This window comes from Pan troglodytes, chromosome 7 (genome assembly GCF_028858775.2).
Source record: "Pan troglodytes isolate AG18354 chromosome 7, NHGRI_mPanTro3-v2.0_pri, whole genome shotgun sequence".
NCBI lineage: Eukaryota > Metazoa > Chordata > Mammalia > Primates > Hominidae > Pan > Pan troglodytes.
The window spans coordinates 76,049,142-76,608,137 of record NC_072405.2 but is presented as its reverse complement, the minus strand read 5'-3'; the positions used below and the strand labels follow the sequence as shown (position 1 = coordinate 76,608,137).

The window sequence follows — 558,996 nt, the reverse complement described above, 5'->3', positions numbered from 1 at the left end:
TGGGAGAAAAGAAAATAGAGGGGAGACTAAGTAGGAAACTAGCTCAACCATTGAATGTATTCCATTTGCATGAACTTGGTGTGGTTAGAATCCATTATCATATGGGAGGTTAAGGCTGGAGAATCACTTGTGCCCGGGACATCAAGGCCACAGTGAGCTATGATCACACCACTGCACTCTAGCCTGGGTGACAGAGCAAGACCTTGTCTCCAAAGAGAAAATAATAATAATTTGTTATCATAAGGTTCAAAGAGTCAAAGCACAGGGCACAGTAAGCTTCCTTTGGTCAGGCCCAGAGAAGGGCTATTCCTACACTAAAAGCCTAAAAAATACAAAGCTGCCTTTTTGGAAAAAGAGAACTCCTTGGTCATATTTCAGATAGAGGTCATTTTAGCCTTTCTGCCATTTCACTAGATCAAATTTGATGCTAAACTTCAGTAGAAGATACAGCACAGAAAATAGAAGGTTGCTTTATTGCATGCCTGTCTTGTTAAATAGGGAACTCTAAGAGTCAGACTGCTCTTTATCGGTAAATTACACAGTAAAGCTCTTTATACAGTAAAATTGATTCTGTCATTTTGTTTACTATTCTGGCCTATAATAGACAACTCTAGATCATATATATATACACACACATATGTAAATTTATATTTTTCATACATATTTTATATGTGATATATGATATATGTTTATATATGTATGTATCATATATGTGTGTATATATAATTATATATATTATATACATATAATTATATAGAGAAGACTATCATAGACACATTGGAACTATATTAATACACATTTAAGGCTCTTGGACAATAAGTAATTCTAAAAATATTTATTAATTTATTTTACAGTTCATGCTTAATTCCCTGGTAACTTCCACTTAATTTTTTTGGTAATTTACTCATAACAAGCACAGGATGTTCTAGAACATGCAATTAATTCTACGATACCAGTATAACAAGTTTAGAATATGTATTGTTTAAAAGATGAAATGCAGTTTTCATAAACCATATTTTATTCTCCAATACAATGTTTTATGGCAAACTAAATCAATGTTTGGATAGTATTACTTTAGCATGAATCTATAGTTCTTAAAGATGCAATCATTTTCAGATCAGACTAGCTTTAGACCAAATCATCATCATAGCCATCATCTAACATGTAATGGATAATCACTTTCTCATTATGACAACTTAATCTACAATCATCCCAGTAAGATAAACAGCCAATTTTTGTCTGTGAGTTGTCTCCGAAGAATATCATCCTTGCAGTGTCCATCTGACTTCTAAGCCTTCCCTCCCCATCACTTCCTAAAAAAATGTGCAACTGCACATGCCTTCAAGCTATGCTACATTACTCTTCTTCCTGGAAAAATTTCTAAAGAGTTCTGCTCATTGCCTGTGGTAGGCAGAATAATGGCAGCCCAAAGATATTTGCATCTTCAGCCCCAGAACTATAAATGTCACTTTACATGGCAAAAGGCAATTACCTGCTGATATAACTAAGTTAGGGACCTTGAGAAGAAGAGATTTTTCTGAATCATGTGGGAGTTGGGGGTGGGCAGTATAAGCACATGAATCCTTAAAAGCAGAGAAGCTTTTCAGGTATGATTATAGAGGGAGATGTGACTGAAGGAATGGTCAGAGAGATGCAACATTGCTGACTTTGAAGATGGAGGAAGGGGCCACAAGCCAAGGATCATGGGTAGGCTCTAGAACCTGGAAAGGGTCCTCCAGAGCCCCCAGAAGGAACACAGCCCTGCTAACACTTTGATTTTAGTCCAGTAAGAACCTACAAGACAATGAGAAAAGTGTGTGTTGTTTTATACTATTGAGTTTGTTATAATTTGTTACTACAACAATACAAAACTAATACATTGTCCTAACTTCTTTACCTCCAAATCTTTTCTCAATCCCTATAATGTGGCTACTCTCCCACTGCTGCAATGACACTCATCTGATACAGATCACTAATGTCTTCATGTTTTTAATTCCAATGCATGCTTTTCATTTCTTGTCTTATTTGACCTTCCTGCAGCATTTGACAGTGTTGGTTCTCTCTCATCCTAGGAAAACTTTCTTCCTCTGCCTTCTAAGATGTCAATGTTCTCTCGTTCTTTGGATCCCTATACCCTTTCCTTGCGGAGTTCTCTTCCTGGACCCATCTCTAAATCTTTAAATTCTTAAATTGTTTTCTACAAGTTGATGTTCTTTGGAGCTTGGTCCTCAGCCTTCTTTTTCTTAGTCTCTCTGGGTCATTTATTCGTCATTTCCTATTCCTATTCCCAATTAGTCAAGGATTGCCCCATTGGGCATTAATTGACTCCTGTACTTCTTTGTTGCCCATGCATGAGTGCCAAGAGGCTTACACAGATAAGATTTGAGTCAGGAAGCAAGAAAGGTGAAACACTCTTTCCTTGTTGCTGTATGCAGTTGTGAAAGCACCTGTGGAACTGGTCTCATGGTCATCAGGAATAAGAAAAGAGGTCAAGAGAGTTTTTCCTGGAATACAAGAGGGTTCTGACCCTGCTCCAAATCCTTCAGAATACAGGCAAATGTCATGTATCACATGAGGACTCTCTGGCCTCATTCCATGCCACTTTCCACTTTGCAATGTGCACCCCTGCCACCGTAGAGTACTTTGACAATTCTTACAATGCCAAGCTCCATAGTGCAGTCTTTTTCTCTTAACAAAGCACTGAGTACACTTTATCATAATTGCAGATCAATTGACAAGATTCTCTACAGACAGACAACAGTGTCTTGAAGGAAAGGACCCAGAGCCTTCCCAGAACCTGGCATGCAATTGTAATTCAATAAACACTTGCTAACTGAATATATGAATGAATTGATGGAAGAATAGAACACAATAGAACTCTGTTGGCCTTCTAGAGCTTAATCACTCTATCTCTAAACAAGATAGGTCTGACTTGGTTTTTTGTTTCTCCTTTATCCATTCTTTAATAAGAGAAGCCAACATAAATATTTGTGTAGTTTCCTCAGAGAAAAATGTTCTCACAGTAAACAATCTTTGCTGTGGATTGTGAGCCTGTGTAGAGGAAAAGAGGAAACTACAAATATCACATTTATTTTATTATATTCTCAAGGAAGTATCACTCATCTTACCTGAAATGTGCTAATCACATAATCAAATCCATCTATCCTGCACCCAAACGAACCATAAAAAACAGAGTGAAAGGGCCAGGCGCGGGGCTCATGCCTGTAATCCCAGCACTTTGGGAGGCCGAGGCGGGCGGCTCACGAGGTCAGGAGATCGAGACCATCCTGGCTAACACGGTGAAACCCCATCTCTACCAAAAATACAAAAAATAGCCGGGCGGGTGGTGGGTGCCTGTAGTCCCAGCTACTCGGAGGCTGAGGCAGGAGAACGGCTTGAACTCGGGAGGCGGAGCTTGCAGTGAGCCGAGATCGCGCCACTGCACTCTAGCCTGGGTGACGGAGCAAGACTCCTCAAAAAAAAAAAAAAAAAAAAAAAAAAAACAGAGTGAAAGAAGTGTATGATAATAAGTTCAGGAGAGAAATCACGATTACCAAAGTACAAAAACAAGTTTACTGAAAACAGATATTTAATGTATTAGGCCTCTTTTAGTAATGGAGAAGAATCTCTCTCTTCTGGAATACTTCAAGAGTCATGTAAATATAAAATAGAACCATATAAAATAGCTTTCTTCTACCATTTTTAAAAAATAGACTTCATTTTTTGAACAGTTTTAGGTTTACAGAACAATGGAGTGGAAAATACAGAGGTTCCATATGGACCCTCATCCATCTCCCACTAGTTTCCCCTATTAATATATTGCATTAATGTGATAAATTTGTTACAGTTGATAAGCCAACATTTATATAGTATTATTAACTAAAGTCTGTAGTTTACGTTAGGACTCACTCTTTATGTTGTACATTCTATGGGTTTTGACAAATGTATAATGGCATGTTTCCACCATTATAGTATCTTACAGAATGGTTACACTGTCCTAAAAATCTCCTATGTTCCACCTATTCAATGTTACCTCCCCCACTCCAAGCCCCTGGCAACCACCGACCTTTTTATTGTCTCCTTAATCTTGTCCTTTTCAGAATGTCATGTAGTTGGAATCATACAGTATGCAGCCTTTTGTGAAAGATATAATGTATGTGTCTAGATTCTCCTTTTTTTGTATGGGGATATCTAGTTTTCTAGCGCCACTGGTTGAAAAAATTATCCTCTCTCTATTGAATTATCTTTGCTACTTTTCCCAAGATCTATTGACCATATTTGTATGTGTCAATTTCTGGCTGTCTATTATATTCCATTGATCTAATTTATTCTTTTGCCAGTACCACACTGTCTTGACTACTGTACATCTCTATAGAAAGCTTTCTAGTAAGTCTTAAGGCCAGGTAGTGTCAGTGCTCTGACTTTGCTTTTCTCCTTCAATATCGTGTTGGCTATAATAAGCCTTTTGCCTCTCCATATGAACTTTGGAATCAGTTTGCTGACATCCACAAAATAACTTGCTGGGATTCGGATTGGGATTGCATTGAATCTATAGATCAAATTGGGAGGAACTGACATCTTGACAATATTGAGTCTTCCTATGTATGTACATGGAATATCTCTCCATTTATTTAGATCTTTTTTCTTTCATCAAAGTTTTGTGTTTTTCCTCTTATATAACTTATACATATTTTCTTGGTTTTCTACCTAAAGTATTTTTTTCTTTCTTTTTTGGTGCTAGTGCAAACAGTCTCATGTTTTTAATTCTAAATTCCAATTGTTCATTGCTGATATGGAAGAAAGCAATTGATTTTCTTATATTAACTTTGTATCCCACAACCTTGCTGTAATTACTCATTAGTTCCAGGAGTCTTTTTTGTTAATTTAGGGGATTTTCTACATGGACCATCATGTCATTGGTAAACAAAGACAGTTTTATTTATGTCTTCTTTTCCAATCTTTTATTTTCATTTTATTTCTTTTCTTGTCTTATTTGGTTAGTTAGCACTTGCAGTATGATACTGAAAAGCAGTTGTGAAAGCTGACATTATTACCTTATTCCTGGTCTTAGTGAGAAAGCATCTAGTTTCTCACAATTAAGTATGATGTTAGCTGTAGGGTTTTTGCAAATGTTCCTTAGCAAGTTGAGGAAGGTTGTGTCCCCTTTTAGTTATAATTTTAATTCTGATATTGATAACCTTGTGCCAATGTATAATATACTTAAGCTACTATTTCTTGTTTTTGAAAATTTGGGCAATGTCTCTGGCCTGCACACCATACCCAATGAGACGATTAGCAATTCTGCCCGTCTCTCTGCCTCTCACCACCTTCTACTTCTACCTTCTGAGCTGTATCTTTAGTAGCAGGTTTGGTAATATTTAACTTGTAACCACATGTAAGTCACCCATATTTCTTTCTAAAAGCTTAAAATTAATAAACAGGGTATATATTATACAATTATTTTAATAATGCTAACTGCAGAAACAAATCATATAAGATTGCATCTCATTCTCTCTGTGACCAAAGTCATAACCTTCATGACACTCAAGGATCACTTCTAGGTTAAATGGTTTCTGTGTCATTACACACCATCATTGCTGAAAGGCATGCATGACATCTCTTAGTTTCCTTCATATTTGAACCATGACTTTGTTACACAGCCTGTTTGTTCATTTTCTGTTTTTGTTTTCTATTTTTGGTGGGGATCCTAAGTGGAAAGAAGAAATATATATTCTTTCTTGACATACTCATTAATATTATCTAGCTCCTTAGGCTAGATTTTGTTTTGGTTCTTCTGTTCTTCATTTTCCTCAGAGCCCTCTGATTCTATTCCCAGTCTGGAATGATTGTTTCAGAACCTGACAGATAACTGTCACCCGGGGATTGTTTTCCCAAGGCTTCTAGGTGAAATCTATTATTTTTTCCATCAGAAATCTTCTCTCTGAGGCCGGGCACGGTGGCTCATGCCTGTAATCCCAACACTTTGGGAGGCCAAGGTGGGAAGATCACCTGAGGTCAGGAGTTCGAGACCAGCCTGGCCAACATGGTGAAACCCCGTCTCTACTAAAAATACAAAAATTAGCCGGGCTTGGTGGTGAGCGCCTGTGAGCCCAGCTACTCAGGAGACTGAGGCAGGAGAATTGCTGGATCCCTGGGGGTGGAGGTTGCTGTGAGCCAAGATTGCACCACTGCACTCCAGCCTGGGTGACTCCTTCTCAAAAATACAAAAGAAAGAAAAGAAAAAAAGAGAAATCTCTCTGGATGTATTAATTTCCTGGGGCTGCTGTAACAAAATACCAATATCTTACAGTTCTGGAAGCTAGAGATTCAAGATCAAGCTGTCCACAGCATGGGGAAGAATTCATTCATGCCTCTTTCCTACTTTCTAATAGCCTCATACACTCCTTATCTCATAGACAGTGTTCTCCCCGGGTCTTCACATCATCTTTCCTCTATGCTGTCTGTCTGTGTGTTCAAATTTTCCCTTTTTATGAAGATACCATCATATTAAACTAGGGCTTACCCGAATGACCTCATTTTAACTTGATAACCCACAAAGACCTTATTTTCAAATAAGGTGACATGCACAGGCACTGGGGGTTAGGACTTCAACATCTTTTGGGAAGACAATTGACCAACATCACTTGATATGTGCATTCATTTTGTTGAGTTATATCTCAAGTAACTTCCTTAAAAAGGGTACAAGAGATATAAATTGTCTGAGCCCTGGTGTGTCCAAAATATAATCATTTTGCCATCATGCTTTGTTGATATTCTGTGTAAGAATGCTAGGTTCAGAATTATTGCCTGTTAGAATTTTGAATTTTGAATGCATTGCTCATTTTTCTACCATTCAGTGTTGGTGATGAGAGTTAATGCTAGCCTGACCTCTATCCTTTGTAGAGGATCTGTTTTATCTATCTGGAAGTGTTCAGGAGTCTTTTCTTTATCTTTCGTGCAAAAAAAAAAATTCAGGACTATGTTTACATGAGTGTTCTTTCAATTATTTAAATCTTTCAAACAGAAAAGTGATCTCTTTTGACCTTTGGGCAAATTTTTGTATTATTTCTTGAAAATTTCTTCCCTTCTGTTATTGTATGTCTAGTTCCCTGAATTCCTATTAGTTGAGTTGCACTTCCTAGAAATATTCTCTGCATCTCTTATCTAACTCAAGCGTTCAACCTTTTTATTTTGTTTTGTTGTTGTCTCTGTTTTCTCCAATCTCTTTTCTGTTTTTTCTCTATGTCTTGAGAGACTTACTTTATATTCAAACTCTTATTTGAAATTTTAATTTGGGATATGATTATATGTATAACAAATGTTCTAATTTGATCCCCAATTGTTTCTTTCTCACAGCACTGCTTTTGTACTTTGGAGACACTACCTTCTTAAATTTTTCTCCAAAATGTCTTTGTTTCTTCTAGAGACAGTTTTGTTTCTTAATCTTATCCTTTCTTTAATGGGTTGAAGGTCTTCAGACATCCATTCTATTTAAGAAAGAGGAATGGAATAATTTCTCTCTGTAGCAGAGATGTTTCCTCTATTGTTTTATGTGGGACTGTTTTCATGCTTAGTCTCTCTCATTGACAGGAAGGCTAAACGGGGACTTTATGTATGTGTCCAGGGCTTGTCTAGATGAAGTGAAGCCTTCAGGAGGAACAGGCAGCAAGCAGATCATTAGCTGTGGAAGTTCCAACTGCCAAAATGGGAGAACTTTACTCTGAGGTATGGCATGAAGTTCTAATGCTGCCTATGTAGATATTCACATTTCAGTAGAGGAGAAGCCTTAGGTATTTTTGGAGATTGATGCTTCGTTCCTATGCTAAAGATCAGAGAACACAGAGAAGAGAAGCAAAGAAATGGACATGTCAGGAAGAGAGCAGTAAGTTGCTCTGCAGATAAGTTTCTCAATTGATCCACCCACCAACACTCCCCGCTGCAGCCCCCTCCTGTCACTCTGTTGTATCACTTCCTTGCTCTCTTTTCTTTGTCAGAAAGGCTCCATTGTCTTTTTATCTTGCAGATATTTATAGACATTTCTTTGCTGCACAAGTTTCTCTTTCTTTCTCTTCATGGCAATGGGTTTTCTCCTTTTATCTATTGGTGGTGGAGGGATGGTTTGAAGAGATTAAGGAAAAACACATAACCTCAGCCAAGTATCTTGAACCATCCTTAACTAGAAATTTCAAATGTCATATAATACAGCTGCCAGTGAAACATATAAATACCAGGATTTATGATTGCCAGAAAACAGGACCAGTCGTTTCTTCATATCTTAATGACAGGTGCACGTACTCTTAAATGCAGGTACACGTGGAGAAACGTGATGGAACAGAACACCAGTTCTGAAGGGAAAGTAATGAAAACTGGAATACACTCTAGACCGGGGTATCCAATCTTTTGGCTTCCCTGGGCCACAATGGCAGAAGAATTGTCTTGGGCCACAAATAAAATAGACTAACACTAATAGCTAATGAACTAAAAAAAATCGCAAACAAATCTCGTAACATTTTAAGAAAGTTTATGAATTTGTGTTGGGTCACATTCAAAGCCATCCTGGGCTGCATGTGGCCCATGGCCATGGGTTTGGACAAGCTTGCTCTAGATGAAGGAATCTACGTGATAATTTTTAAAAGGTAATAGTGGATAATATGTTGTGCAATCTATGTTAATTTCACTGCAGAACTTACCTTGATCAAACATTGTAGATAGCAGGTAATGTCCAGTAATAAATTATGGCACCTTGTGTCCTCACCCCTTTGTAATTTGACAATCCTGCTGTTTCCATTAAGAGACAGGGTCTATTTTTCCATTCTCTTACATCTTAGCTGGCCTTGAGAATTGCCTTTACTAACAGAATATAATAGAAATGATGACATAAAAGTTCCAGAGATTAAACCTTAAAACAAGTTGTAACTTTCACTTTTCCTCTCTAGAAAACCTGAGACCACCATGCTATGCAAAAAGCCTAGTGAAGCCTACTAAAGGATAAGAAGCCACATAGAGGAAGACCAAGATACTCCAACCAGCAGTCACCATCAATTGCCAGACATGGGAATGAGGCCACTGGGACCCTCCAGTTCCAACTGAGCTGTCAGATGACTGCAACTACGTGAATGACCTCAGGCTAGACCAGAAGAACCACTCACATGGCTAACTCAAAAAACTGAGAGAAATAATAAATCATGGATGTTTTAAGACACTAAGTTTTGAGGACTTTGTTCTTGAGCAATGGTTTACTGAAACAACATCTAACAGAAGTTCTGAATTTTTATTTCTATTTAGACAATTTTAATGGTATGTGCTGATCCATTGAGCAATCACTGTGGCTAAATTCCATGCCCTTATTGGCAAAGGCCTGCATTTTTCTGTATCCTTGAACAAATTGTTGTAGCAAAAGATTGCCATGAGGGGCTTAGGTCAAATGGGGTCCAATTCCTAGAGCTGAAAGTGAATTTAATCCCACCCAAAATTAGGAGGGAGTGAAATGGATACTAGAGAGTTACAGGTCGGGGAGGGTAACAACTGACCATGGAAAAGTCCCTTTCCCTGAGCATTATTCATCCCCTGCTTCTACTGAGGCCAACACTGTCACCATGGAAGCAGCTTCTACCTTTGTCTCACCTGCCACCATGAGAATTCCCACCTCTGACTCTGCTATAGTTGTGGCCAATGTTTCAAGCTCCTTGCTGCCACATTACAAAGCTATTCCACATTTGAGTGACCATAACTTTTAACATGAGCTGCAGCTACTGCCAAAGTGCTGGACTGCTTTCAGTCTAAACTGAGCTGGGAACAGTGTGTCAAGAGGGTCTAACCAAAAAATAAATAAATAAATAAAGTTGGAAAGACAGAAGATATGACGCAGAAATAAGGGACAAAATGAGGAAGAGGAAGGAAGTACTCAATCCTAGCTTGGTTGCGAAGGTGGAGGTCTCATGAATGGTCTGGGAAAGGCTACATGTTCCTTCCATTAAAACCAACGGCAGTTTTGGAGGTGGCAAGAACAGCTTTGACTGCAAAATCAGCTATAAATAAGAGAAATGTTGATGCACAGGGGAAGACCCAGGGTTTTGGAAGTTTCCAACTTCCAAAGTTCCAGGACAACCACCACAGCTGCCACACAGAATAATGTGTGGGCTTGTGTTACAGGTCACACATCTGGGTCTCTAAAGAGTGTCTCTTTAGACATAAGGATGTCCTTATCCCCTGGCATTCATGCATACCTTGAGGGAGTGCAGAGAAGGATTGCTCATTTTAACAACTGCTAAGCCCTAAGAGACTCTGTATATTCCAGTTGCTTAGATTTGGCTGCAACAAAAGTACAGCACTGCTCTGTAACTGCAGTCCAGCTCAGGTTAACATGTGGACAGTGAGAAGAGTATCAGGGATGAGGGAAAGGGAGGGCATGCTCTCGGCAGGAAAATGGAAAAATATGCATATCATGGACGGGATTATCTCAGCGCTCACATCCTTTCCTCACACATTTCTATGTGTTCAAGCCATACAATACCAACTTAATGGATTCCACTTGATATTTCGCTTTTTAGGATATTGCATCTATATTCATAAGAGCAGTGGCTAACTAGTTCTCTGGGCTCCCTTTAACAAATTCTGCCTGTGAGGTTAAACTGAATTGTTAACATCAACAAAGAGATGTCTAGAAAAATCTGTGGTCTGGAACAGGTTAAATAACATTGAAATTACCTGTTTTGAAATGCTAGCTGGGAGTCAGTGATTAAGCCATCCCAACCACACAAAGTAGCCTGGCACCTTTAAATAGTAAAGATTTAACATAATTTACAACCCCTTTTGATATTTTCTCCTTTTTCCTGTAAAGATTTTGGTAACTATACTACAAGGCTACAGTAACCAAAACAGCATGGTACTGGTACCAAAACGGAGATATAGACCAATGGAACAGAACAGACCCCTCAGAAATAATGCCACATATCTACAACTATCTGATCTTTGACAAACCTGACAAAAACAAGAAATGGGGAAAGGATTCCCTATTTAATAAATGGTGCTGGGAAAACTGGCTAACCATATGTAGAAAGCTGAAACTGGATCCCTTCCTTACACCTTACACAAAAATTAATTCAAGATGGATTAAAGACTTAAATGTTAGACCTAAAATCATAAAAACCCTAGAAGAAAACCTAGGCAATACCATTCAGGACATAGGCATGGGCAAGGACTTCATGTCTAAAACACCAAAAGCAATGGCAACAAAAGCCAAAATTGACAAATGGGATCTAATTCAACTAAAGAGCTTCTGCACAGCAAAAGAAACTGCCATCAGAGTGAACAGACAACCTACAGAATGGGAAAAAATTTTGCAATCTACTCATCTTACAAAGGGCTAATATCCAGAATCTACAATGAACTCAAACAAATTTACAAGAAAAAAACAACCCCATCAAAAGTGGACGAAGGATATGAACAGACACTTCTCAAAAGAAGACATTTATGCAGCCAAAAGACACATGAAAAAATGCTCATCATCACTGGCCATCAGTGAAATGCAAATCAAAACCACAATGAGATACCATCTCACACCAGTTAGAATGGCGATCATTAAAAAATCAGGAAACAACAGGTGCTCATTCATCTTATTCATCTCTTTAATATTTATTTCTAATTTTAAAAATTATAATCAATAATATATACTTTAAAAAATATGTTAAGTATTTATTTGTGGGTGCCTCTATGATCACTTTTTATAAATGTGCATGATCACTTAGTGGGAAAATAGTATATTCTCAATTTTAAAAATGTAACATTATACATGAATAAAATTGAGGTTTTGTTGAATTGTGTAATTCCATCATATTCTTAATTAATTTTTATCTTCCAAATTTTTCCAGTTCTGAAAGAGCTATATTAAAATATTCACTATAATTTGTTATATTTTTACCATGATCTTGTTAAATTTATAATTCTTTGTATTTTATGTATTTAACTGCTACATTTTAGGTACGTGAAAGTTTACTGCTGTTTTATATTCTTCATAAATTATGTCCTTAATTATAACATTATAATTGTAATCCTATATTTTATAAGTATTTATGACATTTAATATTTTTCATTTTAAATTCTACCCATCTGATATCAGCATTATCACTCCCATGGTCTTTTATTTCTGTTTTTCTGATCTCTCTTTGCCCATCTGTTTATCTTCATTATTTTTTATTACTAGTTTTAAGAGTTCTTGAAATAAACAAGCTCTGGGTTTGCTATCTAATACAATCTAACAGAATCTGACTTTTAATAACAGAATTCAATCCTGTCATACACAGTATATCAAAGTAATCAAGTAGAATTTACTTTATGAATGGAAGCGTGGTTCAAAACCAAAATATTCCAATTAACATAACTCACTAGTTAACAAATTAAAGAAGAAAAACTTTTTGATTATTTCAATAGATCCTGAAATGGCACTTGACAAAATGTAGGAACGATTTATAATAAAAACTCTCAGAAGGCATTGAAAGAAGTGGCTTAAATATGATAAAGGATGTGGGCTCCAACCCACCCACAAATATTATTCCAAATGGTAAAACATTAAAGCCATTTTCATCAAGACAGGAACAAGAAATGAATGCTCTCTGTTATCATAATTAAGCAATATTGATTTAGCGGTTCTCGGGAATATATAATATTAAGATAAGGTAACTGCTGTGGTCTGTTTGTAGTCCCCCCAAATTCACATGTTGAAACCTAAGCCCCAAGGTCATGGTAATAAGGGTTGGGGCCTTTGGGAGGTGACTAGGTTGTGAGGGAGCTCATGAATGGGATTAGTGCCCTTATGAAAGAGGCATGAGGGAGCTTGTTTGCCTCCCAGCCCCACTCTGTGAGGACACAGGGAGAAGGCGCCATCTGTGAGGAACAGGACCTCACCAGACACCAGATCTGCTGGCACATTGATCTTGAAATTCCCAGCCTCCAGAACAGTGAGCAATAAATTTATGCTGTTTATAAATTACCCACTCTAAGGTATTTTGTCAATAGCAGCCCAAAGGGACTAAGACAGAAATAAAATATCAGTAGACATTAAGAAGGGATGAAGAGATTAAATTATCTTTCTGCTGATATGATTGTATGCTATAATAAGGAGATTACTTTTTAAAAGACAAATATGCAAAAATATAGCTTTATTGTATACTAGGAGTAAAGAGCAAGAAACAGAAATAGAAAATATACTTTATAATATGGTTAAAAATGCATAATATGCAAAATTTATTTCTAGCAAAATACTTATTTGAATATAATCATAAGTAGGCCAGAAGCGATGGCTCACACCTGTAATCCCAGCACTTTGGGAGGCCAAGGTTGGTGGATCACTTGAGGTTGGGAGTTCAAGACCAGCCTGGCCAACATGGTGAACCTCCGTCTCTACTAAAAATACAAAAATTAGCCAGGCGTGGTGGCACACACCTGCAATCCCAGGTACTTGTGAGGCTGAGGCAGGAGAATTGCTTGAACCCAGAAGGCAGAGTCCGCAGTGAGCCAAGATCATACCACTGCACTCCAGCCTGGGTGACAGAGCAAGACTCTGTCTCAAAAAGAAAAAAAAAAGAATATAATCATAAGCTATTATTAATGATCACATAACAAAATCTTAAAAGAGAGTCTTTATATCATAAAATACGTGATGGAAAGGGCAAAAGAGATTTGCCTTGCAAACACTACAACTTAATACAAAGCCACCCTAATCAAAAGAATATGACATTAGCAATAGGCAACCATATTAGAGTAATAGAATAAACAGCCAATAAAAATGTATATGTAGAAATTTAATACCTAGCAATTGCAGTATTCAAAGACAGTGCGGAAATGAGACTTCCACTTCAGGCTATGATGGAATAATATGGACTGGATTTAGTGTCTCATCTTAAACAACCAGATAAGCAGACCTGGTATATGAAATAACAGTTCTTAGACATGTGATTCCCATGAAGGGAGAAATAAACAATATGAGACCTATGAGTTGAGGAAGCTTGGCACTCAAGTGCAACAATTCAGAAAAACTTAGGTTTAGATGGCTCCTACCACCAAACCACACCTGTAATCCCAGCACTTTGGGAGGCCAAGGCAGGCGGGTCACCTGAGATCAGGAGTTCAAGACCAGCCTGACCAACACGGAGGAACCTTGTCTCTACTAAAAATACAAAATTAGCCAGGTGTGGTGGCGCATGGCTGTAATCCCAGCTACTCAGGAGGCTGAGGCAGGAGAATCGCTTGAACCCGGGAGGCGGAGGTTGCGGTGAGCCGAGATTGCGCCATTGTACTCCAGCCTAGGCAACAAGAGTGAAACTCTGTCTCAAAACAAACAAACAAAAACAGTCTGAGGGAGCTAAGCACAGAGTACTGTGAATACAGTACTGGTCATCTCACTCCGACTTGGAAGCAGTTAAAGAAAGCTTCATAGAAGACATTTCTAAAAGTGTCCTGGATCATAAGAAAGGTTTCAATAAGGAAGGAAAAGGAAATGAAAGGGAAGAATGGCCCACTCAGGAACAACATCATGAGAAAAGGCCTGCAGACAAGAAAGTGTGCTGTGTACTTAGACAAAAAGTAGTTTGCCATATGTGGAGAATGGGAGCTAGAGGGAAGGAAGATAAAGAGACTGAAGGTAAAGAGAGAAAGAAAAACTGATAGAAAAGGTTTCCTGAGAAGAAATGAGATATAGAATCCAAAACACAGAGGGAGGAATTAGTAGATGATGAACACCTTTTCTGTTGTACCAGAAGAAAACAGTAGGCACAAACGTGGTGCAGGTGAGTCTGGGCATGTTTGGGCAAAAGGGAGTTTCTTCTGATGCCTGCTCTATGAGGTAAAATGCGAATTCATCTGTTGGGTTGTAGCATCAGAGCTGACGAAGGAGAGAATTGAGGATCCAGACAAGACTAGAAATCATAGCTTCATGGAGGCGCCAGCCTGGCTTGTGTGTGATTTGCTCCAGCAATATTCCTGTGTTAGTCTGTTCTTGTATTGCTATAAAGAGATGCCTGAGACTGGGTAATTTATAGAGAAGAGAGGTTTAATTGGCTCATGGTTCTGCAGGCTATACAGGAAGCATGGTGCCGGCATCTGCTCGGCCTCTGATGACACCTCAGGAAGCTTACAATCATGGCAGAATATGAAGGGGGAGCAGGTGTCTCACACGGCAGAGCGAGAGCAAGTGAAAGAGGAGGAGTTGCTATACATTCTTAAACAATCAGATCCCACAAGAACTTACTATCATGAGGACAGCAGCAAGCCATGAGGGATCTGCTCCCAGAACCGAAACACCTCACACCATGCCCCACCTTCAACATCGGGGACCACATTTCAACATGAGATTTAGAGGGGACAACATCCAAACCATATTAACTCCTGATACTCAGAGCAAATGAACCACAGAAGTGACACCTGAACAGAGTAGAAACCCCGTTCCCCACATTTCCGAATGCCACTTTCCCCCTCTTCAAGTGTCAAGCAACATCCGTTGAGTTTCCAAGCGTTCTGAGTGCTGTAATAAAGGAGGCAGAGAGACAGGTCAGTAACTCCGAAGGTTTGTACATGAAAGAGAACCTCAGATTCATTTACTGCGGTAGGAAGTGCTAGCTCAGAATGCTTCACCTCTCCCACATTGCTTTAACTTGCCTAACCCTCCTTCATGGAGAGAGATGATTTAATCTGGTGGATTCATTTTGAAAGTCATGTTCATTTATTGCTATTGAATACATTACATAGTACCCTTCTCTCTTCTGTGTATTTTCAAACCAATTTTATACCTATTTTTATAGTTTTTAGAATGTTCCTAAGTGTTAAAGTTAATAATGTGTCTGTATTTTCCAGAACCAAACTCTCATAGTTTGACTCATTAAAAGATTTGTGTAACTTACTGTGCAGAATATTGAAGGCAAGGATTATGTTGACTTCACTAAAACTTGTATTCTACAGGAGCATAAGGCAGCCAGCAGGTTGTTAGGGAAACTCTGAAAGAGAGAAAGAACCTAAGCTGGATCTGGGCTTTTTCTAAGCATCTCACAGCATAAATGAAATAGACCAGCCGGGAGCGGTGGCTCACGCCTGTAATCCCAACACTTTGGGAGGCCGAGTCGGGGGGATTACGAGGTCAGGAGATTGAGACACCCTGGCTAACATGGAGAAACCCCATCTCTACTAAAAATACAAAAAATTAGCCAGGCTTGGTGGCGGGCGCCTGTAGTCCCAGCTACACTCAAGAGGCTGAGGCAGGAGAATGGCCTGAACCCGGGAGGCGGAGCTTGTAGTGAGCCGATATCGTGCCACTGCACTCCAGCCTGGGCGACAGAGTGAGACTCCGTCTCAAAAAAAAAAAAAAAAGAAAAGAAAAAGAAATAGACCATCCAGAAGGGTTAGACAGTATTTCACGTCTTCTTCACACTTCACTTTTACACTGAAAAAAGAGGCGGAGAGGGATTGAGAAAACTGAAATAATAGACAAGAAGAAAACTGGAAAGGAAGTCTCCTCTTATTTTCCTGACATAAATATTTTTGTTCACCATTTTGAACAACACTTTGGAGTCAAAATTGCAGCAGCTTCTCAATTGTCTAACTTATTTTAAATTTTCTAAGAAGAGAATCAGAAACTGTTCAGGCCAATGGATAAAAAGGTTATTTTTTTTTGTATGTGCTAAAATCAAAACTGATGAGACAAATATGGGGACAAGCAACAAGAATATGTGAAACCTGGATAGTTCTGAAAAATCTGGATGGTTTGCATTCCAAATCAGTTAGGAACTACTATCTGTCGAGAATCTGTGGACATTCTCTGGAATTTTTAAGAGTTCAACTTTTTTTAAGAGTGATCAGCAAATTTGAGAACTCTCATTAGACCTATCTTACAATTTTCCTAATTGAAAAGAATAATTTATTTTCACTTTTAACTAAAGAATGATTAAATTCCATGTCCAGAGTTGTTTTCCAAGTTAAAAAAGATCCTCAAGAGAAAGAAAATACCACATCATATTTGCATACTGAAGGATGAGACATGTAATCAGTTATTCGCAAGTCAATAATTTAAAAGTCACTGGGCTGGGAATGGTAGCTCACACCTGACCTGTAATCCCAGAACTTTGGGGGCTGAGGTGAGCAGATCCCTTGAGGCTAGAAGGTCAAGACCAGCCTGGGTAACATGGCAAAACCCTCTGCTACAAAAATTACAAAAATTAGCCAGGCATGGTGGTGCACACCTGTAGTCCCAGCTACTCGGGAGGCTGAGGCAGGAGGATCACCTAAGCTGGGGGTGTTCAAGGCTGCAGTGACCTGTAATCAGCCAGTGCTCTTCAGCCTGAGCACTGAGCAAGACCCTGTCTCCAAAAAAAAAAAAGTTACTCGTTAATAGTCACTATTGTTCCTTAAAAGATTATTATTCATAAACAATATTCTTTCAAGATAGTCTTTACAGGACAATACATGTTTATTCAAAGTTTAGAGTTAATACCTCTAGTGTTGTTAAAACAGTGCCTAGTTCATGTTTTAGCCCTATATAATGGTTGGCAAATAAAATAAAATAAATATTTCTTAATTTTATTATAGCTAAGTATCCTTTTGGCTTATTTCCATGTCTCCTCAACCACAGACTCTAAAGATTTTTTAAAATGCTGTTTTATTAAGTAAAATGTTCTTACTGTGCTTTAAAATCAAAATATACCTCAACTGTAGTCACAAAAAAGATGTTTATGTTGACTTAAATCCCTAATCTTTATGAATAGAGGAAAGCATTTTTCACTTTAAATTTCTTTTCTGTAATTCAAAAAGGAGAGAACCATTTTTAATATGACTGACATGGTCTTTGAAATTTTAGTTTAAGGCATTAGAGAATATATCTGAGAGCTTCTTTTAAGGAATCTTTAAGAAATACCTAATACTTAGTGCAAGCTTTCCTTTCTTGTAAAAAGTTTGGAGAAGCTATAGTCAGATTAGATGCCATGGAAAATTCATCCTTGATTTTGACCAGAAATTTCCAGTATACCAATTTTCACAAGGAATACTATTTTCATTAGACTCTAAGAAAAATTTGGGATGGATCAAGCGTGGGTGTTTCTAGTGTATGCTTGTTTGTTTTCAACCAAATATGAAGATGACTTATGAAGTTGCTTTAGGCATTTTTTCCTGGGCTTCTCACTAAAGCAGGGATGAAAGCGTATTTGGGAAGTCCAGATGATTCTTATTTCTCAAAAATTGAGTCGATGGGCACACAAGTCTCCTAGCCAAGAAAAAAAAAAAGTGTTCATGACACTAAAACTTGCCATTTTATTTCTATCTCTCACTCCCTTTCTGTATCATCCTTATCACAACCATAATCTCTATCATCCTGCAACTGCCCCAAACCCCTCATTCTTTGGTACATGCAGCTGACTTTTCCTCAGTTTTATGTAACGATTTACATAACATGCTGTATGATCACATTCTCAAGGCAGGTCCCCAAGTTTTCTCGTCCCATCTGATTCACCCTCTGTAGATTCTCCTTCACACAAATGTAAGGCCACCACTGTGGTCTTCTCGAGGGACCTAACCTGTCTTGCATCACCTGGTGTGGTCTTCCTTGCCACATGTCTTCCTTTGTGACAAAGAAAATATTAATGGTTACCATATGTTTCAGCTCCACACACATGTATAGAAAAGATCAAAGAAAATAGCAGTAGATCTTCCCTCAACTCAAAATGAAATGTATCAATGGCAATACTGACCCCACTAAAGACAAAAACTGGACAAAACAGGCAAGCGACAAACAAAATTTGCCACTCAAATCTTAAAAGACTCTGGGGCCAAAGATTTATTAATATACATACGTATGTAAGTAGTGTATTAATATACTTTCAAGTATAGTAGATATTTCATTCAGGCTAGGTTGATGATATCAACATATCTATTTGCAACTAATGTTTGTGTTTTAAGTAAAGGAACTGTATTTAATATATTTGTTTTACGTCATAAATGCAGTTAATTTAGAAGAGTCTTACTTCCTAATGAATGTCATTGTATTCGGTCTTCAATGGTCCTGGGTGGGTGGGTTGGGGGGGTGTGTGTGTGTATGTGTGTGTGTGTGTGGCCAGGCACAATGGTTCACGCCTGTAATCCCAGCACTTTGGGAGGCCAAGGCGGGTAGATCACAAGGTCAGGAGATAGAGACCATCCTGGCTAACATGGTGAAACCCCATCTCTTCTAAAAATACAAAAAATTAGCTGGGTGGCGTGGTGGTGGGTGCCTGTAGTTCCACCTACTTGGGAGGCTGAGGCAGAAGAATGTCGTGAACCCAGGAGGCGGAGCTTGCAGTGATCATATAGAACTTACCATATAGAACTTATCTATATGGTAAGTTCTATTATACACACACACACACACACACACACACACAACTTAGGAATGTAAGCCGAGACAAATAATCTTACCTTCTAATTGGAATAAATAATAAAACATTTATGGCATTTTTTTTACATAAACTTTGCACAGTGTCATTCTTCTGTCTTAAACAATGACAATCATTTCACCCCCTCGTGTGAGCTTTTGCATGACTAAATCTTCATTTTAAGATGAGCCCAGTTTATTCAAAGCTCAAGTGAATTGAATTATTTAGAAAAGTTGAACTTAGAAGTAAAGACTTCTTTCCTCCGGACTTGTGAATGTATACCCAGAATTAACATTAATGGGAATTCTCAGACTTTTCTTTGTTTTTTTTTTATTATACTTTAAGTTTTAGGGTACATGTGCACAAGGTGCAGGTTTGTTACATATGTATACATGTGCCATGTTGGTGTGCTGCACCCATTAACTCATCTTTTAACATTAGGTATTTCTCCTAATGCTATCCCTCCCTACTCCCCCCACCCCACAACAGGCCCCAGAGTGTGATGTTCCCCTTCCTGTGTCCATGTGTTCTAATTGTTCAATTCCCACCTATGAGTGAGAACATGCGGTGTTTGGTTTTTTGTCCTTGCGATAGTTTGCTGAGAATGATGGTTTCCAGCTTCATCCATGTCCCTACAAAGGACATGAACTCATCATTTGTTATGGCTGCATAGTATTCCATGGTGTATATGTGCCACATTTTCTTAATCCAGTTTATCATTGTTGGACATTTGGGTTGGTTCCAAGCCTTTGCTATTGTGAATAGTGCCACAGTAAACATACGTGTGCATATGTCTTTATAGCAGCATGATTTATAATCCTTTGGGTATATACCCAGTAATGGGATGGCTGGGTCAAATGGTATTTCTAGTTCTAGATCCCTGAAGAATCACCACACTGACTTCCACAATGGTTGAACTAGTTTACGGTCCCACCAACAGTGTAAAAGTGTTCCTATTTCTCCACATCCTCTCCAGCACCTGTTGTTTCCTGACTTTTTAATGATTGCCATTCTAACTGGTGTGAGATGGTATCTCATTGTGGTTTTGATTTGCATTTCTCTGATGGCCAGTGATGATGAGCATTTTTTCATGTGTCTTTTGGCTGCATAAATGTCTTCTTTTGAGAAGTGTCTGTTCATATCCTTTGCCCACTTGTTGATGGGGTTGTTTGTTTTTTCTTGTAAATTTGTTTGAGTTCACTGTAGATTCTGGATATTAGCCCTTTGTCAGATGAGTAGATTGCAAAAATTTTCTCCCATTCTCTAGGCTGCCTGTTCACTCTGATGGTAGTTTCTTTTGCTGTGCAGAAGCTCTTTAGTTGAATTAGATCCCATTTGTCAATTTTTGCTTTTGTTGCCATTGCTTTTGGTGTTTTAGACATAAAGTCCTTGCCCATGCCTATGTCCTGAATGGCATTGCCTAGGTTTTCTTCTAGGGTTTTTATGGTTTTAGGTCTAAATTTAAGTCTTTAATTCATCTTGAATTAATTTTTGTATAAGGTGTAAGGAAGGGATCCAGTTTCAGCTTTCTACATATGGTTAGCCAGTTTTCCCAGCACCATTTATTAAATAGGGAATCCTTTCCCCATTTCTTGTTTTCGTCAGGTTTGTCAAATATCAGATAGTTGTAGATATGAGGCATTATTTCCGAGGGCTCTGTTCTGTTCCATTGGTCAAGCGGAGAACAGCCCCCTGCAAAGATGGCAGGAGAATAAACTAAGAAAATCTCAGTCATAGCCACTTTATATTGTTTTCTCCAATCAAAGGCTAAAATTGCATTTCTAAAATGATGAGTGTTGGGAATAAAAACATTTACGTAGAATAGCTTAAAGCAAGTAGTCTAATTTGCAGAATGTAATAAATAGAACTAAGAATAAAATCATGTCTTTGTGGATACATGCACTATAAGGGAAATAAACACATTAAAATTAAAATATCATTTTATGGAAATGAGTTTTTCTAAACTGGTAAGTGTACTGTTCAAAGAAAAATGTTTCAAAGGCATACTTCCCTACGTGATTAAGATTCTTTCCAATTAAAAACCTCTGTCTTAAAATATTCTTCAAAGACATTGCTAGTCAGGAAATCCCCCTGGACTCCTTGGTGACACTTCTTATTTTTTTCAGTCATAGGAAATTACAATAACAAAATACAACAGAGCCCACACATGTGTTAGCCACTTTTGCCGTAGGTCCTCAATTGATGCAAGATGTGCCCATTGGAAAAAGGGGGAGGGCCAAAGGAATGCAACCTGCAGACTCAAGCACTAACTCCAGAGACAGAACGTTAAGTGGGAGCAAGAAAAGTGAAACAACTAATGTTTATTCATTTTAAAGTTTATCTGTATAAGTGAGTATGTTTGTGTTATGGGTGTATTTTGTCTGGGCACAAAGGTACTCAATAAATATTGGTTGAATGATCACTTTTTGTTTTACAAAACAAGGATCCCTCAAGAGACAGAATTGAAATAGTCACTTCTCAAAGAGTAGCTTTCCTATTAATGTAATCAGGATCAAAATAAAAGGCCTGTTTACTTAATTTTCTCAATATATGTGAAGATATAAATTAATGTATTGAGAGAAGCATAACACTTTCAATGATACCTTCATCATCAAACATTCCAAGTAGTACCAACAACTTCAAAGTATTAGATACATAATCTGTTCCAGACATTGTGGCAAGCACTGCATGGAATTCTAGCAGCAACCCCATGTATCACTCCATTTTACAGATTAAAAAATTAAAGTTGTACCCAAGTTCCCAGAGTGAATTGGTAGCAGAGATGGGTTTTATTCATGTGTGTCTGACCTGAGGGGATGTTTGTTCACCTACACAAAAAGTTTTTAGAGCAGTCCCCTGACCAGAGGCAATAGCATTATCTGGGAACTTGTGAGAAATGCAAATTCCTAGGCCCTGTCCCAGATCCACTAAACCAGAAATCTGAGGGTAGGGCCCAGCAATTGATTTCTTAACAAGATCTGTGGGTAATTTTAATGCCTGCTCAAATTTGAAAATAACTGCATATTCTATGCTACATCTAACATATACTATCATGTTATGATTGACTGAATATATACGAATGTATTAGGCATGACTCAAACTCTTTAGAAATTGCACAGCTTAGTCATGGTTTGCAAAACATTACAGATATCCTTATAAGTGGCAATACAATAATTTTAAGAGTACCAAATCTAGAACTGATTCCAATCATTTTTATTAGCATTTTAAAAAGTGAAGAGATTGACTCAATATATTAGTCAGAATTGAATTGGAATATCTGGGATCTTTCTCTTTTTTTCTTTCTTTCTTTTTTTTTTTTTTTTTTTTGAGATAGAGTCTCTCTCTGTCACCCAGGTTGGAGTGCAGTGGCACAATCTCAGCACAATGCAACCTCTGTCTTCTGGGTTCAAGCGGTTTTCATGCCTCAGCCTCCCAAGTAAGTTGGAATTACATGCATGCGCCACTGCGCCCAGCTAATTTTTTGTATTTTTAGTAGAGCTGGGGTTCCGCCATGTTGGTGAGGCTGGTCTCGAACTCCTGACCTCAGGTGATCTGCCCGCCTCGGTCTCCCAGTGCTGGGATTACAGGAGTAAGCCACCATGCCCAGCCCAGGATCTTTCTTTTTTAATGTATTATGAGATGAAAATGAAAGTTAAAAGATAATAAACATAATTCTGAAATTAAAATTTTTTGTTGACCACTGTTAATCATTTGAACTGTTGATTGACATATAGATATCAGCTTATGTATAGATGATTAAGTTTCCTTAGATTGATTGTAATCGGCCACAGTCATTACGTATAGTTAACCACTCTAAAATTTCTTAAACATATTTATCTATTTAATTTAAAATAAGCTATTTTTATATATGGTACAAAGAAATACCTATTTCTAGATTGGTAAAGAATAAACAGAAATGTATATTTACTACGAGAAAAATAAATGGTGCATTTTTAAGAAATCATGTCATCTAGGCCAATGCCAGCATTTTATAAATAAGAAACACTAGGTCCAATGAGATAACATGAACTTACTACAAATAGCCTAATTATTACCTTGTACATGATTGATACTTGTTACAGCTAGTTTCCAAGGGCACCATGCAACTAATTTCTTCTCTCCCTGAATGCACATGCCATTTCTCAAATGAAGAAGTGAGATGGATTTACTCTCCCTTTGTCTGAGGATGCCTTTATTGCTCCCGCACTTTTCAAGGATATTTCCACTAGATATAGAATTGCCCTCAAGCACATTAAAGATGCTATTCCACTGTTTTCTTTCTTGCATGGTTTTATCATTGTTTTATTATTTTATATAATAAAACTTTGTATAAGTTTTATTATTGTTACTTGGTAAATGAGTCTTCTCTGATTGCTCCCAACATTTTCTCTTTGTGATTTTCAGCAGTTTAAATATGATGGCCTTGGCTTATTTTTGTTTGTTTGTTTGAGAGGTTTATTTACAAAGTCATTCGTCATAGATTTCTCTGAGTCTCTTAGATCTATGGTTTGATATCTGTAATTTTGAAAGTATTCCAGACACGATTTCTTTAAATATTTCTTATGCCCCATTCTCTCTTCCTTCTTCTTTTGGGATTCCAAGCATGCATATGTTATACCATTTAATATTATTACATGGCTATAAGATGCTCTGTTTGGGTCTTCACTTTTCTTTCTCTTTATGTTCCAGTTTGAATAATTTCTACTGACCATCTTCAAGTTCACTTATTCTCTTCTGGGCTATGTAAAGTCTACTAAAACGTCCATCAAAGTCACTTTTCATCTCTTTGACTATTTTTTTGTTTTTTTTACTTCCAGAATTTCCATTTGATTCTTTCTTATAGTCTCTATCTCTCTGCTGAAATTGCATATCTGACTTGGTATGTTTCTGTTTCATTAGAGCCTTTAATAAATTAACTTGTAGTTATTCTAAATTCTCTCTCTGGTAGCTCCAATGTTTGTCTTATATCTGAGCCTGGTTGTGGGGACTGTTAACTTTTTTTCTTTTCAGACAGTTTTTTTCCTTGCCATTTTGCATACCCCATAAGTTTCTTGTTGAAATCTGTCATGTTGTATAAGATACCAGATACCAAAGTAAATAATTTTTGAAGTTTGCAGCTAAGCATGCCTTTCCTTCTGCTAGACTTTAAGAGTGGGAGTTTGTGTAATCTAGTCAGAAGCTGGGCTACATTTGAAGTTTATTATTGTTATGGTTACCCTCAGTGAAGCAGAGCTTCAAATACCTCTAGTGGTGTCTTCTGTTTATGGCATGGGTTAATTGGCCAGTGGGTTTTCTCAACACCTGCCCCCTACTTGGTCTTGAGTCTTCTCTTTGTACTGTTTTTTCACTGTGCATTGCACTGTTATTTCTACTCAACACTTGTTAGTGTGATGATCAGGGCGGGGGTGGGGGGTGGGGGGCAGGGGCGGGAGTTGTTACTTTCTGATGCAGTGATTAAGCCTCAGTCTTAGGCAGGTGGTGTGAACCTGGGTCTCAGAAGTATGCCCTTTGAAAGTATTCCTGCATCTTCTTCAGATGTAATGCTGGGCCTAGCACATATTCTTGCCCTTCTCCATTGGTATTTTTTTCTTGTTTCCCTCTCCAACTACAGTGAGTTTTCATGTTACAGTGAGTACCCCCATGTTACAATTTTTATCACCCTTTCCCTTATAGATTAAGGACTTTGTGCCATAAAGGATCTAGGGGAGATCTATCTGGGAAGAGCTGTGGCAGTAGTTGATGCTCCCTGCATCAGCAAGCACCTGAAGGAGATTTTTTCAGGATTCCGCCTAGTCTTCCCTATGAGCACCTGGTAGAAATCTTGGAGGGAAAGCCTGCAAGAGGATGCAATCCCTCCATGTCTGTAATCTCCAGGGGCTTCATACTTCCATTCTAGCTAATACTTGGCCTCTAGCAACTTATCAAAAGTGGCTAGCTGAATCTTCTTACCAGCTAATATGGTATTTAGTAGTGTGTGTCCCAGGTAAACAAATGCTCAAGTTTTAGTTCTCCCTGAAGGTACTCATCTCTCTCAAGATTTTAAGTAGTTGTTTTCCCAGTGACCTCAGATCTCTAAAGGGTCCACAAAAATGTCATTAGTTTGCAATTTGTCCTGCTTTTGTCTTATTATAAGAGTGGAAGTGATGTCTTATTAAGCTCTCTAACCTCTGAAAGAAAACACTCTTCTCCTTCCTTCAAAATCTTTTTTAAATGTTCTTATCCGTGATTGGCTGTGACCAATAGAATACAGTGGAAGTAATATCTTGAAGCTTTGAAACCAGACCTAAAAAAGAGTGGCAGCTTCCATTAACTGCCTCTCAAAGCCCTGAGCCACAATGTAAGAAATCTAGCCTGCCCAATGGAAAGAGAAGCCATATGTAGGAACCCTGTGGTGCCAAACATGTGAATGAAGAAGCCATCTTCAATAATTCAGTCCTACCTGCCAAGCGCCTATAACCTCATGGGTGACTCCAAGCAAGACTAGTAGAACAACTGTCCAGTGGAGCCCCAGCCAACCCACAGAATCCTGAAAAACAATAAGATTACAGTTGTTTTAAGCCACTAAGTTTTGGGGTGGCTTGTTATTCAGCAATAGATAGCTGAAGCAGTGCAGAGTAAATATTTATGGAATAAAGAAATGAAAATGTTAGACATATTACCACAATCATAATTCTCTAAATACCATAGCTTTCTCCAAACAGCTTCAGGCAGCCAAGCATGTTAGGCAAAGGGCTATTGAGAGAAAAAAATCAATACTGAGAGATCTTAAAAATGAATACCATGTGGTTACTTTCTTTTCCTCTAGATCTGAATGGAGATCAAGAATCATTTTAAAGGCTGGGCACGGTGGCTCGTGGCTATGATCGCAGCCCTTTGGGAGGCCAAGGTGGGTGGATCACCTGAGGTCAGGAGTTTGAGACCTACCTGGCTAACAAGGCAAAACCCTGTCTCTACTAAAAATACAAAAATTAGCCAGGTGTGGTGGCAGGCGCCTATAATCCCAGCTACTAGGGAGGCTAAGCAGAAGAATCACTTGAATCTGGGAGGCAGAGGTTGCAGTGAGCCGAGATCATGCCACTGCACTCCAGCCTGGGTGACAGACAGAGCGAGACTCTGTCTCAAAAAAAAAAAAAAAAAAAAACAACACTTTTTTTTTTTTTAATTTTTTGCAGTTGCAAGATTTAATAGAGTGAAAACAGAGCCCCCATACAAAGGGAGGGGACCCAAAGAGGGTAGCCGTTGCCGGCTCGAATGCCTGGGTTTATATCCTGATCATTGTCCCTCCCACTGTGCTCTCAGGCAATAGATGATTGGCTATTTCTTTACCTCCTGTTTTTGCCTAATTAGCATTTTAGCAAGCTCTCTTTACTACCTGGTTGGTCAGGTGTGAGCTAAGTTGCAAGCCCCGTGTTTAAAGGTGGATGCGGTCACCTTCCCAGCTAGGCTTAGGGATCCTTAGTCAGCCTAGGAAATCCAGCTAGTCCTGTCTCTCAGTCCCCCCTCTCAACAGGAAAACCCAAGTGCTGTTGGGGAGGTTGGCCGATGACCGCTGTAACTGCTTCCTGCTGATTTGGGGCATAGTAAGGGTTGCGCAGTTGAGATTTCCTCAGGAGGGGTGCCTTCAATGTCATTAACATTGGATCATGGACTAGCAGGCCGGTCCAGGGGTCCGCGGTAGATCTTAGTCATGGACTGCATCTGGGGTTCCATTTAAAGAACAATTTGTAGTTTTACAGCTTCGATTCTGGAAGAGACAAACTTAACAAGGAGATTAAAGATACAGGGATTGAAATGTATGGCCTATAGTGTAGGGGATTATTTCTTTGGCACACTTCACAGGCCCTGACTATCTGCTTGATAGTTTTGAAAAGGCCTGGTCCAGTAAATAATAATTTGGCCATCTGATGGGTGCTATCAATGCCTAAGTGAAAGGTTTGGTGAAGGGTTTTAAGTAATTTCTATTGGTTAGCTGCAGGCAAAAGTATTTTTCCTTCTGCTATGGCTAGCCATCCTGAGAGGAAGAAACTATGTCCTCGTGAGGTTCCGCATTCTATTTCTTCTGCTGCGTACTGGGGCTTGGTTTCCTGGAGGGGATTACCCCATATTAGGGGTCCTTCTATAAGCATTTCTAATGGAGGGTCCTGCCTTATGGCTCTTTTTGCTTCAATATCAGCTTGGCAGTTCCCTTCTATTTCCCTTTCCTTTCTGATGACCCTGGCAGTGTATGACTCTTTAGGTTTCTGTACCACCAATAATAATCTCCTAATGGCTTCCTGATGTTTGACAGGTGTTCCCTCAGAAGTTAGGAATTCCCTTTCTCTCCATATTGCTGCACGGGCATGGAGGACTATGTAAGCAAACTTAGAGTCTATATATATATATTTACCCTTTTTCCTTCTCCTAATTCTAGTGCCCGAGTGAGAGCTATTAGTTCTGCCAGCTGAGCGCTAGTTTCTGGAGTGAGGGGATTACTTTCAAGTATTCCATTGTCACTGACCACGCATAACCTGCTTTTCGAAGTCCTTTTTCTACAAAGGAACTTCCATCAGTACACAAGTTGAGGTCAGGATCAGTCAAGGGAACCTCTAGAACGTCCCCTCAAGTGGCGTAGGTTTGAGCAATTACTTGTTGACAGTTATGTTCTATCTTTTCTTCATTGTCTGAAAGAAATATGGCTGGGTTAAGAGTTGCACAAGTGCACAGTCGCAGCACTGGCCCTTCAAGGAATAGAGCCTGATATTTAAGTAAACGGTTGTCTGACAGCCACAAGTCTCCTTTAGCAGTGAGTATGCCGTTCACATCATGAGATTTCCACACAGTAAAATCTCTTAACGATGAGAGAATCTATGTGTTATCTTGACCAAAGCATACACTCAACAAAATGTTGTCACATTAAACTCAAAGTTAGTTTGCCTGGAACTGAGAAGCCATTCTATTTGACTAGAACAGGAAAAAACCAAAACTGTGTTACAATACAAGCTCTTTAAAAACCAATCTTTATAGATCATGATTAAAATAAGATCTAAATAAATCATAATCATACAAAGGAAATAACACCAACAGTATGTATAACATTCTAAAGATATTTCCACTTATTCCAATTGTAAATTACCCTATTTACTTAAAAAACAATTTGTTTAAAGTTTCAACCACTTTGAAGAGTGTCAAAAAAATAACTAAAAATGAAGACAACAGAGATAATTTTACCAACTCAGAAAACAAATGATGCCACACTACAATTAGTGGTGTTCTCTAACCATAGACTCTCTTAAAACTTAAAGTTTAACAAAGAAGGACTAATGAGATAAATGAGTCAAAGGCTGATCAGCACAAAGCATAAATAAATTCCAGGAATTTAGATAAATAGGACAAATTTACAATTGGGATAAATTCAGAAATCTCTCTGAAGTATTATATTAGTTCCCTTATCAAGATTCCTTTAAAACACTTCCTCTTACAAATCTTTTACTCCTGATAAGAAGAAAAATTATAATCATAATGCTATTAATTTTATAAGATGATATTCCTATCTGCCCCAGGCCTAGGTAGATAAAAGTCAATGAAGCATGCCTTCCAACAAGGACTGATTTCTAGGGCTACACATGAGGAACTACATGCATACTTTATGACACTTGGAATAAAAAAAAAATCGCTTTAAATTTAACTTTCTAAATTTAATCTTTGACTTTCCAGGATCCCCAGCTTAATTCAACCTGGCTATCTAGGGCAAGTATTGCAATTATCAGGATTGGCATGCAGCAATAGTGCTTTGCTTTAAGGAGATAAAAATACTGTAAAACATATGTCTCTGTTTGTACCACAGTTAAAACAATGGTCAAAGAAGTAACAACAAGTGAATAGAAGCGACTGTGAGAATTTGTGCTTGGAATTTCCCGTGGAAGTTGTAGATTTTTTTTTCCTTTTTCTCTTTTTTGATGGTAGTCAATGATTAAGACATTGTTTATGTACTATAATGCTTCCTGTACAGGTGTAGTTTGAAGTTTAGGGAGGAACTTGAAGAGAATACGAACCTACCATTTGTTTTATTGTTACAGATGTTGTAGTTAAAATTTTAAATTTTAAATTCTTTCTCAAAGAGAACAATGTAAGTGTAAATTGGATCATAGGACTCATTTTAGAGCTACAGGGGATTTTTAAAGAGGAGAAAAGATAACGTATTATTTATTAAAATTTTACTATTTGCCAGACACCGTATATGGTTTAGCTCTTTCAATTCCATTATTCTCAAAAATAATGTTGCTCCTGTTTAAAAATGCCAAGACTGAGACTCAGAAATAAGGAATTTATTTAAGTTCCTAAAACAAAATTGGTAGCCCAATTACAATAAGAAACTAATTGCTCTGAGGATGATGTTTTATTCCAGGACACACTGTGGCAGTTAGGTGGCTTACCTCATTCATTCATTCATTCATCAGATAACTATGGCATGCCCACTATATTGTAGGCACTTTGTAAAGCTTTGTGTAGGCAATAAAGAATGATCGAAATGTAGTCTTTTCCTCAGAGAGCTTATGCTCTAATTTCTGTTAGTTTGGCCCAATGAATTGTTTCTCCTTGATCAGACCGTCAACATTCATTCATTCATTCAATAAAAATGTATTGAGAACCTGATCTGAGCCAGGCCCTATTTTAAATACTTTATAAGTAGTAAATAAATTGAATTTTTAAAAAATTCCAAAACCTGCCCTCATGAACTTCACAAGAGGCAATTAACACGATAAATAAGTAAAAAATGTAGAATATTATTTCATAATAATTACTAAGGAGAAATAAATAAATGAGGGGAGGGGGAAGGCATGCGAGGGTTGCAGTAGCAAAAAGGGTAGCGGGAGTAGTCCACAATGAGGGGATGACAGTCTCATGAAGACCTTAAGAAAGTGAAGAAAGAAAGCATGAAGATATCTGGGCTAAGAAGAGCCTCGTAAGGAGATGTGGAGTGAGTGTTTGGGCCTAGAGGCAGGAGTTTGTGTGTGGGAAACAGTACAAGGAAGAGAAGGACAGCAGGAGATGAGGCCAGGGCAAAAAACAGGGCCTGTTGTGCAGGCCTCTGTGGATCAGACTGAGGGCTTAAGTAAGGTGGGGTGCCACTGGGAGGGTTTGAGAGGTAGGATGCATTACTTGGCATTTGTTTAACCATTGATTCAATAACATATACTCATCCTGCAGCCCAAACAAAAGGCAATCTATTCCTTTACACTTGAAACATAACAAACGTAGTATGATATAGATTTTTAAGAATGATTTAGATTTGACACAGATGGTGCTGCCTGAAGAAAAGATACATTAACTTCTCTTGAATAAAGTATTTCCTGTATTATGCTCAACCTGCCCATAGCAAGTTGGAGGCTCTAGGCCAAGGGCTACAACATCAAGTACCATTTTTAACAACTGCGTTAGCGGGTGTGCCTAGAGCTGTGGAACTAAGTGTTTTTCAAACTTTGTGAAAATGTATGCTGTCGTCTCTTCCGCCACTTGCCCCAGGCAACCTATTTTTAAAGAGTGAATCACTCAAAAAAAATAATAGCCACACACAGTAGACATTTCCCTACGGGCATAGGCCAGCCTGAAAATAGTTGATTTTCTTACCGAAGGACTCTTCACATCTCCCAAGAGCCTCACCACTGTGGTTACTGTGGAGGCTGCAGACCCCAGGTTTGGCTGGTGATAACAGCAGTTTAAGTGGCTTTCCTAAAGTTAGGCACTTAAGCATTGGCAGAGGTAGAACCATACCTAATTAATAACATCTATTGTGACCGCACATCTTCACCATATCAGGCACTTTGCCAGGAGCTCTGATATCCGGGGGCAGGAGAAGATGGATGTTCCAGCTCCAGAAGAGACCAAGAATTCATCTTTCCTCTGCCTTTTTATTCCATTTAGTGGATTGCAGGAGCCTTCCCACACTGGCGAGAGTGGATCATCTTTTCTCAGTCTACTGACTCAAATACCAATCTCTTTAGGAAACACCTCACAGACACACCCAGAAATAATGTCTCACCAGCTATGTGGGCATCCTCAGCCTATTCAATTGACATAGAAACTTCACCATTACTCCATCTCTGAAATAGAGTTTAAGAAGCTGTTTCATAAGATGGGACTCTGACTCAACTCATCCCTAAGCATTTGCCAAGTATAAACCTGGAAACTGTTATAGACCTTTCACGCTTCTCTGTTTACTCTTTTAGTTACCCATGGGTGGGCTATTTGGGATAGAATATTTTTGGTAGAAATCCTTCAATGATTTAAGGGAATTTCATAGATCTTGATTATCTGTCAAGATTTTTTTTCTGGAATAAATTATTTTACTTACATAAAAAGACTATAGGCTTGGCAATGGGAGAGCATGCTTTCAAAATCCAGATAAATACATAAGTTCAGTTTCCCAGGAAAAGTCCAAAAGACTTTGCATATTAACCATCAACATATATACATTAACTTGCATTAAGAAAAATACATAAAGGTTTCATTTAACAATACCCTAGTTGGAGACACCATCCTACCCACACCCTCATTGTCCTCCAGAGTATGCTAAGTAACCAGATGCTGGTATGCCATTTCAAATAATGCTTTGAAATAAAATCCCACATGCAGAAGACTGTGCTTTAGCAGTATTGAGAGAAAGGGAAGACATACCGAAGGAAAAAAAAAAAAAGACTTCTGCCCTTAAGGAATTTTTTTCAATCTTGAAATCAAACCAGACAAACATCATATGCATACATGAAATAATGTTGCTCATTCTAAATATCAATTAGAAGGTAATGAAAAGGAAATAGGTAACTTATTTATCCGATAAACATTTGACACTTAACTGACCTATTTTGCTCCAGGCATTTGCTCAGCTGAGATAAAAAGGGATTTTGTGAACTATATCTTACTGCCTGCACTTAAAGTACTTGTAGTCTTCAGCGAGGATGCAGAATGACAGAGAAATGTGCGGGCCTTTATGTGGCAAGGACTAGCATATAAAGGTAACACAGGGTTTGCATGGACACACAAAGAAGAACTGTTGGACCTAGTTTGGGGATTTAAAGAACACTCAAAGGAGGTTGTATCTCATACTGAAGGACAAGCAGGAGTTGGCCAGTGGTGACAATGTGGTGGGAAGGGTGAGAGCTATTCCAAAAGTGGGAAGAGAGAGCATGCATTAGAACTGCAAGTACTGAGATGACAGCAGTTGTTCTCAAGCTTGAGCCATACCAGAACCCCCCAAAGGGCATGTTAAAACACTGATTTTTGGGCTTTATCCCAGAGTTCCTGATTCAGGTCTAGGGTAAGCCCTAAGAAATCCACATTGCTAACAAGTTCCCAGGTGTCACTGACGCTGCTAGCCAGGGGACCCCACCCTGAAGTCTCTGGATTAGAACATGGTGTGTGAAGTGAGTCATGGTACAGGTTGTGTCTGGAGCCATAAAAATTGGGCTTCTGTCCTTTCCCAAAGGAGCTGCGGGCAAAGAGATGGAAAGTAGAGAATGATGGGTTGAAATTTGAGTTTTAAGAAGACCTTTCTGGATGATTGGAAGTAATGGAGAGGAGAATGGCAAGACTGAAGATTAATTTGGGCTTTTACAGTAATTCAGGAGGAAAATGCAGTCATCAGAGCAGGAAGACAGGGAATCTTCTGTTTGACATTTTCAGAGAAACTAGTCAGAGCAATATGTAAAGCTGAGTCCAGAGGGCCAGGGAGGGGACTCGAAATACACCACCAAATTATGGTTCCAAGAATAAAAAACCAGGGAGAGAAGCAAAGGGCAGATGGCACAAGTGATCCTGGAAACAACCTGAACAGCCATTTTTGTCTGCTTTATTTTGGCATCCTTAGTAGGGGCAGCCATGTTAAAAAAAAAAAAAAAAAAAAAGAGGATGAGGGAGCAAACGTTGGGGGGGAGTTTTTCCAGTATTTGGGCCCTTGGGAGTCTGACAGTTACGGGTTTATATACTAGGCTTCTTTGAGTTCCAAATAAACTATAAAACAATTCCAGATTAGTCAATGAAACTGAAATTAAGCAAAATGACAAACCGAGTAGACTCGTACTTTATTTTTTATCTCATCTCTATGGGGATACTGGTATGATCAAAACTACCATTTCCTAATTCTTTCATAGTAAAGTACAAGAAATATTTGTGTTACATCTAACTGTAGTTAGAGCATTTAGCCATAAATTGGGAGCAAAGTGAGATCTTAAACTAACAGGATATAGTGATTAAGAATGTCAAGGAACTGCTGCTCTCATTAATCATACTAAAATAATTTAAACCTCTAAAAATGAAACAATGGCCAAAGGTACTTTCCATTTAAAGAATTAGTATTAGCTAGAGGAAATATGTCTTGTTACTCTGTATTGATTTCCAAACAAGGACAATTACAAATTATACTAAAATAACCCCATGAGTCTACAACAGATGCAGGGAAACACACATACACACACACACACACACAAACATGGACACTTATATACACATTAAAGGAGTTTGTTGCAAATGTGTATTTTTTCTTATTGAAGGACAGATTAAGCATTCCACTAAAGAATTTACATTCTTAATACACTTTTTATCACTTACTCCCATATGTGCTCTAAGTAACTTGCACAAAGATAAAACCTGCAAATACTTGGAAGCTATAGAGGAATAGGCATTAAAAGCACATTTTTCAATCCACTTAATGCTTGAGACTGGAGATGTTTTGGGAGAGAGAGAAAAATACATCCATTTTCGAAAAGAAAAAAGCAGTTGGCAAATTGAGAGAAAAACAATGTGGAATTGTCATTAATGCTAATGAGAGCTGCCTTCTCATCAAGAGAAAAATACAAATTCCATCAGATGCTATGAGCTAAACTATCCAATCACCCTGATCATAGAAACAAACAGAACAATTTAAAAAGTCATCAAAAATGAAATAACAACATGCCTCAAATAACATAACAGAGGTGCCCAAAAATAGCAAATCTCCATTTTCCTTTTTCTCCCCTTTTCTGTTTGCTTGCTTTTCTCTTGGCCTGCAGTTGCAAACAAAGCCTGCTAAGTGCTAAGGAGGCTCTTTTTCCACCAGCAGCAAGCGTTTGCTGGTGTTGGGCCGCCTCCCGTCATTGCATTACCAGGCCCAGTCACTGATGCTTGCTCTAATCAGAGCTTTGTTCTCTCGCTGGGCTTCAGGACAATTCTACATCCAGTCTGTGAACAGCAACGAGCAATGTGGAAATTAGAACAAATTCTTCACCAGTTCACTTCCCCTGCAAGGGCTGGAACAGTGCCCAATTCAGAGAAACCTCTCACTCAGCTTGCAAAGACTCAGACTCAGTAGATTTGGGCTGGGTTTGGTGCAAAGAAAAATCAGTTCTTTGCAATAAATTCTTAGAATTATAGTGTTAAAAGATAAACTTAGGCACATTAAAATTTTAACAAATATATCTGAACATTCAGCTATTTGTGAATGGGCAGCCCCAGACCGGGAGTAGTTCCATAATCCAGGCATGTAGCAGAGGAAACTTTTATAAGGTGTTTGTGAAGCAAGAAAAGGAAAATGTAATTAACAGATTAAAGTGAAGAGATCCACTTAGAGATTAGTTTGGCATTTTTGGATTGGTTAAGTTCCATTTTACTGTTTACATTGAGTTGGGCTTTGGTTTGCTTACATGGGAACCCAAGATGCTAGAGCCATTTCAGCCTAGTGGCCTCTGAAATAATTTTAATGATAGATTTGGAAGCTACCTTAGAGATCTTCTGGCCCATATTACTAATTTGATATATTCCATGGCATTGTTAAATCATACCGTCTTGGGAGTTACCCCATGCCCATTTTCCCATGCCAATATGTAATCTCCACGAATCTTGTTCATATTCAGGTTGGCTCTAAGAAGTAAACTATGTCTGTGTCAATATCAGCTGTACTAAAACTAAAATTCACTGTATTCACTATATTCACAAGCTGACTACAATGTTTCATAGCACCCTGTACCACCATCACCTTCCAAGCCCAGAGGAAAATGTGTGCTTCAGTGGAAAGCTATGTACTGTGTAGACCTTTAGCACAGTCTTCGGGGTTATCTGCCTGATTCCATGGGGACTGTGTGGTCTTCATTACCTTTGAGCTATTTTTTTACAACTGTGAGTTGTAGAACAGTGATAGCAATGCAATAATTCTTGTCTATAGATATATAAATAAATTCAGTCCAGTGGAGGGAACTCCCTCCCCCACACCCCATTCTCAAAGGGCAGGGAAAAAAGAAGGGGAGGAAGGCTGGGTTGCATTCATTTGCACATTTACTCCAATATTTCTTATCTATAAATGGCTCTGCCTTTTGACATCTTTGGACCAGTTATAATGTCTATTCAGTCTTGCATTTGATTAATGAGATAAATAAAAATTTTTGATATGTTTATTTTATATTTGTGTAAGAATCATGCCTATACTTTAGAAAAATACATATTCTCTAACAACACTATGATTTTTAAGTAATTTCAGATCACAGTAATGGAAACTAATCAAATCCATTTTTCAACTCATTATTTTCTTTGTACTACAATAGTCTAGTTAAAAATAATAAACTAATTGGCCAAAAAGTGTTTAATTTCAGTTATGTTCTCATATTGTCTATGTGCTGAAAAAGTTTTTAAAGTGCTACCAAATAGGCTGATGAGAAACTAAACTCTGTGTGTGTGTGTGTGTGTGTGTGTGTGCGCGTGCGCGCGCGCGCGCATGTCTATTGGGATAAAAGGAAAAAATCCATTACACACTTGACATTAAAAACACTAACACAGGAGCAGAGTGTGTATTTGCCATATTGCAATGATCAAAATTCTGAAATACTCCATCTAAAGTATTAGAAAAGCTAAATTAGAAGACTGTATTCATCACGAGAGAGAGTATAAGACTCTGTTATCTTAAAAGAAGTTACTCCAATGCTATTAAAGATGATTTCCAACTTTATAAAGATTTAGCACTATAAATATATTTCAGCTTTCTTTCAATTTGTATAACAAATAGGTTTCATGTTTAATTACTTTGACTATCAGGAATAAAAAAGTAAAAAGAGTGTTAGGCTTCTGCCCCACTTAGTAATATTCTTAGATAAATTCATTCATTTGACAAACATGGGAAATTTATTATGTATAAGGCATCATGCTGAATATTATTAGAGTTGATCTAAGATTCATTTCTATCTGCGTAGCTTTAGCCCAGTTGATACCCTGCAGGGTACTGAGAGAGCCTGCTCCAACACTCAGCTGAGGTTGAAGAAGGCCCCCAGCAATTCTCATGCTCTATCTACCTCCTTATCCAAAATAGGGGTACATCTTGTCAAGTGGATGGTTACACCAAGGATAAAACTAGATAATATATATAAAAAGAGTTGCAAAATCCTGTCCACATTTTAATTATGATTATATATAATTAGAAATGCATCCATTTTAGAAACATATCAGTACCAAGAAGAAGCTTTTGAACCTGACCTGGAATTGAATTATTGTTGTTACTTTAATGGCTACCAGATATTTTCCACATATTATTCCATTTAATGATAATAGTAATCCTATGATAAAAGCATAACCAAAACAAATTTATGGGTGATAAAGTGAGAATCAGGAAAATTCAATCACCGCCCACTATTTATTATTGATTAGCGACAATGAAAAAGCAGCTGAATTAGTATTTGAATACGGGCTTGCCTAGTTTCAAAGCACATGCCTTTCTACTGTTCTACAATGTTGGTTTTTATACTGGGTGATTTTAAACTGGTTAACTGAAGAAGTCATTATTCCTCTAAGAAATCTTCTCCTATCTAGGATCAATTAAGTTGATTTCTTATGTATCCTAGTCAACTGGGACTTTCAGCCTGCTTGATTCAGCAGCAAACAGGACTCCTTCATAACCATAAACCAGGACTCCTTCACTCTGTGGACATTTCTCAACACTCAAACACACACAGGGATCTAAGAAATGTCATTCCTAGTTAGGTAAACGTTTCCTGAAGTAATAGAGTAGTCACGCTGTCTGAAGTTACCATCTGCTAGTCCATTCAACTACCAAGTATTAAATTGCACTAAAAGGTTTGGAGAATTTTCTAGAGTAAATATTTTAACTAGTTCTTCCAACAGAGAGCTAATCTTGAATAAATAATGCTTGGAAAGGTAAAATGGTTATCAAGTATCCTGGCAATAAAAATAAGTCATATTATCAAAAGACTAGAAATTTGTCCCCTCCTTATAAGGAAATAAGCAATGATCTGGTATAAGAAATAGCCTTTTGAAGCTAAAATAAGAACTTTATAAATAAACCAAAGATACTTCAAGTGCTAACACACTGAGTCCTGTGCAAGACTGAATTATGAATCTTTCAAAATCCCTCAAAGAGCTCATGGTCTGTTAAAGGAGCCCCCTTTTTGATTATTTGCCCATGTGAGAATGTAATGGCAAGACATTGGTCCCCTTCTGTGAATATTTCCCTGTAAAGAGGTTTCCCTGAAATAGGAGTCACCAAAACCTTCATTATATTCACTGGCATTTAAATTAATCTTTTGGGAAAAGGTGGTCAATAAAACCTCTGCAAATGTGAGTAAATGAGGGAGTGTGAAATAAGGACAGGAGAGGGGACCAAGCCAGGAGCAACTGCCACCTAGAGCTTCAGTTGAAATGCAGGAGAAACATTCAGAAAAGAAGGCTGGGAAGGAGTGCCCAGAGAAGTCAGTGTGAACCCAGAGGAGTGGCGGTATTGAAGCCACAGGAGTCAGGCTCTACAGAAGGAAAGGATGGCCTACTGTGAGCAACCAGGTGAAATGAAAGCCCAGGAGTGTGCATTTATTTCAGCGAAGGTCGCTGGTGATCTTAGAGCCATTTTGGAGGAATCATGGGAATGGAATACAGATTGTGGGTGTAGAGGAGGAAACAGGATGTGACAAAACAGAAGCAGGGAACATAGAGAATGTTTTGTTAAGTTTGGCTGTGAAAAGTCAGACAAACATGGAAAGGTTGCAGGAAGGGAGTGTGAAGCTGAGGTGTTTTGGTTCTTTTTTAATAGGGAAGATTAGAGCATATTTAAATGCTGATGGGATGGGTCAAAATTGAAAACATAAGAGAAGGAGGAAAGAATGCATAGAGTAAATTGTTTTAGAAGCTGAGAGAGGATGGCATCCCAACCACACATGGAGATGCCGGCCCTGATAAGAAAAGGAGCACGAGGACAGGAGAGGCTGCAGGCAGAGGCTGATGCGTCTGTTGCTGGTAGAGCGAAAGGAGCGAGTTTCTTCAGGTAGCTTCTGCTTTTTAATCAGGAAAGTGGAGAGTATATCTGTCAAGAATACAGGAGCTAGAAGAGAATTAATTGTTTATTTTATTTATTCTTTATCACTGACTATCCCGGCTATGTGCAGATTCCAACAATTAACTATGCTATTTAACAACATTTTGTGGTGATGCTTTAGTGGAATTTTTGTATTCTTTTCTCTCTCTCTCTCTCTCTTTTTTTTTTTTTTTTTTTTTTGCAAATGGATAAATCTTAAAATAGGGAGATTAGAAACTATGTTTGAAGTAGCTCATTCTGCCTTATGATTTACTAACAGAGTTTGACTTCCAAGTCAAAAATTCAGACAGGGATCTTCAAAATAAATGGTGGGTTAGTTTAGAAAAGAGAATGTCAGTTAGCATAGACATGGCCTGATAAGTGCAGTGAGAAGAATCAGATCATTAAAAGAACATTCCCTAACACAGAAGATATAGAAAAGTAAAATTATGCCTTCTGGTATTTTTTTTTAAATCAGCAAATGTCAACAGACATGAGTTCTATTACGGAGACCGATTTGATCAGAAGCAGAGGGAAGCAATGTTAACTGTGGAAAATCTTTGAACTAACACAGAGGAACCTTTTAAATTAATCTATGACAGTCAATAGAAAAAAAAAAAGTCCAGTAAAAAAAATGACAGTAAAGAATAAGAAGCAGGAAAAGGAAATGGCCCATCAGTTAAGTTATAATTTTGCTTCTCTGTTATGAGGGCTAGCTGCCAAGAGATGAAATTTCTAGCTATGAAGAAGAGAAACTATATAATAAACAGGTAGAGAACAAAACATATGTATGCAAACATATACAAATAATTATATATAGGAAAAGAAAAAATATAAAACTATATATAGTATGGAGTAGACAGAGGAACAAATCTAACACATATGTGTTATATAATACCAGGGTTTTTAAGTGATACTGAACATCATCACAAATAAGGAAACAATACACATTGTGTATAATAGAATCAGATTTTTCAAAAGCCTTATTTAGTAAGGAACTGGCTTCATTTTTCAAAACATGGGAAACTCACAAAAAAAAATACCATTCATTAGATGTAATTAATTTCACACAAAGTTTCCTGAAAGTAACTAAAGGAAAACCAAGCTGTGGCTTATACTGAACATACTTTAGGTTAAAATAATGAGAAAAAATAGCCACTAAAGAAAAAGAAAAGGCATACTCAAATATTTGTCGTGTTAGAGATGTGTTGCTAGAGGTATAATCTACACATCAGTTGTGTTCTCCTGCACTCTTGAAACCTCAGCAGGTCCAGACTTGAACTCTCAGTTTGCACAGTATGGAAATCCAAAGCCTTCTCATCCTTGAAGAACAACCTTCATGAGGTCCAATTTGTTTCTGAGTTTATACCTCTGGGCCTGATGTCTCTATTTAACATCGAGCTAATTAAGATGTAAAAATCACATCTGCCTTCAAGTCCACTTGCACACGTATTTGTGAGTGTGGTATACTCTGGCATTTGGTACTGGATGGGCAATCTCATTGTAGCAATGCAGACAGTTTCCACTGAGTGTTCAACAGCCCTCCTTGCAAACCTTTCAGCCACCCCGTATTTTCCACTGGCTGCTCTGCCTCCTGTCATGCAGCATGTCAGAATTTCCATTTTCTAACCCCTTCTCTCCTCTTTATCCTCTTGGCTTCCCACTCTACTCTACCTCTCCTTCTCAGAAACAAAAGAAATTCCTTTATAATTCTCATAGGGAGCAATTTGACCATTCTCTTTTGTGGTTTTGGCTTTGTCAAACACCACACCCCACAGGGTCCCACCTTCTACCTAGTGGCTAATCAAGACATTTCCTCAAACAAAAATAGTTTCCTCCCCAAAAGCCATTCTGGTGCCAATTGCCGAAAAAATACATTCATAACCTAAATTACACAAGTGCTTTAAAGAGTAGGTTTAGCACAAAAGAAAACAATATATTGATTGAAAAACCCATTTCATGTAATAGTAATGTACAATGTTACCTGCAATTATTGAGACTAAAATCTTTCTTAGAATAGGTAGTGCCTATAATAATTTTTCTGTTTTAGGAAATTCTCAGTGAGATTGGCAGTCATGTACAAGAAAGCTTTCAAAAAATTATATAAATGAAACTTGAGGGAAGACTGCATGTTGTGAGTGGGGCTAACTTCCATTGAGCATACACTTCCGTCAGCTAGGAGTCCTCCTCCATCGGCCTCAGTAGAGCTTCAGAAACAAACAACAACTTCCCCAACACCCATGGGCTAAGGCAGGACCATAGCAAATTGCCCACCTTCCTGTTGTGGTGAGTTCTTCATGCCTTTTAATCCTGTCTCAGATTTCCCAGCAGTCAAGGCACCTGACTCACTCCACATCCTGGCTTTGCTTGCTAGGTAATCAGGGCTTTCTCTTCTTCCCCTGGGAATTCTCGTCAGCTCTCCCCTGTAAGAGATGTGTTCTTCTCTAGATCCCAAGGCTTTCTAATGCTGTTTATAGTTTCCATGAATGCCATTCTGAGTCTAGCTTTTGTATATGACCTGATTTTTCTCTCTAGAATCATCTGGGATGATGGTGATGATGATGATGATGATGATTTTTTGGGGAGGTGGGGGGGACCTTATTTGCCTTTCTTTTCATTTGTCTGGCTGAACATCCAATGGGTAATTTTAATCTGCAAACTCATGTCTTTCAATTCTAGGAATTTTTAATTGTTATTTCCTTCATATAGTCTCTCTCTTTTCTTTCTGGGACTACTATTATTTAGAAAATGGATATCCTACCCTGATCTTCAAAAATTGTTTTACCTTTCTTCTCCTATTTTCTGTTTCTTTTCCTTCCATTTTCAGGATTTTCTTGACTTTACCTTCCAATGCTTCTATTGATACTTTTAGTTCCCCTCCAGTTTGACTCTCCAAGAACCCACTCTTGTGCTTTGATAATTCACTTTTTATCACATTCTATTCTTGTTTTGTGGATGTGATATCTCCTAACTCTTTGAGAATATTATTAAAAGATTTTTGGAGTTCTGATTTTGTATGAGTTATTTTAGTTGATTCTATCAATGACTTGAGTTTGAAGCCTTATTAATATCCACATTTTAGCAGATGGGGAAATGAGACATGAGGAGATTCAATAAATGCCCAGGATATTTGAGTCAATGTTCAACTCCAGGATGCCTGACCCTGAAATTACCTCATTGTAACTGTACTCTGCTGCCTAACAGTCCTCTCCAACTGCCTGGTTAACAGGCATCCAAAGTGTATCTACTAAAAGTTAACTTCTTCATGCCGCCCTCTCTAAATAACTCTCTACTGCTGTTCTCTACCTTGTAGTAGCGGCTCATGCTGAAATCCTAAGAGCCTTTTCTAATTTCTCCCTTCTTTGTCTTCATTTTCGCTGAATCCATCATACAAGTCCTACTGATTATATTCTTCAAAATGCCTCATATTGGCCCTCTCCTCTGTTTCCATAGTCATAACGCACATCCATCTACCCTGCTGCCATAGCCTTCTGACAAGTTTCTTCTCCTGCATTCTTAAATTTATTCTCTATACAACCTACAGAATTATCTTTACAACCCCAAATTAAATCACATTTCAGCTTTTCAGCGCCTTCCCAGTGCTTACAATAAAATCCCAAGCCATTACCATGACCTACAGCACTCTACACAGTCTGATTTCCACCTATATTAGAATCCTAACTGATGCAATTGTTCTTCCTTCTGGTTCACCATAGTGCAGTCACATAGCCCTTCCTCAAATAAGCTCACTCCTTTACATGCCTTCTTTCCCTTACCAGCTAATCTAAAGTTGCCCCCATTACTCACTCTGCCCCACTTCACTTTTCTAGTGTTTTATTAACACTAATTACAAATAGTAATTATCTCATTCATTTGCTTGATTACTTGACTGTCTTCCCCCACAAGAATGTAAGGACTATGAGGAAAGAGACTTTGTGTCACTCAGTCAATTCTAGAAATTGCGCCAGACTGTGTCTAGAAATATCCTAGAACATGACAAAACAAGACTTATTAGATTTTGTAGAAGTCCTCTTATCTAATATAAACTACACCAGTACATGCAGAACTAACAGATGTTTTATACAGACAGAAAAATATTTGTTATAAGCAATGTGCTTACATAATTGTGAAGGCTGAGATATCCCAAGATCTGCAGTTGGCAAGCTGCAGACCCAGGAGAACTGATGATGTAGTTCCAGTCCAAAAATCAGCAGAGCTCTATTGTTTCACCTAGAGTCCAAAGGCAGGAAAAGACCAATGTCCCAGCTCAAACAGTCAGGCAAGAGGAGTCTCTTCTTACTCACAGAAGAGTCAGCCTTTATGTTCTATTCAAGCCTTGAATAAGGCCACACACATTAGGGAAGGCAATTTACTCAGTTTGATTCAGATATTCATCTCATCTAAAAACACCCTCACCAAAACACCCAGAATAATGTTTGACCAAGTATCTGGGCACCCCAAAACTCAGTCAACTTGACACGTAAAATCAACCATCACAGTTGGTTAATCAAAAAATGTCCATCATATTAGACAATTGTGAAAGAGACACAGAGACCTTTAATGTTTTATTTTACTTCAAACATTTAAATGCATATTAATTTCCCAATCATTTATAGCAGGCCCAAAGCCTTTTCTTTGAGCATGAATCTAGTAATTGGGGTTCCAGATCATCTTGCCCACAAAACTATACTCATAATTCATCTTCGACATTTCCAGTGTCTGTTTCCTTACATGAAAAAAGAACTTAGAGACAATTATAATACAATCTAAGAGCACAAGTTGTTCTAGGGTTTTAAAGTTATTTTTTCCAATTTCTTAATAGTTATTTGATTTGATTTCATTTTTGAAATGCAATTTGCTTTCTAAAGTATTTAATTTGGTTTTCACAGTAACAGCATTTAAAAAAACTTGACATAGTATGTAGTCGTTAAATTATTATAAGGACAAGGTTTGGGGTCAAACATGACTGAGTCTAGGGAATCATACAACTCAGCTTGCGGGAGCACACTGCATGGGCAGAATAGGGAGTTAGTGTACAATGGTGAAGTTTCAGTTTTCCATGAGGAAAAACAGTTATGATTCACAGAGAGATGGGGTAGAGTCAATTAATCAGGACAGTCAGCTCAGTGGAGTCTGCTCAAAGAGCTGCTCCCAATAATAGCCAGGCTAAAAGGATGTTAAATATTAACATCTGTTTGCCTCAGATTTATTCAGGAGTCCCCAAAGGACACAGATTATCATGAAAACCAAAATAAACAAGAAGAGGAAGAGAAGCCACTTCCAGAATCTTCTAGAAGTTTTCTCTGTTCTATTTGGTTATATTTGCCACTTCCTATTTTCATGATTGCCTTCAAATATGTAATTTGAAAACTTTAACTCTTATTCTAGCCTCTCTGAGCTATACCCTTTGGCATCCCAAGAATAAACTCATATGCTATTTTATTAAAGTGTCCATGTTTATTCTAACAGTCTTTTTAAAAAAAAATTAAAATTATCCTTTAATCTATTAGATGATAAGATAATCTGTGCTGCACAGTGAAAATAATTTATAAATGATCCCTCTGGTTAATAACATCATGCCAAAGCAAGTCCCATTTTTCACTTTTCTGTAATGATAAAATGTAATTTAACAATTTCATGTAATGAGATGATACTATAAAGAAATGTTATTACTTTTGTTAATTACCTCCATGACGTATTTGTAAATGTAAGTGACAAAAGCTTGTAAAAATTAAACTTCAAGAGATGGAAAAACTGATTATTTAGTAAGTTTATTTCTGAATAGCTAAAACGATAATAATGTTCTACCATTATTATCTAACTCAAGCCATCAGGGACTGCACTAAACGCCCTAATGACCAAGCAGTAACATTTGTGCTGGGTAATTTGTCGCATTTTTCTTTGGAAGTTGTAGTCCGTTGGAGGCAAAATAATGTGCTGTCTATGAAAGGGCTCTAGGGCCAAATTACCTGGGTTCGAATTTCAACTCTGTTTCTTTATATTTCAATGTGTGGAAATTATTTATTTAAGTTCCATAAGTATGTCTTGTCAAATGCTGGATCCTTGAAAATATCACTAGAATAATTTATAAGGTAAATCTGAGTTTATTGTTTACCTCAGTAAGGCAGAATGCTACTTTGACAATGAATTAGTGGCATCTTGGAAAGGAGACAGGAAAGTTGTGATATTTATGAGGTTTTGGGGTTTAAGACAGGTCTTTCAGTGCAAGGGGTATATGCTTGATGGGAATTAAGTAAAAATCATGATAGAACGCTTTAGGATTGGTGGGTGCCACAAAATGAGGGCTTGGAGGTGAGGGTATGGAAGAGTCTTAGAGAGTGCAGCGTAGTTTGATCCTATTGTTGAAAAGTCAGCCAGGTGTGGTGGCTCATGCCTACAATCCCAGCACTTTGGGAGCTGATGTGGGACGATCACTTGAACCCAGGAGTTCAAGACCAGCCTGGGTAACATGGAGAGATCCAATCTCTACAAAAAATACAAAAATTAGCCAGACATAGTGGTGTGTCCCTGTAGTCCCAGCTACTGGGGGGGTTAAGGTGGGTGGATTGCCTGAGCTCAGGAGGTGGAGGCTGCAGTGAGCTGTGATTGAGCCACTGCATTCCAGCCTGGGTGACAGAGTGAAACCCTTTCTCAAAGAAGAAAAAAAAGAGAAAGTCAACCAGTCCTGTGTTTATTAAAAATGATTTTTTTTCAGATGTTCCTGAAAGGAACATTAATGTTATTTTTAGTTTTTATCTCCCTGGACAAATACTTCCTGGAATAGGAAAGTCATTGCAGTGAAGATAGTGGTGGAATACAATCACGACAATGTGGACAGTGAGCTCTGCTTGTTGGGGGAGAGGGAGGGGGAGATGATTTGATTCTCTGTTTCTCATTTGCAAATGGGAATCATACTAGTGCATTTATGGGTGATGGTACTAATGGAGAAATACTAGCAAACCTTCCAGAAGGAAAGTACATACAGTGGAAGGAGCAAGGGTTTGGAGTCAGTCAAATCTAAATGTAAATCAGAGCTACAACTCGGCCACAAAAAAGAATGAAATTGTGTCTTTTTCAGCAATATGGATAGAACTGGAGGTGATTATCCTAAGTGAAATGATAGACACAGAAAGTGAAATACTGCATGTTCTCACTTATAAGTGGTAACCAAATAATATGTGCATACGGACATAGAGAGTAGAATAATAGACACTGAAGACTCAGAAAGATGGGGTTGGGAAGTGGGTGAGATGAGAAATTCGTTTTGGGTCCAATGTACATTATTTAGATGATGGTTACACTGAAAGCCCAGAATTCACCATTATGCAATATATCCATGTAATAAAATTGCACTTGTACCCCCTTAAATCTATACAAATTAAAAATAAAAAAATAAATCTGAGCTACAATTTTTTAGTAAGTATGGTCCTGTTTTGTGACCTCTAGAATGATAGCTCTTTCACAGGGGTGTTGTGAAAATTAATAAAATAATGAATGAGAAAATAATCTATGGGAGATATGTGTTTCAGCAAGAAACCTACAGCTCATTCCAACGGGGGACTTGAAGAGGGTTTGATGAAGGGACTAATTGCATAGGTTAAGGAACCAACAGAGAGGATGCTGGGTCAAAGCAGGAAGACCTGTTACCATTCCTAGGCCAGAAGGAGCAAGGGAAGGAACTGTCCTGGAGCCTGGTAAGAGCTGTAACACTGGATGAGAAGCACACCTGACTAGCCGACAAGACCTGAGGCCGCAGGTAAAGGAATGTGCACACTGCCAAATCAGGAAGGGAGCAGCAGGAATAAATACCCTGGCCTCTTCCTCCTCCTGTTGTCCAATCGCCTGCATTGCATTTATCAAACCCAACTAAAAGCTGAGGGCAGATGAGCCTGGGTAACACACTCCTTCTGGATCAGCCTCCTGGGGCAGGCAGAATCACAAAGAATACATCAGGAGACACACACACTGAGAATGACCCCATCTTGTAAGTACTTTTAAAGTCTCAGTTCCCTACTGTGATTAACTCAAGAATGAGGATACAGTTGAAATAGAGTATGCCAGTCTAGTGCTAAGGACACCTCTATATATCTTTTTGGAGGTGGAGGGCAGGGGGCTTTTAAGCACTAACCATGTACAGTCTGTGGTGTAATAAGAGTGGCTAATGCAAGAATGTTTACTGACTGGGCTTGTTCACTCTAAAAGAGCACCAACATTATATCTGCTTCTTGGCATATTAGGATGTAAGAATATACAATGTTCATTAGGTTCAGAAACACAAAGTCCATTCATAATGTCCATTCAGTTCTAGAAACTCCCCTTAACAAAATATGCAGATGTTTCTTTTAACTTGGAACAAAAATGAATTGGTTGACTAGAAGGTAACTCACATTGTGGAATAAATTATATATTTATATATAATTTTATTAGCTATAATATATATTTTATTATATATAAATTATATATATTATATATAAATATATATATATATATAAAATGCAAGTAATCTATGAGTACTTCTATACATGGCAGTGATGTTAACCACCAATCTGCCATCACAGGGCAAGCTGAAAGGTTTAGCCAGAAGCAGAGTAGAGGGCCTTTCTGGAGCCTCTTCTTTATGTCTGGGTTCTGCGTTAGCCTCAATCTCACTTATTTTGAACCTTAACCTGGTCCCTATTGAGTGGCCATTTACTGATGCCAATGCTTATGATTGATTGCAGGCCCTTGTCAAAGACATGGAGTGGATAAGCCTTACTTCTCTTACCATCTAAACTTCTTTTGAATGTCCTAGAATGCTCACAAATGTCTTCCCCAAATGCTTGTTTTTGCTGGATAGCAAAATATTAGACTACTACTCACTCCCACCACCCTGACAGCTTTAAGCAGGAAGAGGAATATCTTCCAGAATGAATCCTATCTGATGGCCTTTCCCCTATTATTAAAATTCGCTTCCTTTTGTGGTTGGCTGTTTCTCATTGCAGACATATCCCACACTCTGGGATCAGAGCTTGACCTAACTCTCTGAACTGGGATGTTACTAATCAAATGCTCCCCTTGTATCAGCTATTCTTAACCTTGTGATTGTCTCACATAGAAAATGTTGAAGGGAGGATGTTCCCTATTAGGTAGATGATGGAAAGGGTTCCTTATGGATGATCGCCCCTTTTCAGAAACCAATCACATACTTTTAGGGCATTTTACATCCCAGTGCTTCTCAGTGATACCTTTCCCATTACTTTATCCTAAAAACTCATTTTTTAATTAAACAACTTTCGAAAAATGACAATGAGTACTTTCCAGGGGACCCCTTTAAAAAGACAATACCAATTTGGGTGTATAATTTCAGATATGCTTATTTTAAAAAATAAATCCTATTTCTTTAGAGTAAACCTGAGTTTCATATCCTGCACGCTCTTATGCACAAATCTTTTCATCTTCTCTAAAGGATTGCAAACTCCTTCAAGGCTGGGGCTATACCTCACTTATTCCTTTTATTCTACCAATATATTCCTTTCCTTAATAACTTTAATTCATTTGTGAAATGCTGCCGCCAAGTGAAGAGCCATTACATGGGAAAAAATTTCCGTTAAATTTAATGGGAAAAATTATGATGCTTGTCATCAGAGCCCAAGATATCCAGACAATTTTCTTTTTTTTTCTTTTATTATGATTATTATTATACTTTAAGTTTTAGGGTACATGTGCACAACGTGCAGGTTAGTTACATATGTATACATGTGCCATGTTGGTGTGCTGCACCCATTAACTCGTCATTTAACATTAGGTATATCTCCTAATGCTATCCCTCTCTCCTCCCCCAACCCCACAACAGGCCCCGGTGTGTGATGTTCCCCTCACTGTGTCCATGTGTTCTCATTGTTCAGTTCCCACCTATGAGTGAGAACATGCGGTGTTTGTTTTTTTGTCCTTGCAATAGTTTACTGAGAATGATGGTTTCCAGCTTCATCCATGTCCCTACAAAGGACAATGAACTCATCATTTTTTATGGCTGCATAGTATTCCACGCTGTATATGTGCCACATTTTCTTAATCCAGTCTATCATTGTTGGACATTTGGCTTGGTTCCAAGTCTTTGCTATTGTGAATAGCGCCGCAATAAACATACGTGTGCATGTGTCTTTACAGCAGCATGATTTATAATCCTTTGGGTATATACCCAGTAATGGGATGGCTGGGTCAAATGGTATTTCTAGTTCTAGATCCCTGAAGAATCACCACACTGACTTCCACAATGGTTGAACTAGTTTACGGTCCCACCAACAGTGTAAAAGTGTTCCTATTTCTCCACATCCTCTCCAGCATCTGTTGTTTCCTGACTTTTTAATGATCACCATTCCAACTGGTGTGAGATGGTATCTCATTGTGGTTTTGATTTGCATTTCTTTGATGGTCAGTGATGATGAGCATTTTTTCATGTGTTTTTTGGCTGCATAAATGTCTTCTTTTGAGAAATGTCTGTTCATATCCTTCGCCCACTTGTTGATGGGGTTGTTTGTTTTTTTCTTGTAAATGTGTTTGAGTTCATTGTAGATTCTGGATATTAGCCCTTTGTCAGATGAGTAGATTGCAAAAATTTTCTCCCATTCTGTAGGTTGCCTGTTCACTCTGATAGTGGTTTCTTTTGCTGTGCAGAAGCTCTTTAGTTGAATTAGATCCCATTTGTCAATTCTGGCTTTTGTTGCCATTGCTTTTGGTGTTTTAGACATGAAGTCCTTGCACATGCCTATGTCCTGAATGGTATTGCCTAGGTTTTCTTCTAGGGTTTTTATGGTTTTAGGTTTAACATTTAAGTCTTTAATCCATCTTGAATTAATTTTTATATAAGGTATAAGGAAGGGATCCACTTTCAGCTTTCTACATATGGCTAGCCAGTTTTCCCAGCACCATTTATTAAATAGGGAATCCTTTCCCCATTGCTTGTTTTTGTCAGGTTTGTCAAAGATCAGAGAGTTGTAGATATATGGCATTATTTCTGAGGGCTCTGTTCTGTTCCATTGATCTATATCTCTGTTTTGGTACCAGTACCATGCTGTTTTGTTACTGTAGCCTTGTAGCACAGTTTGAAGTCAGATAGAGTGATGCCTCCAGCATTGTTCTTTTGGTTTAGGATTGACTTGGCAATGCGGGCTCTTTTTTGGTTCCATATGAACTTTAAAGTAGTTTTTTCCAATTCTGTGAAGAAAGTCACTGGTAGCTTGATGGGGATGGCATTGAATCTATAAATTACCTTGGGCAGTATGGCCATTTTCACGATATTGATTCTTCCTACCCATGAGCATGGAATGTTCTTCCATTTGTTTGTATCCTCTTTTATTTCATTGAGCAGTGGTTTGTAGTTCTCCTTGAAGAGGTCCTTCACATCTCTCATAAGTTGGATTCCTAGGTATTTTATTCTCTTTGAAGCAATTGTGAATGGGAGTTCACTCATGATTTGGCTCTCTGTTTGTCTGTTGTTGATGTATAAGAATGCTCATGATTTTTGTACATTGATTTTGTATCCTGAGACTTGCTGAAGTTGCTTATCAGCTTAAGGAGATTTTGGGCTGAGACGATGGGGTTTTCTAGATATACAATCATGTCATCTGCAAACAGGGACAATTTGACTTCCTCTTGTCCTAATTGAATGCCCTTTATTTCCTTTTCCTGACTGATTGCCCTGGCCAGAACTTCCAACACTGTGTTGAATAGGAGTGGTGAGAGAGGGTATCCCTGTCTTGTGCCAGTTTTCAAAGGGAATGCTTCCAGTTTTTGTCCATTCAGTATGATATTGGCTGTGGGTTTGTCATAGATAGCTCTTGTTATTTTGAGATATGTCCCATCAATACCTAATTTATTGAGAGTTTTTAGCATGAAGCGTTGTTGAATTTTGTCAAAGGCCTTTTCTGCATCTATTGAGATAATCATGTGGTTTTTGTCTTTGGTTCTGTTTATATGCTGAAGTACATTTATTGATTTGCGTATATTGAACCAGCCTTGCATCCCAGGGATGAAGCCCACTTGATCATGGTGGATAAGCTTTTTGATGTGTTGCTGGATTTGGCTTGCCAGTATTTTACTGAGGATTTTTGCATCAATGTTCATCAAGGATGTTGGTCTAAAATTCTCTTTTTTTGTTGTGTCTCTGCCAGGCTTTGGTATCAGGATGATGATGGCCTCATAAAATGAGTTAGGGAGGATTCCCTCTCTTTCTATTGATTGGAATGTTTCAGAAGGAATGGTACCAGCTCCTCCTTGTACCTCTGGTAGAATTCGGCTGTGAATCCATCTGGTCCTGGACTTTTTTGGTTGGTAAGCTATTAATTATTGCCTCAATTTCAGATCCTGTTATTGGTCTATTCAGAGATTCAACTTCTTCCTGGTTTAGTCTTGGGAGGGTGTATGTGTCGAGAAATTTATCCATTTCTTCTAGATTTTCTAGCTTATTTGCGTAGAGGTGTTTATAGTATTCTCTGATGGTAGTTTGTATTTCTGTGGGATCGGTGGTGATATCCCCTTTGTAATTTTTTATTGTGTCTATTTGATTCTTCTCTCTTTTCTTCTTTATTAGTCTTGCTAGCAGTCTATCAATTTTGTTGATCTTTTCAAAAAACCATCTCCTGGATTCATTGATTTTTTGAAGGGTTTTTTGTGTCTCTATCTCCTTCAGTTCTGCTCTGATCTTAGTTATTTCTTGCCGTCTGCTAGCTTTTGAATGTGTTTACTCTTGCTTCTCTAGTTCTTTTAATTTTGATGTTAGGGTGTTAATTTTAGATCTTTCCTGCTTTCTCTTGCGGGCATTTAGTGCTATAAATTTCCCTCTACACACTGCTTTGAATGTGTCCCGGAGATTCTGGTGTGTTGTGTCTTAGTTCTTATTGGCTTCAAAGAACATCTTTATTTCTGCCTTCATTTTGTTATGTAACCAGTAGTCATTCAGGAGCAGGTTGTTCAGTTTCCATGTAGTTGAGCAGTTTTGAGTGAGTTTCTTAATCCTCAGTTCTAGTTTGATTGCACTGTGGTCTAAGAGACAGTTTCTTATAATTTCTGTTCTTTTACAATTGCTGAGGAGAGCTTTACTTCCAACTATGTGGTCAATTTTGGAATAGGTGCGGTGTGGTGCTGAAAAGAATGTATATTCTGTTGATTTGGGGTGGAGAGTTCTGTAGATGTCTATTAGGTCCGCCTGGTGCAGACCTGAGTTCAATTCCTGGATATCCTTGTTAACTTTCTGTCTTGTTGATCTGTCTCATGTTGACAGTGGGGTGTTAAAGTCTCCCATTATTATTGTGTGGGAGTCTAAGTCTCTTTGTAGGTCTCTAAGGACTTGCTTTATGAATCTGGGTGCTCCTGTATTGGGTGCATATATATTTAGGATAGTTAGTTCTTCTTGTTGAATTGATCCCTTTACCATTATGTAATGGCCTTCTTTGTCTCTTTTGATCTTTGTTGGTTTAAAGTCTGTTTTATCAGAGACTGGGATTGCAAACCCTGGCCGTTTTTGTTTTCCATTTGCTTGGCAGATCTTCCTCCATCCCTTTATTTTGAGCCTATGTGTGTCTCTGCACGTGAGATGGGTTTCCTGAATACAGCACACTGATGGGTCTTGACTCTTTATCCAATTTGTCAGTCTGTGCCTTTTAATTGGAGCATTTAGCCCATTTACATTTAAGGTTAGTATTGTTATGTGTGAATTTGATCCTGTCATATGATGTTAGCTGGTTATTTTCCCATTAGTTGATGCAGTTTCTTCCTAGCCTCGATGGTCTTTACAATTTGGTATGTTTTTTCAGTGGCTGGTACTGGTTGTTCCTTTCCATGTTTAGTGCTTCCTTCAGGAGCTCTTTTAGGGCAGGCCTGGTGGTGACAAAATCTCTCAGCATTTGCTTGTCTGTAAAGGATTTCATTTCTCCTTCACTTATGAAGCTTAGTTTGGCTGGATATGAAATTCTGGGTTGAAAATTCCTTTCTTTAAGAATGTTGAATATTGGCCCCCACTCTCTTCTGGCTTGCAGAGTTTCTGCTGAGAGATCAGCTGTTAGTCTGATGGGCTTCCCTTTGTGGGTAACCTGACCTTTCTCTCTGGCTGCCCTTAACATTTTTTCCTTCATTTCAACTTTGGTGAATCTGACAATTATGTGTCTTGGAGTTGCTCTTCTCGAGGAGTATCTTTATGGCGTTCTCTGTATTTCCGGAATTTGAATGTTGGCCTGCCTTGCTAGATTGGGGAAGTTCTCCTGGATAATATCCTGCAGAGTGTTTTCCAACTTCGTTCCATTCTCCCTGTCACTTTCAGGTATACCAGTCAGATGTAGATTTGCTCTTTTCACATAGTCCCATATTTCTTGGAGGCTTTGTTCCTTTCTTTTTATTCTTTTTTCTCTAAACTTCTCTTCACGCTTCATTTCATTCATTTCGTCTTCCATCGCTGATACCCTTTCTTCCAGTTGATCACTTCAGTTACTGAGGTTTGTCCATTCATCACATAGTTCTCATGCCATGGTTTTCAGCTCCATCAGGTCCTTTAAGGACTTCTCTGCATTGGTTATTCTAGTTATCCATTCATCTAATTTTTTTTCAATGTTTTTAACTTCTTTGCCATTGGTTCAAACTTCCTCCTTTAGCTCAGAGTAGTTTGATCTTCTGAAGCCTTCCTCTCTCAACTCATCAAAGTCATTCTCCGTCCAGCTTTGTTCCATTGCTGGTGAGGAGCTGCGTTCCTTTGGAGGAGGAGAGGTGCTCTGATTTTTAGAGATTCTGGTTTTTCTGCTCTGTTTTTTCCCCATCTTTGTGGTTTTATCTACCTTTGGTCTTTTATGATGGTGACGTACAGATGGGTTTTTGGTGTGGATGTCCTTTCTGTTTGTTAGTTTTCCTTCTAACAGTCAGGACCCTCAGCTGCAGGTCTGTTGGAGTTTACTGGAGGTCCATTTCAGGCCCTGTTTGCCTGGGTATCAGCAGCAGTGGCTGCAGAACAGCGGATATTGGTGAACCGCAAATGCTGCTTCCAGGTTGTTCCTCTGGAAGTTTTGTCTCAGAGGAGTACCCGGCCGTGTGAGGTGTCAGTCCACCCCTACTGGGGGGTGACTCCCAGTTAGGCTACTCGGGAGTCAGGAACCCACTTGAGGAAGCAGTCTGCCCATTCTCAGATCTCAAGCTGCATGCTGGGAGAACCACTACTCTCTTCAAAGCTGTCAGACAGGGACAGTTAAGTCTGCAGAGGTTATTGCTGTCTTTTGTTTGTCTGTGCCCTGCCGCCAGAGGTGGAGCCTACAGAGGCAGGCAGGCCTCCTTGAGCTGTGGTGGGCTCCACCCAGTTCGAGCTTCCCGGCCACTTTGTTTACCTACTCAAGCCTGAGAAATGGCGGGCACCCCTCCCCTAGCCTCACTGCCACCTTGCAGTTTGATCTCAGACTGCTGTGCTAGCAATGAGCGAGGCTCCGTGGGCGTAGGACCCTCCAAGCCATGTGCAGGATATAATCTCCTGGTGTGCCGTTTGTTAAGCCCGTTGGAAGAGCGCAGTATTAGGGTAGGAGTGACCCAGTTTTCCAGGTGCCGTCTGTCACCCCTTTCTTTGACTAGGAAAGGGAATTTCCTGACCCCTTGCACTTCCTGGGTGAGGTGATGCCTCGCCCTGCTTCAGCTCATGCATGGTGCGCTGCACCAACTGTCCTGCACCCACTGTCCAGCACTCCCCAGTGAGATGAACCTGGTACCTCAGTTGGAAATGCAGAAATCACCCATCTTCTGCATCGCTCATGCTGGGAGCTGTAGACTGGTGCTATTCCTATTCGGCCATCTTGGCTCCACCCCCTGCAGACAATTTTCTTAGAAAAATATATGAACTGGACAATAAAAACAAAGGCTTGCAATTAATAAATATTTTAAAGTAAATAAATACACATTGTATTTAAAATGTGGTGAAGGTTATTTGCTGATACGGTTTGGCTGTGTCCCCACCCAAATCTCATCTTGAATTGTAATAATCCCCACTTGTCAAGGGCGGAGCCAGGTGGAGATAATTGAATCATGGGGGCAATTTCCCTCATACTGTTCCTGTGGTAGTGAATAAGTCTCACAAGATCTGATGGTTTTGTAAATGGGGAGTTCCCCTGCCCAAGCTCTCTTCCCTGCCACCATGTAAGATGTGACTTTGCTCCTCCTTTGCCTTCTGCCATGCTTGTGAGGCCTCCCCAGCCATGTGGAACTGTGAGTCAATTAAACCTCTCTCCTTTATAAATTACCCAGTCTTGGGTCTGTCTTTATTAGCAGTGTGAAAATAGACTAGTACATTTGCCAAAGAAGATAAAAGACTTACAGTGGGTGGTAGGGTGGTGAAGGAGGGGTGTCAGAAAGATATTCTTTGGAGGATGTATTCTTACTTATGTATCATTCCCTTCACCAATTTTTCAGCATTTTCCAGGCTCATGGTTGCCTCGCATTCAAATCTACACTTACAATTAGTTACAGCAGAGAAACATATCTTTAGTGCAAACTAAAGTCTAACTAACCATGAGAATGCTTTAAAATACTTCAAAGTAGCCCACACAAACAACATGCTGTAGAAGCTGCCTTCCCATCCCGTTTGCTTCTCTCATGTACACAAAGGAAAACATTTTGGGTGCATCCATCATGGTGTGCAATGTAAATTTGTTCCATATGCTATTCACTGACTAAACTGTTGTTCTGAGTGAATTTTAAATGTGTCATTGCCTGAAATTATAATGTTGAAATACCACTTATAGCATATATATTCATTTTGCTTCAGGGTGAAAATCTCTTTATTCTGGAAAAAATAAAGTCATTGTCTGAAAAGTAGTATAACTTTTCAAGATACTTTTTGTTGAAAAGTCACTAAGCACTCATTAGGTAAAGTAAGTTGTAGCGTATTACAAGCCATGTACTCAAATCAATGAATGGATGAATCAAGAATAAAACACCATTCTTTTAGTTTTGTTTTTTTCTAAGACATCTTGTTATAGCATAAAACACTATTCTTCTAATAACCTTATTAGAAGATCATTTAAATCAATAGTTTAACTAGTCAGTTGCCTGTAATGAGGAAGTTGTTTTGGTTGCAACAGTCAAAATGTCTTCAAAATTTTTGACTTGCTATGTAGGCTATTTATCCCCATGTATTGAGGTGTTTTAGATTTCTTAGACTAGAGTGGAGACCTCACATTGGTTTTCAGCAATTTTGAAGCAGAAACTAGAGCAACATAACATGAATACCTGTAGATTTTGGAGGGTGAGGAGTGTCATTATCTTATGAAGAAGTCAGAGCAAAGAAACAGCCTTGAAGAGCAAAAGACCCTCATAACCCAGCACACCACCATGCTCTGGCCACTTGAGATCATGTGAGAAGGGCATCAGCGCCCACTGCCACCCATTCCATGTCAATCTTCAAGGAGCCCCTACTTTTTTGTACTCATTTGTCTTTCTTTACCTGTCCTTCTTTTATGCTCACCTGTTTTGCCGAACTCCTATTAATCCCAATGGAGAAGGCACCAGGTTCAAGAGACAGAAGAAGAGACTCAGAGCCAGCAAACAAAACGTGGGGTTTCACTGGGAACTTAAGTACAGAGGAGAGAGTCCAGTGGCAGTGAGCTGGACAAGATACCCTCATGCCCAGTGGTAGCAAGCTGGGCAGGAAAACCACACCTGTATACATGGCATTTTCACTTACCATCCTCCTCTGAATGACCTCCACCTGGCAACTTTCATTTGACCAAAAACACATTTGACCCGTCTGCTATACAGCCTGAGTTACATGGGACAAGCTGGGGGCTAAGATGCTCATCATAGACAAGAAACAAATCTCGAGGCTGGTCACTCCCAGATTCCCTAGCTCAGAACACACATTCAGGTGCATCTGCCATACAGCGTTATTCTCAGGGCATGCTTAAATTATTGCTATCAGGTGCGTGCGTTTACTCCATCACCCTAGCTGTTTTCCTCCTAACACTAATCAAAGTCACCTTCCTTTGTATATGCTCACCCAGTTTCTCACATCATCAGTACTTTATCCTACCTGGCAGGTCTCTCTTCCTTTCTTTCCTTCAGACCCTCGTCATGCCCCTTTCCAAGACCATGGGAGGAGGACAGGCCTGTGAGACTATCCAGCATTGTGATGTGCCTATATGTGTTTCTGTGCATACACTTTTATCTCTAATGTACCACTTTATATTTATGAGGCCTTTATGTGATCACTCAGACCTGAACTTACAATTTCTTTTTTCCAGCAAGAATGTTATTGCAAATGGCAAATAAGGATTTGTTAGCACCAAGAAGCACAGTCCCAGAGATTTTTGAATGTCTGATCAATTGCCATATAGGCTGAGAAAAACCTTAGCTATTGGCTATTTCTTACTACTTCTCCCACTTCCATTACCTTCCTTATCCTCCCCCAAGGTTATGATTACAAGACAAATTGAAACAAATCCAAGGATTTCAAATTTCCCTGAGGAAAGGTATTATAGATTTATGAAGTTTTAGTCCTAATCTGAATGGTCATCCAAACACAAAGTAGTTATTTGAAAGTAGTAGTAGATCCTGTCACCAATTTCATACAGAAAGAAAAGGAAGAAAAATTGATCTAAGATTTTTGCCTCCATGAGGGCTATTATATTTTATGAATATTGACTTGTTAACAAAGACAATAAGATTTAGAATCTAATAAAAGCATATATAAACATTTGTAAAGGGATTTAAAACTTTTCCTATAGAATAACTTACATGAAGTTAATAGAAACCTTCCATCATCCCAAGTACCCTCTGGTGTGCGTATCAACCAGATATGGTGTCCATATCAACAGGGCTCAAGTGAACCTTCTATGCCTATTTCAAAGAAGTCCCTTCTAAGAACAGAAACCTACTAAACAAAGAATAAAATACTTCTTTCCTCTCCTGGTTCTTATAAAGTGCTGATGTTTCCATTTTGCCTATTACGATCACTCTTACTAAGTGTAGTGGCTCATGCTTGTAATCCCAGTACTTTGGGAGGCCAATGTGGGCAGATCACTTGAGGTCAGGAGTTCAAGACCAGCCTAGGCAACATGGCAAAACCCCATCTCTACAAAAAATACAAAAATTTGTTGGGCATGGTGGTGCGTGCCTGTAGTCCTAGCTACTTCGGTGGCTGAGATGGGAGGATGGCTTGAGCCTGGGAGGCGGAGGTTGCAATAAGCTGAGATTGCACCACTGCACTCCAGCCTGGGTGACAGAATGAGACCCTGTCTCATTAAAAAAAAAAAAATCACTCTCAAATTATTTTTCTGGGAATAAATACTCATTTCTGCTAGGCTTAAACTAAAACTCAAACCCACTTTTCAAATCCTGCTAGTCTACTTGGTATAGGTGAATGAAGTCACCTATTTATCTAGTACTTACTGCCATTTTACCCATTTTCAAGTGTACAATTCAGTGGTGTTAATTACATCCATGATGTTGTGCAACCATCACCACTATCTACTGTATTTCCAAAACATTTTCTGTACTCCAAACAGAGATTCTGTAACCATTAAGTAATAACTCCCAATTTTTCACTCATACCAGCTCATGATAACTTCTAATGTACTTTCTGCCTCAAAGAACTTGCCTATTCTAGATATTTCATGTAAGTGGAACCATGCAATAGTTGTCCTTTTGTGTCTGCCTTATTTCACTTTGCATAATATTTTTAAGGTTCATTTGTGTTGTAGCATATATCAGAACTTCATTCCTTTTTATGGCTGAATAATATTCCATTTTACATATGTACAAAATTTGGTTTATTTATCTGCTTATAGTCATTTGGGTTGTTTCTCACCTCTTGACTATTGTGAATCATGTTGCAATAAACACTGGGCATATAAGTATCTGAGTTCTTGTCTTTAATTCTTTTGGGTACATACCTAGGAGTGAAATGTGTGGGTCTTAATGTCAATTCTATGTTTAGCTTTTTGAGAAATCATCAAACTCTTTTCCACAAAAGCTATGCCATTTTACATTCTCATTAGCAACATAGGGTTCAATTGTTTCACATGCTTGTCAACACTTATAATTTTCCATTTCTTTAAAGTTATAGCCATCCTAGTAGGTGTGAATTGGCATCTCATGGTGGTTTTGATTTTACGTTTTTCTAATAATTAGTGATGTTGAGGGTCTTTTTCTGTACTTATTGCCCATTTGTATATATTCTTTCAAGAAATACCTATTCAAGTCCTTTACCCATTTTTAATTGGGTTGTCGTACCATTGTTGAGTTTTGGGAGTTCTTTAAATATTCTAGATATTAAACCCTTATAAGATAAATAATTTGAAAACATTTTCTCCCGTTCTGTAGGTTATAGTTTCACTTTTTTGATAATGATTTTTGATGCACAAAAGTTTTTAATTTATCTATTTTTTGTTTTGTTGCTTATGCTGTTAATGTCAGATCTAAAAATCCATTGTCAAAATCTAAGGTCATGAAGATTTATTTATTCCTATGTTTTCTTCTAAGAGTTTCTGGTTTTAGCTGTTATATTTCCATTGTTGGTCCATTGTTTGTTAACTTCATGTAAGTTGATAATAATGAGTTATTATTTTTTAATAGACAGGGTTTCACTCTCATCCAGGCTGGAGTGCAGTGGCACAATCACAACTCACTGCAACCTCAAAGTGATCCTGCTGCCTCAGTGTTCTGAGTAGCTAGGACTACAGGCAAACAACACCATAGCTGACTAATTTTTAGAAGAAAAATTTTTTTAGAGATGGAGTCTTGCTATATTGTCCAGGCTGGTCTCAAACTCCAGGCCTCAAGTGATCCTTCCACCTCAGCTTGCCAAAGGGCTGAGATTATAGGAATGAGCCATCAGGCACATTCAGCCGTTTTGAGTTAATTTTTGTATATGTTATGAATTACCCATTTATATTTGAAGATCATGTCTTGATGTAGGTGGCATACTGATATGTGGAATATTGCAAGAATCCCCAAACACATACAAATTTATCTCCATTCAATGGAGTATCGATGTTTTCTCTGAATTGGAATAATAAAAAAGAAGTAGAGAACAAAATTAATATTTCATGTTTTAATGCAGAATACTAGATTCCTATGTAAAAGGAGAAAAAACATGGAAGTTTCAATCAGGTAAAATTTGTATTTCCTGTCATCTACAACACACTACTTCTCCATACTTCATAAAATGCTTCCAGCTGAATAAAGGAAGGGAATTAGAGAGGAGAGTTTAGATAAGACAGACTCTAGAGAAAAATCTATGCTTACCTCCCAGACGGATTCACAGCAAGAGGAATAGATAGAATCCCATATTTAGGGGATCTGAAAGCAGAGGGGCGACTGTTATGCTTTTTACCTGGCTACACATGGAGGCTGTAAACCTCACTGACCATTCTCTGCATCCTCATGATGAAAAATGCTGGTGGAGATGGGCCCATAAGGCACCATATATATAGGCATACAGGGACAAATGAGCCAGAGAGGAACCTCAGAAATATTTGCTGAGTGTTTTCACTCCCAGTGCTTGAGGAGCTGCCAAATTTCTCATATGAAACATTGTAAATTGCCCTAAGACTAGAGAGTTTCTGTTGCCATGACTTTAGAATTAAGGTCAAAACATAGTCAATTATATCTAGTACAATTATATATATCCAACAAAGAGGTAATATATTTTGCAGGAATAAAGAAGACACAGTGAGGCCTATGTTCAGCCTTGCCTCACCTTATGGCCAAAAGTTTCTCACCAAAATTCACCACTCTACCAGAATTTGGAGGGTTTGCCAATTTAAATAATTCTATAGAAACTAGCAACTAAATACAGTTGAATTTGTTTATAGGAAGTTGTATCAAGATGTTTTAAAAGAACACCAATATTTTATATGCTGCTTTTAGGAAGCTTTAAAATGATCATTTGAGACACTGTTGCATGCAGATAAATTCTCTAGTCTGCTTGTGTATCTCCAGTGCAATTTAAAACACAGATGCAGGCAAGAGAGAAGGGCTGGAGGCTAACAGAATTTGGCAGCAGCCGTAAGTCTTTCTTTTCCCGTAATAGCTTTGTAGATGTCAGCATGAAAGGACAAGACCTGGTCTCTGCTCTCACTTCAAAGGAGTCTAGGCATTAAATCTCCAACAGTCTCATGCCTTTAGCAGAAGGCTTGTGAAGACAGGGGCAACTGATGTGAATCCCAGGGGAGGAAAAGGTAATTTTCCAACACAGAAACACAAATCATCCCGATGGATCCTAGTAAGTTGAGTATGAGGGGAAAGATGCTAAGATAATGTAGAAAATGCTGCAACATATTGAGAAGGAGAATGGAATGTGGAGTTCAGTATTCCCTTTGGATGGAACTCAAGGGAAAACTCATAGGTGTTATCTGTTTCTGTGCTCAGAGCCTGCATTTATACTTCTAAATTCAAAGACTCAGTTGACTAATCTTAAATCATTACTGTTTGCCTTTTAAAAAAGTACTTGTACAGAAAATTACATAGTATTATAATATTTGTTGGCAGTCAAGAAAAGGCAAAAGAGCTAAAGCAATCACCACTGGTGGACTCTCACTTGAGCTTCCCTTTGAATAATCAGCAATGGAGAAAACAGTTGACATTCAGCTCAATGAACACACATTGAGTATGTAACATGATCTAGGCACTAATTGGTTTCTTTGAAAGGGAAGGGACCTACATATCCATAAAACACAGACCTTCCCCCAAGTGACAAATCAAGAAGTCTAGAAGCATCTTAGACTTATGTGTGCTTGCAAGGAAAGTTCCACAAGGCTGTTGGGGAGTCTTCGACCAAAGTCACCCATCAAAGGAGTCCCACATGTCCCAGGAATTTGGGATTTTTTTGTCATACTCATTCACTGATGGAGAGCAGCACATGGGAAGTGTGGCTGTGGTGCAAATGTGGTCATGGATTTCAGAGCCAGGTAGAAGATCTCTCGGTCAATTACGCTCCCTGCTCTGACAGGCAAGTTCCCATGATGGCCACACCAGTGAGTCAGCTCCCTGGAAATGTCAGTATAACACAGGTATGTTGTTGCATCATTTAGTATTGTAAATTTGTCTGTTTAAATAAGAAAATTAGTTCATATATTTACTCGATAGAGAAATGAGTGTTTTCGACCTCAAAAAGATAAAGTAATTTATTACTCAGAGAATCTTTGCACCTACTGGGCTCCTTTAACAGCCACTGGATGGTTTTTAGTTCAAAGAAAGTTGCCACTCCCTTCTCAGAAAATGGTAAAGGGGGAGAGAAAGATTTGCTGTTGTACTAATATAGAGAAGAAGCAGCTCTGTTCATTTCTTTTAATTTTCTCTGAAGTGAGCTTTTCTTCTTCATGGCAAATGATTGTTCTGCCTGAAGCTATTTGTCACTGGGATGGGAACAGAAGGGTGGAGTAACCATGTATGCAATATTCTTAGCATATCTTTATTAGAGTCTAATTCTTTACATCTGTCTCCTACAGAGAAACCTCTCCTTAAAATGGTAGCATCCACTTTATGAGTTAAGAAGAGTAAGAAGTGAGCAACACATGGCATTCTATTACGGCATTGCAAGTTGCGGCAATGATTTCTTTGTTGTGTTGATATCAAAATTTAACTCTATCATGGTATAAATTGATCTTGTCATTGTGACCCATGAACATTTACTGAATATTTATGATATGTTTACCAATGAGAATGCAAAGAGGTCTCAGACTCTTTATCTCAAGAGGCTTATCTATTTAGGGGGAAAATGCATGTATATTAAAGAATTCCAGATAGTATAGTCTACCAAGTCTAGATTTTATTTATTTCACTTATAAGCTATAGAATGAACCTGTAATGCTTTCCCAGAAGTGTAGCAGAAGATACAAGATCCTGGGTCAGAAATGAAGGATTTTGTGATTTACAGCACAGCAAGCAGCAGTGGAGTTTGGGGAACTCACTGCTTTTCCAACAAGCAGAAAGTCAGCCTGATCTTTGTTGAAGGCGGATACATTACCTCATCTTTCAGGTAACCAGCTGCATAAACAAGTGTGAGAAATGGCCTGAGTATCAGGGCCTTGCAGTCTCGGCTCACCCAGCAAGACATGTAGGAACTCAAGAAGCCCAAGGAAGGCTGCCTCCTCCAACACAGGCAGAAAGTCAAATGGTCAATACCAGTGACAGCACCACTGAAGTTTGGAAATCAGAAATAACAGGACATTCATGACATAGGGGAAATGGATGTTTTTTTCATGAATATAAACCAAAAATAAAATTCTAAGCCCCTCAACCATCTGAATGGACCCCTCCTTTTGGCCAGGGCACTCCAAAGTTAATCTGAAAAACTAATTCAAGCCATGATAGGAAGTAGGGGTCAGACACGCCTCATTAAACTCTCCTCCCTTTTGGAATTCAGGAAAAACTGGACTAGCAGTAACAACACAGACCTTAAGTCTGATAAACATTTACAATCTATTCTCTCTGAAGCCTACTACCTGGAGGCTTCATCTGCATAATAAAACCTTGATCTCCACAACCCCTTATCATAACTCAGACATTCCTTTCTATTGATAATAATTCCTTCAACCAATTACCAATCAGAAAATTTTAAAATCTATCCAGGACCTGGAACCCCCACCCCTACCTCCTCATGCTTTGAGTTGTCCTATCTTTCCAGGTCAAACCAATGTACATCTTACATGTATTGATTGATGACCTATGTCTCCCTAAAATGTATAAAAGCAAGCTGTACCCCTACCACCTTGGGCACATGTCATCAGGACCTCCTGAGGCTGTGTCACAGGTGCATCCTTAACCTTGGCAAAATAAACTTTCTAAATTGATTGAGTCCTGCCTCAGATACTTTTGGGTTCACATTACAAAAACGAAGAAAAGATTACTGCTTATAGTAAAATATTTATTATTAGCTTACCTCAACAGGCAGCAGTGGTTTGCTTATAAAAACAAAACACTGGGGTAGAAAGACAGGGAACAGGTCTTTGGGAGTTTTAATACTTATTAACAATGATGAGACTGGATGAACTGCATTGTGAAACATAATGTAAAACTATCATTCATTGTCAGTGATTTAAGGAAGGAATGTTAGATGCAGGAATCTGATTATAATCAAGTGAATTGAAATGTTATCTCCACCCAGAAATTTCTACGTGTTTTCTATTGAATGTCCCTCCTAGGCCACAATAGAAACAGTAGGAACAATGCCCAGCATTTTAAGCTTCAATTAGCTGCATAGTGGTTGATGGGAGTATGGGGATTTAAAATCCTTTATGCTTCCATTAGATAAAAATCTGTGACATGTAAGTCATGATTATTCATCAGCATGGGTCCAAGTCCTGCTCCACACCCTTGTCTGCTTGGCCCATTTTCCTCCATGAGCTCCAGAGCCACACAAGAGGTTGTAGCCAATAGTGACCTTTTGTACCAGAAGCTTCACTGATTCTAGCAGGAAACTGAGTTTCCTCCACTTGGTTCCAGAGGACACTGTACATGACCTTGAAGTATTTTGTGATCCTATTGTGTGGCCAACAGCAATGAAGCAGCAACATTTCCCAGAACAAAAGCAGATGACCTCAGGCAGACACAAGACTGACAGGCAGTTGCGAAGCAGGCCCGGGCTCCCTGCTTTAGAGAAGAGAAATTGAGCCATCATTACAGACACTGACTCTCTAAATTTATCAATTCCTGGAAAAAGAGCATTAAAAAGTAGAAGTTATTGGCTAGCCCCGAAGTATTATTTAACGTGGAAAAGTGGCCCAAGTAAAATATGTAAAAGTCAAGGTTTTTTTCAAAAGTAGTGTCGATCAACTTTCTTATTCATAGTTTACATACAGTGTCTTTGATTATGAAAAAGGCTCTGTGCGTGTGTGTATGTGTGTGTGTGTGTGTAATTCTAGAATCCATTTGTAACTTTTTAAATTAAAATCCCATTTTAGGAGGAGAAAAAATAAACTTTCATCTCCATATTAAAAAAAGAGCTTTGGGAGATCTCTGTTACTTAATTTGAGCAGTTTTTTTCCATTCTCTGAAATTGCCTCTTCCTTCCTCATATTTTCCCAAATTATCTCGGTTCCTAGTTTACAACCTGCCCTAGCTTACCTAAACACCTTCTTCTTCAGGGATTTTCAAGTTATCTAATGAGAAAATATTGTGACACCTCTCAGCCATATTTGTACTTTAAAAGAGAAATTTTGTTTTCAAAATACAAAGGGGTCTATTACTAACAGTAGATTTTTTAGGAATGAATGGATGGCATTTGCAGCAACCTGGATGAGATTGAAGAATATTATTCTAAGTTAAGTAACTCAAGAATGGAAAACCAAACATTGTATGTTCTCACTCATAAGTGGGAGCTAAGCTATGAGGATGCAAAGGCATAAGAATAATACAATGGACTTTGGGGACTCACGAGAAAAAGGTGGGAAGGGAGTGATGGATAAAAGATTACAATTTGGGTTCAATGTACACGCTCAGGTATTGGGTGCACCAAAATCTCACAAATCACCACTGAAGAACTTACTCATGGAACCAAACACCACCTTTTCCTCAATAACCTATGGAAATAAAAAATTTTAAATAAAATAAAATAAAAGCTGTCCTTCCCAGGTTAAAACACACACACACACACACACACACACACCAAAAAAACCCAAACAAACAAAAACCAGTGGATTTTTTTAAGGGCTATCTTTTGGGACAAGAAGAATCTTCTCCCATTTCTGGAGCTATAAAACATTTAACAAAATATCTAGTTTGCTTCTGTGTAAGTCTATCTCTGGTTCCCTTCACCAAACAGAGTATTTCTATGTCCAAACTCAGACTGTATCCTTGACTTTAGGCCTATTTGTGGACAATGCTAAATGCCCAGTGGGCAGTTTCCAGTCTCAGCAATAAACCAGATGTTTTGTCTGATAACAAACCAGAATTTATGTGAGAACACATAGATGTTTGATTGAATTTTTCATTTGTCATACAGATATTTGGCACTAAATACAAACAGTCTTTAGAAATCACAGAAGGAATTCATTCTCCAGGCATTTCATATAATCTGCCCTACAATGTCGCCTTTCTGTTCTAAAAGAGTTTCAATGTCCATTGAAAGTGGCAGTGGTATGGAGATCTGTCATAGTAGAGGCATTAGATATTTGGAAGGTTCCTTTGCTCTTTTGGAAAGTCAGCGCCAGTCAGGAGCTGGAGTTGCTCACTGTGCCACTCAGGATAGGCTAGGTTGGCAGTGGTCACCAAAAATGTCCCAAATCTTGGTGGCTGAAGCAGTAAGGGTTTATTCTTCACTTATGTTCATGTCTGATGTGGGTGTAGGGTAGTAGTAGCTAGGGTGGAGGGATGGAGGGTGAGTCTCTGCTCAGTAGTTACTCTGGGACCCAGACTGAAGAAGCTTTGCTCTCAGCATGAAGGGATTTCTGCATTTGCCCAGCAGGGGAAGAGCAGAGCTGGTGGGTGTCCTTCAGGCATTTGGTAAAACCTTGAGTTGCAAAGTTTTCTCACCAGAGCTAGTCACATGGACACATCTAACTTCAAGCAGTCAAGACATCACCGTCCCCCAGAGTGTGCCCCAGCAGGGGAACGGGGACCAAAAAGGAGTGCACAGCAGTAACGTCTATCACACACCCATGCATGTCTGAAGAGGAAAAAGTCACCAAAACAGAATTTCCTCAAAGCTAGGCTTCTTCTTAGGGCAAATCAAACATTCCTTGGTTTCCTCAGCCTAAATACAGGGTCAAAATTTATCAATATTTTATTATATGTAATTATCTATGTTTTTACTTTACATACATTTTATTATTACATTGATAGAATCACTGGAAGTATGCGGTTTTTTTGGAATTTTAAAGTTTATTATCTCCTTCCCTTTGGGAAAAGCAAATACTTAAAGTTAAGGTGTCCCAGAAACTTCTGCAAAACAGACATACAGATAAATAAGTAACATGTATAGTTGATATATAAACTCCATGAGAGAAGAAACAATATTTATTTTATTCACCTCACCCTGAGGCTTATAATGCCCACCCGTCAGAGGTCTGCACAATGCCGGTAACCTACATGCAATAAATATTTGTTATATATGAAACAATATATATTAAATCAAATAAAATGGAGATCTGTAATGAACAAGACAATGATTTAGCTCCCAGGACACTAGACAGAGGGTCTACCCAACACATCAACCTTATAATTTGAGGGGTGACAATTTCATGTCTTCCAAAACATTTCCCCACATATAACTAATGATAAAGTATTAATCTTTCACTAGACCTAAAATTTTCAACTGTTAGAATGATTCCCATGAATTTGATAACAAAGGTGGGGAAATCATCTGCATTCTATTTTGGCTTGAAATATTTATTAGTTTAAAAAATACCTAAAAAACACTGGCTGCATATGTGTTCTAACAGTAACAAATACTTCTGTGGTGCTGATTTTGTGCAATGCACTGTTCTGAATACTTCACCTACGTTAAATTCTTTGAGACATCAGAACTCTTTGAGGTAAGTACTATTATTATTATTTTCATTTTAAAGCTAAGGAAGCCGAGACAAGTGAATGCAATTAACTTGTCCAAGGTCACACAGCTAAGATGTGATGTGGTTATTCAGCTCTGATTAGAACCCAGACACTCCAACTTCAAACTAAACTGTTGCCCTTGATTCTGTGTGGTGGCAGTAAAGATGAAAAGGATCCTACCCTTATCTCTGGAATAAACTCACATTAGAGCCATGGTGTGCAGGAACAAAACAAAGCTCCCTGCTTTTGTCACTTTCATTAAGCATAGTGTTGGAAATTCTAGGGAGGGTAGTAAGCACTAGACTCTCCCCCACATTGATCCCACACTATTACCCATCTTGTCCCCTAAATTTTTCCCCAACCTGTCCTCCACATATGACTCACACATATGGTCCCCTACACTGTCTCCCACACTCTCCCCTACAATGTGACTCCACACTGTCCCCTATACTGTCACCTACATTGTGTAACCAATCTTCAGAACTCCTTTTATCTTGCCAGTCTGAAACTCTTTGTCTATTTGGTTCTTTTTATCCTTTCCATTTCTCTACTGACTTTGTTCATTTATTCTGAAGGCATTTTTCTTGACCCCCATGAACATATTTATAACAGCTGCTTTCAAAGCCTTGTCCGCTAATTACAACATCTTGGGACATTTTGAGATTAGTTTCTACTGCCTACTTACTGTCTTGTGTATGGATTACATTTTCCTGTAGCTTCACACATCTCCTGATTTTTTTTAAGTGTGTGCTAGACCCTATGAATGACAGCTACAGAGACTGGATTCTGTTGTATTTTTTTGAATAGGGTTGATCTTTTTCTAACAACGAATTAACTTGGCTGGACTCAAACCCCAATCTCTATCTTTCCTACGGTGAGCACAACTGAAATTTTCATTCGGTTCATTCAGAGTCCAATTATTGTTTTTACGCTTGGCCCCTGGGTTCTGCCCTGCATTTATGTAGCTCAAAGATTCACCAATCATTTGCAGGCAACTTAACATACGTATTTTGGGATTCACCCCTTTGTGGTTCCCTCCCCTCCAAAATATCTCCCCTAAACCCCCAGCATGACCCAAAAATCCTCTGACACAACAAGTAAGACTCTGGTTTTCTGCCTGCCTGGACCATATATAGATTGTGAAGTATTTTGAAGCAAAAATTCAAATTTGTAAATATTTTCTGTTATAATTCTCATCACTCAAGTTTAGACTCCTTCACAATTTTATGTTTTTTGGAGATCAAAAAGCAATTATATATTATATATATAAATTATATTTAACATATAATAACAGAATCATAATATATAATTATATATAACTATATATGTAATATATAATTATATAAAATTATATATGTAATATATAATTTCATATATATGTAAGATAGAATTTCATATATATAATATATACAGATACAGCTCTCTGCATAGATACATAGATATGACTATAGATACAGACATATTATTTGTCCACATTTTATCACCATTATCTGTAGGAGTGTTAGTTCATCAAGCTACGCCACCATTGTTGTGTCCAACAGGACACCAGAACCTGTTTCATCTGATTTCTGGATTTTACATAATTGGAATTATATAGTAAGTATACTTTTGCACCTGGCTTTATTTACACACTATGTTTGTGATAGTCATCAATGACACTAATGTAGATATTGTTTGATCATTTTAATTGCTGCACAGTATTCTATTACATAAACATACTACACCTTATTTATTCATTCTACTCTTGATAATCATCATTTGGATGTTTTAAATTAATAGGCTACTTTTAGAGCAGTTTTAGATGTATAGAAAAAATGAGTGGAAAGTACAAATGGTTCCCATATGCTTCTTCTCCTCATTCCTCCTATGGGTTCACTGTCATTAACATCTTGCAAAGTACGGTAGATTTGTTACAGCTCATTAACAAATGTCAATGCATTATTATTAACCAAAACCCATACTTTACATTAGAGTTCACTCCTTGCGTTGTACATTCTACGAACTTTGAAAAATGTGCAATGACGTGTATCCACCATTGCAGTATCATACAAAATAGTTCCACTGCCTTAAATGTCCTCTGTGCTCCACTATTCCTCTTTCTTTTCCCCCCTCTGAACTTCTGGCAACCACTGATATTTTTACCATCTCCATAGTTTTGTCTTTTACAAAATATCAAATAGTTAAAATTATATACTATGTAGCTTGTCCAGGTTTGGGTAAATACTGAGGAGTACAGCTGCTGGATCATAGGATGAGAATATAGTTGCTTTTGTAAGAAACTGCCAAACTGTCCTCCAAGTGGGTATACTATTTTTGTATTCCCATCAGCAATACATGAGAGTTCCTGTTGTTCCACATACTTGCCAACATTTAGTGTTGTCAGTGCTTTGGATTTTACCCATTTTTATAAGCATGTGGTGATATCTCATTGTTGTTTTAATTTGCAATTCCCTAGTGATATATGACCTTGAGCATTTTCATATATTAATTTGTCATCCACATGTCTTTGGTGAGGTATTAGTTCTGAACTTTTTTTCATTTTATAATTGGGGTTTCAACTTTCTTCTTCTTTTTTTTTTTTGGAGATGGAGTCTCACTCTACTACCCAGGCTGGAGTGTAGTGGCATGATCTCGGCTCACTGCAACCTCTGCCTCCCAGGTTCAAGCGATTCTCCTGCCTCAGCCTCCCAAGTAGCTGAGATTACAGGCATGTGCCACCACACCTGGCTAATTTTTTTATTTTTAGTAGAGACGGGGTTTCACCATGTTGACCAGGCTGGTCTCAAACTCCTGACTTCAGGTGATCTGCCCACCTCAGTCTCCCAAAGTGTTGGGATTACAGGTGTGAGGCACCGGCCCCTGCCCAATTTTCTTATTGTTTCATTTTAACAGTTCTTTGTACATTTTGGATCCTGGTCTGTCTTGTCAGTTTGGACTGCTATAATAAGCATACTACGTCAATAAGCATTTATTTCTAACAGTTCTGGATACTGGGAAGTCCAAGATCAAGGAGTCAGCAGAGCTAGTGCCTAGTGAGAGCCTGCTTCCTGGTTTGCAGTTAACTGTCTTCTTTTGGCAGATAGCAGAGAGAGAGAAAAAAATGCATACTCTTGTGTCTCTTCTTGTAATGGCACTAATCTCTATCCATGACGGCTCCATCCTCATGACCTAAGAACCCCCGCCAAAGGCTCCTCACCTCCTAAAACCATCACAGTGGGGTTCAGACTTCAACATACGAACTTTTGAAGGACACAAACATTCAGTCGATAACATTCCACCTCTAGCCCCCCAAAATTCATGACTTTCTCACTTTAAAAATATTCTTTTTTAAATACATTCTTTCCATCCCAACAACCCCAAAAGTCTTAATTCATTTCAACATCAACTCTAAATTGCAAAGTCGATTGTAAATATCATCTAAATCAGAGATTTGTGATACTCGAGCTACATTCATCCTGTTGCAAAATTCCTCTCCAGCTGTGGACCTGTGAAACCAACCATGTGCCTCCCAAATACAGTGATGAGACAGGCATAGAACAAACATTCCATTCTCATTCTCATTTCAAAAGGGAAAAATACAAAAGAAGGAAGTAGTGACAGGTCCCAAACAAATCCAAAACCTACCAAGGCAAATCCCATAAGATCTTAAAACTCAAGAACAATTCTCTTTGGCTCAATACTCTATCCTCCAAGCCTACTAGGACAATGATCCTGACCCCAAAGACCCACTGGGACCGCAGTCACACCCCATGGCTCTGTCAGGTGCCCTCATGACTCTCTTAGGTCGTGGTCCCACTCTTGGAAACCAAGGTGGATACAGCCTTTTTCCATAGATCCATGCATTCTGGACTTGTGGTGGGAGTGGCAGCCCTATTGACCCCTGAATCACCTTGGGGGTTCTTTTTTTAAAAAAAAACTATAGATTCAAGGAGTACATATGCAAGTTTGTTACATAGGTATATTGCAGAATGCTGGGATTTGGACTTCTAATGAACGCATTACCCAAATAGTGAAAATAATACCCAATAGGTAGTTTTTCAACACTTGCCATTCTCCCATCCTTCCCCCTTTTTGGAGGCTCCAGTGTCTATTATTTCTGTCTTTATTACCATATGTAATCATTGTTTAGCTCCCACTTATAAGTAAGAACATGCAGTATTTGATTTTCAGTTTCTGAGTCATTTCATTTAGAATAATGGCCTCCAGCTTCATTTGTGTTGCTGTGAATGATATTATCTCTTCCTTTCTTTATATAACTTTTTTCAACTTTTATTTTAGAATTTTATTACCTATGTAATAAACATAGGTATGTTGAGGTTTGGAGTATGAATGTATCCATCACCTATGTTGTGAGCATAGTACCTGATAGTTTCTTTCAACCTGTATCCTCCTCCGTCCTTCCTCCTTCTTGTATTACCCAGTGTCTGCTGTTCCTGTTTTTATGACCATGTATACCTAATGTTTAGCTGCCACTTATAAGTGAGAATATGCAGTGTTCGGTTTTCTGTTTCTGTGTTAGTTTGCTTAGCATAATGGCTTCCAGCTGCATTCATGTTGCTGCAAAGGACATGATTTCATACTTTTTTGTTGCTGCATAGTATTCCATGGTGTAATGAAAAGAAAATAAAGTCTCAGGACCCCAATTTACTATGCCTACAGAAAAAAATTAAGCTGAAAGCTGAATCATGCAAGAGACTGCCTTTCCTTTTGTTCCTAAGCAGATAATTGCAGATAAAAGGCCAGATGCATTTTATTAAAGGCCAGATACCTGCTTATACCTAGGCAGATACCTACAGGTAAAAGGCCAGATACAGATATGTTCACTTTACCTTATGTAAAGTGCCAATCTACTGAGCAGGAGATGAATACATAATTGACTACCCCCCCTACCTTCTTTTCTCTCACAACATGTGGATTCAGTAATGTGAATCTACCCTCCTCTTTCCCCTCTACCCTGATTTTCCCCTTGAAATACTAAAGCTCCCAAATCATCTTTGGAAAAAGGCATGGACCACAGACTGGTCTTTTGGTTTTGTGCTCCTTTTTTGGGAGGGTGGGGTATGTCCTTAACTTTGGATAATAAACCTCTAACTTGATCAAGACCTGTCTCAGATACTTTTTAGTTTACAGTGTATACGTAACTCATTTTCTTTATCCAGTCCACCATGGATGGGCACCTGGATTGATTCCATGACTTCGCTATTGTGAATAGTGCTGCAATAAACACATGAGTGCCAATGTCTTTTGATAAAATTATTTCTTTTCCTTTGGGTAGATACCCAGTAGTGGGATTGCTGGATTGAATGGCAGTTCTATTTTTAGTTCTTTGAAAAATCCCCTAACAGTTTTCCACAGTGGTTGAACTAATTTACATTCCCACCAACAGTGTATAAGTGTTCCTTTTTCTGTGCAGCCTTGCTACCATCTGCTGTTTTTGACTTTTTAATAAAAGCCATTCTGACTAGTGTGAGATGGTATCTCAACGTGGTTTTAATTTGCATTTCTCTGATGATTAGTGATTTTGAGCATTTTTTTAATATTTGTTGGCTGCTTGTATGTCTTGTTTTAATAAGTGTCTGTTCATGTCCTTTGCCCATTTTTTAATGGGGTTATTTGGTTTTATTTCCTGTTGATTTATTTAAGTTTCTTATAGATTCTGGGTATTAGTCGTTTGTCAGATGCATAGTTTGCATATATTCTCTCCTATTCTGTAGGATGTCTGTTTACCCTTCTTGGTTGTTCTTTTTGCTATGCAGAAACTCTTTAGTTTAATTAAGTCTCATTTGTCTATTTTTTGTTTTGTTACTATTGCTTTTGAGGTTTTAATCACAAATTTTTTATCTAGGCCAATGTCTGGAGATTTCTCCCAGGTTTTCTTCTAGGATTTTTATAATTTCTGGTCTTACAGTTAAGCCTTCAATCCATATTGAGTTAATTTTTTATATGGTGAAAGTAAGGGGTACAGTTTCATTCTTCTGTGTATAGCTAGCCAGTTTTCCCGGCACCATTCATTGAATATGGTGTCCTTTCCCCACTGTTTATTTCTTTTCATTTTGTTGAAGATCAGTTGGTTGTAGGGCTGTGGTTTTATTTCTGAGTTCTCTACTCTGTTCCATTGATCTATGTGTCTGTTTTTGTACCATGCTGTTTGGGTTACTATAGCCTTGAAGTGTAGTTTGAAGTTGGGTAATGTGATGCCTTTGGCTTCGTTTTTTGTGCTCAGGATTGCTCTGTCTGTTCTGACTCTTAGTTTGAAGTTGGGTAATGTGACACCTCTGGCTTTGTTCTTTGTGCTTAGGATTGCTCTGTCTGTTCTGGCTCTCTTTTTGTTCCATGTAAATTTTAGAATGGTTTTTCTAATTCTGTGGAAAATGATGTTGGTAATTTGATAGAATTTTCTTTGAAGTTGTAGATTGCTTTGGGAAGTATAGTCATTTTAATTATATTAATTCTTCCTATCCATGAGCATGGTATGTTTTTCCATTCATTTGTGTCGTCTACATCAATATTTTGTAGTTCTCCTTGTAGAGCTATTTCACCTTCTTAGTTAAATGTATTCCCAGGGTTTTTTGTTTGTGTGTGTGACAATTGTAAATGGGGTTGAGTTCTTGATTTCATTCTTAGCTTGAGGGTTGTTGGTATATAAAAATGCAACTGATTTTTGTGCATTAATTTTGAATCCTGAAACTTTACTCAAGTTGTCAGGGTTCTTCTTATCTGTCCTTTAAGGGTAGTTCACATTCACATCCTTCCTTCATTCCATCCCATTTTTCTCTTTCCTTTAGTCCCAGCTGACAGTCTTTGTGCTGGCATACTTCCATCTCTATTTCTGACTTCTGTTGAAATGGCTGCTTAAGTTCATGGATATGCTAATTGTATCAAATGACTGATCATCTTGGTGTTCCCTTCCAAACACACTTTCTTTTATTTTTTTATTTTTATTTTTTCGAGATGGAGTTTCACTCTTGTTGCCCAGGCTGGAGTGCAATGGCAAAATCTCAGCTCACTACAACCTCCACCTCCTGGGTTCAAGCAATTCTCTAGCCTCTGCCTCCTGAGTAGCTGGGATTACAGGCAACTTCCACCACACCCAGCTAATTTTTGTATTTTTAGTAGAGACAGGGTTTCACCATGTTGGCCAAGCTGGTCTTGAACTCCTGACTTCAGGTGATCTGCCTCCCTCGGCCTCCCAAAATGCTGGGAATACAGGCGTGAGCCACAGCACCTGGCCCCAAACACATTTTCTAATTTTTTTTTTTTTTTTCAATATGAACATGGTGAAAATGTGTAATTTTTAAGTTCTGCTTCCTTTGCTTTAGCAATTTTGTCTTCAATTCATTTGTCTTTTCTCACATTTTACTATAAGTAGTCAGGAGAAACCAAGCCACTCTTGCAACACCTTCTTATAAATCTCCTCAGCTAAATATATGATTTCATCACTAAAAAATTCTACTTTCCTCAAAACACTAGAACATGAAGACAATTTAACGAAGTGTTTGTCACTTTATAACAAGAGTCATCTTTTCTCCATTATCCAATAATATGTTCTTCATTGATTAATGAGTTCCATGTGAAACCTCATTAGAATCACCCTTAACATGCATATTTCTGCCAACATTCTGTACATGATTATTTATGTATTCTCTAAGTACCTATTTTCCCACCATTAAGTGTGATGTTAGCTGAAGACTTTTTGTAGATATTCTTTATTAAACTGAGGAAATTTTCCTTTTATTTCTAGTTTGATGAAAGCTTTTTTTAAATCATAAATCAGAGTTGGATTTCGTCAAATGCTTTTTTTGCATCTATTGATGTGATTGTGTGATTTTCTTCAGCCTGTTGATGTTATGGATTACATTAATTGATTTTTGAATAATGATCCAGCCTTGTAGGCCTGAGATAAATCCCAACTGGTCATAGGGTATAAGTCTTTTTATACATTGTTGGATTTACTTTACTGTAATAATATTTTGTTGAGGATTTTTGTATCTACGTTCATGAAAGGCATTGGTCTGTAATTTTTTATGGTATCATCTCTGCCTAATTTTGGTATTGGTGTAATGCTCCCCTCATTGAATGAGTTAGAAAGTGTTTACTCTTAGCTTTTGTTTTCTGGCAGAGATTGTTGAGAATTCAGATAATTTCTTCCTGAAATGTCTGGTAAAATTCACCAATGAACCCAAGTGGGGCTTGTGTTTTTTATTTGGGAAGGGTATTAATTTGATTTCTTTCATAGATACGGGTCTATTCAGGTTATCTATTTCTTCTTATGTGAGTTTTGGTAGGTTATGTTGTTCAAATAATTGATCGATTTCAGATAGGTATCAATTTTTTTATCCTTTTAACATCCATGGGATTAGCAGTAATAGTTTCTCTTTCATTTCTGACCTCGGTATTTGTGTCTTTTCTCTTTTTTTAATTATCCTGATTAGAAGTTTATCAATTTTATTAATATTTTCAAAGAGTCAACTTTTCTTTCCTTGATTTTTAATTTCCTATTTTCAATTTAAAGAGTATAATTGGATTGTTTGTAACTTAAAGGATAAATTCTTGAGGGGATAGATACCCCATTCTCCATGATGTGCTTATTTTACATCTCATGCCTGTATCAAAACATCTCATCTACCCCGTAAATACATACACCTACTATGTACCCACAATTTTTTAAATTTTAAAAATAAAAAATTAATATTGCCTTAGGTAATGTACCCTAAAGTGTAAAAAATTACCTTCTATCAACTTATTTATGGGTTGTTAACAGCCATACATTTTATATACAGATAACGTTCATCAGAGTATTGGATTTGGAAATTCAGATTAGGCCAAATAAAGAGATCAGGCTGTCTTGTAATGGAAACACAGCACTCTATTATGACAGAACTTTCCCACAACATAGAACGGGACCATTTTGGAAAGGTATGTTCTGACCTTGGAGTCTAGAGAGCAGCTCTAGAGACTTTCCCTCACTTTGGCTTCTTAGCTAGGGCTCTCTCTCTCTGCCTAAGGCCAAGAGTGGTGAATTTTACCATGGCTGCCCTTCACAGTAAAATTTGGCTGGTAAAGATTTATTAGGTCATGTCCTTGGAGGAGTAGTGGAGAAAAAAAAGAATTCTTTACCACAGAACTGAACTCATTTGCAATAAGTAAACTTCCCCATTATTGACAGGTTCACAGCAGACGGTTCTAGACCCTAAGACTACAATAGCAAAAGATACCAGGGCAATGATTCAGAAGTTGTTCTTACTACAAAAGGATTCCGTAATATTGTGAAAGCCAGCCAGGTGGAGTGGCTCACACCAGTGCTTTGGGAGGCTGAGGCAGGAGGATTGCTTGAGACCAGGTGTTTGAGATGAGCCTGGACAACATAGCAAGACCGCATCTCTAAAAAAAAAAAATTTTTTTTTAATTAGCCAGGCTTGGTGGTGCATGCCTATAGTCTTAGCTACCCAGGAGGCTGAGGCAGATGGATCACTTGAGCCCAGGAGATCAGGCAGCAATGAACTATGATCGGGTCACTGCACTCCAGCCTAGGTGACAAAGTGAGACCCTGTCTTTTAAAAGAAAAAGGTAGACTTAGTATATGCCATAGGTATGACTAAGAAATGGAGGCAGAGAATGCAAATTGTCATATGGGAACTCTTGGGAACAGAGCTCAGTTAAAACTTGGGTCTCCTGATTTCAAGCTGTTAATCTTTCTTGGCATGGTATTGCCAATGAAGAGGCTGATTCAAGGCCCCTGATTATTTTTGAAAAAGAGAGGGATGCTCCTTCCTTTATATCACCCATTTTTCCTGTCCAGCTTCATTCTGCAGCACTTTCACATCACCACATATACCTCTCCCCAACTGAACTACTTTTTTAGTTTGTCAAATAATCCATGCTTTATCTCACTGGAAACATCCCACATGTTACTTCAGCGTGACTTTCTTGCTCCTGACCTCTGTCCTTCACCACCACTCCCCACACACCAGAAGTACACACTTCAAATATATCATTCATGCTCCAAACTCATGGGGCAGCAGAACTGCTCTGCAAGACCACACTATTATTTCCTAAACAGTCCTCAAATAGCTGTGCCCACACTGGACTGGATGGCTGAGAGGGAGGGAGACTGAGCAGTTTCTGCTGTTATGGACTGAAAGTCTGTGTCTCCCCAAAATTCATACGTTGAAACCCCAACCCCCAGGGTTGATGTATTTAAAGATGGAGCTTCAAAGGGAGTAATTAAAGTTAAATGAGGTCATAAGGTTAGTGCTCAATCCCACAGGATTGGTATCTTTATTAGAAGAGATATCAGGGACCTCTTGCTTGCGCCCCATTCCCCCTCCCATTCACTGAGCAAAGGCCACATGAAGACATAGTGAGAAGGCAGACATCAGCTCACCAGGAACCTACTCTGCAGTACATTGATCTGGAACTTTCAGCCTCCAGAACTGTGAGAAATACATTTCTATTCTTTAAGCCACCCAGCCTCTGGTATTTTGTTATGGCAGCCCAAGGAGACTAATACACCTGCTAAAATTAAAATATTTTTCTCTTCCCAATTTATTCTCCCACAGTTTCCAGGGAAAGAGGAACTTATGAACGCTAACCTGTACTGGACTCTAGTATAAATGGGTATGTAATTTAACTGCAACAAAAACAAAAGCTAATCATTTAGTTATTTTAAGACCTATTAAGATCAGTATTTTCAGGTGACCCAAAAAGACTAGCATGAATTTTAAGAATTATTTTATTGCCTGAGAACATATTCCTTCTACTCACTGATCTCTGAAGAGGGTAAATTTCCCACTGGGGGGAAATTCAAAGCTCTAGCATCAGTTATGCATGTTGTACCCTGAAAACCCTAAGAGCCGCTCTTAACGTGATCTGCAATGTGACCTTCTCTGTGTGTTTCTTTTTTTCATTAACCAACTTCACTACATTGATTTCTTATTAGATAATAAAATAAATGTGAAATAATAACTATGGCACCATTAACACAGTGGCTATTAAATGAAAGACAGTCAATAGTTTCTTTTCCTTGTTTTGAACTCAACTGACTATTAAACAGGCACAGTTTGGGAGAGTTTGTTAATTGAGATTATCACTCCAACATGAGGAATCAGAGCTATGGAGCAGCTAATGCCACCTGCATTTTGCCTGAACTCATTCGCCATTATCATGATTATGTTTTTGTAAATCTATTTAGTACTTCATGTGTGTAATGTCCTTAATACCAGGTTTCACTACAACCGTGGTTAGCCACATTAATTAGCTGAATTCAGAGAAGAGCACTTGGAGTGAGTTGTTTGAGGTTTATATGTAAATTACTGCAAAGTGTCTGTAAGTAGGTTTCTAATTCCAAATGCTGCCTCTTGAAAAAAGTCCACAACACAACTATGTGATGCCCACATTCACTGCTCTGACCATTTAATAACATTTGCACGTGGAGACACCATTAATCATTACAGATCAAAGCACTGCTGCTATGAGGGCACAGGTGGGGTCTCCCATGTGGCCAATATGCTCAGTTACATGTTTCTAAAGGGAATGGAAGCTCTGGCAACAATGGCAGGGTAGGGAGAAAAAACAGGAGTCTGGCTGTTTCCTCAGCAGCCCAACACCCATCCAACCTCTAGCCCCTGGTGCCAGTCAGAGAGGGAGAAACCCAACCTGTCCTAGATAAGGACCTACAGCCATGTTGAGCCTTGGGAAAACCTGCCACTTGGGTGAGGCTTCATCTGGAGACCATTATCACAACTGCCGTGTGCAAGATGCTAACGATTTAAATCAGGTTGCAGGAAATGAAAAGTGGCTCTTTCAAAAAATTGGAGGAGGGAGGTGCACCAGCTTCAGAATATGTATGATCATTCTGTCAGGAATAAATAAAATGTCTTTTCAGTTACCGGCACAATAAGTTGGGCTTACTTTGGGACTAAGCCCTGAATCTAGTGAGCTACACATCAGAAGAAATGGGAGGCAGAGTAAGCTCTCCACTGAGAGTCACATGAAAATAATACTGTACTTGATAATCTCAGATCATTCCCCTTTGTTTGTTCATTTATGTTAAGATGAGTTAGGAGGTCGGAAATTATGTCAAAAAATATCAGTGTATAACTGGTCCTAATACATTGCCAAATAGCCTTTAAAAATCTTATCCTTGGCCAGGCGTGGTGGCTCACACCTGTAATCCCAGCACTTTGGGAGGCCGAGGCGGGTGGATCACGAGGTCAGGAGATCGAGACCATCCTGGCTAACATGGTGAAACCCCGTTTTTACTAAAAAATACAAAAAATTAGCTGGGCGTGGTGGCGGGCCCCGGTAGTCCCAGCTACTCGGGAGGCTGAGGCAGGAGAATGGCGTGAACCCAGGAGGCGGAGCCTGCAGTGAGCCGAGATCGCGCCACTGCACTCCAGCCTGGGCGACGGAGCGAGAGTCCTTCTAGAAAAAAAAAAAAAAAAAAAAAAAAAAAATCGTATCCTTATGAATACTCCTATTGGTATATGAGAAGTATTAAGAAGACACTTCTCTCATTTCCTCACTGACACTGGGTATTGTGAGTTTTAAAAAAATCTTTGCTAATTTCATGCTTAAACATGTATGCTTTTACGGTCATTTCTTTCTTTGTTGTGTTAAAACAGAAACGAAAGCATGTGAAAATGTTAAAGTTTATTAGAGCAAACAACAATTCATGAATCAGGCAACACATCACTGCAAGTGGTTCAGGGTTCCAATGAAAGGGTGGGGGCCGGGGAGGCTTTTTTGGGGTGAATGCAGAAGCAAGGTAAAGAAAATATTTGATTGATTGAAGAGGAGCAGTGGCCTTATTTAGTAAAGTCCCTAGTTAGGGGTTAGTCGGTAATTTCTGATTGGCCTAGAATATGACCATTTACTGAGTTGGGTTCAGTTTGCTTACATAGGAACCCGGGGTGCTGGAGGCCCCCTCAGCCTGATGGCATCCCAATTAATTTTTTTAAATATTAGTGATATTTAGAATCTTTAATAATAAAAGATTAATAAAATCTTTCATCTAATAAAAATATATTACACATTTGTACTTCTTTTTGTAAACTGCCTATTCTTGACATTTTACTACTAGGATGTTGCTTGCTTTCTTACTAACTTGTCCATCACATGTATTGCAAATATTGGTTGATTTGTCTTTTATCCTTGCTTACAGTGTTTAATAATTAAAGAAAAGTAACCATTTTAAAAATTGTATCGCAAAGCACAAATCATGGCACCTTTCTAAACAAGTGGACAATTTTTTCGTGGCTATCCTGAAAATGGACGCAAAATAGTTCTCCCTGATACTTACTTTTCAGGAAGCTCTTGCCTGAGTTGTAGCAGTGCTGCACCCTATAATAAGCTATAAGAGGAGCTCCTGCCCTTCAGCAACTGTGGTATCCTTTGTAGTCTTAAAGCTTGGAGCCTGGCACAGCCAAAACCAGCCCTGCACACAGTAGGCAGGCCAAGCAGTTGGAACTATTCTAGTCCCTGCCTGCAGCTGGATGGCAGAGAAGGTGCAGTACTCAGCAAACCCGCTAGGTGTACTTAGCATCAGGGAGCAAAAAATTAAAAACATACTACTCTGGAAATTTCCTTAGCTTTGATATTCAACCTGGAAACAGATTTGCTTCAAGTGCTCCGGCATCTAGCATAACAGCAATTTCTCTTCCGCTCGACTGAGGAAAGGAAAACATTTAAAAAGCATCCACCAGGCCTGCCATCTTACAAGGAGATGAGATATCCAAAAGGAACTGCTATGCTACATATCAACGGGGAAATCAGGCAACATTTCTTCCCCTCAGTTATTCCTAAAAAGAGTAGTGATCGGCAGGTAAGGGAAGAGAAAGGTGGAATAGAGTATATGCTAGTTAGTAAAGAGGAAAAAAATCCCAGAAGTAAAGTGTCAACCAATTTCAAAGCAGGCACAATGTATGCATTATCGCTGCTCTTTTCTGAATAATTTTACAGCCCTGTACAATAGGAGCTGCTGTCATTGCAGAAGGAGAGTCAGCTGTGGAAAGTCCTTGGTGCAGCCAGCTTCCTCCCAGCTCTTCCCTAAGGCCCAGCAGTAATTAACCCTTCTTCCACTGGGTCATTGTACTCTGCCTTCTCAGTTGACTGGCAGAAAACCCTGGTAAGATTCCAGGTGGTAGCTGCTTTCCATCCTAGATGTTCATATCTTAACAGGAACTCATTATGAATAGTCTCCAAGACTTAAAAGCATAAGTCTCTAAGTGTATAATTTGGGTATAAGGAAAGCAGTAACAGGTGTTTTCAGCATCTCTCAAATCATAATGTGAAAATAGCCTCATCTTCATAAGGCCAGCCCTTGGTATCTCTATCGTGCAAAGTAGGGTAAGTCCAAGATGACATGAAAGACAGTTTGTATGCAACACTATCTTCAGTCCAACTGCCTCACTTTAAATGACCCAGTGAGTCTTTGAAATAAGTATAGAACATAGAAAAAGAAAAAAATTATCAGACACAAAATTTTGCAGATCAGAGGAAAATCTTCTAGAATTTTCACATTTTATACGTCCTATTCTATTTATATGACTATATCATCAGCACTTCTATAATAAAGTTAATTTCCAGCTTGAAAACCTTCAGCTACTTATATAAACAAGCAAACTCTAGAAACAGAATTTGTTTTTAGCTGATAAAAGTAATAACACATCAGTGGCTTCCAAGGGAAAAGCTTTCAAACAAGCCATTTTGGATTGAGATTATAGAAGATGGTAGGTATCACTCTGAAATAGTAGAACTAATCCAGAACACTCCAGACTTTGATTAATAATATAGGAGTTTAATCAGATGCCCAGGAATCAAACTCCCATTATCGTCCTTGGAAGCATTTCTGAAACTTTCCCTTTAGATACAAAATGCCAGGCAAAAAATAAAAAATAAACAGCAGAGAAAGATTAATCCTGCTTGGGCAGACACTTAAAGCAAATTAGTGCCCATACCTCACATCTCTCAGAGCCGTACTATGAAGTTTTCACCAGAACCCTCCTTGTCCCACTCAACAGGAGCCTTCACCTTACTCCCCACCTCATTAAAACAAAAATGAAACAGCCCAAAGAGAGAGAAAGAATCAATGTGAAAACTTTAGTTCCTCATTTAAAGCACGTAAAGGATTTAACTGGAAATGCAAACAAATACGCTTACCTCCTGGCAAAAACACTACTCTTAACAGAACATGCTGTATGCTTTATAATCTCATCACCAGCAAGAACCACTGTTTAATGTGGTAGATAATCACTTTTCCTACACCTAGGTAAGCATTATTTGCTTTCTAAAATAGAAATTATATTCTCTACTTTTATATCCTATTTTTTAAATTATGTTATTGTAATTAACAATTCTTTGAAATAATTTTGATGGCTACAAAATATTAAATGAAAATTAATATGATTTATTTCACCATTTTCCTTTTGGATATTTTGGTTGTTCCCATGTAAGTTTACATTTCTACAATTATTTGATGAATGTTTGTTTACCTCACCAGGTTGCAAACCTTTGTGTGTGTGGTCACCATTATATTCTCATTCCATAGGAGTACCTGAAGTACAGTCGGTAGGCTATAGCATCAGCGTCTGTAGAACGGATGCATTCTTGGCTCAAATCAGCCTCATCCACAAAACATCTGTAACCTCAGCCGTACATAGTACTTTTTCTGTCTTCTAAAATTTCACTCTAATTCTTTTATTTACAACTCTTTTACTGGAAAAGAGGAAAAAAACTATTTATTGAGCACTCTTATGTGCCAGGCACTGTGCTAAACATATTCGAGAAGAAAGTCCACACCAAAAAAGTGTACTTCAACTTTAAAGGACATAAGAAATTTCATGCCATGAAATTTTCAATCAAGGAACCTTTCAGAACTCTTCAGCGACCTCACTAAGCAGTCTGACCCTGGAAAGAGCTTCAGATTCCCGTCCCCCCCAAAAATATCTCAGCCCCTATGTCTGGGGACTGTCTGAGAGGACAGAAGCCCCGAACATACTGCAGCTTGGAGGACCTGACATACAGGCTGATCCCGGCACAGGGAGGTGTGACCCAGCAGCTCAGGAGTGAGTGCTCTAAAGTGAGTTGTGAACAGCTCTGATTATCAAAGAGGGTGTCACCAGGACTTTGTGACATTATCTGCAAAGAGATGGGAAAAAATGTAAAGGAGAAAGTCTAAAGGATAAGCCATTGACTCATTCTGGAACTAATGAAGAAGGGAAAAGGAAGTAATATTGTAAGATGTTCCTGCCTTGTTAACCTACTGCACTTATTTTCCGAGATTCATATCTAAAATAAAGGCATAATTCCCCTAAACTCTCAAATTGCAAGCCAGAAATAAACGTGTAAATAATCATTCACGCAAGTAAACAGAAGTCTCTATTTTCTTCTCTTCTGAATGATACTTTAAAAACTAATGAATGTCTCAGAATGTTTTTCTACCTCCCATATGGGAGACACAAAAACTGCAATCCTTCAACCTTTAGAGTTAATAAAAAATAATGTAAGACATTTACCCTCGTTCACACCATAAATTTTGAATAGCTTTGTTTTTGGAGTATCATAACACACATGTTTAAGCAGCTGAGCAGGTGTTTAATTAATCTTTACTAATGACTCCGGGTAAATGCAACGTCACTTTCTAACGATAAGTGAACGTGTGTGAGGGATTTAGAGAGTGAGGGAGGAAAGCATGGTAGCTGAGGTTCCAACATCCAATCAGATTTGATTTTAGAGACAACATAGCCTTTCAAAAGTTAAGCAGTTTATGGGCTGGGCACGGTGGCTCACGCCTGCAATCCCAGCACTTTGGGAGGCCAAGGTGGGTGGATAAGTTCAGGACCACCCTGGCCAACATGGTGAAACCCCGTCTCTACTAAAAACAATAAAAAATCCAAAAATTAGCCAGGCGTGGTGGCATGCACCTGTAATCCCAGCTACTTGGGAGGCTGAGCCAGGAGAATCGCTTGAACCCAGGAGGCAGAGGTTGCAGTGAGCCGAGATCACGCTACTGCACTTCAGCCTGGGTGACAAGAACAAAACTCAGTCTCTAAAAAAAAAAAAAGCTAAGCAATTTATATGATATGTTACTATATGGATGAAAACATGATATAAGCTAAACAAGGCAGGTACATAGCCAAATGGAGGTGAAGCAGACACAACAAATCTTAGTACATTTCTCTGTCTATTCATTTCCCTATCTGAATACTCTCACCCCATCATCCCTGCTCTGGCCTAACCTCCTCTCCTACAAGGCACAGAGGCCATGGTCAATGCTGCTTGGAGAGAAAAATAAATATAAGAACTACTGTCTTCAACACATTCCACATGCCAACCCCCATCTCTCTTCTCGACAGCTTTTTTCCCTCTTCGTGCATCCGAGTACATCCTGGTAGATGTACCTTAAAGGTAACTTTTACAGACAATGCAAGAACACACTAAAACTGAATGCACTATCCTACATGATCTGTGAAGACTCTTCTACATATAGGATTTTAAATGTCTATGAGCATCATAAAAACTACAGATCAAATAGCTTTTAACACTTGGGAGATATAGACTGACATCAGGATAACAACTGGGGCAGTTGCCACTTTGTACAGTGACTCAAGGGCAGAGGCTGTATAAAATCAGGAGAAATCTATTACTTTCTTTCCTTTTGATGTCCATGAGTAAGTCAGTTCCTCCCTGAATGACCAGCACTGATAATCCTGGCATTTGTAATATAAATGAGAGACGACACTTACGTAGCTTTCACTTTAAAACTTTAGCTGCCTTCTTTTAACTCTAAAAGCCAAAATTCTTAGTAGGCACAATTCTCTCAAGTGTCAAGGGACCAAAATAGATCAAATTCTTTTCCAACCAACCTCTTCTATCTCAATCAAGAATTCCTGCTTTCTCCCAATCAATAGCCCAGCAATAAAAATAGCTGTTACCTTTAACATCCCTGTGAGTCATTGTACTGCCTTAAGAAGTTAAAAGAATACAAAGAAATCAGAGAAGAAAAGGGCACATGCTTTTTTAGCTACAGCATGAAGCTGATACTTTGGAGAGCTGGAGGGCTTACAATTCCCAGCACAGAACAGATGAACAGTGGCTTCAGTTAAAGGTTAACTAGAAAATTTCGTTCACTCTCCATTTTTGCATCTTCCCATCAACACATCTGCAACTGCCTCTTTCCAGCCTGCCTCTGGCTTGCGTTGATCTCTGGGAAGAATCAGCATATCTTCAGGGAGAGTTGGACCTATTAGACCAACCAGGTAGCAGCCATGCTACATAAGTGCTGACATGGCATTTCTGAGCACTAGTTTCTCAAGATACCCAAGTGAAAACCTGCTCAAACCTTCCAGAAAACTGTGGACTTCGTGCCTTCTTAAGATTAACAATGGACATATGTATTTTCTGTATTAATTTGACCTTGGGATCTATTTATCAAGCTGCACTAATTAATATCCCAAGCATCTTGAGTTCTACAGAGCATGTTCTGGCAAACATTGCTTTCTGCCTCTGTTGGCTGCCAACAGCCCAGAACATATTTCTTCTGCCCTACTTTCCAGATGAAAGGAATGCTGTTTTTGTCACATACACAGCTCTTTGTTAATTGCTGAAATGTACTCCTGAAATGTATATTCTACTGTCTTTCTCAGTGCCAGGTCTCTAAAGTTCTGCCTCACTCTTATCCTTTGTTGGCAAGCCAACTTCCACTCATCCATTAAGACCATTCAATCATCACTTTCTTTAGGAAGTCTCACCTTCTGTCTACTTTCCATCAACCTAACCTCCCTCCTCTCCAGGCTGGATTAAGTGCCCCTCCTATATACATATCACCACTATTCATCAAATTAAAGAAATACATCTTTGTCATTGGCTTGGTGCTAGGCACTTAAAGGTGCTCAAAAAATACTTGTGAATAAATCTCCAACTAGTATATTTGCTCCTTGAAGACAAGGATTATAGTTTACCCATCTTTCTGGCTCTAGCACCATGCAAGCAGATAGTGGCTGCCAATAAATATATTTGTTTGACAAACATTTATTATTCATATTATATACTCATACAGCTCCTAACATCTCAAGAGTCAAAATACTGACTATTTGAGTAAATTAGTTTGTTCATTAATAGAAAAGGATTGGAATAAGGAAAGGAAATCTTCCAGGTTAGTGGGTAGGGATGAACAAGAGACCCTCATTCTAAAGACATTGCTCTACATTTGCTATTTAGCTCTTAAGAATTTTTGACACGAGGTAGGAGAGGAGTGAGGAGGCCCCTTTGCTAGCCACCATCCTCTGGTTTGTATTTAAATTGGGCTCCTTCTAAAGCTGTAATACCAGAGGGGTCAAGGTGTGTGCCAAAGACCTGCAGACACCAAAGCCCAGGCTATATAGTATTAATATACAAGGTTCCATTCACCAGTAGCATTTTCAGCACTCTGGACAGCATCATTTTTCTTTCATGTTTTTGAGATAGAATTTGTACTTCAGAAGTATGACCTGATTATGCAGAGGAGGACTTAGGAGACAGCACACAAATTAATTCACAAGGACCAAGGAAAAGTGCTATACAAAGCAGTTGGTTGTGTCCTCTCTCTTATGACTTTGAATTATCCATTTAAGAGTCACAGTAAACCAACCTCAAAAGGATGCACAAACAAAAAAAACAAAACAAAACAAAAACAGGACTCTAGGGGCCCATAGACCTGAACCAAGGGAGGTCTGATAGCACTGAGGTTGAGAGCACAAGCTCACAACATAAGCTCTGCCATTCACCAGTTCAGTGATTTCCAACAAGCTCCTTAACCTCCCTCACTATTCATTTTCAAATCTGTTAAGTGGCTTTGTGTGGCTAAAAATAAGAAGAATGATATAGAAAGACTTTGGCCAGTAGTAGCTGCTAATGTTATTTATTGGTGTTAATGTCATTGTTATAAAACCAGCTGAAGGAATTGACAAGCTTATGTTCCCTATGACAAACATAAATAAGAGCCATTGAAATCAATAATTACCTCCCAGAATCCATCGTTAAAAACAACTCAGAAAATAAGATATTAAATACTTCCCCATTAAAATTTTTATTGTGTTTATTTCTATAGAACCACCTCCCTCCCCAGCAAACACAGAATAAAAGACAGAGAGGATCAGGGTATGGGAGAAATGCCTCAGGAAATAGTCTATTCTCTTTAAGTTTCACCCAGGCTGGAGTGGAGGGGTCAGCCTGCACCTTCTAGCAAGCCTCTCCTCTTGTCTCCCAGGTGGATCCTGGCACTCTTTTAAACTTAAACCCACAGTTATTTTGGACACAATGCTTTTGAATGCCATGGGGATGACAAATACTTTGAACCCGTGGAGGGAATGCCACAGCAGTTTGCACACTGTCATCCTCCACTCCCGGGATCCTCTTGGCCGGGCATGCCACGCGCACACAATTGATGGACTTCCCACACAGCTCTTTTCCACAGCGGTCTCCATCCAGCATTGGCCCTTCTAGACTTTGTGGAACAGTCTCAGAGACGAGATGCATTCCACTGACTTGTGTTAATGATCTGCACAGCCCCACTTTTGAAGTGCCAGGCCATCTTCACCTTGATAAAGATATTCTTGCTATCTTGAGGAGCTGGTCATGGCCAATATGGGTCTCCTCCTGAGCAGAGATGGCCAAGAGGCCCTGCAGCATGGTGAACTTACTGCTAACAATACTAACAACTAACAAAAGAAGAAAATGAAAACAAAGAACAAAGAAAAAAGTGAGAAAACAAAAGAAAAATGTGAAAAAGAAAAAATGAGAAAAAAAGAATAAAGAAAGAAAATGAGTAGGCGTTTGTATTCAATGACATGAACAGGGTGGTCTAATTTCAGGGAATGGTGCTAGTACTTCAGGGAGGGAACAGAGAAGCCTTTCAGTTATTCCTCCTCTAACACTCATTCTTTATGTAAATCCAAATTTCTGGCCTGTATCACTTTCCTCCCTCTCTGAAGAACTTTTTTTAACCTTTTTTATTTGTGAGACAGATTGATGGGTGACAAGTTTACCTAATATTTCTTTGTCTAGGAAAGTTTTTATATCTCCTTCATTTTGAAGCATAATTTTGCTGGACACAGAATTCTAGGTTGGTGGATTTTTTTTTTCTTGCTTGTCTGCATTGTTTCAGAAAAAAGTCTGATTTAATTCTTATATTTGTCCCTGTATAGGTGAAGTATTTTTCCTCCCTCTTGTTTCTTTCAAGATTTTCTCTTTTTCTTTGATTTTCTGTACTTCGACTATGACTAGGTGTAGAGGTTTTTAGTATTGCCCTGTTTAACGTTCTTTTGGATTCCTGGGCCTGTGATTTTGTGTCTGTCATTAATTCTAGAACATTGCCAGCCATTGTTACTTCAAATAATTCTTCTGTTTCTTTCTCTCTTCTGTTTTTAATATTGTCATTATGAATAAGTTACACCTTTTAAAATTGTCCCACATTTCCTGTATATTCTATTCTGTCTCTTTCATTCTTTTTTCTCTTTGCTTTTCAATTTGGGAAGTTCCTGTTGACATATCTTTGAGCTCACTAATTCTTTCCTCAGCCGTGTTTTGTCTACTCATGAACTCATTAAAGGCATTCTTCATTTCTGTTACACTGTTTCTGATTTCTATCATTTCCTTTTGGTGCTTTCTAAGAGTTTCCATCTCTCTGTTTACATTACTTATCTGCTTTTGCGTGTTGTGCACTTTTTCCTTTCAAGTCCTTAGTATATTAATCACAGCTATTTCAAATTCTTAGCATGATAAATCCAAAATTGCAGCTATGTCTGAGTCTGATTCTGATTTCTCTGTCTCGTCTAGCTGTGTTTTTGCCTTGGATATTTTTGTTGAAAACTGTCCATGACATACTGAAGTTTTGCGCTTCTTCGGCTAGGAGTTAAACTGTGTTGATTCTTTGTCATAGCCGTGGATGCTAAAGACCAACATTTTCTTTGGTGTCCTTATTTTTTCCTCCTCTGTTGTCTTTGGGTTCTTCCTTGAGACTTCTTAAATAAGGACTGAGGCTTGCAGTTCTTTTAGTTTAATCTGCTATTATACAGAAGCCCTATTGATGTGGTAGAAGAGTGTGAGGGGAGGGAAAGCATGTCGTCCTATGATTAGGTTTCAGTCTTTTATGGAGCCTGTGCCCCTGTGACCTGCACAAGTGCTTTACAATCATGCTCTACTCTTACAACAAGGCTTAGGTGAGACAGGAAGGCTAGAAGGGACTGGAGTTGGATGTTTTCTCTTCCTTTCTCTTTCTGTTAGGTTCTCGTAAAACCCAAGGTGGTTAGGCTCTGCTAAAGTAGTTTTCCTTGAGGGTACATTTTTATTAAATCCAACACTGGATGTATTTCAGAATGGTTACTTTTCTTTATTCCTTGCAGGAAGCAAGAGGGAGTTTTCCTTTGATCTTCACCCTGAGCATCTGATGGGACTCTTGGTGATAAAACTCATGAAAGTATGGGGTCCCCAAAGACTAGGCATACCCACCTCCCTGAATTTCCAACTCTCAAGCATGGGCACACTGAGATCTAGCAATTTATTGATTACAAGTTAAGCTTTTATACCCTAGTACCAGCTCCAGTAGTGGCTTTTGCTCCTGGGCTTGTATTCCCAGAAAACTATGATTCTCCGTACTCACCCATCTCTCTGATTTTGGGGGCAGTGGTTTGCCTTGTGACTTCAATTCTCTGACAGATCCAAGAAAAGATGTTGGCTTTCAGTTTGTTCATCATTTTTCTTGTTGTAAGGATGGGAATATTGATTTCCAAGCTGGAAACCAGAAGTCTCATATAGATTTCTTCAAGGTTTTTTTTCTATGAAAAATAACAATGCTTCACACATTCTTGTATGTCTTTTGCTGTACATATATATGCATTTCAGTTACACCAAGAGTTAAATATCTGGGTCCTAGCATATGCTAATTTTTAGATCTAATGTACAACACCAAGCACAATACAATCCCTTCTACAGCAAATGACAGGTCTCATTGCTCTGCACCTTCACCAACACTTGGTTTGTCAGACTTTTAAGTTTTAGCTATTCTGTTCCATGTATGGTGGTATCTCATTGTGATTTTAATTTGCACCGGCATGATTATTAATGAAGTTGAAAACCATTTGGAGATCTTCTTTTGTAAATTACCTGTTCAGGTCTTCTCCTATTTTCTGTAGATATCTTTTTCTTATTGATTTATAGAAGTTCTTTACATATTCTGAATGTGAGCCCTTTATTTTTATAACCAAATTATATATTTTTATGCCCAAAATTGCAAGAAGAAAAGTCAGAGAAGGGGACATGTAAATTTCTTGATGTATCCACATCAAGAGCCATAGATTCACCAGAAACCTATAAGCTTCCATTCACCTAGTTGACGTGAAATAACTACTGGAAAAGGGCTTTAAGTTGCTCATTGGTTTATTTTACGTATCAGTACACTGTAGAATCAGTTATCAGACTTTGATGATAATTGACATTATTATTTTTAAATATAAGGACAGATTGCCACAATGAGAGTAAATATGCCTTTAGAAAATCTATTTCAGTCTTACAAATTAATAGTATGACAAATGTTTTCATTTCATTTCATAATAAATCTGTGATCCTGAGGCTGAATTCAATAACCAAAGCATGCCTGAAGTTGCTCAGACACTTCACTATACCTGTTTTAACAGTGCGATAAATCTAATATAGCTGACTCCATCTTGCTTCTAACCTTACAAGCTGTCTTTTCTCATTCCTGCACATAGGCCAAGGGAGGAATTCAGTTTACAGTTTAACTTTAAAGCAAGGATGAAAATAATTGCTTCCCAAAACTAACCCCCAGGAGAAAAGGAAGTATGCACACAAATAACTATGCTGTCTTAAAGATTTATAGGAACAAAGTGGATCTGACAAACAGTTAACCATAAACAAAGTTCTGCAACCTCCTCAGATCCTTGCTGATGCCCAGATGGGTGTGGTCACCAGTCACCTATGGACCTTAACCCCTCTCTGTTTTTCCTTCCCCTAACTTAAAAGGAGCCTAAAAATCTATCCACTTAAGATGGTTCTTTAGGACATCAGTTTGCCATCTTCTTGGTTTGCTGGCTCCCTGAAATAAAGATGCCCTCCTTTCCTTAACACCTTATCTGTCGACTTATGAGAGCCCTCATGCAGTGAGCAATACGAGCTTTGGACTCAACAACACTGTGAGTCAATCAATGTCTAAGGTTGAACTATCCATCAGACAATGGAACATAAGGGTGGCTTCTAGGTGAATCTGACTGTTGGTTCATTTTCCAGGAGAAAAGAAGGTCAGAAGTGGCTTCCTCCTGGTGAAACTGCCCAATATCACAGGGCACCCACATTCACTGTTGGAGATTATAATACCATCTAAATTGGGAACAGTTAGGGTGTGTGTGTGTGTGTTGACTAATTCTGTGGAAAAAATGGTTGTGGGGCCAAGGACGGGGGGATAATTTGGTTAAGGCAGCAGAATATAAACATTTTGTCAGAATACAGAAGCAGAGTTGGATGATAGCTCAAAGGATATTCCATCTCCCATTGTATTTATTAACTAATTTATTTTAATATATTTTATTATTTTTTAAAATTTTTGTGGGTACATAGTAGGTTTACATATTTATGGGGTACATGAGATGTTTTGATACAGACATGCAATGTGAAATAAGCACATCATGTGGAATGGGGCACCCATTCCCTGAAACATGTGTACTTTGAGTTATAAACAACCCAATTACGTTGTTTATTTAACAATATACAATTAAGTTATTATTGACTATTGTCACCCTATTGTGCTATCAAATAGTAGGTCTTATTCATTCTTTCTGTTCTTTTGGTATCCATTAACCATCCTTACCTCCCCCTGAACCCTCCACTACCCTTCCCAGCCTCTGGTAACCATCCTTCTACTGCATCTCCCATTTTAAATAAGGTGATATTACATGAATAGAAACTATTCAGGTGGGAGCCGAGGTTTGACTTTTGGGCGTAGTATCCTTTTGGTTTCAAGATTAACATGGTCTTTATCTGTTGTCCCTGATGCTCACTTGATGCCCTGGGTAATGGAGTCTCCCCACAGGAATCTAAGCCATCACCAGTTTTAAGGGATGAGCAGTAGATGTGGAGTGATATTTGCCATGCTTTCCAGAGATCTCCTGCTGAGGCTCCACTGCTTGAAGCACACCCTCCCTGGTGCCAAGTAACAACAGGATGGAGTATCCATTCACGGGCCTGTATTTTGGGTGTTTTAATAGGTTACAAAAAAACTGTTTTGTGAGCAGAAATGAATCCGCTGCAAGAAAAACTAGTCAAAGCCGGAAGAAGGGCAGGTCCTTTCATGCTAACCTGGGGCTGAATAATTGGGAAGGATGCAGGCTGAGGCAATAATGAGTCTTTTGTGATGGAAACTGGTAACTACTCAGGACTACAGGGCCTGAGGCTTCATCATACACCATGGGGTTTATGAAAGCTTGAAATCAACCTAATAATCAAGATGTGGACTGCTAGTTATTTGCTGGTTTTTAAAATCTTTTTAGTCTGGGGAAATGACAGTGTGGGGAGGAGGAAAAGGAAGAAATCCCAAAGGGCAATAAGGCCATTAATTATTAAAAAAACATCCTTATGGCATTATTCTGACTCACAGCTTGCATGAAGTTGGAGTTAAATTGCCTTTTTGTTTGTTTGTTTGACACAGGGTCTCACTCTATCACCCAGGCTGGAGTGCAGGGGCACAGTCACAGCTCACTGAAGCCTTGACCTCCTGAGCTCAAGCGATGCTCCTACCTCAGCCTCCTGAGTAGCTGGGACTACAGGCATACAGCACCACACGCGACTATTTTATTTTTTGTTTTTTATTTTTTTGTAGAGATGGAATCTCACTATGTTGCCTAGGCTGTTCTCAAACTCCTGGCCTCAACTGATTCCCCTACCTTGACCTCCTCAAACACTGGGATTACAGGAATGAGCCACCACATCCAACCAAATTGCCATTTGTAATGTTCAAATTACTTATTTGGTTGCAAAAAGTATTTCATTTATACTTCATTTAGAAAACTTTGAGGCAGGATTCTAGGACTTAGTTTTAACCCCTGAGTCTACCCCTTGCCCTACTCTTCATCATCCTAAAAACATGGGAAACCCAAGACAATAGAGTACATACTATTTATGTGCCGTGAAAGCAGAGACTACATCTCCCTTGTTCATTGCTATATTTCCAGGGCTTAGTGCAGTGTCTTGCACATAGTTGGTTCTTGATAAATATCAATTGAATAAATTTCTATTTTCCATATTCCCTTATGTCAAACTTCTAAAACAAAGTAATACTAATAGCTTCTAAGTAACTGTAGATTCTGGTAAGCTTCATGTCAGTTTCTCTTGCAATGTTACATATTTGTTTATAAAACAGCAACTCATCTGTTTAGATTAAGGAAAACAAATGAAAATTATCTGCTGTGGGCCTACTTATTCATGTTCCAACGATATCAGACATCCTTATTTTTTAATCATAAATAATTCGGGTAAAAGACACAAGGGCAGTATAGTCAGAGGCATTTGAACCAGAGCGATTCTATCTTGAATAGGGGGCTAAAATAAGTCTGAGACCTGTTGGGTCACATTCCCAGGAGGTTAGACGTTTTTAGTTACAGGATGAGACGGGAGGTTGGCAGGACTGGTATCACAAGCTACAGGTCATAAAGACCCTGCTGATATAACAGGATGCAGTAAAGAAGCTAGCCAAAACCCACCAAAACCAAGATGGCCACAAAAGTGACATCTGATCATCTTCACTGCTCATTATATGTTAATTATAATGCATTAGCATGCTAAAAGACACTCCCACCAGCACCATGACAGCTTATAAATACCATAGTAACATGGGGAAGTTACCCTATATGGTCTAAAAAGGAGAGGAACCCTCAGTTCCTGAGTAGAAATGAGTGTACTCAGTCCAGCAGCCCATGCTGCTACTCTGCCTATGGAGTAGTAATTCCTTTGTTTCTTTACTTTCTTTATAAACTTGCTTTCACTTTTAGATTCACCCCGAATTCTTTCTTGCATAAGATCTAAGAACCCTCTCTTGGGTCTGGATGTATTTGTTAATGCAGCCTTTAAAGATTTAACCAAAACATTTGTAGTGGGTCAAAAGGAACAAACCAGAGACCAGGTTTCTCAATATTGGGGTGATGATGTGCTTCAGAGACCTAGATCAGAGTGGGCTTTAAAAGGAAAACTCCTTGGAATGGTCCACCTAACTTTTCAGACTTCACTTTCTGCTTCTTGAATCAGGGAGGAGTGCCCAGTGGTGTGACTTGAGTGCATTCCACCCACACAGGCCTTCTAAGAAGGTGGACCATGTCTTCTCACCATCCTGGCCCAAGGAGCAGGTGCTTGCTTCAAGAACAGCTAATTTGTAAGGGGGTCACCATCTTAGCAGGTGGACTAGTGTCAGATCTCTGCCTGGCAGGAAGGAGATTAACTGGAAACTTCAGAGCCTATCTTTGTAAAGGTTTGAAATCAAGACCTAGAGAGACCATCAGCAGTTGCTGGTCTGGGCAGAGAATAAGCAGGCAGACAGAGTAATGGCAGAAGTAATGAGTCAAGACAAGCCATGAACAAGCTGAGGCTGGAGTAACCCATTTTCCATAACAGCAGCCTCAGTTCCAGAAGTAGTCAATGTCTACCCATAAGGAGACAGCTAGGAGTTGTTCAATCACAGAGCTGCTGTCAGAATGCTGGACCCAGGGCTGTCCTTGAATGACCTTCTTTTAAGGCCCTAGAAGGCCTGATAAGGGGTATTCCTGTTCTTTTCCCCTCCTATCTCTTTAGTTAACCTCGAAGAGCCTAATTAACACTTGTATAAGTTGGGATCTCCTCTGGCTTTAATATTCTAGAATTACACTGAGTACAGTAAAAACTCATTAATTCAGATGGCACAGTATGAATTCCTAATTAGTCTATTTGGACCAAGCTGAAGTTTATTTTTTGCTCAGAAAAATTTTATTTAGTTCAAACTACCAAGAAAAAGGGGTAGAGAAGTTGTTTAGAATGATTAATTTAGTATGTTAGTTTAAAATTATTTTATGTTTTTATTAAAAATGTATGACCCAAGGAACTTCAATTGGGTAGAACAAATAAATATTCTTAACCTTCATGCTTTGTTTCAAATATTTACTGAACCTCTCTGTGGGCCAGACATTGTGCTAAGTTACCAGAACATAGAAATATAGAATCAGTTATATATGGCATGCTACTGTATGTTAATTTTAAAAATAAAGTAAAAGGGCGATAGAAGAAATATCTTGGAATGTTGGTATTTGCCACCCAACAAATTGTGTATGTGTGTGTAATGGGCTTTGTCCTCAAGCAGCTTAGAGACTAGTGGGAATGCAGAAAAATCAATACATTAGTGTGATAAATGCTGAAATAGGGGTACATGCATGGTGTGTTAACAAGCATAGATGATGACTATCTCAGTCACCCTCATGGTGGGGGCACAGAGAAATTGCCTGGGGATGACTGGGGCTGAGACTTGAAGGATGAAGAGGAGAAAGCATCTCAGGAAAAGCATTTTCAGGCAACTACAAATAGGTCCTTGGAGCTAAAACCTGTACTTCAGGAAACACAGTCAATTCTCATTATTCATGGTAGTTACGTCTTATAAACTTGCCCTGAGCACTAGGTTATGAAATACTGAACTATTGCTCCTAGAGGCAATGCAGCATTAGATTCCTACAAGCCTCTGGTTACATCTTCATTAATTGAAATGCCATGTGTGTTTTATAGGCTACTTTGCCAGAGTCCTTGAAAAAAAGCCAGTCTCATCAATGTTGCAAACCTGTTCCACATAACACTTAGTAGTATTTTTTAAAGTCTTCTGCAGCCTTCTGATTACTTTGGCCACACTTATCTCTGATGTTTATAACATGGAAATGGTATTCTATTTAACACAGTGCTGGAAGTCCTAGCCAGAGCAACTAAGCAAGAAAAAGAAATAAAAGGATCCAAATTGGAAAGGAAGAAGTAAAATTATGTGTGCCCAGATAACATGACCTTATATATGCATAGAAAATGCTAAAGGTCTCACAAAAAACTATTAGAAATAAAAAACAAATTCAGCCATGTTACAAGTTGCAAAATTAACATGAAAACATTATTTGCATTTTTATATACTAACAACGAATAATCCAAAAAGGAAATTAAGAAATAATTCTACTTAAAATAGCATCATAAAAATAAAATACTTAGGAATAAAGTTAATTAAGGAGGTAAAAGACTTCTACATTGAAAACTACAAAATGTTGTTGGAAAAAAATAGAGAGGACATAATTCCTAATTTCAAAACGTATTACAAATCTACAGTAATCAAAATAGTGTCATACTGGCATAAAGATAGACATATAGACCAATGGAATAGAATAGAGAACCTGGAAATAAGCCTCACATATATGGTCAAATGATTTTTGACAGGGGAGCCAAGACTATTCAATGCAAAAACATTCTGCAACATGGATGACCCTTAAAGACATTATGCTCATTAAGCCAGTCACAAAATGACAAATATTGTATGTTTCTACTTATAGGGGGTACCTAGAATAGCCAAATTCGTAGAGATGGAAAGTGGAATAGTGGTTACCAGGGGCTAGGGGGAAAGGGGATGGTTATTGCTTAATGAGTACAACATTTCAGTTTTGGATGATGAAAAAGCACTGGAGATGGGTGGATAGTGGTGATGGTTACACAATATGAATGTACTTACTTCCACTGAACCTCTTAAAAGTGGTTAAAATGGTAAATGTTATGTTACACATATTTTGCCATAATAAACAAACAAATAAAAGACAATTGTCCATGTACATGATAGCAGCTCTCAAAGAATATTATTAATCAGAATTTATGTGTACACGGGTCCTTTCTTTAATACCGTGTGTGATGGTTAGTTCTAGGTGTCAATTTGGCTGCATACCTAAGTAGCTGGTAAAGCATTATTTCTTTGTGTATCTGTGACAGTGTTTCCAGAGGAGATGGTTAGTTCTAGGTGTCAACTCGGCTAGATATCTAAATAGCTGGTAAAGCATTATTTACTTGTGTATCTGTGAGAGTGTTTGCGGAGAAGATTGGCATGTGAATTGGTGGACTGAGTGGGGATGATCCTTCCTTAATGTGGGCGGGCATCATCTAATCAGCTGTGAGCCTGGATAAAACAAAAAGGTGGATGAAGGATGCGTTTTAGCTCTCTCTCTCCTGAAACTGGATGCCCTTCTTTTCCTAGCCTTGGACACCAGAACTCTAGGTTCTTGGGCATCTGGACAACGGACGCTCGCCAGCAGTCTCCTGAGCTGTCTGGCCTTCAGTCTCAAACTGAAAGTTACATCATTGGCTTCTCTGGTTCTGAGGCCTTGGAACTTGGACTGAGCAATACTGAGGGCTTTCCTGGTTTTCCAACTTGCAGGAAGACTATCATGGGACTTCTCAGCCTCCATAATCATGTGAGCCAATTCCCCTAATGAGTCTCCTCTCATCTATCTATATCTATGTATATCTGTCTGTCTATCCATCTATCTATCTGTCTATCTATCTATCTATCTATCTATCTATCTATCTATCTATCTATCTATCCTATTGGTCTGCCTCTCTGGAGAACCCTTACTAATACACCACGTAATGCTTTTTGCTGCAGGAAAAAAGTCATGAAATCCAAAGTTATATTTCATTTATGTATTTATTGATTTATTTATCTTAGAATGAAGCAAACCTTTTCTTTTACACACTTTGACAAATAACTTTTCATTAAACAATCTTTCCAGTGGAGAATAGAGAACATGAAATTTAGCCTCCAGACATCAGCAGTGGCTCTGCTCAGGGCCTAGGATCCCCCTTACCCAAGCAGTGAGGTGGAAGGGTGTACTTCCCTTCCTTTATTAGCTTATCCCACAACTTCTTGATGGCTCTCACAAGTCCCATTGTTTTCTGCTGAAGCATGCACTCTATGAAATCATCAGATTCTGTCTTGCACTCTTTCTCTTCCCAGATACTACCTATTCCATGTTCACATTCTATCAATTTTTTGCCCAAAAACGTGGCACTGAGCAGGAATCTTGCAGGGTTTTGGATTTTCACCCATGGATCTATGTTAAGGCCTGGCCTTTTTTGCACATCAAAGAAAGGGATGGTGTTCCACCGCAGTGCCCTTAATTCTTCTCTGGTTGCCACTTCAGGATGACTCCAAAGTTACATTTTAGAATCTTCTGTTTCTTTGTTTTAAAAAAATGAGTATTTTATACTTTAGTTTTTTTCCCCAGAAATTCCAAACTTTTAACATAGTAAACCTTTATACAATATAAAATTCCCATAAAAATAGATTTTAAAAACTAAAATATATAGTATGTATATAAATATATTTAAAAGGTAAATATTTATCTCCCTTCCCATCATCGAACTCTTTATCTACCCTATTTGCAGATGTCTAAACAGTCTTCACATTCATTGGAAAAGTAAAAATCAATACCAATATTTTTCCTCCTGCTGGATCCAGAATTGAAATTCATTTTCTTTTTTCTGTAATATGATAGAAAGCTCTCACTAGCACACAAAGCTACAATGGAAGTTCACTGAAATGATAATCCCCTCTTAAGACATCAGAATAAGAAACCAACTCAAAATCAAAATATCCTGTTGTGCCAAACCCATACTATACCTAGAGGGATGTTCAAAAGCTTAGATGATTTTATATAGTCTTATTTTTATGTTCTTTGGTTATTGCTATTTTTGCCCTCTGAGAGATATTTTTCTCTACTCCCACACAGTTCAATTTTCAGTGACATTTCTAATCAAACCAAACTCAAGACAGGAAAGCTTATATTAAAGTGTTCATTCTTGGGACTTCCCACTGCAAACCAAAATGGAAAACTAAATAAATAACAGAAAGTTAGTTCTAACTCATGCAAGCCAACTGGGCTTTAAAACATTTGGATTTCCTTGAATATTTGCACTGAGCATGAGTTAGATACTGAAATAATTAATTAGAAGGAAAGGGCAACAATACAGAGTTAACCATTTCTACTTTATATAGAAAAATACAAGTCAGAGGAGCTGCCACACAACTTTCTTAATATCTTAACAGCATAATAATAGATGCAATCATCTCTGTAAACTGTCATCCTTAGGTAACCCAAATAAGTTATTTCCCAGAATTTTTTTTTCTTCAGTTCTTTCTGGAGCTCATCAAATGTGCAAAAAAAATTAAGAGTGCACATCATAGGCTGGGTGCAGTGGCTCACGTCTATAATCCCACCACTTTGGGAAGCCAAGATGGGTGGACTGCTTGAGGCCAGGAGATCAAGACCAGCCTTGCCAACATGGCGAAATCCCGTCTGTACTAAAAATACAAAAATTAGCCAGGCACAGTGGTGCACACCTGTAATCCCAGCTACTCAGGAGTTTGAGGCATGAGGACTGTTTGAACCTGGTAGGCTGACTTTGCAGTAAGCCAAGATCATGCCACTGCACCCAGCCTGGGAGACAGAGCAAGACTTTGTCAAAAAAAAAAAAAAAAAAAGCATACATCAAAATGATTACTCATTTAAGACAATTTAAGAAAAAAGTATAGGTTTTTCTTCATACTGTACAAGATTAATTTATCATAAGTGAAAGAGTTAAAGCCAAAATGAAATTATAGGGCTGGGCGTGGTGGCTCACCCCTGTAATCTCAGCACTTTGGGAGGCCGAGGCAGGCAGATCACGAGGTCAGGAGATCGAGACCATCCTGGCTAACACGGATGGTTTCTTTTAGTAGAAACCCCGTCTCTTCTAAAAATACAAAAAATTAGCCAGGCGTGATGGCGGGCACCTGTAGTCCCAGCTACTTGGGAGGCTGAAGCAGGAGAATGGTGTGAACCCAGGAGGCGGAGCTTGCAGTGAGCCGAGATAGCGCCACTGCACTCCAGCCTGGGTGACAGAGCAAGACTCCATCTCAAAAAAAAAAAAAAAAAAAATGAAATTATAAAGGCACTATAGGACAACAAATACTCATGCATTGAGAAATGACTAAGTATTGAAAGCAGAAATTAAAAAGAGCCACAACAACAACAAAATCATAGATTTTTCCTAGGAAGCACTAAAGTTGAAAAAAATAAATAACAACAAAAAATATAAACAGTGACCTTTGTGGGGTAAGCCCAGAAGAGCAAAAGGGTGCTAAGAATGTGGCTTGTAACCAAAATTTCTAGAGTCAGTTCCTGCAGTACTCACATTAAAATGTTTTAAATGCTGTTCCTCAGAAATTTTACCTTCTGCTCAGAAAAACATTCATTTAAGAAAAATTTATTACATGCTGATTATGTGCCAGACACCTGTGATAGACACAGAGCTGGATTGCCAAGATGCCCCTGCAGGAGAGGACTTGTTGCCTCCAGCTGTCAGCCCCTGCAGGGGTGGCCTCAGCTGTAGAGCCACCCTGCCCAGGTCAGGCATCCTCAATGTCTGATGTAGGTGGGTGGGAAAGTTCTGATCACTCATGCAGGATGATGCTGCCGTGTTATTTTATGTCAAGAGCTAAGGCACTGGGGCCAGCACTGCAGCTCCACTCCTGACTTGGCTTGATCTTGCTTCTGCCTCTTCCCTTCCACTGGTGTTGAACCAAAGGGCGTGATCTGCTGAGCAACCCACACAGAAACTCCCTCCAGCATCTGCTCCCTGACAACCCTGTTAGCAATAGTTCCATTCTAGATGTTGGGGATGCGATAGTGAACAAGACAAAGACCTTTGTTCTTAAGCACTTACACCTGGTGTAGAGGAAACATAAAATAAAAAAGTAAACAAATGAACAAGAAAAATGAACAGAATCATTGCAGAGAGTAATTGTGTAGAGAAGAAAATAAAACAGCATAATTTGAGAGAGTAACTGGTGTTGTATGGGGACTATTTATTTTTTATTGAGAGGCCAGATAAGGAAGTAACATTTGAACAGAAAGCTGATGGGAAAGAAAGAGTCAGCCAGGAAGAGATACAGTTGCAAATGTTAGAGGAAGTTGTAAGGACAAAGACACTGCCATCTAAAAAACTAAAAATGTAAAGCAATTGGGAGAAAATGTCAAAGAATGTCTGCATGACCTTGATATTGGAAAGGATCTTTTTAAACAAGTAATAAAAATTTTAAACCACACACAAAATATAAACTGCATTAAATTTTAAAACATCTTGTGAACCCCGAATATCTGAGACAGGTCTCAGTTAATTTAGAAAGTTTATTCTGCCAAGGTTGAGGACACGCACCCTTCACACACCCTTCAGGAGGTCCTGATGACATGTGCCCAAGGTGGTCAGAGCACAATTTGGTTTTATACATTTTAAGGAGACATGAGACATCAATCAATATATGTAATATGTACATTGGTTCCTGGAAAGGCAGGACAACTCAAGCAGGGAGAGGGCTTCCAGGTGACAGGTAAGTGAGAGACAAACAGTTGCATCTTCTGAGTTTTTGATTAGCATTTCCAAAAAAGGAAATCAGATACTCAGCTCAGTGAGCAAAGGGATGACTTTGAGTAGAATGGGCGGCAGGTTTGCCCTAAGCAGTTCCCAGCTTGACTTTTCTCTTTAGCTTAGTGATTTTGGGGCCCCTAGATTTTCCTTTCACATTTCCCCCCTTTTCTTCTTAAAAATTTTTTTGGAGAAAGCATTTTAGAAGAAAATGAGTCTCTGGTCTCAGGTTTCATCTGATCCCTTATGGCTAAGATGATTTATTCCTAGATGGTCAGGTCCTGAGTTACTAGGAAAGCTAATTTTTAGCAAGTTGAGAAGTCTTGTGTCCTATGAAGAGAAAACAGGGGAAGAAAGGGAGAAAAACAACAACAAACAAAAGAATAATCCTGGAAAATCAATATAGGCCACATTACTCTGAAAGCCATACAACAGTAGGCAGGTTCGAAAGTGGCTCATGTATGTAAATAGGTTGCTGTCATTTTCTTCTGAAGTTTAAGTTGTCTAGATTCAGTTTGCAGGGGAAAAAAGGAAAAGGAACAAGAAAAAAAAGTGAAAACACTATTTTGACGACCTGTAGCCAAGAAAAATTAGAATTCAGTGCAAACCATAGAAAATAATAAAAACTGAAAAACATTAGGCAAAACTAGAATCTAACAATAGGTGTACTGTAGGTTTTGAAACATAACTCCAGTTTCCCATTTTTACTAATGACACATCATGATAGACTAATTTGCTTTATTATACTTGGCCAGATTATTTGTATAAAGTGCAGCAAGAATAATTATTTTTCACATAGGCTTTATAAATTGGCATTGTTGGAACTTTGTTCCATAGAAGGAAGCTCAGATAAGACTCCTTTTTAAAGCCAAGCCCAGCCATGGATTTGTTACCATCAAATACCAAGGAGTTTGGTGAATTCTTCTCCTCAAGATTACTTGGGGTTCCTGCGCCTGTCAGGAAGTGATATTCTTTGCTTATTACAGGTCAGGAACCCTGTACAGAGACTGTGTAGACAAGGTATAAGGCCAGTTTTCCTACAGAGGCTTTTATTGGCTCTGTAAGTCAGGTTTGATTCCTTAAAGGAAAGCACACTATTCCAGTCAAAGCCTTGGTAAAATAACAAGTTTCTCCAACTGTGTCTTGTTACAAATGAAAACAGATTCTTATTGCACTTATGCAAATAACTATATTGCCATAAATTAACAATATTCACAAATAATTTCCAAATTCTGGAGAAATCAGGTAGAGAGAAACAAATATGCTCCAAATTTTGTTCACAGGAGCATACTTAATTGTTAAAAAGCTGTCAATAGCTCAAAAGAAAAGTTTCCTTGACTCTGAAAAACAAAACAAAGGATCAGCAACATTTTAAGCAAAAAGTCAAAGAGATCACTTCAGTCTTCTATTAGTTCAGTCCATGCAGCTAATTCCTGTTCTCATATTCATGAACATTTCAGCTCTCCATGAATCCTGAAACTTTTTTCCTCTATTCTGACATCACAATCTCCAAAGTTATCAGAAACCTGCATTCAAGAGCACCTGTTAGGGTTTTATAGCCGTATAGAAGATCATCTTCTAAAGAGGACCAAAACAAGACAACAATTTTCTGTGGATGACAAAAAGTTTTAGGGCAGCCATAGTCAAAGACACAATTGACAAGGAAATTTGTTACTTCTGTGGCACACAATAATTTAACACAACAATTATAATTATTACTGATAATGTACACTAAGTCATATCAGAATTATAGTTTACCATAATTTTAGAAAACATACCAAATAACATGTGTATCTAAATACAGCCCAAAGAAAACCAAACACCATTTCATGTTTGACAGTGATTCCTGTATAACTTTTATACCAAATAAGACAAATATGTCATCTTTGGACTGTAGGGAACCTGTTAATAATATCTGAAAGGATTAATTAGGTCAGGAAAAGACATAATTTATAACTTGATTTTGGAACATTTGTCAAATATCAAAGGTTTATAATACTTGATATCACAAAATAGGATCACCAGTCATGGTAAAATAAGCCATTCGCTTAACCAAATTGATAACTCAAGGATTTCAAAAAAAGATGAAAACCCTCATTCTTTGAGCAGACAGACTTAATTTTCCAAACAATAAGCCCTAATAAAAACAGTATAAAGCCAATTAAATTTTTTTCCAGAATTGCATAAACAATTTATAAAATTTTAATCTTGATCATAAGATATAACTTTCATAACCTTTATTAAGGAGTCAGTAAATGCTTCGAGACACCTTGTTAATCTAACACAGGGGCCCATACGCTTGTCTTGCATCAGTATGCCTTTGACATGAATGGTTAATTTATAAAGAAACTGAACTTATTTTATCTTTAAAAATCTGCCCTTACAATCTCACATGCACGATAGTCCCTAGGCCTGAGGAGTTGAATAGCTTTAATTTCTGGCCCTGTGTCTCAGGAATGCAGTTTATTTTGATTGGCATCTTCTACCAGGCCTGAAGATGAGGCTTTAATTACCGTCAGTGTTTAAGATGTAGCAGGACTTTGTGTCCTTTTTAGATATAGGAGTCAAAGCCCTGTAACTCAATGTCACAAGGACTTTACAGGAAGATACATGGATGTAAAAACCTTAGTTTAAAAAAAAATTTGTTTTTGTTGTTGTAGTTGTTTTGTGTTTTTTTGAGATGGAGCTTCACTCTTTCTGTCCAGGCTGGAGTGCAATGGTGGGATCTTGGCTCATTGCAACCTCCGCCTCCCGGGTTCAAGTGATTCTCCTACCTCAGCCTCCCAAGTAGCTGGGATTACAGACAAAATAAAATCTCTTTTAATCTCTGTTTTTTCTAAGCAATCCAAGCTTAATAACAATGGCATAGGAATTATTTTTGATAAAATGTAAAACCTTTTAGGCCAGTTACCAAAACGCAAAAGAAAAGACCTTCTGCAGTGCACAGATTATGTCAGAAGAAAATATTTCCTTTAGACCTTTAAGAAAACATTGTTAGCATCAGGCCACAACAAACAGAACCTGAGAAAAAAAAACTTACATGAGCTGAAAATTAGTTGAAGGTGAGCATTACTATTGCATGCCTTTTAAAAGGGAAGAGAAAATCGATGCCTCTAATCCCAACACTTTGGGAGACTGAGGAAGGTAGACTGCTCGAGCTCAGGAGTTCAAGATCAGCCTGGGCAACATGGCGAAACCCCGTCTCTATCAAAAGAGAAAAGTCAGGCAAGGCAGCGTGTGCCTGTATTCCCAGCTACTTGGGAGGCTGAGGCAGGAGGATCACTTAAGCCCAGGTGGTCAAGGCTGCAGTGAGTCATGATTGCGCCACTACACTCCAGCCTGAGTGACAGAGAGAGAGAGACCCTCTCTAAAAATAAATCAATAAATAAATAAACTCCCTGAAATAACTCTTTATTTACAAAGTTCTGCATGATATCATTTCAAAAGAATAAATATACCACTAGGAGAATATTAAGATATATTTTGACAATATTATAAGAATTTTGAGTATAAAAATTATATTTTATTTTTTAATGTTATTCATTTAAATGTTAACCTGTTTCTTCTCTGTTTGAATAGCATTAAAAATAAAATTTACCTTCTACATTCTCTGCTGACCAGATCTTTTAGAGCCATTTTTTCACCTCCTCCATTCAAACATGATTCAATCCATTTCTTGAAATTGAAAATGGCTTCCAAATACCACTATCATTTTCCTAGTCTAATTTTCATAGGCACTTCACAGAATGCTAATGAAGTCCCACTTACAATTTTTGTATTTATGTCATTCATTAATGGAGCCATACAATTTATATTTGACCAAGTATCTGACAGACATGAAGAGATGATTTCTTTAATATATTATACCACAAATGTTTTTGTGAATTTTACTTTTTCATAATGATGGAAAGTTATTTCTGTGACATTCTGAAGTTTGGTAAGTCATATTTGAAAATAAGTAAATGAATTATCTATGTGATGGGTGGGGGTGTTTTAATGACCAAGTTTTATACCCACTGCTAAATCCTAACTGAATACAGTACACATTATCATGTTGGGTTGTCTAACATCAACTCCTCTATTCTTCTGGTGAAGCAGAGTTGATGAGTCTGTCAAGACAAGATACTTTGCCCTTCTCAGCCTGTTATATTCTAAATATTTGTGTCCCTGCCCCAAAATTTATATGTTGAAACTTAATCACCAATGTGATAGTATTAAGAGGTGGGGGGCCTTTAGAAGCTGATCAAGTCATGAGGGTACAGGCCTCATATATAGAATTAGCGACTTCATAAAAGAGCTGTGCCCCTCCTGCCATGCAGGAGTGCAGTAAGAGGCACCATGTATGAAGCAGAGAGCACCCCTCACCAGACACTAAATGTGCTGGTGCCTTGATCTTGGACTTCCCAGCCTCTAGAACTGTGAGCAAGAAGTTTCTATTATTTATGAACCACCCAGTCTAAGGTATTTTGTTATAGCCACAGGAACAGACTAAGACACTGGCCAAGGCTTTTTATTTCCTAGGACTTCACATTTTTAGTAGAGAGACAAAAGGATTTGAAAAACTGTGGAGCTGACTTACTGAAATAATAGATGAGTCGCTGCTACTGGATACCCAGAGCATCCCTGCTTCCTGCCCTTTCCGGCCTGGCTCTTCAGCAAAGCTTTTGTTTAGTAAGTCATGCCAGATCCTTCCAAAGGTTAACTTTTCTTTATCAAAGTCAGTTTTTCCTGCTTTCCACCAAGAGCCCTAACTGGCACATAGGTTTCAACATGAGTGAGCTATCTAGGGTTACAGAAAATGTCACCACTCCCTAAATAGCTACATAGTCTCTGACGCTGGGGATGGTGTTTCTCATTCATGTATACTTAGTGCCTGAAACAAACTCCTGGAACATCTATAACTTATTTTTTCCAGATTTCCATGCCAACCTTCTGGCTTCTCTCAATTAAATGTGATACCTATCTCCCACCTGCACCCTACCTTCATGCTTCAACTTCCCTGAATTCAGCAATTTTTAAACTGAGAAGTTTAAGAACCCAGACTGTTTCTCAGCAAATATTTGTTAATCAAAATTATTCTGTGGGGGCCATATTAAACTTATGGCCTTGTATTAATAAAATATGTACCAACTAATTGAAAGAAAGTTGTCCCAGAAGAAAAACATGTGTCAAAGTTCTCTTCACCTAGGATGGAAATCTATATAGAATGATAAATATTGACCTAGACAAAGAAAATTTAGTCTTTCTTAAATCTAAGTTAGCTTAAAATAAAGTAAGAGGATTATTCTAAACTCATCCTGGGTATTGTCCGCTACCAAAACAGCTTGAACAAGATTTAGGAATAAATTGTTTCTTTAAGAGAATAAATTATTTACCTGCAAACTAAAAGTAAATATTCAGATGCAACATAAAGAAAAAAACAAAATTTCTCAACACCCAAAATAAGGAAAATAATTCATCAGTACCATCCTGGAGAACTGAAAACAATTTTGCAACATTTATTGGGGGGTGGGGATGGGATTTTTTTTGTGGCCATTATATTCATCATAGAAAAAAATGAAAAATATAGTAAAATACTAAGGACATAATCATCCATGATTTGTAAATGGTTAAGACTCTCTTTCTACTGTAGGCAGCCGTAAAACCCAATTCAAATTGCTTTAGCATAAAGGGAATCTCTTGGCTCCTAAAACTGAAAAGAGCAGGGTTTGAACTAATTTCAGGTGCCACTTGATCTGAGGTCAAATGGTGTCACCAGCTCCAGATTTCTATCTTGCCTCCTCTGACTCTGCTGTCCATGAGGCTCGTTCCATTCCCAGTCAGACTGTCTCTTCAGGGTGGCTGGGCTCAGGACACATTAAGCCAAAATATGGCACATTGGCATTTGAGAAAACAGCAGAAGCAGAAAGGTTTCTCTCATCTTCCCCTTGTTCTTCTCCTGTGAAGCAGATCATAAGACCCCCATTCTAGGGGTGCCCTCCCTATACCTGGAGGAAAGACACATCCTCATCTCTGAAGACACAGGGACACAGAGAAGAATCTGAGTAAGCAGGCCTTGCTAAGTCCCCTCAGTTTATTACCATTAGATCACATTTCCTTGGTCCACTCATACTTCACCACTGTGCACCTCTTCATTCAACCTAAGCATAAAAATACACAGGTTTTCCTAACTCTTTGAGTCTTAATTTCTAAAGGCTCTCAAAAAGCTTTTATTAAATAAATTTCTATGCTTTTCTCTTGTTAATCTTTTTTATAGGTGCCTCATCCATGAACCTAGTAATGGGTGAGGAAAGACATCTTTTCTCCCCGACAGAGACTGCAGTGTGACTGTACTGCAAAAATGCCAGTACTGCCTTACCTCCAGCTCCACATCCCATGGGAAAGGCTCTGCAGCCTTGATGGCTGAAACCAAAGCTTTGGCAATGAGATGTGTTGGTTCAGGGCCTGGCCCTGAGTCCTCCCCTAGCTCAGTGTGCCAACAGACTGGGGGAACCAGGGGTGGAACCCACCTCCCAGACCACAAGGGCTACAAGTAGTGGAGACCTTGATACCATTAGTGAGACTGGGGGCTAAAGCCTGAAGGAGAAAGAATGGGGATGGGAGCCAAACCACAAATGTCTGCTACCATACCACCATCACTGGAGGATAACAACCATTGACATGTTGTTATATGTATGTGTGTAAGAAATTAGAGCAGTTATGTGCCCACCAAAAATGTACAACTATGGCATATCAATTTAAGAATGTTAGAAAGAAATTAGAGCATTTAAAAATGGATGTATAGTCTTCTCCTTTTACTTTATAATGTACAAAAGGCATCATTATGTGAGAAGAAAGTACCTTTAATTTGACAATTAGCACATAGTCCAAATATCGTAGATTCAGTAGAGCTAAGTTAAAATTTAAAACCAAGGTCAGGAACATGTGAAAGACTTAGGAAAAAAAAAAGTTGAAAAAAGAATTCAAGTTCATGAATTTTGCATCTGAGAGTCAGAGCTACTAATCTATCAAATACTTTGTTTATAGCATCGGAGCAAACTGTTCACGAGTAATTTTAACAAGTTTTTCTTAATTCATTCAAGGGGTAAGTATAATGAAAACTAAAGTAGGGTTACAGACAGGCCAGAATCGAATGACAGAATAAGCATGATGAGTTATCTGTATTCATTTTACATGACTGATACATTGAAAATTTTCCTCAGTCAAAAACAACTTCCATATGATATCATACTGGTCAGGGATGGTAGCAACTGATACTAAGTATTGCAGGAAAAGAGTTGGTTAGAAAAGTCAGTTTCACATTAAAATGGCAATGTAGCAAACATACATGCATCTGGTTAAGATTTATTAAGAATAAAACATCTAGCAGAAGAGGAAGTTTCCACCAATGCTATTAACCATGCATATTTGATTTCATCTTCAATGCCACGACTGTCACACTGCATTTATTACTTAGACGATCTCATTACTTTTCCTACACTTCCTTCCTTTAATTGAATTTTGTGATCTTATAACCCATGACATGTAGCACTCACACCATACTACAGTGATATGTGCTAGATATATACGTATGTCAAAGTTCTGTGATCAAAGAACAACAAGATCTGTCATCCTCCAGATACTGCAGTCAGGGTCAGTTCTCAACTATTTCTCCTTGGGAACAGGGGTATGTTTACTATTGCTATTACTAAATATTTATGTGACAAATGAGATGCTCAAAAGTCTCCAAACAACTTTTATGTGTCATCTTCTCAAAGGCTTGCCTTGATGGAATGACATTCCTACGCACATTTTGCAAAAGGACAGCTAAGTCAACATCAATGGGCACATCAAAACCAGAAGGCAGCCATGACTTCAGGACAAGGATCATAATTCCTCCCAAGAAATAGAAAACCATTGTGGACTTTGAGCAGGAGAGGGAGTTCTTAGCAGAAAAGATGTTTGTTTTTGTTTCTGTTTTCTTTTAGAGAGATAACTTTGACAGAGTATCATAGGCGAATAGGTGTGTGAAGAGAGTGGAAAAAACAAGGCAGACAAAACAGTTGGAGTGAACTGCAATAGATCAGGCTTGAGGGGACAAGGGCCAGATAAAGGATTTAGCATTTGCAAGTGCAGATGTAAAGCAAAATGGTGAAGAGATACATGGTCTGGAAGCACCAATGTAGACAAAGGTTTGAGCCTCTTCTTCCTACCAAGTGAATCAGGGCAAGAGTCACAACTGAGTGGCACAAAGCAATGGCATCACCATGGGGAAGCCTGGATTCAGGTATGGGGATGGGGAATGAGGTCGAGAGCTTGAACACCTTCTTCCAATAGATTGGACAGAACAGAAAAGTCAAGGTCTGGAGCTAGAAATACCTACTTGGTGGCCAGAGCCACTTTCCAAAATGGTAATAAGTTTATTTAGGTAGATGGATTCCAGACAAGGTAATGACAATCAACAGATGGAAAGCTAGGCCAGGAGTTGACATCAGGCTGGCCTAAAGAAGTAAAAGAATATTATCAAAATTAGACGACCCAAAGGGTGAATGTGAGCCAACAATCTGTAGAGATCCAGGCAACAGACAACATTATGCACATCTGACGTTTCCCTTTCCAAGGAGTGAGAATTGACAAGGATGAGGCGTGACCTGTTCCAGGGGACCAGCACATTAGACAGGTATTTGATGCAGGGGCTCCAGCAAGAGGAATGGGTCACGAGGCTGCTGGAATGAGAGGACAAACAGAGAGCTGGGTGTTAACCCCCAACTGTGAAAATTGAGACACAAAGTCAGAGTGAGGTTGACGTAGAGCAGAAGCACTTGAATATTGAAGACTAAGGACAAAATTGGCCACAGGCTCCAGAGCCGGTGGTCTCTTCCATGGAGAGAGAAAGGAGTACAAAGCTAAAGAGACACGAGGGTGTTTTTTGAAGTATTTGAAAGAGTAGTTAAGATAAAGGATAGTTTGTTCGAGACAGATTGGGGCTCCTAGGCACACTGAAAAGAATCAGATGTGACAACTGTCTAGAGAGTAATTTGTGAAGAAAATATCATTTTCCCAATGGATACCTAAAAAGAAACTTCTCTTTTTCCCTTGGTCTATAACGCAGCAAGCAAAAATAAGACAGGAAGGAAGGAAGGGAAGGAGGAAGGAAGGCAAAAGGGGAGGAAGGGAGGAGAGGAGGAAGGGAGGAAGGAAGGAATGGAGTTAGGGAGGAAAGAAGGGAGGGAAGGAAAAAAAGAGAAGAGAGGGGAGGAGAGGGGAGGAGGGGAGAAGAGAGAAAAAAGGAGGGGAGGGGAGGGGAGGAAAGGGATTCTCCAAGTAAGAGGCTCGAGAAACTTCATCCTTGACATTATTATGTTATTACAATTATTGGTAGTAATATATGGTGTCATTGGTATCATATTATTTCTCCTTATCACCAGGATTGCCCAGTTTTTTAATTGTACAATTGTTGTCATGTATAATTAGTTGTCTTCTTGAAGACACTCATTAAAACTTTCCATTTTAATTTGGACCAGTGATTTCCAGGCTTGCTGCACAGTAGCTGTCATCCTAGGTTTCTTTTTGTTGTACTTCTGGGTTACGTCCAGTAACTCAGATCCCTTCTCTTTTTTTATACATACATTTTTCATTTTTCTGGTAAATATCTTCTGGCACTTTTCTAAGAGTACGTGTGTCAGCACTAAATTCTGAATTATTACAAATGCAAAACTGTTTCATTTTGCCCTCACCTTTGGTGATTTGGTTAGAAACAAAAGTATTAAAATAATTTCCTCTTGGCATTTGCATGGCACTACTACATGTTTTTAGTGTCACTGGTTCTTTCCAGCAGGTCTCACTTTGAAGATATCACTCCATTTTCTATAGAATCTAGTGGTAATGATGACAAGTTTGATGCTGATATGATTCTTAGTCCTTTATAAATCACCCGCCTTTTGCTCCAAAACCTTTCATATGTTCATTTTACGTTTCATGTGCTGGAATTTCACAAGGGTGGAGTTGAACGTGGTGCTTTCAAAATAATAATAATTACTTATATTATTCATTCTTCTTGATGTTCAATGGGTCCTTTCCACCTGCATGTGGGTCTTCATCTCTGGGAATGCATGCTTTTTTTTTTTTTTTTGAGACAGAGTTTCACTCTGTCACCCAGCCTGGAGTGCAGTGGTGCGATCTCGGCTCACTGCAAGCTCTGTCTCCCGAGTTCACGCCATTCTCCTGCCTCAGCCTCCCAAGTAGCTGGGACTACAGGCGCCCACCACCACGCCTGGCTAATTTTTTGTATTTTTAGTAGAGACGGTGTTTCACCATGTTAGCCAGGATGGTCTCGATCTCCTGACCTCATGATCTGCCCGCCTTGGTCTCCCAAAGTGCTGGGATTACAGGCATGAGCCACTGCGCCCGGCTGAATGCATGCTTCTATAATTCCTTTGACTATTCTCTTCTTTTTCTGGAACTAATTAAATGGATTATTTAGACTCAACCTCTTTCTCATCTTTTCTCTTTCATTTTCTATCGCTTGGCCATCTAGACTTTTTCTGATGGTTCTTTCTGGTAATTTGCGTCTTTCTTATCTTTCTTTTAAGAAATAATTTCAAACTTAACTGAAAAGTTTGTGAGAACAGTATAAAAAACACCTGCATATCCTTTACCCAGCTTCACCAATTGTTAACATTTTGTCCCATTTGCTTTATCATTTGCATGTCTGGGCACATGGTCTCTGTGTGCAGGTATACATGTATGTATAAGTCAAGGAGAAAAGCCTGGGATACGGATCCTTCCCTGACAGCCCTCCAAAGGAACCAAGCTTGCCCACACTTTGATCTTGGACTTCCTGCCTCCAGAACTGTGAGACAGTACATTTCTGTTGTTTACGTCACCCAGTTTGTGGTACTTTGTTACAGCAGCCCCAGCAAACTGACATAGCACTCAGTGCTCATTTGCCTTTCAATGGTAGTTACTTTTAATCAAAAGTAATCAAAAGTGGAGACATATGGGTACTTCACTGTATAATCACTGTTTCTCTCTGGCAACTAATAAGCCACATGTGGGGAGATAAATTTAACATCACATAAGCATCCTGTTCTTTGTTACAGCTGCATAGTACTCCATTGTGCTTATTCAAACAATCTCCTACATTTAGAACGCAAGGAATTCTCAATATTTACTGGAATTTTTTTGGTTATCCACTCACATGCAATTTGACAACCATAATATTCTCTGTCACCTTGAAACGCTGAAAGTATGAGTCTTGTGTGATTTTATTTACTTTCATTGTTGATTTTATGTCATCTAGGAAAGGTATGGGAAAATTCAAAATCGGGTGGGCACATTTAACCTCTAGATTGCTAGTTGCGTTTTAAATTTCAAATTTTATTTTTTAAATTCTTTTTTATAGCAACCTATTCTTATTTTATGGATCAATATCTCTCCAAGTCTCTCCGAAGATATTACTAACATATATGTTTTAATTTCCCTTCTGATTCTTTAATTAATCCTGTTTTCTCCAGGGTCAATTACCTTTTCCTTTTGTACCTGTTTTGCCCTTGAAAAAGGAGGGTTGTTGATTGTCCATTCCCGTTCATGGATAAAGGACTGAGTTGCTGATAAGGGTATATGGCATGGATGTCCTATGAATACATAGAATCTCAATTCCCTGCTAAGTCCCTCATCTGAATGGAAAGGCTGGCTGTAGTTTCTGTGTACATGGTGCCACCCATCAACCGGCAAGGCCTGCTTTAGGGTACACAATGGGTACCCCAACTCCTATCCCTACCAACTCTAACAAAGAGAGTTTTCTTTAGCGGGGTGCCATACCCACACTCTGAACCCTAGGATTCCTCATGTATATTAGCTGATCTATTTTAGAGGCCATTGCTCCAGTTTTATCCTAGAAATAATCACCATAATTCATTGAGGAGATGATGGTGAGGGGTGGGAGTGAGAGCCCAAGCTCAAAACCAGTCTAGAAACACTTTCTAGATAACTCCTGAGTTAATCGCCTACCAATTCTTATTCTCTATTGTCACCACTCTTAGTCTGTAGTCTTCCTATGATCATGTCGCCAGCTTCTGCTTCCACTGTAGACACTTTGATGATGATTCTTTTGGAATTTGGCTCCTGCTTTAATTTATCTTTCAGTATTGTCCATTTGGTTTTCCATCTTCAGGAAACTGGTTGCAATCTCTGATCTCCACTGTTCTCTCCTCTCATCTCAGGGGTATCATGAATTAATTCTGCTTTAAATTTCCTTATAATCATTTCAATGGAATATGTGAAGGGAGGAGAGGTCAGTGTGGATATTCAATTAGACAAGCTTGGTTAATGCTCTTATTAGAGCATGGACAGCACCATGAACTCCACATACATGGTATAGGGTGAGACTGAACTGCTTATGGCAAGGGTTAAAAAGCATGAAGGTTTGCACCCTGGGTAGGAACTGTGGTCATTTGCCCTAGTCAGTCCAGAGGGTGCCAGTGAAATGTTTTGCATTCCAGCAAATTTACCCTATGCATATTACAACCATTCAAAACCACCATCCTAGAACAATAAAGGCTTAATATAATGATAGATCCATAAGTAGATAAAAGGAAATCAATCTGCTAATCTTCTCATTTTCTGATCCTTTGGCAGACAGAGAACATCTGAAAATCTGCTTATCTCACTACACTAATAATATCCATCCTCCATCCTTGACCATTTCAGATACAGTCACCTGGACTGACTCAGCCTCAGGATTTACATACCAGGAAACACTACGCTGCCTCTCCTATTTCTATACTACTTCTGCACATTTATTTTATAACCGTAGCAATAATAGTCCACTTTTAACATCTTTATTAGGTGAAAGAGAAGGCTATTTCTCAAAGATCATTCATGGTAATGGCATTCTACTTTTTGAAGTAAACTTTAAGGATTTCACCTGAAATCACTTCCACTTTTCTGCACTAGCTGTGAAAACAGAAAGATCCTAGAAGATGAATGCTATTTTTCTTAACACACCCAGAAAGGGAAGGAATTTTAACATTTGATAATGACCAACATTCATTTCATCACTGAACTGTCTTGCATTCATTCTACAAAAAGAACTGGAGAGACTGATCCCTCCTCCTCAGGTGCTCCTGTGGGACTTTTGACTCTCCCTGTTGCATTGTGCCTATTATAGTGATTGATCACTAATATTGTTCATTCTCTAGTTCACATTTTCATTTTTATATCCCTATATGAAGTCTCTAACTATTCAGTTCTTTATTTTCTCCTTTCTTCCTGAAGCTGGCCTTCTCTTGTTTTATAGATTTCTCATTAATGATCACACGTAAAAAGTTTGCTGCAGGGTATCTAAGCTCAGATTAAGGATGATTTTCTTTCTCTCGAATCTGGTTCACATTCTCCTTAGTTGATGTCTTCTTTTTGATCGGCAATGTTTCATGTATTAACTGGGATTCACATTCACAGAGAAAAGACTTCTCACTGTCATCATCATGCTTTCAAAAATATGCGAAAGGAAGGAAATCAAGCATGGGTTTCTAATGCCATCTAAAATTCTGTCTGATTTGTCAGCTCTCTTGTCTTGCAGACCTGTTCACCTGTCAGAGAGCATACTTTAAAGGTAAGTTTTCAAAAAGGCTTAAAGAACAGATTTAGAGATAAAGTTGATGGGAGCTTACCAAACTCCAGCAAAGACTTTGATATAAATAGAGTTTTCAAAATAATAATAAAGATTATTTAGAATTTCAACAGCAAAGTCTTATCACCATATCCCTACAAATAAAATCAAAGATTAAAAAAGTAGTAGCTCATGACGATGAAGACTTTAAGAAGATTACTTTATTGAGTCTAGAGCCACCCACTCATTCTATTTGTACTCAATTTTATACTAGAGTGGTTAAGAATGTGGGTTTTATATTCAGAGAAACTTGATTTCAAATATACCTCTAACACATTAATTATATGATTTGTAGTATGTTAATATTTCTGAGCTTCATTTTTCTAAGATATAAAAGGGGATGATAATAATAATATCTACTTCATGGAGTGGATACAATGATTGAATTAGATAACTATGCAAAGTGCTTGGCAGAGAGTCTGACCTATAGGAAATAGAGAAAAATATTAGCAGATGCAAAGAAATACTATTTGAATAATATTTCTATCATGTTACAAAATATAACTTGGAAATTGCTACCCTTATTTATTTGCTATTGCAACATCTTTATTTTATGAATGGAATGTATACCCTCCCCTAATGTAACTTTTTTTTTTTTTTTTTTTGAGACAGAGTCTCGCTCTGTCGCCCAGGCTGGCGTGCAGTGGCGCGATCTCGGCTCACTGCAAGCTCTGCCTCCCAGGTTCACGCCATTCTCCTGCCCCCGCCTCCCGAGCAGCTGGGACTACAGACACCTGCCACCACGCCCAGCTAAATTTTCGTATTTTTAGTAGAGACGGGGTTTCACTGTGTTAGCCAGGATGCTCTCGATCTCCTGCCCTCGTGGTCCGCCTGCCTCGGCCTCCCAAAGTGCTGGGATTACAGGCGTGAGCCACTGCGCCCGGCCCCCTAATGTAACTTCTCAAAATTATATATATATGTATATATACATATATGTGTATATATACATACATACACACACACACACACACACACACACACACAGACACACACACACACCCTTTTGAAAGACTGACTATGCCTGTGAGAAAGTGTTGGGGGAAAACCCAGAGAAGAGGAGCAAAGCGGAAGCATGTGAGGAGGGGAGCAAGTGAACCCTAAATCTGCGGGATGCTCTGGCATCACCCCCACCTTGAAGCCTGGAGTGTCAGTGCACAGGGAGTCCAGGGACAAAGCCTTGGGCCTTTGTAGAGAAGGGAGCTGGATCAAAGTTCATCCCACTTAATGTCAGGATCTTGGAGAAACATTCTCTCAGAAACAGGGCAAACTAGGAAAATAATAACCTTTCCACAAAAGCAGTTGGCAAGAAAGTTTTCTGTCTTGGCCTTGCTTCGAGGTAGAGGTTAAAAGAAAAATCTTTCCTGAGTGTTCTTGATTACCAGCCAGATCTCCTGTGGGTGTAGAACCTGATTTACAGTATTTTCATGGCACTAAAAACTACAAACCAAAAATTATAGCTTAAAGTGTTTGCAAGTCTATAATGCCCCCAGGTACTGGTAGGAGTAAAAATAAACACTCCCTGACCGTTCCTACATGTTCGTGCCCAGATTTAAAGAATTCTCAGAAACATTTCCAACAAATATAAGTTCACAATAAAAATAATAATAAAATACACAAGAAAATAAATCGCTAGAAGTGAGGGACAGAAAAAACAACCAGGAACAGAATCAGACACTCAGAAATATAAGACACTATAATTTCCAGGTGCAGAATATAAAACACAAAATAATTATGATATATATCATATATATCTATAAAACAGGAACAAGACATTATAAAAAATGAACTGGCAGAATTTTTTAAAGAACCAAAGAGTTGTTTTAGAAATAAATAACATAATAATTTAAATTTTAGAACGATTTGGAGCAGTTAAACAGCATACCTACAATAAGAATGAGTACATTTGAAGATGTTGGACAAAACTACACAGAATGCAGAAAACACAGAGAGTAAAGAAATGGAAAATATTAAAGGTATTAGGTTGGTGCAAAAGTAATTGCGGTTTTGGCTATTACTTTTAATGGCCAAAATTGCAATTACTTTTGTTTTTTGTTTTTGAGACGGAGTCTCGCTGTCACCCAGGCTGGAGTGCAGTGGCATGATCTCGGCTCACTGCAAGCTCCACCTCCTGGGTTCACGCCATTCTCCTGCCTCAGCCTCCCAAGTAGCTGGGACTACAGGTGCCCACCACCATGCATGGCTAATTTTTTTGTATTTTTAGTAGAGACGGAGTTTCACCGTGTTCGCCAGGATGGTCTTGATCTCCTGACCTCAAGACCGCAATTACTTTTGCACAAACCTGATAGGTTCCTAGGAATTGGAAACCTAGCAAGCAGATATAATATTTATATCATTTGCACTACTCTTCCCGTTGCCTTCCAACCCTGATACATAAGCAACTTCTTGCTGGTGCTCAGTGCTGCATTGCCATCCTCCCTACAGCTTAGCATTACCATCACTTCTGTAACCAATTCCCTATATTAAATTTCTTCTACTAAAAGATTAAAAGTGATTTATTTTTTCCTTGTTGGACTCAGAATGATAAAAATGATTAAAATGGCATTTTAATTTTAATTTTCAATTTTTAACTTTCTATATTAAGTATGCCTATTATAGAAGTTTAAGAGCAAGTGGAAGGAAGGAAATAGCTCCCAATCAATTGAAAAACGGGCAGGCAATAAAGGGAAAAAAGAAACAGAAATACCAAAATAAAACAAAAATCACAAAATAAAATGGTAGAGATAAATACATATATATTAGTATTTTCAATAAATTGAAGTAGGTTAATGGAAATAGTTGAAATCTTCAGTTAAATGGCACAAATGTTCATAAGGGGGGTCAGAATTCAGCTACATGCAAAGAGGAAGAGATACATAAGTTACCTCAAAAAGGGTTTAAAAAATAAAAAGATGGAAGTAACTATAAAAGTCAAATGCCAGCCAAAACAAAATTTGGGTATACCAAACTAACATCATACAAAATAGAAATTAAGGCAAAAAATGCTTTTACTCTTTATGATAAAAGTCTCAGCTCACTGGAAGGATGAAACAATTCTAAATTTATTTATTTGCACTTAGTAGCACAACCTCAAAACTATAAGCAGAAAATGACAGGAGAAACAGGCAAATTCACCATCACAGAAGGAAACGTATTGACAAATCTTTCCTAATGGATAGAACCAGATTTTTCAAAGGTAAAAATCACCATTGAACATCATGATTAACAAGCATAACCCAATAGATGTACACAGAACTTTAATCCAATAATTGTAGAATATTCTTTTCTTTGAAATATACATCGAACATTCCCAAAACTCCTACTAATAGAGAACTCCTTCTTGAGTTGTTATGGCGCCGCAGAAACACAGCTCTGGCCAGGATTCTATGGTTTCTATCAGCTTGCCTAGCTACTCTTGTACTCTGCAGACTGAAATGGCAGTGCCACCCTGGAGCAGTCTAACTCACTGAGCATTTTTCAAACTGTTATTCATATCTAATTTCCCTGGGTCCCTGGTGTTCTCACAGGTGCCAAACAAAGCCTGCATCTGCCCCTGCATCCTCAAAGCTCCACTTCAGAAAAGACTAAAATTGCCCATTGTAAGAGATACCCAGGTGTCCTGGCCAGTGATCTTCCCTTAATCACGGCAGACATTTCTAGAACATGTCTACTTGTCCTTAAAATCACTTAAATTCCCTACCTTAAATGGTCAGTGGGAAAATAAGTTAAAGTCTGGTTTTCTGGTTAGTAATTTACTTTTCATACCATCTCTAAAAATGTTTGTAAGCAGCAAATGAGGTTTTCTTTTTAAAAATTTAAATACATAAAGGCATGCAGCCCATTTAAAATTGTTTTAAAGACTACAAAAATGTCCATATAGTACCTGATGTTACAGGACATAAAAAGCCCTCCCAGGGATACTATGCTCTGCTTGTGTGAATGAGGTTTTCATGGTCAAGGAAGTGATAAAGCCAAGAGCTTATTATAAAATCACAGGCAGTGTTGAACTTCACCTGATCCCTCTCTTTATGGAAAATAATTGAGACAGTTGAGAAACCCTCCACCCTTTGTGATCCTTTTATGTTATTAGAAACAGTAAAATGACTAAGCAGCTAATCAGCCAACTCCAAAGAGCCACCATGTCCTCATATATTTCCAGATTAGACTTAACCTCCACTCCACTCTTCCTCAATGATTCCATTTCGTAAAACCCCAAGTTTTCTTTCTCTTCTTTGAGACAGTCATCATTAATAAATGTTTTCCCTGTTGCAATAGCCTGAATAAAATCATTCTTTAAATTGTCTAGTGCATTTTGTCTTTCACGGTTTGGTGCCATGACTGAGATAGGGCTGGTCCTTACCTTCAGATCTCTGTCTGCTCCTACCAAGAAATAAGGTTTTTCAGAGCCCTGTGTGCTCTGTTCCTGAGTGGTGATCCAGGGACCCCAAAGTGAGTTAAGCTCTTGGTCCTGTCTTCTGGACTCTTGTCCATCTGTAGCATTACAATAATTCAATTTAACTCCTCTTGAGTATTCATTTTAAATCTGGTGCCAGCTTCTTTTGGTTTCATCGTTGTGATCATTTGGTGATTTCTATAAATGTATTAATCATTTATAGGGATCCTGTTTCTCTTGGTTGAAAGGCAACAGGGAATCTGGTATGTTAACTTTTTCTGTTTATCTTTTTGTCTGTTAGAGCTCAAATTAATTAAGAATTTGTACCCAGTGGGAAAAAACAGCTCAACAGATATGGACAAGTAAGATGTGTACTTTTGTGTTTATACTTGACAGATGGCTAAAATTTTAAAAATAAAGCTATAAACTTTCTATTTGTGTCTGTCTGCATGTTTATATGTCTGTCATTCAGTAAAGCTGTTGCATCTCATCATACAAGTATGTAATATTTTCTTCCTCTGATGGTAATAAATTAGATTATAAAATCTCTTAAAAGAGCCCTATTCTAATTGACTTAAAGATTAAAAAAAACACTTATTAATGGGACATTCCTAGAATTACCATAAATTAAGAAAATTCACCCTCAAATATTTTCAATATAAATAAAAAAGAACCGGGTATGGTGGCACCCATCTGAAATTCCAGCTACTCAGGAGGCTGAGATGGGGGATTGCTTGAGCCCAGGAGTTCAAGACCAGCCTGGGCAACAGAGTGAGACACCATCTCTCTATAAAAAATAAAAGAAGTATCTTATAAAAATGAACTCAGAAATTTTTTAAGAATTCAAGTTCATATAATTTACATAAATCTTTGGCAAACAAGACTACCTTAATTGTTTTGATTTAATTAAAAACAGGTATATATTATCCAATAGGCCAGGTTGAAGGATAATATACATGTAGACCTTTGTCTACTTAGGTATGTTTTTCCTAAACATACAGTTTACTGATTGAATAATGTAGCATTATTTCTACTGAATGTTTAGGATTAAAAAATGTAAACAGAATCACTGTTTTGACAGATTGTATTTCAACAGTGTTGTGGACACACTGCAAAGAGAGAACGGACACCCACCCAAAATGTGGTTCAGATTGCAGACTGATGATGTCACACGAACACCAAGAAGATATCAGAAGTTTTATTACTCATATAAGGAGGCTTTCTGGAGACACAAAGAGGGAAGCCCTTCCAAATAGGCCTAAACTGACTTGGCAGAAGGCAAGGAAAGGAGACTGGTTTGAGGTTTTGATGGTGGTTAGGGGGTGGGCATGGAGCGATGTTTCCCACCTGCAAGCAGGGGCTTGCTGGGCTTGAACTTCCCATCAGCACCAAGGAAGGAAGAACACAAGCTTTCTCTTCAGTTTGCTCACATGTGGGACAGAAAAAGAGGGAGAGGTGAGGCTTGAAAGCTGTCAGCTGGCCAGGTGCAGTGGCTCATCCGTGTAATCCCAGCAGCACTTTGGGCAGCCAAGGTGGGTGGATCACTTGAGGTCAGGAGTCCAAGACCAGCCTGGCCAACATGGTGAAATGCCATCTCTACTACAAATTCAAAAATTAGCCGGTTGTGGTGGTGGGTGCCTATAATCCCAGCTACTCAGGAGACTGAGGCAGGAGAATTGCTTGAACCCAGGAGGCAGAGGTTACAGTGAGCCGAGGTCATGCCACTGCACTCCAGCCTGGGGGCAGAAAAAAAAAAAAAAGAAAAGAAAAGCTGTCAGCAGTCAAATAGTAATGTAGGCAGTCTCCTTATTACAAATAGCACTTATATTTTGTAGTATGTCAACTTGAAGATGATTTCCAAGATGTTTAGGTAACTAAATTTTGCACTGATACTACATTGAGTTAATCAATATTCACTGGATGCGTAGGTCATTTTTAAGTAAGAAAAAATGCTGAAATGTTAGTTATCAAGCACAGTTTAAATTTGTGTATTTTTGTCTCTTATTTTTGCGATACATAAAGGGTATGTATTTGGATCTGTTAAAGAGAAGGTTCATTTTTGCTACTTTGAGAAGTTGTAATGTAAGAGATGTATTTGTGTTAAGGAAATGAGCGTAGTTCTGTCCTCAAGTAATGTTGCGGGAAGTCAGGGACCCCGAACAGAGGGACCAGCTGAAGCCATGGCAGAAGAACATAAATTGTGAAGATTTCATGGACATTTATTAGTTCCCCAAATTAATACTTTTATAATTTCTTATGCCTGTCTTTACTGCAATCTCTGAACATAAACTGTGAAGATTTCATGGACATTTATCACTTCCCCAATCAATACTCTTGTAGCAGGACGAGCTGCAGACAAAACCTCTCAGACCCCGAGTTGTAGAAGGAAGGGCTTTATTCAGCTGGGAGCATCGGCAAGCTACTGCCTTAAAATCCGAGCTCCCGACTACACAATTTCTGTCCCTTTTAAGGGCTCACAACACTAAAGATTTCACATGAAAGGGTTGTGATTGATTGAGCAAGCAAGGGGTACGTGACAGGGGCTGCATGCACCGGTGGTCAGAGAGAAACAGAACACGGCAGGGAGTTTCACAATGCTCTTCTATACAATGTCTGGAATCTATGAATAACATCGGTTTCTAAGTCATGAGTTGATTTTTAACTACTATGTTTAGGCCAGGCAGGCCCAGGTCCGGTTTTGGGCCTGGCACCGGGCTGCCTGTCTTTGATTTCACTTCCTTGTTGTTTCTTCTTAAAACAGGTACTGAGTATAAAACAATATGAGAGGGTCTCTCTCTCCCCTCACTCTTGTGATTTCCTATGCCTGTCCTTACCTTAATCTCTTAATCCCGTCATCTTCGTAAGCTGAGGATGTATGTCGCCTCAGGACCCCGTGATGATTGCGTTAACTGCACAAATTGTTTGTAGAGCATGTGTGTTTGAACAATATCAAATCTGGGCACCTTAAGGACAGGATAACAGCGATTTTCAGGGAACAAGGGAGATAACCTTAAAGTCTGGCTGCCTGTGGGCTGGGCAGGACAGAACCATACTTCTCTTATTATGGAAAATGGGTAAGAGAAATATCACTGAATTCTTTCCCCAGTAAGGAATATTAATAATTAACAGCCCTAGGAAAAGAATGCATTCCAACGGTGGGGCCTCTAAAATGGCTGCCCTGGGATTGTCTGCCTTTATGCAGATGTAGATAGGGATGAAACACACCCTAGTCTCCTGCAGCGCCCCGAAGCTTGCTAGGATTAGGAAATTCCAGCCTGGCGAATTCTAGTCAGACCAGTTCTCTGCTCTTGAACCCTGACAATGCGTGCACATGGAAGTTCATTAGTGATTCTAGTTTCACCCTGACCTTCTGCCTTGTGATCTTTTGTTGCCCATGAAGCATGTGATCTCTGTGACCCACACCTTATTCATGCACTCCCTCCCCTTTGAAAATTGCTAATAAAAACTTGCTGGTTTTATGGCTCAGGGGGCATCATGGAACCTGCTGACATGTGATGTCTCTCCTGGACACCCAGCTTTAAAATTTCTCTCTTTTGTACTCTTTCCCTTTATTTCTCAGACCAGCCGACACTTAGGGAAAATAGAAAAGAACCCACAAAGAATTATCGGGAATGGGCTCCCCCGATAAAGTAAAATGACTGGTTGTTCCAGAATGAGGGGGACAAAATGTAGGGTAAAACCTGAGTGAATATAAAAAGTTGTGAAAGATTTGTGGGAAGGGATTTTTTTTTTTTTGTCATGATTAAAGCTGACTGAAGTTTGATGGGTTCATTAGTTTCCAATTGCTCCTGAAGCAAATTACCAAAAATTTAGTAGCTGAAAATAACCCAAATTTACTATCTTATGATTCTGGAGGTCACAAGTCCAAAGTGAACCTCACTGGGCTAAAATCAAGGTATCATCAGTCTGCATTCCTGGAGGCTTTAGAAGAGAATTCATTTCCTAACGTTTTCACGATTGCAGAGATTGCCTGAATTTCTTGGTTTATGGACTCCTTCCATCTTCAAAGCCAGCAATGATCAGTCAAGTCTTTCTCATATTGCATCACTCTGACACTGATTCTTCTGTTCCCCCCACCCCAACCTTCCACATTTAGATGACCATTGTGATTACACTGGGGCCACTAAATAATACAGGACGATTTTGTTACTTTAAGATCAGGTGGTTGACAACCTTAATTCCATGAGCAATCTTAATTCTTCCATGCTGTGTAACATAACATGTTTATAGGTTCCAGGGATTAAAATACGGATGTCATCGGGGGTAGGGGGAGGGGCATCACCCTGCCTATCACAATAAATTTACTTATAAGGTTTTCTCAAGGATATTTTAAATCAAATATTATACTGGTACAAAAATAGAATTTGGTCTTGTCTCTGTAAAAATGGCAAAATTTTCTTGGCTTATTGGCCCACTCTAGGAAGAGGGGATAAAAGGTATTCTTATTGTCTATGTAGTCAGCCTAAATAACTGCCCAGATCCCTGTTGGGACTCAATTGCCTGGCAGCTGGCCATTTTCCCCAGAATCTGAAGAAGACCCACCAGCTGAAGCCTGAAGACTTGATATAAACCTCAAAGGAGTTACTACTGCAGCTGACCATGCATGGGCTGGATTTCTCCCTGGACACCAAGGGAGAGTCTGTATGAGCCACTAAAGTGTGGTAAAGTACTTGGGTGATGCACCTGCTTCCAAGAGAGACACCATGACCACAAACAACATCACCAAGAGCACTGACCTCCTACTCCAGAGCTTCAAGAAACTCCAGGAGCAGTCCTGCATACCCAAAAGATTTTCCTCCAACAATTTTTTGGAATCTACTGGCTTAGTTACTCTCAGAGTTTAACTCCTGGCTCTTTATTTTAATCAACTTTTGCATTAATATTTTTCTTTCTCACTTCAAGCATCTCTGTTTAAAGATGCCTGATCTCTAGCACTCTGAAGACTGACTGCACCACTGCCAAACAGAGTTCATCCGATTTTACAGAAACGACACCGATAAGAGTCCTCAAGAGACTATTTCCTAGATCTTGCTTTGTCCCAGTCAGGAGGTTTGTGATTGCTACTGAGTTGTTGAGGGAGGAATGACATTCATTGTTTTGAACAAAAGTGGGCACTGACAGTGTTTAACTTTATGTGAACCCTGTACTTCTGGAAAGTAGCAACAGGTTCGAGAAATTCTTCCGCCCTTTTGTGACTTTTTTATGTTCTAAGAAATGGCCAGCTAATAGCAGAGGACCACCCTGTGTTTGCAGGGTTAGAGATAGGACCTACTTCCTCCTTTCCTCAATGACTCCCTTGTTTTATAAAATTCAAAGTTCTTTCTCTCTTCTGTGAGGTGTTCATTACTGAACATTCTCCCTGGTGCAGTAGCCTGAATAAAGCATTTCCTTAATTGTCTAGTACATTTTGTCTTTCAGAAAAACAAAGTCATCCTTAAATTATTTGTTTTCTCAACTAACATTTGCTTCACTTGAAACCACTGCTCCTCAAGAGCTTGGTTAGTATTCTGGAGCATGAGGTCTGGAGTGAGTCTCAAACTCTGGCTCTACTCTTCATACTGTGTAACCATGGGCAAGAGACATGACCTTTTTGTCTTAATCCACTCACCTATAAATGGGAATGATGGTGGTGGTGGTGGTGGTGGTGGTGGTGGAGACTACAACACAGGGTTGTTATGTAGTTCATAACAAGTGCCCCATTGTTATTATTTGAAAAACACCTTAGGCTCATCAAGTCCTGATATTCTGAAGAGAGTTTATTTCTTATTCCATATCTCTAAACTGAAATTTCACACTCACTTTTTAACCCCAGAGCTTGCACAATGCATACATCATTGACCAATAATAAATATTGAACAAATTAATGGATAAATGCATGAATAGATGGATGGATGGATGGATGGATGGATGGATGGATGGATGGATAGATGAAGGAAGAAACTTTGAGGGAGGAGGCAACCATTATCATAAGAAAAAAAAGATTGTTTTTAATCAAAGGTAGAATTTCTTTCCATAGTTAAATAAACAAGTTGAGTTCCAAGTTGTATCTCACAGATCTTCATTAATAGTCAGACATCAAATCAAATACATTTTATTAGGTACGTGTGATAGGGCTACACCGGCAGCTGATGTGATCCAGAACATTGCATTCAATGCTCTGCGGTTAAGGAATGTGAGGCCATGTGATCTAACTTCAATTAATGACAGCTATCTCTGGAAACTTCGTTTCTTTCCTTAGGGAAATAGAGTATAAATTAAAGTCTAGCCAGACTGAAATGCATCACTGTTCAACCAAGTGCAGAAACTTGAATTCACACTTTTTGATTTGTCAGTAAGACAGAAACACTTTCAACATATAATCAGCTCCATCGTGCCTCACAGCAAATGGAAACACGTAGACTTATCCAGACACTAAATGTGGGAAGTCTTTTTAAACTTTAAAACAGACAGTAGAACTGTATGTCACTTTTAAAAATTAAGCTGTCATGTGATATTCAGCTTATGTTCTGAAACAAATCAATATTTCAGGCAACCAGCCATAATTCTTACGATATACTGCCCTCCAGTGGACTCCTGTCAGACATAACCTCTGAAAATTATTTTAAATAACCTTTACCTAAGCTATCTTTTAGGTGTGATATTTAATCTTTGACGTAAACTTTAAAAATCCTCTTGCAAATACTAAACAATAATCTTCAAACCTTTTCTTCGAGAACAGTTTTGCATTTAAATGACCGGATGTTGAGTGGAATAATAGACATTGGAGACTCCAAAAAGTGGGAGGGAGGTGAGAGATGAAAAATTGCCTACTGGGTGCAATGTTCACTATTCAGGTGATGGGTGCACTAAAAGCCCAGACTTCACCACGATGCAACATATGCATGTAAGAAGTCAGCACTTGTACCCTCTAAATCTATCAAAATAAAAAATAAAATAAAATAAATTCCCTCATGTCAAGGTAAAGTACCTTGTTAATTTCCCCCAGAGCTTGACTCCCTCACTAGCTTGCCATAGTGTGTTTCTGTTTGTTTGCTTGCTTGCTTGTTTTTGCACCCGTCTCATTAGTGGATCCAGAGCCTACTACTATTTTTTTTTTTTTTTTAGACGTGGTCTCACTCTGTCACCCAGGCTATAGTGCAGTGGCAGTCTCTGCTCACTGCAACCTCTGCCTCCCAGGTTCAAGCGATCCCACCTCAGCCCCCCAAGTAGCTGGGATTACAGGTGCATGCCACCATACCTGCCAAAATTTTTTTTTTTTTTTTTGAGATGGAGTCTTGCTGCATCCCCCAGGCTACAGTACAGTGAGGAGATCTCGGCTCACTGCAACCTCCACCTCCTGGGTTCAAGCAATTCTCTTGCCTCAGCCTCCCCAGTAGCTGGGATTACAGGCAGCGTGCCACCATGCCTGGCTAATTTTTGTATTTTTGGTAGAGATGAGGTTTCGCCATGTCGCCCAGGCTGGTCTCAAACTCCTGACCTCAAGTGATCTTCCCACCTTGGCTGCCCAAAGGGCTAGGATTACAGGCCTGAGCCACTGCACCCAGCCTGGAGCTTACTACTACTTCTAAGTAAATTCACTGTGTAAGAGAGAAATAATTTTGTACCTCTACTGCCTTTCTTATTAGAGGAAGCTCAAATAGCTTCTTTAAGTGCTGCCTTGACACTCCTAGGTAAGCAAACAACAACTATTTCTTCTCATTTGATAAATGACAATCACAGATCAATGGTAAAGTTTAGAGCAAAACTTAGATGTTCCTATTTCTGGTAAGCCGTGGATGTGTAAGTTTCTGTGAACAGCAAGATGACGTCTGACACACCATGATTCTGACCTGCTCTACTCAGAATTTGGTTTGTTGAATTTTTTCCTGTCTTTTGTTGTCTACCTGGTTTCTTAACACTTACATTTTAGTATTTGAACACCACAACATTTTCTGTTGTTTTAAAGTAATACCTCTTGGCTGAACACAGTGGCTCACCTCTGGTAATCCCATCAGTTTGGGAGGCCGACGTGAAAGGATCACTTGACTCCAGGAGTTCTAGACCAGCCTGGGCAACACAGCAAAACTCCATCTCTACAAAAAATACAAAAATTAGCCAAGCATAGTGGCACATGACTGTAGTTCCAGCTACTTGGGAGGCTGAGGTGGTAGGACCACCTGAGCCCAGGAGACTGAGGCTGTGGTGAACTGTGATCGTGCCACTGCACTCCAGCGTGGGTGACAGAGTGAGACCTTGTCTCAAAAAAAATAAAGTAAAATAGTACCTCAGTCTAGGGCTGGTCCTCCCCAAATATCTTTTCCATTTTTCTCTGATGGACATTGTACAAAAAACATTACATAAGGAATTGGAAATTTAGTGCATGTGATTTTTTTCAGGGCAAGTATTTATGATAAATACTAACCAAACAACAGAACTCTTCTAGGTAACTAATTAGGTAAAAAAAAAAAAAATGACCAGAAAGACGTTTCCGGAAGAAAGTTTTTTTTTTTTTTCCTTTAAAATAAGCATGACTGAAGTTAAGTTCAATTTAGACCTCTTAAATGTACACATAAAGTATTAAATCATTCAGTGGAAACTAGCCTTTTCCCAGGTAGTAGAAGACATTTTTAGAAGTGGGATTTTAAAATATTGTCCTAGCAGTAATTCAGCATCAGATTATTAGAAAATGAAAATGTGCTAACTGGCTAATGAAATTTTGAAGTCCTATAGTACTTCGAGTCACACTGTTTATTTTGAATGCACTTCTAAAATATTCCCTCCACGCTCGCAAAAATGAACATGGGGAATTGTTCATATTTGTTCCTTCACACTCACAAAAATGAACATGGGAAATTATCTGTTTAATTTATAATAAAATTATAATTATAAAAATACACAATTTTATTATAATATATAATTTTACATAATTGAAATTATAAAATTTCAATTACATTTTAAATATATCACAACCAAACTTTTAGATAAATCTCCTTTACAGACTGCTTTAACAAAAAAGACTAAGTTAATCAAGAGGAGCTCTAGAAAGTGATGAATTAAATTTGACTTTAGTGTAATTTTTATGTATTCAACATGTTTTCACTTATTCATTCTCTTGCTCTAAAAATATTCCTTGAGCATACCAGAAAGTATATAATATGTGATGAATTCAGACATGAACATAATAAGGTCCTGCTAAGCGGGAGTCCCACATTTAGTGGGAAAGTCAGATGAGTATATAGATCATTACAGTGTAGGTAAGTGTTGCAGGAAAGGCACACAGAGGTCACTGTGAGAACATAGAAGGAGCATGTAACTGAAAGTGGGGAAGCTTCAGAGAAGCAGCATTACTTGTGTCTTAACAGATGAATGAAAAACATTCCATTGTGTATATAGTCCACATTTTCTTTATCCATTCATGTGTTGTTGGACACTTTTGAATGTTCTCAACACAAATAATAAACGTATGAGGCGGTGGGTAAGCTAACTACCCTGAATTGATCATTATACAGCATAGACTACATCGAGACATCACATCGTACCCCATAAATATGTACAATTATAATGTGTCAATTAAAATTTTTTTAATTTTTAAAGATGGAGAAAAAAAGATAAGTGAGTCTGCTGTGTACACAAGCTACAATGAGGCTTTCTCAAATGCAGGTGCAACCAGGCACTAAAAAGTCTGGCTTGTGAGGAAAACTGCAAATTCTTTCATTTGGCCTGAGCCTGGGTAGCCTATAGAGGGAGGGGGAGCTTCCAGGGTGGGCAGGGGCCAGACGTGAAGGGTCTTAGGTGTTTTCACAGCCACTTTGGAAAGCAATAGAAACAGTTGAAGAATCTTAAGCAGGATAATGGCATGGTCAGATTTAAATTTTAGAAAGCATACCCTGATAGTAATGTGGAAAAAAAAAAAAAACCTGCCAGGGACATTTATTTCATTACTGGCAAAGAAGCCAGTTAAGAGGCTATTGGGAATAATCCAAGTAAGAGATGATGAGAAATGCAAGGTCAAGAAGACAATATATCCAGTGAAATGTCTTCAGATACATACATTAAATCCCTTTCCACATATATAAATTCTCTAAAGTGTTTGTATGAATCACATCAAATTGTTTTGCAGATGAACAATTTTGCAAAAGTGAATTTCTAATCCGAAATACAACCACACATCATTAATAGAAGCAGTTGCTACTTGTATTTGCTTAATTTTTCTTTCACTTTAGAGTATCATCCTGCATACCTATTTGTTTCTGCTCATGTCTCTAACTCTTCCAATCTATTATACAATCAAATCTGAATTTTGCCTTCTCAAGTATATCCCATCCCCTCCCAGGTTATTTTAGAAACTTAAAAGCATTATTCATGGGCCAAAGGAAATCTCTAGAACAAAAATTAGTGAGAGAAAGAGTTGATAGAAAAAGTGACAAGTGACAATGATAGACACTTAGGATAATACGCTGGTACTTCCACAATGACTGAAGATATTCTAGAATACAATGCACTAGTTCTATATTAGACGGAGCTACTCAGAAAATCATTTATTAAAAACACCCCAATCTTGGGCCAAAAATAAAGTGAAAATGAGCACAATTTCAACGCTTAGATGAAGTTGTATTGAAAAAGAAAAGCTGAGCTCTTTGTGATCTCCACCACAGTTGAACTCCATTTTAGTGGGGGTAAAACTAAACAAGAGTGCTCAATTTATAGGAAAAAAGAGGCTATGCCTGGTTATGTTATCATGACCTAGGTGCACTGAGGGCCTGTTTTACAGACTGGATAAGGAAGGCTCTCCATCCAGACACCCCTGGATGCAGAGTGCTGCTCAGCCACTTTATGGCTTTGGGAACTTGGACACTACATAGCTTATCTAGGCTAAATTTCTTCATCTGTAGCAGAGTTTCTCAACCTCGGCACTGTTGACATTTTGGGCTGGATAATTCTTATTATGGAGCATAATCTGGAACATAATCCCAGGTGAAGTCTATGCAGGAGATTCTCAGCATATTTCCTCTAGCATGACATAAAGCTCCTGCCTGCATTCAGCCTCACCTCCACGGGGTGACTGCTACACACACAGTTCCATGAAAACAAGCCAAATTTTGCAGGTAGACACCCTGCATCCAGACTACATGTGTGCAATAAAGAACAATATTTCCCAAAAAAGTAAAGTCTGCAAGAATGGCAGTCTGGCCAAAACAAAAGGAATTCATATTACAAAGAGAACTTCTAGGTTTTTACTCTAAAACATCGGCATTCAAGCCACTTTACAATTTTCCCTAAGAAGAGTAGGGTGGATTATTTATATTTGTGTAACCAAAGAGTCTATTTATTTTTGTCCACACAAAAAAGCACAGTCCAAATTCAAGTTTTTCTCTTTTACTAGACAGAAACTGCTTGTCAGCAGGTTTGAAATCAGAGTTTGCCAGAGCTTCTAGTCATCAACTTTTCTCTGTGTTCATTTGATTCATTGGTTGATTTTTAGGAACTGATTTCTCATCCGGGCATCTGGCTACAAATGTGAATTTTATCTTTTTTGGTTTATTTATAAATTATGTATTCACTTATTCACTTATTTATTTTAATTAACAAAAATTGTGTCTATTTATCATGTACAATATGATGTTTTAAAATACGTATACACTATGGTGAAGCTAAATCAAGCTAATTAACACATGCATTACTTCACACACTTATTTTTTGTGGTGAAAGCACAAAGTCTATTCACTTAGCAATTTTCAAGAATGCAATCCGTTAACCACAGTCACTATATTGTACAACAGAACTCTGGAACTTATTCCTCCCTAATTGCAATTTTGTGTTCTTTGTCCAATATCTCCCCAATCCCCACCCCGCTCCACTCCCTGCACCAGCTCCTGGTAATCACCACTCTACTCTCTACTTCTGAGTTCAACATTTTTAGATTTCACATATAAGTAAGATCATGCAGTATTTGTCTTTCTGTGACTGGCTTGTTTTACTTAACATAATCCTCTATGTTCATCCATGTTATCGCAAATGACAGTATTCCCTTCTTTATTAAGGCTGAATAGTACTCCATTGTGTATACATACCACATTTTCTTTATCCATTCATCCCTTGATGGATACTTAGATTGACTTTATATCTTAACTATCGTGATTAATGCTGCAGTGAACAGGGGAATGCAGATGTATCTTTGACATACTGATTTCATTTCCTTTGGATACATACCTACTAGCGGGATTGCTGGATCATAAGATGGTTCTATTTTTAATTTTCTGAGGAGCCCCTCTACTCCTTTCCATAATGGCTGTACTAATTTACATTCCCACCAAAATGTGCCAGTCTTCCCTTTTCTCCACATCTTTGTCAACACTTGTTAGGTTTCATCTTTTTGACAGTAGCCATCTAGCAGGTGTGAGGTGATATCTTGTTTTAATTTACATTTCCCTGATGATTAGTGATATTTAGCTTTTTTATATATACCTGTTGGCCATGTTTACTTCTGTTGAGATGTGTCTATTCAGGTCCTTTACCCATTTTTAATCAAGTTATTTGTTATCTCACTATTATTTGTATTCCTTATGTATTTTGAATATTAACACCTTGCCCGACATATGGTTTGCAAATATTTTCTCCCATTTCTTATAGTTTCCTCTACTGTGCAGAGCTTTTCATTTGACGTAATCACATTTGTCTTTTTTTTTTTTTTTTTTTTTTTTTTTTTTTTTTTTGGCTTTTGTTGCCTATGCTTTTGAGGTCACATACAAAAAAATCATTGCCCAGACCAATGTAATGGATTTTTCTTTCTATGTTTTCTTCTGGTAGTTTTATAGTTTCAGCTCTTACATTTAAGTCTTTTATTCACTTTGAATTGACTTTTGTGTATCTTGAGAGACAGGGGATCTAATTTCATTCTTCTGCATGTTGATATCCAGCTTTCCCAACACCATTTATTAAAGAAAATGTCTTTCTCCATTATGTGTTCTTGGCACTTCTGTTAAAAATCAATTGACCGTAAGTTTGTGAATTCATTTCAGGGTTCTCTATTCTATTCTATTGGTCTTTGTGTCTGTTTTTATGCCAGTACCATGTTATTTTGATTACCATAATTTTGTAGTATACTGTGAAGTCAGGTAATATGATGCCTCCAGCTTAGTTCTTTTTGCACAAGATTGTTTTGGCTATTTGGGGTCTTTTGTGATTTCATATAAATTTTAGGATAGTTTTTTTCTATTTCTATGAAAAAAATGTCATTGGAATTTTGATAGGGATTGAATCTGTAGGTCACTTTGGGTAGCATGGACATTTTAATAATATTACTTCTTGCAATCCATAATTATGGGATTTCTTACCATTTATTTGTGTTCTTTAGTTTCTTTCATCCATGTTTTATAATTTTCAGTGTACAGGTCTTTCACTTTCAGAGGGAAACTTATTCCTAAGTATCTTATTTTTTTGTAGCTGTTGTAAATGGGATTGTTTTCTTGATTTCCTTCTTGGATAGAAACACTATGGGGTTTTCTATGTTTTTTTAAACAACAAAATGTCTAGTTGTTTAATAAAATGTTTTTAGAAACTTAACAATATAATTTTCAAAACCAAAGAATAAAAATATTAAATATATCACTTTATGGCACAGGACAACATAAATTTATTTCTGCAACACAGCAGGCAGACTTTTGTGCTAGAAACAGAGTGGAGAAAAATCTAAATTAAAGCAAAAAGTCAGGAAATGGGTGTTCATAAATTTCTGGTTAACTCAGGCTCACGGTTTATTGTAAGAAACAAGGGCCTTTGAACATCAGATTTTGTTTATAAAAATAAAAACTTCCTCAAATATCAGATATTTTCACCTTAGCAAATATTTTTTCCTTTGATAATTCATAATCCTGCTGTTCATTTGTCACATTTATGAATATCTGGTATGTTTATTTTATATCCTGCAAATTTACTAAATTTGTTTATTAGTTTTAACAGTTTTTTGGTGGATGTTTTAGGGGTTTCCCTATATAAGATTATGTCATCTGCAAATAAGGACAATTTAACTTCTTTGTTTTCCATTTGGATGCTTTTTATTTCTTCCTCTTGCCTAATTGCTCTCTATATGACTTCCAGTACTGTGTTGAATTAAAGTGGCAAGTGTGGGCATCCTTGTGTGTTCATTTTTAAATGTGAACTACTAATTTTAGCTTCTTTTTCAGTGTTGCAAGTTACAAAGCCAACTTTGATGGCCAATTGAATGTAAGAAAGCTTCAAGCTCCACTGTTAGGTGATTTTTCCCTTACAGCTACATTTTTCCAACTTTTGCACAATTTGAAAATGTCTTGAGCTTTTCTTTTCTTTTTTTTTCCAAGATGTGTTCTCACTAGGCTGTAGTACAGTGGTGCAATCACAGCTCACTGCAGCCTTGACCTCTCAATCTCAAGCAATCTTCCCACTTCAGCCTCCCAAGCAGCTGGGACTACAGGCATGTGTCACCACACCCAGCTAATTTTATTGTGTTGTTTTTAGAGAAGAGTTTCACCATATTGCCTAGGCTGGTCTTGAATTCCTGGAGTCAAGCAATCCACCCACCTTGGCCTCTCAAAGTGTTAGGATTATAGGCATGAGCCATGGCGCCTGGCTGAGCTTTTCTTTTACTAACACGTCTTCTCTATCACCACCTTCCCTGGGAGAAAAGTTGAACTGCTGGAGCCACAAGATAACAAGACATATCTATATATAATTTTTTATCAAGAAAATATTTTATGATTTTTAGTACTTAGCAACACTCTCAATTTCCAGTGTAAATTAGTTTAACCATTGGGAAAGACAGTGTGGTGATTCCTCAAAGACCTAAAGACAGAAATACCATTCAATTCAGCAATCTCATTACCTGCTGTATACCCAAAGGAATAGCTCTTTCTGTCATAAAAATACATGTGTGCATATGTTCATTGCAGCACTATTCACAATAGCAAAGACATGGGATCAACCTAAATGCCCATCAATTATAGAGTGGATACAGAAAATATGACACATATATACCATGGAATACTATGCAGCCACAAAAAAGAATGAATCATGTCCTTTGCAGGAACATGGATGAAGCTAGAGGCCATTTTCCTTAGCAAACTTAGCAAATGCAGGAACAGAAAACCAAATACCACGTGTTCTCACTTATAACTGGAAGCTAAATGATGAGAACACATAGACTACAGGGGAACAACACACATGGGGGCCTATCAGATGGTGAAAAGTGGGAAGAGGGAGAGGATCAGGAGAAATAATGGCTACTAAGCTTAAAAGCTGGGTGACAAAATAATCTGTACAACAAACCCGCATGACACAAGTTTGCCTATATAACAAACCTGCTCGTGTACCCTGAACTTAAAATAAAAGTTAAGTTAAAAGATAAATAAAATGCATTTTTAAATAAAATACATAAAATTTAAAGAAAAAAATAAAAATGACTTGTATGGTCAAAGATGCAGCTGAGGGATTCCAAAATTCCCCAAAAATGTTATCTGCTGTCAACTCTCAGTTTGTCAGATATCGCTTCAAGTGTTGGAACAAAAGAAGTCAGCCCAAGCCCACTTTAAAAAAGCTAAGCCACGTGGGAAGGAGGGAAGGTATTTAAACATCTCCTTTTGTGACATGCACCATTTCTCTAGGCAGAGCGACCTCAAACAGTTCCAATGTGGTGTAATCAATTATGTAAATAAAAATTCTCAGAGAAGTATGGCTATTCTTCTATCTGTACTCATCAAGAATAACAGTATTAATAATTATAACTCAAAGCCCACTCCAAACTTCACAAAACATTCTAATAATCTCAGTAATTTTAATAGTCTCAAGGCCAAGTAACCCTTGCCTCCTTCCTTATTCTCATAACCATGTGCTGATTTTGCCAAAAATGGAAATGCTTCTTTTCCAACGAATCTAGCCAATGCCCACCTTTGTGTATGAGGAATCAGCTGCCAACATGGTAGGAATTTATGGGTACAAAGAAAAGTATCCTCTTCCAAATCTTTCTGGTACCCCCGTCCCAGGAATTTAGGTTCTATTTCTTTGGCATAAGGGGTTTCTTCATAAACAAAGTGATAATAATAATAGGTACTCACTCTCTGCCAACAAGACAGAGTTGAGATGCATTCAAAGGAGCAGAAACTTAATGGTGCTGGCCACTGGCAAGAGAAGGAAGAATAAAACCTAAAAAGAATGTGGACAAATGTTAAAGAACAGCTTGCTCACTACACAATTTTTCCAAGGGCCAACTCATTTCAAACCCTATAATTTACCTCTTCTTACCTATTAAAGTGAACATTATGAGATTTTAAAAGGTCTTCTTGGATAAGTAAACAGGCCACTCACCATATTAACCATGTTCTACCCATCAGGTAAATTGCTAACTCTGCAATTCATTGCTTGTAAAGAATAATTAGAAAAATGTTATAGCCGCCAGCAACATTAAGGGCTCGAATGTTCTGCAAAAGTAAACATGCCACTTGAAATGCCATGGAGCTTGGATTGTGTGCGATACCCTGATAAGGTTTCTAAATGTCATATTTATTACTGTTTTTCTACAAGGCAATATAGGAACAAAAATCCTTTTATAAATACAAAGGTACTTTCTCTAGGGATTTGGTTCAGGATCTATTTCACATCGAAGCTTGATTCAGAGACAGATATTACTTCCTAAAATTTTCAAGTAACACGATCCCCAAATATTTTACTTTTCAATCAAAATCCAAAATAATATTGTGTGTAGGAGATAATAGACCCTAAGCCAATAAGATGGAGGATGTCAGTAGTAATGCGTATCAGCATTGTTCATTGACCAAGTGCTTTGTCATCGTATCTGTGGCAGAGACTTTAGTTATTTCTAATATTCATGATATCCTTCTTATATAGTATTAACAAAATAATAAGTATTTTTAACAGAGGCCATAACTGCCCAGCAGAAGGTTATGTTTTTAAGACTGCACTTGCAACAAAAGTATGGGAAACTGGCTAACTTCTAGACATGGGAGCATGAATGGAAATGAGGTGTACAATTCTAGGTCTGGTCCTTAAAGGAAAAGCCACACCACTCACTTCCTCTCATCCAGTTCCCACTGACTTGGATTTGGAAACACTCATCGTAGGTCCCATGTGGAAGCTGAATGTTTAAAACTGTCATGCAATAAGATAGGAGCCTGGACTCTGAGGAAGGTACACCCACCATACCAAGCCTGAACTTCTCATTAGGACTTCTGCATTACAAAGAAATCAACTTTAATCTTGCTTAAGTGGCAATTATTTTGGATCTGCCATTAGCATCAACCCAAATCTCTCAATCCATCTTCACAGCAATCCTAAAAGGAAAATGCTATTTTCCGTCTTACAAATCAGGAAAAATTTTAAAGCCTATTCTCCTGCCAGAACCATTAGCTGACAACCCTAAGTTGAAAACTCAAAACCAACTTTCCGCTATACCATTGAAACCCTTACCAGGCTGAGACAGTGTAACTCTAGGCCTAGGTTTTTATGACCTGGGAACATCTGTGTTTCTCTCATTTCAGCCTCAATTTTGTTACCTGTAAAGTCTTGTGCCACTCTAGGAATTTAAAGTAAGATAGGATTAATACAGAAATTTTATCATTCTTACATATTATCATTCTTACAAAAGTCTGAAAGCTCTGAAATTGCTGCCACTGGATTTTGGATTTTAAGGCCACATCACCTTAGATGTCGTCAGGAAATCCCTGCTTCTACTGTGAACCCCGCCACCACCAAAACTTCACATCCATGGAGAGGATTTGAAGCCAGCGTCCACCTAGAACTGCAGCCACAAAAGAAGCTGGGATGTGTCACTTTTACTCTTCCAACTCCTTCATACATGGGGAGATATACAGGGAAATGAGGATGAATGCACAGAGAGGATTGGAAAAGACAATCTCTAAGAATCCTGGCCCCACTTCTTACTTGCTGTGTGTCCTTGAGTAAGTAACTTAACCTATCTGTGCCTCAATTTCCTCATCTAAAAATAAGGATAGTGGTGGTGTGCTCCTATAGTCCCAGCTTCTTGGGAGGCTGAGGTGGGAAGATCGCTTGAGCCTGGGAGGTCAAGACTGCAGTGAGCTGTGATCGCGCCACTGCACTCCAGCCTGGGTGACAGAGTGAGAACTTGTCTCAAAAATAAATAAATAAGGATAATAATAGTACCTACTGCACAGGGTTGTGGTGAAGATTAAAGGAGCATGAAAATATGTGAAGTGTTTAGACAGTGACTGGCACATAGTATTACAAGTGTTATCTATTCTAATTATTATCATTAACATTATTAAGCCTCTTCTAATTCCAAAATTCTCTTTGTTTTCTAGTGAGTCCAAAGGGTGAAGTACATAGGCAATGCACTTCAAACAACTTGAGCTAAAAGAATAAATGGCTAGTGCCACATTTACCTTCAACTGAAGAAATTGTAAGAACAATCACCCGGCATCTCCTGGGGTGTCATCTGCATGGGGAATTCTTGACTGTTGCAGAAAGTCTGTGACTTATCTCTCTTTATTTATTACCTTCTCGATGCTGAGATTTCTAAGATCCTCTCAGATAAAATTCACTCTCATTTTTCTGGTTATTTTTTAAATAAAATTGTGGCAGAGACTGATAATTTTCAAGCACTAGATATTCTCTCTCTCTTTCTCCTGGTGATAAATTCCCCTGGTATTGTGGCTGGATACATGGTTGTTTAGAATAAACACTGCATTTCAGCCTCCCCTGCAGCTAAGTGAACGTGGGACTAAGTTTTGGCCAGTGGGGCTGAAGAAAAGTGAAATGTCATTTTGTCCTTCAACAAAAGGTTGTATCTTTTCCTTCCCTTTCTCTGTTGACATACTGCAGCCCACTAATACTGTCTTACAAGGGACAAATGGTAAATATTCAGAAATTTAGTAAGCCAGTTGTTAAACTGTTGGTAGTTTCACATCAGCCATGGCAGGAGTATTTAAAACATAAGAATCTGCAAACACTACAAATCTGGGCTTTTAAAAAATGTTCCCGATCGTGTTTTTTTTTTTTTTTTTTTTTTTACAGAGTCTGTTTACCAGTACACCATTGTCTGTGCCCTCCTAGAATTGAGACTCTTAAGTGAGATGTAGGCATCCAGGTGATGAGGGCAGCTTGTACAATTTGCAAAGCGAGGAGGAACCTGGGCTCCCAGTGCACAGCAGAGCGACCATGACAGCCTGGACTCTCCATGTGTGAGATGTAAGTTTCTATCTAACCCAGTGGTCTTCAATGGGGACAATTTTGCCCTCTAGGGAGACTTTGAAAATGTCAGGAGACATTTTTGGTTGTCAAAACCAGAGAGTGTGGTTGTTACTTGTATCTGTTATCACCTCTGGAGGGTATCATTGCTTCTGGAGGGTATAGCAGCTACATTCATTGCTTCAGGAGGGTATAGCAGCTACATACTCACATATATATGTATATATACACACACACATATATATACATATATATGGCTGTATTTAATAATAATATATTAATACATTATTTAATAATGTGTGGCTGTATGTAATAATATATGGCTGTATTTAAAATAAAATTGGAAATAAATCACTTATATGATGGTGTTTCTTAGCATTTTCCTATCTTTAAAGCATTTATTCCTTGAAATCTCTGAGGCACTCTTCTGGGCAGTGCTAGAGTTTATTTACCAAGTGACTCGAGGGGTCCAAAGAGTTACTGCTCCTTCAGAAAATGAGTAACTCACTCCTGCCTACCACCTAATATTGGGAGCAAGAGGTGAGGGTGTTAATATTTCCCCTCCAAGAAAGTGATGGACTTCAATTGCTCCCTGTAATTTCCTTCTGAAATTATGCTGAGGATGCTATTGAACTTGACCAACAGAGTTTCTCTGGTAACAAAGAAATGAAAATAAATTTTGCAGAAATGTCCACTGGGGAAATACAAATGTTGACAAAGGAAGCAGAAATTTTAGCTATCCATGGATATTCTGTTGAAAAACAACGAAAATGCATATTCTATGAGACCAGAGTAAGCCCGAGAAAGAGAAAGCAATAGTACTCTCTAGTTTTTATGTAGGGGAAATGGACAGAGTTCTGATCTCTCCAAGGTAAATGAATTATTTTAGCATTAAGGATAAACAAAAGTTTATCTCTCAGTTATTTTTATAATATATAGTATAAATAATATACTTATAATATAAATTATATATATGTATGTATATGTTTGTTCATACCTACCGATGAATTCTAAAATTTTAAATGTAATTACAATAAAAAATCAATTTAACCTGATTTGCGTCTCTGATATTTTACCTAATCAAAGGATCACACTTTTGCACATAACAATAACTTTTCTTTCCAGCATTCCAGATTCACCCTATAATTCCTATCTCTTAAGTCTGATTTTTTCTTTCTTCACCCCTTTCTTTCTTTCCCTCTAAAATTCATTCAGGTTTATGACTTTGTCTACCCCTTACCTCTTGAACAAAATGACTCCTGAGGGTTCTCCTTTGGATTCATTCTGACATTTTATAAACACATTATTTGTGTTCTACCAGATACTCAAAATTATCAAGAATGCTCCCCCTCAAAAAATGTTTAGTATTTATCATCATGATCATTTTTAACCAGAAAACTTTTTTCCCAGCCCCTCAATTCAAATAATTTACCAATTCATCAAGTTTTAATACTATCATTAATCACCACCAAACATTTATTTATTGAATACATTCTATATGCAAATGCTCTGGAGGAAACAAAAATGAATCAGACAGATCCTCTAAAGAGACTTACTCTCTGGTAAGGGAATATAGACATTTTAAAGAAATCATATATTATTTATATTGTTTCAAGAGGAAGTTGTTATGGTTTAATAAATCAGCATAATATTAAAGCAACACATGTGAGTCCATTATCCCTATCATATATTCATATATCCTCCTTTTACAGCTGAGTTCTTTTGTTGAAAGAGTTATTCATTCCTCATCTCTGTAAGTGGCTTCATCTGTGGAGACAAACCAAGCACTACTACCAGGAAATCCCGAATTAGGGCTGCTGTTCTGCCATCCTGAAGCCCAATGGGTGTGATTGGAATGCCTTGGCCACTCAGAATCTTGCATTAAAATATAACTGGAGAGACTGATGGTGGGAGAAAAGTGTCCATGGATACAGCCTAGAGCCTCATAAAGAAGCACCCCTCCAACACTCTGATGCATCCCCCAAGGGTGCTGACTGTTTAAGGCACATCCTCGGCTCCCTCACCGCTGTTTGCATTGCCAAACCCACCTCCAGAATACCAGCTTATATTTGTGTCAGTCCCTTCTAGGCCTTCTGCAGGCTGTGTGGCTCAGTCTCCACCCCCAAATGAAAGCCTCTGTCGCTTCCTGGTTATACATACTGGAGAACATGGAATCAGATTTGTAAATTTAAAATGACATTATAGGCTGAGCACAGTGGCTCATGCCTGTAATCTCAGCACTTTGGGAGGCCAAGGCAGGCAGATCACCTGAGGTCAGGAGTTCAAGACCAGCCTGGCCAACATGGTGAAACCCTGTCTCTACTAAAAATACAAAAATTATCCGGGCATGGTGGCATACACCTGTAATCCCAGCTACTTGGGAGGTTCAGGCAGGAGACTCACTTGAACCTGGTAGGCAGAGGTTGCAGTGAGCCAAGATCATGCCAGTACACTCCAACCTGGGCAACAGAGCAAGACTCTGTCTCGAAAAATAAATTAAAATAACATTATAAAGTTTTATCAAGTGAGCATTATATTAATAATTTGACTTGTAGTGTAATTGTTCTGTAGTATGCAGTTACATCTGAGATCAATAACATCTATATTTTACAAATATTCACAAAATTTGCTCAGATGGCTAACTTCTTTTAAGACCTTGTTTTCTTCACTTCTTGTCTTTAGATTCTCCTCCATAATCAAGAGTATGACTGACCATGTGAACCTAAAGCCTACTCTGACAGTCTTGTATTTCTGAACTAAGAAATGTACACCTCAGTCACAATAGCTTTCCTCAAACTGTGAAGAGTGAAATATGCCTTACTTCCCTAGAATGGAAAAAATCACTGCCTCCCAGGTCCCCACAAAATGTTCAGACTATCTTACTTTTATGGCACCACTTTACCTTTCCAGCATTTTACATGAGAAAAAAGTTTTCTATTGCTGTAAGAAAAAAACTCTTGGTGTTTTCCTTTTCATTTTTGCATTAATTTGGAATCCTAATTGTAATTTAAAAGAAGAATATAGTTTCAATATTGAAAATTGGATTCCAAATATGGCCACTGAAAAGGTCTGGGAATTCAAGAGTAGCCCAGCGTGTCAAGCCTGGATGTGGGTCAGAATCATCTAGGGGGCTGGTTAAACTGAGCCTCGTCCTCATAGGTTCTGACTCAGTAGATTCAGGGACTGATCCAGCATCTGTCTGATAAAGGATGGTGTCCCAGTACATACTCAGATGGCGCAGTGAGAGAAGAATCAGAAGAATCATATATATTACATATATATATATAAATGAACAAAGATGACAAAGATTTATGTTCTTGGGAAGTTAACCAGTGGTTCAAGCCACTCACATTCAAATAGTACCCACGGTGAAAGATCACCAGCCAGTAGGATGAGTCATCTGAATAGTGTGCACTGTAAACACGTCTTTATCTGCTCCTGGAATCACTGCAATTCCATTTCCCAATTTAAATGAGGAATGAGGTCTTCATGCAGAGGTAAGAATACCCTCTTGCTATAGACCAAATGGGTTCTCCCTAAATTTGTATGTTGAAACCCTAATCCCCAATGTGATAGTATTCGGAGGTGGGATTTTGGGGGGTTTAGCTGAGGTCATGAAGGTAGAGTCTTCAGGATGGGATTATAAATCCCATCCTTATAAATCTCTTATAAAAAGAGAACAGAGAGCTAGCTCACTCTCTCCACCACAGGAGAACATGGTAAGAAGGTAGACACCTCTAACCAGGAAGAGGGTTCTTACCAGAACCCGACCATGTGGGCACGCTGATCTCTGACTTCCAGGCTTTAGAACTGGGAGAAATAAATGTTTCTTGTTTAAGCCACCCAGTCTATGGTATCTTGTGATAATATCCCAAAATAACTAAGGCACCCCTGATTGTGTCAGGGGTCTGCGTGAACCAAATGGCCAAACTCAAACTGGGCAGTTGAGTTTAATAAAGGAATTATTTACAAAGGAGTGGTCAAGATCTAGGGTGGTTACAAGGGATGGTGGTGAACAAAGGAACAAAATAACAAAGGAGAGCATGGAACTAGATCTGTAGGGACAGGGGAGAGAGAGGTATTAAAAAGGCCACCTAGTAAGAACCATGGCTTTCAGTAGAGAAATGCTACTCTCTGCTAAAGGAGGGAGCCAAGGGGATCAAATCTATCTCATTCTTTGCAGAGATTCTAATCCAAAAAGACTGAGATTCAATCATTAGCAAATATTTATATAGCACCAACTAGAGGCCAGGCACTGTTCTAGGTGTGTGGAATACATTAATGAACAAAGATGACAAAGATTTATGTTCTTGGGAAGCTAAATTCTTGTGAGTACAATTCATGTAAAAGTAAATGAATTCTATTATATGGTAGAGGGCAATAAATGCTATAGAAAAAAGTGGACGGGCCAGGCACGGTGGGTCATGCCTGTAATCCCAGCACTTTGGGAGACCAAGGTGGGTGGATCACCTGGAGTCAGGAGTTCAAGACCAGCCTGACCAACATGGTAAAACCCTATTTCTACAAAAAAATACTAAAAAATACCACTGGGGGAAGCTGAGGCCTCTTTCTGATCTCCACTGGCACCTTCCAGAAGCCGAACCCAGCAGGAAGCCAGAGGATGAGGGAGCTCATTGATGCAGTCCACACTCATCTCATGTCCTTATCTTCAGGCAACTCCTTCATTTAATTACCAGATTTCACTCTCTCTGGTCTATCCAAGGAAATTATTTCAATAACTCTCCCATAATTTTTTTTACTCCCTCCTAGATCATCTCATGAGAAAACAAACATATAATTTTTCCAAGCATAAAAAATAATTTTTCTCTGGACTTACCTTCTCCCATCAGCTGCACACTATAGTTCTGTTCCTGTTTGCAGCAAAACTTTGTTGAAGAATTATCAATACCTGTTGCTTCCAATGCCTGTTCCCTTTGAATCCATTTCAATCAGGCTTTTGCCTCCCAAGTTTCCATTAAAGTTTCTTTTTCCAGCCGGGGGCTGTGGCTCACGCCTATAATCCCAGCACTTGAGGAGGCCAAGGCAGATGGATCATTTAAGGTCAGAAGTTTGAGACCAGCCGGGCCAACACAGTGAAACCCCATAAAAGTACAAAAATTAGCTGGGCGTGGTGATGCATGCTACTTGGGAGGCTGAGGCAGGAGAATCACTTGAACCTGGGAGATGGAGGCTGCAGTGAGCTGAGATTGCACCACTATACGCCAATCTAGAAGACAGAGTGAGACTCCATCTCAGAAGAATAAAAAATAACAACAAAACTTCTTTTTCCATTGGCCACTGCTTTTCATCTCACGTAACCTATTAGCAGCATTTCACACAGTTGATTACTCTCATTTTTGAAACACCTTTTTTCACTTGTCTTCCAGGACATTACATTCTCTTCCTTTCTTTTCAACATCATTGGTTGCTTCTCATCAGTCTCCTTTGCTGTTTCCTAGTCTTTTCCTTTGACTTTTAAGGTTGCAATCACCCAGGACTCAATCTTTAGTCTTCTTTTCTTCTCTGCATTTGTTCCCTTGGAGATTCTATCCAGCTTATGGTGTTCAATGCCATCTGTATGCCGACAGTTCCCACATTTAAATTTCTCACCGGACTCCTCTTCCTAACTCCAGACTCGTATATATGACTGTGTTATAGGCATCTCCACTTGGCTACTAGGCATCTCAATCTCAATATTCCCCATATTGAACTTCTGATCTTCATTCTCTCAAACCTGGCACAGCATTCCATGTCTCCCTTGATAAGAATTCCATTCTTCTCATTGATCTGGACAATATTCTTGAAGTATCCTTGACTCTTTCCTTCTTTCACTCAATTGGATCTGTTAAGAATTCACATTGGTTCTATCTGCAAAAATAGATCTATCACTTTTCTACCTCCTCACTACCTCTTCCGATACCACTCTGATGAGAAACACCATAATCTCTTGCTGGATTATCCCAGTAACCTCCTGACTGGTCTCTCCCTATCCCTTATTTTATGTTATTTTATGTTATTTTTTGTTTTTGGAGACAGCATCTCACTCTGTTGCTCAGGGTGGAGTGCAGTGGTACAATCAAAGCTCACTGCAGCCTTGACTTCCCAGGCTCAAGCGATCCTCCCACCTCAGCCCCCCGAGCAGCTGGGACTGCAGGCATGCACCACCAAACCCGGCTAATTTTTTAATTTCTTTGTAGAGAGGGGATCTGGTTTTATTGTTCAGGCTGGTCTCAAATTCCTGGCCTCAAGAGATCCTCCCACCTCGGCCTTTCAAATTGCTGGGATTACAGGCGTGAGCCACAGCACCCAGCCTTCCTGCTTCTATTTTCCTACTCTATAATCTATCTTCAACATACTATCTAGAATGTATCTCACATCTCTGTAATATGTGTCCATTTCAAAAAACTCTTCACAGTGCCCTACAAAACCCCAAAGAGCTACTACCCCTTTCCCAACATCCCTCTTATCTCTTCCTACCAACTCCCTGCCATTCGCTGGTCTCTTTGCTATTTCTCAAAAAAGCCAGGCACAAACCCCATGAAAACCCTGAAGATATTAGCATCAGCTGTTGCTTCCATCTAGCATGTTCTTCCTCAGGTGTGAGCTTGGTGCCTATTTCAAGACGTTAATCAAACCTTACTTCTTCAATGAGGCCTACCCTAAATACCCATTTAACACCACAAACTGCCTCCTGCTGGCATTCCTGAACTGCTTTATCTCCCTCTACTTTTTTTGTTGTTTGGTTTTTGGTGTTTTTTTTTGTTCTTTTGTTTTTGAGATGGAGTTTCACTCTTGTCACCCAGGCTCCAGTGTGGTGGTGTGATCTCGGCTCACTGCAACCTCCGCCTCCCGGGTTCCAGTGATTCTCCTGCCTCAGCCTCCCAAGTAGCTGGGATTACAGGAGCTCACCACCACACCTGGTGGTATTTTTTAGTATTTTTTTGTAGAGACAGGGTTTCACCATGTTGGTCAGGCTGATCTTGAACTCCTGGCTCCAGGTCATCCACCCGCCTCAGCCTCCCAAAGTGCTGGGATTACAGATGTGACCCACTGGGTCCAGCCCATTTACTTTTTCCTATAGCATTTATTGTCCTCTATCATATGGTTGAATTCATTTACTTTTACATGAATTGTACTCACACAAATTTAACTTCCCAAGAACATAAATCTTTGTCATCTTTGTTAACTAGTATATTCCACACACCTAGAACAGTGCCTGGCATCTAGTTCCTGCTGAATAAATATTTGCTAATGATTGAATCCCAGTCTTTTTGGACTAGAATCTCTGTAGTTAATTTAGCTATTTGATACCTGGTTAGGAAAACCTGTCCCCACCTTACCAAACAATTACCAATTATCACCAAAATAAAGCACCATCCTTTTTCTATTGGTTAATATAAGGCCTCTGAATTTCTTTTCTCATAAACTCGGCTTTTCAAGTTTGTAGAAGTTGGCAGCATCACATAGTATTCTAGGCCACAGGTACAACTGTTTTGGGCTTTGGGGTTCTCCCTGCATTCTCCCATGTCTCCCCAGCTTTAACTTTAAAATCCAATATAGCAATGCTTCTTCAGGTGCTTTGGGACTGTCCCAACCTAGAGTGAGGACATCACCTTGTACTTGTGAGGTTTTCACATTAACATTCCTATCCAAGAATAAGTGGGGAGCAGGTGGCCTAGCAAGAAAGACATCGTCCACACCACGGGAGCCTGCCTCATCTGAGCAAAACAGTCAGGAAGTTTTGCAGATGCCAAGTTCACCTGGGAAACTATAGTGGGTTTAGGGCCCAAAGCCTCAATGAAGAATCAGATGTTCCCCTGTGCATATCCTCCCTCAAGGACCCAGAAGAGGTGGCAGCAACCACTCTTGTCTCTTGATCCTGGCCACTGCCCAAAGGTATCCTCTCTGCCTTTCTCCCCTTTTTGTTTGTTTGCCGTTTGTTTGTTTGTTTGTTTTTGAGACAGATTCTCCCTCTGTCACCTAGGCTGGGGTGAAGTGGCACAATCTTAGCTCACTGCAGCCTCCGCCTCCAGGGTTTAAGCATTCAAGCGATTCTCCTGCCTCAGTCTCCTGAGTAGCTGGGATTACAGGCACGCACCACCACACCTAGCTAATTTTTGTATTTTTAGTAAAGACGGGGTTTCACCATGTTGGCCAGGCTGGTCTCAAACTCCTGAACTCAAATGATCCACCCTCCTTGGCCTCAGAACCTTTCTCCCTTTTGAACCTGCTAGTGCATTGAGAGGGCTGGGCAGAACCAGGGCATTCAGGATTTCGGCTCTCTCACTCTCTTCACTTGGGTTCCCTTTGGGCTTGTGCCTAACACGTATTACTGCACAGTTTTCGAGAGCTGAATTGGAATGGAGGTAAGAACAGGAAACTATTAGCTAATTTGGAATGTGAGATTATCTTCAGATTTCAGTGACATGTGCTTTTCCTCTCCTGTTTTTGCATTGGCCTTTACTATGATTGATTACAATTGTGTAAAATTGTGTGTTAGACTGGTAAGGGGAGAAAAAAATATTAACCATTAACATATCTATATTTTTCTGCTGAGGCAACACCAAAATCTTATTTCAGCTTTGAAAAAACAAGGTCTCTAGTCCTACCTGATATCGATCTTTCTGTTGGGAATGCAGGTTCGCACAACAACTTACTCTGGGTCAGACATTAATAATGTTCGTACTCATCTCCATCAAACTTTCACTTATTGTCCCCAGCAAGTTGGGACGTGGAAGCCACTAATTTCCATCTCCACCCAGTCAATAAGAACCCCACTGCCCAAAAACAAAGATTTAAAACCAGGTACTATGTCCTGTATCAAAGATGTAACCAGGGCACTCAACTTAAAAGGTTTCATGAAATATCCATGCATAAAAATGCATAGCCAAGGCTTAAAGGAATAAGGCGGGGGGGGGGGGCTTCTGGTATTAAAAAAAACTTGTCCCCCTGATATTAAAAACACTAAAGGACTCCCATACAGCCAAGTTCAAGAAAGCATTTTTCAATGTGTGCTTAGTGTAGAGACATTTAAAGCATGTGTCTCATGCTATAATGCTCAACAGCTGCAGTGGTAACCTTCCATGTGTTCCATATGGAACTGGGGTTATAATCAACTCCTTCTGGAAAGGCTCCCTCGGACTTCTTCTTTAATTAGGATTAAAATGTGCCGAAGGCCCACAGGAGATGCGAGAGACACCTTTTATTTCAGTCATTATTGTTTCTCTCAGGCAAGATCACCTTTCAGAAAAAGATGTGTAGACTCTCTCTAATCTTCACAAAAAGAGGTCCACCCTGTTAAACTAATTTCCCTCTTTTTTTTTTATCATCTGAAAATAACTTTAAGGCAGCAAACTTCAGCAGAATGGCAATTGCTCACTGCTCCACTAAAGATAATGCTGGGATCAGTAGTGAGTGGTTTGGGGCATTTGTGAAAAAAAATCAAAGCGTACTTCATTAGGAAGGGCAGACACAGGAACCTGAGAAGGAAAAGTAACAGGTCATTTTAATGAGATGATGTTCCCCCTAATGGACACAAGGCAATTATGTAAATTAATATTCATTGAAGGCTTGAAAGATATCAGTAAAAAAGCTCCCAGAAATCAAGTATGCATGCAAAAGCAGAATTCATAAAAGGAATACATAGATTGACTACTGTATATATAAAACTTCTATATGACAGAACACTATAAGCAAATTTATAAGGCAAACAACAAACTTGGTGGGGAGACTGCAATATACACGTCAAACTGAGGGTTAATATTCTCAATATAGAAAAAGTTCTTAGAACTCAATAAGGAAAAAAATATATAAAACACCTCGAGGCTGGGTGCAGTGGCTCACACCTGTAATCCCAGCACTTTGGGAGGCTGACGTGGGTGGATCACTTGAGGTCAGGAGTTCATGACCAGCCTGGCCATCAAGGTGAAACCTTGTCTCTACTAAAAATACAAACATTAACTGGGTGTGATGGTGGGCATCTGTAATTCTAGCTGAGGCAGGAGAATCGCTTGAACCTGGGAGGTGGAGGTTGCAGTGAACTAAGATCACACCACTGCACTCCAGCCTGGGTGATAGAGTGAGACTTCATCTCAAAAAAATAAAGAAATAAAAGACCTCAAAAGAAAACTTAGCAAAGCCAAAGAACAAAAACTTTACAAAAGAAGAAACACCAATTGTATTACTCAGGGTTCCCTAGAGGAACAGAACTAATAGAATTTATACATATATATATATGTATATGGGAGTATATATATATATATATATATATATGGGAGTATGTGTGTGTATATATATGGGAGTGTGTGTGTGTATATATGTGTGTGTGTATATATATATACATATATATACACATAGGAGTTTATTAAGTATTAACTTACACGATCACAATGTCCCACAATAGGCTGTCTGTAAGTTTGAGGAGCAAGGAGAGCCAGTCTGAGTCTCAAAACTAAAGAATTTGGAATCTGATGTTTGAGGGCAGGAAGCATCCAACATGGGAGAAAGATGTAGGCTGAGAGGCTGGGCCCGTCTCACCTTTTCACATTTTTCTGCCGGTTTATATTCGCTGGCAGCTGATTAGATGTTGCCCACTAGATTAAGGGTGGGTCGGCCTTCCCCAGCCCACTGACTCAAATGTTAATCTCCTTTGGCAACACCCTCCGAGACATACCCAGGATCAATACTTTGCATCCTTCAATCCAATCAAGTTGACACTCAGTATTAACCATCACACCAATACATATAATAAAAAAGATAGACTTCATAATTAAAGAAACTCAAATAAAAGCAACAAGGAGAGATCAGTTTCTGCTATTAAATGCATGCAGAATTCAACAAATTTTTAAAATAAAGATACTTTGAGAAATTTTTTTTAAGAAGAGTTACTTCCAATATGGCAAGAGTATCAGGAAGAAAAAGTAGAGGTAAAATAAATTGTTACAAAAATTTAGAAGAACAATCTGGCAATAAATATTTATACCCAATAAATATTGCCAGATATCTCAAAAGTTTCACTGTTAGGAGCAATTCCCCCAGAAGTGTATTCATTCATTTATTCACCTTGTAGAGGTGAGACAGAGCTATTTTTATACGTGATGAATCAGAATTTTTTTTTTTTTTTTTTTTTTTTGTGATGGAGTCTCCTTCTGTCACCCAGACTGGAGTGCAGTGCCCCATCACAGCTCACTGCAACCTCCACCTCCTGGGCTCGAGCAATCCTCCCACCTCAGTCTCCTGAGTAGCTGGGAATACAGGCGTGTGCCATCACTGCTGGCTAATTTTTGTACTTTTTTATAGAGCTAAGATTTCACCATATTGCCCAGGCTGGCCTCAAACTCCTGGACTCAAGCAATCCACCCGCCCTGGCCTCCCAAAGTGCTGGAATTACAGGTGTGGGTCAGAATTTTAATATTACATTAGCAGCAATGGAATTTTAGACACCCACATTTAAGGCATCAATAGGCTGTAAAGTAGAAAGACATGAATAATGCTTATTTATAAATATTTTATGAAAAGATTACCCTTCATTAAGTGTTTAGGATGAGGCAGGACCTATACTAAAAATGCAGAGAAGAAAGCACACACTCTTACAACAAGCACCCTCAGAATCCAGGGTCAGCCTTTCACAGCCCGTTGTGATGAAGGCCACAGAACATCTCTAGGTCTGTAGAAAGAGTGTAATATTCTGCAAAGTCAGGAAGCTAGAAAACATCACATTTTTCTCCAAGGCAAGAAGTCAGAATCAGGAAGCTCTGGATTAAAAATTCTGAGTCAGAAATCTGGGTTAGGGCCCAACAATCTGTGTTTTTACTAGTCTTCCAGGTGATTCTGATGCCCTAAAGTTTGAGAACTACTGATCTACCCCATTATAATTTTTTTCTCCATCTTCAGCTGAGTCTGAGATATGTTCTCAAGGACATCATCTCACCTGCAACTTACAAAGAGCTCCCTACTTATTTTTCTCTATTACATCTGTCTATGAGAGGCTCTATTTCACCTAAATAATATAATACGTTAAGTTACAGTAACATTTATTCTGCCACAGCTCTGTGTGTGTGTGTGTGTGTGTGTGTGTGTGTGTGTGTGTCTACCCAGACATAGGGGAGTCAGCTGGAAAACTGAAGCCTGAGACCCCTGAGATTTTAAAAGTGGCTTCTAACAACAACAAAAGTGCATTCTAATATACTGAGCATCTGATCAAGGAGTTATCACATTGCATCAACACAATCTGTATAATTCTTCCCTACAGCTTATTCTTGTAGTCAGACTTCATTCTAATCTTATAATCCTTAGTAATAATTCACTCAGCATCCATTTCTTTATATCTTTTTTTAATAGTACATTGAATGCATTCTCAAGCATGTGGTGCCAAGTTCTAGCTGCTCTATCTGGCCAGTGCTAGTCAAGCTTAGGTGTAATTTCCCAATGGTAAAACACCCCAAGTGTGCTTATTTTTTGAGAGCCTAGTAACTAAAAGTCAGAAAGGCAAATGGCCTTTGGGTCTTCATCCCACCATTGTGGCTGACTAGCAATTTCTAACGGGTTGTGCTGTAACATTTGCATATGATACAGTCTTAGATGTCCTGGCCACCATTCAAGCCACTTGCTTTTCTCAGGGAGAAGAGCCCACATTTAATAGGAATTGAAATAGTTGAAATAGTTTTCCAAAGGAGCTAACACCAAGACTGATACAACTTCGAGCTGCTGAAGTCTGCTTTTATCAAATGAATGCTATACTGTTTTTGCAATTAGATTCACAAGAAAATGAATTTATCCATGAGGTTTTTCGCTTCCTTTCTAATGGCATTCTATCCAGAAAGCAATTTCCAATTGAGCTCCATAGCAAGTTGCCAGGGATGACATAACTCACGCCAGGGACTGTGGTGGCGCTCTGTCCTCAGCGAAGCACACACTGCTTCTTCAGCACAGGAATGCTTTCTGTTTCGACCTAGGAGCAAAGCCTGTGTCTCTGTGTGCTTTCCTCCCCAGGTCATAGAACCCGGCGCCATGGGGCTGCTTTCCAGACTCTCTCATGGCAAGAACTAAAATACTAGGCTGAAAAATATCTAAAAAATTAGAATAGAATAGAATTGAATTGAATTGAATAAAGACATGCTTTGCAATAATGGACGAAATAATCCATTATTCAACAGATCAGTGGCTGAATAACACAGTTCAATCTGGCAATGTCTAAAGTGCAGCCACCAGGACTGCCAACAAGATGGTGGTTCAATGACTTCCATGGCTACTTGGCATCATTTGGTGTTTAAACTGCTGCACCCACCCAGCGTATTGAAATCTAGACCATTTTGTTAGTGTCCCCAGAATCCGCTATTCCTCCTCACCCCATTTCTCCAATGGTCCAGCCACATCTCGCTGAGATTCCACAGGTTGAAATTCAATGGAATGCTGCTTTCACTTCCCCAAGCCTCAGTAGCAGAATTCCACAGATCAGAGATTCCACGGGAGGAAGTTCAGAGGCTGGGCTTTTTCTCCGCACCATTCAGAGCCAGCCTGGCAATTTTCAGTGTACCCTAATGTTCAGCCTTCACCCTCTAACCTTCCCACTGACCACACAGTCACATAACAAGAACATGTATCTGACCCTAGGCCTTCAAATTCACAATAAAACATTGTAAGAATATATGTACCTGAGTGTGCTCCAAGTCTAGCATTTTCTTGCATACGGACTAAGTGGGCTTTGGCATTCACAGTTGTATGTGGTGTCATTACATTCCTGCTCTCAACCTATACTAAGGCATCCTCCATGGCACTATTTTCTCACCTTTTTCACACCATGACACCTTGCCAGATGGAGGAGGGCAGCCTAAGCCCACCTCCTCACGGTCATTCAAGGGTCAAGCCATCTGTCCCGGCATCTTGCCTTCCACCTCCAGTTGCTTTATTTGAACACATACAATCCCAGACACAAGCTGTCCTCATCTTCTGTGGTTTTCTAACCAACCATACCAGGAGACAAAACTTGGCAAAGAAAAAAGAAAGACTTCAGGCAGAACAGGACCATATCGAGATAAAGTTGTGAGGTTGACAGGGTCTCACTTGGCTGCCTTTGCATTTCAGAATTCTCCTTCCATCCGGGCTGCCCACACAGCCTCGTGCTATTCTCTGGCAGCTGCAGGTTACCACTGTGGGGTCCTGCCTGTACTTGGCCTTCCAGAATAGCATCTTATTCTCTGAATAATCCTCTTCTCTTCTCATAAACACAATCAAATGTTATACGTTCTATTTCATTCTTATCCCTGAGAATCTTGGTATCTTCGAGCTTCTCTGAGAAAAAAATCTATAATGCAATTAATAGGTACTAATGAATTAATGTTATGTCTCTCTGGAGAAGAGTTCATTTTCTTGTCCCATTTTTCTTAGTTAACTAACATCTACTGAGTAGTTAACTATGACGGAAACCCCATTTTACAAAAATGAGTAAGATAGGATCTCTGCATTTAAAGAGTTTACGTTATGGCTAAAAGGAAGGGTGCTAACCAAAACACTATTAAATAAACTGTAACACAAAGTCATTAAGTGCTGTAATAAAAGTGTGCAAAAACTGATATGCAGACTGAACAGGAAAAAGAATGAGGAGAAGGGACAAGAGCATTTGGAAGTGAAGCTAAAAAAATATATATCTAAAGACTAGTTGTAAAAATCTTTGTGTCATTCTAATAAGTTAGACTTTTCTCTCTTCCTGCAAGTGTAAAATGTAAACAATAATTTTCTGAGGATAACTTGGCCTATGAGGTGACTGTAAGAGAAAGGTTTTAGGCTTCTTGCTGGTAGAGAATATGCTTTGGGTCAGGGAGTTCTGGCAGAGACCCCTATAGTACTGGTCTGGTTCCTCTGCTATCCTGACACTGTTTGGGAAGTAGTTTATTGTTTGGTTGGTTGTTTTTTAGAAATGGGGTCTCACTCTGACACCCAGGCTGCAGTACAGTGGCACAATCAACTCACTGCAGCCTTGAGCTCCTGGGCTCAAGTAATCCTCCCAGCTCAGTCTCCCAGTAGCTGGGACTAGAGGTGTGCACCATGGCTCCTGGCTAAATTTTTATTTTGTATTTTGTAGAGACAGAGTCTGGCTATGTTGGTCTCAAATTCCTGGCCTCAAGTGGTCCTTCCACCTTGGTCTCCCAAAGTGCTAGGATGACAGAGGGAAGTCATTTTTTTAAATATCATTTTAAAATATCTTTCACTCTGTGTAGCCCTTTCCTCTCAGATGATTTTAAGAAAAAGACCAAATCAACATCAAAAAGAATGAGGGGCAATGTTATCTAAATGAAGTTTGGGAGCACAATATTCTAACTTGTTTGGAAACAGCAATATTAAAATCCAAATAACAATACTAAAAAAAAATAAATCTTAAATTAAATTGACAGATTATTAGCAGAGATCACATGAAAAATAATGAAATATGTATGGAATAAAAGGTATGCAATAAAAACTATAATTTAGAAATTAGTAATAGGGCTTTCTGTTTTCTTAATATAATGCTTGGAAACCCAGCATGTAAATGCGATAAAACATAGCATTTAACATTGTACATTTCCTTGTGAATTTTTTAAAACCACTACCCACAATTTTGACAACCACAGCTATGCACTATGGGAAAATCTGAGCCAAAACATATGGGAATGTGAGCCAATAATAGAGGGAGAGACACAGACAGAGAGATTGGTGCATGTTAAAGTCGTGAAGGAAAAAAAAATTGAGGATTTTCCAAAAGTACAGAACTAAATTCAGTCCTACAGCCACATAAGGAAACTCTTAACTGTAATTGATATACCATCCGGTATTTTGAAACTCTAAGTGGCCTCTCAGCATTATTTTGCATTTAGTCTCCTTTAACTATTAATCTGGAAATACCAGCCTCTACCAATGTGCCTTCCCTGTGCCCTCATTAGTTTCTTTAGTATACATGAATTTCAAATTTTTGCTGAATGACTTCAAGTGCATTCTAAATAGGATTATACGCATTTGTACACAAGAATGCTAGTAAGCAGCCATGGGCAGTTCCCAATTTAAAACACGATTGCCTCCCAAAGATGTATTTGAAGGTTGGCTAACTGGGACTCAGAAGGTATTTTCTTGTGGAAATACCATTTGAGAGATCAAATTGTCATTGACAGGATTAGAGACACATTTCCAGTTAGTTCCAGTTATATTAGAAGCAGCGATTCCTCTAATTGCTTCTTCTGGCTTTTGAGAGATCAAATTGTCATTAAGAAAAAAAAATCAATACATTATTTGGTGCTAATGGTAAACAGTTTCCTGGACTGCCCACCAGAGTAAAGCCAGGCCACAACACACCTAAGCTATAGTTCCAAGAACACAGTGGAAATTCTGGCTCCAGGGAACAGGGCCTTTTTGGTGGAGTGGGAGGAAAGATCTATTGAGACAGGAAGACATTGGGAGGTCTGCTCCTCACTCCTAGTCTCTTAAGCCTCTTACGGTATTTTGCAAAACAAAATACCATACACTGAGTGGTTTATACACAACAGAAATGTCTGTTGCACAGTTCTGGGACATCCAAAACCAAGTCACCAGCAGATTCGGTGTCTGATGAGGGCTCTCTTCCTCACAGACAGTCACCTTCTGACTCCAACCTCACATGGTTGAAGGAACTAGGGATCTCTCTCAGGTCTCTTTTATTTATTTATTTTTACACTTATTTTTATTGTATATCTTTGAGGTGTACAACATGTCTTAATAAACAAATACATGCTGAAATGACTATTACAGTCAAATAAATTACATGTCCATCCCCTTCCACAGTTAACGCGTGTGTGTGTGTGTGTGTGTGTGTGTGTGTGTGTGTGTGTATAGCAGGAACACCTAAAATCTACTCTCTTAGCAAACGTTCAGTATACAACATCATTAACTGTAAACCTCATGCTGTCCATTAGATCACTGGACTTATTCATCCTACAGATCTGCAAATTTATACCCTTTGATCTACTTTTCCCCATTTTCTCCCCTTGGTAACAACCATGGTTCTATTCTGTTTATATTTATTCCACTTTTCTTTTCAAGATTCCACATGTAAGGGAAATTATACAGTATTTTTCTTTCTGTGCCTGACTTATTTCACTTAGCATAATGTCCCCTAGATTCGTTCATGTTGTCACAAATGGCAGGATCTCCTTTTCTAAGGCTGAATCTATTATATATCTAAACATTTGTTGGCTGGGCGTGGTGGCTCATGCCTGCAATCCCAACACTTTGGGAGGCCAAGGTGGGAAGATCATTTGAAGTCAGGAGTTCAAAATCAGCCTGGCCAACATGGTGAAACCCCATCTCTACTAAAAATACAAAAATTAGCCAGGTGTGGCGGTGCATGCCTGTAATCCCAGCTACTCAGGAGGCTGAGGCAGGAGAATTGCTTGAACTGGGAGGCAGAAGTTGCAGTGAGCCGAGATTGCACCACTCTACTTAACCTGGGTGACAGAGCAAAATTCTGTCAAAAAAAAAAAATTTGTTAACCCGCTGATCTGTTGATGGACACTTAGGTTGTTTCCATAACTTGGCTATTGTAAAGTGCTGCAATGAATATGTGGGTGCAGCTATCTTTTCCATATGCTAATTTCATTTTCTTTGGTTATGTACCCAGCAGAAGAATTGCTGGGTTATATAATAGTTTCTATTTTTAATCTTCGAAGGAACCTCTATACTGTTTTCCATAATGGATGCTCCAATCTACAGTCCCACTAAAAAGTCTACAAGGGTTCCCTTTTCTCCACATCGTTGTGGCAACTTGTGATCTCTTGACTTTTTGACAATAGACATCTAACAGGTATGAAATAATATCCCATTATGGTTTTGATTTGCATTTCCATGATGACTGGTGACGTTGAGCACATTGATATACACGTGTTGGACATTTTTACATCTTCTGGGAAAATGTCTATTCAGGTCTTTTGCTCATTTTATTAATTGGGTTACCCATTCATGACCTTATCACCTTCCAAAGGCCTCACCTCTTATTATAATCACCTTGGGGCTGAAGACTTCAATATACGAATTTTGGAGGGACATAAACATTCAGACCATAGTATCTAGGATTCTTATATTACATATGAAATAGATTGAGTGTTTTGGCCATTCTCTTGCCTCTCGTTTAGTATTCCTGCTCCTTGCTAGGGATCCTCTGGGCCACCATGGGTCATCAGCTAGCTTCTATGGCACACTCCCAGACCCTCCTCCCTCCCAGAAAAGTGCTCCAAGTTTCAAAAGTACCTTCGTTGCCTTCACCCCAACCCAACCCTCTGTCTGAATGCCGACACCTCAGCAGGATGGGGGACAGCATTAGAGACACATTTACAGTTAGTTCCAATTATATTAGGAGCAGCTATTCCTCTAATTGCTTCTTCTTGAGACATCAAATTGTCATAAAAAAAATCAATAAATTATCAAGTCTCTCATTCTTGGCAGTAAAATGGTCCTGGCAGGTGCCTAGATAGAAAAGTCCCTGTAGCCATTATTTCTTGTTCCTGTGCCACATTTAACATTTTTTAAAAGCTGTCTATGGCTTATCTCTCCTTTTGTCTTTCCTTGAATGTTCTTCAGCATATTCTATCTAAATACACAGTGCTTTTTAAAAGTGAGATCTGCTGCTTTTGAAGGAGGTGTCATTTGTCACTGTCCTATTCTAATCATGATGCTCATTGCATGAGTCCATGCTGCATGCTGTCCTTGAAACAGGGTCTCACTCTGTCACCCAGGCTGGAGTGCAGTGGTATGATCACAGTTCACTGCAGCCTCCACCTCCTGGGCTCAGGTGATCTTCCCACCTCAGACTCCTGAGCAGCTGGGACTACAAGCATGCACCACCACACCCAGCTAATTTTTCAAAAAAAAATTTTGTAGAGATGGGGGTTTCACTTTGTTGCTCAGGCTGGTCTCAAACTCCTGGGTTCAAGTGGTCCTCCCACCTGATTGCATGCCGTATGAACTTAGGTTGAGAGAAGCAGGTGGAGAACACGGATAGCAGGGAAGGCTCAGCTCATTCCAAAGCCTGACTGACTGGTGGTGCAGGCTGGAGGATTGGCCAGCAAGTGGGACCTCACACATTCATGCGCACTCCCAATGTGCAGTCAGATGGACCTGGGTTCAAATCTGAATTTTTTCCACTTACTAGCTGTGACTTTGGGCAAGTTACTTTAACTTTAGTTTCTTTGCTTGAAAACAGAGACAAAATCTTCATGAAAAAATCCTTGTGAAATAAAAAAAGAGAATCTATGACCATAGACATGAAGAAAAAAATACTTGTGATAAAGCCAACTTTTGTAAGGATATTAAAATGCCTACTAATTCTCATACCCTTCTCATACATAGTCTGCCTTTGTCTGTTCATCAACTGAGTTCATAAGGATTGGTCCCAGCCCTTTTTTGATGTTTTTATCTCTCAAATGTGTGATTTTTTTTGTTATTTAAATTTTAACAAATGTATTTTTATCTCTACAATGATTATTTGGAGCAGACCATATGTCTTTCTTTCACATAATCCCTTACTTCTAACATGGCATTCATTGTAAAATGTCTTGAATTAAGTTTATAACATAGTTTTTTGATGGGGATGGGAATGTATACATTCAGAAGATATAATATACACTTTATCTGTACATTAAAAATTCCTAATTTTCAGAAAGGCTAAAAGTGAGATTTCTAAAACTTGAGTAAATCAATTTGTTTCTGCTCTATTTTGTTACCTATCAAGAAACAAGTTATATAAAGCAATGCAATGCTAGCCGAGTCCCTTTGCTCTTCAAATGTTTAATTGCAACTGCACAAATTTAAGAATTTGCACAAATTCTGGATTCCCCTAAATTTTTGCAAATTCCCAACCGCTTACTTTTTTTAGGTTTCCATCTGCAGCCTGGGCATCCCTACAGGGCTGGGCTGTGTGCTTTGCCCCCTTTGACTCTGATATAAACAGGACAGGGTTTGACAGCCCTAAGAATTCTATACAGTTTGGATCTGTGTTGGTTGTAATCTCCAATGTTGAATGGAGGTGGGGCCTGGTGGGAGGTGATTGGATCATGGGGGCAGTTTCTCATGAATGGTTTAGTACCATTCCTTGGTACTGCCCTCACAATAGGGAGTGAGTTCTGAGATCTGGTCGTTTGAAAGTGTGCAGCACCTCCCATCCTCACTCTTGCTCCAGCCCTCACCCTGTGACGTACAAGCTCCCACTTCACCTTCCGCCATGATTGTAAGCTTCCTGAGGCCTCCCCAAAAGCAGATGTCGCCATGCTTCCTGTACAGCCTGCAAAACTGTGAGTCAATTAAATCTCTTTCTTATAAATTACCCAGTCTCAGGTATTTCTTTATACTCATGTAAGAATGGTCTGACACAAATTCCACTCCCCAAAGCAAGCATGAGCAGCCCCCACTCACCAAAGTTTCCCAAGCACAGACAAAAATCATGTCACTATGCACCATAGGCATCCTTGTTCTCAAAATATCTGTCAGGCAGCCACCGCTCTGGAGCTTCACTTGTCCCAGACTTATCAGGGCCGCAGGCTTCCTCCTGTTCTTCCTTTCTCCTCCTCCCTTCCACCAGTGAGGCTGTAGAATTCCTGCTGAGACTCAGGAGAGCATGTCCACTCTCCTGTTCAGGCTTGGTCCTGCCGTTACTGGGACTGTCCTCTGTCCCCAGCTCTTATTAAGACCTTCCAAGAAAGAATGATGTTCTCCTTAAGAAGTAACGCTCCTCTTCCCAGAAGCCTCCTAACCAGAAGGCCCATCATGCTGAGAGGTGGCCCCTGTCTTTGAAACACGATCATGAAAATTGTTCAGACACTGTGGGTTCTCAGGTCCCAGATATCTAACAAACTTCACATATTTTGCTTCTTTAAAATTGTACTAAAAATTATTCTGTCTTTTTATATATTCCAGACATTAGGTGACTCTACTTACTATGGCTATTTCAGATACAATTACATGTGAAGTTGTAGAAATGATGTGGATTTGGTCAAATCGTGTTGGATCCCAGTTCTGCCGTTTAGCAAGTGACTCTAGTATGTTTTTTAACTTTTTTTTTTTTTGGCTCATTTTAAAATTATTATTCTGAGCCTCAGTTTCCTTATCTCTTAAGTGGGAATAATAAATGTGGCCTCAGGTGGGTTTTTCCCTGGTTGTTTTCACTTTTTATTTGTTTTGTTTGTGGGCAGAATGTTAGCCTTATTCCCTTGCTTCTCTCTTGTCAGGTATTCTTCCCTATGTACTAAATGTAACAATATTAAAATTGTCTGTTCCTAAAGCCTAAATGGAAGCTATCAGTCCTTTTTATTTTCTAAAACAATTAATAAAATCAACATTAAATGATAGAAAGATGATAAGCCTAGGAGCCAGACAGATGGCCACGGGTTCTTTTTTTTCTTTAGATCTTTCTTCTTTTTGGCAAATAAAAATTGTATACATATGTGGTACACAATGTGATATTTTGATACATGTATACATTGTGGAATGGTTAAATCAAGCTAACAAACATATCCATCACCTCACACACTTAACATTTTTTGAGGTGAGAACATTTACAATCTACTCTCTTAACAATTTTCAAAGATACAATCTTTTTAAAGATACAATCTATTATCATCACCTCTAGTCACCATGCTTGGCCAGATGTGGGTTCAGAAGGTAACCTTGGATAGAGTCTTCTCTCTGTCAGTTTCTCCTCTATAAGTGGGGTTGATAATAGCCCTTGCCAAGCAGGTGTGAGGAGTGGAGATGCTGACATGGAACTCCAGCACACACTGAGTGACTGAGAGCCCGGAGATGGAGTGTGCCAGTCCCCAGCTCACTTCCTGTCACATTCGGATGGAATGCTAACCCCCCTCCCCTGCCATTCATGCAGAGACCATGACAGGGATGCCAGTGGGCAGCTCACGCACTTCTAAGGGACCCTCTGACTGTGCTTGTTAAAGGGAGGCACTGTGTCACCACTGTGATTGTCAATAAGGAGTAGCCACAGAAACAGCTGGCTCCAGAGCTTGCATTTCTAGGTAGGCCCTCCATCTGCAACCAAACATGTTTCTGTCCTCAGTCCTAACCCACGTGTCCCATGAGGCAGGATCATGTGTTTCAAAGGATCTCTACGGATGAGAATCAGTGACCTAGTCTGTAGTGCATCTGGTGTTATTTCCATCTGAACACTCAGGAAGCCAGAGCTCCAGACAGGCCTGAGCACTGTGGTGTGTGGAATGAGCTCCTTCACCTTTGAGTTCAGTCACTTAGCGCCAACCACAGCATCTAGCACAGAGTAGACACTCAATGAGGTGTCTATAAATTAATGGTACAAGCACCACCGACTCCTGATTATGTTCCCTAGGAATGCCAAAATGTTCAGAAAGTGAAAGCAGTGAAGCAGTCAGTAATTAGAATTCCAAACCTTTTAATACCACACTTAATCAAATCGAGCAGTTCTGCCTTATTTAGTCCTATTATAACCATCAACCACTTTGGTTATTTTTATCTCTGGCTTAAACTCCCAGGCTGGTTATCCCACCAACTGTCAGCTAAATTTAAAGATTCAACTGAGTATAATATTTAGGGGTCATTTTTTAGAATTAGTACATTTCCTTCAATTCTGATATTTTACTTAAGATTAAAGATATTAAAATTATCCACTTTCTGGTTGTTACAAGTTTTCTATAGTATATACCTTATAATTTTAAATATATAGGCCATGTATAGCCAAGTGAAAGCTAGAAGCAATGCTCTGACTTTTAATTAAGTAACAATTTTAAAGTCATACATAAGACTCCAAATAAAATGCTTTCTCCAAATAAAAACGGTATATATTGCACTAAAGTTTAAACTTTAGAGCATTAATGATAGCCAGACTTTCTCATCTTTCTTGTCTCCAAATTCTCTAATATAATTATTTGGTAATACTAAAGCATACAGAATTTATTCAATATAAAGGCATGAATGCATTATTTTTGTCACTAGAGGGCAGGAAATTAAAGTACATTATTTCCAAAACCTCATAGAGATAAAAAATACTGTATTTAGGGAATCATGATGATTTTCTAAAAGAAGGAAAGAATTCAGTAAATAAATATTATCCTAATGAATAATTCATGAGCACTAATAAATGTAACAAATGGTCAACTCAATTGGTTTTCCCTTAATAATTTTTATAGGAAAGGAATATGAATTTGTATTGGAGGATAATCTTAAGAATAAATATTTTCCTAACACACAATGCATCTCTTGTTTAATAGTTTCAATTTGCTGTAAAAGAAAAACTCTCTTCTTGCTTTCTTCTGTGGCTATTCATGTGCTGTGGGGTTTCTCAAAAATGTATCTAATCTGTTAACTCTTTAGCTAATTGTTTGAATTTTAAATAATGGAACTCCTTCTGTTGACTTCCAGTTACCTTCTAAACAGCTTTCCAAGTGCTTTTCCATAACTGGCACCCTATAAATGCCTCCTTGCCCTAGATCTCCAGCTAAACCTCCTAAGAGGTTTTTCACAGCTAACATTTCTGGAAGCACCCACTAAATGAACCAGACAGGGCTCAGTGGCTTTCTATACTCCGTGGATCCAAAACTAAAATTAGACATTTAAATAACAAAATAATACAAAGAAAAATGACCAAAGGTTAATGCTGTGGACAGAGAATTCAAAGCAAGTAATCTTGGGCGTTAATGGTCCCTTTGTCTCAATGCTAGTGGGGTAGGCAGAATAATGTACCCCTAGAACCCGTGAATATGTTACTTACATGGCAAAGGGACGTGCAGAAATGATTAAGGTGAAAAACCTGGAGATGGGGAGCATTTCTTCTGGATTGTCTAGGTGGACCTAATGAAATCACACAGCTTGTAAAATCAGATGAAGGAAGCGGAAGAGGAGATAGACCAGATGGAAGAAGAAGAGATTGGAAGCATGAGAGGGAATTGACCCACACTTCCTGGCTTTATAGATGTGGGAGTGTGGTTACCCTCAAGGAATGTGGGTGGCCTCTAGAACCTGTAAGGGGCCCGCAGCTGATGACAGCAAGAAAATGAGGACCAGGGTTCCATGGCCGTGAGGAACAGAATACTTCCAATGACCTGAATGAGCAAGGAAACAGATTCTTCCTTAGGGCCCCAAAGAGGAGAACAGCCTGTCCACACCTTGATTTTAGCCCTGTGAGACCCGTGTTGGACTTCTGACCTGCAGAACTGCAGGACAATATATTTGTGTTATTTAAGCTGCTAAATTTTGTGTTATGATACTCTAGGAAATGAATGTGCCTGACCATTAATGATGGGATGGGAGTCTCCCTTTCCAGGTCTCACCCACAGCCTTGGCTTTGCACACTGTTCCCAGCGTCTGGAACATACCCCTAAGTTTTTCTGTTTACCCACAACTCCACTAAGCTTTCCTGTAAACAACAGTGCATGAACTGAGTCCTGTAGGAGTAGTTAGCCAGAAGAAATGGGAGCTGTTCTGATCCTGCCCTACTAGGCTTTGAGGGCAGGGGGCCTCTTACCTAGAGAAATGCCCTCAAAGAGCAACCAGTAGGTGTGACATAGAGTTGGCCAGTGTTAGCGTCTACAGCCATTACCAAGAAATGTATCCACTGCCATTGCCTGCCCAAGGGCCTTCTAAAGTTGTGGAGAGTGTCAGGAGGGAGGCCACCCAGGCTGTTTTCCAGGAGAGACCACAGGAGAAAGGGAGCCTATTCAGGGGCATTTAAAGAAACCTTTTGTGCCCAGGGGCTTTTCATTAGAGCAGGGGAGTATATTTCGATGATTTCTTAAACATTCACTGGGGCAGACTTGAGCATGAGGGAGGTTTTAAGCCAGGCAGAAAGTTAGTTTCAAATACTAGTTAATAAATCTATTTTTTATTTTCTTTTCTTGCACAGAAGCTGGTAATCTAGGACTTACATGTGAACAACTTTATATGAATATTTTTTCTACTCGGTTTACTTGGGTTGGTATGATACATTATATGTAAGTTCCTTGAACACTGTGGATCACCCCTAATGTGTATGAATGTCTGAGGTCTGGTAAATTAAGGGATGTTTGTGTGAATAAAGTTATTTGATAGGGTCAAAAGAGCAAAAAAAAAAAAAAAAAGAGAAAAAAAGAAATAGCTGTCTCAGGCAGAAGGGTCAGTGTGAATAAAGGCACAGAGACAAGAAATTGTATGATGTGTGTGAAGGAACTGAAGGCTGCTTGCACGTTGAACCATAAAGTAAGACAGGGAGCAAAAAGAGTGAAGCTGAATGAAGCAAACCAAAAACAAATGGCATGTTGAATGTCACCTCAACCTGTAAGCAATAGGGAGTGATATGGTTTGGCTGTGTCCCCACCCAAATCTCATCTTGAATTGTAGTTCCCATAATCCCCACCTGTCATGGGAGGGACCAGGTGGGTATAATTGAATCACGGGCATGGTTTTCCCCATCCTGTTCTCGTAATAGTGAGTTAGTTCTCATGAGATCTGATGGTTTTATAAGGGGCTTCCACCTTCGCTGGACACTCATTCTTCTCCTTGCTGCAGCCATGTGAAAAAGGATGTGTTTGCTTCCCCTTCTGTCATAACTGTAAATTTCCTGAGGCCTCCCAGTCCTGCAGAACTGTGATTCAATTAAACATCTTTCCTTTATAATTTACCCAGTCTCTGATATGTCTTATTAGCAACATGAGAACGGACTAATACAGGGAGCTGTTCATGGACTTTTAGGCAGAGTTGAACAGGGTTTAAGCATGATGATCATAGGCAATCATTCTTGTAGCTATAAGGAAGACAGAGGCATTGGAATGTTTCTGTAAAAGGCCAGGTAAGATAAGACAATGGTAGTAAGGATAAGAACAGCTGTGTGAGGATGAATCCAACTAGTATCTAGTTCATGAAATCAGCAGAATAGTTAGTTACTATTGTAGTCTCCATTTATTTTTCCAAATGAAGTAACCAAAGCCAGACAAATTATGTAACTTTCCCAAGGTTGCCCGCAAATATTCATGTAACAGTTCAAATTCAGGAGATCTGGCTCCAGATTGTATGCATTTCACTGTGACATACAACAACAAGGAAAGGTGTAATAGAATAGGGGTCAGGAGAGGGAAACCATGAAGCACTTTGGGCATTCAGAGTAGAGAGAAAATAACTTTTGCCGATGGAATCAAAAAAGGGTTCTTGAGGAGGTGACATTAGGTTAAGCCATAGTGGACACGAGATGCCTGGAGCATTGAAAGAGAGGGGACAATGCTGAAGGAGGGAGGTGACTGAAGGTCCAGAGGTGAGCTTGTACATGGGAGGCATAAGGAAGAGCTGTGTCTGGTTTGGTGTAAAAGGAACAATAGCATGTGATAGGGCTGAAAGGGAGGTGTGCTGAGAATTTGGAAGAAGCTAATTAGGCCTTTTTAAAGTAATCAAGGAAAAAATCTACAGAGGATTTTGAGCAGGGTTAAGATTATGATCAATGGTGTGTTTTTAGGGGGAATTCATTCAGCAGCAGTGTTCAGGGAGAGTTAAAATACCATCTCTAGGCCAGGCACAGTGGCTCACACCCATAATCCCAACATTTTGGGAGGCCAAGGTGGAAGGATTACTTAAGGCCAGGAGTTTGAGACCAGCCTGGGCGACATAGCAAAATCCCATCTCTACCAAAAATTAAAAATGTAGCCAGGCATGGTGGCACTCACCTGTAGTCTTAGCTATTTGGGAGGCTGAGGCAAGAAGAGTGCTTGAGCCCAGGAATTTGAGGTTACAGTGAGCTGTAATGGTGCCATCTCATTCCAACCTGGGTGACAGAGTGAGACCCTGTCCCAAAATAATAATCATCTCTCTTTAGTGCTACCTGCCTCCCAACATTGCCCTGTCAGAACTTATCAAAGAATTCTATATTGGTTTCCTATGATGTTATAACTAATTACTGCAGACTTGGTAGCTTAGACAACACACATTTACTCTGTTAGAATTCTTGAGGCTGGTAAGCCCAAAATCAAAGTACCACCACATTCGGTGTCTGGTGAAGACCTGATTTCTGGTTTATATATGGCACCTTCTTGCTGTATCCTCATATGATAGAAGGGGCAAAGAAGCTCTCTAGGGCCTGTTTTATCAGGGCACTAATCCCATTCATCCCTTTAATCCCTATCACCTCCTAATAGCATCACACTGGGGATTAGCAACATATAAATTTGGGGGGACACAAACATTCAGTCCATAGAAGCTACCATATTGATAAATCTCAGAAATGGAAAGGAAATTATCCACCTTGGAAACCCAACTATCTGTCTATGAAGAGGTCTACAACTAGATGCCTTGAAGTCCTGAAATAAAATAGATGGCATCATCAGGTAGGGTTTTTAACGAGATCATTTTGGCAAAGGAATTGTTTGCATTGGTGTAGATAGGGTTAAGGGAACCAACAGGGGTGTTGAAGCACACTCAAGGGCTATCTACAGCTGGAAACCATTACCACCGGTAGGGCTGAGGGAAGAAGGGGAGAAAGATGGGCCAGGTGTGGTAGCTCACGCCTATAATCCCAGCAATTTGGGAGGCTGAGGTGGTCAGATCACTTGAGCTCAAGAGTTAGAGACCAGGCTGGGCAACATGGTGAGACTCCACCTCTACAAAAAAGTTCAAAATTAGCTGAGTGTGTTGGCATGTGCCTGTAGTCCCAGCTACTCAGAAAGCTGAAGTGGGAGGATCACCTGAGCTTAGGGAGATCGAGGCTGCAGTGAGCCGTGATCGCACCACTGCACTCCAGCCTGGGTGATAGAGTGAGACCTTGTCTCAAAAAAAAAAAAAAAAAAATGTTGAAGAGGGAGACTTTTCTGGAATCAGGCATGACCAAGCCCTTGGGAGAACAGAGAGTAATAATCATGCTCACCAATTACGTACATTTTCGTAAGGCTTGGAGATGTCAAGAACTAAAACTAAGCCACATCACCCCTTTTCCCACCAGTCATAATATATAACATCCTGCTTTGATCTCTAAAAGTTGGTTACAACCCCAAACACAGATGTTTTCTGGAGATCACTTTTGAAAGATTGTGTGCAGTAACACCCTCAATTTCATCCAAATGAATTAATTAAGGTATCTATTAGCAGCCTTATGTTCATCAGAGCTCTGAGTTGGTTTGACACAAACTGGATAAGGTTAGAGGAACCTGAAGCGTGGACAGTTCCATCCTGTCACCAACCCTATATGAAATGCTGATCCTCACTTAGGCCCTGAGCAACAGTCTCACTCTATCTAGTGAGGATGAGAAATGTACCTTATCTCTACTTTCCAGGCCACAATGTCATGAGATTTTGTACAGTGTGCTGACAAAGGTGAGTCTTGAATGCAAAGACTGGGGGGAGGCTGGTCACTCCTCAGTGCAGCAAACAATTCCTGCAGGATTTGAACCCCAAAGAGACTTCCCTGAAAGGTAATAGAAAAGCTGTAAACAGGAAACCAACACTTCTACAACAGGATTCTGCATATTCTAAAAGACTAAAATATTATTTTTATTGTCATTATTATTACCTTCACTGAAACTCTTACAAGAAAACCATCACACATGGACTTCATAGTTGAGTTGTTTTTTTTTCCTGTTTTTCAGTTCCTCTATAGGCCCAAAATAGGTAATTACAGAGGCAAACGAAACCCTTTATACAATCCAAAGGTTCTGAGGGAGCCATCACCACCTACACACCAGGCAGCAGGTCCCATGGGAAACATTAAGTGTGAACCACATCTGAATGAAAGTAGAAACCGACAGCTTTAGTTCTGGCTTTGGAACATATGGTGCAATATATTATCAGCATGCAGACTATAATTAAGGACACAGTTTCTCAATAATAATGCCTAAATGTGCATGTCCTCAGCTGTATATTGCCTTGTGGAATGGAATCAGATGTGGTCAAGTTTTGGTCTTGGGGCAACACTGAAGTTTGTTGACTGCAATGATCAGGCTCCCAGTGACACGTGCCTCCCTCACCCACCGCCACCAGCCTTCAAGCAGCCAGCGGTATTTTCTTGCCCACAAGTTTCATATTTTGTGTAATAAGGCCCCATTATCTTGATCCCAAGTAAATGGGATCAGGGCCTGGAGTCTGAGTCAGTGACTTTTTTGTGGTCAGCAGCCTATGAGGTGGTTTAGCCTGAGAATCTCTCAGAGGCACTCTGCACTGAGAGTGTCAACCCCATGCAATTAAATATTCTCTCTAGAGAAACCTCAATGGAGGCAGAAGCTGGGTGGCAGAAGCACCCAGGAGTAGGCACAAGCCGTGATGTAAAGAATAATCGTGAAGAAGGCAGTGGGAAGTGGCGGAGAAGCTGTAGCTTGGCATGAAGCACTGCCATAGAATCTGAAGCTCCAAATAATTCTGTAAGCAGAAAAGAGAGCAGGGAGCTGTGGATGCCCAATTCTGATGCAGCTACTGCAGCACCCTGAACAGCCATGAACAACATTTTACCTCCTTAGTTGCCTCTCTGTGAAATTGTGTTTCCCTATGTATCCTGATAAAAACTCCTCTCACTGAGGTAGCATGTGCACATCTCCATGCCTTGCAACTGAGAAAAAATAAAATGAACACAGAAGACTTTGTGTTGAAACCACATTTGTATACATGAAAGTCATTCCCATCAGGAACATTCTTTTGGCACACATAGGACAGTGGGTAAGTACAGGGCTTGGAGAAATAAAGCAGCAAGCACCGTGCTAGTTTTGCCAAACCAGCCAAGTGCCTCCCATGTGCCAGAAACTCTACCAGGACAAAATTGGTCACAATTTGGGGAAATTGTTGCAAGTAATTTGAAAGAAACATTAACTATTACAGATTTTAATTCCTACTGAGCATAACACTACAATATTTGTAGCAACACAACTACATTGTGGGCTCCCTTAGTGCCAGAAATGCGTCCTATTGTTTATGCCCGACCTTGCATACCTATTGGATGGTGTGATGCTGGTCACTGCTTCTTACGTCTAGGTTGTCAAGGCACCTGGTCCAACATTTAGGTAGATGTAGCCATGAAACAGCAGTGCCTTGGGTTTATGGCTGTGTAGAACCCCCCACCTGGAAACCAATGAAAGGACAAAGAGTAATCTCTATTATAAATGTTAACATATATCTTATTATTAAGAGCAGCAAAAGATAACTTCCACCAATTTCTTCATAGGAATAGCACTGTGGCTTGCAGTGGAGGCAGTTCTCTCTCAGAAGGCTGGCTAGTTGACTGGCCACTTCCAAAATGGCAGTAAATTCTGATTAATTCCGCAACAGCACAAGGATCAGCACAACGAGGATTTCATCCTCGGTTTTGCAGACTCGCATAGATGGCTGTATAGAAACTAGGATGTCAGCTTATTAATTCACATTAGCAGTGTAACCACCAGGTGGTGGACATTTACATCTGCCTGAGCACGGTCTCCAAATGATAGGTACATAGAAAGCCATATTCCAGGCAGTTCCTTAGTTTGAACAGATTGAAGGTACCATGGTACATTATACTTTTATGTTTTATGACATCTGTCATCTCATCGCAGCCATATCCACAATGGGCAGGTCTTTACCAGGCATACACTGGGCTCACACTGGCACCATGGGGCACCCTTTCTTCTAAGCAGGGCTTGGATGAGCATGGGCACCAAGTTTTGGCCTTTTGAGGTCTCTTTTTATGTTATAGAGCCCGGAATTATTACCTTTGTTGGCCACCTACCTCTTTGGCAGTCTGACAAAGCCCATAAATCCCTGCTTAGAATAATACTTTTAAATGTGTAAAATAATACATAAGGTTGCAAATGAAACCAATTATAATGAAATGGTTCTATCCACTCAGTTTAAGATGCCCTGAAAACTGATGCATTCACACAGTCTTTCTCCGAATCAGGTATAATAAAAATCGATTGCATTTTTCTTACTAAATTAAACTCACATTTTTGCCTGGCCTCTTGGAGATTATTTCTAGATTGCCTTGGTTAGAGTTTGGGAAATTTCCAACTCTTCTGTTCTGCCGCATAATCACAAACTGTTTCCTGCTCATGCCAACACATGGCTCACACCAACACATGGCTGACAAAAACCATCATTTCTTCTATCTTCAATTCCTAGGTTCCTCACTATCATTCCCAAGTACTGATACACAGCAGAAAAAAATTAAGAAGCAATGCTGTACAGCGATAACAGTCTAGATGGAATGCCCTCATCTTAGCTTGCCTAATATTTACTAAATACCAACTGTATATTGAACATGACAGAGATCCACCCCTTGTTCTCTGGAATGTCCGAAGTCCAGAGAGCTCTTCTTCAATTCAATCTCATCCCCCAAGAGACTCTAGGCAAATCACTTAACTCTCTGGGCTCCAATTTTCTGCTGTGTAAAAGATGTAAATAACAGCAATATCTCTACAGATGGTTGTGAATTAGATAAATGGAAGAAAGTATGTGAAAATTGTGTGTATTACCAAATAGGGCATTGAAAAAGACAAACACCTAGATACTTTGAGAACATTTATCACACCTAACTTCAACTCCTGCTAATTACCACTAACCAGACCCCACCTCCCCAACGTTCTTCAAGGTAAGAGGCATCAGGATCTTATCCTCTTTCAATGTATCATACCATTTTTTTCTGTTATATGTATTAAAGTATAATTTGCCATTAAAATAGCAGCATCTTAAAATATCCTTGGCCCTCCTAAGATATTTTAGACCAGAAAACCACTGTGGGTGGTTAAGCTCCACGACTTTAACTACCTGCTATTGACTTCTCAGAAACTGAGCTCCCCATTCTTAGAGGTGATCAGGCAGGAACTTATAACATTTCCTGGGAGGGTCTGATTTGTGTGACCTGCGTGCCAGGAAGCCAACAACCTACACTCTCTTTGTTTTATGGCTCTCCTAATCAGGACTTCTGAAACAGTCTGCCCACCCTCTCTCCACAGAGCTGGTGTTAGACATTTTCCTCTTAGGCATCCTTTCAGATTGCCTCTTTACTCAATCTGTTGGTGTCACATATAGGTTACAAGCTGCACTCACATATACAAGGACCGGCAAAATAGCCCAAGAGCATTTCTTCCTATAAAACTGCTGAACATATACCAACTGTGTAAAAAAATCATCACTGAAATCTAAGTCTTGATAAGCTCAGAAAGGACTGTGAGTCTCTTTTCCTATGCTCTCCATTTCAGACTATTTTTCTTTTACACCAAAAAAAGCTGGTTTTTCTCCCTCTCTCTAAAACATAAGAGAAAAGTTATGTTTACCCCTCATAGACATGGCAATCATCATACAGTCCTCACCACTGTCTTACTCATGGTGAGGAATTTTTCCCCTATTTGAAATAAATTCATAAGAAATAAATTCTGCTAGCTACAACATCAGATTCCCAGAAATGTTACATTTTCTAGAAATGTTTAAAAGTTAAAAAAAACCGTTTTTTTTTTTTTCATGAGACCTTGAATACAACAGAGTAGCACTTATGCCATGTTTCTTCACATTGTTATTGCTGAGCTCTGACCTTTTGGTTACCCCTCTGGCAGGTGTGTGCTGTGCTGACCATGTAACCATGAGGAAGACGTGATCCCTGCCCTTGGGTAACTTACTATCTGTCTGTGGCTTTCAACACTGGCATCATTGCACACCCGCTAAGAGGTAATTTGTTACCATCAATAGTACCATTACTAATCTACTGAAGTTAGTGCATGATTTTACTTTCCTCTTTGTAAATTGGATCACATTTTAAATTATCCCTAAAATGCATGCAATTATTCTGATTTGCTTTCTTGAGTGGGATACAATGGGGGGAGTTACAGTGACACCCAGATTTTGCTCAAGGGATATGTGAACATCACCTTTCATGAGTGTCACGGAAGAGGAAGAGGAGTTGAGAACAGCTTGCCTGGCACGTCCAATGATGTGTTGGCCTTGACAATTGTAAGAAGATTAAGATGTAGCTTCTACCCTTAAGGAGCTTATAATATAACCAGCAAGACAATTTAAACACAAATCTATCAGACACCCAATGGATAAGATATAATTCAGAGCTAAATTATGGGATTTGGGTGATGGAAGTGAAAGAAAGCAGAATTCAGTGAGGAATGACTTCATATAGGTCTTGGCACATTTTGTGAAGGTGGAGAGACTTCAAGGATGGGAAGACTTTGACTGGGCCATAGGCTTAACAGGTGAGTGTCACAGAGAAAGGAATATTGAAGAGGCATGGGCTCCCCCCAAAGTGAGACTGACCGAGCCTACTCTTGCTGCTTTCAATAGTCTTTCCACATCTCCCACTAATCCACTCAGAGCTACAGCTCTCATTAGGTCAAATCTCAAATCTATCCATTTCTCCTCAACCCCATAGCCTTCACCTTAACTCAAGACCTCATTAGGGCTCACCTCTTTTCCTGTAACAACTTCCTAATGGCTCTTCCTGACTCCATTCTTGGCTGGCTCATCCTCTACAGAATGACCCTCCTAATATCAAATTGACCATGAAACTAACTCCTCTGCTTAAAACTGCTCCATGACTCTCCTCTTGCCTCTGGAGAAAGCTCAACATGAGGCTTATGATAGTGTAGTTTTCACTCACCTCTTCAGCTTCATCTCTTGCCCTTCTCCACTCTGCACCCCAGCCACGGACATATTTGACATTCTCTGACTGCAGCATGTTTCCCACAAAACACTATGCCTTTATATAAACTACCTAGGTGTTTGTATTTCTCAGTGTATAAGCTGTTACTCCTACCTGGCATGCTCTTCTCTGAATCATTCCTCAACCTCCCATCTGCCACCTCACCCACCTGTTGTCTTTGTTTGGCCAATTCCTTTCTATGTCTTGAGTTCAGGTTGGACTAGGTGTTCCTCGTATGGCTTCCCATGGAGCCTTGTGTTCTCAGCACTATCCTGTAGCTGTCTGATAAAAGGATTATAATTTCCCTCAGGGCAGGAACAATGTCTTACCTATCATCATGTCCCTGTTGCTTAGCACAAAGCTTGTCACATGTTTGTTGCATGAATGAATGAAAGGAAAGGAAAGGCCATGATGTGGGAAAAAACGAAGCAGAAAATTGAGGCTCAATTAAATAAGTAGCAAGAAGTCCTTATAAATTCTTCAGCAGAAAAATATGATTCAAGTGGTTTTAGAAGGATGATTAGAAGGTTCATTCAAGAAAAATAGGTGTTGGGTAAGGAGAGTAGCTAGGAGAACATCATAATAATTGCATACTGTGGTAATGACATTGGAAGTAATAATAGTAACAATCATGTCTAACATTTATTCAGCACTCAATAAATGCCAGATACTGCTGTGTCTTAAATGTATTAACTTATGTTCACAACAACCCCTGCCTAGAAGATAAGGAGAGATTTCCAAGAAAGAAAAAAAACATATTTTTTATCTCATTCTACATATGAGGAAGACTAGGTATAGAGGGGTTAAGTAACTCACCCAAGATAGCAAAGCTACAAAGTGGCAGAGATTAGAAGCAAGCTGTAAAAATTATTTCAAAGGGAGAAGAAACACAACTTGAGATCCAGGCTATTAGAAGACAATGGCATAGGAGAATCAAAAATAACTTTCAGGTTTCTAACCTAGAAAAACATGGAAGAAGTTGGGAAGATAAGTCACCTTGTTGGGAGATACTGTGATCATTTGGGGTAGACTGGACTTAATGTCATGGCTAGACATCCCAGTCAAAATGACCCGTAAACAGTGATAATTACTCACGGCAGCCCCACACAAACTTCCTGCAAGCCTATTGCCATACACTTGCATGGGTTTGAGGAGTTGCAAACATGAATGTGAAATGACATTTTTTAAAGTATTGACTTAATGATGTTCAGAAGGTGAAGAGGAGTCAGTGAAAGGTTTTAAATAGCAGGGTGACATGGTTTTAGTTCACTTGGGTGACCAAGCAAAAGGTGGCTTTGAGGAGGGTGTTCTGAAGTCAGGAGCACAGGTTAAGAGTTGAAAAGCTGTGTACACTTAAAAATGGCTAAAATGGTAAATTGAAAGTATATGCATTTAACCATGATTAAAAAAAAAAAAAAGACTTGAGAGTTTGTTTCAGGGGTCTAGATAAGAAAGAATAAAGGCAGGAACTGGGACAAGGTCAAGGGAAACTTAAAGATTTATTTTGTCATCAATCCTCCCAGTTATTCTAGCTAGAAATATAGGAGTGATTTATTATTTAATACTTATTGACCTAGTGCAATATGCCTGGCACTGTGCTAGGACACAAAGATGGATAACAGTCTGTGCTTAGATTGCATAATGCAGTTAATTGTCTAGGGAAGTAAACATATATATATATATAATATTCAGAATACACCATCTCAGGGCAGTATTAGAGATAAGTAAAAGCCATTATGGAAGCACGGTGGAGGGCACCCAACCCCTATAAGTTGGGAAAATAGTTGTGGAAGTGTTCTGAGACATAGTGGTCCCTGACTTGGATCTTAAACAGCGAAGAAGACCTTACCAAGTAAAGGAGAATTGGAGGGATAAAAGGCATTCCAAGTTTTTTTTTTTTTTTTTTAAATGAGAGAGACAGAAAAGAAGAAAAGAGCACATGAGGTATTGTTAAGGCATTTTCTGGTAGGCATGGGGGTAAAGGAAGAGACTGGGAGGTCTGGCCCCTGAAGGTTCCAGCGTACTTGCTGCTCTCATGACACAGCCATTCCCTTTTCCGGCTGTATTAGTTCATTCTTACGCTGCTAATAAAGACATAACTGAGACTGGGTAATTTATCAAGGAAAGAGATTTAATTGACTCACAGTTCCACGTGGCTGGGGAGGCCTCACAATCATGGCAGAAGGCGAAGGGGAAGAAAGACACGTCTACGTGGCAGCAGGCAAGAAAACCTTGTATAGGGGAACTCCCCTTTATAAAACCATCAGATCTCAGGAGACTTATTCACTGTCACAAGAATAGCATGGGAAAGACTGCCCCCATGATTCAATTGTCTCCCAGCAGGTCCCTCCCATGACACATGAGAATTATGGGAGCTACAGTTCAAAATGAGATTTGGGTGGGGACACAGCCAAATCATATCACCTGTGTAGGTGGTGATGGAGCCCAGAACCCTCATGACTCTGGTGGAGAGGGCAGCATAATCAGGCAGGGTAGACGGCTTGTACCTTTGGGAGATATTAGGAGACAGCCCCCATGACATGCTTTCATCCTCCCTCCAGAACAGGGAGCAGGGAGGAGGCTTCTTCAGAAGATTCTGAGGATGGAGCAGGCCTTGGCAACAGTCATCACTGAGATAAGATTGAGTAAGAGTGGAGAAATGGAAGTTTCCCAGAGCTAACTGTAGTGTTATGAATGAGTACCCATGGGGCACATCTTAGAGACTCCCAGGACAAACACAGGAGTCACCACCTGCAGGAGAAATGAAGTTCTAGGGATGTCTTCGATGGTGCAAAAGTCAGAAAAATGTATTACATAACACTTAAGAGCAGTATCTGAAGTCAGACACTTATTTTAAAATTCAGACTTTATCAGTTGATAAATGTCGAGCTGGGCAATGCTGTTAACCTCTCGGATCCTATGCTTCTTTTTCTACAAAATGGCTATAAAAATAGCACCTGCTTTACAGTGCTGCCACGAAGACTGAATGTGATGACACCCTGTGCTTTGTTCAGTCCCTGACACAGGAGAAGATGCCCAGGATTTGTTACTACAACCATTACTACTCAAGATACGCCCATTTTACCCTTCCCGGTCAGAAGGACAAGACACTCAGAAATGTAGACCCCGGTGGTATCATTTTCAAATTGATCATGTCAATCAGTGTTTTTTAAGAGTTAGTTTTCTAGAAATTTTTTTTCCATAGAGTGAAGGACACTTACCTAGTTACTCTTGCAAAGCTGAGTATCTCTACATAAAGCAAAAATAGAAAAAAAATGCTTACCATTTACTGGTAATATAAAATAAAATATGCCAAATATGGCTTCTTAACACTAATTTTGGAGTGAACTAATTAATGAGGATTTCTCCCTTTCTGTCCTATAGTTTCCTTGTTTAGTAAAAAATTAAGTAGTCTTGTTATAAAATTAGTTCAATAGACAGAGTTGATGTCCTTGGAGAGGACTTCAGGGGAAGGTCTGGTATTTCACACACAAGATGAAAGAGCACATAGCAGCTATTTCTGGAGCTGAAAAAAGGGGCCATTAACACATTTCAGTGAGTTTTTCCCTCGTGAAATTGTGCCAGGTACACATTTTACATTTTCACTTACTAAGAAAATGAATATCTTAAAATACAAGAACTAATTTAACTCCAGTGTAACATACTAACAATCCCAAGTCACCCTTATCATAGGAATGATTCAAAAGTTAAGTGAAATGAAGATTTCTACACTGTGTTTTTTAAATAAAGTTAAGGCAGAAAAATGTTACTTGCTATCAGAAATGTATGAACTCTAATGAATAAAAATATAATTTACAGGGAAAACAAAATTTGTCTAAGTGAAATTCAATCTGGTAATCATATTGCTAAACAATACTTCCAATTTTGTATAGAAACTGATGCCTTAAAACAATTGAGAGTACAAAACTATCTGGCAATGTTAACTTCTGAAATGATCTTCAAACTGTGTAGAAAGGACTAACATTGTTAAGCAGGAACTGAATCCCAAGATACAGAGGAAAGTAAAGTACTTGGTCACAGTAGATGGTATCAAACTTTCAGACCAAGACATATTATATCTCAGGATACAAAGGGAATGTGCAGGTGCAATCAGGGACCCAAATAGATTCCCCAGGAGAAATCAGAGAAATGAAAATATATTAAGACTTGGGGTAAAATGCCTCTCTATTCAAAAGATAAGCCATAGAAAATACCACAGAATAAACTTCATATCCATATCTAGAAAAATTCTAAAATGGTTTATAACTTGCCAATATTTAGGAAAGAAAGAGGTGGTCAAGAGATTCCATAGGTTCCAAGTGGGTTCACTAAGGAAAGGAATTGCCCAAGTAACCATCAGTTTAAGGAGTTGTCATAGATACCACATAGGATTTTAGCAAAGCAGTCTAAAAGCTTTTCTACATGATCCAAGGATAAATATACTATATGAATCAAGGCCATATTTGCAGGCTCATTTTAACTGGATTTGTAGATGGCTGAATAATGTTAAATATGGATAAGAATCCACCTGGAAGGGGGTCTCTAGGGTTTTGTATTTGGTCTTGTTATTTCTTATAATGTTGTCAGTGACCTAAATGAATACCTAAAAAGGTACATAAATATCCATTGAATATTAGAATAAAGATTTTAGTAGATTTTGCCTTTTCTTTCCCCAGACTGAAGAAAAAATTGGGGCCAAAATAAATAAGAGGAAATTTATGAAATTTAAATAGAAACTTTTATGTATTGATTCAAAACACAAATATACAAGGCATTTTATTTCATAATGACCCTGTGATGTGGGTATTATACTTGCATGTTGTAGATGATAAAACTGAGGTTTGCCAAGTTAGTAACTTTCCCAAGTCACTTTACAATCTCTTGCTTCCGTGGTCACATCTCTTCCTACACAATCTGATCCTCCTGCATCCCTCTTACAAGGAATCTTATGGTTACTTCAGGCCCACTATTATAAAACTAAATGTTTGTATCCCCCCAGAATCCATATGTTGAAGCTTAAATCCCTTGATGTTATGGTATTTAAAGGTGGAACCTTTGAAGACAATTAGGTCATTAGGGTAGAGCCCTCTTGAATGGGATTAGTGCCCTTATAAAAAGAAACAAGAGAGGTAATCTTTACTTTTCTGCCATGTGAGGACAGAACAAGAAAACAGCCATCTACACACCAGGAATAGTGTCTTCATCAAACACCAAATCTGCTGGTACCTTGATCTTGGACTCCCCAGCCATCAGAACTGTAAAATATTAATTTCTGTTTTTTAAGCCACCCAGACTACAGGATTGGATTATAGCAGCCCAAACTTAGCAAGATGCCCATGCAAATAATTCAGGGTGACCTCCCTACTCAAAATATTTAACTTAATCCCATCTGATATGGGTTGGATCTGTGTCCCTGCCCAAATCTCATGTCAAATTGTAATCCCCAATGTTGGAGATGGGGCCTGATGGAAGGTGATTGGATCATGAGGACAGTTTCTCATGGTTTAACACCATCCCCCATGGTGCTGTCATCACAATAGTGAGTTCTCGTGAGATCTGGTTGTTTAAAAGTGTGTGGCATCTCCTCCTTCTCGCTCTTGCTCCTATTCCAGCCATGTAAGATGTACCTGCTTCCCTTTCACCTTCTGCCATGATTATAAGTTGCCTGAAGCCTCCCCAGAAGTCAAGCAGATGTCAGCATCATGCTTCCTGTATAGCCTTTGTAACTCTAGCCAATTAAACCTCTTTTCTTTATAAATTACCCAATCTTAGTTATTTCTTTACAGCAGTAAATGGGAATGGACTAATATATAATCGGCAAAGTTCCTTTTGTTATGTAAGGTCACATTCACAGGTCCCAGGGATTGGGACATGAACATCATTGGGAGACATTATTCAGCCAATCATACTGGTACACAGTGATCAGGGTGTAAGTATTACAGATGAGGTCAGAGAAGTGACGAGGAACTAAATCACATGGGCCCAGAAGGTCACTGTAAGAATCTTGGGTTTTATCATGAGTTAAGTGGAAAGACATGCAGAGAAATGACACAATTGAACTTGCATCTTTAAAGGACCACTCTAGCCAATGCATTGAGAGGGGTCTACAGAGAGCCATGATATATGTAGGAAAAACAGTGAGAAGGCACCTGCCATGATCTAGGTGAGAAACCAAGGCAACTCGCACCAGGGTGGAGTCAGTGGAAGTGGTCAGAAATCATTGGGTTTGGAGATACCTTGAAGAGTAGAGCCAAAAGCATATTTTGACAGATTCAGTGTGCTCAGAGAAAGAGTGGTCAAGAATGATTTCTTTTTGATCTGAGCAATTAGAATCATGGAATTGCCACCAACTCAAATGGAAACTTCTGTAGAAAGAGTAGGTTTGGAGGCAGATGTTAGGATAGAGCTGTGCATTCTGTTTGGGATACGTTAATGTTATCATTACTATCCAACATCAAAGTAGAGCTATCAAATAGGAAGTTGGATTTAGGAATCTGGCGTTTAGGAAAAAATCATGAGCTAGAAATATAAATATGGGAACATGGGAATTGTCAGCATATCAGTGGTATTTTCAGCTATGAGACTGGATGAGATCATCAAGGGGATACATGTAAAAATAAATAAGAGATGATTAAGAACTGAGTTCTGGAGCATGTCCATGTTCAGAGGACAGGGAGAAGAAGGGGAGCTATAAATAGGGACTAAAAGAAAGTGACTGTGCAAGAGCAGTTTCTTGGAAGACAAGTGAAAAAGTATACTAAGGATGATAAGTTATCCTCTCCAACACATGGGGTGAGCACTGAGAACTGGATTGACCAATCTCTGTGACCTGGAATAGTCTGATAACTCTGAGTAGTAAAAGCCAAGACAGCTTTGCCACTGCTTCAGCTGGGGTCAAACCAGCTACAAGCAACACAATCTACATGCTATACAGGGCTTTACATAATCCATAAGCTAGGTTCCATTACTTTCAGTCTACTGAAACCAATGGGCTATTTGCAGGGTTTATCTTATTTGGATTCTCAGTAAGGAAAAATGTAGTCAACCACTCCCACCTGAAATGCTCTCTCCCTTGCTGCTACCATTCTCTTTGTTAGAGAACCATGGTTTGGGCCAGGTGCAGTGGCTCACGCCTGTAATTCCAGCACTTTGGGAGGCTGAGGCGGGTAGATCACAAGGTCAGGAGACTGAGACCATCCTGGCCAACATGGTGAAACCCCTTCTCTACCAAAAGTACAAAAATTAGCTGAGTGTGGCGGTACACGCCTGTAGTCCCAGCTACTCGGGAGGCTGAGGCAGGAGAATTGCTTGAACCCGGGAAGCGGAGGTTGCAGTGAACCCAGATCATGCCACTGCACTCCAGCCTGGTGACACAGCAAGACTCTGTCTGAAAAAAACAAACAAACAAACAAACAACAACAAAAAAAAATGGTTTGGGAAAATTACTAGAGCATTTTAGGCAAAGAAATGACATGACTATATTTTACACTTTGGAAAAAAATCACTCTGAAGGTATGTTGAGCCATGCAGAGAAGTAGTATAGGAGGATCTCAGGGAAGAGACTGAAAGAAAGGAAGCCATGTGAGAGCTAGCTGCATGGAGATGGTTCAAGGATGAGAAGAAAAACAGTAGTTAAATGTATAGGAAATAGAGTTGATTAGACCAGAAAACCCAGTTTGATGTGAGGACAGTGGAGGATGTGGGTTCAAAGATGACTACTAAATATATGGATAAATAGTGGATGATTGCATCCGTGGGAAACATTTTTAAGAAATAATATTTCTGTGACTCTGTGTGAAAATGTGATCATTTTCAGAGACTCTGATTCAGTAGATCTGAGGTGGAGCCTAGGATTCTGCATTTGCAGTGAATAACCCAAGTTAACCTGGTCCAGACATCCGTGCAACATACTTTGAGAAACACTAATACAGGCAATGCTTGAATCCATGATAGAATGTGCAATGCTCATTCTCTTAAGACATATTTACTAGGCTGGGCATGGTGGCTCACACCTGTAATCCCAGCACTTTGGGAGGCTGAGGCGGGTGGATCACCTGAGGTCAGGAGTTTGAGACCAGCTTGGCCAACATGGTGAAACCCCATCTCTACTAAAAATATGAAAATTAGCTGGGCATTATGGCACATGCCTATGGTCCCAGCTATTTAGGAGGCTGAGGCAGGAGAATCGCTTGAATCCAGGAGGTGGAGGTTGCAGTGAGCCAAGATCGAGCCATTGCACTCCAGCCTGGGCAACAAGAGCAAAACTCCATCTCCAAAAAAAAAGAAAAGAAAAGACATATTTACTGAGCTCCTACAAGGTGGCATATATGGTGCTAATTGATGGAGATGCAAAAATAAAAACAAAAACGGACAAGGCACCTGTGCTACAGACTGGTGGAGCTGTTGGAGGGGACAGACATGCAAATTTATCATTACAGACTCTGAGAAATGCTTTAAGAAAAAGTAACAAGCCTTGTGGGAATACAGGACAGGAGAACTAGATCTAGTTTCAGGAAATTAGGAAAAGTCTCTCAGAGGAGGCAGCATTTGGGCTGAGATCAAACGAATGCCTAGGAGTTAACTTGGAAGTTAAATGGGCAAGGAGGTAAGATTATAAAGAGTGAGAAGGAAAGAGGGCTGAGGCAGAACTTCTGGAAAGCTATTATCAGAAGTCAGGCAGCAGAAAAGGATAATGAGAAGGAACAACCAGAGAGATAGAAGAAAACAGGGAGAGAATGATGTCATGGGACCTGCAGCAGAACATACAGAAAAGGAAAGGAATGGCCAATAGTGTCCAGTTCCAAGGAGAGTCCAGTGAAGTCAGGACTGAAGAGTGACCTTATGCCAGGACACTGTGGGACTGCAGAAGAGAGGCAGGGAGGTGTGGAGGCTAGGAGGGTGGATTCTGAGGTCACCTGCCTACAAATCCCAGCCCTACCACTTACTATCAGTGAGATCTTTAGGAAGTCTCCTAACATTTCTAGTGTCAGTGATCCCATCCGTAAAATCTAATATGATGGGAGGCTCATTAGAACAGAGCTATTTATCTGGCTTATTCATTGGAGTATCTCCAATACCTAGCACATGCCCAATATATTGAAGATAATAAATATTCATCAACTGAATAAGTATAGTAATAGTAATACCTCACAGTGTAGCTAGCATTCAGTGAGTTAGTATGGATAAATCACTTAGAACAATGGTTTCCAAACTTTGCTGTATTTGGGGATCATCTGAGAATCTTTACAACATAATGATACTTGGCTCCATCCCTAGGCACTGATTAAGAGTTCAAAAAACTCTTCAAGTGAATTCAATGTGCAGCAAACTTTGGGATCCATTAATTTAGAGCAATGCCCAGCATATAGAAAGCATTTTCCAAATAAACTAAGTTGAGGAGGCTTGCAGGAAGAGACAGAATTCAGGGGGAGGGTGGAAACCAGTGTGCAACTGACAAATTACATGTACAACATAATTGTGAACTGAGTGCTCATTATCCAAGGGTTACCCCCACTAGTGTAATTGCAGACTTTGCCCCACTTGGTGCATTGAATTCTTTGGTCTTTCTACCAAAATTAAGTAGGTATTATTTGTGCTCAGCATCTGTTGGAAAGAAGCAAAGAAAGTGTCTGTAAGAGTGAGACTTGTCTCTCCAAAAGGTGGGCAAGGCCAAAATGCACACTGTATAAAAGAAAAGAAAAGAAAAAGACAGTGAAGTCACCTGCAGTCCCTGTGGTAATATGTACTGATGCTTCCAAGCAGTTTTGAAAACGATTCCTACCATCACTTCAGATCAGCTGAAGAATTCAGCTCACAGATAGGTTTTATTTCATCTGTAGCTTATGTAACCCTATCCAGACTATATTTTCTCCCTCCGAGAAATCTTGCAGCTGTGAGATTAATGCCAAGTTGTGTGTTTCAAATACAATTCAATAAAGAAGGCTTCCCTCAGATAACAAGAGGCTCTCTGAGATTATTTATACAACAGCTGTTAACTTTTGTGTTGAATTCTGGTTGGATATTTGATGCTTTCCTTTAATTCAGAAAAGCACTTAAAGCACTTAGAAAGGCACTGGATTGATTTTCAGTTTTGGAATCCCATGTTGGCAGAGCAAAATAGACACAGTTCAGGAAAATTTTGGGAGCAAACTTTCTGCTCTAGCAAGCAGGTGAAAAATGGAGTTAGAAAAGCAGTCTGGACAAACAAGAATTTGCTTATGACAGAATAAGGAGTTCACACTGAAGGAAATGTGGACACAACTGAGAGGGAAGTCAGATGAAAGTAGGGGTAGAGGATTTCAAGGTTAGTGGAGAAGGTCAAAGATTAGAAATTAGGGTGGCATTTGCAAAGGAAAAGGCCTGGAAAAAGGAGGAGAGAGGATGAGGAGGGTTCCAGATCAGGGAGAAGGGGTAGATAAAATACTTAAAAATTATTCGTTGGGAACATGAGAGAGAAGAAATGAAATAAACAGGCAAAGAAGAGGCTTCCCAAACAAGGGAGAAAATGAATAAATAGGCCAGTTAACATGAAAAAGTCTGGGGCAGGGTCCAGGCGTGGTGGTGTTAGGATTACATGCTTGTAATCCCAACACTTTGGGAGGCCAAGGTAGGCGGATCACATGAGCCCAGGAGTTGGAGACCAGACTGGGCAACACGGTGAAATCCTGTTTCTAAAAAAAAAAAAAATACAAAAATACAAAAATTAGCCTAGTGTAGTGGTGCACACTTGTAGTCCCAGCTATTTGGGAGGCTGAGGCGGGAGGATCACTTGAGCCTGGGAGGTGGAGATTGCAGTAAGCTGAGATGGTGCCACTGTACCCCAGCCTGGGCAACAGAGCAAGACCCTGTCAGAAAAGAGAAGAGGCGAAGTTATTAGCATAGAATGCTTTTATCATTGCTACCTTTGAACAAATCTGTAAGTAAGCATTTTCAAAAGTTCTTAGTTTCAATTTCCAATAGAGTCAATATCAGTAGTTGTAACCCACATAAAAGAAAAGAAAAGAAAAAAGAAGGACGGAGGGAGGGAGAGAGAGAGACAGAGAAAGGAAGGAAGAAAGAAAGAAATGTTGATGTGTGAACAAGATGATAAGGGCAGTTAAGTCAGGAGCCTAGGAGAGCCTGGGTCGTGTTCTGATTTGAAGGAGGAAGGAGAAGGTGGAAAGAGAATCGAACTCACTGTTCTCAGCCATCATTGATGACTTTTCCATTTATCCTGTCTGCAGCAAAAAGCAAAGTAAAATGAAAACTATCTGTGGATGATAGAGATTTAAATAGTTGTGGTTAATTTATTGCTGATAATTTTCAAATGTGAAAGTTCTGATAAGCGCTCATACAAGAATAATGCAACTTACAAGCAAATTTGGTGGCATGAAAAAAAAGGTAATAAAACCATTCCAATAAACTTAAATGCCTTAAAGGACCATGATTAAACCTATTTTCAAAGAAGTCAGCAAAATTAATCTTAATTTATAAAATTAGATGAACATACCTTTTTTGTACTTTTTTTGTATTTTTTTAATTACACTTTAAGTTCTGGGGTACATGTACAGAACATGCAGTTTTGTTACATAGGTATACACGTGCCATGGTGGTTTGCTGAACCCATCAACTCATCACCTACATTAGGTATTTCTCCTAATGCTATCCCTCCCCTAGACCCCAGCCCCTGACAGGCCCCGGTGTGTGATGTTCCCCTCCCTGTGTCCATGTGTTCTCATTGTTCAGCTCCCACTTATGAGTGAGGACATGTGGTGTCTGGTTTTCTGTTCTTCTGTTACTTTGCTGAGAATGATGGTTTCCAGCTTCATCCATGTCCCTGCAAAGGACATGAATTCATCCTCTTTTATGGCTTCATAGTATTCCATGGTGTATATGTGCCACATTTTCTTTATCTAGTCTATCATTGATGGACATTTGGGTTGGTTCGAAGTCTTTGCTATTGTGAATAGCACCACAATAAACATACATGTGCATGTGTTTTTATAGTAGAATGATTTATAATCCTTTGGGTATATACCCAGTAATGGGATTGCTGGGTCAAATGGTATTTCTAGTTCTAGATCCTTGAGGAATTGCCACACTGTCTTCCACAATGATTGAACTAATTTACACTCCCAACAGTGTAAAAGCATTCCTTCTTCTCCACAACCTCTCCAGCATCTGTTGTTTCCTGATGTTTTAATGATCGCCATTCTAACTGGCATGAGATGGTATCTCATTGTGGTTTTGATTTGCATTTCTCTGATGACCAGTGATGATGAGCATTTTTTCATACATTTGTTGGCTGCATTAATGTCTTCTTTTGAGAAGTGTCTGTTCATATCCTTTGCCCACTTTTTGATGGGGTTGTTTGTTTTTTTCTTGTAAATTTGTTTAAGTTCTTTGTAGAGTATGGATATTAACCCTTTGTGAGATGGATGGATTGCAAAAATTTTCTCCCGTTCTGTAGGTTGCCTATTCACTCTGATGAGGTCCACTCCAGACCCTGTTTGCCTGAGTATTACCAGTGGAGGCTACAGCATAGCAAAGATTGCTGCCTATTCTTTCTTCTGGAAGCTTCATCCCAGAAGGACACCTGCCAGATGCCAGCCAGAGCTCTCTTGTATGAGGTGTCTGTCAGTCAGGATGTCTCCCAGTCAGGATACACGGGGGTCAGGAACCCACTTGAGGAGGCAGTCTGACCCTTAGCAAAGCTCGGATGCTGTGCTGGGAGGTTCGCTGCTCTCTTCAGAGCCATCAGGCAGGGACGTTTAAGTCTGCTGAAGCTGCACCCACAGCTGCCTCTTCCTCCAGGTCCTCTGTCCCAGGGAGATGGAGGTTTTATCTGTAAGTCCCCGACTGGGGCTGCTGCCTTTTATTCAGAGATGCCCTACCCAGAGAGGAAAAATCTGGCAGTCTGGCCACAGTGGCCTTGCTGAGATGCCATGGGCTCCGTCCAGTTCTAACTTCCTGGAGGCTTTGTTTACACTGTGAGGTAAAACCGCCTACTCAAGCCTCAGCAATGGGGGATGCCCCTCCCCCCACCAAGCTCGAGTGTCCCAGGTCAATCTCAGACTGCTGCTTTGCTGGCAGTGAGAACTTCCAGCCAGTAGATCTTAGTTTGCTGGGCTCCGTGGGGGTGGGACCCGCCGAGCCAGACCACTTGGCTCCCTGGCTTTAGCCCCCTTTCCAGGGAAGTGAATGGTACTGTCTCACTGGCATTTCAGACGCCGCTGGGGTATGGAAAAAAAAACTCCTGCAGCTAGTTTAGTGTCTGCCCAAATGGCCACCCAGTTTTGTGCTTGAAACCCAGGGTCCTGGTGGGGTAGGCACTGGAGGGGATCTCCTGATCTGCAGGTTGTGAAGACCATGGGAAAAGTGCAGTACCTGGGCCGGAGTGCACAGTTCCTCAGGCTCAATCACTCAGGGCTGAAAAACACAGCACGAGAACTTCGTGAAGCATACACAGGTATCAATAGCCGGATCGATCAAGTGGAAGAAAGGATATCAGAGATTGAAGATCAACTTAATGAAATAAAGCAAGAAGACAGGATTAGAGAAAAAAGAATAAAAAGAAATGAACAAAGCCTCCAAGAAATATGGGACTATGTGAAAAGACCAAATCTGTGTCTGACTGGTTTACCTGAAAGTGACAGGGAGAATGGAACTAAGTTGGAAAACACTCTTCAGGATATTATCCAGCAGAACTTCCCCAACATAGCAAGACAAGCCAACATTCAAATTCAGGAATTACAGAGAACACCACAAAGATACTCCTCGAGAAGAACAACCCCAAGACACATGATTGTCAGATTCACCAAGGTTGAAATGAAGGAAAAAATGTTAAGGGCAGCCAGAGAGAAAGGTCGGGTTACACACAAAGGGAAGCCCATCAGACTAACAGCAGATCTCTCTGCAGAAACCCTACAAGCCAGAAGAGAGTGGGGGCCAGTATTCAACATTCTTAAAGAAAAGAATTTTCAACCCAGAATTTCATATCCAGATGAACATACTTTTTACAGAGGAAATAATACTGATATATAAAATAATAATTCTGAGACATAATTCATAAAAGATATCAACAATTTACAAAGCATAGGCTAAGAGCATCCCAAGGTTGTCAAGTAAAGAGATTCAGTAAGTTTGGATCACAGTTTAGACATCTATATTTTTATAAAACTTTATGCATGCATCTGAGGTGCATCCCCATCTGAGAACCACTGAACTAAAAAATCGTAGATTTAAATTAAGAATAAGCTTGTAGCCAATAAGCATTTAAACAATAACTAAAATTCATGACTGATAACACTTTACTACTGATGCCCAATATCATCAGGCAAAACAGTACCAAGGCTCTGATAAATAGAAACATATCATGGACATCAAGAGCTTTGAAAAATCCCTGGAACTTCCCATACAGAATTTCCACAATTTCTGAAATATTTATATTGACAACATTTTACTTATGAGAATTCCACCTGGGAAGGAGAAGTATCTCCTTTGATTTGACAGCTCTTCTCATGCAGTACATCAATAGCAATGTAGATTTAAAAAAACAAAAAAAACTAATTATTTCTAGTACTTTTCAAGGTGAAGAAACAAATCCTTGTGATTTTGCCGGGGTCCTCTGGGAAATCACAAATATTGTTTTAAGTACAATTCTGAAAGTTTTACTTTACATTTTTTTCTATAATTGAGGGTCTAATTTTAAGGAGACAAAGATAAAAAATATTATCAGAGGAAATTAGGCACTTGATTAAGGTTAGATCATAAATGCCTGAAAAATATTATTACCTATTTAATTGAAAGAACAAAAAATTCAAAAATAAGAATAGATGGTAACATAATTATCCAAATGTTAGTTATTACAAAAGTGAGGATTCTTTGTTTCTCTCTTTTTTGTTGTTTTCTTAAGTAATGTAGGATGTAATAAAGTCAAGTTAAAGCACAGAAAGCCGTTCTGATAAGACACAGAATCTTTGCTTTGTAGGCAGATGACACAAGAAGATTAACCCTTCATATTGTAAGCAAAAGCAAGAAGCAGTAAATCAAGGAAGCAAGCCCATCCACGCTGAACAAACTTTGCTAACCTACTAACACTTTCCATAACTTTTCAGACACAGGGATTATAAACCAAGGCAAAGAAAATTTACATTCCAAGCTTTGCCTTTCATTGTGCTCTTTAATATTCTGGAACAAACTGGGGCTTTAAGACAGATCTCGCAAGACCACAAGAACTAATTTCATAAGATACTATTAGCATAGAATGCTTTTATCATTGCTACCTTTGAACAAATCCCAAAGTAAGCATTTTCAAAAGTTCTTGGTTTCAATCTCCAAGAGTCAGTATCAGTAGTTGTAACCCACATGAACAAAACTCCTTGGGGTCGTCAATAAGTTTTAAGAGTATAAATGGGTCTGAAGAACAGAAAAAAGAAAGAGAGAAAAGAAAAAATAACAGAGAAGTACTATTTTAGGAGAAAACTATTCTTTTTCTTAAAAAACAGAAGCACATACAGAGTCATATTTTCTCTGTCACTATTGCTCCCAGTATATTCTCAACCACCAATATTAATTACAACTTAAGCAAAGTAAATAATTTTTATTTCACAGATAACACTTGGGAGTAGATCATAAAGAACAGTCTGTAACAAGGATTCATTTTAGCAACAAGCAGAAATCATAAACACACATAACACAATTCTCTATGGCCACATACTTGCTGTAGCCTTCCATGCCTTCTGAAATTGGCAAAAATTAACCAAGGAGATAGCCTATCTGTAGCACATAAAAAGCAAAAGCCTGTAAACATAAAATTATGTTCATTAATCAATGTTTCAGTGTTCTGTATTACTTAGATGTAATTTAGGTATCCAGTGATTATTCATTAATCAGTTTAAGGCTCTAAATTCCCTAAAGATCTTTTTTGAATTGAGATATAATTCACCTACCATAAAAGTCACCATTTTAATGTGTACAATTCATTGGTTTTTAGTATATTCGTAAAGTTAGGCAACCACCACCATTACCCAATTCCAGAATATTTACATCACCCCAAAGTGCAACCCCGTATTTATTAGCAGTCACTCCCCATCCCTCCTTTCCCCTTGGCAATTGCTAATATATTTTGTTTCTATATATATGTTTTTATCTATTCTGGACATTTTATGTCAAATCATATAATATGTGACTTTATGTCTGGCTCTTTTCACTTAGCGTTTTTTCAAGGTTTATTCATGCTGCTGCAAGTGTCAATACTTCATTCCTTTTTCTAGCCAAATAATATTCCACTGCATGGATATAACATTTTTATCTACTCATCAATTGATGGACATTCGGTTTACTTCCACTCTTAGGCCATTGTGAATAATGCTGCTATGAACATTTGTGTGCAAGGTGTGATATAAACATATGTTTTGAATTTTCTTGGTGGAAACTAGACATGAAAATTCTAGATCGTATGGCAACTCTACATTTAATTTTTGAAGAATTATAAAACTGTTTTTCACAGAAGCTACATCGGTTTATTTTCATATCAACAACATCTGAGAGTTCTGATTTCTCCACATTCTTGCTAACACTTGCTATGGTCTGTCTTTCTTTTTTTTTTTTTTTAATTATACTTTAAGTTTTAGGGTACATGTGCACAACATGCAGGTTAGTTACATATGTATACATGTGCCATGTTGGTGTGCTGCACCCATTAATTCGTCATTTAACATTAGGTACATCTCCTAATGCTGTCCCTCCCTCCTTCCCCCACCCCACAACAGGCCCCGGTGTGTGATGTTCCCCTCCCTGTGTCCATGTGTTCTCATTGTTCAATTCCCACCTATGAGTGAGAACATGCAGTGTTTGGTTTTTTGTCCTTGCAATAGTTTACTGAGAATGATGGTTTCCAGCTTCATCCATGTCCCTGCAAAGGACATGAACTCATCATTTGTTATGGCTGCATAGTATTCCATGGTGTATATGTGCCACATTTTCTTAATCCAGTCTATCATTGTTGGACATTTGGGTTGGTTCCAAGTCTTTGCTATTGTGAATAGTGCCACAATAAACATACGTGTGCACGTGTCTTTATAGCAGCATGATTTATAATCCTTTGGGTATATACCCAGCAATGGCATGGCTGGGTCAAATGGTATTTCTTGTTCAAGATCCCTGAGGAATCGCCACACTGACTTCCACAATGGTTGAACTAGTTTACAGTCCCACCAACAGTGTAAAAGTGTTCCTATTTCTCCACATCCTCTCCAGCACCTGTTGTTTCCTGACTTTTTAATGATCGCCATTCTAACTGGTGTGAGATGGTATCTCATTGTGGTTTTGATTTGCATTTCTCTGATGGCCAGTGATGATGAGCATTTTTTCATGTGTCTTTTGGCTGCATATATGTCTTCTTTTGAGAAGTGTCTGTTCATATCCTTCACCCAGTTTTTCACGGGGCTGTTTTTTTTTTCTTGTAGACTTGTTTGAGTTGTTTGTAGATTCTGGATATTAGCCCTTTGTCAGATGAGTAGATGGCAAAAATTTTCTCCCATTCTCTAGGCTGCCTGTTCACTCTGATGGTAGTTTCTTTTGCTGTGCAGAAGCTCTTTAGTTTAGTTAGATCCCATTCATCAATTTTGGCTTTTGTTGCCATTGCTTTTGGTGTTTTAGACATGAAGTCCTTGCCCATGCCTATGTCCTGAATGGTATGGGGTTTTTATGGTTTTAGGTCTACCATGTAAGTCTTTAATCCATCTTGAATTAATTTTTGTATAAGGTGTAAGGAAGGGATCCAGTTTCAGCTTTATACATATGGCTAGCCAGTTTTCCCAGCACCATTTATTAAACAGGGAATCCTTTCCCCATTGCTTGTTTTTGTCAGGTTTGTCAAAGATCAGATGGTTGTAGATACGCAGCATTATTTCTGAAGGCTCTGTTCTGTTCCATTGGCCTCTATCTCTGCTTTGGTACCAGTACCGTGCTGTTTTGGTTACTGTAGCCTTGTAGTATAGTTTGAAGTCAGGTAGCCTGATGCCTCCAGCTTTGTTCTTTTGGCTTAGGATTGACTTGGCAATGTGGGCTCTTTTTTGGTTCCATATGAACTTTAAAGTAGTTTTTTCCAATTCTGTGAAGAAAGTCATTGGTAGCTTGATGGGGATGGATTGAATCTATAAATTACCTTGGGCAGTATGGCCATTTTCACAACATTGATTCTTCCTACCCATGAGCATGGAATGTTCTTCCATTTGTTTGTATCCTCTTTTATTTCATTGAGCAGTGGTTTGTAGTTCTCCTTGAAGAGGTCCTTCACGTCCCTTGTAAGTTGGATTCCTAGGTATTTTATTCTCTTTGAAGCAGTTGTCAATAGGACTTCACTCATAATTTGGCTCTCTGTTTGTCTGTTATTTGTGTATAAGAATGCTTGTGATTTTTGCACATTGATTTGATGAGTTGAGAGAGGAAGGCTTCAGACGATCAAACTACTCTGAGCTAAAGGAGGGAGTTTGAACCCATGGCAAAGAAGTTAAAAACACTGAAAAAAATTTAGATGAATGGCTAACTAGAATAACCAATGCAGAGAAGTTCTTAAAGGACCTGATGGAGCTGAAAACCAAGGCACGAGAACTACGTGACGAATGCACAAGCCTCAGTAGCCAATTTGATCAACTGGAAGAAAGGGTATCAGTGATGGAAGATCAAATGAATGAAATGAAGCGAGAAGAGAAGTTTAGAGAAAAAAGAATGAAAAGAAATGAACAAAGCCTCCAAGAAATATGGGACTATGTGAAAAGACCAAATCTGTGTCTGATTGGTGTACCTGAAAGTGACGGGGAGAATGGAACCAAGTTGGAAAACACTCTGCAGGATATTATCCAGGAGAACTTCCCCAATCTAGCAAGGCAGGCCAACATTCAGATTCAGGAAATACAGAGAACGCCACAAACATACTCCTCGAGAAGAGCAACTTCAAGACACATAATTGTCAGATTCACCAAAGTTGAATTGAAGGAAAAAATGTTAAGGGCAGCCAGAGAGAAAGGTCGGGTTACCCATAAAGGGAAGCCCATCAGACTAACAGCTGATCTCTTGGCAGAAATTCTACAAGCCAGAAGAGAGTGGGGGCCAATATTCAACATTCTTAAAGAAAAGAGTTTTCAACCCAGAATTTCATATCCAGCCAAACTAAGCTTCATAAGTGAAAGAGAAATAAAATACTTTACAGACAAGCAAATGCTGAGAGATTTTGTCACCACCAGGCCTGCCCTACAAGAGCTCCTGAAGGAAGCACTAAACATGGAAAGGCACAACCGGTACCAGCCACTGCAAAAACATGCCAAATTGTAAAGACCATCGACACTAGGAAGAAACTGCATCAACTAACGGGCAAAATAACCAGCTAACATCATAATGACAGGATCAAGTTCACACATAACAATATTAACCTTAAATGTATATGGGCTAAATGCTCCAATTAAAAGACACAGACTGACAAATTGGATAAAGAGTCAAGACCCATCAGTGTGCTGTATTCAGGAAACCCATCTCATGTGCAGAGACACACATAGGCTCAAAATAAAGGGATGGAGGAAGATCTACCAAGCAAATGGAAAACAAAAAAAGGCAGGGGTTGCAATCCTAGTCTCTGATAAAACAGACTTTAAACCAACAAAGATCAAAAGAGACAAAGAAGGCCATTACATAATGGTAAAGGGATCAATTCAACAAGAAGAGCTAACTATCCTAAATATATATGCACCCAATACAGGAGCACCCAGATTCATAAAGCAAGTCCTTAGAGACCTACAAAGAGACTTAGACTCCCACACAGTAATAATGGGAGACTTTAACACCCCACTGTCAACATGAGACAGATCAACAAGACAGAAAGTTAACAAGGATATCCAGGAATTGAACTCAGCTCTGCACCAAGCAGACCTAATGGACATCTACAGAACTCTCCATCCCAAATCAACAGAATATACATTCTGTATATTTAATGTACATTTATTTATTTCTATAGGCCAATTGGAACAGAGCTCCCTCAGTAACAGTTTCTTACATCTCATTTATTAGAACTCCTTGGGGAGAGAAAAATATTGCACAGTCAGTGAGAGATAAAATCCTTTCCAGATTACAAGCATGTATCATACAGACCCATAGATACCTTAAAGCTTCAATTCTGCCATTTTAGTCATAGATCAAGAGTAAGTACAGAAATACAGAAACTCACTAATACAGATATCAAAGAGCTGTTCTCCTTTGCAGATGTGATATTCTGAAATAATCTGAATTCAAAATAGGCAAATAGACAAATACAAGAGAAACAATCAAGATTTCCGTCATCTCTCACTCAAGAGAGAATAGATCTCTATAAACCACAAATCCATTTAGAGAGCTTACCAAATGATTAGATCATAAACCAAATTCACAATCACTGCTTCCATCAATGGGGAATAATTTATTGGCTATACACAAAGAGATAACAAAAACAAAAGACAAATTATTGGAGAGGAAAATAGAAATTAGAAAACAGAGAATAAGCAAAGATCTATTACCACTTCAGATTCACCTCTATAAACCAAGAAAAGACCTCCCTGGGGAAAGGGAGCCTCTGACTTGTCCTGTTTCTAGTGATGACGTTCATCCAACTCTGTCAGAGTAGGGCATCTCAGTGGAACCTCCAAAATGACTAAAGAATCTTGTTTTTAACCCTCTCATACAAACAGAAAATGAACAGGCATCAAAGATTTTATCTAACTATTAATTAAATGAGATAACTGGGAAAGATGTTACTGCTAGTTCAAAAGAGAAATCAAAGAACTGCAAATTTATATGGAGTAAAGAAATGGTGGAATTACTTTACAAATGGAAGCAAAACTGACTTTTTTCATAGGACAGGGGGAAGGTCATCCCTTTGCCAGTCAGAAGTTATTTAGATGTCTATAAAAAGCAAGAATCATTTAAAATGGGCAAGAATTATTTACATTCTAACCGGTTTCTTAAATCTATAGGACTGGAAAATAGTCTAGTCGTGACAAAGTTGCAGACAACCTCCACAGACTCCAGCATTCCATTGAAAAAAAGGTTTGGTAATTTTTTTTTTTTTTTTTTTTGGCTTATTTCAAAGTCTTAAATCTCTCCTTACAAGATCAAATACCAATACAAGTTCTTAAAAGAATCTGGTAAATTCTTCTTCTACAGTCTTTAGAAGCATTTGACCTTTGACAGCAAATAAAAATCTTTGCATTACATTAAATAATTGTGCTGACTCCGTCATGTGTTTTCTCATTTGGCCCTTTAGGGAACTTATTTAATCACCTCCTCCTATGAGTGTTTTTCAATGTTAATTTGTATCTAAGATTTCTACGAGCTACGCCATTCTTCCAATTGGTACTTTTGAATAAAAAAAAAATCCTCTGTTTATTTTGTCTGTTTATATTCAATATAATTATGATCCGCAGTTCCTAAAATTCTCTTTTGAATGTAAATACATTCCTTTAGCTATTGACTTTGTCGTTTTATTATGTCTCTAAAAGTCAGCAAATTCTTCAGAAAACTTTAGTTTTGTATTTCTCCATTTTCAATAAATTAATTCCTCTTTGTGATACCTTACAGCCAATCTCAATGTCTTCTACCGTGTATTCTTCAATTCACTTTCTGAGAGACTGAAACAAATTCTCATATGATTTTTATTTTTCTATGTACTTTTGGGGACGTAGAAATGGATGTCCCTCGGCACCAAGAGAACTTTCTCCTCCCTACACCTTTATGATTGTCCAATATGTGCCAAGGTGAAACATTTCTGCTTGTCTGACTTCCTTCATTCTTCGTAACAGCTTTTGTCCTTAAGGCAAATTTTCTCACCTATTCTTTTGATTCTTGTTATATCTGAAATTTCCCCTCTAGTTAGTCTTTTTTGCTTACAATTGAATGTTTTCTATCATTAAACTGTTTCCGTTCTTATTTGGTATTTTTCTCCATCATCTCTCACTGCCCTAGGTAAATAAATAAGAAAGTAGTTTTTCATTCATTTGCTTGAATATTGTTTTTGACTTTAATCAAACTTTTAAAATCTCTGTCTTCTGCTCCATCCCTCTCAAATTTCCCTTATTTTCATTAAAATACTTAATATCACAAGTGGTAAAACACATACATCTTTTCCCTGTCACTAGCAGTAGTAATTTTTAAAAGCAATTTTTAAATATTTAAAATATTTTTATCCATTATGTTTTCTCTATTTATTCCTCTGTAAGAGTCTTGGGACCAGGTATCAGGGAAGATGAGAAAGTAGGAGGTAGAATGTGAGACAAAGGAGAAGGCAAAGAAGAGAAAACCAGTGATATAGACAGGAGACAGGGAAATACTAGAAGAGGGTGGTTCCCCAGCAAAGGCCCTATCCTCAAGCCTGGAGACCTGTGGCCCTAAATGGGGATAGGCATTCCTATTTTCACGCCCAAAAGTTGCCTTTTGGCCCATGATGCCCCTATCCTGTACCCATATAAACCCTGAACCCCAGGCTCTAGAAGCAGACGAGCAGATGAGGAGATGAGACAAGCAGACAAATAGTGGAATGTTTTGGCAGAGAAAGAGAGAAGAGGAGGAGGAACATCTGAACACCATTCGGTGTCTTGTTCCAGTGTCTTCAGGGGAAGATTATCTTCCCACTCCATCCCCCCTTCCGGCTCCCCATCCATCCCACTGAGAGCCACAATAAAACTCCACATTCATCCTTCAAGCCCATGTGTAACCCAATTCTTATGGGATGCTGGGTAAGAGTTCAGGATACAGAAAGCTGCCACACTGGCCCTCTGCCCTTGCAAAAAGCCAGAGGGTCCATTGAGCTGGTTAACACTTAAACCATCTGCGGATGGCAAGGCTAAGAGGTCACTGTAACACTGGGGCCAAAGGCACCCACCCCTAGACACTACCGTGGGGCCAGAGCCCAAAGCACTTGCCCTGGCTCCTGCACCTGCCCATCTGCGTGCTCCCCCTGCCATCAGGGTTTTGAGCAGCAGCAATAGAACAGGCAAGCCACACCCCTGTCACATGTCCTGTGAGAGGGATCAAGTAACTCTCCCATTTCACAAGGACAGAGAGAAGATGGAAGCCTCCTGCTGCTTTGAGTCAGCAGGTAGATCTCTTTATTCCCACCTTCCTACACTAAAGTACTTTAGTTTTGCTCTATAAATTCTATAAAACATCATCGTAACCTAATTATAAGGACCTAAACGTATAATAATTGGCTTGCCCATTAATAAGACTTACTCTTCCAGTTGCTTTCACATCAGAGTGAGCCAAACTCTTCTTGTGAGACACCTGGCCGAAGACAAAGATGCAGACTGGGGCTCTGGATGAGAGCTCCCAGAAAGGGAAGAGGTCCTAGCAGCTCTGGGCTGAAAGGCGTGCCAAGGCTTTGTTAGCAGATGTCTGCTGTGTACCCAGCACTGCCCCAGGCACTGTGGAGTACAAAGACAGACATAATCGAGTGCTTGGCATGGAGGAGTTTTTCATAAATGGTAATACTGTGTTGTGTCAACACAGTCAAACACAAGGGTGTATATGAATAAATGCTGTCCACTCAAAGAAGGTGACCACTGCAGATAGAAATGGATTGGAACAGCTTCATGGGAGATACTGACTTGAGCTGGGTCTGGCAGGGATGGAAGGATTTGGCCAGATAGAGACAGAAAGGCTGAATGGAGATGGCCACTGGTATCAAGGAAGCACCATAAACAAACACAGAGGAAGGACACAGCTGGAGAGGATACAGAGTCTTCAGAGAATACTGAGGAAGATAAACATGAAAATGTTTTCGAGGGCCTTGAATGCCAAGCTGAGGAGCCCGAATGCCACTCTTCATCCTGTCGAGATTCACTGGCAGACAGCTCCTGCTGCTCCCTGTGCCTGCAATGGTCTCATCCCATCCCTCATTCCCTGCACACCACCATCCTCCTCTGGGCATGACTGGCTCCTTCTCATCCTTGGTTTAGACGTCCACTTCCTCCCAACACCCTACACATGCGATCCGTACCTGCCCTCTTAACTTTCCTTCACAGCATCTCCGATTTGTTCCTATAGGATTAACGGAACCACCAAATGTAACAAGGAGTTTGTGTAACTACCCAGCCCCTCCACCAGCACTGAGTGTCACAAAGTCAGAAACCATATCTGCAGCAATGGATCAAGAAGAGAAGAAGGCAGGCAGAGGCCTCATAAAATGTCTACTATTTAAGCAGGCAGAAATTAGAGAGGAACCCCAGGAAAGACAGGAACAGAAGAAGACAACATCTCAGAGCCCAAGGGAGAAGAGAGTTTCAAACAGCAACTGGCAAGCAGCCTCAGAAGCCATGCAGATGTGGAGTAGGGTGACAACAAAACATTTTTCCACTTAGAAATCACCGTTGATATTTGAGAGAAAGTTTCAGCGGGGTGGAAGGGAGGCAAAGCCATGGTCAGGGTTCAAGAGTGCACTTCTGGCCAGGCGCTGTGGCTCACGCCTGTAATCCCAGCACTTTGGGAGGCCAAGGCGGGCAGATCACGAGGCCAGCAGATCTAGACCGTCCTGGCTAACACGGTGAAACCCCGTCTCTACTAAAAAATACAAAAAATTATCCGGGCGTGGTGGTGGGTGCCTATAGTCCCAGCTACTCAGGAGGCTGAGGCAGGAGAATGACGTGAACCCAGAAGGCGGAGCTTGCAGTGAGCCGAGATTGCAGCACTGCACTCCAGCCTGGGCGACAGAGCAAGACTCCATCTCAAAAAAAAAAAAAAAAAAAGAAGAAGCCTGGGAAACGAAAAAGAAAAAAGAAGCCAAGCGGCTTGTGTTTAAGGATGAAAGAACTGTGGTTAGCTGATGAGAGAAAGACTAAAGACACGGGAACAAGACAGGATAGCTGATGGTGCTGAAGACAGTTGGGAGGGAATCGTCAGTGAGGTGTTGTTAAGGGAAGCTTCAGAACATTCCTCACAGACTTGCCAAGACCGCATGGGGCAGTAGCCTACCTTCACATTTGCTGTTTCCTTACCTGTTGGAATAGTGGCAGAACGCTATAAAAAAGAAGTGACAGGCGATAAGGTCTATGCAAATAGGATGTTGAGGAATGATCACAAACTGCAACGGGAGGGATGTCTGTACAACTTTTGTCTGAAGAAAGTGCTACCACACTGTTTATCTTCTCCAGATAGCTTTAACAACGTAAATCTATGTAGCTCTCACTCATATACCTGAGGAAAGAAATTGCAAAATCTTCCTCCATGGTATCATAGAATTTCAGTTCTGGAAGAGACATTAAAAATGATCTCATCATCAACAATGGACTCGAATCAAGGATGATATTTTCTTTTCCCAAGTAGTTTCATTTCTTTCTGTGCATGGTAATATTTCTTTTAATAAAGTTCACTCTTCCACTAAACTATGATAAAGGCATAGCCAATAAATAGAACTTCTCATCTTCCCATCTCCAGATCCCTAGCTGGTTTAATAATTCACTCCCTCTCAGTGCCTTAAAAATGGAACTTTTATCTTTGAATTCATCTATAAAACTGTTCTCTCCTCCTCCCATTTGCTAAATGGACTCCATTTATCTCTCATTTTATGGGAGCTTATCTACTCCAAGAGAAGTTTGATCAGATAACCTGGTCCTTAGTAAAACAGAGAATGATTGCTAGGAATGGCTTCTATTGTTTGAGAACCTCTCTTTGATCTGAAATTTTTAGGAAGGTTACAGGATGTCACCGGAGTCTCTGGCATTTTTGATCATCCAGGAAATGATTCCTTTGGTCTCAGAGTCTGGAGAGCCTCTGCCGAACATGCTTGCGGGATCCAATCCTTCAGAATGATTTGAGGATGAGTTTAATTCTCAGTCAGAGACTGAACATTCCTAGTTTAATGTTGTGATATAATACGACAGATTTATACATTGTTCTGACATAGCGAAATGCAAAGAGATGAAGTGTTTTATTTACACAGTAACCTCTGATTTCCACAGATCATTGGCTTTCCTGGGCTCATCTAAAAGGCCTGTGAGTACTGCTGTGAGTCTTGCAGAGCAGCCTGACCAGTTTAGGAAGGAAAAAAAAGGCCAGGAAGTCAGGAAAGAAGGCAACATAAAAAAGAAACGAAACCAGACGTGATCACCCGGGGAACTTCCACTCTCCAAAAGCACCCATAGTGTTCTCTGCTCCCAAGGTGCTCTCTCCTCTATCTGGACACAGAAGCATCTATGTTAATGTTTGTTAAATGAATTTCTTCCCTGGTTCATCGTTCATCCAACAGACATCGTTGATCACTCCTTCAGGAAACATTGTATTCCCTCGAGGAGGTAAAAGGAAGTGCACAGGAAGACCAAAGGGATACAGTTCTGTATTCAAGGAGAAAGCAGCCTCATGAGGAAACCAGACAAGAAATTTGATGTGGTAATTCCTACAGTAGAGGACATGCCAGGACTTGTGAGGGACACAGAGGAGGCATTAACCAAACTGATGCTGAGCACGTTGCAGAAAAATTCAGAGCATCATTTCAAATGAAAACCATTTCAGCTGTTTCATGAACCTGACATTGAATCTGTCAAAGGAGTTTTGGTTCAACTCCCCAGGTAGAGAAGATGGGAAAGATTGGGTGCTCTCTCTTCTAACAGGGACTCTGGCTATAGTATTAGAGGGTACAGGAGTTCTTGGCTATGACTCTCCAGGAAGCCTGAAAAGTTTTGTGAGTGTGATGAGGAAATAGTGGCTCACTCTGTTTTAGAGCACAACCAGGACTGGGCATGAAAGATAACAGGAGGCACCCTAGGTGCCTATGCTTATTTAATAGGGCAAGGCACATCCCCTGTAATGGGTTTTGTGGCGTATTGGAATAGGAGCAAGTGGATGCAAATAATAATTTTTAAAAGCTTTCATCATCAACATGGGAAAAAAGAGAAGGAAATGGTTTTCTCCAAGGTTTGCTTGGAAGAAAAAGCAGACCTCATTCTAAAGTGAAGTCTTGCTCCTCCAAGTGTGCCTGAAGAGCCAGTGGCACCAGCATCACCTGGAAGCTTCTTTAGAAATGCAGACTCGGCCAGGCGTGGTGGCTCACGCCTGTAATCCCAGCACTTCGCAAGGCCGAGACAAGCAGATTGCCTGAGGTCACGAGTTCAAGACCAGCCTGACCGACATGGGGAAACCTCGTCTCTACTAAAAATACAAAAATTAGCTGGGCGTGGTGGTAGGCACCTGTAATCCGAGCTACTCAGGAGGCTGAGGCAGGAGAATCGCTTGAACCTGGGAGGCGGAGGTTGCAGTGAGCCGAGATGGGGACTTGGCACTCCATCCAGCCTGGGCAACAAGAGCGAAACTCTGTCTCAAAAAAGAAAAATAAAAACTCTTAGGCCCCTGTTCCAACCTACTACGTCAGAGCTGCAGTTTAATGACATCCCCAGGTGACTTCTATGCATGTGGAGCTCTGAGAAGCCCTGCTCCAGACCAGCATGGTGGTTGAATATTGGAATCACCTAAGGAGCTTTTTAAACCACTGATCCCGCCACCACGGTTTCTATTTTCAAGTTCTGGCTCCCTAAATGATTCCAAATGTGCAGCCAAGGTGGCAAAGCACTCGAAGGCCTCCTATTCCCCACGAGAACCTCTGAAACAGCAGCAGGTCTGGGTGCTGCTGATGCAGAATGAGTACCAAGATCTCCCTGAAGCCCAATAAAGCCACTGACCACTCCTGTAAGTCAGGAGCAGGGAACTGAAGCCAGCTGTTCGGATCTGGGTGCTATAGGTACCCCCGTGCACGTTCTCATCATGATTGTTCATTGTGCATTTCATTAGGTGGAATCCGTTTAGGAATCTGTCATGGGAGATCAAAAAAACATTAAGCTTGGAATAATCCATGTCTGCTTGTTTAGCCCATCAGACAAATCATTTGCAATTAGGTAGGATCCTCATGCTGAAGAAGATAGAGAAAGAAAGCTTGCACAGAAAAGTTAGAGGCCTCAAGTTGGGAAAGCAAACAAACCAAAAGCAGAGAGGAGTCACCCAAAGGAAGCAGCACCCAGTGAACCCCTGCCGTGAGTCAGCACGAGGGAGGCCCAGCCCTTTCTAGGGGAGCCTGATTAAAGATCAGGCTCAGCTGCTGCTGCTGCTGCTGCTGCTGCTTGTCCCAAGACCAAGTCGTAATAGCAACTTCCCTTCCTCAGCTGCCTAAACTTTTTTTTTCCCTTGTAGCTGGAGAGAAGTGTCACATTTTGCTCACTCTCAACCTTCCTCGCCCACCCCCTTCCCGGAGAACCTGTGCAGTGTGTAGGGGGTGCTGTGAGCCACCTCCAGCCTCGGGTGGCTGCTAAAGTAACTTTCAACTCCTCTCTTCTTAACACTATGAAGTGTCTCGGGAAGCGCAGGGGCCAGGCAGCTGCTTTCCTGCCTCTTTGCTGGCTCTTTTTGAAGATTCTGCAACCGGGGCACAGCCACCTTTATAACAACCGCTATGCTGGGTAAGTGGAGCGACATTCATGCCCTACACAGCTTTGATTTGGATCTGGGGGCTGGTTTGCTCCGGAGTGTGCCTCACTTTTTCTGATTTGGGGGTCTCTGAGTGAATCTGCACACTTTCACGGTCCTCTATATAAAATGTACTCACAGCTCTCTGCTCTTGGCTTTAGCTCACTGAGAGAATGTGGTGGGCTCCAACCTGGCTTTTTATACTTTTTATCATGTGCCAACCTTAGCTGTGGACCCAGGGTTGAATGGAATTCTGTCTTTGGAGTAGCCATGGTCAGTATTTACAGTGTTTGCCTTGGTTGATGCTTGGGGATGCTGTTGTCCTACATGATTTATGACCTGAAAACTAAGCCTTTCTTTACAATTGTATGTAGGAGCGGTGGGTTGAAATTCATCAGTGATTAAGAACTGAGTGTGATTTTTTTTTTCTGTGCTTATTAGTCTGTAGAGTGGTTATTAGATTTTTAAATATGAGCAATGCAAATGATTCAACTCAAAATAAGTAGAATAAAAGTAGTCAACTGTAAAATTATGGATAGTTTTTCTGAAGGAAAAACATAGGAGTAAAACAATCAGTTTTGTCCCCCCTCCGTAGGTAAGCATGCTTTCTATATGCCTTTCTTCAGGAGGCAGAGGGCTGGAAGCCGTGTGTTACTATGCACATTCTTATTATCCTGAAGGCTTGCTGTGGTATAGACAGCATGTGATTTGCTCACATATGCAGGGGGTCGTTCTTTGAATCTGGAAATTATGGCTTGCCTGCACTTTAGATCTGGAAAAACCTTAAATAGTTCCTCTAGTTCAATTCCTTTTTACAGAGGAGTAAACTCAGTGTCTTACGTATTTTTAAATAGGCTACTATCATTCAATAATCACCACCTGAGAAAAGTTTTCATGTAGATCTGGATCGTGACAAGGTAGTGTACAGTGTCTTAAAACCAAGTTGTTCTTTTTAGAAATAGTGTAAAAGAGAATTTGTAAGTGTGACCCTGGAAAAGAGAATTGTGTTTCTCTTTCTCTCCCAAAGAATCTTGGCACTGCCTTTAGGGTTCCTCTGAATACAGTGCTTACAGAGGAAATTTTTGAAACATGTCCTCAGTTTTAGGGGAGGCAGGATGAGATGGAGGTGTTGGCTGAGGTAAGGGCTATAGATGGCAATATGATCATGGATTTTTCCACCCCAGTATTTCTGGGAGGAACGGAAAGGAGTTAACATCCCAGGGCTGCCTTTTGGCCTGGATGTACAAGATCTCAACTTTACCTCCGATAATTTGTGACCCCTTTAGAGATCTGGAAAAAAGAAGCTCATGTTTAAAGACTGATGGTGCAGGCTTGGGTTGTGAGGGACTTAATTCTGACTCTCCTGGCTGATGTCGGGTCAGATGATAAACATAGATCACAGATTTAGACATGTGTGTATGACCTAAACCCTCACTCCTCCACTCAGCTGTGGCTCTGTGCATGATTATTTCAGCGTGTGGCACTCCTCCGTGAAAAGTTACCAGGCCTGCTTCAGCTGAGCAGGTGTGCACCCTTCCCTAAGCACCACTTTGAAGAGGAAATGAGGCCAGTGGTGGCACCCTTTTCGTATAGAATTTGTAGCGACTGGAACCCTTCAGGAAGAAGTTTCATTACCTTCTCTGTTTTCAGCAATGGACATAATAATTGCTATTTTCTCTTCAGCTGCTACATAAGTTAATCCCAAGTGTATAAATTACCAGATGTCTAAAAGTAGGAGGGAAGAAAAAGATGAGAGAATGAAAAGAAGTGAGTCTCACTGAACCATTTCAATAGAAGCCTAGAGCTTCTTTAAAAGCAAAAATATTTCTGAGCATATTCACTGTTAAAAATGGGGAATTCTACCTTCATTAGACATGTCATTTTCTCATCGCGAAAGACAGAAATGCTGCTCAGCTTTGAGAATGTTTTGCTTTGTTTACTCCAAAACTACTTTCTGCAAGTTTAGCCTTCCGGTGAACAAGAATCTGACGGGAAGGCATGGTAGAAGAGTATTTAGCAGTTTTTTTTGGCTGGTTTCATCCATCCAAAGTTATTCTGAGCCACCTCATTTTTATTCCTTAATAATTTTTCTCATTTGTTTTTTGCTACTAATGAAGGGGCAGCCCTAGTTCTTGCATTCATGTAAAAATATTTTTGTAGGTCTTTGTAGAATCTAATAATATGTGATTATCATTTACAGGACCCTGAGCATGAATAAAAAATGGAACACACAGGGCAGACCAGCATGCCTCCTGAGAGTAGCTAATGAGGGCAGTCCTCTTTAGACATAAACTAGTAACAATTGGATAGTGCCAAGTGTGTAATAGATGCTTAGTAAATGGCAAATTTAAGTGTCTCAGAAAAAAAAAATTGCCTTGGGATGGGTAGTGGGAGATTTGGGGAGAAATAGGGATGATTAATGGTCATTTAAAAAGGTTAGAAAGAGTAAGACCTATTTGCTTGCACAACAGGGTAACCATAGTCAATAATAATCTAATTGTACATTTTGAAATGACTAACAGTGTAACTGAATTGTTGTAACACAGAGAATAAACACTTAAGGGGATGGATACCCCATTCTCTACGATGTGCTTATTTCACATTGCATGCCTGTGTCAAAACATCTCATGTACCCCATAAATATATATTGGGTATATAGTAGTATGTATATACTTCTATATACCCACAAAAATTAAAAACTTAAAAAAATGTGTAGAAAGACTACAAGAAAAATCTCATGACAAAAGCTAGTGCCTTTTTTGATAACTATATTAAACACTTACAAGACAGATCTTTAAATGCATAGGAAAGGAATGAAGCAAAGTGGAAAATAACGACTTCAATTATATTTATTGGTACTTTATGAAGGGCTTCAGGGGTTACAAATGCCAAGCCAAACATTTCAGGGATCAATAAATGTCCATCAGTAGGTGAGACAAGCAAACATCATTCTGTGTTTCTCTTTTTCTCCCTCATCTCCCTGTTTTCCCAAAAGCAGACCTGATTATTTATTATACTGTGATATTGAAACCAAAAAAAAAATCTTCTGCATCACAGAAAATTAGGGTAGATTTTTTAAATAATGGTAAAAGAGAGATCTCAGATGGTATCAATAAATTCTGGCAAAATTGTAGAACTAACATGGCCGTGATTTTTGAAAACTACTTATTGAGTGCCTTCTTCATGTGTCAGCGTAGCATAAGTCTGAAGTTTAACTGCCTGGGTCTGAATTTTTGCTCTCCCACATTTAGTAGCTCTGTTATCTTAGACAAGTTATTTAACTTCTTAAACTGAGGTTTCCTTGTCTTGGACAATGGAGGTAATATTAGACCTTCCTCACCAAGTTGCTGGGAGGATTCAAGAATAGCATGGTTCTTGGCACTTAGTAAGAACTTAACAGGATAGTAAAATACTTACCAAGACTTAATATAAACATTTATAAAAACATTAATTCTAAGAACAACCTTATGCATTTTTTATCCTCATTTTACAAATAGGCTAAATGAAGTACAGTCCAGATAGCCCAAGTTCAGGGCTAACTAGCTCAAGGACACACTTGAGATTCTCACCCAGCTCTGCCTGACTCCACCACTGTACTTCTCACTCTGCCACTTATTCAGGCATAGAGAAGAATTGCTTTTAAGAAAAACTGGGAGATTTATTCTTGTTTGGGGAACTGATAGTTTCAGAACAATAAAGGAAAAGAGATCATATAGGTAAAATTGGAGGTTTAATTTTGGTCACCTTCTCTAGGGTGATAATGAGTCACTGATAATGAATCATTATTAGAAAAGCATGCAGGGCCCATAAGGGATAGAAAACAGAAGATGAAAGAACTTTCTATTGTCACACACATGCGCGCGCACACACACACACAAAACAAAAGTAGAACAGAAAGTAGCTGTGATTGTGTGCCTTTGTTCATGCAAGTATTATTTGGATGCCCATTGTGTGCTAAGAACTTGACCAACAGAGTGAATGCCCTCTGATAGCTTGCTGTACAGTAGAGAAAATTGCCCACACATCAAATTACTATACAATGTGTAAGTGCTGTGTGGTAGTGGTCCCCAACATTTTTGGCAACAGGGACTGGTTTTGTGGAAGACAATTTTTCTACGGTTGTGGCGGGGGTGGTTTCAGAATGATTCAAGTGCATTACATTTATTGTGCACTTTATTTCTATTGTTATTACGTTATAATATGTAATGAAATAATTATAGGACTCACCAAACAAAGAATCAGTGGAAGCCCTGCGCTTGTTTTCCTGCAACTAGGCAGTCCCATCTGGGGATGATGGGAAACAGTGATGTATCATCAGAAATTAGATTTTTATAGGAACATGCAACCTAGATCCCTCGCGTGGGCAGTTCACAATAGGGTTCTCGCTCCTATTGAGAATCTAATGCTACTGATGATCGACAGGAGGCAGAGCTCAGGCGGAAATGCAAGCAATGGGTAGCAGCTGCAAATACAGATGAAGCTTTGCTGGCTAACCTGCCACTCACCTCCTGCTGTGCGGCCCGGTTTCTAACAGGCCATCAACTGGAACCGGTCTGTGGCCAGGAGTTTTGGGACCCCTGCTGTATGGGATGAACAGATTCCTGAGGGCTGACAGAAGAGCTCAATGAACCAGGAAGGAGAGGTGAACATCCTTGCTATGTCCTTGCCAATTCCGATCATCTAGCCCTGCTGCACATAGGCTGAGTGTGCAGAGAGGACTGGCTTCCCACCATCATGGCTGCTTCTTGGGACTGGAACCAAGTAATATGCTCGTATTAATCTACTTGTACTGGGTCTGCTTGCAAAGTTCCATGGACTCCATTTTTCTCATGACAGCCCTGCATTTATTGAAGATGCCTCTCACGTCTTGGGACAGTTTCTTCCCCCTTCTTCTTTGTGTCTCAGGGAAGCCACTTTGATGAATGGCATACCCTTTTTTCCCATGACCATAGGTATGAGCAGGGCTGGGTATCACTCACTATGCACGCAGCTGGTATGTGCTGGTTAGCCACACCCATGCTGTGCTTATGGCTCCACTTATGGTTATTTGTCCACAAGCCAATAGTCATCCATGGAAACAGAATATGACTATTCACAGAAGTAGACTTGAAGTAAGATTTTTTTTTGAAAAGTAGTTTGGGGCCAGGCACGGTGGCTCACGTCTGTAATCCCAGCACTTTGGGAGGCCGAGGCAGGTGAATCACCTGAGGTCAGGAGTTCGAGACCATCCTGGCTAACATGGCAAAACCCTGTTTCCACTAAAAATACAAAAATTAGCCAGGCGTGGTAGCATGCACCTGTAGTCCCCGCTACTCAGGAGGCTGAGGCAGGAGAATCACTTGAACCTGGGAGACAGCAGTTGCAGTGAGCCAAGATCATGCCATTGCACTCCAGTCTGGGCATCAGAGCAGGACTCAGTCTCAAGAAAAAAAATAAAATAAAAGTAATTTGGTCCTTGAAATCCTATTAGCAAAGAGACTACACATTGGATGTGGCATACTGAAGACAAAAGGATTGTGAGAAATAGTGACTCAGTAGAGCAGTTTCAACCCCAGAGACATAATACTCGTTTTCTACCTTACCTCTCTGGCTATTCCCCCACCTTTGTCTCAGGAGCGGTTTTTGTGTTCTTTTATGTCCTGATGGTGGCTTCCTTTGAATGTTCTCTGAGCTTTTGGAAACCTAGGTCTAGAGCACAAGAAATCAGAGCCAGTCATGTGAATCTGAGTTGCCTTCTGCACTGGTAGTTAAGGCTCTTTTCAGATATGATGGGCAAAAGTCCCCCTTTTCCCAGGACTGGCCTGCAGTTGCCAGGGACTGTCCCAGTTTGCACCTGCTGTTCTGGTGTAGTCATCAGCAGTGCCTCCTTCCCAACTGAGAAGGGTCCTGATTTGATGGTAAATTGTTGGTTTGACCTTTTATATTCTTCACTATGTTTGCATCCTTAATGAGTTTTATTCCATGTCTTCAAATATGCCTCTTGTGTCACTCCTAAGGAAGAAATGCATCTCTAGTTCCCTCTGTTCCTGTAAAAAGTATCCCATTTGTACTCTCCTCTCCCTTGTAATGACCACCAGCCACATATAAGACTTTTTGTTCTAATCTCAGTCTGGGTTAATGTAGTTCTCTCCTAACTGATCTGCCATTCTCTAGTCCTTTCTCATATTGATGAGCTTATTAAAATAAGGCTTTTTATCATATCACTCCCTTGCTCAAAGACCTACTTTGGCTCCCTGTTGTCAACTACATCAAAGACAGAATCCTCTGCATGGCTTTCAAGGCCTCTATCATCAAAGTCTTTTTTTCCTGCCTCTTTTTCACTTATCCTACACCCTGAAACCAGATCTAGTCAGATCAGAGAAGTAGAGAGCTTCATTCAGCATTGCACACCTTGAATAAACAAAGCAAGCAGGCGCCATTCATAGTAAGAGCCTAAAGCAGGAAAGGGCCATGTCAGCTCATCAGTGACAGGTTGAAATATGTGCTCTACATTTGGGGGTGTTAGGAACTATGAAGGACATGTCCTTGGTTCTAAGGTTGGTTAAGAACGTTTCCCCACAAGTTAGTGTGTAGTTAATGGAATAGTTCTCCAGTGCCTTCTGGAACTCCCTTCTAGCTCTTGCCCCTTGTTAATGGTAGAATATTTTTAGTTTTCCTTATGCACTAGCTCAAAGTACAGCCCCTAAGTGCTGATTGTTTATCAGCTCATTATACCCAAAGCTTTCTTCCCTGCAGTATGTTCTGTGTGTTGGGGCCTCCTGCTTTGCTTGTTAAAGACATGCAATGCTCCAGTCCTCTACCCCTCTGAACCAAACTCACAGGCAGACTGTATGGGGGTCAGCACTTCCTCTGCCCACTGAGCTAGTAGAAGGAGGATTGTTTCAAATGCTTCTGGGCTCCACTCTCCTTGAAGCCCAATCTGATAATGGACCCTTTATTTTATAGCACCAAGGTACTTTCTGGGTAATACCATTAAGCATAATCACTTTCAACCTCTGAAAAGCAGCAAAGGATGTTAATGTTTTATAACTTCACAGCCTATATTGTGCAAGCTACAAAAGCATTATTTTTTTTTTGTCTTTGTAAATGGAATGACTGAACAGGAAATAGAAACGTTTTTGGTGACTTGTTTTAGAGTTTTCATTATGATCAATCAGTAGATAACTGGTTTATTGGATTAGAATTTGCTTTGCTAAATTAATGGCTTCTCGATCAGCCTCTAGGCATTAGCTTCTTTATGGTACAGTGGAATGCGTAATACAAAGCTTTAGGATCTTGTTCCAGGTAGTGTCGTAAATTTCCTAAAAGATTATTTTATGAAACGTTGAAGCAAACTTCTAAGTGTTTCTCTTCAACATAATTATAGCCTTTGTTCTTTTTTTTTCCAGTGTACTTTGAAAATAGTAAAACATTTTAGTATCAGTGTTAGTAAGGATACTATTGGGTTGTTTTGTTTTGTTCTGTATTTTTTTGTTTGTTTCTTAGTTTTGCTATGACAAAGAATCCTAAACCTCCATAGCTTAAACAAATCCATTTCTCTCTCATGTAAAACTCCAGAACAGCTATGGCTGGTTAGTGGTAACAGAGAACCAGGCTGCTTCTGTCTTGTAGCTCTGCCATGCTCAACATTCAACTTCCAAAGGAGGAGTCTTCCATTTCTCACAGTCCAGCCAGCAGGAAAGTGGAAAGAAAAGTCACTCTCCTGTAATACCACAGACCAGAAGTTCAAACATCACTTCCTGCAGGCCAGAATCAGCTAGACAGTCCTAGCTGCAAGGGAGGCTGTGAAATATAGCCTTTAGCCAGGGGGCCAGATCTGGGAGAACATGTTAGAGATAACTACAGCAGTCTCTCTCTGAGTGGTTACTCTGATATCCAATGACTACCAGCCCATTCTCCCTTTCACTTGTTTTTTTTTGAAATAACAATATCTCCAAATGGATGTTTAGAATTTTGGACTTCCAGCTAATTAAAAGTGTGCATTTTTTCTTCTATAAATGACATTTTTTAAAGTCATAGAATGTCAGGGCCAGAAGGGACAAAAAATATATCATAGCCCAATCCCTTTTTATAATATATGAGGAAGCAGAACTCCATAAAGGTAAAAGGATTGGCAGAGCTAGCGCTAGAGTTAAGACTAAAACCCAGGCCACCTGAGTTCACAGCATTCTTTATAGTTGACAACACCACTTTTGGTGACTCCAGAAATCTTCTTACCCTTTCCTATTCTCTAGAGTCATTGGGGATGAAGTAAAGTGATTTGGCAAGGCTGAGAATTGTTTAACAAGGGAGGATTTCATTTCATGTCTATAAATATTTGCAGGGTGTCTGGCCCGCTGCTAGTCTAGGACTACAGAGATGAAAGAGCAGCCCATGTGCACAGCATAATGAGTAACTCAGGCAGGTAAACAAACAGTTCCAACCCTGGGATCCTTGTGCCTCCAGAGAAAACTCTTGATATCAGATATCAAGTGAGTGCAGGAGAGGGTCACCTAACCCAGACTGAAGAATGGACAGAAGGCCAGAGAAGTCATCTTAGATGTGACGATTGCAAAGGGGGAAAAAAAAAACACATTTGAGTGGTTTATTAAATATGCAAGATATTTTGACTTTTTCTTTTAAATGGCTGGTATTGAAAGGACATTGCCCTGATCTCAGTCATCAAGAACAACTAGAAATTAGGTTAAGGCTTTCCAGACACAGGGAATATATTGGTGCAAAGAACTACAGGTGAGAGAGCTTGGTCAAGTCTAGAAAATCAGGGCAATTGAGTATGGCTATAACAGAAGGCATCTTTCTCTGAGGGAGTCAGGAGGCGGGAGGGAAGGCTGCAGAGGTAGGTGAGGTCCCATAACACATGGTTCTGATTTCTCCCAAAGGCAACAGCATGCTCATGAACAACTTTAAGCAGGGAATTTAGTTGATTCAATTTTTAGAAGAAAGTTCTCTCTGCCGTCATTGAAAAGGGAAGATTGGAGGGCTGAAGACTGGTGTCAAGATGACTGGGATGTTATGGTGACCTTAGTAATACGAGGTAGGGCCTGGTTAATGGCAGTGACATCGGAAGAAAAAAGAGGGAACCAACTAAATATTTAGGAGGTAGAATTTTCACAATTTTTCCACTATTTCACAGAGGGAATAGCGTAAATTGAATCTCAGAATCGGGTAAGTAGACTGCCCTTTGCAGAGAAGATAAGCACTTTTTTGGATATGTATTGTTTGAGCTGCCTATAAAGTGCCCAGTTGGATAGATGGATCTGAAGCTCAAGAGAGACCTCTAGGCTATGAAATAGATTCCAGAAACTGATGTGTCAATAGAATTTCTTGAAACCTTTGGTATAGGATGGAGTACCCTGGAAGAACTCATTACATGAAAAGAGGGCCAAAGACTCAATAGAGCAGAAGGGGAAAGGCAGAGAAGAAAGTAGCAGAAAGGTCTAGAAACAGAGTAAGAAACACAGGAGATGTAGTTAAAGGAAAATAAGGGATCCAAGAAGGGAGAGGTTAATCATGTCAAGTGCTGCAAAGTTGTATCCACTGGGTAGGCCATTCAGGACATCATTCATGATATCATCAAAGGTGCTTTTGGTGGAGTGGTGAATGGAAACTAGAGCAGGTAGGTTGAGAAGGGAATTGGGATGTCAGAAAATTAGCAGTGAAAGGAAACCATAATTTCAAGAAGCTTGTCCATGAAGTGGGGGTGAGGGCAGTGTGGGGAGCTGATAGAGTTAAAGGAGTGTTTTGCCCTTTTGCTTTTACTCCTTAAGATAGGAAAGATATGCTCATATTTTACACCAGGTGGTAGAAATAAGGAAAGGGAGAGACCAGTGATAAAGGAAAGACCACAGGAAAGTGAGATGGAGTCAGGTCTCCACAGAGACTGAAAGCTAGTCGGCCTCTCTTCTCTGCAAAGTAGGAGGTGGGTCCTGGTCCTATGAAGAGAGAGGGGAGATGACTTGGGACCTTCAGAGGGATCACCAGCATCACCGAGGGGCCAGCTGATGGTATGGATGATGAGTCCATAAAGGAACCATAAACCCAGCTCCACAGGTTTTCTCCAGAATCACTTCTGAAGAATGTTACCTGCAATGTGCCCCTGGAGGGAGAGGGGAGGGAAGGCTGCAGAGGTTGGTGAAGTCCCGTAACATACGCTTCTGATTTCTCCCAAAGGTAACAGCATGCTCATGAACAACTTTAAGCCAAGAACTTAGTTGATTCCATTTTTAAGAGAAAGTTCCCTCTGCCATCACTGAGAAAGGAAGAGCACGTAGTGGAGCTCTAAAAGGAAAGAGGGCAGAAATGTAATAGCAATGGAAGAAAGAAAAAAAAAAAAAGACTGCCATTAATTTGTATTTCTCTAACATTTAATAAGATGATACGGTACTTTGTAAATCAGAATATAATACAAGGTATTATATTAGGTAAGTTATGCTATTCGTGGGAAAGTCTCTCATGTAGACACATCCTGTCACAAAATTGACAATTTTTTTCATTACCTTCTATCTTCCTAAGGAATTAAGTAAAAGACCGAAAGCATCTTAGTGTCTTCTTAGCCAAATCTATTCTCTTCCTCATTAAGTTATCGGAAAACTGGAGGTGCCATCTCCTCATCCATCTTCCCAGTTCTCTCATCCTTCCTCATTCCACAAACACTTACTGACCCAATACCAGGAGAGTAGCAATTATCACATCCTGACTGTCATTTCTTATCCCCAAGGATGGTTAAGAGTCTTCAAAGTAGCTGTGCCAGGCAGTGTCTTGCAGAGGAAATGACAGTCTGTGTCTCCTGAGGGCTTATGTTTTAATCCACAGTCTAAACTGCAAAAGAGGGAGAGATTAAAAAAAATGAACAAGTATTTAAAACCAAATGAAAATGCAAGTATATTAGGTCAACACACTCTTCCTGCTTTTTTCTACGTTTGTTTTCTTAACACACATGTCATGTATTTTTATAGCATTTCAATCTTAGCAGCTGATAAAAGATGAAAGTTCTAGGGTACCACACACTTTATCACGAGATGAGGACCCTGGTCTATGTTTGCACTTACAGAAGCTGGAACCATTTGCACATGTGACCTCATTGGTCATATTTTCATTTCCCCTATCTCCCTTTCAGAATATCTTTATCTTACCAGACTAATTCATGAATCACCAACATGTCAACTAGGTTCCTTTTTCTGATTTTGTGACTGTAATGAGAACACAAGATTTATAATGAGATGATTGGGGTCTTATTATAATCTCTCCATCATGTTTGGGATGATGGGATGATGGGATGGGATGTCTGATGATGTGATAGCAATATATTTGGCATCAAAACTGCTAAACATAATGAAGGTTGGAGGCATTTGGGATGAGCCTGTATAGCAAAGTATTTGCAGCAGTTAGAAATTTGCTGCAGAAAAAAAATATTCTAAGCCCTCGACTTACAGGGCGGAAAAAAGGATACATATGGGGGAGTCCAGTTCTCCCTAAGTTTTCAGAACTCTTTGTGGAAGCAGAGGAAAATGTAAGTCATTTTAATGTAATATCTGACAGAAATCTTCTTAATGTAATATCTTACATCTTAATGTAATATCTGACAGAAAAATTACTTCAATGTTTTGGAGAGAAATTTAGTCTGCTTTGTTTTTCTCCGCCTAAAATAAGGGTTTTCTTTTTTTTTTTTTCCATGGGGCCCTGGTTTGCTGAGGTCATGCACCTTCCACACTACTATTCTAAAAACTCTCCAATTACTTCAAGCACCCACACACACACCTGTACCCTCTCTTCCCCCCCGCCCCAATGCCTGACACCACACCTTTTATATAAGAGCAAATAAATGTATCTTTCTTGATAAGAGAGAGGCTGGTGGCTCACACTTGTAATCCCAGTACTTTGAGAGGCCAAGGTGGGAGGATCACTTGAGCCCAGGAGTTGGAGACCCAGCCTGGCCAACATGAGAAAACCCTGAATTTACAAAAAAAAAAACTAAGTTTGCCAGGTGTGGTGGCGCATGCCTGCACTTCCACTACTAGGGACGCCAAGGCAGGAGGATCACTTGAGCCCAGGAGAATGAAGCTGCAGTGAGCCATGATTGCACCACTGCACTCCAGCCTGTGTGACAGAGGGCACCACTGCCCTCCAGCCTGGGCAACAGCCTGTCTCAAAAAAAAAAAAAAAAGACAATGCAGCATTTGACCCAAGTTATCTCAGCTTCCATCCTTCCTACCACAAACTCTACAGGTTCCTGATCCCGCCCCCACCGCCCCCCCTCCTTTCCAAGGCAATACCTTGTGTATTCAGTCAGCACTATTCATTGAGTGCCTACCATGTGCCCATTTTAAGGCCCAGGGATATAGCACTGTAGGTTCTAGGAATACAGCACTTCTTTAAGTCCTAGTGAATAAAACAAAGTATCTTGTGAAGTTTGCATTCTAATGAAATGACAGAAAATTAATATGCCATAGTAGTGAGTTCTGATAAGGACTCTGAGCGGAGATAAAATGTAGAAAGGTGATAGAGTGTCAGGAGAGGAGATGAGAAGAATAAAGTGAGACTCCTGATTATGTGAAGCTCTGAGGGTAGAAACTTCCACGCATGGGAAACAGGAGGTGAGGTGGAAGCCCGTGTGGCATGTCCCTGGACAGCGGGTCTCAGACCAGCAACATCAGCACCACCTGGGCGCTTGTGAGAAACTAAAAATTATCAGGCCACCTCCCCCTCCCACATCAGGAGTTCTGGGGTTGGGGCCCAGCAGTCGGGCTTAACAAGCCCTCCAGGTGATAGACACTAATTTTTTTTTTTTTTTTTTTTTTTGAGATGGAGTCTCGCTCTGTAGCCCAGGCTGGAGTGCAGTGGTGCAATCTCGGCTCACTGCAAGCTCCATCTCCCGGGTTCAAGCCATTCTCCTGCCTCAGCCTCCCGAGTAGCTGGGACTACAGGTGCCCGCCACCACGCCTGGCTAATTTTTTGTATTTCTAGTAGAGATGGGGTTTCACTGTGTTAGCCAGGATGGTCTCGATCTCCTGACCTCATGATCCGCCCGCCTCGGCCTCCCAAAGTGATGGGATTACAGGCGTGAGCCACCGCACCCGGCAAAAAGCTAAACTTTGAGAACCACTGTTGAGGACAAGCAGCAGAGTGACATGGCTGGAGCCTGTGGGTCGATGGAACAGTCACTCGCCCTTGATTTCTGCTGCTCTGGTCCAGACTGTGTTCAATTTCCGTTTGCTTATCACTGTGAAACCTCTCAAAATCACCTACAGCTTTCGTTCTCTGTCCTTTGTCTATTCTGTGCATGTTCCTCCACATCTGCCCACCTTTCTCAAACCAGTTCAAACTCTTACCTCCTCCAGCGCGAGTTCCCAGATCCCACCAATCAGCCGTGACCGCGCCCTCCTCTGAGAGACCATGCCACTCTGTCGTTTATAACACTAACCACGTGCGGCTCGGTATTACAGTTGTATGTGGATGTCCTATCTTTCAGGAAATAAGCAAGTTGAGAGTAAGATGCTGTATCTTCTTATCTATATTCTTACAGTCCCCAAATAGCGTTTGGCATGTTCAGTGAAGATTTTCAAAGGAAAAAGGAGGGAAGAAGAGGAGGAAGGGATGAGAGAGAGCGAGGAAGGAATGGGGGGCAGGAAACTAACAAACTAGGAATCGAATTGCTGACACCTGCAGGCAGTTTTATCACACTAAATTTCATCAATGACAAGTAGTGAAAAACAGGAACCATTTGCCCTTACGGCTTTCGGAGGAATGTGGGGATCCCACAGCTGCCACCTGTATGTGCTTAAGGGCGATATTCCCACCCTCCTGCTGATTTCTCCCTGTTCAATGTGTTTTGGGTATCACTTGCACTATTATCCAAAGTTGGCCTCAGATATTTTATTTATATAGGCTCCTAAAAGTGACTGGACCGGCATTCTGCTTGGGGGAGGAGATCTCTGAGGCAAAACTGCTGTTTCCTGGCTGGCCTAGAATGGGCACCAGCTGGTCAACACTTTTATTAGCCATTACCTTTTACCAAATTTAGAGAAGCGACCCTTGCCTTTTTGTCATTGCTGCTTTATCCTCTAACGAATAGACAGGAAGTCATCTGAAATTGTAGGTCACTCCTCAATCATTCATTTTGAGCCTAACATCCTCTCTAGTTTTTGACTAATTTTTACAAACCAGAGAACTTCCAGTGTATCTTTCAGAACTTTACTGGTCGTATTCTTCCTTTAACTTTTTCTATCTCTTTAGATGAAGTGATTCAATAAGAAGAAAGTTTGCTTGCAATTTCTGTACTTGGTTCCCCTACTCAGATGCCCATACAAATTCCAAGTACCACAGAAACAGAATGGTCCTGGAGAGTACAGTCAGGCTTCCTTTAAAATAAGGCAACAGTAAAAATTCAAACACAGAGAGTTGATCAAATAAAGTTGATCAAATGTGGTTTGAAGAGTCCTCAGAATGGGGGCATTTTCTGAGCCGAGCTCAGCATGCTGCCCAGAGAGCAGTCCAGCCTGAGGGAAAGCTGGAAATATTCAGACAGAGGTGGTGTGAAATCAGTTGGTCCCTGTGAGAAAGGCTTAAAGCCTTAGCCTTGAGTTAAGGAATTGTGGAAGAAGTGAGAGGATGGGCACCAGCTGAGAAATAGCAAAAAGTAAGGGACTCTCCAAGGGTGAAACCACACTGCATAGTTTCTCAAGAAAAAGTATGGCATACCAAAGGACTTGCCACTATCTTGGCCTCTTTTTTTGTGTGTGTAAAAGAATCTGTTTTTCTCCTTCAAATGCAACTTGTATAGACAGCATTTAATTACAGGGTGAATGACTCACCATGGACCCAGCTATTGGTAGCTTGGTTCTTTCTAGGAAAGGAATCTTAATAAGAAAAAAGTTAGATGAAATGGTAAAGTAGAATTATCGCCAATTCAAAGATTCAACCAACTATCCCCAAATTAGGTATTCTAAACCAACTAGTGGAAAGATGCAAAATCAGCATGGTCATCCAGTCTCATTTCTATAATAGCAGGATTGCAAATAATGATTTCTTAAGAATGGATAATTTTTATGGTGACTACTTACCAAGAATTTTGTGCCCTTGAACATACAGTATAACTTATAGTTATTATACATGGCTTCGGGTAAACACATTGTATTTTTAAGTATTGATCACTCCAAAGATTCTTCTGTTCATTGTATGGGACAATGGAAAGTCAGTTACTCATTTCACTCAATCTAAAGATATCCACTATGATATTCTTATAGTAGAAACATATATATTTGGTCTTCATCCCATTTTCTGGCAAACAGCTCCTAAAATCCTTGACTCTCCAAAGTGATGTGTCTTTTTGTATGCTAATGAGATGACAGGTGATGGGGGCTTCTGGATAGCCTTAGGATGGGAGCTGGTTGCCAGGGAAACCAACCATGTGATTAGAGGTTTGGGACTTTCAGCCCCATCTCCCAACCTCCAGGGAAGTAAAAGGGACTGCAGTTTGAGCTAATCACCAGTGGTCAATGATTTAATCAATTGTGCCCTCATAACCCTCCATAAAAACCCAAAAAGGACAGGATTCAGAGAGCTTCCAGGTTGCCGAACATATGGAAGTACTGGGAGGTTGGTATCCCCAGAGAGGGTCTGGAAGTTCTGGGACCCCTCCTACATACCTTGCCCTATGCCTCTCTTCCATCTGGCTCTGTATCTTTTATAATAAATGGGTAAACATAAGTGTTTTCATAAGTTCTGTGAGCCATCCTAGCAAATAACCAAACCCAAGGGAGGAGATTATGGGAACCCCTAATTTATAGCTGGTTGGTCAAAATTTCCAGACACCTGAACTTGAGATTGGCATGTGAAGTAGGAGGTAGTTATGTGGGACTGGGCCACTAACCTATGAGATCTGGGGCAGTTCTGGTTAATGTCAGAATTGAATTATAGAACACCCAGCTGGTGTGAGAGAATTGCTCGTTGGGGGAATCCTCTCCCGCCCTACATCTGCTAGCAGAAATGTTCTGTGTTGAATGCTGAGTGTAGCAGGAGAAAACAGTTCTTTTCCAACATCACATCCACTGATTTCAAAAAACAGAAATGGCCAAATTGGGGCCCGTGAGAATAGCAAACCCTAAGTCCTAAGCCCTGTAACTTTCTTTACCTGCTGTCGCCATTAAGAACAACACAGCTGTTTTGCTTGGGCAGTTCAAGTGGTGATTTACATCTCCTATATTTTATATACCTATAAACTATTTGTTTCATCAGGCTCTGAGCGGCTTACAGGGATATTTATTTAATAATTTGACTAAGCCTTGCATACCCGTCTTTGTTGCCATTAATAGAAACTAGTAACTGTTTTCTTCCAGAAAACAGTTTTCCAGAACATCACTTAACTTCCTCCTGAGCACTCAGAATACTCTGCAGTAGCACTTACTATTTTGTACTTTAATTGTTTAATTGTTTATTCTTCCTGACCAAGCTGTACTCTCTTTGGGGGAAGGAACTTCATCTTATTCTTCAAGTCGGATCTCTACAGAGATTAACAGACACATGGAAGTTTTGTTGTTACTCCTGTAGCCACTGAAGTTGAACCACAATAAGTTGCCAGTATATGACAGTTTTTAAATCTTAAAATAACAGCAATTTCAAATGGCTCAATTTAATATAAACTTTAACTCTGAAAAATTAGGGCTTTTTTTCTTGCTATAAAAATACGAGCAGCTTATGTGCAGATTTTCCATTAACATATCATCAAAGCTCTATCAGGTTTACAGAGAATATTGCCAGAGCTAATGAATTTTAATGTGCAAATAAAACACTAGGGGATCTTATTGACAATGCAGATTCAGCTGCAGTCCCAGGTAGAGCCTAGGACTCTGCAGTTCTAATGGGCTTCCAGGTGATGCTGACACTATGGTTCAGGCACCATGCTTTCAGGAGCAAGTTACTGAATTGCAGGATAAAGAGTCAGGTGATAAGTTCTAGATCTGCTACTAGCTATCTGTGCTACTTTAATGAAGTCACTTCATCTTTCTGGGCCTTGCTTTCTATAATGTCCAAGAATTAAATTGGGTGGTCTCTTTCTTCCAAGTCCCAGGTTTATGATCTGCTGGGGTCACCTCTACACATGTGGTTAGAGAATCTATGCAAAATAAAGGTTTGGACCACCAGCTCCATCCTCAGCCTGCCTGGGTTCATGTCCTAGTTCTTCCACTTACTAGTGATGTGATAATTGGAAGGAGTTACTTAATATGCCTGTGCCTCAATTTTCTCATATCTAAAATTGAACTAATATTGAATAAGTTCATATATGTAAAATGCTTAGGCAGAGACTAGGACAAATAAACTCAATAAATGTAAGCTATTTGCAGTATTAATATTCTCTACAGTTTCATTTCTAAAAAGCTTTCCTAATTGGATTATCTGAAATGTAGGCAAAGATTTAGAGTGCATGGAAAGATGTTTGTTATCAATTTATTTAATCTATCAAAACTTGGGATGCTACCTATGTGTTCAACAATGAGAAAGGCTCATTATAGTGCAAATTATAGACCCTTTTGTGCTGGCTATAAATGTCTATAAATAATTTTTAATGCTCAAGATTCTATAGAGGTAAAGGAAAATTCTCACTCCCCCTCTGAAGGTTGGCAAATGCTGAAAAAAAAGGTATACAAGTGTATTAATGTGCATAAACACAGGGGAATCACAGGAGAATGATTACCCAATTCCCCAACGAGGTTTAGAAGTTCATATACTCTTCTTCATAGAGGAGAGGTAAGTGGGGAGTGTAGGAAATATCAAGGGGTAGTAAATGACTTTTAGGGGAATTGAATGGGCCCAAAGGACAGATAATAGTTTGTTTTGTTTTGTTTTTTGTTGTTGTTTTGTTGGTTTTTGGTTTTTGTTTTTTGTTTTTTTTTTTTTGAGACAGAGTCTCGCTCCGTCACCCAGGCTAGAGTGCTGTAGTGCTATCTCGGCTCACTGCAAGCTCTGCCTCCCGGGTTCACACCATTCTTCTGCCTCAGCCTCCCGAGTAGCTGGGACTACAGGCACTTGCCACCACACCAGGCTAATTTTTTGTGTTTTTAGTAGAGACGAGGTTTCACTGTGTCAGCCAGGATGGTCTTGATCTCCTGACCTCGTGATCCACCTGCCTCAGCCTCCCAAAGTGCTGGGATTACAGGCATGAGCCACTGTGCCAGGCCAGATAATAGTTTTTAAATGATTCTAATGGGATGAAGAACAGAGAATAGTTTGTGGACAAGTCCTAGGAAGGTGAGGGGCATAACTGCCCTGTGAACAAAAGTTGTCTTATTATGCAGATAAAGTCTCCCAGGTAATCTCTCAGAACAGACCTCAAAAGAATAAATGAAAAGTCTGTCTGGGCATGATGAGAAAGACTTTTAGTCTTTCCTTTTCTCTGGTGATTAATCCTTCCTGGTTAGTTGAGATGCCTGAGGGAGAGGGTTTCAAGACAATTGCGCTTCTTTTGGAAGAAGTTTTCTGAGTCAGATAAGGGAAGTTCCAGAGGCAGCCTCTCCCTGTGGGGGTTAAGGGGGGCAGTGGGGAACTGCAGACAAGAGAAGGTTAGAAAGTTCTTGATTCTGAGGCAGCATCTAAGGTCTTCCAATTTCCTTTAATTCAAAAGTGCTCAACATGCCAAAGCACCATACTTTGGGGTATTCTGTGAGCCCCAACAATACAATAAAAAATGAGAAAATAGGATACAAAGGTATCAATAGTTTTGGTTTTGCTATATGATATAGTTAACTATATCTGGGGGGAAAGCTCCAAAATAACAAGTGGTTGTTATGTCCAAGTGACACTGTAACATAGGGTTTTTTTTTCTTTCTCCCTATACTTTTTTCTGTATTTACAAATTCTTCTGCATGAAGCATGAACAGCTTTTATAATCAGATTAAAAGTAATTTTAAGCATGTGTAAATTCTCAAAAAGAGTTTTTAAAAATCAACCCTATAGCAAGAATTGCAGCTTCTGTGGTGCCTTGTGCCAAAACCATTCTAAAATCATTGCAAATAAGAATCAGAAGTTAGTAAATTTAACAATACAACACTCAGTGCCAAACTAATGACTGAAAAGAAAAACAAGCATGTTCCTCCTTTATTTCTAACTGAAAATGAGATTGTTGAATATTCCAATGAAGCATTAAATGGCCAAAGTGGCTGTCTTGCTGCGTGTCACATAGATACTGGAGAGATGTGAAACAGAGGAGCAGGGCTCGAGGCCTTTCGGCTTAGAATAATGCCAGAACCTCCCTGCATCATGCTGATATATGCATTTAAGTAAATGGATTTTCAAATAGAAATTCTTCAGTGGTCTCAATATCACAGTATGATTAAATCTGTATTTAGATTTTTATTTAAAAGTTAGGAAAAAAGCATTTGAAATGACTGGAGGGAGAATTCATTACACTTTCATATGTATTCCCCTATAACATGTATTTTTCCAAGCCTGAACAAGCCCATTTTAAGAAGACTTTCCAGAAAAAATATTTGCCAGCAGTTTCTTGCACCATCAATTACTTTTTAAAACTACAATAAGAGCCATGATTAGAACCTCGTCCAGGTTAAACGTCGTCGTTTGCCAAAGAAGGCTAGGGGCTATTTTTTTCTTGCCTCTGTGAGGCATGGATTGAAAGGAAAGTTTGTCTGCATAAATTTTCTACTGCTACTCCACTGCTTGATAAAATTCCTCTTCCTTAATCTTCTCTGACTTTCCATCACTTTGAACTTCTCACTATTTGAGTAGACATCACCAGTGATCTATATATACTTCATTATCTCCCTAACCAGTAACCTCAACCTGAAAACTATAAGAAAAAGAGCTTCTGAATAAAAATTATTTTTCAATCACTTACAAATCATTTTTCTTGGCCTCTGTCTTGCTCTCATGAATTAAGGCTTTTGTCTTAAAACTCAGGCTTCTGGTTAAGGAATGTTGAAAAATCTTAAATTTGCAGCTATCTTAAGTGACAGATCATAGCGCAAATCTGGGGTACCCATTGTCATCCAGAAAAAAAATTATCTCCAAAGTAGGATGCTCCAAAGTAGCATACATATCTAAAATTTATTTTATCTCATTCTTAAGTACATTTTAATTTTTTGTGTTTTATAATGTAAATAGCCAAGCATGGTGGCTTATGCATGTTATCCCAGCACTTTGGGAGGCTGAGGCAGGAAGATTGCTTGAGGCCAAGATTGCTTGAGACCAGTCTGAGTGACACAGCAATACCTTGTCTCTACAAAAACAATTTAAAAATAAAACCCAGGCACAGTGGCACAAGCCTGTGGTCCTAGCTACTCTAGAGGCAGAGGTGAGAGGATCTCTTGAGCCCACGAGTTCAAGGTTTCAGTGAGCTATGGTTGTGCCACTGCACTCCAGCCTGGGTGACAGAGTGACTCCATCTCTAAAAAAACGAAATGTAAAACACTGGTACGTTAAGTAACAATGTAGATGTAAAATGACTTAAAGTCTGTGGAGATTGAAGTTGCTCACAATTTTCAGTCATGAAGTTTTGAAAATGGAGGTGACGATGATCTCAAATTTCCTTGTTCGCCAACAACAGCATATACTGAGGCCTATATTCATTTATTTGTTAAATTTGTATTGAGCACCTATATGTCCCAAATTGTTTTAGATATTAGGAATATAAAGGGCTAGCACTAAGGCAGAAAAAAAGCACCTGTTTTGTGAAGCCCATAATTTCACGAGGGAAACAAACAATGCACAAGTAAACAGTTATAAACTCTTACAACAGCTATGATATAAATAAACAAGATACTGTGGTTTCTCTTTACTCATTCGACAAAGGCTTATTGATCATCTAATACATACCTGGAACCATGCTAAGCACTCTACATAAAATGGACATGATCCTTGCTTTCACTGAATTTCCACTCTAGCCCAGGTAGCCGACTATTCTAGCCCAGGTAACTCAGATTAATTACAACTGTGATTAAAGTTATAAAGGACCTCTCCTTTATAACTTGTCAACACAGAATGCTAACAACTCAGAAGGAACTGATAACCAAAAATTGGGGGATGAGTCTAAGATGGAAGAGGACTTCCTGAAGATGTTATCCTTAAGGCAGGGCCTTGAATGATGAGGAATTTGTTGGGCATGGCTGTGAGAGCAGATCAGAGCTGTTGAGAGTCTCCAACTTGGGAAAGGAAGTAAGGGGTACATGATTGCTCCCATTGCTTACTGATTATTTTTAATTGTGTGGTTTTAAGGGAAACTGGGCCCAGTGGCTTACTGTCAGTTGTATGTAGGACATTAGACTTTGCAAAGCACTTTCTCTTGGGTTGTCTCAGTTGTTCCTCATCTATGTGTGGGGTATGCAAGTAGTTGCTTTCAATTCTCATAGATATAAGTGCTACACAGGTGTCTTCTCAAAACTCAGTTTCTAAACTCTGCAAGTAGATGTGTCCGTCCATTGTAGGGCACACCTGAAATTGGTGAAGTGGTGCTCAGTGGGGCCTTTTGCTTTGTGTACAGAGCTTTCTGAATATAAGCTTTTGGCTTCAAGAAGCATTGAGCTGCTGTAAGTTGGCTGCAGAGTTGAAAGGGGAGAGGTGGGGGCACACGTCAAAAGGACAACTCAGCTGTGATTAGGAGGTATGTGAGGTTTACCAAAGGCAACACACTACATGAGGAAATCAGACCCTGGTGCCAAGAGGCCCTACAGCTAGAGAAAAGAGGTGAGTGTGAGAAGGCCATGTAGGAGGAGAGACACCTACTCATTGATGTATCTGATGTAAACAAGCACAGGGTCTACATTTTAAACACAGGGGGCTTCAGAAGTAGTGTGTCAGAGAGGGAAAAAAGTCAGTGAATTTGTATCCTTTGCTCATTTTTGGGTTTTTAAAATTTTTTAATTTTGCATTTTCTTATCAGCTTCTGAGAGAACCATGTATTAGAGATATTAATCCTTTGTGTATCATATCTGTAACACATGCTTCTTTACCAATCTGTCATTTGTCTTTTGACTTTTTCTGTAAGGAAAAGAGCAATAGAAACCATCTTAATGGTTATAATTCAAATCCACCATTAGTTTTTCTTTCTTTGTGGTATTTAGTTTTAGCTTGTTTAAAAATGTCAAATATTGCTCCCACTCAAAACTAAATATTCTAGGATTGTTTTCCTGCTGATTTTGCATAATTTTTCTTTTTTACATTTAGATCTTTATATGGAATTATTTTTTTGTACACAGTATAAGGAAGAATATAACTTTATCCTAGAGGGCCATTTACAGAAGAGAATATGCAAAGAAAAACTAACATACATAAAAAGGCACATTTCACTCACAAGGAAATGCAAATTCAAACAATTAAGTGTTTTAATTTTTCCCATAGATAGAAAATGCTTAGTGCTGGCGAGGATGAGGAAGCAACTGGAACTGTCATATAGTGCCAGAAAGAAGGTCAAATTGTTATAACCGCTTCGGAAAGTAATCAGCTGAATCTAATAAAAGTTAAGATCCTCCGCCACGCACGGTGGCTCACGCCTGTAATCCTAACACTTTGGGAGGCCAAAGAGGGTTGATTCCTTGAGCCTAGAAGGTTGAGACAAGTCTAGGCAACATGGTGAGACCCTCGTCTCTATTTAAATAAAAATTTCTATATGTAAAAAGAAAGTTTTAAGAGTTAAGATCCTCACACCCTTTTGATAAATCCTATTAGAAAATACCTGTCTAAAATAAAATAATTAGCATGTGTGTTAAAATTGTAGCACTGTATGTGGTGATTTTTCTAAAAGCTGAAAACAAAGTCCATCAATACGGGAACAATAGAAAAATCATGATATATCTATAATATGGAATGTTATGAGGCTATTACAAAGAATGAGTTATGGCATATATTGAACTAGAGGGGTGTGTATGATATATTTTAAAATAAAAATAGAGTTTGAGAGTAATGTGTATGATTCTACTTTGGAAATGTGCTGATTTTTAGCGTGTAGGGGATGTTTTAGTGTATGTTTAGCTTTTTCTTTTGGTGGGGAGGAAATGGTGGTAGTGGTAATTTGTGAGCATAAATCAACTTCTCTCTTTAACATTAAAATGGTCTGGTATACCAACATGAGAGATTTAATTTTATTTCATAGTGATGTATTTCATAAGAACTGAACTAAGTAAGAAGAAACCTGGGTTCCATTTTGATTTACATGTCTTGGACTTGTCATTGTGTTCCTGGCATCTCTTCTTCCCAACACATGATGAGGAAATAAAAAATATCAAGTGCTCCAAATGTCCCTGAAATAAGGGTATCACAGGGCAAAAGGATAATCTTTCCCCTACAGTTTGTAAGCTCTGGTTAAAGGCCAAGGTTTCCAAGTTTATAAATTAGTATCTCAGTTTCAGCCCATCAGGGAAGGACCATCATTCTTTTCATTTGAGAGAAGTTCTGTACTGTGATGCTCATACTTAGCATATAGGATATGTAAGCTCAGACCAGGTCACAGCCTAGTTTACTTCACCGCACACATCTAGAAGGAAATGAGTGGCTCTCAAAGCTGATTTTTTTTTATTAGAATTACCTGCAGATTTAAAAAATGCAACTACAAACACCCTGGGCTTGCCCCAGATGTACTGAATTGGAGTATCCAGAAATTGGACCCAGGAATTTATTTTTTCAGTGATTACCAGGTGGTTCTGATGCATCTCATCTATAGACTGTTGTTTGGGGACTATTGATGAAATCTAGTAAATGAAGTCAAGCTGCCTGCCGAAGGTCAAATATAGGCAGTGATAGCAATGTTAAAAGAAAAACTTTAGACAAATTTAACAGAGTTTAACTGAGCAAAGAATGATTCCAAAATCAGGCAGTTCCCGAAACAATAGATTCAGAGAGGCTCCAGTGCTACCTTGTAGTCCAAGATTTATGAGCAGAGAAAGGAATATGACATACAAAAAATGTAAGTGAGGTACAGAAACATTCAGATTGGTTACAGCTTGGCATTTGCCTTATTTGAACCCAGTTTGAACAATTGGCTTCCATTGACTGGCCGAAACTCGGTGACTGGCACAAGAATAGGTTATAGTCCATTTACATCTCTAGTTAAGTTATGGTTCCCTATGTATGGAGAAACCTTTAAGACAAGTAAAGAGGCAGCTTTAGGCTAAACATAATGGCAACAAGCATTTTGAAAGCCCCTACCATAAAAAAGTACCTTTTAGTGCTAAGCCTGCCTGTACAGCAGGCAAAATTTGTAAAATTCAAACATGCAAAATTTCTGGGGTTTTTTTCCCACTTTCGAGAAGCCATTGATCCGTGATAGGGGTTTTTTGTTAAAGTAACATACCAGCCTTGCCATAGAAAGTATAACCCTGCACCTCTATCGTTCATCTGCACCTGACCTTCCCTGTCAGTGTCCTGATACTAGTTATATTGTGGTGTCCAGCTACAATGCATATACTTTGTTTCAAAAACTCAGTCATCTGGGTGACAAGGTACTTCAAAATCTTTGCAAAAGTAAAGCTAGTATACAAATCCTAGTTGTATATTCCCCTGCTTCTTCTCTGAGTAGTGGATATGTGACTTATTTAAAAGTCAAAAGAAAATCTGTTTACACCAGACCTTCAATATCTGAAACCCTTAAAGACTATTACCACTAACAGAGAAAGACCAAGTTGAAAGGGAACCTTTTAGAAAGACTGAGACAAAGCAAATGGCACGCATGGTATTTCTCTTTAGCCTCTAAGGCAGTAAAGTACCAGATGTCATACAACAAAGTCCGAGAGGACCTTGTAACCTAATGTGCGTAGCCAGAGTGCTCAGCTTTAAAAAGCTCTTGGGCTTATAAAAAGAAGCAAGTTGGCACCATTAACTCCATATGTTAGACTTAGGAAATTTTTTTGCCAGCCTGCTTTGATTTATTCAAACATTTGTAATGTTGAACCTTTGTATTAAAATGGAGAGTATAAGTAAATGTTTGTTCAATCCCTAATATGGAGTTTTTCACATAGTGGGTTGCTTAGTAAGTATTTGGTAACAGTATTATGTGGTGCCTCCTAATTGTGCAGTTGGAAGAGGAGAGATCAACTCGGGTTGATCTTTCTTAGGCTGAATAAACTATGCAAAGTATGCATTGACTGCATCTCTAGTGGAGGTAGCCAGGAAGTGATCAACAAGGTGAAGAGACTCTGGAGCAGAACTGTGTCTGAACGCAGAGCCCTTCATTCAAAGAAGTTAAAAGTGAGCCATGTTTCAAGGTTCAGGGTACACAATGCGGCGATATAAAATTACCCAAGGGCCTATCCGTTTTGACAGCTCTTTACTTTTGTTAAATTCTATTTCCTTGAAGCATGTGGACTAATGTAAATAAATGTGGCCCTCACAGTTTTCTGACCACTTCTCCTTTTACTCCGTCACTGGATCCCATCCCCTCCCGCCCGTTTCTGATGCTTAGGTGACAGTTCGGAGCTCAGTGTCTGTGAGCGCTGAGTTCTCTGTCTCAGAGACATTGGTCATTTTCATGGCTTAGCTATGGCCTGTGTTCTGATGACTCTCAAACCTGCATTTCCTGCCCTGGCTTCTGTCAGGCCTCTGAGCCCAAGCCAAGCCATCGCATCCCCTGTGACTTGCACATATCCTCCCAGATGGCCTGAAGTATTTCAAAAGAAGTGAATATGCCCTGCCCCACCTTAACTGATGACATTCCACCACAAAAGAAGTGTAAATGGCCAGTCCTTGCCTTAACTGATGACATTACCTTGTGAAAGTCCTTTCCTGGCTCATCCTGGCTCAAAAAGCACCCCCACTGAGCACCTTGCGACCCCCACTCCTGCCCCCCAGAGAACAAACCCCCTTTGACTGTAATTTTCCTTTACCTACCCAAATCCTATAAAACGGCCCCACCCTTATCTCCCTTCGCTGACTCTTTTCGGACTCAGCCCACCTGCCCCCAGGTGATTAAAACTTTATTGCTCACACAAAGCCTGTTTGGTGGTCTCTTCACACGGGCGCACATGAAAGCTTCTTACCCACAACTCAGTCCCATATGTCCAGTTGGTTGCTGGACACTGATGTGGATGCATGGACGCCAACTTCTCTAAAATAGTTCATCATTTTATTCCACATACAATCTTCCCTGCCCCTTTCCTTATTCTCATTCAATTTAGAGAAACCCAGCCACGCAGAATCAAAACCTCATTTTTCTTTCTCCCCTACTTCAGTTGCTTACTAAGTCTTGTTGCTCCTGTCACAATTTCTTCCCAGGGCTTCATTTCTCTCATGCTGCCATCATTATTTTATGCCTGCATGACTGTAACAGCCCCTACCTTGCCTCTCTGCTTCCAGTTTCACCCCCTCCAATTGACTGTGCACATCAGTATCAAATTAATCTTCCGAAAGTGCCTTTTTGTTATGTTGCTCTGCTGATCCGAAACACTTCAGTGGACCATGGCAACTCAAGAATCAAGTCCAAACTCATTTGTTTGACATCCAAGGCCCTCCATAACTTGGCCCACTGCAGCCCTTGCCTTTCCCCTTTAATTTTTTTTTCCCCGAAATCAATTCTGTTCTGATCAGAGTCGTCCTGCCCATTTCCCCAATCCTGACCACAGCATGCCCACACCCCATTCCCTCCATCTGTATCCACTCGGGATGCTACCCCTCATTCTTTCCTCGTGAGTTGTCCCTGACCTTCAGCCGCTCATTTTAAGTTTCATTTCTACCATTGACCAAACAATCCCACAGGGACATCTCTCCCCTGGCATGCTCTTTGTTCCCCCAATTCTAAGCACCTTAAGTATAAAGTCCATGTCTTCAACTACTTTATATGCCTTTCATAGGGCTTCATAAATAGTAAATGCTCCAAAAAGATGTATTGCTTTGACTAGATTTGGAGCCTAGCTTGTTGTCTTGATCAGGATTTTCAATTCAACTTGCCCAAAAGAATAAGAGAAAAAAAATATTGGCAGCCAGACTCAGCTTTTCCCCCTACCTAAGGTTCAAACAGGAAGATAGTTCCATGAGTTAAATTTAACACTTGGCCAGGTGCGGTGGCTCATGCCTGTAATCCCAGCACTTCAGGAGGCCGAGGTGGGCAGATCACAAGGTCAGGAGATTGAGACCATCCTAGCCAACATGGTGAAACCCCGTCTCTACTAAAAATACAAAAATTAACTGGGTGTGGTGACACGTACCTGTAATCCCAGCTACTCAGGAGGCTGAGGGAGGAGAATCACTTGAACCTGGGAGTTGGAGTTTGCAGTGAGCTGAGATCACCCCACTGCACTCCAGCCTGGTGACAGAGCAACACTACGTCTCAAAAAAAAAAAAAAAAAAAAAAAAAAACTTCAGCTGTCTATGTGCAGATAACCCATATCTCCTACAATTGGGAAATCTGTACTTAGGGAAAGGTATCAGTCCAGATTAAGATGTGGAGAAGAGACTCTTGGCAGAGAAACACTTTCTGAGTCACCAAATGAAAAAAATGCCTGTGTGGGGATTATCTGACCTGCACATGTACCTTTCATCACAGCCATACATAACCCATGGTCCTAGCCTAGGTGAATGAGGCAACAGGCATAGACCTGAAAGATTTTCATAATATTTTGCAAATTCTGTCCTCCTGACCCTTATCCAGAAGAGTAAGTTCTTATTTTCTCTGGCTATAATTTTCTTAACCCAAATTGGCTTTTAAAACATTAAAAAAAAAAAACCTCACAATTCTTAAAACCCTTGCATGAGTTTCTGGATAGTTACCTTGTTTTCTTAATTGTGACAACCAGGAGTCATTAGGACTTTAAATATTTTGTTGTGTGAGTTGGGGAGTCTTTAAGAATCAGTTAGGTATTCTAGAAAATGGTAGACCCAGAGAATGAACCAAGGTAGGCTGGCTTAGGAGAGGACAATTATAGTTCTTCTAGGAGGCAAAACATAATGAATGTCACACACAGACACACACACGTCTGTGTCTTTTAGTGTTATAGACTCAGCCCCAAAGGTGTTTATCTCCCGAAAGCCTGCTTCCACTAACAGTATACCCACTAGACTAGAATCAAGGTGTCAACAGGGCCATATTCCCATTGAACTCTCTCAGGGACAATCAGGCCCTTGCCTCTTCCACCTTCTGGTAACAGCCAGTTTATGGCCAACTCCCTCCTAGCTCTTCCTCCATGGTCCTATTGCCCTCCCTTCTCTTCTGTATCAAATCTCCCTCAGCCTCTCTCTTAAAAGTACACTAGCAATTGCACCGAAGGCCCACTAGGACACTCCAGGGTCATCTCCCATTTCAAAATCCTTAACTTTATCACATCTGCAAGTGTTCTCTCTTTTGCCACATAAGGTAATATTCACAGGTCCCAGGGATATCTTTTGGGAGGCCATTCTGTAGCCTACCACAATGATGAACTATTATTATTTTGTATAGATCAAATACCACATAGTTAAGCTCTTAAATCATAAAGCAGCAAGATGTCAAAGAATATACACCATATGGGTAAGAGTGGTTATCTCTTGGGAGTGCTTAGTAGGGGATTTTCATTTTCAATGTATGTTTTTGAAGAATTTTATAGAGAGCATGTGATTGATATGTCTGTATTTGGGGATAAAACAATAAGGATTAAAGCAGAGAAAAGATACTTCCGGCAATTCTAAAGGAAGCCAACAATGTCCCTGTTGGGTACCTCCACTCTTGATGTCATAGCACTTATTTCCAGCTCTCTCTCCCTTCCCTCCCCTGTGCAGCTGTGCTCCTTTCTCTCATCTATGCAATTTGGATTGAAAACACACTTCAGGCAATTACATCCAAACTCGGTGTGCTTGGCTTCAAAGTCCCGGCTATTCCCTCTGTTGCAGGCTATTTTTCCTAATTTCCTCCTTCAAAGACCAAAGAAAGAAGTTTCCAGAAGGAAGGGGATGAGGAGAATAATTAGAAGAAATAAGAAATTCCTTTTTTTAACCCATGCTGTGAGATCTCTTAATTCTGTTATTGTTTTTATTTTTTTCTTCCCTCAACAAGGGCTGCAGTATCCTACTACATAGAAACAAACATACTCCTCCCTCATTTCTAAAACCCTACCATGTGTGGAATGGTATGCTGCTAACTATATATCATTATTCATTTTCTCAACCTGCATTTGTGGAGCAGTTAGCTATTTTTCAGCTACTATGAACAGCTGGCTGAAAATACAGTGATGAATAAGATAAAGGCTGCAAAAGGAAAATAAATCTGGGGGCCACAAAATCACTAAGCCAAAAGGAAAAGTCAAGCTGGGAATGGCATCAGGCAAACCTGCCTCCCATTTTATTCCTAAATAAGATAGCTACAAAGATTTAAAAATAAAAGAAGCTGCACACCTCCCTTTCAATTTGCCTACAAGGAAATTCCTCATGGGCAAAGGACAGACAGAAATCAAAGCCATTCTTCTGTTCATCTTTGACAAATTCATATCTGATTGCTTCCTCTGCCCTATTGTTTCACTAAGACAGACTGAGGCATAAGAGATTATTCCTCTACCTTCCTCTTGCATGTAAATTGTGTATTCAGTGAAAAGCTGATCAGAGACTCAAAAGAATGTAACCATTTGTCTCTTATCTACCTTTGACCTGGAAGTCCCCTTCCCTGCCTTTCCAGACCAAACCAATGTACACCTTACATGTGTTGATTGATGTCTCATCTCTCCCTAAAATGTGTAGGACCTGTATCTTATGCGACCTATCTCATTCTGTGACTTAGAATGTCTAACCTCCTGGGAATGCAACCTATTAGGTCTCAGACTCATTTGACCCAGCACTTATTCAAGATGGAGTTGCTTTGACTCAAGCGCCTCTGACACTTCTCTCTCTCTCTTTTTTTTTTTTTTTTTTTTTTTTTTTGAGACGGAGGCTCACTCTCTCGCCCAGGCTGGAGTACAATGGCGTGATCTCGGCTCACTGCAACCTCCACCTCCTGGGTTCAAGTGATTCTCCTGCCTCAGCCTTTTGAGTAGCTGGGATTGCAGGTGCCTGCCACCACACCCAGCTAATTTTTGTATTTTTAGTAGAGATGGGGTTTCACCACGTTGGTCCGGCTGATCTCGAACTCCTGACCTTAGGTGATCCACCCGTCTCGGCCTCCCAAAGTGTTGGGATTACAGGCCTGAGCCACCGCGCCCTGCCCACTGCTATTTCTTTAACATCCAATTTCTTTACAAGTGCCTTAGAAAGTCTGAAGGATCCATATATCTGATAACCCAAGTACATATTTTGAATTAGAAATGTTGTTTCCTTCTAAAGGAGATTTTGTTACGTTAATGGCCAAATTTGTAAACCCCATAATTAGTCTATAAATTTATTAAAGAACTATGGTCACTATTATGTTACGACCATTTGGCCATATCAAAAAGGCATTTGTACTTATGAGCAACAGAGGACATTTTCCGATGTTTTGGAAATAACCAAGTGTTTTTCCTTGTATATGTAATCAGACTTTTAATTAAATCAACTTGGTTTATCACTAGGTGCAATCACAGAGGTAAACACAGCTGGTGTGGGCATGTGGCTGGAATACATTGGAAAATGGAAGTGGAAGATCTGTTAAAAAACTGCCAATCTTCCTTTTATTCACTTCAAACATTGCAGAGAGGGGCTAGTTTTCACTAAATGAAGGCAGCAGTAAAGTGACTTCGTGAGTGGCATGAGCCATCTAGCAAATTATGGAACCTAAGAAGGGGGTCATGGGAACCCCCAGTTTATAGCCAGTTGGTCAGAAATATAGGAGGCCCAGAATTTAGAATTGGCATTGGAAGTAGAGGCAGGCTTGTGAGGCTGGCTGAGCCCTTAACCTGCAGCAGGGTCTGAGCTAACTCTGGGTAGTCAGCATCAGACTGGAATTTAATCATAGGACACCCAGTTGGTAGCAGTTGCATTAGAGAATTGGTTGGTATCAGGAAAAAAAACCAAAAACCACATCTGGTGTCAGAAATATTGTGGGTAAAAATGGCTAAGCTGCCAAAGAGTAGTTCTCTTATCAGTGACTTAAGGAGGATCTCATTCCAAGGGAGGTGCCTTTTCTAATACTGGAAGCCTATGATAGCTCCTTGTTTCTTTTAGTTGCTTGGTTTAGTCTGGGCTTTAAAAATGTATATATTTTTAAATTCTCAAATGACACTATAAGCTCAATGAGAGTAGAAAGGGATCCCAACAGTATTGGATGCACATCAAGTTTTTATCATACTTGTCTCTAATTGAGTGTTATGACTCCTGTTTCTACAAAGTCTATTTCCAGTAAGCCCAGTCCGTGAGCTGCCACTTTGCCAATAAAACAACTGAGAGAGCTAAGGAAGGCACTTAATCCTGAGCTTTATTTATTTATTTACTCACTTTACTTACTCTGTCGCCCAGGCTGGAGTGCAGTGGTGCTATCATGGCTGACTGCAGCCCCCGACCTCAGCCTTCCAAGTAGCTGGGACTACAGGTGCACACCACCACACCTGGCTGATTTTTTTTAACTTTTCTAGAGACAGGGTCTCCCTATGATTGGGCTCAAGCAAACCTCCTGAGCCTGAGGAGTGCTCAGGCTCCCGAAGTGCTAGGATTGCAATTTAAGCGTTAAACATTATGCATGAAGGCAGACTTTAGCTCAGAATTAGGATACTAGGAGATACCCTAAGATCTTTGAGGAATTAGCACCACCTGAACACAGTTTTCTCTATCTTCAATCACCACCCTTCTCATTTCTCCTTAGTTGGGGCAAATTCTCCTTTTTAGTTGCTTTCCACTCTGATTTTGAGTATCCCTCATACCCCAGTTTTCATCACTGGAATAATCCTCTATATCTTGAGAGTGGAGACGGGGTGAAGAAATAATGTATAACTTATGTACCCCATAATATATTTTGTTTGGGTGTAATAAACAGATTCATTTATGATCAGAATTCAAACTTATAGATACTTGGAACATTTAAATGCAACCTTCTAAAGAACCTCGTTTCCAGGCAAAAATTTTAACCTTGATATTTTTTTAAAAATTGTTAACATGGCAATTATTTTAATTTGGAGTTTACGTAAAACCAGAAGGATTAAAATTCATATATATCTGGCTTTTAACAGTCACCAGAGCACCTGAATTTCAGCTTAGTCCCTGTGCTAAGAAAGAAAAGCGGAAAGTAAATAGCAATTGAATGCAGCTATAAATCAGAAATGTATGCAACAGTTAATTTAAGGTATAAAACTAAAGCAGCACTTCCACTGGCCAGTATATTGTAAAATCTGTCTTCTCTTAGAATTAAAGAAAAACTAAATGAGGCCATTTGGAGGCTGGAAACACTTTAGAAATGCTCACTGTGTCAAATGCTATGATGGAAACTGCAATTATAATCTGAGTGACTCAGAAACAATGGATGAAATATTCCCAGGCCGCCTATAAACTACCCAGGGCATTTACTGTCTACTACTTGTTACACAAAATGTGTGTATTCCAAGTTCTACTAAGCCTAATTGCTAGAGCAGGGAGAGGTTTCTCCTCACTCTTTTTCACTAAAGCAGAGCCATGAACTGATTACATGGAATAAATGGCTTGTTAGGGCCAATGGTAAAACCCCAAACAAAGAAATGACATAGCTAAGTATCCATGCAGACACACTACTTAATCAGGTTCTCTCTATTTAGGCTTCATCCTCTACCAAAACCAAACTCCAGGTATGGTAGTCACCCCCACTTATCCACAATTTCACTTGTTTGTTACCTGAGATCAACTGGTTTCAGTTTGTTACCTGAGATCGACTGTGGTCTGAAAATATTAAATCCTGATCATTATAATAGACAAAAGGTACAGTAGTCCTCCCTTGTTCATGGGGGATACGTTCCAGAATCTCCAGTGGATACCTGAAACTGAGGCTAGTACTGACTGAACCCTGTTAATACATATATATATATATATATATATATATATATATACACACACACACACACAGATACACACATGCTTATAAAGTTTCATGTGTACATTAGAAAGTAAGAGATTAATAACTAATAATAAATAGAATAATTTATTATTTTAATCATGACTTTTTGCACTTTCGGGCCATTATTGAGTGAAATAAGGGTTCCTGGAACCCAAGGACTGCAATACAGTGGACCTAATAACCAAGAGGGCGGCTAAGTGACTCACAGGCGGGTCCGTGTACAGTGTGGGGATGCTGGACGAAGGGATGATTCACATCACATGTGCAACAGAGCAGGATGGCATGAAATTTCTTCACACTACTCAGAACAGCATGAAATTTAAAACTTAGGAATGGTTTATTTCTGGAGTTTTCCATTCATGGCTATTGTAAAATTCGGTGTTCCCAGAAAAGGAGCTAGTTTTTTAAACAAATTTACTTTTATGTGAGAAGGCTTTCTGAGTATCCCAAATCTCTGTCCCCACATGTGGGCCCCATCTCTGACCTTCTGGAAGGAATTCTCATATCCCTTATGAGGATTCATGCTCCCAGCTTAAACTTTCCCAAAACAGGTTCAGGGATTGCTCTTTGGTGGATCTTTATCTTGCTGCTTGTGTGCAAATACTGTCCTACCCCGTGGCAGATCCACAGGCACTTGAAAGAGGTTCCATGTGCCTCTGTACCTTGTAGCAGCCTGGGAAGCTGTGCTGATTCATGTGATTTGCTGATTTTAGTCCCTGATAAAATTCTCTGTTACCACCCCAGTACGGCTAGCAGTTCCCTAAGGGTGCAAACATATATCCACAAATTGATCTGGTGGTTCTCCTGACAGTGCCAGACCCTCCAAGGCATAAGGTTGTCGCTCCAGTGGTCCCGATACACTATTTCTCTCTACCCAATCTGCACCAAGGCCTCCATGGGCTAGAGCTCTGTCCATGCTGTGTCCCGCTTTGGCCATGGAAGATTGCTGTTCCCTGGGGCTGAGCCATCCCTCCTGCACAGGTCGAGCTCGGTGGCACAAGCGCACATATCAGTGTGGGTCACTGCAGACTTAGGCCAAATGGACTCTTGAGGGAGATAGCGGGAGGGGGCAGATAGGAGGGGTAATTCTTCTTATGTGGATCTGGGATCCGTCCCAGTGCAGATCGGCTTGGACCTCAAAGTATTACATGGCTCTGTGGATTTGACCACAGCTCTGTTTCTCCTTGGGGCAACAGTGCCACCAGGGTATTGATTGGTGTAGAACCAGACTGTCTTCTTTCAACTACTGCCTTCCACTTGATGTTTAAAACTTACAATGCTGAATGGCTCGTGATTAGACTCCCTCTTTATCCAGAATCCTCTCATATGGGGTGTAAGGTGCCCCTCCATCTTTCAGATGTACGTGTGTGTGTGTGTGTGTGTGTGTGTGTACACAGGCATACATATACCACATGCATACATATACCACACACATACCACACGCATACATATACACACTGCCGTTGGGGACAGGGTTCAGATCACGCCTGTCTCCCATCCCACCCCAACCAAGAGCCTCCTCAGGCTGTCAATGAGCTCATGCAGATAGACAAGAGGAGGGCTAGTGCCCACTCCACAAACTGGATCTATCTTAATTTCATCACCAGCCCAAATAGGGCCCTGGAAATCAGTACCATGAGTTAAAAACAAGTTTGTTTCAAATGCTGTGTGGAAACCCTGATAAATCTGATATTTTCTGTACTATTTACAAAAGATAGTCTGAGTTTTCTAGCAAATTAACATTTGAATTGTGCATTTGTTAAGGGTTTATTGTTTGCATGTAACAAAAACCAGTTCCAGCTACTTTAGACCAAAATAGGTAATTTGTTGTAAGGTTTCAAGCCAGGCTCTGAGGATTTCAAAGTAGGATTGTGGATCTTTCCTCGAGAACCTTGTGCTTAACTGAACTCTCTGCAGTTTCTTTGTGTTACAGTTCAAGTCCTAAACTCTGAGCAGAAAGAATTGGGTGTCTGCTTACCCATGCTCCAGTCAGCTAAGACTAAGAATGCAGTTCCAGGTAACTCAAACCAGGCACTTTGGACCTAGCCCTCTGAGCAAGATGCAAAGATGGGAATCTCTGTGGTCTGGGCTACAAAAAGTATATACTATGGAGAGCATTACTTTGTATTTTTTTTATTACTAAGACAATGGTCATTACCAAATGACTACAACTCTATCTTATGATTTATATGCAACTATTTTACATTTTTTGAAAAGGAAAGTAATCTTGAAACTAAATCCATTTCTTCTGAACTTGAGAGACCTAAGCCCCTAAAGGTGTACACAAGGGGTTTCTTAACCAAAAATAAAATTCTAAGCCCCCCCCAACAGACTAAACAGACCCCCTTTGGGCCAATGGGACCCTAGAGAAAACTGAAAAGTTAAATTCCCCTCCAAGACAGGAAGGGAGGTTGAACATTCTTCATTATACCCCCTTCCTTTTGAAGTTTAGGCACAGCTAATCAGCATTAATATTAAAACAGAGATCATAAGACTGACAAAACAGACTCTTTTTGGCAATAAGATGCAAATTCCAACCTGACTCTGGTATAACATCACATGCCAGATAGCAGACAGAAAAAAATAAAAATATTTTACCCCAAAATATATTTCTCTGACATATTTTGAAATGGCCCTGCAAAGCCATCTTTCAGGGGGGGAAATTTGCACCTGCAGAGAATCTACATTAATGCATCTGGGGCTTTCCCAGATCTAAGAAAGATTAACTAACAGCCTGACACCTTTTATACTCTGGTAAGAAACATTTACCAATTATTCTCTCCGAAGGTGGTTACCTAGAGGCTTCATCTACATAGCAAGAACTTTGGTTTCCACAACCCCCTTTATCTTAACTTAAGCATTTCTTTCTACTGATTTCAAGTTTTTAGACAAAGCTTAATTCTTTTAACAAATTTCCAATCAGAAAATCTTTTTTTTTTTGAAACCAAGTCTCGCTCTGTTGCCCAGGCTGGAGTGCAGTGGCGCGATCTCAGCTCACTGCAACCTCTGCCTCCTGGGTTCAAGCGATTCTTCTTCCTCAGCCTCCTGAGTAGCTGGGATTACAGGCACGCACCACCATGCCCAGCTAATGTTTGTATTTTTTTAGTAGAGACGGGGTTTCACCATGTTGGCCAGGCTGGTCTCAAACTCCTGACCTCAGGTAATCCACCTGCCTCAGCCTCCCAAAGTGCTAGGATTACAGGCGTGAGCCACCACACCGAGCCAGAAAATCTTTTAATCCACTTATGACCTGTATGAGCTCCCCACCCATACTTCAAGATGTCCTGCCCTTTTGGGCTGAACCAATGTATATCTTCCACATATGGATTTATGATTTTTACTTGCAATTCCTGTTTCCCTGGAATGTCTAAAACCAAATTATGACCTGACCACTTCAGGTTCACTTTCTCAAGACATATTCAGACTGTTTCCTGGGCCATGGTCACTCACAATGGCTCAGAATCAAACTCTGAAAATTTTACAGAGTTTGATTTTATTCATCAACAGGTTTTAAAAATTCAACTGCTCACTAATTCAGAAAGGCCCTCCTTTATTTATCATTGTTAGTAGTGACAAAACCATATGAGTATGCAGCAACTTGATTCTTGCCTCCTCAGAGGAAATAATTCATCCAAGGGACATAAGGCAGAGTGAGAGACTGAGGCAGGTTTTGGAGCAGGAGTAAAAGTTTATTAAAAAGTTTTAGAGCATGAATGAAATGAGGTAAATTACATTTGAGAGATCCAAGTGTGCTGTTCAGCCCTTGACTTGGAGTTTTGTACATTGACATGATTCCAGGATCTGTGTTTCTTCTCCCCTGATTCTTCCCTTGGGGTGGCCTGCCCACATGCACAGTGGCCTGCTAGCATGTGACAGGGGCCGCATACGCAGTGTGCTTACTGAGGTTGTGCTCATTTGAGGTGTTTTTCCCTTATCAGTTGAGTGTTCCTAGAGGAAGGTTATATACCAGTTAAATGCTACCATTTTGCCTCTTAGCGTGCATGCTTGAGCACACTTTCCCAACTCCCGAGAGCTTATCAGGAAGCTGCTCATCACTAGATTCAGGTGTTTTCTAACTACTGGGAGACTGCCTTTCCCTGGAACCAGCCACAACCAGTTATTATTTTAGAGAGACATTTTAAAAACCACCTGACCATCTCCTGATGTTTCTGGTGTGGGGTTGGGGGCCCTCTCCTGCTCTGCTCATCTTCCTAGCTCCCTACTCTAATATTTCCTCCCTCAGGAGTCCAAGACCCAATTCTTTGGGAATCTGGATGAAGATTAGTCTTCTGTAACTGTTTCTTGCTGGCAGAGGGGCATTGGTGATTGTTCTGTGGGTCCTGGCCTCTCATTAGCTCTCAGGGCAGGGTGGCTCCATGGGTTGGTGAAAGTAGTATCCAGCCAGGTCTAAGGGAGACACAGGCAAGATTTCACCTCTGTTGCATTCCTCTGATGGGCAGTCTATGGGTCTTCTGTAGAAGGGTGACTCTTGAATATTGAGAGGACGGTATCCCTTACTGGGGATCATCTGGAGTTTGATGGCCCATCCCTCTTGTTTCTCCTGAGCTGCAGCCAGAGTTCACTAGTTAGTTCAAAGGAATAAGTAGGGTCATTATAAATTGCAGACAAAAACTCGAAAACAACTTTAATAGATGTGTTAGAATCTAATAAAAGGTATACAATTGTTCTTGAAACATAATTTTTTTCTCTCCTGCTCTCTTTTTTATTAAAAGCAAAATCATGACAGGACTCATTTGTTTGCAGAATAAACTTTAGCCTTATGAACCTTCGCCTGATTATTTGCATAAAGCACAGCAAGAGTAATTATTTGCCTTATAGGCTTCTTTTTAAATTGGCTTTGATGAAACTTTGTTCTGTAAGGAATCTCACATAAGACTTTTTAAAGCCATAAGCTTAGCCATGGGTTTGTGCCATCAAAAACCTGTATGAGTTGGGTAAATTCCTCTCCTCATGAGGTCCCAAGATTAGTTGGGGCTCCTGGGCCTGTCAGAAAGTAACATTCTTTACTTGTCACAGGTCAGAAACCTTGTACAGGGACTGTGTAGACAAGGTATAAGGTCAGTTTTCCCAAGGATCTTTTATTGGCTCTATAAGTCAAATTTGATTTTTTTTTTTTTTTTTGAGATGGAGTCTTGCCCTGTAGCCCAGGCTGGAGTACAGTAGTGTGATCTCAGCTCACTGCCACTGCTTCCTCCCAGGTCCCAGTTCAAGCAATTCTCCGGCTTCAGCCACCTGAGTAGCTAGGACTACAGGAACATGCCACAATGCCCAGCTGATTTTTGTATTTTTAAGTAGAGATGGGGTTTCACCATGTTGGCCAGGCTGGTCTTGAACTCCTGACCTCATGATCCACCTGCCTTAGCCTCCCAAAGTGCTGGGATTACAGGCTTGAGCCACCACACCCAGCCTTAAGTTTGACTTTTTAAAGGAAAGCACATCATTCTAGTCAAAGCCTTGGTAAAATAACCAGTTTCTCTAATTGCGTCCTACTGCAAAGAAAACATTTTTATTGCACTTATGCAAATAACTATATTGCCATAAGTCAAGAATACTCACATATAGTTTCTAAATTTTAGAGAAATCAGGTAGAGAGGAATATGCTCAAAATTTTGTTTATAGGAGTATACTTAATTGTTAAAAGCTGTAAATAGCTTAAAAGAAAAGTTTTCTTGGCTTTGAAAAAGAATCAGCAAGGTTTTAAGCAAAAAGTCGTGAAAGGATTATGTCAGTCTTCTCTTAGTTCAGTCCAGCTCTCCATGTTTCAGCTCTCCATGAGGGTCCTGAAAGTTTTTTCACCTATTCTAATGTCACAATCACTAAAGTTATCAGAAATCTGCATTTAAGAGCACCTGTTAGAGTCCTATATCTGATTATAAAGCCATCTTTTGAAGAGGATCAAAATAAGACAATAATTGTCTGTGGATGACAAAAAGTCTTAGGCAAGCCACAGTCAAAGAACAATTGACAAGGAAATGTGTTACCTCTGAGGCACAAAATAATTTAACATAACAATGATAATTATTACTGATAACATATACTAAATTATATCAGAATTATAAGAATTTTGCATAAATTTGGAACACATACCAATAACACATTTATACAGATACAGTGCAAAGAAAACCAAACTTTACATTTGCATTAGTGTACTATTGATGTCAGACACAATTCTTAATAAATCCTTATAGACAAATCTATGTAATCTTAATCAGTTTGACTGTAAGGTAAGATTTTCATAAACCTTTTATAACCCTTTACAATTTTTCATTAAAGAGTAGAACGTTCATATAAGAAAACTATGTTGTGCTTCTATTCCAATGTTCAATTTACAGATAAACTGTAAATACTAGGTATACTTAGTAATAATCCTTTAATTTTAGCTAATATGTTCACACAGAATTTGTTTTACAAATTAATTTTTCACAAACCTTCCACAACTTGCTCAAATCTTTAGCTTTACCCTAACTTAAAATGATCCTTTAACCCTCTAGACCAAAAAAAAATCCACATTCCCATTTCTTGTAATCTTTTACCAGAAACGTGTTCTACTTTCTTCACATGCCTTTCATGTGAAACTGTTCTTTCAGTGGTCTTATGTACAAATTACACTGTTAACTCTTAGCAACTTTTACTTTTGGTGAAAAACCTGGTAGCAGATTCTGCTTATGTCCTAGATTTAGAGCCTAGGACATCAGACAGAAGTTCAGATAAGGTTTTACTTTTACCAGCATGGCTTGGGGACATGGCAAACTGTGTATGTCCACAGTCCTTACCTAGAATTTAATGGCTTTAAAGCAGGCAAGTTGTACAATTAAAAGTCATAGTAGTTGTTTATGAAGCATTTAGTAGGCCTAATAACCTTTAAAATTGTATAACGTTTTTTCATAAATTCCTTTCATGAATCTTTTTACGACTCAGACCATTACAACATGTTTGGACTTTTTTGGTCCTAAGCATTCCTCTTTGTAAACAACCAGTTATTTTACTTTAGGACAAAAATTTACCATGAAAGATCCTTTTTCATACAAAATCTCCTCTTTATAACTTTTCTTACCAAAAATACCTCTTTACCTTTATAACTTTTGAATTAGACAAAATTCATTTTCCTTCTATTAGGAAGTTGTGGTTTGTACTGCATGTTGCCGTGTGAGCCCTGTGAAAGGGGAGCATATAAGGAGGTTATCCACATACTGTAGAAGTTATGCCCACCTCAAGAGATTGCTCAGTTAGATTTTTGCTAGAGCTTGTCTGAATAAATGTGGGCAATTTCTAAACCCCTGAGTTAGGACTGACCAGGATGAAGTTAATAGATAAAGATTTAGGTAGCTTTCCCCGGAGAAACAGGGCTATTAAAGGGAAAGATGAATTCAGAGATCATGTGAATATTAAGCAGACACCCATCTTGGAAAGTATATTTTTGCACCAAAGAGGTGTGGGATATTTAGACATTCATTACCCAGGGACTGATGGGAGAATGGTAATTGGTCCCTTAAATAATATAAAGGAGTGTGAATCTTTTCTTTTGGAGGGAAGTGGTGCCATTTGCCCCCATTACCTGGCAGGATTCGGAGGAGAGTTGTTTAGAAAAGATTAGCACAGAGTAGGCAGCTCTTAAACCCAAAGGGAAATTTATAATTTTACTTGCCACCTCCAGAGTTGCCCTTGGCTTTGTTCTGTTGATGGTGAGGTCTGATTTGGAAACTGGCCAGAGCGTAGAGCTCCTTCAGCTCAAGGCCATCGGGGGTGGGGATTCTGTCCTAGGCACCCTTCAGCCCTCAAGGCAGCCCCGTTTCCAGTACCCAAGCTTGTGGCAGAGGTGGCAAGCTGTGCGGAACTTTTCCCCCACTTATCCCATTGAGGCACATTGCCTTCCAATGGCTTGGCTTCCCACACCAATGGGAGTTACCTGGGAGGGTATTCTGGGGCAACCTGGAGGGGCTGGAGGGCTTGTAAAACAGCCAATAGTTGAGCCTATTTCTTATTTCTGTGTTTCTCCTTCTCTTTAGCCCTGTCCTCCTTATTCTACTCCCACCTATAAAATACTGAAGAGGCTAACTTGAGGATTTCCATCATAGGGGCACTGCTTTCTAAGGCCGACTTTTATAATTTTCTCCCACTTCTTGAGGATGCATCCAAGGAGCATGTTATGTGGTAGGGAGACACGATTACCCATCTGCAAAGAGAGAATAGAGGAGAAAACAAAGGAAAAAAGATGTTGCCTGTTATCTCCCTATTATCCTTTCCTGAACAGGGTGACCCTCATTCATCCTTAGGGTTCTAGAATGAACCAGTCTTACCGTGTACCTTAACTTTGGTCCCATCTCATCACAATTACTCACTTGAGAACAGAGGAGATACTGGAATGAACAGAAGCCCCCTATTCATCCTTGGGGTTCCAGAATGAACCAGTCTTACCAGGTACCCCTAACCTTGCCTTCATCTCTGTTCTAATGGAAATCTGTCCTTGGACCAGCCTTCATTCTGTCCTATGGGAACTTTTTATTCTCTTGCACCTGCAGCCTTCAGCTGGCCTATATTCTTGTCCTCATGAACTTACAGTGACTCTCATTCAGAGCATTTTAGCACAAAATGATTCTCTCTTTTCTTATAATTCCATTTCCCATGCTTTTTAAGCAGACAAGAAGCCTGTTTTCCAGCTAACTGCTACAAGGGGCTGGACTTCCCTCCCTTCAAATATGACCTTGAAGGTCTTGACGCGTATTGAGAAGGGCACGGAAGTGATTAGAGAAATGGAGGAAAATTTGTATTTGGGGTTCCTTGTCCTCACCAGGGTAACATACAGAACAAATGCTTGAAAAGACAGGTTAATCCCTCTGCTACAGGAGGAAGTGGGAAGAAGCAAGAGGAATACTCATGGAAAGCCTTCATTTGTTTGCAAAAACAGTAGTCCTTGGATTTGAGAGGGCAATGTTTATTTGCCCACCTGACATAAAGGAGGAACCTCTGGAGGAGGATAGGGGCCTGGGATAAGGGCTAGCAAATGGCAAGGAAAGAATTTCCCTTCCTCCCAAAGTGGGTGGTAACTCAAAACAAAACAAAAACAATGACAACAACAACAACAAAGCAGCATGTAAGTGGGGTCCTTAAAGGACCACAGAGTTAGGCCCTATGCAGGCAGACAAACTGCTTCAAAAGCAAAAAATCTTGGCCCTGGAGCATAACTGGGATGAAAATAAAAGTGTATGGAAAGTCATAAGGAGCTGGCAGAGCTGGGGTTCTGATTAGTGTTTATCCTAGCAATGAGCCAAGAGACAGGGAAAGAGTTGGAGGTCATCTGAGCTGGTAGAGTAAAAACAAGTATAAATCTCAGGGGATATCTCCAAGGAGTCCATGTCTTCGCTGCCAGACAAATGCAGCAAGAGCCATGGGTGCACAAATAGCAGGGAGTGTATTTAAGGCAGAGAAGGAAGTCATGCAGCATGCAAAGTAAAAGCAAAGAAGAAGCAGACTTGCCCCCAAGGCAGACGATCTGGCAGGTGCACAAGGCCATTTCAGAATAACCACAGAGAAAACAAGAGAATAAGTGGTGTGGATTTTGGGGAAAGATCCAATTTTAGTTGAAAAAGCAGAGGAAACCCCAAATATTTCATGGTCTTAGGCTTTAGCCTCACCACTCTTGCTGGCCTCCTGTCCAGGAGGGCCACTAGGGCCTCAGATCTACGCAGTGTGGACTCCAAAGTCCTTTCCACCCCAACAAGCCACCCATCAGGGTGAGCTGAGAGATCAGCTTTGGGGGAGCAGAGCCACTGAAACCAAGACAAATTGTCCTGGGGACTGGTTAATAAGCAGGAAACTGAAAGTCAAGAAAGAAACTGAGTACAGGGATTGAACACCTCCAGCCAAAGGAGGAGAGGCATAGAGGTATCTCACCACTGGGGAACATATCCAAGTCACATGGCACCAAAATATGTTAGCAATTAGAAAATCTGCACAGATCCTCAGCAACTTGATTCTTGCCTCCTCAGAGGAAAGAATTCATCCAAGGGGCATAAGGCAGAGTGAGAGACTGAGGCAGGTTTTGGAGTAGGAGTGAAAGTTTATTAAGAAGTTTTAGAGCAGGAATGACAGGAAGTAAATTACACTTGGAAGAGGGCCAAGCAGGCAACTTGGGAGATTCAAGTGCACTGTTCAGCCCTGGACTTGGGGTTTTATACATTGGCATGATTCTGGGATTTGTGTCTCTTCTCCCCTGATTCTTCCTTTGAGGTGGGCTGTCCACATGCACAGTGGCCTGCTAGCACTTGAGAGGGGCCGTATGCGCAGTGTGGTTACTGAAGTTGTATTCTACTCACTTGAGGCATTTTTCCCTTACCATTCAAGTATTCTTGGAGGAAGGCCATATACCAGTTAAACACCACCATTTTGCCTTAGTGTGCATGCTTGAGCCCACTCGTCCAACTTCTAAGATCTTATTGGGAAGCTACTGATCACCAGCTTCAGGTGTTTTCTATCTTTTGGGAGACTGCCCTTTTCTGGTGCTGGTAGCAACCAATTATTATTTTACAGAGACATTTTAACCACCACCTGACCATCTCCTGATGATCACCTGACATTCCTGGTGGGGGTGGGAGCCCTCTCCTGCACTGCTCATGTCTGCCTAGCTACCTACTCTAACATGATAAAGCTACATGGGATCATGAGGACCTTAAGTTTCTTTGCTTTTGACTACAAGGGTATTATCTCCATATAGTAATGCTGGTTTTGTCCTCAATGAGGAATATTCATTCTATATAATTTTCTTGAATAAATACTTGAGAAATTATTTAAATTTAGCATGGTACAGATAACAAACATGCATGCAGTGTTTTCTATGTCAGTGTGCATGTTTGAGCCCACTCACCCAAGTCCTAAGATCTTATTGGGAAGCTGCTTATCACCAAATTCAGGTGTTTTCTGTCTATTGGGAGACTGTCTTTCCCTGGAGCCAGCTGCAATCAATTATTCTTTTAGAGAGGCAGTTTAACAAACACTTGAGAGTAGGAGAGCCCCTACTCTCCTGAACACTGCACACACAATCTTCCCAAACCTAGGGTTCGTGGGGATGAATACAAAAGGGGTCCTTGGGTGGAAATGAGGATTGGGAGCCACTAAATTGTAAGCGACCGCAGTTAGAGTTCAGCCTCTGCAGTAATCCTAATGCAGAAATAAAAACATTCTGCTCTTTATAGGAAGTTACAGTTCTTCCCAGGAAAAACTTCATAAATGAGGCTTCTCTTGTTTGCCACCCTGAGGTTGGTTCCAGCCAGTTTCACACATTCCTAAGTTGCAGTTTTGGTCTGTGCATAAAGTAATTCTTCAGTGATTTGCGTTTCTCTTGTAGGACATCTGAATAACCACACAGACCTTTCACTGTAGTTCTCTGTTGTGTTGATGAAAGGGATGGCTGTCAGGTTAGAAGCAGTTTAGCAAAATAAAATAATCACCAGCCTATAGAACACTTTCGTTAAATCATCATGTGGGACAGTTGTGTACTTTTGTTCTCTAAAGATTTTGAAATGTGTTCTTTTATCTGTCACTCGGTTCCACAGTCACGGTGTATCTGTCCCTTCAAAACTAAGAAATAACTGTCTAGTAATAATTCAGATTTAAATATTACCTGTTTATTAGAGTGGAACCAGTCACTTTTTCATATATACTCTTCGTGACACCCTGAGAGATGAGTGATATCACCTTCTTTTACAAATAAGGCAACTGAGGCTTAACAAGATTAACTTGATTCATGAGTGCTCAGTAGCACCCTAAAATTGAAGCTACAAAGTTCCAGGCAGCAAGGATTGTATCTATCAGTTTCTTCTTGTATTCTCAGTACCTAGCCCAAAACAGGCCTATAATAAATATATAAGTAAAGATTAAGTGAATGAATCTGTCTTCAAACTCCATGCTCTTTCCACTCTACCATGTTTTCTCTGAGATAGTACTGGGATGTACTTTGCCCCTAAGTGAGGAAACGATTGTATCTATCTGTAGTAATTATATATTATGTATATGATTATGTCTATAATATTCTAAAGTCATAGAATATATTTATATTCCCAGCCATTGTCATATCTTTATGTGTTTCTGGCATAAAGAAGGTTAGTTGGAGAATATGGAAATAAATCATTAAAAATCAATGATTGAGGATTATTATTTTATGTTTGAATGCTAGCATGTTATTATTGGACTTACAAAAATAGAACTGTGAATGCTGGGATATTTTTCTTCCCTCCTAACAATATATAAAATGCAACTCCCCTGAAGCAAAATTATTTTACATTTTCTTTTTTCAATATGTTTAGTCATTGATGTTTTAGAGCAGTAAAAATATACTTACTGCAAACCTCAACCAAAGTTGCTGGGAGGAAAGATGAAGAAGATCACCCATGCTACAAAAATTATCCTTAAGGGAAAATTGCTCCAACTTTATACATTTGTTGATTATACTACATTGTTTTAAACCTGGATTCTAGCTCAAATGATTGACTTGTCTCCCCAAAATACCAAAAGAATTACAACATCTATTGACTTACAAGTCCTTTGCAAACCCCCAAATTGCAAAAGACTTTCTTTGTCTGAGGAAATGCCACCAGTAATTACTGGAGAAAATGGCTGTATTGATTTAGAACAATGATTTACATTAGCTTAGCAAATACAGTTTGGGGTCAGTTACCAGATAGTAGTTGTTCTTTCAGAGTTTATAACTCCTTAGTATGTGTAAAACTGAAAGAATGTGCGCTATTCAACTTGTAACCATGATTATTGTGTAAGCCACTTTAAGTAAATACATAAACATAAACCATAGACCAGAAGACATCAGAGCTGCAGGCCTGTACATAGTACCTCCCTATTAAAGCTGTCTATTCAAGTGTTTAAAACAGACTAAAACAATGTTGCTTAGAGAAGTATGTTTTAAAAAACACAGTTTTATAAACCTCATGATTATATGAGGCAAAATAATAGAGTTTGATAAAATCCTTTTGAGTCGTGGATCTCTTTGTGATTCTAATGAATATTAGGTACCTGTTTCCCCCAAGTGGAAATGCATACAGAATTTTACATACAATTGTAGAGGATTCTCTAATTTCTGAAACTCTTCCATCTCAGTTAAGAATATAAACCATGGCCGGGCGTGGTGGCTCACGCCTGTAATCCTAACGCTCTGGGAGGCTGAGGCAGGTGGATCACCTGAGGTCAGGAGTTTGAGACCAGCCTGGCCAACATGGTGAAACCTCATCTCTACTAAAAATACAAAAAATTAGCTGGGCATGGTGGTGCATACCTGTAATCCCAGCTATTCGGGAGGCTGAGGCAGGAGAATTGCTTGCACCTGGAAGGTGGAGATTGCAGTGAACCCAGATCGTGCCATTGTACTCCAGCCTGGGCAACAAGAGTGAAACTCTGTCTCAAGAAAAAAAAAAAAGAAGAAAAAACATAAATCACTTCAATTTTTAGGTCACAAGTTTACTTGGACTTAAAATTGCATGTAAATGTTTGTTTATTTATTTATTTATTTATTTGCCTGTTTTTCTAGGTAACATCCCCCCCTCCTGTTTTGTTTTGTTTTGTTTTGAGACAGAGTCTGGCTCTGTCATCCAGACTAGAGTGCAGTGGGGTGATCTGGGCTCACTGCAACCTCCAGCTCAGTGCAACCTCCACCTCCCGGGTTCAGGCCATCCTCCCACCTCAGCCTTCCAAGTAGCTGGGACTATAGGTACATGCCACCACACCCGGATAATTTTTTTATTTTTGATAGACACGACTTCGCCACGTTGCCCAGGCTGGTCTCAAACTCCTGAGGTCAAGTAATCCACCCATCTCGGCCTCCCAAAGTGCTGGGATTATAGGCGTGAGCCACTGCACCTGGCCTGTAACCCGTTTTTCGTTATATTTTTTTGGCTCCAAGTGCCCAGAAGTCATAATAATGTAGCATTTGGGAAAGTTATTCTAGCAATGTGGCATTAGAGACCATGCCATTCTTCCAGGCCTTTTTCCTTCCAACTATGTAGTGGATTGCACTGCTTACCTTGTGCAGAGTGGCCTGCCAAGTGCTTCTGGACTTTCCAGTGTATAGTTTCCTCTGGAACCTTATTTGAAGCCACATTCAGGAAACAAGATGGAACTAGACTCAGAATAGTAATAGAACTTCTGGGCACCATTCTTGCCTTTCTCAGTTAATTTCACTGTGATATCAGTTAGTTAAAATAGAATAGAGGTGTCATTGCCTTTTCCAAGCACTAACAGTGATCAGGTAGGCCCTATGTGACAAAAAGGGTTTAAAAAATACATACTGTCTCGAAGATCTTATAAATCCAGTTGGGGAGAGGAGACCTCATGAAACAGTCAATAAAATAAGAAAATGCTGTATTATTCAGTATAGACACAGAATCGGAAGACATATCGACTTATATTGATTGATGCTGACAGCAAACAGAAAACTAGAAGATAATTACAGACTGAGTATTTCTTAGAATGTGTTCCCAAACTTTCTTGGTCACAAAGCCTGTTTTATAGCACACAATAATATCCCAAAGAGCACATTGGAGAATCCCAATTGGAATAATCACAGGAAATTCTCCTGGAAAAAAGAGGGCCTTGAGAAGTAGGATACAAGTTTAGTAAGGTCTAGAATCACCTTCACCAGAATCACCAGGAGTTGTTTAAAAGAAAAAACACCAATTACTGAGCCCTACCCTTGCCCTATGAAATCATCATTTCTGGTGTGAGAGCCCTCGAAATCAGCATTTTTATATCAGGTTATTTTTATGCAGTCAGGTATAAGAACCCCCATCTGGACAGACATAAGAGGGAAGGCTCTTCATTACTGTCTAGTCAAAGGCTCTTCATTACTACCTAGCCAAATAATTATATAATACAATGCTTTGGGCTCTTTGAGTTTAATCTCAAACCTTGATAAAATTTTTAAAAAGTTGTAAGATTTCGCATTGAGTGACAGCTACCAGGTTCTCATTTCCTGGACCTAACAGAATAAACACCTGATACTTCTGATATAGTCATTTAGGATTCCATTGTATAGTTTTTAGCATTTACTTGCTGCCATACAACCATGATTCAAATAATGCAAGATTTTTGTGTGCATAAAAGTTACACACACAGACATACTTTTAAATATTTTTATTGACACATGTACAAATGTTCACAGTTTAATACACATATCAGTCTTCATAGAAATAAAGTAAGGGAAGGAAATAATTATAAATTTTTTTCTTTTTTCCTGCGACTGCAACATCCTGAGTAGAATTTGAGGGCCAGGTAACTCTAATGCTTGCGAGAGTACCTGATGAAACATTTCTATTTATTTTTCCTCAGTAAAAAACATTTTTTACAAGGCAATCTCATTCTCTCTGGTTATTAAACAGTGGATGAGACTGAGTGCCTTTTCCCTCAAGAGGTAAAGCGGAAGAGAATTTACTTTTACTAAGTATTTCCTAAGTCACAGGGCCTTTGTAGCATATATTTCATTTAATACACAAAACAACTCAGTAAGAAAGGTGGTTCATCTTTGAGTCACTTTCAGAGTTTAAGAAACCCAAGCTTAAAGAAGTCAGATGGCCTCCTTAAGGTCTTATGACTATTGAGTGGGAAAGCCAGAAGTTCAACCTCTATCTGCCTTCTTTTTCACATGAGAGCACATTGCCTCTGAGAACAGCAGAAGTCTCTAGACAGCATTTGTAACCCAGGACTCACTCCAGTCTTCCTAGCAACAAACTACTTCTGTGGAGAGCAGCAGCCCCCAGTGGCTTTAGCTCAGTGGAGTTTGCCATCCCTGGGAGTTGCCACTGCCCTCGTGGTGTTCCCAGGGTCCCCCATACCCCCACAAGTACAACAGAGCAGTGATTACCAACATGGACTTGGGTTTGACAGTCTGCTTAACCTTAAGTATATTGCCCAATCTCTCTGAGACTATTTCTTCAGGGCAAAATGGGAGTAATGTCCACCTTGTAGAATGGTGTGGGAGTCTTTAACAGCTTTAATGAAATATAATTTACATATAATAAAATCACTCAAGTATGCAGTTCAATGAGCTAGATGAATGTATTTAGTTGTGCAGCTGCTTCCAAAGTCTAGTTTTAGGACATTTCCATGACCCCATAAAGTATCACAGGGCCCTTTTCCAGTCAATCCCCTGGCCTATCCTTCTTGATCCCAGCAGTCATTTAATCTTTCTAACAACAGGTTTACCTTTTCCAGGATATGGTATAAATGGAAACATGTAGTCTTTTCTGTCTACTATCTTTCACTTAGTTTGATGGTTTGTAGTTCATATATTTGTAACTTGTTCAATCCCTTTATTGCTGAGTGGTATTCCATTGTATGGATATACCACATTTTGTTCATCTCTTAACATATGATGGACATTTGTGTTGTTTCCATTTTTGGCTATTATGAATAATGCTGCTTGAATATTATGCACACTTCTGTGGACATAGGCTTTCATTTCTCTTGGGTAGATACCTCGAAGTAGAATTGCTGGACCATATAGTAAATGTATGTTAAACATAAGATGCCATCAAACTGTCCAAAGAAGCTATACCATTTTGAATTCCCACAATGCTCCATGACCTTGCAACACTTGATATTGTCAATCTTTTTAATATTTGCTATTCTAGTGCATGTACTATGGCTTCTCAGTGTGGCTGTAATTTGCATTTCCCTAATGCTTAATGATTTTGAACTTCATTGTACATGCATTTATATATTCTTTATGGAGTCCCTGTTCAAATTATCTACATTATGAGTGTTTATTCAAATCATACATCTTTTTTGTGGTTTCTTTTATAGCCCAGCATATGGTTATCCTGGTGATATCCCATGTGACTTCAAAAGAATGTCTATTCTTGCCTCTATTGTGGAACAGTAGTCCAATTTCCCCTTGGTGGTCAGGATCCATCACTTCAGCCAAGACTGTAACTCCCTTTTTGGCCTGTTGATTCAGAGGCACCAGGAGCCCAAAGTGGCCAGGTGGCAGTCTTAACTTCCAGTTCAATAGAGTTATTGTTATCTTCTGGTGGGAGCCCTCCTCCCTCTGGAACTATCACCTCTAAGCCAGAAGAGCATAAAGCAAGGGGAAGAGGAAGCAAATATTTTGCTAGTGGGTCACTAGGGGTAATAGTGAATGCTGCCCCTCCCATCTGTACCCCTTGATTCCTGGACCTGTAAATTCTGGCTATGAGAGAAACAGCACCATATATTGGACACTGATTTAAAACATGTAGAGCCTTCTGGAGAAACTTGCTAGGTATTATCACATAGCTGGCACTGTAACTGAATCTTCAAAATGCCATTTCACCATTTATCAAGCCAGCTGCTTCAAGATAGTGGGGAACATGGTAAGACCAATGAATTCCATGAGCGTGAGCCAGTTGCCACACTTATTTTGCTGTGAATTCCTTGATCAGAAGTAATGCTGTGTAGAATACCATGACAGTGGATAAAGCATTCTGTAAGTCCAAGGATGGTCATTTTGGCAGAAGCATTGTATTCAAAGAAGGCGAATTTATATCCAAAGTAAATGTCTGTTTGGGTAATAACAAAATGCTGTCCCTTCCATGATGTAAGAGGTCCAGTATAATCAACTTGCCACCAGGGAGCTGGCTGGTCATCCCAGGGAATGATGCCATATTGGGGACTCAGTGTTGGTCTCTGCTGCAGGCAGATTGGGCACTCAGTGATGGCTATAGCCAGGCCAGGCTTGGTGAGTGGAAGTCCATGTTACTGAGCCCAGGCCTAGCCTGCATCCCTGCCACTACGGCCCATTTTGTTCATGAGCTTATTGGATGATAATAGGAGTGGCTAGGGAAAGAGGCTGAGTGGCATCTAATGAATGGATGATGGCATCTAATGAATAATCAAATGGATTCTATCCACTTGATTATTAAAATCCTCCCCTGATGAGGTCACCCTTTGGTAAGCATTCACAAGGGATACCAATATCTTCACATTTTTTTTGCCCATTCAGAGAGGTCTATCCTCATATCTCTTCTCCAAATTTTTTGTTCACCAATTTTCCAATCATGTTCCTTCCAAGCTCCTAACCATCCAGCCAAGCCACTGGGTACAGCTCATGAATCAGTATATAATCACACGTCTGGACATCTGGACATTTCTCTCCAAGCAAAGTGAATAACCAGATGCACTGCTCAAAGTTCTGCCCAGTGGGAAGATTTTCCTTCACTACTGTCTTTCGAGGATGCCCTAGACAGGGGCTGTAGCGCTGCAGCTGTCCACTTTCAGATAGTGCCTGCATATTGTACAGAATCATCTGAAACCAGGCCCTAGTCTTCTTCCTCTGTAAACTGATTTTAGAGAACTCCCCATCAGGCCATAGGTGCGGGCTGGGAGAGAGAAGGCAGTGTAACAGGAGTGGAGACCATGGGCATTTAAGCCACTTCTTCATGTAACTTAATTGTGTCTTCAGGGCCTGCTCAGGCCCAATGTTGCATATATAACTTCCATTTGATGATGGAGGGTTGGCTGCGCACACTAAACTTTACGGCTTGGTGGGTCAGATAACACTCAGTTCATGATGGGAAGCTCAGGCCACATGGTAACTTGGTGGCACATGGTCAACGTTCAGTGTCTACTAAGCCCCAGTAGCAGGCCAAGAGCTGTCTCTCAGAAGGAAAGTAGTTATCTGCAGAAAATGGCAATGCCTTTCTCTAAAATCCTAAAAGCCTATGCTGTGATTTACCTATACAGGCCTGCCAAAGGCTCCAAACAGCATCCCTATCTGCCACTGCCACTTCAAGCACCGTTGGATCTGCTGCATCACACAGTCCAAGTGGCAGAGCAGTTTGCACAGCTGCCTGGCCTGTTACAGAACCTTCTCTTGTTCTGGGCCCCACTCAAAACTAGCAGCTTTTTAGATCACTCAGTAAATGGGTCAGAGTAATACACCCAAATGAAGAATATGTTGCTACCAAAATCCAGAGGTCTATTAGGCATTTTGCCTCTTTCTTTGTTGTAGGAGGGGCCAAATGCAATAACTTATCCTTCACTTTAGAAGAGATACCTTGACCTGCTCCACACCACTGGATCCCTAGAAATTTCACTGAGGCAGAAGGCCTCTGAATTTTAGTTGAGTTTATTTCCCACCCTCTGACACACAAATGTCTTACCCGTAAGTCTAAGAGTAGTTGCTACTTCTTGGTTCCATCTGAGTCCGTTCAGGCTGCTATAACAAACTATCTTTAAACAACAGAACTGTATCTCTCACAGTTCTGGAGGCTGGAAAGTATGAGAAGAAAGGGCCAGCAGATTTGGGGTCTGGTGAGGACCCACCTCCTTGTTCATAGGTGGCAGTCTTTTACTCTGTCCTCACATGGCAGAAGTGAGGGAGCTCTCCAGGGCCTCTTTCATTAGGGCACTAATCCCATTCGTGGGGGCTCTGCCTTTACAACCTAATCACTTCCCCAAAAGCCCCATTTCCTAATACCATCACATGGGAGTTAGGATTTTAGCATATGAAATTTACAGGGACAAAAACATTCAGTTTATGGCACCATCCATTCCACAAATAATTTTTGATGCTTGCAATGTACCAGCCTCTTCTCCCACATTTCACTAAGTAAATTCTGACTCCAACGTGGTCAACCCCCAGTATGTTCCACATCCCGTGAGTGCCCTGTTCTTCCTGGTAGTTTATACACTTAGGGGATTGAAAACAGCCCAATTAAGCTCGTTTGCCTTTCCAAAGACTTTTACATGAGGAGAACCCTAGTAATAGCTCTGAGAAGGCTAGCATTTGTTTCCCAAGATAGTGCTACAGAATAAAGAAACAATGGTCCTAGGTCACACAGTCTACTAATGCTGAATGGAAAACAGAAGGAATTTCATTTTGTAGCTATTTTATTTGGAATGAGTCTTTTCACATTTGCCAGTGCTTTGATACTGTGCAGTCATCAGCCTTAATAACTAGTGATGTACAATAGCTACAGATGGCAGTGTTCTGAGTCATCGTTGGAATTTTTATTCAGGTTTCTCTTCCTGCTTGCATGAATAAGTCCCCTGCCAGTGTCCTTTGTGCCTTAGGTCTATGGGTCTATGCTAATGGGTATGACTCGTAGTGAATATATGTCTACATGTATAACTCTGTATATCATCAGCTTAAAATGTTTACACATGAGCTACCTTGGGTATTAATTTGCACTCATTATCTGTGCCCCAATTTGAAGCAAAGAGGTCAACACTTTCACAGAGACCTATGATTTAATGGTGAAGAAATAATACTAACTTCCCACTAATGGGGCCATTTTTGCCGTTGCCACTTCATAAACACAGCAGTTAAAGGGCAGCACTTCTGTGTGATTCTAGTTGTAATGAAAAATAGTTTATCCTGCACACTTTTGAAATAATATAGCTTAGGAAGACATGATTTACACATAATAGATTATAGCAACAAAGATAAACTTCACTGTTAAAAATCTTAATTGGGAAAAAAGCTTACTATTGATCATTAAAACATTTTACAGAGAATCTTCAATAAAATAGTAGAGTGGTGAAATGTATTATGTTAGACTCATGGAAAGAAATTATATGTTCAAGCAGCTGCCAGCACATAGTTCACACTTTAGCAAGTGAGATATGCCTTCCTCATACTCAAGTTTTACCAATCTCTTGTTCTTTTTTTTTTTTTTTTTTTTTTTTTTGAGACAGGCTTTCACTCTTGTTGCCCAGGCTGTAGTACAATCTCAGCTCACTGCAACCTCCACCTCCTGGATTCAAGCGATTCTCCTGCCTCAGCCACCCAAGTAGCTGGGATTACAGGCATGTGCCACCATGCCCGGCTAATTTTGAATTTTTAGTAGAGATGAGGTTTCTCCATGTTGGTCAGGCTGGTCTCAAACTCCCAACCTCAGGTGATCCGCTGGCCTCGGCCTCCCAAAGTGCTGGGATTACAGGCTTGAACCACCGTACCCAGCCCAATCTCTTGTTCTTTAAAATTGTTTTTCATCTCTGCATGGGCAACTGCCAGGACAAAAAGATAACATATTAATTAAACAACTCCAGCATGGCTCATAAGGAAGTTATTCTCTATCAACCAGAAAAGGATCTGGGTTGGAATTAAATGTTTGGAGTTTAGTCTTAATTTATTGATTCATGTTTTGGTCTCAAACAAATAACACTTCCAAGCACTATCCCCCTTCTAAAATGAGCCTGTACTAATATAGTACTTCATTATTTTTACTAAAAGCCAATTCCCTGAAATCTACTCAGCATTTCAAAGTGCTGTGTAGATAAAACATAAGATATATTTTTAACATGTCTGTGAAGAAACTTGGTAAGGTATTTTACAGAGATATTTACATCTTGAATTTAAATATCACAAATCAATATAGTCACAGAAATATATGAGGAGTATTAAAAGCATGTTTGTTGCTCCTGACAGTGTGATGGGGGCTGGGCGTGCTCTGCTCCCACAGACACTCAGGGATCCAGGCTATTTTGTCTTCCCACCACCTTCTCAGGCCTCAGTCTTGCAGTGGATCCTCTGCACCCATCAGCAAATGAGGAAAGAGAAAGGCAAAAATGATTTCAAGGGCAGTTTTGGGGTCCAGGCCTGAAAGATACATAAATCACTTTCCAGCCACATGCCAGTGACAACAAGACTGGTCACCGATGGCCACCTAAATTAAGGGAGCCAAAAAATACAGTCCACAGTGTACCAAGGAAGGAGAAGAACACAAAGATATTGATGGTCACCACCAACCTCGATCACAGGTGTAGAGCTGTGCGCTTACATAAATCCATAGCATGTACTCTACTTGAACAGATGTATGAAGTCAACATGAGTTATTTCTAGAAGGCTAAGAGACAAATATTTGGTTCTTGTGTGAATTTCCTCGTTTTCTTTGTTTTTTAAATGTTTCCTTTTGTATTACTAAGTGAATGGGAAAAAGAAAAGTAACAAATGCTTGTAGTTACCAGAATGTAATTTTCAAGTTAATGTACAGAAATTTTTCCTTCAGGGAATGCCTTTTATTTAGGTGTTAGTCACTCATTGTTTATTATTGTGTTTATACAAAAACTGATTTGTACACTAAACTTAGTGTAGATGAATTTGTACCATGCTAACTTGGTAGAAAAGTTATATTTGTTATCTCAAGTTTGTATTCATTGGCATTTCATTGTTGCTTGAAATATATCCCACACTTGAATATGAAGTATGACATATTTCCTGCAATCTAGCCAAAAATTAAATATGTATTGAAGTTGAAAATTTTAAATCTGTTGATTCACTCTTCCTGACTTGTATTTTTTTAGCTGATAAGACTTTCCTTCTAATGCTTCCTCTAATATTCTTTTCTAATATTTCCTCTTCTAATGTGTCTTACATCAGCTTCTCTGGTTGATGTAGCTGTTTATATTGCTTTTCAGAGTTTAATAGGGGTCCAAATTTCAGGAGTTCTGACTCTGAACACTAATATTGCTTCACACAGCATTTATGGTTTAAATAACATACCTTAGAACAAGCACTGATGTGCTGATTTGAATGTGTGACTGAAAATATCACACATCTCAAGTAGATTGCTAGAACCAAATTTCTCAACAAATTTATTTGATGTGCTGAGAAATAGTCATACAGATCTTTAAACTTCTAATTTGTAATAGTAATTAATATTCATTAACTCTAAATTATTTATTTCTGTTGCCATCGACATCTTAAAAATATTAACCTCTGATATATCAAAAATTGATTCTAAAAAATGAGAATTCTATGCAGACCAGTCCACTTAGCTACCAGATCAAATGTTATAGAATTTGATTAACATTAATTGAACCACCTATAAGATACAGAACTGAGTAACACACAGTTCCTCTACATGAGAAGCTTATATCTTCAGAAAAACAAATAACCCTGTTAAAAAGTGGGCAAAGGACATACACAGACATTTCTCTAAAGAAGACATAAAAGCAGCCAACAAACATATAAAAAAATTCATTATCATTCATTATCAGAGAAATGCAAATCAAAATCACAATGAGGATACCATCTCACATCAGTCAGAATGGCCATTATGAAAAAGTGAAAAACCAACAGATGTTGGCGAGGCTGTAGAGAAAAGGGAATGCATATTCACTGTTGGTGGGAATATAAATTAGTTCAGCCAATGTGGAAAGCAGTTTGGAGATTTCCTGAAGAACTTAAAACAGAACTACCATTCAACCCAGTGATCCCATTACTGGGTATATACCCAAAGGAAAAGAAATCATTCTACCAAAAAGACACATGCACTTGTATGTTCATCGCAGCACTATTATCAATAGCAAAGACATGTACTCAAGCTTGGTGCCCAGTAACAGTGGATTGGATAAAGAAAATGTGGTACATATATACCATGGAATACTATGCAGCTATATAAAAGAATGAAATCATATCCTCTCCAGCAACATGGATGCAGCTGGAGGCGATTATCCTAAACAAATTAATGCAAGAACAAAACCAAATATCATATGTTCTCACTTATAAGTGGGAGCTAAACAATGGGTACTCATGGCCATAAAGATGGGAACAATAGACACTGGGAAGCACTGGAGTGTGGAGGTAGAGGTGGGCTGAAAAGCTACCTGTTGGGCACTGTGCTCATTACCTGGGTGATAGAATCATCTGTACCCCAAACCTCAGTATCACACAATATACCCATGTAACACACCTGCATGTGTACCCACTGAATCTAAAATAAAAGTGGAATATTTTTTTGAAGAAGTTTATATCTGAAGTTCTACGTGGGTGTGTATGCTAATATGTACATGTCTATAACTAGAGAACCAGGCGTAACGGTAACTTCCAAAACAAAAAGTTACGGGAGTACATTGAGTCATTTGTGGGTTTTAGTAGACTGAATTACGAAATGCTACACAGAGGAGCTGAGGCTGAGGCAGGAGAATTGCTCGAACCCAGGAGGTGGAGGTTAGAGTGAGCCGAGGTTGCTCCGCTGCATTCCAGCCTGGGTGACAGAGTGAGACTCCAACTCAAAAATAATAATAATAATAATAATAATAGGATTACAACAACAAATGGGATGGTATATTCAAATCTGAGAAAACTATACTAGTCTATGGGAGCCTTTTAAATACTAGATCTTATCTCTCTAAATTTTATAAAAATAGAATGAGTAATTTGTTTTTGTCAATGTGCAGCATACTCCCAGGATCATAAGAGCTGCTTCTAGGGATAAGGGAATGGGTGGACAGAAAAAGAAATAAAGAAATGTTAAAATCATTTGTTCTTTTATTCAAATTATTCATTCAAACAAAACACAAACCGAAACTAAGAGAGAAGTGTACAATGTCATGAAAAATGGGGCAGAAAAGAACTTTAAGATTGGGGCATTCTCTGAAGTTGATGTCACAAAAGTGTTGTTTTTGACACAAACCTCAGCATTAATGATATAGCCTGCAATATGATTCCCTTGATAAACATATGCATAGAAAGTCCACAGTAAGGCAGCTAGGATTTTGTGAGGTTGTTTATGTTTCTAAGCTTTCGATTTTGGGTAAATGAGTCCTGTGAGTTGATTACTGAAGTAATAAGGAGCGTTCCCTTTGTATTTGCCCTAAAACTTGTCCTGTTCAAGAATCAAGGGGTGTTCCCTTTCCTTGACCTTCTCAAACATTCATTATTTCCTAAACTTGAATCATCTGGTCATCCTGCATCTCATCTGTCCCCTTGGTCATTTGGGTTAAACTTCTCTAGACTCTATTTAAATCTGTTTTGTCTTTCTTGAAGTGAAACAACCAAAACCACACACAGTATCCTAAATGATGATTTTTTGTTTTTTGGTTTTTGGTTTTTGAGACAGGTTCTCACACTGATGCCCAGGCTGGAGTTCAGTGAAGTTCAGTGATGTGATCTCAGCTCACTGCAGCCTCATATTCCGGTGATCCTCCCACCTCAGGCTCTCAAGTAGCTGGGACTATAGGCATGTATCACCATGCTGGGCTTTTATATTTTTTGTAGGGACGGGGTTTTTCCATGTTACCCAGGCTCAAGTGATCATTTTTAATAAATGTAACTGCCATTATCTATTTCATACTAGGAGTTCCAGTTCCTTACTTAGGGCTGACTGTAGTATTAAATCTTACAAAACCTTGCATTTGAATCGTGCTTTAGTTTACATTGTTCCTTAAAACTGCATCGTCTCATTGACTATAATCCTTATCCTATAGAGACGGCTGCTATCCTTATCTTCACTTTATAGACAAGGAAACTGAGGCTTAGAGAAGTGAAGTGACTTGCCTAGCGTCACAACAATAAGTAATGAAAGAGCCAGAAACTGAATCGCTGACCCCGAAACCCACCGTGATGATAATGAGCATCTATTGCAGCTCATTACATACATGCTTCCTAAATATGAGGCACAGCACTAAGTATATTCCATGTTTCTATATTTAATTCATACAACCAACAACCCCATTAGCAGAGGCTCAGAACAGTTAAATGATTTGCAAAAGGTCACAGGACTGATAAACAGCAAAAATTGCATACGAGTCCATGTCTGCCTGACCCCAAAGCTCTTGCTTTTTAATAGCCCTTCCCCCATCCTGCCCAGATCCTCTCACCACAAGTCCACTGCTTTGCTCTTGGTACATCAGATAATGACTTCACACAATTCAGAAAACAGTCCTGGGTCATATCTTATAATTTAAGGCTTATCATCCTGCAACAAGGTATCTCAAGGGAGACCAACCATCCTGGTTGGCTCAAGGCTCAGGACTGAGGCCCCTCCCTGCTCATGGGACTTTCAGTGCCAAAACTGGAAAGTCCTGAGTAAGTATCTGGGTTTTCTTCTGTGAGAGAAAAATGCTGTGAGATTCCTATTATTTATCCCAATTAATTTGATATTTTATTTCCTGGAAATGCTAACTTATCACTGGAGTTAAGATGTTGCTTCTAAGTAGCCATCAGAAAGGAACTTGAACCCTGACAGGTGCAGGTGGCTTTGGAAGGCCGGGAGATTCTCTTGGCCTCTGAAGACCTTGAGTAAATACTGCATGTGGGTATCCATTACCTGGCAGAATTTAGTTTAATTGAATTTCATTCTTGAGAATTCTGTTTCTGAACTCTCCCACGCTGAACATATAAAAGTCAGTTCTATGTATTTTTCCCATCCCCTAACCTCTAAAATTTTATGATTTCTTTTATCTCTTTCAGAAGCCACTCCCAACCTCTCCCCTCTTGTATTTAACTTGTGTTCATAAATCTGTTCCTTAGCTGACATGTACCCTAAAAACAACCTCAGCTTGTAAACTGTTCTTTCATACAGTTTGAAATAGCAAAATCCCAGCTTGGAGCACAACCATTAAACATGTAAACACAAAAATTGAATAATGTTCTGTTTTGTTTTACTTGAGGAACCCACATACTAAGGCAAGTAGTTTTCTTTTGCAATATATAATGGGTTTGCGGTCATCTGGGGCAGAAGCCCTAGGCCCAGAAGTTATAATTTCTGCTATCTCCACTGGCCTCCTCCCCAGTTATATGTGGGCAATTCTTACTTCCTTTTTGGCTATGCGTATATATGTACATGTAAATAAAAGAGGTTTTTGTCAATGTTTATGCGAAACCAGGTTTTATATGAAAGTTGAGTAATTTACTGACAGATGGGCAACAGCAGCCCACCAAGGGGAATATATGATGAAAAAATTAAGACCCTAATGGCTTGGTTTTCTGTCATGGTGATGTCTCTCAAACAGATAGTTGAGCTGAGCCAAGGCACTGCTTGATGACAGAGGTCAGCAATTAGGAGGGGGTTATGTAATCCTCTGCTGGCACCAAAGAGATTGTGTGTTACTCAGAACATGAGAGAATTTTGCCTAAACATAAATGACCAAGGAAAATGGGGTTCTGGTCATTCATTTATTTAATCAGTATTTTTTGAGACCTACTATATGCTATGCATTATTCTAGGCACATAGGCCCTATCTATGATGGCAGAAAAGAAGCAAATTATCAAGCGGCAGTGAGTGCTGTGAAGAAACCTAACAGGGTAAGGAGATAGAAATTGAAAGGTAGGATGGATTGCTGTCTTAGAGAGTGTGGTTGGGGAAGCCCTCTCCAGTCAAATAGTGACAGATTAGAGATATGAATGAAATAAGAGAGCAAACCATGTCTATAACTGGAAGAACATTCCAGGCAGAAACAGTGGTCAAGTTAAAGACCAACACCTTTGGTGACCTCGTAATAATGTAATAATTCAGGGAGATGATGTGGTATATGCCACAAATGAAGACACATAGCTAAGAGTTGATTATGAGAATGACAACTGTGAATTTTTTACAGGCACGATGAGCTGTTATAACACCACAGTGGTTAGCAATTCTAGTTTTTTTATTTTTTATTTTTATTTTTTGAGATGGAGTCTCACTCTGTCACCCAGGCTGGAACGCAGTGGCGCCATCTTGGCTCACTGCAAGCTCCGCCTCCCGGGCTCACGCCATTCTCCTGCCTCAGCCTCCCTAGTAGCTGGAACGACAGGTGCCCGCCACCATGCCCGGCTAATTTTTTTTGTATTTTTAGTAGAGACGGGGTTTCACCATGTTAGCCAGGATGGTCTTGATCTCCTGACCTCGTGATCCACCTGCCTCGGCCTCCCAAAGTGCTGGGATTACAGACATGAGCCACTGCGCCCGGCCAGCAATTCTAGTCTTTAAATGTGTGACACACATACAAAAAGTTAAGATCCACTGGGCTAGCGACATCAGGAGGATGGCTGAGAATCTCAGAAGATAGAGAAAATAATTCTCTTAGAGTTTTAGAAGCTGTTTGATATATCTGGATACCCAGCCAAAAAGCACCCAGCTTCTTGGGTGTCAATAGCTCCTAAGAATGTTAAAGAAAAAATTATTCGATGATACTTGTTGTAGGATGGTAAGAAAGACTTTATTTAGGGCCATTGATATAGAGTATAGGTATAGGGACTATTGCAATGAAGCCTTGCAATGGGGAGAGAGATTGGGCTCAACTCTGAACACAGCATGGGCAAGTTGGGAATGTATAGCCAAGGAGCAGGGCAGGATAAGTGGGTGGAAAATTACTAAGAGGAAACATCAGAGGAAAGGGAGGATTCTGGCTAAATGGACCTAATGGGATTCTTGCTGAAGACAGGCCCGGGTGGTCAGACCTCACCTAGGGGATGATAGAGAATAAGAAGACTGATCAGATGTGGAAGGTGATCAGATACTAAGGATGGCAGGTTCTTTGCTAACACTGGATTTTACAAGGAAATGGACAGATGGGCCTAGGAGAAGGTTCAGGGGCCTGACTAAACTTTGGCCAAGCAGAGAATCTTTGTCAGAAGAGGGTGAGCAAGCCCCACTTCTCTAGAGTTAAAGCTCATCAGGGCCTGTACGGAAGCCCAGATTTCCAGGCATCCGGCCAATCTTGAGCTGGAGAGAGGCTGGGTATGCATGCTCTGTTTCATTGTCATTCCTCAGCCTGTGGTGAAACCATTCCACATGTGAGGCTCCTGGGGATTGTTTCTGATGGGGAGATGGCAAGGGAGGTGAGAACTTAAGGGAAGAGGTTCTACACCCCATCACCTCGAAGCTGTGTGGAGCTGGCAGGTTGTCAGGAATAGGAAACTTGTATTTGCATTTTTAGTAAGAGAACATGGACAGGATAGAGAATGACTATGAAATATTTATTAAGCTCCTACAAGACACATGACAGACAATAATCTGTGGCTGATGATGTGTAAGACAAGCTCCTAACATCAAGAGAAATATCATCTGGTGAGGAAAATAAGACTTGCCTAGGAAAAATTAAATTTTAAGAATAAAAAGAGGCCAGGCACAGTGGCTCCTGCCTTTAATCCCAGTACTTTGCAGGGACTGAGGCAGGAGGATCACTTGAGGCCAGGAGTTTGAGACCAGCCTGGGCAACATAGCAAAACCCCATCTCTACAAAAAAAATAAATAAATAAAATAAAAATTATATATATATATATATATATATATATATACATTTTAAAATTAGCCAGACATAACAGTATGTGCCTCTAGTCCCAGCTTCTCAAGCAGCTGAGGTGGGAGGATGGCTTAAGCCCAGAAGTCTTAGGTTACAGTGAGCCATGATGGCACCACAGCACTCCAGCCTGGGCAACAGAGCAAGACCTTGTCCCTTCCCCCCAAGATGAAGAATAGAAAGAAGGAAATTGGTAGATAAAACAGTAATTTGGGTAATAAGAGCAAAAACATATAGAAGTGTCATAAACTACAGTGTTATAGGATCTGTAGAGAAAGTAGGACTTAAACTTACTGAAAATGGGGAGAATTTGAATAGGCATAAAGAAGAGGGTTTCTCTTGGGACAAATAAATATAAGGCAAAGAGACTGCGATAGACAAATAACATTGATGAGTCCTGTTTAGTTCAGCTCATCTGAACTAATAAAGTAAGTTTGTATAGATAAATGGTGGTCAGATTGTAGAGGATCTTGTATGTCAGAGTAGGAGTTTGAATTGCATCCTGTGGCCAAAGGGGAGCCTTCACTGGTTTTGAAGAAAGCCAAGCTGTGTAAAAATTACTGTGACTAAATTAGAGAAGATGAATTGCAAATAGCAGAGCCTGAGGATAGGGAGAATAGATAGAAAAAATTCTAGTAGTTCAAATGTCAAGTGATATGATGAGGCAAATTAAGTAAGTGGTGCAAAGATTGACATAAAAGGCTTAAACAGTTACAGCAACTTCTGCTTCTGACCAAGATGGAGTAGCAGGGATTGGAGACACCCTCCTGCCTAAAACAACTAAGAAAACACATGAAACAATGGTTTCAAATATGGAACATCAGGTACGATAGGACAGTGATCCCACGGGGGGAATAAGCAAACAGCGCTATGATTGCTCCAGCTATTGCTAGAGGGACTGTCCAGGAAGCAGCAGACCGGGGGGAAGCCTGGGTGGACCCAGACATCACCCTGAGTTGAGGAAATGAAGTTGAAAGTCCAAGAACTTACAAGGCAGAGTACAAGAAGACAAAGAATATTCTGCGGATCTGCAGGGGATCACCCAGGTCTTCCGGCTAAGTATCCATCAACAAATACATGTGAAGAAAGAACCCAAACCTGCAGAAAGAATCACCAAAAAGGCTAGAAGGAATACTCTAAGGAATATCCCATGTAGGGAAGGAGTAGTTTATGTTCCCAAAGGCCAGAGTAGAAAATCCTCATAATTCACAGGTTCTCAGGGAGAGCACTCAGAAGGATCTACCTTCTATGGAACAAAAGCAGCCATAGAAAACAGGCTGCTCTAATAAATCCTGGAAAGCTTTTAAGCAAGCCTTAAAGAAGTCAAATTGTTTCCAAGTAACTTTGGTTCTGCAAAAAAACTCAGAAATATAAGAATACAAAACAAATGTCCAAGACCCAACAAAGTCAAATTCCCATCAAATATTAGCAGGAATGCAAAAGCGCAGGAAAATATGCGCTATAATAAGAAAGATCAATAGAAACAGTCTCACAGATGCCACCAATGATAGAATAAGTAGACAAGAACATTAACCCAGTCATTATAGCAGTACACCAATGTTCAAGGAGATAGAAGAGTAAACATGTAAGTAGAGACACAGAAAATACGAAAAAGACACAAACTGAAATTAAAGAGATAATTACAGTTGTAAAAATGGAAAACTTAGTGAATGGGGTGAATAGCAGATTAGACAAGACAGAATAAAAGACTAGTGAACTTGAAGAAGCCACGGCAATAGAAACTATCTTACCCGAAATACACAGAGAAAAAGAAAGGCCAAATAATTAGGTAATGGCCAGAAACTCTACAAATTAAATCAAAACTTAAAGCCACAGATCTAACAAGTTCAATAAACCTGGAGTACAAGAAGCTTGAAAAAAAACACTAAGGTCCAACATTAGCAAATTACTTAAAACCACAAATAAAGAGAAAATCCTAAAAGAAGCTGGAGGGAAAAAAGTCACGTTATGTACAGAGAAACAAAGTAACAGGTTTTTCCCCCCTGAATTATTGATCTATAGATTCAGTGCAATTCCAGTTAAAATACCAGAAATCATTTTTTCTTTTTTTTTAAGAAACTGACATGCTAATTTTAAAATTCATATGAAAATGAAAGAGCCTGGAAAAGCCAAACAACTCTGAAAAAAAACAAAGTTGAAGGATTTATTGATACCTGATTTTGAGACTGTTTATAAAGTTGTAGTAATGAAGATGATGTATTATTGGCAAAAGATAATGAATACAATAATGATATAGATAATTCAGGAATGGAAACACACGTGTATGGCCAATTGATTCTTCTCTAAGGTGCAAGGACAATGAAGTAAAAAAAGGATAGTTTTTCAACAAATGGTGCTGAATATCTGTATTCCAGGAGAAAGTCCCAAAAGCTTACATGCATACCTTGCACAATTTTGAAAAAAAAATAAAATGGATTGTAAGCAAAACTTAAAACTATAGGACTTCTAGACAACATTAAAGAAAATCTTTGTGACCTTGGGTTAAGCAAAGATTTCTTACATATGACACCAAAAGCATGATCTATAAAGGAAAAAGGGAAGATAAATTGACTTCAGAAAATTAAAAACGTCTGCTCTTGGACAGACATTGTTAAGTGAATAAAAGGACAAGCCACAAATGAAGAGAATATATTTATGATGCATATATTTGATAAAAGACTTGTATCCAGAATATATAAAGAACTCTTGAAACTCAAGAAAACATTCAATCCAGCCAAAAAGAAAAGAAAATGAGCAAAGTACTTCAACAGACACTTCACCAAATTAGCATACAAAAGGTATTCAATATAATTAGTCATTAGAGTAATGCAAATTATAACAACAATGAGAATAAAAGGTAATTTCAAGCTTTGGACTTTGGGTAACTGGTGGATTGAGGTCATCTATGATTGCTAAAACCAGAAAGCCAGTCAGGGCTGGAGGTAAAGAACTGAGTATTAGACATGTTCCTTTTGAGGTAATAGGCATTCAGAGTGGAAATATCTAGCAGACAGATGAAGATTTCAGGCTAACACTAGGAAGGCAGAGCATGTCTGAATACCTGATTGTTAAAAAGAATCTATACCCAAATGATCTATCTCCTTGATGACAGTTGTTTCTGTGTATGTATGTCTGTGTGTTTTGTGTATGTTCACATGTGTAATCATGAGAAAAGCTTTTTTTTTTTTTTTTTAATACAGAGGGTCTCACTCCATTGCCCAGGCAGCTGGAGTGCAGTGGCACTTTCATGGCTTGTGTCAGCCTTGACCTCCCACCTCAGCCTCCTAAATAGCTAGGACTACAGACACACACCACCACACCTGGCTAATTTCTTTATTTTTTTGTAGAAATGGGGTCTCCCAATGTTGCCCCGGCTGTTCTTGAACTCCTGGGCTCAAGCAATCCACGCACTTCAGCCTCCCAAAGTGCTGTAATTACAGACATGACCCACTAAGCCAAGCTGAAAAGCTTATACAGTTACTTCATTGCCTTGGAAGTAGTAAGCACTCAATAAATATTTATAAATTATTACATTTAGTTTGAATAGGAAACCAATGGCGTTCTCACCTCTAATCTACTCCTCTGTTCAGAGTGACATAAAGATAGGAATCCTGGGGGAAATGCATTTTAAGACTAATCTTCAGAAAGTACAATAAATAACTTTAAGTCCAAGCTACATGCAAGTCAGTTTTTCATGTGTGCCTCATCCTCCATGGCTACCATGAAAAACGATACACAGCTCCTAATACACCATATCTCCAAGTCTATGTCATGATCACCATTAACAATTGTAGCCAGGTAACAACATGCTGCACCACTAACAGAGGAAGTGAGACAATCAAGTCCTAACATCCTTGAATCTAAACCTTAATGTTAGGTTGAACTACGGAAATGCCCTCTAAATAGCAGACAGGCATTTCCACCAGAACAAACTAAAAGAACTCAATAGCATGCTGTTTAACTTGGTGAGGGTGTTGTGGCCAAGCAGTTCCCCTTGGTTATGGCTTCCTATGCACCTAAAGCATGACAGCTATGGATACCCCTGGGGATGATTATACAGCTTGACTACTTTATGTAGTCAAATAGATTCCCACTCTGGCATCCCAAATATCAAACTGACTAGCATAAGCATTTTGATGATATTTGAGTAGTAACAAGCATAGTAATATTTGAGTCAATTATATGAAATTGAAAACTTGTAGCTTACTACATTATCAATAAAAAGACTTTCAGAGGCATTAAAATCCATTCAAAGCAGATGACTAGAAGCATTTTGCCTCAATAGTGTTTTCCAAATGTCAAGTAAGGTTTTTTAACACAAAAGCATATGTTTTATCTGAGCAAAAATATCCTTCTTTCAAAAACCCGGGTAACACCAAGGACTGTTTAATCCATAAACTGTGATAGATAGAACATATATATAAAATGCTTTTTGTTTTCAGAATGTTCGGGGCTTTTGTTTTGTAATGTGAACTTTTTATGGGTATAACATACAAAAGTGCACAAATCATATGTGTTCTGTTAAATGACTCCTCAGAACGTATACATAACCATGTAATTGATAACCAAACCACAGAACATTACCAGTACCAAGAGGTTTCTTTGAGTCTCCTCCCAGTCATTGCCCCTTCCCCCAAGGTTAACCACATCCTGACTTTTAACACCATACCTTAATTTTACCTCTGTCGGAATTGTTATATCAATGGAAACAAACTCTTTCTGTCTGAGTTTTTTCACTCAACATTATGTTCAGGAGATGTGTCCACATATGCCTATGACTTGTAGTTCATTCATTCTCATATCGCGATATACCTATTCTAATCTTGGTAGACATTGGGTTATATCCAGTTTGAAGCTATGGCACATATTACTGCTATAAACATTCCTGTACATGTCTACTGGTAATTATATGAATGTATTTCTGTTGGGTATATGGTATGAATTGCTGAGTCATCGGGTAGCTCTACGAGGTGTTACCACCAACAGCTTTCTAAAATGATTGTACCAATTTACAGTTCCACCAGCAAGCACTCTAGTTGTTGAACAACTTAACTAATTCATGGTATTATCTGCCTTTCATTTGAGCCTTTCCTCTGAATACATGATGGTGTTGCATTGAGTATTAATTTGCATATCTCTGATAGCTAATGACATTGTGCCATTTTGTTATGTTTAGTGGCCATTTTGTTATCTCTTTTCTTGAAATGCCCATTCAAGTTCTTCACTCATATTTTTATTGGGTTATTGTTTCTTGTTGGGCTATAGAAGTCCTTTATATATTTTGGATATCAGGCCTCATTGGATATATGTTATATAATTGTAATTATAATTTGTAACAAATTGTGAATATTCTCTCACTCTATAGCATCTTTTGATGATCAGAATTTCTGAATTTTAATGCAGTTTATTTCATCAGGGTGTGTGTGTGTGTGTGTGTGTGTGTGTGTGTGTGTGTGTGTGTGTGTGACAGAGTTTTACAATTATCTCCCAGGCTGTAATGCAATGGCGTGATCTCTGCTTACGGCAACCTCTGCCTCCCAGGTTCAAGTGATTCTCCTCCCTCAGCCTCCCAAGTACCTGGGACTACAGGCACACACCACCACACTCAGCTAATTTTTGTATTTTTAGTAGAGACAGGGTTTTGGCCAGGCCGGTCCTGAACCCCTAACCTCAGGTGATCTGCCTGCCTCACTCCCAAAGTGCTGGGATTACAAGCATGAGCTCATCAGGGTTTTTTATGGTTAGCTTTTTTGTTGTTCTTTTTAAGAAATCTTTGCCTACCCTGGGGAGTTGAAGATATTCTTTTTTTTTTTTTAAGCTTTATTGTTTGACTTTTCCCATTTAGACCTACAAGCTACCTGGAATTTATTTTTGTAGACTGTGTAAAAGAGAGAGTCAATATTTATTTTTCTCTGATAGCCATCCACTCTTGCCTAGATTTTTTACCACCCTAGGTATTTGAAAGATTTGATTATTTCTTTCTAGTGGAGCAAGAATAATAACTCCCAGAAAATAACATCTATATCTTTACACTTATATCTATGTCTCTTTGGATCTATATCAATATCTCATTTATATATGGCACATATCTCACATACACACATATACAGAGAGAGAGAGAGATGTGCAGACTGTGCTCTAAACATTCATTTGTGAGTTGGCTTTTTAATCTGTATACATCCAGTTTTGTTATTGATGGCTGATCCCAGGACAGCTTATAAGGGCTCCTTGATAACTACTGTTGTAAGTATACTATACCGTATAGGGAAAAATGAAGTCAACTTCCAATTCTGGATCCCAGAACAATATCTTCCCCTTTTCCAGCAGCAGGATAAAAAAAAAAAAGAAGGTGTTTTGAAAATGAATAAAGAGATGGATTTTCAGCAGAAATGACTAGGCAGTGGAGTAGCTGCTGTGGAACAGATAGAAATCACTCATTGATAATTTATGGAAGTCTTCATCTCTTTCCAAATATTCTGAATTGAGAAACAGTATATAAATACCTGCTGTGACACAGCAAGAATTATATTGGCAGATTCCAGGACCTCTGGGTAAACTGCGAAGGTTGTACCCTATGCAACTCCTGAGGGAGGAGTCAGCACTAACAGATGACCTAAATGTGAATGATGTCCCTGGCGTTGTGCAGCACGGTTCGGGGCAGTAATCCTACTAGCATGCATACACACACAGACACACATGGCATATACGCAAACACAGAGTGTGTATATACATATACGTACATACACATATGCACACGTTTTTTCCCAAGTTTTGAGGAAGAATTGTTGCTAGAATTGGAATGTCAAAATTGCGGATATTATATCCATATTAAATAGTTATAAGTAAAGACTTCAGCATTTAAAGGCTTTTATACTGGATACATTTTAAACAGCAGTGCACTTTTATAAATGAATGGGGGTTGTAATATACTATAACTTTTCAATTAACATAAACTTCTTCCTTTTACTATTTCTGGTGGTAAAGTTCAGTCCTCTGAAGGCATGTCCACTAGGCATGTAAAAGCCTGTCTAGAGAAAGAAAAGAAAATGAACCTATTACAGTTGGTGCCAGTTATTTCTGTGCAATTAATCTATAAAAGTTTTATAGTGCAGCTGAGTGTCCAAGTTGAAAGCTAAATGGCAATGCAGTAACCCTCTTCCCAAAACAGAGTGGTCTGACACAAGCTACGCCTTTTGAAGTTACTGCAGAGTTACTATCATCAGCTTAAAACGTAAAATAATATCTGACATGTCCAAACAGTCACAGGGAGTAATTAAAACTAAGGGGATTTAAAGAAGATGAAGACTTGCCTGAGCTTGGTACTTTAGTAAATGAGATCTGATTTCTTTTAAGCCCTATTTGAACGTGGGTTAAACCTTACAAATGCAGGCTCTGTTGCATGCCACTTGGTGGGAAGTGAACACGAAGCTGCCTCTCCATATTTATAAACTGTCCCAAAGATCCTTATCTGTGCAGATAAAATAATAAATGTTCTTCCATCTCCCTGCCAATACTTCCTTAAGCCCGCTAAACAGCAAAAGACCAAGAAAATACTGATCTAGTGATACCATTGATATAGGTATAGTGTGTCACATCCTAACTAAAGTACTGTAATTTAGGAACGTGACTGTTAGCAGAAAAATAAGATTTTGCTGATTTAAAAACGTACAGGTTGATCATGGTAGTGTACATCTGTAATCCCAGCTACATGGGAGGCTGAGACTAGAGGATGGCTTTAGTCCAAGGTTTGGGGCTGTAGTGCACTATGATCACACCTGTGAATAGTCACAGCACTCCAGCCTGTGCTGGGCAATGTAGTGAGACTCCATCTCTTAAAAAATGTGCAGAAAGACCGTGAGCTCCTCATTATCCTCCAAAGGAGTAAATGTGCTTCAGATCAACAGTGCCCTGCAGCATGAGGCCTATGAGTAGATAATGCACAGGCAGTGCGATTTGAGGGCTTGCAAAAAGCCCCCTCCACAGTCCACAAATGACTCTCACATCAAATCAGACTGGCCTTTCGTTGTGATAATGTCATTCCAGTGGGTTGAGGGAGTACCCTCTTTTAAAAGGCAAGTGCCTAGGAGAAGGGTCCCATGGAAATGCTGAGTGCCTCAGGCAATAGGGGCCTCTACTCAAAATTAATGGGTCACTGAGTCAGTTTTGATGGGCAAGGGGAGGGGTGGAAGGACAAGGTACCAGAGTGGTAAGAAATGAATTAGAAAAATTCAGCTAGGACATAAATTGTGGGGGATTGTGGGATGAGTAAAAAGGGAGTAAAACCACCTCAAGCAGGTGCAGATCCACCAGCACAGCTTCCAGAGTTACAGGCAGGCAGCCCCTCAATTGTGAAGACAGGAGGAGAGTCACAGCAGCAATGCCAAGAGCAACCAGCCCAGCGTTGGGAGAGGTCTATGTCTGGTGGGGAAAGGTGCCGAGAGCCAGTACTGCTATGGTTGTATCTTTGTTTAGGAGATTTTTCTAGAATTTCAACTCTTTATTTAAGATACAGGGAGTACCTGTGCAGGTTTGTTACATGAGATGAGTATATTGCATGATGCTGAAGTTTGAAGTTTGGGGTATGGATCCTATCACCCAGGTAGTGAGCATGGTACCTAATAGATACAGGTAATTTTTCAACCCATGCCCCTGCTCCCTCCCTCTAGTAATCTGCAGTGTCTGTTCTTCCCATGTTTATATTCATGTGTACCCAGTGTTTAGCTCCTACTTATAAGTGAGAACATGTGGTATTTGGTTTTCTGTTCTGGTGTAAATTCACTTAGAATTATGGCCTCCAGCTCCATCCATGTTGCTGCAAAAGACATGCTTTTGGTTTTTTTCATGGCTGTGTAGTATTCCGTGGTGTATATGTACCACATTTTCTTTATCTAATCCATCATTGATGGACACCTAGCCTGATTCCATGTCTTTGCCATTGTAAATTGCATTGCAACAAACATATGAGTACATGTGCCTTTTTGGCATAATGATCTATTTTCCTTTAGGTATATGCCCAGTAATGAAATTTCTGGGTCGAAGGATAGCTCTGTTTTGAGTTCTTCCAGAAATCTCCAGCTGCTTTCCACAGTGACTTTACTAATTTACATTCCCACCAACAGTGTATAAATGTTCCCTTTTCTCTACAGCCTCGCCAGCATCTGTTGTTTGGGAAATTTAATTTTTCAGTAAATCCACAAAAAGAATCAGTCATACAGTTTCTATTCCTATTCAGAAGACTTTAGGTAGTCATATTCCTGCTATGGATATGAAGCTGGACAAGAGTAGTTTTTCAGTTGTGGTCCTTTGACAAATAACCAGCTTGCCTTGTTACAGCTAAGGGGCTTTAGCATTAAAGCAATCTTGGAGTCGTAACATAACTTTGCACCCAAGGCAGGCATTTTTTCTACATCATTCCTCACAAATGCTCAGGTAGTCTCTGCAGTACAGCCTGACTCCTAAGCCTGAGCCCTGAAATCAGACTTCAGTTCAAATCCTGGCTCTGCCACTCACTAGCTATATGACGTTAGGCTTACCCTCTCTGTCATGTCATCACAACTGTAGAATGGAAAGAATAGTTCCAGCTATTTCACAACTGTAGAATGGAGAGAATAGTTCCAGCATCATAGGATTGTTCTATGATGGTAACACGGTACATATAAAATGACACAGAATATGGCATATAGTAAATATTCAATAAATGGTAGCTATGATTGTCATCAACTCAAACAGCCTCCCTTTATTCACCTTTACCTCATAAAGCAACTCTTTCTAGAATGTTCTATAAATAACAATTGTATTAAAGGCTTCTTGAAGGAGAAGCCATTTGTTTGTGTCTTTGTTCAACACCAGGCTCCTGATGCTTTCAGTAGTGTCTGGCGCACAGCAGGCATTTAAAAAATATTTGTTAAATGAATTTTATAGAATTAAGTCTATCACACTCTTTTCAGTACTAAAATGCTATTATATTCTGTGGATAAAAATAATAAAACAAGGCCAGGCGCAGTGGCTCACGCCTGTAATCCCAGCACTTTGGGAGGCCGAGGGGGGTGGATCATGAGGTCAGGAGATCAAGACCATCCTGGCTAACACGGTGAAACCCCGTCTCTACTAAAAATACAAAAAAAAAAAAAAAAAAAAAAATTAGCCGTGAGTGGTGGCGGGCACCTGTAGTCCCAGCTACTCAGGAGGCTGAGGCAGGAGAACGGCATGAACCCGGGAGGCGGAGCTTGCAATGAGCCCAGATCGCGCCACTGCACTCCAGCCTGGGTGACAGAGGGAGACTCAGTCTCAAAAATAATAATAATAATAATAATAATAATAATAATAAATTGAAAGAGATTATAAAATAAAAATCATGCAACACTGAACATTGAAATCCAAATTTAAAATCATTTTATATCATAGTATCCAATGTGAATATCCCTATTTTGCCCCTTCAGGATGTAGTTTGAATGAATGCTGCCAAATACAGTCAGAGAAGAGAGGTGAATGTAAAAAAAAAACAAGATCCAAAGAATTTAGACCTAGCGTGGGATCTCTCTCTCTTTCATTGAGCAAGGAGGTTTTGTCTCCTTTTTTCTTTTCCACAGTTCATCTTTGTATATGTCTCTCTGGGCTACATTTGATTAGCTGCCCAGTGTACCAGTCCTTTCAAATCACACGTAGTTGCATTGTTTCTTACAGCAGAATTTGCTATTGCCCCCAAGTTTCTATCGTCCGTAAGTTTTGAAACTCACATGGCTGCATAAAAAACTGATTAAAAAAAAAAAGTTAGTGAAATAATACCTTCCTCTGTAATGCCTACATCATCCTAGAAGCTTAAAGCTAATGAGGCAGTTAGGGCTTATTTGTCCAAGGAAGACTCTGATTTGGCATTTCATCCATTTTAAAAGCAAAACATCATTTTGTGGGACTTAGAATAAAACATCTTGATTGTGTTCCAAGCAGGACTTTAGACCGGTTTGATGCCTAGGTTAATGGCATTTCAATTATACTGTTTTCAAAATGAAATATAAATTGTTCTGGGTTTTTGCCCCTGTGTGTTCATATTGGGCCCGAGCTCTCTGAGAAACGTCCTCCCAGGTATTCTGGAAGACCCTAGGGTGCTGGAGAGACATGGTTGGATTTGACTTGACATGGGAGGGTGGAGTAAAAGGACTCGATGATGGATTGGCTGAGTGATGAGGAGAAGGACAGGAGGACTTGTAGGTTACTGGCTTGAGGAGTGGGATAGATAGTAGTGCCTTTTAGTGAAACAAGGGGAAAAAATGGGAAGAGGAACTGACTTGGGTTGCACAGGAATATAATGGCAATCTAGAAAGTTTGTACGCATTGGAAGAAAATTTTACACAGGGAGTGGAATGAAAATATGAGTTCAAAGACAAAACTATGATATAAAATGTTCCAGTTATATTTAGACTCCTTTGGATACATTGAAAATTGTGATATATTTTTAAATGTTAATATTTACAATATACTGAAATACTTTGTTCCTGCCATTAAACTGATAATGAAAAATATTAGAGCCAACTTAAAAATGCATGAGAAGGCCAGGTGCGGTGGCTCACACCTGTAATCCCAGCACTTTGGGAGGCTGAGACAGGTGGATCACATGAGGTCAGGAGTTCAAGACCAGCCTGGCCAATATGGTGAAACCCTGTCTCTACTAAAAATACAAAAATTAGCTGGTTGTGGTGGTGCGCACCTGTAATCCCAGCTACTCAGGAGGCTGAGGCAGGAGAATTGTTGAACCTGGGAGACAGAGGTTACAGTGAGCAAGATTGCACCACTGCACTCCAGCCTGCGCAATAGAGTGAAATCCCTTCTAAAAAACATAAAATACAATAAAATTTAATTTAAAAAATAAAATAATGCTGGTTCTCCAAAGTTATTTTGGGAGTACATAAGCAAAAGTGTTTGCAGATCACTGCAAAAGAAAACTTAGGAAACATCCTAGCCTGCACAAAGGAGTTCTAATGTCAAATGTTTTCTTAGCAATAGGGAAATAAAAGCATTTTTCAGAAGCCTCCTGCTTCTGAAGCAAACTATACATTAGTGTGTTTCAGATTCGAGGACAGCAAGCCCTTTAGTCAAGTGGCAGAGCTGGGCACACAGGTATAGACAGTATAAGGCCAGAATCATATAGAAGCAGTATTTTATCTTGTTTCATGTATTTTTATAGCTTAGGTGTCTCCGCCTGATTCTTAACTATTTCCATTAGCATCACCAATGAACCCTACTGAACACTACAGCAAGGTGATCCTGCTGAACAGGAGCTTGGTGAAGAGCCACTCCTGCTGAGTGGGCTGCAGTGGGGATGGGGGAGGAGTACAATGATAGAAAATAAAAGGCTGGCAAAGCCTAGGATAGGTGAGGTGGTACCACAGCTGCAGACAACTGAAAGACAAATGTGGCAGCAGATTTTAATTTCAGCAAATATTTAATGAGCCCCTAATCTGAGATAGACACCACTGTGGGGTATCAGCAAGATTGAGGTGATTGTTCTCAAGGCTGACGACATGACAGAGCATTTTTTAAAACAGCCCTGGGCTCCCTGTCAACTGCAGTCAACCAGCCAGAATAAGAAAGAACTCACATCAGTGGATAGAAAAATACTATTTTCCATCACCAAATGAAACTGAAGATACCTCCAGATCTATCATCTTGAATTGTCCAGAGGACAAAGACGGTAGAACATATGTGAGTTTATGTGTTTGTGTCTATAGATGAATTATTAACACTCAGAATCATGACAATGATGCAGAGGAAATGTATATACTAAAATTGGTATTTGATGTTTCATTTCTGGTATCCCCTAGCGGATTTTCTTGCAACTTCCCCTTCCTTTATTTCTGTGTCCTCTGGATTACCTTCCAGCCTGCAAAGCATTTCACATAATTGGAAGAAAATGCTGGGTAAAGACACATACTTGATGTTGATTTGTGTCTTTGTACACACCATTGCTAGTAGGCCCGACTGTTAATAGATACTATAATTTTTACTGGTTTTCTTAGTAATTGTGATAAACTGTTTTTTCTTTTATTCCCTCGGACTATCCCTATTGAGCTCCCAGGTCCTAGAAAACACTGGATATGAGGACAGTAAGGTTTGCCTACACCATTAATAAATGGCTTATCAGTGATATAATCTGTAAATAACCTTCACTTTAAGAGCATTACCTAACTGTGCTGCTATGGTTTAGATCTGTGTCCCCGTCCAAATCTCATGGCAAATTGTAAGCCCCCCAGAGTTAGAGGTGATTGGATCACTGGGGCGGATTTTTCCCTCAGTGCTGCTCTCGTGATAGTAAGTGCTCACGAGATCTGGTTGTTTAAAAGTGGCTGGCACCTTCCCCCTGCCGCCTCCTGCTCTGGCCAGGTAAGACCTGCTTGCTTCCCCTTCACCTTCCTCCATGATGGAAAGTATCCTGAGGCCTCCCCAGAAGCCATTATGTTTCCTGTACAGCCTGTGGAACCATGAGCCAATTAAACCTCTTTTCTTTATAAATTACACAGTCTCACGTATTTCTTTATAGCAGTGTGACAATGGACAAATACGTGTGCTAATAGGCATGTATTCTACATCTTAGATGGGTAATTGGAGAGATTCTTTACACCTCTCAAAGGAGTGCTATTCTATATAGACTAGTTTTCCAGAAAGTGAAAACAACATAAATACTTTAATTTTAACTTATTGTAGTAGGAAATCACCCTAAATGTAATTGCATTCTAACTGAACACGAGGCTGATATTTAACCTTTTGTGACCTAGAGTGATTATAATCATCATCAATTGTTATTTACAGATACTGAAGTGCTGGGTCCTCTTGATTTTTCCATGTCCCGTGGCTCCCAGATGCTCTGTTTTTGGGGGTTGTTTTTTTTTTTTTTGTCTTTAGATAATTTTTCATATTTCCTTTTGCTCTTAGTTACATGACACATAAGAAGCATCAAACATCTGTGGTGAACTCTTTACTCCCTTCTGAAGATCTGCCCTTCTAAGTTACTGTAACACAGTGATAGGAAAGTATAGACCTTCATCAGGAAGAGAAGGGGAAAGTTGAGGAAGTTGTTACCTAAGAAACTAGATTACAATACTAATTAATAGAATGATTTCTGAATTAAACATAAATAAATTCCCAAAGAATTCTGTTACTTCAGCTTAAATTCTGTAGCATTGCTCTTGGCAACCTGGAAATGCTTTTGTTTACCTCTTGCTGGTGGGATGGGTTATAGAAAGACTCCCCGTCTATAGGTGAGCATGTATAATTTGATCAAATCAACCATCAAACCACTTTTAAAACTCACCTCTTACTCTCTTCAGTCCACATGGAAAGAAACTTCTGAAATAATAATCAGTTGCCTGGTATACTGCTCAATGATATTGCCACACGTAAGAACAAGCATACAGGTAAGGGATTAGTTACAGTTTCTGGTAACAAAAGCACTCACTTAAGACTGTTGCCATGAGTAGTCAGTTTGAGATTAGCACTGGAGCAAATCAAATGGTAACTCACAGTTATCTTTCCTATGTAATTTTGACAATAGATCTTTGTCTGCCATGGAAGAAACACTAATTGATAACGGTACTGGATTTCTAGGATCTGTCCCAGTCCATCCTTTCATTGACCCGCGAGTGATTCTTCCTACATGCAAGCTGACTATGGATCCTGCCTTACTCAACATTCTCCCATGACTTCCCTCACCTGCAGCTGCCCCTTTCTTTAGCTACCTGCAGGCGAGCATCCACCTCTCATTCAAGCCTTAGCTCAAACTCTGCCTCTTTTAAGAAACTTCCTCCCAGGAAGATTTGGGTGTTCTTCTCTCCTTTGCTGTCATGGTACTCCCTGTACATTTGTAATATAGTTGTGAATTTGAAGGTCAGTTTCCTCTCTTCATTATGTGCTTCTTGATAGAGGCTTTCATTTTTGCATACCTAATACATAGTATAATGCTGGGGGCCCAGAAGGCATTTAAAAATGCTTTTTAATGGCTGAATATCCACATTTTTTTATCGTTAAAACTCCAGATGAACCTCTGAAACAAATCAATCCATCACCATCCAACAGGTATCCTTTGTTCCTACCGGAGCACATTTTTTGTGGGGTATGTGCTATATATCATTGAGATATATTAATTTTGAAATAAGTAACTGGAGAACAGCTATTAAACTATGAAGAAAGAGCTGGCTCTGCTTTTATAAATAATTCTAACTATCGTAACTTGGAAAAGTTGCTTAACTCATTCTAACTGAAGTAACTATTTCACACTAGCAAAGCAGTAGAGAACTGCCTGTGTGTGTAACTAACGGACAACAGATGAGCAACAGTGATGTAGAAGCTTTTATTGAGTGCGAATATATTTTGATTCTGACTATATGAACTGTTGAAGTGGGTATAGAAAATATAGATTTTTAATTCATTGGAAGCTATCAAAGTTACTTTGATAAAGTATATTTTACCAGTTTATTACAACAAAAACAATTTTCTAGCCATAAAAGGAATAATTTTAAATTTCATAATTTGGAGGCAAAGCATGTTGAGCAAAGCCTTTTTAACCAGATTAATGATGTCTTCTTGTGCATATGCACATAAAGTCTTCTGTTCAAACAGGACACTTTTAGTAATATGTGAATATGGCTCTTTTTTAAAACCCATGTGTGTGACCAGCACCAGCCCAAGTCAAATATTGACGAGCCTCCTGTACACAGAATAGATGTGTGGCCGTGGCTACTGCTGGCTAGACATGTTGGCATTTGAGAAGCTCGCTTTTGCCCAGCAGCCTGGAAGGCTAGAAGCATCCTTGTTCATCTTTCTGTTCCTGGTGTCCTGCACCCCTTGAGCTCTTCCTAAGGGTGAGCAGCCCAGTCTTGGCAGCCGCTGGGGTGGGGCACACAGTAATCTCCTATTCCATACTGTGCCACATCCATTAAAGCTAAGACATATCTTGTATTCAGTTGAGATTAAACTGATTTCAGATTCTTATACTGAAAGAAATCAGGTGGAAATTCAGTGGGTTAGAAATTGAATTTCAGTTTCATTCCTAACTCTGAGGTCCCCCCTCAGATGTCACCTAACCTTGCCGATCCTCCCTTTTAATCTGCAAAATGAGAGGAAAGGAGAAGATTGGACCCAAAGTCCTCTAAGCTTTAAAATTAACAGCTTTAAATTTTTTTTTCTCTAACTTTTAGCGGGGAAGTTGAAAAAAGATTTGGATGATGTTGGCATGGGGGTCTTTCCTGTAGGCTGAGAGTTAGGACATCCAGGCCCTGGTTTTGGCTCTGATATTAGTTCTGTGGCACTGGCCTGCTCAGCCTGCTCTTGGGGAAACCTGGGGGCTAAAGGGCTAAACTGGTGATCTCTGAGGTCCTTTTCAGATCTAAGAGGCAAAGACCCAGTCAGCAAGCGGCCTGTGGCATTGTTAAACATAAAGCCTTCACCCCTAATCCAAAATGACATCGGGCTCCATCAACCTTTTCTTGACATGCTGAACCAATGATTTCTTTCTCAAAGGTCATCAAAGCAGCAATGGGAGTCCACCAGCAAGTTTCAATGTTTTAAAATACCTGAGTCTGTGTAGATGCCAGATGATAGGTTTTTTGGTTCCAGGTAATTAAAGAAACATTTATTGAACATCTGTGGGCCAGGTTCTACCCAACACTGCAGACAGTAATAACCACATGCCTATGTGATTTAAGGAGTCCTAAAGGAAAAGGAATGCAGATATGTAAACCTTGTGCATAGCAGGTTTTTCCCCAGGCTTGCGATTCTGGACATAGCAATAACTAATATTTCTCAGGCCTAAGGCCCATCCGGTGAAATGCTTAGGGGGCACTCAAGAATGATCGAGAGTGTCAACCATTCTTGTCAACCCATAGATTCCCCCATCCTGTCACCTGGTTTTGGCCCTTCCCTTCCCCCCAGTGCCCCAGAGAAGAGAGCTGCATTCTTCAGTGAGGGCCATCGTGTCATGAGCCTATATCACAGTCACACCCCCAAGCAGCCCCTGTTCCCATCAGTGCTGCACGGAGACCCTGATCGCCGGGCACCTTGCCTGGAGCTTTCCTGAGAATCCTTCCAAGACCTCCCTGTCACTGGGCTGCTATTCCACATGCTTCCTCCTTCCTGTTCCCATTAGCAAAGAGGAGCCAAGGGGGACTTTCTGTTTGGGTTCCAGGGCTGTAAGTTCCCAGACCATGTCTCCCTCCTGCCCAGCTTTACTGGCTGCTACCAGGGCCCTCCGCTGGTGAGAGTGCCCCCCTCCCCACCCCTCTCTCAGTGAATCCTTGATCCTGAGATCTCCTTGCACCTGTTTTCCCAAAAGGAATGGGTAGCACTGTACACTGGAGAGCTTGCTGCAAGTCTTCGGCCCACTTCTGTGATTCTATTTACCAGGCAAGGCCTCAGGTTACCATCAATTTTGCATCCTTTACATAAGTTCCCACAGCGGGGAAGAATAGTAAAATAGGCGTGGAAGTAGCACCAAGGAGGAAGGGAAAGGGGTCATCACCTGTGTCTCAGCAAGGAGGAGAACTCTTGAAGAGGTCATGTCTCTGCTCAGTTCTTTACAGGTGAGTGAAGTCTGCCATCCTACCAGAAGGAACAGTGGATCATGTTCATAAAACTCTTAAGTAGTTCCATAGTTCTGAAATGCAAATGATAAAACTGGAATAGCAAGAGATGAGCCTATAGAGATGGAAGAGAGGCGTGGACTCTAAGAGGACATGTATATTTTGTTAACTACCTATTGAAGGTTTAACATTTGTCAGGAACTGCACTAAACCTTCACCCTTAATTCATCTAATCTGCACCACAACACAGTGTGATAGGCCCATTTTACAGATGAGGAAACTACCGACTAGAGAGGTTAAGTAGCTTGTCAGTGGAAGAACTAGAACTTATTATACCCAGAGCTTTTGGATTCCAAAGCTCATGCTCAAACTTTATTGCCTGCACACTTGAGAATCATTGCCGTAGCAAACAAATCATTGCTGTCCCACTGGAAGGTCTGGGACAAAGGAAATGGTACAATTAAAGCAAAGCCATAAAAAGAAAAATGCCATACATGTGGGAGTCTAGAAAGAAGCAAGAAGATGAGAAAAATTGACATAAAGTTGGACTGTATTCTTTAGCCATGATCAACTTGAAGAGGTTTCCTACTTATTTTTAAAGAATTTTCAGAATAGTTATGCCCCAACAGAGTGTTTCATCTTTTGTTTTCAGTTCTTGTACTTGGAGTTACTTACGCTGACAGTTTCCTGAGAGATGTGCTACTGTGCCATTTTCCCATTCTGTTGGTGTCATACTACCCAATTTCAGCACTGAAAATTGAGGTCAGCAAATGGGAAATTACCACTTCATGAAGAAACTCAGTCATGCAAGGTCCTAAAGATCATTGTTGCATATAGATGTACCTACTAAGGAACTCAGAAGACAAACGTAATGGAACAAAAGTTTAGCAGACTTTTAACCTGAATGCTTTTTGGATGTTGTTGGTGTTTTGTTTTGTTTTGTTTTTCCCATGAAGAAATAGAAATCTTGTAGAGCAAAGCTACAAAACAGGCATTGATAGTCTACCTGGCCTTTAAAAGTGAAAACTTTGCCGATTTTTTTTTTCCAGAAGTGTAAGCAGTTTTAACTTCAGAAGTAAGAAGAAAAGTTGCTTGGGATTTTCTGGGTTACTCTAACCATTGCTTTCTGCCTCGCCCTTTCCTAGGTAGTACCTAGGTAATTTTGATCTCTTTTGGTTTAGTGTATAAGTAAACTGTCTGAGTATAAGCTTCCTTTTCTACTGCTTAATACATTAAACTTGCCTTGTAATAACGTGATACACGATTGCCCAAGTACAACCAGAGTAATAGTTTTTCCTAGTATCACAGCTTAATTCCTGGGTGAGACAGACCTATGCCCTTTGTGTCATGCTCTGCCCTCCTCCACTTGAACCCCATCCTACTCAAAGTGTACCCTCTCCATTGACTGTTTGGGAAATTTGAGGCCCTGAAATCCACACCCAAACAACCTCAAACTCACTTCTAGAGCCCACATGAGCCTTGCAGTCTTAGGCCCAAATGGTTAAAAGAAAAAGAAAAAAAAGGCAGGGGGCAGGAGATTTGAGGGGCTGTTTCTGGAGCTTGGATATACAAAGTGGGTTATTCATGAGCCAGGTGTGGGAGAAGGCAGCAGGTGCGCAGTGGGCTAGAGGCCAGCCCTCTCTCTGTATTGCTACATTTGGGCACAGTACCCCATGGAATCCAAAAATTCTAAATTTGAACCTGGACTCCCAGGCTGTTAGGAAAGTATGCCTGTCAAAAGAATAGAACATTTTACCATCTTATTGCCTTTATTTGTAACTTTTATAATATTTACACATTTGGCATGAAAGTCTCCAATTACACTCTTGATCCAGCTCCTACAAATGTTAGGGGTAGATCTGGGTGACCCCTGACCCTGAACCATCGAATCAAAGTCTCTCACCTCGCAAGGTGGAATTTAAGAATGGCGGTCTTAGTTTCTGCTGGTCGCTTGAAGAGAAAATGTCTAAACTTAGGAGCTGAGTCCCATCATTTGTGAGACCACCACAATGAATGAATGTCTATAAACTCTAAGATGAGAACTTTAAAACTTTAAAATGAGAACCTTCATTTCTGTTCTGTACAAGACTTAGTTGCTCAACTTTTCCTCAAATTCTCTAAGATGCCCCTGTATCCTTCCCATAAAGGCCCTCTCCTGCTTCACTATCTTGGAAGGGGTTTCCATTACTTAACATCATGTAACCTATGTTTCCACCTAGATAGCAAGAATTAAGGAATTCATGGTTTAGTAGCACAAAACATTATGTTGGAGGCTTTCAATGTTGTCCATAAAATTTGTGCTTGCCTACTCACAATAGCAAAGATGTGGAATCAACCCAAATTCCCATCAATGATAGACTGGACAAAGAAAATGTGGTACATATACACCATGGAATCCTATGCAGCCGTAAAAAAGGAATGAGATCATGTCCTTTGCAGGAATATTGATGGAGCTGGAAGTCATTATCCCCAGCCAACTAACGCAGGAAGAGAAAACCAAACACCTCATGTTCTCATTTATAAGTGGGAGCTGAACAATGAGAACACATGGACACAGGGAAGGGAACAACATACAATGGGGCCTGTTGGGGAGTGGGGTGGGGGAGTGAGAGCATTAGGAAAAATAGCTAATGCATGTTGGGCTTAATACCTAGGTGATGAGTTGATAGGTGCAGCAAACCATCATGGCACATGTTTAACTATGTAACAAACCTGCACATCCTGCACATGTACCCCAGAACTTAAAAATTAAAATAAAAAAAAGTTTGTGCTTGCTACCTCAAGCAGATCAAAGAGTCTAGTTGGGTGATTCTGATAGCTGGCTAACAGGCTAAAAGAACTAACCAGGCTTAACCGAATCCATAGTACCTACACATTATAAATTTTAAAAGCTCTTTACTGGTTTTCAGTTGTTATTTCATCTCTGTTTTATATTTGCCTTGAGGTTTAGAGCTGTTTTTCTCTGTGTTAGTTAATGCAGTGCATACATTTAGTTTTTATCTTTCAAGTCCTGAATAGAGAACTCTTCATAGAAAGGGCAGGTAGTAGGTAGGGAATTGCCATGACGTCTTCTGGAGGGTTGTCAGGAAATGTGCTCTGTAACCAACAGTGGCCCGCAGCCTCACTTGCCTGTTTCTTAGAGAAGAGACTTGACTTTGGTGCACTTCTTCTTTTTCCTCTCATCTGTCTTCTCCTGCTTCCCCTCACCTCAGTGTGATTCAGCTCTAATTGAGGTTGTTAAGAAACCGCTTTGTTCAGAGGGTTAGTAGGGGAGAGGAGAGATCTGCCTCTGTATTCCTGACATCAAATAACTTTCCAAGGTGCTCCTGCAGCGCATTGTATCCCTTTGAGACACACATTAAAACAACACCATAATAAAGTGCTTTATCATAAAGACCAAATAAGCGATAAATCATTAATCGCAGGAGTAGTATTCCCTACTTTAGAATATATATGTATATATATTCTATATATACATATACATGTGTGTATATATTCTATATATACATATACATGTGTGTATGTATTCTATATATACATATACATGTGTGTATGTATTCTATATATACATATACGTGTGTATGTATTCTATATATACATATACGTGTGTATGTATTCTATATATACATATACATGTGTGTATGTATTCTATATATACATATACGTGTGTATGTATTCTATATATACATATACGTGTGTATGTATTCTATATATACATATACTTGTGTATATATGTAGTCTCATTTCTCATTTCCTAGAATAACATCACTCTTTATGACCTTGTTCCACAAAACTGGAAGAACAGGGCTGGTACTCAAGATGGAGACAGAATTGGGATGGACTGTCCTGGGAGACTGTAGGTTTCTTGTCACCTGATGCATTCTTTGTAAATTAACTTCTCCCTCCAAGAAGAAATAGAAGCCATCAGGAGATAACACTCTTACATGCTACTCTCTCTAACTCTAGCCTTATATCCAATGCCATCCATCCTGAATGCCTTCCTTCTTTCCCCTGTTTTCAACTACCTGCCTCCCCCAGAACCTGCACCAAAATCATGGTCTTAGGAGGGGGTGGTGGTGAATGGACGAAGGAACATTCAAGATGGTGTTGCTGGGCTGAAGGAGTAGATTTTCAAAGAGCTTAGGTGTATCCATGCAATGGAATATGACTCAGCCTTAAAAAGGAAGGAAATTCTTACACATGCTACAACATGGATGAACCTTAAAGACATTATGCTACGTGAAGTAAACTAGATACAGAAAGACAAAGATTATATGATTCCACTTACATGAGGTACCCAGAGTAGTCAAGTTCATAGAGACAGACAGTAGAATAGTGGTTGCCAGGGCCTGGGAAGAAGGGGAATGAGGAGTTATTGTTTATTCTCTCTATCCCTGCTTGCTCTGTTTAAGATTTCTCATTTCCCAAAAAGTTCTAGAACATATGCTGTGGAACTGACTTGACTCTTCTAGCTTTTACCCCCAATTCTCTTGCACTATAATAAAGCAGTCTCTGAGTTGAGATATCTTTACAGTGACCCACAGTTTGCATGGGATCCAAAGGGCTCATTGGATACTTGAGCTTTGAGGGAACCTGCTGTGGGGCCAGCCCTGAAGGCAGGCTGCAGAAACTACAGGAGCAAGATGCTTCCTGCTGCCTGAGAAGGCTAGCCTTCCTGAAGTTCCTTTGTTCCACTCAGATCACACAGCGGCTTCCTCGGTCCCTTGGATTAAAGCCACAGTCCTTGCAACAGGCTTCCAGGCCTGCCTCCCTCCCGCCTCTGTACCACTCTACCACCCTACTCTACTCCAGCCACAATGGCCACTTCCTCAATCACCAGCTGCGTTCCCATGTCTTGGCCTCTGCATTTGCTCTTCTCCCTGCCGAAACATTCCTCCCCCAGAGGTCCATGTGGCTTTCCTCTGATACCTTCTCAATTACACCTTCCTTGACCGCCATATCTAAAATTAGAAGACCTTCACCTGGCACTCTGTGTTCTCCTCCCCTGCTTTGTTCTTCATCATCTTTCACTCTGTATATTTTACTTATTGTGTGTGAGCATTTCCTTAGAACATTCAGTAAATACTTGAATAAATGATTAAAGGGATGAACTAGTACTTTGCTTTCCAGAAAGGCCAGAAATCATATAGTTACACAAAAACCTCTGTCCCTTTAGAATGAATGACATTGTAAGTAGAAGCCATATAGGTCAACAGTAATCCCAGAATTCTGTGACAACCAGGGGATGTTAATCCAGATTACTGGCAATAGTCCTAAGGCCAAAGTCACTAAACTTTCAAGTGAACTATAACAGAATAAACCTGTCCTTTCCAGAAAATTCACATCATTTGGAAAACCAATGGAATCAATCACCACATCAACTGTAATTACTCAGTGATATGAATACCAAAGGCTGCTTGGCATTTTCCTTAGCAAACAGGATTAGGGGAAGGTGGAAAGCACCCTTACAATTCATTAAAACTGTAATACAGGCCGGGCATAGAGGTTCGTGCCTGTAATCCTTCCTAGCCTTGTGGGAGCCTAAGGCAGGCACATCACTTGAGCCCAGGAGTTCAAGACCAGCCTGGGCAACACGGTGAAACCTCATCTCTACAAAAAAAAAAAAAAACACGAAAAATGAGCCAGGCATGATGCCGTGTGCCTGCAGTCTCAGCTATTCAGGAGCCTGAGGTGGGAAGATCACTTGAGCCTGGGAGGTCAAGGCTGCAGTGAGCCAAGATTGAGACACTGTGCTCCAGCTTGGGTGACAGAGTGAGACTCTGTCTCAAAAAAGAAAAAAAAAAACCTGCAATAATTAACTTTTACCATGTGCCAAATACTACATTGGTGGATAAGGTCATTTAATTCTCACCACCCTACTAGTAGATATAATAATCTCCAGAGAAACCTGGGGCACAAAAAATCTGCCCAAATTTATGCTGCCATAGTGAATCAGACTTAGGTTTTCTGAATCCAAAATCTAAAGCCTTTCCATTATGCTACACTGCCTCCCTTACATAATAAAATCAGACCACTTGGGATTTGCTTTTGCTGATTCTGAACTAGATTTGAAATTACATGCCTCTGTAACTGCTTTCTACCTAGATTATTAAAACACTGACTACAGCAATGAAACTTTTCCATGGTAGAGGGAAATAATATTTTAAAGGTTGCTATCTTATCCAATTCATTTTTTGAAAATCATTTTGCCTTATCACTGGGTAAAATCTCTAAGCAATAAAAGAAATGCAATGAAGGGAATAGGCAACGTTTTATAAAATGTGCTTTGCATCTTGATAACAACATGTGATTTATTTATTACTTATGATAAATGTGAAAATATATTGCATTGGTGGAATTCGTGAATAGGACACTTTGGGGAATGTAAAGTTTTGCTTCAAGCATTCAGCTGATTGACTACCTTGTTGAAATGTAGAGTAGGACCTCAGGGCAGTTTTGCAAATGTGATTAGTTTTGTGGTTATTAAAGCATAGATTTGCCTTTCTCCAACATATAATATATTTTCAATAATAATCCAAGCGCCAGGAGACTCTGAAAGAGATTGGAAGAAAGCAATAATATTTTATTGGTGTGCATCAGAGGAGAAAGACTTATCTATCTTAGAGCAGCCAATGTTATAATTAATCTCATTTTTTTCCAAGATAAATTATATCCAAAATTACTCTAGCTAATTTTAACTCATATAAATAGGTTGGTAAATTCCTTTCCCACTTTACGTGTAGTGCTGAGTTACACGTATATAGCATTGTCTTGTCTCTTAATTAGCAATTTCTGTAGTATCCATGATGACTGGAAGCCATGGTTTAATCAAGTGAATCTCAGCATCCACTGATGACTGGTATAATCTGAATTTGAACTCTATTATGTGTCTGCTTCCATTTGGAAGGGAGACTCCAGGCCCTTTATAGAGTGAAAAGAAGCCTGTCTATCTGGAGCATAAAGAGAGCAGTGGGAGGGGAACAAGAAACGCATGGAGAGGAAGGCAGGGCCAGCCAGCATAGGGCTTGCAGCCCATGCTAAGAATTTGAGAAGAGTTTTATATTTCATGAATGGAAACATACTGAAGAAATTTAATCAAAAGAGATAGGGTGCCATTTGTAATTTTTAAAAATACAATTTTCCTGCTTTGTGGAGAGTAGATTGAAAGGGGCAAGATGATATCAGAGAGACCAGTTAGGAAGCTGCTGTGTAGTCCAGACAAAAGAGAATGGGAGAGGAGCAGCAGAGGGGAGAGGAGGAAGAAAGACTCAAGTTCTGTGTGACAAGCAGAATGTCCTAGATTTGGTGATGGATGAGATGTTGGGTTGAAAAAGAAGGAACTTTCAAAGACAGGACCTCGCTTTCTGGCTTAGGGGTCTGGATTTTTAGTAACAAAATGGAAAAGTGGGTTTGAGGGGAAGATTGACTTCATTGTTAGCCATTCTGTTTGAGATGTCTGGGAGACATCAGGAAGAGATGAGCAGTTAGACATACAGTTGAATATGTGAGCAGGAACTAGGAAGAGAGGTTTGATGTGGAGATAAATGATGGGGTGTTATCAACATAAAGAGTGTTGAAGTAATGAGATTAGATTGAAACTCCCTAGGGAGACAGTCGTGGCATAAAAAGAGAATGAGGCCCTGAGAAATGATGTTTAGAGGTGGGTACGGGGGAGGACCCACAGGGAAGCTGATTTTGTAAATTACATCTGTGCAGCTGTTCGTTTAACAAATGTATATGACATACCTTATTATGTACCATTGAAGGTTCTGGGCACACCAAGGTGCACAAGAACCAACCCCTGACCTAAGAAAGTTTGTGCTGCAGCCAGGGAGACAGTCATAAAAAGAAAGCATTACAATCAGCACAATACAGGTTGCAGCACTTATGATACACAAAGCAGTGGCAAACCTCAGATGGAGTTAGATAGGAAGAAAGATCGAGAAGCCTTTAAAAAAATTCTGTTAGGTGGGTGTTATAAGATGAATAGGAATTCTTCAGACCAGTAAGGTAGGGAAGAGTATTCGCTGTAGGGGGAACAAAAAAGACAAGAAATGCTGAGTCAGCACACCACTCCAAGGAAACGAAAAAGACGCCAGTGTGGCTGAAAAACCAGCATGTGGGATGGGTGAGGAAGGCAGGAGAGGAGGTTGGTAACAGGATCTTCAGAACCTAGAGTCATGGCTGGCAGGAGGCGGGAACTCAGGAAATATTTATTTAGTGAATACATGATCAAAGGTGCATCTCACAAAGCCTCTCCTGGTGGCTGCAGGGAGAGTGCACTGGCATGAGGAGAAAGTAGAGTAAGGAGTCCACTTGGCAGGTCCTGCAGAACCAGTGGAGTCATTAGAGCTTGCATGGAGGGAGGACAGAAAGACAGGAGAAAGAGAAGACAAGGTATTGGAAAAGCATTTAGCTATCCTGAGTATCAGTATTCTACCTACAAAAAGTAGTTTAGAACCTTCTAGGTTTAAAGAAACTTTGATTCAACAGACATTTGCTGAAGGCCTATCCGGAAGCAAGAGCTGGGCTGGTTGCTGGAGATACCAGTGAACACACCACATCAGGTGTGGAGAGAGCCTACCCTTAGCAAGGAAGATGGGTTGAACAATTTATTATTGCTATTGACTTATAAAACCTCTTCTTCTGATACTTCTCATCTTTTAGAGAAAGTAAAGGATATTTTTTAAACTGCTAGGTTTATAACACAGATATTTGTTGGTTTGTGTGTTTACTTCTTTGTCCTAGTTAAGAATTATATAGTTACATTTTCTTTATTCTCCAGCAACATCAGATTATTTTTCAGAGATATGCAATAGTTTATTCCTATTCACAATCACAAGTCTGCTGTAATCACGAAGGACTTCCTATCAAGCATTTTTTAAGTTACCTTTTCAATATTTTTTATCACTATTTCTTTCTGGATGAAAATGGAAGAAGAGGAAAGAATTTATAATCAAATATTTCCCAGTTTGTATCTTCCTCACCCTAGTTGAGATTTGCAACCATACTCTTCTGAGCCATTGCTCCTGTTCCTGCCCGTCCTGAATCCGGAGACACCATGTGTTTAAGCAAAATAAATTGAGAGATTAAGGGTAGGGAGACGGGAGGTAGAAATAGAACATAGGATCATATTCTTCATTTTTTGATTTTACAGTTTGGAGAAAATGGCATCGTACTGCCTCAGCTCTCCCAAGTGAGTCAGACTTTGATGCCAAATTATTTGGAAATACTTTGCCTAGATCCAAAGGCCTAGCCCCAGTGACACATCCATTTGGCTCCAGCACTCTGTTCTTCTGGACCATTAAGAAACTCCACCAAACTCACAAAGGCCATCCTTAAAATCCCGTGGGTTGTAGGCCCATACAGATCCTCATTTTCATATAACATATGACTTCTTTACAAGGAGCCTTCATTTCTATTCTCATTGAATCCTTCCAAGGCTCTCTTACAGAGGTGAGTTTACACCCTTTTATAGATAACCAGACATTGGGGAGGTTAAAGACTGAGCCAAGCCTTGAACCCTACATTGATGACATGAACTTGAGAACTCTTTCCACCTCAACATGGTCATAAGGTCAGGCTCACAACCTAGCATCACATGGGGATATCACATCACCAAGAGTCCTCTGAGTTCTTTGTCATGATCTATGCTCCATGAGCCTTAAATTAGAAGTGACCAAGGTCTGGAGCTGACCAGTCATTGCTGTGCTCATCCATGTTTCCTGCCCTGTAACATTTGTGGGAATAGTTCAAGAGAGTAGAATGGGATACTGGAAAAAGAAATGTCTCAAATAGAAACTACTTTAAATCAACAGTGTTTACAGTTATGGGTTTCATGGGAAAGTAGAATGGTTGCTGAACTCAGGGATGTGAGAAAATCAGTTGCGACTTTGGGTGATGAGATTAAATGACCCAGGCCAGGAGAGGACAACCAGCCAGCCCTTTCTTCTCCAGAATTCTTTTCTCACACAACTCTGTTTAGAGTCTGGGCAAAGGAGGCAAAAACAAAAACAAAGCAAAAGAAAAACCCCAACTTCTCCAATTGCCTGCCCTTGTTTGCTTCCCTGCTTCCACAGAGACTAGAAGAAGATTACAACACACACCAAAACTCATAAAGCCCATAAGCCTCATGGTGATAGCAACACCAAGTATTTTACGTCCAGGTAAGGAGATGGGTAAGATGTAACCTTGGAAAAAACAGAGCCAGAGATGAATGAAGGGGAAAATTCTATACAAAGACATTTTCTTTTTAAAATCCTTTTTCAGATAGTGTCTTCTGTCTTTTGCCTCCTCAGTGTTATGTCTCTCTGCCTTCCAATTCACACAGTGGTGGTAGTTTTAAAATCAGGGATTGCAGAGATTGAACATTCCTTTTTAATGATGCCCTTAGAGTCACACAGGGGCCTCTTTGCTATTTCCAGCTAAGCTCACCCCTCCTCTTTTCCTGGAACTTCTGAAAGGGCCCCAGAATCAGCCTATGTGATCTGCTGCAGCATTAGATTGAGAGGAGGGTTTGCTTTTTCCATAGATCCTGATTAATGCAGGACCAAAGAATTCCACCAGAATAAAATGTTATTTTTTAGCAGTTTTGAGTAAAGACTTTAAATGGTTTTCATGACAAACCATATCAGGGGTTTAGGATTAATCTCAAGAAGGACATAGTTCCTCATCCCTTTCCATCAAAATCCTTTTCTCCTAATTCCTAAGTTTTGTACATCACAGTAGGCATTCTCTCTCCCCAGCTCATTAGAGTACATGAAATCACAGACACTGTGCTAATGGTAGCTGGATCTCTGTTATGAGATTTTACTGCTATTCTATTTATAAAATGACAGCCAAAAGACTTGCATATGCTTTTTTCCCAGTATATAAATTTGTAAAGTAGAAGCATGTTGGTACTGTCTTTTTATTAGAATGATCAAAGTGTATCAATAAGAATTGTATCAAGGATTCAGTAAGAATCCCTGTTATAACAAAGAAACCCCAGGTGCATTCAAGGACTGCCTGGTTGAAACACTCCAGACCATTTTACATGTCTGAGAGATTAAATAATTCTCTTTTATTGTGTAACCTTGTAACATTCAAAGAATGCCTGTATGCTAACTAATTTTATTCTACTGATTGTACTGTAATGAAGGGGCAGCATTATCTGTGTCTTATATAAAGAGTACAAAAATTAAATCATTTACCTCAAGTTTCACAGCGAACAGTAGAAAGCAATACTAAATCCAAAGTGCAGAAACAGAAAATTAGACAAATCTGGCCACCTATCATCGTAAGCCCTTGAGGCCTGGGGCAGTGTAGAAAAAGAGGAGACCAGTTTAAGTACGTTAGAATGATTTCATGATGCCTCAGAACCACATTTTCAGCCTTACTTGGAGAAGGACATTGTCAGAGATTTTACAGATTGGCACCATCCTGTACAAAACTCTCTTCATCGGTTGCCCTAAATTCTGCCCCAACCCATGTCATGTTATAAAAGGAAATGGCAGAGAGAAGAATCAAATAGACACAATAAAAAATGATAAAGGGGATATCACCACCGATCCCACAGAAATACAAACTACCATAGAGAATACTACAAACACCTCTACACAAATAAACTAGAAAATCTAGAAGAAATGGATAAATTCCTCAACACATACACCCTCCCAAGACTAAACCAGGAAGAAGTTGAATCTCTGAATAGACCAATAACAGGCTCTGAAATTGTGGCAATAATCAATAGCTTACCAACAAAAAGAGTCCAGGACCAGATGGATTCACAGCCGAATTCTACCAGAGGTACAAGGAGGAGCTGGTACCATTCCTTCTGAAAACATTCCAATCAATAGAAAAAGAGGGAATCCTCCCTAACTCATTTTATGAGGCCAGCATCATCTTGTGATACCAAAGCGTGGCAGAGACACAACCAAAAAAGAGAATTTTAGACCAATATCCTTGATGAACATTGATGCAAAAATCCTCAATAAAATACTGGCAAACGGAATCCAGCAGCACATCAAAAAGCTTATCCACCATGATCAAGTGGGCTTCATCCCTGGGATGCAAGGCTGGTTCAACATATGCAAATCAATAAATGTAATCCAGCATATAAACAGAACCAAAGACAAAAACCACATGATTATCTCAATAGATGCAGAAAAGGCCTCTGACAAAATTCAACAACGCTTCATGCTAAAAACTCTCAATAAATTAGGTATTGATGGGACGTATCTCAAAATAGTAAGAGCTATCTATGACAAACCCACAGCCAATATCATACTGAATGGGCAAAAACTGGAAGCATTCCCTTTGAAAACTGGCACAAGAAAGGATGCCCTCTCTCACCACTCCTATTCAACATAGTGTTGGAAGTTCTGGCCAGGGCAATTAGGCAGGAGAAGGAAATAAAGGGTATTCACTTAGGAAAAGAGGAAGTCAAATTGTCCATGTTTGCAGATGACATGATTATATATCTAGAAAACCCCATTGTCTCAGCCCAAAATCTCCTTAAGCTGATAAGCAACTTCAGCAAAGTCTCAGGATACAAAATCAATGTACAAAAATCATGAGCATTCTTATACACCAACAACAGACAAACAGAGAGCCAAATCATGAGTGAACTCCCATTCACAATTGCTTCAAAGAGAATAAAATACCTAGGAATCCAACTTACAAGGGATGTGAAGGACCTCTTCAAGGAGAACTACAAACCACTGCTCAATGAAATAAAAGAGGATACAAACAAATGGAAGAACATTCCATGCTCATGGGTAGGAAGAATCAATATCGTGAAAATGGCCATACTGCCCAAGGTAATTTATAGATTCAATGCCCTCCCCATCAAGCTACCAATGACTTTCTTCACAGAATTGGAAAAAACTACTTTAAAGCTCATATGGAACCAAAAAAGAGCCCACATTGCCAAGTCAATCCTAAGCCAAAAGAACAAAGCTGGAGGCATCATGCTACCTGACTTCAAACTATACTACAAGGCTACAGTAACCAAAACAGCATGGTACTGGTACCAAAACAGAGATATAGATCAATGGAACAGAACAGAGCCCTCAGAAATAATGTCGCATATCTACAACTATCTGATCTTTGACAAACCTGACAAAAACAAGCAATGGCGAAAGGATTCCTTATTTAATAAATGGTGCTGGGAAAACTGGCTAGCCATATGTAGAAAGCTGAAACTGGATCCCTTCCTTACACCTTATACAAAAATTAATTCAAGATGGATTAAAGACTTAAATGTTAAACCTGAAACCATAAAAACCCTAGAAGAAAACCTAGGCAATACCATTCAGGACATAGGCATGGGCAAGGACTTCATGTCTAAAATACCAAAAGCAATGGCAACAAAAGCCGAAATTGACCAATGGGATCTAATTAAACTAAAGAGCTTCTGCACAGGAAAAGAAACTACCATCAGAGTGAACAGGCAGCCTACAAAATGGGAGAAAATTTTCGCAACCTACTCATCCGACAAAGGGCTAATATCCAGAATCTACAATGAACACAAACAAATTTACAAGAAAAAAACAACCCCATCAAAAAGTGGGCAAAGGATATGAACAGACACTTCTCAAAAGAAGACATTTAGGCAGCCAAAAAACACATGAAAAAATGCTCATCATCACTGACCATCAGAGAAATGCAAATCAAAACCACAATGAGATACCATCTCACACCAGTTAAAATGGCGATCATTAAAAAGTCAGGAAACAACAGGCGCTGGAGAGGATGTGGAGAAATAGGAACAATTTTACACTGTTGGTGGGACTGTAAACTAGTTCAACCATTGTGGAAGTCAGTGTGGTGATTCCTCAGGGATCTAGAACTAGAAATACCATTTGACCCAGCCATCCCATTACTGGGTATATACCCAAAGGACTATAAATCATGCTGCTATAAAGACACGTGCACACGTATGTTTTTTGCGGCACTATTCACAATAGCAAGACTTGGAACCAACCTAAATGTCCAACAACGATAGACTGAATTAAGAAAATGTGGCACATATACACCATGGAATACTATGCAGCCATAAAAAATGATGAGTTCATGTCCTTTGCAGGGACATGGATGAAACTGGAAACCATCATTCTCAGCAAACTATTGCCAAGGACAAAAAAACAAACACCGCATGTTCTCACTCATAGGTGGGAATTGAACAATGAGAACACATGGACACAGGTAGGGGAACATCACACTCCAGGGACTGTTGCGGGGTTGGGGGAGGGGGGAGGGATAGCTTTAGGAGATATACCTAATGCTAAATGACAAGTTAATGGGTGCAGCACACCAACATGGCACATGTATACATATGTAACTAACCTGCACATTGTGCACATGTACCCTAAAACTTAAAGTATAATAATAATCAAATTAAAAAAAAATAGAATAGCTCTCGCGCTATTCTCTACTAAATTATGGCTGCTTCTTTCAACATGTCGTTTTACAGGAAATGTTCCTTGAATAGGAAATGTAAGGAAAACTGAAACCAAAATTATACAGCAAAGAGAATACAATGACTGTGTTTCTTGTGAATACATGATTCATGAGGCTAATACTTTGGGAATCAGTTCAAGGAAAACAAACAAAAAATCATGAAGACCTATCATATATATATAGAAAACAACAATACAAATAAAATATTGAGCATTAAAAAATACGTAAATAAATAAAAGGAAATGGAGTGTGGTGTGAGGCAGAAGAGAAGCCAGTATGGGGGCCGAGGTTTCTGATGTTTGCCATTAGGCAATTCCATGCTGCATAATACAAATAAAGCCATTTCTACTCAAAAATCTCTCACTATTCTAGACTTCCAGAATCTCAGAACATATAAATCAGTGTTTCAGGATTTGGTACTTACACATTAAAAAGTCCTACAACACATAAATTTTATTCACCAAATGAGAAAAATTACCTAGTAAGAAAGCACTAAAAAAATGCAGCCTGAAGGAAAGCAAAGACCTTCATGTAATCACAAAGCCATTAAGTTTCATGTAAGTTCCTTATGGGGAGACAAGGAAAAGAAACATATTAGTTTTTACCTTTGAACATAGCTTACAACAATTCTTTGATTCTTTGGCTTCTCAGTGGTTAATTTTAGACTGCTACTATTAACATCCCCTCACTGATTATTCTTAAACTTACTCCTGAGCTGCTGTTAAAGGCCAAAAATCTGCAGCCTCAGAATATCCTTCCAGAAGGCTTTGGCTTGTAGGAGCCTGACAAGATTATTCCCTACTCCCACTCCTGCAGCCCCTGTATATTAAAACCTACCAAGTGGTCCCCTGCTGGCAACCCGTCAATCCTCTGTGCAATTTGTGAAAGACAATCCGACAAGAGTATAGGCAAGTGCGTGTGGGATCAGGTCTTGATTTTTATATAAGAACATCGTAGACAGTCTCCCATCCCTCTTTCCTCATCACGAAGCCGCCATGAATTTTTAAGGTGTATCCCTCCACTACCACCACCTCCCCAGCTACAATGCAGAAGTGAGCCTCAATAGACATGAACCAGCCAGCACATGGCATTTCTCTGGCACCATGATTTATTCATGGATGTCCATGGCACCTTATTTGGTCCAAGTAGAGTGAAGTTCAAGGCTTTTGCTTTTAGTAGTTGGAGCAGTACCTCCTCCTCCTTGACAGTGGGGTGTATGGATGTGAGGCCTAGAACTGCTGCTGCCCTTTTGTGACAATAAGGGAAGCCTGCTTAAATGAACAGATGAACATAGAGCTAAGAGAACTGCAGAGAATGAGCTGGAGTCCTGATCAAACCCCGCTGACCTACTGCTGGCCCTTTCATTTATATACAAATAATTTTCTATTGTAATTTTGTCCAATTTGAGGTGGTTTTCTGTTAATTTGGAACCAAAAGCATGCTGGTTGATATGATTGCACAATCATATTTCTTAACCATTGAAGAAATTGTTCCAGAACTGGTTACATTTATACAGCCAGCAGTCTCACCACCAAAAAAGAAAAGTAAGTTCAATCTTTCCTCCAGGAAAGGGTCTTAAAGCCCTAAACCACATACAGCCCCCATATAAATTTAATACAGGAAATAATAAAGGAAAAAGGAAAGGGCAGATCCAGGTTTTAGAGATTTTCCATGTGAAAATGACAATCTGACTTCCTGAGTCTCAGCCTCACTCTTTAGACTTTACTAATTCTTTGTCCTCGTTTCCCTTCAACTGGTGTCGTTACTTCTCCATGGGCTGCTTGCAATGTTGTTACTTTGCCGCTTTCCCTTTCCTTTTCCTTAAGTCTTCATTCACAGCATCCACCACCATTCAAGAAGCATTTTTTTTGGTCAGACTGAGCTTAAATTTCAAGATTGTTTTTGCTTCCTAGAAATTTCCAGATTCAAAAGAACAAGTCACAGGCGGTCATAGCTATACAGTTCTCATGCCAACCATGGCTTATAATGAACAATTTGGTACAAACTACTGACCATCCTTCTAAAACACTGAGTGACCCTTAAAAAAATTCAACCTTAGTTCCCAATGCTCTTGTGTATATACAAATAATCATTGCCTTCGTTTACTATTTCCTCAAATCCTTAAAAGTAGAAAGAATCAAATATACTGCCAAAAAATTTAGCCAATTGTTAAAAAATCATAAGAGGACCAAATGAGATAATACATGGAAAGTCTTTAGAAAAAGCTCAAAAATAGTAAGAATGAAAAAAACTATTGGGCATCATTGTAATTTATTATTGTTGGATATCCTGTTGTTAGGATTAAAGTAAAAACATCAAACATTACAAAGAGACAAGTTCCCTGCAGACTCTTTAGTTCAGTCAGTTGTCACTGATAATTTGGATATGCCTAATTATTCTTTACAAAAAACAGATAATTCCAGATTCACATTGCATGCAGATGTTTCCAATATCATTTGAAATAAATTCTAGACATTTTTGTCAACATGCCAAGGATTTTTAAGCAGAGAAAATGTAGGAATTTAGAGATATTAAGGTTTTGTGCAGTTATTTTCGTCTTTCCATGAAAAAAAAAATCCAATGCCTTGCACTGCTATTTTGCCTTCTGTGTGAACTGTGCATCCATCAAGAGGTAAAAAACAATCACCTCCAAAGATGTGAAGATCATTCACATATTGCAATATGTGTGTGTTTACCATTAAAAAAAAATTCCCTCCCCAAACCAAACTAAAATCATCAAAAAAGAAAATCCCCAAACCGAGGAACACATTTGGCAAGAACATAAACAGAGCCTGGTTTGTTTTCCCAGTTTCATTGATGATATTCCCCAGTTCTATTCTAACAGTCATTTCAACCAACTCTTATTTTTGGTTAACAAATAAAAGGCTAGTTTAGAAATCTGGCTCACAGCTTCCAATGGAACTTTTCCACAGCTTTCTGTAGCTGCTTTATCCCTTTAACACACCAAAAGAAAAACAAAATTCTGCGTGAAAAGTTTCAAATAAAAATTCTTAAAATCTCTGGTAGAGTTAAAACCTCACAGAAAACCTCTGCCATTTTTCTCACCGATGTGGCAGACCCTGTATTGGCTTACTCAGAAACTATTCCAACCTCTTCCTTCTGGGCCTTTCTTGCCAGCAGAGGCTACCAAAACCCAAGCTCCTTTGCAATGAGGGTTCCAGACGTGACTTATGCTCCATTTGCTCAAGACTTGAATTTGGAGCTGAGTAAGTCTGGAGCTGGCAGTGTGATACAGCACAGCCTTCTGTGTTGGGCCTAAAGGCTTAGCAATGCCGTTCTTTACCCTTTCTCTCTCATTCCTCAAAGGATTTTGACTGAAAATGTAAATCCTAATTTTATACACGGAATGAAGGAATAACTAAGAAAAGAGAAGGTCTAGCAAAAAAAAAAAAAAACCTATTCTAATCTAGGAAATTTGAATACTATTTCTGATCTTTCATCTATTCTCTAAACAGTCTCTGCGGTACATAGGCAGAGTATAAAACTGAAATGATGAATTATATGTTGATGACTCCTCAATTTATATCTCCAGCCCTAACTTCCTCCTAAGCCCCCTATAGGGGCCAAAGGAACTTCCCCTTTGTCCTCTGAAAGTTCTCTGAAAAAAAATCAACTGACAAAGGCAGATTAATAGGACAAAAAGCGTACAAATTCATTAGCATGCACAGGGGAAGATCATAGAGTGATACCCAATATCCCAATGGGATACAGATGCTTCTATACCCTACTTCTTAGGGAAAATGGAGATAGGTGTAGATGATTTTAGGAGGGTAGTAAATGATTTTTAGGGGGATTCAGTGGGATTGAAGAACATATAATGGCCTGGAACATACTCTGTTGGGCCTATAGAGCAGACAGTGGTTTGTGACAAAAGTCTGTCCAGGTACATTGACAGACTTCAGCCTTTCTTCCTGTAATGTAAGATCCGTTATTGAAAACTCAGAGAAAGAACCACAGGTAATTGTTTTCTTCTTTGGTGCGTCCAGACTTTAGGCAGATAAGGGAACTTCAGAGAACAATTTCATTACATTCTTTGGGAGACAATTGAGAGACAGGAGTCAGGGAAGGTCTAAGAGACCTTGAGGCTGCTTCTTCAGTTCAGCATATCAAAGCATCGTATTTTGTGGCATTGGTTTCTGAGCTGCAACACCTCAAATTAACATATCCAAGATTATCCTGTCAAATCCAGGCATGGTGTTATGCACCTGTAATCCCTGCTACTTGGGAGGCTCAGGCAAGAGAATTGCTTCAATCCAGAAGTTCAAGGCCAGCCTGGGCAACATAGTGAGGCCCTGTCTCTCAATAATTAAAAAAAAAAAAAAAAAGAAAGATTATACTATCATTGTCTAATAGCCTCTCAAACTTAACATACCCAAAAAGGAAAAGGAGCTTGATATTTGCTGTCAAACCTGGCTCCAATGTTCTCAAACTCATTGAAACATACATCCTCTGTAACTCCTCTTTTCCTCCCTCTCCTGTGGTCATGTAAATTCAGCAGTGGACCCTGTTGGTTCTCCCTCTGACAGATCCTAGATCTTGCCTTCTCTTTTACTTCTTTAGATAAGCCATTTTCCTCCTAGGCTGTGTCAATTGTCTCCTAACTGATCATCCCTACTCTCCCCTTTCTCTTCCCTTTCCCTGTAATCCATTTTCCACATAGCAGCCAGAGTGAGCTTAAAACTATAAATTAGATATCATTCTGATTTAAACTCTCTAAGAGCTTTCATTGTGCTAAGAATAAAAGCCAAACTTCCTATAGGGCCTGCCTCCCTCCCTAACACTGCCTCTTTCCAGTCTCAGCTGCAGAAACATGGACTGTCTTCCTGTCCTCAAACAGGGCAAGCCTATTCCATCTCAGGGCCTTTGCGCTTGTGTTTCCTTTGCCTGGAGCCCTCTTCCCTCAAATCTTCCCCTGCAGCCTCCTTACCATCCATGTTTTATTTCAAAAGTTGATTCATGGGATCCTTCCATGGCCACCCAATTTGAATTAGCACATCTGCCCCACTCCACTTATGATCAAATTACCTCTTATCTTATTCATGACCCTCATCACTACCTAAAATGATGTTATAATTGTTATTCATTATCTCACCTGTTAACAGTGATGTCTTTTTTCTCTCCCAAGATCGTCTCCTTGACAACTCCACAGCACCTCCAGAGAGGTTTGCTCAGTTGGAGTGTTACCAACAAAGTCATTCCCCCACCAAAAATGGGGTATTTCCCTGTTCGATCCCATGAAGCCAATAGGCAAAAACAAAAGTGAATGTCTAGCAGTGCAGGCTTTATTTGATGGCCATAGGATTGAGAAGCAGAAGCTTGGTTCAAAAATCAAATTCTCAGCCCATGAAAGCCAGGAAGCTGGAGATACAGGGCATCTTTAATGAAGGGGTTGAGCATTAAAAGAAAGGGGAGGAATCTTCATGTCTTGTCTGAGAGTTGGTAGAGAACTCCTAGAAACTGGAGTGCTGCCTGCCTTTTTGTCTTTTTATGGTTGCTTCCAGTCATTCTCATGGTGATTGTCACCTGTCATGGTGCTGGTTGCAGTGTTACATAGCAGAGAGATCAGACTATAATGAAGTTAGAGGTTCTTCAGAGATCAAGTGGGCTGTCATCTTGGATCCCACCAGTCTTAGCCATTTTGGTCAGGAGAGAGAACTTTTTATCTCAGGCATTTTCTTTCCTAAAGATAAGCAGAGTTAAGGCAGGGTAGAAATGCACCTAGGTCATGTAGGCATCACACTGGGTAACAAGAGGAATTACCATCTTCTCAAAGAAAGAACTGGAAACCAGTACAGACAGCTAAGAAAGTGGTTTCCCAACTTCTCTACTCATATCCCTCAAGAAGAAATCTGGAAAATAATGTATCCCTTATCTACTTTTGTTTAACTTGATAAGATCAGAAGACCTGGGAAAATTAAAATATTAACATCATTATATTTGTTCCAACACAATAATATTTGACAAAAAGGTATTATGTGCTTTAAAAAATAATTTTTCTCTAAACCTTGAAGCTGCAAATATAGCTTATTTAGGAAACCATGTGTTACATCGTTTAATTGGCAAAGACAAACTTCATTATTATACTAGTCAGCCCAATCACTTACTCTCTGTCAGGAAAATCAGCCTTCATCTTTCAATTTATACTTTTCTGTTTAATACACAGCCCCTTCACAACCCTTTTCCTTCTTAAATTGAATTCTAGGATATGCCAGTAGATAAAATACAAAGCTCTGTCCTGCATTTGTTGCCTAAATGAAATTCATGCCGTGATCTTCAACATTTTTTTACCGATTCTCTCATTCACTCTTAAGGCACTCACCTTCAGAAGCAATGCATTTTGTTGTTAATAGGTGACAGAAAAAGTGAGGTTGTTAGATATAAATTATCAAGTCCCATTCCTCTCAACATGATATATTTGAATATAGACTTTCCCATCCTATTTTTAATACCATACTTAACCTTACGATCTGATGTGATATATGATACAATATGATATGATGGCAGAGAAAGACATGAAGTCCTACCTCAGGCTTGCGGTGCCTCATTTAATTATTGCTTTTTTTGATACCCCTGAGAATTTTTCACCCTCAGAGCAAGGCACTACAGTAATATATAGGATAGAGGAAAGTTTTGCCTTTATTCTGAAAAGTATTAGGTGTGTGATTGTGAAGGATGAGGGTAGGATCGTAGAAGTAGAGTAACAAAACCTCACCTGTAGGTGCATTCTGAGACACCTGTGTTTTAGGCAAGAGTATGTATGAATGCTAAAGAACTGGAAATTCACTGCCTTGAAAAGATCAGTTTCCTTATTCCCCTCGGAAAGTCTCCACATACCCCAAGGGGTGTGAGTACCACAGCTTAATGACAGCTGGGCCAAGAAGCCTGGTTCCTTTTGTCCCTTGCTGCTGTTAGGGCCATGTGGTATTGCTCCTGACATGTGCAAGCCAACAAGAGTCTGTCCCCTTCTTCACTGCTCATCAATCTGGGAAAATACTACTCCCAAATCCTAAAAGTCCCCACAGTCTGCAATCCCTCTTCAAGTTCCGGTGCACAGAACTGAATGTATATCTAGCAGCAAGAACATGCTCGTAAGAGCTCTGCCTGTGCAAAAAGTCTGGAATTTGCCTCTATTCACACAGAAGCCAGGACTTCACATGTTAGAGTTTCCGTGCTTTTGGGGTTATGCAAGCTCACACACACCCTGCTATTTTACCCAGGGCATCCCTGCAAGCCAAGACAGCCATAATGGCCGGGCATGGTGGCTCACGCCTGTAATCCCAGCACTTTGGGAGGCCGAGGCGGGCGGATCACGAGGTCAGGAGATCGAGACCATCCTGGCTAACACGGTGAAACCCCGTCTCTACTAAAAATACAAAACATTAGCCAGGCGTGGTGGCGGGCGCCTGTAGTCCCAGCTGCTCGGGAGGCTGAGGCAGGAGAATGGCGTGAACCCGGGAGGCAGAGCTTGCAGTGAGCCGAAATGGCGCCACTGCACTCCAGCCTGGGCGACAGAGCAAGACTGTGTCTCAAAAAAAAATAAAAATAAAAATAAGACAGCAATAATGAAATGAGTTTAGAATGGCAACCATGCGGTCTTTAAGGTACTGCCAACCCCCCTCAATCTGCATTGTGATATGAAGAGTGGAAGACGTCTCTTTTTCTCCATTGCTCAACCAAGTCTCATTTTCTTTCTCAGGATAAGTGTTAATTCTTTCAGTGTAGTAAACCCACGTTGTTATAACAAGCCAGTGTCTATTTTTTTCTATGTGATCTATAGACATCCCTACCTCAGAATCACCTGGGATGTTTATCAGACCTACTGAATTCAAATTTATGGGATGGGGCCTGAGAATCTACATTTTCTACCAGTACTAGGTCATTCTTTCTCTTTGATGAAATATCATATGTAAATAAGTACATATGAATATATATGCAAGTTTTAACAAATAATTATACAACAAACACCTATATGTCCACCACTTAGCTAAAAATGTGAAACACTGCCAAGGTATTTGAATCCTCCCATGTGTACTTCCTTCTTAATCACATCTCTCTTTCCCTCTCCCCTTCCTTCTGAGGTTACCGGTAGCCTTGTTTTTATTGCTCAGTTGATTTTAAAAAAAAAACTACCATATATACTTGTATCCCTAAAATCTTATAGTCACTTCTGAAATCTATAAAAATGTAATTATACATTATGTATTCTTCTGTGACTTGTTTTAATCATCAGTAGGATGGTTGCAAGATTCATCCTTGATGATATATGATATCTATGGTTCATCTATTTTCACTGCTATATAGTATTCCATTTTTTGGAGAGGTACAATTTAGTTTTCTACTGTTTAGAAAAGTTTGGGTTGTTTCTAGTTTAGTTTTGTGATTATGACATAAAGCTGCTATTCCTGTATGACTCTCCTACCTCTTGGTGCTGTGGAAATTCCATTGAGAAACTGGTAGTTGTGAAATGATGTCTCCTGGGGTTTTAATTTGAATCTTCCTGCTTATTAAGGATGATATGCATCTATTCATATTTTTGTTCATTTGCTTCCTGTTAATTTCATGTTGATATATTTTGTACATTTTTTAGGTAATGCATCTTTTTCATATTGATTCTAATCTTCTGCTTATATGTTTTAAATATCTCCTGTCTAGGGCTTGCCTTTTGACTTTATGGAATATTTTCATGAAAAGTTCCTAATTTTAATATAATTGAATTAATCTTTATGATTTTTCCATCTTGTTTTATAAATACTACCCTATCCCAGGGTCATAAAGATAATTTATGTTTTCTTCTTAATCTTTTAAGGTTTTGCCTTTCAGTTGAATTATTAATCCATTTTGACTTGGAGTGTGTGTGTGTGTGTGTGTGTGTGTGTGTGTGTGTGATAAACGCCCAAGTTAATTATTTTCCCACATGGATAACTAGTTGTTCCAGTTCTATTTATGAAAGAGTTCATCCTTTCCCTGCTGATCTGCCATACTACCCCTGTCATGGATCATGTTTCTCTATACATAAGGATCTGCTTCTGATATATTGGACTACCCTCATGCCAGTTCCACAGTCCTAATTACTATAACTTCATACTAAGTCTTTATATTTGGTAGGACAAGAATTGCTCACCTGCTTCTTCACAAGTGCGTTGCCTGTTTCTTATTCTTTGTTATTCTATTATGGTTTCGATTCAGCTTGTCCAATTCCACCAAAAAAAGTTGAAATTTTGTTTGGAATTGCATAGAATCTACAGATAAATTTGAGGAAAACTGACATCCTTACAGTATTGTTTTCTAATATGTGAATATGGTGTGTCTCTGTTTACATCCCCTTTAATGTCTTTTAATCAATTTTTTTTTTTTTTGAGATGGAGTCATGCTCTGTCGCCCAGGCTGGAGTGCAGTGGCGTGATCTCAGCTCACTGCAACCTCTGCCTCCCAGGTTCACATGATTCTCCTGCCTCAGCCTCCCAAATAGCTGGGATTACAGGCGCCCGCCGCCATACCCAGCTACTTCTTGTATTTTTAGTACAGTTGGGGTTTCACCATGTTGGCCAGACTGGTCTCAAGCTCATGACCTCAGGTGATCTGCCCGCCTCGGCCTCCCAAAGTGCTGGGATTACAGGTGTGAGCCACCATGCCCGACCTAATGTCCTTTAATCAAATTTTATAATTTCCTCCCTAAATAACTTGTATATCTTTTGTTATATGAATTGCTAGCTACCTTACATTTTAGAGAACTGTATATTTGTATGTAATCTCTGTATGTTACTAATGTATAGAAATTCAAATGATGTAAATTTTAATTATATATTACTTTACCATGCTAATTCTCTCACTAGTTTTATAACTGTTACTTTTTTTTTTAAGTTTGCTATGTGGTTAATTGTATCATCTATAAAAACTGGCAGTTTTGTTCCTTCTTTCCAGTTCCACTAGTTTTTATGTTTTGTTCTTATTTACACTCATTCTATTGAATACAAACGATGGTCATAGCATCCTTTTCTTATTCTTGACTTTGAAGAAAAGTGTTGAGTACTTTGCTGCTGAACATGATGTTTGCAGATTAGAAACAGAATAGACTCTCTCCAGCTTACATGGCACTTTGCTCTTTTTTAGCTTATACCTTTGTTACACTCCGTACTTCACTTTCAATAATTTTTAAAGCTATACTTTCTGGTTCACTAATCCTTGTCTGGGTACATCTAATCTGCTATTTAACCTGTCCATCAAGTTTCTAGTTTTATTTATTACATAATTTAATTCTAGAAATTTAGTCTGGTCATTTTATAGTTCCTTGATTATTAGTAATATTTTGGATCCCCTCCTTCATTTCCTAAGAATACTACATGATATATTTATACTCCACCTCAGGGTGTTTGTTAGCTATGGCCCACAGGCCAAGGCCAGCCCAACCAAATCCAATCCAACCTGTTTTTCAAACAATGTTTTATTGAAACCCAGCCAAAGCTGTCTGTTTAATTTTATCTTGATAGGTTCACTCTGTAATGGCAGAATTTAGTAGTAGTGATGGCAGCGGCAGGTTATCTGGAGCATCTGCTGCCATCATGCTGGCTGCAGCAGAAGACATGAGTGGTGGCAGCAGGAGCAGATGCACAAGCAGCAGTGGCAGTGGTGGGTCCCCTGTACCCCATGTCCCTGAGGCAGCCAACTGCATGACCCGCACCCTTGCATGGCTGGGCAGGATGTGCTCCCAGGCCCAGAGCCTCTGTCGCTGCCTCAACCTCACTCCCTGCCACATCCCAGGAGTCCATGAGCACCCTGCTGAAGGCACAGCCAGAATTCACAGGGCTGGCCCCAGGAGTGTCGGGTTCACTCGTGTGAGGTTGGCCAGGGGCTGCCACTGCTGCTGCTGGGGAAAATGCAGAGAGGAGGTAGGGCTGGGACTGCACACTCCACAGAGTGGGCAGGAGCTGGGGACAAGTGGGAGCCCAGGACAAGCTGAAGGGCCGCCCCTTTCAAGTTGGTGGGGCAGGAGTTCCCCAGGCGCAACTATAGCTGCCCAAGCTGAGGCTCAGACCCAGGCACCCCTGCGCTCCTGGGAGCCAGGAACAGGCAGGACCCCTACCCTCCCAGGCACAGCAACAGTCGCCCAACCCACAGGTGCAGGCCCAGGCATCTCTACACTCCCGGGGGCCTGCTCCTGCTGTCTGACTGCTCCCCACTGTTAGTTCTTGCTCCAATCATGGAGCAAAGTTGAGGCTGAGCCCAGGCAATTTTGAAACCCGGCCAGATGTGTGTACACTTGGGGCAGCGCTAACACGCCAGCTCCCTGCCACCTCGATCCCCTCTGGATTTTGGGCACCAACAAGCACTGGAGGGAGGCCAAAGGGGTATTGACGGCAGCTCAATGCTGGCCTGCAGGCACCCCTTGGCACAAATAGCCTGGGTGCCATGAATGGCAGCAGGAGGCAGACAGGCTCCTGGGCAGAAGGGGGCAGGTCCCTGGTGAAGCCCCACCTCCAAGCTGGGGGGAGCCGAAGCCTGGGGGCCAGGCTCCCAGTCCCACAGACCAGAGTGGGAACTTGTGGTGCCTTTTCCATGCACACCCGTGTCTGCCCATGGACCAACTGGCACATACTTCCTCCCCTCTGAGGCCCATAAAAGCCCCAGACTCAAGGAGATGATGGGACGACCAGCTACAGAGAGAAGCTACCCACCCCAGGGTCTCCTGTCTGCTGAGAGCTGAAGAGACAGGATGACCAGCTACAGAGAGTAGCTACCCTCTCTGCTGAGAGCTGAACACTTGTCAGGACACCCTGGCTATAGAGAGGAACTACCCACTATAGGTCTCCTCTGAGCTATTCTATCACTCAATAAAGCTCCTCTTCGTCTTACTCACCCTACACTTGTCTGCATACCTCATTCTTCCTGGACACAGGACAAGAACTCAGGACCTGCCAAATGGTGGGGCTAAAAGAGCTGTAACACAAATAGGGCTGAAACACACCCCTTGCTCACCGCGTTGTGGGTGACAAGAAAGGAGAGAAGAGCTGCAGCCCTTCAGGGAGCCCAGACCTAGGAGCTCCCCAAGCCAGGGCTGTGATACCCTCTTTAGGGCTCTGCAGTTCCTGGCATCCCAAGCTTCCGGGCACCACACCATGTTCCCTGGTGTCAGCTGTGGAAGCTGCTTATGGTACATCTTGTCCAGCCACAGCCTTGTAGGGAGCTGGTGCCCATACCAGCATCTGCAGCTGCCTGGCCCACCATAGTCTGTGTGCCTAGCTGTGTGCAGTAGCTGGACCCCACATTCACTCACAAACCCCTTGTAGCGGCATGTCTGGCTCAACCCTGGCAGGCATGGGATCCAGGCCAGTAGCGGGAGCCGAGCACAGCCTGCCAGACTGAGAGGACAGAAGGAGCCCAGCAGGCCAAAGCAAAACTCAGGCAAAGGCACCACTGGCCACAGAGCTTTCCAGCTGGTGAAGCAACACCCCAAGAATCCCATGACAGTAGCAATAGAGACTGTATGGCCAGCAAACCTAAAATATTTACCATGGGGCTCTTTACAGAAAAACTTTCCAACCCCCGCACTATCTGACAATTTCAACATCAGTAGGCTCTACAGGCCTAATTCTGCTCTTTGTTGTTTCTACTGGCTTTTGCTCTTGTTGGCTTATTTTCTGATGTGCTTTATAATTTTTGATAGTGAGCGCCTATTTGTTGGAACTTTATGGGAGTACTTTGAGACCTGGTTTTAAGATAGATTCCTCCAGAAATGATCTGCATTTGTTTTGGGACCCTAGGGGCAGGGCACATCACAGGCTTAAGGTCCCCCAGGAAAGACTCTGAAAAAGAGGCTTTCATGGAGTCACTTTATTAGGGAGTACTCTCACAAACAACATCTGCAAGGAAATGAAAGAAACTGAGGACAGAGGGAGATTTGAACTGAAATGTCATCTCAACAGTTTTCATGGGAAACTCTAAAGGACCATGGATTGGTCCTTCAGTAATGCCTCAAATTGAGGAAAGGGGACCAGGCCTTTGCACCTCAGCATACGCTGCCCCTGGGGGAGTGGTCTTCCTCTTAGATGAAGCACTTCCCTTCAGCCAAAAGCAATTGCTTAAGAAGAACTCAGCTGTGAGCCATCAGCAGGCAATACTTTGCAGCCAGGACAATGAAGACCTCTGTTCTGCAGGAGTGATTTGAGTAGCACACCACAGTGAGGACTACAGGGAACTTCTAACCAGATGACTACTTTAACACGAATTCTTAGTTTGGAGGTTTTGGACCATATCAATTTAAATTTTACTAGGTTTATTAGGTTTATTTTTTAGGTTGAATTTCATTCCTAATCCTGCTGAAGGGCTAGCCATGGTTTTAAATTCTCACTATTGACTATATTTTTCCTACCTAGAGCCAAGTTCAAGACAAACAAGTTTCCTCCTTTCTCCTGTCACAAGGCATTTTTTTCTAGTCATCTTTTCACTAAGGTTTTATCTTTAAGGCTTTACATGGGAGTCTGTGGTCTGAATTCCCACCTTGCTCAAACTCTAGGGCATCCAAGGGCTACCAAGGTGCTCCTCAGTCAGGATAACCACTGGCCCCAGTGTTAGCTTCACTCATTGTGTTGGGCATCTTAGAATTTCTCTTACTGTATTGCCACTCTTGTATATTAAGTGATATACCACATACACAAACACACATGCATGCACACACACACACACACACACACACACAATTTCTAGCATTACTAAGGGCTTTCTTCTGGAAGGATATTTCAGGGTATTGAGCCCAACAAATTATGCTGGCAGATAAATTCCTAGGTGAATCTTACATATGCTCTAATTTCAAAACCACTAAACTAATGCATTGCTGATGGCCATCAATCTACTGAGCCCCCAAATCTTCTTAGTTTTAAGTATCAAATCTTTTCATGTGTTTTTCTCTGATCACTGCAGCTAAACCTTTTTACTACATATTTGCTATGTAGTTTATGAAACAGTTGCCACGTTACCTTATAATAATAAGGTATTATTTGTCTTATGTACCTAACTAGATTATACATCTTTGAAAAATTTCCCCCTATGCTTTGTAACTCCTTTCCCTTTTCCTCACACCAGAAACTTGCATGGAATAATTTGCTACGTGGATAAATATTGAATAAATAGTTTGTTCTCCACTGTGGAAACATTTTTCTCAGACTGAGTCCCATCCTTAAATACAACAAGAAAGAACTAAATCGAAGTGTGATACAATGATTTCACACAATATATAGCAAGTCCTTGAGACACAGTGAAGATAATATCTTATTATAAGAAATTAATTTCATGCCATTATTACATGTTATTGCTTTTTCTCCTCTCTGATTTATGCTAATGGGAGAAGAAATTCTCAAAGCATATAATGGAAGCCCATTTCAGGCATTTAAAAGATGATGTGGTTTACAAAAAGCCAATTTCAATTCAACTCAGCAAATATTTATTGATCAACCATTACATGTGAGCTACCGTGAGAAAATTTCTGTTATAAAGTGAAGTCCAGCTGTGAGGTTTCTGAAGACTATGTGTTTTTCTTTTCTCTGCTGTTAAATTAACTGCAACAACCACCACCAAAAATAAAGTCATTACTTCTGCCTAACTTTAATCCAAGAGTGAAGTCTAAATCTTCATGTCCTAAGCAAACTGCCACAGGGAGATTCTTCATGTTCCAAGCACTTTATATTGCAACTATAAACCATAACCAAAGAAGGGAGAATCCATTTAGCTCTCTAGAGCATGTTCTGCCAAGTTGTCTGTTATTTATTGCTTTTTAATGAAATTTTTCATGTGCATCAAAACATAATCTTTCAACAAAGGAAATGCAGCTCTGAGACCCAAGCACTTTATAATAGAGAATCTGCATGTGAACATTAATTTTCCTAGGTGGAATTACCTAATGGATTTCTTTGTGCTCGGGGATGACATTTTTTTTAAGTAAGTGAACATCCTATTATTAACTTTTCCACAGGATACAAGCTTTCATAAATTTCAGCAAATATTTTAAACTGTCCTATTTTCCTTGAGAATATGAGATGAGCCTTAGTTATGGAGTACCCTAAATCTTTCCTTCTGAAAACACACGGTTTTTTAAGCTGCCATCAAAATTAAAGGGAGGTTTTAGCGAGAGGGACTCGGGGAGTAAATAAGGAGTGCCAATATGTATATTCTCACCTGTGAAGACTGATTTAACAGTGAATTTAATTATTCCATTGGTTTCTCTTATTCCTCTAAAAATATCCAAAGTAAACTTACTGTTTTACAGGGTGCTTTTGGTTACAAGCAAGAAAAAACCTGACTCAAACTGCCCTACATAATTTTAAAATGTATTATACAACAGGAAGTCCAGCAGCAGAACAAGCTTAAAAGTTGGTTGATTCAACAAGATCATTGCAGACACAGATTCATTTTGTCTCTCTACTCAAGAGTCCACGGTGAGCTTGGGGTGAATCTGCCTCATAATTATAGGCTGCCAATGGCATGCAGAATTGCATATTTGCTTGTTTACATTCAACAAGAGAGAGAATCCTTTCACCCCCTTTAAATAATCCTTCCCTTAAATCTGATTGGGCTAATTTATACCACACATCTACCCCCAAACCAACAAAAGTTGCTAAGGGATATCCAAGCTCTGAGTGGCTAATCGAGACTCAGTTCTGATATGGGGATAGGGTGAATATCTGAGCAGAATCAAAGTCCTTTTAGGGTTTCAGACAGGAAAATAGATTTGGAGGAGCAGCAAAAAACATCACTGCAGTCATCTACTCTGGTCCCTTGTGAAGGGCAACATTAGAAATCCTTTACTACATCTAGGTAAGTTTGGTCTTTGGAAGTATTGACAAATTGAACACGTGTGGCTTATACCAATAGAGAAAACATCTCTACAGGACTTTCTCTGACATTATTTTTTTCTTTTTCTTTTGAGTTTCACTCTTTGTTGCCCAGGCTGGAGTGCAGTGGCATGATCTTGGCTCACTGCAACCTCCACCTCCCAGGTTCAAGTGATTCTTCTGCCTCAGCCTCCCAAGTAGCTGGGATTACAGGCATGCACCACCATATGCCCAGCTAATTTTGTATTTTTAGTAGAGACGGGGTTTCACCATGTTGGTCAGGCTGGTCTCAAACTCCTGACCTCAGGTGATCCCCCCTCCTTGGCCTCCCAAAGTGCTGGGATTACAGGCATGAGCCACCATGCCCAGCCCCTTTTTCTTTTATATAAAGTGTTCCATATCCCCAGTTACCATTGTAGAAAATGAGACCATCCAATATGTGCATTTCTCAGATGCCAAAGAGCTGCCTGAGCAGAGAGAAAACAGTAAATCCCAAATTAAGGCACTGATCAGAGATTAGGTTCAAATATCCATGCAAAGGGCAAGAAAAAATGCCAGCAGCAACAACAAAAAGGTTGAATGTATTCGGAATCAAATTGTGTCATGTTTTTTGTGGTGTTCACAGTGGAGCAAACTTGGAAAAGCATGTTATCAGTGCTTTAAGTTCTAGGCTGGGTGCAATGGCTCATGCCTGTAAACCCAACACTTTAAGAGGCCGAGGTGGAAGGATCAGTTGAGTGCAGGAGTTAGAGAACAGCCTGGGCAACATAACAAGACCCTGTCTACAAAATTTTTTTTAAAAAATAGCAGGGCATAGTGGTTCACACCTGTTGTTCTAGCTACCTGGGAGGCTGAGACAGGAGGATGCTTGAGCCTGAGAGGTTGAGGCTGCAGTGCGTCATGATGGTACCACTGTACTCCAGCCTGGGCAACAGAGTGAGACCATTTCTAAAAAAAGAACTAGAAGAATATTTTCCTGTAAAAGTAATGACACTAGCTACTAAGTATTGAGAGACTATAAATTAGGTATTTCCCAGACGATATCTCACAGGCATTGTGACTATAAACTCATCACCAGCAGGAACTGCTGTCTCCCTGGCATCTACCACTGTGCCTGGAACATAATGTAACCTTCATAAATGTGCTGGATGAAATAATTTTCACAAAAAAAAATATGCAGTGGTTCATTGGTCCTTCCCCTCAATTTAAGGGTTAGAACTCATTGGCTCTAAGTGTTTAAGCATTTTGGCCAAGGGCACACATCAAGTGGTGGAGCCCAGATTGTAATCTAACCTTACTCTTTCTCCCCGCAAAGTGAAGAAGGAAGTGGATCCTACAAAATAAATCCAGTGTGGCTCACGCCTGTAATCCCAGCACTTTGGGAGGATGAGGCGGGCTGATCACAAGGTCAGGAGATGGAGACCATCCTGGCTAACACGGTGAAACCCCGTCTCCACTAAAAATACAAAAAATTAGCCGGGCGTGGTAGCGGGCGCCTGTAGTCCCAGCTACTCGGGAGGCTGAGGCAGGAGAATGCGAGAACGCGGGAGGCGGAGCTTGTAGTGAGCCGAGATAGTGCCACTGCACTCCAGTCTGGGAGACAGAGCGAGACTCCCCGTCTCAAAAAAAAACAAATAATAATATTAATAATAATAATAGTAATTAAATCCAGTGACTTGGAGAAAGGAATGAAAAAAATGAAATATCTGAAGTTTAAGTGTTTTTAACACTAGTGGATTAGGAAAAACACCCTAATGATGTCATTTTAATTCAATTCCGTCTTTGAAGACCCTATCTTCAAATGCAGTCACATTCTTGGATTGAGGGAGTTAGGACTTCAACATATGAACTTCAAGGGGAAACAATTCACATATCCGCACTTAGACACAATATGCAATAAAAATTCCAGATGATTTTAACGAAACATGGAGAAAAGAAGGAGGAAAACATTTGGGGGGAGAAGGATAGAGAAAAAAAGATTCTTAAGGTCTTATCTTGTTCAAGGGGACAAATTACAGAGACATTCTAGACATGAAGAAAACGGTGTCTCAAAGTATGTTCGTAAAATACAAAAAAATCACTAATACACAGAAGGTGCATAACTTGCAAACCACTAGATAAGAAAAATCTGACGAAGAAAATTGATTTTTTTTTTTTTTTTTTTTTTTTTTTGAGACGGAGTCTCGCTCTGTCGCCCAGGCTGGAGTGCAGTGGCGCGATCTCTGCTCACTGCAAGCTCCGCCTCCCGGGTTCACGCCATTCTCCTGCCTCAGCCTCCCGAGTAGCTGGGACTACAGGCGCCCGCCACCACGCCCGGCTAATTTTTTGTATTTTTAATAGAGACGAGGTTTCACCATGTTAGCCATGATGGTCTCCATCTCCTGACCTCGTGATCCACCCGCCTTGGCCTCCCAAAGTGCTGGGATTACAGGCGTGAGCCAACGCGCCCGGCCCAGAAAATTGATTAATCCAAGAAAGAGGAAGAAAAGGGCAATAAGAACCTACAACAAACAAAAAATAAAAATTATAAGAATAAAGTCACATATATTATGTATTACAATTAACGTGAATAAGTGAAATTTCCAGTTAAAAATGCCAGGCAAACAAAAAGAAAGCAGGAGTGGCAATCCTATGGGGAAAAAATGGAATTTAGGATAAAGAGCATAAAATAAAACAAAGAAGAGTTTTTCTAAGGAAACTTTATAGGAGTAAAAGTTTTATTCTGTCCAGAAGATGTAGTAGTCTTGAGCTTATATACAGTTACACACATCAAAATATATGAATCAAAAGTTTTTATATTCAAAAGTAAATTGAAAAATCCAAAATTATACTAGGTATATTGAGTAAAATTGGCTCAAATTGTCAAATTCATCAGAAAAATAAGGACAGAGAAAATGAAAATCATATGATCAATATGCTTAATAGGTATATATAGACCTTTTTATATATGAAAGATATTCTTTTCAAATATTTGTGCACTATTTCTAGAACTTGAATACATATTAGGTCGTAAATACCAATGCAACGAAGTCTACAAAGTAGATATCATATGGGCCACCTTCTCTTACTTCAAGATAATAAAACAGTAACAAAAATAATTCTTCCCACCCAAAATACATCTCACTGCTTGATATATTTTTTAACATTCTTCAAAATAGCTCTCTAGTAAAGAACGACTAAAAACTCAATTGTCAGCTATTAGATCTGAACATCAATGAGAACATCACATATTAAAACATGAGGCTTGGTACAGTGGCTCATACCTGTAAGCCCAGCACTTTGGGAAGCCAAGGTAGGAGGATTACTTGAGTCCAGGAGTTCGAGAGTAGCCTGGGCAACATACTGAGAAAAAATCTCTAAAAAAAATTTTTTTTTAATTAGCTGGGCGTGGTGGCACACACCTGTAGTCCCAGCTACTCAGGAGGCTGAGGTGGGAGGATCAATTGAGTCCAGGAGTTTGAGAGTAGCCTGGGCAACATAGTAAGACCCCATATCTTTAAAAAAAAAAGTTTTTAATTAGCTGGGCAGGGTAGTGCTCACCTGTAGTCCCAGCTACTTGGAAGGCTGAGGTAGGAGGATCACTTGAGCTCACAAGTTCGAGGTTACAGTGAGCTGTGATCATGCCCCTGCACTCCAGCCTGCATGACAGAGCGAGACTGTCTCTGAGAAAACACACACACACACACACACACACAGAGCATCATTTTTTAAAGGTTTACGAAAAGTTTAAAAAAAATGCTTCCTTATGAATACAGTTATAAAACTCTAAAATAAAATATTAATGTGTCCAGAATTGGTGGGTTCTTGGTCTCACTGACTTCAAGAATGAAGCCACGGACCCTCGCGGTGAGTGTTACAGTTCTTAAAGGTGGTGTGTCTGGAGTTGTTCCTTCTGATGTTCGGACGTGTTCAGAGGTTTTTCCTTCTGGTGGGTTCGTGGTCTCGCTGGCTTCAAGAGTGAAGCTGCAGACCTTTGCGGTGAGTGTTACAGCTCTTAAGGTGGCGCGTCTGGAGTTGTTCATTCCTCCCAGTGGGTTCATGATCTCGCTGGCCACAGGAGTGAAGCTGCAGATCTTCGCAGTGAGTGTTACAGCTCATAAAGGCAGTGCAGACCCAAAGAGTGAGCACCAGCAAGTGTTATTGCAAACAATAAAAGAACAAAGTTTAGACGGGGTGGAAGAGAAGCCTAGTGGGTTGCCGCTGCTGGCTCACAGCCTGCTTTTATTCCCTTATCTGGCCCCACCCACATCCTGCTGATTGGTCCATTTTACAGAGAGCTGATTGGTCCATTTTACAGAGAGCTGATTGGTCCGTTTTGACGGTGCTGATTGGTGCATTTATGAACCTTGAGCTAGACACGAAAGTTCTCCAAGTCCCCACTAGATTAGCTAGACACAGAGCACTGATTGGTGCATTTACAAACCTTGAGCTAGACACAGAGTGCTGACTGGTGCATTTACAATCCTTTAGCTAGACACAAAAGTTCTCCAAGTCTCCACTAGATTAGCTAGACACAGAGCACTGATTGGTGCATTTACAAACCTTGAGCTAGACAGAGTGCTGAATGGTGCATTTACAATCCTCTAGCTAGACATAAAAGTCCTCCAAGTCCCCACCAGATTAGCTAGATACAGAGTGCTGATTGGTGCATCCAAAAACCCAGAGGTAGACACAGAGTGCTGATTGGCGCATATGCAATCCTCCAGCTAGACATAAAAGTTCTCCAAGTCCTCACCCAACTCAGGAGCCCAGCTGGCTTTGCCTAGTAGATCCCACGCCGGGGCTGCGGGCGGAGCTGCCTGCCAGTTCTGCACCATGCACCCGCACTCCTCAGCCCTTGGGTGGTCGATGGGACCAGGCGCTGTGGAGTAGGGGGCTGCGCATGTTGGGGAGGCTTGGGCCACGCAGGAGTAGGGGAGCGGGGCTCAGTCATGGCGGGCTGCAGGTCCCAAGCCCTGCCCCTCGGGGAGGCAGCTGAGGCCTGGCAAGAATTCAAGCATGGCACCAGTGGGCCAGCACTGCTGGAGGACCCGGTGCACCCTCCGCAGCTGCTGGCCCAGGTGGTAAGCCTCTCACTGCCCTGGGCTGGCAGCGCCAGCTGGCTGATCAAAGTGCGGGGCCGCGGAGCCTGCGGCCACCCGGAACTCACACTGGCCCACTAGCACCGTGCGCAGCCCTGGTTCCTGCCCGTGCCTCTCCCTCCACACATCCCCTCAAGCAGAGGGAGCCAGCTCCGGCCTCGGCCAGCCCAAAGAGTGGCTCCCACAGAGCAGCAGCGGGCTGAAGGGTTCCTCAAGCATGGCCAGAGTGGGCATTGAGGCCGAGGAGGCACCGAGAGGGAGCAAGGGCTGCCAGCACACTGTCACCTCTCATTAGCATATAAAATCCAGCCATTTCTTTAAAAGGTGGTACAGCAGGTCCTAGAATAACATTGTTTTTCATTCAACATCATTTTGCTATAACTTTGACAAGAAAAAAAAAATCAATTCCCACCAGGGCCACTGTCTGTGAGGAGTTGGCATGTTCTCCCCATGTCTGTGTGGGTTTTCTTTAGGTACTCAGTTTCCCCCCACATCCCAAAGCTGCACCTGTTAGCTTCATCAGCATGTCTACATGGTCCCAGGCTGAGTGAGCATGGGTGTGTGAGTGTACCCTGTAATGGATGGCGTCCTATCCAGAGTCAGTTTCCACTTTGTGTCCTGAGCTGCAGGGACAAGCTCCGGCCACTCATGACCCTGAACTAGAATAAATGGGTTGGAAAATGAATTAAGGAATGAATACAAATTATTATTATTATTATTATTATTATTATTTTAATTGAGACAGATTCTCACTCTGTCGCCCGGACTGGAATGCGGTGGTGCAATCTTGGCTCACTACAAGTTCCGCCTCCCAGGTTCACGCCATTCTCCTGCCTCAGCCTCCCGAGTAGCTGGTGCTATAGATGTCTGCCACTACGCCCAGCTAATTTTTGTATTTTTAGTAGAGACAGAGTTTCACTGTGTTAGCCAAGATGGTCTCGATCTCCTGACCTCGTGATCCACCCGCCTCGGCCTCCCAAAGTACTGGGATTACAGGTGTGAGCCACCATGCCCAGCCAGGAATGAATAAAAAGTATTGTAAAATAAAAACTCATAGGCAAAATCATACAAAGCCATGACAATAAATGATGCAGTACAAAAGCCCTCAGCAAACCCACTATATTTGTTATTGTTTGTTTGAACTGCATGTTGGGAACAGGGGTTCATATTTTAGCTTTGCAAACATCTATTCCTTGATTTAACCCACCACTGCAACAACCACTATCCGTCACAGATTCACCAAAAATTGAGTACATAATCTTACTTGTCTTTATTAATTTTTCTTAAATGTATATATAGTTCACATTTATTTCAATGTTTAATATTAGAAGTACTTTGGGTCTTTTTTTTTTTTTTTTTTTTTTAGACAGGGTCTCATTATGTCACCCAGGCTGGACAAAATGCCTTGATCATAGCTCACTGCAGCCTCCAGCTCCTTAGCCTGAGTGATCCTCCTGCCTCAGCCTCCCAGGTAGCTGGGACTATATGTATGTGCCACGATGCCCAGCTATTTATTTATTTATTTTTGCGGAGACAGGGTCTCACTATGTTGTCCAGGTTGGTCTCAAACTTCTGGCCTCAAGCTATTCTCCTACCTCAGCCTCCCAAGTTCTGGAATTGCAGGTATGAGTCACCACACCCAGCTATGGGTCTTTATTTAGAAATTTGGTGATTTTTTTGTTTGTTTTTTTGGGGGTTTTTTTTTGTTAGTTTGTTTCGAGATGGAGTCTCACTCTGTCATCAGGCTGGAGTGCAGTGGCATGATCTCAGCTCACTGCAACTTCTGCCTGCCAGGTTCAAGCGATTCTCCTGCCTTAGCCTCCAGAGTAGCTGGGACCACAGGCATGTGCCACCACACCCAGATAATTTTTGTATTTTTAGTAGAGATGGGGTTTTGCCATGTTGGCCAGGATTGTCTCAATCTCTTGATCTTGTGATCCACCTGCCTCGGCCTCCCAAAGTGCTGGTATTACAGGCATGAGCCACTGCACACGGCCTGGTGATTTTTTCATGACCAGAAATATGCCTATAGGAACTTAACTTGCTTCTATCAGTTAGTTTATGGTAAAATCGGTTTTGTTATACACTGTTTCACGTAAAGTCACAATTTCCAAGAACTTATCATTGATGTTAATCAAGAACTTATTATATTTTAAAACCAACATATGAAGTAAAAGATAAAAGCAAATTAGTGTTACAAAATGCTGTAAAACAAACACTGCGTGTATGTGTATTAATGCAGAAAAGAGTTCAGAGTGATACACAAGAAACTGTTAACAGTGGCTACAAAGGGAAGATAGAAGGCTTGGAGTTGGAAGAGAACTTTATCATTTCATATGCTCTGTAATATTTTAATTTTTACAAGTGTAGGTTCGTAAATTCTGTAACGTACAAAGAAGTTTAGGATTTCATAATGGAATCAGTTGCGAAAGGTCATGCCAGGAGCCACAAGGAAACATCTGAAGGTTCACATCTCTGTCTTTTAACAGGACTTTCGGGTTGCCTAGAGGACAGAGATACTCTTCCTTAGCTGCTGCACAGTCAAGGCACAGAAGAATGGCAATCAATATGGGAGGTGTCAAACCCAGGCAACACAGTCTTAGAACTTTTTCTTTTTTTTAAGACGGAGTCTCGCTCTGTCACCCAGGCCGGAGTGCAGTGGCTCAATCTCGGCTCACTGCAATCTCCGCCTCCCAGGTTCAAGCCATTCTCCTGCCTCAGCCTCCTAAGTAGCTGGGACTACAGGCACACACCACCACGCCCAGCTAATTTTTGTATTTTTAGTAGAGATGGGTTTTCACCATGTTGGAAGGCAGCTGGGAGATCATCCCTCACTCCTCCAGTGAAGAAACTGAGACCCAGACATAATATAGAGTTGGAGATCATGTTCCCTTTCTGAATTTTCTGTAGGTGCATACAAGCTCAGAAAGCATTCGGTAATAGTTTTTGAACTGATTACATTTATTTACTATTGTCTTATTCATGTGGTTGCTACTGTACAGCAGGATTATTAGTCAAACTCACAACCAAACTCAACGTGGGCTTTATAGCTACATAACCTCATTTGTCTTGTAGGGCAAAGGAACAAAATGTAAGCATATCATGGATTAATAAGTGTTAGTAATTCCTGGGAGACTAATCTGGGATGTCCTGCTTCCTCTATAAGACATCCTTAAACTAAAATTAAAAATGCTTATGCTGTCTTTCTTTGGACAACTTTATATAGGCTAAGTTAGAAATATATGTGCATACGAGCAGCTGTTTGCCCAGTAGTCTTTCTAACCTCAACCCATATTCAATTCTTTGATTCCCTCATCTTAACCCCAAAGGGTAGCCAAAGGGTCTTAAGTTGATGTTACCACCTAACAGTTAAAAAAAAAAAAAAAAAAAAAAAAAAAACCTGATAAGTTACAAGGAAAAGCCTCTAAGCTCACCTCCTCTGATAATTTTGCATGGTTAGTTTTTCTAAGTTCCAGTAGACTACCTGAAACTTCCCTGTTTCTAGCACCAAATTACTCACCACTTCAAAAAACACTAGCTATCAGATTTAGGGAGAGTAAGCTTTTTGTTTGGTGAAACAAACAGGGCATTTGGGGGTCATGTGGTTTTCACATGCTGAATAAAGAGCTCTTGTTGGGCTTTGGTTACCCGTCATTCCATCAATATAATTTACTGGTTCACAAAAGAGTATGACATTTCATGGGTCTTTCTACATTGCCTTCCTTATTCTCTGTCCTTTGATAAGTTATCAAACAGTAATAAATTCATTTCTAAAGTCACACCTGAGAATTTCTAAAGGCTGGGATGAAGTGAACTTTTTGTAACAAAAATGAGAAAACTGGATTTGAGCAATCACTTTCAGGGTTAAATAATCCCAAGGGTAATTTCTTTGTATCCTGTACTTATTTGCAGAAGAGGAACTGATTGCCAGGTTGAATTATCCATCTTTAAAAAAAAAAAAAGTTATTCTCATGGCTGTAAAACAGCTACAGATTGCTTTTCTTGCACTCTTGAGGAGCTGACAAGGCCCCAGATGGAGGTGTTTTTCAGCAAGCTGTCAAGTGATCCATCCATCAAAAACAGCCATATCACCCAGCCGAGCTTGCTTTCTCTGCCAAGAATTGTATTGGGTCAGATGAGAAAGGCCAGGGTATGATGAATCCAGGAAAAACACAGGTCAGAGAAATGTATATCAGAAAAGAGAAGAGATGTGGTTACATTTAAATTCCAAAGGTTATATTTAGATTTGTTTTACAGTGACTTGATAATTTTTTCCCGGTACTTTCTTTTATTCTTTCCAGAAATATGAACTTCATGACATTGATACTGAGAGGTGGTTTGTGTGATTTTGAGGAAATCAAAGCTGTAAAGTTCTGTTAGAGTAGCAGTCCATAAAACAGTAATTTATTATCAGCAAGCCAAGGGCCTTTTTATTCATAGGCCTAAAGGAGCTATTACAGGATCATTTGAAATAATAAAACTATCATGATTGGAAATAAACACAAAAGCCCTAAAAAATCATTGCCCAGCAAGTCCAGAAGTATCTCTAGGGATCTGATGCCCTCCATAATAGCCTTACTTCATCTTGGAAACTGCTATCCATCTGTATTAGCCCACTCTCACACCACTATAAAGAAATACCTGAGACTGGGTAATTTATGAAGAAAATAGATTTAATCGACTCACAGTTCCACAGGCTTAACAGAATGCATGCCTGGGAGGCCTCAGGAAACTTACAATCATAGCAGAAGGGGAAGCAGGGACCTCCACATGGTGGCAGGAGAAAGAGGGAGCAAAGAAGGAGGTGACATACACTTTTAAACCATCAGATCTTGTGAGAAATCACTCACTATCACGAGAACAACAAGGGGAAAATATGCCCCCATGAACCAATCACCTTCCACCAAGCCCCTCCTCCAATTTGACATGAGATTTGGGTGGGGACACAATCCAAATCATATCATCATCTAAGAAGTAAAATGACAGAAAATCATGCAAATTCCATTCTTATTCCTGGTGCACCTTTGGGGTTGGAGAGACAAGTTGTAGGTGAAATAGTAGAGTTTTTGTTTTCTGCTTTATATTCTATTAATAATATTCTACCTTATCTTTAATCATTGTAAAATGCCATAGAGAGTTATGAAAAATATTAATTCCTACTGTGCTTTATTTACTTAGTTTTTCCTTTATATTTCATCTGGAAGCCAATTACTCTCAGCAATCTCCTTTATGCCAATCCATTAATATTTAATAAGCATCTACTCTATGCAAAAGACATTGAATAGTTGTGATTATTATGTGCTAGAGCTGTGCTTCCCAACCTGTCCTCATCATGACACACCTAAAAATTGATAGACTACTTTTCTGGCACACCTGGGAGACAAGGCCCCCAAAGAGAAACTTTCTGACAGACACAGCAACACCTTAAGTCATCTTAGGTAATTCAGGACCTTTACAGAAAGAACCTTATATTGTGTTCAAATATAATTTCAACTGTGGTAAAACCTTTGTGGTTGTGAAACTGACCCAGTAGTCCTATAGAGATTTTTTTTGATAAACACAGGTGGATTCTTCTGGTCTTAAAGATTGAAACTTATATTTGTTTTATCTGAGTTCCTTCCTCAGAAAGTGACCTTCAGGCCTATCAAAAAGTATCAAAGAACTGAAAGAAACTCACCAGATCACATCCTGACAGTGAGATGCAAGACCCCTCATTCATTATGATTGCTTTCTTGCTCCTCCCTAGTTTCTGCTTGGTACACATTGTTACATTTCTTCCCTGCTATACACACCTGTAGTTTTTGTCCATCAGGGAGATGGATTTGAGACTGAGCTCCCATCTCCCTGGCTGCAGCACCTGATTAAAGCCTTCTTTCTTGGTAATAATCATCTTCTCAGTGATTGCTTTATGTGCAGAAAGCAGCAGGACCTAGACCAAACCCCTGGTGTTTTGGTAACAGTTGTAAACATTGATTTTTAATTTGTATCACTAAAAAATTTACAGCCATCAGTGTCTAACGCCGACGGCCCTCTTGTTTGGCCCCACAAGCCAGGTGGGAAGCTCTGTACCAGAGAAATGAGATGCCCCATAGAGATGGGCTTCTCCTTACTGTTCTCCATGTGGGAAGAATTCAAACCAGAAGCTTTCCCTAGTGTGTGGATTTCACATCCTCTCACTGAAAGTCACATTCCTTTTCAGCATTATGTTTAAAAAAAGAATGACTTTTCTTTCTTCTGTCATCAGAAATTTTCCTTCTTGGTATCTGCTCTGAGCAGCTCATGAAAGTTCCTGTCCGTCGTTGCCACTCTTCTTGTGTTTTTGGCCTTTTTCTGCATTTATAACATTAAATGTGAGTTTGTAATCTTCAAAAGCTGATGAAACACCAAATAGCTTTAAGACAAGAAGAAAAGAACAATGCAATCAGAGAATAAATTGGATAAAATACTTACTGGGCCAGTGAAAAGTTTCACTGTTTTTCTACTTAAATGCAGAGGCAGCTTTTTAAGAGGTAAGAAAGAGATGACTAATATCTTTATTTTCGAAAAGTAATTATCATCTTTCTTTTCTTATCTCGTAGTGATAAAGTGATAAGATTTATTCCCAAAACAGAAGAGGAAGCATATGCACTGAAGAAAATATCCTATCAACTTAAGGTAATAGAGCATCTACACACTTATGGTGGAATTGTGCTTGTGGAGTGTTTACAGGGATTTGCTGACTGGAATTGCATAATTGGAATTTATTAGCCAAGAAAGTAAAGGCTAAGGAGATAACTTGAAAGAGCTTTTATTTTATTTTGTTTTGTTTTATTTTATTTTATTTTATTTGAGACAAAGTCTCACTCTGTTGTCCAAGCTGGGGTGCAGTGGTGCGATCTCGGCTCACTGCAGCCTCCACCTCCCGGGTTCAAGCAACTCTCCTGCCTCTTAGTAGAGACGGGCTTTCACTATGCTGGCCAGGCTGGTGTCGAACTCCTGACCTCGTGATCCACCCGCCTCAGCCTCTCAAAGTGCTGGCATTACAGGCATGAGCCACCGCGCCCAGCCGAAAGAGCTTTTAAAGGATATTTAAGGCTACTCAAAAATTTTCTGGCTGTGTGCAGTGGCTCATGCCTGTAGTCTCAGCACTTTGGGAGACTGAGGAAGGCAGATCACTTGAGCCCAGGAGTTCAAGGACAGCCTGGGCAACATGGTGAAACCCCATCTCTACAAAAAAATATAAAAATTTAACCAGGTGTGATGTCACATGCCTGTAGTCCCAGCTACTAGAGAGGCTGAGATGGGAGGATCAGTTGGACCTGGGAGGTTGCAGTGAGGTCTAGTATCTCTTTTTTTGAGACAGGGTCTTGCTCTGTTACCACTGCTCTCTAGCCTGGGCAAAAGAGCGAAACCCTGTCTCAAGAAAAAAAAGAAAAGAAAAGAAAATTTTCTATCTGACACATTATCTATTTACTACCCATCTCCAAGGTAGAATGTAAATTTCATGAGAGAGTTTATCTATTTTTTGTTCATTGCTGTATTTCTAGTTAGTGTCTGGAATGTCCTAGAAGTTCAATACATGGTTTTGTTATTTTTCCTTAATGAATGAATGAATTCAGTTTCCTGTTTTCTAGAGCTTCTCTTTTCCTTCTTGAATCTTCCTACTGATCATCTAGGCACTTTCCTCTTAATTAAAACTTTAAGCAGAAGTGAGTTGAGGAAAAATTAAAGCCAGAAATTCAAGTTAATTAGTTTTGCTATGTTTCAGTGGGTCTGATAAGAGAATTTTCTTGGCAAAGGTTGAAGGCTCTGATTATTCAATCTTTGATAAACTTTATGGATTTTAGAGTTAGAGCATTTCTCTAACTCCATCAGTGCATACAATTGAGTGTTAGTTTTTACCTAAAAGTTACGATGAGAAGTGTGGTGTGATTGGTTCTTTTCCATGCCTACCAAAATACAAGCAAGCCCAAAAACTATGTGGTGGTTTAGGCTTCATTTTAATGGACAGCAAAGCAGATTACAAAACAGGCCTCATTAATCTTTAATATGAAATAGAAAAATGTTTTTTCCTACATGATTGAAGTACAGTCCTACCTGAAGGAGTGTTAGGGAATGAGGGAGGAAGGAGGCATTGTGGCTTCTGGAGATATTTGTAATTAACAAACTTTTTTTCTTTTATTTATGGTTTGATTTTTCTCTTTGGCATGTTCCCTTCAAATATTGAATTTATTTGCAAATGATGTCTTGAACATTGAGTTTATTGATTCCCTGTCTTCTCCTCATTCCCAGCCCCTACACAAATAGTATTGAGTTCAAGCATGGTGTCTCATTACAAGGGCCCAGGGTGAGGATGCAAGAACCCATCCCCAAATTGTGGTTGTTTTATGCAATACCAGAGAGACCATGGTCACTGGGCATTTCCTAAACCCCCTTTTCTTCTAGCAGGAATCTGCTTCTAGGAGGCTATCGTTAACCTCTTCACCCAACGACATCCTTTTCAGCAATTGTAGCTGAACACTTTCTGAATAGTCCACCAGGAACTTATTAATTGCAAAGAAGCAAAGCAAGTTTTGAGTGGAAGTTTCCATCTCCACTGAAATTGTGTTTTCATATACCACCAGAAAAATAGCCACTTTTCATTTTGAAGTCCAGTGTTTTAGGGAACAGATATTCTGAACAAAATATTGGAGCAAAATATTTCTCAAAGGATGTTTCTACCATTCGTGAATCTATTTACGTGTTAGGCCTTACAAAGTAATGAACTTGCACTGTTATATTTGTGATAATCACTTACCATTATCAAAAGCAATAAAATTACATCTGTGAGGACTGTAGGGGTTACTTATAAACTCTCAGAAATCATCATAGATGGAATCAAAGCTCTAGACTGTAAATAGGGCTGCTGGCACTGATGACCACACATTTACATTGGGCCCTTTTTGGTAAGCATTTAAAGAAAATCATTCCTGCAGATTGTTTTCATTTAGTCCTCAAAGAAAGGTGGCCACCTGGGGGAGGAAATGGGGTTTGGATGTAAAGGAGCTTAGGGGACAACTCAGAGAATGGAGAGAAAGGGATCTGGTGAGAAAGAAGGGAGCAGAGTGAAGGGAGGAAAGAAGCTTAATATTAGGGTATCAACTGTGCTCTACACTCCACACAGAGTCACATCCAGCTCCTCTCAGCCACAATGCTACATGCTTCTACAAATTGCCTCATTTTAACAATCTTATGAAGTAAGTCTATTGTTATTGCTGTTTTACAGAAGAAGAGAGACAGAGTTAAGTAACTTGCCCAAGCCACAGTATGGGATTGGAACATGGATCTAGTCGGTGTCAAGCCCTCTAGGACCCAAATGAGGCCTGCCTCTTGCCTCTAGTCAGTTTATTCTGATTTTCCTCACAATGGAGAGGATTGAAGCCAAGTTTGCAGGGCAGTGGAGCCTAGACTCAGAATGTGATCATTATCATTATCATTTACTTTAACTCTAGAGTCAGGGGTCACCAAGACCATGCCCCCATTCAATGGGTTGCATAAGGACTCACCAAACTCAGCATATAGTCCTACTCACAGCTATGATGGGTCACAGCAAAAGGATACAAAGCAAAATCAGCAAAGGGTAAAGGAGTATTGGGTGAAGTCCAGGGGAAATGAGGCACAAGCTTCCAAGAGGCCTCTCCCAATAGAGTCACACAGGATGTGCTCAATTCCATCAGTAACAACTTGTGACAACAAACATGCAGTGCTGTCTACCAGGGAAATTCATTAAAGACTCAATGCCTGGGGTTTTTATTGGGGTAAAGTTATGTAGATACCCTCTGCCTAGCACATACCCAAATTCCAGACTCCCAGAAGACAAGTAGGTGTTCAGCATGAACTACATTATTTGCACAATCTAAGCACATTGAATCACTCTTATTAGTTAGGGTGGTGGTAGCCCTCCTGATATCCAACTTTCCAAATGCCAGCCAAGGCCAATTTTACAAGCAGGCCTTTCTAAAGATAGTATTTTTCAGACCTGCTCTGTTAAATTTTTTTGTACATTTCTTCATTTCCTTTCACTAAAGAAGTAGTTTTATTGGATTGAAGTTGGAGATATTAAGTTTTGATAAATTTCTATCTAAAAGCATTGCGTTACCTTGATGTCATTTTAAATTCGAATGATTTCAACCAAGCAAACCATTTGTACTATGGAAAGCAGCAATTCTGGCCAGGCAGAGAAAGCAGCCTGCAGAGAAAAAAGAATATGACCGTGTGTCATCTTCCAGCCTGTGGAGCTAATGGGACAGAATTATGGGCATTGCTAACAGCTTCTTTGCATTCCCTGTGCATTGCCTCTAGAAGGGAAGAAGGAGGGTTTGCCAGAAGACCTTTAGTTGCCTTCCTTCCCTAAATCACACTGTGATAGACAGAATTCTAAGATAGCCCCAAGATTTCTATCCCCTCTGGTGTACATGCCCTGAATAATCACTCCCCTGAGGATGAGGAGGGGCCTGTGAATATGATGGGACAGCCATTCCTTTGATGATGCTACATTATATGGCAGAAGGGAAATGACATAGGGCAGACCTGACCTAATCAGATGAGCACTTTAAAAGCAAAAAGTTTCCTCTAGCTGTTTACAGAAGAGGTCAGAGAAGTGCTTCTGCTGGTCTCAAGATAGCAGTTCACAAACTGCTAAGTTGTGAACTATCCATGAGAGTCACGAGCTAAGGAATTCCAATGGCCCCTAGGAAGTGAGAATGGATTTCAGCTGATAGGCAGCAAGGAAATTGAGACATCAGTCCTCCAAACACAAGGAAGTGGATTCTGCCACATAAGCCTGGAGGAGGCAGCCCAGCGGACACTGTTATAGGACCACTAGGTTTGATTGCCCATTGTGCAGTAACAGACCAATATACTGAAACAACAAGAGTTGCAGCAGATAAATGGTTTGATAATTGTAGGGCAGCCAAACAAGGAGATGGGAGGAAACCTCAAATCTGCCTCCCCAAGGAGGTTGGGTTAGGGTCTGAACAGGTGATGGGCTGAACAGGAATTGGGATCACAGATTGATTGAGAAGTGAGGAATGAAGTCATGGGACAGGAAGTTGAAAAAACTGCATTTCCTACACTTCTTTGCTGAGTTGGTTTCTTGGTGGAGGTCTTCAGACTGGTTGATGTCAGCTATTCTGCTGGAATTCAAGATCTGAAAAACACTTTAAGCAACTCTTGGGCAGAAAGGTCTAGTGCCAGAGATTCCATCTATAGGAACAATGTGGGGAGCAGGTGGTCCGTGCTCCCCACAATGTGGATCTCAGTTAGTTAGCAGCTGCAGGAACTTGGGTAGAAGTACACCAGCACACCCCGGTCAATGCCCAACTATAATTCTGCCTAAAGCCTGACTTGTAATTCTCATAAGGGCTGTTTTAACAGCTTGATTTTAGCCCATTGATACCTGAAGAGAGAATCTAGCCAGCCATGTCGGGACTTCTGACCTGCAGAACTGTGAGATGATAAACAGGTATTGTTTTAAGCTGCTAAGTTTGTGGTAATCTATTCTGCAGGAGGAGAAAACCCACACACACAGTGAACTAACAACCTACATCTTGGCCTTTGGCTCTCAGATTCATATATGAATCATTGTTAATTTTCCTGATTTCACTAGTTGTAACCAAGCATCTTAGGGAAAGTGGAAAGTAATTGGACTACATGCATAGGCTATAAATTCACAATGTCTTCTCTGAAACATGAACAAATGCAAAATGCATGTGCATGTTGAACGGAATCTGAGAAGAGACTGTCAAAGCATAGTTAATTAGACATAGAACTGCTGTTACAAAGCTGGTTACTTTCCTAATTAAATTGTATGGTTTTGCGGAAGAATTAAAACAAGTTAAACAGAAAACCATGCCCCTAGAGAACTGGATTGAGAAAGCACCAACCAATTAAATTGTTAATTAAGAGCATAACCATGATTTAAATAAAGTTATGATGGAATGGGAACAGTCTGCAGGTAAGTAAATTAAAGTCCCAACACCACATTCTGCCTACGTCTCTTTGCAAATTCTTTGTACTCTGAAGTAATAGAAATGGTTTTATGTAGGATCACAAAGTTTCCATTATACAATTGACACACTCTTGTAGAAAGAACAATTAATGGTATTTCTGTTTCCAATTTCCTCATCAGAGAGCTGTAGGATAGGAAACTGTCCTATTTGTCCAAAAGTTTGTCATTTTTTTCAAACTGAAACACAACCTCATAAATATTGGTTTGTCAGGTGTCATTAAATGACATGTCAAAAGTCATAAAATCACATGGGGAAAACTATACTTGCTAGGAGGAAGGCTTCATCTCTCTTCCCTTGCTTTGTACATGAAATGTGCTGCTGCTGTCCCTGGTGTGGCCTCCCTCCCTCACACCCCAGTACTGTGCTGTAGTTGACTGCTGTCTTCTCTAATCCTCCTTGGTGCACTACCAAGTCATACACCAGGACCTACAAGAGCTCTAGAACACCTGTGACTGTGGGAGTTTGTAAACTCAAACATCCAAGTGGACAGTTTAATCAATTGGAAAACTTATGAGGAGGAAATGGGTGGTGGAATTCATGCTGTGGAAGATATTTGTTCCCAACTTAATTAGAATCTGATCGTGTGATTGTAGGATCCCTTAATCATGGCTATGATAGGCAGAATTCTAGGATGGCCCCCAAGACTCTTGGCCCTGGTGCACACACATCTTCTCTCCTGAAATGCTAATCTGGGCACCATTGTAAAAGGATTGCAGATGTAATTAGGGTCCCAATTAGTTAACCTCAAAATAGGGAGATTGCCAAGGTGGGTCTGATCTAATCAAGTGAGCCCTTTAAAATCGGTGTTTCCTCCAGCTGGTTGCAGAAGAGGCACTCAGACTACTCACTCCTGCTAGCCTGCAAAAACAAACAGCCATGCTGTGAACTGCCCCATGGCAAGAAATTGTGGGTGGCCTCTAGCTGCTGAGAACTATCTAAAGCCTACTAAAAGGAAAATGGGGGCCTCAGTCCTACAGCCACAGGGAAATAAATTTTACCAGCAGTGAGAAGATAAGCCCAAATGAAACTACAGCCCAACTGACACCTTAGTTTCAGCCCAGTGACACCCTGAGCAGAGAATCCACAACATGCCCAGACTTCTGACCTACAGAAACAACAAAATAATGAAATTGAGCTGCTAACCTTGTGGTAATTTAGCAATAAAAATCTAATACTTTAAATACCCAGTGGCTTGGTATGCTGGCTGAAGATACACAGGAGCATTATGAATGATACTTCATAAAAGGTAAAAGTGAGGAAGAGACCAAGAATTTGGCCTGTCAGTATGTTTGGGGTAGGAAGTTACATTTCTACTTTTTTGTTAAAGGCTTTGTAAAGTAATGAAAGAACACTGACTTTTGCCTTCTGTAGCATGAATTTTGAAAGAGAGAAAAAGCTGCTTATTATCCAGGCAGATGTCCAACTGCAGTCACGGGTTAAATTTCAGGAATATAATTTTCAAGCATGGCTTGCATTTATCTCCATGTGTATATTGATAATTAATAAACTCAATAACAAATACATATTAAGAGAAACAATACAGTATGTTTAAGAAACAAATACATTAGAAACATTCTTTCAAAAGGAAAAAACCCTCTACCATGTTATGATGATGATGATCTACCCCAGTGATCCTTTATTTAATTTACTCAACTGAATTGACATGACCTTCAGCTTATGCGGTAGTATTTTAAGCTGATCGCGTTTCTTTTCTAGTATAAGAATTTCTAAGTTTTGACATTTAAACAATCTGTTTTGAGACTAACTGTTAAACATTAAAAGGAATTGCTCTTGCCGGATGTAGTATTGGCCATTCCTGAGGACAGCTGAAGGTTGGGTCTAGCACAGTCTTTTATAGAAAGTAATCTCCACTGGGCTCTTTCATGTACCTGCCATCACCTGTCATTGCCTCCTTTGCATGTCTAGTGGTTGGCAGGCTGTAGGCTGGGATGACAGACAACTGGACCATGGGTCTCTCGTTGTCTAGGATAGGCTTATTTACTTGGGAGTCACAGGGTTCTAAGAGTGAGAGAGAACAAACTTACAAAATTCCTTGAACCCAAGCTTAGAGTACTCGGTAAATGTCACTTCTGCCACATTATCCTAGCCAAAGAAAGTCACAGCTCAGATTCAAGAAGTGGAAAAACAGACTCTCATGCTTAGTGAGAGAATGGTAAGGTATGTACAAGAGAGTCTGTGGTCATTTTTGTAATCCACCACATCTTCTATTCCCCACGACCCCCACAACACACACACACACACACACACACATTCAATTTGCCACCAAATCCCAGATGGAGGATGACAGTTACCTAACTTCTCCTCTGCAGTCTTAAGGCCACTTCTATAGTTCTGGCCCTAATCATCTTTAGCCTGAACTGCACCAGCCTCCCCAGTGTCTTTTCTGCAGCCCTCACACATGGTTCCTATATGTTCTCCATACTGTAGTCAGAGTGATCTTTCTGAAATGAAAAACTAACCAAGTCACATCTCTACTTAAAACCTTTTAAGTGTTCACCATAGTCAACAGCAGTAATTCCCAACCCAGGATACACATAGGAAGCTTTTTATAAAAGACTGACATCTAACCCCACTGCTAGAGATTCTGACTCAGTTGCTCAGGTGAGGCTTGGTGGTTAAAATTTCTTTAAGCTCCCTAGGGGATTATGGATGTAGCCAAGGGAGTAAGCCACTGGCCTAGGGTATAGACTTCAAACTCTTTGGTGTGACCCATAGGGCCAGTCAAAATTGCACCTCCCTGCCTAACACTTCTCAGCATCTGTCACACTCCTTGGCTTAGTGCCCATCACGCGAACCATACTGAACCAGTTGTAATTTCCCACCTAAGCGCCTTAGCTCAAGCTGTTCTTGTCTGGAATGCTCTCCTCTTCTTTGACCACCTAGTGAACAGCACTTATCTTTGAAACCTAGGCTAAAATACTGGATTCTCCTTGAGTTATTTGACCCTCACTGAATTCTATAGACTGTTAGACCCTAACATCTATATCCCTTTGTGCTTCCTCCACTCACCCATCCCCAGTAGGCTTTCTTACAGATTTGAAATGTCATTAATTCTCTGAATTGCATATGGTGGATAGGGAGGCACTGATGGAAGAGAAAGGACTAGTGACTCTTCAGCTGGTACTGAAAGGCTTATGTGCACAGGCCACTACCTTCAGGAACACAGCCCAGCAAAGGCTTAAAAAAGACCTTTACTTTTTTGACCCACCCCTCTGGTTTTTATTTCCTTTTTTTTATGTAGGTCACCTTTTTTATTCATCCTTGCAATTTCACCTGAAAATTACAAATATTGGAGGGAATGATTTGTGCTTTGTTAAATGTGAATCTAACCATTTCCACTTTTAAAGGACGTTAACATGTGATCAAAGATACAGGAATAGACAAAGTTCCTTTTTCAAGAGGCAAGGATGGCACTTCTTGGTGACTGAGAGGTTTTCTATCAAGTGTATAAACCACACTTTGGTGCCATTTCTTAGACCCACAGCTCCAAAGACAAAAGTTTAGTTGGAGATTCTTTTAATTAAAGTTTCCTATTTTCAACCATTTCATTTTTCTAGCTGTATAAATCTGCAGAGATTTCCCCTGCCTTGCTTGGTTTTAGAGGTCAATGTTGCTGAGAAGTGTGGAACCTGGACCCCACAACCCTTTTTAGAGAAGTGCACCATTGTCCTGATCACTGGTATCAGGGCACAACCCTATAAATGAGTATCGATAACCTAAAAGAATTCACTAACACCATTCAAATTTAATTATTAAATATTCAACCATGTGAGGTCTTGCACAGGGCGAATATGGAAAGCAGTTAGCATGGTGCTTAAAAGTAAGACCCCTGGAGATATAATGTCACTGGTCAATTGTGTTCTTTGCCTACTTCACATTGGCTGCAAAGAAAGAACATCCAATTGGGAAGTCAACCAGGTTTTTATTCAGTGGCCAAAGAATGGAGAAGGGGATCTCATGTTCCAAAGGCACCATCTTCCTGGAGGCATGGGAGTTTTAGAGAGTTGGGCGCAAGCCTGGGGAAGTATGTAGGCAGGTACTGGATAGAGTTGCAAACACAGGCATAGTACAGGAACATGTTTCTACACGCACTGCCTGTAGACAAATGGGGGCAATTTTCTCTTAGGGGAGAGATTTCTAGTATTATAATGATATGTTAATGACTTAAAGGTAACTGGAGGTCACCTGCTCTGGTCTGCACCAGTTTCATGTGGGTCTGAACTTCCTCAGTTATTCAGCAGCGGGTCTCAAGGGGGCTACTTGTGGCATCCAGACCATCTGGTTTCTTTAAACAGCTGTGCCTATAAACAGACTTAAAAAAACAGTTAAAGTTTTCCCACCGTCAGTAGGGGCCATCCTGGTGACAATACTTCTTGGGTTCATATCCAGACTCTTCCATGTACTGATGAAAGGGAGAGTTCCCTGATCCCCCTTGCAGGACGTGTGACAGTGGTGTGTCTCACCTGTTCAGTCACCCCACTGCTCAAACCCCATGTGGGATGGGGAGCATGCAGACAGGCAAGTGCAGAGGCTGGAGTGAGTGCTCTGGGCTCCAGCCCGTGGTAGTGTCTAGGAGTTACAAAGCTCTTTCAGCTTTGCCATCCACAGCTCAGTGGTCCCTCTGCCTTTTCGCAAGGGCAGAGGGCCAGTGACAGCTTTCTGTGTCTCGAGCTCTTGCCCAGATCCCAGAAAAATCGGGTCACACACGGGCTTGAAGGATGAATGCAAGGTTTTATTGAGTGGTGGAGGTGGCTATTCCTATCCTGGGATGGATAGGGAGCTGGAATAGGCCCGACTCCTCTCCGACCACCCACCAGCCGAACTCCTCTCAGAGTTCAGATGTTCCTCCTCGTCTCTCTCTCTCTCTGCCGCATCATTCTGCCATCTGTCTGCTGGTCTATTTCTGAAGCCTGGTGTTCAGGGTTTATATGGGTGCAGGATAGGGGGCATAGCAGGCCAAAAGGCAACTTTTGGGGCACAAAAACAGGAATGCCTGGTCTCATTTAGGGCCATGGGTATACAGGCTTGAGGGTGGGGCCTTTGCCCAGGAACTGCCCTCTTCTACCCAGGATTTCCCGGTCTCCTGTCCATATCACTAGTTGTGTGAGTGTCAGCAAGTTACCTGATTTCTCAGTGCTTCTAGTTCCTGATCTGTAAAGTAGGGAACCACAGAGTCAATCATTTCCACATTTGTACTAATCTGCAGCTGGCATGTACATATATATCTCTACATACACTGTAGCAATTTGTCCACATACTGTGTCTCCCTTACCAGATTGAGAACTCCCTGAGAGAAGGATGACTTACCATTCTTCTTTGGATAGGACTGATGTCTGACTCATCTTTGTTTCCCTAGTGCCTGGCAATAGTAGGCAGTCAACAAATATTGCTTGAGTGAATGAGCATATGTAGTTCATTCATCCATCTATTTGCCTATAATTATAATACAAACAACACTAACTTGGATTCTCATCAGGAACATATGCATAATTTATTTTCAATCATGATAAAATGGTAGGTGTAAATAAAAACTGTTGTAAAATGATGGAGCAAGCAGGTATCATGAAATAGGCAAGGGTATGAGGTAGGGGAAATTATCCATTTCCTCAATTACTAAGGAAGTTTTATGGAGGAAGTGGGATTTCTGTAATAGCTTGATGATAAACTTCTTAGAGAACTATCTTTGAGATCTGCAATCTTCCATTAGAGCCTCACCTAACCTTAAGATTTTTGCCTTTGGGTGTTGACTAACTCAATGAATACAGCAATGCTGATTATCAGAAACATGTGAATTTGAAAGTCAGAGCTCAGGTGTTCTGCCTTGGAGTCAATTTGTGGTTTTTGTATAATCAAAAATGTCTGTATCTCTTTAAGCCTCTGGCTTACTTGATTAGCGAACCCATTCCTTTCTAATAACCTAAAAACAGCTATTAGGGATGCATATGTGACAATACTTTGTGCCCTAAAAAAATTCAGAGAAGCTTTTGCATATTCATCAGCCATAACCACAAAGACTTTGCTTGATTAAAGAAGTTTCCTGTTTTCTACCATTTTGTTTTCCTAGTTGTATAAATGTGGAATGATTAAAATTCCTATGGTCTCACAAATACATCTCTTAGATGTTTTGCTGATAATTGGATTTGCTTTGAGGCTATCTGATCATCAGTGTTTCTTCTGCTCTCTCAAATTCCAGTTACATTTTGAATATGGACTATGATCTGGGCTAAGAATCAGCATCATATTGAGAAAGAAGAAAGGAGAAGGTACAGAGAGCATGAAGCATAAGGGAAAAGACATTGACCCAGTACAGAGATTGTGATCTTTGGGAGTTGCATCACAAGGCTTGTTGACTCCCTTAGAGAGGTGATATTGGGAGCACAGTCAGAAGATGCCTCTGTGTTACGGGGCCACGCTGAGGCTTTTGATAATATAGATACATAGCCTTTTGAGAATATATGGAAGAAGCAACCTTTGGGCTTTCAGACAAGGAGAGAACAGGTGGGAAGATAAACAATGGAACGGCAGGATATACTTTTCTTTCCTCCTTCCCTTCTTCCATATCCCTCTCTGCCCTAAAACTTCAGCCACCATATCCAGGGCCATACTTAAACAGTCCATTCATTTTGTCCATGAATTTGTATTGTGCAACCAAGATCAGTCAAGGTCCAGTCAGGAAACAGACACACCAATAATTTGAACAGAAAATTTTTGATGTAATATTAGCTAGTAAATGACAACTAATTACTAAAAGACATAAGATAGAAAATATAAATGCAGAGAACTACTACTCTTTGGCATTAGGAAGATTGTCCAAGGAAGGGAATAAGAACTTGATGGAGCATCTTCCCCTCTATCAGAAGGGTGAGATTCAGGCCTTCTTGGAATCCATGCACCACAAAGTGAGAAATTTGCTGTGCCGCCAGCAGGCTAGGGCTGGCCTCTTGCTTTGGTATGAGCAAAACTTGCCAGAGAGTAAGTGTCACTGGGCCTCCCACATGGCACCAGTTTCCATGTCATAGGAAAGATAAAAGCATATGAGAACTAGGAAAAGAATTTCCTTCCTTCCCAGTGTCTTGAAAAGCCCTCTCTTGACAAAGCCTAACATTGACCAGCTATCAAAGGAGAAATATTTATGGAGTCTAGCTTGAGTTTCACAAGGCAAGACAAAAAGAGGGTAGATCTGGAATTGAGAGGCAATCTATTGGTACCTGGAATAACACCTTTGCTGGTCCAGAGATATGGTGATTAACAAGATAAAGTAATGTTCTGGGTAATTAACAAGATAAAATAAGGTTCTCGTTGTCACTAACCATACCATCTAAAGTGGAATATAGAGAAGTGAAAAGGCGAGGATGGGCGTGGTGTAATCCCTCACACCTATAATCCCAGCACTTTGGGAGGCTGAGGCAGGCAGATCACCTGAGGTCAAGTGTTTGAGACCAGCCTGGCCAACATGGCAAAACCCTGTCTCTACTAAAAATACAAAAAATTAGCCGGGCATGGTGGTGTGTGCTTGTAATCCCAGCTACGAGGAAGCTGAGGCAGGAGAATCACTTGAACCTGGGAGGTGGAGGTTGCAGTGAGCCGGCATTGCACCACTGCACTCTAACCCAGGTGACAGAGCAATACTCCATCTCAAAAAAAAAAGAAGTGAAAAGGCCATGGCCAAGGTAGGTGTTAAGGGATAATATAAAATCCTTCTACCTACCAAAAAAAAAAAAAAAAAAAAAAAAGAAGGTACTTATAATAACAATTATATACTACCATGTGCTAAATACTCTGCTAAATGGCAAATACATGTTATTTAATGTAATCCTCATAGTTTAAAGAGAGGTTGGCATTATCCCAATTTATAGATTGAAAAAAATTAAACAACTCTGTTTTTCCACTCTGCAGAAGACTTTTCCAATTTGAGTTCCTTTCTAACATGACTTAGCAAGAAGTCTCACCTGAAATCTTTATCAAGCTAAAAAAAAAAAGGTTTTTGTTGAGATTATTTGGTGGCCAGCTGATAGTGAGAAAGGACACTGGACATGTACATGTGCTGAGGAAGGGAGCCTGGATGGGGAAGCTGGAACTTCGCCATAGACAAACATGGTTCCCTTCACAGTGTTATCTGAAAATGGCATGGCCCTGGGAAGTCAGTCATCTCTCCTGTCACCTCCAGCAACCTGCTTAGCTTTCTTATTTCTGCCTTGACTAATAATGTGTTTAAGTAATCTAAGCATGTTTCATCTTAGTATATTTAGATAATTGACAGCAAACATTAAAAAGTCGTAGAATAATGTGAATAATTGAGGAGGTGCTGAGAGACTTGGGAGGAAATGGTAACAATGAGTATGGTATTTTTTTTCTCTCTTTTTTTTTTCTCAAAGAGAGAGTCTCGGCCTGTCACCCAAGCTGGAGTCTGGAATGCAGTAGTGCAATCACAGTTCATTGCAGCCTCTGACTGCTGGGCTCAAGCAATCCTTCTGAATAGCTGGAACTACAGGGGCATACCACTATGCCCAGATAAATTTCTAAAAACTTTTTTGTAGAGTCAGAGTCTTTCCATGTTGCCCAGGTTGGTCTCGAACTTCTGGGCTCAAGCAATCCTCCTGCCTCAGCCTCCTGAAGCACTGGGATTACAGGTTTGAGCCACTGTGACTGGCCTAACTATGGTTTTTTGGTTTTTTGGTTTTGGGGGGGTTTTTGTTTTGTTTTGTTTTGTTTTGTTGAGACGGAGTCTCGCTCTGTCACCCAGGCTGGAATGCAGTGGCACAATGTTGGCTCACTGCAACCTCCACCTCCCAGGTTCAAGTGATTCTCCTGTCACAGCCTCCCAAGTAGCTGGGATTACAGGCACAAGCCACCATGCCCAGCTAAGTTTTGTGTTTTTAGTAAAGAAGGGGTTTCACCATATTGACCATGTTGGTCTCGAACTCCTGACCTCAAGTGATCCACCTGCCTTGGCCTCCCAAAGTGCTGGGATTACAGGCATGAGCCACCGTGCCCGGCCAGTATTTCTATTTTAACAAATCTAAGACTGACTCTACATATCACAGATCTAATTGTTTATCATATGTATTTGAAAATACTGGGGAGAACAACTGATAGATTATAAATAAAACACAACATTGTTTCTGGAATAGCAAAATCTCTCAGGGTTACCTAATTTCTTTCAGGAACATAAGAGCCCTTATGAATCAGGAGACCACTTGGACAAGGTTGGTCAAGAAAAATGATATATATTCAACGTTGACTTTCACAGGACATAGGATATTGCTTAGCATAATTTATTATTTAATAACTTGTACAAATAAGGTCTATATCACACAACCATAAGTGAATTCAGTTTCAGGTCAGGAATATAAGAAACATGAGCCATAAAAGTTAATTCTCCTACCAGTAATATTTAACCTCTTTTTCATCATCAAATCCTTGAATAATGTTCTCTACAGGAGATCCATGAAGTGGGAAGGTGGCATCAATGGATATTAAGGGAGTAGTTATTTGAGGGTGTTGTAATCAGGATTCCAGGTAACTTTAATAAAACAGTAGAAGGTTCAGAAACACAGAAAATAAGGTTATCTCAAGGACAGATGCAAAGTGATGCTTGCAAACATTTAGACTACAAGCCTCACAGAAGGGAAGAATCAAAGGACATTGTGCAATGTGAGTCTAGGGTGAACAGATACCATAGAGTGACAGATGTACAAGCTGGCGTGCCCATTGGGATGGGAGGACTCTGGGCTTTCAGAGCCTCTTCAAATGGTCTTTGTATGGCAGACTATAAGTAACTCAACAAAATTCTGTCTTCTCTTCCACATGGGTGCTGTATTTCACAACCTTCCCTACAATTAGTTAAGTGTGGACATACAACTGATCATGACCAATGGAACTGAGATGGGAGAATTGCCTTGGCCCCTTCATGGGACCCCTCACAAAGGGGGTGGCTCATTTACTCAGCCACCATGCGCTCAAACCCCTTACAGGAAGGAGAGAATGCAGGTGAGCTGGGGTGAGCGCTGTTGGGCTCCGGCCCCATGGCAGCATCTAGGGGTATTACAGTTCTCCTTTAGATTTGCCATCCATGGATGGCTAAGTGTTAACCAACTCAGTGGAGAGTCAGGGTGACAGCTTTTTATACCCCGCCCTCTTGGTACCTGGGTCCTTGCCCAGCATCCAGGAAGAATCAGGTCACACAGACTTGAAGGATGGTGAATGCAGGAATTGAATTGAGTGATGGAGGTGACTCTCAGCAAGATGGATGGGGAGCTGGAAAGTGAACGGAGCGGGAAGATGATCTTCCCCTGGAGTTTGGCCACCCTGTGGCCAATCTCCTCTATGACCATTCCCCAGTCGAACTCCTCTCAATGTTCAGATGTTCCTCTTCTTTTATTCTCTGCCATGTGGCTCTGCTGCTCTTCTGCTCATGGAGCCTGGGGTTTGGGCTTTATATGGACACAGGATAGGGGGACATGGTGGGCCAAAAGGCCACATTTCGGCATGAAAACAGGAATGCCTGTTCTCATTTAGGGCCGTGGGTCCAGGCCTGAGGGTACAGCCCTTGCCAGGGACCCTACTCTCCTGCCTCCTGTCTGTATCAGAATGTACACAAAAGTGATGTGGGCTTTTTCTCAGCTGAAACTTTAAAGAATGAAAGTTCTTCCTCCATTCCTTCCTTCCTCTTCTGCAGCCTGGATAACAGTAAAAACAGGACCCAAGAAGATGAAAGAGCCAGACATGGAAAATTTCTGGATCCTCAAATCACTCCATAGAGGAAAGCTGCCCACTCACAAGAAATAACCACCTTTGTCTGTTATGTGACCAAGAAATAAATGTCTCTTATATTTCAGTCATTATATTGTTTTTGAGCATCACCACAACTAGTAGAGAAAATGGTACATTGAAATAGAGTGCTATCTTAACAAATGAAAATAGTGTATAGCCTGAGCTTAGCAATTGGGCAGTAGACAAAGGAACATAGATATCGCAATGTGGAAAGAAAGATACCAGTGTGATGTAGTGACGAAACATTTGATAAAACTATCAGTTGAACTTGGAAGATAAGGCAAGTGTCTATCGACCCTATAGCTCTAAGGAAAGTAGTTGGAAATACCTGGGATGTTAGTGTATCTTGGTCCTTCTCACTTGTAGAAAGGTATTACAATAAATAGCTGAAGTCAAGAAGAAATAGACAGGTTTACAAGCAGAAATAAAAAGGAATCTGGGGTCTGAAAGGACAGGAAAATCAGGCTGATTCTAGATCCCAAACTTACACAAAAAAAGACTAAAGATGGTTTCAAGCAAAGAAGACCCGTTAAGATTTCTCAGGTTTGCAAAGTAGCTTAGATTAAGGGAGTTACTTTTCTACCTTTCCACCCCGCCTACTCTTTCAGACGCCCTCAAAGTAGCTTCCATTAAGTTGAAGAGAGGTGGAAAGGCATGGGGGCCAGGAAGCAAAATAATAACAAGAAGAAGAAAGAAGAAAGGAGAAGAAGAAGAAGAAGAGGAGGAGGAGGGGGAGGAGGAGGGGGAGGAGGAGGAGGGGGAGGAAAGAAGAAGAAGAAGAAGAGGAGGAAGAAGAAGAAGACAGATTTGAGAGTTACATCTAGGAAAGAACTTAGAGTGTGGTTACTTAATGAAACTTCCTAGGAGAAAATAAACCAGAAGCCCATATAGTTTCTGCGACATGACCCACAATATCACAGACCTGACCAAAATATAAAATAAAATAAAATTTTGCAAGATAGAGCATTATACAACTATCAGGACCTCAAACCTGAACAAACCAGAAGTTGACTGCAAAAGTTGCTTGCCTCCAAGGAGTGCATACTCACCAATATCCACTTCAGATGTGGCCAGGAAGAATAATGGGCAAAGGAGAACCTCCTAGAGAAAACCAGAGAACGGGACAGTTAGTTCCAGAGATATCAGAGAGCAGATGCTGGGTCCAACCAAGGACCTTTCTCCACCGCCAAAGCAGGGAGTCTTCGTCATGCCCGCGGAGACAGGTGTCATCATGACCTGAGTCTGTGATCGCATACCTCTGCATTCCTCCTGTTCCGAAAGGGAGATGTTATTGTGGATATCCTGTCTCTGCTGAGCACCATAAATGGTAAAAGGGAGGCTGCAGGGGGCAGGTAATCTGCTTTTTAGTTTGTATGTCTTAGAGAATAAAGAGCCATACCTGGACCTATTGGAGAAAACTGCTTCTGAAGAGACTTTGGGTGGTCCCCTCAAGCAGATATATAGTGAGTAAAAGAGCATAGTGACTAGTCATCAAAAATGGAATTCTTTTTTTTAATTTAATTTTTTTATTATTATTATACTTTTTAGAGTATATGTTTTAGGGCACATGTGCACAATGTGCAGGTTTGTTACATATGTATACATGTGCCATGTTGGTGTGCTGCACCCATTAACTCATCATTTAGCATTAGGTATATCTCCTAATGCTATCCCTCCCCCCTCCCCCCACCCCAAAACAGTCCCCGGAGTGTGATATTCCCCTTCCTGTGTCCATGTGTTCTCATTGTTCAATTCCCACCTATGAGTAAGAACATGCGGTGTTTGGTTTTTTGTCCTTGAAATTGGAAATCATCATTCTCAGTAAACTATCGCAAGGACAAAAATTGAATTCTTCTGGACCCATATTCCATAGCCTTTTTACAGGTAGGAGTGACCCTGTGTATAACAGACAGCCAGTGGAGAGGAAGCAGAAGTGATGAGTGCCCCCTATGGTCCAAGGCTTTGTAACCCTCCTTCCTATCCATTGGCTGTGCATGACTATGACAAAGCCTTAGGGTATAGTGGATCTGTAAACTGAACAAGGCCTGGTCTTCAAATCACCACATGGTGCAAAATCATTCACCAGCAAGGAATATTTGCCTCAGAAACGAGGGAAAACTATTGAGTTTGAGCCGATGTACATTCTGGTCTATCTGTTGCCACAGCTGGTGTTACTTTAATAGAACCAGTATCTCTAAAACTGACCCTTTCTCTGGGACTTCTAGCCATAAGCCTTGTGGATCCACTGACTATCACAGATCAATAGGTCCCCACATCCATGGGTTCCATATTCACATATTCAAACAACCATGGATGGAAAACATGCAAAAAAAAAAAAAAAGCAATACAATAATACAAAAATACAAATTTTTAAAATATAACAGCTATATAACATTTACATTGTATTAGGCATTATAAGTAATCTAGAGATGTTTTAAGGTATACAGGAGAATGTGTGTAGCTTATATGCAAATACTAGGGCATTTTATATCAGGAACTTGAGCATCTGCAAATTTTGGTATCCATGGGGGCCCTAGAACCAATTAATTCCCATTCAATACCAAGGGATGAATGTAGTTTATATTTTAGAAAATCTAACACAGACTGAGAACTTAACAAGCATACTCATTCCACAAACAGATCTAAATGGAATACTCTATGCTGGGCATTGGATGAATCACACATGGAATTGTGAGGACACAACCATGAGTAGAAACTGGACTTCAGACAAGGAGCTCAGAGAGAGTTATTAGGTCATCTAGAGCAAAAAAAGAAAAAGGAAAAAAAAAAATTTGACTGGGCACAGTGGCTCACAGCTGTAATCCCAACAGTTTTGGAGGCCAAGGCATGTGGATCACCTGAGGTCAGGAGATCAAGAGCAGCCTGGCCAACATGGTGAAACCCCATCTCTACTAAAAATACAAAAAAAAAATTAGGCATGGTGGCAGGTGCCTGTAATCCCAGCTACTTGGGAGGCTGAGGCAGGAGAATCGCTTGAACCCGGGAGGTGGAGGTTGCAGTGAGCTGAGACCTCACCATTGCACTCCAGCCTGGGCAAAAAGAATGAAACTCAATCTCAAAAAAAAACAAACAAACAAACAAACAAACAAAACGCAAAGTTGATAGAACCTCTACAGGTTTTTCTCTAATCTCCACGTGTCCTGTTTCCCAGTCTCTGAGCATTGTATGTACATATGTAGAAACAAATTCCACAAATGTTTATTAAGGGACTCTGTGCCAGGCACTGTTCTAGATGATGAGGGATACAGCAGGAAACACAACCAACAATCCCTGTCCTCAAGAAACTTCATATTGTGGTGGAGAGAGATTAACAAAAAACAAATAAGTAAAAAATATAGTATATCGGATGGTCATAGTTGTAGGGAAAAGTAAAGCAGGGGAAAAGGTAAGGGAAACAGAATGTAATTTTAAATGGAATGAATGGTCAGGGAAGAAGACATCATTAAAAATGTGGCATTTGAGCAAAGGTCTGAAGGAGGTGAGGGTGAGCTGTTATTGCCACATCTTTGGGAATAACCACCGCTGCCTTCTTTACCAGGCAGAGGGGCCAGTCTCGGACACTAGCTCATCAGAAAGCTTTTGCTAACTGCCACAACCAGATGTGTTCCTTCTATTTTTTCGAGTCCTTGAAGATCTTTGTTATTCTCTTACACAATCTGTTCTCAGATTCTGGTTTCCTTACTGAAACACATGTTCTCATTCACTCCAGTGTTTTGAGGAACAACAAACCAATCTGATTAGGATAACCCAAGGTTAATAAGTTGTAGCTCTATTTTACCTTAACCCCACACAACCTCCATCACCAGCTGACATATTTTGAAATTGACAATTGACATTTTCTCAACATCATTTCACCCTTTCCAATCAAATTACTGTTCACACACCCTTTCCACATACAAATTCTGCCTTTCATGCCTCATATACAGAGGAAACCTTTTTTGAAAAAGATGTAAGCTTTTTAATCAGAAGGACAAAAAGTGTTAATGACACCATAGAGACCTATGAAAGAGAGTGGAGGCAAAAGCAAAGCAAAACCAAACTATTGCAGAACTGCAGTTTTAGTTTGATCTGGGGTTAGCAAAGAGAAGTTTTAGAAATAACCTAGCACTGAGTGATTCAGTGTTTTGGCTCAAAAGGAAGGTAGATGGGAAAAATCTAATTTGCCTGGGTACTTTTTTCAGACTATCTTACGAAATATGGACTACCACAACCCCAGGTGATTGTAAAGGAAAACTTAGTAAACACTGATTATAGATCTGAGGGTTCCCAATACTATTCAAAGAATCCGCAGTTAACTGTCTTCAACTTTTTTCAACAAAAATCTATGGACATGCTTTAGGGACTATGAGTTTCACTTAGCCATTTTAAACATATAGATCCTGTCTTCCTTTTAGTAACATTCTTCATTCCACTTAGAAAATCATAATCCTGAAAGCAATATAATAAAGTACAGATCTCTTTATAGAATAAATGTGTTTGTAATTTAATGAGAAGTTAAATACATTCCTAAATGTTTCACTTCAAAGAATTTTGTAAAAAAAAAAAAATTGTTAAAATTAAAACAGTTCGGGATAAACCCTGCATCCTTCTCCACTTGGGAGGTAAAGAGTACATGTATGTTACTGAAAGCTGAAAGTAACCTCCTGTACTTAATTTGGAAACATTTCAAGAATATAATTCTTGTGCTATATAGAAGGATTGTTCCTAAAAACAAAACGACCTTTGGAACCAAAAGCATTTTCTTAAAGTAATAGGCCAGATTGAACCTCAAAAATAGGAACTTATTTCTTTTCAGTATGGCCACACAAAAATCATTTTTGTCACACTTAGCTTCTTGCTTATAATGAGACCATTGGCTTTTGGGTTTGTTTTTTGTTTTTTGTTTTTCTTTTTAAGGAAGATAGAGAAAGCACAGAATTATAAAACTCTTCTTATGTAACACTTTTCTATCAAGGGGTTCCAAATTATTTATAAAATGTTAGCTCATTTAATTCTCACAGCTCCCAAGCAGGTTCAGAAATGACATGCGGTATTTATGATGGGCTTCGTCTCAGTTTCTGCTGGGGAACATGAGTCACTGCTACTCTTGCAGCAGAAATGAAGCTATAATTTCATGACATCCGGTCGAGGCGCTAACCTGACCTCATTCCAACTCTCCAAGTTCAGCAGTTGTGTTCCAATTTTGGTTTTATTTATATTTCTCTAAGATCTGGCAGTGAACTGTCATAAATCATGCCTTCATGCAGGACTTGATGAGATATGAGGGACAGGAAGGAAGCCTTTTAGTAGACATCAGCTTTTGTTTCTATTTTAAGGGAAGTAAACATTTAGGGTGCTTCATTCTCAGCACATCAGTTACTCTGCCAATGAGTAACTCCTTTGTGTCCTGACATATGTAGGGCTCAAATGGACTTATAAAAAGTTGGACATATTTATTTTTGAATAGGTAACAATGCATTGATGTTGAAAATTCAAGATGTTCAAAGGATATACAATCTTTAAGACCCCCTCCTATTCCTCTTCTCCAGTCACCCAATTCCTTTTGCAGAGGCAAGCAGTGTTACTAGCTTCTTACAGAGGTATTCTACCCAAATCCAAGAAGATAACAGATAGACACAAATATGTATCTCTGCATAAATTTGTAGGTATATACATAATACATTAATATGTTAATTGTACTTATATATCCCTATATATTAATGTATATCTATAGATATATTTCTCTTCTCCTCTTTTTCATAAATTGTAACAAACTATACACACAGTTTTACTACTTGCCTTCTTCACTTAAGATGTCTATGATAATCCATAACAAAATCTAAAAAGCTTCTCCTTTTTACAACTGCATGTTCTTCTATTGCCGTAGATATACCAGATTTCCTTAACCAGTCTTCTACTGATATTAGATTTCAAATCTTATGCTGTTATAAACATTGTTGCAAGGAAGAACATGATAGAAAGTTGTTTCACATATGTACAAGTAGAATAAGTTCTCAGAAATAGAATTTTTTGGCCAAAGAGGATATGTACTTTCTTTTATAGATGTGTTTCAAATTGCCCTCCATAGAGGTTTTGTCAGTTCACACTCCCACCAGAAATGTATGAAAATTCCTATTTTGCTACTCCCTTGCCAACATATGGTACAATCAAGCTATTTAACTCAGAGACAAAATAGACCGAATAATGAGTTTTCCAATTCTTGAAAAAGATATGTGATGTATCAAATGATTTATATTTTCACAGATCCTCAAGTTTAAAATAATTTGTACATTATCTTCAAAAAACCCACAATTTTTAGAATGTTACTAACCTTGATTTAAAAGTGCTTAAAAGTATGGATCATTTCCCATTAGCTATGACTATTGCTTTGCCAAAACAATTCTGTGTGGCATATTTCTAAACCTCAGCCAGCTGATAGGTTGTTTCAATAAATACTTGATACTGAATGTTTCCAGTGCTGTCAAAGAACCTGAACAATACTGGAGCTTCTTACACTGAGATTTGGTCACTATCAAGAAAGTTTGAAAATAAGTATTTTCTATGTTGTTTTTAAAAGTGTGTATCTATAGCAGGGTTAAGCATTTCAAAAGGATGTGTGGGTTGCTGTTTGTGATATTACCATTGAGCTAGAGAGTTCTGCCAAGTGAGAAATTAGCTTTTAAGAGATGTTTAAATGTACGTTGCATGTGCCAGCACAGCTATTCTACTACACATTATTTATGTAGCATTTATAAAGGCATAATCAAGACATCTGATATTACAAATGAGGATTTGTACTCCACTGTAAATTATGTCACAGATGTCTTGTAATAGTTCTTTCCATTTTCAGCAATTACAGGAAATGCTCAAGATTTTATTATATACATGCATGTACACATATGCCCAGAGCTTTGCTGTTCTCCATAAAGAGTAGTGTTTTGACAAAGTTCTGAAGTATTAGACCTTATTCAGTTATATAAAAATATTTGATTAATATTGCGATCTTAGCTTCTGCATTTTGGAAAAAGTATTCATAACCTTCTCTTGTGAACTTTTGTTCTTACAAAATGAGGTTCTTTGGGAAAACAATTTTTGTTATATTCAACTAGAACTATTAAAAACGTATCTAAATTGGTATCAGCAGACATTCATGTGGTATAAACACTGCCTCTCACTTGTACCCTTTTAACACAAGACACCATTTGATACTATTTGACTTGGCTACTAAGAGAAAATGGCTCTTTTTAAAAATTATTTTTAATTGACAAAAAATTATACAGAGATCATATACAACAAGATGTTTTGAGAAATGGCTCATTTAAGCTAATTAACATATGTGTTACCTTGCATGCTTATCATTTTTTGTAGTGAGAACACTTAACATCTACTCTCTAAGCAATTTTCAGGAATACAATACATTGTTATTAAGTGTAGTCATCACATTGTACAATAGATCTTTTGAACTATTTCTCCTAACTAAATTTTGTATCTTTTGACCAACATCTCTCCATCCACCCACCCCAACCCACCCCCAGCTCCTAGTAACTACCATTCTACTCTGTGCTTTACGAATTCAACTTTTTTAGATTCCACATATAAGTGAGAGCATGCAGTATTTGTCTTTTTGTGCCTGGCTTATTTCACTTAATATAACGTCCTCCAGGAAAATGATTCTTGATGCTCTTAAGAAAAGCGTCCTTTTCATATGTCTTTTGGCTGCATAAATGTCTTCTTTTGAGAAGTGTCTGCTAAAACTTAAAGTATAATAATAATAAAATTTAGAAAAAAGGAAACATACACCTTGAAAATTAAAAAAAAAAGAAATGTGTCCTTAAAAGTATTGCCTTGTGCCATTCCTAATTCATTTCAGTTAGCCAGGGTTTGATAACTGTTGTTATCAAAATGTGGTTTCAGAAGAAATCTAGTTTCTACCATCTTTCTGAAGTCAGTTCATTTGTTAAACCTAAGATTAAGAAATATTTTATACTCGACATACTACTGTATTTAGTAATGACTATGAATTATTATTTTCCTCTGGCAGATTTTTGCAGAGGCACTTCTCTCTAGCTGAGCATTTCTCCACTATGAGAACCTCCAAAGTATCATCATGGCATTCTTCAGATTGCAGTTTGTTCCTCATGGTGATGGCATCTATTGCTAAATGCTATAAAATAAAATAACATAAACCTTTAAACACTCTTTACTTCAAATGGGACAGTTTTAGAGCTTTCAAATTCTTACCAAATCAGCATTGGCTCATACTTGTTTTGATAGGTTTTATTATTTTTCAGGTAAGGTGAGGCCAACAGATCAGGAGACAGCTGCCATTGAAACAATAGTTGATTATAATTACAGACCTCAAGAGAGGGAGTATCTATTAGGCCATAAGGGGAAGCACATGGGGAATCACCAAGACTCTGGCTAGGCGGGTTTGTATTTGGAAGGCAACCCCAGGGAGGAGGATTCTTCCAGAGCGGAGTTGGGCAACCAGGGAGGCATGAAGCAAAGCTAAGATGATTCAGGCTTTTTACATGGTTGTCCAGAACACAGAACATGTCCAGCATGTGCATGCAAGGTGGAAGTTGAAGCATCAAGTTTACAGAAGCATGGTAAAAGCATCAAGTTTACAGAAAGATATAAATGGACTAACGTAGTCAGTTTTAGGTGAACACTACTAGCTCTTTGCTTTGGCTGTTTGATCATTGTGGCATTTATCAGCTACTCTTAGTGCTTTTACATACAATTATTTATGTATGTGTAATTGAAAAAATTACATTTTGACATCATGTCATTCATTCCATAATGAATCCTTAAACCAGGTAGCTTAAAGTACAATGATGTTAAAATACCATGCTAATATTAAGTATTATAATAATTCAGCAAATTCTTTTGAAGAAATTTTTTTACCAGGTTTATAAATTGCTCAAATCTGGTTTTTAAATACTATATAATAAAGATGGGCCTAGTATTAAAAAAAAAAAACACTTAAAGGAATTACTATGACAATATCTTCTTTTTCTTTATTGGTAATATAGTTATATACATGATAAATGTATAGAAGGGCTTATAAATAGGAGTCTGAAACCTCACTTAGCTCATTATCTAGAGAAAAATGTATTTGTTTAGACATAAAAGTTATTTTTAAGAAAGCAAATGTGTTGCTTTTTTAAGTGCAAAATTCAAGAATCCCAAACATCAAAACATGAAAGAAGTCTTTGTCTATTTTTGATGCCATAACAGGAAGACTAATTTTCATCTACATTTTAATATGCATTTGGCCCCCTAATCAAGCTCAATACAATGTTATTTTAAAACATATGTCAGCAAATTTTGTTGCCCTTAAATTAAGTAGCAATTGTTACTTGCTAAATAGGAAAAGCGAAAATTTTGTTTTTCCATATTACCAAAGGCTGAATTTAAAATTAATTTTACAATATATAAACTTTAATATTATGATCTAGAATAAACTATTTAACATAGAAAATGCTACTTAAGTAATGCAGACTAGGTGATTTGAACCAAAACTCCCATTCAAGACAATTAAATCTGCATTAAAAATAAATATTTTCTTTAAAACATCAAAAAGCAAGCAAGGTAATAAGAATTACTGGATGAAAGTCCAAAAGATGAAAATCCAGAGAGATAAATCCAAAGTTTATAGCTACTTTTGCTCTGGAGGTGTTTGCTGACCTAAAAATGACAGCTAAAATGTGAAGTAGCCATTTCGTCAGCCTCACAGGGATTGCCAGGGTGGAGGATCAGTCCAGTCAGCCTAGGCTTTGGGTTGGGATGCTAAAAGATTGCATTCTAGGAGTGAGGGTGGACCAAAAATAAGTATCCCTGCTTTGAAACATCTCAATGGTCCAGAAAAATCTCACATTCTAAAATTAGTTTAAGGTGATTTCAGATAGCTAGTGGCCCCAGAAAACAAAAGTCTTCTCTGAAAGATACCACCATTGTAGGTCTCAAATTATTTCTACAAATAACTTTTAAAATGTGATGTCCACACATAATTAAAGAGAGCCAAATATATAAGGCAATAAGATAACATGAACAAAAGAACAACAATCCACCTGGTTCCAAAGAGTAGAGTTAGAGACATTGTACAGCATTTAAGCCTACTAAGCTACTGGAGATAAACAGAATGGCAGCAAGAATAGTTTTCATAACCAAAAACTATAGAAAGTGATATTGCGGAATTAAAAACAAAAGTAGAAAACATAGAACTGAAAAACACAATAACTGAAATTAGGAACTCAGTGGATAGGTTTAACAGCACATTAGACACAGCTAAAGACAGAAATGGTGAAATGAAGGGCAGAAGAAAATACCCAGAGAGAAGCATAAATAAACTGAAAAATAAAAATTAAAAATGCAAGATAAAAGACACAGAGGGGCCAGGCGCAGTGGCTCATGCCTGTAATCCCAGCGCTTTAGGAGGCCGAGGCAGGCGGATCATGAGGTCAAGAGATCGAGACTCTCCTGGTCAACATGGTGAAACCCCATCTCTAAAAATACAAAAATTAGCTGGGTGTGGTTGTGTGCTCTTGTAGTCCCAGTTACTCGGGAGGCTGAGGCAGGAGAATTGCTTGAACCTGGGAGGCGGAGTTTGCAGTGAGCTGAGATCACGCCACTGCACTCCAGCCTGGGCAACAGAGCGAGACTCTGTCTCAAAAAAAAAAAAAGAGACACAGAGGATACAATGAAAAGACATAATTGGAGTTTCAGAAAGGAAGGAAAAAAGAGAAAAAGAAGTATCTGAAAAAGTAATGCATAGTCACAAACTATGCTACCACAATACATTTATTGATTACAAAGGCAAAAATAATAAATTTTAGTGGAGAAATCAGACACCACATAAACCAAGTGATCAAAGTTAACATCACCAATAATAGGATAAGTCAGTACCATGTGCCTCCTGAAATGATGCACTGAGAAGGACATATCACTTTGTAATATTCCTGCCAAAAATGCTTAATCAGCATCTAATCATGAGGAAAATATCAGATAAACCCAAATTTTTTAAAATATTTGGCCTGTATTCTTCCACAATGTCAAGGTCATGAAACACAAAGACAAAGGCACTGTTTAAAGGAGACCAAAGAGAGATGTCCACTGAATAAAACTATGATTCTGAGTTGAATCCTGGACCAGAAAAAGAACATTAGTGGTATAACTTGCAAAATTTGAATATGATCTATAGATTAGCGTGTACTATTGAATAGTTTTTATTCTGATTTTTGTGATTGTACTATCCTTGATTTTGTGAAATACAACTTAAATTATGAGATAATTGGATTTCATGTCTGCAACCTAAAATTTCAAAGTAGAGTAAAAAAAAAAAAAAGAAAGAAATTCATAACCAAATACAGTGAAACTACAAAGAGGCAATGACAGAAAATGTTTAAAGCAGGAAGGGGACAATAGGAATGAAATGGGGAATGTAATCTATTTTCATTCACTAAAATAAGCAGATTAACAGCTAATTTCTCAGCAGAAGCAATGGAAGCCAGAAGTCTGTGGAATGGTAGTTTTAATTGCAAAATAACAGGTACAACAATAAATGCCAACTTTTAAGCATATATGCCCAGTAAAAATATCTTTCAAGAAGAGAGTGAAATAAAGATATGTTTAGACAAAACTGGGAGAGTTCATCAATAACAGATACTCACTAAAGGAAATGTTAAAGGGTGTTCCTCAGGAGAAGGTATAACTTCCAAACCAATGGAGGAAAAAAATAGAACATAAAAGATCAATTCCCAAAAATTAAAGATTGTTGAGAAAAAGCATCAAAGGGTAGATGATAACGTTTAGAAAGCACTTAACAATCAACACTGGGGGGAGGAGCCAAGATGGCTGAATAGGAACAGCTCCAGTCTACAGCTCCCAGTGTGAGCGACGCAGAAGACGGGTGATTTCTGCATTTCCATCTGAGGTACCGGGTTCATCTCACTAGGGAGTGCCAGACAGTGGGCGCAGGACAGTGGGTGCAGCGCACTGTGCGCCAGCCGAAGCAGGGTGAGGCATTGCCTCACTCAGGAAGCACAAGGGGTCAGGGAGTTCCCTTTCCTGGTCAAGGAAAGGGGTGACAGATGGCACCTGGAAAATCGGGCCACTCCCACCCGAATACTGCACTTTTCCAATGGGCTTAGGAAATGGCGCACCAGGAGATTATATCCTGCACATGGCTTGGAGGGTCGTACGTCCACGGAGTCTCACTGATTGCTAGCACAGCAGTCTGAGATCAAACTGCAAGGTGACAGCAAGGCTGGGGGAGGGGCGCCCGCCATTGCCCAGGCTCGCTTAGGTAAACAAAGCAGCCGGGAAGCTCCAACTGGGTGGAGCCCACCACAGCTCAAGGAGGCCTGCCTGCCTTTGTGGTCTCCACCTCTGGGGGCAGGACACAGACAAACAAAAAGACAGCAGTAACCTCTGCAGACTTAAATGTCCCTGTCTGACAGCTTTGAGGAGAGCAGTAGTTCTCCCAGCATGCAGCTGGAGATCTGAGAACGGGCAGACTGCCTCCTCAAGTGGGTCCCTGACCCCTGACCCCCCAGCGGCCTAACTGGGAGGCACCCCCCAGTAGAGGCAGACTGACACCTCACACAGCTGGGTACTCCTCTGAGACAAAACTTCCAGAGGAACGATCGGACAGCAGCATTCATGGATCACAAAAATCCACAGTTCTGCAGAAACCACTGCTGATACCCAGGCAAACAGGGTCTGGAGTGGACCTCTAGCAAACTCCAACAGACCTGCAGCTGAGGGTCCTGTCTGTTAGAAGGAAAACTAACAAACAGAAAGGACATCCACACCAAAAACCCATCTGTACATCACCATCATCAAAGACCAAAAGTAGATAAAACCACAAAGATGGGGAAAAAACAGAGCAGAAAAACTGGAAACTCTAAAAAGCAGAGCGCCTCTCCTCCTCCAAAGGAACACAGTTCCTCACCAGCAATGGAGCAAAGCTGGATGGAGAATGACTTTGACGAGTTGAGAGAAGAAGGCTTCAGACGATCAAACTACTCCGAGCTACAGGAGGAAATTCAAACCAAAGGTAAAGAAGTTGAAAACTTTGAAAAAAATTTAGACAAATGTATAACTAGAATAACCAATACAGAGCAGTGCTTAAAGGAGCTGATGGAGCTGAAAGCCAAGGCTCGAGAACTACGTGAAGAATGCAGAAGCCTCAGGAGCCAATGCGATCAACTGGAAGAAAGGGTATCAGTGATGGAAGATGAAATGAATGAAGCAAGAAGGGAAGTTTAGAGAAAAAAGAATAAAAAGAAACAAACAAAGCCTCCAAGAAATATGGGACTATGTGAAAAGACCAAATCTGCATCTGATTGTTGTACCTGAAAGTGATGGGGAGAATGGAACCAAGGTGGAAAACACTCTGCAGGATATTATCCAGGAGAACTTCCCCAATCTAGCAAGGCAGGCCAACATTCAGATTCAGGAAATACAGAGAATGCCACGAAGATACTCCTCGAGAAGAGCAACTCCAAGACACATAATTGTCAGATTCACCAAAGTTGAAATGAAGGAAAAAATGTTAAGGGCAGCCAGAGAGAAAGGTCGGGTTACCCTCAAAGGGAAGCCCATCAGACTAACAGCGGATCTCTCGGCAGAAACTCTACAAGCCAGAAGAGAGTGGGGGCCAATCTTCAACATTCTTAAAGAAAAGAATTTTCAACCCAGAATTTCATATGCAACCAAATTAAGCTTCATAAGTGAAGGAGAAATAAAATACTTTACAGACAAGCAAACGCTGAGAGATTTTGTCACCACCAGGCCTGCCCTACAAGAGCTCCTGAAGGAAGCACTAAACATGGAAAAGCACAACCGGTACCAGCCGCTGCAAAATCATGCCAAAATGTAAAGACCATAGAGACTAGGAAGAAACTGCATTAACTAATGAGCAAAATAACCAGCTAACATCATAATGACAGGATCAAATTCACACATAACAATATTAACTTTAAATGTAAATGGACTAAATGCTCCAATTAAAAGACATAGACTGGCAAGTTGGATAAAGAGTCAAGACCCATCAGTGTGCTGTATTCAGGAAACCCATCTCACGTGCAGAGACACACATAGGTTCAAAATAAAAGGATGGAGGAAGATCTACCAAGCCAATGGAAAACAAAAAAAGGCAGGGGTTGCAATCCTAGTCTCTGATAAAACAGACTTTAAACCAACAAACATCAAAAGAGACAAGACCATTACATAATGGTAAAGGGATCAGTTCAACAAGAAGAGCTAACTATCCTAAATATATATGCACCCAATACAGGAGCACCCAGATTCATAAAGTAAGTCCTGAGTGACCTACAAAGAGACTTAGACTCCCACATATTAATAATGGGAGACCTCAACACCCCACTGTCAACATGAGACAGATCAATGAGACAGAAAGTTAACAAGGATATCCAGGAATTGAACTCAGCTCTGCACCAAGCGGACCTAATAGACATCTACAGAACTCTGACCCCAAATCAACAGAATATACATTTTTTTCAGCACCACACCACACCTATTCCAAAATTGACCACATAGTTGGAAGTAAAGCACTCCTCAGCAAATGTAAAAGAACAGAAATTATAACAAACTGTCTCTCAGACCACAGTGCAATCAAACTAGAACTCAGGATTAAGAAACTCACTCAAAACTGCTCAACTACATGGAAACTGAACAACTTGCACCTGAATGACTACTGGGTACATAATGAAATGAAGGTGGAAATAAAGATGTTCTTTGAAACCAACGAGAACAAAGACACAACATACCAGAATCTCTGGGACACATTCAAAGCAGTGTGTAGAGGGAAATTTATAGCACTAAATGCCCACAAGAGAAAGCAGGAAAGATCCAAAATTGACACCCTAACATCACAATTAAAAGAACTAGAAAAGCAAGAGCAAACACATTCAAAAGCTAGCAGAAGGCAAGAAATAACTAAAATCAGAGCAGAACTGAAGGAAATAGAGACAAAAAAAAAAAACCCTTCAAAAAATTAATGAATCCAGGAGCTGGTTTTTTGAAAGGATCGACAAAATTGATAGACCACTAGCAAGACTAATAAAGAAAAAAGAGAAGAATCAAATAGACGCAATAAAAAAATGATAAAGGGGATATCACCACCAATCCCACAGAAATACAAACTACCATCAGAGAATACTACAAACACCTCTACGCAAATAAACTAGAAAATCTAGAAGAAATGGATAAATTCCTCGACACATACACTCTCCCAAGACTAAACCAGGAAGAAGTTGAAGCTCTGAATAGACCAATAACAGGATCTGAAATTGTGGCAATAATCAATAGCTTACCAACCAAAAAGAGTCCAGGACCACATGGATTCACAGCCGAATTCTACCAGAGGTACAAGGAGGAACTGGTACCATTCCTTCTGAAACTATTCCAATCAATAGAAAAAGAGGGAATCCTCCCTAACTCATTTTATGAGGCCAGCATCATCCTGATACCAAAGCGTGGCAGAGACACAACCAAAAAAGAGAATTTTAGACCAATATCCTTGACGAACATTGATACAAAAATCCTCAATAAAATACTGGCAAACCGAATCCAGCAGCACATCAAAAAGCTTATCCACCATGATCAAGTGGGCTTCATCCCTGGGATGCAAGGCTGGTTCAATATACACAAATCAGTAAATGTAATCCAGCATATAAACAGAACCAAAGACAAAAACCACATGATTATCTCAATAGATGCAGAAAAGGCCTTTGACAAAATTCAACAACCCTTAAAGCTAAAAACTCTCAATAAATTAGGTATTGATGGGACGTATCTCAAAATAATAAGAGCTATCTATGACAAACCCACAGCCAATATCATACTGAATGGGCAAAAACTGGAAGCATTCCCCTTGAAAACTGGCACAAGACAGGGATGCCCTCTCTCACCACTCCTATTCAACATAGTGTTGGAAGTTCTGGCCAGGGCAATTAGGCAGGAGAAGGAAATAAAGGGTATTCAATTAGGAAAAGAGGAAGTCAAATTGTTCCTGTTTGCAGACGACATGATTGTATAACTAGAAAACCCCATTGTCTCAGCCCAAAGTCTCCTTAAGCTGATAAGCAACTTCAGCAAAGTCTCAGGATACAAAATCAATGTACAAAAATCACAAACATTCTTATACACCAATAACAGACAGAGAGCCAAATCATGAGTGAACTCCCATTCACAATTGCTTCAAAGAGAATAAAATACCTAGGCATCCAATTTACAAGCGATGTGAAAGACCTCTTCAAGGAGAACTACAAACCACTGCTCAATGAAATAAAAGAGGATACAAACAAATGGAAGAATATTCCATGCTCGTGGGTAGGAAGAATCAATATCATGAAAATGGCCATACTGCCCAAAGTAATTTATAGATTCAATGCCATCCCCATCAAGCTACCAATGACTTTCTTCACAGAATTGGAAAAAAACTACTTTAAAGTTCATATGGAACCAAAAAAGAGCCCACATCGCCAAGTCAATCCTAAGGCAAAAGAACAAAGCTGGAGGCATCATGCTACCTGACTTCAAACTATATTGCAAGGCTACAGTAACCAAAACAGCACGGTACTGGTACCAAAACAGAGATATAGATCAATGGAACAGAACAGAGCCCTCAGAAATAACGCCACATACCTACAACTATCTGATCTTTGACAAACCTGACAAAAACAAGCAATGGGGAAAGGATTCCTTATTTAATAAATGGTGCTGGGAAAACTGGCTAGCCATATGTAGAAAGCTGAAACTGGATCCCTTCCTTACACCTTATACAAAAATTAATTCAAGATGGATTAAAGACTTAAATTTTAGACCTAAAACCATAAAAACCCTAGAAGAAAACCTAGGCATTACCATTCAGAACATAGGCATGGGCAAGGACTTCATGTCTAAAACACCAAAAGCAATGGCAACAAAAGCCAAAACTGACAAATGGGATCTAATTAAACTAAAGAGCTTCTGCACAGGAAAAGAAACTACCATCAGAGTGAACAGGCAACCTACAAAATGGGAGAAAATTTTCTCAACCTACTCGTCTGACAAAGGGCTAATATCCAGAATCTACAATGAACTCAAACAAATTTACAAGAAAAAAACAACCCCATCAAAAAGTGGGCAAAGGATATGAACAGACACTTCTCAAAAGAAGACATTTATGCAGCCAAAAGACACATGAAAAAATGCTCATCATCACTGGCCATCAATGAAATGCAAATCAAAACCACAATGAGATACCATCTCACACCAGTTAGAATAGCAATCATTAAAAAGTCAGGAAACAACAGGTGCTGGAGAGGATGTGAAGAAATAGGAACACTTTTACAGTGTTGGTGGGACTGTAAACTAGTTCAACCATTGTGGAAGTCAGTGTGGCGATTCCTCAGGGATCTAGAACTAGAAATACCATTTGACCCAGCGATCCCATTACTGGGTATATACCCAAAAGACTATAAATCATGCTGCTATAAAGACACATGCACACGTATGTTTATTGTGGCACTATTCACAATAGCGAAGACTTGGAACCAACCCAAATGTCCAACAATGATAGACTGGATTAAGAAAATGTGGCACATATACACCATGGAATATTATGCAGCCATAAAAAATGATGAGTTCATGTCCTTTGTAGGGACATGGATGAAATTGGAAATCATCATTCTCAGTAAACTATAGCAAGGACAAAAAACCAAATACCACATGTTCTCACTCATAGATGGGAATTGAACAATGAGAATACATGGACACAGGAAGGGGAACATCACACTCTGGGGACTGTTGTGGGATGGGGGGAGGGGGGAGGGATAGCATTAAGAGATATACCTAATGCTAAATGATGAGTTAATGGGTGCAGCTCACCAGCATGGCACATGTATACATATGTAGATAACCTGCACATTGTGCACATGTACCCTAAAACTTAAAGTATAATATTATAATATAATAATAATAAAAACAGTCAACACTGCACAGAATACACACACAAAAAAGCAATTGCTATAAAAATCTGGAGAATGATCTTCTTTAGGGATGACAAAGGAGAATGTGCCTAGGGGGAAGGGCATAGGGAAGCTTTCTAGTGATGTTTTGCTTCTTGACCTATGTGTGGTTACATGGTTTTTCACTTTACAATAATACTTTCAGATGTAAACTTGATTTGATGTGATTATTTATAGCAAGGATGTTTATAAAACTTGACAATTCTATATCAGTATCTCCTTACCATACACCACATAAAAATGATGATAAGACCCCTATAACTTCTGAAGGAGCTCACAAAATTAGATATATTTGAGGTTTAGAAGTGGTCTTACCTGTCCCCCAGTAAAGAGCAACCCTGATCATCTAGGCAGCTTCTTTCAGAGGTTCATAAGATCTGATTTCCTGTAAACAAACATTTTACTCTGATATTAAATGTCTGTCTATATTTCCTTCTCCATCCCATAGCCAATAAGCCTTGGAAGATTCTTCCACAAGGTATATTTTCATTTGCCAGTGTATTATTTCATTTGCACAAAGTTCTTTTGAAGAGGGATGCTATGCTGCCTAAAACTATCAAGGTAGTTTTGGTCAAATCCTTTTTAAGAAATAAATTGATTTACAGAAAATTTGAAATAGCCCAATATTATAAAACTACCACATTCTTAGCTACCACCTGAAGGTTTTCTTTCCAAGTCTCAATAATTATGGCATCTCAACATCAATCTTTTTTTTTTTTTAAGAGTCTTGCTCTGTCACCCATGCTGGAGTGCAGTGGCACAATCTTGGCTCACTGCAACCTCTGCCTCCTGGGCTCAGGTGATCCTCCTACCTCAGCCTCTTGCGTTTTCTGGTATTACAGGCATGAACCACCATGCCCAGCTAATTTTTGTATTTTTAATAGAAACAGGGTTTCACCATATTGGCCTGGCTGGTCTCAAACCCCTGGACTCAAGTGAGTGCTGGGATTACACTCATGAGCCACCACCCCTGGCCCCAACATCAATCTTTAATGTAAACCTGGCTTCTAGTCTCCATCACTCGTGATCTTGATAAGCAAATCACACTTTGGGGCTGGGCCCAAATGAAAACAAAATGTAAGAAACACCACATTCTGACTCAGCAAAGTGCTCTCATTTTGTTTGAGAACAGTTTTCTATTACAAGGCATTTGGAGTTGCCCTTTCATTGAGCATTTATCTTTTTAAAAAAGATATAGCTATTTTTAAAGTATAGTTTATATAAGCCATGGAAGGGCTATAGAATTTCTGCCATGCTTTCAGTGTAGTAATTAGGGATTACATTTATTTTAGCCCTCAGGTGAATTTTCTCTCTCTGTACAAATTGCCCTCTCCTATTCTGTTTGCCTCCTTCCTTCTCTATTGCAAGAGACCCAAAATAACCCAAAAATAATCAAAATGCAAAAACATAAAACCCCTTGAGAATTAAAAGAATGAAAATCTATTCACCTATTTTATTACCCCAATAATTCTAGGCCTACCTGCAGTAGTATTAATCATTTTATTTCCCACCATACTATTTCCAACCTCCAGTCATCTAATCAGTAACCGACTGACTTCCATTCAACAGTGACTAATTCAACTTGTACTAAAACAAATAATAATAATGCATAATGTTAAACGGCGAACCTGATCCCTTATACTGATCTCCCTATTTCTCTTCATTGCTTCAACCAGTCTCCTCAGGCTTCCACCCCATTCATTTACACCAACTACCCAGTTATCAATAAATCTAGAAATAGCAATCCCCCTATGAGGTGGTGCAGTAGTTACAGGCTTCTGCTTTAAGATGAAAGCTTCCTTAGCTCACTTTTTACCACAAGCACACCTGTACCACTTATCCCTGTGCTAGTGATCATTGAAACTATTAGCCTATTCATTCAACCAATGGCACTAGCTATGCGATTAACAGCCAGCATTACAGCTGGACACCTACTAATGCATTTAATTGAAGGAGCCACACTAGTATTATCAACTCAGTCTTCCCACAGCTTCAATCGCTCTCATCATCCTAATCTTACCAACCATCCTTGAATTCGCCATAGCCCTTATTCAGGCCTATGTCTTTACACAATTAGTAAGCCTTTACCTACACAACAACACATAATGACCCACCAAACACATGCCAACCACATAGTTAAACCCAGCCCCGACCACTAACAGGAGCTCTCTCAGCTCTCCTCATAACATCTGGCCTGGCCATGTGATTTCACTTTATTACCCTCTTAACCCTGGGCCTGCTGACCAACACACTAACCATATACCAATGATGACGTGACACTACCTGAGAAAGTACATTTCAAGGCCACCTCACATCAATCGTCCAAAAAAAAGGCCACCTTACATCAATTGTCAATCATTCCTCTGATACGGAATAATTCTATTTATTATCTCAGAGATATTCTTTTTTGCTGGTTTCTTCTGGGCATTCTACTACTCCAGTCTAGCCCCAACTCCAGAATTAGGAGGATACTGATCCCCAACAGGCATTTTTCCCCTCAACCCCTTAGAAGTCCCCCTCCTGAGTATATCTGTATTACTCGCATCAGGAGTGTCAATTACTTGGGCTCACCACAGCCTAATAGAAGGTAGTCGAAAGGAGATACTTCAAGCACTACCCATCACAGTTACCTTAGGTATTTACCCTTCTACAAGCCTCAGAATATTTCGAGGCCCCCTTTACTATCTCTGATGGAATCTACGGCTCCACATTCTTTATAGCCACAGGCTTTCAAGGACTTCACATTTCGCTCTAGCAAACATAATACCCATTATCCTCCTAGTATTTGCTGCCTGCGAAGCCACAGTGGCCCTTGCCATACCAGTTTCAATCTCCAGTACATATGGCCTAGATTACACACAAAATCTAAATTTACTTCAATGCTAAAAATTATTATTCCAACAATCATACTATTACCAATAACATGGTTCTCTAAAAATTCTATAATCTGAATCAACATGGTTACCCACAGCCTACTCATCAGCCTACTATTTTTTAACCAACTCAATGATAACTCATCCAACTTCTCATTAATTGTCTCTCCTGACCCACTGACATCACCCCTTCTAATCTTAACAACCTGACTGCTACCTCTTATAATTCTAGCAACAACATTACCTAATGAGTCACTTCCATGAAAAAAGCTCTATATTTCTATGCTGATCTCCCTACAGACTTATTTAATCATAACATTTACAGCCACAGAACTAATTATATTCTATATCCTCTTTGAAGCCATGCTAGTTCCTACCCTAATTATCATTACCCGCTGAGGTAATCAAACAGAACACCTTAACACAGGCTCATACTTCTTATTTTATACACTAGTAGGATCCCTACCTCTACTTGTAGCACTTGTTTATACTTAAAATACTTCAGGTTCACTAAACATAGTAGTAATAATACTTACTACCTAAGAGCTGTTAACCTCCTGATCCAACAATCTTCTATGACTGGCATGTATCATGGCTTTTGTAGTAAAAATACCTCTATATGGACTTCACCTGTGAGTCCCCAAAGCCCACGTAGAAGCCCCTATTGGCGGCTCGGTAGTACTTGCAGCAGAACTCCTAAAGCTAGGCAGTTACAGAATAATACGACTTACTCTCATCCTCAACCCCCTAACAGAACATATAGCCTACCCTTTCCTCACGCTATCCCTATGAGGAATAATCATGACAAGCTCTACTTGTCTACAACAAACCAATTTAAAATCACTTATTGCCTGCTCCTCCATAAGCCACATAGCACTTGTTATTATGGCTATTCTCATCCAGATCCCTTGGAGCTTTACAGGTGCGGTCACCCTATAATTGCTTATGGACTCACTTCATCCCTACTATTCTGCCTAGCAAACTCAAACTATGAGTGAGCCCATAGATGAACCATATTACTTACTGAGGCCTTCAAACACTACTCCCACTAACAGCCTCATGATGACTTCTAGCAAATCAGACTAACCTTGCCTTACCCCCTACCATTAATCTAGTAGAAGAACTCTTTGTGACTATGGCCTCACTCTCCTCATCAAATATCACTATTATGCTTATAGGACTTAATATACTAATTACAGCCCTTTACTCCCTGTGTATGCTAATCACAACGAAGCACACTTACATATCATATCAATATATCAAACCTTCCTTTACACGAGAAAAACACATTAATACTTATACATCTAGCACCTATCTTCCTACTATCCTTAGACCCTAAAATTATTTTGGGGTTTGCATGCTGTAGCTGCAGTTTAAGCAAAACATTAGATTGTGGATCTAACAATATAAGCCTTCAATTTCTTATCTACCGAGAATATATGCAGGAACTGCTAACTCATGCCCCCATGTCTAACAACATGGCTTTCTCAACTTTTAAAGGATGAGAGTCATCCGTTGGTCTTAAGAACCAAAAACACTGGTGCAACTCCAAATAAAAGTAACAAGCATGTATTCTTCCACTGCTACAACAGCCCTAGTCCCCTTAATCCTACCAATTACTGCTACCTTAACCAACACCTTCAAAAAAGGTTCATACCCAAATTATGTAAAAATATCTATTACATGTGCCTTCATCATTAGCCTCATCCCTGCAACAACGTTTATATGCACAGACCAAGAAGTCATTATCTCAAACTGACATTGAATGATGATCCAGACCCTCAAACTCTAAGCTTCAAACTAGACTACTTCTCTACAATATTTATCCCAGTAGCACTATTCGTTACCTGATCTATTATAGAATTCTCAATATGATACATAAACTCAGACACTAACATGAATGAGTTTTCCAAATGTTTACTTATTTTCCTTATCACAATATTCTGGTTACTGCCAACAACCTCTTTCAGCTCTTTATTGGATGAGAAGGCATAGGAATCATCCTTCTTGCTAATCGGCTGATGGTATGGCCGAGCAGATGCTAAAACAGCAGCCCTCCAAGCAGTCCTGTACAACCACATCGGAGATGTTGGCTTTATCTTAGCTATGGCATGGTTCCTCCCATCCTCTAACACATGAGAATTTCTACAAATGTTTATTCTAGATCCTACCCCCAACTCCCTTCCATTGATTAGCCTTCTCTTGGCAGCAGCAGGAAAGTCAGCTCAATTCAGCCTTCATCCCTGACTTGCATCACCACAGAAGATCCAACCCCATTCTCAGCCCTACTCCACTCCAGCACTATAGTCGGAGCAGGAGTTTTCCTGCTCATCTGCTTCTACCCTTTAACAGAAAATAATTTATCAATCCAAACCCTTACATTATGTCTGGGGGCTGTTACTACCTTATTTCCAGCAATCTGTGCTCTAACACAAAACAATATCAAAAAAAATCATAACATTCTCCGTCAAGTCAGCTAGGCCTTATAATAGTCACAATAGGCATTAATCAGCCACACCTAGCATTCCTTCACATCTGCACCCACGCCTTTTTTAAAGCTATATTATTTATGTGTTTAGGGTCCATCATCCACAGCCTCAGTGATGAACAAGACATCCAAAGAATAGGAGGGCTATTCAAGACTTTGCCCCTCACTTCCTCCTCCCTTATTATCGGCACACTTGCACTTACAAGTATACCTTTCCTTACAGGCTCCTGCTCTAAAGACCTCATCATTGAAACTGCAAACACATCATACACCAACCCCTGAGCACTTTTTTTGTTTGTTTTTTTCTTTTTGTTTTGAGACCGAGTCTGGCACTGTCTCCTGGGCTAGAATGCTGTGGTGCGATCTCAGCTCACTACAACCTCTGATTCTCTGGTTCAGGCGATTCTCCTGCCTCAGTCTCCCAAGTAGCTGGGATTACAGGCACATGCCACCATGCCCAGCAAGTTTTTTTGTATTTTTAGTAGAGATGGGGTTTCACCATGTTGGCCAGGATGGTCTCGATCTCCTGACCTCATGATCCTCCTGCCTCAGCCTCCCAAAATGCTGGGATTACAGGCATAAGCCACTGTGCTGGCCATGAGCCCTTTTTATTACCCTATTGCCACCTCCTTGACAGCTGTCTATAGTACCCGTATTATTTTCTTCGTGCACTAATAGGACAACTTCGCTTCATAACTCTAATTACTATTAACAAAAATAACCTCTTCCTAATAACTCAAGCGCCTAACAATCGGTAGCATCTTCGCCGGATTCCTCATCACCAGCAGTACCATTCCTGTTTCATCCCCACAAACAACCATGCCACTCCACCTGAAATTCACAGCCCTTGGTGTGACCATCTTAGGTTTCTCACTAGCAATGGAACTTAATTTTATAACTAATAATCTTAAACTAAAACACCCCCTACAGACTTTCAACTTCTCCAACATACTAGGATTTTATTCAGCCACAATTCACCATACAATCCCCCACTTAGGCCTATTCACAAGCCAAAATCCAGCCTCACTTCTACTAGACCCAAGTTGACTAGAAAAATCTATACCGAAGACCATCACACAAACCCAAATTTCACCCTCCATTATGGTATCTACTCAGGCCTAATTAAACTCTACTTTGTCTCCTTTTTTATTCCATCCCTTCTAGCCCTACTCCTAATTATCTGTTACTCTAAGTAATTTCAATCACAACATAAATACTAACAAATAATGATCAACCAGCAACTACCACTAACCAACACCCATAGTTGCACAAGGCAGCTGCATCCACAGAATCTTCACGCAACTACCCAGCCCCCTCACCCTCAAAAATCATCCAACTCTTTACACTATTGAAATCAATCGTGATCCCCACTTCATCGTGCTAAACTATTCACCAAACCAGCATCAACTCCATTAAAAATCCTAATAATAAAGCCACTCAGATATCAATACTTGATCCTCATGTTTCAGGGTACTTCTCAGTAGCCATCACTGTAGTATAACCAAAAACAACCATCATGCCACCCAAATAAATAAAGACTGTCAACCCCACAAAACCCCACCAAAATTCAACACAATACCACAACCTACAGCACCACTGATAATTAGCCCTAGCTAATAATAATCTTAGCCATAAATGAGAGAAGGTTTTGAAGAGAAACCTGCAAACCCTATAACCAAAAGGACACTTAATAAAAATGCAGTATATGCCATTATTCCCACATGAACTATAACCATGGCTAATGACATGAAAAATCTTCATTGTATTTCAACTATAAGAATGCTAATGACCAATCCCCGCAAAACACACCTGCTAATAAAAATTATTAGTCACTCATTCATCGATCTTCCCACACCATCTAAAATTTCTACATGATGAAACTTCAGCTCACTTCTTGGTGCCTGCCTAACCCTCCAGATCATTACAGGGTTATTCATAGCCATGCATTACACATCAGACACCTCAACTGCCTTCTCTTCAGTCACTCACATCTGCCGAGATATAAACTACGGCTGAATAGTCTGCTATTTTCATGCTAACGGCCCTTCAATATTTTTCATCTGCCTCTTCTTACACGTTGGCCGGGACTTATAGTATGGATTATTTGCATTTCTAGAAACCTGAAACATCGGCATTATCCTCCTACTCACAACTATGGTGACAGCATTCATAGGCTATGTGCTCCCATGAGGCCACATATCATTCTGAGGTGCAACAATAATTACAAATCTATCAGCCATCCCATATGTTGGAACTGACCTTGTGCGATGAATCTGAGGTGGGCTCTCAGTAGACAAAGCCACCCTTACATGATTTTACGCCTTCCATTTCATCTTACCCTTCATCATTACAGCTCTAGCAGCTGTTCACCTTTTATTTCTACATGAAACAGGATCTAATTATCCTTCAGGGGTTTCATCAGACCCTGACAAAATAACTTTCCACCCCACTACACAACCAAAGATGTTTTAGGTTTAATTTTTCTCCTGCTCCTTCTAATAACTCTAGTACTATTTTTGCTTGACCTCCTGAACAACCCAGATAACTACACTTTAGCCAACCCCCTCAACACCTCACCCCACATTAAACCAGACTGGTACTTTTTGTTTGCTTATGCAATCTTACGATCCTTCCCTAATAAACTAGGAGACATACTGGCCCTTATGTTCTCCATTCTCATTCTGGCAGTTATTCCTGTACTTCACATGTCCAAACAACAAAGCATAATATTTTGACCATTGAGTAAAGGCCTATTCTGAATCTTAGTGGCTGACCTATTTACACTCACATGAGTTGGGGGACAGCCAGTCCAATACCCTTTTATCACCACCGAGCAGACAGCATCTATTGTGTACTTCTCTATCATCCTTACCCTTATGCCACTCTCTGGCCTAATTGAAAATAAACTGCTTAAATGAAGATGCTCTTGTAGTATAATTCAATACTCTGGTCTTGTAAACCAGAAATGGAGGATCCTTCCCCAGGACAACTCAGGGAAAAAATATCCTGCTTCACCGTTAACACCCAAAGCTGAAATTCTAATTAAACGATTCCCTGAATTCTTTCTCAGCATATACTTTGACTACCATGTCAGTATTAATCAACTAGCACTATTGTAATAGTGCCTTTATGTACTTTGTACATTACGGCTAGTCCCCATGAATGAGTAATATATAGTATATAAATGCTTAACAGTACATAGTACATTCATGTTTAACAATACATTCAAAATCCAGTCCACATGCATATAAGCATGTACTAATAATCCCTTAATCAACTGTCACACATCCACTGTCATTAACCGTACATTACCTCACATGGATATTGATCAGTACTGTAAATCTTACATTACTTAATATTACTTAATATTACATAGTACATATACTCATTCATTGGACACAGCACATTTCAGTCAAGACATCGCTCGTCAACATGGATATCCTCTACCAATTTTTGGTCTCTTAATCTACCAACCTCCAAGAAATCATCATCCCACTCGGGAGTGCTACTCCCCTCGCTCTGGGCCCATAACACTTGGGGGTGACTATACTGAAACTATACCTGGCATCTGGTTCTTACTTCAGGGCCATAAAACTAAGACCACCAACACATTCCCCTTAAATAAGACATCTTGATGAACTAATGACTACCACCCTATTAACCAATCATGGGAGCACTGTCATGCATTTGGTATTTTTTAACTTTGGGGGTGCTGTGACTCAGCATGGTCAGAGCCTGATTCCTGCTAAATCCATTGCAGCTGAACTTACCTTGAATATTCCAGGCTGGCATGGTAACCACAAGGTGCTAATTAATTCATGCTTGAAGGACATAACAGTCAATAGATGCTCACACATGCATGTACGTACACTCACTCAATTTCAAGAACTATTTCCAATTAAATCTGCAAGCCCCCATCTCTGACTTTATTATCAACTTAGGTAAACATACTCTTGCCAAACCCCAAAAACAAGAGACTAAAATGCAACCCAGTTTTGATTATTTTTTTCTTACTTTAAAGACATTGAGGCTTCTAAACTAGGAAAACTGGACCCTGAATAATAGTCTGGAAGCATCTCAACAATTCTTTTCATGAGGTTACTGAAAGGCAAAGCTAATGGCAATCAAAGGGTCAGAACTTTCTTCTCACCTAAATGATGCTATCTCAACTTGTGTTGGTAGAAGGATTAGGGAAACCACCCTCTCGTACCACTTCCTCCTAAGCATGCTATGAGAAGCACCCCCACAGCTTAACAGCTGCCAGTAGGCTCTAAACTGCTCAGAATCAGTATCACTTGCATTGGAGAAGGGGGAGGGTAGGTGGCCATATGGTGGGAGGGGATCTCTGTTTTTACACCAAAAGAGAGTTTTTCTCCCCTTTGTATTCCCTTCTTTCCTGTCCTCAACCTCTGTTGTTAGTGCTCTGGGTAAGTGGAGGAAGGTGGACAATAAACAACCTTCTGAAAGACACTCTCTGCCTTTGGTCCCAAATTCCTTTCAGGCAAAAGTTTCTGTTGCAATGATCGTTTATTTAGGTTTCTTCTAAATAAAAAAAAAGAGGGTTAACAAACTTTCTGTAAAGATACAGAGAGTAAATATTTTCGGTTTGAAATATTTACCATATGAAATAAACCATATGGTCTCTGTGTTAACCACTCAACTCTGATGTTGTAGCCCCAAAGCAGCCATAGCCAATGTGGAAACGAATGAGCATAACTATGTTCATATAAACCTTTATGGGTGTTGAAATCATCTTCTTTTACTTTTCTTTCTTAACTATTTAAAACTGCAGAAACCATTCTTAGCTTGAGGCCGTAGAAAAACAGGCAGCAGGCCAGATATGGCAGGTCAGTTTGCTGACCCCAACTTAAAAGTCTTTCTACCCTAGAATGTTTAAAACTTGGTGAAGGTAGTTTGACCCATATTATTTGTATTTGGGGGATTAAGTTTAAGTGTAGGTTTTATAATCACTGGAACAATCTATGTGTTTGGTATTTATTATGCTTATAATGTTTAAGAGAATTTGACATGATAATCTGATGGATTAGTTGGGGGATTTCACTTTAAAATATGTGATTATAAACTTAGGTTTTTTTCTTTTTTTTGGTGGGGACAGAGTCCCACTCTGTCACCCAGGCTGGAGTGCAGTGGCACAATCTCGGCTCACTGCAACCTCCAACTCCTGGGTTCAAGTGATTCTCTTGCCTCAGCCTCCCGAGCAGCTGGGATTACAGGCACCCACCACCAAACCTGGCTAATTTTTTTGTATTTTTAGTAGAGATGGGGTTTGGCCATGTTGGCCAGGCTGGTGTTGAACTCCTGACCTCAGGTGATCCGCCTACTTCGACCTCCTAAACTGCTGGGATTACAGGCGTGAGCCACCATGCCCAGCCTAAACATATGATTTTTAAGTTGAAAGTTGGAATGCTTAAAAGAACTATTGGGTTTCTATATTTATACATTTAATTTACATTGTTTAAATATATTAAAGGTTTTATTGTTTGGGTGGTAGGCTTGTCTGGTCAGGCATTTGAAGTAAAATTCGTTGAATAAATTTACAAATGTAGTATAAAATGCTTAAGGGAATTTGATAAACTACAGGCTGATTATTTAAGGATGTTTATCCTGTGTTACTTAAATTAATCAAACAGTAATCAAAGAGCAAGGAAAGGTAAAATTCTTATTTTAGATATAGATTTATAAATGGAATTAATAAGATTTATATGCTGAACTTAAGTTAATGAAAATGATGTTTTTAATTATGTAACATGTTTTTTTCATTATGTAAATGATGTTTTTACTTATTCCTAAATTGATGTTTCTTGAAAATGCAAGTAACTGGAACCAATCCTTTCTGTGCAAAAGCTTCTTGAACTTCAAAACTCATTATAGTAACAGGGACCCATAAGGAGCACAGTGGCAGGAAGAGGACAGCAGATGCAGACAGGGTGGCCAGTCCATCTTGGTAATCAAGGTGCTGCCCACTTGGCTGCCAGGGATCTCGTGCCAAATTGGGTTGTGCCCATGGTGCTGCACTGGTACCGTGTCCCTATAAGATACACTATTAATTCAAACCAATAGCCAAGACAAGCCAAATCACCAACAGCCAATCAAAAGTCATGGGTTGGGAAGGTGATTGTGTTACATTTGAGCACTTTGAGGGAGGAGATCCGCATCATTCATTTTAGATCTTCAGCATGGTGCCTACCAAACAGCTGATATACAGCTGATATACTGCATTATTTGTAATTTGAGAAATATCTTCTGCATAGAAATGCAGAACAGAAAAGTGGTGTCCTTCTAAACCCGCCATCAGCTTAATCCCAAATCTTTTCTCTGCATATTTTAGAACAAAGGTCAGTAAACAACAGTCCAGGGCAAAATCTGACATGCCACCTGTTTTTGTACAGCCTTCAAACTAAAAAAATTTTTATATTTTTTAATAATTAAAAACATCAAAATAAAAATATTTTGTGACACATGAAAATGTTATGCAATTCAAATTTTAGCCTCCATAAATATTTGAAATATTTACTATGTTTGGTTCTTTATAGACAATGTTTGCTAAATCCTGCTCTAAGGGAACAATTTTATCATCTCAGGTGAGTTGATGTACTGGGTAGACGATTCGTAGACTGCAACATATTTCTTATCCCACATGACTCGAAATTACTTATCAGCAAGAGGCCTGAGGTCAGGATACAGCCCCTGGGCTGCAAACATTCAGGGTGGTTCTGCCTGACACACAGGTACTCTTCATTCATATTATTTAAATGACATTTATTTCTCCTGGGAGTGAGTTACTCTCTTATGGAATTATTTTTACTGCTTAATTTAGGCAGCAGTTTACAGTTAACTCGTGCTTTCCTTTTGCTTTCAAGAAATGTTAATATCACATGTGATACAAAAGACAATTATTACCTTTTTGGATCCTGAATATTTCTTACACCTGTCACTACTAAAAATACAAAAAATTAGCCATCTTTCTTACGCTTCGAAGAGCGTAAGAAAGATGCCTATTCTTCAATCAGTATATGGGAGTAGTGAATCTTCCCTATTAGGAACCTCCAGATTACATGCTAGGCAAGCTTTTCAAGCCCAGATGGGGAGATGAATTTACTACAAAGCTAATGAAGCTTAAGCTTTAGGACCCCTCCCTGGACAGGCCCTTCCCATGTGTTCACATGCTCACATATAAAAGTAAAATGTTTTATCTGTTTAGACTGATGTCTCATTCCACTTAGAGTTACCATCTGTCACTCATACCCTCATGTCTTTGAAATGGTCATGGTACTGAGGGGATTCAGCTAAAGTGGAATTTGGGATATAATTAGTTTGGGTTAAATGGGATTCCGTTTAAATGACTCAGGCTGGGCTGGGTGACTCACGCCTATAATCCTAGCACTTTGGGAGGCCGAGGCAGGAGGATCACTTGAGGCCAGGAGTTCGAGGTCAGCCTGGCCAACATGGTGAAACCCAGTCTCTACTAAAATTAGCCAGGTGTGGTAGCAGGCGCCTGTAATTCCAGCTACTGGGGAGGCTAAGATAGGAGAATCGCTTGAACCCCAGAGGCGGAAGGTTGCAGTGAGCTGAGATCGTGCCACCGCATTCCAGCCTGGGTAACAGAGCAAGACTGTCTCAAAAAAAAAAAAAAAAGTTTCTAAGACTTGAAGTCCCTTGGTCTATAGTTATACTACCTGTTCCTTCCACCCACCGTGCCAACACACAACACAGCAGCTTTATGTTGGGGGAAACATTGTAAAGGGATAAGAATGCATCCTATAGCACTCAGTACCATAAGCAGAGTTAAAGAAGCAAGGTTTGAAATTTATGAAGTCAGAAGCCACTCTGTAGAATGTTCTTCATATCATCAGATATGTATAATTGTAAGAAAAAGATTTGTTTCTCATCACCATCTTGTCAAAATGAACATTCCCTGCTGTCAGAAATATGCTTGATAGTGGAGCACATATGATTCCAAATGCACCATATATTTTATAGAAATTATGTCAAATTAGATTTCTACATTTTTAGAGCATACACCTATAGCACTTCTACAAGCAGTGGGATTTATGTCTATGTGAGTGGTCATATGTTTTACACATCCCAATGTATCAAATCAAATCTTAGTGTGCAGCTAGCACATCTTGACCTGATTAAGTCTGGTGGTTCCAGATAAAATGTTTTTTTAATTATATACATATAGACGAATTATAGTTGTATATATTTATGCAGTATAAAGTTATGCTAGGATTTTTTTAATACAATGGAATGGTTAAGTGAAGCTAATAAACTTATCCATCACCTCAAATATTTGAAATGTTTGTGATGAGAACATTTGACATTTATTGTCTTAAGTAATGTTAAAATGTACAGTACTCAATTACTAGCTGTATTTACCATGCTGTGCAGTAGATCTCAAAAAAATCCAACTTATTCCTACTATGCAACTGAGGCTTTGATTATCATCTCCCCATTCCCCCAAACTTCAGCCTCTGGTAACCACCATTCTACTCTCAGTTCCCATGAATTCAATTGTTTTCAATACCAAAATCAAGTGAGAACATGTATTATTTGTCTTGTGTTATTTGTTTTTCTGTGTTTGGTTTATTTCACTTCACATGATTTTTTCCAATTCCATCCATGTTGACAAAATTTCTTCCTTTTTTTTTTTTTTTTTTTTTGGAGACAGAGTCTCACTCTGTTGCCCAGGCTGGAGTAGCTCACTGCAACCTCCACCTCTGGGATTCAAGCAATTCTCCTGCCTCAGCCTCCCAGGTAGCTGGGATTACAGGCACCTGCCAGCATGCCTGGCTAATTTTTTGTATTTTTAGTAGTGACAGGGTTTCACCATGTTGGCCAGGCTGGTCTCGAACTCCTGGCCTCAGGTGATCCTCTCGCCTTGGCCTCCCAAACTGCTGGGATTACAGGCATGAGCCACTGCACCCAGCCCAGAATTTCTTCCTTTTTTAAAGCTGAGTAGGTTAGTATTCCATTGTGTATATATACATTTTCTTTATACATTCATCAGTGATGGACACTTAGGTTGATTCTGTATCTTGACTATTGTGAATAGGGCTGCAATGAACATAGGAGTGTAGACATGTCTTTGACATACTGACTTTAAATATTTCAGAGAAACACCCATATGTGGCATCGCTGGATCATATGGTAAATCTGTTTTCAGATTTTAAAGGAAGCACCATACAGTTTTCCATAATGGCTGTACTAATTTACATTCCCACCAACGGTGTACAAGAATTCCCTTTTCTCCACACCCTAGCCAACACTTGTTATCTTTCCTCTTTTTGGTAATAGCCATCCTATCAGGTATGAGGTGATATCTCATTGTGGATTTAATTTGCATTTCCCTAATGATTAATAATGTCAAACATTTTTTTCATGTATTTGTTAGCCATTCATATGTCTTCTTTTCAGAAGTGTCTATTCAGATTCTTTGCCCATTTTTAAATTGGATTATTTGTTTTCTTTCTATATAGTTGAGGTCCTTACATATTTTAAATATTAATCCCTTATTAGATGTATGGCTTGCAAATATTTTCTCCCAATCTGTAGTCTGTGTCCTCCCTCTCTTAATTGTTTTCTTTGTTGTACAGAAGTTTTTATTTTTATGTAATTCCAGTTGTCTATTTTTGCTTTCATTGCCCATGCCTTTGGAACCAAACCCAAAAAAAAAAAAATCGTAGCCTGGAGAAATGTCATGTAGTTTTTTCCCCTATGTTTTTTTCCAGTGGTTTTCAGGTTTTATGTTTAAATCTATAATCCATTTTTAGTTAAATTTTTGTATATGGGGTGAGATAAGGGTCCAAATTTATTCTTTTGCATATGGATATCCAGTTTTCCTATCACCACTTATTGAACAGACTGTCCTTTTCCCATTGTATATTCTTGGCACCTTTGTCAAGTTAATTGACCATAGATGAACAGATTCATTTCTATGATTTCTGTTCTGTTCCATTGGTCAATGTGTCTATTTTATGCTAGTACCATGCTCTTTTAATTACTATCACTTTGTAGTATAGTTTGAAATCAACTACAGTTGGTGTGATACCTCTAGCTTTGTTCTTTTTGTTCATCATTGCCTTGGTTATTTGGTTTTTTGTGGTTCAATTTGCTTTTTTTTTTTTTGAGACAGAGTCTCCACTCTGTTGCCCAGGCTGGAGTGCAGTGGCATGATCTCAGCTCACTGCAACCTCCACCTCCTGGGTTCAAGCAATTCTCCTGCCTCAGCCTCTAGAGTAGCTGGGATTACTCTCATGTGCCACCATGCCCAGCTAATTTTTGTATTTTTAGTGGAGATGGGGTTTTACCATATTGCCCAGGCTGATTTTGAACTCCTGACATCAAGTGATCTGCCTGCCTTGGCCTCCCAAAATGCTGAGATCACAGTCATGAACCACCACACCCTGCCAAATTTGCTTTTTCTACAGCTACGAAAAGTGACATTGAGATTTTCACATGAATTGCATTAAATCTGTAGATCACTTTGGGTAGTATAGATCTTTTAACAGTATTAATTCTTCCAGAACATGAACACACAGAATATGTTTTAATTTATTTGTGTCTTCTTCAGTTTCTTTCCTTGATTTTTTTTTTTTTTTTTTTTTTTTTTTTTTTTTTTTTTTTTTTTGAGACGGAGTCTTGCTCTGTCACCCAGGCTGGAGTGCAGTGGCGTGATCTCGGCTCACTGCAAGCTCTGCCTCCTGGGTTCATGCCATTCTCCTGCCTCAGCCTCCCGAGTAGCTGGGACTACAGGTGCCCACCACCATGCCTGGCTAATTTTTTGTATTTTTAGTAGAGACAGGGTTTCACCGTGTTAGCCAGGATGGTCTCAATCTCCTGACCTCGTGATCCACCCTCCTCGGCCTCCCAAAGTGCTGGGATTACAGGGGTGAACCACCGTGCCCGGCCTCTTTCCTTGATATTTTATAGTTTTTTGTGTACAGTTCTTTCACTTTCTTTGTTAAATTTATTTCTAAGTGTTTCATTTTTTGTAACTATTGTAAATGGGATTGTTCTTTTGATTTCTTTTTCAGAAAGTTTGTTGTGAATGTAGAGAAATGCCACTGATCTTTGTGTGTTAATTTTATATTCTGCAACTTTACTGAATTTGTATATCAGTTCTAACAGATTTTTGGTGGAATCTATAGGATTTTCTATGTATAAGATCATGTTGTCAGCCAACAGTGACAATTTAACTTCTTCTTTCCTGTTTGGATGCTTTTTATTTCTTTCTCTTGACCAACTGCTCTGGCAAGGACTTTCAATACTAAATTAAATAGAGGTGGCATGAATGAACATCCTTGCCTTGTTCAGGATCTTAGAGGAAAGGTTTCTAATTTTTCACCATTGTGTATAATGTTAGCTGTGGGCTTGTTATATATGGCTTTTATTGTGTTGATATACATTTTATCTATACCTAATTTGTTGAGTGGTTTTATCATGAAAAGATGTTGAATTTTGTCAAATGCATTTTTTGCATTTAATGAAATAATCATGCTTTTTCCTTGATTATGTTAATATGGTGTCTCTCATTTATTGATCTGTGAATGTTGAACCATCCTTGCATCCCAGGAATAAATCCCACTTGATGGTGATTGATCCTTCTAATGCACTGTTGAGTTTGCTAGCATTTTGTTGAGGATTTCTGCGTCTATATTCGTCAAAGATATTGGTCTGTAGTTTTCTTATTTTGTCCGGCCTTGGTGTCAGGTTATTGCTGCCCTTGCAAAAAGAATTTGGAAGTATTCTCTTCTCTTCAGTTTTTTTGGAAGTCTGTAGAGAATTAGTATTAGTTTTTATTTAAACGTTTGGTAGAATTCAGTCATGAAGACTTCAGGTTCTTGATTTTTCTTTAATGGGTGTCTTAGTCCATTTTGTGTCGCTATAAAAGAATACCTGAGACTGGGTAATTTATATACAAAAGAGGTTATTTAGCTCACAGTTCTGCAGGCTGAGAAGTTTAAGGTCATGCATGGCCCTGACCTCTAGAGAGGGCTTTCATGCTGCATCACAACATGGCAGAGAAGATCAAAGGAAAAGCAGACATGGGCACAGAGCCAGGAACTTGAGGGGCATTCTGGCTTTATAATAGCCTCCTCTCATAGGAACTAATCCATTCTTGTGGGAATTAGCCCAGTCTTTCAAAAGCAAGAACTTACTACTAGGAGAACGGCACCAAGCCATTCATGAGGAATCTGCCTCCATAACCCCAGCACCTGCCATTGAGCCCACCTCCCAACACCACCACATTAGGGATCAAATTGCAGCATGAGTTTTGGTGAGAATAAACAAACCATATTCCAACTATAACAATGGGAGACTTTTTATTGCTGATTCAGTCTCCTCACTCCATTATCAGTCTGTTCAGATTTTCTATTTCTTGTGATTCAGTCTTAGCAGGTTGTATATGTTTAGGAATTTATCTATTTCCTCTAAGTTTCTCCATTGCTTGTCCTATAATTTTTCATGATAGACTCTTATTTTTCTTTGTATTTCTGCGGTGTCAGTTGTAATGTTTCCACTTTCGTTTCTGATTTTATCTTAGTCTTTTTTCTTTTTTCTTGGTTAGTTTAGCTAAAGGTTTGTCAATTTTGTTTATCTTTTTAAAAACCCAACTCTTAGTTTAATCAATCTTCCATATTGTTTTTCTAGTCTCTATTTATTTGTCCTGGTCTTTACTCTTTACTTCTGCTAGCATTGGGCTTAGTTTGTTCTTCTTTTTTGTATTTCCTTTAGATGTGATATTAGATTGTTTATTTGCAAACATTCTTCTCTTTTGATGTAGGCATTATTGCTACAAACTTTCCTCTTACAACTGCTTTTGCTGCATTACACAAGTTTTGGTATGCTATGTTTCCATTTTCATTGGTCTCAAGATATTTTTTAATTTCCTAATTTCTATATTGACCTTCATTGCTAAGTAGTATGTTTTTTGACATTTATTTGTGAATTTTCTGAAATTTCTCCTGTTGTTAGTTTTTAGTTTCATACCATTATGGTTGAAAAAATATTTGATATGATTTCAATCTTCTTAAATTTGCCAAGATTTGTCCTGTGGCCTAACAAATGATCTACCCTAGAGAATGTACTCTGTGTTCTTAAAATGAATGTGTATTCTGTTGCTGTTGGCTGGAATGTTCTGCATATGTCTGTTAGTTCCATATGATCTAAAGAGTTCTTCAAGTCCAATGGTTCCTCAATAACTTTCTGTCTACATGATCTGTTCTATATTGAAAGCACTGTATTGAAGTCCCCTGCTGCTATTGAATGGCAATCTCTCTCTCCCTTCAGATCCGTTAATATTTGCTTTATATATTTAGGTGCTCCACTGTGGAGTGCACATGTGTTTATAATTTTTATGTCCTCTTGATGAAGTGACCTCTTTTTCATTATAGAATGTCATTCTTTCTCTCTTTGTATAATTTTCTGCTTAAAATCTATTTTGTCTGATACAAGCAAGTATCGCTACCTCTGCTCTCTTTTGGTTTCCTTTTTTGTGAAATATCTTTTTTCATCCCTTCTCTTTCAGTCTATCTGTGTCCTTAAAAATGAAGTGAATCTCTTGTAGATAGCATATAGTTGTCTCTTGTTTCTTTATCCATTCATTCACTCTATGTCTTTGAATTGGGGAATTTAATACATGTACATTCAAGGTAATTAATGCTAGGTAAGAACCTACAAATACCATTTTGTTCATTGTTTTCTGGTTGTTTTATAGATATTTTGTTTCTTTCTTCCTCTCTTGATGTCTTCCTTTGTGATTTGATGGTTTTCTGTAGTGGTATGTTCTGAATCTTTTTAAATTTTGTTTTCTCCATCTCTTATTTACTTTTGCTTTTTGGTTATCATGAAGTTTACACAGAATATCTTATAACAGTCTATTTCAAGCTGATAACAGCTTAACTTTTATTGCGTACAACTCTAAACTTTTACTCCCCTCCCATATTTTATGTTTTTGATGTCTGAATTTACATCATTTTGTGATATGTATCCCTTGATAATTTATTTTAGCTCTAGTTGTTATTAACAATTTTGCCCTTTAACCCTCATAGTCGGAATATAATTATATATCACTATTACCGTACTAGAGTATTCTGATTATTGCTCTGTATTACCTACACCATTAGGTTTTGTGCTTTCATATGTTCAGCGTTATTATTTAGCAATCTTTTGTTTCAGTTTAAAGAACTCCCTTTAGCAATTCCTGTAAAGATAAGTCTAGTGGTGATAAACTTCCTTAGCTTTTATTTGTCTGGGGAAGTTTTATTTCTTCCTCACTTCTGAAAGACAGCTTTTCTGGATAAAATATTCCTTTTTATCTAACAAGAAACCATAACTTTATTAATGATAGAAAAGAGTACAAATTTCAACTCAAGCTGCAGTTACTCTTTTGAAACACCGAAAAAAAAAGTTCTTGTTTTCAGATGGTTAAATTGCTAATTCCGTACTCACGTTAACAATATCATTACTGTTGTTCTTCAGGGCTTGAACTGCCTTTGTTCTTGATACATTTGCTTGCAACATGACCAATTCTGTGTCCTTAATTTTCACACGTTTCATCAAGTTCCTCACGTGTTTCATCAACTTCCTCTTTACTCTCCTCTTGTACAGTTGGAAGAGGCTACATGTTTCCTTGAATGTTTGAGAGAGCTTCACCTTGAAATTTGAATTTCTCAGTAGCCGCTAGCTGTGCTTGCTGAGATAAACCTCAATCGCAGCTTCCCTTAAAAACCATGTCGGTATTTGAAGCTGGGATCTTACAGACATCTGGTTTTGTGATGACAGAGTATTCTTAGATTTCCAAATAGTGTCTCTAGTAACCCCTGTAACCTGCTTAAAACCCAGTTTGGATATAACCTTCTGTGCCTTCTTTTCACTCCAATTCTGTTTTGCATTATTGACTGGTTCTTCATCAATTTCAGCTGCTGCTGACAACTGGGCTTGTTATGTGGTCGTTGCCTGTGTGGAATTTTGTTCCTCAAGCTCTGGTACTGATTCATCACTGTTAGATTCTGTTACAGACCCTGTCTTAGCCTGTGGCTCTGGCTACTTATGCTCCATAGCAGAGACAGTTTCTGTGTCTTTACTGGGCATTTTGTGGGGGGGAACATGGAACCAAGATGGTGGCAGAAAGTAATGAATAAAGTATTCCTCATTGGCAGTCTTCTTTTTCTTCAACACTTTGAATATGTTATCCTACTGTCTCCTGGCCTGCAAGACTTCTGCTGAGAATTCCATCTACAGTCATATTAAGACTTCATTGTATATGATATATTTCTTATCTCTTTCTGCTCTCAGAACTCTGTCTTTAATTTTTGACAGTTTGATTATTGTATATCTCGGTGAACTCCTCTTTGAGTTGAATTTAATTGGGACTTCTGTGCTTCCTGTACCTGGATGTTACCTTCTTTCCTCAGATTAGGAAAGTTTTCATTCATTATTTTTAAAAAAACACTCTTCCTGCCAGGCACAGTGGCTCACACCTGTAATCCCAGCACTTTGGGAGGCCAAGGCGGGTGGATCACCTGAGGTCAGGAGCTTGAGACCAGCCTGGCCAACATGGTGAAACCCCTTCTCTACTAAAAATACAAAAATTAGCTGGGCATGGTGGTGGGTGCCTGTAATCCCAGCCACTAGGGAGGCCGAGGCAGTAGAATCACCTGAACCCGGGAGGCGGAGGTTGCAGTGAGCCGAGATCGTGCCACTGCACACCAACCTGGGCAACAAGAGCAAAACTCTGCCTCTAAATAAATAAATAATAAAAAAAACTCTTCCTGGCCCTTTTTCTCTTTCTTCTGTTTCTTGAATGCCTATTATGCATAGGTTAGGTCTCTTGATGGTGTCACGTAATTCCCATGGGCTTTCTTCATCTTTTTCATTCTTGTTTCTTTTTGCTTCCCTGATTAAGTAGTTTAAAATGTTCTGCCTCTGAGTTCACTGATTCTTCAGCTTGATTGAGCCAGCTGTTGAAGCTTCCTATTACATTTTTCAGTTCAGTCATTGTAATCTTCATCTCTAGAATTTCTATTTGTTTCTTTGTGTATTGTCTCTATTTATTTGTCAAATTTCTGGTGTTGTTTGTGTATTTTCTGAATTTCATTTAATTTTTTATCTATATATTCTTGAAGTTTACTGAACTTTTAAAAGTAGATTATTCTCCATTTTTTCTGTCATTTCATAGATCTACCTTTCTCTAGGGTCCATTGCTGGAGCTTTCTCATTGTTTTTTTCTTTGTTTGTTTGTTTTGGAGGTATCATGATTTCCTAAATCTTTGTAATCCTTATGTCTTTGCATTGGTGTTTATGGCTTTGTAGAGAAAGCCAACTTTCCTGGCTTTTACAGGAGTTCTTTGGCAGGGATAGACCTTCACTAGTTAGTCTAGCCTATGATTGTGGATGGGCCAGCTCGTACTGACCCCGGGCAGACAGAGTTTGCTTTCAGGTTATCTAGAAGCCTGAGCTGCTCCCTTTGCCCTGAATTCAGGTGAGGCAGCTGGCTAGGCTCTTCTATCCAGCAGGATAGGTACATTCACAAAAATCTGTGTGCAGATCTCTGTGGGCCTCACCTCCTTGCTTTGTTTCTGCCTGACCCCAGGTGTTCTAACTGCACTGTTTCCCCTATGTTCCTCAGTCCCCGTGAGGTGAGGACAGAGTGGGCTTCCTGAGAAGCATCTCAGAATGCTAGGGAAGCTGGCTGTCCACTTCCCTGGTTCTCTTTTCTCACTGTAGAAACTATGAGCCCTGGGGAGTACCCTGTGTGGCACTGTGCCAACTTATGGAAGGCAGAGGGGTGACATAGTCAAAGTGAGACTGATTATCCTGCCCTTTCAATGTAGATTTTTATTCAATTCCATGGAACACACAAGTGGTTCAGGTTTATTCCCATGTTTTGGGGTTTTCACCAAGGTGTTTGTTTTTGTCTATGAATAGTTCTAGTTGATTTTCCTGTGGAGGGGAATGAAACCCAAGACTTCCTTTTCCACCATCTTGCTGACCTCCAGACAAAAAGCATTACAAAACTGCCACTGACCCAGTTAAATGTCCTGAAGAAAGCAATGTTTTGGTGGCAAAACTCCTATGTTTATTCATTGGTAAGTCAATGATTGCCATATAAGAGTAGTTTGATTACACCATTATGTAGCTCAATACAAAGCAGCAATTTTTAAATGCATTTGATTGCTTTTGTGCCTGTGTTAAATTTCTATTCTTTTTTAAGAGGACATCTCAAAACTGCATGAACTTCAGGTCTCACAAGACCTAAATCTGCCCTGGCCAGGCCCATGTATCTGATATCCCATAAGAGAGAGGAGTTGCACAGGTTTGTCTATTCTCTTGACCCTATTGTCTGAATAATCATACACATTTAAGAAGAAAGAGGTGAGTAAGGTAGAGGCTCTCCTCTACCATTACTGTAAGTCTACTACTCTCTACATGCCTGCTCCTCTTTCAGTCTGTCCAAGTGCCAACTGATAAATTTTTTCCATTCTTATAGTCCAGATTGCTAGTGCAGGGTGTTCAACTTGCCTTTTCATGCCAGGTCACAGTTTATGTTACATACTGTGGCCTAAAGAGTGGCCACCTTTCACTCCAAACAATGGCTATTCTTATATAAAGAACAGCCTTCTACTTTCCCACCATTCCTGGGCATATCATTTGATTATCTGCAGTACATGAATATTAAGCATCCTGAAGAGGTTAGAGTTCATGCACTGGAACCAATCTACACATTCCCTGTGCTTCTCCAGCAGCTCCTGCTCTCTGGGCATAGGGATGGAGAGGGTGAATTGGCATACTGATCTAGGGTTAGGGTTTGGTGGTGAGGGTGCAGCATGCAGCTAGACCATGAGATAGTTGTACATGTTATCAACCAAAATGTCCACTTTGGGTAGAGAAAGAATGAAGACTAACAGGGAATGGAAGTCAGGAGACAGCAGAAGTATCTTGGGACTAGATATCTAAATGATATTAAAAATCCAAAAGGTGAAAACATAGCCAGGAACTTGTGGTCCAAGAGTGAGAAATTCAAATTTAATGTTTTAGAGGTGACACAAGATATTGTCCTTAAAGTGGATTGACAAAGTAGACTGGAGATTCACTCCATTGGCATTGAGAAGGTGGAGGCTCAGCTGTCAGATATGGACATTGACAGCTTCCTGGACATTACCTGCTGGTGGGACACTGTACACTATGAGGAGATGCCCATCCCAGTGCAAGAGGGAAGGTGAGTGCAAGGTCAGAACAGGGCAGCAATGAGTCAGGACCAATAGTGTTATATCCAAACAGCATTATCTTTGGAGGAAGATGTTCTTCTGCAGGAAAACTAATGACTAATACTATTGAAATGACAATGGGAAGAGAGGAGAATGCCAAACAAGAGAACACTGGAGAATTGGCTATTATCTCCTCTGAGATTTGAGCTATTTATCCAGAGGTGAGGATTTGCTTTTGCCTTGGAAGCCCCTTCAGAAACCATTTGAGTGTCTGGCAAAGAAATGAAAATCATGAATCAGCTGTAACCATTTAGGAGTGAAATTCTCTCTGAAAATTTAATTTGGTCTTGGCAACAGAAAGGATGTTTCCCTTGTCATGGTGACCCTTGTTATCCAAGTATTTGCAGGAGGCATTCTCCAAAGTGGCATATGAGAAGCCTGATATTTTTTGAAAACTTTTTCAAAGTGAAGATGACATCTCAGAGAGATCTCATCTTCCTGAGAGTCAAGGTGCTGAGACAAACTGACATTACAAATAAAACCACATTTCAGAGTAGAAATTGATCCATACCAAGTAATGACCTGCTCATTCTATTTTCTCTTGGGAAAAAAACTAAACAGTTTGGCAAGGAACTATCCTTGACTATGCAGTCCTAAAGGTCTTTTTCAAGGTAGTTTATCCTGTAAGAAGTGAAAGAAGTGGTATTTTGTGACGGTGATTTGGCTGCACGTCCATTGCCTGCTCTGTTGTTCTGTGTCTGTAGTGACTTGTGCTAGTCATGCACCTCAGACAGTGCAAGGTGCTTCCTTTGATCTATCATGTCAGCAGTGGGAGAGGTCCTTAGCCTAACAGAGGTCTGACTAAAAGAACAGCCTTCAAAGTGAGTGTCATTTTCAGAAATAACCGTGCTCTGCCAGATCTGTATGGGGTTTTTTAATCGCATGCTGCTGACAGAACGTTTCTTGTCATTTTTGTTTTTCTGCGTCCCATTATCCTCTTTTTCTTTCTCCTTTGAAGTATTTACAGACAGTCTCAATCTCTACATCTGGGTTTTGAGGAGGATTCTGCAGCAGTTTACAACATACCTAATGACAGAGCAAGATCCTAAAAAAACAACAACAACAACAAAAACAAAACAAAACAAAAATGCTGTGGCATAGTCCCAATTCTTGCTCTCTCATTGCCTCCCACCTGCTCTCCATTATCCAATATATTTGTTTTGGGGTCATGCTGATTTAGATAGCCATCTCTAGCTTAATTCAGATGGCGTAACTGATCCGACCACATGTTACATACTAAATGATTTAGAAGACCACGCTGCGGTTCTCAGTTCATCTTTCAGTAAGCGTGTTTTGACATTGAGTCAAATAATCCTATGAAAATCCTTTCATAAGGATTATTTGTCATAACGACAGTGTTATCTTTTGTTGTTTGCAGCTGAATGTTTTGATCATTGTTTAATTGGGATAGGCATATTGTCACATTACAGATCATTTTACGTAAAAAGAAACCACAGAAATCTATCAGCAATATTAATCCCTAATTAAAATACATTGACATCATACTTAATGTATGAAAAGAGCTGAATTAAGCCTTTTTAAATTAGAAAATTCACTTTAGGCAGAAATAGTGGCTGGAAACATAGACATTTTTCTCTTCTAGTGGACAATGATGAGTATAATTTTACTGGTATGACAGCTACAAGAACATTCTGTGCCTTTGATTCAGCTCTGTACCGCTCTTCCTATGACCTTGAGAACTCACTTGTGTAAGAATTCAGTTTTGTAAAAGGATATATTCTTGAGTCACAAGTAGGAGGCCTGAATTAAATAAGCTAACACCTTAGATGTAGTTCTCTATATCCAAAACATAAAAAAAATAAATAAAGAATACTTTTAATCGTCGCTGCTCAGCTTGCATCCCAGAGAAAGAAATAGAAGCACAGGCTGCCAAAAAGAAACCCCAAACAAACAAACAAAAAAATTTTTAGGAGCATCACAGGCAGAGACTACAGAGAAAAATCTGGGTTTTACCGCTATAGACCTCTCCAGGAAATGGCAAACTTTAATCCTAGAACCAGAGACCAGTTGCATAGTGCTTTCTGTTTCCTATTCATGGATTTTGTCTTGCCAACAAGATGATAAACTCTTCTGGGGCAGTGATGTCATTTTTGCAATGCTAAGCACCTATCATGTGGCAGGTGCCCTTCTACATCCTGGATATACAGCTGTGAACAATTTATGCAAAGTCCCTTCCCCAGGACCTCCTAACATCCATTCAGTGGAAGTATATTAGGACCAGTATATAGCACTGTGAAATGTTCTTCCATATTGAAACCTTTGAAGAGGCAACTTATCAATGAGCTACACGTACCGCAAAATATGGAATAGCCTTGCAGCCTAAGATGACTGCTTCAGTCATGGGAGTGAGGGAAGGTGGATAAATAATTCTAACTGTGACTCATAGAATGTGGTAGAAATCAGTAAAATTAGTATCAAGGACAGCCTTGAAGGACATGGACTAAACATGCAGATTTGCAGATTTAAAGAGAAAGCATGAGAAAAGAAGTTGGAGGGAAGTGGCCTTCCTAGGGGAAAGGAGTGAGATTTTAAGGCTATACAATCTCAGATCTTTTTGTATCAATCAATCGTCCCTGAGCCCCACAGCCTACTTTTGTGTAAAGGTAGTCAGAAGGAGCTGGATATGAGATTCCTTCTCCCTACCCAAACTCCAGATGGGTTGTTCCAACAGCAGGTTTCCCAGCTAAGGCCTCTTAAAGAATGACCTCCCTGAAAGAATTTCAGAGCTGTGCTTTCCCATGTTCTGTCCAAGATTTTTAGAAAAAAAGGTGATATTTAGCTAACCTTCCTAAGTTGTTACAATTCGCCAGTCACTCATGTTCTTTACATATATGATCTCACTTAATACAAAAACCTCAGGCAGTGAATGACGCTGATAATCCCAGGAAGGTAGAGCTCATAAGAAGCAGAACCATCAGTCAAATGCAATCCAGGAAGCTGTCTCCAGATCTGTGTTCTTGATTAGCATGTTTAATTTACTCAGGAACAGTTACTTTCTGTTTTAGTTAACACCAAAACATACATTTTTATGGTTCCTATTTTAATTAAATAAGTAAAGCATGTTGTCTTGATTAGCATGTTTAATTTACTCAGGAACAGTTACTTTCTGTTTTAGTTAACACCAAAACATAGATTTTTATGGTTCCTATTTTAATTAAATAAGTAAAGCATGTTGTCACATCCTATTTGGCCCTGGTTATGTTTTTTTTTTTCTCTTCATTCTAATTTTTGACTCAGTTTAGTTCTACAAACATTCATTGAGCAACTACTCCATGCTCATCACAGTGATCATTGCTATGGAGACCCATCATCTGCCCTGGAAGAGCTTACGATCCTTTGGGGGAGACAAAACGTATACAGAGAAAACAGAGGGCCATACCATTGCAATATAGTATATCAGGAAATACCAGAAGGTGTGATATCAACTGTCTTAGTCCATTGGGGCTGCTCTAACAAAAATACCAAAGAGTAGGTGGCTTAAATAATAAACATTTATTTCTCACAGTTCTGGATTCAGGGTAATCCAAGATCAAGGTGCCAACAGATTCAACATCTATTGAGTGAGGGCTTTTTCCAGATTGAGAGACAGCATCTTTCCACTGTGTCCTTACATGGAAGAAGTTACATGAGAGCTCATTGGGGCCTCTTTTATAAGAGCACTAATCCAATTCATGAGGGCTCCACGCTCTTGACCTAATCACCTCCCAAAAGCGTCACCTCCTAAAAGCCTCACCTCCTAATACCATCACCTTGGGGGTTAGGATTCAATATATGAAGTTGGGAGGACACAGTCAGACATAGCACCAACTGTATGTAGAACCACAAAACGAATGCAGAGTAAGGAGCTGCATTGGTAATAGCATCTGCCTTACAACAGCCACCAGGAGGGCTTAGCGCTTTCAACCACCAAATACTGGCTGTGTGCTTGTGTCAGACATTCTGTCAGGGCCAGGAAGGGCGCAAATCTTAACCAAAACCTGAAAAAAATATAAGGCTATGAGTGCCCAAGTACACTGTGAAGGGAGGAAGTGACAGAGACCTAGAGAGTTGATAAAGGTACAGCGAGAGAAAAGAAGACAAAATAAGCCAAAAAGTACATGTTTATGTATTTGAGGTTGGAAAGGCCTAGATGGAGAAAATTGGACTTAAAACTCATCTAAGGAACTAGCAGCTTCTGGTTCCCCTCATCATATTGACACTGCTCTTCTCTCTGCAGAAGACCACATCTCAGAACAGTCTGTAACTTCCCAGAGATCACCTGAGCTCTAATTTTCTGTTTTAAACCTGTAGAATTCACCATTATAAACTCTCATGGGCTCACGTCCTTCCATTCCAACAGCCATTCCTCTACTATCATCTAGGCAATTGCTAATAGTGTCCTAGCTGCTCAGCCTTCTTTCATTATATAGAAGCAGAATAGTAAATGGAAAGCATACCTTTAAATAGCTTCTTATTTTGAAATAAACTTACAGAAAATTTGGAAGTGTAGTATAAAGAAATTTTGTTCTGGACCACCGAAAAGTAAGATGCCCCATCACGCTGAATTCTTTAGAGTACATTTCCTTTAAACAAGGACATTCTCCTAATAATCACAATAGGACCTTCAAAATCAGAAATTAACATCGATATATTACTTAATCCTCAGACCCTACTCAACCTTCACCAATTCTCCCAATAATGGCCTTTATAGTAAAAGCATCTAGTACAGAATCACACAATAGGATTAAGTTGTCATATCTCTTTAGTTTCCCTCAGTCTTTCCTTGACTTTCATGACCTTGATACTTTTGAAGATTTCATGCCAGCTCTTTCAAAGTTATGTTTCTTGGTTTGGCTTTGTCTGACGTTTCCTCGTGACTAGAATCTTGTTATGCTGCTTTGGCAGGAACACAAGAAAATCATGCTATGTTTTCATCGTATCCAATCAAGTAGCATGAGTTTCTATGTGTGCCACGACTGATGATACTCACTGTGATGACTTGATTGAAAAGGTATCTGCCAAGCCAGGGTTCTTTGCTGTTTTTCCTTTAAATGCTTTATGGGGAGGTACTTTGAAACCATATTTTGTCCCGTTCCTCATTTGTATTCTCAGCAATGCCTAGTGGAGTTCCTGGCAACCAGTTTTTTTAACTAAAGTAATGGAGAGCTTCAAATCACCAAGATTAAAATTTTGAAGTTTGTTCTATAAGCAATTTGTAGTAATTATAAATTTGGGGGTTATGGTAGAGACACTGACAGTGGTTGTAACAGAATGATTAATTGGACTGCTCCGTGTAAGATGAATTAGAATAGGAATTTTAAAAGGAGATTTTGTTGTCTTTATGTCGTTAACTAGATAGAATCATCCACATTTTTGTTTATAATATGATTTCAAATAATCAGGGTTGGGTAGGCCAAGCTCCATTTACTCTCCAAATGATAATTATTTGTTTTAAATGTGGGCAGGGAAAATGGCTTTGGTTATAATGTCCACATAAACAGAAATAGGGATGGGGCTAAGCAGGGGAGAGCATAAAGATGATGAGTCACAGAACAGGTGGGAAAAGGACTACGAAAGGAAATGGGAGGTGGCCTAGCAACCCATTTCCATTTTGCTCAAGGCCCTAGTGTCAGCTGGTATCCCACATAGGATGCAAATACCCAAGTTTAAAAGGCAGGAACAGTTGAAAAGGCAGCAAATCTCAGCTTCCTCCAATTCAACCCTTTCCCCCCTTTTCCAGCCACTTCTAGAAGGAAGAGAAAAGAATGAGAATGAGCAGTGATTCTACAGCCCCTCACCCTTGTGTCTCTGCTCCCTACCTCCCTTATTTACACAGTTTATTGCATTATACAAAGGTTTTCCCTATCACGGGAACCAGTGCTCTGTGCCTCTGTGAAGATCAAAGGACTTGCAGAAGACTGTGAACTTATTTCCTACCTTTGAAAGCTTTGTATTTCTTCCTTGCTCCTATGTGTACTAAAGGATAGGAAGTTTGAGAAGGTGTAGCTTTGTCCCACTGAGGAAGAGTGTATATCAGGTTAACAATGCCCTGTGTCATAAATGATGATAATGTCTAGCGAGCCCTTTGGGAGATGCAGTGTTTCCTTTGTAATTAGAGTATTCCTCCATTTCCTTGCGCTGTGGTTTGCAACCATATCCCTGCCAAAAGTACATCTGGAATATATATATATATATATATATATATATATATATATATATACACACACACATACATACATACACACACATATCCGGAAATACAAGAAGATGTGATACCAACTGTCTTAGTCCACTGGGGCTGCTCTAACAAAAATACCAAAGAGTAGGTGATGTAAACAATAAACATTTATTTCTCACAGTTCTGGTCTCAGGGTAATCCAAGATCAAGGTGCCAACAGATTTGACGTCTGTTGAGTAAGGGCTTTTTCCAGATTGAGAGATGGCATCTTCCCACTGTGTCCTTACATGGTAGAAGTTACATGAGAGCTCCTTGGGGCCTCTCTTATAAAAGCACTATATATATATATGTGTGTGTGTGTGTGTGTGTGTGTGTGTGTGTGTATACATATATATATATATATATTTTGTCCAACTTATTAGCAGTAGAAAGCCCCATTGTATAGAATCCTGTTTATGAGGCTACAGACAAATTTCCCATCTTGTTGCCTTCTCTGAATGGCTCAGAGAATGATGCCTACAGTTGTGTGCTGTGATATGGAAAGGTTTTATACTAAGGTTCATCAAAGCCTTAAAAGGACAAACAGAATAGAATAAATAAGAAAGAAAGTTTGCCTGTTTCTTCACACATGCAAAACTTGAGTGGGCTTGGAATATTGGCAATGGATAGTCAGGCCTCCTTTTCCTATAAAATTTTAATGAGAGAACACGGGTAAAAATCTGAAGATTGTATATTGCTAAATCTAAATCCTCTACCCTAGAAAGGAGAGATGGTAGGACATCATGGCAATGGGATAGTGCAGGGGTGTGTGGCAGGCTAGTGTCATTGTCCTGAGGCCGAATTCACAAATAAGACTTGTCTGGGTCTTTTCTTCCACCTAGTCTCCTATGTGTGTGTGTGTGTTTGTTGGGGAGGAGTAATTAATGCTTTCATTGGTAGAAGTATAAGACCTGGTTAATCTATCCCTGGAAAATCATTCCCTGAACAGTCTAGATAAAATTTGATACTGATCTTATGAGGTCACATATATAAAAATATTAAATGGTTTAGAAACAAATATTGATGGTATAGTTAAGGTAGAACAAGAGTGGGACAAAGAGAAATTTCAATGGACTCTTATGAAATACAACATCCCAAAAGTTTGAACATTTTAAACAAGACCCCAAACACTAGTGCCCTGACACTGTAATAGTCAACCCTCTGATTCACATGGGCCCCAAGACGTATTTTGAAAAGCAACATGAGTCAACATTAGACAGGGTGGTAAAATTTGGGAGCCAATATAATTTGACAGGGCTTTGTTAAAAGAAGATTTCACCAATTTCACTGACTCATGCACTTTGCCTTAAATTTTTGCTTATTTGACAAGATTGTACCTTTTTTCTTTTGAGCTAGTACTCAGGGCTTATTTATGGGTACCCTCAGTTTCATGATGGAATGTGACCAGATGGGATGAAGAGCCATAATCCTGCAAGATTTGTGATGTGCATTTGCCTGGTTCAAACACATCAGTGAATGGTTTGCAGCAGCCTTTCTTCAGTCTGACAGACTCTTGTATTGACAGTGTCTTCCAGCAAAACTATGCTTAACCCTCTTGCTGCCAAACCCTTTTCCCCAGATGACTTACTGTAATGCATGAATGGTTCATCCAATGAAAACTGTTGCCCACTTGTTCTGAGTAGGCTTAGAACAATGGAAGTTATATATTTAGGTACTCTACGTTTCTGGGTTCATTTGTAGGATAAAAGTAATAAATTTACATTGACTTTCACATTTTAGATAGCACTGAAAACTAAATGTATTGTTTGTTCAATAAATACTTAAAGAGGTAGAGTAGAAAATAAGATAGATGCCCTCATGGAGTTTATATTATTCTCCTCACAGAGAAGAAAATCAGCAAATAAAAAAGTAAACAAGATAGCTACAGATGGTGATAAAGGCTACGAAAGAAATAAACGGATTATATAGAAGAAATGCATTTCTTTGGGTGTTCAGAAAAGACCTCTCTAGAAAGGTGATAATGAGCTTATTAGTTGAAGAATAAGAAAGTTAGCCATGCAAAGGTCTCAAGAGAGAACATTCCAGGCAAAAATCATAGCAAGTGCGAAGGCGAATTTGCCAAACTGAGCTTAGCTGTTTGATGGAAATAAACAAAGCTTGTCTGGCTGGAGTGAAGCGAATGGAAGGGGGAAAAGTAAGATATGCAGTCTGAGAGCTACAGCTGGGGCCCGCTCATACAGTGGCTTAGAGAACAGGAGAAAAATGTAGGGCTTTGTTCTAAGGGCAATGGGAAGCCATCAGAACTCTTGTTTTTAAGCAGAGATGTGGTGTGATCTAAACACTCTTGCCTCTAGGGACAGGGAGGGTCTCAGCCATGACACAAAATCAGTATTGAAAATGCTGTACCCCAAGGCTCAATAACTTTGACTAGAAGCCTAGTTTCTCCTGAAAATTTAGTACAACTAGTGTTTAGTGTCTATTCCTTACTTAATGCTGAACTTATGACCAAAGGCAATAGGCTAGGATTATTACAATTTAGAAGTTTGCAGGAAGACTCCTGTGGAGCCAGAATTCAGACCTCTGAGGGGGGCACTGGCTGATACTGGTGCCCCAGGAGCTCTGAGCAGACACCCTGCAGAACTGAGATCAGACCTCTGAAAAAAGGGGGTTGTGGAGGTTTGCTGGCCAGATGGTGCTAATCTCTCTGAAGCTGTACAATGTTGCTGGTTCAGATTGGGTAAGAAAAACTGCAGATTGAATCCAACTGCTGCTACTAGAGCCAACTGATGCAATCACAGGTATGTAAGAGGCAGCAGCAAAGCAAACTTCATTTTCAAGGAGTGAAATGGAAGCTGCATGAATCACTTTCATTCATATCCTGTTGTTCTTACAGGCATAAACACACCTAACTCTCGGTAAACATGCAACTCAATGGGTGGGAGCAGAGATGCACAGATGTTCAATAGAGAATAACCTGCAGGCTTCACCTTCCACTAGTCAGTTTCCTTTATATTGAGAACATGCAGAGTGTCCATTAGTCTGGCAAATTGATTACATGTGGTACAATTAAATCTGTTCAGGACACTCTCTAACCTCTGGTGGCACTCAAGCCTCATCACTCGGCTCTATTTCCAGAAAGAAAGAATCCTATTATATAAACCAAAGATAAAATGTGGCCCACAAAGAGGTACAAAGTTAGAGGGGGTGTTCAGAACCATAAATGCAATTTACTAGGGATAAAAGCTCCTTTTTATTATCGTCTCCCCCAACCATGGCAAGGTCTGGCAGGACCAGGGCAAGAAGACATGGAAAGAGGTGGCTCAGTGAAGCTCAGCCTCAGGCCTTAGGAGGAAAGAGTCCTATTCTCCTCACGGTCCAGGTGCTAATCTCAAGGGCCAAGGTCAGGTAAATTCCCAGATAAAAAGCCTATGCAGCAAACTCTCGGCAGCGCCGCTCTTGTCTGTGTTTTGGGCTAAAGGAAGCAAGAGGATCTTGACATTCACAAATAGTCCCTCTCAGTTCACCAAAGTCTGAGTCCAGATAGGGGTTTGGGAGCCGAGCTCTAACTGATAATAAAATAGCATTTTTTCCTGGAGTGTGCTCATAGCTGGGGTGCTTTCGTATGTGTCAGTGTAACTAAGCTGAAAGTAGACTTCCCAGAATTCCCATCCACTTCTGAGTGAGGGTTGGCCCCAGGAGAAATTGCTGGACATTTGGAAGGCAGAGGTAAAGAGGCAGCAAGTCCTCTCTAAGGTCTGAGCTGGGGGCCAAGTACCTGCAGGTCACACACATGATTACTGACCTCCCAGCTGAGTCTCCTCGTTCACCTTCAAGTTCTGTGCAGGAGTGTGTATGGAAGCGCAGGATGTCAGCTTCTTCTGCAGGTAGCCACATGCTGGAGGTGGAGGCAGTGAGACAAGCAGTTCTACTCTGTCCTTCCTCTCCCCTCCTCAAGCCCAGAGGATCTGCAGGGACTCCAGCCCCAAGACCAGTGGCAACACTCTTTCCTAAACTTGTTCCTGAGCTCCTACGAACGCAGAAACCCCATCTCCCATAATAAATCCCTTATTCCATATCACCTGAACCTTAACTAATATAATCCAGGTCATGTTATGAAACCAAGTTATGCCTAGACCTTGACAACAAGGTTTGTTTCTTGCTCATGATCCATCCACATCTCTGTTCTGCATGGTGTTCACTCTGGGGCCCAGGCTGAAGGAACAGCCTCTGTTTAGAACATTGCCAGTTACCATGGCAGATGGAAGCAAGATGGAACTACACACTGCTTCAGGCTCTGCCTCACAGGGACTCATAGTTCCTTACACACTTCTTGGCGAAAGCAATTCCAACAGAAATGCTTGGATTTCACAGAAAAATGGGTGAATATAATATAATATGTGTATGGTTTTTCCTGACACCAAATATGTGTGATTTTTCCATGCCAGTTCTGTAATTCTCTAACACCAGCTGCTTGTCCAACAATCCAATTCAATCCTGACACTAACACCCAGAGTTAGCAGAGACCTCACAAGTTAAGGGCTCAGTCCTGCAATTCTGCCCCACTTCAGACACCAGCTACAAGTGGGATGCCCAGGCTGCCCATACTTCTGCCTGGCTGACTACAAATTCAGAGGTTTCCTTGAGCCCCTCCTTAGGTTCAATAATTTGCTAGAACGACTCCTAGAACTCAGGAAAGTGCTTTACCTACAATTACCAGTTTAATTTAAAGACTACAACTCAGGAACAGCCAGATGGAGAGATGCATAGGGCAAGGTACAGGGATGAGGGGGCTTCCACGTCCTCTTTGGGTGCAACCTTCCCAGCTCCTCCATATGTTCATCAACTCTAAGCATCCCACACACCATCATTTAGGGGTCTTTGTAAAGGTTTCATTATGTAGACGTGATTGATTAAATCATTGGCCATCGATGACTGAACTCAATCTCTGGCCCCTCTCCCTTTCTTGGAAGTTAGGGGACAAAGCTAAAAGTTCCAACCTCCAGTTACACGATTGGTTTTTCTGGTGACCAGCCACCATATTGAAGTTATCTAGGGTCCTCCCAAACTCTAAGAGTTAGCATATATAAGATAATAAATTCCAAAGGTTTAAGGAGCTCTGTGCCAGGAACTGGGGACAAAAACCAAATATTTATTGTGGGTTGATTTGGGGTTGTCAACTTGACCGAATTAAGGGATACTACCTGGTATAGCATTGTTTATTCTCAGTGCTTCAGTAGGCACTGAGCCCAGCCCTCTTCTGCTGATAGCAAAAAACTAAGTGTTTTTGCTTGTGATTCGGACGATTGGACTGCCCCAGGTGTGTCTGTGGGGGTGTTTCTGGAGATTGGCATGTGAGTCAGTGGACTGAGTGGAGAAGATCTACCCTCCATGCAGGCAAGGGCCATCTAGCAGGCTGGGGCCAAATGGAACAAAATGGCAGAGGAAGGATGAATTTGGGCACTCTCTCCCAGAGCCAGGTCACCCCTCTTCTACCTTGGGATGGAATAACTCCAGATTCTTCAGGCTTTGACCTTTGTGACTCACACCAACAGCCCCCAGGCTCTCAGGCCTTGAGCTCAGACTGAGAATTACACCATTGGCTTCCTTGGTTCGGAGGTCTTTGGACTTGGACTGAGTCATGCTAAGGGCTTTCCTGGTTCTCCAGCTTGCAGATAGCCTATCATGGGACTTCTCAGCCTCCCTGATATAGTTTGAATATGTGTCCCTGCCAAATCTTATGTTAAATTTTAATCCCCAGTATTGAAGGTGAAACCTAGTAGGAGGTGACTGGACCATGGTGGCGGATTTCTCATGAATGGTTTAGCTGTTTCCTCTTGGTGTTGCCCTCATCACAGTGAGTGACTTCTCATGAAACCTGGTTGTTTAAAATTGTGTGGCACCTCTCTTATTCTCTCTTGCTCCCATTCTTGCCATGTAAGACACCAGCTCCCCCTTCACCTTCCACCAGAGTAAAGCTCCCTGAGGCCTCCCTAGAAGCCCAGCGGATGCTGGTCCATGCTTCCTGTACAGCCTGCAGAGTCGTGAGCCAATTAAATCTCTTTTCTTTATAAATTACCCAGTCTCAGTTATCTTTATAGCAGTGCAAGAATGACCTATTACACTCCCTAATCAAGAGTGTAATAGACACGTCCTTTTTCATGTGTCTCTCTATATGCTGTATCAGTTGTGTCACTCTGGAGAACCTTTACTAAAATATTTATTTTTCATTGTACCACAATATGTTACAGTGTTGAATAGATAAGTAGACAGACACGTAAGCACATATACATATACCCTTCAGGAATAGCACATGGTTTGCAGCAAGCCAAAAATTCAGGTTTGAAAATCACCACTGTCTTTCTCTCTCCATCACAAATAACTAACTATATTGTTCCTTCAGCAATATTTTGGGGACCCAAATTAGGCATAAACATGGTATTTGGTGTTGTTTTAAGACCAAGTCATTCATGTTGTTTATTTTTATTATTTTTTAGTAGTTCTCATTTGATACTAAAATGCCACATTTTATTTCAGCTACAAGATGAGAAAATATTTATTGGAGAAATGCTTGAGTTAAGTATTAGGTTACTTCTGAATCTTGAGACTCAAGAGGAAAATGATTATTTTTTCCACTCTAATATCTCAAAAGTAGACAAATATTGAAGTGGCTGTGAGGAATTGATATTATAAGCCCTTGAGAAATGAAGGACTGTATGCTCATAAAACTACTTCTAGTTTATAGCTATGGTATAATCCATACCCCTTATGTAATAATATTACCAGTAGGTTTCTCTGTGTATTTCAAACAAACAGAAAGTTAGCTTTAGAACTTATAAGATCATTAGTCTTTACCATAAAATTGTTTATCTGTTTTTCTCCTACTAGGCTACAAGCTTGCTGAATTGATGGGCTGCATCGTGTTCATTTCTGTATCCCCAGCAGTTATCATGGTGCTTGGTATAGAATAGATGCTCAACAAATGTTTTACCAATTTTGAGATGCACACATTTTTTTATATTTTAATACCTCTCTGAAATTAGGATGCATCTTACAATTGATAGCGGCTTAAGTCACTGTCAGCCAGGTGTGAAAATCTTTAATTTATAACTCCTGATAAAAATCAAGAAAGCATCAACTTCACAGCATAGTCAATTTGATAATATATGGGTAATTAATAAATGATTAAAAGGTTAACTTCCTAGAGTTGTTTATTATAATATTGATTCAAACATATTTTAAAAGGGGATGTCATGAGTATGACATTAGCATTTTGTGATTTCACAGCTTCATAAATTATACAGTTTAAATCAAAATCTACTTATTGTCATCCTTTTCTTTTAACTAATTCAAACAAAAATACAACTGTACAAATGGAACTTATTTTAACCAAATTGATTTCCTTTATTCTTTATGTTACAATGTAATTAAGAAAGAGGCCCTTCTCTTGTTCTTTTCTTTTCCTTTTTTTTTTTTTTTTTTTTTTTTTTTTTTTGAGACAGAGTCTTGCTCTGTCACCCAGGCTGGAGTGCAGTGGCACGATCTTGGTTCACTGCATGCAAGCTCTGCCTCCCAGGTTCATGCCATTCTGCTGCCTCAGCCTCCTGAGTAGCTGGGACTACAGGCACGTGCCACCACGTCCAGCTAATTTTTTGTATTTTTGTAGAGGCGGGGTTTCACTGTGTTAGCCAGGATGGTCTTGATCTCCTGATCTTGTGATCCGCCCGCCTTGGCCTCCCAAAGTGCTGGGATTACAGGCATGAGCCACCGTGCCCGGCCATCATTTTTTATAATATGCTCAAAAGTACTAAGATGTGTTTCACATTAATTTGTGTTTTGTATTAACCCCATTGATGTATACTGAGCACCTATACTCAGCACATAGTCTGCTAAAAGCCATGAAGGTAAAAGTTATTTTTCTATCCCCATGACTTCTGAGACCCTTAAGCCACAGGCAAAACTTCCACTAGGCAAATAGCATTTTGTCTCCCAAGCTTTGGTAAGTAACCTGCCACTACTCCTATTCCATTTATGAATTTCAGTCTACTTAGATGTGTATGCTGCCATTTCTCTGTTTCTTCACTTTTAAGCTTGGTTGTTTTAATAGGTGGGAGGCAAGGGACAGATTTTATTATAAACTCCATGACCATGTTTGTTTAATTTGGAAGGATTTGGAAGAAAGAGAACTAAGAGAATTATTTAACAGTGTGTTTACATATTGTGCATAAAGTATTGAGATAAAAAGGAGAAAAAGTCTGATTTTAAAGCAACAATCCTCTTATTACATCAGATGATCAGAAATGCCAGCTTGAATTCTTCACTGCCTATTTCATCAGCTGCCATCATTATAGGCTTTAATATAATCCCAGTAGTCTGTAAATTTACACCAAGGCAACTCCTCATATCATACATAAAAAGAATATTCAAATGTACCCACTCTTTTCCAATATTCTAGTAAAAATCAAGAATGCAATCCCATTTCCAATAGCCACATCAAAAAAATAAAATACCTAGAAATACATCTAACCAAGGAGGTGAAAGTTCTGTGCAAGAGGAACTACAAAACACTGCTAAAAGAAATCATTGATGATATAAACAAATGGAAAAACATTCCATGCTCAAGAATCGGAAGAATCAATATCATTAAAACAGCCACACTGCCCAAAGCAGTGTACAGGTTCCATGTGATTCCTATCAAACAGCCAACGTCATTTTTCACAGAACTAGGAAAAACTATTCTAAAATTTATATAGAACCATAAAAGAGCCTGAATAACCTAAGCAATCTGAAGCAAAAAGAACAAAGCCGGAAGCTTCACATTACCTGATTTCAAACTATACTATAAGGCTACTGTGGCCAAAACAGCATGGTACTAGTACAAAAGAGACACATAGACCAATGGAACACAATAGAGAGCCAAGAAATAAAGCAGCACACATACAGCCATCTCATTTTCAATAAAAAATAAGCAATGGAGAAAGGACTCCCTATTCAATAAATGGTGCTGGGATAGCTGGCTAGCCATATGCAGAAGAATGAAACTGGACCCCTACCTTTCACCATATTAAAAATTAGCTCAAGATGGATTAAAGATTTCAATGTAAGACCTCAAACTATAAGAATTCTAGAAGAAAACCTAGGAAACACCATTCTAGACATTAGCCTTAGGAAAGAAGTTGTGACTAAGCCCTCAAAAGCAATTGCAACAAAAATAAAAATTGACAAGTAGAACCTAAATAAAGAGCTCCTGCACAGCAAAAGAAACTATCAACAGAGTAAACAGACGACTTACAGAATGGAAGAAAATATTCACAAAATATGCTTTTGACAAAGGTCTAAATATCCAGGCTCTATAAGAAACTTAATTCAACAAGCAAAAAACAAATAACCACATTAAAAGTGGGCAAAAGACATGAACAGACATTTCTCAAAAGAAGATATACAAGTGGCCAAGAAACATGTGAAAAAATGCTCCACATCACTAATCATCAGAGAAATGCAAATCAAAACCACCAGAGATATCATCTCACACCAATCAGGATGGCTATTATTAAAAAGTCAAAAAATAACAAGATGCTGCCAAGGCTGAGGAGAAAAAGGAATGCTTATACCCAGCTGGTGGGAATATAAATTAGTGCAGCCACTGTGGAAAGCAGTTCTGAGATTTCTCAGAGAACTTAGGACTACCATTTCACCCAGCAATCCCATTACTGGGTATATATTCAAAAGAAAACAAATTGTTTTACCAAAAAGACACATGCACTCACATATTCATTGTAGCACTATTCACAATAGCAAAGTCATGGAATCAACCTAGATGCCCGTCAATGGTGGATTGAATAAAGAAAATGTGGTACATATATACCACGGAATACTATGCAACCATAAAAAAGAATGAAATAATGTCCTCTGCAGCAACATAGATGCAGCTGGAGGCCATTATTCTAAGCAAACTAACACAGGAACAGAAAACCAAACCACATGTTCTCACTTATAAGTGGGAGCTAAACATCAAGTACTCATGGACATAAAGATGACAATGGACACTGGGGACTAACAAAAAGGGGAGAAAGGGAGGGGAAAAGGGTTGAAAAACTAACTGTTGGATACTATGCCCAGTACCTGGGTGATGGGATCATTCATACCCTAAACCTCAACATCACACCATATACCCAGGTAACAAATCTGCACATGTAGCCCCAAATCTAAAAAGTTGAAAAAGAAAAAACAATAGAATTATCAAATGATCCAGCAATTTCACTTCTGAGTATTTATCCAATAGAATTGAAATCAGGATCTCAAAGAGATATTTGCACTCCTGTATTCATGGCAGCATTATTTACAATAGCCACAACATGGAAGCAACTTAAATGTCCATTGATGGAATAATGGACATAGAAAATGTGGTTTATATATGTACAAGGGAATATTATTCAGCCTTCACAAGGAAGGAAATCCTGCCGTTTATGACACCATGGATGAACACTGAGGACATTATGCTAAGTGAAATAAACCAGACACAGAGGAAAAAATACTATATGATACCACTTATGTGAGGAATCTAAAATAGTCAAATTTACCGAAGCAGAGAGTAGAATGGTGGTTTCCAGGGGCTGGAGAGATGGGGGTAAATGGAGATCATTAGTCAAAAGGTACAAATCTTCAACTGTACATGATGCATAAGTCCTAGGGATCTACCATATAGCATAGGGCCTATAGCTAGTGATACTGTATTGTGTCCTTAAAATTTTTCTGAGAGGGTAAATTTTATGTTAAGTGTTTTTGTCACAAAAAGAAGAGTGTGGGAGGAAACTTCAGAAGGTGATGAATATGTTTATGGCATAGATTGTGGTGATGGTTTCACAGATGTATACTATACAGCTTTTGTATGTCAATCATACCTCAATGTGGTTTAAAAGGAAAATAAATGATACTACAAGTAAGATTGCCTAGGCTTCATAATCTTTCAAACACTCTTGTTACTTTAGTCTTGCTCCCTCCTCTTCTCCTTATTTTCTTCCTTTTACCTCTCAAAAAATTATCTAAATCCTTAGATAAGCAAAATCAGTATATTTCTGATTATTTCTGTAGGCATAAATATGATTGCTCTCATTTTTAAAAGCCTTCTCTTCTTAAGTTAATTTTCTTATTCATAACATTTTCTGAACATTATGCTCCACTCCATCATTTTCTTTTGCTTTTTCAAAATTAGTCTCAATATCATTATGTAGATCCTAAACACCATGCAATTTTTTAAATTAAATTTCAGACAGCTGTAAATTCTATTCTGTCTCACAAGGCACTGTGTCCTTTGGACCCCACAGGGATGCACAGTCCCTAGTCCCCTGACACGAGGGTCACAGGACCCAAACCTACAGGTGACCCTGACTCAACTAATCTCTGGAACTGCAGTATCTGGGACCTCACCTGAGCTGGTGTTTCTGCACAGAGATGCTAACTACAAAGTGGATGCAGAGGCAGTGGGAAATCCCTCAAACATTTCCTACCACCCCTGTTCCTGAGCTGAATTTGCCTCCCCTCCCTGAAGGTAGACATGTGCAATAGTAGCATGGAATTTAATATTTTGTTTGCCCTATAGAACATTTTTCTTACATTAAAAACTCATATTCTGGATATAATTTTAATCACATACCATCTCATAGTTGTTCTTCCTTTGTTTTTTGGTTGTTAACTTTCTTATAAGAAAAAATAATATTCTACTGGGCACAGTGGCTCATGCCTGTAATCCCAGCACTTTGGGAGGCCGAGATGAGCAGATCACCTGAGGAAAAAGACCAGCCTGGCCAACATGGTGAAACCCTGTCTCTACTAAAAATACAAAAAAATATTAGCCAGGCATGGTGGCACGTGCCGGTAGTCCCAGCTGCTCAGGAGGCTGAGGCAGGAGAGGTGTTTGAACCCAGGAGTTGAAGGTTGCAGTGAGCAGAGATCATGCCGCTGTGCTCCAGGCTGGGCAATAGAGTGAGACTCTGTCTCAAGAAAAAAAAAAAGAAAAGAAAAGAAAAGAGAGGAGAGGGGAGGGGAGGAGAGAAGAGGGGAAGGGAGGGGAGGGGAAGGGAGGGGAGGGGAAGGGAAGGGAGGGGAGGGGGAAGGAAGGAAAGGGAAGGAAAGAAAGGAAGGAAAGGAAGGATGAGAGAGGGACAGAGAGAGAGAGGAAGGAAGGGAGGTAGGGAGGGAAGGAAGGAAAGAGAAAGAGAGAAAGAAAAGAAAAAAAAAAAGAAAAGAAAAGTTAAGTTCCCTGGTCTAAAACAAGAATCTGGTAACTCTATTGCTAAAGGTTTTCCTGAGCATCACATAGAATATATAATACAAGGAATAGAATGAAACTTTAAAATCCTATTCCTTCCTTCCTTTTAAAACGTGGTCTAAGAGTAGAAGGACTATGTATTATTAATTTGCAAAGTAACATATGATCACCAGTAAATATTGTAAATTAACTATGAATGGAGAATTCTACTTTTAAAGACCATGGATAAGACTATAATTCGTGGGGCCAAGTGTGTTGACTCACACTAGTGATCCCAACACTTTGGGAGGCTGAGGGGGAGGATTGCATGAGCCCAGGAGTTCAAGACCACCCTAGGCAACATGAGGAGACTTTATCTCCACAAAAAATTACAAAATTAGCTGAGCATGGTGGCATTCACCTGTGGGCGCAGCTACTCCAGAGGCTGAGGTGGGAGGTTTGCTTGACCCTGGGAGGTCGCTGCAGTGAGCCATTATCGCACCACTGCACTCCAGCCTGGGGGACAGAGTGAGAACCTGTCTAAAAAAAAAAAAAAAAAAAAGACTATAATTCATTACTTGTTAATAGTGTAGAAAGTTAAAATTTTATACTATGTTTATCTTAGTCTTTTTTCACTTTTATATATTTAAGCATCTACCATGTACCAGGAATATGCTTAGAGTGAATCAGGTATAGTTCATTTAAAACTTGGCCTTCGGCCAAGTGGCTCAGTGGCTCATGCCTATAATCCCAGCACTTTGGAAGGCCGAGGCGGGCGGATCACCAGGTCAGGAGATCGAGACCATCCTGGCTAATACAGTGAAACCCTGTATCTACTAAAAATACAAAAATTTAGCCGGGCGTGGTGGCGGGCGCCTGTAGTCCCAGCTACTCGGGAGGCTGAGGCAGGAGAATGGCGTGAACCCAGGAGGCGGAGCTTACAGTGAGCCGTGATGGCGCCACTGCACTCCAGCCTGGGCGACAGAGTGAGACTCCATCTCACAAAAAAAAATAAATAAAATAAAAAATAAACTTGGGCTTCAGCATCACCTGGGATTTTGTTAAAAACGTAAATTCAGCTGGGTGCAGTGGCTCACACCTGTAGTTCCAGTGACTTGGAAGGCTGAGGCAGAAGAATTGCTTGTGCCCAGGAGTTGGAGGCCACCGTGAGCTGTGATATGCTACTGCACTCTAGCCTGGACAACAGAGCAAGACTCTGTCTCAGAAAAAAAGATAAAGTAAATCCTCAAGCTAAGCATGGTGGCACACACCTGTAGTCTCTGCTACTTGAAAGGCTGAGGTGAGAGGATTTCTTGAGCCCAAGTTTGAGGCCAGCCTGGGCAACACAGAGAGACACCCATCTCTAAAAATAAATAAATAAGTGTAAATTCCTAGACTCCACCCCTGGTTTACTGAATCAAGAACTCTGGACATGGGGCCCAGCAATCAGTGGTTTAACAAGGTCTTCAAGCTAATCCTGATGTACCTTAAGGTTTAGAACCAGTGGTATACAAGAAACAAAAGCAGTTACATGCAATGTTGAAAGTGCCATAATAAAGATGTCTACAAAGACTATGGGAAAAGGAAGAAACAGCAAATAACTGTCTGGGAAAATTAAGGAAGGCTATACAGAAGAGGTAGCATTTGAACCAACCTTGAGGGACAGTAGAGTTTTATTCTTTAACAACAAATCTTTAATGAGCACATGCTATCCTAGTCACTCGGCCAGACTGAGAAAGCTTAATAAAAAATCATTTCATAAAACTCACTGAGCAATAACTCAGGGGCAGATTTACTAGGAAGCTCACCAAGCTGCAGCTTCAGGTTCCTACAATTGCCTGGGGCCCTTCCAATCCTGTTTATATTTTTGTAATCATAATTGTGTACTCTTTTTCTTACATTAGACCCCACATTGTATAAGCCTCAGGTTCCCACAAAACCTGAAACCACCTCGCTCTTGACATGTTTTGGGGTGGAAGGGATATAATAAGGAAGCAAGCAAGACCTTCCAGCAAAGAAACCCATCCTGCCAGGGGATGGAGGCAGAGGGGGATGAGTCTGCCTGTGTGACTGGGAGAGGAGATGATGAAAAGGTGCATGACCAGAGAGCTCAGATGTGCTGTCAAGGAGTTTGGACTTTATCTTCTACTCAATGGATGACAGAGATTTCTCAGTAGGTGGCTGCATTTTAGAAAGATAACAGTAGGCCAGGGGAGGTAGTTCACGCCTATAATCCCAGCACTTTGGGAGGCCGAGGGGGGCAGATCACCTAATGTTAAGAATTCAAGACCAGCCTAACCAACATGGAGAAACCCTGTCTCTACTAAAAATACAAAAATTAGCTGGGCGTGGTGGCACATGCCTGTTCTCCCAGCTACTTGGGAAGCTGAGGCAGAATTGCTTGAACCCAGGAGGTGGAGTGCAGTGAGCCGAGATCACGCCATTGCACTCCAGCCTGTGTAACAAGAGCAAAACTCCATCTCAAAAAAAAAAAAAAAAGTAACAGTAGCAACTGTGGAAAGAAACAGATTAATGAAAGACTAAAGCCAGGGACATGAGTCAGCAGCATAATGTAAGAGACCAGCAAGAAAACATTCAAGGTGTAGGTTCAGGCAATGGGGCTGAAGGTGAGGGACATTTCAGAGAGAGAATCTACCTGAGAACCAATTGGAAGGTAGACCAGGAAGTAGCATTAAAAGTGGCCTTTAGATTTATAGTTTGGGTGCATTATAATGTGGATAACAAATCTCTTGACTCAAAGAAAAATATGGGAGGAGCATTGGGGTTTGTGGAGAAATTAATGAGCTGTATTCTGGATAAGGTGAATTTTTCTACATTATTCTTCTGTCATTCTGAAAACATATATATGAAATTCTAATTTAACTACTTTTTGAAAAGAGCTGCTACACATTTGAAAGAAAAATCACTTCTACATAACCTGGTGCTTTATAATTATAAAATATCATTATTCCAAAAATCCTTATACTCTATAGTCATTAATTAAATTAAAATTTCTTTCTAAAAATATAAAATGGAATTTAAGTATACAGGCAAAAGTCTTTCTTGTTGATAAATTATGAATCAAACAGGCTTTAAAATAATTTGGCATACTCTTTGATGGCCCCCCAAAAAAATGGATCTAACATATCTGCAAATAGCTTCTAGGATGAAAAAGGGCAGAAGACTCCCCATGTATATCATTAAGTGAAAGGCAGCTGCGTGGGTAAGAAGGGGGAGTCGCAGTAAGCTCTGCCTGCATCCTGGTGGAAGTTGGGGATTAAGGGAAGAAAGTTTAAGTTGTACGAAAGATATATATATGGCAGAAGCAGCGAATTACATCTGCAATCCACATCAAAGAACAAGAAACAGATTTGGTGCCTTGATAAAATTATATGAATTAGACATTTAGCAAAGCGTAAAGCAGCATGATGTCTCAAGAAAAAGGTCATCTAAATGTCCCTGAAGGACTGTTCGCTGAGATTATTCAGAAAGACTCAACTCCTCGAGGATATGGGACATCTGTTTTTGGTGCATGAGCTTTTACAGCGCCCATTAGACTTCATGACTTATTCATTGCCATTTAACAGGAAAACGATTGCCAGGGTGCCCCACTCCTAATTTAGCGCTCTGTTTGCTGGGTCATGACACTGCTGCACACAACAGAAAGAAGCAATGGGTGCTCCAGAGATGCCATGAAAGTCATCAGGTCAGCTTAGCATCCACGGAAGCGTTCCTTCCTGTAACAATGAATTGGTACACCTGGGATTCTGACAGTACACCCTGACCACATTTCTGCTCTTAGGATTAGGTAGGTGTAACCCCCTTTTCCTGGATTTATCTCAAACCTGATTAAAGTTAATTCTCCTGGTTCTCTGAGCTTTTTAATAATCCTGCAAGCTAAAGGTTATTTTAGATATTCATACAGTCATCACCTGCTCAATCAAATGGTCAGGAATTTTAAAAAATAATAGTGGAGGCTGGGTGCCGTGGTTCATATCTATAATCCCAACACTTTGGGGGTCCTAGACAGGAGGATCACTTGAGACCAGGAGTTCGAGACTAGCCTGGGCAACAGAGAAAGACTCTATCTCTACAAGAAAACATTTTTTTAATCAGCCAGGCATGGTGGTGTGCACCTGTAGTCTCAGCTACTCAAGAGGCTGAGTCAGGAGGATCACTTGAGTTTAGGAGTTGGAGGCTGCAGAGAGCTATGATCACACTACTGCACTCCAGCCTGGGCAACACAGCAAGACCCTGTCTCTTAAAAATAATAATATTATTATAATAATAATAGAGGGGGAAAAGGGAATTGTTGTTTGATGGGTATAAATGAAAAAGGTCTGGAGATGTGTTTCACAACAATGTGAATATATACATATATAGTACTGAATTGTATACTGAAAATGGTCCATGGTAAAAATAACATTAGGGCAAAAGTTCTCATTATTTATCATGAATTTTGCCACAAGAAACCCCCAGGCCCTTAATGGATGCCTCAGAACCACAAGCTCTCCCAAGGAAATCTGTCTTCCCATTGCTATTTTTGTGTAGTTTCTGGTCTGATTGTTGAATCTTTAACTGTGTATTTGTCAAACAGAAATTGAGCAGTATGTTCAACCGACAGCATATAATCTGAAGCTATATTAAAAAGAATTATGTGTCTGCTGCTGTAAGAAGTTGTGTAATTCATAAACCAAGCCCCTTGATATCGTGCTGCAAAGCAAGGGTTAGTGATTCCAAAATCAAAGCCAAAAACTGTCTATTCTTCAGCATTCCTCATCACAGAGGAAAACAAAAACATAAGTGACTTGAAATAGCATGAAGATAGACAATCATTTCTATTTTGCTTGAGAATATAAGTGGCTTTGCTGTAATGCAGTATATGCATCCCAGAAAATCTTGTCTTCTATAACATTACACACTAAAAATAGCAGGGCTTTTGAGAAAAACTGGATTAGCCATAGACTACTCAAACCTATGACAGAATACTAACAACAACAACAAGAAGAAATCCTAATAAAATACTAGCACAGTTTAAAAGGTGTGTCAAGTTCTTAACGGATACTACAAATACTAAATAATTAATATAGATATGGTTAATATAGGTTCTTATTCTAGTAAATAGCAGCAGTTTGATGGAAAGGGGTGATGGAGGGCTGAGGTCACTGAGCTTTGTAGAAACAAGGACAATATTCAGAAAGATCATGGAAGACCAAGCAAAGGGGACTTCCAAGGCACAGCAGTGGCCAAGCTGAGCTTAGAGTGAGAATATGGGTTGAATAGGGATCAAGAACTGCCTGTCTTCCTCTGTGCCTTGCTTGGCTTTACTGCATCAGTACATCTTATGTTCAGCTGCTGTTATCTGGCAGTGTAAAAGATTAATGTGCTGGGTGGATCATGTATGAACCAATGCAAATTTGATATCCTTTTGATATTACCCTAAATTACCAATCATGGCAAAGCTCCTTTGAATTACAGAAACACATATTCTACCAGAACAGATCGTACCTGCATTTGAACATTTTCTGAAAAAGCATGTGTACAGATTTGACTCACGACAAATTAGGAATCGACTCGGTTCCAATCCCTGCATGAGTACCTGTCCACAAATCCTTCTCTGCAGCCAAATAAGTGAATTTTCATCTAAAACTGGTGGAAGACTTAACCTTTCTCCAAGAGCCACTGAAACTGAGTAGCTGGTTTAGCGCTACTAAGAGCATCTGATATACAAAGTAAACAGAAAATTTCAGTGTCTTCAAAACTGTTGTAAAATTTGATGTTAATTTGTCAGTAATGACTACTGGAAAAGAGCAGTCATTAAATGCAGAGGACTTTCATAAAGTGTGGTCCTCAGGCCAATGACTGCAGAGCTGCCTAGTGGACTTGTTAAAAAGGTAGATTCCTGTGGGCCCAACCCAGGGCCCTTGACATGAGGTTAGCTGGCAGTAAGTAGGTAATAGGTGCCGAAATCTTAACTTTGTTGAGATACCCAAATGAGTCTGGTGCTCTCTAAAGTTTGAGAAGAAATATTATACTGGTTTCTTGCCAGATAATACAAATGGACATAGTGGATAATCATTGTCTCATAAGATATTTTTCAGATCAAACCGGGCAAGATGCCCAAATAGGAACAGCTCTCGTCCGCAGCTCCCAGTGAGACCAATGCAGAAGGCAGGTGATTTCTGCATTTCCAACTGAGGTACCTGGTTCCTCTCATTGGGACTGGTTAGACAGAGGGTGCAGCCCACAGAGGGCGAGCCAAAGCAGGGTGGGCTGTCGCCTCACCCAGGAAGCACAAGGGATTCAGGAACTCCCTCCCCTAGCCAAGCGAAGCCCTGAGGGATCGTGCCATTGTAGCAGGACAAGCCGCAGACAAAACCCCTCAGACACCGAGTTAAAGAAGGGCTTTATTCAGCCGGGAGCTTCGGCAAGACTCACATCTCCAACAACCGAGCTCCCTGAGTGAGCAATTCCTGTCCCTTCTAAGGGCTCACAACTCTAAGGGGGTCCACAAGAGAGGATCGTTATCGATTGAGCAAGCAGGGGCTATGTGACTGGGGGCTGCATGCACCAGTAATCAGAACGGAACAGAACAGGACAGGGATCTTCACAGTGCTTTTTTTATGCAAACAACCGATTAGATCAGGGGTCGATCTTTAACTACCAGGCCCAGGTTGTAGTGCTGGGCTGTCTGCTTGTGGATTTCATTTCTGCCTTTTAGTTTTTACTTCTTTCTTTGGAGGCAGAAATTAGGCATAAGACAATATGAGGGGTAGTCTCCTCCCTTACCATGAGGGACTGTGCCGTGAGGGATGGTGCACTCCAGCCCAGATACTGTGCTTTCCCCATGGTCTTCGCAACCCACAGACCAGGAGATTCCCTCAGGTGCCTACATCACCAGGGCCGTGGGTTTCAAGCACAAAACTGGGTGGCCGTTTGGGCAGACACCAAGCTAGCTGCAGGAGTTTTTTTTTTTTTTTTTCGTACCCAGTGGCACCTGGAATGCCAGTGAGACAGAAATGTTCCCAGTGGTGCCTGGAACACCAGTGAGACAGAAACATTCGCTCCCCAGAAAGAGGGCTGAAGCCAGGGAGCCAAGTGGTCTAGCTCAGTGGATCCCACCCCCATGGAGCCCAGCAAGCTAAGATCCACTGGCTTGAAATTCTCACTGCCAGCACAGCAGTCTGAAGTCAACCTGGGACACTGGAGCTTGGTCGGGGGAGGGGCGTCCACCATCATTGAGGCTTGAGTAGGTGGTTTTCCCTTCACAGTGTAAACAAAGCTGCCAGGAAGTTCGAACTGGGTGGAGCCCACCACAGCTCTGCAAAGCTGCTGTAGCCAGACTGCCTCTCTAGATTCCTCCTCTCTGGGCAGGGCATCTCTGAAAGAAAGGCTGCAGCCCCAGTAAGGGGCTTATAGATAAAACTCCCATCTCTCTGGGACAGAGCACCTGGAGGAAGGGGCGGCTGGCACAGCTTGAGCAGACTTAAACGTTCCTGCCTGCCAGCTCTGAAGAGAGAAGCAGATCTCCCAGCACAGCGCTTGAGCTCTGCTAAGGGACAGACTGCTTCCTCAGGTGGGTCCCTGACCCCCATGCCACCTGACTGGAAGACACCTCCCAGCAGGGTTTGACAGACACCTCATACAGGAGAGCTCTGGCTGGCATCTGGCAGGTGCTCCTCTAGAATGAAGCTTCCAGAGGAAGGAGCAGGTAGCAATCTTTGCTGTTCTGCAGCCTCCACTGGTGATACCCAGAGAAACAGGGTCTGGAGTGGATCTCCAGCAAACTCCAGCAGACCTGCAGAAGAGGGACCTGACTGTTGGGGAAAAAACTAACAAACAAAAAGCAATAGCATCAACATCAAGAAAAAGGACACCCACGAAAAAAAAACCATCCAAAGGTCACCAACATCAAAGACCAAAGGTAGATAAATCCACGAAAATCAGGAAAAACCAGCACAAAAAACGCTGAAAATTCCAAAAACCAGAATGCCTCTTCTCCTCCAAAGAATCACAACTCCTCACCAGCAAGGGAACAAAACTGGATGGAGAAGGAGTCTGATGAATTGGCAGAAGTAGGCTTCAGAAGGTGGGTAATAACAAACTCCTCCAAGCTAAAGGAGCATGTTCTAACCCAATGCAAGGAAGCTAAGAACCTTGATAAAAAGTTACAGGAACTGCTAACTAGAATAAACAGTTTAGAGAAGAACATAAATGACCTGATGGAGTTGAAAAACACAGCACAAGAACTTTGTGAAGCATGCAAAACTATCAATAGCTGAATTGATCAAGCAAAAGAAAGGATACCAGAGATTGAAGATCAACTTAATGAAATAAAGCATGAAGACAACATTACAGAAAAAAGAATGAAAAAGAACAAATAAAGCCTCCAAGAAATATGGGACTATGTGAAAAGACCAAACCTACATTTGATTGGCATACCTGAAAGTGACGGGGAGAATTGAACCAAGTTGGAAAACACTCTTCAGGATATTATCCAGGAGAACTTCCCCAACCTAGCAAGATAGGCCAACATTGAAATTCAGGAAATGCAGAGAACACCACAAAGATACTCCTTGAGAAGAGCTACCCCAAGACACAAAATTGTCAGATTCACCAAGGTTGAAATGAAGGAAAAATGTTAAGGGCAGCCAGACAGAAAGATTGAGTTACCCACAAAGGGAAGCCCATCAGACTAAGAGCGGATGTCTTTGCAGAAACCCTACAAGCCAAAAGAGACTGGAGGCCAATATTCAACGTTCTTAAAGAAAAGAATTTTCAACCCAGGATTTCATATCCAGCCAAACTAAGCTTCATAAGTGAAGGAGAAATAAAATCCTTTACAGACAAGTAAACTCTGGGGACTTTGTCACCACCAGGCCTACCTTACAAGAGCTCCTGAAGGAAGAACTAAATATGGAAAGGAAAAACCAGTACCAGCCACTGCAAAAGCATACCAAAATGTAAAGACCATCGACACTATGAAGAAACTGCATCAACTAATGGGCAAAATAACCAGCTAGCATCATAATGACAGGATCAAATTCACACATAACATTATTAATCATAAATGTAAATGGGTTAAATGCCCCATTAAAAGACACAGACTGGGCCAGGCGTGGTGGCTCATGCCTGTAATCCCAGCACTTGGGGAGGCCAAGGCAGGCAGATCATGAGGTCAGGAGATCAAGACCATCCTGGCTAACACGGTGAAACCATATCTCTACTAAAAATACAAAATATTAGCCGGGCATAGTGGCAGGCACCTGTAGTCCCAGCTACTCGGGAGGCTGAGGCAGGAGAATGGCATGAACCTGAGAGGCGGTGCTTGCAGTGAGCCGAGATCACACCACTGCACTCCAGCCTCGGCAACAGAGCAAGACTCCGTCAAAAAAAAAAAAGACACAGACTGACAAATTGGATAAAGACTCAAGACCCATTGGTGTGCTGTATTCAGGCGACCCATCTCATGTGCAAAGATACACACAGGCTCCAAATAAAGGGATGCAGGAATGTTTACCAACCAAATGGAAAGCAAAAAAAAAAAAAAAAAAAAAAAAAAAAAAAAAAAAAAACAGGGGTTGCAATCCTAGTCTCTGATAAAACAGACTTCACACCAATAAAGATCAAAAGAGACAAAGATGGGCATCACGTAATGATAAAGGGATCAATGCAACAAGAAGAGCTAACTATCCTAAATATATATGCACCCAATACAGGAGCACCCAGATTCATAAAGCAAGTTCTTAGAGACCTACAAAGAAACTTAGACGCCCACACATTAATAGTGGGAGACTTTAACAGCCCACCGTCAATATTAGACAGATCAACAAGACAGAAAATTAACAAGGATATTCAGGATTTGAACTCAACTCTGGACAAAGCAGACCTAATAGACATCTACAGAACTCTCCACCATGAATTGACAGAATATACATTCTTCTCAGCACCACGTCACATTTATTCTAAAATTGACCACATAATTAGAAGTAAAACATTCCTCAGCAAATGCAAAAGAACAGAAATCATAACAAACAGTCTCTCAGACCACAGTGCAATCAAATTAGAACTCAGGATTAAGAAACTTACTCAAAACTACACCACTCCATGGGAACTAAACAGCCTGAATCTGAATGACTAAGGGTAAATAACGAAATTAAGGCAGAAATAAATAAGTTCTTTGAAACCAATGAGAACAAAGACACAACGTACTAGAATCTTTGGGACACCGCTAAAGCAGTGTTTAGAGGGAAATTTATAACACTAATGTCCATAAGAGAAAGTGGGAAAGATCTAAATTCAACACCCTAACATCACAATTAAAAGAACTAGAGAAGCAAGAGCAAACAAGTTCAAAAGCTAGCAGAAGACAAGGAATAACTAAGATCAGAGCAGAATTGAAGGAGATAGAGAGATGAAAAATCCTTCAAAAAATCAATGAATCCAGGAGCTGGTTTTTTGAAAAGATTAACAAAATAGATCACTAGACAGGCTAATAAGAAAAGAGAGAAGAATCAAATAGATGCAATAAAAAATGACAAAGGGGATATCACCACTGATCCCACACAAATACAAACTACCATCAGAGAATACTATAAACACCTCTACGCAAATAAGCTAGAAAATCTACAAGAAATGGATAAATTCTGGACACATACACCCTCCCAAGACTAAACCAGGAAGAAGTCAAATGCCTAAATAGACCAATAACAAGTTCTGAAATTGAGGCAGTAATTAATAGGCTACCAACCAAAGAAACCCCAGGACCAAACAGATTCATGCCAAATTCTACCAGAGATACAAACAGGAGCTGGTATCATTCCTTCTGAAACTATTCCAAACAATAGAAAAAGAGAGACTCCTCTCTTAACTCATTTTATGAGGCCAGCATCATCCTGATACCAAAACCTGGCAGAGTCACAACAAAAAAAGAAAATTTCAGGTCAATATCCCTGATGAACATCGATGTGAAAATCCTCAATAAAATACAGGCAAACAGAATCCAGCAGCACATCAAAAAGCTTATCCACCATGATCAAGTCGGCTTCATCCCTGGGATGCAAGTCTGGTTTAACATACACAAATCAACAAATGTAATTCATCACATAAACAGAAACAATGACAAAAACCACATGATTATCTCAATAAATGCAGAAAACTCCTTCAATAAAATTCAATGCCCCTTCATGCTAAAAACACTCAATAAACTAGGTATTGATGGAGCGTATCTCAAAATAATAAGAGCTATTTATGACAAACCCACAGCCAATATGATACTGAATGGGCAAAAACTGGAAGCATTCCCTTTGAAAACCGGCATGAAACAAGGATGCCCTCTCATCAATCCTATTCAACATAGTATTGGAAGTTCTAGCCAGGGCAACCAGGCAAGAGAAAGAAATAAATGGTATTCAAATAGGAAGAGAGGAAGTCAAATTGTCTCTGTTTGCAGATGACATGATTGCATATTTAGAAAATCCCATCGTCTCAGCCCAAAAACTCCTTAAGCTGATAAGCAACTTTGGCAAAGTCTCAGGATACAAAATCAATGTGCAAAAATCACAAGCATTCCTATACACCAATAATAGACCAACAGAGAGCCAAATCATGAGTGAACTCCCATTCACAATTGCTACAAAGAGAATAAAATACCTAGGAATCCAACTTACAAGGGATGTGAAGGACCTCTTCAAGGAGAACTGCAAACCAATGCTCAAGGAAATAAGAAAGGACACAAACAAATGGAAAAAGATTCCATGCTCATGGATAGGAAGAATCAATATCGTGAAAATAGCCATACTTCCAGAAGTAATGTATAGATTCAATGCTATTCCCATCAAGCTACCATTGACTTTCTTCACAGAATTAGATAAAACAACTTTAAATTTCATATGGAACCAAAAAAGAGCCCACACAACCAAGACAATCCTAAGCAAAAACAACAAAGCTGGAGGCATCACGCTACCTGACTTCAAACTGTACTACAAGGCTACAGTAGTATGGTACTGGTACCAAAACAGATATATAGACCAATGGAACAGTACAGAGGCCTCAGAAATAACATCACACATCTACAACCAACTGATCTTTGGCAAACTGACAAAAACAAGCAATGGGGAAAGGATTCCCTATTTAATAAATGGTGTTGGGAAAACTGCCTAGCCATACGCAAAAAACTGAAACTGGACCCTTTCCTTACACTTTATACAAAAATTAACTCAGGATGGATTAAAGATTTAAATGTAAGACCTAAAACCATAAAAACCCTAGAAGAAAACCTAGGCAATACCATTCAGGACATAGGCGTGGGCAAATACTTCATGACTAAAACACCAAAATTAATTGCAACAAAAGCCAAAATTGACAAATGGGATCTAATTAAACTGAAGAGCTTCTGCACAGCAAAAGAAACTATCATCAGAATGAACAGGCAACCTACAGAATGGGAGAAAATTTTTGCAATCTATCCATCTGACAGAGAGCTAATATCCAGAATCTACAAAGAACTTAAAAAAATTTACAAGAAAAACAACCCCATCCAAAAGTGGGCAAAGGATATGAACAGATACTTCTCAATAGAAGACATTTATGCAGCCAACAAACATATGAAAAAAGCTCAGCTCATCATCACTGGTCATCAGAGAAATGCAAATCAAAACCACAATGAGATAACATGTCACACCAGTTAGAATGGTGATCATTGAAAAGTCAAGAAACAACAGATGCTGGAGAGGATGTGGAGAAATGGGAACACTTTTACACTATTGGTGGAAGTGTAAATTAGTTCAATCATTGTGAAAGACAATGTGGTGATTCCTCAAGGATCTAGAACCAGGAATACCATTTGACCCAGCAATTCCATTACTGGGTATATACCCAAAGGATTATAAATCATTCTACTATAAAGACACATGCACACCTATGTTTATTGCAGCACTATTCCCAATAGCAACCCAACCAACCCAAATGCCCATCAGTGATAGACTGGATAAAGAAAATGTGGCACATATACACCATGGAATACTATGCAGCCATGAAAAAGAATGAGTTCATGTCCTTTGCAGGGAGATGGATTAAGCTGGAAACCATCATTCTCAGCAGTCTAATGCAGGAACAGAAAACCAAACACCACATGTTCTCACTCATAAGTGGGAGTTGAATAATGAAAGCATATGGGCACAAGGCGGGGAACACCACACACCAGGGCCTGTCGGGGGGTGGGGGGCAAGGGGAGGGACAGCATTTAGAGAAATACCTAATGTAGATGACGGGTTGATGGGTGCAGGAAACCACCATGGCACGTGTATACCTGTGTAACAAACCTGCACGTTCTGCACACGTTATCTTAGAACTTAAAGTATAATTTTTTTAAAAAAAGATATTTTTCAAAGCATGTGCTACTAATATCTGATACAACCTCATAACGGGCACTGGATAAGGGGAAGGCAGTGCAAGAACAGACTTAGACAAGCACTGCCTGATACTGCCAAAGGATATTACACATGAGACATTAACCTTCAATGTGCATCTATTCTATGAGTGGACATTCAGGAAAGTACAGGTTATTCACATCTTGGATATAGGTAGGTTGATAACCAATTTACAACAGTTGGGAGGTATCAGGAAAAGAACTGTATATGTACTTTAAACCTACATATACCTGTATAGCTAGAACAGTTTCATAAATATTGAACCACTTGCCTACTGGATGGTGATTAGCCACTGGCCCTGCCACCTTGATCCCTTCTCTGAGCTCTCCCACCAAGAGCTAAAAGCCCAGAACACAAGGGGCTTCCACAACCCTATTCCAGGCCATGGCCAGCATGTGCTATGATTGGACAGTATCCATGACATATTCATTATTTTTTAAAATATCCTCCTTACTCATGAGATCCCTGAAGAATACCTATGTGCAAGGTCCTTGAGCCTGGCAGGACCTTCACTCTGTGCACATGATGTCATTGGCAGCTTTCCATTACAAGGGGAACATTGGGGAATCTACAAGCTTCAGCCTCCAGCAGAGAGCATGCTCTGTTCTCTTCTGGTCCCTGTAGCCATCTCTGCCCAGAGAAACCTGAATTCCTTACCATTCAAGAACTGTTTTGTCTTTACCTATTGGCACCTTTTCGTCAACCACATCATTTTCCTACTGTGGCTTGCCCTACATAGGATGAGACCTACTTGATGGGGAAAAGACTGATAAACTTCTTTAAGACAGAGTAAAACCCTTCAGGCTTTGGTACCCTGGGCCAGTGCTTCAGAGTAAGAAGGGAAACATTCTACTTAGGAAGGGAGTGAGGAGTTGAGGTTCCCTGGGAAAAATCCCAGAAAGATCAAGGAGCAGAAGAGGGATTTGGGAGAAGAACACTATTGAAAGAGGTTTGTTTGCCATGAAGAATGCAACATAAATGCCTTCTTTTCTCTTTATAAATCTTTTACTGAATAGTAAAGTCTATATTGCTCACTAATGCTTGTGCAATAAACTTAGTTCTGCAATCAGAGTAGGTATCAGTGAAAAGCAGAGGCTATCTGTGTGGATACTATAGCAACTGGGAGATGATAGGACAGCTGATATCCGAACTATAGTGCCTGAATTCATTTAGAAATTCACTCATTCATTAGTTATTTGTTTATAACTTTATCATACTATCAGGAGATAAAGTCATGCCAATCAGTCTATAGCATCAAGAATGAATGTTCTTTGTTATATAAAAATCTTAATCAGCTGAACATGTGGGAATTTTTAATCTCTTAACAGTTAACAATTATCAATCTAAAATAATTGTACTTGCCTTTGAGTGTGTGCAATCATCCTCATTCTACCCTACGGCCACAGCAATTCAGCCATTTCCTTGTCCCAGGCAGATGATGATCTGACTCCAGGATATAGATATGGAGGTGAGATTGTGAGGGCAAAATGTCCCTCTGCTGTCCCATTCCAGATGTGCTAAATTCCATGATTGAGGGTTTTTCTTCCAGTTAAACTAGAAACAAGAGTAACAAAGGACCATTTTATTACTGCCTAAAGAAAATCTTACCTATACAATGCCTGATTCCTAGTGAGCATGGAATCAGTCATTGTTTGGCTAGAAAGAGTATTCAAGAGGGCTGGCACTTATATTTACAAGTATACATCTAAAACACCTACGACGTTTATTGTACTTAGCCTCAAAAACTTTCAAATGTCCCATGCCTTGTTCTAATCAATGCCCATCTTTCTTCACTCATGAAATTTATAAATAAAAAGAGCAATAAAAGGTGAATTTTGTGATACCCATTTGGCAACCACCAGATATTGGAAGGGGTGTAGTAAATTATTAATATAATGACAGCCAACTTTGTAGGTTATATTTTGGTAAATTATGTTTTCCTAGGAAATTATTCCTTTCATTTACATTTTTTGTCATTGTTTGTTTGTTTGTTGACACAGGGTCTTGATCTGTTGCCCAGGCTGGAGTGCTCACTGCAGCCTTGAACTCCCAGAGACAAGCGATCCTCCCACCTCTCAGCCTCCCAAGTAGCTGGGTCTATAGATACTCGCCACCACGCCTGGCTAATTTTCGTATTTTTTGTTTTGTAAAGACAGGGTTTTGCCATGTTTCCCAGGCTGGTCTCAAACTCCTGGGCTCAAGTAATTGCCTGCCTCAGCCTTCCAAATTGTTGGGACTACAGATGTGAGCCATTGCACCTGGTCATTTAAGTTTTCAATTACACCGGCTTAAGGTCATTTATGGTATTCTCTATTTTTTTTATTTGATGAATCTACATTTATGTCACTTTCTTATTGCTAACATCGGTCATTTCAATCTTCATTCTTTTGTCCTTAAGCAGATTTGCTAACAATTTTTCTATTTTAAATATACTTCAGAAACCAATTTTTTTGTTTGGTTGGTCCGTACTAACACTTCTATTTTCTATTTCATCAATTTATCCTCTCATTTTTATTATGACTTGCCTTCTACTTCTTTGTTTTTATTACTTTTTTGTAGTTGTTCTTTTTCTAATTTCTTGGTTTAGACATACAATTCATCAAGTTTTCATATTTACCCTTTTGCAGCATTTAAGGTCAGGAATGTCTCTCTTTGAAATGTTACATTTAATTGTGATTTGGGTCTAATTTCTCTACACTGACTTCTTTAATCTGCAAGTTATTTAAAAGTCTGTTTTTAATTTCTAAATATAGATAGTTTTGTCATTGATTTCTAAATTTAATTACATTGTAATCAGAGATCATTTGACATCAATTCTCTGACATTTGTTGAAGCTTGTTTTGTAACCTCGTATTGGGTCAATTTTTGTAAGCATTCTATGTATGCTTGGGAAGAAAGTCTGTTTAGACTTTCAGTTACTGAGATGTAATTGAATATTTATCATTTACAATCCTTACGATATTGTCCATTTTGCCATATATATTTTGATGCTGTTGTATCAATGTTGGATGCATTCAAATTATTAGTATTTACATCTTCCTGGTAAATTGAGTGGTTTGTCAGTGTACATAAATGTACATAGGAGCATACATATGTATATATGTATACATTTATATTCATATATGTTCACTGTATATAGCGATATATACTGCTATATTATTCTTAAAAATGGTTTTGCCCTAATGTTTTGCTGCTATTAATATAGCTGCACAAGCTTTTTTCTTTAGTATTTGAATGATTTCTATTTTTTCATTATTTAATTTTCAACCATTCTAGTTTTATGTGTCTCTGGTAACCAGCATGTAAGAGGATACTTTTATTCAACATACATGTTATTTTAACTAGAGAATGTAATCCCTGTTTATTTACAGTGCTTAGTGATATATCTCCTCATTTCTTTTTGATGCTTTTTTCTTTTCTGCTTTCTAGATACCTTACATCCCTTTAAGTCCCTTTACCCTTCCCCTGTTGATAATATAATTGTCTTCAATATTTTATCTACATACATTGAGAACCACATCAAAATATCTTCAGCTATTCCAAGATTTCCTCATTTCCTTTTTGTTTTGGAAACTTCCTCTAGCCATTTTTTAAGATACCATAAAACTAGTATCTGAAAATCTCAGGTTTATAATCCTGCTATGTGTTGAATCTGTTAGCTTTCACGTATAGTGGCTTGAATGCTCATGTGTTTTGTAATTTTTTATCACAAACCCTTCTTTTGCAAGGTTAGGTATAAGAACTATGAGCACCCTGGCTTAAGGGTGTGTCTTTCTCTATCTGGAGAGGTTTTGCATTTATTACTACAAAGTGCTTCTTTATCAAATTTTCCTGGTGTGTAGACTTTTTTCCCATCCCACTCTTTAGCTGAGGCTATTGCCCTTTGAAGGTTCTAGTTTTATGCTAGAATGGCAGTTCCAACTACCAACTTTGGGCCCCAAATCTTGATCCTGTTCCTTGTGTAGTTATAACAGACATCTACAACTTTTAACCAGGACTGCCAGCGTATCACCTCACATGCTTACAGCTCTAGTTGGCGTTTTCTTTATTTCAGACTCCTGGGGGTTTCCTTGTATTTCTGGGCACTCCACTCTACTGTCAAAGGGGTGTTTGCTGTATTTTATTCAGCATTTTCTAGCTATATTAGAGTGGGGAGTGTTCCAGTTATCTAGTTCTCTGTATTGCTAGAAACGTAAGTCCCAGGACTAGTTTGTCATTACTCCTCTGAAATCTTATGATGATGTAATTTGGTCTGGGTCTATTTTCATTCACTGTGAACTCAACAGCCCCTTTCAATTTGGAAATTCATGTTTTTCAGTTCTGAAAATTTTTCTTGTATTAATTTTCTGATTATGTCCTCCCTTCTGCTTTTTCTGTTCTATCTGTATGATTTTTTTAATTTATCAGATGTGGGACTGCATGCCTTATTTTTTTTTTTCCTATCTTTTTACCATTTTGTTCTACTCTCTGGGAAATGTCCTCAACTTTGTTTTCCAATTATTGTATGGATTTTAAATTTCTGTTCTTTTAAATTTTCTAATTGTTCCTTTATTAAAGCATTCTGCTCTTGTTTCTTGAATATATCCTCTCTTACCTGAGAAACATCAATTGTACTTATTAATTATAGTTTCTTTAAAAATCATCTTCTGCTCTCTGGCGTGAATTATGTCTATTTCCACAAAACTCTTTTCTGTTTTCTGGTGCCTCTGTCTCTGGTTGGAAGATTTTAGGGAATATCTGGTGAGTCTTGACTGCCCATTCATAGTAAGAGTTGGGCATTAAAAAGCTGATAGGAAGACTGGCATACATGGCTGGAACTTGTCAAAGAGTGGACTTCTTGGGGTATGATTGGATCATTGGGCCACCCCCGTGACACTATTGAGTTATTTTTCTTCTTTGCGGGGAGGTGTTTTCTCCAATTTCCTACCTGGAGTGTATATCCCTGGCTTTCATGTCCTTGCTTTGGGTGAGAAAAGTAGCCAATCAGTGTGTTCGTTTTCACGTGACCTACTTATTTTCTATCCAATATATCCCAGCCTCTTCTGTGTCCTGTGTCACTACTTAAAAATCCCTCTATTTTAATTTCTCCAGAAAACATATTTGTCTGGGGATATTGGAGGGCCCATTATCTAAGAGTGGGGTTGGAACATGGAGAATTTAGAGTCCTCACTCAGATTTTCATATTGTCTCTATGTTTTCTTATTACCTTCCATACTCCTCAGTGGTACTGATTCCTGAGCCTGTATAGGGCTTCTGTGAAGCTAATCAACTTGCTTTTCTTTGATATCCCACCTCTCATCTCTGCCTGGTTAGGTTTAAATTCTCTCTGATCAGCCAAGTCATTTCTCATTTCCTATTTGCTTTTTATCTTTACATTTTATTGCTCAGGTCTACAGCTTGTTTAATCAAAGATAAAGTGAGCATTTCTGTTTTGAGGTCTCCTTGTTATTTTGGAAGCAAGATGGCATTCTCCTTATTCCAACATTTTTTTTTAAATAGGAAGTTCTGTCAGTAGATAAGAACATCAAGTTGGGATCCATTAAGTAGAATTTGGTTGAAAGTACTTCTGTACTTACAACTCTCCAAATCATGAGCATGCTCTTGTAGGGTCAAATAAAAAACAAATCTGGACTTATGTAAGGTGAGACTATTGAAAAGGATTATTGCAAGAGAGGGGAATAGTCTTTCTCCACTCTTGCAATAATCCTTTTCAATAGTCTCTCCTTAGACTTTTCAATAGTCTCTCCCGTCCTTGGCAGAACATACCAACATTAAGATCTACATATCTTAAAGATCAGGCAGAAAAGTGACTTTATTAGGGAAGAATAATAAAGCTAGAAAGTGCCAGATGTCGTGAAGTGGGATGAACAAGTGGTGGTGGTTTTATTGGACAGTGGATCAAAAATGTTTTACCCTGAGGTCAGCTGACACTCAGGATGGGGCATTACAGAGAGGCTGAAATGCCAGCTCAGGCTGAGGATGGGTAAAAATTGAGGGATGTGGAGGAAGGAGAGAAGCTTAACTCAAGTTTGGTCAAGTCATGGTAGTATTATCCAGACTGGTTTATGAGGCAAAGAACGGGAATCTGGAGGGTCTATGTCTAGACTGGTCATAGGAAAACAAGGAAGGAATCAGCAGTCTTATCTGAGTCCTAGGGGAAATGATGGCCCCCTGCAGAAAGCCATTTCTGGGACACAGTGGAGTAGTGGAATTTATATAACTGCCTTTGTCTTTTAGGATCACAGGGCTCAGGTAAATGCCAACACTCCCAGTCCATTCTCTCTCTCCTCTCTTCTATCCCTGACCCAACCAGCCTCTGCATGGAAGCCTCTGAATGGAGCCTCTCACTCCCACTACCTTCACATTTGCCTGGCCAACTCCTGCTCATCATTTGGTAATATGCATAGGCAACCCCTCTCCTGGGAAGGTGTCCCAAACTACCTCTCAAAATATGTCTGAACAGTAGTGTGTCCTCTCTGTAGGTTAATCACACTGCATGTCATATCTGCTTAGTTCTTGAGGACAGAGCTGTGTCTTGCTCATTGTTGTACCCTCAGCACTTAGCTCAGTGGCTGAAATTCTGCAGGCATTCGGTAAACAGTGAATAAAAGCATGTTGGGGGAGGTGGGGGAGTTACCAAAGCTGTGACTTTTGGAAGTCAGCCTGTTCTCACAGACAGCTGAGAGACAGAACCATCTCCGGATCCTCCGCACATTCACAGAGTGATGATTCAGCGGCTTGATCAACCAGCCCTCCACCCTGGGGATTCTTTACTGGCTTTTCACATCAGCTGACAATTAATGTGAAGGAAAATGGAAGAAAAAACAATGTACTGATTTCCATTTCATCTTCTTAGCTGTTATGAAAAAGTTCTTTCAGCACAGGGGTTGAAATTAACTTTTTAAAAATGGAATAGTTATCTGGTTTAATATAACTGATCACTGAATGATGATACTTGTGCTATATTATTGAGAGCCTTTTTTCTGACCTTCAAAGTAGGGAGAAAAATATGGGTGAACTTGAGAAATATTTTCCAAGGGAAATGTAAACTTTTACACTCAAAAAAGCACATTAAGTCTAGCATGATTATAGAGTTTAAGGAGTACATGGGAATCATGTAGTTCAGTTCAACCCCTTTATTTGTAATTAAGAAAATTAAGGCTCTGAGATGTGACATATCAACGTTTATATAGGACCAGGAAGAAACCATGTCTTTCGTTTCCCAAGTTGGGAATCTTTTTTCACTAAACCAAAGATGAGCTTTATTTGATTTTTTTGGTTAATACACAGAAGAATTCTTAAGCCGACATCTGAAAGAGGAAATGCATAACAAAATCTAAAGTAATTCAGGTTTTCATTTTATCAAATATTAGACCCCAGAAAAGGGTCAGAATTTTTAAATGTAAATGCAATATCATACTGTTGTTGAGAACACCAAATGGAATACTTCTGAATGTAGCGATCAAATATCATGGAGAGGTCATCAGTGTTAAAATTATAAGTCATCAAAAGACAGTAGAGGAAAATCTCTATGACTTGGTGAGATACAGCCCAGGGGCTCTTGTCTTCCAATGTACTTCTTAATGGGTCATGCCTGGTGATCTCTGATTATTTCCATCCATTCTACCTCGGAGCCAGGCTGAAAATGCTAACTTGAATTTCAGGTAGAGGATTATTTTAAGCTAGCAAAACGTAGTGAAATATTTTTTCCCTTATCTAATAGGTTTCTTGGGGGGCTGCTAAGCTCTCAAAACCTCTAACGTAGGAGTCAGAAACCTTTCGTTAGTACTTATAAGTCATCTAATGTTCACTCAGAGGGCAGGAACTAAGGTGGTATTGGCTCTTTTATATGAAAAGGGTAGTGGTGTGTTGATGCTACAGAAAAATGCAGGGTGCCAAAGTCAGGAGTCACTGGGTTCATAATTTCTCCTGGGTGGACCAGCACAGGCCTGCATCTTCCTCTCATAGCCTCTAAATCACCTCCCAACCACCTGGCCTGACAGTGCTGGGAGTTCCCACCCATCCTCTGTCATACCATTAATTGTCACATAATCTCAGGAGAATGGTGGTTACCCTGAAAAAAGGAAGAGCCAGCCTGGCATTAACATCTGAACTTTGGTACTCCTAGGAGGTAGCCCAGCTCCCACAGCAAGACTATAATGTTCCTCTGTTGAACATAAACCATTTCACAGAACACCAAGATTAGACAGGTCCACCCTATGTTCACCATGAAATAAGATAAGAACAAGACCATTGTGATCATGTCTAAACACAGACCACGAAAGAAAAAAAACATGTCTATTTCAGAAAAATCACCAAGCTTATCCCTTTTCTGGTTAATGTCAGTGACCACTGCTTCTTTACCAATTACGGTTTTAGACCCATTTTGTTTCTCCCACCTTCTAGATAAAATTATTAAAATATCAAATGACAGAATTACTCTCCTTCCTCACAGCATTCAGTCCACAGAAAAACCTCAGTTCCTTAAACCCTCCACAAATGTCCTAAAGCAAATCCAAATCCCATAATAAGTCCTTTCTAAGTCTCTCTCACTGAGATTGCCTGTCGTTTCCCATGTTGTGTTGCTCCCACTTGTTGCAACAAGCTAATGAGCGAGGCGAGGGGGAAGGGGGGGTTGCATAAATTTAAGGTGTACAATTACAGTTTTGTTACATGGATATATTGCATTGTGGTGATATCTGGGCTTTCAGTGTTACCATCACCCAAATAATATGCATTGTACCCATTAAGTAATTTCTCATGCCTCACCCCACCACCCCTCTGCTTTTGCGGGTCTCCAATGCCTATTATTTCGCACTCATGTTCTGTGTACACATTATTTAGCTCCCAATTATAAGTGAGAACATGCAATATTTAACTTTCTGTTTGAGATGTTTCATTTAAGATAATGACCTGTCTTGACAGTCTTTGATTGATGGGCTTCAACAATCATTTCAGGTTGGTGATGTATCAATTGGTAGTTCAGGGAAATATTAAGAATCTTTTTCTTTTCCAACACATGCGCTTTGTTTTGATAAATGAGAGATACTATCCCATTATGGCATCAGCATTCAGCCTTGAAGAGAATTAAGGGGAAAACTTGGACACCAAAATAGAGTTTTACCAGAACTTCTTCCTTTACTAATGCTGTAGTAATAATGCTTGACTTATAACTAGTACTCAGGCTGGTGGCATTAATTTCTATTATATTGAAATTTATATTCTTAAGCAATGCTTTCATGTGGACTGGTCTAATTTTATTTCACTGTTGGGCCCCCACCAATTTTTATTATTTCAATGCCTAATTAGTTGTTAGTTGATATATTTTCATTTCTCTTTAATGACAAAACAACTAGAGCTTTAGTTTGCCTAAATTTCCAGGGTCTTTTGTTGGAATTATTGGGACTATGCTTTAGGAAAGTGATAAATTGCAAATTACTTCTGTGGTTGGAAAGAAAGGATGGGCCTATGTAAAATTAGTCCCAGAATTTCAACAACCTAACCTGAACTTTTGGTTCACAGAAGACCATAATCTTTGGCCAAGTTTCCCTGTCAGCAGCCCACCAATATTTGAAATGTTGGCAAATCATAAGTAGAGCAAGGAAAAATAATACAGTGAAAAATAAGCATTTCTTTAACTGTGTGACTACAGTGGCTGTTACAGTCATCAGAAAACAATATAGTACTGTAACCTATGAAGCAGTATAGTCTAGGTTTATACCTAAATGTAATAAAACTTCAAAATTAAGGACATGTAAGTTGAGAAATGGGATGAGTGGACAAAATTCAAGTGGACTACTTTGTCAATTCCATGGTAAGGGGAAATAGGATTCAGAATCTAGAAATGCTCTAGAGAAATCTTGGAGAGAGGATATATTTAAAGAAAATATATTAGTCCCTACTGTCACAGAGAATGGGGGAAACAAATATTAACATTACAATTGTAGTAGGTTGAATGGTGTCCTCAAAAAAGGTATGTCCGAGTCCTAACCACATTCAAGACCTGTGAATGTGACCTGATTTGCAGAAAAAAAAAAAAGTTTTTTCAAATGTACTTAAGAATCTGGAGATGAGGTCATCCTGGACAAGTGACAGAAGAGGAGAAGACACAGAAGAGAAGACCATGGGAAGATGGAGGCATAAACTGGAGTGATGTGGCCACATGCCAAGGAATGCCTAGAGCCACCAGAAGCTAGAAACAGCTAGTAAGAAATCTCCCTTAGAGCCTCTGGGAAAGCACAGCCTGGCCAACACCTTGATTTTGGACTTCTGGACTCTAAATCTGTGAGAGAATAGATTTCTATTGTTTTAAACCATCCCAGCTTTTGCAATTTGTTATGGCGGCCCTAGGAAACTCATAGCAATTACTGATGCAAATGAGACATAATTAAAAGTTATGGACTGTGAAAAAAAAAATTCTATGAAAGCAGACAACAAACATACCTTGACCTATACTTGGAGGGTAGAGAAGCTCTCCAAGAATCCATAGCAAAAGATCCTAAACGAAGATCCAAGAAAGCTAAATGGGTGCAGCCCAAAAAGAATTTTAAGAGTAAATAAGGTACTTTGCAGGATATTAAGATTTTGTGTAAACTAATATTGAATTGATATGATTGTCTAAATTAAACACTAGTCGAAGACAAATTTGATATCAAGTTTTCTTACTCAGAATCCTATGACATGGCACATAAGTGCCCTGCCTAACCCTTTTCCAAACCAACAAAAACTGAGAATAAATATAGAGCAGGAAAGTGCTTCTGTGCTATTTTGGGCAGCTAGGAAGCCAGCCATCTGTTACCAAGTTGACAGAGCACCTTACACATCTTCCCACATCCGTGTATAGGACTCACACTGAAGCTTCTGGAGGACACTGAGAGCCCCATCCCATGGTACCTGAACCAGGTGTGTAATTAGCCCTGGGCTAAAAGATAGGCAAGTGCTTCTCAGAAGTAGGCCAGGCCAATAAGTAAGCACAGCACAAGAACCAAGAGCCATGACATTGGTGCTCAGCAGAATTATGACTTCTTTTCATTGCAAAGAATTTTTTTTGAATTTTGAATTATTTATCATTTAATGAATGCTCCAAGTCACCAGGACTTTTGTTATTGTTTTTGTTTTTGTTTTTTGAGATGGAATCTCACTCTTTCCCCCAGGCTGGAGTGCAGCGGCACCATCTCAGCTCACTGCAAGCTCTGCCTCCCAGGTTCACGCTATTCTCCTGCCTCAGCCTCCCAAGTAGCTGGGACTACAGATGACCACCACCACGCCTGGCTAATTTTTTTGTATTTTTAGTAGAGACAGACTTTCACTGTTTTAGCCAGGATGGTCTCAATCTCCTGACCTCATGATCCGCCCACCTCTGCCTCCCAAAGTGCTGGGATTATGGGTGTGAGCCACCGTGGCCAGCCCACCAGCATTATTTTAGGTACTTTGAGTGTATGTATTCATTTAAGCCTAACAAATATATTTAAAATATGCTATTTATAGTCCCATTTAATAAATGAGGAAACTGAAGTGCAGAGAGCTAAGTAGATTGCCTGCAGTAAAACAGCCTACAAGTGGCAGAGCTGGGATTCAAACCCAGGCTGCCTGGCTATAGAATTCACACTCCTAATCACTGCATTTTCTATAATCACTGTAATCTCCATGATAATGGTAACAAAAATAACTACTACTATTATAGGATTCCTTCGGTACCACTTCGTCAGCCAGAAATCTCTGCAGCCACTGTGACCTCTGCCCAAGGTCTCACTCAGGCCGCCAGGCCCACTCCACCCACTCAGCCCGGTAGGTTGTGCTCAGCTTGTGCCCCAGCCTGGATCCCACACCTGCCCACTGCATCCACCACAGCCTGTGGCTGGACCAGGCATGCTGCAACTGGCTTCCACCTTGGGCGCCAAAATCTGGATGAGAGGAATGCAGTGGCACCCAAAAACTGGGAGATGCCAGCAACAGTGAAGCCCCAGGGATGTTAGAGCTCTCGCCCAGGGTGTCCCAAGGTCTGAGCCCCCAAGAAGTGTTACAGCTTTCTCTTTTTCTCGCCATTGGTAGCTTGGTGAATGGGAGTGTGTCACAGCTCACTCATTCCCACCGTCTCGCAGCTCAGAGAATGGCAGCATGTCATAGCTTGTTCAGTCCTGCGCCTGCAACTTGGTGAACGGGGGCATTTAACACCCAGCAGTTTTTTCTCACTCCTGTAGCTCAGTGAGCAGGAGCATGTGTTACAGTTCTTTGGTGGGTTCCAGCTTCTTGTCCCATGACTAAGAGGAATGAGGTACACCGACACTGGAGAGTGACCAAGGCAGAGAAAAATTTTATTGAGCCACAGGAAACTCTAAACACCAGAGGGGACCTGAAGTGGGTAGCCCACTGTGTGAGAGGGGGCCTGAAAGTGGGTAGCCATCTGTGACGCTGAGTCCAGTGTTTTTATGGGCTCAGAATGGGGGACCAATTATGCTGATTGGTCCATGGGCGGGCCTGAAAAAAGCACCATTTAATTTAATTAGCTAAAAGGCATCAAGGAAGTTCTCACTCAGCTCTTGGACTCCACCCAGAACTGACAGCTTGGTTTTCAGGCTTCAGGCTGTGTTTGGCATGAAGATCGGGTTTCACCGGGTACCTGTCCCTGTCTGCCTAGGAATTTGTCTGTCGCCTGCCGCTATCACTACTAACATTATTAAATATTGACCAATAAGGAAGATATAATTATCATCTTCAATTTACCAAAGAAGAAAGCAAGGCCCAGAAAGTTAAGGAAACTTCCCAAAATCACACAGAGACTAAATGGGAACCTAGATCAGATCGTAGGGAGTCAGACTCCAGGGCCCATGGAATTCACCACCACTATAGTGGCTTCTAATTCAGCCATTTGACTTTGTGCTAGGAAACTTTCCTGCAACTGTTTATATTTTTCGTTTATTTATTGCTTCCTGCCCCCCTACCCTTAAAGCCATCTCTAGGTTTTATTATTATTATTTTTTTAATTATACTTTAAATTTTAGGGTACATGTGCACATTGTGCAGGTTAGTTACATATGTATACATGTGCCATGCTGGTGCGCTGCACCCACTAACTCGTCATCTAGCATTAGGTATATCTCCCAATGCTATCCCTCCCCCCTCCCCCCTCCCCACCACAGTCCCCAGAGTGTGATATTCCCCTTCCTGTGTCCATGTGATCTCATTGTTCAATTCCCACCTATGAGTGAGAATATGCGGTGTTTGGTTTTTTGTTCTTGCGATAGTTTACTGAGAATGATGGTTTCCAATTTCATCCATGTCCCTACAAAGGATATGAACTCATCATTTTTTATGGCTGCATAGTATTCCATGGTGTATATGTGCCACATTTTCTTAATCCAGTCTATCATTGTTGGACATTTGGGTTGGTTCCAAGTCTTTGCTATTGTGAATAATGCCACAATAAACATACGTGTGCATGTGTCTTTATAGCAGCATGATTTATAGTCATTTGGGTATATACCCAGTAATGGGATGGCTGGGTCAAATGGTATTTCTAGTTCTAGATCCCTGAGGAATCGCCACACTGACTTCCACAATGGTTGAACTAGTTTACAGTCCCACCAACAGTGTAAAAGTGTTCCTATTTCTCCACATCCTCTCCAGCACCTGTTGTTTCCTGACTTTTTAATGATTGCCATTCTAACTGGTGTGAGATGATATCTCATAGTGGTTTTGATTTGCATTTCTCTGATGGCCAGTGATGATGAGCATTTTTTCATGTGTTTTTTGGCTGCATAAATGTCTTCTTTTGAGAAGTGTCTGTTCATGTCCTTCGCCCACTTTTTGATGGGGTTGTTTGTTTTTTTCTTGTAAATTTGTTTGAGTTCACTGTAGATTCTGGATATTAGCCCTTTGTCAGATGAGTAGGTTGCGAAAATTTTCTCCCATTTTGTAGGTTGCCTATTCACTCTGATGGTAGTTTCTTTTGCTGTGCAGAAGCTCTTTAGTTTAATTAGATCCCATTTGTCAATTTTGGCTTTTGTTGCCATTGCTTTTGGTGTTTTGGACATGAAGTCCTTGCCCACGCCTATGTCCTGAATGGTAATGCCTAGGTTTTCTTCTAGGGTTTTTATGGTTTTAGGTCTAACGTTTAAATCTTTAATCCATCTTGAATTGATTTTTGTATAAGGTGTAAGGAAGGGATCCAGTTTCACCTTTCTACATATGGCTAGCCAGTTTTCCCAGCACCATTTATTAAATAGGGAATCCTTTCCCCATTGCTTGTTTTTCTCAGGTTTGTCAAAGATCAGATAGTTGTAGGTAAGCAGCGTTATTTCTGAGGGCTCTGTTCTGTTCCATTGATCTATATTTCTGTTTTGGTACCAGTACCATGCTGTTTTGGTTACTGTAGCCTTGTAGTATAGTTTGAAGTCAGGTAGTGTGATGCCTCCAGCTTTGTTCTTTTGGCTTAGGATTGACTTGGCGATGTGGGCTCTCTTTTGGTTCCATATGAACTTTAAAGTAGTTTTTTCCAATTCTGTGAAGAAAGTCATTGGTAGCTTGATGGGGATGGCATTGAATCTGTAAATTACCTTGGGAAGTATGGCCATTTTCACGATATTGATTCTTCCTACCCATGAGCATGGAATGTTCTTCCATTTGTTTGTATCCTCTTTTATTTCCTTGAGCAGTGGTTTGTAGTTCTCCTTGAAGAGGTGCTTCACATCCCTTGTAAGTTGGATTCCTAGGTATTTTATTCTCTTTGAAGCAATTGTGAATGGGAGTTCACTCATGATTTGGCTGTTTGTCTGTTGTTGGTGTATAGGAATGCTTGTGATTTTTGTACATTGATTTTGTATCCTGAGACTTTGCTGAAGTTGCTTATCAGCTTAAGGAGATTTTGGGCTGAGACGATGGGGTTTTCTAGATAAACAATCATGTCATCTGCAAACAGGGACAATTTGACTTCCTCTTTTCCTAATTGAATACCCTTTATTTCCTTCTCCTGCCTGATTGCCCTGGCCAGAACTTCCAACACTATGTTGAATAGGAGCGGTGAGAGAGGGCATCCCTGTCTTGTGCCAGTTTTCAAAGGGAATGCTTCCAGTTTTTGCCCATTCAGTATGATATTGGCTGTGGGTTTGTCATAGATAGCTCTTATTATTTTGAAATACGTCCCATCAATACCTAATTTATTGAGAGTTTTTAGCATGAAGAGTTGTTGAATTTTGTCAAAGGCTTTTTCTGCATCTATTGAGATAATCATGTGGTTTTTGTCTTTGGCTCTGTTTATATGCTGGATTACATTTATTGATTTGTGTATATTGAACCAGCCTTGCATCCCAGGGATGAAGCCCACTTGATCATGGTGGATAAGCTTTTTGATGTGCTGCTGGATTCGGTTTGCCAGTATTTTATTGAGGATTTTTGCATCAATGTTCATCAAGGATATTGGTCTAAAATTCTCTTTTTTGGTTGTGTCTCTGCCCGGCTTTGGTATCAGAATGATGCTGGCCTCATAAAATGAGTTAGGGAGGATTCCCTCTTTTTCTATTGATTGGAATAGTTTCAGAAGGAATGGTACCAGTTCCTCCTTGTATCTCTGGTAGAATTCGGCTGTGAATCCATCTGGTCCTGGACTCTTTTTCGTTGGTAAACTATTGATTATTGCCACAATTTCAGCTCCTGTTATTGGTCTATTCAGAGCTTCAACTTCTTCCTGGTTTAGTCTTGGGAGAGTGTATGTGTCGAGGAATTTATCCATTTCTTCTAGATTTTCTAGTTTATTTGCGTAAAGGTGTTTGTAGTATTCTCTGATGGTAGTTTGTATTTCTGTGGGATCGGTGGTGATATCCCCTTTATCATTTTTTATTGCGTCTATTTGATTCTTCTCTCTTTTTTTCTTTATTAGTCTTGCTAGCGGTCTATCAATTTTGTTGATCCTTTCAAAAAACCAGCTCCTGGATTCATTGATTTTTTGAAGGGTTTTTTGTGTCTCTATTTCCTTCAGTTCTGCTCTGATTTTAGTTATTTCTTGCCTTCTGCTAGCTTTTGAATGTATTTGCTCTTGCTTTTCTAGTTCTTTTAATTGTGATGTTAGGGTGTCAATTTTGGATCTTTCCTGCTTTCTCTTGTGGGCATTTAGTGCTATAAATTTCCCTCTACACACTGCTTTGAATGCGTCCCAGAGATTCTGGTATGTTGTGTCTTTGTTCTCGTTGGTTTCAAAGAACATCTTTATTTCTGCCTTCATTTTGTTATGTACCCAGTAGTCATTCAGGAGCAGGTTGTTCAGTTTCCATGTAGTTGAGCGGCTTTGAGTGAGATTCTTAATCCTGAGTTCTAGTTTGATTGCACTGTGGTCTGAGAGATAGTTTGTTATAATTTCTGTTCTTTTACATTTGCTGAGGAGAGCTTTACTTCCAACTATGTGGTCAATTTTGGAATAGGTGTGGTGTGGTGCTGAAAAAAATGTATATTCTGTTGATTTGGGGTGGAGAGTTCTGTAGATGTCTATTAGGTCCGCTTGGTGCAGAACTGAGTTCAATTCCTGGGTATCCTTGTTGACTTTCTGTCTCGTTGATCTGTCTAATGTTGACAGTGGGGTGTTGAGGTCTCCCATTATTAATATGTGGGAGTCTAAGTCTCTTTGTAGGTCACTCAGGACTTGCTTTATGAATCTGGGTGCTCCTGTATTGGGTGCATAAATATTTAAGATAGTTAGCTCCTCTTGTTGAATTGATCCCTTTACCATTATGTAATGGCCTTCTTTGTCTCTTTTGATCTTTGTTGGTTTAAAGTCTGTTTTATCAGAGACTAGGATTGCAACCCCTGCCTTTTTTTGTTTTCCATTTGCTTGGTAGATCTTCCTCCATCCTTTTATTTTGAGCCTATGTGTGTCTCTGCACGTGAGATAGGTTTCCTGAATACAGCACACTGATGGGTCTTGACTCTTTATCCAACTTGCCAGTCTATGTCTTTTAATTGGAGAATTTAGTCCATTTACATTTAAAGTTAATATTGTTATGTGTGAATTTGATCCTGTCATTATGATGTTAGCTGGTGATTTTGCTCGTTAGTTGATGCAGTTTCTTCCTAGTCTTGATGGTCTTTACATTTTGGCATGATTTTGCAGCGGCTGGTACCGGTTGTTCCTTTCCTGTTTAGCGCTTCCTTCAGGAGCTCTTTTAGGGCAGGCCTGGTGGTGACAAAATCCGTCAGCATTTGCTTGTCTGTAAAGTATTTTATTTCTCCTTCACTTATGAAGCTTAGTTTGGCTGGATATGAAATTCTGGGTTGAAAATTCTTTTCTTTAAGAATGTTGAATATTGGCCCCCACTCTCTTCTGGCTTGTAGGGTTTCTGCCGAGAGATCCGCTGTTAGTCTGATGGGCTTCCCTTTGAGGGTAACCCGACCTTTCTGTCTGGCTGCCCTTAACATTTTTTCCTTCATTTCAACTTTGGTGAATCTGACAATTATGTGTCTTGGAGTTGCTCTTCTCGAGGAGTATCTTTGTGGCGTTCTCTGTATTTCCTGAATTTGAACGTTGGCCTGCCTTGCTAGATTGGGAAAGTTCTCCTGGATAATATCCTGCAGAGTGTTTTCCAACTTGGTTTCATTCTCCGCATCACTTTCAGGTACACCAATCAGACGTAGATTTGGTCTTTTCACATAGTCCCATATTTCTTGGAGGCTTTGCTCATTTCTTTTTATTCTTTTTTCTCTAGACTTCCCTTCTCGCTTCATTTCATTCATTTCATCTTCCATTGCTGATACCCTTTCTTCCAGTTGATCGCATCGGCTCCTGAGGCTTCTGCATTCTTCACGTAGTTCTCGAGCCTTGGTTTTCAGCTCCATCAGCTCCTTTAAGCATTTCTCTGTATTGGTTATTCTAGTTATACATTCTTCTAAATTTTTTTCAAAGTTTTCAACTTCTTTGCCTTTGGTTTGAATGTCCTCCCGTAGCTCAGAGTAATTTGATCGTCTGAAGCCTTCTTCTCTCAGCTCGTCAAAATCATTCTCCATCCAGCTTTGTTCTGTTGCTGGTGAGGAACTGCGTTCCTTTGGAGGAGGAGAGGCGCTCTGCATTTTAGAGTTTCCTGTTTTTCTGTTCTGTTTTTTCCCCATCTTTGTGGTTTTATCTACTTTTGGTCTTTGATGATGATGATGTACAGATGGGTTTTTGGTGTGGATGTCCTTTCTGTTTGTTAGTTTTCCTTCTAACAGACAGGACCCTCAGCTGCAGGTCTGTTGGAATACCCTGCCGTGTGAGGTGTCAGTGTGCCCCTGCTGGGGGGTGCCTCCCAGTTAGGCTGCTCGGGGGTCGGGGTCAGGGACCCACTTGAGGAGGCAGTCTGCCCGTTCTCAGATCTCCAGCTGCGTGCTGGGAGAACCACTGCTCTCTTCAAAGCTGTCAGACAGGGACATTTAAGTCTGCAGAGGTTACTGCTGTCTTTTTGTTTGTCTGTGCCCTGCCCCCACAGGTGGAGCCTACAGAGGCAGGCAGGCCTCCTTGAGCTGTGGTGGGCTCCACCCAGTTCGAGCTTTCCGGCTGCTTTGTTTACCTAAGCAAGCCTGGGCAATGGCGGGCGCCCCTCCCCCAGCCTCGCTGCCGCCTTGCAGTTTGATCTCAGACTGCTGTGCTAGCAATCAGGGAGACTCCGTGGGCGTAGGACCCTCCGAGCCAGGTGTGGGATATAGTCTCGTGGTGCGCCGTTTTTTAAGCCGGTCTGAAAAGCGCAATATTCGGGTGGGAGTGACCCGATTTTCCAGGTGCGTCCATCACCCCTGTCTTTGACTCGGAAAGGGAACTCCCTGACCCCTTGCGCTTCCCAGGTGAGGCAATGCCTCGCCCTGCTTCGGCTCGCGCACGGTGCGCGCACCCACTGGCCTGCGCCCACTGTCTGGCACTCCCTAGTGAGATGAACCCGGTACCTCAGATGGAAATGCAGAAATCACCGTCTTCTGCGTCGCTCACGCTGGGAGCTGTAGACCGGAGCTGTTTCTATTCGGCCATCTTGGCTCCTACCCCCTCATAATGTTTCTTGACATAAGTTTTCTCTCTGAAGGGGGACCGCTTTTAACTTATGGCTAGAAAGCAGCCTGACATTATTTTTGTCTTCTCTGGAAACGAACTAGGATCCATCTCTAGGTTTTAATCTCTCTGAATAGGGACACAATCTCACCATGTTCTTCATCTTAACCACACGAAGTTGAACTCTGTCCTTATTTTCATATGCTTTTCAAATAGCCTCAGCTTTTCAAAAGAACCTCAGCCCTTCTTTTCATATGCTTTTCAAATAGCAATAATAAGAAACAGTGATTATCTTTTGAGCTCCTACTATGTGACCCTCTGCTATTTTGCTTCTATGATTCCAATTAATCCTCCAAGAAAGCCTGCTGGGTATGTTTTTAAGATTATCTTCACAGTACACATGAGGATACTGAGGCTCAGAAATGTTAAAATGTTAACCTCCCCAAAGTCACATAGCCAATGCTGCCGGAGCTAGGATTCCAGCCCATGGCTGTCAGATTGAGCAAGACACTGAAATACCTTGGCCTCTTAAATATGTCTGTATATATGTGACTAGTAATCATGTGAGGAAAGGAACACACGGGAATAGTCACCAGGTTCCTAGGCCAGAAGGCTCTACAAAGGAGTATCCTTTCCTGTGGAGTATCAGATGGCTGCTTGCAGCAAATACCTGGAATGGTTGGCAAACAGCCTTGGACCATCCTGATAAGGTTCTTGATATTTTGTTATGTTGTAGCCCAGAATCACAGAGCTTTGCAGTTCGTAACTACTAATTATCTCATCCAGATGTGATCAGGCCCTAAGGAAACTATTGATAGGAACTTACACACAGGGGGCTGATTGGAACCTTGAAATACCTGCATGTGAATTTATGGGACAAATAACCCCACAGGAAAGACCAGAATGTGAGATCTACTGACCAGACCTCCCCAAATACTAGGTCAGGAAGTTGGAAGATGCTTATTTTTCTGGCATATTCTCGGAAGATCCTGAAGACGTGAACCGGGTCAGTAAATTACGGACACTGCTGTTAAGCATGTCTTGTATCAGCCATTTTGTACCTGTGCAACCTTGGGAAAGTGACTTAGCCTCTATGAACCTGAATCTTCTCCTTCATTAAATGTATCTACAATTAATTCCTCCTCAAAGTGTTATTGAAAAGATTAAAGATATCTATAAAGTAGATGAAACATTATAAATCTCAGATGGTAATTACTGTCCCGTATGTCTTCTATAGGCACCTGCCTGCCACCACCCTGACTGAAATATCCATGCTGCTTATTCAAATACCCTTTCCTTAAAATATTACTGGAGAAAAACTAATAATTCATTTTCATTTACTTTCCTAATATCACAACAAAATAGAATTCCTGATTTTGCAAATTCTTTTTTATCAGTTGTCCTTTAGGCCAACAGCTTTCCGAGCACATTTCTGAGCACACTTTGTGAGAAAGTTTCCCAGGAAGCTTTCTCCAAGCCTTGCTGTAGGGTCCGTTTCATGGAACTTTCCTGTGGAGAAGCTGCTCTCTTCTGTGGGATAAAGATTCTTACTTCAGCATGTACCACCAGAAAATAGCACTTATAGACTCATCTCCAGAGTGGTAATTCATATTATTTTAGCTACCTGTGCCTCTCTATCCTCTGAATACAGCACAATTTCCTCATATCCACTGGCATTAAGGGGTGGCAGCAAACTGTTATCCTTAATATAAAAAATCTGTCTCTGTAATGGGTTTAGAGGCAAGTCCCAAAGATTCGATCTTCTAAAGGATTAGAAAATCTAATATATAAAGAAAAGTGAAAGATACCAACATGCCTTTTCTTATAAAGGCAAGAAACCAGCTATTCCTCACTGAAGAATAGAACACCAAAAAAATAAAAATAAATAAAAAAATTAAAAAATAAACTATGCTGCAATAGAAGGGATTAAGAAAAATGCCTGACAATCTTGTTAAATGTGAGTGGATTCATTTAGGATATTGTCGACTCTCCTTTATTTGGAGACCTAAAAGATGTGGTTTAGACACACCTATTGGGGAGAGTTTGGTGCAGTCCTAGATGTGTCCTTGCCCAAGGGCTGACAGATGGATTGAATGACCTCTCAGCATCCCTTCCAGCCTCACACTTCCGTTGTGCGCTGATTGTTGGAGTGGCGTGTTAGCTGAGTCAGATTTGCCCTTGCAAGCGAGTGGAGGAGTCAGCTGCATGAAAGAAAACAGGTAGACTCTTTGTCCCCAAAATAAAAGCCTCTCTACCCTGTTCCAGGCTAAATTGTATCATTAGAGGTTTATTTTCCTGAGTCACAAAGTATTTTTGGTCTTCTAGAGTTCCTAACAGAATGCAGGCACTGATACTTAAGTGAAGATAAAGTAACTAAACCTTATCAGATAGGGGCTTAGCAGAGATCAAGGCCCTGCAGCATCCTCCAAGACTGGAGATGCAGGAAAAGGGAGGCCCAGAGCAGTCAGAGGTAGACAGAGGCAGGACTGTGAAGACAAACTGTGCCTAATTAGAAATGATGCTCCAAACTCCTGCAGAGATAGGGCTCTCCTCCCTTCCATCTGCGTTCCATTGTGCCTTTGATGAAGGCCAAGCTCCTACCAGGTGCAGAGCACTGGCTAAGGCACTGGGGACACTATAGTAAGGAAACAGATGTGGCTTCTGCTTTCCTGCAAAATACTGAACATGTAGTGAATTACTACAAAGGGGGAGGTCTACACTCTTGCAACAAATACTAAGTGGCTAATTTACACAAGGTACTGTTCCAGGATGGGTGGTAACCAAATGGGCAAACCCTTTGCCGTCCCGGAGCTTACATTCTAGCAAGAGGAAGCTACACCAAGAAAGAAGCACCAGGTGCTCTAAGAACTATGACAAGGAGACCTACCCTAGCAGCCAAGTCTTCCTTGAAAAGGGATGTTTATATTGACAAGTGAAGGCTGAGTAGGAATTGGAGAAAGGCATGTGTTGGAGGAAGAGCAGGCACCTAGAGAATGGTCCATCTAGGCGGGGCGCCGTGGCTCACGTATGTAATCCCAGCACTTCAGGAGGCCAAGAAGGGTGGATCACTTGAGGTCAGGAGTTCAAGACCAGCCTGGCCAATATGGTGAAACCCTGTCTCTACTAAAAAAAAATACAAAAATTAGCTGGACCTGGTGGCATGCACCTGTAATCCCAGCTACTCAGGAAGCTGAGGCAGAATTGCTTAAACCCAGGAGGCAGAGATTGCGGGGAACTGAGATCACGCCACTGCCCTCCAACCTGTGTGACAGAGAAAGACTCTGTCTCAAAAAAAAAAAGAAAAGAAAAGAAAAGAAAAAGAAAAAAAAGACCAAGAATGAGAGAATGTTCCATTTGAAATTACCAAATACTCCCCAGCTACCACAGTGTTCTTATGTGGTAGGATGAAGGGTGATTTATATCTTTTTTTCTTACAATTATTCAAGTATTTGCATAGCAAATAATTTTAAAACAGTATCAAAATTATACCTAAAACTATTTTAACTCATTTTTACCTTGTAGCTTTAATATATTGGTCTTCAAACTATTATTTGCAAATTATGATCAAATTCTATATGGATATGATATAATTTAGAAACTCAAATTCAAGATCAAATAGTTTTACCCTGATGATGCAAGCATTAAGTCTAATTCCAAAATATGTTTGGTGTTACTATATGCAAACAAAAGAATGTGTTTGACATTGTGACACAGATTTTTCCCCCCTACGTTGGATATGAATTATAGGTTGGTTCCTGCACTACAGGTGGACCTGTGGCAGCCCAGCAGTATCTCCTATGTATCAGAGGGAACAGTTACTGATGTCCATATCCCCCAAAATGGTTCCCGAGCCCTGTTAGCCTTCTTACAGGAAGCCAACATCCAGTACAAGTAAGCATTCCTTTTCACTTGCTATAAAATTTATTGGTACTAAACTGAACCAAATGGTAGTTGTATTTAGGTTATTTATCAAGTACTTACAACAGTGTTTTGGGTACAATTTTTCATATGGGGAAAACTGACATGAATATATTCACCTTGAAGAGCTTATTAGTCCAATGGGGGATGGGAGCAACCATGTGGACCTTTCATTTCACTATTCACTGTTACCACTAAGTGATCAGTGAAAAAACAGACCTTTTTCTGTGAAGAAAGGAGAGCAGCCTAGCAAGGCCTAGAGGGTGGATGAGAAGGCAGGAGTGGAAAAGGCTTTCTGCAGGAGCTATGCCAGACAGGCAGAGGCAGAGGAGACCACACAAGCAAAGGAAGAAGCAGCATACGAGTGCAGAGTGGTTAGTGTATGAAGTGCAAGTCAGAGGGCAGAAAGAAATGGTGCTGGAGAAACAGGGAGTTCAGATTGTGGGAAATCTTATGTGCAGGGGCAGGAGCTCAGACCTAGTCTTGTGGATGGTGCTGCCCCATTGCAAAGGAGGCACATGTCAGTGGGGTGGGGTGAAGGGGATAGGAAACACTAGTCCAGGGAAGAGGGAGTGAGGCTCTCAGTAGGACCAGAATAGTAGGATCACGAGAGCATTAAAAAAATATTTCAGAGCAGACTCTCTTCATGTTGGATAGTAAGTAGTAAAGGAAGAAGTGAAAGGATGACTCCAAGTTTTCTAGCTTGGGTAACTGAGTAGACAAACTAGAACAGATTTAGATATTTTGAGGGTTGGTTTAAAAAAAAAAATGGTTAGAGCAGTAAGAAAAGAGCAGGTGGGGCCGGGTGCGGTGGCTCACGCCTGTAATCCCAGACTTTGGGAAGCTGAGGCGGTCAGATCACCTGAGGTCAGGAGTTCAAGACCAGGCTGTTCCACATGGTGAAACCCTGTCTCTACTAAAAATACAAAAATTAGCTGGGTGTAGTGGTACGTGCCTGTAATCCTAGCTACTCGGGGGACTGAGGCAGAAGAATCACTTGAACCCCGGAGGCAGAGGTTACAGTGAGCTGAGATCGCGCCACTGCACTCCAGCCTGGGCAACAGAGTGAGACACTGTCTCAAAAAAAAGAAAAGAGCAAGTGGAAGATAGTCAGAGGAGTTGAAAAAGAAAAGAAAGACTTTAAAGAAAGAGATGGGTCCAGGGTACCAAGTGCTGCAGTGATATCCAGCAATAAAAGGACCAACCAGTTTCCTTTGGATCTGGCAACAGAAAGAACATTGATGACTCTAAAGATGGATTAGAATGTTTGCATTAGAAGACACAGATGTGAACAGGAGGTGAGAACACACAGCAGCAGAGTCCATTCCTGTTCTTAGCAGTTAGAATTAGCGAAGCAGAGAATGAGAAGTGACTGGGAGGAGATGCATCACCGATCCCTACCTGGTAGATTTGGGATTTGTTTGTGTAGGGGGAAATCTTGGTGTATTTGTAGGCTGAGGGAAGAGCCTGTAGGGAGGGAGACATCGATGATGCCAGAGAGAATGTGCAGAAAGAAGAGTGTCTGAACAGTAGGAAGGATACCTCATTCTCTAAAACTGAAGAGATAAATGTGGTGGATCTACTTAAGACTGTAGAGAGGGAAGTGGACATGTCAAAAAAGATTACAGCCAATGGCTAAGTTTTCTGGATGAATGAAGAAGCAAAATTATCTACTGAAAGTAAGGAAGGAGGGGTTAAAGGGTATTACCAACAGAAAAACTGGGGTATGAACAAAGAGAAGTGGTTGTTGCAGAGAAGAGAGAGTGTGACACTGATACAGAGCTGAGTTTCTGTTGGATAGAACCATGGAAAGGTCAGGGTGGCGAGAAAGTTGAGGTCCTCAGTGAAATAATAGTTCAAGTATTCATCCCTGGGTCTAATATGGATTGGAAGGCAGGAGCATGTAGGACGGATGAGGGGGCCAAGTGGAAGAATCAGGGAAGATATTAAGGTCTTTGTATTGAAAACAATGTAGTGTTACTGAGGAAAACAAATGAGAAGGAAAGAAGTTCTGACAAAATGTGAGTAGTTGGATGCTCAGAGTCCAGGGGTAGAATGTTTATGGCTCGTGACAAGATCCACAGGGTAGCCACAGAGATCATTGAAGGGGAGTGTTGTGTGGATATCTTTGAGGCTGGTGCAGTCAAGAACAGGTGGCCTAAATCACCAGAGAATCATCTTGAATCTCCTTGGCTGATGGCAAGACTAGAGGAGGAGGGAGAAAATGTACTTCTGGGGCAGGAACATCAAGGCAGAGCCAAGAGTTCGAGGAAAGCAGCAAGAAGTGGCATGACGCTGCAGAGAGGATGAGCTTTCCCTGGAAGCGAGAAGATTCATGGCGTACAGGAGAATACGCTGACCTTCCTCCCTTATGCCCCACAGTAGGCAGGTGGAGAGGGAGATGGGAATAGAAAGCCACAAAAGAATGTGTATCCTTTAAAGAGTCAAATGTCTGATGGGGCAAGAATATGAGAAAAGAGAGTTCCCTGAAGAGGCTGGAGAATGTAGGAAGTTCATTTACAAAGGAAGGGAGACTCTAGTGGGCACAAGGAAAAGCAGGTGGAGGAGAGAAGGGGCATCAGTGGAAAATCTAGAAGTGCAGTGTGGTGACTTAATGAGATGAGATAGAGAAGGAGGGAGTGACTTACCCTTTGCTGGGAATCCTAAGATTTGGGGGTTGAAAGGCATGCGTGTAAGTGACTACTCCAACTACCCAAACTTTTTAGCAGGTTGTTGTACTGTCAAAACTGGCACAGAGTTTTGGGGTCTGGGAGGGCCTGGGGCCTGGGGTGGGCTGATGGTCTGTGAGTTAATAGCGAGGGCCCAGTCTCTCTAGAGGGCTGAGCCAAGGGGTGCCAAATGGCAGTGACATCCCTGGTCCACACAGAGACTGCCCTGCCAGAAGGATATCTACAGCTTTATTAACGTACTGATATGCTTTTTACAGAAAGGTATTTTATCTATGCTTCTAGAACAGAATCGCAGCTGTTCATAAAACTATTGTTCCTACTGGACACATTTTAGTCATTGCTGTAGCTTTGAAGGCCTGATCTGATTCTCTGAATGCCTGACAGGAAACAGCTTGGCAATTATATCTATAGGTGCTCAGTAACCACTCACATGCTTCATTAATTACTATTCAGTAGAAAAGAATATACCAGTTAGTTTAACAAGTCTCTATTTCCTGTCATTAAATATAGGTCATGTGGAACTGATATAGAATAAAATATCACACTTTATGTCACAGAGAATAAAGTCTAAAAAATGAATGTTTTAAATCAGTTGCCTCTTCACTGGAGAACAGTCATTTAGAATTATTCATTTCATTGGTCCCAAGATAATAACATATGAGACAATTAAATTCCACAGGCCCAGTAGGTAGAGATCATTTTAATTGACTTTTAGTACTGTAGCCTGGAGTATTTTCAAAAGATTGTCATTTACTCTGTACAAGAATACATAATGTATAGCTATAGTGATTTTTAAAGTGGAGATAATGTGACCTCATGTGTCTGGCCCCTAGGTGATCAATTCCCCTCTATGAAATGATTCATTCTACCATAAAACATTTTGGTTATTCTATAAAGTAAATACCTATAAAAGTTGGTGATGAAATTTCTATTTTTTGGTCAGGCGTGGTGGCTCACACCTGTAATCCCAGCACTTTGGGAGGCTAAGGCGGGTGGATTAGCTAAGGTCAGAAGTTTAAGATCAGCTTGGCCAACATGGTAAAACCCGGTCTCTACTAAAAATACAAAAATTAGCCAGGCATGTTGGTGCGTGGCTGTAATCCCAGCTACTCGGGAGGCTGAGACATGAGAATCGCTTGAACTTGGAAGATGGAGTTGCAGTGAGCCGAGTTCACGCCACTGCACTCCAGCCTGGGTGACAGAGCAAGACTCCTAAAAAAAAAAAAAAAAAAACTTTCTATGTTTTGAGGGTCCCTCCCCACCCTGGAAACTTTGGGGAGGTGGTTTTGTACTGAGTAATGGCATCACTCAGAAAGTTTAGAATAGTTCTAGTCACCATTACAGGAATATACACAACTGGGGTAGGAATCATCACAGGCTATGAAGAAGTAAGAAACTACAACAGTTTACAAAGACCGTTCTGAGACTCCATTTCACAGCCTTGTCATCGATACGCTAGTTTCTAGTCAACCACTTAACAAGGAAAATGGGACTTGACCTCCAGTGTCACAATTATTTTTTAATTTAAGGTTGATCTCCTAGGGCCTGCATTTGGGTGCAATGTAAGTTACTGAACAGAGCCCTGGGTTAGTTTGCTGGGGCCGCCATAACAAAGTACCACAGACTTTAACAACTGGAAATTCAGAAGGAGATTCTGGTATAGATTTCTGCCTTTGGCAAATCTGTCTACATTTTTTTTCCTTAGTTTCTGGGGATCGAAAAAAGTAGCCAGGAGAAATAATAGATGATTTTGGTGAGGGTAATATACCTGAAGGTTCCCTGCAGTATTGGAATATGTTGACAATTTATAATTACCCCAGCCCTAGTCAAACTCGTATCCCTCTTGACTATCCCAGATTCTCTCCTAACACAAGGAAGTTAGAAAATTGACATGGAGGTTCATTTGGCTCAAGACTTACTTTAGCAATATTGTAAAATTCTTTAGCCCATACAAGCCTAATCATCTGTAACTTCCTACTTTGAGGGTAAAAAAGAAAGCACTAATATAGATGGTGTTCAGACTAACAACAACCTCCCACTCACATTTTGAGCCACTGCAAGCAGCCATCGGGAACTTAACCAAGCTTTGAGCCACCTCACCTTACCTCGATTTCTAAAATGTTTTCAGTTTTAAAATCAAAAATTGAAACAAAAAAAGCAGTAAGCCAATGATCAATTCCTGATTAAGTGCTTTGTCCATAGTAGGTGCTCAATAAATAACAAATGAGTAAATGAAAAAGAATGTCCTATACCCAGTATGACCCTAAGTTAATTTACTTTCTTCATAGAATGGAAAATATTTCTTTAGGTGATTCAATATAATTTTTTAAAATAATTTTTAAACATTAATATTAAAGGCTTTAAATAACTTTCAGCCTTGAAAGTTATTTAAAGATGCCATTATATGTTCTTTTAATAGCACTTAAACCATTAAACAACAGGTTCTTTTGGAAAATAAAATATGAAAGCAAAGCTTTTTAGCTACCTGCCAGGCCCAGGAAAATCACTGGGGGGCTTTCTAACATCTTTAAGTAATGCAAATGACTGAAGTGCTTTGCTACTGTGTGAAACTCTAGTTAGTGGAGGCTGGTGAGCATTGAGAAGACAGGCCTGTATTTATCTAACTCACATGTCACATCAAGAACACTAATGACTCTGCCTGGAGCTGGTTCCACAAAGCCTGGAATCCCCGCCCTGGCCTCAGCCTTTAATTTCCAAATGCATTCACTATAATTGGCTGAGCTTCTCTTCTCTTGGCATTCTTGATGCTGGCAGGCAGTGAAATCACTTTTTCCAACTCTGGGTATTTCTTCAGTTTCCTCTTGAGGACTGTAGCTTCTTTTCCTCTTTCCCTTTTCTCTCTGTCTTGGGTCAGGGGTGCTGGGTAGTGACGTGAGCATAGTCTCTTGGTGATGGAAGGGATGTGTGCAGGAAGAAGCAGCAGGAAAAAGAAAGCGGTAAGGGCATGGAAGAGAAGCCTAGGCTCAGTTTTCATGAAGTGACCCTGGACTTAGAATCTCAAGATTGGAATTTGGGTTCACCTTCCAAGTTCAAATTCTGGCTTGGCACTGACCAGTAGAGTGATATTGGTGAGTTCTTAACCCTTTTGAGACTCAGTTTCCCCATTTTATAAATACCAATAACGAGAGAATCTACCACATAGACTATAGGGCTATTAACTAAGATTATGTACATAAAAGACACAGCACAGTGCCTGGCTGCTGGTAGGTAAGTAGTGCTCAGTAAATCTAAGTGCTCGTAGTCATCATTCGGTTGTTGCAGCTGCAAATCAGCAGTAGTTATTGTTACTACTACTATCACTTGAGGATATCTGCCTATAATTTTACATGTTAAATTCATTACATCACTTATTTAACTGTTTTCATTTCCTGAAAAATAACATTTTCCCAACATTTGGTATTTTTAGGAATATTGATCACCACAGTCTTTCTTTACATAGATGCATATGAATTTTTTCTGGGTGTTGCCTGATTTTTGCAATATCTCAATTTACTTTTCATCATGTCTGTCATTCCAAATCCAGGGTCCTCATAGAAGATCTTCAGAAAACACTGGAGAAGGGAGGCAGCTTGCACACCCAGAGAAACCGAAGATCCCTCTCTGGATATAATTATGAAGTTTATCACTCCTTAGAAGAAGTATGTAATCAAAAGAGCTTTTTCTGGTTTTTTATAGAGACGTCTTTATCATTTAGGTCTAAGGGAGAAAATGATGTGTTTTATGCTTCTGGGGGAGAAGCATAAAGACAGAGAAGGTACTATGTGAAGAATATATGTAGCTTTTACATGGCCCAGGCACCTTATCTCTTCTATTAAGTCTTTGATGGTATATAAGAAGTATCAAAACAATTTTAATTTCATTTGCTTTACCCATACCACTTTTACATAGGACATAGGAAGCGCAATGGAAGAGTGAGGAAATGTTCCTATAATTATAGCTATAATGGCCTTCACTAACAAGCCAAGAAACATAAAGCTAACCAGAGTTTGAGGAAATGATGAGTAAGTGGACCTTACTTGTACCCTCTGCAAAGCTGAGACCTCTCAAAGGCAAAGCTTCATTTGGGGCATCTCTGCACCTTTGAACATGCTTTTTTATCCTACCTGGAGAACTGACAGCCACCTCATCCACACTGTCACATCCTTTACTATTCACCTGGACAGGTTGTTGTTCTGCAAATCTCAGCTTAAGCAAAAAGGTAGCTGTTCCTATTCTCCCAGATTGGATTAAACCCCTCCTCCGCCAACACCTAGTGAATTACATGCCCCCATAGCACAAGGATGTGATACCTATCACAGTTTCTAATTATGTAATTATGTGATTATTTGATTAATGCCTTTCACCTCTAATAAGCTACAAGTTCCACGAGCGCAGGCCACTTCTTTCTTATTCACCGCTATAACTCCAGTGGCAGGCAAACAGAGACCTCCAAATACATAGTTGTTGACAGAGGAATAAATGAATGAATCATACATTTTCCATGCTTCCTCTGAATTGAACAAAGGAATGCCAGACATAAAATAAATGAGATGCTGCTCTATTCTTAAGACGGTTTTTGGTTCTCTTGATAACAACTCTCCTTTCAAAATTATCTCCGCATATTTCATGTCTAAACATGTTTGGAAGCTTAAGATTAGAAGCAATAGAAAGGTTTTAGATAACTTTGCACACAGAAGTACTGTTAACATGCACTAGAAAACAGTCAAATTTTACAAATATAATATAGATATGCATAATGTATGTGTATGTACACACACACACACACATATATCCTGCTCATTAGATTAAATAAGAATAGAAAGAAAAGAATATATGGGTACTTTCCTGAATATATTTAGCTATTTTTTCAGCACTGATCCTTTTATACCATAAAATGGTAGGACACTTTTGTGTTGTTTTTTTACACCTTATAAGGCTTTTAAGTCAGGAATGAAGCACCTTATTCATTCAAATGTATCTTTTCCTGATGACAGATAAGTGTATATGAATGGATCAATGCAGATGTATCACTATCACTGGAGAAATTATTCAGAGTTTGCCCTCTGATATGTAGCTCAGTAAAAGAACCTTTAAATGGAAAAAGATAATGCCTTTTTCTTAGCATTTTCTTTCAGTGGCAAATTGTAATATATGGGACTTTAAGAAACACTTTCAAGTAGTTTGGACAGTTTTCCTAAAGTTGATTTATTTCTTTACCTCTTAAATACTTGTGGAAAATAGAAATAAATTCTGATTTTCAAAAAGCTAGAACACATCAATTTTTTATAAAAATCTGTTACCCGTATATTAATGATATATGGTAGTAGAAGGTATGCTTTAATGGAAGAACTATATAAAGACATAAGCTACTATCTGTAAAGGCAGAAAATTAAATGTAATTTTAAGTATCCCAAAGAAAATTAAAAATAGAAAGTAGGTTTTTTGTTCAATTTTATATTCCATGTGCACTCCTTGAATTCAGAGAACTACTGTTGTCTTTTTGTTTCCTTTTGTTCTCTAAAAGCTCCATTATTTTGAGAGAGTCTAACATAGTTTTTATTTATTTGCTCTTAGATTCAAAATTGGATGCATCATCTGAATAAAACTCACTCAGGCCTCATTCACATGTTCTCTATTGGAAGATCATATGAGGGAAGATCTCTTTTTATTTTAAAGGTAAAAATAAGCAATTGCTGTGTAAATACATAATGTTTACCAAATATCCATCTTTTTCAACTTTAACCTATGGGAAAAGAAATGAAATGATCTTTTATAGAGTCTCATATTTAACATCATCTGATAATCTCAGAAATACTTTCCCTCAGGTTTCTGAACCATATTTCATTTTTGCCATTGGATATTCCAGAGAATACTTTTGCCAACATTTTCAGTTATTGATGCGAAGTATTTGTGAGTTGGTGCTGCCTGAGGTGAACCAATGCAAAACTATTTAAATGTATAAGAAGTTGCTATGGTTTGGGTCTGTGTCCCCACCCAAATCTCACTTCAAATTGTAATTTCCAAAGTTGTGGGAGGAACCTGGTGGGAGGTGATTGAATCATGAAGGCAGATTTCCCCCTTGCTGTTCTTGTGATAGTGAGTTCTCATGAGATCTGGTTGTTTAAAAGTGTGTAGCACTTCCCCCTTCGCTCTCTTCCTCCTGCTCCACCATGTAAGCTGTGCCTCCTTCCTCTCCTCCTTCTGCCATGACTCTAAGTTTCCTGAGGCCTCCCCAGCCATGCTTCCTGTACAGCCTACGGAACTGTGAGCCAATTAAACCTCTTTTATTTATAACTACCCAGTTTCAGGTAGTTCTTTATAGCGACATGAGAACTATCTAATGCAGAAGCTATGTATTATTCTCATTCATCCCTTGACCCTGCATTCTCTTCTGTCTACTGACCTATAGCTCTCCATTCTTTCTCAGCCAAACTTCTAAAAAGACTTACCTCTAATCATCATCTCTACTTCCTCTCCTATCATTCAGACTTTGACTCACCAGCCTTTGCCCCTACAACTCTTCTAAAACTTCTTTCCAAGGCCAGCAACCACTCCTAATTGATTCTCCTCCTGTCTCTCTGACCATCTGGGTCTCACTCACTGGCTCCTTTCCCCTTATCCTTTCCTTAGGTTCAGGTAATCCCTGAGAATCTATCCTCAGTCTTACTTTCATACCACAGACACTCTCTAGACAGGCACATCTAGCCCATAATTTCAATAGTCATCCCAGACCTCTGTATCCATTGCAGTCCACCCTCTGGAACCTTAAATTCACCCACCATTGCCTGCTTGACACTCTTCCCTGGATATTCAGAAAAGCACCTCAGATTCAGAATGGCATCCCTCTCCTCCCAATTCAGAAACATGGACATCATCCTAAATTCCTCTCCTTTAACCATTCACTTTAAATTACCACCAAAAGCTGACCATTTTTTCTTCTGAATATTTTAGATCTGCCCCAGTTGCTTCTCTTGTCCTCATAGCTATTACCCTAACTTCTCTCTGTGTCTGTTCTCCCTGGACTATTGCAGTAGTGGCCTCAGTACTGAGCTTCCTTCGAGCCCCCATTCTTGACCCTCTCATGCTCTAATCCATCCTCCACACTGCTGCCAATATGAGCCCTCAAACATGAGCAAGCAAACAGACACACACACACACACATACACACAAAGCACCCCATAGAATACAGGAGGAAGCCTCATCTCTTTTATTTAGTATCCAGGGAATCCACTTTGAGCTTTATCTGCTGTTCCTTCCTCAAACTGCAGGCACAGTTCCTCCAATATGGTGCGCTCAGATTCTCTTCCAGGATTGAGATGCCTTCCTCCAACTTGTCTGCCAAACAAGCTTTATGTCTTGCTGAAGTACTCAAGTGCTCCTCTTCTGAGAAGCCACATTTTATTACTTAGGAAAATTCAACATAACACTCTTATGTTCCCACGGTAACTTATAGATATTCGCATCATAATGGTTGATTGATTGCTTACATGTTTGCCCTCTCCACTAGTGTATAAATTCCTTGTCTTTTCATGTTTGAATCTCCAGTACTGAGCACGATGTCTGACATTAAAAAGGATTTCCTGAAATATTTGTGAAGTGAATTAATGAATGAATGAAAATTAGATCCCCTGTAATTATAATGTCAGGATCTCCTATTGATTTCTCGGTTAGCAACCAGGTTAAAAGTAATATTGATATGGTAGGATTGTAAAGAAAAATCTACCACTTGATTCTAGAAATCAAGTTGTTTTATGTTTTCATTTCGTGGTATAATAAAATTTGACTTTATCCACCTATAAAATATAGCTATTATTTAAGAAATATTCCTTGGGATGGAAAGAGAAAGGGGATGAGGGAGGACTTAGCTTTTTACTTAACAGTCACATACTATATTACAATGAAGAAGCAGGCTGAGCCAGCAGGATTGCAAGAGACCAGGAGTTCAAGACCAGCCTTGGCAACATAGCAAGAACTCAGCTCTTAAAAATTAATTAATTAATTAAAATTTAAAAATTTTAAAAATAAAGAAGCAACCTATTTAGGAATTTTCCTTTTCCTTTTGTACTTTCTAGTTCTTTTATTATAATTAGGACAATAAATGTATTGTTTCTGCATAAAGAAGCCTGGACTTTCGAGATAGATAGGAACTCCCTTTGTCCTTTTTATGCGTTACCTAATGAACCACACTACAGTGAAGAATTATGCTGAAACCTTATTAAATTATGCTGGTCAGTGAATCTAAAAGCCTGAGTTGGTTACTGTGAATGCTCTTGTTTTCAGCTGGGCAGACGATCACGACTCAAAAGAGCTGTTTGGATAGACTGTGGTATTCATGCAAGAGAATGGATTGGTCCTGCCTTTTGTCAGTGGTTTGTAAAAGAAGTAAGTTAAACCCTTTACACAATGTCCATTTCAGCTAGTCAGTGCTTCCCTGTGTTTTTATTCTGCTTAACAAAGTGGGAATTTGAAACCAATGATACCTGATTGAATAACAGTAACACCTTGATTCCGTGGGCTGCTTTCATGTTTATGAAGTTCTCTTGTAACCCTGGCTCAGCTTATCCTCACCTGTGCCCTTGGAAGTGGGAATTGGCAGCTCTCATTACAGAGAAAGAACCTGAAGTTCAGAACCTTTTTAAATTTGTGACAAATTAGGAACTAACCTAGCAATGCATATATGGCACAGCTAAAAACCCAATCTGTGGTGTTCCAAAATAATTTCTTACAAGATATCCAGCTCAGAAAGTTCTACATCACTTGACTTCCTCCTCAAAATCATTTCACATATGCTCTAACAATAAAGAGATGAACAAGGGATTGCTTGTGCCCTCCTGCTATAGGTCTGTAATTTAGATACCAGAAGACCTTTAGCATCTGTGGATTTAACATTCTTAGTTTCAGTTATTTTTCAGTAACCCTAATCGTTGATGACTCATGGTGATTTCTCATTTTCTTAATGCTTCATTTGAGTCACAAGCCCTCTGAGCTAGTGTGTTGAGTGGGTCCCTATCCCAAGAGTGGGCCAGGCTTTTGTGCCAACACTTTCGTATGTTCTGATACTTTTCTATTCATTGTCAAGAATGTAATATCTTTCATGGTTTTTTTTTTTTTTAACCTTGACTTTTACTTTTGGCAGTTGAGGGGTGGGAAACATCAAAGAAAACCAACCACTAATACTGATAATGAAAGTGAAAGTCAAAGGATATGAAGGGTCTTAGCCACAAAATAACTCTACAAATTTGTTAGCCCTGTACTTATAGAAAACCATTAAAGACACAAAGGATATTTAAGTATATCGGTTATATTTTACTGTGTTTTATGGGGAAATTATGTGCTGCAGTGGAATTTGTAACTTTGAAAACTCTCCTAGGTCCTAGAAAACACAGCTCACAAATGTCAAGAATGTACTAAATTTACAAAATATCTCTGCCACTACCAAAACCACAAAAGTATGCTTAATCTTGTAAGTATTGAGTAATAAAATTTTCTAAACATTCCTACTCAGTTTATTGAGTAATTTGCATTCTCTTGAAACACTATTTCATCCTGCTAGGACAAATGCAAAAGCTAATAAGAAATTAACTCTATTATGTTGCATCAAATACCCAATGTATACATATCAACACATTGTCTGCTATTTCAGGTTAAAAAAAAAGAAATAGTTAAGTACAGAACATCTGTTGTTGATAGGATATAGTCATGTATATTATTGAAGAACATGAGAATGTATCTCCCCAGCATTCCAGCTAAAGTTTTCCCTCACCCCCAACATACGCAATCTTTTCTTTACAACATCTAAATTTACTTTGTCTATTATATTGTTATTATCTTATTCCTGTATCAACTCCAACAAGAGAAACTCTATCCATCTTGTTCACTGTTAAATCCCAACATGTAGAACAACACTTGGCACTTAATAGGTGTTCAAATATTTGTTAATGCACTGAAATGATGAGAATTCAGTGGTAATGATGTGGAAAGATTTCTGGATGATGACTTGTCAAATCATCTCATAGGATATGAATGGTTCCATCTGGATTTTTATAGTACACAATCTGTAGAGCCATATACAGCAGCACTGTAACCTGGGCTAAATTTCCAAGGAAGAGAAGGACAGTGTACCCACAGGTACACAGGAAAAGGAAGAGGCATATGCAATGACTGTCAACTGAGGGCAGTTGATTTTGGAGCAAGAGCAAGAAGCAACAATTGAGATTAGGCTCCATTTCCACCGATACATCATTGGGAGGAGAGGCTTTCCTCTCCATCCTTCTCTCTCCTGCACAGGGCCATCATGTGTGCAGATGAGTGAGGCCATTCCTGTGCCTCTGCTACCCTCCCCACACCTCTTTCACTCCTCTGGATTATGGCTGCCATTTCCTCCTCCACTTTACCACTCCATTTTCTGTCTGAGCCATGGAAGTAACCAGAAATGGAACAAAGGAGGCCTGGAGGTCATTCACCCCAGTGTCACAGTCAAGGTGTCAGCTGGAGCCCTGGGCATGAGGATGTGTGGCTTCACTGGGGGATGATGTGCTTCCAAGCTCACTCATGTGGCTGTTGGTAAGCCTTAAGTCCTCACTGGCTGTGGGCCAGAGATATCAACTCCTTGCCACATAAGCTTCTTCCTAGGCCAGCTGAAAACATGGCACCTGGCTTCACTCAAAGCAGGTGAGAGAGAAAGCAAGAGAAAACAGGCCCCAGATGGAAACCGCGGTTCTTTTGTAACTTAGGCTTGGAAGTGACCTCATATCACTTTTGCCATATTGTCTTCATTAGAAGTGAGTCACTTGGTCCAGCCCATACTCAAGAGGAAGGAATTATGCAGGGCACAAATACTAAGAGCAGGAATTGTTGGATCACATTAAAGTCTGCCTACCATTCCTTGATGAGATTTCCCCATAACCACTTACATCCTTATGCAAATGTGAACAGGAAGAAAACTTATCAGCCTTTCTAGGATCCTGATAGAGCCTCAGATTGCATAGGTGTTATGTGCACACAGTTGGAAGTCAGGCAACCCCACACTGATGTCAGGGTAATGTCAGCTCTGCCACTTACTCTCTGTGTTATCTTAATGTCAAGTCACTTAACCTTTCTAAGCCTCAGCAAAATGAGGATAATGATAGTATGTAACACATTGGCTTATTGGGAGGATTAAATAATACAATGCATGTGTTCTCTCATAAGTGGGAGTTGAACAATGAGAACACATGGACACAGGGAGGGGAACATCACACACTGGGGCCTGTCAGGGGATGGGGGAAAAGGGGAGGGAGAGCATTAAAACAAATACCTAATGCATGCGCGGCTTAAAACCTAGATGATCTGTTGATAGGCACAGCAAACCACCGTGGCACATGTAAACCTATGTAACAAACCTGCACATTCAGGACATGTATCCCAGAACTTAAAAAATAATAATAATAATATAATGCATGCAAAAGACTTAACAGAATGTTTGGCATATAATAAACACTTAATAAAATCAATTATTATTACTATTATATCAGCAATTTGGTATTTTTAAATAACTAATGGAAAGGAACAATTAAAAAGAAAATCAAGCTGGGCATGGTGGCTCACACCTGTAATTCCAGCACTTCAGGAGGCCGAGGCAGGAGGATCACTTGAGCCCAGGAATTCAAGATCAGCCTGGGCAACATAGTGAGACCCTGTCTCTACAAAAAAAAAAACAAAAATTTAATTAGCTGGGCATAGTGGTGCATGCCTGTAGTCCCAGCTACTCCAGAGGCTGAGGAGGGAGGACCTGTTGAACTCAGGAGGTCAAAGCTGCAGTGAGCTGTGATGATGCCACTGCACTCCAGCCTGGGCAGAACAAGACCCTGTCTCAATAAATAAATAAGACTCTGGGAGGCCTAGGCAGGTGGGCCACTTGAGATCAGGAGTTCAAGACCAGCCTGGCCAACATGGTAAAACCCTGTCTCTACTAAAATTACAAAAATTAGCTGGATGTGGTGGCACATACCTGTAGTCCCAGCTACTCAGGAGGCTGAAGCAGGAGAATTCCTTGAACCAAGGGGGCAGAGGTTGCAGTGAGCCAGGATCATGCCACTACACTCCAGCCTGGGCAACAGAGCGAGACTCCATCTCAAAAATAAACAAATAAATAAATAAATAGAAATTTAAAAATCAAGGATATAAAGGAACTCAACAGCACTATCAACCAGCAGGATCTAATAGACTGTACCCAACAACAGCAGAATACACTTTCTTTTCAAGTGCCTATAGAACATATTCTAAAATATACCATATCCTCTTCCAAAACATAGACCTCAACAAGTATAAAATAATTGAAATCATAAGGTGTGTTCTGTAACCACAATGAAATCAAACTAGTAATTGATAGCAGAAGAATAACAGGAAAATCTCCAAACACTTGGAAATTAAACACATTTCTAAATGATCCATGGGTCAAAGATAAAATCTCAAGGGAAGTTTTGATAATGCCTTGAACTGGTTAAAAGTGAAAATACAACATATCAAAATGTGTGGGGCATAGCTAAAGCAGTGCTGAGAGGGAAATGTATAGCACTAAAGGTATATGTTAGAAAAGAGGAAAAGTCTCAAAACAATAAGCTCTTCCTTCAATGACCTAGAAAAATAGAAAATAAACCCAAAGCATGCAGAAGGAAGGAAATAATAGAAATAAGAGCAAAAATAAATGAAACTGAAAACAAAGTTATTAGAGAAAATCAATATAACAATAAGCTGACTGGAGTGCAGTAGCATGATTATGGCTCACTGCAGCCTTGATTTCCCAGGCCCATGCAAATCTCTCACGTCAGACTCCAGAGTAGTTGGGACCACAGGTGTGTGCCACCAATTCAGGCTAATTTTTTTAAATTATTTTTTGTAGAGGCAGCGTCTCCCTGTGTTGCCCAAGCTTATCTCGAACTCCTAGGCTCAACTACCACCTCAGCCTCCCAAAGTGCTGGGATTATAGGCATGAGCCATGCACCTGGCCTGGTTATTTTAAAAGATAGATAAAATTGACAAAGCTCTAGCATGAGAGACAAAGAAAATAAGAAGATGCAAATTACCATTATTAGAAATGAAATGGAATATCACTACAAACTCTGAAGATATAAAAAAGGTTAATAAGAGAATACTGGGAATAATTCTACCCATGTAAATTTGACAATGTAGACAAAATGAACCAATTAATTGAACAACACCAACTACTACAACTTACCTATTAGAAAGTAGAGAATTTGAATATCCCTATAACTATTACAAATATTAATTTATGATTTTTAAATTCCCCAAAAAGGAAATTTCAAGGCCCAGAAGCTTTCACTGGAGAATTCTACCAAATGTTTAAAGAAGAATTAACACCAATTCAACACAGTCTTTTCAGAAAATAGACGAGGTTGGAACACTTCCAATTCTTTTTATGAAGCCTGATACCAAAACTAGAGGCAGCACATGAACAAGAAACTCAGACCAATATCCTTCTTGAAAATAGATACAGAAATCCTGAATAAAGTATTAATGGATAGAATTTAGCAATCAAGAAAAATAATTATATACCATAGCTAAGTGAGATTTATTTCAGGGATGCAATCCCAGTTTAATACTCAAAAGTTAATCATTGTAATCCACTGTATTAAAAGCTAAAGAAGAAAAATTATATAATTTTATCAATTGATGCAGAGAAAGCATTTGACAAAATTTAACATACATCCATGATAAAACTCTTAAAGAAAGAGAGGGGAAATTTTTCAACAGGATACAAGATAAACATACAAAATCAATTTTATTTCCATATACATAATAGCAATGAACACGTGGACACTGGAATTTTTAAAATACAAGATTATATACAATTACTCAAAAAAGTGAAATACTTTTAGGTGTAAATCCAGCAAAACATGTACAGGACTTACATGCTGAAAACTACAAAATGCTGGTGAAATAAAGAAAATTGAAGTGGAGAGACATACCACATTCATGGATTGGGAGATTTCAAAATAGTAAAGATGGCAATTCTACTCAAATTGATATAGAGATTTAACTCAATTCCTATCAAAATTTCAGCAAGACTTTTTTGTAGCCATAGATAAGATTATTCTTAAAAGTATATGGAATGGCAAAGGAAGTAGGAGAGCTAAAACTATTTTGAAAAAGAAGAATGAAAAGGGAGGAAGGATTCATTCTATCTAATTTCAAGACATACTATATACCTACAATAATTAAGAGTGTGTGGTATTGGTGAAAGGATAGACATAGATAAATGGACCAGAATAGAAACCCAAAAATAGATCCACACAAATATTCCCAACTGACTTTTGACAAAAATGCAAAACCAATTCAAAGGAGGAAAGACAGCCTTTTCAACAAATGGTGCTGGAGCAATTGGATATTCATTGCAAAAAAAAAATGAATCTTTTTTTGTATATGGTATGAGTCTAAGTCTCATACCATATACAAAAAATTAACTCAAAATTGATCATGAATTTAAATGTAAAATGTAAAACGATAAAACTTTTAGGGGAAAAAAGCACAGAAGAAAATCTTCAGGATCTAAAACCAAGACAAAGCGTTCTTTGATTTGACACCAAAAACATGCGCCATAAAAGGAAAAGTAGATACATTGTACATTATCAAACAATCAAAATTTTAAACTTTTGCCTATGAAAAACTGTTAAGAGGATGAAAATGATAAGCTGCAGACTGCGAAAACATATGCAAATCACAGATCTAATAAAAGACTCATTTGGAATATATAAACTCAAAACTTGACAGTAAAAAGCAAGCAATCCAATGAGAAAATGGGCAAAAGACATGAAGAGACATTGAACCAAAGTGTATACATACAGATGGCAAATAAGCACACGCAAAAAAGATGTCGTTGGGAAAATTAAAGCCACAGTGAGCTATCACTGCACACCTATCTGAGTGGCTAAAAATAATCAGATAGATAGATTTATATCTATAGATGTATAGGTAGATCTATACATCTACAGATATATATCACAAATATCACCAAATGCCAGGGAGGATGCAGGAAACTAGAACACTCATATGTTGCAGGTGCAAATGTAAAACGGTAGAGCTATTCTTGAAAACAGTTGGCAGTCTCTTTTCAACCTAGGCATGGAACTACCATATGACCCAGTAATTGCACTCCTGGCATTTATCCCAGAGAAATTAAAACTTATGTTTGCTCAAAAACCCATGCACAAATGTTTATAGCAGCTTTATTTTCAATAGCCCAAAACTGGAAACAACCCAGGTATCCATCAACAGGCAAATGGTTAAACAAACTGTAGTACATCCATACCATGGAAAACTATTCAACAATTAAAAGGAACAGATTATTGATAAATGCTGCAACCTGGATGAATCTCCAGAGAATTATGCTGAATGAAAAAGCCAATCTTAAACAAATGCCTATTGTATTATTTCATTTATATATTGTTCTCTAAATGACAAAATTATGGAAATGGAGAACAGATTAGTGACTGCTCAGGGTTAGGGAAGGGGTGGAGTTGGAAGGAAAGTGGATGTGGCTGTAAAAGGGCAACATGAGGAATGTGTGTGAGGATGGAAATGTTCTGTATCTTGCCCATATCGATGCCAATACCCTAATGGTAATATTATACTACAGTTTGGCAAGATATTACCAATGGGGAAAAATAGGTAAGTGGTATATGGTATCTGTCTGTATTCCTATAATTACATGTGGACCCTAATTTATCTCCAAATCAGAAGTTTATTATAAAAATAATAGCCAGGCTGCATATCCCTGGTTTCCATTCTTTGGAACCAGGTGCTTCTCTTGCCTAGAGAAACAGTCAATTTCATCTCTGCTCTCTCTTCCCTACTGTGTAATCCTCATCAGCTGGCCCTGACTCTCTCTGCCACGGAAACCAGAAGTATCAAGGGGGGCTCTGGCTCTGTAAGTTCATCTCTTCTTTGGCCAGCATTACCGTCCCATGCCATGCCCGGAGAGCCACTTCCACTTCTGCCTCCATTCCAATTTAGTAGAGTGATCTGTGGATGCCTATTTTGAAAACACAAAGCTCAGAAAACAGTGATACAGAAGCAAACTACCAGAATTAAATGACTGGTAAATTGGGCTTCATTATTTTATTATTTTGAAAATTGCAAAAATGAATTCATTATCTCAACAAATAATTGATAGTTCCTAGTTGACAGACATTTTTTAAATGCCAGATATACCACAAAACTTATGGGTTTTAGTCTTTTAAGTTGATAGTCATTTAATTCTCTTGGAAAATGTAGAGCCATCACCTTTCTGTTTGCAGTACATGCTACCTCTCTTTCTTTCCTAATATTCACATAGCACAAATTTTTTTAATCATGTAAGTAGAATTAAGAAGACAAATGGTTGGTACACTTAGATTGCAAAATCTTTCTCTTGTTGAATGCTTGCTTACACCAGGTTAGCAAAACCATTACCAATATCATATGATATTTATGGTGCCATGGGACTTTGAGGGGAGAGGAAAAAGATGAACACAGACATGCTGGACTTACTGTTGAAATGTACAGATGCTCCCTTCATCACAAAATTAAAAAGGAGTTTTAAGAAATATTCCCTTTTGGCATTAATTTTTTTTTTTTTTTTTTTGAGATGGAGTCTCGCTCTGTCACCCAGGTTGGAGTGTGGTGGTGTGATCTTGGCTCACTGCAACCTCTGCCTCCCAGGTTCAAGCGATACTCCTGCCTCAGCCTCCTGAGTAGCTGGGATTACAGGTGCGCACCACCACACACTGCTAATTTTTCTATTTTCAGTAGAGATAGGGTTTCACCATGTTGGCCAGGCTGGTCCCGAACTCCTGCCCTCAAGTGATCCACCCGCCTCAGCCTCTCAAAGTGCTGGGATTACAGATGTGAGCCACCATGTCCAACCTAAAGTTTCTTAAATTTGTTGTGGGCCAAGAGGGATGACACAGACACTAAATTCATCAAAGAAAGAAAACTAGAATAAATACATAAGGAGAAATAAGCAGAGATACACATACAGAACTTGGAAGTTATCTTTCTGCAAACGTGAACATATATCTACAGAAGAGCAAAGAGACTTAAACCTGAGAATGGGCAAAGGCCAGGGAACAAAGAGAATAGACAGCAAGGAGATACTTGTAAAGAGGGACACTTACAAAACTTTAAAGTAATGGACTTGAAAATTAAATTTAAAAATAGAGGATGGCTCACACCTGAGGCGGATGGATCACTTGAGGCCAGGAGTTCAAGACCAGCCTGGACAACATGGCAAAACCCCTTCTCTACTAAAAATACAAAAATTAGCTGGCCATGGTGGTGCATGCCTGTAATCCCAGCTATTCGGGAGGCTGAAGCAGGAGAATTGCCTGAACCCAGGAGGCAGAGGTTGCAGTGAGCCGAGATCGCACCACCGCACTCCAGCCTGGGCAACAGAGCAAGACTCCATTTCAAAAAAAAAAAAAGTAGAGGAAACTACCAAGTTAAAATAGGGTTGAAAACAGTATGGCAGTTCTTCCAAAAGTTAAACATAGAGTTACTATGTGACCCCAAAATTCCACTCCTATGTGTGTACCCAAGAGAACTGAAAGCATATCCACATAGAAACTTGTGCATGAATGCTCATAGCAGCATTATTCATCATAGCCAAAAAGTGGCCATCAACTGATGAATAGTTTTTTTATTGGTATAACCATACAACAGGGCATTATTCAGCCATAAAAGGAAGGAAAGTATTAAGATACAGCAGTGATGGACCTTGAAGACATTACGCTAAATGAAATGAGGCAGACGACACAAAGACTCATATATTGTATCACTCCGTTTATATGAAATGTTCAGAGAATAGGCAAATCCATAAAAACAGGAAGCACATTAGTAGTTGCAAGGGGATGGAGTAAGAGGGAATTGAAACTAACAACTACCAGGTTCTTTTTGGAGTGGTGGAAATGTCCTAGAATTCAATGATGATGATGATTGTACAGCACTGCAAATATACTAAAAACCACTGAATTGTACACTGTAAAATGGTGAATTTTATATTCTGTGAATCGTATCTCAATAAGAAGTCAATGAAGTGCTGATACATGCTACAACATACATGAATCTTGAAAACATGCTAAATGAAAGAAGTTGATCACAAAATATTACGTATTACCTGATTCCATACATATGCAATGCCCCAAATCAGCGAATTTCTGGAAAAAGAAAGTAGATTAGTGGTTGCCTATAGTGAGGGAAGAGGATAGGATTATGGGGTGGATACCTATAGAGTAAGGGCTTCTTTTTTGGATAATGAAAGTATAAGGCCAGGCACCGTGGCTCACGCCTGTAATCCCAGCACTTTGGGAGGCCAAGGTGGGCAGATCATGAGGTCAGGAGTTCAAGACCAACCTGGCCAACATGGTGAAATCCCATTTCTACTGAGAATACAAAAATTAGCCAGGTGTGGTGGCACATGCCTGTAATCCCAGCTACTGTGGAGGCTGAGGCAGGAGAATCGCTTGAACCAGGGAGGCGGAGGTTGCAGTCTGCCAAGATTGTGCCACTGCACTCTAGCCTGGGCAACAGAGAGACACTCCATCTCAAAAAAATATATATATATACATATATATATATATATATATATATAAAACTATATAGTGGTGATGGTTGCACAACTCTGTAAATATACTAAAACACAGTAAATTGCACACTATAAAAGGATGAATTGTAAGGTGTGTGAATTATATCCCAAAAAAGCTGTTATTTTTTAAATTAGGGTTAAATAGCATTCCCTCAGAAGATATTTATATTAATCAGTTCAACAAATTATTGTTGATCACCACATTTTTAGCATTCTGCTTATATTATGGGCATCAACAGAAGTGCAAATCATGGTACCTGCACTCAAGGGGTCTGCATTCTATTTGAGGAGGAATATTTATGTGCAGGAAACAACATAAAATAGTGTGTCTTTGGAGGCCTAAGTGTACTGATTATAGTACCTGAAGGAATTAAGGAATTAGAAAAATCCATTAAGACTTTAAAAAGACAAGGTTTGGGGAAGCTTTGTGGAGAAAATGATTCTCCAGCCTTGACTGAGAAGTTGGAATTTGATCAGGGAAATGAAAGTATTCCAAGAAAGAGAAAAGATTAATGTTGAGAATGAACATGATATGTGGGCGTTGTAGATTTAGTGAGGCAGCAACGTACAGTCTATGTGAGTAAACTCTAATGCCATATAATGCTGCTTGAAAAATTATAGTAAGCCTTGGAAGCCAGGCAGAGTTTGGTCCAATGAAGTAAAATGAGAAGACACTTGCCAGGTGCAGTGGCTGACACCTATAATTCCAGCATTTTGGGAGGCCAAGGTGGAAGGATCACTTGAGCCCAGGAGGTCAAGGCTGCAATGAGCTGTGATCACACCTCTGCACTCCAGCCTGGGTGACAGAGTGAGATCTTGTCTCAAAAAAAGAAAAAGAAAACACTGATAAGGAGCAAAAAACACGTCCCATTGTCAGAGAGCTTAAAGATGAAAGGCAATGATATATGGATGAAAGGAAGGAGAAAGAACCCAGAGTGAGGGCTACTAACTAGAAATTTATAGGGCAGGAATCTACACATAGACAGGAAGAGTGGATGTAGGAATGGAAAGTGAAAAAACCATATAAAAAAGTTCAAAGCAGATATTCATTCATACTATCAAATGCTTATTGAGCACTTTTTTTTATACGAAGGCAGCATGCTAAGTCCTGTAATGGCACAAGTACTGTCCTACAGTGCACAAAACATTAACCCTTTCCTCAATGCATTTGCAGTTCTACTTGGGAGAAGAGACAGACACAAAAGAAGGCAGTGATAAAGAAAGTCTTTAGGAATGGATGATTGGCTTGATATGGGGATGGAAGAGGAGGACGGATCAAAGATAAGATGCCCAAGAGATTCGTGGTGTCATTGAAGCTGGGGGAGCATCATTTGAAGCGTTGGCAGGACCATTAGTCTGAAGGAAAGTACCCAACACAACACTACACTAAGCTGGTGAAATGATTAATTTATTCAGCAAGTAATTATCAAGTGTTTACTACTATGCACCAGGCCAGGCCCTGTTAAGACACTGTGGATACTGGATAATGGGGAGGGAAAATCAAAAACTCTGCTGTTATCCAACTCATGGATTCTCATGGACCAAAAGAATGAATGCTGTTTGATAAGAGGTGAAAGATCAAGCAAGCTGCCAAAATGAATGAATACCTGATTCACAGGCCTAATTTGGGCAGCAGACAACCAAGAATAAATTCCAGTGATTTTGTCTGCTGTAACAAAGTTGTGTGTAAGTACTTTTCTTGTCTGTATTACATAAGCTGATAAGAAGAGACAAGCAAAGGGATGGAAGATCGTAGAAGTACACCATTGAGGTCCTGGTACAAATTTAGGGCAAGTAATATCTATATTTAGGATCGCCTAGTAATTTTCAGTGGCAGCTCATTTTTACATCTTTTTGTTTTTTTAATTGTGGAAAGGCCACTTTAATTCTTTGTTGCCAATGCAGATGGAATAGCATTTGCTTCATTTTTCAGAATAACCTCCAACTGAATGAGGCAATTTGGGCTTTGTTCGCTTTTGCTAGTTTGAGATTGTTGACCTCCCAGATTGAGTATCTCAAGCCATGGCTGGTGCTTGCTGGCCCAGAGTTATGCATAGCACTCCAGTTTTTTTCCTCAAATAATTCTACATCGCTGGGATGAATTTAACCAGAGTCATTATTTGTATAATATTAAGAAAGTAACTCAGGGAAATATTTGTTTGATTTCCAAGTAAAGAAGACATTTCCAAGCATAAAAGCAAAGAAAGAGGCGTAAAGGAATGACTGATAGCCCTGACTACATAAAAATATTTTAGTATAGTATTTAATGATGAAGAAAACCCTTCATGACATGTTGCTATGTTTAAAAAAAAAAACAGCATGGACAATATAATTCAATTTTGCAAAATCTGTGTCTGAGAGTTATATAGATATATACCTGAAAAAATGCCAAATGTTAAGAGGATAGGATCATGGGTAATTTTTATTTTCTTCTTTATGCTTTTCTGAATTTCCCAAAATTTTCTACATAAAACATGTCAAAAATGACTATGTTTTTAAAACTAAACTCAGTTACACTTGAGTCATATATTTCTACAGGTTTTTAGAATCAGCAGTTGAATTCTATTTAATTCAGTGGCAGACCAAAGATAAAGCAAGGGCTTGTGAAAAAAATGTTTGGGACTAAAATGGCCTGAAATGGAAAGTTCTCCTAGACATTCAAGATGTGTAATATACAGGTGGATCTAATCTGATCCTGTTACAGAAAGGCAGCAGTACAAAAAAAAAGAAAGAAAGAAAAGAAAAGCAATAAAACATCCTTAGTTCTCCAAGTGAGCCACAATATTCGTCTGCTGTCTATGTAATGTGAAACCTCACCCTTCCAGGCCCAGTTTGATTATTGGAAAACCATCTCTATTGCACATTCCCACCCATCTACACTCAGCACTGCAGTGATGGCTAGTCCTAGTGCCAACATCTGGCATGTGATTCAGATGTACTATGCAGATAATTCAAATAAAAATAAAAATAGGAGACTTTCAGGGAAGCAGGTTATTTTCCAGGCAGAGCAAGTAGTAATATGTGAGGGCTATGGTGGGTTGTCTGTTTAGGACAGAGCTCTAAGAATGACTTAGAGCTGTGGTTGCAGGAGAAGTCCTCCAACTGAGAAGTCTTTCCAGAAGGGGAAGGCTCTTCTCCCAGGATCCAAAAGCTCTCCAGGGAATAGTCCTTTTGGATAATCATTTCTTTCAGTCTCATTATGTCTTGCTGCTCATTAAAGGTAAAATATAAGCCCTCAGATATTGGCATGAAACACCAAGGTCTTGGTTAAGAAATAGATCACTAAAAATAAACACTTTTAAGAAGAGAACTTAAATTGCATGTATGTGCCAAAAAACAGGGAATAAATAATTGAGACAGCTACTAAGCCCAGATCAAGTATCTAATGAGTTCAGCTGAGTAAGCAAACACGTCTTTGTTCTTAATTACCTAATGGAAAACAGCTCATCATATGAAAATGATCTTCATTTTTTTAATTGTCTGACTTTGGTTCACTGCCATTCTGAGTAATTATGATATTTTGGTTTGCTTTTTCCTGGCCTTCAGTACCGTTAGTTCCCTATGTTCTCCCATGCTCACTCTCCCCAATCTCCTTCATTCTTCACATCCTCCAGCCTATCTCTTTCTCCCTTCTATCCAATTTATAATGCCTTGAACATAGCAGAGTTTTGATTCAATATTTGTTTAGTTTCAGTTTGACTAAACTGAAATCCATTGCATTAGTTGTACTCCGCTACCTAATAATAGTGAGTGTTCTGGCCATTGTGTAGACAGACAATGCTTGCTTTCCACCAGTAGCACCAGACTATAAAAGTGGCGACGCAAGCTGAAGCAGGACAGAGCAATCTTCACAATCAATGAGAGAAATTGTTTGTTCCGTGATCCTAAGAGCTTTTGTCAAAATATTAAAAACTCTCTTACTTTGTTATACATGTATTGGGAAATGATTTTAAGTAGTAAAACTAATATTTAGTATGCTACATTTTAAATCATGAGAAATACTGTGAATTAAAATGTCTTATTTCTTTGTAAAAAAAAAAAACCTTATAAAGGGTAGTTTGGATTCTGCTCATTATCTTCTCTCTGTATAGCTTACAATATGAAATAAGCATCTTTCATAAAAAATTTGCCTTGGCAGATTGTCATACTCCTCTCTTCACTGAATCAGCTTCCAATATTTTTTTTTCCTTTGTACTTTCAATGTCACTAAATATCTTACTTTAATGTGAAGTGTTGCCAGGTCACTTCTTCTGGAATATCATCATCCTTTTCATCCCAACCACTTGCCTCATCTGTATTGGTAAGTTGGTCCTCACTGTATTCCTGTGGCTGCATATTTAGGGCTGAATGCTGCAGTGTCAACATTTCTAGTCAGCTATTTGTTCTAAGCTCCATTTATATTTGGGTTCAGATCTCACCTCCAGCATTAGGACTTTTCATTTCTTTGCCACACTTTGACCTTAGTTGGACAATTTCCTCTTTCCACCATCCATTATTGTAAATTACCTTGTAGATTTATCACCGGGAAACAAGGACACAACACAACTACACACTTTGCTGTCTGTGTGTAAACTGATTATGACATGCACAGTAGTAACCAACCAACCACTGACAGACTTTCAAAGAAATAGTAGAATCGATCACAGATCTTGATGTTCATTTTTATTTATATAGTGATTTGTAGCAGTGGTAACCAAAATTCACACTTCTGTGGGAGGACTGGTGTTATTTAACTAAAGTGCAGTAACAAATTTGTGTATATAAGAACCATGCAAAGTGAAGACATCTGTACTTTCTTTTTTGGTGGGTAAAATATCCTTACAGATTAGATCTTCACAATACCAAAGTTGTCCTGGCTTCTTCTCATGAGCAAATACAACCAATGAATCATCGTTGTTAGGCTATCTCTGTGTGAAATGTGAAGTGGCATTACTTAGGAAAAAGAATAGACATGTATCTAGTAGTATATTCTTCCTGGTGACACAAAACATTTTAAATATTTATGTCTCTTATTAGAAAATGTAGATTAATTGACAACATTTTCTAGTCTTCACCTGCCCTGTTAGATTAGTCATTCTGGGTGTTTCTAAGTATAACTAAGTATAAAAATAACTAGAATATACAAGATGAGGAGATCATTTTCAGTTTTTCACCCTTCATTTATGAAGCCTTTTCTTCTCATTACTTTCAAACTGTTATTTGATTGACCATTTTGTATTTAATGAGCATCTTGTAGTGTGATGTCAGCTATCTTTATAGATTAAGCTCCCCTTTGGAAAAAAAAAAAAAAAAAAAAAAACTTCCCTGTAAACTCTCCCCGACTCCAATTAATCCTTCTGGTATTGAATTTAAAATACCTCCTTTGTGTTGAGATGCACCCATTTTGGTGCCGCAGTGTTTACCTGTCCTAAGTGATATTCCTGTCCTGTCCAGTCCAGTTGAGGCTGGTCTTCAGCTTGATGGTGACTGTGCCCCTTTCTTTGGCCTTAGCTGTAACAGGCTTCGTTCTGCCAGTGTGTCCTGCATTGGATGTGTGGTTATTTTTAGGTCCTCTGCAGTGATTGTAAAGTAAAAATAGAAGAAAGTTTTAAAGCTACCTTTTTAAAAGCCATTAACACCAATCCTCAAAAAAGTGATCTCCATATTCCATGCTGTCGTGAACTCTAAGAAAGCAACATCCAACCACGTAAATCCGAAAGCATTGAAAAGGAGGGAAACCCTTTACCTCACTTTGTCATGCCACACAAAGGTATTAGTCATGGCAAAATTTGTCTTTGATTTTAACCAAAGTTTATTTGGTGAATTCTGATCTATAACATGTACATAAGTATGCAGAGGCCAAAATAGTCTTGGCAGATGGTGAATACCAAATAGATTCATTCTATGTCTTTCTTAATTAACTTCAGAAATGCCCCAATCAGTTCCAAACTTATCATTTGCCTGGCAGAAGATAATACTAAAAACTTTCCTTAATATCTTTTAATTGAAAAAATTGCTTTGGTGAAGCCTCTTTAAAATAAATTTAAGTGAGGTGATGCAGTACCTAGGGACCGCCACACTGAGGCGTGTGGTGCATTGTTTTGCAACTGGCTTTCAGATCCCGACTACTTAAGTCTTCCTCATAAGCAACAATAGTAATAAAGAAATTAAACTTTGTAGGTCCAGATGCAACTTGATTATTGGGCATCTCCTTTTCAATGTGTATGGAGGGTATGTATCGATTGCTAAAAATAGTTCTACACGTTAGAAGAAAAGCACACCCCTGTGTTCTTCATGGTTATCATATGTTAGAATAACAGGAAATAGAAAGACACATGGTTACGTTTCTTTTAGAAACCCCTACCTAAACCATAAAAGACAAATGATCTGTGTCCTATTATTTAAGGCACTCAAGCAAGGAATTCTCCTAAATGTCCTGTTCAGTATTTAACAGTCATCACGTCGTGATGATTCTTGCTTTGTGTGACCAGACGGAGAACAGCTGAAATTCTTAGAAAGTTACAAAAATCACAAATACAGCATATGCAATACAATGACACCCTGCTTGTTTGTCAGAGGAAGAACACGTTCTGACAAGTCTTGGAAGTTAAACTGTTTCCAGAATAGAATACTAGAGAACAGCTTCTTTGATTAATATATTATTTAGAAATGAAAAAATTTTAAATGATGTTAATGGCCTCAAAATATATAAAACAAAAATTGACAGCATGTAAGAGAAACCAATAAGGCCAAAATAACAATATGAGGTTTTAACACAATTCTCAGTGGTTAAAATAGCAGACAAATTTTTAGTAAGAATATAGGTAATACAAACAATAATAACATAATCCAATGAACACATATAGTATCTTTACCCAATAATTAGAGAATGTATATTTTTTTCAAGCACAATTGGAACATTCACAACAATTGATTATATTCTAGTCCACAAAGCAAGTATCAACAAATACCAAATAATCTGTTAAAAATATCACATTCTCTAACTGTAATACAGTGTCAGAAATCATTTATTTTAAAAAAATGATTAACACATATTTAGAAAAAAACATTTATAAGTAAAATTTAAATCAAGGAAATTCAGTATTTAGAACTGAATGGTAACAAAACTACTATGTAGCGTAGGTGATTTCATCTTGATAGACATATAGAATGCAACTAAGCTAGTATTAAAGGGAAATTTATAATTTTAAATCAATATATGAGAAAAGAATAAAGTCTCCAAGTTAGTGAGCCAATCTTTCCACTCACAAGAAATTAGAAAAGGAACAGAAATGTAAATGACAGGTCAGATCTGGTAGCTCATGCCTGTGATCCCAGCATTTTAGGAAGCTAAGAAGGAGGATTGCTTGAGCCCAGGAGTCTGAGACCAGCCTGGGCAACATAGGGAGACCCTGTCTCCACAAAAAAAAGAAAAAAAGAAAAAAAACACTCCTATTCAACATAGTGTTAGAAGTTCTGGCCAGGGCAATCATGCAAGAGAAAGAAATAAATGGTATTCAATTAGGAAATGAGGAAGTCAAATTGTCCCTATTTGCAGATGACATGATTGTATATTTAGAAAACTCCATCGTCTCATCCCAAAATCTCCTTAAGCTGATAAGCAATTTCTGCGAAGTCTCAGGATACAAAATCAATGTGAAAAAATCACAAGCATTCCTATACACCAATAACAGACAAGCAGAGAGCCAAATCATGAGTGAACTCCCATTCGCAATTGCTACAAAGAGAATAAAATACCTAGGAATACAACTCAAAAGGGATGTGAAGGACCTCTTCAAGGAGAACTACAAACCACCGCTCAACGAAATAAAAGAGGACACAAACAAATGGAAGAACATTCCATGCTCATGGATAGGAAGAATCAATATCATGAAAATGGCCATACTGCCCAAAGTAATTTATAGATTCAATGCCATCCCCATCAAGCTACCAATGACTTTCTTCACAGAATTGGAAAAAACTACTTTGAAGTTCATATGGAACCAAAAAAGAGCCCACATTGCCAAGACAATCCTAAGCCAAAAGAACAAAGCTGGAGGCATCACGCTACCTGACTTCAAACTGTACTACAAGGCTACAGTAACCACAGCAGCATGGTACTGGTACCAAAACAGAGATAGAGACCAATGGAACAGAACAGAGGCCTCAGAAATAACACCACACATCTACAACCATCTGATCTTTGACAACACTGACAAAAACAAGAAATGGGGAAAGGATTCCCTGTTTAATAAATGGTGCTGGGAAAACTGGCTAGCCATATGTAGAAAGCTGAAACTGGATCCCCTCCTTACACCTTATACAAAAATTAATTCAAGATGGATTAAAGACTTAAATGTTAAACCTAAAACCATAAAAACCCTAGAAGAAAACCTAGGCAATACCATTCAGGACATAGGCATGGGCAAGGACTTCATGACTAAAACACCAAAAGCAAAGGCAACAAAAGCCAAAATAGACAAATGGGATCTAATTAAACTAAAGGGCTTCTGCACAGCAAAAGAAACTATCATCAGAGTGAACAGGCAACCTACGGAATGGGAGAAAAATTTTGCAATCTACCCATCTGACAAAGGGCTAATTGCCAATCTACAAAGAACTTAAACAGATTTACAAGAAAAAAACAATCCCATCAAAAAGTGGGCAAAGGATATGAACAGACACTTCTCAAAAGAAGACATTTATGCAGCCAAAAGACACATGAAAAAATGCTCATCATCACTGGTCATCAGAGAAACGCAAATCAAAACCACAGTGAGATATCATCTCACACCAGTTAGAATGGCGATCATTAAAAAGTCAGGAAACAACAGATGCTGGAGAGGATGTGGAGAAATAGGAACACTTTTATTTACACTGTTGGTAGGAGTGTAAACTAGTTCAATCATTGTGGAAGACAATGTGGCGATTCCTCAAGGATCTAGAACTAGAAATACCATTTGACCCAGCCATCCCATTACTGGGTATATACCCAAAGGATTATAAATCATGCTACTATAAAGACACATGCACACGTTATGTTTATTGTGGCACTATTCACAATAGCAAAGACTTGGAACCAACCCAAATGTCCATCAATGATAGACTGAATTAAGAAAACATGGCAGGCCGGGCACGGTGGCTCACGCCTGTAATCCTAGCACTTTGGGAGGCCGAGACGGGCGGATCACGAGGTCAGGAGATCGAGACCATCTTGGCTAACACGGTGAAACCCCGTTTCTACTAAAAATACAAAAAATTAGCCGGGCGTGTTGGCGGGTGCCTGTAGTCCCAGCTACTTGGGAGGCTGAGGCAGGAGAATGGCGTGAACCCGGGAGGCGGAGCTTGCAGTGAGCCGAGATCGCACCACTGCACTCCAACCTGGGAGACACAGCGAGACTCCGTCTCAAAAAAAAAAAAAAGAAAGAAAGAAAACATGGCACATATGCACCATGGAATACTATGCAGCCATAAAAAAGGATGAGTTCATGTCCTTTGCAGGGACATGGATGAAGCTGGAAACCATCATTCTGAGCAAACTATCACAAGGTCAGAAAGCCAAACACCACATGTTCTCACTCATAGGTGGGAATTGAACAATGAGAGCACTTGGACATGGGGTGGGGAACATCACACACTGGGACCTTTCTTGAGGTGGGGGTCAGGGGAAGGGATAACATTAGGAGAAACACCTAATGTAAATGACGAGTTAATGGGTGCAGCAAACCAACATGGCACATGTATACCTATGTAACAAACCTGCACGTTGTGCACATGTACCCTAGAATTTAAAGTATAATTTAAAATATATATATATATATATATATTCAGAAAAAAATTTAAATATTTAGCCAAGTGGCTCCTGCCTGAAGTCCCAGCTACTTGGGAGGCTGAGGCAGGAGGATCATTTGAGCCCAGGAGTTTGAGGCTGCAGGGAGCTATGATTGCACCACTGCACTCTAGCCTGGGTGACAAAGCAAGAAAAAAAAAAAATTGTTACGTCAACAACAAAATGTTAAAGAGCAGAAATCAATAAAATAGAAAACAAGGATATATCTTTCTTAGTGTATCTTTGTTTTATATTTCATTAATTTCTGCTCTAGGTCTAAATGATCTCAGAGCTGAGTTCTACCATTCAGGGAACTAATAATTCAAATATATTAAAAAATATTCTACAAATATAATTTTTAGATACCCCCAAATCACAATAGGGTAATATAACCCTTGTAGCAAAACCAGACAAGGACAAAATATGAAAGAAAATCATACACTTAGCTCATGTGGAAATGTGGATATTAATACAGTCATGCATTGCTTGACAACGAGGATATGTTCTGGGAAATGTGTCATTAAGCGATTTCATCATTGTGTGAACATCATAGAGTGTATTTAGGCAGACCTAGATGGTATTTTATTTATGTATATTTTTTCATGTGGAAAACTAAATGCCCCAGCATCACTGCTGAATTTCAGCCATTTTCCCTATTGATCTGCAATGCAAATATCAAGTGTCACATAGCAGATTTCTCTACATGTTCCATTATAATCTTGTGGAACCACAGTGGCATATGCAATCCATTGTTGACCAAAACATAGTTATATAGTGTATGACTGCATTAGCAACCTGAATCCAACCAACATATTAAAAATACACATCATAACCAAATGGGCTTATCCCAGGAATACAAGGATGGTTTAACAACAGAAAATTATTTGACACATCATAACCACCAAATGATTATGACAATACAGGAAGAAAAATCATTTGCTAAAATTCAACAAACATTAGTGACAAAAACAACCTAAGTATAAAACAGAACCTCCTTGATGTGTTCAACCTTGATTTCAAAATTTATGTGAACAGGGAAGGGTCAAAAATAGTCAAGATAATTTTAAACTCAAAAAACATGGGGAGACACATCCTACCAGACTCATCAGATTCTATATAAACCGTGGTGTGAGTTTGGTGAATTGTTATAGACCAGAGTGCATTAATGCAATTCCATCCACAAATGGAAACTTGTTCTTTGGCATAGGTAGCCTGTGCACTCACTGCAGATAGGAGTGTTTACTGATTTAATAAAATATGGCAACATTTAGCATAATTAAAAACATGTAAATCCATGACCCAACAAATCCATTCCTGGCTATATGTTATAAACAAATTCTCATATGTCTAGGAGAAATGTGCAAGCAAATTTATTGCAATATTGTAACAGTGAAATACCAAACTCGATCTAACTGTCCATCAACAAAATAACTTGTGTATTTACCTATAATGGAATACCATTTAGCAGTTAAAATGAATAAATCCTCAACTTAATAAACATCAAAAATATATTGGGAGGAAAGCAGATCACAAATTAACATATCTCACTTACATATAATGTTAACGCATACACACAATATCATACATTGTTCTCATGCTACATATATATGTAGCAATACATACAATCATGCATGGAAAGGATAATGTCAAACTTAGGATAGGGATTACCTTGGTGGAGGGAAAGAAAATGGGATCAGGAAGTAATAAAAAGGGAGTTTTTGTTCATAGTATCATAATATCATAAACTTTTTACAGAAAAGTAAGGAGAAAAGAATAGAGTCTCAATGCAGTAGGTTCCAAGGTTTGAGGCTGCTACTAATTAGACAATTAAGTGACATGCAGCTGGTCTGTGCTATGATCTATCGTGTAAAGCTATCAAATAAATTTAGGCAGTTATTTTGTCCACAATTGAATGGAATCTAAAAGCAGGTGGTTATACAAATCCTATCTATGTTGTTGCTTTCTTAATCAGCCTAAAACTGTAGCCAGATCTTAATTATGATTAAGAGGCTGCCCAATTGATCTCTTTTAACAGCTCTGCTAAAAGATTATTGATAATAAAGAGTTTAATTCAGACAGAAGTCTTAACAGAGAATTTACAACGTCGAAGAGTAAACTTCATGTTAGTTTATGACTTTTTAAACCACAGTATTTGGTATTTCTCATGGATAGAAAGGATATCTCACACTCTTTTTTCCTCTTTTGGGGACCAATTTAAAAGAAAAATCTCACCTTTGTCTTTTAGGCTCTTCTAACATATAAGAGTGACCCAGCCATGAGAAAAATGTTGAATCATCTATATTTCTATATCATGCCTGTGTTTAACGTCGATGGATACCATTTTAGTTGGACCAATGTAAGTCACTTTGCCTACCCAGTTGAAAAGAGGACTAAATAAATCATAGAAAACAGAGTCACAAACTTCCAGGACAGGAAGGAAGCTGGACAGGCAGTCAGCTGAGTGATTCCAGAGATGCAAAAGAGGCCTTCACTCTTTCCCCAATCAGAGCACCAACAATTAGATTTCATTTTCACATCTAGATTTTGTAGAGATTTCACATAAAGATTCCTTCTTCCAAATAAATTGTGAAAAATCACTAGTCTAGTCCAGCCCATTCAATTTTGCCTATAAAGAAATGGGGCCAAGAGAAGGCAAAAGGGCCGGGCGCGGTGGCTCACGCCTGTAATCCCAGCACTTTGGGAAGCCGAGACGGGCGGATCACGAGGTCAGGAGATCGAGACCATCCTGGCTAACACCGTGAAACCCCGTCTCTACTAAAAATACAAAAAAAAATTAGCCGGGCGCGGTGGCGGGTGCCTGTAGTCCCAGCTACTGGGGAGGTTGAGGCAGGAGAATGGCGTGAACCCGGGAGGCGGAACTTGCAGTGAGCCGAGATCGTGCCACTGCACTCCAGCCAGGGCGATAGAGCGAGACTCCGTCTCAAAAAAAAAAAAAAAAAAAAAAGAGAGAGAGAAGGCAAAATACAGGAAGTTTGTAGCAGAAATTGGAGCATGAACCTGGGTCTCCACTACTAATCCAGTGCTCTTTTTCACTCCCTGGGCTTGTCTATTCACAGGAAAACTCTCCCCTCAGTGGTATGACTCATTCATTGATCGAGCTATTAAAATGCATGTGAATAATATTTTAAGTATTTTTCTCAGCACCTGTTTTCTTAATTATGTCTAGGATCGATTTTGGAGAAAAACAAGGTCAAGGAACTCAAGGTTTCGCTGCCGTGGAGTGGATGCCAATAGAAACTGGAAAGTGAAGTGGTGTGGTAAGTTTGGGACCAACTGGGATCCAGATCCAAAGGTTTCTGCAGGTTTTACTCTGCAAAATATGAGTCCAGAGGACTCTCATAGGAGACTCATGTTTTTCTGTATGTGAAAACCTGGTAGAGAAAGGTACAGATACGTACATGACAGCTGTAATTGGCAAAAGAAAATGAAAGGATTCTTTTTTAATATATAAAAATCAAGGATTTTAAATATGTCAATTCGGTCCTGAAAACTGAAAATTTAAATACATATGTAAAAGCAGCAAACTGAGGAATATTTGTCATTCCCCAAATTAAAACATGAACGGTGGTGTAGTATAATTCTGGTTAAATCTTTTTATCCTTTTCATACAAGCACCACTGATGCTGCATTCGTCTGTCTGTCGTGGTCAGAGCTGTCACGACCTTGTCTATATTCTACCACTCTGCTGGTCATACGTGGATTGACCATGCACATTGGGAATGTATTTCTGCTGCGTTCCATGTTTCATTAATAATCACCTTTAAAATAAAAGGAAGATGTCATTTTAAGGAAGGAAACCCTTTTACTGAAGAAAGAAGGAGGCAAGTGTCAGGGAGAAATGAGAAAATTAGTCATGGCTAGTTTACTTGCAGCAGAAAAAGGAAAGGATGGAAAATTATTATCAAAATGCAGTTGTTAGGAGCTGCCTTTGTATTGAGTCTTTCTGTAGGTCCCTCAAAATATAGACCCTTGTGTAATGGAAATCCTTCCTTTAGTCCCTTAGAAATGAGGCCTATTCCACATTCACTCATTCTACAATGAGGGTTAGGTTCTATGTGAGATGCCAATCCTCCCATCCCACTAGCATCAGCTAGAATAACTGGGCGTGGGCTTTGATTCCTTCCACACATCCCTCTAAGCAAGAGGCTTCAGTCAATTAGAATTGGCAAATAAGAATATGACATAGCTAAAAGAATATGGCTCTAAAATAAGACAAATGTAGTCTGAATCTACCATTACTAGCTCAGTAATTTGGGCAATTTTATTTAATCTATGAAAGTATAATGCCAACCACCTCATGAGGTTCTTATAGAGACTAAAGGAATTTATATATGTGAAATGTCTAATTTAGTTCCTAGCTCCAAACTGGGATCTAAGTATCAGTAACCTATCCCTTGTTCCCTGACCCCCAGAACAGTCAGTTCACCTCTAAGCCTCAGATCAGTTGGTGAAACAGCCTCTTTTCTTCACGGGAATGTTGTGATGATGAGCAATAATGTATACTTAAAAGTACTTGCATTTATGAAGGGAAAAAAACCATTGTATAAATACTATGATGTGGTATTATAGATGACTATTTCTATTTAGAAATTGTTTTCTCCAACCTATACTGAGACAACAAGCACATTAACTCCTGAAATCCACTAACTTAAAAAAAACTTTTCACTTTCCCTTCTCTCTGATGGGGCCATTTTCCATACTCATAAACACAGGGATGTTTCGCTTGTTAGTGGAGACTCGCATCCACATATATGTCATATGCATGCCTACAGGCATCTGCATGAGTGCTCTGGATGGGTAATTGAGCTGAGTAACTCTAGCAGCAGCCAGCTCTGCCTATGTAAACTTAGACTCCTGTTTATATCAGGTTGCGAGTAAGGTCTTGCTTCCCTTTGTTGTTCTTCCTTTACCCGGCTTGCTTCCTTCATACACATGCCTTCTTTGGTTTTTCAGTTTCAGCTGCAGACCCAACTAGAATTCCTTTTTCTTCCCAGTTTTGAATCGTTCTGATTTTTTCTGTGAGCCAACACTCAAGATATACAAGGGATTATGTCAAATGCAGTTGCAAAATGATCTTGATAGACTGTTGGAAGTGATGGGGAAGTGCAGGCAGCCTGGCTGGTACTGTGTCAGCTGCAAGGTCTCCAGAGTGGATTCAGCTGATCCGATAGGCAGGCAGCCAAGTGTGACCTGCCTCCCTCCCAGGGTCAGGTCCATCCCCCCGCAGTTATGTGCTGCATGAAGGGGACAGGGAATTACAATGTGGGAATCACTCTGAGGTCAGGGGTATTGAGGTAAGTATGAAATTCCCTAAAATGAACCTCCAAATAAACATCCATAGCATAAATGACATAGAAATGCCCAGATGATTGAAAACACTGTAGGGTCAGCATGGAAGTGACAAAAACAGCTCTTTCTTTCTCTTAAGTGAGTGATTCTTGAAATTAAAGAGCAGAACATGAAACTGCTTTTTACCGTGCAGAATCTGTGGATCCCCGTGTGATAGTGGTTATGCTTTAGTGCGTGCATGTGGAATAGTCCAGCATGCAAGTACAGACAGGCATACTTTTTGAATACTTCATAGCTCCCCTGAGGGTGTTTCACCCATAAGATGAATATCACTGGTCTGAAAGTCCCCCAGAAGGACTCGACAAGTCAGAGTAGTGGTAGGAACCAGGAATAAATGCATAAATTTCTTTCATTCATTTGCCAAAGTTAATCGAGCACATTCTCTCTGTGAAGCACTGTGCTTTTTTCTTTCCTCTGTGCACTCTTTTTAAAATATGCTGTAAGCACTGATTTTCCAAATTGGAACAAATCGATGAGAAAGGTAAAGGGTTTGGATAATATCCATACTTAATCTTTAACTTCTGAATAATTCAAGTGTTGCCTATTTAGAAAAACCTATGGAACATAAAACAATTTTGCAAATCATATATCTACTAAGAGACTTCTATTCAAAACATAGAAAGAATTCTCTCAACAATAAAAACACAAGTAACCCAATTTAAAAGTGCACAAATGATTTCAACAGATACTCTCCAAAAAAGATATATAAAAGAGAATAAGCACATGAAAATATGCTCAACGTCATTAGCCAATAGAGAAATATACATCAAAACCACAATAGGAGTAGGTACCACTTCGCATCTACTAAGACAGCTATAATAAAAAGACAATAACATGTGTTGGTGAGGGTGTAAAAAAACTGGGACATTCATACTTGCTGGTGAGAATGTAAAATGCTGCAGCCACTTTGGAAAACAGTTTGGCATTTCCCTAAAAAGTTAAAAACATATGACCCAGCAACTCCACTCTTAGATATATATATATATATATACCCAAGAGAAATGAAAACATTTGTTCCCATAATGACTTGTACATGAATGTTCATAGTAGTATTATTCATAATAGCCAAAAAGTGGAAACAACCCAAATGTCTATCAACTGATGAATAGATAAACAAAATGTGGTATATTTATAGAATGGAATATTATTTGGGCATAACAAGAATGAAGTACTGATACATTCTGCAGCATAGATACTTAAAAATATTATGCTAAGTGAAAAAAGTCAGTCACAAAAGAGCAAATGAAATGTCCAGAATAGGCAAATCTATAGAGATAGAGAGTAGATTAGTGGTTGCCAGGGGCTGAGGAGAGGGGAAAATTAGGGAGTAACTGCTGAGGGGTAAGGGGTTTCTTTTGGGGATGATGAAAACATTCTAGAATGAGATGTGACAATTGTGAATATACTGAAAGCCATTGAATTGTACATTTTAAAAGGGTGAATTTCCTAATATGTGAATTATAGCTGATTATAAAGCAATAAAGCTATTATAAAAATATTTTTGTTTCTATTTAGGAGAAAGTTAGGCACTTATTGAAACATAATAACTCTTTAGAACACTCAGTTACCTAATATTATTAATTAGATATAATATGGAGAAAACTATACGATTTTTTTAGCAGCCAACCACATGTGCCCCTCTCTATATATGCCCTTTTCCGACAACCACCCTCCCACTCTATCCAAAAAAAAAAAAAAAGTGGAGCCGGGGGCTGTTCTGCTTGACCAATCATTTGGGTAGATCATCTGGAGTGAAGAGAGAAACCATTACAAATTAGGGGTTTTCAGCCAATCCCTATGAAATAACAATAGATGGCCACTGGCCTGCTTTCTAAAACGATGAGTTCCTCCAGCTGAGTGGCTTTTGTTTGGAGAGAGCTATACTAGCTGAGGACCTAAACTGAATTGTTCTGAAAATATAGAGATTTTCAGAGCCTAAATTTGGGGCAAAGAGAGCAATAAAAAGAGGTAATGTTGCTAGACTGTATGGAAAGAGACTTTAGTACTCAAAAATGCCTATAGTGGATTGCAATTAAACTTTGCTGTGAAGTATGCAAATTCTCCAGCATTTCACAACCACCACCACAGGTAATATTCAGTACAATCTACTTCACTAAGTGTAGGCCCAAGGGAAAACTCTCCCTTTGCCCTCTGAAGTTTTGCTGAAAATCAACTGACAAAAGGCAGATTCATAGGATGAAAGGCATACAAATTTTAACATGCATAGCATGAGGGAATCACAGAAGGATGATTACCCAATAATACAATGGGGTACAGAGGTTTATAAACCCTTCTTTATAGGGGTACGGAGAAATGTGGCAATTTGAGGCATGGTGAAAGATTTTTAGGGGAATTCAATGGACTTGAAGAATATACAGCAGACAATAGTTGATGACAGATGCCTGTCCAGGTGTGTTGACAAACCTCAGTCTCTACCTGCAATATGAGTTAAATTAATGAAAATTCAGAGAAAGGACTACAGGTAACTGTTTTCTTCTTTGGTGGGTCTGGACTTGAGCTAGATAAGGAAATATCAGCATAAAGCTTCTTCCAGGATCTGCTGTTCTTCAAAGGCCATTAATTGAAAATAATTAGCATGCTAGGGTGCTATATTGGGGGTGTCGATTTCTTTCTTTCTTTTCTTTTCTTTTAGACAGAGTCTTGCTCTGTCACCCAGGCTACAGTGCAGTGACGTGATCTCAATTTACTGCAACCTCTGCCTCCCGGGTTCAAGCGATTGTCCTGCCTCAGCCTCCCAAACTGGGATTACAGGCACCCACCACCACGCCGGGCTAATTTTTGTATTTTTAGTAGAGATGTTGGCCAGGCTGGTCTCGAACTCCTAACCTCAAGTGATCCACCTGCCTCAGCCTCCCAAAGTGCTGGGATTACAGGCATAAGCCACCATGCCCAGCCAGGGGTGTCAATTTCTAAGCCCCAACATAAGGATTTGTGGAATTGGATCTGCCCTCTGGGTAAGGAATGATCAGAAAAACCCAAAGTGTTTTTACTTTTCTTAGTACAACACTTCTGACACCAGATGTTTGAGGTTTTCTTGCTAAACCCCAAGCAACTCTGCAGTGGACACCAGCTGGGTGTCTTATAATTCAATTCAATTCTGACTCTATCTACCTAAAGTGAGTGTCTGATTCCTCAGGTTAAAGGCTCAGTCCCACAAGATTGCCCCCAACCTCAAATGTCAGTTACAAATGCCAGCTTGTGACCTGTACTTCTGACTGACTGGCTATAAATCAGGGTTCCCAAGACCCCCTCTTTCAATTCGATCTGCTACAATGATTCACAGAAACACTTTATATATGTTTATCAGTTTATTATAAAGGATACAGATAAACAGCCAGATGAAACAGATGCATATAGCAAGGTATGTGGGAAGGGCATGAAAGCTCCATGCCCTTTCCATGGGCACCACCCTCCATGAACCTCCATGTGTCCAGCTATCCAGAGCTCTCTGAATCCAGTTCTTTTGGGTTTTTACAGAGGCTTGATCATGTGGGCATGCTTGATTAAATCACTGGCCATTGGTGATTGGCTTAACCTTAAGCCTTCCCAAGAGGTTGGGGAGGTGGCACTGAAAGTCCCAACCCTCTCATCATGCCTTGGTCTTTCAGTGACCTGTCCCCATTCTGAAGCTCCCTAGGGACCCCCAGCCACCAGTCATCCTATTAGCATACAAAGACACTTATCACTCCAGAGAGTCTAAAGATTTTAGGAGCTGTATGTATTCCAGGAAACAGGATGAAGACCAAATATATATTTCACAATATCACCCTGGGGATGTGATGAAGTGCTGAGTCTGGCTTCAAGGTAAGCTCAGGGAAAGAACTAATCCACATTAAATTTCAGAGGCATGGAACTCAGAGCAAGAATGCACTGCCTTAGAAGAGTGAATTTCTGTCACTGGAGATTAATAGACAAGCTCTGATCCAGGTAACTTCTGGCTGAGAATGACGTGTTGATGCGGATTAAACATCAACTAACTGGTCAAACTAGGCCCTTAAGACTCCTGCCAGCTCTGTTAGTGATGACTCTAACATACATTAATCCACTTTTATATCCAAATGAGTGTATTGAGCCCCTTCTATATTGCAAAGAGCTAGAAATTATATAAGAAAGTCTTGAAAGATTTAATGAGTTCACATCCCACTCCTAAGAAATTATTTGGGATCCTGGAGAAATACAAAGTGAAAAGATCTGTTGGCTTATAGTATTCTTTGCTTAACAACCAATTTAATATGAAAAGATATAAATTACCTAATATCTAACAAAGTTGGTAGAAAATTTTAAAACTAGAAGATGAATGAGCTAAACTGTAATGCTTAGTTATGCTTTTTTTTTCCCTTTTTTTTTTTTTTTTTTTTTTGAGATGGAGTCTCCCTCTGTCACCCAGGCTGGAGTGCAGTGGCGCAATCTCAGCTCACTGCAAGCTCCGCCTCCCAGGTTCAGCCATTCTCCTGCCTCAGCCTCCCGAGTAGCTGGGACTACAGGTGCCCGCCACCACTCCCAACTAATTTTTTTGTATTTTTAGTAGAGATGGGGTTTCACCGTGTTAGCCAGGATGGTCTCGATCTCCTGATCTCATGATCCACCTGCCTCGGCCTCTCAAAGTGCTGGGATTAGAGACGTGAGCCACCGCACCTGGCCTTAGTTATGCTTTTTATAAAGGAAGTTAAGGACCTAGAATCCTGGATATGTAGAAATTTCAATCATAAGGATTTGCTCACCATTGTTGATACATGGCTGGCATTTCTTAAGGATTCATTATGTGCCAAGTAAGTGCTAAATGCTCAACACGAACTTCTCATTGGTAGATGCTACTATTATCCCTATTTGGCTGATGAAGAAACTAAGAGAGAAGTGAGGGAACTTATTCAAGATTATGAATTGAGCTCAAATGAAAAGTCAAATCTGACTGACTTCAGTGTCTGTTTCTAACCATAGTCTGACTCCTTAGGGATCAAGTTGCCATGAATGATTACTTTTACTCATTTGGTTAAAGAGTTAAACAATGTGTAACTGCAGAAGAGCAGTTTAGGTATCAGAATAACCATATGAATTGAACTGTTTTATCCAAAATGAAATAGACAAAAAAAAAAGAGAGAGAGAGAGAGAGAGATTGGGAATGTATGGTAAGAGGGAAGTAGCGGAAGATCCCCCAGGTACTATTTCTATTTCTGATCTTGGACCACCACATACCATGCAAATAGTTTGAATTTACAAACCCATGAGATGTCAGACATATGGTTATGAATTCTCCAGGAAGACCTTTTTCTTTCCCAGCCAGAGTTTGGCATCTTCCCATGAAGGCAGATTTTTGTAGCCCACATTTTCATGGAAAGTGTCCTACTTTGGGGCAACATGTTGGCTCACACCTGTAATCCCAGCACTTTGGGAGGCTGAGGTGGGCAGATCACTTGAGGCCAGGAGTTTGAGACCAGCCTGGCCAACATGGTGAAACCCCATCTCTACTAAAAATATGAAAATTAGCCAGGTGTGATGACACATGTCTATAATCCCAGCTACTTGGGAGGCTGAGGCACAGGAATGGCTTGAACGGTTGCCGTGAGCCGAGATCGCACCACTGCACTCCAACCTGGGCAACAGAGCAAGACTCTGTATGAAAGAAAGGAAGAAAGGAAGGAAAGAAGGAAGGAAGGAAGGAAGGAAGGGGAGAGAAAGAAAGAGAGAGAAAGAGAAAGAAAGAAAAAGAAAGAAAGAGAGAGAAGGAAAGAAAGAAAGAAAGAAAGAAAGAAAGAAAGAAAGAGAAAGAAAGAAAAAGAAAGAAAAAAAGAAAGAAGGAAAGAAAAAAAGAGAAGGGAAGGAAGGGAAGGAAAGGAAAGAAAAGAAAGAGTCCTGCTCTGAGACTGCCAGGTGTGTGTCTGGGTCTTGCTCCCTTTTCCTGCAAACTGAGAACCCAAATACTGATCCCCTGCCTCCACCACATGTGGCCATTGAAACAAGCCTCCAGGTCAGAGACCAGCAAACATCCCAAGCAAGCCTGCAGCTTTTGCTTCAGCTTCAGCCATTATTCCAACTCCCTCTTCACTCTTGTACCCTCAGGAACATTTTTGAGAACTGTGCCGTGTATTTACATTGTTTTCTTGATCATTTTAGATGTGTTTGTAGCAGGAGCTTTTATCACAGTATGTGCCACAATTCCGTCATATTGCTAGAAAACCCAGCTATCATTTTAGACATTAACACAATTAGAATTAGTGCTGGCCTGACTTCTTGATGATGGTTTTAGGGCCTTTTATCCTCATCATAGTGTATCTAAAACAATCTTATCTGCACTTGATTCTCCGGAACTTACCAATGCCAGACAACTTACTTTCTTCTTTGCTGCCTCCTACAAGTAACAATGTCACAACAATAGTATCACAGTTTCCAAATAAAAGTGTAACTTGAAGGTATTTCTCACTCTTATTTTAAATGTTGTCTTTCAAATCCTTTATAACAGTCCTTTTGATACTTAGGGAGAGCTAACAATGAATGCTGAAACTTAGGAAGAACTGGTTTTTTGGGTTTTTTTATTTTTGTTTTTGAGATAGGATCTAGCTCTGTTGCCCAGGTTGGAGTGCAGTGGTGTAATCATGGCTCACTGCAGCCTCTACTAAAAGCCTCAACATCTTCGGTTCAATCAATCCTTCCACCTCAGCCTTCTGAGTGTAGCTGGGATTACCAGTGTGAGCCATCATACCTGACTAATTTATTTTTTATTTTTCATAGAGATAGAGTCTCACTATATTGCCCAGGCTGGTCTCAAGTTCCTGGGCTTAAAGGATCCTTCCAACTCAGCCTCCCAAAGTGCTGGGATTACAGATGTGAGCCACCATGTCCGACCAGAAGAACTGGTTCTTAATTATGTTTCTGATTTTGTTGTTTTAGGTGTCCTCCTTTCAGTTTCTCTAAGAATGAAGTCAGTAGTGTGCATTATGGGCATAGGCACTCTCCATCCATTCCAAACTCTTTCTAAGTGCCTTCCTGTACTGCTGAGGCCAAAAAGATAAAAGCTGCGGCCGGTGGCTGTGGCTCACGTCTGTAATCCCAGCACTTTGGGAAGCCGAGGTGGGTGGATCACGAGGTCAGGAATTTGAGACCAGCCTGGCCAATATGGTGAAACCCCATCTCTACTAAAAATACAAAAAATTAGCCGGGCGTGGTGACCCATTCCTGTAGTCACAGCTATTCAGGAGGCTAAGGCGGGAGAATCGCTTGAACCCGGGAGGTGGAGGTGGCAGTGAGCCAAGATCGCACCACTGCACTCAAGTCTGGGCGACAGAGCAAGACTCCGTCTCAAAAAAATAAAAAATAAAAATAAATAAAAGCTGCATTTCTAGAACTCCTTAAGCTAGGGATCTGGGTGTGACTTAGGTTCTACCTCTTTGGTGCGCTCACCTCGGCTTTTAAAGCATGGAAGAAAGATGGAAGTTGCTTTTCTACGGCTTCCATGGTCCTACTGCCCGCTACCATTATGGAAGTGTGTGGTTCATTCAAAGCAGCTCACCTTCTTGGCTGTCCTCTGAATGTGCTCTTTCCTCGTCTTGGAAGAGACAGTAGCCTTCCTGGTCAAGTCTTCCAAGAAGGCTCTGAAAAATGTTTTATACTTTTTTTTTTTAATCTCCTCTGCTACCAGTCATGGTGGCTCAAGCCCGTAATCCCAGCACTTTGGGAGGCCTAGGCAGGCAGATCACTTGAGCCCGGGATTTCGAGACCAGCCTGGGCAACAATGGTGAAACCCCATCTCTACAAAAAAATACAAAAATTAGCCAGGCATGGTGGCACGTGCCTGTAATCCCAGTTATTCAGGAGGATGAGGCAGAAGGATTGCCTGAGCCTGGGAGGCGGAGGTTGCAGTCAGCCAAGATCAAACTACTATACTCCAGCCTGGGTGACAGAGTGAGACCTTGTCTGAAAAAATAAAAATAAAAATAAAATCCCCTTAAAACTAGCCATAGTGGATTCTGTGCCTTTTCATGAAACTCTGACCAGTACAGAGTCTTTTATAAACATTTCATTTCCTACTTTGTATCTATTACTTTGACCAAGAATTCTTTCATAAGCTTTGTCTAACATTCAGCTCAATTTTTCTTTTTCCTTGTATTCATTACTGCTACTATCTTACCTTTTCATATTTCATTGCCATCTACCATGCTAATTTGTCCTTTTAAAATAATGTATCTACTAGAAATATTAGTCAGCTATTATCTCCCTCCTTAGCACTACTCAACTGGGGAATATATTAATCCCTTTCAGCACTCCTCTCTCTCATCAACCTTAAACATATTTTTGCAAACTTCATTCTTTCTAGGATAGAAGATCACAGGCTAACTGGAAATCTTTTGTTTCTAAGATTTAAAGAAAATACAAAAAGCTTTCCTTTTCTTCTCTTCCTATTCAGAGCTATTTTCCAGCTAATACACTGCTAAAAAGAGCTATTCTATCTTTTGTTAAGTTGCTCTTAAGTTGTTCTTTTCCTAATCTAGACACTGATTATATGCAAAAATCATTTCCTCTCCCTGTTTTATATTTCATGATCCTTAGGCAGAACATGCCCAGAAGCTTTTTAAAATGACTTTTTTGTAACAACAAATTATAAATAATGCTTGAGACTCATTTTGTGTGTATACACAAAACACTATATTGTTGTTTTATTTCTCTGATTATTCTTGTGAGTAAATATGTAAGAATTTGCATTTGAAAGACAATATCTAGTTTATTTATAACATCTATTGCAACATCATGAATAAATATATTTGCTGAAGTTTTTGATAATGACTTTACAAACAAAGTTTAAAAACCTTTTACAAGCCAGGCGCAATGGTTCATGCCTGTACTCCCAGCATTTGGGGAGGTCAAGGCAAGTGGATCACTTGAGCTCAGGAGTTTGAGACCAGCCTGGGCAACATGACAAAACCCTGTCTGTACCAAAAAAATACAAAAATTAGTTGGGCATGGTGACGTATGCCTGTAGTCCCAGCTACTCGGAAGGCTGAGGTGGTTAGGATGGCTTGAGCCCAGGAGGCAGAGGTTGCACTGAGCCCAGGCTGTGCCACTGCACTCCAGCCTGGGTGACAGAGCCAGACCCTGTCTCAATAAAATAAAATAAAATAAAATAAAAATATTTTACAAATAACTTAGTTTTTAAAGTCAATGAGTAAGCAGCACATAAAAATGCTATTTTTGAAGTGAGACATGGGGGAGGTGGCAGAATCACTCCCTTGGTTCTTGGGACACTAAGCTACTGATTTTTTATTTGGTACTGATTTTTAAGCCCAATAATTTTATTGTCCCTGTTTCAGCAGGTAACACTCCCATGCTGCTCAGTCTTTAGGAGGCCTCCAGTCTTTCTGTCAGCATATGAGTAAGGTTTTTAAAAAGCTCTTACCTACTAATACCTTTTCCACTATACTGGCCACTTTTCAGTGTTTTTTGCATTTCTGATTTCACTGATAACAAAATACATCTCTCTGATAATTTTCCTCCAGCTGTATCATTTGCATTTGAGAAGTCATGCTATTTTTTATTTTTGTAAATTTCATGCCTATATAAGTGCTTTGATTTTTTGGGTCCTTGTTACCATTTTTATCGTCTCATAAGCATTATAGCATTATATTCCTCCTGGGTCACTAATGTTATTAAATATTTTCCTTATTTTCAGATTCCCAATTCTCTTTCAATTTATATTCTTGTTTTTAATCCAAACTCCTTTTGAAGTAACTTTTCTGTTATTAAAACCATCTCTTTTGAATGCTATTCTCAAACACAGATGTAGGTAAATGATGATATTCTTTTTATCTACCACCTTTTATATTTGTTTGAAAAGCTGAGGTATGCTGAATAATGACAAGAGACAGATGGGCAGTCACCTTGCCTTTATTCTGTCTTGCAGAACAGCATTTCCCAAACTCCACAAAACCCTAGTGAACTACAGAACACAGAAGGTGCCAAAAAACAAAACAAACAAATAAAAAAAAAAAAAAACACTAATGTTAGGAGTATTTTTAATGTGTAAGAGAAAGGGATTTTTTTTTACAATTAAAAAAATACCAAATGCCTTTTATATAGTTGTCACCTCAGAGGTTATCAGATGCATCCTTGAATTTAGTCATTCATGTATTCAACTAGCTGATTATTGGGGAAAACAGGAATGAAGAAAACAAAGGAAGTCAGGTTGTTACACATGCTAGACAGTGCAGCGGTGAGGGTTGGTGAGCTATTTTAGGTGGCCTGGGGAAGCCCACCCTGATGACGCTTGGGAGGGGAGGAAGTCTAGGGAAAGACAGTGCACACAGAAGGAACAGTCATGTAAAGGCCCGCGTTGGGAGAATCTTTGGTGGGTTTCAGGAAGAGCCAGGAGAGTGTCTGGCTAGAGCTGAGGGAGGAAGAGAGAGAGGAGTAGGAGAAGAGGCAGAAGTGGTCAGAGGCAAGATAATGGAGGTTCTGTGCCAAAGGAAGGACTTTGGATTTTATTCTGCATAGGTTGGGAGAGCACTGGAGAGTTTTGAACCAAGGAACAACATGACCTTGCTTTTTAAGAGACTCCTTCTGGCTACTGCATACTAAATGGATCATCGAGGGCAGATATTTGGATTCTAATTATACCTTCCCATTTGAATGCATTGCTTTCAAAATATAATAAAAGCCTAATCTAAGAATATTATTATCTGCATCTTTAGAGAACCATGGCATATACCACGCTGAATTGTATATATAAATATACCTTTATTATGTGAAGAATTGTTATTTTAAAAGGTACCAAAATGGAGATAAGCAACCACGTGAAAAAAAAGTATTTGCAGCAAATACAGCAGAGAATGGTTTATTATCGTTTTTATATAAACACTTCAGAATCAAACATTACATAAAAATAATGTTAATAGTCCACACAAAATGTGAAGAAAATCTCCAAGACTCTGGTAGGTTAAAGAAATTTAAAAAGCATAGAGTCTCAATTCATGAAAATAAACAAACATGAGAGAACGAGCAGCCTCCTCATAATCAAAAATAATATTAAAATAAAACAGTGCAACATTTATCTATTAGGTTATTGCCCAAAATGTTTAATGTGATCATCTAAGCTGGATGCTGTAACTGGGATGGCATATATCTCTCGAGGCGTAAGAAAGCAATTTGATGAGGCGCATCAGAAACATGATCCAAGGCCGGGCGTGGTGGCTCACACTTGTAATCCCAGCACTTCGGGAGGCTGAGGTGGGTGGATCACTTGAGGTCAGGAGTTTGAAACCAGCCTGACCAATATGGGGAAACCCCGTCTCCACTAAAAGTACAAAAATTAGCTGGGCATGGTGGTGCATGCCTGTAATCCCAGCTACTTGGGAGGCTGAGGTGGGAGAATTGCTTGAACCTGTTGGGAGTGGACGTTGCAGTGAGCCAAGATCATGCTCCAGCCTGGGTGACAGAGTGATACTCTGCCTCAGAAAAAAAAAGAAAAAAAAGGGAAACATGATCCATTCCTCCATTTATTCAAAAATATGAAATGAATGCCTTCTATCTGCCACATTGTGAGCTAGGTACTTGGGAAGCAGAGACAGATGCCACAGATTCCCTGTCTTCATGGGGTTTCAAATCACTGAGATTAGAATGAGTGAAGGGAAGGAAAAAAAAGAGAGAGAGAAAGAGGGAGTGGAGAAGGGAAAAGAGACAAACAGAACCAATTGGATGTATAGAGAGAGACAGTGTGTTTAAGGCATTGGTTCACACAATTACAGAGGTTGGCAAGTCCAAAATCTACAGGGTAGGCCAGCAGGCTGGAAACCCAGGGATGTGCCCACGTTGCAGTTCAAGTCTGAAGGCAGAATTCACTCTTGCTAAAGAGAAGAGCAGGAGGGGTGGGAGTGGTCATTTCTTTTTTTTCTTTTTTTTGAGACAGTCTCACTCTGTCACCCAGGCTGGAGTGCAGTGGTGCAATCTCACCTCATTGCAACCTCTGCCTCCTGGGTTCAAGTGCTTCTCCTGCCTCAGCCTCCCAAGTAGCTGGGATTACAGGCATGCACCACCACATCCAGCTAATTTTCGTATTTTTAGTAGAGATGGGGTTTCACCATGTTGACCAGGCTGGTCTCAAACTCCTGACCTCAGGTGATCTCCCTGCCTCAGCTTCCCACAGTGCTGGGATTACAGGCGTGAGCAACCATGCCCAGCCTCTTTTTGTTCTATTCAGGGCTTTAACTGATTGGATGAGGCCCACCCACTTTATGGAGGGTAATCTGCCTTACCCAAAGCCCACTGATTTAAATGTTAATCTCATCCAGAAATACCCTCACAAAACATTAAGAGTAATGTTTGACCAAATATTATATAGGTGCTGTGGCCTAGCCAAATTGACACATAAAATTAACCATCACAGACTATAATAGAAATAGATATATATAAATACACACACATGTATTCACACTTGGTAAAGTCAGAAAAGTCTTCATAGAGGAGAGAAGGGCAGATTTGAAAATTAAGAATGTATTTGACACCAGGGTAGACTAAACTGTAGGGCAGAAGGTGAATAAAGCAAAGGATGCAGGGTCAAGAGGGCATTCTAGGTAAGGGACACAGGTGGAGACCTGAGGAAAATATGTGGCATGTCAACAGGATGGAATGTGGTGAGGACAGCAAGAGGCCCTGTATGGCTCTGATGAAGGATGACAGGAAGCAGTAGTGAGAAGTGAGGACCCAGAGATACAGTACGTGCTGAGGTTCCATGCCACACTGAGCTGTGCAGATTTTATTCTAGAAGCTATGTTATTCAAACTGGTGTGTTTGCAAGTGGGGTTACGTCACAGAGAAAGTCATAAAAGGTTATTGCCCACTTACAGAGCACATAAATTTCTTTTTCTTCTCATTATTATTATTATTATTATTATTTTATTTTATTTTATTTTATTTTATTTTATTTTTGAGACAGAGTCTCGCTCTTGTCGCCCAGGTGCAATGACACGATCTCGGCTCACTGCAACTTCCACCTTCCAGGTTCAAGCGATTCTCCTGCCTCAGCCTCCCGAGGAGCTGGGATTACAGGACCCTGCCACCACACCCACTGGTATTTTTTAGTATTTTTAGTAGAGATAGGGTTTCTCCATGTTGGCCAGGCTGGTCTCGAACTCCTGACCTCAGGTGATCTGCCCACTTCAGCCTCCCAAAGTGCTGGGATTACAGGTGTGCCCAGCCAGGGCACATCAATTTCACTGAAAGATTTTGGAAGCAGAATTATTTTATGTGAAGATAAACCCAAACATATAATCAAATAAACCTTACAGTTCACGTGAATTTTTAAGATAAAACAAGGATTTCAAAGGTGTTCTTAACTAACAGTCTGTGTTGGCATTGCCTGTTAGGGGTATTTTAGTGGAAATGTTTGACAAACACAAGATAATTGGGAGCCCTTACAGATTGTTTTTTGGGGTTATTTGTTTGTTTGTTTGAGATGGTGTCTCGTTCTGTTGCCCAGGCTGGAGTGCAGTGGCATGATCTTGGCTCACTGCAACCTCCACCTCCCGGGTTCAAGTGATTCTCCTGCCTCAGCCTCCGAAGTAGCTGGGATTACAGGAGCCTGCCACCACACCCGGCTAATTTTTTTTTTTTTTTTTTTTTTTTTTTTTTTTTTTTTTTTTAGATGGAGTTTCGCTCTTGTCTCCCAGGCTTAATTTTTGTATTTTTAATAGAGATAGGTTTTCACCCTGTTGGCCAGGCTGGTCTCGAATTCTTGACCTCAAGTGATTTGCCCCCCTCGGCCTCCAGAAGTCCTGGTATTACAGGCATGAGCCGCCGTGCCCGGTCGCCCTTACAGGTTTTAAAGCTGGAAGAAAACAACTGATCCTTGAGTATCTTGATCAACAGTGTCAACCAAAGGACTGGTTAGGAAACTACAGCAGGACCATAAGCCATGATGCAATAAAGCAGATGAAGAGAAACCGCAAGGAATGTGGAAGCAGCACTTATTAAGACACCAGCAAGACAGAGAAGCAGAGGGAAAGGGAGGTATCCAGGATGACTCTGTTTCTGGTTAGAGTACCTGGTGGATACAAGCACTACTTACCAAGATTTGGCAGTTAGTAGGAGGTCAGAATCCGGTGAAAAACATGAGTCCAATTGTGAGCAGTGGATTTGAGGTGCTTGTGGGAATGGAGGGGAAGATAGACAATGGTAAATATATATAGATCTGGAGTATTATAAAAGGTCTAGCCTAAACATATAGACTTGTGGGTCCTCAGCACAAAGGGAGTGATTGAAGCTTTGCGGGCAGATTGGATTGCCCAGGTACACGTCAACAGTGAACAGAGAAGAGACTTGAGGCAGAACCTTGAGCCTGTTTGTACCCTTTGTTCTAAACATTCTGTTTTGAAAATACATTATAAAGAAACAGAAAAAGATGCTGACCATAATGTCATTTATAGTGAGAAGAGTGACCCAAATGTTGAACAAGGCAATGTTTAAATAAATTAATATATATTCAGCTGGTAAAGTTTTAGGAAGCCACAAAAATTGATAAAAAGTTTATTTTAAAATAATAAAAGAATGTATATTATTGAGCCTAATGCTGGCAATGTAATTATTTTTTACTGGTTTTAATTCTGTAAAATACATAATGATGAATCTATATTTATATGTGACAGATATGTGTGTATCATACATACACATTACTATAAACATAGCGAGTGAAAAGACTGAGGAAACATACTAAAATGCCAGAATTCGAGGACTAGTGTTGTTTTTCCTTCTTTCAAATGTTTTCTCAACCACACAGTCACATGGAAATTAACCAACTTGTTCTTGAATGATTTTTGGGTAAACAACAAAATTAACACAGAAATCACAAAATTCTTTAAAATAAATGAAAACAGGAATAGAACATACAAAATCTCTGGGATGCAGCAAAGGCAGTGTTAAGAGGAAAGTTTATAGTGCTAAATGCCTACCTTAAAAAGTTAGAAAGCCCAAATTAATGATCTAACATAACACCTACAGCAACTAGAAAAACAAGACAAAACTAACTTCAAAGCTATCAGACAAAATTAACAATCTAAAATTAGAGCAGAACTCAATGAAATTGAGACCCAAAAATTCATACAAACAACAAGCAAAACAAAAAATTGATTCCTTGATAGGATAAACCATATCGATAGACTGCTAGCTAGATTAACAAACAAACAAACAAAAGATGATCCAAACAAGTATAATCAGAAACAACAGAAGTAACATTACAAGTGATCTCACAGAAATACAAAAGATCCTCAGAGACTATAATGAGCACCTCTATGCACACAAACTAGAAAATCTAGAGGAAGTGGATAAAGTCCTAGAAATACACAATCTCCCAAGATTGAATCAGTAAGAAACTGAAACCCTGAACAGACCAATATGGAATTCCAAACTTGAAGCAGTAATTAAAAACCTATCAAAAAAAAAAAAAAAAAACAAGCCTCAGACCAGATGAATCCACAGCTACATTCTGCCAGAAGAAGAGCTGGTACCAATTCTACTGAAACTATTCCAAAAAATTAAGGAGGTAGGATTCCTCCCTAACTTACTCTATGAAGCCAGCATCACCTGATACCAAATTCTGGCAGAGACACAATGAAAAAAGAAAACTACAGGCCAATATCCCTGATGAACATAGATGCAAAAATCCTTAACAAAATACCAGCAAACAAAACCCAGCAGCACATTAAAAAGTTAATTCATCATCATCAAGTAGGCTTCATTCGTGGGATGCAAGTTTGGTTCAACATATACAAATCAATAAATGTGATTCACCACATAAACAGAATTAAAACCATATGTGTATCTCAATAGACATGGGAAAAGCTTTTAATAAAATCCAGCATCCCCTCATGATAAAAATCCTCCAGAAACTAGCCATCTATGACAAACCCAGGGCCAACATCATACTGAACAGGAAAAACTAGAAGCATTCCCCTTGTGAACTGGAACAAGACAGGAATGCCCATCTCACCACTCCTATTCAACATAGTACTGGAAGTGCTAGCCAGAGCAAGCAGGCGAGAGAAAGAAATAAAAGGCATCCAAATAGAAAAAGAAGTTAAACTAGCTCTCTTTACAAATAATGTGATTCTATACCTAGAAAACTCTAAAGACTCTACCAAAAGCATCCTGGAACTGAGAAACGACTTCAGTTAAGTTTCAAGATAGAAAATTGATGCACAAAAATCAGTAGCATTTCTATACACCAATAACATTCAAGCTGAGAGCCAAATCAAGCAATTCCATTTACAATAGACAAAATAAAATAAAACTACCAGAATACATCAAGAAAGTGAAAGATCTCTGCAAGGAGAACTACAAAACACTGCTAAAAGAAATCTTACATGACACAAACAAATGGAAAAATATTCCATGCTCATGGATTAGAAAAATTAATAATATTAAAATGGCCATACTGCACAAAGCTGTCTACAGATTCCATGCTATTCCTATCAAAATACCAACATCATTTTTCACAGATTTAGAAAAAACTATTCTAAAATTCATATGGAACCCAAAAGGAGCCTGATTAGCCACAGCAATCCTAAGCAAAAAGAACAAAGCTGGAGCCTTCACATTACCTGACTTCAAACTATACTATGAGGCTACAGTAACCAAAACAGCATGGTACTGGTACAAAAACAGATGTATCAACCAATGAAACAAAATAGAGAACCCAGAATAAAGCCACACACCTACAGCCATCTGATCTTCAACAAAGTCAACAGAAATAAGCAATGGGGATAGGACTCCGTATTCAATAAATGGTGCTGAGATAGCTGACTAGCCATATGCAGAATGAAACTGGACCTCTACCTGTCACCATATACAAAAATTAAGTTGGATTAAGTATTTAAATGTAAGGCCTCAAACTATAAAAATTCTAGAAGAAAACCTAGGAAACACCATTCTGGACATGGGCTGTGGGATAGAATTTGTGACTAAGTCCTCAAAAGCAATTGCAACAAAAACAAAAATTGACAATTGGGACCTGATTAAAGAGCTTTTGCACAGCAAAAGAAACTATCAATACAGTAAACAGACAATCTACAAAGTGAGAGAAAATATTCACAAACTATGTATCTGACAAAGGTCTAATATCTAGAATCTATAAGGAACTTAACTCGACAAGCAAAAACCAAATAACCTCATTTAAAAATGGGCAAAAGATATGAACAGACATTTCTACATTTCTCAAAAGAAAATATATAAGCAGCCAACAAACATATGAAAAAATGCTCCATATTACTAATCATCAGAGTAATGTAAACCAAAACTACAATGAGATACAATCTCACACCAATCAAAATGGCTATTAAAAAATAATAATAAAAATAACAGATGCTGGCAAGGCTGCAGTGTAAAAGGAATGCTAATACACTGGTGGTGGGAATGTAAATTAGTTCAGCCACTGTGGAAAGCAGTTCTGAGATTTCTCAAAGAACTTAGAACTAGCATTTGACCCAGCAATCCCATTATTGGATATAGATCCAAAAGAAAACAAATTGTTTTACCCAAAAGACACATACGCTCGCGTGTTCATTGAAGCACTATTCACAATACCAAGAAATCAACCTAGATGCCCATCAACAGTGAAATGGATTTTAAAAATGTGGTACATATATACCATGGAATATTATGCAGCCATAAAAAAGAATGAAATCATGTCCTTTGCAGCAACATGGATTAGGTTGGAGGCCATTATCCTAAGCAAATTAATGCAGGAACAGGAACCCAAATACCACATGTTCTCACTTATAAGTGGGAGCTAAATATTGCCTACTCAGAGACATAAAGATTGCAACAATAGAAATTGAAACAACTAGAGGTGGGAGGGAAGGAGAGGGACAAGAGTTGAAAAACTAACTGTTGGGTCCTTTGCTCAGTATGTGGGGGACGGTATCATTCATACCCCAAACCTCAGAATGATGCAACATACTCAGGTAGCAAACCTGCACATATATCTCCAAATTTAAAATTAAAGTTGGGGAAGAAAAGTTTTCTAAACTTAGTTTTAGAATTCTTTTATTTTTTTATTTTTTTATTTTTTATTTTTTTGAGAGAGAGAGTGAGTTTCACTCTGTCACCCAGACTGGAGTGCAGTGGTGCAATCTCAGCTCACTGCAACCTCTGCCTTCTGGGTTCAAGAAATCCTCCTGCCTCAGCCTCCCAAGAAGCTAGGATTACAAGTGTGCACCACCACACCTGGCTAATGTTTTTATTTTTAGTGGAGACAGAGTTTCACCATGTTGGCCAGGCTGGTCTCGAACTCCTGACCTCAAGTGATCCGCCCGCCTCGACCTCCCAAAGTGCTGGGATTACAGGCATGAGCCATGGTGCCTGGCCAGAATTCTTCTTTAAAGAACAAATTTGCCTTTAATAGTATGTTTTCTGCATTTATTTTTCCCATACAACCTATAAGTGGTTAGCCAAATAACCAACTAAGCTGAATAATTCTTAAAAGATGCATATATTAAAATGAATCCCAGAGATAAATATAATTTAAATGTAAAATCTTGTTACCACTATGAGGCTTTAAGTTAGGTCATTTGACTATACCTCTCCAAGAATTTATCAAAAGTCAATAGAGCCACAGGAGTCATTCTACAAATATTTACTGAGCACCATCTATATGCAGGCACTCTGCTTGAATGCTACTTTGGAATGTTTCTTCAGGCAGTATTGAGATCAAGGAAACAGATTCTAATTTTCTTCACTGTATTTTTCTCTACCTATCTATATGCAAATGATACTTAAAAACACCTTTTCTTACAAGCTAACTTGGACGTATTGATAGTCTTATAATTTTCTGATACAGCACAGCTCTATGTGTTAAAAGAGAAAGAGAAAGACGAGAATTGGAAAGATGTGGAAAACAGGCAATATTACACATTGCTTTTGAGTGTGAATGGGTCTTTGGCAATGTCCATCCAAAAAGAAATACATGTGCCTTTTGACTAATTAAGTGATTCTTTTAGGAATATATCCTACTACTATACTCACATATGTGGGAAATAATATATGTACAAGGATATTCATTGCAATCCTCTGCATAATAGCAAGAGATTAGAAGCATTCCAAATGCTCAACAGAGGACTAGTTCAGTAAATTAGGCTCCAATTATATAGTAAAATACTATATTTAGCCAGAATGAGACTGCTATTTTATGCACTGACATGGAAAATCTCTAGGATGGCATACACACACACAGTTGAACAAAGCAAGGTAAGATCAATAGATGTAAAAAAATACTGCTATTTGTGTAGAAAAGATTTTTTTTCACAGATGGATATAATAAAACTGGCTTTTTGCTTAAAAACACAGAATATCCCTGGATTTATACCCAAAAAAGCAGTGAACATGGTTGCTTCTGGGGAAAAAAAAATAGATGGCTAGACAGATGAAGGAGAAAGCAATCTGTGTGGCATCCCATGTATGTCCATTGGCCATTCAAAAAAATATTTTAAACAGTAAAAATAAGTCAGTGTTCTTTAAAAAAAAAAAACCTAAAAATTTTAACTAAAGCCTCTAGAATGCACAACCACTATTCAAAACCCTTCTCCTTGCTTATTAGCTTTTGTTATTCAGCTTAATTTGTTTGTGTTTGTAAAACAGGGAAGAAGCAAAAAGAGGCCTCATGGGCCCATAAAGAAATCGAATTATGCTCCTTCCACCACCATTCCTCACGCCTCCGCTCACTAGACCCACCAAATGGAAAAGGGGTGGGGAAGAGCAAAGCAGAGTTCCACTGAGTTATATTTAATCTAGTCTAATCAACACCAAGTCACTGCTTCCCGTGGCTGTGGCCTCTCCCATCTTCTCTCCTGGTACTTCCCTGGAGATGCTGACTGTGAAACAGATTGAGAGAAAGTGAACAGTTTTACACTGATTCAAAACATTTCACAAAAATGCATTCTTTTATTATATAGATAAATAGAACAAGTATATCAGCAAAAACAATTTCTTTAATGTGATATATTTTATTATAATGCAATAAATTTGTTTTATTTTACTGGCATCTATTTTAAATGAGGTTTTGGCATCTCATTCTAGCCTGCATAATTCTGAGAGAAAGATTCCAGAATGGCCTTCCAGCAAATTCCACAATTAAGAAATAAGCTAGCACTAATTCATCTTATTCACTACTCCTAGATTGGGAATGTAGATTGGTAACAACAAAAGACAAAGTAATAATATGATTCAAAACTATTGATTTCCTTTCCTTATTATTCATTCATATTTGCTGATATCTCTACCTTTATTTGCACATATTTTCAGGTTATGCCATAATGGTAGAAAACGGCATCATTGTTCAGGCTCTTATGCAATCCCTTACCTCTTATTATAACCTTATATTATAATAACTGACCTTAAAATGTAAAACACAAATGGAATTTTTATGTGATAGACTAAGAGGGACCTTGCTGTGGGGCAGATTGATTCATTCAATAAACATCTATTGATGCTCTGCTATGAGCAAAGCACAATGCTGGACCAGTACGAATAATATTTGGTTCTTGTTCTTAGGAACTAATCGTCTAGTGAGGTTGACAAGCCAGCTGCATTTCAAGGCTGAGTATTAATAAAAGCCAAGAAATAGAGGGACCCAGGTCATGCTCCCAGAGGAAGGAGAAATTCTGACTGGGTGAGAGTGGGAAAGCTGTAGACAAGTGCCTTTTTTTCCCCCCAAGACTTTACTTCTTTAGAGCAGTTTTTGGTTCACAGCAAAATTAAGAGGAAGTATGGAGATTTTCCGTGTACCTACTGCCCCTACACATGCATAGCCTCCCCCATTGTCAACAGCCCCCAGCAGTATGGTACATGTATTACAATGGATAAAAACCTATACTGACACATCATTACCCAAAGTTCATAGTTTACATTGGAATTCATGCATGCAATGAATACTTTGGAATTGGACTGTATTACACTGGAATGTTGGAACATATGTAAACATAGTTTACACTGGAATTCATTCTATGGGTTTGGTCAAATGTGTAATGACATGTATCCCTCAATATAGTATCTTACAGAGTGTCTTCATTGCCCTAAAAACCTTCTGTGCTCTGCCTACTCATCCCTCCCTCCACCCAGCCCCATGACAACCATGAATCCTTTTACTTCCCTCACGGTTTTGCCTTTTCCAGAATGTCATCTAGTTGGAACCACAGCAGGTAACCTTTTTGGATTGGCTTCTTTCACTTAGTAACACACGTTTACATTTCCTCCATGTCTTTTTATTGCTCGATAGCTCATTCCTTTTTAGTGCTGAATAATACTCCATTCCCTGCATGTACCACAGTTCATTCATCTGTTCATCTACTAAAGGACATCTTGGTTGCGTCCAAATTTTGTCAATTATAAAGAAAGCTGTTGGCTGGGCGTGGTGGCACACACCTATAATCCCAGCACTTTGGGAGGCCAAAGCAGGCAAATAGCTGGAGCCCAGGAGTTTGAGACCAGCCTGAACAATGTGGCAAAACCCCATCTCTACTAAAAATACAAAAATTACCCAGTCTTATAACCGGGTCTCAAAGTAAATAAATAAATAGATAAAAATTTTAAAATAATTTTTTTAAAAAAGGAAAGCTGTTGTAAACATCCATGTGTCCATGTGCATGCTTGTGTGGGTATGTTTTCAACTCCTTTAAATAAATTGCAAGGAGCATAATTGCTGGATCATATGGCAAGAGTATATTTAGTTTTGTATACAATTGCCAAACTCTCTTTCAAAGTGGCTGCACAATTTTGTATTACCACAATCAATGAATGAAAGTTCCTGTTGCTCCACGTCTTCACCACCATTTGCTGTTGTCAGTGTTCTAGATTTTGACCACTCAAATTGGTGTGTAGTGGCATCTGGTTTTAATTGGAATTTCCCTGATGACATATGATGTGGGCATCTTTTCGTTTGCTTATTTGCATCTGTGTGCTTTCTTTGGTGATCTGTCTGTTAAGGTCTTTAGCTCATTTTTAAATTGTTTTCTTATTACTGAGTTTTAAGAGCTCTTTATATATTTTTGATACTAATGCTTTAAAAGATGTGTCTTTTGCAAATGTTCTCTCCCATTCTGTGGCCTGTCTTCTCATTCTCTTGACATTGTCTTTCGCAGAACAGAAGTTTTTAATTTTAAAGTCCCACTTATCAATTATTTCTTTCATGGATTGTGCCTTTGGTGTTGTATTTTAAAAGTGATTGCTGGCCAGGCACGATGGCTCACTCCTGTAATCCCAGCACTTTGGGAGGCCAAGGCCGGTGGATCACCTGAGCTGAGGAGTTCAAGACCAGCCTGGCCAACATGGTGAAACCCCGTCTCTACTAAAAATACAAAAAATAGCCAGGGGTGGTGGTGAGCGCCTGTAATTCCAGCTACTCAGGGAGGGTGAGGCACAAGAATCACTTGAACCCTGGAGGTGGAGGTTGCAGTGAGCCGAGATCGCACCACTGCACTCCAACCTGGGCAATAGAGTGAGCCTCCATCTCAAAAAAAATAAATAAATAAAAGTGATCGCCATAGCTAACACTGTCTAGATTTTCTGCTATGTTATTTTCTATGAGTTTTAGAGTTTTTCTTTTTACATTTAGGTCTATGATCCATTTTGAGTTATTTTTGCGAAGGGTGTAGGCTCTGTGTCTAGATTCACTTTTTTGTATGTGGATGTTCAGTTGTTCCAGCACCATTTGTAAAAAAGACTACCTTTGCTCCATTGTATTGCCTGACAAGTAGATTTTGAGCTTACCCGTCCCAGCATGGAAAGATTTCAATAGGTTTCAAGAGAGGAAATGAACAGCCTGAGCTGAAGGAAGAACAGGAACAAAGGCAAAGAGATGGTGAGGGAGTGACAGAGCAGGAATTGGCAAGTGAGGGATGGGGCTGTGGCTGTTTGTGGGGTCTACAGAAGAGAACACGAGCCTAGAAATGTTCGATCAGTAGGGGCTTGGACACCATGCTGAGGAACTGACACTGATGTTGCCCACAAGGAGCCAATGAGCATTTTTTTTTCTGGGGTTGGGGGAATAACATGATCTATTTTGGTTATAGAAAAGTGCTCTGACAGCAAGATGAAGGATGGATTAAAGTGTGAGGGGAACCAGTTTAGAGGCCACGGTGCTATCCAGGTGAGAGGTGATGAAACCAGGATAGAGGCAGAGAGGATGGAAAGAAGAAGGGACTGGAAAGGTAGAATGATGGAACCCAGTGACTGACTGGAGGAAAGAGGAAGGGATCAGATTGCTGTGGAGCTGAAGACTCCAAGATCTTCAGCCAAAAAAATAAGTCCCCCATATATCCAGTTAAAGGGCTTTGACCAAAAACCAAAGAATCTTAATAGACAGGAAAAAAATGAGAATTTTGGAGGGCATCCTCTAGTCTGAATCACATTAATAAATTCATTCATTTACTTAATAAATTTTTAAGAGCAGTATGCTAGGCACAGGAGATACAAACATGAAAAGCACATAATTCCTGCCCTCAAGATTGACAGCTTAGTAAAAATGTTACGCTGTGCTAAATGCTGTGTATGGGGTAAATAAAGGGTGCTTGTGAAAGCTTATTTGTGCCCCATTGCTGCTGTAACAAATTACAAACTTGGTGACCTAAAACATGTCAAATGTGTTCTTTTACAGTTCTGGAGGCCGGAGTCCAAAGTGGGTTTTGCCAGGCTGAAGGCGTGGCAAGGCCACACTCCCTCAGGCAGCTCTTGGGAGAATCTGTTTCCTTCCCTTTTCCAGCTCCTAGAGGCCGCTATATTCCTTGCCCTGAGAGCTCTTCCTCCACAGTCAAAGCCTACGGCATGCCATCTTGTCTCTCTGAATCTGTCCACTCTTCTGCTGTCTCATAGCCTTCTCTTCTGCCGGTATTCAAAACTCCCTCTTATAAGGGCACCTGTAATTACATATAGGACCTATTCAGATAATCCGGAATAATCTCCTCATCTCAAGATCCTTAATGTATCACATCTACAGAGGCCCTTTTCCATTTAAGATAACATTCACAGTTTCCATGGATTAGGACCTGGTGATTTCGGGGGGCCATTATTTCACCTACCACAAGGGGTATAGAGCAGAGACCCTTCATCTAGCCCCTTTATCGTGAAGGCTGTGGTGAGCCATTATAAAGTTTAAGCAAAGGAATTACATGGTAAGATTTGCATTTTAGCAAAATTAACTTGGGACTTCTGAAGATATAGACTGAAGAAGAGCCTGGGGTCACGGGACCCCTACAATAATTCAGAAAAGGTTTGACTGCTCATAGGAGTTAGGTTGAGTGTATTGAAAGGAAATTGAGACAATGTACCAACTGCTCTTTGCAAATTGTTGGACGCAGTAGATGATTTCTGGTTTGGGCAATCAGGTGCCATACACGACAATTTGTAACAAAAGAGAAGCCAATTTGAGAGGGATTTGGGAGACCTTGAGCAGGGAAGAAAGTTTTATCCAAGGAAAACTGCATTCTGAGGATTAAACGTTTGCTAACTACATTTTAGAATGCAATCCATCTTCAGAGACTGCCTCTAACAACAAAACCAGAAATCAATTAAGTTACACAACTGTTATTACTAAATTTTGTCCTCAGATCTTTAGGACAGAATCTAAGCATGCTGAGGAAAAGTAAGTATGTAATTACATTAAAATTTTTGTTTCACCTGCACTGGAACCATAAACTATCAATGCTGTAAAGAATCTTAGGGCTGAGCACAGTCATAATGGCTCATGCTTGTAATCCTAGCACTTTGGGAAGCTGAGGCAAGAGGATCATCTGAGGCCAGGAGGTCAAGATCAACTCAGATAATATGGCAAGACCCCATCTTTACAAAAAATTCAAATTAGCTGAGCATTCTAGTGCATGCCTATAGTCCCAGCTACTCAAGAGACTGAGGTGGGAGGATCACCTAAGCCCAGGAGTTGGTGTCTGCAGATTACACCACTGCACTCCAGCCTGGGCAACAAAATGAGACCCTATCTTTTATAAAACAAAAAACAAACCAAAAAAAACAGTCTTGGCAACCATTTTCTTTCTTTTTTTTTTTTTTCTTTTGTAGAGAAGGGGCTTCACTATGTTTTCCAGGCTGGTCTCAAACTCCTGGCCTCCTTAGCACTCATTTTCTAATCCAGCAATTTTCAACCTTTTTTTTTCTATGCTACACACCCTATTGATGATGAAAGCATAGTCCTGTGGTCAATTCCAAGCACACCCATACTAATTTCACCTTTTTTATCTTCTTCTTTACAAAAGTATATTAGAGTAAAGTAAGAGTTATTTATCAGGATAACCAAACCCATTTTTTTTTTAGTTAAGTAATTTTATAACATGTAACGAACTACTGTGAGACATCCCCCACTACTGATAGCAACACGTTTTCCCAACACCACAATGAGAACCACGGATTTGGTTCTCAAGTCCACCCAGGACAAATGCAACCAGAGCAGTGGAATGCCTGTCACTGAGCTGATTCGTGATGCAGTTGTAACTGGAGCACAGCCTCATGATTTTTAGCCCATTGCAGCTTCTGGTACCCCTCCATTCTTCATTTCTCCTGTAAAACCTAGTTTACATCTTATTATATCATCCAGAAAAGCTAGGGTTCACAGAATCAACAAAACCTTTTCTTTGTTGTCCTTTATTTTTTAAGTAAAATCGTATTTTTTTGAGCTCCCTCCATCTTGAGCTCCATTGAGTCTCTTCTTTGCCATTGTAGTTACCCCAGGGCTCCTAATCTTCCCTGCTCTCTCCCCTCCTCTGTGCTCCATGCACTTAGAGTCTGCACTGCACACTTTACGATTATATCCGGCATTGTCTTGTTCTCTAATTTTCTCATGTGTGCATGTCTTGTCTCCTTTCTAGACTTATGAGGTCTTTGTAGAGTTTTACATCTCAATACTTAAAAACTAAAAAGGTGATGTATGGTATGGAAGTCAAATCGCTGAAGTGTTCAGAACAGAGATGTATGCTGTTTCATTAGACAAGACTAAAATTTCCTCTCCACTCTGCACTGCAGAGATCTGTTATATATTCCGCAGTTGTTCTGCATGTGAAGATGAGAAAGAGAATTTTGTCTCGTTCAGAAACAATATATTGGTTCCCGTAAACTAAGGGAAAACTAATAACTTTTACATTCTCATACTCCCAAAACATTAAGAATGATGAGTTTGATGCTGCTTGCTCCTTTCCCCTAGAAGAAGTCTATTTTATCACATTTTTTGTTGTTGTTTTTTGCTTGTTCCCTTGAAATGCTATGTCCTGATGCTGTAGCCTTCTGCTCTCTTGATCTTTCATAGTACTGCAGACATTTTCTCATCAGAATCTACATAACTAAGGCCAGATCTGGACAGGACTCTTAAAATAATGTATCCATCCAACACAGCTACATAACATCCAGAAGGGATTTGGTATTCAACAGTATTTGTGAGCTGTTTCTTTGCATTTTAGTAAAACCTAGATAGTGCCCCAAAAAGGCTATAAATAAAAATAGATGGTTTTAGTGATCTTCTTTCCACCCGAATTAATTTATTTCCATGTTAGAGACACAGCCATTCAGGATTCTGATTTTATTTTGTAAAGACAGGGTTGGTATAGAAGATGAGTAAGGCAACATTTCAGAAATAAACACTGGCAAAAAGAATTCTGGATGTGATAGCCCATTCTGCTGCTGAATCAATACTTAATCTGCAGTAAATAACACTGGCAGGATGCCAATCCATAAAATCAACCATAAAATGCTGTAGAATATTCCGGTGTCTAATGTGCTTCTCAGGCAAACAGCATCGACTCAAGGCACAGTACTGAGTATTACAAGTTTAGCTCATGTATGATAATAATGAAATAAAATACTTTCTCATTTTATTATGTCTCTAATATTAGTCAAATGCTAGGCCCAATCAAGTAGAGAAATGGGTATATACACAATTTTAATGCAGGATACTAAGTTTTTGACAAATGCAGTTAAAGGGCATTATAAGCACATATAGGAGAAGCACCTAACCTAGCCTTGGGGTGTTAGAGAAGATGCCAAATCTATTTTGTTGGTCCTCTTTTTTCCCTACAGTCTTAATGTTGGACTGCCCAGGTTTCAGCCTTTGTCTTTTTCTCTTCTCTATCTACATTCATTCCCTTAGACATGTCATCATTCTCTACTGTGTGCCTATGACCCCCAAATCTCCAGATGTTAAACTCTCTCCCAAGCTCCATATATCATATCTATTAGCATCTTCACTGGGGGTATCTAATAGACATCTCAACTCAAAATATCCAGAAATGAACTCCTGACCTTCACTCTGCCAAATCGGCTCTTCCTGTAGCCATTCTCAGCTCAGTTGATGGCAACTCCATCCTTCCAGTTGCTCAGGCCTTAAACCCATGGATCAATCTTTAACATTGCTCTTTCTCATACACCATACATCCAACCATTTATGAAATCCCTTTGATTTTACCTTAAGAATCGCTCCAGATTCCAACCCTTTCTGACCACTTCTGTTACTACCATCCCAGTCTAAGTTACCATCATCTCTCATGTGGGTTACTGCAGGAGCCTTCTAACTACTCTCACAGCTGCTACCCTTGCCCCCCTGCCACCCACACAGACATACAAACACACACTCTCCATCCTCAGTCACCATGAACCTTTTAAAATATAAGTCAGATGATGTTAACTGCTGAAAATGCTGCAGTGGCTCCCCATTTTACTTGCCTAAGGGACTTAATATAGCCTATAAACTTCGCATAATCTGGTCCCCCATCGATTGATCTCATCTATTTCTATCCTCATTCCCCACTTGGCTCCAGCCACATTGGCCTCAGGGTCTTTGCACTGGCTGTTTCCTCTGCTTAAAACTCTTCCCTGGATGCCATAGCCAACTCCTTGAGTTCTACAAGTCTGCTCAAAAGCCAGCATCTGGGAACAACGTCGTCACCATCTCTATCATTGCAACCCAACTCCCCAGTACTCCTAATCTTTCTCACACTGTCCTTTTTCTTGTTTCCATGGCACTTTTCTCCTACACAGTAGAATTCTCGCTTTCACTGTGTCTAGTGTCTATTGTCTCGCCACCACCACTGGAATGGAAGCTCTCTACAAGGCAAAAACCTTTGGTTCATGATGTATCCCAGTGCTTGAGGCATGGTGTGTGCATAGTAAAGACGTGTTGAATACATGAAAGTATCTACATGTAAGTAATAGTTGAGGCTGCCATGTTCAATGAAGAGAGTGACCACTGAAGAACATGGCTAAGAGCAGAACAATTGGATTCCCCTTCATTTAAGGGACTAATAGAAGAAGAAAACCCCATAAAGGGGGTTGAGAAGGAAAGAACAGAGAGACTGGAAGAAAAGTTTGAGGGAACAGTGTGTTAAAAGCCAAGGGAGGAGAATATTTCAACTAGGAGGTCAAGTCCTATGAAAAGCCAGGTAAAATAGGTCCTCTGGCCCTCTTGAAATCACTGCCCTATTTCCCTGCTCCATATCCCAGCCTGTCCTTTTTGTGGCCCTGCCCATCTTTCACACACTTCTGCTCCCTCTGCATGTTCCTTAAAACCTTCCTGTTGTAAATGAGCCTCTCCAATTGCACATCTCCCTCCATTGATTCTTTGGAGGAAAGCTCATCAGCACACAATTACAGTTTTTATACAGTCTGGGAGGAAATTTAATGGTCCTATTTTTCTCTATGAAAATGCTTAGTCATGAAGTTATCACTCCGTATTTTCTTGATAATAAGCATTGATTTGTACCCATGTACACAAACAACTTGGGACTTATTGCCCATATACAAAGATTGTTTAAGTATCTCATTTTCTTTTGGAAGCATTTTTTAAAGTACCTACAACTTAGGAAAAACTCAGCGTTTCAGATTTTAAGTTATTCAAGAAATATTTAGGTGATGATAATATTCTCATGGACCAACAGGCTTATCTGAAAATATTTTGTGGTGGTGGTGGTGGTGATATCCATGGTGTGTCCTCAGCCTTCCATAAAGATGAACTGGAGTTTAGTTGTCTAATCAAAGCCTAAATGTTAATTAAATAGTCTAAGGCAACAGTCCCCAACCTTTGTGGCACCAGGGACCAGTTTCATGGAAGACAATTTTTCCACAGACTGGAGAGTGGGGAGGGGATGGTTTCAGGATGATTCAAGCACATTACATTTATTGTGTACTTTATTTATATTATTACTACATTGTGATATATAATGAAAGAATTATAAAACTCACCATAATGTAGAGTCAGTGGGAGCCCTGAGCTTGTTTCCTGAAACTAGACAGTCCCATCTAGGGGTGATGGGAGACAGTGACAGATCATCAGGCATTAGATTCTCATAAGGAGCACACAACCTAGATCCCCTGCATGCGCAGTTCACAATAAGGTTCGCACTCCTATGAGAATCTAATGTTGCCACTGATCTGACAGGAGGCAGAGCTCACCTAGTAATGTGGGCAACGGGAAGCAGCTATAAATACAGATGAAGCTTTGCTTGCTCACATGCCACTCACCTTCTGCTGTGTGGCCCAGTTCCTAATAAGCCATGGACTGGTACCGGTTCATGGCCCAGGGGTTAGGGACCCCTGGTCTAAGGTACAAGCACCTTCCCTGAGCAGGGTCAGCTCCACTTATTCATTTAACTAACATTTAAAGGGTAAGGAGGGTGTCTGTTTTGCTAAGTCACGGGAAACTGTAGTCCAGGACCTCTGTCCTCAAGGAGCTCACCCTCTAAAGGAGAGGAGAGTCTATATAAATAAATAGCTTCAGTGCAACATAAGTGCTATCACTTTTACAGCCTTCTGCAGCCAAACACAGCTACTTCTAAGATTAGTCTATATTCTCTACTCTGCCACTCTTCGCACATCATGTTGGGTCTGTACCACACCACCTGAGCTAGTATGGGATGTTATAAAGACCCCAAGCTTACCTAAAGAAAGTTGGTGTTGGTTGGATCTAGCGAGGATTCTATGGATAAAGCAAGTAGCCTCAGGTCAAGAGGAGTGCTCCACTGTGGCTACACAGCCAATAGATACAAGGCAAGATTGTCACCACTCACGTCTTCACCTGTAGCCTGATTGCCTTCCACTCCAGAAACGAACAATAGCACTGGTCCTGTTTTCAGTACAAAATAGTTACCCTTTTTCTTACTCAATCTTGAAGGAAAAAATCAATGTTTGGTTTTTCTCTCCTTAAAAAGGATAAAAGATAGCAATTCCTACCCTTTGTTCATTGACATAAGTCTCTAGACTTCAGGAGTGGCTTAGAAATAGTTAAAAATCTACAGAGAGGATGGAAATTAGATTACTCCATCTTTGTCTTCTTCCTTGAACTTTGAACAAAGCAAGTAATTTATCTTTAGTAACTTAGAATGTTTAGTTATCTGTAAGAGGGTCTGATTTTCTAAGGAAACGTCAATAGAGAGCCATTACTTGTTATTCCAAATATGAAGTAAGCATATTACCTATAAGTAAAGTTATCAGGAATTTTTGTAACTGTCAAAACACTATGTTTATGTAGTACATTGACCATAAAAATTTATTGAATGGGTTATATTTTTATTTTGATATCACATAAGCCTCCAAAATGAAATTTAAAGAGATGGCTTGGGTGGCCGGGTGCGGTGGCTCATGCCTGTAATCCCAGCACTTTGGGAGGCTGAGGTGGTTGGATCACCTGAGGTCAGGAGTTCGAGACCAGCCTGGCCAATGTGGCAAAACCCCGTCTCTACTAAAAATACAAAAATTATCCGGGCGTGGTGGTGTGCACCTGTAATCCCAACTACTAGGGAGACTGAGGCATGAGAATCGCTTGAACCCGGGAGGTGGAGGTTGCAGTGAGCTCAGATGGCGCCACTGCACTCCATCCAGCCTGGGGGATACAGCAAGACTCTGTCTCCAAAAAAAAAAAAAAAGAGAGAGAGATGGCTTGGGTGACTGATTCCCCAGATTGCATTTGATGGAGGTGGAGGTGGAGGACAGGAAGGGAGAACATGAGAGGAACATTGATGGCATCGTGAAGTGGCTTCTACCTCACTGTTCTGAGAAGACCATCTGAAAAATGGCTGTCTATCCACAGTAATGACAACAGCAACAGCAATCAAGAATCTGAACAAATGGAACGGCATAAAACTGTCCTTGGACAGGACGACTCAATATAATAAAATCCTCCCCAAATCAGTACAAATTGAATGCAATTCCAGTTAGAATCTCAATGAAGGTTTTTTTGATTTTGTATTCTGCTTTTAGGAATTGGATAAAATGATCATAAAGTTTATATGGAAAAATAAGTAGACAAAAAAGCTGATAAAACTGTAAAAAGAGTAGCAAGGGAACTGTCTCTTGCCTGTATCAGAGCATACTTTAATGCTGCTGTAGATTGTTAGGGTAACAACATGAAAATAGACACATAGAACAGCAGAACAGAACAGAGAGTCCAAGAATTGATCCACACATGCATTACACTTTTGTTTGGCTTTTTTGAGACAGTCTCGCTGTGTCACCCAGGCTGGAGTGCAGTGGCATGATCTTGGCTCATTGCAACCTCTGCCTCCCTGTTTCAAGCAATTCTCATGCCTCAGCCTCTTGAGTAGCTGGTATTACAAGCATGCACCACCACACCTGGCTAATTTTTGTATTTGTGGTAGAGATGGAGTTTTACCTTGTTGGCCAGGCTGGTCTCGAATTCCTGGCCTCAAGTGATCCTCCCTCTTCAGCCTCCCAAAGTGCTGGGATTACAGGCATGAGCCACCATCCCTGGCTGCATTACACTTTAATATATAACCAAAGTAATGTTTTAATTTGGTAGGAAAATTACAGGATATTTAATAAATTATGCTGACAGAGTTGGCTATTCCTCTAGAAAAACTGAAGGGATGATTGATAACATTATATATGTACAAAAATAAATCCAGAAGGATTAAAGACTTCCATGGAAAAAAATAAAGTGATAAAATTCTTAGAAGAAAATCTAGAAAGTACCTATAATCTTTAAGGATAGGGAAAACTTTCTTTTTTTCTTTTTCTTTCTTTCTTTTTTTTCTTTTTCTTTCTTTCATTTTTTTTTTTTTTTTCCTTTTTTGAGATAGGGTCTCACTCTGTCACCCAGGCTGGAATGCAGTGGCACAATCATAGCTCACAGCAACCTCGACTTTCTGGGCTGAGGTGATTCTCCCACTTCAGCCTACCAAGTAGCTGGGACCACAGGCGCACACCACCACAACCAGCTAATTTTTTGTATTTTTAGCAGAGACGTGGTTTTACCATGTGGCCCAGGCTGGTCTCAAACTCCTAAATGGAAGTGATCTGCCCACCTCAGCCTCCCAAGGGAAAACTTTCTTAACCAAGACCAAAAAAACAAAAGCCATTTTTTACAAAGACATAGTGATTATATGAAATTTAAAATGTCTAAAATGATAAAGTTGCCATAAATGATTGAATAAACAAATTATAGATTTGAGGATAAAATGCAGTGCAAATGACAGTCTTTACAAAGCACTTTCTACTTGGGTAAGGAAAAGATTAATAGCCCAACAGAAAACAAAATGAGCTAAGAACATGATTAAGCAATTCAAAGAGTCCGGTCTAAAGTATGAACACAAGCACACTTCCAGTAAGGAAGGCCAATTGGCCAGGCACAGTGGCTCACACCTGTAATCCCAGCACTTTGGGAGGCTGAGGCGGGTGGATCACCTGAGGTTGGGAGTTTGAGACCAGCCTGGCCAACAGGGTGAAACCCTGTCTCTACTAAAAATACCAAAATTAGCCTGGCGTGGTGGCACACGTCTATAATCCCAGCTACTCAGGAGGCTGAGGCAGAAGAATTGCTTGAACCCGGGAGGTAGTGGTTGCAGTGAGCTGAGATGGTGCCACTGCACTCCAGCCTGGGTGACAGAGCAAGACTCTGTCTCAAAAGAAAAAAGAAAAAAAAGGAAGTAAAATTAAATGTTTGCCATCAAACTGGCAAAAATCAAAAGGTGATACACTTGTAGAGTATTGCTAGTAAGGATGAAGGAGAGATGGTACTCTTACACACTACTTGTGGAAATATAAATAGTAACAATCTTAGCAAGCAATCTGGCAAAAAATCTATGAAAATTAAAAATATCCTTTTATAACTTTAAATTTTTGAATCATGTGAATTTATCATCTATTTAAAATGTGTATGTGTGTGTGCGTGTGTGTGTGTATACACACATATCTCCTTCAGCCCAGGGCCCTATTCCTATAAGTCTGTCCCATAGAAATAAAAGCACTCAGATGTAAGGATACATATACTTTGATGCTTATTGCATTATTGTTTCTTTCAGGTCAGTAGTCATGTCTCCACTTTCTTTATTGTAGTATTGTTTCATCATGGTAAAGAGAGAGAAATAAGCATAATTCCCAACAATAGGCAGGCAGGAGACTAAATTATGTTACAATAGAATGAATTTAAAAGAATGAATTCAAATCTGAATGGAAGGAGTTCCACAAAATATCATTGAAGAAAAAAGCAAGTGGCAAAAAAAATTGTACGATTATGATCTTGTTTTGTGAGTAAAAATAGCTCTTTTGTGTATATATATATATGTGTGTGTGTGTATATATATGTGTATATATATGTGTGTATATATGTGTATATATATGTGTGTATATATATGTGTGTGTGTATATATATATGAATGTGTAATTTATACCTATATAGCTATATCAAGATACATATATGCATGGTGTGTGAGTACATATGTGCACACCAGTATATGTATTTGTAAACTATGTTAACTACACTCAGTTTTTAACATGGGTCATTCCAGGATAATTTGACAGTGGGAGATGCAAGTAAAAAAGAAATCTTTTAAAAGATGACAATTTTTAAATTAGCATTGTGATTCCATTTATGAGAAATTTAAAAGCTATAAATGAAAAACATTGAAAGTGATAATATAACAATGAAAACACGTCACAATAACCATGATTTCCCAATACTGCTTACTAGAGGATTCAACTGCAACTGTCAAGTCAATTTCCACAGGGACCAGTTGCTGTCAAACATAAAATAAAACCAAATATTTCTGCTGCTTTTCTGTTTTTACTTATTTTCCTTTAAAAACTTTTAAATTTTTAAAAAATATATTTCAGATCTCGGTTGTTCTTTTCTAATTTTTTTTACTTAAAATTGAGATAATATGAAGAAATAAAACATTGAAAAAAATAATTAGGCTAGGCATGATGGCTCATACCTGTAACCCCAGTTCTTTGGAAGGCCGAGGACCAGCCTGGACGAGATATCGAGACTCTATCTCTATTTAAAAAAAAGAAAAAGAAATAAATAATACCATATTGCCAGCCTAGCAAATGACTACTTTTTTTTTTTTTTTTTTTTTTTTTTCTAAGATGGAGTCTCGCTCTGTCTCCCAGGCTGGAGTGCAGTGGCGCATCTCCATTCACTGCAAGCTCCGCCTCCCGGGTTCAAGCCATTCTCCTGCCTCAGCCTCCGGAGTAGCTGGGACTACAGGAGCCTGCCACCACGCCCGGCTAATTTTTTGTATTTTTTTAGTAGAGACAGGGTTTCACGGTGTTAGCCAGGATGGTCTCGATCTCCTGACCTCGTGATCCGCCCGCCCCGGCCTCCCAAAGTGCTGGGATTACAGGCGTGAGCCACCGCCCCCGGCCGCAAATGACTATTAATCTTTACTTCATTTTATCTTTTTCCTTTGTTTTTAACCATCTCATTTATACAATTGCATGTTCTTTTTTCCATTAAATATTTAATTATAATCATTTTTCCATGTATTTTTTGAATTCACTCTCCAGTGTTTATTTTTAGAGAAATAAAAAGGTGTTTTGAATGTCCAGAGAGACAACAGATTGCAATACACATACTTTTCCATAGAAATGCCAGTTAGGAGATCAACCAAGAACTTTATGTTCTCACATTCTTTTATATCATCATTTATATCATAAATTCATTGAAGAAAAACAACATGTAGACACTAAGTTATTTAAGTTAGATTTCATCTATCTTTCTCATCCTTATTTTAAGAGAATTAATGCCTTTCTACACAATTAATTTAAAAATTAAAAATATTTTAATTATAGTTTAATTCATCTCTAAACATTTTAAATATTATTTTGGTATGTTTTATATAATATTAGCCTACAAACAAGAGACACATATATAAACTAAAAATATATATCAGGGATATGCAAAAAGTTTCTTACTGATGGGATGAGGAATCAAAGACATTTGAAGAAAACAGGAAATCAGAAGTCCCATCTACTATTCAAGGCCTGTCACTCCACCTGGTTGCTGATTCCACCCATTCACATCTTTTCTAGAACTTTCTCGTATCAAATCCCTCTTTTTCTTTTTTCATCTATACTTTTCCCCTATTCTTTCTTTAGATATGCTTGTCCTCCCTAAAAAAAATCTTAAATCTGCCTCTTATCCCCAAGGTTACCTCTAGCCATCATTTTATATATTTTCTTCCCTTGTAGACCAAGCTTCCCAAAACAGATAGTCTATACTTACTATCTCCTTCTCCTTTCTTCCCATTCATTCCTCTAAGCGCATATAACATCTGGCTTTTGACCCTACCACTCCACTAACTTTTCTAAAGCAAAAGTCCCCAGTTACTTTGTTACTATAAAATTAAATGAAATTCTTTTCTGCATTTTACAGGCTAACCACACTCTCCTTGAAACATCAAGTCCCTGGATTCTCTGACATCAGCATCTTGTGGTCCTCCTACTTTCCTGACAATTCCTTCCTAGTGTGAATGACAGAGTCCTGTTATACTCCTTGCCTCTTTTAAATACTGATATTCCCCATAGTTTGAAGCTTTTTGTTCATTTTGAGTGATTTTACTTTTTTTTTTTTTTTTTCAGACAGAGTCTCGCTCTGTTGCCCAGAGTGGGGTGCAGTGGCTCACTGCAACCTCCGTCTCCCGGGTTCAAATGATTCTTCTGCCTCAGCCTCCCGAGTAGCTGGGATTGCAGGCACCCGCCACAACACCCAGCTAATTTTTGTATTTTTACTAGAGACAGGGTTTTACCATGTTGGTCAGACTGATCTCGAACTCCTGATCTCAAGTGATCCGCCCACCTTGGCCTCCCACAGTGCTGGGATTACAGGCATGAGCCACTGCACTCAGCCGATTTTACTTTCACAAAATGATAATGACCCCCACATCTTTTTCTCTAGCCTAGTATTTCCTTGGAGCTTCATATTTATCTTTAGTACCCCATTAGAAATCTCTATTGGCAGCCAAACTTAACATGTCCAAAGTGAAATAGACATCTTCCTTTTCTCCCTATATGTCCACATCCCTTCTCATCTATTCAATGTTTCATTCAAAACAACTACTGTCGTCCGGGCGCGGTGGCTCACGCCTGTAATCCCAGCACTTTGGGAGGCCGAGGCGGGCAGATCACGAGGTCGGGAAATCGAGACCATCCTGGCTAACACGGTGAAACCCTGTCTCTACTAAAAAATACAAAAAGCCAGGTGTGGTGGCGGGCGCCTGTAATCCCAGCTACTCCGGAGGCTGAGGCAGGAGAATGGCGTGAACCTGGGAGGCGGAGCTTGCAGTGAGCCGAGCGCCACTGCACTCCAGCCTGGGCGACAGAGCGAGACTCCGTCTCAGACAAAAAAAAAAACTACTGATGTCTAAGTTGGCCAAGCCAGAGAGGTAAGATGTTATCAAACCCCGCCTCATTGCCTTACATATTCAACCAGTCACCAAGTCCAATTAGTTAATCTTCCAAATATTTCTTTGATGCACCCCCTTGGTACCGTTCGTAATACCACTGTCCTACCTCCAGCTGTCAATATCTCTGGCCCAGATTGTTGTAATTGTGTCTTGATTTGGTCTCCCTGATTATAGACTTTCCTCTTACAAATCTATCCTATAAACTTTTACAAGATCAGTCTAACATAAAAATTTGACCATGCGTTAAAATCCTTCATGGTTAAGAGACTGAGGGGAAGAGAAATGTGAATTGACTGCTAAAAAGTATGGGGTTTCTTTTTGGAAATGAATGTTATAAAATTAGATAATGGTGATGGTTGCACAGCTCCGTAAATATACTAAAAACTATTGAATTATCCACTTTAAAGTCGTATGTAAATTGTATCTCAATAAAGTGGTGATTGAAAAAAAAACTTCACAATCATGGTAGCTCAAGACCTCCAGGAAGCAGGCATCAATTTAGGATTAGATGACAAGAGATGTATTCGAAGGAAACACCTTTGAAGAATAAAGAAGAGGAAGCAAGAATAGGCAGGACAGGGCCCGGGAGCAGTGGCTCATGCCTGTAATCCCAGAACTTTGGGAGGCTGAGGCGGGTGGATCACTTGATGTCAGGAGTTGGAGACCAGCCTGGCCAGCATGGTGAAACCCCGTCTCTACTAAAAATACAAAATTAGCCGGGCATGGTGGTGCACACCTAATCTCAGCTACTTGGGAGGCTGAGGCAGGAGAATCACTTGAACACAGGAGGTGGAGGTTGCAGTGAGCCAAGATCATGCCACCACACTCAGCCTGGGTGACAGAGCAAGACTCTGTCTCAAAAAAAAAAAAAAAAAAAAAAAAAGAATAGGCTAGGACAGCTTTTTTGCCATGATGCAGGTCAGAAACCTATGAAAAGAGAGGGAAAAGAAGGATGGGGCTGGAAGAGTCTCAGACTAATATGCAGCTCTAAGAAAGGCTTTGGCAGGTCTATGGGGATGCATCAAGCCAAAGTTGCCTTGTAAAGGATACCTGCATCTGGCAGGAATGGGCCTGCACTAGTGCCTCTACTGTGATCAGTCATTGGCGAGGCGCAACTGTGGGGAAATGTGGGCTTGATGAGAATGCAGTGATGGATCCAGAGGGTAGCAAGTGGAGCTGTCAGTCAACTATGCTCACTGTACCAAGAGGTCTCAGTAGTGTATTTTATGGGCACCACAGAGGTTCTTCACTGCCTAGAGAACACTACAAGCTCCTTTGCGTCATAAATAAGATGTTCCATGAACTAGTTCCTAATTACCACTCTAGGCACATCCACCAAAATTCTCTGACTCACGTTTTATGTTGAACCTTACTACCAAATGTCTCTTGCCTTTATACTTTTGTTGATATTGTTCTTACTATCTGAAATTATCTTCTAACTCATATCTATCCCTCTAGATTTGTCTCTTCCAGGGGACATTATCTCCTCTAAGAAGATTTTCCTGAACACTCACACAGGATGATTGCCTCTTTGCCCTGTCTTCTAAATATATCATAGCATTTACCACATTATATTGATTTTTTCTGTTACCTTTATGTCTTCTAGCATAATCTTTATGTTCCTCAACTCAGGGTCTGTGGCTTCTTCATATTTGATCCCCAGTGCATAACATAGCATCTAGAACAGAAGTATTCAAAAATTTTTGTTAAGTTGAATACAACATCAGCTTGTAATTTTAAAATATAAGCCCTTTATATTATTACATTATTACACATAGTCTGACTTATGTTGTCTTATATATTTGTGTTTCTTTATATTTCCTTGCTCTTTTTGGTGAAATTGTGATTATAATACTAAAAACTTCTTAATTCATTCTACATTCATTATATATGACCAAACATACATAAGGTCCTTTTCCCCCACTGTTCACCCTGCATGTATTCTTGTGAAAAAATTTAGTTATTAAAGAGCACCTCTTTTATATACCCATCCCCATGCTCTGTAAGTCCATCTAGAAGGATGATATGAAGGAAAAGGGTTAGAGAAAGCCCCTAAAAACAACCAAACCCTTATATTTTTTTCTTCCTTACCATGTCTTGTTTTTGTTATTTAAATCATTAAACCATTTAGAATTCACTTTTGTATATTTATGTACTAAGGATCCAACTCTGGTTTCTCCATATTATGTACTAGTTTCTCAACATCATTTACTAAACAATCATTTTCTTGGTGATTCTGTTCCATTGGTCTACTAGTTTATTTCTGACTTTATATCATATTGTTTCTATGATTATACCTATGTATGTTTTAATACCTGGTAGGATAAGCCCTTCTCTGCTCGCTATTTACGCTTCTGCAGAACTTTCAGAGTTCTTTAGTTGAGTTTTCTCCCAAAATCCTGGGGCTGGTATTTTTGTCAAAATTGAATTGAACAAAATAACTAAATAAATAGGGAAGAATGAATATCTTTACACTGCCAAGTCATCATATTCATGCACATGGTATAGTTCTCTAATTCAATTCTGAAATTATAGATCTTTTAGTAGAGTTTTAACATTTTCTTTCTAATAGTCAGGCATTCTTTAATAGCTTAATTCTTAGATATTGTGAATAATATCTTATTTTCTACTGCACATCCTTATAAGTAATATTGCCAAGAGTAGAATTACACTATTGAATTTTTTAAGCTGATCTTTTATCCAGGTGTCTTGGAGACTCCTCTACTTCTTGCAAGATAAACAGTGTCTCAAAGAAAGTATCCTATACAGGATCTAGTTTTTCCGCAATAGGATAATTCCTCAAAACTGTGGTGGGATTGTGTTCCCCCCAAATTCATATCCACTGAAACCTTGGAATATGACCTTATTTGGAAAAAGGTTATTTGTGGAAGTAATTAGTTAAATTCAGTGAGTTGTCCTTATAATAAGAAGAGAGGACACACAGAGAAACACACAGGGAAGAAAGCCATGTGAACATACAAGAAGAGACTGGAGTACAGTCATGCACCACATGACAATGTTTTAGTCAACAGTGATTGTATGTATGTCAGAGGTCCCATAAGATTATAATACTGTATTTTTACTCTACCTTTTCCATGTTTAGATACACAAATATTTATCGTCTTGTTATAATTGCCTATAGTATCTAGTAGAATGATATACTGTATAGGTTTATAGCCTAGAGCAATGGGCTACACCATCTACATTTGCATAAGTACATTCTATGATGTTTGCTCACTGACGAAATTGTCTAATGATGTATTTCTCAGAACATGTTATTTTTTATTTTTATTTTTTTTTTTGAGATAGGGTCTTTCTCTGCCACCCAGGCTGGAGTACAGTGGCACGATCTTGGCTCACTTCAAACTCCACCCCCTGGGTTCAAGCGATTCTCACACCTCAGCCTCCTGAGTAGCTGGGATTACAGGTGTGTGTCACCACGCCCTGCCAATTTTTGTATTTTTAGTAGAGACAGAGTTTTACCACGTTGGCCAGGCTGGTCTCAAACTCCTGACCTCAAGTGATCCGCCCGCTTCAGCCTCCCAAAGTGTTGGGATTACAGGTGTGAGTCACCATACCTGGCCTCAGAACATATGTCTTTCTTTAAGTGATACATGGCTGGAATGCATCCACAAAGCAAGAAATGCCAAGGATTGCAAAGAACCACCCAAAGCTAGGAAGAGGCAAGGAAGGATTCTTCCCTAGAGAATTCAGAAGGTGGATGGCCCTGCTGACACCTTGATTTCAGACTTTTAGCCTCAAGAACTGTAAGAGAATAAATTTCTGTTATTTTAAGTGGCTTAGTTTGTAGTAATGTGTTACGGCAGCCTTAGGAAACTAATACAAATACCAAGGCTGCCACAATACTAAAAGTAGACATCTGGAATATCTACTTACACCACACTTTTTTCTATGGATCTTCTTTATTTTTCTATATGAAAACATCAGGCCAGGCACTATGGCTTATGCCCGTAATCTCAATATTTTGGGAATCTAAGGTGGAAGGATTGCTTGAGCTCAGGAATTCAACACCAGCCTGGGCAACATAGCAAGACCTCATCTCTATTAAAAATAATTTTTTTAATCATTTCTTGCAGGATTCAAGATAAAAAATAAATAAATAAAATAAAATCAGTCATTTGATCAATTAGTTTCACCTATTAGCATTCTTCATGATCACTGTTACTTTAAGACTTATTTCTGCCGTCTTAATTCCTGTATTCCTGTTCTCTGTATTCCAGTGTTTCTTTTCTTTCTTTTTCTTTTTTTTTTTTTTTTTTTTTTTTTTTTTTTGAGACCAAGTCTTGCTCTTGTCGCCCAGGCTGGAGTGCAATGGCGTGATCTCAGCTCACTTCAACCTCTGCCTCCTGGGTTCAAGTGATTCTCCTGCCTCAGCCTCCCAAGTAGCTGGGATTAAATGCATGCACCACCATACCTGGCTAATTTTTTTGTATTTTTGGTAGAAACAGGGTTTCACCATGTTGGCCAGGCAGGTCTCAAACTCCTTACCTCAAGTGATCCACCTGCCTTGGCTCCCAAAGTGCTGGGATTACAGGCATGAGCCACCATGCCCAGCCTCTTTTCTTTTAAGAAAGAGGGTATTGCTCTGTCACCCAGACTAGAGTGCAATGGCACCATCACAACTCACTGTAACCTCAAACTCCCAGGCTCAGGCAATCCTGCCTCTGCCTTTCAAGTAGCTAGGACTACAGGTGTGTGCCACCATACCTGGCTAATTTTTTTAAATTTTTGTAGAGATGGGATCTCACTATGTTGGCCAGGCTGGTCTCAAACTCCTGGCCTCAAGCAATCCTCCATGCTCAGCCTCCCAAAGTGCTGGGATTATAGGTGTAAGCCATTGCAGCTGGCCCTGTTTCTTCTTTTTTCTTTTTTCCTTCTTGGCTACTTTCTATTAAATGGTTCAAAGTTACTTCCATTCGTTGTGAATTCTGTGTTCTATTTTTCTTATTCTGGTGGTTATTCCTAACTTAAGACTCATACTTAAGTTTTTTTTTCCATCAATTTCTAACTTTAATCAATATCTATATCTCCTTTTCAAAATAGACCAACAATTTAGCATGCTTTTGCCTTCCCTGCCCACCTCCCTCTTTATTTTTCCATCAATTTGTTGTCTCCTAGGATTTGATACCTGGATCATTATACTTCGCCCCCCCCACTTTGGATATTGCTTATTTAGATAGCAGATGTTACTAAGTTGCTTACTAACCTGCAATTCTCATATCGCTGTAGATATGAGATATGTAGAGTAGGCTCTCTGGAGTTACTCATTATTTTGTTGGAATACTTTCTTCAGGGGTGTTTGCAAAGTATGTCAGTGTATGGTATATTCTTTTGAGGCCTTTTAGATGCTAGAGAACATTGTTATTTCACTCACATTGCAATGAGAATTCAGCTAGATATAGAAGCCTAGATTCAAAATTCCTTTTTAATAAAAACATTGGATATAGTACTCATGTTGCTGTTGAAAAGTCAAATGTGAATGGAATTCTTGTTCCTTTCTAAATGACCTGCTTTTTCTCTCTAGAATTGTTTTCTTTTCTTAAATTTCACTATAATTTGTCAAAGTGTTGATATTTTCCTCTTTATCTCTTTTGTTTGGTGCACAATAAGTCTATTCAATCTTTCCTTAATTGTGGAGACATTTTTAGCCGGGCATGGTGGCCCATGCCTGTAATCCCAGCACTTTCGGAGGCCAAGGCGGGCAGATCACTTGAGGTCAGGAGTTCAAGACAAGCCTGGCAAACATGGTGAAACCCCGTCTCTACTAAAAATACAAAAACTAGCCAGGTGTGGTGGCAGGGTGCCTGTAATCTCAGGTACTCGGGAGGCTGAGGCAGGAGAATCACTTGAACCCAAGGAGGCAGAGGTTGCAGTGAGCTGAGATTGCACCACTGCACTCCAGCCTGAGCGACTGAGCAAGACTCCATCACCCCCATCCCCCCAAAAAAAAAAGAATTGTGGAGAAATTTTAATTAGCAGTTCTTCAAATATTTAACTTTAGCTTTTTCTTTCCTTCTAGGGCTCCCATTTATCACATATTGATATTTATTTTATTTTTCATGCCCTTTCATTTTTCTGTCATTTTTCCTATTCTTTACTCTTCCCCATGCCTTCTAGGAATGTTTCAAACCACTCTCCATCTTATTAATTCATTCATCAACTGTATTCATTCAACCCTGAATTAAATTGTTTGTTTCTACTATATCTGGTTGGTCCTTTTTTATAACTCCTTGTCCCTATTTGTTTCCAGTGGCCTCCTACATGCCCTTGAGAATATTTATTAGGATTATTGTAAATTCTTGTTTTCTCTGGCTCATCAGTTCTGCTCCCTCCAGAATTAGTTGTTTAGTTTGTGATCCTGCCTTTTCAGTGCTTTAGGTCTGTATTCCACAGATCTCTCTTTATTTTTTCCATTCCCTCCAGAGTATCAGCTATAGTTTTTTTTGTTTTGTTTTATTTTGTTTTGTTTTGAGACAAAGTCTCGCTCTGTCGCCCAGGCTGGAGTGCGGTGGCGCAAGCTCCGCTCGCTACAAGCTCCGCCTCTCGGGTTCGTGCCATTCTCCTGCCTCAGCTTACCGAGTAGCTGGGACTACAGGCCCCCGCCACCACACCCGGCTAATTTTTTGTATTTTTAGTAGACACGGGGTTTCACTGTGTTAGCCAGGATGGTCTCGATCTCCTGACCTCGTGATCCGCCCTCCTCGTCCTCCCAAAGTGCTGGGATTACAAGCATAAGCCACCATGCCTGGCCCAGCTATAGTTTTTATATTACATTCTGAGTTCCATCTATAGCCCACTTGCTTCTGAGGCATCTCCAGGATGAGATTCAAAGAAGGGAAACCCCAATTGCTGTAAGTTCCCCACTCGACTCTTGACTTCCCTACAGCATGAACTACACTGACAGTCCTCAAGATTTAGCCCAATTTGACCGGGCTGTCTTTTCATGTTCAGTAGAATTAGGCTACATCACAGAACCATCAAATATTTTCTACTAGTTTATGGAGAGAATTATCATTTTCTAGAGTTAGGGAAGAGACATTAGTGGCCTCATATGGCAAATAACTATGGAAAATCTAATTATTTCCACATTTTCTTAGAACCATAATACTTTGTGATTGTTACAGTGATTCTTATTTTCCTTCCTTCCTTCCTTAGACCTCTTAAATATACCGTATATAGTTTGATTTTTAATTCAAAAGTTATTAAAATTTTGTTTTGAAGATTTCATAACTAAACTCTAACCGATCCCCAAGATAACTAGAAAAGCCTCCTGGTTTTACACAACTAGTTTGGATAGCGCTGTTCTAAAAGCATAGTAGAAATTGGTGAAATTATTTCTGGCCTGCCTTTATGTTCTTGCTATATCAATATTTGTATCTTATCAGATACCTTTACATATGTCTAGCCTTTTCTTTCTTTTTTTTTTTTTTTTGGTCGTTGCCAAAAATATACACATCTTCTTTTCTTTATTAAAAAAAAAAAAACCCAACAACAAAAACCCAAACAGAAACACACACAGAAAAATCCACACATGCAAAGAGAATGACAAGGCCGGAGCCTGGGGAAGCTGGAAACCCCTACCCTGGGCTCCAACCCCAGTGCAACTGAAACAGGGACACAGGCTTCGCCTTGCCTCTCGCCTCTCTCCTGACTGTCCACTCAGCCTCTGTGCCAAAGGCCTGGGCAGGCGGGGACTCTTTGAAGGTGAGAATTGCCCACTCTACACTGGGGAAATAGCTGGTGGGTGAGGGGACAGTTGTTAGTCAGCTTAGTGGCTCCCCTGGTTGGTGGGGGTGGGTTGCAGGAGGCAAGCTGGCTAATTCTGGGAGGGAGGCTTTTGCTAAAAGCAGTGGCATTTCCCCCCACCTTACGCCCTCCCCCAAGCCCTGGGGCTCCCCTTGTGCCAGAGAAGGAGGAAGCTATCAGTGGGGTAGGGGGCCCTAAGGGGGCCCTGAGACCATGGGAAGGGGAGGGAAGGCAGGATACTACCCTGATTCAAAGCCCTGTGCCCCCAGCGACTCTCCAATATTGGAGTACTGCTCTGGTGTTTGTTAACCATTCATGCCCCCAGAGAGGGGCCAAAGTTGGTGAGGTGGGGAGGGTGCAAATAAGAGCTGGGAGGTCCCCTCTCTGGCGCTGCTTCATCTGACCACTGCGCCTATCCCTGCCCTTGGCTGCCCTGGGTCCAGGAGGAGAGAGACAGGCAGACAGACACATACACACACACACACATGCACGCACACACACTCACACACTGAGTCGGGCAGCTCCATCTCCCCACCCTCGGCACTCCTAAGTCCAATAGTGCAAACAAAGGGCGGGGCACCAAGGAAGGCCGGAGCCTCCCCGCACCTGCCGTCTCCTCCCCATCACAGGGCCCCAAGAGGTTGAGGAGGCTGGGGCTGAGTGTGATGCTCTCCTGCCCCTTCTCCAGCCACCAACATCTGTGGGCTTTTACAAGCTCAGCTTGTGCCCCTGCGCTGGGGGGAGGGATGGCAAGAAAAAGTCCAAGGGGTCCCTTCTGCCATCTGCCCGAGCTGGGAAGAAACTGCAGGTAAAGTGGGTCCAGCCCTTCTTCCATAAAAGATTTCCCCGCAGGGACAGGCCCAGGGCCTCTCCCTCCACTTCTCCCCATTCAAGTGCTGATCCATTTCATGTGACAGGTCCAACCAACCCCCTACTTCTGCCATGGCCCACTGTGCTCTCTGGGGGACCTCCAAAACATTTGCTGGGGATGGACCTCCTAGGCAGGCTTGCAGACTGTCCTTCCTCTGAGCCTCACAAAGCGGACAGTGCAGAAAGGGAAGGGGGCCAGATGGAGGGGGCTCCCCTCTCAGTCTCAGTCCTTGACACCAGGAGCTCTCCACACTCCCTGGACCTCAGGACAGGCTCTGGGCCAAGGCTCTCCAGGGTCTGGGCGCAGGCGCCTGCTCCAGGCTAGGACCCCTCAGGCCAGGATCTGTTCCCTCCACTTGGGGGGTCAGGAGGGGTAAGGGTGGATTTAGCCTTTTTCCTGGTTGGCTGAGGCTCCTTTGTCAGCGGTCCCTCCTTTGGGGCCACCGCCACTGCCGTCTGCTCCCGACAGGCTGAGGAAGGGGTTGGTCTGGGCAGTGAGGACTGGAGGTCCGCCTGCTGCTGCCACTGCTGCAGCTGCAGCTGCTGCGGCCATGAGACTTGTGTTGTTGCCAAGCGAGGGAGCCACTAGGGCTCCAGCGGGCAGCAGGGGTGGAGCAGACGCTGTGGGCAGCATAGCCTTTTCTTTCTATCTGACATTAACTTATTCAACAAATACCTGTTGAACACTTGCTGTACTATTGTTCTAGCTGCTAGGTGCAGCTAGAAGTGACAGCTGATAGAGCAATTTCTTTAGAATGGTTTGTGCATGTTCAGTTGAAAAATCAGTACCTGGTTTCTATTCAGGCCCTCCTGTTGTGCATGGGAACTTCGATCACCTTAGAACTTTCGTACTGATTTCCATAAATGAGAAGTTAGATGAATTGCTTAATAATACCATATGTTTGGAGAAATAAAAGAAAAATCACAGCTTAACAGTGCTGATTTGTGTTTCTTGTTTCTTCCCTGCCCACTTCCTTACCCCATTTTCTTTTCTGACTTGCAGATGAAGGAGCTTCTATGCACCCTTGTGATGACACATACTGTGGCCCTTTTCCAGAATCTGAGCCGGAAGTGAAGGCTGTAGCTAACTTCCTTCGAAAACACAGAAAGCACATTAGGGCTTATCTCTCCTTTCATGCATATGCTCAGATGTTACTGTATCCCTATTCTTACAAATATGCAACAATTCCCAATTTTAGCTGTGTGGTAAGTATTTGACCCCGTGCATGTACATCAGGCTTCATGCTGCTTTTCTGAAGCTAAGATGGTTCTAAGTACTAATGATAATGGCAAACACATGTTTGTGTTAATCCTAATAAGTATTTTACATGTATTAATTCATTTATTCTTCATTAACAATCATATGAGGCAGCTTTTATTATCCCCACTTTACAGGTAAAGAAGCTAGAAGCTGAGAGATTAAGTAATTAGATAGAGAACACACAACTACTAAGTCTCATAGCCAGGATTCAGCCCCAAGTCTAGTTCCCTAGCTGTTGCTTTTAACCGTAGTGCTGCTTCTCAAATACAATCATTTCAAACCTATTTACATTCTTACCACAGGTTACACAGAAAAAGTCAGGGTGGATTTGATTAGTATCATAGTTTTGGTCATGTATGCAAGGCTGTAATTAATTTTATTGAGTAAATGATTATTCATAAATTATAGATTGATTCTCATTAATTAAAAGCAGGTTTTAATTTATAAGTGCTATTTGCTTAATGCTACTAAGTCTTTGGGTATGTATCTGACAAGTTAGTACTAAGAATGAACAGACGTTCAGGCATAAGATTACTTAAAAATGAAAAAGCAGAGTTTCTTTCTCTCCTTATATCAGAAACCCAACAAGCTATTCACTATAGGGCATCAGTCATCATGAAGTGAGTCGTTTCAGAGCCTATAGCATCTAAAAGCCTATAAAGTTCAAAAACCAAGAAAAACTAATATACAGTGCTAGAAGTCAGGTGGTACTTACCTCTGGGGAAAAGGAGGGGGTGCAGTGATTGGGAGGAAATTGGGTTGCTGCTGAAGTTCTATTCCTTGACCTGGATGGTGGTTACATGAATGTATTCAATTTGTGATCGTTTGTTGAGCAATCAACTCAAAAACGGTGTACTCTTCTACGTGTATATTTTAGGGCTTTTTTGGCCTCTTGACGCCAAATGTGTGATGTCTTTTTCCAGTACCACCTCTCCAACACCACTTCGGTGTCCAACAATTCAATTCCATTTGGTCACTGACTACCCAGAGTTAGCATCAGACTCCACAGGTTTAAGGACTCAGTCCCACATGACTGCCCTCACTTCAGACACCAGTAGCAAGTAGGGGGTTCCCAAGTTAACCACATTCCTGTCTGACTTGGCTGCAGAGTCGCAGGTTCCTACCAGCCCACCTCTGGTTTGATAATTCACTAGAATGACTCACAGAGCTCAGGAAAGAGCTTTGCATACTATCACCTGTTTATTTAAGATACACAATTGGCTGGATACAGTGGCTCGCTCCTATAATCCAAGTACTTTGGGAGGCCCAGACAGGTGGATCATTTGAGTCCAGACATTTGAGACCAGCCTGCACAACATGGTGAGATGCCCATCTCTACAAAAAAATTAAAAATTAGCCAGGTGTGGTGGTGGCACACACCTGTGATCCCAGCTACTCAGGAGGCTGGAACAGGAGGATCACTTGAGCTCATGAGGTCAGGGCTGCAGTGAGGCATGTTCATGCCACTGCCCTGCAGCCAGGGAGACAGAGTGAGACCCTGTCTTAACAATCAATCAATCAATCACACAACTCAGGAACCGCCAAATGGAAGAGAAGCATAAGGCAATGTATGGGGGAAGGGGTGCAGGGCTTCCGTGCGTTCTCTGGGTGCATCAACCTCCCAGCACATCCAGTGCTCATTAACCCAAACGCTCTCGAAACCCTGCTGTTTAGGGGTATTCATGACGATTTCATTACATAGGTCTAATTGATTAAATCATTAGCCATTGGAGTTTGGACTCAATCTCTGGCCTCTCTCTCCTCCTCAGAGGGTGAAGGATGGAGCTAAAAGTTCCAACTCTCTAATCACAAAGTTTGGTCTTTCTGGCAGCACCCTGCATCCTGAAGCTACTTAGGGGCCTCCAGCCCCAAGTCATCTCATTACCATCCAAAAGACACCCTTAGCACTCTGGAGATGCCAGGAGTTTTTAGAAACCGTGTGCCAAGAACCAGGACAAGGACCAAGTATTTATTTTTTATTATACCACAATGTTATACTTGAATTTAAAATTTTATTAAAGAGAATCATTCCCTTTCTCCCTACACCTTAAACTCCAAATCCTGCACCAATTGCTTGGGGCTTTAGGAATTTCTGATCTAGATGTCTAAGACTTGTGGAGGGCCTGGGGAAGACTTTTATTCTGTCCAAAAAGAGAATTTTGTTCTTGGCATTCCAAGAATTCTGAGCAAATTCCACCTCTTTAGAACTATTGTAAAAGTGATGATTATATTCTATACTGCTATTCTTTAGCTGCTCTGTGGGTCAAATATACTTTGTTTTTGTTGCTGCTGCTGCTATAGCTGTTGTTTTTGTTGACCCGGCACCCTAACAATTTGTTTCACAGTATTCCTTTAGGCAAATGTTCAGACTTTTTTTACGTGGGCACTGTGTCTGTTTATATTCATACAACAGATGATGTGGACTATATAATATATAAAAATTATTGTATGAGGGCTGGGCACAGTGGCTGATGCCTGTAATCCCAGCACTTTGGGAGGCCAAGCTGACAGGAGTTCCAGAGCAGCCTGGGCAACATGGTTTAACCCCATCTCTAAAATAAAAAATACAAAAATTAGCTGGGCCTGGTGGCAGACACCTGTAGTCCCAGCTACTTGGGAGGCTGAGGCAGGAGAATCACTTGAACCTGGGAGGTGGAGGTTTGCAGTGAGCCAAGATGGCATCACTGCATTCCAGCCTGGGCAACAGAGTGAGACTCCATCTGAAAAAAAAAAATTATCATATGAGAATGTTCTTCGTATTTTATCTTCCCACCTTAAGTTAAGCCTATTTTTCTTTGTCTTGGATTGGAACATGTGGCATAAAATGGATCATTAGTGCCTATAATCCCAGCACTTTGGGAGGCCCAGGCTGGAGGATTGCTTGGGCCCAGGAGTTCAAGACCAGCCTAGGTAATAAAGTGGGACCTCATCTCTACAAAATATTTTTAAAAATTAGCCAGGCATAGTGGTGCATACCTGTAGTCCCAGCAACTCAGGAGGCAGAGGTGAGAGGATTGCTTGAGTCCAGGAGGCAGAGGTTACAGTAAGCTAAGGTTATGCTACTGCACTCCAACCTGGGTGACAGAGTGAGACCCTGTCTCAAAGAAAGGAAAAAAAAAAAAGATGAATTTGCCTCCCCATGGACATCTGGCAATGTCTAGAGACATTTTTGATTGGCACAACAGGCTGGGGGGATGCTACTGGCATCTAGCAGGTATAGGCCAAGGATGGTGCTAAACACCCTATAGTGCACAGGACAGAACCCACAGCAAAGAATTATTCCGTCTAAGATGTCAACAATGCCATTGTTGAGAAATCCTGGAGAGTGTTAATCATAAGCTTGGTCACTAAAATCATGGTTATAATTCTCAGGAACTAGACAATCCCTGAATGTTAAGCAGAAACCATTAAATTTGATGAAAATTGTTTAAAAACATTCCATCAATATGTAAGATTCAGTATTTCTGGCAACGTTTTTTAAGTCATTAAGTTGCTTTAAATATGGAAATATTTAAATAAAAATATATACTATTTTGGGAGGCCAAGGCAGGCAGATCAGATCACCTGAGGTCAGGAGTTTGAGACCAGCCTGACCAACATGGTGAAACCCCATCTCTACTAAAAATACAAAAATTAGCCAGGCGTGGTCACGGGTGCCTGTAATCCCAGCTACTTGGGAGGCTAAGGCAGGAGAATGACTTGAACCTGGTAGGCAGAGGTTGCAGTAAGCCGAGATCACGCCATTGCACTCCAGCCTGGGCGACAAGAGCAAAACTCTGTCTAAAAAAAAATATATATATATATATATACACACACACACACACACATACACACACACACACACACACACACACACACACACATATATACCATTTACTTAGCTGAACACCAATAACTGATGCCTAGGTACTTTTTGACAATTGGAAACAGGATACAGTAGAAAAAAGAGGGATCACTTAAATCAGTCCTTTCAAATAGGTGTCTAGCTGTGGCCCCCTGGAAAATAATTCTTGGAAAAAATGATGAAGTTTTTATTTTTGTGGAGAGATCACATCTAAACCCTAGTCAACACGCACCAGTACCCAAGTGGCAGAGGTGCAGTGAGCTCAAAAGTCTAAAACTGTGCATCTCCTTTGTGTAAATAGGCAAAGTGATTATCTTTTTTTTTCTTAGATTTTTTTGCCCTTGGGTTTAGTCAGCCTAAATAATGAGAAGCAAAGTTCCCTTACTAGCAGAATGAAATAATCTTCTAAATGTAGAAATATCTGCCCTTGCCATGGAATATTGCTGAGACCGTTGGAGAAGATGTTAAAATCTTAGAACAATCTCCATAAAGGTATTTAATTGTGGTGTTTATATTCCTTTTCTGTTGGCTCCCATGAGAAGAATGTCATCATCAGTGAGATCAATAGTAAACAGTCTGCCAGTTTCTGGAGCCTGGTCCCTGAATATCCACAAATGGTGGCATTTGCTGCAAATACTGCCTCATGTATTTCTGAGCTGAATGAGGACAGCAACCTGAAACTCAGTCCAGCACACACCACCACGTTGTCCGGAGTGCTCCAATTTAAGTATTAAATTATTCATAAGCAAGCTGAAATGGGAGAGTTGTATTCTGGTTTCAACATACTTCTTTTCCTCTCATTTGTCATATAATACTTCTCTAACTCCTTGTTGAAACCAGTGTTTTTATACCATATTTAAAGGATAGTGAGTATCATTCTAGTTCATGTTAGAATATCCATCTTTTAGTATTTCAATTGTGTTGAATATTTTTCCTAATTTTTGCCATTCTTAGGAAAAGTTCCACCTTAGACTTTCTACCTCTTAGCAGTACCTGTGTAAGATCTGTGGGAGGCATATGTAACCTTAGAAGTCATGAGCATTCTGAAGTTGTTTCCATCCCCAGTGAGGATAAGCACATAGCATTAAGAGAAGTCATTCCTACTGAATTAAGGGGTTTCTTAATTGATTCAGATGTGTTTTAAATACCTTGTACATACCCAGTGAAATATATACTTAAGAATCAATGTGATTATCTTAATACTCTTTCAGATTTATGCTTATTCAACATTCATGTAAGAAATATTGATCAAGCATCTGTTGTATACAGGCACATTGCTAAGTACTGGTTGTGAGCTATGACTGAGACTGACATGGTCCCTGCCCGGCCAAGTATTTTGTAACTTATAGAAATAGGTATCCCTGGCCGGGTGCAGTGACTCATGTCTGTAGTACCAGCACTTTGGGAGGCCGAGGTGGGCCGATCACAAGGCCAGGAGATCGAGACCATCCTGGCTAACACGGTGAAACCCCATGTATACTAAGAATACAAAAAATTAGCTAGGCGTGGTGGCACGCACTTGTAGTCCCAGCTACTCAGGAGGCTGAGGCAGGAGAATCGCTTGAACCCAGGAGGCGGAGGTTGCAGTGAGCTGAAATTGCGCCACTGCACTCCAGCCTGAGCGACAGAGCGAGACTCCTTCCAAAAAAAAAAGAAAGAAATTGTTGCCTTGAACTAAAGTCAAGGAACAGAACACTAAGTCAGCCTCAGAAAATATGAGTACTTAGCTCAACCACTCTGCGTACCCATTTAACCTTGCTGAGCCTTCCTTCTCTCATCTATAAAATGAAAATATTATTGATCACTGGTTTGTTGTGAGATCAATGAAATGATGTGTTCTAAAACATGTTGCAAAATGTAGCATGTGACATAAGAGTAATATAATATTATTAATGAATATAGATCTTAACCAATGAAGCCATCTGTTGATGATCAATGAGGCTCAAACAACATAGTAGTGTATCTAAAAGTTTCAATGCAACAATATAAAAATTTCCCCATTTTCCCTCATAGGAATCTGCAGCTTATAAAGCTGTGAATGCACTTCAGTCAGTATACGGGGTACGATACAGATATGGACCAGCCTCCACAACGTTGTGTAAGTTTCCTGCGTACATTGTGTTAGAATCCTCTCTCTTGAACCAATATCCTGTATCACGACTTCCTTTTAGAAGGGAGAAAGTGTGTTCTCCCTAAAGTGAAAATTATGACTATCAAATTAGCTGAGGAAAATAGAAGGAGTTTATATCTGATTCGTTTTACACAGCTTGACAGAAATCACTGTACCCATTTAAACAAATTCAAAGCAGAGAATATGCTAAGTGTGCAGTAACGACTACAAGCTCATTTGAGAGCTTATGAGAGTAGAACATACCAAAATGGGCTCCTTAAGCAATTCTAACTACTACAAGGGTGGAAACGGGCCTTAGGAAGATAATGAGGTAAATGTTTCAGCCCTACAACTGCTTCCCTTTTACTCCTTTCTGCCACAGTTCTTGTTATGAAATGCTGTTTCTTCTGTAGCACCTTCCATTGAATTATCCCTTAAAAGATGATGTAAAAGTATTTCTTTTTTTTTACATGGAGAAAAATGTATAGCAGAGCCAGAGATCACTTCCAACCCCCCCTCACCTCCCATCTTTCACTCCAAGTAGGTTCTTCAACTGGATCTGGAAACCAAATTGACACCAGGCAGGTTAAACAAGAGAAAAGTATACAAATTTTATTAATTCTATGTGTACAGGATCTTCATAACAGAGTGAAGTCCAAAGAAGTGGCCAAAGCAAGATGATTTTATATTTTTTGGACAAGGAACGATAAATTTGAGAATAAATAACAGGACAAAAAAATCTGGCTAAGGGCAGTAAATTTTCTAGGGGAGTCACTAGGAAATAAATAGGGGGTATGTAAAACCAATGGAAGATAAGGGTTGCTTTGTTGTTAGATCCACTGCAGCCTTGAATTCCAAGTCTGTGGTGATAAAGCGCTATTTTCTCACCCTTCTTATAGTGAGAATACCCCTCCTCGAGGAATCTTTGCTGTTTGCTGCATGCAGGAAGAAACAAGTTAGCTCACCCTTTCTGAAACTACAGTCTCCAATGTTTTCAACAATTAACATATCAATCTGGCTTATTTGGGGATGGCATGTCCTTCCAAGTGGGTATATGGCAAGAACTTAGACAAAGAATCATAGTATGTGCATTGTAGTCCTAATTCTGCCAGGTCTGTCAACCAGGCCAAAATATTTCTTAATCCTGGGCCTCAGTTTCCACAACTGTAACAAGAATTGGATTCAGGGCCTTTTAAACTCTAAAATTTATTCACTATATGACTTGGAAAATCTAGTGAGAAATCATGTATGTGTGAATGTCGGTGTGTGCAAATGAAGGTAAACACATGCATGTTGTATGTATATGTGTAGGTAGTGACATCTGATTATGCTTCTGATTAAGGTAGCAAAGTTCTCCTTGACTTCTTTAATCTACCTATCATTGTATTCCTAATGTTTTACCACTCACTTTCTTCAGCCTTCAGAACAAACACTTGGTTTGTCAATTAACATTGACAAATAAGTTTATTCTAATAATGAGAATGTCAGGAGTATCAATAGTTTTGTTTATTTTTTCGAAGTCCATGATCATTGGTCTCATGTTGACGTTTTTAGAACTGTTTTTCAGTGGCCACCTTGAAAGGGAAAAAAAAAACTGTATTTAAACAATCATATTACCAATTAATGCCAACATAATATATATAAACATTTTTAAACATTAACGTTTTTTAATCTTACTAACCATTTACCTTTTCAACTTCGTATAGAGTCACAGTCAGAGTATTATATTTACTGAGAACAGTCTATTACCATAGAAATGAGGCTGTTGGCCAGGTGCGGTGGCTCACGCCTGCAATCCTAGCACTTTGCGAGGCCAAAGCGGGTGGATCTTCTGAGGTCAGGAGTTCTAGACCAGCCGGGCCAACATGGCAAAATCCCTTATCTACTAAAAAGACAAAAATTAGCTGGGCATAGTGGCATGCGCCTGTAATCCCAGCTACTCAGTTGGCTGAGGCAGGAGAATCGCTTGAATCAGGGAGGCAGAGGTAGGGGGTGCCTGTAATCACAGCTAATCAGGAGGCCGAGGCAGGAGAATCTCTTGAACCCCAGGAGCAGAGATTGCAGTGAGCCAAGATGGTGCCATTGCACTCCAGCCTGGGTGACAGAGCGAGACTCTGTTTCAAAAAAAAAAAAAAAGAAAAGAAAAAGAAAAAGAAATGAGGCTGTCACATCATCGTGATGTAACTGTTGGCACATATTGTCTCTGACTTGGCTACTATGACTACTATTTGTAGTTCCAGTGTACCCTAACCAGAGGGACACTGAAGCCACAGCCTATTTTCTGTCCTTAACTGAAGCAAAGGGAATCTGAGAAACAGCAGAGTCATTTTAATTGTCATCTTTACATAATTATTCCATCTCTGGCCTGGCACGGTGGCTCACGCCTATAATCCCAGCACTTTGGAAGGCCGAGGTGGGTGGATCACCTGAGCAGGAGTTCGAGACCAGCCTGGCCAACATGGCGAAACCCCATCTCTACTAAAAATACAAAAAAAATAGCTGGGCATGGCGGTGTGCGCCTGTAATCCCAGCTACTCAGTTGACTGAGGCAGGAGAATCTCTTGAACCAGGTGGACAGAGGTTGCAGTGAGTCAAGATCGCACCACTGCACTCCAGCCTGGGTGACAGAGGGAGACTCCATCTCAAGAAAAAATAACAATAATAATAATAATTCCATCCTAACTTGTCCTAGGAAAAATAGCATAAAAGCGTTATTTTTTGAGTAAATGACCATGCTTTGAAAATTTAATAATAATAATAATAATAGAATTATCTCAAGCTGGATTATATAAATTTCAGGAAAAATGTATACAAAGATTTTTCCATGAAACATTTATTCATTTAATGAATGATTATTAAAAGCCTGTTAGACTAAAAACTACATATGCACTTGAGGGTATAAAGAGGCAAAATAATAAGTTAATATATCTTGAGTACTTTCCAGTGATTTATTACTTTAATTTTCCCAACAACCCTATGTTATGCAGGTACTGCATTATCAGTCTCTTTTTCAAAAAGGGAGACTGAGGCACAGAGAAGTTACCCACTATGTGGTAGGATCAGATACAGCCCAGGCTGCAGGCTACCTCTAGTTCCCAGCTTTCAACTCTGCTGAAAAGCTAGAGAGTGTGAGGTCACAGGAGCCAGAAGGAGAGAGTAGCCAGAGGGCTTGTCAGCTGTGTTAAAGGCTGTGGAGACATTGAAAGTGGGATCTGAGGGGAAAACAAAAAACAGAAAAAGAGGCTAGGCCTGAGGTCATTGGTAATCTTCAAAAAGAAGGTTTAATACATGGGTAGAGGCAATAGCCAGATTGCAAGTGGTTGAGGATGTAGACACAGTATATATAGGTTCTCCCTCGGGTTCTAAAGCAAAAGAAAGAGGAAAAAGAAGAGGGTAACCAAGGGCATATGGTAGGATAATGTGAAGGAAGTGCTATAGGAAAGGGGTCCTTGAGTACTTTGGCCAATGCAGATGCATAATTAATAACACAAAGTCATGGAGAAGGGCCTTTTACTACCAGAGACGATAATAACCAACAGTATCAAGAGGTGACGCATGTAAAAGACAGGGAGCATTTCTTCCTCTGAGCTCAACCGGGGAAAGTCAGAGGGCTCTAATGTCAGTAGAGGAGGCAATGGGGCAATCATCTACAGCAGCACTCCCCAACCTTTTTGGCACCAGGGACCGGTTTCATGGAAGACAATTATTCCACGGACAGGGGTGGGGTGGGGGAGGGATGGTTTTAGGATGATTCAAATGCATTACATTCCTTTATTTCCATTATTATTACACTGTAATATATAATGAAATAATTATATAATTCACCATAATGTAGAATCATTGGGAGCCCTGAGTTTGTTTTCCTGCAATTAGACAGTCCCATCTAGGGGTGATGGGAGACAGTGACAGATCATCAGGCATAAGATTCTTAGAAGGAATGCACAACCTAGATCCCTCGCATGTGCTGTCCATGATAGGGTTCATGTTCCTATGAGAATCTAATGCTGCCACTGATCTGACAGGAGGTAGAGCTCAGGCAGTAATGCAAGCGATAGCGAGTGACTGTAAATACAGTTGAAGCTTCACTGGCTCACCCACCACTCACTTCCCACTGTGCAGCCCAAGTCCTAATAGGCCTCCATGCAGTACCAGTGCATGGAACTTATAAATCATACCAGTACCAGTCTGTGGCCTGGGGGTTGGGGACCCCTGATCTAGAGTAGTGGGGACAGTGTAACATGAAGATGAGAAGAGAATGGGAAAGTTTCAGTAAGTAGAGAACTAGAAAAGGAACCTACAGCAACATGGGGGCAGAAAAAGACTTCAGTAATGAGGTAGTGTGACTTTATAGTATCTCTACTCAGCAAAGACTTTCTCTAGTTCCCTCACCTAGTGGAAGCAGAGAAACTGGGCCAGGGGTTGAGGATGAGCCAAACAAAAGCAGGAAAAGGACAGGAGTGAGGCATGTTGAGGGTCTGGAGAAAAATTCAATGAAATAATTGGCCATGGCCAACTAGAGAATCAAATGAAACTACCAGAAAACGGAGGAATCTGGAAAATACCAATCTAAGTAAAGGCACAGAATAGGTTAAGCCGGAGTGGAAACACAGGGAGGTGGAAGAAATAAGGAGGTTTTCTGGGGCCAGGCACAGTGGCTCACGCCTGTAATCCCAGCACTTTGGGAGGCCAAGGCGGGAGGATCAGTTGAGCCCAGGAGTTCAAGGCTAACGTGGTCAACATGGTAAAACCCCGTCTCTACTACAAATACAAAAATTAGCTGGGCATGGTGGCGCGGGCCTGTAATCCCAGTTACTCAGGAGGCTGAGGCAGGAGAATCACTTGAACCCAGGAGGCAGAGGTTGCAGTGAGCCAAGACTGTGACACTGCACTCCAGCCTGGGTGACAGAGTGAGACTCCGTCTCAAAAAAAAAAAAAAAAAAAAAAAAAGACGTTTCTGGGAACACAATTTCAATATTCTAGACACTGAAGTGGAGAAGAACTGAGTGATAACTAAAAACAAAAAGAGTTCTCAGTATAGGTTGTTTATAGGTGAATGAAGTGGAGATGAACATAAACGTTTTTGGAATTGAGGTTGAGAAATTTTAGTCTTCGTGCTGATAAGGCATTCACACGTAGACTGGATCCTTAAAGATGGTTGAAGGGATGATTTATAAGATCCATGCACCAGATGCCAAGGAACTCCTGTTAAATCATTCTTATTGAAACAGCATTTAATTGGAAGGATTTAGTAAAGCTTAATAAGCGGATACTTTATAGTATATACATTTAGAAAATTATACTGACTCTTTAGTGAGGCTAATCTTTTTTTTTTTGTTTTAACTTTTAGATGTGAGCTCTGGTAGCTCAATGGATTGGGCCTACAAAAATGGAATACCTTATGCATTTGCTTTCGAACTACGTGACACTGGATATTTTGGATTTTTACTCCCAGAGATGCTCATCAAACCCACTTGTACAGAAACTATGCTGGCTGTGAAAAATATCACAATGCACCTGCTAAAGAAATGTCCCTGAGACAGCCCAAGGCTCAGGTCAACTGCCATAGGATTCTGAGCAAGGCCTACTTGGCCCTGGATAGAAATTGTTTTCAAAGAGAAGGGCAGCTGCTTAGAGTGAACATGTCTATGGACTTTAAAAAGACCCCATGCAATTTGACTTTGTGGCAATAGAAAACAGTAAAAAACAGGGCATAGCCTAGTTTGTTATAAGAAAAAGCATCCATTTTCTATCCTTTTAGAGTCTTATTTGATTATGGTGGGAGGGAATGTTTTCAAATTTCCCATTTCTCAAGAAATGTTCATATTAATTGAGGATTTCCCTTCAATAAATCTCATGTCCTCAATTAAGATCTAGGCTAGTAATGATGTTTAATTACTTGGTTCTCATTGGAAATGGAAAATTATGAAATGGAAAAAAACAACTATGCTTCTTAATGTAATAAACATAGGCCAGGCGCGGTGGCTCACACCTGTAATTCCAGCAATTTGGGCTGAGGCGGGCAGATGATGAGGTCAAGAGTTCAAGACCATCCTGGCCAACATGGTGAAACCCTGTCTCTACTAAAAATACAAAAATTAGCTGGGCATGGTGGCGCACGCCTGTAGTCCCAGCTACTCAGGAAACTGAGGCAGGAGAATCGCTTGAACCCAGGAGGCAGAGGTTGCAGTGAGCTGAGATCGCATGACAGAGCGATACTCCGTCTCATATATATATAATATAAAATTTATTAGAACGTTAGATTATTCACATCTTCACTTCCTAGTATTAGGTGTGCCATGTATGAATAAAAATACAGCAAGATAGAGCAACATATGTTTAGACTCTGAGAATGCCATTTTTTAAAAAAATAAGTAAACATTAATTGAAGTACAGGCACAGAATTAAGAGCTTTACACTAATCATCTCACTTATTCCCCACAATACTACAATACTATGAGGTATAAACTATCCTCATTTTTCAAATGAGGAAGTTGAGGCTTAGAAATATATTTAAAATCATAGACTTCCATTTCTAAGGCAATGACAAGATAGGTATCTGGACTGCTGGAAATAACTAAAACTTCTAGATAAAATATCATATCTTAGGCCAGGCACAGTGATCCCAATCACAATTATACCTGTGATCCCAATATTTTGGGAGGCCAAGGTGAGAAGATCACTTGAGCCCAGGAGTTCAAGATCAGCCTGGGCAACATGGAGAAACCCCATCACTACACGATATAGAAGAAAAAAAATTAGTCAGGTATGCACATTCCTGCAGTCCCAGCTACCTGGGAGGCTGAGGTGGGAGGATCACTTGAGCCTGGAGAGGTTGAGGCTCCAGTGAGCCATGACTGCACCACTGCACTCCAGCCTGGGCAACAGAGTGAGACCCTGTCTCAAAAAAAAAAAAAAAAAAAAAACAGGAAGAAAAAATATATATAATTTTTAGAAAATCATCTTAAAGTTATCAGACAAAAAAAGGAAATCCAGGCCAGCCAGGTATTGATTGAAGAAATCTAGAAAGGCAAATGGACCACTGTTATACTGACAGTGTTTGTCTGACCAGCTGAGTGTGGGCATTTTGAGGAATGGGGCCAGAGAGCCAAGCCCAGGGCTACTGCAAGTTGGGAAGTTTAATAGATTCTACTTCTACCAGAATTCTGGGATTCCAAAGAATGATACCTTCAGTGTAAGGGTAAATTAGAAATAAGCCTCCATAGTACTTATAATGGGCCACAAGAAAAACTGACCATTTCAAATTTTGGCAAGAGTGGAGAAGAGAGAAATTGCCACTGAGAATTTGGAACCATGAGGCAGCCTCACACAAGTTTGTGGTCCAAAATCAGACTATCTAAATGTTCTGATAACCCTCTAGCCAAGAGTTTAATTCAGTTTAATCCCAGACTGGCTATACCCCCCAAGCATTTGGTACAAGCAAATACAAATCCTCTTAGAGGATTTGCCTGACCAGAGCATATCATGAACACCAGGATAAAGAGATGAGCCTAAAAACTTCTGGGGTGTTGGAGGGTGGGGGACACTGACAACAGAATGAGGACTATAGTAGCCTGTAGCTGCTCAACAACACCATTACAGCCAAAAGGCAATGGAGAAATGCCGTCAGAGTTTTTGAGGAAAAATTATACAAAAAAAAAAAAATCTAAACCTAGAAAAATTGTCATTGAAATGTAAGGGTAGAATCTCAACATTTTCATAGAAGTGAGGCCCTAAATTACTTACCTTTCTCAGGAAAACCCTGGAGAATGTGCTCTACCAAAATGAGGGAGTATAGCAAGAGAAAGACAAAGGATTTAGGAACACAGGGAAACCAATAAAAACATCTGAAGATCGTGGTGAACGGAAAAGTCCCAGGTAGTAGCTATATGTCAAACTTACAGAACAACTAACTTGGGGTAGGAGGAGGAGAACTGAAGACTTCAGATGAAATTCCCCAAGATAAATATGCAACAGATAGAACACTTACACATGTTCAAAAGCCATTTTTACTTACATTAGAGAACCATGGTATGAATTAGTAATAAAAGCACACAAAACCAAGCAAATAAAAAAATGGATTTATTAACTAGTGGAAACAGTTATACAAGAGAAGAAATAGAATCATGATATAGTCTGTGACTTAGCTATAAATAATACTTATATAATCAAAATCATATTAGCCCTAGATACTGATTTAACCAAAAATTATGATATAAATATATCAGAAGGATAGGAGGAAGGGAAATGTATGCAAGAATGCAAGAAGAGGAGGTATAGGAAAGTAAATCCTCATCTTCCATAGAAGGAAGTCAATGGACAAAAAAAAAAAAAAAAAAAAGAAGGAAGTCAATGGACAAAAAGACTAAAAAATCAGGAAGTATCTATATATGTATGTTATTTAGAAATAAGAAAGGAAATACTAGAAGAAATAACTAAAAAGATTAAAAATTACCAGACAATGAGAGGGAATAAGTAAGGAGTAAGTAATTGTAATTAGTAAGATGAGGTGAAACAAAATACTTGTTTTTAGTATTAGCCTTACCATATTATTTAACTGGTTTTATTTTTTAATATTGAAATATACATACCAAAGAGTATATTCCTTTTAAAGGAAAATAATTTTTAAAAACCAGCTCCCAACTACTCACCACTCTATCTTTCTGATGTTTATAAAATATATCAAAATTAAATTTAAAAGAAATATTAAGTGATATTATATGTGGGGTGCTTAGCACAGAAACTAGAATATTATAGTCAGTATATCTTAGTTTGTCTATGTTTTATCAATCTTAGTCATCTTTTTATTTTGTAGTCCCAGTTATATACCTGCAGGAATGGATCTCAGGCAGTTTTAAGGCTTGGTCCTGCTAAGGAGTACTACACCTGGGAATTTAAACTTCCATTCATTCCATCTGTGGAATTCATCCATCCATCTCAAATGATCTGGGGTGGGGGTTGTATTATACTAGTTATTTCTACGAGTGTAATAGGCAAAAACCAAAATGTCCAGAAAATCCCAAGGGCTGGAGGCTTGTGAAGACCTTGAAGAATGGAAAGGTGCTATTTCTCAGTGGACCTGACAAGATGCACAGCAATCAGCTAGTGCCCGGTGGCTTTCCAGGACGCTTGATGCCAGGAGACTTTCCCTTCTGGTTGGGAGCATGCTGCCATAGTCTCTGCTCTGAGAGCTGCCTGCATCCAGATCCTTTGCAGGTATCCACTAATGTCTTTCCATCAAATGTCATCACTCTTGTGACAACAAAACAATAGTCAACTCGGGTATTCAGGGGAAACAAAAATCAAAGAAGTTACAAATGACCCCCCCAAATTCATTTTTCTTGTTTTTGTTTTTTTGTTTGTTTGTTTGTTTTGTTTTGTTTTGTTTTTGAGACAGTCTTGCTCTGTTGCCCAGGCTGGAATGCAGTGGCACGATCTAGGCTCACTGCGACCTCCACCTCCCGGGTTCAAGCTATTCTCCTGCCTCAGCCTCCCAAGTAGCTGTGACTACAGGCATGCGTCACCATGCCTGGCTAATTTTTGTATTTTTCTTTTTAGTAGAGACAGGGTTTTGCCATGTCAGCCAGGCTGGTCTCAAACTCCTGGCCTCAAGTGATCCACCTGCCTCAGCCTCCCAAAGTGCTGGGATTACAGGCATGAGCCACTGGGCCCAGCCCCAAATTTCTTTTTCATTATATTTTTAATTTTCATCCTTACCAAATCTGTGTAGTAAGGTCTGTTAGCAAGTTAATGCCAAGAACTAAAATGTATATTCTTTTATTTGGCCCTGCACATCACATAGTATTTGTCCTAAGAGTATTTTTTTCAAAGCCAAAATAAGGCAACAGAAAATATAGAATCTGAATAATCCACAAACTGCAGGGTATATAGTTTCTTTATTATTCATATATACATTCAAGATGAAATTTTGCCTTGATGAACCTCATGCAAATTCTTTTCAATGATTACTCTCGTGTTTCAGTAGTTCTGTATATCTTTTATGGCTTATATTCCATAAGAGTATTTTAATATTTATGGGCTATTTTCATTTTTAATCTTTTTAAATGAAGCCACAAAATATACTGTGGAATGATTTATGTTTAAGGCACTCTGCTAGCTGCTGTGTCTGAGGAACAAAAGTGTTATATTTATGTCAATACTTAAGAATAAAAAAGTTTACTTCAACTAAAAACAGCACATGCACTTTTAAAAATAGTTCAGCAAGATACTTTTTCCTCACTAGTATAAAAAAGTAATTTCATAAATTCTGGTTACATTGAGTTTCAATTCTCAACTTCTTCAGTTTTAGCAAGTATTTTAGTTTCTTAGTTTCTTAGGGCCACTGTAACCAAGGACCACAAATTGGATTGCTTAAAACAACACAAATTTGGCTAAGCGTGGTGGCTCACACCTATAATTGCAGCACTTTGAGGGGCTGAGGCAGGAGGATTGCTTGAGGCCAGGAGTGTGAGACTAGCTTGGGCAACATAGTGAGACCCTGTGTCTACAAAAAATAAAAATAAAAAAATTAGCCAGGTGTGGTGGCATGCACCTGTAGTCCTAGCTACTCAGGAGGCTGAAGCAGAAGGATTGCTTGACACGAGGAATTCGAGGCTGCAGTGAGCTATTATTACGACACTATACTCCAGCCTGGGTGACAGAGTGAGACCCTGTCTCTAAAACCAAACCAAACCAAACAAATACACATTTTGTCTCTCACAGTTCTGGAGTCTGGAAGTCCAAAATCAAGATGTCAGTGGGGCCATGTTTGCTGTGAAACCTGTAGAACTCCTCCCTTGCCTCTTCCTAGCTTCTGGTTGGTTACCAGAAGTCCTTAGCGTTCCTTGGCTTGCAGCTACAAAACACTAATCTCTGCCTTGGACTTATATGTCCTTCTCTTTGTGTGTTTCTGCCTTAACATTCATCTTAGAAAGACAACAGTCATATTGTTGTCCCACCTTATGGGATCATGGTCCCACCTTATTCCAGTATGACCTCATTCCTAACTACATCTGCAATGACCCTACATTCAGAGGTAGTGGAAGTTAAAACTTCAACGTATCTCTTTGTGGGGAAGGGGGAGATAAAATTTAACCTACAACTTTGAGAAACATCATGAGATATTGATGTTAATAAGACTATTTACACAGCCAGAAAGCAGTGACTCTTGCTTGAGTTTAATCTTTAAAAAATAAAACAAATTTTTTAAGTTCTAACACTCCCAATGAGATTTTTTTAATAGGCTATTAGTGGAAACGGAATGATCTACTCTTTATAGTTTACTTTTGTAAATAATAAAATTATAGTTCAAATTATGATGCGCTCTTTTCAACATAGGAAATGTGTTAGTTTTAGAGTTGTATATTACCCTAGGTCTCAATAATTATTTTGGGCTGCTGCATCATAAAAAGTATTTACAGCTAAGTTGCACTAGATCAAATCTAATTGATTAAATCAGAATTCTGTGCAGTGTTAATTAAAGTATGCTGTAGATTAAGCACAGTAATTACATGAGCGATTGTATTTAATGCAATATTTTCATGAATCAGAGTCAGAATATTGCATAATAAACCTGGAAACAGCTGCACTGAATGCCTAATATATTTCACAAAACACATTGCACCAGGAACTGCTCAGACGTCTGAATAATGCACATGAAAATAAGGCAGCTTGAAGATCTTCTAAGGCAGACCCTAATTAAGTCCTCATTTACCGCCCCCTGACTCTGTTTCTGCAGTTATGACTTCTAGGACTATTTCCTCTTTCCCCAGTGGATGCCCAATGGGAGTCTCTGCCCAGGGCATCCATCCTTGTTTTACCAGCCCAGGCTAGGCAAGGCAAGCACATCCAATTACAACTTAGGATGTTATAGCATATACACTGAGTATTATTAACCTTATAATTTAGTTATGAGTTAAACTAAGAGGCTAGCTTCATGATCTATCCATATGACACTGAAACAGTAAGTTCTAAGTTTCAAACTGACTCAATAGTAAATGCTTCCCCCTTTGGGAAGAATTGAAAGATAGCAGCAATACCTAGCCCTTCCATGAATGTGAGCCAGCAGTCCAGTGGAAGAAATAATTTGCAATAACCAAATTACTGGTGTTAGGTTCAGTTCTTGCATTTCTATGATAGCTATCCTTTTGGCAGAGACAAAATCCCTGCTATCCTAGATGGAATTCTTCAGTAATTTGGAGCTGTATTCAGTATTCTAAGGGAAACAATCTGATATCTGCTAAGCAGAAATGGTGTTGCTGGATGTGTTTAGATCCAGCTGTCTATCTCAAGCAATGCTGATCAGAAATATTGTGTAAAGTTTTCATTTGGTGGAGCAGTAAATGTGAGTAGACAGTTTAATAGCTTTGTGTCAGGGTCAACAAAATTTCATAAAAGAATGAATATTTGAAGTGTCATTGCGCTTGTCACAAACTATCAAGGAAGACACATGAGAATATCCTAAAGAGGTAGCACTGAGCTCACTAGGAGCATCCGAGAATCACCTAACTATCTGTGACAGTAGAATTTACTGCTAAAGAATTAATTCTGTACTGGGAACCTGAAATCAAATTAATGTTCTTTTTAGACTCATAAATGTGAACACTAGTCTTTATCTTTCCTTTAAAATACCTGTGAGTCTGCTCCTTTTTATTTATTATCTTTAGTCAAGCTGCTTTCCTATAGAAGACACTTGGAACTACAATCAACATTTCAACCCCAGATCTGACAGCATTCTGCATCTTTTAAGACCAGTCAATTATTCCAAGCAGTGCTTAAGTATCACTAATAAAAGTGTCCATCCTGTGACTAGTTACAAGCTTTTAGTGTACCAGTGTCTCTCCCTTTCCCATCCCTTCCCTTAAAGAGAATTCTAGTTTTGCTGGCCTTAATCTCTTTCCTCTGCCTCCCTCCAAGGCAGCTTCTGTCTTACTAGACCAGTTCTTGAGCTTTTGCAATGGGAAATTGAAAGGAGGGCTGAGATGCTCGTTAAGAGTCATCACCACTCCCTAATCTCAAGTACCCAGGGACACAAACACTCTGCCTAGGAAAACCAGAGACCTTTGTTCACTTGTTTATCTGCTGACCTTCCTTCCACTATTGTCCTATGACCCTGCCAAATCCCCCTCTGCGAGAAACACCCAAGAATGATCAATAAAAAATAAAATAAAATAAAATAAAATAAAATAAAATAAAGAAAGGAGGGCTGAGGAAAGCAGGAGGGAAGGAAGAGGGTCTTTAGACAAGGAATGGGAGCTTTCCCAGGGGCTTTGAGGGGAGGAGGCACAGGCAGCTGCAGTTTGTAGGATACTGCATAGGAGTGTAAAGAAAAGGGAATTTTTAGGAATCATTGCTGAAGATTATATATTGCTTTTACAGTGTTCAAACCAATAATTTGAAATTTTGAAATTACTAGGCATTGTTATTTTGGGATGAACCATTTGGATTCTAGTCTTGTCAACATTAAAAACTATAGTGGACATTTGCAATAATTTCTGTGTGGCTAGCACCTTTGAATGCTTTTGTCATGTATAAGAATGTGAAGCTTTAAGAATCCTGCCTTGCTAAGATAGAACCCAAAAAATGTAGTTCTGCAATCTCTTTTACAAAATACAGGCAGATGACTTCGGCTCTCCCAGTAAGAATCTGTTCTAGAGTGATGGTTGCTACTCAATGGGTCAAATTTTCAATTATGCAAGATGAATAAGTTCTAGAGCTCCACTGTACAATATCATGCCTATAGTTAATAATACTGGATTGTGCACTTAAAAATACTTAAGAGAGTAGATCTCATGTTAAATGTTCTTACCACAATAAAAAGAAATCAATATAGGATTTTAAAAAATTAGTATAGGAAATTTCAGGGAAACAAAGTGGAGCAACTTGAGGAAGGAAATGACATACAGAATCTCTGTGATGGTAAAAATGGCGGCCAAGTTGCTGCTGCGGAAATGGCAGTGTTGGGTGGGGGCACCAGCAGTGTCCCTCAGTGCTTGTAGGACAGTTGTGGGGGCCATGGTTAAACACATCAGGCCAGTTCTGCAGCCTGTAGTTGGACGTTATTCCTAAACTCTAAGGCTTGAGCTGGTTCTCTCCTAAATATCCACATAATAAACTCCTTTTCTGCCTAATCGGCTAGCACCAACTTTTGGTACAGGTTGAGCATCCCTCATCTGAAAATTCAAAATCCAAAATGCCCCAAAATTTGAAACTTTGTGAGCACTGACATGACACCACAAGTGGAAAATTCCACATCTGACCTCATGTGACAAGTTGCAGTCAAAACACAGTCAAAACTTTGTTTCATGCATAAAAGTATTTAAAATATTGTATAGGATTACCTTCAGGATCGATATATAAGGTATATAAGAAATACATGTAAATTTTCCATTTAGACTTTGGTCTCATCCTCCAAGATATCTTATTATATATATACAAACATCCCAAAATCCAAGAAAATCCAAAATCTGGAACACTTCTGCATCCCCAGCATTTTGGATAAGGGATACTCAACCTGTATCATTATATATATATATACACACACATACACACACACACACACACACACACACACACATATATATATAGATATATATATATATATAGATATATATATATATATTTAGATGGAGTCTCACTCTGTCACCCAGGCTAGAGTGTAGTGGTGCCATCTCGGCTCACTGCAACCTCCACCTCCAGGTTCGAGCAATTCTCCTGCCTTAGCCACCTGAGTAGCTGGGATTACAGGCATGCACCACTACACCCAGCTAATTTTTAATTTTCGTATTTTTAGTAGAGATGGGTTTTCACCATGTTGGCCAGGTTGGTCTCAAAGTCCTGACCTCAAGCCATCCATCCGCCTCAGTCTTTCAAAGTGCTGAAATTACAGGCATGAGCCACCTTGCCTGGTCCCTGTATGTGTATGTGTGTGTGTGTGTATGTGTGTATATATATGTGTATATATATATGTATATATATATATATATTTTTTTTTTTGAGACAGAGTTTTGCTCTTGTTGCCCAGGCTGCAGTGCAATGGCATGATCTCGGCTCCCTGCAACCTCCGCCTCCTAGGTTCAAGTGATCCTCCTGCCTCAGCCTCCCGAGTAGCTGGGATTACAGGCACCTACCACCATGCCCAGCTAATTTTTGTATTTTTAGTAGAGACAGGGTTTCACCATGTTGGCCAGGCTGGTGTCGAACTCCTGACTTTGTGATCCACCCACCTCAGCCTCCCAAAGTGTTGGGATTACAGGTGTGAGCCACCACACCAGGCCCATTCAATATATTTTACTAAAACATTTAGCGGTTGAATATGAACATAATGGCTCAGTTTTCCATACTATCTAATTTTAGCCCAGTCATTCTTTGCAGGATCACATAGATTTTAATCTGCCCCTTTAGTTCTAGAACACTAAGTGGGAAAAAAAAGTAAGATTTTCTTCCAAAAGATCAATGAAAATGGCTAGAGTAAACCATGGAATAGACGTTTTCAAAATTCCAAATGTAATTCCTCTTGTAAAAGTAGAGCAGAATAAGACAAGTGTATGTTTGGTTTTCATGTAGAAAAAAGAAAAGGTTCTGATTATCAGGCCTGGGTCTCTAACTTGCACTCCAGAGGAGGCCTCCTTTGGTTTTGATCGGCAAAATGGGGATAACAAAACCTATATCACAGATGTATTGTAAGGATTAAAGGAGGTAACATGGAAAATAGCAGCAAAGAACCTGAGCTCACATTGTCCATACTATGCAAGGTTTTCTAAATTTTACAAATACGTAAGAATATAAGGTAGAGAATGCAAGTAAGCCCTGTCACTGGAGGAAAAAATATTAGTCTAGTAAAAGTATGCAGATCAGATGAGACACCACTGAGTTAGAAAATGTTTTTCTAATATGCAGAGATCTTCAGTGATTACGATCTTTATTGACGATGGGGAAATCATTAGGTTTCCACCTTGATCTACTTTTCTAACACTCAAACTACCAGACACACAAGCTACTTGGCTAATTAGGAAGTTCATTTTTTTTTCTATAGCCCACTGTTGACAAATTTGTCAACTTGGAGAAAAACTGTTTCAATAAATATCTCCTCTAAAAGGAGGAGAAAGTCATTTAAATACAGGCTTTCATGGGAAGAAATATCCCTATTTGGCACTCTGGAATAATAAAAGTTTTATTCTTATAAGTCTAAAATATCAAAACTAGGGCTGGGTGTGGTGGCTCATGCCTGTAATCTCAGCACTTTGGGAGGCCGAGGCAAGAGGATCACTTGAGCCCGGGAGGTAGAGGCCGCAGTTAGCTATGATCACACCACTGCACTGGGCAACAGAGCAAGACCCTGTCTCAAATATAAATAAAGTAACAAAGCTAAAATAGTTTATGGATATACTTACCAGTCTGAGTATGTAACAATCTGCCAGAGAAAAATTCATGTCCCAAGGGGATTTGTGTATTTATTCAATAAATGTTTATTGAGTAACTACAGTGTGATTGATACTGCCTCCTGTCAAGGTAACCTACAGGCAAAATTGTAAAGAAGGTAAGTTTTGCATCAATATTTAGCAACTTCTCTCTTAGCAACTTCTCTGACACCTCTGGATAACCAGCACCCTCTCTTGCCTCCCACTGCTCAGAAAACTCCCCCACCTCCAACACCATCCCCAGCTGAAGCCCTCCCATCCTGCCTGCCATTCCAGATAGGTCTCAAACTCTGGATTTGTCTCCACTCTTCCTTCTAAAACTAACCCTTCTAGCATGCTGTCATCTGTGGAAAGGGACAGGTAGCTCAGACATGCCACATCATGAAAGAATTTTAAGGCCGGGCGCAGTGGCTCACACCTGTAATCCCCGCACTTTGGGAGGCCGAGGCAGGCAGATCACGAGGTCAGGAGATCGAGACCATCCTGGCTAACACGGTGAAACCTCGTCTCTACTAAAAATACAAAAAGTTAGCCAGGTGTGGTGGCGGGCGCCTGTAGTCCCAGCTACTTGGGAGCTGAAGCAGGAGAATAGTGTGAACCCGGGAGGCAGAACTTACAGTGAGCAGAGATCAGAGATCGCGCCACTGCACTCCAGCCTGGGCGACAGAGCGAGACTCCGTCTCAAAAAAAAAAAAAAAAAAAGAATTTTAACCCTCTGCACCGAAGGCACCTTCGAGCAGGGGATAATTGCTTAACAACCACAGGAAACAATTTCTAACTATTCAGGAGGATTAGTACACCCTACATTTATCATTTCATACCTGTGTCTACCCCTTCTCTACTGATGTGCAAGGTACATCTCATCCTTGTTTGCAGTCGTTTTGCTTTTCCTGCTGCTTCAGCACCAGTCAGAGACATGCAGCCTACCTGTCCACTGAAGGCCAGGCATGTGATCATGCACTCATTTTCCAGGCCCCCAGGCAGCAGGTCATTTCCAGACCTAAACCATACCCATAGCTTCAAGCCTATAAATAGGAAAGGGGATGTCATGTTTCCTATTCTGGCAGTGTGCCATACAGCCATGCCTGGACTGTAGTCCAAAATTTTTAAATCATTTATGCTTGTGCGCACATACAGCAACAGACATGCAAGCTTGCATATTTTTACCCTTTAAGTTTTTCCTTTGATATTTACCTGTCTTTTGGGGAACTGACCACAAAAAAAGTCCAAATTAAATAATATAATGTTATTTACACAGTAACATAACCATGTAGTAGATACAGATGGTGTTTAGAAATCTTAAAGGTTGCTTTGCTTTTTCCTCGGAAGCATAAAAGGAGCCAAGATGTGTAACATACTATTTTTTTTTCTGTCCTATTCTCAACGTAGGAGTCTGAGCAGCTGCTATCTCAACAAATACCTAACCTAAATAACTACTTTTAAACATGAAAAAAAAGAAGCTTTCAGGAACCTTCATTTACTGATGATCTGTGCTCCAAGCATTTGTACTCAAAGAATTTCAACAATGGATCTGGTGATAATAATACTTAAATTTAATTTATTAATAAGTTTAAATTTTTTTAAGTACATTAACTTTTCAGTTATCTAACAACATGCCTGGGAATTTAGGTAGTAATATCAGAATGCTCCCTACACAGTAAGCCGAGCTCAATAACTGTGCTGATTGAATAATTGCTATACAATCATTTATAAAAATTGACGCACAGTATAGCTATGTGATTCGAGTATGGTTTCTTGTCCCATTAGTGACAGCGGTAAGAATACATGCCGAGCCTTATACTTTTTTTAACTTACTGAAATTTTCAAATATATACAAAAGTAGTATATCATAATAAACCCCATCACCCAGTTTCAACAATTATTAACATTTTGTTTTGCCAAACTTATTTCATCTTTCCTCTTTCAACTTTTTGCTTGTTTCAGTATTTTACTTTTTATTTTATTTTTTCTCTTTTCTTTTTTTTTTTTTTTCCCAACCTCCCTACTAGCTGGGACCAGAGGCCTGTGGTACCACACCTGGCTAATTTTTTATTTTTTGTAGGAACGGCGTTTTGCCATGTTGCCCAGGCTGGCTTGTTCATTTTTTGGTATAGGGTCTTGCTCTGTTACTCAGGCTAGTCTTCAGTGACATGATCATAGCTCACTGTAACCTCCAACTCCTGGGCTCAAGGGATTCTCCCGCCTCAGCCTCCTGAGTAGCCAGGATTACAGGCACGCACTACCATGTCCAGCTAATTAAAAAAAAAAAAAATTTTAGAGACAGAGTCTCGCTGTGTTGCCCCAGCTAGTCTCAAATTCCTGGGCTTAAAGTAATCCTCCCACCTGGCCTCCCAAAGCCCTGGGATTACAGGCATGAGCCACTGTGCCCAGCTGCATGTTGCAGTATTTTAAAGCAAATCACAGATGTCTCATTTCATCCATAAATTATTCAGTATACATATATCTCTTAAAGTAGTCCTATGTGTATTTGTGGCCAATGATCTCCAAACAGTGGCCAAAGGACTCAGACACTCAGCAAAATTTCTAGTACTTTATTTTATTCTTTTCCAATATATGTCTCTCCTGTGTATCCTTCTCCCTCAAAAGAGAAAATCCAAATCAGTAGGCCAAGAAATAGAAAAGTTAAAACAAAGAAAAAATGTCCAGGCGCGGTAGCTCACGCCTGTAATCCCAGCACTTTGGGAGGCCGAGGCAGGCGGATCACGAGGTCAGGAGATCGAGACCATACTGGCTAACACAGTGAAACCCATCTCTACTAAAAATACAAAAAATTAGCTGGGCATGGTGGCGGGCGCCTGTAGTCCCAGCTACTCGGGAGGCTGAGGCAGGAGAATTGCTTGAACCCAGGAGGCGGAGGTTGCAGTGAGCCGAGATCACGCCACTGCACTCCAGCCTGGTGACAGAGTGAGATCCCATCTCCAAAAACAAGAAAAAATAAGTGCAAAAGTTTTGATGGTGGAAATAGGAAATGTCAGCTTCAAAGTTATTTAGAACATTTCAGTATTTTCAGTTCTATGGATAGCACAAACAAATGCCTCTTATATCTTTCTCCAAGAAGACTAGGTCCCTGGAGAAGTCATGGTGTAGAAACTCCATCCTGGGTACTCCAAAAATCCTGAGGTTGTATAATCTCTCTGTGTATAAATAATATATTGTGGAAATTGTGGTGTTTAATAAAATATAAATAAAATTCCTGAGTGTCACACCTTGTTAAATATTTATTTGGTATATAATTTAACAAAGGTTCTCTATATTACTATTTTATGGATTTATTGAAGTTTGGGTTCTATTCTAATTTTAACATGGAATTTTAATTTCACACTCATTAAAAGGAAATCCATTCACTACAGAGGCAAATAGTTTCCCTATAGAGTGGCCATAAAGTCTGGAAACATAGGCAACTATGCATAATAAATGGTTTATTGATATTACATTACAATATATTATACGTTTGATGTGTTGTCCCTCATTAGCGATGCATAGTTTAATGTGCTAGGCCGAATCACAATGAACAGGATACATTAACATGGAATTTCTAGCAATCCCTGCACATGCATCTGTAATGCATCACCTTAGATCAGTAGTTCTCAGATATGACTCCTGGAATCAGCAGGATCAGCAATACCTGGGAATGTTAAGAAATGCAAATTTTCAGGGCCTCACCCCAGACCTACTGAATCAGAAACTCTGACTAATAATCTGGGTTTTAACAAGCTCTGCATGTGATTCTGATGCAAGCTAAAGTTTGAAAACCACTGAGTCAGATTTTGTCTCTGATTTTCATGGTGGGTGGCGAGGAGGAACCTGCCTTTTTAGTGTACCTCATGCTTATCAGACTTCACACATAAAAATACAGGGGGACACTCAATTACACTTATTTATTTTTTTATTTTTCTTTTCTTCTTCTTTTTTTTTTTTTTTTTTTTTTTTTTTTTTTTTTTGGAAATAGAGTTTCGCTCTTGTTGCCCAGGCTGGAGTGCGGTGGTGTGATCTGAGCTCACTGCAGCCTCCACCTCCCAGATTCAAGAAAAGCTCCTGCCTCAGTCTCCCAAGTAGCTGGGATTACAAGCACCTGCCACCATGTCCAGCCCAGCTAATTTTTGATATTTTTAGTAGAGACAGGGTTTTGCCATGTTGGCCAGGCTGGTCTCAAACTCTAGCCTCAGGTGATCCACCCGCCTCAGCCTCCCAAAGTGCTGGGATTACATGCATGAGCCACCGTACCCAGTCTCAATTAAATTTAAATTTCGATAAAAACCAGATATATTTTTAGTATAATTATGTCCCTTGCAAGTATGTCCATGCATATACATCCTATATATGCAAGGGATATATAAGTATCCCTTGCATACTTATACAAAAAAATTATTTGTTGCTTATCCAGTATTCAAATACAACTTTTCATTCCATGTCCTAATTTTTTCTGGCTTACCCCATACCCAAGGGTGTTCTGGCCATCACGCAGCATACTCCACAGGGCTATGTCATCCAATCCAATTTTAGGAATGATCATCCTACCAGTTCCTCACCACCCTGGGGTCATGTGGTGGTGCTCTCCAGGTTACCTTGCCTCCTGTGTTAAGTGCAGACAGTAATTGGTGGTCACTTAACATAGTGAGACAGGGCAAAGAGCCACCTATATTTCTAAACTTAGTGGCCACTCTGTAGGTAGAAACATTGGGGGTCAGCTACTGACAAAAGCTACAGAAATGTGTACTGAATCTCATTTAGCTAACTTTTTTTTTTTAACTTTGTCTTTATTTGTGCTGAATTTATTCCCATGCCGTAAGTTTTTGCCTCTTCAGTTTATACTGGGATATCTTTTTTTTTCTGTGCAACATCCTCTTCTGGTTTAGGAACAGTGTGTTCCTTTTCAGCAAGGATCATCTCAATGTGGCAGGGAGAGCTCATGTATGGGTTGATCTGACCGTGAGCTCTGTAAGTCCGATGGCGCATCTTAGGTGCTTTGTTCACCTGGCTATGCTTAATGACCAGAGAATCCACATCGGATAAAACCTTAAGTTCAGCATTACTCTCTGCATTTTTAAGCATGTGCAGCAAAAATTCAAGACTCTTTTTGGGCCACCAACTGTGTGTCCAGCCGCACTGTTTGGCCTGGGAGTACCTACCAACTCCACAATTGTAAAATCAGAATGGTACACAGTTTCTGTAAAGTGACATCTTTCACATACTTGGTGGCTTTCCGTATAGGCATACCCTTCATGGCCCTGGCAGTTTCACAAGTGTTCTTAAAGTGAACATGAAGATTTGAACCTCTTGATTTTCATGATTTCGCGGGGTTTTCTGGGTCAAGTGAATAGCAAACCATTTTCACAGATCACCTTAGGCCACTTAGGGGAAGAGGAAGAGCAGTGACTTCTAGCTAACTTCAAACTTATGAAATATGCAAACATTTTTCCTCTATTTAAAGAGCTTTACTTCATGCAAAGTTCTGTATTTCTAATAAGAAATAATTGCCTATGGATAAAAGTGTTGTTATATCCCTCAGCAGAGCTACATGCTGATGGTGGGTCCTTTCCTATAAATGGCCCTAATAAAGTCAGAAAATTAAAACCAAACCATTTTGAAATTAAATGTTTGCTGAATTATTCTCACATGGACATTTCTCTTTCATTTTTGAACTATTTGTCATCCTGCTTTATCTGTTTAAATGTACATAAAATAAATGCATAGTTTAAATGTATAGTTCAATAAATTTTGACAAACATATACCCCCACTCCCATCAAGAACATTTCCTTCATTCTAGAAAAGATCCTCATGCCTCTTTCCAGTCAATACTCCCTCCAGAGGCAACCACTATTCTGATAGTTATCATCACAGAGAAATTTTGTTCAGTCTAGAACTTCATGTAAATGGAATTGCTTTCATTTTTTACATATTCAAACCATATATTGCTATATGGCAGGAAATTTAAACCACATATTGTTTTCCTCTGAAATCACCTATAAAGTGCTAAAGAGAATGATAGTCCTTTCAATTTCAAGGAGAAAGGAGGGTATTTGACTATAATCTGGCCTGAGGGGAGGCATCAAAACCTGAGGAAGTGACTAGAGGAAGGGGAAAAGAGAGTTTTGGGTCAGGGATCCCTGGACTGCCTTCAAAGAGGAGCCCCCAAGTCGGGGTGCACTTGAGCCAGGGGACCCAGGAAAGTATGTCTGTGAGGAGCTGCACCAGATGGGGATACTTCCAGCACCTCAGCAGGGTCTGCAGAGCAACTGCTCAGTTGCCTGGGTAGCAACACCCATCACTAAGCCTCTGGTTTTCAGAAACTGGAATCACACCATCCACCATGTCCTCCAAGATATCTGTAATAAGGACAGGTATCTATAGCATCTCAGGACCATTAGCAGGGGGAAGGAGCTTCTGTATCTGTATTTTGTGGGCAGACTGGATCATAGTAGTACACCTTATAGTAAGGACAGAAGAATATAGTTACCCTCATTCCAGCTAAGTTAAACATTCATCAAGTTATTTAATATTTTAATGCTTTATAAAGTATCCACTGGAGTAGCATCTAATTATATTTTTTGAAGTCTACTGCCCAGACAGAACATAAAATTTTAAATGCCCGCAGTATGGAATCTGATATTATCCTCAATGGAAAAAGTATTTCTGTGATGTTCCCTTTTGCTCACATTCCTGGGAGATCCCATGGATAAAAGAGCACATAAATCCAAACAGCCATATTACTAACATAATTTATATAACCATATACAAATGTTATCACGTGAGACAAATTTAGAAAAATACATACAAAAAATAAAACCTTTTTTTTTTTTTTTTCTGAGATGGAGTCTCACTCTGTCACCCAGCCTGGAGTGCAATGGTGCGATCTCGGCTCACTGCAACCTTTGTCTCCCAGGTTCAAGCAATTATCCTGCCTCAGCCTCCCAAGTAGCTGAGATTATAGGAGCGTGCCACCACACCCAGCTAATTTAATAAAAAGCATTTTAAATATACCCCCAAAATGTTTATCCTCTTCAAAAATCCTCACTCCCCCCGAGTTCTCTGAATTCCAAAATCTCTCAACTTACATATTGCAAACTTATGTGTAAATCCTTCAGTGAGGACTCCAAAGTTGCTCTTGCTCCCCAAAAGTATAGTCCATCCCTCTCAGGCCACAAGAGCCCTCACCTTCTTTGTGTTTTAGGAGATACTTGGTAATATTATCACCCATGATACAAAGCCTTCTTGTTTCTTTGCTATGGGACATAGGGTTCTCTGGGAGTAGGTTCCAACAGTTTGAGTCAAGATGTTTATCAAGAATCAACACCTGCAAAGGGGAGGAAGCCAAAGCAGGACTGGACTGAGGAAGTAATTGAACTGTGTTGCAGACCCAGCAAACCCAGCCGGGAGCTCTGGGTTGACTATTGCCCAGCAGAATGTCCCCCACAAGGAAAGTATTCACAAACTATGCATCCAACAAAGGACTAATAACCAGAATCTACAAGGAACTCAAAGAAATCAGCAAGAAACAAACAATCCCATCAAAAAGTGGGCAAAGGACATGAATAGGCAATTCTCAAAACAAGATATACAAATGGCCAACAAACATGAAAAAATGCTCAACATCACTAATTATCAGGGAAATGCAAATCAAAACCACAATGCAATACCACCTTACTCCTGCAAGAATGGTCACAATTAAAAAATCAAAAAATAATAGATGTTGGCATGCATGTGGTGAAAAGGAAACACTTTTACACTGCTGGTGGGAATGTAAACAAATACAACCACAATGGAAATCAGTATGGAGATTCCTTAAAGAACTAAAAGTAGATTTACCATTTGATCCAGCAATCTCACTACTAGGTAACTACCCAGAGGAAAAGAAGTCATTATATGAGAAGAACACTTGCACACACATGTTTATTGCAGCAGATTTGCAATTGCAAAATATAGAAGCAGCCTAAATGACCATCAACCAATGAGTGGATAAAGAAAATGTGGTATATACATATATATATATAATATGTAATATATATTATATATTATATAATATTATATATTATATATTGAGTAATATTCCATGGTGTATGTAATATATATTATACATTATAAAATATAATATATTATATATTGAGTAATATTCCATGGCGTATATAATATATATTATATATGTACAAATTTATATTATATATAATATATATTATGTACATATATGTACATATGTAATATATAATATATGTATGTACATAATATATATTATATATTATATATGTACATATATAATATATAATATATGTACATAATATATAATATATAATATATGTACATATAGATTATATATTATATATTATATATGTACATATGATATATATTATATGTACATACTATATATTATATTATATATGTACATACCATATATTATATAATATATGTACATACTATATATTATATTATATATGTACACACCATATATTATATAATATATGTACATACCATATATTATATATAATATATATGTACATACCATATATTATATATAATATATAGTACATACTATATATTATATATACTATATAGTACATACTATATAGTATATATACTATATAGGTACATACTATATAGTATATATACTATATAGTACATACTATATAGTATATATACTATATAGTATGTACCTATATAGTATATATACTATATAGTATGTACTATATAGTATATATACTATATAGTACATACTATATATATACTATATAGGTACGTACTATATATTATATATACTATATAGGTACGTACTATATATTATATATAATATATAGTACGTACTATATAGTATATATAATATATAGTACGTACTATATATTATATATAATATATAGGTACATACTATATATTATATATAATATATAGGTACATACTATATATTATATATACTATATAGGTACATACTATATATTACTATATGTATATACTATATATTATATATAATATATATACATAATATATATATATAATATAGTACATACTATATAGTATATATAATATATAGTACATACTATATATATACTATATGGTACGTACTATATATTATATATACTATATAGTACGTACTATATAGTATATATAATATATAGTACGTACTATATAGTATATATAATATATAGTACGTACTATATAGTATATATAATATATAGGTACATACTATATATTATATATAATATATAGGTACATACTATATATTATATATAATATATAGGTACATACTATATATTATATATAATATATAGGTACATACTATATATTATATATAATATATAGGTACATACTATATATTATATATAATATATAGGTACATACTATATATTATATATCATATAGGTACATACTATATATTATATATCATATAGGTACATACTATATATTATATATCATATAGGTACATACTATATATTATATATAATATATAGGTACATACTATATATTATATATAATATATAGCTACATACTATATATTATATATAATATATAGCTACATACTTATATATTATATATAATATATAGCTACATACTATATATTATATATAATATATAGCTACATACTATATATTATATATCATATAGGTACATACTATATATTATATATCATATAGGTACATACTATATATTATATATAATATAGCTACATACTATATATTATATATAATATATAGGTACATATTATATATTATATATAATATATAGTACATACTATATATTATATATAATATATAGGTACATACTATATATTATATATAATATAGGTACATACTATATATTATATATAATATAGGCACATACTATACATTATATATAATATATAGGCACATACTATACATTATATATAATATATAGGCACATACTATACATTATATATAATATATAGGCACATACTATATATTCTATATAATATATAGGCACATACTATATATTCTATATAATATATAGGCACATACTATATATTCTATATAATATATCGGCACATACTATATATTCTATATAATATATCGGCACATACTATATATTCTATATAATATATCGGCACATACTATATATTCTATATAATATATAGGCACATACTATATATTCTATATAATATATCGGCACATACTATATATTCTATATAATATATCGGCACACTATATATTCTATATAATATATCGGCACATACTATATATTATATATAATATATCGGCACATACTATATATTATATATAATATATAGGCACATACTATATATTATATATAATATATAGGCACATACTATATATTATATATAATATATGTGCATACTATATATTATATATAATATATGTGCATAATATATATTATATGTAATATATGTGCATAATATATATTATATATTATATATGTACATATATATTATATATAATATATATGTACATACTATATATTATATATTATATATACATACTATATATTATATATAATATATGTGCATCATATATATTATATATAGTATATATGTACATCATATATATTATATTATATATGTACATCATATATTATATAATATATGCACATATATATTATATAATATATGTACATAATATATATTATATAATATATATGTACATAATATATTATATAATATATATGTACATAATATATATATATTATATATGTACATAATATATATATTATATATGTACATAATATATATATATTATATATGTACATAATATATATATTATATATGTACATAATATATATATATTATATATGTACATAATATATAATATATATTATATATGTACATAATATATATATATTATATATGTACATAATATATATATATTATATATGTACATAATATATATATATTATATATGTACATAATATATAATATATATTATATATGTACATAATATATAATATATATTATATATATACATAATATATAATATATATTATATACACATAATATATAATATATATTATATATACACATAATATATAATATATATTATATATGTACATAATATATAATATATATTATATATGTACATAATATATATTATATATTATATATGTACATAATATATATTATATATGTACATAATATATATTATATATTATATATGTACATAATATATATTATATATGTACATAATATATATTATATATTATATATATGTACATAATATATATTATATATGTACATAATATATATTATATATTATATATATGTACATAATATATATATACACCATGCAATATTACTCAACCATAAAAAGGAACAAAATAATGGCATTCGCAACAACCTGGATGGAATTGGAGACCATTATTCTAAGTGAAGTAACTCAGGAATGGAAAACCAAATATCATAGATCCTCACTTAAAAGTGGGAGCTAAGCTATGAGGTTGCAAAGGCATAAGAATGATATAATGGACTTTTGGGACTCGGGGAAAGGGCTGGGAATGGGGTGAGGGATAAAAGACTATATATTGGGTACAGCGTACACTGCTCAAGTGACAGGTGCACAAAATCTCAGAAATTACCACTAAAGGCCAGGCGCAGTGGCTCACACCTATAATCCCAGCACTTTGGGAGGTTGAGGCAGGCAGATCACCTGAGGTCAGGAGTTCGAGACCAGCCTGACCAACATGGTGAAACCCCGTCTCTACTAAAAATACAAAAATTGCCAGTGACGCACACCTGTAATCCTAGCTACTGGGGAGGCTGAGACAGGAGAATCGTTTGAACCCAGGAGGCAGAGGTTGCAGTGAGCCAAGATCGTGCCATTGCACTCCAGCCTGGGAGACAAGAGCAAAACTCCGTCTCAAAAAAAAAAAAAAAAGAAATTACCACTAAAGAACTTATCCGTGTAACCAAAAACCACCTGTTGCCCAAAAACTACTGAAAGAAAAAAATGGAAATACAGTATGTTAACCAATTTTTCTTCTTAAATTTTAGTATACTATTAAATATATTAACGCTTAAAATTTTTTAAAAAGAGCCGGGCGCAGTGGCTCACGCCTGTACTCCCAGCACTTTGGGAGGCCGAGGCAGGCGGATCACAAGGACAGGAGATCGAGACCATCCTGGCTAACACGGTGAAACCCCGTCTCTACTAAAAATACAAAAAATTAGCTGGGCGTGGTGGCGGGCGCCTGTAGTCCCAGCTACTCGGGAGGCTGAGGCAGGAGAATGGCTGAACCCGGGAGGCGGAGCTTGCAATAAGCCGAGATCACGCCACTGCGCTCCAGCCTGGGCGACAGAGCGATACTCCGTCTCAAAAAAAAAAAAAAAAAAAAATTTTTTTTTAAACATAATGTCCCCCACAAGGCCAGACAGCTGGGCCTCTATATCCCAATCTTGCTCTGTCACCAGATGCAGGCTGCTCCAGAAAGGGTGTGACCTTGGTCAAGGCAGCTCTCAGGAGCTGAGACTGACCTGAAAGAGCTGACAGCTGTAGACTGTCTGCTGACCATGCGCTCCACAGCTGGACATCAAGTCTTTCCTTGAAGGTAAAGTACCTACCTCAGCTGTTTTCCTCCAACTCTTTCTGCAAGAGCCATATGGTTTTCTCACGATCCCCCCAAAGCACCACATTCACCCTTATCTTGGAGTGGGTTTCTATGCCTGGAATATTTTCTCCACCCTCTTCTCCAGGATAACTGCTTCCCATTCTTCAGGTCTCATTCTTAAGAAGGCCTTCTCTCACCCACTTCTTTGTAACACTCATCTCTCTTATAATTTGCTTAATGCCTTTATTACCTGCTTCAACGCCCTCCATGAGAACGGGAAGGATGCCTAACTTGTTTGTGCTGAATCTTCAGCATTGAACAATGTGCCAACAACAGAGTAAATATTCAGTGTATATTTGATGAATGGATTAATTAGCTAGATATGCTTAGTGTTTTAGTTTGGGTTCCCCAAGAAGCAGATTCCAAAGCAAGGATTCTAGTACAAGCACTTTCTTTGAGAGGTGATCCCAGAAACACCAGCGGAAAAGCAGGGAAGTGAGGCAGGAAAGGAAGGGCAGCCAATTCATTGCCCAGTGCCACTGTGGGCAACTGGAGCTTAATCATGCTGGGGAAATCAGAGAATCAGCTTGAACTTGTGTCTTGATGATATCCATCTAAGAAATGAGGAACCACATGTTGTATGATTCCATTTTTTGTGTTAGTCCGTTTGCAGTACTATGAAGGAACACCTGAGACTGGGTACTTTATAAAGAAAAGAGGTTTGATTGGATCACTGTTCTGCAGGGTGTACAGGAAATGTGGTGCTGGCATCTGCTTCTGGTGAGGGCCTCAGAAGTTTTCAATTGCGGAAACTGAAGTTTTCAGTGGTGAAAAGTGAAGGGGGAGCAGGTGCATCACATGGCAACAGCAGGAGCAAGAAAGATAGGTGGGATGGGGAGTCGGGAAACAGACTGGTTTTGTTTTGTTTTGTTTTGTTTTGTTATTTTTTGGAGACAGGGTCTCACTCTGTCACCCAGGCTGGAGTGCAGTGATGCGTTCTCGACTCACTGCAACCTCCACCTCCCAGATTCAAGAGGTTCTCATGCCTCAGCCTCCGGAGTAGCTGGGATTACAGGTGCCCACCTGTAAGCTGGACCACACCTGGCTAATTTTTGTATTTTTAGTAGAGGTGGGGTTTCACCGTGCTGGCCAGGCTGAACTCCTGACCTCCAGTGATCTGCCCACCTCAGCCTCCCAAAGTGCTGGGATTACAGGCATGAGCCACCATGCCTGGCTGGGAACCAGACTTTTAAACAACTGGATTTCACATGAACTGAGCAAGAACTCACTTATCATTAAGGGGATGGTGCTAAGCCATTCATGAGGGCTCTGGCCATGCTCTATTCACCTCCTACCAGGTGCCACCTCCAACATTGGGAATCATATTTCAACATGAGATCTGGAGGGGACAAGCATCAAAACTATATCACATTTCTATGAAGCGTCCAGGATAGGCCAATTCATAGAGACAGAAAGTAGGGACAAAGGATGGTACTAACTGGTGCGGGCTTCTTTGGAGGGATAGAATCATTCTGGAAGTAGGTAGTAGTGAAGGTTGTACAACATTGTGAATATATTAAAAACCACTGAACAGTATTCTTTAATATGATGTGTTTTTGTGTTTGGTTTTTTTTGAGATGGAGTCTCACTCTGTTACCCAGGCTGGAGTGCAGAGACACAATCTCAGCTCACTGCAACCTCTGCCTCCTGGGTTCAAGTGATTCTCCTGCCTCAGCCTCCCAAATAGCTGGGACTACAGGCACCCGCCATCACGCCCGGATAATTTTTTTTGTATTTTTAGTAGGGACAGGGTTTCACTTTTGTTGGCCAGGCTGGTCTTGAACTCCTGACCTCATGATCTGCCTACCTCGGCCTCCCGAAGTGCTGGGATTACAGGCGTGAGCCACCATGCCCAGCCTAACATGATGAGTTTTATGTTATGTGAATTATATCTCAATAAAACAAGTGGCGAAAACGAAATGAGGGGGGCTGGGATATTTATACACTACTTCATTCATGATTGAAGGCTTTTGGGGGATATGGGTATTAATTCCCATAGAATTTCCAGTCTTTTCTAAGCTCAGATGGAACAGGCTCCAGAGACTAGGGTAAACCTTGAGCAAAAAGATGCATATACCAGCCGTTTGCAGTGTGAAGGCGTGATGCACTAAAGTGAGAAGGCTGAGGCGTCCAGGTAGGGCAGAGACAGGGGTTGCAAGTGAGAGATGGAGATAGTGAACCTGCCTGGCGTATTCAAGGATGAGTCATTCTGTGGGGAAGAAGGATTCCCTCAGAAGCCTACAGCTCCGAGAACTTATTATTCTAAACTTATTCTAAAACAGATCAATACATGGATGACATGTCTAGGGAGCCCAATTATCTCAGCTGTAACCCCAAATCAAGTAACGCTGTAGAAAGAAAAAAAAGCACTAATTTAAGTAGGAGGAGGAATTGTGGTAGGCTGGATAATGAAGCCCCACTGCATATGTCTTTCTTCTAATCCTCAGAACCTGTGAATGTTCCCCTCTAAGCAAAAGAGAATTTGCAGGTGTGATTAGTTAAGGGTCTTGAAGTTGGGAGATTATTCAGGATTATCTAGGTGGGCCTGTTGTAATAATATGATCTTTAGAAGAGGAGTGAAGAAAGAGCCAGAGTCAGAGAAAGAGATGCGATGAAGGAAAGAGGCTGGAATGATGCTCTTTGAAGATTGAGAAAGAGAGCTGGGTGCGGTGGCTCACACCTGTAATCTCAACACTTTGGGAGGCCAAAGCAGGTGATCACTTGAAATCAGGAGTTTGAGAACAGCCTGGCCAACATAGAGAAACCGCCCCCCTCTGAAATTACAAAAATTAGCTGGGAGTGGTGGCAGTGCCTGTAATCCCTGCTACTCAGGAGGCTGAGGCAGGAGAATCACTTGAACCCAGGAGGCAGAGGTTGCAGTGAGCTGAGATTGCACCACTGCACTCCTGCCTGGGTGACAGAGCACGACTCCATCTCAAAAAAAAAAAGAAAAAAGAAAAAAAGATTGAGAAAGAGGCCACAGACTAAGGAATACAGGCAGCCACTAGCAGCTAAAAAAGGCAAGGACACAGATCCTTCCCCTCAGGGCTTCCAAAAGGAAACAGTCCTGCCAACATTTTGAATTTTGCCCAGTGAAAATGATTGCAGACTTCTGCCCTCCAAAATGTAAAAGAAATGTGTGTTGTTTTCCACCAGGCACAGTGGCTCATGCCTGTAATCTCAGCACTTTTGGAGGCTGAGGCGGGCAGATCACATGAGGTCAGGAGTTCAAGACCAGCCTGGCCAACATGGTGAAACTATATCTCTACTAAAACACAAAAATTAGCTGGGCATGGTGGCACACACCTGTAATCCCAGCTACTCAGGAGGATGAGGCAGGAGAATTGCTTGAACCTGGGAGGCAGAGGTTGCAGTGAGCCGAGATGGCGCTACTGCACTCCAGCCTGGGCTACATGCATGAAACTCTGTCTAAAAAAAAAAAAAAGACCAGGCGTGGTGGCTCATGCCTGTAATCCCAGCACTTTGGGAGGCTGAGGCAGGTGGATCACGAGGTCAAGAGATGGAGACCATCCTGGCCAACATGGTGAAACCCCGTCTCTACTAAAAACACAAAAATTAGCTGGGCATGGGGGCACGCGCCTGTAATCCCAGCTACTCGGGAGGCTGAGGCAGGAGAATTGCTTGAACCAGGGAGGCAGAGGTTGCAGTCAACCAAGATCACACCACTGCACTGCAGCCCGGTGACAGAGCAAGACTCAGTCTCAAAAAAAAAAAAAAAAAAAAAAAAAGATTGTGTTGTTTTAAACCACTAAATGGGCTTTAAAAATCATCGCTTCTGTCCCAGAATACATTGCAAAATTTGGAAGGGTCTTGAAATCATAAAGAAAATAAATATTTTGTATTTTGACTTTGTTATGTTCAATGTAGTCAATTTCTATCTTTTAATCTCTTAAAATATCGTACTCATACTTGTCTTCATACAATTCCTTTTTAGAATAAACAAATACTATTTGGAATAGAGTGTGTGTGTGTTTATTTTAATAAATTGAATGTTACAATTTACCTCTTAGACTTGAATTTATAAATTATGCCAAGTAAAAATTCTTACTAGAATATTGGCATAAGGAAAAAAAAAGTAGATAAATTCTCAGAAAATAACATGTTTACAACTCTAAAAATACTGAGAAATTCAGTAAATTAAATAGAAATATTCCTACTCTTTATCAGTTCATATCAGCATATTCAATGTGGGTTGAAGGGAGAGGGCTGCCAGGCATGAAGGTGAGTGTGTGAGGTCCTTGAAGGTGAAAATGAGACACAAGGTAGGATAAGGTAGTGAAGTCTTAGAAAAATAGAAAAAAAATGCAAACGGTTTTAAAAACACTTAAAAAGCAAGGTGTTCCAAGGACACTCGGTAAAAGGCCCATAGAGCTTATCTCTGATTAGCTATTATCCAGTCTCTTCTCTACACTATATCACCAGATAATAGCAAATAAAATTCAGGCCGGGCACAGTGGCTCACACCTATAATCCAAGCACTTTGGGAGGCCGAGGCAGGCAGATCATTTGAGGCCAGGAGTTCAAGAGCAGCCTGGCCAACACGGTGAAACCCCCCTCTCTACTAAAAACACAAAAATTAGCTAGGCTTGGTGGTGGGCACCTGTAATCCAGCTACTCATGAGGCTGAGGCAGGAGAATCCCTTGAACCCAGGAGGCAGAGGTTGCAGTGAGCTGAGATCACACCACTGGCTCTCCAGCCTGGGCAACAAGAACAAAACTCCGTCTCAAAAAGATAAATAAAAATGATAAAAATAAAATAAAATTCAATCATGTCATTCCTCTGCTTAAAATGTTCTGAAATTTGTTGGGTCAAAATAAAACAAAAAGCCATACACCATAATCTCAATGGCATGCAAAGCCCTTGATGAATGGTTGCCAGCCTGCTTGTTTAACCTTATGATTATCATCCCAATCATGCCAGTCCGTTGTTCCCTGAGACAGCTCAGTGTCCTTCATGCCTCAGGGCCTTTGCAAATCCTATTTCCTCTGACTGGAATGAGTCCTCCTTGCTCTCATCAAGTATCTATTCATCCCATCCTATGTGTCTTCTCAGTGATGTGTTTGCTGGAAGAATCAATCCCTTGTGAGTTTTCAGCATCCATCCCTGCAGGTTCTTGCCAGGTATGCCAAGAACACAAGGCCCTGACTGCTCTTTACCAGGGCTGTTTTTCAGCTCCATGGGACTAGGGGGATGGGGGTGGGGAATGGGGACCTGGCACCAATGTCATGCTCATGCTGTTCATGGTGCTATCAGTCATAAAGTCATTTGTCCCTGACCTAGAGTTCTTATGTCTTCTGCCAGCATCCATTAAACATTACCAGGTGTATTAGTCTCTTCTCACACTGCTATAAAGAAATACCCAAGTCGGGCCCAGTGGCTCATGCCTGTAATGCACTTTGGGAGGCTGAAGCAGGTGGATCCCCTGAGGTCAGGAGTTTGAGGCCAGCCTGGCAAACATGGCAAAACCTCATCTCTACCAAAACTACAAAAATTAGCCAGGTGTGGTGGCACACGCCTGTAGTCCCACCTACTGGGGAGGTGAGGCAGGAGAATCACTTGAACCCGGGAAGCGGAGGTTGCAGTGAGCTGAGACCACACCACTGCACTCCAGCCTGGGTGACAGAGTGAGACTCCGTCTCAAAAAATAAAAGAAAATACCCAAGACCAGCTAATTTATAAAGGAAAGAAGTTTAATTGATTCACAGTTCTGCATGGCTGGGGTGACCTCAGGAAACTTACAATCATGGCAGAAGGGGAAGAGGCACATCTTACATGGACACAGGCAAGAGAGAGTGGCACACAAAGGAGGAAGAGCCCCTTATAAAACCACCAGATCTTGTGAGAACTCACTCATCATCATGAGGACAGCAAGGGTGAAACCACCCCAATGATCCAATCACCTCCCACCAGGTCTCTCCCTAGACATGTGGGGATTATGGGGATT

The 558,996-nt window shown here is 39.6% G+C and overlaps 1 protein-coding gene, 1 long non-coding RNA gene and 3 pseudogenes across 2 annotated transcripts; 2 read left to right on the top strand and 3 right to left on the bottom strand.

The window, feature by feature from the left end:
* The first annotated feature begins 200,571 nt into the window (after positions 1 to 200,571).
* On the top strand, positions 200,572 to 530,039 carry CPA6 (carboxypeptidase A6). The gene is made up of 11 exons (XM_528158.5): positions 200,572 to 200,918; positions 322,322 to 322,397; positions 434,874 to 434,998; positions 441,260 to 441,374; positions 443,290 to 443,391; positions 445,996 to 446,097; positions 468,388 to 468,498; positions 469,330 to 469,420; positions 517,827 to 518,029; positions 523,942 to 524,026; positions 529,386 to 530,039. The coding sequence occupies exons 1-11, from the start codon at positions 200,803 to 200,805 to the stop codon at positions 529,571 to 529,573; spliced, it is 1,314 nt and encodes a 437-aa protein (XP_528158.2). The 5' UTR covers positions 200,572 to 200,802; the 3' UTR covers positions 529,574 to 530,039.
* On the bottom strand, positions 332,019 to 390,655 carry LOC134810677 (uncharacterized). Its single transcript, XR_010159273.1, has 4 exons — positions 390,572 to 390,655; positions 390,239 to 390,331; positions 339,616 to 339,667; positions 332,019 to 332,105 (listed from the first exon to the last, which is right to left on the bottom strand). It is a non-coding gene; the product is annotated as an uncharacterized LOC134810677 (long non-coding RNA).
* Positions 341,934 to 358,710, top strand: LOC134810822 (ATP synthase subunit a-like; annotated as a pseudogene).
* On the bottom strand, positions 376,417 to 377,082 carry LOC107976193 (nascent polypeptide-associated complex subunit alpha-like; annotated as a pseudogene).
* A 15,207-nt stretch (positions 530,040 to 545,246) lies between the features above and the next one.
* On the bottom strand, positions 545,247 to 545,803 carry LOC101057809 (large ribosomal subunit protein uL22-like; annotated as a pseudogene).
* Between the last annotated feature and the right edge of the window lie 13,193 nt (positions 545,804 to 558,996).

Coding starts and splice junctions, on each gene's coding strand:
- CPA6 (XM_528158.5), top strand. CDS start 200,803: ATGAAGTGTCTCGGGAAGCGCAGGGGCCAGGCAGCTGCTTTCCTGCCT. Junction 322,398..434,873: donor AAATATCCTATCAACTTAAG/GTAATAGAGCAT, acceptor CCTGCACTACAG/GTGGACCTGTGGCAGCCCAG. Junction 468,499..469,329: donor ACCATTTTAGTTGGACCAAT/GTAAGTCACTTT, acceptor AATTATGTCTAG/GATCGATTTTGGAGAAAAAC.